This window comes from Falco biarmicus, chromosome 5 (assembly GCF_023638135.1).
Source record: "Falco biarmicus isolate bFalBia1 chromosome 5, bFalBia1.pri, whole genome shotgun sequence".
Lineage (NCBI taxonomy): Eukaryota > Metazoa > Chordata > Aves > Falconiformes > Falconidae > Falco > Falco biarmicus.
In genome coordinates this window covers 23,171,068-23,747,783 of record NC_079292.1, presented here as the reverse complement: position 1 = coordinate 23,747,783, position 576,716 = coordinate 23,171,068, and the positions used below count along the sequence as shown (strand labels likewise).

Below are 576,716 nucleotides of genomic sequence, written 5' to 3'. Positions count from 1 at the left end.
AAAGGGCGGATCTGCATTACTGTATGAACAGCCCTGAGCAGCCCCTACAAAAGGCATCCTCACAACTGGATACACAGGCGCAGCAAGGGACGCTTCCCTTCACATAAATCAACCCCAGGACATGAAGCGTGCAAACAGCCTGGGTCTGAATGCTAACGAGCCATCCCAGCACACCATGCCCAAACTAATACACACTGCTGCAATGTGTCAGGCAATCCAGCGTAAGCCTAAAGCCTACGGGACTGCAGTTATATAGCTTTCCGACCAGAGCTATTCCATCCACGTGGCTATGGATCTTTCTAATACTTGGCAGATGCTGCCCTGTAGTAAATCCCTATAGCCACCTCTAATGCGAGAAATGCAACACTGTGATGAAATCAAATATACGTGTTTTGAGGCACTCAGTTCACAAATAACCAGACTATGTCTTGCTGTTTTTTCCATCATCAATGTTGAAACACAAGCTGTTCAGTATTTCAAAGACACTTCTTGCTCCCAGTCCCAGAAGAGGTTCTTAAGTCGACTGTTTTCCACTTCCAAGTACTCTCATGGCAGCGCACACATCCACGGAGTTTTACATTCCTTCAGTGAAAAAGACAGAACTGGATATCCCCAGGGTGCAGGATGGGCAGCTCTGAAGAGCCCAGTGCTCAGTTTGCAGCTAAGTCATTCCCACGGCAACTGCTATACAAACCTCTGCCGCAGCCACTCACCTGAAAGAGCATCTTGCACTTCCAGCTCTGTGTCCACACTATTTTTTGGAGTCTTTGGAACCAATAACAGATGCTACGAGCACTCTGGTTACGTGGCTCCTGGGTAGCAAGAATCTGTCTGGTGCTCCCAACCTTAGTGACACAGCTTGCCTAACTGCCACCAGATATTTCTGGTCTCTGCTGACTGACGCTGGATTTGAACTCCTGAAAGGGTTCATGTCCCATATCCTGTTACACATCATACAGTCTCTGTAGGACAGAGTGTCTGTTTAAACACAGATGGCTAAAGAACAATTCAGCAGATCATGGTTAAGTTGTATATTCACTAGGGGAAAAGTTTATGGCTCTCACTGTGATGCTTCTTTCCAGATCTTCGGACTGTTTTGCTGCAAGGGGCCCCCTCTGTTCTGAACTGAAGCGAACTTGGATAATACTTTTGGAGAGCAGGAAGAGGGTGGGGAAATGAGATACGAGAAAAGACAGATTTGTTGCTACATCTTCTCCATTTCCCAAAGAGAAAGAAAAATCAGATTAAAGAAGAAAAACAAAATGGAACAGGACAGAAGATTCAAGGGGAAAATGAAATACAGAGGCTTCCAGCAGAAGGCAGTGATCCCACTAGTCAGCAAAGTGACTTACACTTAGTAATAAGGCAACTTCAAAAACATCAGAAGTTTTATCATCTGATGACTGTTTAAATGTTTTTCCACAGCCCAGTTCTCAGTACACATCTGCTGCACTCATTGCCACCTCAAGTGGCAGCTTTACTTAATAGAAAACTCAAGAAACTAATGGGTCAGAGACCAACACCCCCACCCTCCCACCCCCAGCTTTTTTTTTTTTGCTGCTAGTCAGATTTGATACATGTAAGGAAGAAAAATCAGTATTCTTGGATGTCTGTGTGCTGCAGACAGAGAAGGCCTCAGTTGCCAAGACTAGCCCATTCAGCACTAAACTCACACATATTCGTAACGAGAAACAAAACACAACTCATTTGACTGGCAAACCTACTGCAGGTGGCTTTACCTTTGAGAAAACTGTGTCAGCTGTGCTGGGATTTTCAGATATTCACTGTTCTGGAGTTAACAGCTAAGAGAGAAAGAGGTTTCAAAAGAACTGAGAATCAGCACTAACTTCTAACTGCAAAATGTTCTAGATATAGCAAGGGTTTCTATTATAGTGTTTCATAAAGAAGTAGAAGGCATTCAGAACAGGATGGTGGTTTGGAAGTTAAGCTGAAGAAGTTAATTGTGAACAGTTGTGTGGGTAATGCTCATTAGCTTGGCTATATGCCAAACCAACTGTGATTTTGAATGCAAAGCACATGATTTGTACATCTGAAATGTTACTAAATTCTAATGTGGAGGTGTAGTGAAGCAAGAGGGTGGTACAAGTGTCACCTACCTGAAGTCTCCGGACAAGTCCCATGCATGAGGCCAAACATATTGCCACAAGCCTTACTGACAGCAGCCATCTTGGCAAGAACAGGAAGGTTATGAATAACAAAGGACACCTCGTTTCGCTGCTGCTTGGCAAGGTTTTGTGCATGCCCCAGGATTCCAAATCCTGTGATGTCTGTAGCTGCATGTGCATTGAAAGTGTGCATGAGTCCAGCAGCTACAAGACAGGGAGGGGGAAAGAAAACATAAATCAGAAAAAAAGATTGTCATGAAAAGCAATGCTTCCACAATATTGTGCACAGTCCGAACGAAGCTGCATACCTTCAATTCGAATCAGGTTGGGTTACTATTAAATTATTAAAATAATAATACTAAAAAAATCATACTTGAAGGAAACTGGAATTCACCAATACTGCATGTAACGCTTAAAAAAATTCAACTTTTACTTAAGGTATTAAACCATGCTGAAAATCCAGCACTGAAGTTAGACTTATGAGCACACTCTACTAGACATGTGCTACTAATTTATATTGGCAGTCTAAGAAACAGAGGTTTGCTCCAGATTCAAGCTTCCCAAAGCTGAGGGCCAAAGAGGTTCTGAGCTCAGCGCTGCTTCATTGAGGGCAAGGACCAGACTCACGCTGGGTCAGTTTTCTTACATCTCTTCCCCTGCCACTCCATAAAACCACCACATCAGAACTGGAGATCTGGACTCTTAAAAGTTTTAAGAGCTTAAGAACAAAGCCTGCAGGTTGTGGGGGAAGGGCCCCAGCCTCCCCACCTAGGCATTCATTAAATTCTTGGGCATTTGCAACTGGAGAGCCCTGGGTGGGAGAAGGACACCTCTGCACGCAGGATAATAGTTCCATTTAAGAATATTTAAATGTTGTTAAAGGTGCTTGAGAAGACTGAGTGGAGAAAACAAAACCAAGAACTATTTGCCCTTCTTTGGTGCTTCCCAATACATGAACAGGACCAGAGTTCCTTTCCATAAGACAATCCTGGTAATTTATTTTTCCTGGAAGACTTTGAGAAAGAAAGAAAAACCAGTGGGATGATATAACAAATACCACATGAAAACTGAATAAAAGGAAGAAGAGATATTTAACTATCCCTGTTCCTTCAGCTGAGAAGTAAGGAAATGCCTAATTCAACTCTGCTTCTCCAAAGACATTTTTAACAAAGAAGGGAAATCCTGGACTAGAATTTTTAAAGGTAAAAGCAGAACCTTACCTCTACCAAAATCAAAAGAAAAAACCCAAACAAAATCCACCACAAAAACAGGAAAAAAAAAAACCAGGAAAGAAAACGTGCTAAATACTCCAACACTTTGGGAAGCACATAATGTGACAAAATTAAAAAATAAGAATTTAAATTGAAGTGTACAAAATTGAAGAGCTTTTCCTTTTGTATTCTATTTTGAATTTTTTAAACATTACAGTCAGGCCCTCACAAGTTCTCCAGGCACAGAAGATAACGAACAAATCATATATTTCCCTTTAAAACATGCTCTAACTCACTGGGATGCTACTTGCAGCATTCACATGAGTCATAATCATCTCCAGCAGCATTTGTGTTTTGCTGTATAATTAAAAGAGGGCGTTTGATTTGAATTTGCTTGCTTCACAAACGCTGAACAGCAGGAAGACAGGGCAGAAGGAAGGGATAAAGTGGCTGTGTCACATTTCCCCATGAGAGTGAAATTAAATTAAGTATGGAATTGGAAAAACCCACAACCTCCCTTCCGTCCCCCCAACACATGCCTCCCTTCTTACCTGTTCTGTTCAGTCGTGCCATATTCATCATCGCTTCCTGGTATGCTAGTTCTACATCTTCTTGCGTTACCACTAGTTTGATTTTATTCCACTTTTCTGGCTAATGGATGAAATAAAGATGATTCTTTCAGATTTGTAGCTGTATATTTTAAAAGCACATCCCTACCACTTTAAAAAAATTGTTCATCCAAAACATACTTTTTTTTTTTCCTTCTTACACTCCATTAGAGGGGCAAAAGGTTCAGCAGTCAGAGGTGCGTGCCTTGCTCTGCTGCACCTAAGTGAAATTCATTGAAAGATCTATTAGGCACCAAGCACCTCAAATCTTGCTTTCAGTAGCAGAGCAGAGTGGAATAACCTACCCCAGGGCAAAGAACTCTTTCAGAGGCAACTCTCTGGCTTGAACTCTGCAGCCAAATGAAAACAACTTTGTTGCTGGATGTTCAGATTTGTAATCTCTGCCTTCTTGATTTTTTAAGAGAAAATTCTTGATTTCACATCTGGACACTGATCAAGAAAGGCCACTGATATCCAGAAGCCCTGACCTTAGGAATGTATACTAAGGCAGGATGTAATCACTATAGTGAATTGAGATTAAGGCAGTTTCACAAGCTTCCTTTACAGTTTAATACCAGCATCTCCTTCCACCCATTCTCCACTGTCTTGTACGAACTCATGCCTCCATCACATTCCAAGCAACACTTTTCATCCCAAAAGGGTCTCGGAACAATTTAGGAAATGGTACCTTTATAAAGGGCAATTGTTTCATTCAAAGCTGAAGTAATTCCAGATCCAGAACAAAACAAAGCAACCATTTAAGTGTTAAAAGCAACACTACAAACTGGTTTAATTTTCTCCTTTTTTACAATGGAAATAAAATTACAAAGAACTGAGAGTAAACCAAAACAGGGTTTTTGAAGCCACAATGGCTACACTGCCATTTCATACAATAAATGCATGGAAAAAACTTCTTGCTAAAGCAATGGTGCAAAAACTGCTAAGAGTTGGCGTATGTTGCTACACTGGGGAAGGATCTTGTCAAAGAGGCTCTTACCCTTAACAAATGAGTGCTGACTTCAAGGGGTGTATCAGAGAATCCAGAAATGGCAAGAAGGGGAAAAGACTGGTCAGCCCAAACAATTTGTTAAAGAGCAAAGAAGTGTAACAGTAAGACCAGAGCTTCTGAAATTAGGAACTCGGTCTGATCAATTAAATAAGAAAAGCATATTTATTTACATAAATGAGACACCAAGTGAAAAAAAAATTAAGCTATTACAGAGATGACAGAATAGTGATTATTCTTACTCCAGGTATGATTGAAAAACCTGAGCAGTCATTCTGCCTTAGTTTTCAAAAAAACAGTTCTGAGGCCGATGATGGGATGGAAACTGGTCAGATGATGGGAATGGAGATCACAAATGAAGTGGAAGCAGAATTCAAGGCTGAGGCTAGAAGAGCCACAAACACAGGCAAGATACAAATTAGATGTAAATTCCTCTCCACTATAGCAATCAGATACTGGAGTTAGTAAACAGGAAACAAAGGCAGAAAAGTTCACAAAAATCCCCAAACAACTTTTAAAAAGCAAGCTTAAATTTCCAAATGGGAAGGGTCTGTAGACAACAGCAAGGGCTAGAAAACCCTTTCTGAAGGGCCACATGACAGCAACCCTTTTCACGCCTTTCAGCTGAAAGAGGAAAAGGCAAAGGGATGCCAGTTACCAGCTGCAGACCAGCCTACAGTCCACATCATCAGCCTGGCAGCCAAAGCCACAGCAAACAGCTTCATCACGCCCAGCACATCCCTGACCTGGTCCTCGGTGGGGCCCAGCTCCCTGCAGGCTCTTCCTCTGCACCCTATGGCAGCTGCCGCCAGCAACACAGCTGGGGCTTGGCAGCAACAATGTTGGCAGCAATCAAGCGAGGAGCACAAATTTGGCCTCCGTTTCAATCTTCCTTTCAACTTGCCACCAAGAACTCCTTCACTACTGCTCTGTGTAAATACTGCAGCTTTTAGGTTGGTTGTTTGGGGGTTTTTTTCCACATTTGTGTTGCAGACACATATCCCTACATTTCAGTTTTCCTTTCTTCCCTATGCATAAACTTGCCATACTATGTACCTTCTCCCACATACTTTTAAACACAAAGTCAAACTCCCTACCAAAATTTGATCTATGGTGGATTTGTGATGGGTAATTCTAGTTTCACTTTCCAGACTCTTTCACAAAACAAAGCTCAAGAAAAGGCAGCACAGCCACTCAGAAATTTTCCTACTGCAATCAAAGATATATGCTGTTTACATGTAATAGGAGGATCGATTTCCTTGCTGTCTTCATTTTTCAGACCAGAAAGTGTTTCTGGCTGACAGTCAAGAAAATTAGAAGTACTTGAAATATGTGGAAATTCAGACTATCCTTAATTTGCAAGTCTGTCAGTACAATAACAGATAAGTAAGATTATGGCCAGAAAACATACTATAAAATTGGTGTCTTGTTGTTTCACTTCATTTTCGTATCAAGATTATCTGAGGCCCTGATCCTTATATCTGATTGGAAAACACAGGATTCTGCAGAGGTCAAAACTGCTAGGCCAGACCCTACAAAGAAGGAGAAAAATATCTTTTTCTTGTTGCTCACACTTCAGACTCCAATGATGGTTTAAGCTGGTTCTCTCCCACTTTTGCTAACACAAGCTGTGTAATTAGAATTCATCTATCTGACAATGTAGTGGCCAACAGCCAAAACAAAGTAGATTCCAGCTCACTCCTCTGCCAGTCTATTGGCTCAGTAGTCCCAAAAGCAAAAACGATGCATCATTTTAAAGTGTAAACTGAGCAGTTACAATTCTGAAGACACATACTGGGAGCCAGACAACATAAGCAGATGCCAATTTTGCAGTCACTTTTCAGTTCAGTAGTTACATTTTTGCCTGAAGTAACAGATGGAAGTATGTCTACATAGATAATGCTGCTAGAAATATTCTTATTGAATGCACAGGGTAATAAATGTGAAACGTAGATGTATTTCCATGTACACAAGCAGAAAGCCCATGAACACAGACAGCAATCTTGGCCTAACTGCCATCAATAAGCTTTTGCCAATTACTTTGGCAGGTGGAGTAGGCCATAATTTTACCCAGGGTGCTAGTCCGTTGTTCCGTTAGTAAACAATTTTGTTTATTACAGCAATGCCCAGGAACTAACTAAGAATATGATGTGATTAAGATGGGCTTGCTAAGCACAAAATAGCAAACTGTCTCGATTTGAAAATGTTTTGCACATAAGCCAGCAAGGCTGAGACACCAAGGAGGAAGGAGGAAAGAGAGGTGGTAGATCACTCCCAGTTGAGCCCTCAGCATACTTATTACAGTGCTGAACTTTGTCATTTTGAGGGAATGAGGAAAGTTACCTTTAACTCACCCCCCTCTTTCCTATTTCTTTTTCTGCAGTGTACTCACAATATCTAGCCACTGGTGGACAGCTACAGCCACTTGTGTTCCCAAGGGTTTAGTTAATACAAGCACATCTCCTGGCACTGCATTGTCTGGCCTGAAAACAAAGAATTCATATATTAATTACATAGTGAGATTCACACACATTATTAGGAATAAGCGCTGACAATTACATTTTCACAGACCAGTGTATCTTGCACAGTTAAAAAACTGACTAATTCCAGAATCACCCTTTGGGATTCATTGCCATGGGATACTATTGAGCAAAATGCTGCAAACTTATTTAAAAGTGCTAATTCCTTCTTTCTTGGAATAGAACAATGCTTGCAGCCAGACACACACAAATTTACATCTTTTCTTTCAATTTACTGAAGACGTAAGATAGGATAGGGGAAAAAAATGACTTTTGTAACTCAGGGCATAAGATAACAACCATCACTAGGATCATGAACAAATTCATTGGTATAGTGAACATGCCACAGTGGGACATTCAAAATTAGCTACTGTTAAATGGACAGAATGCTGTAAAGGCAGCAATTCTGTAGTTCTCCACAGCCATTAATAAGATAATTGGAAGATGGTTTAAAAATGTATGTATCAATGACAGAAATTTATGTCCAAAACCAGTCTTCAATACCTGTAAAGTAAAGGTTAGAAGCTTAAGTCTCCTATCAAAAGGAGACTAGGATCAAAATATACTGGGGGGATGGTGAGAAGTAAAAGGACATCCTGTTTAAAAAAGCAAATATGTACAAAAGAGATGTGGCATCTGTTGAGTGCTATGGACAAATGCAAGCAGGAGAGGGTACTGCTTTATTCATAAGGAGACAGATCACAATACTGTATTTAAAGGATTTTTACTGTATCCCTTCAGACCAGTGCCTTTGATTGTTTAGCGATTTAACTTACATTATAAATTCATTAGGCTGACAGACTGTCGTGGCCACTCCTCCTAAAACAATCCAGGGATTTAACACTGTTTGGCCACCAGTAACAGATGTTCCTGCCTCTTCTGCTGCATCTTTGAAACCCTGGATAATTAGAGGCATCACTTTGTCTCTTTCCTAGAGATCAAAACAGAAGTCAGAGTTCCATACATGGCAGCGCTAGTCATTTCAAGACCAGTCCAGGGCTTTAATCACTCAAGGCAAATACCCTCATGGCAAACAGTTCATGACAGAAAAGCCACACTTAGGAAGAAGAAGAGGTTAGCCTCCTGAAAATTGCATGTTATCCCATACAGCATAGCTGTCCCATGGTTTTACAGCCCTGTGTAGAAGAGGTGAAGAAACACTCTTCAAAATGTTGTATAAAAGTAGAGAAATTGAGTTCTGGAAACTCAGAACAACTATCCTGCTGTTGTAGTCAGGTACAGCCACAGCAATGCAGTGCAATAAGGCAAAGTTAAATCATTTGGCCTCTACTAACCAGCAAAGTCTCAACCTACTTCCTTCTAAGAACAAACATCCCTTTTTTGCTAGAGCAAAACAAAACCACATGCTAGTCACTTCCACAAAAGCGACAAGAGAAAAATAATAAAGGGAAAAAGAAAAAAAAACATAAAAGGAAAAAAGGAAAAGCAATTATTTCAGTTTCTTCTTCAGAGAGATGTTAAAAAGCTGGCAGAAGCAGACCAGAAGCATCTATCCAGAATGATACATGAACTGGTAATCAAATGCTGCCTTGGATCACTATTGTCGTGAAGTGACAGAAGCAGGGACCCCATTTTGGTGGGGATGAAAGGCAATAGCAGCAGAAGACCACCATGCCACAGAAAATTGAACTATTAGCAAGAGACCTCAGAATGTTTATGAGGCAAGACTCATACTATGAACTGAGACACTCAATAAAACCATCTCTTCTTTAAAAGCATTCAAATTTTGAGGAGACAATGCACTACAGGTAAATACATTCTAAGCATATTTAGCTGTTTGGGTCTTCCTTAAAAAGAAAGTACAAAAAAATCTTACCCTATCTGTCATTTTATTGCTGATTCCAAGGAGCATCAACATGTTGTCACATTCTGTGACCCCCATGGCATAAAGGTCACTTAGGACATTGGCACATGCTATCCGTCCCTGAAAAAGAAAGACAAAATTTGCAGGACTGTTCGTAAATGTTCAAACAAACACCTGCCACAAACAAAACTTTCAGCATGAGTTTGTACACTTGAGACAGTTGCTTATTCCACAGGCTCCTGCATTAGGAAATCTAGCCAAAGATGTGGTATAATCCATTCCATGCAACCTGTCCATCTAGAAGTGCAGGTATCTCCTCCCTTTTACAGGTAAGGAGATGATTCATCCCATTGTTCTTTGTCAACATACTCTCTCACGACTATATAGGAATCCCACCTGAGTTCAGACTGGATGCCTAATTTGAGAGGCTGAAGTTAAGCTCGACAAAGTCTATCTTTGATAGCAACCTGTTTACTTCATCTGATATGTTCCTATTAACTTTATTCCATCATAAAACTACACACTGATGAAGATGACTATCGTATGTAACTCACAACTGCTAGGAAGCTAATCCAGAACGCATATGTTGCTGTACCCCTTCTGCATGGCAATACATAGGAGACAGGGAACTTGATGAGCAAGTTCTTAAGAAAGTACCCTTCTTCCCGGAGGACACAGTTGTGCTGCCAGCAACACGGCCACACTGGGGTGCTTTTTCTGTCAGGTTGTCAATAAGAAGCTGTCTGCAGAAGACAGCATGCACAGGAGATTAAGGAGCTCAGGGCTCCCAGAAGCTGGCCTTGTCACCGCTTAGGAGCACGCACAAGTACCGAGGGGAGATGTCTGTCCCCTGCCACTTCTAAGTGAGGGAGATGCATCTACTCCGTCACTTGTTCAAGTCAGGAGATAAAGCTGAATTTTGCTACAGCACATACATTTTTATTAATTTCTGCATGTGTGAGCATGTCTACTAACAATAATTTGTCCAAAAGACAAAACTGGCCATCTGCTGAAGATTCGTCTAAGAAGTCGTGAAGCTGACAGCACTGAGAAGGCATCACTTGGGTCACATGAGCTTAGCTACTCTCATTTTACTAAATTAATGGTGCCGAGTCAGGGCTTGTTGAGGTGTGGCCCCAGCACAGTTAAGACATCAAGTTTCCTGATGAAGATGCAGAACTTTCTGATATAGGAGTGCCCTAAGGGACAGCAAGATCATTTTAAAATAAAGGACAAATTATGTCGTGTTACTCTGGAAAACTCCACACATTTTATTAAAATTGATTTAGATTTACAGCTGTAGAACTGTAACCAACATCTGGTTTTAAGATTTTAAATCTGTGCTTTTCATAAAGTTCAGAGGCAACACCACCATGACAAAAACAACAACATGCTTATTTGACACAATTTGGACTACGGAAAGATGCTTCAGCTGGAAGACAAATTGTGGGGGGATCTAAACATGTTTCCACCATCTCTAAAACCTTACAGTGTAATCACACATCCAGGATTTTTGCAAAAAATTAGTATTTTCAGGCAGTTAAGCTCACTTGCTGATGACATGAAATAACATCTCCAAATAGCAATTAAATATAATCCAGTTTTTCATAAATTCAAGAGCTTCCAGTGGCATCAGAGGAATCCCTTATACTTAGAACTGGAACGTTTTAATCATTTAAATCTTAAACTATTAAGAGAAGAGTGAGGTGTGTACTGCATAGTTTGATGGAAATTGGCCATTAAATTTCTAGATGTTTAAGAACAGTAAAGCCTGCCATCTCCGTTTCCTGGAAGGGAACTATCAAACCCTTCTCCACTATCTTCAGTATTTACCAAGCAAACTTCTGGTTTATGCCCTCTTAGAAATGACAAATTTTTAAAACCCCACCGACAACAGTTCTCTATTTTAGCAGTCAGCAGTCAGTCTAACGCTCCTTTTGCTAACTGGCAAAACCACTATGGAAACAAATTCAGGGAGTACAAGTCTCAAGTAGCAGAGGGAACAACACACGGCTTGCAAACACCAAAAAACACAACAGGATTCACAAGCAGGTCAGCCTAGCTGCGTCCTGCCTGCTACCTGACTGCTTGCTTAGAGACCCTGAAACACAAGTACCTCTACATGTAATACTAAGAACTACTTATAAGGGCAAAGGACGAAGTATCAGACACCCATCCCCAGCCTTGAGTGAAGGTTCTTAAAAGAGCACCAAAAAGATTCCCAGAATGGAGGGGGAAGGAAGTCCGCTCTCAAACCAGCCAGTTTCTTCCTGCTCCTGTACTCAAAAAGGTGTCTCCACAGGGCCACAACAGAGGCCAGTACCAGTCCTGTGACCAGTGGCTTGACACTTATTATGAAAACTATTTTCAACTGCTTGTAACTTCTCGAATATCAAACCATTTAGGCTGAAAAGTCCTATGCTGGATACAGACTTTACTGGTGTACATCCTGGGGATACTTTGCACAACATGGATTGAGTGTTTTCAATAACATGGCCAAAGAGAAGGGGAAAGGGAAAAAGGAGGAAGACTTTTTTTGCATATAATTGCAGAACTTTGTTTTAAAATAGGCAGTGACACAGTCAGAGAAAGCTGTTTTCTGAAACAGAAATCTGAGTTTCAGCTGAGTTCACATGCAGTTTTGCTCTCCTCAGCTGTTTTCTAATCCCTTCTGTCACAGCACCCAGCTTGGAGTCATTTGCACTTTTGGCTTTACCTGCTCACTTCCTCTGCCCCCTACTAGGACAAGAGATCAGAAAAGGTGCTGCACATAGACACTGTGCACAAAGAAAGGAAGAGACTAAATTAGGGAACACCTGCTCAAAACCAAACTAGAATTGACTAGGTAAGGAGACAGAGCAGAAGAGCAAGAAGCAGCGTAGACTACATGTGAGTGATAACGAGATCAGAGTCGTAACAACAGACACGGGTCAAGGGGCATCTAGACTAAAAATGGAAAGAAGCAGCTGGAGAAACAGGGCAGCAGCAGCCTATCTTGAACAGAGGAGTCCAGAGCACACTCATTTATACATAGCCTGGACACAAACTCAGAATTCCTGAGTCTCACCATTCCTCTGCTCTTACCAACTGCCCATAAACCCCAAGGCAAATTGTATTTGACTGTCCTCCACCCAACGTCGGTCCACGCAAGGAAATGGCAATCTGCATTGCCCCCAGGCATTCTAGTCCCCCAGAAAGAATCTGAGCAGAGGGTCCAGCAGCTCCAATCCTGCACTGCAGGTATCAGCAAGAAGGCTTGTGACAGAACCCCTGTTCTTAGCTTTTAAGAAGAAAGATAAATCTGTAAGCAGGTTAGAAAGTGGCAAGCCACCACACTGCAATAAATGTTGACAACAATGGGAAGCGAGGGACCTGAGAGTTAGAAAATATCAAAGCTACAGCTGCTGGTGCCTGTGGATCACAGGACAGACTGTAACTATGATGCAACCACTAAAGCTGGCCTAAGACCAAATTTACATTCCACTCCTACCACACTGGCCTAAACCTCATCTGGGCACAGGCTCATCTATCCACTCCCGCGGTATCTCAAACTCTTTGTATCTCCAAATAAAAAAACAACCCTCCCCCTTCACCACAGCCTTCTCGTTTGGTCCCTCACTTGTTTTTGTTACAGGGTGAGAAAAGGGAGTTTCTCAGCTGATTAACTTGGACACCCATCTCCAACATTTTTTTTTCCCTCTCTGGTCCTTGATGAGTTCCCACATGATATTAAAGCAAGCCACTTGAGTCAAATTTCTCAGGAGAGCTTAACAACTCTGTACTGCAGAGGCCAGCCTGAGATCTTAGCTGCTCAGTTTGCAGAGAGAGCGCTCTTCTGGAACAGAAATCAAAGGAGCTAGGTTTGCATATGAGCACAACACCTGGTCAAGCATGTTAAAAAAAAAAAAAATCCGTCCCAATCTCAAACTGCATGTCCAAAAACCTACCCAACAGGTCTCACAGAATAAACAGCGAACCAAGAGCAGCAAATAAACAGCAGTAAAAGCATGCCTTGAAGCAAAGGAGTCACACTCAAATCACAGGGAACATGAATTCCAGCATTTCTTAACTTTCATTTAGCAAACATCTCCTACAGAACTTCTCACAGCTTTATGAAGTCCTTTTTTTAAAGTTCATTTGTTTCCCCATGACCTTCTGTTCAAGTCAATACTGATCACCACCACATAACACCACAGAGGAATCTCTACCAAGATGGACTAAGTGAAACTGGGACACAAAATGAACTGAAGTCAAAGTGCACAGAACTTCCAACAAGCCATTTCAACTTAACTATCCGCAAGCAGAAAGGCAGTACAACGGGAAAACTGGTGTTCACAAAGCACTCCGAAGCTGCCAGGTGCTACTGCCAACTACTGTCATTTAGGCATTTCCAGTCCTAACATGTTACCTGGTTATTTCAGAACCTCAAAAAAGGCCAATTACTGTGCAGTTCTGCTCATAACTGGAGTTTACTGTCTGCTGCTTCACAGGCAACTCTTTTTCTCCGCCTTTTGAGTTTTTTAAGCCAAATCCCACAGAACAACAGATGGAGGGAGGGAAATTTGAATTAAAGGTGGCAGTTCTCCCAGCTTTCACCTATAGAAAGCAGCACTGCAGCATTCCTGGCCAACATGGAAAAGATTACGGGATGAAACTATGTCTCTCCTTCTTCACATCTACTCAGGAAAGACTCTGAACGCAGGTAATCAAACAATTAGCACTGCACATCTAGAAGAAAGTCAAAATTGCCATCAGATTGGTAAGTGAAAAGTACAAATCAAATCAGCAATATAGCTAACAATTAAGTTTAGCCAACTTACCATCATATAAGGATCATCCACAATAGGATAAATATAATCTGTCGTCTGGACCAACGACAAACCTCCATGCCTTAATGGAATAACGCAAGTGTCCATCCCAATTCCTGCACAGACAAGAAATCCATCAGTGAGGTGAGTAACTTTGCCCTTATTTATCTGATGCTCTTAACAAAAGAACTTAAAAAAAAAATATCCATAAAATAAACACTGCCTAAACAGACACAGCAAATTCCTTCTGTAGAGAAAGCACATTGACAAACAAGAGGAAAACTGAGCAAAGAATGAAAACTCCTGACTGGAACAGAAGTGTAAACAGCTGAAAGCGAGAACTAAACTACGATGTTTTACATTTTTTTGCAGCATAATAATAGTGCATTAAGAACATCTGTGCTTGTATGTATGTACATTTAAAGTTACGAGGAACTTGGTAAACTGATACTGCCAAAAGCAAATAGGTTTCCCTGTCACTCCAATCTCAAAAAACCATAATGTCAGTTTTAAAAGGACATAGCCTCTCATAAAGGGCATTTCCTCACTTCAGGAGGAACAAAAGGAACGACATAAATCACAGCCTAGGCCTTCGGTCAAAAATGATTCATGCACTTGGAGCTTTTGCAACTGTGTTAACCTCACCTTACTTCTGTGAGGTTGAAAGGCGGCAAGACAAACTGCTAGACAGGGAAATTCCTCCGAGAAAACCACACCATCAAATGCAGCCTTTTCTCTGACGGTGGATATTTCAAGCAGAACAAGTAATATTAAAACCACCCAGCATTTGCTGCGATGCAGAGCCTGCACAAAAGCTGCAGGTGCCAAATCACAACACGTTAGGCTGAGCTGAGGTCCCTGTTGATATCCTTGTGCCCTGTAGCAATGGCAGGTAGCTTACCTCCTTCCTGCACTGGCAGCAAGCTGCCTAGAATTACTTTGCATGCCTCGCAGGGCAAGAGTCTTCAAACTGCCAGTTTTCAGAGAGCAGATGCCACACAGTAACCTTTCCTCATGTATTACTGAAACACACTACCTGGCAAGAGCTACAAGCCAGTATTTGGCAGTGTCCTGTACAGGCATGGAGCAAGCTGCTGTCATCCAAGGTCCTACTGCAGACACAGAGCAGAAAGCCTGCCAGACAGCAGGTACATAGGTGGAGAGCATACTGCCTCTCCTGCCTATGGAGGCAGAAGATCCTGCCTCAGAAGAGAAGGCATGCTGGCAGAGGCTCATAACTGTATTTAAGGTTGCTCATCCTCTGAAGAAGCTACCAAGCTGCTATGCATGATGTCCAGTGTCTCCAGAGACGTGCACACAAGCAGTTACAGAGAAGTGTCTCATGTAGAGGAGCTGTTTTGCCCTCGGTTCACCCACTCGTGCCATAATGCTGCAAGACTGATTTCACTTGTGCCATTTTCCACAACTTCTGCGCAAGTGCTGCTTGACAGACAAGCCAAGGGGCCACAATGGTCCTTCTGAGACTACGTTTCTGTTGTACCAAAAAAGGATTGGCTAAATAAGTGAAACTGTTCAGAGAGGTGACTGAAAACAGTGATTTCAAGGTCCACAACAGCTCTGAGAACTAGTATCAAACTTGCAGTTTCTTACTCACAGACATATTTAAGATTGCTTTGGGTAACAGCACTTGCAGAACTAAAAAGGAGTGGGCTTGAGCCTGCTATGGCCAATTTCCCTCTTGCCTGCATCTCAAGAGCATGGTGCATGTGCACAGGCTGTAGTTACCTGTCTATAACTTCTAAGCACAAGGCATCGGAGGCAAATCACACCAAACTTACCTGAAGACACATTTGTTAAAGGGATATTCACCAGAAAAGCATATTTTTGAGAGATCTGAACTCTCCACCTTCTAACAGGTTACCTGCTACATAGTATCATACCTACCTATCGATGGCATTAGTCTATTTTTTTACCTTTTCATGTAGCTGGAGAAGAAAAAAAAATCTTATTAGCAGTTCCATTACTGTTTAGAGCTTCTAACTTTGTAAGAGGACAAAAAACCCCAACAGCTATATTATTAGATCTAAACCAAACCATTACTGATTTTAGTAATTTGCCAAATTGAAATGCCGTTGTGCACAACTTATTTAATTTAGGAAAAAACCTCCACATAAATAGCAATTTGGGCATAAAAGAAGCTGGAAGTGTCCTTCATCAGGGAATATTAAATTATAGTGTCACCCCAGCTCCACACACAATTGCTGCTTAGATATTTCATACAAAGATCACCATTGTTTAAGCAAGAACACGGGTTCCCTACTAATCCCTCACCAAATTCAATCTCTACCAGAATAATGGGTTGCAACCTGTTAGCCCGCTAACAGACAATTAGCAATGTTAAAATAATTTTAAATAAGGTTATTGGACACTAAATTGATAATTAAATAACTTCAGAATAAATGCTACATTGATTTTCCTACACTGAGGAAAAAAATTCATTCTGCACTGCAAAGCAGAGATTGAATATGCAGGGCTGAGTAAATAGACAAACAGAATTAAGACTGTCATTAAACACATTATCTACATTAATTTATCTATATCAATATTAGGTACAGTAGCTGGTATCAAAATACCTACATTTGCCCTGTTCCCCATGTAGGTGGCTTGTGCAGGTTGTTTTCCCTTATTGCTTGCATCATTGTGCAAATACCAAAGAGAAAGTAAAGTTGGCAAGAACAGAGGTCTTGGAAAGACAGCCTTTCCCAGGCAGCTTCTACAGGTGAGCAAAACAGTTAGTGGGGAACAACGAAAGGACTGAAAGGAAAAACGACAGACTGAAAGGAAAAAGCTCCCTGTAGCTTTAGTAAGAAAGTTTTTCTCTTGCTCACTTTCTCTGACCCAGAACAGAGGGGAGGGGAGGGAGAAGGGAACTTCACCTGTGAGTCACCTAGTTGCACAAAATTCACTGCATTCATGCATACATTTCTAAAGGCAATGTATTAATATGAAAGTCCAGAAATTAACTGATACGACTTCAGTTTGCAAAGCATCTGCTGGGGAAAGGGAGTAGGAGACTAGCGCATAAGCATATGCCTGTCACAACAGCCATTCCTGAACATTTTTTCTTTGTAGTTGAGCACACTGCAGGATGTTAAATAATTAAAATAATATTCTTGTATCCCAGATGCCAACAAACGACAACACAAGATTAATTCTTTGGATTTCTGGATGCTATACCTGCACTATATAACATACAATTTTCAAACTGATTAAGCAGACTGCAAATGAGATCGTGTCACTAGGCAGACCCAACAGAAAGACAACACGTGTCCAGAGAACAACTGCTTACCCAGCCTGGGCATAACTGCCCCCAGGAACTGTTCATCTTCCTGAAAATGGTTTTCTTGTAGCGATTCGAGCAGTTTCTGTAAGACATCCTGTGGCACTTTGCAGCCTGTGCCTTTCAGTTCAGTGAATCGGGTCAGACGGAAGCTCTTGTCCAGTTCATAACTTTCGGGGTTAAATGACTCCCGAACAGACATGGTTCTCTTGCACACACTGCTGGCCTTTCCCACCCCAGAGCAATGGTATTAGTTTCTCTGCTGATCAGTCTAATTTAATTAACAAAAAAAAAAAACAACAAACACACAAAAAACAAACCATTAGAAATTCCTAGGACCTGCAAGACAACAGGTTTTCCACATGGAGCAAGTCAAAAAAGAAAGCAAGTGCTCAGTTTCATCATTCACTTGTTAAGACAGATGGGCACACCTCACACAACTCAATTCTCTAAGACTACAAAGGAATGACTCCTCTTCCTACCTTCCAACATTTAAAACTATAACTATGTCAGGCGTATCAGAGTGAATTTCTTTTCCACATATGCTGCATACGTTTTTCATTAAAAAAAAGAATCTAACACACTTATCAACCTCATTTAACACAGAGGTAATGAAAGAAATAATAGCTCCCAGAGCACAGAGGCTGATTTCTAAAAGGCAGCCTGGGCCCTGATCCTGCAACACACTCAGCAGAGACATCTGTTTATACTCAGCTCAGTGCAGGGTCATAATTTCAGCCATTAACATATTAATCTCAAAAATAAGATGCTTTTCAAATAATGGCACTGCTTCAGTTCTGATGTAAGAAGCTGAAACTCCATAATACACCTGTTCTCCTTCGGGGAAAACACAATCCTGGTGTTCTGTTAGTACAGGTAACAGAAGAACAAAGAGACGTATTAAAGCAGACTGGTTTACCTACAAACATGCCAGTTTACCTTTCAGTATGTTCCCAGACACAAAAACATTGAAAAGTTTCTTGCCTCTTGAGCCCTTCTTTAGTCAACTAACGATACTGAGAATACAGAGAATTGTCCATTCAAATAGTAATGTAAAAAGCCACTGATGCAACTCATTTAATAAAATTCTTAACAATGCACGTCTAATTTTAGAACGTTTTTCCACTCTGACTCACATACACCACACTCCAAAACTAACAAGAGGCCTAACTGAGACACTGACTTCTAAACAGGAACGGCTGTGATAAAATGCAATTCATCTTTCTCAGCAAAGTTTTCAGGAATTACTAAAAACAACCTGTCTGCTGGAGTTTCTTAGAAAGCAAGGATCCTGCCTAACAACAAGAACAACGGTTCAGCAGCATTGCAGACAAAATGTGATACTGATGGTCTTGTCCTTACGAGGTTAGGCTGAAAAGCAAAGAAACTCGTGCAAGTGACTGGTATCCGCCAAGTTCGACGGTGCTAAACGTTAAGACAGACGTAAATCTACTGACTGTGCAACTGACCTCCCCTATAGAGCAGTTATTAACAAGTACAGCTGCTCCATAAACTTTGAAGTCTACTAATTTATTGAATATGCTTTGTAGGAATTGAAGTTTTAAGCTCCCTGAGAACTTCTGATGTGGAGCCCAACTCCCCTAAATAGTGCTTTCCCTCCTTCTCTGGGAGGCGTGGCACTTAGTTAAAACAAATCTTCCAAAGCCCAGGCTTGGGCAGTAATCCAAACTCTAGTTACAAGGACGTGTCTTGGATGAGCAATGAATTCAGTTCGTAGCTGTTGTCTTCCAGTGTGAGACACTAAACACTTGCAATAAAAAAAAAAAAAGAAAAAAAATCTGGAAAACAACCTGTCAACAGAAATAGGAGACAAAAGCTTTTCAAGGAGGGAGATTTATTTTTCTTCATTCTTTTTTAACACTTCATTCTCATTAATACTAGAAATTTATAAAAAGCAGCTTGCCCCACAAGGGAAACATTTTCCCTCATCTAACTTGTAACTCCAAAATGCGCAGCACCCCCTACCTACTCACATAGGAAAGGATTCAGAGGCCACAGCCTACCAGGAACTTTTTGCAGCCTCGAGGACTGTAAAGACATAGTAAATCACGCTTCCCCAGTTTGAAAACCGATCTCGAGACGGAACAAGACGATTTTATTTAAAAGAAAACCCCCACCGCGCAAGAGAACGCGGTAACTTGTTAACGAAGGTCCGGCTGAAGCTGCATGCAACTATGTATTTCGCAGACTGCCAAGAGAGCAACCTTCCTCGCAAGACCAAGTTTCTTGTGACTTGTGGCAGTCCAAGGCAGGCATGCAACTGGAGCGCTGGGCACCCCTCCCCGGCAGGAGAAAACACCTCGTAACCCAGATGTTCCTTGCCTTAAAAGAACGGCATAATAAATATTAAAAACGAAAGCTTAACCCTTGCCTCCCTAAAGAGCGGAGAGGGGAGAGCGCAGGAGCAAAGGGGAGAAGCGAGGCAGAGCCGGAGGCGAGTACCTACCCCAACCAGACCCCAGAGCAGCCGCCAGCAAGCCCCCCGCCCGCCGCCGGCAGGGCCGGCAGCCGCTGCAGCCCGCTGCCCGCGGGGCGCGGCCATGGCTCCAGGACACCTTAAATTCCCGGCCGCTGCCTTCCGGGCGAGCCAGGGCCTTCGCCGCTGGTCTTTGTGCGGCCGGGGAGGCGGCGGGAGGAAGCTGCCGGGCCGGCTGCCGGCGGGGAGGCGCGGCGCACGCAGCCGCCCCCGGCTCTCGCTGCAGACCCGGGGGGCGGCCTGGGCGGGCGCCCCCCCCGCGCGCTCAGGTAAGCTGCCAGCCGGGGCGGGGTTAACCCCCCGCCGGCGGGAGGGACGGGGGGGGGGGCGGCACCGAGGGCGCCAGCGAGCGAGCGCGCGCGCGGGGCGGCCGGTGGGACCGTTGGGCGCGCGCGTCCCCCCCGCCCGCCGCCGCCGCCGCTCCGTGAGAGGGAGGGAAAAAAAAAAAAAAAATGTCGGCGGGCGAAAAATTTAACCCGTCCGTTGCCGGCGCTGGATTTTTTTAAAGCGGTCGCGGCGCGGCGAGGCGCACCCCCCCCACCTTCCCCCGCCCTTCCCCCGGGGCCGGGCTGAAGGAGGGCGGCGGGGCCCGGGGCCAGGCGGGCAGCCCGCGCCCCGGCGGTGCGGCACTGCGCCGCCCCCCGCGCTCGGCCCGGCGTAACGGCGGAGGCGAATTCCCCTTTAAATCTCCCCGCCTTGCACCCCCACCCCCCCCCTCCTCCTCCTCCCTCCCTCCTCAGGTCTCCCTCTTACCGGCTCGCCTCCTCGCCCTCCGCCTCCTCCCGCGAACGGGACTCCCAGCCCAGTCCCACAATGCACCGGGCGCGCCGGGCTCTCTCAGCGCCGCCTGAATAGAAATGCCGCCGCCGCGGCAGCCGCCGGGCACGGGGGGGTTAAACCTCCCCCCCCACCCCCCCCGGCGCCGCGCTCCCCGCCCCCTCCCTCCCGCCGGCCTCGCGCGCAGCGCTCTGCCCCCTTCCCGCCCCGTCCCCCCCGTCCCCCCGCGCGTTCCCGCGCACCGGCGGCGCGCGCCCTGTTGCCGCGCGACTTGTTGCAAGCCCGTGCGCGCGTGGGCTGCGCGGGGCGGGCTGCGTTGCACGCGCACACGCACACCCCCGCCCGCCGCGCTCCGGGCCGGGGGAGCCCGCACGCCACTCGCGGGGGGCAGCCCTTCACGGCACGGTGCGACCCACGCAAAGCCCGCCCCGGCGCTGCCGGGGGGCTGCAAGGGCCGCACCGCGGGGGGGCGGGGGGCGCGGGGGCGGTGTTGCAGCGGGGTTAAGCGCAGCCAGCGCCGTGAGGGAGAGGGTGGGTTTGCTCCCCCGAGCCTTCCTCGCAGCCGCCCGGCGGGATGCTCCGCAGGTGTGCGGTGTCGGCTCCCGGCGCGCACACCCCCACACCCATTTTAACTTTTTTTCTCTGCACCGTGCAAGTCTCCCCGGAACGCACCGCTCCGGGGTCTTTGCACCAGGGACCTGTTGGGTTGCGGAGCATTCCCGGCTGGGGAGCGTTCCGAGGGGAAAATGTAGCCGGAGTGGAGGAGACCCAGCGCTCTTTGCAGCCGGGTCCAACGCCTGGGCTGAACCTTGCTCAGAACCGGGGCAAAATGTCGGGTTTGATCCATGCTGCACCCAGAAGTTGGGCAAGAGAGAGGCTGAGGGGGCTGGGTGGGCATGGCCACGGGCAAAATGTGGCCAACGTTAAATTTTTATGGATGCAGAGCCAAGACCGTGGCCCCAGGGAACTCGAGGAGCCCTCAGGTGGTATATCTGAGGCTCTCGGTCTGTGGAGGGCAGGAGCGCTTCAGCCTGGCCGGGTGTCTCACCTGGTGGCCTTTTTGGGGGGTTGGCAGGTGAGGATGAGCTCAGCACAGCCCCAGAGAGCCGCCCTGTGTTTGAGCACCCACGCAGTCAGGACATCCCTTCTTGTCCTGTACTATTTGCCTAAGTTAACGCTTTTCCATCGCTGATTTGCAAAGCATCCCATTTTTTCTTACACATTTAATGTATAGATCACTGGAATCTGATGTATCATGGATGTCTGGCTTCCAGTGTCGTCTCAGTTAATTCTTCTACCTGAAAGTGGTTTGTGTGCTTCTAAAGGCCCTTTTCTCAAACGATTGAGGCCAAAAGGCAAACAATCCTCACTTAAAACTTGTGTTGCTTTACATGTGAGACAAGTTTTCCTCAGAAAGGCGGGGATTTCAGTGTTGCAGGTAGCATAGGGCCCAGTTTTGTATTACAAAATAGATAAAAAAAGCACTTTGCTTCTTGTAATTTGCAATTAAGTACCTAATTAAGTAGTTGCCTGTTAATTCAAAGACTGCCTTTTGTGCAACTGTCTTTGGAAAAGTCCTGCCTAAAAACGAGCAGAAAGAGAAGAAATTAAAATGTTGCTTTTCTTGCCTGATTTTAATTATGCTTTTTATCTCTGAGTGAACGCAGCACCCGTGGACTGTGGTGCAGAGGACCAGAGGCGCACAGGAGCTCCCAGCGTCTTTAGAAAGTCATTAATATTATTTGTATTGCTGATGGATTTTCACGCTCCTCCGTGTTGCTCTCCTAAAGCATTTCCAGCTCAACACACAGAAGTTGTTTCTCTGTGAGCAGCTGTGGGGCGTTTGACAGATGGTTTTGGCAGTAGAGGCGAATTGAGGATGCAGTGCCCACAGTCTTGACCTGGAATGTGAACTCTTCTTCCATGCCTGTCCTTCCTCTCAGAGGGAGAGGGGGCGGAAGATCTCGGGATCTTCTGATTGCCATCGATCCGAGCTGATGTGCTGAGCATTGGCTTTGTATCATGTCTGTGTGCCCCGTGACAGATGATTTCAATTGGAAAAAAACCCAAACCCATAAGCATCTTGAGAGGTGGTACTCAGATGCTCTGATCTAACATTTCTCCAGCATTTAGCCATCATCCCTACCAGCAGCACGACGTGGTTTTTTTTTTTTTAAAAAAACCAAACAACTTAAGGAAAACTATGATATAAGAGAAAAAAATGAATGTTGTTGATTTTTAAGCCCCAACTTACAGATTTGTCCTTTCTGGTTTTTTTTTGAAGGGGGGAGGGAACTGAATCATATTTTAATCTCCTTCATCCCCCTCCCCCCCCTCACCCCCATCCGTGGGGGCTAGACACTTATTTCTTTAATACAGGGAGAAGAAAGATGCTGAGAAGTCTGGGTGGTAGCATGACCAAAAGAAAACCTGAACGCATGGAAACTCCTGCCAAGGTGGTGAGGTCTGGGAGTACTGCCTTCTGTCCTGTGTTATGCACAGGGGCGGGAAGGAGGTACCTGCCTTGCAGATGCCGTGCCAGGTGCTGCCCCTGTTCCTTCCCATTGGTTCTGGGGGTGGGGTGGTCACATCTGAAGACAGAGATGGGGGAAGGGGTCTCCAGGAAGGAAAACACATGCAGGGGTATCCATGAAGCCCATTAGTACTGGTATAGATGTGACCTTCTAGAGCTGAAACTAAGCAGGACCAGGGCACGGAGGTCGGTGCTGTGCATAACTGGCTGCACTGATAAATTAAAAGCACGCTTCTTGGCATGGGTGATGGTGAAGCATCCTCAGGTGGCCCTGCACGTGTCCCAGCGGACATGCGCACCAGTCCCTCCTGCCTGCACTGGGGTGAGTCTTTGCGTGGGCAAGCAGCAGGCAGGAAAGTGGCTTTGCCAGCAAAGCAAGCCAAGAGGGAGCAGCCAGCCTTCAGCCGCAGCTTCAGGTCACTGTTGCTGCACCCAGCATGCATATACCCCGTATGTCTGCTGAGGCCCCACGGCTGAAACAGCTGCTGGAGGATGTGTAGGATCAGAAAGGGAATCCTGTGCATCCCAGGAAATGTCTTTTTGGTGCAGGATCATAAGCAAATCCCTAGAAGAGTAGTGATGGATCCAGCAGCCCTGGGTAGACCTGGACTGCTGGAACCACCTGCTTCATGTAACATTTTCCTGGACTTAAATAATGGCTTCCCCCCCCATCTGCATGCAAAATTTCCAACAGAAATTCCATAATCTTGAGTCATTTGGTCCAACGCCAGGAGAACAATCTGCTCTGCACACCTTAGGAAGTACAAAAAGAAAAAAGAAAAAAAGGTAAGAGCCTTCCATGCTATGGCACCTGGGTGCTGCCTGATCATTCAGTCATACCAAAGCCAGTTGCCTCCTGTGCTGACACAGGGATGAGACAGACAGGTGTCCTTAACCTTTACAGGTGCAGGGCCTGCCCTTCTTCAGTCTTTTTTCCTTGGATGACTCAGAGCATGGATTATTAGCAGTTCAGATTTCTTTGGCCAAAGTGCTTTGTTGTGTGTACATCCAGGTTAAATCGAAGCAATATTTCTGATCCATGTAGGCTTCTGACTTGGCTCTGCATCTCTGGCGTTTACAAAACAATCAGTGATTGAACTCTCCCTATTCTGTTTCTTAAATGTCAGCAGAAACTTTTTTTTTTAAATAAAACAATGCAGCCTCCCCCTTGCAATGTTTGTAACCAAGAAACTGTTGCATCACAAAAGCATGAGAAAATTTTGCTGATTAAAACCAGGGTAAGAAATGACAGTGAAAGTTATATTTTTTTTCTCATTGCAGAATTCACAATGAAGTGGCTGATGAAATGGGACCAGCTGGTTCACCCCACTTGTGCTGAATGCTGGGTTTATCCCACTGAAACGACTTCCACTGGTATGTGGGGCCAGTCATACGCTTTTGATACAAAAACTTGTAACTTTGGGGCGATAATTTAATTTCTTATGTTGTATTGTAAAACACACCTCACAGCATCGCTTTTCCTCCACTTCTCTCCGTTTTGACAAAGCAAAGTAAGTTTGTGCTATCATCGGCTTTCCATGCCTTGTTTTTCTCTTTGTCCTGTGTCTCATTAATACACAAGTGGTGTTAAATAATAATGATGCCAGTAAGTGGCCTCTGCTGTGCTTCACGTTTGCTTCTTTTTGCTTCGAGGAGCAGATGTTCCCTGTCTTTGTTTTCTGTCACCAAACAGGGACTTTGCCCCTTTAACCTTTGATAAGGTACTTTAATAGTCTCTGACGTGAGATTTTATCTAAAGCCTTGGCAAAAGCTGAAGAAATCATACCCATCTAGCAGCTTTTATTAAATAGTTCCATTGTGTTTTACAGCAGTTCAAGGAAGCACAGTTTCCTCTGTGGCTTTGCAGGCTGTATTTATCCAGTGCTCCCTTCGGCCGGCAGCCTTCTCCCCAGCGCCGGTGGCCTTAGGCTGGGCTGAGCTCCCTGCCCCTGCACCCAGGTGAGCATCTGCTGTGGAGGGATGGGCAGGGGTCCCAAGCAGGGCTCTGCAGCCCTGGGTGCTGTTCCAGCACTGACCCCTAACCCCCCTGCACTATGTACCAGTCAAACGAGGTGATGCTGCCTGCCAGTGGTTGGTAGAGTCTGACTGGACTCATCTGGACCCCATTTTCCAATGACTTCTGGTGCAAGATGGAGAGGGTGGTGCATATTTGAGCACTGTGGCGATCTTGGTGCTTGTTTTCCTCTTGCTGTGTTCCGGGTCGGAGGCTGCTGGCTGCTTTTCCACCAGCAGTTGAACACCATTGCTCTTTAAAGCTGCTCTATCCCTTCCTATAAAGAGGCACCCTTGCAACACCTGTCTCTTCTTCATCCCTTTTGCAGTGTTTCATACCCTGCCTCCACACTCAGCCACCCCGAAAGCCCCAAGGGAAACTCTACTTCCCAGTTTCTACCTACTTATTTGCCCAAGTATCTACATGGTGTGTCTGAAGAGCCATCAGCCCTGGGCTGGGGTGGCGAGGGCTCTCCCCAGGGCAGGCAGGCTGAGTTGCACCTCGGATGGAAGTGTGCCTGGCTCTCGGAAGTCTTGTGGGCAATTTGGGAATGGAGCACTTTTCAGCTGAGATGTGCCTGTGTGCTCTCCCACAGCCCCTTGCAAGAGCCGCTTGCAGCATTAGGGGTGGCTTCTGCTGACCCCCCCTTGGCCTTACCCACACCTCTCCAAATGGCCTTAGAGTTGGTATGCCCACCTTTGCCTTTGTTGGCCTGGCCTTTCTGGCATCCTTGCCGTGTCCACCTGGGGAAATGTCATCGACCCCCTTACTTCTGCCAGGCTGGGGCAGCAGACACTGCAGAGCTGCTCTTTGTTACTGGCCATTTGGTCACGACATGGAGAATAAAACAACTGCATGGGGCTGAGCGATGCAGCTGCCCCTGCCATGCTCCCTGCAGCGCCGCTGCCCAGCCCACACATGAGCCTCTTCCTTCCCCAGAAGTTCACCTGTGCTGACAATGTCTGCTTTGGGGCAAGGCTTGTGCCTTGCCTTGCCCGCTAGCACACTCCTTGTGTCCTTCACCTTTTGTAGGGCTTTGTTTCACCAAGCCATGTTCTGGGCATCCCCAGAAACTTGCCATTCCCCAATGCCAAAAAAGCTTTGGCATGGACATGCCCTAGGGAGAGCCTCTTCTGCAATGCAGATGGCACCAGCACAACCCCACTCTCACCGTCATGGGGCTACTTTGGCTCTGCGACGGCCCATACACCCTGTGGTTTTCTGCACTGAGATCCTTTCCAAGGCTTGAGCCTATAAATAATCCAGGAGCCTTACCTCCTGCCTGGCTTCATGCGCCACTGCCCCGCTTTGTTTCAGAAAGGGCCGTGCGATCCTGCCAGCCAGACCTGCAGCCACCCGATACAGGCTGCTGTGGGATGAGCCTCTGCCACTGACTTCCCAAATTACCGTCTGGAGTGATGGGTGCAGCTGAGCTGAGCCAGCAGTCCTATTCCAGCTGCTGGCACTTGCTGAAACATCTGCCTCGCCTGCATTGTGCTTGTTGATGGAGCTGTGAGCAGCTCCTGGTGTGTCGTTTGGGAATATAAATTGAGTTCCTCTGAGCTGAAACCACCTGCTTCAGATATTTTCTTTGGCAAGGAGTCTTCTTACTCTCCATCCAAGATCTTTCTGCCTCCCACTGCTGTCAGCCCTACCCAGTAGCTATGGGGGGTTGGCACTGATGGGTAGGAGTTTAGGTGAACTCGTGGGGCACAGCAGAAGGCAAATGTGCTGTTTAAACCATATTGTAGAATCACAGACTGGTTTGGGTTGGAAAGGACCTTTAAAGTTCACCTAGTTCCAACCCCCCTGCCATGGGCAGAGACACCTTCTGCTAGACCATTTTGCTCCAAGCCCCGTCCAGCCTGGCCTTGACCACCCCCAGGGATGGGGCACCCACAGCTGCTCTGGGCAGCCTGGGCCAGTGCCTCACCACCCTCATAATAAACAATTTATTCCTTATGTCCAACCTAAACCTACTTCAGTTTAAAAGACTTCTCAGACCTTCCAGCAGGACTGATGCAGAGGGGATGGGGCTTCATCCAGAGGAGACTATCAAGTCTCATCAAGATGAAGGTGGGATGTGCTCCTCTCATCTGCCACTGACAGGCTGAATGGCCCCAGCTTGGACCCCATCTTGCTTTGGGGTGTTGATTTCTGAGGTGCCTGACACTCGTTGGTGCTGAGCTGAGGCTAGTTGGACACACAAGCAAAGCAGTGAACACCTCCCAGGGCAAACAGGTGGCTGCAGCAAGGAGCAAAACGACCTCATCAACCTTCCTGCTTCACCTGCTGGAAACCAGCAGGGTGGGAGCTGGAGGGGGTGCTGCTGCCCCCCGCTTCCCTTTCTTCTCCGTAGGGTGACAGGCAGCCCTCCTGGTCTGTCCCTACCTCTGTGCCCTCTTCTGCCCCAGAAGTATCCATTAGATGAGCATCTAATTAGGATCCATTAAACACACCTGAATTGTTGGTTGCTGAAGCAGAGCTGAATCCTGCCCTGGGATTGTGCCAACCGGGCACCCAAAACTTGAGCAAATGGGGAAAAGTGGTTTACATACCCAGTTCCTCCTCTGGGGAATAGGTGTAACGTCAGCAAAGTGCTCTCAGGGCTGTGGGTGAGGTGCCCTGGAAGAAGCCACGTGTGCTTGATGCAACCGCTGGTCTCTGTGGGGATTGCTACTGTGCAGTGATGTATTTTTCCCTTTGGAAAAGCAAAAATAAACCAAACCCAAACCTCTTAGCAGAGGCTTGGTGGTTTGTTCTCCTTGGGCTGAATGTGAGCGTGTTGCCATAACAGCTTCACAGCAGAGGAGGAACCTAAACATCTCTCTTGCATCCAGTCCAGCTGGCTGGGGGGAAGCAAGGTTTGCTGAGCTGAGGTCCCAGGTAGCAACTTCCCCAAGAAACTCCTGGAAAGCCCCTGATTTACATGCAGCAAGAGGTGCAAAGGCTGTTTCATGGGGGTGATCAGTGGAGCTGCCAGAAGGTGAGACCCCTCCAGTGAGGCTGGACCTCCCACCGTGCTGGGACATGGGGATGGGTGGAGAAGGGTATCGGGGCTCCCTGCAGCCTCTGCACCCCCAAATTCAGCCCTGCACCGAGCAGGCACACCCGGTGGTAGTAGGGATTGCTGTGACAAAGGGCTTTTTTCCAGCATTTAAAACAAAAAAAGGAACCACCGAAACACACAGGGGGAGCAATGATCATACTGTTACATCTTCCCATTTCTCCATTTCATTCCCATTGTCTGCATGCCACTGCCCAGCACAGCACACACACACATACCCCCCACTGCAGCCAATTCCAATAATATTTTCCCAGGATTTGTGCCCAGGATTGGAATTAAGTAAACTCTCCATGGCAGCATCTGCCTTTGCAAGACCTCACGCTCGGGCAGCGGGATAAGCCCGTGGAAAGGGGTGAATGCTCAGGGCAGCATGGGGGTCCTGGGGTAGGGAGGTCCCTCTGAGTGAAGTATTTTCCTGTGCAGATGGGAAAGCAGAGCCAGCTGATGGGCAGTGCTGGGGGGAAAGCAGCAAAGCGAAACCCAGCAAACACACCCCCAGCGCTGGCTGCTTTGATTTCCAGAAAGGCAATTAACACCTGCCCCAATGCAACTCCGCACCAGGGAGCGAACCAGCAGGAAGGAGCAGCTCTTCCCAAATGCAAAGCGTTTCCCCAAGCCCCATCCACCACTTGCTCAAGTGATGCCTGTGGAGTCCAAGGCATCACTGCAGAGCCAAGACTGAGTGTTGTTTTTAACTCAGTTATTTGATTTAATCCAAGCTGTAGAGCCAAACCTTGCTATGACTAATATTTTTAGCACTATCCATATGTCTATGGTATAACTGATGGGTCAGTGAATAGATGTGGGTTCCAAAAAAATGGGTTTTCCACCCTTTTTTTGGGGGTTGGTTTAATTTAGGTGGCTCTGCAACAGCCGCTGTGACCATCAGGGGGTGAGGAGTGGATGCAGGACGGGTGGACTGCAGCAGAGAAACACGGGGGGCTGCTGGCAGGTCTGCTCATGCCACTTGAACTGCCACCAAACATCAGCCTCACGTGCACCTGCTGACACTCAGCAGGCAGCGCCAGGAACAAAGCAGTGGACCTAACCCAGTCTTACCAGTTTGGACAAAGACTATAGGCACTGGAATGGTTCTTGCTCATAGCATCATTGAATCCTTTGGGTTGGCAGGGACCTTTAAAGCTCATCTAGCCCAAGCCCCCTGCACTGAGCAGAGACATCTTCAACTAGACCAGGTTGCTCAGAGCCCCGTCCAACCTGGCCTTGAATGTTTCCAGGGATGGGGCATCTACCACCTCTCTGGGCAACCTCTGCCAGTGCCTTGCCACCCTCATTATAAAGAATTTCTTCCTTATATCTAGTCTATTGTGCTCAAGGTAATCTTGGTGGTGCATAACATGGGCGGGTCAGGGTGGTCCTGCACAGGTGGTGGTGCCATCTTGGGTTGCACCCCTGCCATCCCACCCGGGGGGACCATTGGCATGACTGGGGTGGGCAGGGTTTGCTCCAAGGGACTCCCCGCTGCCAGGGGACCCCTGCAACGCTCACGATATAGAGTCCAAATATCCTTGTTGAGTGGGTCAACTGCTGTTAAAAGCAAAGATACTATTGTAAAGGTGATGTCCTTGAACAGGCAACAACATTCCAGTGAGTTATAGACAGAGGAGGCAGAGTTCGGGGTAGAAAATTGCTTTTAAGTTCAGCCATTTAAGATATCAGCGTTGGTTTTGCTTCTAAAACTTCCTGCGTGTGAGCAAGAATCACCTCACCCACCCACACTCACTAAATATTTAGTCATTTTTAACAAGTTAAACAAAGCCCTTTGATTGGATTTATGCTAATAGCTCCTCCGTAGGCATTTCTGATTCATTTACATTTCATTTTAAAATTGCCTGTGTATATTGCTGATTCTCACCAACACCATTAGCAGATAAAAGGAACAAGTAACGGGTCACAGACGCCACAAGATGGCAATAGTTGAAGAGCAATTTGTTTCTGGAGGAAGAGATCTGGGGTTCGCCAGCCAAACTCCTCTGGAAGGGCAAGGTGCTGCCTGTGCATTAACCTTCGCACTGCAGAGGGGCTTGTGATGGACGAAAGCAGAGTAGTTTGTGCGCGGGGTGGGTGGGTTCATCTTCCTCACCACCCCTACCACCCCCGTGCAGACAAGGATGGAGGAGGACGGAAAGATGTGAGAACTGTTCAAGGTCGGCCCAGCAGCGTCCTGCCTCACGATTTCGTGGAGCATCACTTGCAGCATGAAACAGGTGGTTTGCACCCCCAGGGATGGAGCCTCCGAGTCCTGGCTGTGGGGGCAAAGATTGGGTTTTGCTGGGTCTGAGCCTCTTGGGCAGGTGGCAGCTGGGCACATCGCTGTGTCAGCAAGCTGCATGCATCTACCAACGCATGATTTGTGGGGTCAGGAGAAGAGGTCTAGGTCCCACAGCACCCCTAGACCCAACACAAAGTGGGGTGCAGTGGTTAAGAGCATCTCTGGCCCCATGACAGGGCTAAGAGCCTGGGCAAGACAGGCTGCTACTCCTCAAACAATGTTAGATCCTGTATGACCTACAAACAGCAGTAATGGGGTTCAGAGCTCCTGTAAAGCCTTTGGTACAGTCACCTACCAACACTTTTGCCTCTAAATTGGAAAGATACGGGTTTGATGGATGGGCTATTAGATGATTAAGGAGTTGGCTGGATGGCCATGTCCAAAGAGTTGCAGTCAACATTTCAATGTCCAAGCGGAAATCCATAACGAGAGGTGTCCCTTAGGGATTCATGCTGGAACCAGTGCTATTTAATATCTTTATCAATGACATAGACAGTGGCTTCTAGCGCACCCTCACCAAGGCTGCAGATGACACCAAGCTGGGCAGTGCAGTTGATTTGCTAGAGGGAAGGGATGCCATCCAGAGGGACCTTGGCAGGCTGAAGGAGTGGGCCCATGTGAACCTCCTGAAGTTCAACAAGGCCACGTGCAGGGTCCCGCACCTGAGTCAGGGCAACCCCCAGTTTCAGTGCAAAGTGGCAGATGAAAGGATCGAGAGCAGCCCTGCAGAGAAGGACTTGGGGATGAATGGATGGATGGAGGGATGGATGGGTGGATGACAAGCTGGGCATGAGCTGGCAATGTGTGCTCGCAGCCCAGAAAGCCAACCATGCCCTGGGCTGCATCACCAGCAGCGTGGGCAGCAGGGCAAGGGGGGTGATACTCCCCCTCTGCTCCACTCTCCTGAGACCCCCCTGCAGCGCTGCATCCAGCTCTGGAGTAAGCACAGGAATGACATGGAGCTATTGGAGCGGGTCCAACGGAGGCCACGTCAATGGTGAGTCTGGAGCACCTCCCCTGTGAGGACAGGCTGGAAAAACTGGGGTTGTTCAGCCTGGAGAAGAGTCCAGGGAGAACTTATTGCAGCCTTTCGATATATAAAGGGGGATTATGAGGAAAAGAGACTCTTATTGGGGCCTGTGGTGTCAGGACAAGGAGCAACAGCAAGTTTTAAACTGAAGGAGGGTAGGTTTAGGCTGGACGTAAGGAAGAAATGGTGAGGCACTGGAACCACTTGCCCAGAGAAGTTGTGGCTACCACATCATTGGAAATGTTCAACGGAGGTTGGACAGGGCTTGGAGCAACCTGGTCTAGTGGAAGGTGTCCCTGCCCCTGGCAGGGGGTTGGACTAGAAGGTCTCTTCCAACCTAAACCAGTCTGTGATTCCATGCCCTGGCCCTGACTGTGCTAGTGAAGCTGATGACCTTTCTGCTCATGAAAAAGATGTACCTGTCACGTGAAACTTTATGAATGTTAATGCAGAGCCCAGCATGGGGCATACAGGAGAGGCATGTGCCCTTGGGAGGATGGGGCAGCAGATCTGCAGGTCTCCATCCTCCCCAAACACCTCCATCTACACCAGGGCTGGAGCTAACCTGGGATGCTGCCAAGCAGCAAAGCTGCAAGCTGGGACCTTGGCAACGTCCTCCTCCAAGCAAAGTCCCTCCTCTAGAGCCCTCGTGTTCCCCCGATTGAGCTGGTTTGTTTTCTGCCTACTGCGAGAAGAAGTGCAATAGTTTGGCACACAGCAGGAAGGGCATGAACCTTGCCTATGAAGCTGGGCTTCCCAGCTGAACAGCAGCAAGTGGAGGTACCAGAAGCTCTCCAAAAGCAATCCCCAGCCATAAGAGATTTTATTCCGGAGAAAGCATCCACTTCTATTCATTAAAGTGAGAGCTGGCTTGCATGGAAAGCCCAGCAGCCTTGGATGAGGTCTGTGGCTGTGGCCTTGCTGCATTGGCAGCACCTCCTGCTTCCGCCTGCAGCTCCACTGGAGGACAGGGGTGTCACAGACAGGGCAAGCAGGTCTCCATCATCCTCACCACATGCCCATCACACCTGCAGGTACAGCTTCAGCCTGGGCTTTTCCCTGCCATCCCAAAGGGGCATCCCCTCTGCTGCGGGAAAGGATGGGGAAAGGGAGAATGTGGCTGCAGAGTGGGAGATGGAAACAAAACCCAAGGGAGAGGCTAGCCAGCCTGGAGAAGGAGCAGGTCCCCACTGCTTGGCCCTGGCCACAGGGTTGGATGGAGACCCCAGGGATGCCACTCCACCAGGATGGGTGCCGTGAGCCTGCATGTGGGTGACTTGTGGCTGAGGCAGGAGTCTCCGCTGCTCTAAGGCTTCCCCAAGGGGACATTAAATGAGGGACAGGGGATGATCAGTGAAGGGCAGTGGAGGAACTGCGCAGGAGATCATTGCTGTAATAAATGTTAAATGTAAAATCTATGTTAATGCACTGGCGTTTGGCATACTTTATGCACTCCAGGTGATGAAGCTGAGAAGGTGATGCCCTGATGAGCAGAGGAGCCAGGAAATGGAGGAGGTCTTGCAGCAGCACCCAAAACTCTGTCTCTGTGCGATGCAACATATCAGCTGCCGTGCCCTGGCTCCCTTCCTTGGCATCTGGCAGCACCTGAGTATTCAGGAGGGATGTGGACTGCTCACCAGCCTCTGCCTGTGTTTTAGCTCCAGGGGACGGAGTGAAGGGCAATAGCATCCCCTCCATGGTGTTGGATCACGTGTGGCACCCTGGACCAGCAAGACAGAGAGGACAAATGTGTTGCAAAGTCATCAGGTGTCACCAATGCTGTCTGTTGCCTGGCCAGACCATGATGGTTGGGCAAATTTTATGCAGGCAAAGGATGTTTCTAATTCCCTGCAGGGTGCCCAGCCCAGTCTGGCCACCTCAGCTCTCCTCACAGCATCAGCCCAGTAAGGGGTGGGGTGGATGAAGTGGTAGGAAGTGGACACCCCACTGGTGCTGTGCCAACATCAGGCAAAGCAATATGTGCTTTGTGGAGGTGGAGGTCAGTGGGCTTTGGGGACCAAACCACCACCAGGAAAAAAGTCAAGAAAACCAAGGGTGGATGGGATTAGCTTTCTCATCAGGTGAAAAGCGGGTCGGATGCTGTGGGCAGGACCCACCACTGCGGCCCACAGCGGCAGGAGGCAGGGATGCAGCAGTGGGGAGCATTGGGTACTGAGAGCTTGTGCAGGAGCTCAGAGAAAGGGAAATGAGAAGGGAGCAGAGTTCCAGCCAAGAGCAGAGCAGTTAACATACGTCCCCTGTGCCACAGTGAATGGAGACATGCGATACAGTTGGTGAATCCTGAAATCTCTCAGGATTAAATGATTACATTAATCTTTGCTTTCTCTAAGCCTCAGTAACAGCAATAGCCACATGCTGGTTCCTGTCCAGATCCCTCTGTGCTAACTTCATGACAACTCGTCAGGGAGCTGGCATGGGTTCACAGTGTCCTGACACGCGAATGTCCCCCTCCAGCCCACACTTGCTTTCCCCTGGTGCCTCTGAGGCAGTGCTGGGCACGGGCGAAAGCGGAGCAGGGATGCTGTGGGGCTGGGAGAGTTGCTGCCAATGAGGTTTGAGGGTTTTTTTAAATCCCCTGGACTGATTTCCTTGAGTGCAGGGCTACCTCCCAGTGTGTGCCTGTGCTGTCTATATGATGTTTTGCTGAGCCATCCCAGGGCAGGGAAGGTCCTTGAGGCCACCTGAGTGTCAGTGGGTGCCAGAGCTGCACGGGTTGGCCTTTTCCATCCACACTGACCAATCCAGGCATCACCTGAAGATGACATTTCTTCCAGGCATGCTGGTGATGGACACGGCCAGGGAACATCCCTGGCCATAGTGGTGGTTGCCACCCCAAGCTGGCCCCACAGCCAGGCTCCAGCAGGAGCCATGGCCCACCATGGTCCTGCCACCCATGATGGCTCTTGCTGGGCATGCCAGTTGGTTGCTTCAGGGGCAACCACAGCGTTGTGAACACCTTAATGGAAAGATATGCTGGGACAAGCTGCTTGAAAGAACTGCCATCAGTGGACCATTCATCTCCCCAGACCTTCAGGAAAGATTATGGACCAGTTCGGCAACTTTGGGGCCCAGGGTCCAGTTAACAGTGAGCAATCCACCACACCAGTTCTTAATCCTCAAGAAAGGTCCCTCCAGAGGGTCTCATGGGGCAAGGGTGAGCCAAAGCGGCTCCTTCTTGGCCTTGGCCCAATGTTTCCAGTCACAGGGCCTCACTCGCCCCTTGCAGCCACTCTTGATGGCTGAATTTGCTCTCCAAGGGATGCTGTTGGTATTTGGCAGTTACCTTCCTTTCTCTATTGCAGTGAGGTCTTCCAGGGCTGGAGAACCACAAGGTCAGCTTAAGGTGGGCTTGGACACCTTGCAGGGGATGCTACGCAGGGCAAGCCTGGTGCCTCCATCTGCCTGAGGGAGCGAGAGGAGCAAAGGGGAAAACGTGGGTCACAAAACGCAGCCTCTTCTCCTCTTACCACCATCCCTCAGGTCAACAGTTACTTGCAATTACAAGCCAGAATTACATCTTTGTTCCTAATTAGCTGCCTCGCTCATCCTGATTCCTCTGTACCTCTGAGGATCTGGGTGGAGGAAGGAGCCAGCATAGAAACGCAAGGGTTGTGTCTCCCTGATTTCCAATTTCCCCAAGTATTAGCTATTTTCTGCCCCCATTAGCAGCTGGGCATAACAACACATGCATGGAGGGGAGGGGAAAAAGCTGATGGAATTATTTCATTTTTTTAAAAGCCCAGAATCAATGTTTACTCACTGGAGCTAAATTATTTATACACATAATGTTATAGGTTTCACATCGGTAGCTTTTATTAGCATTTGGTGGAGAAGAAATCATACCTGACCTACTTGTACAAACCCTTCTTGTGCCTCTCCGCGATGACAGCATGGTGGGAAGGGGTGAAGGTGCTTGCCTTAGCCCGGCTGTGGAGATGCTCAAGCAGTGGGAGAGCCAGCAGAGGGAGGAGGGCACCCCCTACAAAGCATTTTGCTACTTTAGCTTTAGGGGAGAACATGCAGAAGGGTGTGTTTTTGAAAAGTCTTGCAAAATCCTGGCTACGTCTGTCTCTCTAGGAGGACATGGCCCCATAGGTTTTTCCTAGGACCATGCTCCCTCCCTTCCCCAGTGAAGGAGAGACAGCTTCCCAGCAAGGCGGCATCATGACCTCAGCAGAGGGTTGGTTTTTTGGGGGAGGTTTCTCTCCAGGAGGGGTGGCTGCATCAGGACCACCCATCCCCAAACCACTCCAATGTGACAGCATGTGTTTCCCCCAAGAGACTCAGCCAGCCATTTCTAAACCCACATGTCACAGGCACTTGAGATTACTTTCTTCTTGTCTTGCAATTAATGCATTTTTTATAAAGCCCAGGCTCCAGTTTCCTTTCATGTTACCAGGAGGATATCCTTTTTCCTTTTAAGCTTCAGAAGGTTTTTTTTTCACCCAAAGTATTAATCTCTGGTGCCCTGTACACAGGACAGAGGGACGTGCTGGCCGAACAGCCTGGCGGGGTTGCTGGACTTTGACTGAAGCCCACACGTGGGTGCGGCCACACGCTTGCTCCATCCCAAAGCCATTTCAATAGGTGAAATGACAACCTGGCAGCAGTGCTTGCTGGTGGCTTTGCAGCACAGAGGAGGTTTAGTGCCTGGTGGATCCCGGCACACAGCAGCATTTCTGGCGCGTAATTGTATCTTAAAGATGGGTGTTCACTGGGCATTCCACTTAAAGTTACAAGTAGCAGTCTATTAACCTGCGCCCTGCCTAAATAAACCAAGCCAAACAAAGGCACACTTTTGGGGGTGACAGCGCAGAGCAGCTGATTGAAAACACTTGTTGTTCAGCGAAAGATAGATTTGTTCCGTCAAGCTGGAAGTTCCCTAATTGTGAGAGTGATGAGTTGCATTCAGATCTGAAGCCAGTTTGTGGGCATGTGGAGGGCGCTGGCGCTGGCTGTTGACCTTGGCAGGTTGAAGGAGTGCGCCCATGAACCCCATGGAGCTCAACAAGGCCAAGTGCATGGTCCTGTGCCCGGGTCGTGGCAACTCTCGATGCCACTGCAGGCTGTGGGATGAAGGGCTTGAAAGCAGCCCTGCAGGGAAGGACAGGTGGCCAAGAAGGCCAACAGCATCCTGGCTTGCATCAGCAATAGTGTGGCCAGCAGGACCAGGGCAGTGATCATCACCCTTGTCATGGTGTAACCCCAGCCGGCAGCTAAGGGCCACACAGCTGCTTGCTCCCCGCCTGCCTTGGTGGGATGGGGAGGAGAATCGGAAAAAGGTAAAATCTGTGAGCTCAAATAATACATTAAAAAAATAGAAAAAAAACCCAGTTTAATAACTGAAATAAAGTACAATATAATACTACTACTCTACTACTAATAAAAATTGTAATGGAATGGGAGGTAAAGAGAAATAAAACTCAAGAAAAAAACCCAAACACTAAAAAACCCCCAAGCGATGCACAACACAGCTGCTCACCAGCCACTGACTGATGCCCAGCTAGACGTTGAGCAGTGACCAGTGGCCCCCAGCCAGCTCTCCCCAGTTTATATACTGGGCATGATGTCACAAGGTATGGAATATCCCTCTGGCCAGTTGGGGTCAGCTGTCCCGGCTGTGTTCCCTCACAGCATCTGGTGCCCCTCCAGCCCTATCGCTGGCAGGGCCTGAGCAACTGGAAAGCCCTTGACTTAGTGTAAACACTACCCAGCAAACATCAGGGTGTTTTAGTGCACTAACTCCAAAACACAGCATGTACCAATCACTGGGAAGAAAAATATCTGTATCCCAGCCAAAACCAGGACACCCCTGTGCTGGGCACCGGTGCGGCCGCCCCTCGGGGCCTGGGCTCAGGGTCGGGCCCCTCAGGGCAGGGGGGACGCAGAGGGGCTGGAGCGTGTCCAGAGCCGGGCAGGGGCTGGGGCAGGGGCTGGGGCAGGGGCTGGGGGGGGGCGGCGGGGGGAGCTGGGGGGGTCAGCCTGCAGAGGGGGGGCTCAGGGGCACCTGGTGGCTCCCTACAGCTGCCTGGCAGGGGCTGTAGGCAGGGGGGGTCGGTCTCTGCTCCCAGGGAACAAGCGCCAGGGCACGGGGAACCGGCCTCACCTTGTGCCGGGGGAGGTTTAGATGGGTGTGAGGGGAAATTCCTTCATGGAAAGGGTGGCCGAGCCCTGGCACAGGCTGCCTGGGGAGGGGGTGGCGTTGCCATCCCTGGGGGTATTTAAAAAATGTGCAGATGCGGTGCTTGGGGACATGGTTTAGTGGTGGGCTTGGCAGTGCCAGGGTAACAGTTGGACTCAATGGTCTTTTCCAGTATAAATAATTCCATTATTAGGTATGTATGGATGAAAAGCTGTACATGGCCCAGCAACGTGTGCTCACAGCCCAGAAAGCCAACTGTGCCCTTGGCTGCATCACCAGCAGCGTGGGCAGCAGGGCGAGGGAGGGGGGCTCTGCCCCTCTGCTCCACTCTTCTGAGACCCCCCTGCAAGCGCTGCGTCCAGCTCTGGGGTCCCCACCGTCAAAAGGACACGGACCTGTTGGGGTGAGCCCAGAGGAGGCCGTGGAGATGCTCAGAGGGCTGGAGCCCCTCTGCTGTGAGGCCAGGCTGAGGGTTTCTGTCTTCAGCCTGGAGAAGTCTCTAGGGAGACCTTACTGCAGCCTTTCAATTCTTACAAGGGGCCTACAAGAAAGAGAGGCTTTTGACTGGGGCCTGTAGTGACAGGACAAGAGGCAACAGTTTTAAACTGAAGGAGGGTAGGTTTAGGTGGACATCAGGAAAAAAAATTTATGAGGACGGTGAGGCGCTGGCAGAGGCTGCCCAGAGCAGCTGTGGGTGCCCCATCCCTGGGGGTGCTCAAGGCCAGGCTGGACGGGGCTGGGAGCAACCTGGGCTGGTGGGAGGTGACCCTGCCTGTGGCACAGGGGTGGAACCAGATGGTCTTTAAGGTCCCTTCCCACCTAAACTCTTCTGTGACCTGAGTTAGCTGTTCAGTGGCCCCCAGAGGAGGGGGCCCATGCTGACTCACCATGACACAGGGCTGCAAGACATGCACCTGGCTTTAGCTGATCTGCGCAGCCACCCAAGTGTAAAGGCAACTCTTGCTAGACTTTTTACTGGCTATTTATCTGTCCCTATCCCTCCTTATATAAAGCAGAAAAGGTGTGGCGAGCCATTCACTCACTTCACTGGCTCCTTGTAATTGATGGAAGATTACCATGAACATGTTTGTGCAGGAAATACTTTCTAAGGCTAAACAACATTTGATGAGGATGTGATAATAAATTACCAAGCATATATCTTTGCAGCTACTCCAAATTATGCGTATTGGTTTGTCCTTCCTGTGTGTTGTTTCCATAGAAGCAAAGCTTAACCTTTTAAGTGTAGATTATAAAGGCACCTAATTCAATTAGAATTAGTCTTCAAGCATATCAGCACTTAATACTCAAGAGTTATTATGTGATTGGATATAGACATTGTCGTGATTGGCAGGCAGCATGGTTTCCATCTGAGACAGCCAGAAAAATGGTATCATGGTGGTAATTTTTGGGGTCTTCCTATACATTTCTCTACGTAGTCCACTAACGGCTAGGTAAGTCCTCTGAAGTGGGGAAGCCCAGCACAGAACACAGGAACACACATGCAATTAAAGTTATTTATTGTAGGTTTTCTTTTCTGAACTGACAAAGAGAGTTTCCCAGAGATCGATAACACAACACAATGTTATACACCATTTCACAACTAGTCCCTTGTCGCTTTATTAAGAACATAGTAATTTAAAAATATCTAAATATTTACATATTAATAAAACATATATACAGAAGATTGAGACATTTTTACCTAAATATGGAATGATTTTTTTTTTCTCTCTAATAAACACTATAAAAAGATTTCTGAAGAAATTCTGAACAGCAGTCACAGTAAGTAAACACAAATGCAATCTTCTGAATTTACAAAATGCTGATTCCATTGCTGAAGGGTTACGATACGTACACGACGGACCAGTGCCCCCTGCCCAGTGCAGGGAACCCCAAGCCACAAAGGAAGGAAAGACTCAAAATTTAAGGTTTGCAGTGCACATTCGATCTATTCCACAGTTTCAGAGAGAAAATGGTCATTCCCAAAAGTCCGCGGCAGGTGGGTGGGGAAAGGCTGGGAGCCTGGTTCTCAGGTGCCGAGAGAACAAACCGCTCCTGCTGGCTTTAGTCTTACTGGTGGGCATTCGGCAACATCTGAGAAACAGGCTTTAGGACTGTTTAAAAAAAGAGATCAACTATTTTGAAAGCCATCCCACTCTGTAATAGCACTTCTGTTGAGACACTCAAAAGGCCAAATAGTTTTAAAAACAAACAAATCACCTAAAATATACAGAGGGAAAGGAAACATAATGGTAACGGCCCTAGCAAGCTCTCTGTCGAATTGCAGAAAGATGCTCAGACTACCTGGTGATTGATAGATGTTGTAGGTAAGACCTTCTAGATTTTTTCACGCCATTTTTAAAGTGAATTTAGTGCTGATGAAAGGTGCAGAAGTAAAGGTTTGCATGGAGGGCCACGTACAATTTTACCTTAGCCCTGACCTGAAAGGACCGACCCTTTCAACGTCTAAGAGGGTAGTGCAATTTCTTGATCGATTCACTCATCTTAACTGCTGAGATATCAATAGAGGGCCAGTGAAAAAGTGAGGGTTTTTTTTTTTTAAAATAGGTGAATATTTTCACCAAGGACAGTGGTTGAAAAATCACAGTGTGCAGACCCTCCTCCTGGAAATCAGCAAACTAATAGGTTTTGAGATTGAGGTGGTAGGGCAGGCTGCAGGGGGAAGCGAGTGGAGAATGACCACCTCCAGCAATCTGCACCAGAAAGATGCTCCAGAGCCATCCCAATAGGAGCACGTAGGGGAAATTGAGGAATGGCTTCTCCTTGCTATAATTAGGAAACCGGGCACTGCTGGGAGGAATCCTGCTTTATTTCCTGCTAAATCCAGCTGTGCATGACCAGGCATTGGTACACAGCAGCCACAAAAGGAAAAGTGGGTCTGCAGAAACAAAGAGCTTCACCGAGTCAAATGCTCATCGAGCCCCTGGGGTTTGTGATGGAGAGAAATGCCACCAAGGTCCCCGGGGACAGGGCGGGTCACCCAGCTGTGCATATTCACCTCTGCGTGGCTCAAGATGAAACACTGCTGGAAAGCATACAATCACGTGGAAAAATACAATCATGGAAGAAAAACAAACGCAAGAAAATGTCTTCAGAGTGGTTACCCTGCAAATTAAATAATGCATTGAATACAGAGGGAAATCATCTTTAATTAAGATGAAGAACAGTGAAGCAATCTGGTGGTTTCGTTATTTGAGGTTACATGGAAAATACATGAAACAACACAAAGTTGAAGGGAAAACTGTATGAATGTCCATGTCTTGCGGTACACTGAAGTTCTTGCACCAATCTTGTGGGAAAATTATTCAAGGGAGAAGAAGTTTCTATCCGCTCAGAACGCTGATGCAGAATGTGAAATTCAAGATGAAAAATCTAGGTTTGTGTCTATCAGATGATCTGTTGTGGTGTCGAAAAGGTTACCTGAAGGAAGACAGTTTGAAGAAATCAGTTCAAAAATACAAACATTTAAGAAATCAGTAGCCTGCAAAAAAACCACAACAACCCCAAACCAACCCAAAACAATTAAAACGATGGAAATTACATATTTCCATTCTAACTTTTTTGTGATGAGGCTGAACTGCTGGTGTGTGTGCAGGCAGTGGCTGCTAAACTCCATTTACAGTAGAGCTCAACTGGATAAAGAAAAGCAAATTAAGTATTTTTTTTAAAATTTGCCAGCAAAGTTTTTCACACAACATACAGTGCACCCCACTTCAGATGTAAAGAGCTGCATTTGACTTAGGCACAAACTACACTGTGATGCTCACCCCTTTGAAGTTATGGTTCTGAAGAAATGAAAAAAGCACCACATGAATTTTAAACCTACAGTACATACTTTGGGATCTTCTTTGGAAAAAAAACAACTAACCACCCCACCCCTCCACAGCAGTCTAAATGCATACGGGAGGATATATATATATTTATTTATATATATATAAAAAACATATAAAAAGGTGCACAGTATGATTATAACCCATCTTTCTTAAAGCACTTTAAGAATGTGCTTTTTCTAAACAGAACAATGAAAGATGGACAGAAGAATTACAACGAGAACGCTAAGAACACAGGGCAAATAGGAGACAGACATCAATCAGCCTGAGAGGCAAATACGACCCAATGAAAAGGGAAGACTCATACAATCATGCATTGAAAGGATAAAGATTTGTATTACAATAAAGGATTTATATTTAAGGTTTCGAAAAGATTTTTTTTTTGAAGTTTCATTTTCTTGAAAATGTATTTCAAGAGAAAAGGAGACAACCTATATAGAATTGGATCGTTGCTGTTTTCTTATCATCTGTTTTTTTGCTAAGGGATTGCTCTCATCTTTTCACAAAGCTGTATCACCTCTGGACCTGACGACTGGGTTGTTAGTGTTTCGGCTTCTTCTAGGGATATCAAAATTTTTTCTCATCTTGAAATTAACCCCAGTGTGGAGAAACGATAGAAAATCTCAGCACAGCTGTGGTCCAAAGCATGGCTTTAAGGAGGGCTCTCTCACGGTCCGGGACTGTATATATCTTTCAAATCCAATTTTCAAGACAAGGATTCAAGAAAAGGGTGTTGCAGCTGGCTGACACTTATTTCCACTTGCAGAACTTAGGGTTATGCCTTCCTTGGTTTTTCTTTTAAAACACAAAATCCAGGTGCTTCATGTAAATCGTAGGCAAAAATAAGTGTTTTTGCAACAGCAACTTAGCCAGAAAAACTCCCAAAGATGTCACATCTACATCTTGATAAAGACCTATCTCACACCTTCCAGGTGCCTGTATCACCAAGGAACTGATCAGTCTTTCCACTCAGTTCAAGATAATTACCACTGGAGCTGCCCGATCTGTCTCAGCTCAGCTCTGGACACAGCCTCCAGCTTTTGCTAGGTGCAAAAGCTGGAACTGTGGAAGACCAAGCTTTGGTAACATTTTTTAAAGACAATTCTTCTAGTATTTTCTTGAGATTTATCTGTCAATGCACCAAAGTTCCCAGCAAGTTTAATTGTCACAGTTCTTTCAATTTACTTTAAACACCCTTCAATCAACAGCTTTTAAAGCAAAGGCCCTCTTAGCGTTGAGGGCAATTTTAAAATGGGAGCATGATTTCTGCTCGGAAGTGCTAAAATATAATTGGGCAAAAATGTCTTCCTTAGTTTTATGAGGATACATCAGCTCCATTTTTCTACAAGGCTTTTGAGTTCCAAAAGAGGGCTTTGAAAACAAAACATCCCCTGCTTTCCTCAAAGTCCAGGACTGTGCTTACCGTGGACACAGCGGGAGCAGGTTCAAACCTGGCTGTAGGCACCTACGCCAACCAACCGTGCTCAGCGCCCAGTCCTGCCAGCACCAGAGGAGAGACACCTCCAAACACAACCTTAACTGATCTGAACCTTCTCCCACCAGTGATGAGGAGCTGAGAGCAGCCACACTTCTGATGGAGGTGTCTCAAACAAAGTGCCAGCCACAGGCTGTGATCCAACGATGCATGTCAGCATCACCAGTCCACGCATACCCTGATCTTGCTCCTAACATCGCCAGTGTCACAGGCACAACTGACTGAGCAGGAAAGGCAGAGACAAGGCATCTGAGTTTTCCCTTGCTTTTTGGCACCAACACTTAACTGCTGATTCAAATCGTTCACTCTGGGTGCTTTTGCTTTGAAAATTTGTTCAATTCAAAAATTTAAAAAGACCAAGAGAGCAACCACCTGATGTCTGTCATAGATAGCTTCCATACTTGACCTCTTCTCCCCACACAATCTCCTGCAAGACCCCCCCATCTCAAGCAATCCGATTCAGTCTGGTTTTACTCTGCCAACACACCAGGTTAACCACTGGTCACAGAATCATTTAGGCTGGACAAGACCCTTAAGACCATCTAGTCCAATTGTTAACCCAGCACTGCCAAGCCCACCACTAACCTATGTCCTTAAGGGCCATGTCAACATGTCTTTTCAATCTCTCCAGGGATGGTGACTCAAGCCCTTCCCTGGGCAGCCTGTTCCAGGACTTGACAACCCTTTTGGTGAAGAAATTTTTTCTTGTGTCCAATCTAAACCTCACCTGGCGCAGCTTGAGGCCGTGATTTAGCTGACACTAGCTGTCACCTGCAACCGAGGCCCATTGCGCAGGCACTGTACAAACACGCAGTCAGGGGGACTCCTCCCCAAAGGTTTTTCAAGCTAAACAGAGAAGACAGGCTGAATAAATCGCATGAAAGCTCTCTTTAAAGAACCTGTCAGAAATACCCCTTTATAAAACTAGTCGTACTAAGACAGGGAAACGCTTCTGTAAAAGTTGTATCCCACCTCTTTTGCTACACTTCTTGATAGAAAGCATCTGTAGTTTGGTTCTTTGTCATAATTACTGTCATTATACTGTCTGTATATCACTTTAAATCATTTGCTTCCAAGAACACTATGATATTACATGGATACGTACTATAAAGAGGCACTCACACACATCTAATAATGGGTGTGAGTCAAACACTTGGCTTACAGCCTGTGAGCATCACCTCCCCCACCAACGCAAACTGCAGTGTGGTTTATTTAGGCATCCTTCCACAGATAGTACAAAGAAGTATACATTGCAAACAGGTATTTCGGCTCAAAAACTGCATGCATGGATGCTCAAAGGTGTACCAGCAGGCAGACCGCAATGGTGATCTGCTGTGGAGTGGAAAGGGAGTTGTCCCTACCACAACCATCTCAGCACACCGTTTCCAACAATGATGTACAATGCAAGTAGCAACTACAGAAACTGTGCTCAAAGAAAAGCACAGCAATCCGATAATTCTGCTCCTTAATACAATTAATTATCAATGAAAAGATAACACTACGTCGCATTAGCAACCTTTATGAATGTCCTCTTGCAACAGAATTGCTGCCCTCCCTGATAAAAGAAACGAACAGGATGTCACTTGGAAGAGACCTTTCAAGCCAGAGCTTCCTGCATCTATTATCACAACCGTACCCTGAAACATCACCCAGCGGCTGGCCAAGAAAGCAGCACAGCAGCTCCCAGCCAGCGCGTGCTCCCAGCCCCCACTGGGTCCATGCCAGAACAAGACTACAGCTGCTTGTCCTCCCAACTGCTTCGCTGGTCCTATTCCTTAGTAACTGCACGTGCTCCGACAGCGGGATTTCAACAACAGCGCTCCACGGCTGGCATCTGCTGTGCCGGCACACAGCAGCGGTGTGTGCAAGCTCCTTCTCCGGCCCTTACGCAAGAGAGACTGGGAAGCCCTTGCACAACAGACAGATGCTGCAATGGTACTAGTGCTCTCCCATCCACCCCATAGCCTCCAGATACTGTGCCACACGCTCAGCAACCCAGCATCAGCCCCATCCTGTTCTTCACAGCAACAGCATCGGTGATCCACAACCACCCTCTGCTGTTGCACCTTAGGTATATGATAAAAAGGCACCATAATCCATGACCTTATTTGTCTGCTCAAGACCTTCCCTCCCGTTGAATTGGCTTTGGGGATAACAGCCAGCATCTTGGTGAAATGACAGGGAAACGACTGCACTGCAGGGGAATGACCACCTCCCCAGACTCTGGCCCTGCTGGATTTTCAGAGGATGGCAGCTCAGCTCCTGCCACCAAGGCACCTATTGATGGACTGACTCTTAATGACAGGGTGCTTCAAATTTCAGTCTCAGCCTGAACATGCTTTCAAGACCATGTTCAACAGGGTGCCAAAAATCTTATTTCCTAGTCCACGCAGCTGCATTGCTAAGCTGCTGTTCAGCAACTGTCAGGCTTTTAAGGCAGGGTGGCTGCACTTACAGAAAAAATAAACCAACACTTAACTAGCATGTGAGGATCCCTGCAATTCTCTTGTGGACCCAAGATATTATTGCTAACTTTGGACAACTGAACAGATGCTACGATACAATTTGTTGTGTTTGCCCCTACCAATAGCGCCATTAAGGATTCAAAAAAAGTCCCAGAAAAAACAGGGATGAGCACAATTCCCTATCTGGCATAAGAAGGGTAACTTACTGGCCTTATTAGCTTAGCTGCTACCGTGAACCTTGAGGTTTTATGAATATGAAATAGAGGGGAAAATTGTGAGATTCTGATGCACTTGCTTTTTAGTACAGGCCATTCAAAACTTAAGATAGCTGGGTCCTGCGTGCAATTACCTGACTGTATATGGCACACCAGGATTATTGAAAACTGCTTCTGTGCCATAAATAAACAAATGCACATTGGAAGCTGATAAAAATTTTAATGCATTTTACCTGTTTGTAGTAGAGAAATGTCCGGCTTCTCATCACAGTCAGTTGCCTCTGCTGATTACAAATATAAACAAGAAATCTCATTACTTTTACTGAACACAGGAATGCGATTAAAAAGCTACATACTGTAGAGTGATTTTGCATTTTCTATCTACTTTCCTCAGCTGCAATTTGCTATTGCTCAGTTAAAAACTCACTGCTTGGAGGAAAAGGTCATACAATAAAAATGCAAACTTAGAAGAGGGAGTCGGGTATTAAGCAGCAGTTGTGCCAGCAAGGGGATGGAGTAACACTTGCTCTTTTTAAGGTATCAGGATATCCGCATGATAAAAGGAGTTGCAATCATTTGATAAAATCAGCTAGGAAAAGCCCCCAGCAGGCCTGGGAGGAAGAGCCTCTCAGGCTGGTAACCCACCCTCCGCCAGCTGCCATCTGCTGCCACCGCCGCCGGGGAAAAGCTGAATACCTGCATTTCTGCACCCAAATTCTCATCACCACAGGCAAGCTCGTTTTGCGGGGGACAGATTTACGAGCGTAAAATGTCTTCAAAGATGCAGGTGGGCACCCAGTGTAATTTAAAAAGCACAGAAGCACGCAGGTACACAGGCCATTACCGTGTATGCACACACACGTGCTTTCAACCCACACCTTATGCAAGATCATTTGACTCAATTTAGCCCACGGTGAAGGAAGGCCAAAAGCCTAATTTGTTCATCTCGTATTTGCCACAGGCCAAGGGTATGCGCTGATAAATAAAAGATAAATAGCTAATTTGGCTCAGCAGATGTGCAGTGACTTGTCGGGCTGCAGTACCCTGCAGTGTGCATGTGAACCTCGAGTAAGTTACAGGTGAGTAACAGGAATTCGGTGCCTAACCTCACAAGCCCTATTCAAAGTCTTACTACCTTTGTCTTCTGGCACTTCAGCATGATATTTAAAGCCTTTACAACACAATGAGATCTTTGAGAGCACTTTAGCAAACTCGGTGTGGTCATAAAGGACCAGCCCATTACATTGTTCAGAGTCACTGTGGTGGACAGACATCTGCTCACGTTCATTCAGTGCACGATATCCATAGGGACCAAACCCAATCAAGGTTACAGATGCACTGAGCAACTTAGTTCAGCTCCCACTTGAAACGAGGCTGACTGTCCTTGTCATCTTCATCATGGCTCTACACATGAGGATATTGAGTTCTTGCCTTTACGATGATATGTAAGAAGAACCCAGCTCCTGATCTACATTAGTTTCCTCACATAGATCCATCACCCTTGGCTATCCGTCCCTGGACCAAGAGGCTGCTCCACCTCCCACGTGTGTGGATGTCAGTTTAGTTTTTAGCTATATACTCTCTACTCAGTTCTGCAAAATTAACCGAATTAAAGAAAACAGAAACAAACTAACCCCCCTAGCACTAAGCAGCTTTCCTCCCACAGCAGGTTCAAATGCAAAGCCCTGACAAGTACACAGCACAGACCTGCAAGTGACCCTTTGCCTTGACTCATTTACTTTTTTCCACTTTCTGTGAGAAGGTGGCACACTGACCAGAAACAAATCAAGTGCTTGCCACAGCTTACTGCAAAAATTTTGAATTTTGGAAGGACCGGGGGGCACAGTAAATGGGAATAGGTTACCTAGGCTGGTTTGAACCTGGACCAGGACACCCAGTGGTGGAAGGACTGGATGTCCAAGGGAGGAGACAGCACGGCAAAATGAGCAGCTGAGAAACAGCCGCCAGGATACACACACCTTAAAAAGTCTGGAGTGACAGTCTGAGGCTAGCCTCTAGTTACATTATGAAGAACTACCTGCACCAAGCGATTCAGCAGCGCAGCTACTCAGCAAACAAGAGACAAAGCTGTAACCGGCCCCTTGGGTTGCAGGGACCCAAACTATGAACACGGGGGAAGCCAGATCTGAGTGCTGGCCATGGGCTGGAATGTTCTCCCTCTAGCCATACCAGGGCTGGTGCCAGCTGGGCTGCCCACTCAAGCAACAGGTTTTCTGGAAATCTCAGCCACAACTCTAGAAGTAGGTCTAGAGATGTAGTTACCTTCCTCCCTAACGGTTGTTCTTACACCCGGCTAAAACTGAACTCTGAGGAAGGCAGTAATACAAAAAGAAACCAACGGGAGCTAGGAAGGACCTCGCTTTCAGAAGAGTTGAGTCTCCAACTTTGCAGAAGCAGCTCAGTAACAAAGCTACCTGGTCATTTTATTCTGGTGCAAGACTGAGAGATGAGGTTCCAGCTCTCCACCAATTGTTCCAATCCTGTTCCTCATGCCAGCACAAACGTTTATATGGTCACCAAGATCAGATCTAGTTAAAAACTGACAACATTGCCACATGAATGCTTGTGCCAGAGCCAGAAAGGGAGTGGGAGCATGGCAGATGCCCGGAGAGCCTACTCACTCTTCTCAGTAGCTGCCTGAATTTGTTTTATGAAACTGGATGTGTAACTGCACCTCCAGGTGAAGTATGACACAAAAACATGACAAACACCTTGCCCTCCTAACACGGATGTAAACCCCACCAGCTTCTCACATGTCATTCCAAGCAGGAAAGAAAGTTTGCCTTCAACAACCGCACCCAGAGACTGCCAGCTGAACTACTCGTCTTGAGCCAGCCTGCAAGCCAGGGCAAGAAGGAACAGATCCTGCTGTGGGAATTTGGAGCCTCTTTTCTGTCCTGTGCTTAGATAGAGCTCAGTAGCTCTTACAAAACAATCCTGGTAGTCGTTTCCTTAGAATTTCCCACCCACCTCCCAAAAAAATATTGTTTAGCCTCTGATGCACATGTTTGTTGAGTGTACACCTGTTGGTTTACTCCTTGGACAGCAGTACAGGTATGCTTAGGGCTGGGAAGATGAACGCAGCAGTTACTCATTTCAGTCTTGCTGTCTTTGTCTAAGACAGTGGCCACAAAAGCACCACACCACATGTTGGACTTGCATCCTACATCTTTCCTTACCCTGTGTGTATTGCAAAGCAAAAAATCAACCTGATTTCTTGTGCCGCGTAGATATTGTATCAAAAATGAACCAGGGAAATCAGAAGGATGAAGAGAAACAGAAAGCAAAAAACCTGTCATAGGGAACAATGGGAGCAGCGGTTTGAACACGGACATGGGAGAAAAGGCATATTTCCAGAAAAAAGGTAAGCATTTTTTCTTCTTTCGTTCCCACTACTTTACACTGCAACAAGGTAATGTTAATTTTGAACAACAATTCAAGGATGAAGCGTCACAGCATGTAATTTTTTTAAATTAATCCTGCCTGAAAAATTTCAGCATGTTTTCTAACAGTGCCGTATTTTCCTTTATGGAGTAAGACAATCAAAAGCCTCCACGTTACGCACAAGGCAACCACTCTGCATGAACAACTCTTACCCTGTGTGCTTCGGGAGTATTACTCACCCAGGATCAGCTTTCCTGTTGATGCAATGGACAGCTGCCACAGAATCATGGCTTACAGGCTCTTCAAAACATAAAAAGGGAGGAAGAACTTCCTGCGAGAGATGTGTGGCCCCTGACCTACCGCTTATTAATGGATGGAGAGTTTAGTAATCAAAAGGCTTCGGATGCTATGTCTGGCACAGAGGTGACATGAACAGCGAGTCGGTTCCTTCTGATTTTGCCTGCTTTAAGATCTCTGTGCTAATGGTCGATTGTCTCCCTCTGTGCTGCCGCTGGCAAGGCCACCAGCCATCTACTCGTATTCTCTTTTGTAGGGTGAAGAGACCATGCCATGGGAAACCCACCGCTGTAAATTACAAGACAATTTGCATTGTAATTCATGCTGCTTTAAGAGAGGAAATCTATGCACATGCCTTTTCTTTTGACTTCTTCCCTTCTGGGGCCACTTTGCATCCCATGCCAGCAGCCAAAAACGTTCAGCTTCTCTGCTGGGAGAAGACAGACCTGGCAGTACGAAGCCGTGCCCCAGTATGCCGTACTGTTAGCATGAAATGGGACCAGTAGTCAAGGCTGAGGAATATTATCATACTCTTTAATTTTAATTATAACATCTGTTTGTAACATTAACCTCGCAGTCTCTTCTCCCCTTTGTAACAGCCAACTTGTGAAATTTTGAAAAGATTGAACAAGGCCAATAAAAATTTAATGGCAGTGACAGCTTTATTCTCAGATCTAACAAATAAAAAAAACCTACCCAAGTCTCAGATCTCAGGCAATAATCTAAAAGAACTAAGAAAAAGCCAAAGCAAAATAAATAAATTAAAAAAAGAAGAATATTTCCAGCTATGAAAAATATTGTCACTGAGTCAGAACTTAAATGAATTTTTATTTGGCTTAGGATAACAACCTTTCAAAATCTACACAGGGGAACTATTTTCTAGAAAGCAGAATTTTTAAGTGTTTTTTTGATTAGCTTTCCAAGTAGGGAGCTTTTCTATCCCTAATTCTAGGAGATGAGCCAAGCATGATAAATAAGGTTGAAGGTGGGCAGCTTCTATGATCCAGTGATCATGATTTCATTTAATTTGGAAACACTCAGGAGAGTATGCCCTTATAGAAAGGGGTATGAAAAGCAGATCCACCCCAGTTGTTTGCTGGAATTCTCTGAAATTATTAATATCACTGAAAGCTACAGCAGGATTTACGTTATCAGGCTGAAATAATGTTTCGCAGGATAAAGCAGAGAGGGCTGCTCAAGAATGCAGTGTCTTACTGACTGGTTTGAAATGAAAAACTAATCAAGAGGATGTACTAAATGGCTCAGGGGAAGGCAAGCAGGATGGAAAGCCTGCCCCTCCTCTCTTAAATATTTCTGCTGTTCAAATTTAGCCCAACTCAGTGGTGACTAAAAAGTTGTGTTGTGGCTTCTGTAAGACAAATGGATCATGCTAAGCTCTCTCCATATAAAGCCTGTGCGTCACGACAAACCAGAAACCAATGCAGATACATCAGTGCCACCAGGCAGCAGGGAGACACATTGGTTCAGAAGGTCTCAGGTGAATGTGGCTTACCACTGGCTCAGATTGTTCTTTGGGCACCTCAGTCTACACCCACAACTTAGCGGGCATTTTCAGTGAGCAAGTGGAGACAATATGAGAAGCAAATGACCTGGGAGTACAGAGATGAGGACACTTGCTCTGGAGGGCTCAGCCTCTGCACCACCAGCCACGCATGGACTGGAAGAGCTCAAGAGCTCAGCTGGAAGAGTGATGAGTCCCACATCCCAGTGGCTACAATTCCCATAGTTTTTGGATTCTTAAAAGCTAAGTTTTGCAAAGTGAAGTCCTGGGACACCTTCTCCACACAGCAGGTCAAACCTCGCTCCACACCTGCCTATTTTGGTCTTTTCTAAGTTACCAACAGCTTTAACAGTTTTGGTACGGCTTCACAATGAATAGTTAAAATGTGCATAGTTCCCGTGCAACCAGTGTTATATCAGGATAAAGCTGCTGAGGGCTGTGAGACTATGCTAGCAAACATCAGAGCATCCTTCCCAACATCCCCAAGGTATCTGCTAACAGCCATCGTTGGAAACAAAATGTGAGACTAGATGGATCTGTCACCTGACCAGCTCTACATCCCTCATATCAAAAGCTCACCGTCGTAACACAGAAGTACTAACAAATCTTATTTCAACAAGACGAAGATGTTAGTGCAACCAGCTGTCTGCTCCTGCCTCTCTGCTGCTATCCACTGCTTTGCTGTCACAAAGGCTGTGGAAGATTCTCATCTGCTTCAGTGCAAGGCCAGGTTGGGTTCGCTTAAGCCACCAGAGGAGATGAGATGGAGGCAGACAGGAAAGTGCGGGTGGCCACAGTGGTGTGTTCAATCACTCCTGCTAGATTGAAAAGAGCATGTCTGCCTGTGGCCTTGTGTCAGAGAGAAACCAGTGCACTTCAGGGAATGGCCAGTAAACTAAACACCACCAAAAATAGAGCTTTTCTACCAGTCTAGGTACTGTGTACGTTTTTTCAGCAAATCAACCCGAGGGGCTGCTAGGTACACTGCTGCTCACTACTCATCCACATACCGCTTAATGAGTTACCTTCCCTCTGCAGGCAGGGACAGATATTGGAGTCTGTCTTATTCAGTCACACTATACTCAGCTTCACTTATTTTTCTGCGTAGTCTTGCTAGTCTTGTCTCTAAAGACAATATCCTCTGCTTAGATTCTGCCATCCTGAGAAAGGACCAGAGATGGAGGTGGCCCCATTTGAAAGGCAAAAGCTGAAAGTCATTGTCATTTTAATTAATATCCTGCAGAGGCACGAAGAAAAGCAAATAAAAAAGGATGAAAGAAAATAAAAATCAAAACAAAATTAGGTCAATCCTCTTTCCCGAGGGATCTTCTGCAGACAGCCGAAGGACCCTCTGCTCCCCGCATCCCACACTGCACTCTTCACCTTATGGAAGCCTGGCATCCCACTTCCACCCCCCTGTCCTGGGGGGGTACAGGCAGCCTCGGGAGGGGCAGAAGCAGTCCTGTTGTACAACACCAGTAATCTGATGCTGTCTTTAACAAGATTATCTTGTATCCCTCTCTCTTCCCTCCCCCAACATGCACAAGAAACCTTTTCCATTGCTACTGTTTTTTTTCTTCTCTACTCAGGGAAGCTTATGCTATGAATAATCTGCACTTTTTTCCTCCCCCTGTGTTATTTCTGTCTCTGGGTGTTTCTCATTTTCCTCGGTCTTGCGCTTTTCCCTCCTGGCATTAATAACATTGTGGAGAATGATTTCAGATGCCAGTCTAAGTGTGCATTTCAAAGACACAGCTTTGGACAGAAAACGTCGGCTCTCTGAGACAGGGAGCTAGAGAGGACATTTCCTGTGGCCTCACTCACATTCCCCGCCCTGCCCCGCCCCCCCCCCCCAGCCACTGGGACCACCAGCATCCCCTGCCTGCAGAGCCATCAGGTTTCCCATCCTGTCGACCCACGGATGCTAACAGGCACTTAATTGTGGTGATGGGCAGAAGGGAAAAGGGGAGAAGGCAGGCAGCTAAACACGGTAACAGTGAAGGACTGTGTTTAAGGATGTTGACACCAGTGATGTGCCTCAGACAATGGTGTCAGATGCTCTGAGGGAACGATGGGCAAGAAATAAGACCACAAGGGAGCCTTAAGAAAACACTAGGATGAGGAAGAGTAAGTGAAGTCTGGTACAAAGAAAGCCCCTTGTAGGATGGGAGGCATGAGGATGGGAAGGAGACTAGTTAAGGTTTATAAAGTAATTACACATCTCTTCATCAGTGATATTGCTTTCCCACAAATTCTACCAGGGCTTTTGAGACAGCACGTTGCTGTTAGTTGCTGGAGCTGAGAGCTCACCAGCTGCATGCTGTCGGGGTGAAAGCTTAGCGCTGAGCCTTCACCATAGGCTGGTCCCAGCCCCCAGCGTGCAGGTTATCCCCAACGTTGAGCAGCTTTGCTGCAAAACCCTACTTACATTACCTGTTACTCACTGCTGGCAATCTCCCTCCCATGTACTGCAGTACTTGCTAGCACAACCAGGGTGGGTGGTGGTTTGGGTTTGTTTTGCTACAGTGATGCTGATTCTTTCACAAGGAACATGAGAAAACTCATCTATCCTTCCAGACACATAGAGTGTAGAGGGGAAGGTCATCTGAGTTATGTCTTAACAGTACAGTGAGTGGCGTGTCAGACCAAATAACAGAGAATTTAAAAAGTCTACCTGCAATCCCGAATGGATCAGCTAGCTCCGGGCTCAAATTTCATCAAACTCTGGGAAGAAGAGTTTGGGTGCTAGTGGAAAGGGGTTGGAGACAACATTTGAGAAAGACTCAAAGTTAACTTGGCTGCAAGGACAGCTCCTAAACTTGCTACCATACCAAACACAAGGAAACACTGAACTTTACACAGAAACCTGCTAAAATCTTAAGAGTTCTAATTTTCATAGAGTGAACATGTACAACTTTACAGCTAACAACAAAACCACTTTGGTGGATACAAAGGCTCTAAGCTTTTAATCTGGCAATCACATGTTGTTCCTTACATTTTTATACATACCTGAGCCTCTTTTTAATCGTCTTCTTGCAAGTTTAATTTGATCCTGAAGAATCTGGACCCAGTCCCTAGGACCAGGAAGTTTATCCACATGGTTAGCAGTGCAGTATTTTTCTGTAAAGACTGAAATGAAAAGATAACATCTTTTTGAAATGTGCCACCAGAATGGAGAAAAGGAGACTGGAGAGGATTATAAACAAAATATATCAAATTATCCACTTATGAAAAAGCATTTAAATGGCCAAATCTAGGATTATGAGAACAGAGTCTAACTCTGTGTTTCGCAAGTTTATCCTTCAGAAGTCATTTGTGTGTATAAATGTCACAGTAATACCATAGTCACTACTTATGAAAGCCTATCCCAGACAAACAGTCTATACCTGACATTTTCCATTTATGACTTTCACACAAAAACATCAGAGAAAAATAACAGTGTACGCTGAACTGAGCCTCCAGATGTGGCAAGCACTTATAAATGCTGCCTTCCATATGGTACAGTAGAGAGCTGAAGATCTGGTCATTCGGTGGCCTCTTGGTCAGGTTGCTAAGGCTGCAGGCAAACTGATGAAAGACAGAAGTCCTACCACTGTGGAAACCTCTACAGTTCTCATACTGCTGAACCAGATGGAACAGAATTTTTATAAAGGTACTAGAAAAAAATAAGCCATCATTGAGAAAAAGGAAGTATCCTACAGGTCCAATTTTGCATTTAGTAAAAATGGTATGTAGAAGGTCAACGTTACCTTTAATTCCATATTTACAGCAAACCTAACAATGCTATACCAAAAAGACAAAATTATAAATGGAGTGAAACTGATGCAATTGATTTTCATCACATGACTGAGAAGTGTGCAAAATTAAACAAGAGAAGAAAAAATATTATCACTGTTAGTATTGCCATTGTGGTCTCAGTCAGAGGTCTTGGAGCCCACTGTCCAGTTACAGACGGCAAACAAAAAAAGAAAACTGGTCCCAGCTCAAGGAGTCTGTAATCCTTGAGAACAAATGCCACACAAATGGGATGGGGAAGCATGCAACACAAAAACGACAATTTCAGTACACACACGCTTCTGGAACAGCACTAGCTGGTAAGTATAAGGGGACCGAAAGCAATCACACCCTCTGAAACTCTTTCCATGTTAACAACTTTGCAGAACCATTGCCTGGAAGGCAATACTCTCCCCTGCAGGCTGCTCAGCAAGGCTATCAGACCAACTCCAAGGGCTTCCCACAGAAGCCAGTGCAGCCCCACACATTGCCAGTGTCCGATTTACAACAATATGGTCTCTCTGAAAGTAAAAATAGCCTTTCCCTTCTGAATCCATACGGTACCCGACAACAGGAACCTGAGCCATGACTTAAGACTCCTACTTCAAACACTCCAGCGCAGCTCCTGCTTGTGACCAGGGCCTGGGGACAATCTGTGACACTAGGCTGTACCCAGGCCACCCACTGCAAGTGCCTGCTGCAGGAATTATGGCACCTGCCTGCTGCTGCCTGCACAGAAAGCCAGAGTCTGGCAGCCTGAGTCAAGACATTAACTTCCTTCTCTAACCTGCTTGTTCTTCTCTTGAATTAAAGTCAAAGTAGCTTTGATCGCTCAATGTGTGGTTAGGGAAACACCAACGTGGGCAAAAAGGAATGGGAATGCAACAGGAATGAGGCAGAAGAAAGTGGGACCTCTCCTTTCTATTTCACCTGAGCTGTATGGTGCTAACAATTTCTCTGTCACAGAATCATAGACTAGTTTGAGTTGAAAGGGTCTTTTCAAAATCATCTAGTCCAAGCCCCTGCCACGGGCAAGGACATCTTCTGCTAGATCAGGATGCTCAAGCTGACCTTGAACATTTCCAGTGCTGAGGCAGCCACAACTTCTCTGGGCAACCTGTGCCAATGCCTCACCACCCTCACCATCATTACCCCCCCCCCCCTCCCCCCCAAACAACAAAACAAACAGTCTTCCTAGTACCCAATTTAAACCTACCCTCTTTCAGTGTAAAACTGCTGCCCCTTGCCCTGTCACTACAGGCTTTGGTAAAATGTCTCTCTCATAAGATGCCTTTCTCATAAGCCCCCTTTATATATCAAAAAGCTGCAGTAAGGTCTCCCCAGAGCCTTCTCTCCTCCAGGCTGAACAACCCCAGCTCTCCCAGCCTCCAGCAAATCCGCTCAACTTGGTGTCATCTGCAGGTTTGGTGAGTGTGTGCTAGAAACCACTACATCACTGATGAAACTACTAAATAGTATTGGTCCCAGCATGGATCCCTGAGGGCCACATCACACTTACATCTGAACACAGCTCGTTGACTTCTGCAGAGAAGGACTTCACTGGCTGGACTTCTAGTCAATGACACAGAGGAAAAAACTTACTGCTTCTGATCTTTTTCTTTTCATCTTTTTCCCCCCAGTTCTGAGTGAAAGATTGATGTGACTCCCAAGGGAAACTGACTGCCCAGGAGAAACACTGCAACTGATTCAGCAAGTGCCACTGAATACCCAAAGTCAAAAGAAATAATTTCTCCCCGGCTAATCATACTGTTGCAGAAGCATTAAATTACTTGTAAGGGCAGCGGTTAAAATGTTTTCAGACAGGAAGAGTGATTTTCAAGCAAACAGTTGGTCCTTTAAGTTCTCTGCTTGTTTTTGTCATGAATGTAGCCTTTTCTCCACTTCTGTATCTCTGTCATAGAAAAAGACTAAAATTGCCACCAAAGGATATCTGGGCACGTGGTAGAGGAATGTCCTAATGATAATAACGCAAACAACATGACGTTGTTCTTGTGGAGATTTCATACTGGCTCAGTTATTTCTTGGAATAAATGAAACCACAGTGTCTGATAGCTTAGCTCTTTGGAGGGAAGAAGGGTGCTGTTGGAGCCAGGCTGAGGAAAAATCCACAGGATGTTAGCCCTTGGTGTCTTATTCCACCACAGCTTTTAGCAACGGGCTCAGGCAAGAGTATTTGGGCAATACTGTAAACATCAATCAAGATCACTGTTACTACAGGCATACCTAGTAGTACCATCACAGGGGAAATTTACCTGTCAGAACTACAGCTCCCACCTTTCCTCTCCGAAACTCAAGGGAAGAGGTTAAACCAAGCCTCAGAATTTGCTCCAGTGCTATGAGCTCAGCTACTGAGAAACACTGCTCTCCGTAGTGGGTGACGACTGCTATTTTAATAGTGCTGCTGTGTCTACTGAGAAAACATTTCTTTTATCACAGTGCTGCTCAAATGAGAGTTTGTTCATTTGTTGTTGGGTTTTTTTTAAAAAAAATTTTGAATTAATTTTTCTTCCATTTAACTTATTTATTAAAGCTTTTAAGGAAGAATGAAACATAGAGAGATTGAATTCAATTTTGGGTTTTTGCAGATTACTGAGGTCAAGAAAGGAAGGTATAAAAAAGCATTTGTGATTTAAACCTAATTTTAAGAATAACTGTAAGGAAGTCTGCCAGCAACTCTGTAAGATGTATTAGAACTATGACATAGCCACAACATATATTCATTGCAGAATTGCACAGGTTGAAAGGGTCCTCTGGAGATGTCCATGTCCAGCCTGCTGCTCAAAGCATGGCCAAACTAGGTCATGATGCTCTGAACTGTGACTAGTCAAGTTTTGAGCATTTCCAGGGATGGAGATTCTGCAGCCCCTCTGAGCCCCTATTCCACTGTTCAACCACCCTTCAGTTGAAAAAGCTTTTCCTTATATCATGTTGGAATTTTCCATGTGCCCGATGCCTCTCGTGCCTCTGAGAAGACTCTGACTTCCATTTTTCTGCACCAACCCATTCAGTAGTTGTGGACAATATGGCTTCTCCTGAATCATCTTCTCTTCAGTTCCCTCAGCCTCTCCACCCTCATGTGTCACTTGACATACACACTTCACCACCTACCTGGTTCAGTACTGTAAGTCTTGGTAGCCCTCCACTAGACTCAAGCCAGTATGTCAATGTCTTTCTTGCATGGGCAGAGGACAAACACAGACACAGAGGTGATTGCCAAAGGCTCCCCCTGCCTCCTTTTGCTGCCAATGGACTTAGAGAAGCTCTTCTCATTGCTGTATGTCTCCTAAGTTAGCAATCTGTACCTCAGGACGAGTCACAGCCTCTAAAATAAGCTCTACTTTGCAACACAGCTTGTCTTTTGGTAACTTGGGTATCTTCCCTACTATATCAGATTTCAAAATAATAGAATCCAGTTCAGAATCTCTAGCATAATACTAGCTCTTTATATGTTGTGATCACACAATTTCAAGGTACACGTGTTCTGGAAGCTAGAAGCAGTGATCACTAAGAAAAACCACCCAGCACAGGATCTTCACACTGACTAAGAAATTTGCTGCCACAAAAGAAGGACCACCACCATTCTTACAAGCATCAAACTCATCTCAGTTCCAATATTATCTTCCTCCATCTCTCCCCAGTCCAGCTACTAAACTGTTTACAGAGCAGACACAGTCAGATGCAGTGCAAGCCTCAGAACTTTGATTGATGAGGATCAGTAACACTGTCATTACGTTTTCAAGATTTCTTTGCATCTCTGATATCCGGGGAGGGGGGGAAAATCTTACACGAACACTGAGTTTCTAACCTTAGATCCTGACTTCAGAAACTGGGATCATTGGCTTAAAATTAACACAAGCCGTCCCTGTAGAAGCTATTTTTAACAAGTGAATGAAAGGGAATAAAAATAAGACTGCATATTTTAATAGACCTAACACACGTCAGACATTCTAATCTACTTACATTCTCCTTAGCTGAGAATATGTTCTAATTACACATATGAAAGAAAGCAAATAACATACCTTTTATTGCACCCACAATATTTTGGTCTAGTCCTTTCCGGTTGTCATTCAGCCCTCTTTTCCTTTTGCCATTTGGTAAAGAGTTAGCCAAAGTCTTGTCATCAAAAAATGCACAGACCAGCTTCCTAAAGAGCAGACTTCCTGAGCGAGTATAGTTTGATAATATAGAGTCCAGCTGAGATTTCGGCATGAAGACATCAAAGCCTTCTGCAAGTTGCACTTCTGGCTACCAAAAGAATGCAAATGTTTTAATTAAACGAGCATTCAAAGATATTATTTTACTTCAATCACACATCTGGTGAGACTTTACAATCACTTAATCAAACCGTGGATCTTTCCCCAGCTACTCAGTACCACAGCAGCCTACTTCATTGAAATCAAACCCCATCAGTGAATAAGCACCTTAAAGGCAAATCAAATAATCATACTCATGTCTAACCACTGTAATAGTTAACAATTACCAACATTATTTCTAGGCATACAGCTAAAAAAAGAAGAGATACCTTTCAATATCAGATAATAGGTACAAACCAGAGGACGATCCCAGAGCAATACTCTATGCGATGCTTTCTGGACATTTATCTAACCATTTTATGGATTTATTTCATTGTCAAATGACGTGAAAGAGCATGCTGTGGGGCAGCCAGACATTTCCAAGAGGCACAAATGCAGGGCTACCTGCCCATTTCACATGGTTTCCCAAGAGGGTTTCCACCATAGACACAACCCACATGAGCAGAAGCAGATGATGAGTTTGAGGTTGCCCTTTGAGCCAGCACTTACTGACCATCCATTTCTCTTTCCTTCTCATATTCCCAAAATGCATCCTTAGAAGAGGATGATCTTAGACAGACAGTTTATTTCAGCACAAAAAGCCTCAGTGGTAAATCACAGGGATATACATGACTGCTGGAAAGTGAGATGGAGGGCAAGAGGATGAAACAAAACCATCCCATATTTCACAAGAGTCTCGCCTCAAGTACATTGTGAGCCAAAGCAGACCAAGGCCCTCAAGGCAGTCCCCTCACCAAGAGTCTTTTTGCTGCCCCTGTCTGTACATATCAGAAATTACACAAACAGCATTTTGCAGTATTTTCTTCTGTGACTACCGCACAGTGCTTACACAAGATGTCTCTATGGAATAATTATATATCCAGAATGAAGATACATAACGAATAAACAATTTTTTTTAAGATACTATCTGGACGTTGGCAAGGGAGGGGAGGTAAAATCGGTGGTCATGACGTAAGAAAATAAACTAACATTACAGCCTTGCTCCTAATAGTTTGCTCTACCCACCCCCTCCCCCTCCAAATACATTCACCGGTGATGGATTTTCAAAGACATTCATAGAACAAGAGCAAATGCCATCTCCCATCACATCACCTGCAAATGTCTTGAGTCTAGACAGAAGAAAGGGCTGCCAATCCCAGAAGGATTTGGCTGTGTAACGCTTCTCCCATGGATTTTTAAAAATAATTATCAAGAGAGTAACAGCAAGCAGAATATTTTCAAAGCAGACACTGTCATTGGATATGCATGTGTATTGTGCAGTAAACCTGAAGATTACACTGCTTTGGGAAGCTGGGATGAAAACACTTAATTTATGCAGAAAGTAACAAAAAAATAATCTAAAAAGCACATAAAATTCTCACCTTGTTCTGGATCACAGAATCATAGAATGGTTTAGGTGGGAAGGGACTTTAAAGACCATGTAGTTCCAACCCCCCCTGCCACGGACAGGGACACCTTCCACCAGACCAGATTACTCCCAGCCCCGTCCAGCCTGGCCTTGAGCACCCCCAGGGATGGGGCACCCACAGCTGCTCTGGGCAGCCTCTGCCAGCGCCTCACCGCCCTCACAGTAAAGAATTTCTTCCCAGTATCCAATCTAAATCTCCCCTCTTTCAGGTTAAAGCCATTCCCCCTTGTCCTGTCGCTGCAGGCCCCTGTAAAACGTCCCTCCCCAGCTTTCTTGTCGGCCCCTTTAGGTACTGGGAGCTGCTCCAAGGTCTCCCCGGAGCCTTCTCTGCTCCAGGCTGAACCACCCCAGCTCTCCCAGCCTGGCCTCACAGCAGAGGGGCTCCAGCCCTCTGAGCATCTCCACGGCCTCCTCTGGGCTCACCCCAACAGGTCCGTGTCCTTTTGACGGTGGGGACCCCAGAGCTGGACGCAGCGCTGCAGGGGGGTCTCACAAGAACTGAGCAGAGGGCAGAATCCCCTCCCTCGCCCTGCTGCCCACGCTGCTGGTGATGCAGCCCAGGGCACAGCTGGCTTTCTGGGCTGCAAACGCACATTGCTGGGCCATGTTGAGCTTCTTGCCAACACCCACAAGCCCTTCTCCTCAGGGCTGCTGTCAACACATTCTCTGCCCAGCCTGTGTTTGTTGGGATTGCCCCGACCCACATGCAGGACCTTGCACTTGGCCTTCTTGAACTTCTGGAAGTTCACATGGGCTCATCTCTCATGGTCCTTCTGGACAGTAACCCCTCCCTCCAGCATGTCTACCACACCGCACAGCTCAGTGTCATTGGCAAACTTGCTGAGGGTGCACTCGATCACGGTGTCCATGTCACTGACAAAGATGTTAAAATGGCACTGGTCCCAATACCGACCCCTGAGGAACCATGACGAACCACTCGTCATTGGTCTGTGCTTGGACATTGAGCCACTGACTGCAACTCTCTGACTGCGACCACCCAGCCAATTCCTTCTCCACCGAGTGGTCCCTCTATCAAATCTACGTCTCACCAGTTTAGAGACAAGGGTGTCATGCAGGACAGTGTCAAATACTTTGTAGAAGTCCACGAAGGTGATGTCAGTTGCCCTTCCCTCATCCACCAGTGCTGTGACTGCATTGTAGAAGGCCACCAAATTCGTCAGGCATGATTTACCCTTAGTGGTGAAGCCATGCTGGCTGTCACCAATCATGTCCTTATTTTCCACGTGCCTCAGCATAGTTTCCAGGAGGATCTGCTCCATGACCTTGCTGGGTACAGACGTGAGACTGACTAGCCTGCAAGTTCCCTGGGTCTTCCTTTTTTCCTTTTTTAAAAATGGGGGTTATTTTCCCCTTTTTCAGTCAATGGAAACTTCACCAGACTGGCATGACTTCCCAAGTATCATGGATAGTGGCCTCGTCACCTCATCCACCAGTTCCCTCAGGACCTGTGGCTGCATCTCATCAGGTCCCATGGATTTGTGCACCTTCAGGTTCCTTAGATGACCTCGAACCTGATCTTCTCCTATAGTGGGCGGTTCTTCAAGTTAATCTTCAAGGATGAAAAGTTGCTTTTTACCTTCAGAACTTTCAAAATTTTGGATCCAGCAAAACAGTCAAGAGTTACTCTATTTGACATTTGACAATCTTCTGATGTAGGTGGGTTTTTAATATGTTACTTCTAAACTGTCTGGTGACAGAAAAGATTTTCAGGAATAAATAAATGTAGTCCGGGTTTACAACTTGGGAAAAATTCTCCTTCATGTTAATCAAAACCCAGGATGTAGTTGTCATGGTGATGAAGGTATCCTGTCCTAGTCTGTTACTTGGGTCTTGGGTCTTATGATAGCAATTTAAGATGACCTTGATGATACAAGGTGCCTAGGGCAGACAAATCATCTTCGCTAATACAGCTGTAAAATAAATTTTGAACCTTACCAATGCACCAGTGTGGAGGAGTCAATACTATTTTAATTTTCCCTATTTTATTCTTAGTATAGGAATCAACTCGTATACCAGCAAAATAATTTGAAGGCAAACTGCCCATTTATTCTTGCTTTCCTTTAGTAGTAAACTATTCAATGAAAGGCAATCATTATCTAATTGAACTTTATGATCACTTTGAATGCGATTTCTCAAAAGGAAAAGTATTTGTTAGCAGACAATGATCACGGCATAAGGAACTCATGGGTAAACTATTCGTATACAATAAAATTAATGCCAAAGGCTTTTGCTATGCTGAAATTAACAGGCAGCAAATTAGATGTAATCCTAGACATTAGGATTGTACTAGGACCAGCAGGCTGTACTACATAGATTAGAAATTATTAGGTTATAAATTAAATACTTTAACAGTAAAATAAACGCAAAGTTTAACCAAGAGTAACAGATCATTACATTTAAAAAGCAGGTTCTCTGATTTGTGGGCCAGGTTAAGAGTTGGTCTCACAAAGACTTTTTTCCACCTCCCTAAGTAGCGGTATTTCATCTCAGCAAATCTGAACTAATTGCCCTGGTTTTGGTAGCCCCAATTTTATACCCATAAAACTGAGATTTTTCTTCAAGTTCAATAAATGTTGGCAAAGTAACAGCAGTGGCAGTCCTGGCGTATGACACAGCACACACTACACACAAACCATGCAATATTCTCAAGGGATCATTTATTTATGGCGCTGTGTAAAATGTCTTTCGGTTTTTTCAGGCACTCAGACACGCTGGTCATGAGCACAGTAGAGATCCTTATGAATAAATAGAAAAAGATAATACTGCCATTCATTCTGAAAGAAGTGACTTTCTTTAGCCTTCTTAAAATGTTTAAGGTCACATTTTATTTCTGCTGTTAAATATATCTATTTTCAGAACTCAACAGTTTTCTTTCCAAAGACAAAATCGATTTGTTTGTCTCAGGGTTCTGGCTCTGCAAATTTAGTCAAACAACTACTGTGGCAAGCAGGGGCCAAAGCATGGGAGGGCAGATGAGGACCTGATTTATAAGCTACATGTTTTCTCTTGTCTTTTTTCTTAGGTCAAATTGGTACCTACAAAGAATTGTGTCCAGCGATGGAACACATTCATAAAGCCAAATTAAATTCCATCACAAGCACAAAACTGTTTTCAAAACTGTGTTCCAAGCTGAAAAGAATGCCACAAGCAAAGAAAATTTATAAGCACAAATTGCGCACTGGAGATAAATTACCAGTCCCTCCCCAAACCATTTCCTCAAACATTATTAAGCATAATACTACAAAAGGAAAACCTCTGAAAAAGCATCAAACCAGTTACTCTGTATCACTTACACCGACTCTATGGCATGAGACTGCAATCTAATTAGTGGTGTGGCTTGCATCTATATAACTGAATTATCATGACTGCTCTTTTTTATTATTAGTTCCCTCTTCCAGAAAGGTAGAATATTATCTGCTGCATTGTTTTCATTTACGCTTATTGATACTGAATTTAATTATGTTTTTCTAGCTCATAGTACTTAGGAAATTGGAAACTGCCTGCTCAAAATTAAAAATGTATTAGAGAAATTAATGATCAGTTTAGTCATCAGTGAACTCGTTCAGACAACATCTATTTGGTCATTAAACAAAGCCGATCAGCCATCAGATACAAGAAATTTCTACCAAATGCATACATGTTACTTGAATCAAGAAAAGACGCTTATTGCAATTTCACATGTGAAAAGTACATATTTTTAGAGTGGCAGGTTCTGGCCCCTCGAGTCACACCGACATCACCAGCAGTGTCAAGGCCCTCACCCGGCAGCCACAGCGACGAAGACCAAATGATCCGATTCAGCAAAGACTGAGGTAAGAACTTCACAGAGGTGAGGAGTCCCCTGAAGCCAGTGGGACCAGTCAGGCATGAAACACAGCACGTAAAATACACCTTGGCGGGATAAGGGCATACGTGTGGGCTATGTGTGCTCGTCAGCAAATGACAAGGCTCTGAATGGTTTATACACGCAGCACTTTTTCACGGCTCTTGATCTCACGGTGGCTCTTGGCAACACGAGAGATGAAGAACAAGTTTCCACTGCAAGCTCAAACAACAGGCAGCCTTGAACTCGAGGGAGAACTACACGCTCATGGAAGTTGGGGGAGAAAAGCCCCAAACAACCCAAAATTTTTTAACCAGCACTCAGCTGAAAAAAAACGCAACACCCAACACTTTCTAATCTGCACTCCCATGCTTAACGCTACTGTCTCCATTCAACCCTACCCAAGATTGCTTATTTAATCCTAACAAAAATTGGGAATACACATCAACCTGACCTAAGTACTGATTCTCCTGAATGAGTTAGTGCTTTAAAATCCTGTGATCCTGCATATTAAGATATTAACTTACATCTGATGAAGCCGATTCAAGGATAATTCCAAATCCTGAAACAGGGGTTTCTGGTTTTATAGGGGGTTCAACTACTTGCAGACTCGATCGTTCCGAGTTTGCCAATAGCTTCTTTTCATTCTCTGCAGAGCTGGGTTTCTTATTCATGGTAATTAGTTCAACAGTTTTGAGGGGCAGTTTTTTCTTTTTATTTCTCTTTCTTGATATTGTTGACTTTTGTGCACAAATCAGAGGAACAGGAGGCTGCTGTCTGTTTTGAGTCCCGACTGAAAGAAAGTAACAAATTAAATTTATAGACAAAGGCACACCTATAACCACACAGACATACCATTAAACTACTGACATACTGAACTTATCTTCTGGATAAGTGGTACAATTTTCAGGGCTGTTTGTGCATGTGAAACACTTACATTTTATTACCTTTGCATAATTTTCCAGTCTGTACAATGGGGATAATGACACTGAGTTCTACTACGAGGTTTTTCAAGACATACTGATGAATAGCATTTCAGGAAAATTAGGAATACATGGTTCTTTTTGCCAGTGACCACTGGACAGCTGGTGACATGAAGGACTTAAGCAATGATTCATTTGTATACCCTCTTGAATGACTGAGAATCTCACTGTCTTTGAATGTCTTTTCCTGATAAAGTAAGATAATAAAAGTGCTAATGCAATTACAGTTATTTTTATGAATGTAGTCACCATGTAATTAGCTCAGCAAGAACATTTCAAGTACCATTATGTCAAGAATGAGGGAAAACACTACTCAATAGTTTAATTTCTGGGGAAAAAGTAATGCAAAGTTGCATCAGTTTGTTTTGCTCATACACAGAAACTGACAGTTCATGTGTTATCTCTGACATCTAAAGAGACCGTATTCTGTATTTATCAATATTTTGCATCTTCCAGTATTCACAGTCATTTGTATAAACTAAGGCACCGATCCTGAACCTGTATGAATATAGGGGAGTTCTCCAGCACAGTGCTATGCAGATACAATTATGTGTCTGGAAGAATCAGTAAGATCAAGGTCAAAAAGAAAGCCAAAATTACTACACAAGCAAATCAAACTCACTGGAGCTATGAGTGAACTACAAATAGTCCTCATCTACAAAGCCTGAGGAAAAAAACAAACCTCAGAATACTGTTTATTGAAAGATTTCTGGGATATCTAATTTCTGGCAAGGATTTCCAAGACTTAATTTGTAGTTTATCACTTAGACATAAGAATGAACACTAAAATACGTTATTACACTTTCACTTACATGTTTGCATTTTAGGTTTTTTGTTTTACTAACAAGAATGCCAAACAGATTTTTTTTCCTCTGCAAAACCATCATTTCCTGTCTACCAGAAAATATGAGCTATTCCCAGCAAATCAAGAGATGCACTAATTAACAAGGTACTTATACTGTAGACACATAATAAATAAGAAATGTTCCTGCTATTGAGGAGCCAGTTCTTCTGGCATAAACCCCAGTTCTGGACCTCTCACCCACAACCCATTTGTAATCATGCACACCATTTCAATGAAATCAGTGCAACCGTGTAAAGAATCCCCTGTCCCAGCAGAGATTGTAAAACTGGGCCTTTGTGTGCTTCTTTGTGAATCGGTGACTTTTAGAAAAGCATTTTTATGTGTATCAACTATATTACAAAACCTGTCTGATCCTTCCCATCACTCACTCAAACATATGCCATGGAGACAAGGAGTTCAGTCAGCCTTTCACTCCACCCATACTTCAGTTAATTACTCAACACTCCCTTTTCTTACAGAGGTCTTATCCAGCCACTCTTACAAGAAAGACCTCCATGGCTCCACTCCCCATCGCTCACACTGGATGGGCAACTCAACCGACAAAATCTCCATCTCCCAACTCCTCATTAGTATTAACACCAATTTTTAGGAAGCACGGAGGCTGCAATTTCACAGCAGCCTATGATGGTCTACCTAACTTCTAACTGCCATGGTGTCATTATCGTGCTGGCTCTAGTGCTCTTCTGGCTCTGCATGGCTCTGTTTCACCTCCTAACCTGGCAGAAAACAAAGCTCAATAGTTTTCCTCAATGAACAAATTATTGCTGGTTCAGTCAGCAGAAAGAACTGGTAAACCAGCCTGAAGGAGGGTGGAGGCCACAACATGCAGTGGCTAGCTCAGCTGAGCTTACTTCGGAGCTGTAACTTCAAAGATCTTTGAAAGAAGTGTTATTTAATAACTTTAGTGGCCTTCCAACTTGTTTTTTTTCACCCCCAAGATTAGTGAACTGGTAAGCAGGTAACAGCTTAAGTAGCATTTTGCACCCCTGAAGGAATACACTGCAAAAACAAACAGGGGGTGGTTATGGCATGACCTGCCTACTCAGCTCCCATTACTAGAGTATCTAATCACATCAGATTTATTTATTTATTTATTTCAGTTTAGCCTCAGACAGTTCCTACAAGGTAACATCCCATGTTACATGTAAGGACCTGAGAAGTAAAAACAACATTTCCAAGAAGCCTGTGAACATTTGCCTTTCAATGATCTGTCAAGAAAGCATGAAAAAGTCCAGGTTTTCCTGAGTCTCTACATAGATTTCTGTCTTTCTAGACCATTCCACTTAACAATGTCACAGAACCATGGAGCAGTTTGAGTTGGAAGGGACCTCCCAAGATCATCTAGTCCAACCCCACTGGAATAAGCAGGGCCATCTTCAACTCCATGCTTGTCATGGATATGCACATATGGAACTGTGGTCATTGTACCTGCTTGAACCTGCATCAATTTTCGCATGGTCTTGAGCTCTTGAAGAATAGCCTGTAGGGTTGACTGGCAATTACATGTACAGCAGTTTGGTCCAATCGATGAATTCACCATTGGGATTTCTCCTGAGAGAGGAATGAAACAGGGGAGAGACGATGTAACCCACAAAAAACAACTCAAACAATTACCAGCAGGCATCTGAAACTATTATCAATATACCAGATCATGAAATAAGATCCAAAGCAAGAAAACAAATAATTTTCAACATGATCTCTTTTAAGAGGAAGAGGCCGCTAGTTTTTATCCAATTACTAGTATGTGCAATTGTATACGGCAGGGGATGCAACGTTACATGGGCTGGAGAAGACAGCTCAGAGCATGAATACAATGCACTCCTCACAGCAGGGCTTTCTATTGTCAGGCTAGTTCATCTTGAATAACAATAGCACCAAACCTCATTATAAACATGCTCACTTTATCACGCACACAAAAAAAAGCCCATCTCCCGGTACAGTCTTACAAAGAATGAAGACAGTCTGTGTAATAAAGGTTTATACTGTACATTAAATGAGGGCCTAAGAATTTTTAAACTGCTTGAATGTTACATGTGATTCTTCACCATGTGAAGAATTGAGAATGAAAATAAAATACCTTATTTGGAAAATAAATAAATAAATAATTAAAAAAACCCAGGATGGACAAGAACCACCAGCAAGGAAAGCTTGCAAATCTGCTCTTCTGTTCGCTAGGGTGAGACTGTTTTCTATGGCATGTTTTCCAGGACTGTGACCTACAAGATGGGCTTTCCATAGTTTCCCTTGGAAAATTAATATAGGAGTTCAACAGATTCTTCTTTTCTAGCAATTCTTACCAGTGTTTAACTGAATTTACATACTTCTAGTTCTAGCCCTTAGCAGTGCTTTTATTACTGCCTTGTTTTCCCAAAGTTTTGCACCACAGGTCCTTAATTAGGACACTCTGTAACAGCTGAGAGATTTCAAGCTTTAGCTGAATAGTTGTATCCTGCACGTTTTTAGAATAGCTGTATACCTAGCTTTAACGCTACAAATAAAAAATTCAAAATTCAACCAAACACCTATCAGTATCTGCTTGAAACTGAGGCCAGATGGGATCACCCCCCTGCCTTTATTTCAAAATGTGCTTACATTCATTTAAATTGATGGCTATTTTACTGCTCAAAGCATGCAAGAGGAGAGATGATCATTTTATGAAGATAGATAAAAACGGATCTAACAAAAATCATCTTGCTTGGTGACACGTGGTGGACTTCAGAGCGTGTATTTCCCTTTTTCTTCCATAGCCTGACACTTATCAGGTGCCCTTTAATCATTACCTAGCTAAAGTGAACGTAAGCAACTCATTTAATCTTCCCTCATAAATCCTCCCATTTTTCATTATTACTTTAGCTTTTCTCTGAAGCCAAACCAGTTTATTAATACCGTTTTAGGTTTGGTTTGTGTTCTTTCATCAGAGCTCCCTGATGTCAAACCTGCACAGATCCCTTGACTTCAATCCTCATTTGAAATGGCTGAAAATCTGCCCACTGCTCAATTGCTCCCACCTCTTCCCAGTTCTTCCAGTGTGTCCCTCCATCCTCAGCTCTCCCTTGCCAGGCACCTGTTCTCTACCTTCTTCCATTCAGTCCTTCAGCTCTGAAGCAACATCTATCAGGCTTAAGCAAACTGGTGGTCATTCTCCCAAAAGTGAGATACTTGTGAAGCTAAACTGATGCATCACTTAAAGATTGGTCACATCTTCCAGGTGTCTCTCTCCTTCTTTCCTCAGATATTTAGATGGTCCACACTATTGCAATTACAAATTTTGTTTTTTTAAAACATCATCCATGGATAAACCTGTTGATACTACATTAAGCTAAATGGAGTAGTTTAAGAATCTCTTCAAATCTAGCAAATGCAAATGCAATAGTTCCACCAGCTTCTTTTCTCCAAGGTTTCAGCTGTAAAAACAACTTCTAAAGAGCAAAGTGTTACCTGGAAAACAGGCTAAGTCTCAAATTAAAACAAAGAGGTTACTGACTCAGTAGGACAGGACTGCCTAGTTTGATCTCACCCTTCCTTTGTACACTGCCTATTCACTGAAAGCTCCTTGGGGCATGGATGGGATTTTATCTTTTCAATGGTCCATAAAAGCTCTCCAATGTTCAGCCCATTGTTACAGGTACAGAGAGAAAACAAAATAATATTATTTTTCGGTTTGCAGCAGGTTACTCAGAATCCCTCACCTTGGCTCCACCAACACCCTTTACCTATCTGTTAAAGGTAGACTTTTAAGTAGAGCAGTTTCAAGACTAGTTATAATTTAATCGCATCAGTGTAACTTTGTACCTTTCAGTAAGACAAGCAGATACCCCAGAAATGGGGTCCCAGGAAATTAGGAGAGTTTTATTAACAGAAGACAAATACATATTAACAACATCCTTCCTCTAGCGCTTTCTCAATTGTTTTAGACTAATAAAGCTCCTTGGGATAAAGCCTATCCTCTCTCTTAATCAGAATCCAACATTTTAGTGGGCTTCTAGAAACAGTATCTGAAAGACTACAGTGGGAGGCAGGGCTGGTGGCTTTTGTTTCTTTCTTAACAAAGACTCTACATGGTGGTGAATTGCACGTGAAAACTTAGACAAATTATATCAGTAAATACCTGTACATCTTTCCTGTTGTAATATAACATGTTCGTAACAAAAGCACGCAGGCATGCAGGCTCCTGATGGAAAACCAAAGGGTCTGTTTTCCCATTGAGGCATGGGGGATTTACATTATAATCCCCATTAGCACTGATAGAAATTACCCATGTAAATCTACCATAGGTACTGGAAATGGGAAAAGAGACCACCCATATTTCAAATCAAAGCAGGGTTCTACTGACTTCATACATATTCATGAGGATTTTTTATTTTCTTTCTATCCTCCCTCCTCTGATCAGTTACTGTGTTGTAAGAAACATCTTGTAGAGTGTTCTCAGTCATTGTTCCAAGTACTATCTTTATCATTTTTAGAGGACAAAAGCAACCCTTTTCAACTTGTTATAAATCAATTTTTAATTTTAAAAGGAGAACAGACTTCTTATTTTTATGAAGGAGTCTTTAAAGAGCCATCTCCCTCTCTTTTGGAAGCTAGCCAGCAGGCAAATTTGATACCAGCTTGCATGACTGAGAGAAGGAGATGACACAAATACATTAGTTGCTTCCCCTGTGTGAGCAGCAAGTAGCCCAAGACACTGGTTCTTGCAGCTGGCTCTGCTGAGAGCGAATTCACCTGGTGTAACATTGCTACCACAAGTTTGTATTCGAAAAGCATGCAAGCGTAATCCATTGAAAATGATCTTGACATAACCAAAAAGCAATTCAGCTGCTGCATCGCTGCTGGATTTGCTACAGAACACAAGAAACAAACCTAAAAACTTTTAGATGGACTCTATGAGTTTGTTGGCCCTAACAGGGCAGACATGCTACTCACTGTTTGTAGCCCCAAGAGGCTCCCACTAAACACAGTGGGTCACACGTCTACCCAACATCCTGACTTGTGGAACTGCCACCTTAAATCTGGTTTGGAAAAAATCCCTTTGCTTTGCAAGCATGCTTCTACTCTTCCCCTGTTGCAGCAATGCCTATACTCTCCACATTCGTCCTTTTCTCTCTTTGTCTATTTTTGCCAGTACCTTTTTCACAACTGCTTTCTACACCAGCACCTATTAAACATCCATTCCAGCCTCTCCTTGAACCACATTTGCCTTGTGAGTAGATAACTATACTATTAGATGGATGTAGCATGCCTATTACATTCAAATTTGAGTAATTCAGAGACTCTTCAACATGTATCTTGGCTCCCTCTATACACAATGGACAGAAACAGTTTCTGGACTCAGACTGCCTGCTTAGATGCCTGGACATCTCCCCAGTGATGACCTAGGCCTGACAGCCCCAGGTAATAAGCTTACCTCCTATCTGAACAGTTTTGCTCTGATGAGTTTAAGCACAGAATCACAGACTGGTTGGGGCTGGAAGGGGCCTCTGGAGACCATCTAGTCCAACCCTGGCTAACGCAGATTCTCCCAGAGCAGGCTGCACAGTCACATCCAGGTGGGTTTGAATATCTCCAGGGAAGGAGACCCCACAGCCTCTCCGGGCAGCCTGTCCCAGTGCTCTGCCAACCTCAAGGTAAAGAAGTTCTTCCTCATATTCAGATGGACCTTCCTGTGTTGCAGTTTGTGCCCGTTGCCCCTTGTCCTGTCACTGGGCACCACTGAAAAGAGCCCGGCCCCCTCTCGGCGTTCGCCCTTAAGGTATTTGCATGCACCGATCAGGTCCCCTCCCAGCCTTCTCTTCCCCAGGCTGAACAGCCCCAGCTCTCTCAGCCTGTCCTCACCAGGGAGATGCTCCAGCCCCATCATCATCTTCACAGCCCTCCACTGGACCCTGGTAAGTACACCATGGTAAGTACTAAGGAGTACTATCTCCCTTGAGGCATTGTTCAGTATTTCTACACTCAAGCTTTTAAGGACTTTGTCCATCCTCTGAACAACATCTAAAATACTCAGTTAGATGTTCAGGCTCCCAGTGCAAGACTTGGGGAGGAATCAGGCATGTTACAATGGCCGCCCAGAAGAGCTGCTTCTTCCACCCGGAGAAGTTTCAGAGCTTGCTCACAGCCCAGAAATACATGGAAAGTTTCCTCCCCTAGAGACCAGGCTTGTGAACCAAAGCAGCAGAACTGTCTGGCAGGATTGCAACACCCCACGGGAGGCAGCCACCTTGAACCAAAGAGCTACGCAGACCATCTTTTCAAAGGTGGCCAGCGGAGAGTGCCCACACCCAGCTTTATGTAATAACCAACAAGATTGCATTCCTCTCTGTAACAGAACAGCTGCAGAGGGAGGGGAGGAAGGTGCCTCCCGGTACACGTCCCCAGGAGCTGGGAGCCTGGGCATTCCTCTTGTCCAGCCCGGGAGGTCACTCAACCCAACCCTTCTACTGTCTCACAGATCATTCTAACCTATAAGAGATTACAAATCAGCTAAACCCTTCCTCCTCCTAGGAAAGATTAAAAGCGCTGACATTTTCTTGCATATGGGGCCAAATCCTGTCAACATGTTTTAGCTCACATGCTGAATCAGGCCCCTGCAGGGATAGAGGTGCTGCTCCACCTACTTTCTGGATCGGGGAAGCGGGCACCTAATCTGTGCAGGCTTGGGCACTTCTGTGCACGTAGAGAACTGTCCCAGCTGGCGCCCAGCGACTCTCAGGGCAAAGAGGCAGACATCTGATGAGTTTCAGGTCCTTCCACATTTAGGACGTTGTTATGGTGGAATTTTGAGAGCAAAGTTTTAGACAAGGATGCTAAATCCCATCAAGTGTTTTCCCCTCTCCCCTGGGTCTGCACCTTTCAAAACCACAGAATTATTTCCTTTTTTTTGGTAATTAAAAAATAAATAAAACTAGCATGACTTACTGCAACACCTTTCTCCAAGTCAGTCAGTACCTCTGTGTAAATCATTGCCTCCACAGAGAAACAGTCAATCTGGGGAAACCTAAGGCTGCAGGTTTTTTAGTGCAGTGACAATACTTCCTAAAGGACAGTACTGAGAATAGTATCAGTATTTTTCTTTTTAACTGTTAAAAGCAATGAGAACTTGTATGCCTTTAGAGAAGGATACACAGCAGATACTCCTACTGGGAGCTATGAATACCTTCAGAATCAACTGGAAATTGATAATGTTTTCAGATGCAGCCTCACAATTTTTTATTTTCCTGAATTTAGAACTGAGGTACCCCTTTAAAATGCACCCCACCACCACCCACACCCCCAGCTAAATTTGGTGCTGAGTATCAGGAGAAAAACTTCCTGAATTGAATTTAGATCATTAAAGAAGACCTTCAGGAATCTGGTAGTTATCCATTCTCTGGGACTTAAAATAACAACAGAAACGTATTTTAAGAGCACACTGCCATCTACTTCTGGGCAGAATTCTCTGCCAGTACAAGATGGACCGTGGTCTAGTACATGCTGTTCATAGGTAGACACCATCATCACTTTCTCCAATGGTCCCATCGGAATAAAGCCTAAGGCTGTGATAGGATTTTGTACCTGAAGTTCAGCGGTCAGTTATAAGGCTGATGCCATCCCCTTATGGAAGTCAGTAGAATCCTGCTCTGCAAGTGGTGGCACAACAGTGCTACATTACTCATTGCAAAGAGGAGTGGTAGAGGTTGACATTTAATTAGCTATGAATTTAATAACAATGGCAAAAGCTGTTTTAATAAGTACTGTACAGAAATTAAGCCTGTAACAGCACTGAGTAATTCTGCCCTATCACCAGGAATCCATTTTAAAAGCTAAGACAGATGGTAGCAGAATGCACTGTGCCCACTTTCACACCTTTTCAAAGTGATAACTGTGCTCATTTTGTAGACTCTGAACTATAACTGCTTTCAGTGCAGCGGTACAATATATCATCACAACAAAGGCAGAAATTTAGTACAGTACAAGGAGAGGAAAAGAAAAAAAAAGTATTATTCTCAGTATCTAATGCAGATCATACCATTGGACGCCACGGTTCGTGTTTGATTTTGGAACGTTTTGGATCGAGTTCCGTATTGCCCTGAAAAATGGCTAGCTTGGGGTGGTAATTCATTCCATGCACTGCTCTGTGAAGGATGAAGGCTCGCCTGGGACTCTGCAGGGGGATTCAGGCGCTGGGCCCAGGCTAAGTCTAAATCTTGGGGCTCCTCCTTCAGTTTTTCTCCTTCTTTGCCAACTCGTTGATAGATTCTTCCAGTGCTGTCATTCAGGAATCTTCTCATCCCTGTAATTTGTTTTTTAATTTCCCGGCTTTCATCTCCTAATGAAAACAGAGCCACAGTTATCACTATAAATTAGCAAAAATGGTAATGGGTAGAGATTAGTGATTTTAGATGCCAGTAAGAGTTAGAGTACAAAAATAAATAAATAAAGACGAGAACGAAAAAGAGATAGTTGAGGGGTCATTGGTACGTAACAGGCTATGCTTTAACGCAGCGATGGTTGACATCTCTCATGGTTGAAAGACCTGCTGAACTTGGCTTTCTTGATGCTATTTCTAAAGCTTTGATGAGTTAAGATATTTCTCCAGAAGCAAATAATATTAGCTAAAGCAGTTTCAAATAAACTAAAAGACTGATCCTATTCAGGCGTTGACATCAGTGGATATTTTCCCCAAGTAAAGCCTAAAGGATCAGATCCTTTGTATGTCAGTTTGCTATATGCTGAAGGACAGATCCTAGAAAGAATAAATAAATCACAAAAAGCACCACACCACACATACACAGAGCAACACTACATCTATTGATTTTAATGAACAGGATCAGTTCCTTAGTCCACAGAATTTTACTTTATTCCTGTATAATACAGTAATATTAAAAGCAGCTAATACGTGCATAACCGTGTATAGACTAACTGCTGGATGTGTTAAAAATGCAGATTACGAAAACAAAATGAAAATATATACAAGAAAAATGTGACTGTTCCAAATAAATTCAAGGCATTTAAATAATAACAATTACATACTTTAATACTCCTGGCACCATTTAAGTATTAATTTTACGTACGAAACTGCTGATTGCACAATGAATATATGCGTCTTGGGCAGATAGTAGGTATTTTGCTCGTTAAAGCATACATTACATTTCACTAGTAATAAGGAGTGTTCATAGTCACTTCTGAAATAAGAAGATTCTGTATTTTTACTGGTAATAGAAAAATCAAACATCCTAAGCAAATGAAGTAACGAAGATCAAGAAATTGATGAATCAACCTTCCTTTATAGTATACTTAATACAGTAATACTTGGTATCCTTTACCCTATTTACATTTGCATTTTCCAAAAGAAAGCTATCTTTGGCAAAGCAACAGTGCAAAGGAAACTTCAGAATAAAAAAAAAAAACCCAGCCCTCCAAAAATCAGCATGCAATGTGCATCATCTCTGGTTCAACAAGATATTGGAAAGTGTGCTAATGCCAGGCATGTGAATCACTATCAACTCAGCACAACCACTCAGTTGCCTAAACTTAGGTGCACGCTTAGGTAGCGGGCTAAACCAGAGAGCTAAAAGAGCAACAACCCCCTCCTGGCACGGGCCAAGCTCAGCGTGGCTGGGACAGGCTCCAAGCCCGGTGCACCCAGGGCCATGCAGTACCCAGAAGAGGGAGTTTTTGCTCCGGGAGGTGAACAAGCAGAAGGGGAGATGAGCTGCACAATCCGCTCCAGCCTCTGCTGAATCAGAGCATCTCCCGCTTGACCTGGCACACCGGTGCCCTGGGCCAGCACCAGCTGGCTCCAGCCCCCCCAGCCCAGTGAGGAGGATGGGCCGTTTGCAAGAAAGCTTTTAGTCCAAACTTAGAAATATATCCGTCAACCCTGTACAGTAATACTCCAGCACTGATTCCACCCCAGCTACAGCGTCGAGAAAAACCTTTTGCAAGGAAGTTCTGCATTGCATTTATTTTGTTAGTTTGCCTGTGGATTTATATGCACGGGTGTGATTTAATTAACAAATTGCAGCACTGATTCCTTTAAAATGACACTTTTGGGCCCCAACCCAACCAGAGTCTCACTCTTTGTAATTCCCAACCTCAAGAAGCTGCAGAGTACCACCAGACTCCAACTACCATGATACTCAGACCTGTACTCGGAAGACCGCCTCCCTCCTGCACGTGGCTCTACCTGCCCATACCCAGGCTCCAAATGCTCCCACCACACCGCAGCATGAAGCAACCCCTTACTGTCAGCTCTCAGAGTTCAAAGTTGGCAGTTTGGATTTGTATTTGGCAGCAAAATGTTTCCGAACATCAGAAAAGCTTCCCGCTCACCTCCCCCTGGCGGGTGTAGTGGCTGCATGCTACGCGGCTGGTCGGGTGACGTGTTGTTGGACAGATTAAATTTCCCTTACCCAATTACATAAAGTATTAATGTTAATTGAGCTTATTCAGCCTTGATTCTGGTCCCTTATTAGTTCATACAGAAGTCCTCCTAAGCAGTGACATGAGCATACTTACCTCCAAATAGAGGTATTCCTGTTTATGCTTTATGTTTTTATGTTACAACAAACTCTGAACTTGCATCCCATGTAAGCATGTCTGTGTTTAGGTAGCTCCCTGCTTAAAACAGGGAGATTCACCCTTTATGAACTTGTTTGTTGGCTGGGGTTTGTTTTTTTTTTGGGGGGGGGGATTCTTCTATTCAGATTTTGTTGTTGTTTTTTGGTGGGGTTTGTTGGTTGGTTGGTTGGGTTTTTAGTTTTTTTTGGTTCGTTTATTGAAGTGTATCTTCTGTTTTGTAAGGAAGGCCATTAAAAACATACAGGCTATAAGCTTGACTTAAGTCTTCAGTGCAAATTTACATCGCCCCTCTCCCAGTTATGACGTTTTACAGCTTTTAATTTGCAACTGGCTGAGCTAGGGACAGCAGCACCCTTCCCGACAGGAGTGGAGAGTAGCTGATACTACACCATCTGAATTTGCAGGCAGGCACAAGACCAGTAACAGATTTAACTTCTTGCTCCCTGGTTATCTCATTTGTCTATTAGCTCTAGAGCCCAATGATAGCATTTTGTTATCAGCTATTCCACTGATGATTTCCACAGATGATAACCATGTAATTTAAAAATGAAGAGAGAAGACAAAAAAAAAAAAAAAAAAAGGAAGCTGGGGCACAGAGAAAACCAAACAGCTTAAACTACTATGTCCTTTGGAAAAGACAGACTCCCTTTTTAAAAATGCCAAATGGGATAATCAAGCACTGGGAAAAAAACCCAGTTTATTACATAAAAATCTGCATTACCTATCTGTGAAAAGCCCCCTGAGACAGATGCTGAGGCCTGAGAGGAGCAGTGCATGTTTCAGCCTCTCCTTGCACACATAGCTGGGGTCCTCACTACCCCCGAGGAGATGAGGATGCCTCTGAAGGGCAGGCTATAGGATTTGCCATTTGGATTGCCCATGTAATCCCTTTGGTTTTACCTGAAACCATGGAAGTTACTTGCAAAACACTAAAATACTTACAAAATATTACTCAAAATAGATAAGCACAGCAAATTACAGATCTATTTAGGAACTTCTATGTAAAGATTATAATAGTCATAACAAAACACATTAATAATTTTTAAAAATAGTTGTTTTTAAGATGGTCCTTTATATACAACCTATTTTTCCACATGGCCTGACTGCAATCTTGTAAAATAACAACAAAAAAGCAAAACAAAGCCCTTTCATAAATACTACATTAAATAGTCGTAGGGAATAATCACCCCAAAATTCACTTCAATCTCTTTCCTTACTGAAAGTGTGCACAGCATAAAAACTGCCTGCTTTGAAAGCTGTAAAAATGTTAAAAAATTAAACACACAAATGTAAACCAGAACTGTCTAGGATGAAGTAGCATCCACATGCTAAGCGTGCACCTGTCTGAAGCAACAGACTTGTAAACAACTCCAGTTAACAAAATATTATTGGTAGTCCATTAATTCCGTTCTTTGCCCCTAGATGCCTGACCATCTTTTCACTATTATGTTTATTAAACTTAATATAAATATACCACACTGCCCACAAATAACTTACTATACTTTTCCCAAGTAATTTGTCAAATATTATCACACCGCTACAAAGAATTATAACATGATATGCAACCACACTCATATGTTAAAATATTAATTTTATTCCAGTATTAGAGAAGTGGTGACCATATCTGTAATTAATGTATTTGTTTTAAAGTGTATAAATAAGTGAACAGAGTTAAGGTTGGACAACTGTCTGTATTTCTTCCCTTGACTTATATAAACAATGAACCATAATGTTCTTTCAGCCCAATGTTTTGCAACTAATTTATTCATTTTTAACATTTATATTTCCCATATGTTTTGGGAAATACTCATGAGTAATTGACTTTTTTAATACAGTTTGATTTTCTATGAATTAGTGTCTAATTTATTTTTTGTGTTGTGTTCACGCAAATGAAACTCGTATGGAAACTTTTCCCTTCTTGCCTATACAAACAAGGCTTTTTTCCTGCATCAGGCTGTGTACTCAAGGTACTTCATATGTCAGAGATTTCCACCTTTGTGTCAAACTAGGCTGAAATTGGTGCATGAGTACAGGAGCTTTCAGGAGGGTAGGAAGAGCAGTGCCAAACAGCTAGACAAGCACATGTGAGCTGACATCAGCCTGGTATGTAAGGGAAGGAGGCTTCAGAGGTGAGGAAAAGTAGAAGTCAATGTGTATGGCTTGAATGCTCAAAGAAAAATAATATATAATTGCAATGGGTTATATAACCAAATGTACTGAACACCAGTTTACTAGATGCCACTTGAATGCTGCCCTTCCTGGAAGAGGGCCAGCAAAACTCGGCTGCTGTGTTTGAAGTTTTTTTTTTAAGGGTTAATTCAGAGCAGCTCAAGGAACTGGGAGGCACATGCATGCAGGGCACATGCCTTCACTGCACAGCCAGGCTGAACTCACCAGCCTGGTGAGTTTTCAAAAAACACCTTTTTGAATGTTACATCATATTCAAGCATTTCCTTCAAAGACAGTTATCCTAGAAGGGAGCTATGCATCCCTCCTCAGCAAAAATTACATGCCACCAAACTGTAACTTTCAAAACTGAAAGTATTTTTGCCACTGTCACCTTGCACTACAAGTGGTCGTGAAAGAGAAGACTGTGAAGGTCAGCATGAGGAAAATAGAGGAGCCATGTGCATGATTCCTTACCAGATCAAAGTTTTCCCAAATCACGTGGAAACTTGTTGTGTTTGCCCTGTGTATAATCTGAATTGGGCATCACGTAGCTAAATCAAGGCGGCAAGCCCGCATTTCTCAAACAAGCGATGCCCAGCCTTTGCTAGCATATAAGAACCTACATTGAACAAGTAACACAGGCAACAACACGCTTTGCAAATTAAAAACCTAGACCCCAAGTCAGCAGGGAGAGCAGCTGTCATGAACAATGTCAGAGCATCACACAAGCAACATGAGTTATGAGCTGGGGACTTTAACTACCCTAAGCTAACATAGGGACATTTAAGCTGTCTTAAGTGAAGCATCTTTGCAGTACTCTAAAACACCTTTTAAGAGCACTTACGCATCTTCATGTCACCACACAAAGCACTAAGATTGTATTTGCAGGAAAACCAGATCACCCTCAAACCAGACCCCCTACTCCCAAACCAAGCACGGAAGTACGTGGGTTGATCGACACCCCTGCCTATGACAAGACACAGAACAGTAATAAGCATCACAAACACTAACGTAAGTAAAGCAATTTGCAGAATCACAACAAGAATCAGACCTTGGGACCATTCAGGATCTGGGGGGATATTTCTCTGGAAGCTCGATCAGCTTAGGTGGCCTGGTCACCACCACCACAAAATAACTCTTTTGTAGAGTCTGGTGAAACAGTTTCAAGACACCCATCAGGAAGAGATACAGAAGCCCAAGTCACTCGCCTTCATGCCACACTGCAATAACTAAATCACTCAGGAAAGGTTAAGTCAGCAACTGTTCCATCAATGTATATATTAATGAGGTCATATAATTAAAAAAGTAATAACAGATATGCAACAACTTCCCCCAGTTATTGGAAAATCCCAGGTCAAGATCATGCTTCAGCCCCAAAGAGAAATGCTTTACAAAGTTAGATTGTTGCAGAAAACATAAACTTTTATGCAGTCTTAATTATAGAAGCTACTACTGCAACAATCAAGACTTGGGATATAATTCTACTAAAAAGTAACAAGTAACTTTACAGACTTATGTTAACTTTTTCTCTGTGAATAAATTGCAAAGGATATTATTTCTAGGACGGAATAAATTCTTGAAATTAGCGAGTAACTTATGCATCGCTCCCCTGCTCCACGAACACATTATTTATTTTTACCATGGCATAGCAAAGTTATTAATCTGCTGCCTTCCATTTCAACAATGCAAAATGCTGTAAAACGCACAGACACCTGCATTACAGTACATTTCAGTTCCACTTTATATCAGTCATAAACATCTCTGTTTTGGACATCTCTTCAAAACAAATGCTCCAAGCACACTGTGCGTAGCATTCGATTTTATGAAACTATAAAAGTTCTTCACTGTTAATTACACAGACAAATGTCTCATCACACATTTGATTACCAGGATAATATAATTAGTTTTCTACATTAACCTTTCAAACATAGAGCCTGAATTTCAAGTTGAAAGCATTGTAAAAACACTCAGTCTGGAGGTACATTATATTTCTGCTTTTTTGTGATGATAATAAAATATTAAGACTGAAAAAAACCAATGTGGTGTATGCAAAAGATATTCTTGTTTATAGACAGGCTAGGTTTAACCAACATCGTCCACAAGACATAGGTGTACAGCCTTCTCATGGGCTTGTATTTCTGAGTCTGGGGTAAGCAGCCCTGTGACTGAAGGTTTATGCTGATAATTGGCAAAAGTGGAAGACGGGTCTGTCTTAAATCTTGTCCATATCTGAGGTACAAGCACTCTACTCTGGGCTGCCTCCTCCTTTTCAGCTTGAGCAGTCTCTCCTGGTATCAGGTAACTAAGCCCTTCCCCTTCAAAACAAAAGAGAAGCCAGTTCTCATCTGCAAAATAAAGTAGGAAGATTCCTCTCCGCCCCCCAGTTTTGTAAAGGCTGTGTTTAGTATGTCCTTCATCTAGAAGAATGTGACTTCTTGTTTACCATCTCAGAACAAAGGATGGGAGGAGAGGACAAGCCACCACATCTCCCACTCCAGCACTGCATCACACCAGCAAACTTCCCAAGCTTATCAAGCTCCATTCCAAAAGCAGTTGGACTTTACACCATTACAACCATCAAAGCTCACGTCCAGTACAACATTCCTCTAATTGCGCTGAAGCTTCCTGCAATTTTCAGCCGACATTTAGACAAAGTCATATTTTTCCCATCTGGGCCAGTGCAAAAAAGGCCATCTAGGTTCAACAGGTCTTTCCTGATGTTTGGTCCTTAATTTATTTGCATGTTAAACAAACTGGGTTCTTCCGATTTACTCATTTACCCTAGAAGCTCCCCTCTTCTTGACAGTGCATCTCTTCAATTTGACTTCCTCGCCTGCACTGTGCAACCAAAACATATGCACATCCCATTCACAACAAAGCTTTGCTCGTTTCGTTTATATACTGGCATTAACATTTCACCTTTTCTAAAGGCAATAGTTTAATGATGCACCTTAGCAGCTATTCACATACTAAAGGCTGCATCACACTGAGGTTTCAACAGCTGACCCCATGGGTCAGTTGAATTGGAGAACAAACCTAAATTGGAGAATAAACTTAAGTCTAAACCAACAAGTTGGAGTGAACATCCTTCTTGGATGAATTCTGGCATAAAATCAAATGAAATGGCAATTATACGCTGAAACTCCTTCACAGTGGACAGGACTCTGAGCTGGGGAAAGTGTTGTGATCCCACCAGCCCTGAAGCACAATGGAATATTCCTCTATGCAATGTGATTATTTTTTTTTAAAAGGAAACCTGGAATGCCAAACACCACTCATCCCAGATCCCTGCCAAAAGATGGGAGCCCAGATTTCAAGTGCTTCCAGTTGAGTTCAGTCCCTGCTACTGCTTTCTCTACATTTCAGATCAGTGCCTTTGTCACTAGGAATCTGGATAAAAGCGGACACCAAAATAACCTACTGAAGATAAAGTGGAGAAGGTTATGTGAGCTCTGAGTAACTTACTGAATTGAACCCAAACCCCCAAAGAAAAAAAAAAAAAAAAAAAAAGTCATCCACACATCTTGCACAGTCATACGTCATTCAGCCTTGTCAAAACCAGCAGTCCTTGAGGAGATCTGGAAGTTGGACAGTCAGCAAGGAAATGGCATCTTTTTCTTTTCATAGCAACTAAAGGTGGGCTCCCAGGACTGCAGCTCTATGCTTCAGTACCTGGTAAGGAACATCCTTGATAGGACTCACTCTCTAAATTCTGACCAGCTCTTGAAATAGGTGAACTCTAGGCACTTAAATGCCAGAGCACATTCAGTCACAATGAAAAGCTGGGCATACTCACGAAAAAAAAACCAACCCAAAACAAATCTGAAGACAACACAGCCAAACTGAAATCAAAATCAATTGGCCTGACTCATGGCAGAGACGTCAAAGTACAGACTTCCTGCTTAGAAGCATCCTGGCTAAAAGCAGCTAGATGCCTAACTCCTGCCAAAGCTTTATCATGATTTAGGGTTGGAAGAGAAAGCATTCTATGTAAACCTCTGGTGGAGCTCACTCCTTCAGGTTTATCAGACTTCACCACAAGTGCTTCCAGAACACGAAATCCAAACACAAAGCACCGCAGCCACCTTTAGTTCTCCCCAGAAATGGGTGCAGGGAAGAAATATTTGCTCAAAAGCCTAACAGCAAGAAGCTGAGAAGGGAACTGAATGCAGCTCTCACCCCTGTGTAAATATTCCAACCATCAAAAGATTCCACACCGCCCCAGACATTCTCCTGTTCCCTCTCATTTGCTGCTGACCTCTAGAAGAGGCTGTGGCACTACGAACTAAGGAAACAAAAGGCATTTTGCATGCAGGATGACTTCAGGTGCTGATTCACACACTCGGGACTGATGCTGAGCTGGGGAGTTACATGGGTCAAAAGGCACACAGACCAGAAAGCTAAAGTTCGCCGATAACCAGTCCTATCATGCTGTAGTATATATCATGCTGCAGACTCTATATTACTTCTGTTTTCTTTACACATTTTTAACTGTTGATTTAATTTAATTTTGCCATGGCAGGATTAGCAGGCAAGCTACAGAGGTGAAAGGACATTACATTAAGACAGCACATTAATCCTCTATCCCACCCAAGGCAGAAGCAAAACCAAACAAATAGCAGCTTCCTGGAAATTGAATTTCTGTTATCCAGATGTCAAAGATGTAATACCCCAATTACACAAACTATTGCCAGTGAAGCATGCCAGCGAATATGCAATGTAAATGGGGTGAGCACAGAGCTGCAAAACTGCAGAGTCAGCATCTGGCTCTCTGAGTGAGTGATAATTAGCACTGTGTGTAGACACTAATAAACATTTATGTCTGAAATTACAACTTTTAGCAGTGTTAATAAAGGATATATTGGCAATTCGTAGAATAAAAGGGTCTTGAAAAGAATGTCATATTAAACAATGGCAGGCGCTTCCTGTGCTTGCATAGAGGTTTTTTTCCTCCCTAATTGCAAATGGCCACGCTATGTTGCTCGGAAATTAATCAACACAAGCACATACCTAAAAAAACTGGTTGTGTTTCTTTGGTCTCCCCATTAACATCATTGCTGTAGTCAGAGATCTTATATATCTCATGATGGTAATCTGGAATGAAAAACGATAAAAAAAATTAGAACTCAAGTGATCTGGAAAAAATGAACACTGAACACATTGCTACAGTTTTACTACGTAATTTATCAATATATCTGCAGTTTATTTCATGTACATCAAATTAACCACAGAAAATGTGCTCTGTATCAGCACCTCCTAAAAAAACTTTGCTCACACTGGAGAGACTCAGCTCAAATATTTCACAGATTTTAGGGAATAGCTATGCCTGCCCTAAATTACTGTGTTCATTTTCACAGCAAATTATCCCACCAGATGCCAATTATCTGGCTTCTTGCTTTACAGATGGAAAGCAGATTTATAATGAAAAATTTACCTTCCCAGAGACCAAGGGAAACTTTCAAACTTCACCTCAATCAAGAAAATCAGCAACATGCACTAGGGCTGCACTGTTCAGCTATACAGATTCATGTTGGTGCCACTAGCCTCTGAATTCTGAAGAAAGGAGGATCAGGGACACCTTAGGATATTCACCTATAGAAACTAACGTCTCTGATGACCCTAAGAATAAGCATTAGTATCTGCTATTCAGAAATGTTACAGCATTAAAAAAAAAACCAAACCCACAAACCGAACCCAAACAACACAACAAATACAAGATTTACTGCTGAATTTCTATTTCAAATAACAATATTTTGCAGTGAAGGTCTCTACTGTAATCTCAGGCAGGTGTTCAGTAAAACCAGAGCTTTGTTTACATGTGTGTACAGAGGGAATAGTAAGTCTGAGAAAAAAACATGTCTAACGGCAGCTCTCCTGAATGCTATTTCTAACTCTACTACTGGCACACACTTTGTCCATCGGCAAATCGCTCAAGACTGAACAATATATTCAGTGTCTTGAAACAGCTGCCTTCCCATCTAACGCCTTTAACGCCCTCCTAGTTCCCAATGCTCTCAGCTACTCCATCCATAAACTGGTTATGTTTACCTGCCTCGCAAAAAGCAAGGTAGAGATTAAATCATGGAAGAGCACTTTGGGGGAATTCACTTAAAAGGCACAATGGAAACAGAGGGCAGCATAAGCAGCCCCTCCTCCCGCCAGCAGCACACCTGCACCTCTGACAAAACAGCTACAGGATTGGAAAGGTCTCCTGGAAGTGAAACTTTTTGTTATGTGCTGTTTATTTGTACAGTACGACTGTCTCGAGGGCACAAGAGGAGGAACAACCCAATAAGTAAACTAGAATCGAGCCTAAGGCAGCAACACAAAAGAAAGAGAAGGGCCCAGAAAGAAAATGAGGGGGAAAAGACACAACAGGGAGTTGGAGAGGTCAGCGACAAGGTGCCACACAAAGGGTTCCTCTGCCTACCGAGCACGCCCAGCGAGTGAAACGGGTAAAGGTGAAGTCTGAGATACAACATCCAGGAAGTAAAAGCTCCTTTCATAAGGCTAAACCTACGGGATTTATGCTGACTGCCTTCCATGGTCATCAGCTGTCCTGCTGAGGAGGGAGAGTGATGGAGTGGCTCGGTGGGCAGCTGGTGCCCAGCCAGCGTCAACCCACCACACTCTGCATTTTCATCCTCTCAAGGGCATTCAAGATCTGCTGGGAGTAAGTATACGTGTGAAGTAGGAATTAAATGACTTACAGACTCTTGGTCCTTAGATATATAGATTACACATGCCTTCTTCTCTAGCACTCCCCTCCATACATCCAGCTGGTCACAATATTCTTCTGCTCTACAGCTGCTGCCTTAAAGTCACCACATTTCACTCTGCATTTTAGTGAAGGAATGGATTTCCTCTCGATCTGGTCATGATTGATCATCTCGATAAGGTGCTCTGAAGGGGTTTTTTGGACAGATTAAGCACTGTATGGGTGCACATTGTTAACAGATGGTGCGTTACCAACGAATTGACACAGCATACCCTTTTCTCTTTGGTTTTCTTCCTCTGCCTCAGATGTCACAGTCCAGGCGCTGCAAAATCCGTATCAATTTCACAACAGTAAACACTAAACTGTGACATTACGGAATGACTCCTGCAAGAGGCAAAGGCCAATTACAAGAGACAACTATTTATACATAATTATCTTTCTAATCAAGTCTGATAGGAAAAAGAAAAAAAAAAGAAGGAGTATGCAAGTGCAGACTCACATGCAAAATGTGATTTTTATCTCCTCCATTCTCCAAAGTACAAAGACAGAATTTTCTCTCTAGGATGTGATTTTAGTGTAGCTTTCTGTTTGACTTTTACATCCAAAAAGAGACCCCAGGTAAAACAAGAATTACTAATAATGTACCATAACTGAATTTACCTATTAAAACAAGGTTACATAGATTGCCTAATACATTGGGGCATATCTAAACCTCTAACAAGCGTCAACCGAGAACTGACAAAATTGTCATCTATTTCTGATAGTGCACATATTCATTTTACAGCTCCATTAGGACAGAAATAAAACCATGCCTTCAATTTCAGTTTTGCTTTTCCACGTTTCACTTTCACACACACCCCCAGGCTCCAGCCCAGACCTGCACTAACTCTGCCTCCGAGTCAGGAGCATGTTTGATATCAAACCCCCACAAACCAAACCTGCGGTCCGTAGAAGTTAAATCCTTGATAGGTTTGCTAATGCATACAGACCTCCAATGTGTTTCAGACAAGCCTGATGGGTCGCTGCCCCTCTAGTTTTTAACAGGGAGTATGTGCGATGCTCTAGACCCCTCTACAACAGTACAGCAGGCATTATTTACTATTCCTACCAAGTGAGTTTATTTCCATCTTTAAATTTCTTTGCATCAAATGCGATTTTGCTGAGTGCCTGCAAAGACATGGCTCTTCAGACAGCAAGTCTTGACACTCGTGCGTGCGTGTGTGTCCCCTTCACCAAGTGTGACATGACACCCATGCAGTCACCTGCCTTGAACTTGGTATGCAGGACACACACAGCGTTTCATGGAGATATTTCTGTCTAATACTTGGAAACACAAAAGGAGAAAAGATCTCAAGTCAAATCCGTTAGGGCAAAAAGATCTCTTTGGCCAGAGAAGGGTTAAATCCCCAACCAAAATAAATCCCTAGGGCTGGCTGGGAAGTCCACCTGTTAAAATGCCTACCAGTGGCATTTTTTTTTTTTCGTTTTTTAATTTAAAAAAAAACAACCACCAAGACTGAAACACAGAGCTGTGCTTCTTCTTCCCTGACATGAATCCAAGTATTTCCCCCCGCGATCCCTTTTAAAATACCCTCTTTTCCAACAGCAAACACACCCCGAGCAAACAAGTTACACGCCAGAGGCTCTCCCCTGCCCACGAACAATTAATTAGCTGCGTGGATTTTTAATAAAGCAACCTCTATTCGGCAAGCCTTTGAAATACGCGGATGTACACAGTCAAGGGGAGGGGAAAGAAAAAAAACCACCACCCAAACCAAATAAATCCACAGGAGTTGAATACTAAGAAGGTCCGTTGCTGCCCAAGTGTCATTATTTTTTGCTCGCTTCCCGATTTTACCTTATCCCCCCACCCCCAAACAGGATTTACCACGAAACACGATCCAACTTTATTTTCTGCAAGACCTGCCGGGGGGTTGGGGAACAACAAGCCCAAACCCACGTCCACCTTCCTGGGGTGGATCGGGGGGCGGCGGGGCGCCTTCGTTTTGCAACAGCACGTAACACACATGCAAGAAAATAAATTAAAAAAAAAAAAAACAAAACACAAAAAAACACAAGGGGGGGTGTGTAAAGAAAAAAAAATAAATAAAAGGCGTGCGATGGTTTCGGGGAGTTCCAACAGAGGATTGCGGAGTTAAATAACCGCTCCGGGGAGGGAGAAGCGCCGGGGGCAGCGGCGGCCACCGCGTTTCGTAACGCCCGCTCCCCCCGGTGCAAAAGTCGGGGTTGCCCCCGGGCAGGGAACAAAGCCCGGGCCGCCCCCCCGCCCCCGCCTTACCTTCGTTGATCAGTTTAAAGCTTTGGGATTTCCTGCTTCTCTTCCTCTGGGTGAACTCCATGGTGCGGGCAGGGAGGAGCGGGGCCGGGCGGTGGTAGGACCGAGGTGCGCCTCGTTGAACCAGCAAAACACGCGGGGGCTGGGAGACGGCGGCTCCGGCGGCGAATAAAGGGATCCGGGACAAGTTGGCTCCAGCCTCCCCCCCTCACCGCCCGCCTCAAACTTTGAGGGAAAGCGGGGTGCGGCGGGGGGAGCCCCGCGGAGGCGATGCCGGGCAGCGCCGCCGCCGCCTTCCCCCCCGCCGGCTGCGCGGCCGCGGCCCGGCGGCGAAGGGCGGCCCGCAATGGCTCGCCGCCGGCTCCGGGACCCCGGTGCCACCTGCTGGGGGAAGGCGGCCCCGCGGCTGTTCCGCCAGCCCCGGCCGTAAGCCGCCACCCCGAGGCCGGCCCGTCGCCACACGGCACGCCGGGGAAGGCGGCCGGCGCCGCCGGGCCCCGCCGCGGGGGCGGCGGAGAGGGGGGCTGGTGGGAGAGGGGCTGAGAGGGCAGCGCCATTTTGTGTGTGTGTGCCCCCCCGCCTCCCGCCGCGCCCCCCCCCCGCCGGTCCCCGGCCCCCCTCTCCCCTCACGGGCACGGGCGTGCTCCCCCTGCCGTGCCCCGCCGCCGCCGCAGCTTCCCCTGCCCGCCCCCGGGCCGGCGCCGCGGCTCCCCGGCGGACAGGGGGTGCCCGGCCGGCCGTCAGGGAGCGGGCGGCGGCTTCTCGGCGCGGCCTTGCGCCGCCGCCGGGCGCTCGGGGCCGCTGCGCTGCCCGCGGGCCCCGTCGGCGGCCGTGGGGCCCCTGAGGGCCGGGGGGTCTCGTCATGTTCGGCGGGACCGGGCGGCGTTCCCAGGCCGAGAGCCGGCGGGGATGGGGCAGAACTTGACGCTGGTGGGGCCGCGGCCGTGCGGAAAGTAGCGAGACCCAGAGACGGGCTCGGCTTGGCGCTGCCAGGCGCTCGTCGCCGTGTCTGGCAGCGGGTCTCGCAGCGCGGAGCCAGGCCCGGGGCGCCGCCGAGGGCCGCCGGGCAGCGCCGCGGGGAAGGAGCCCGCCCGTCGCCGGGGCCGGGTGCGGTGCCGCCCGCCGCCGGGCAGCAGGTCACCCCAGCCGGGCGGAGGGCCCAGGCGCACTGACAGCGGTGCCGGGATTGGATTCACCACTTGACGCCTTCAGCCAGGCTTCCAGTGCGGTTAGTTGTGCTGGGTTCGCTCCTGGCGTGGCGGGTTTTTTACAGCCAAGAGTGCTTTCGCCTGTTGCCTGTAGAGGAAGGACCCAGGCTGTTATGATGTGACTACCGCTGACTGAAAACACACCTGCCCATCATCATCCTGTGCCTCCCGTGCAGCCAGGCTGTGTTATGACAAGGAGAAGAGTGTGTGAGACTCGCGTACGCCTACTCGCACAGATGCGGATGCCGATATTCCCTCGATCTCGTCAGAGCCACCAGGAGGATCCCGCTGGCTCCAGTCACACAGACCGGCCCTATCGCTTGGAATAATGACACCAAATTAACAAGAGGAAAGCAAATAGGATATTCACAATAGTGGTTTCCATCCTAACTGTGCACAGGTGCAGGCAGGCTTGGAATTCTGTGCGAGGTGCCGTCCAGATGCCACACAGAGAGTGCACCTGGTTCTGAAAGGCAAAATCAGGAAATAGGCTTAATAGGGAAGCAATATCAGAAAACACGCCTAATGGTAAAATTTATTAGACTCTGGAAAATTAAATTAATGAGGGAGGTTATGGAAGCCTCACAGATTGGGTAAGGGTGTAATTTTCTATTAAATTGCTAAGTGGAAAATCCCAGAGGCAATCAATATGCTACTTTCGGAATTTTCCTAAACTTCGCTGTAAGACTTCGTGAAAGGAAACTGGGCTAATGTACTATTTAAAATCCTGCATTATATATTTTTGGGAGGATGCTGAAGCAGCAAAGGTAGATGGATGTCATACGCTGTTTGCTAAATTGTGTGGGTCCAATTAATCTGGTACAGTGCAGTGAAGTCGGGTCTGAAGTGCAGCAGGAGTGTGCCTATATTTTGTGTGGAGAAAGAGATTTTTCTCTCACCCTGCCCAAAGACTGCTGATTCCTCTCTGCTAACTTTATTGATGAGACTTAGAGCATTGCTGAAACTGTTGTGTTTGACTCTCGTCCTTCCTGGGACAATAGGAGAATTTTTATAAAGCATAAGGCCTTCATTTACTGTTCAACTCACATGATAGGCCTTACCCTGCATTTGCCAAAGGAATGTGCCACAAAAATAAAAAGGTCTCTTCTGTTTTCCTCTGTTAGCTCCATTTTGTGAAGCATTTTGGGGCATAATTTATGAAAAAGTGATGGCAGTGTTTTATCAGCGACTGTCTTTCTCCTCTTAGTCCTTTCTTCTCTGTGTTGGATTTTTTTGCTTAAAGGGACACCCATGATTTGAAATGACATTTCAGTCTGCACACTGGACACTGCAGTTTCAAGTAACATTTTAAGAGAGTTAGCACATCCCCCTTTCCATTAGTATTTATCATTTTGCTTTCTGTGAATTAGAGAGATTCATTCTTTTCTACATGCAGAATAAGCCTCATCCTGCAAGCAAACCTAATTATGGTTACTCAGATAAGTACATCTTGTGATTTTCATTTCTAGTATTAGGAAGTATTATCCAGTTTGGATACCTAGGCCTCAATCCTGTCATCTCATCTGCATAAAAGTGAATTAGAAACTAGGACAAGGTGACTTTAGGTCAAAGTCTTCTAGTTATCCACACAACACGTAGGAGGATCCGGTAGCTGAAACCAAGCTTTCTGTCCTGTCCTGTCCTGTCCTGCTAACGTTTATCAGCCGTGAATTAGGAAAAGCTGCCTCAAGAACTCAGAGGCTCCTGTGTACAGTAAGCTGGGAGCCTGCCATGGGGTGGGTATCCTACAACTGGACTGGGAGCATGTGCTCATTTGTCACCAGCCACCACTGCGTTATTCTAGCTGGAGAAACCCAGGGATCAAAGTTGTCTTTATCTCACTAGAATGGCTGCCTTGTGTCACCCTAGATAGTCACCGGCTGCATCACTGTGGCAGCCAAGTGACTGAGGATAAAGTGCGCTGGCTCCGAGGGGCAGTCAGCTTTTAATTTTATCTTTTATTTCAGTTAATGTCTCAGTATTGGATTGGTATTATTACACATTAAGAACCCATAGTTCCTTTTTTTCTGGTGATAATACAGCAAATTCGGAGCATTTTGTATATATTCATGGTCACAAAGTATTTCCTCAGTCAAACCATTAATTGAGTAATGTGTTTTTCAAAATGCCATTAAATTAGCTGACTAAATAAGGGTTTATCTTGCAGCATATCCCAAGTCAGTATGATTATCACTATTTCCTAGTTACCACTTCATTATGCTGCAAGTTACTTTCAAAATATCACCTCCCCATTCTAACTGGCATTAATTCTCCCAACAATTTTCTGGTGTGTAAAATGCTTTTTTTCTTTTTTTTTCTTTTTTTTTTCTTTTTTTTTTCTTTTTTTTCTTTTTTTCTTTTTTTCTTTTCGTTTCAGATGCTAGATCATGAGCTAACCAATTAAATATAATGAATCTAGTAATACTTCAGCATTAACAGCAGCAGTGCTCTTCAAACCAGGATGTCCCAGACTTTTCCTTTGCTTCCAGGCTCACAGATCTGTCCAGTTAATTACAATATTTTTATCATTATTCAGAAAGTAGGATGGTGTAGGACAAAGGCGACTGAAGAATCCTAGAGCTGAGGAGAATTATATGGTTGTACTAAGAACTCCTTCAACTTTTCAGTTGGAAAAATTATACTTGGAAAATTCTCACAAACTCAGGTGTTTTGATCTGAAGCTTTAAGTCTAATGTCAAGGAATCCACCTGAGGCCGGGTGAAGTGGGAGGAGACTGCCGACTGTCGTATTAAATAGCACCGTGATTACTACTCATCTTGGAGCCTGAAGAAGTTCAGTGCAGTATTTGGAAGCAGGAGAAGGGTGAAGAGGTAAATTGGAGATCAAGAGCTGCAGAGGTGACAGGTTAATAGGTTAGCTGTTTTGGTTAGTTATGTGTAATAAATGTCATTGAGGATTTTAGAAACTGTGGTAGCGTTTTTTCCTTGGAGGTTTTCGGTGATGTTTTTGTGATCATACACAATATGCAGGCAATACTTTTTCTCAGCTCCCAACCTGGCGACAACAGGTCATCCTGATGCTACACTGTCTTACTATAAACCTTCCCTTTCAGGAGGCTTTCATGTTGGCACATCCAAGGACTGGGTCATTACAGAGGTAGGTTTCTGGATGTCCTGAAGAAGTCTGAAGCTAGGAGTGCAGTTTAACTTGTTTATGACCACCTCCCTTAAGTTTTTTCTGTACCATTTCAGTTATGGTACTTGACATCTTATTATGTCTCTATCCTTACTCTATTTTTCCTTTGGGACACTGTTTTGAAATGGTTTCTTGTCCATTCTGCTGCTTCCTCTTATAAATTTAAAAGAAAAAAACTACAGGATGGACAAATGTTTTCATGTTTGCCAGCTCAGGGAGACCAAAACATTCCAGAACTGTTTCAACAATGAAGAACATAACTGAATCTGTGTACAAAGTGTTCTTTGTGTGTGCAGTTACAAACCCTCTGTATATTTCTGTATCAAAATGCAAAACCCATTTTGACTGTAAGGCTGGGCTTTTCCTCCTCTCTGTCATTTTATGTGTAGGTTGGACTAAGACTGCAAGGAAGAGCATCATAGTCTAAGAATCAAAGTTTACTGGCCACCCACTCTGATTAAATACTTGTAGGATAATTGGATACTGAGGTATTAATTCTTCTCTAGGACAAACCAGTTTTTGGATTTAAATTCTGGGAAGGGTGGGTGAGGAGTCTGAGGTGTCTAAGCCACAGATGTGGCTGGAGGATAAAGAAGAAAAGGTCTCAACAATTCTTTTACGAAAGCTAATGTGGAAGAGTAAAAGAAGTCTGCCCATATACATGCATGTCCCGTGCTTCTCTGCAACATGGAGAACTCATGAGTGTCCTGATCATGGCTGGGATAGAGTTAATTTTCTTCTTGGTATCCAGTACAATGCCGTGGTTTTGGATTTGGTATGAGAATAATGTTGGTAACACACTGATGTTTTAGTTGTTGCTACGTAGTTGCTAAACCAAGGACTTTCCAAGTTTCCCGAGCTGTGCCAGTGAGCAGGTGCACAAGGAGTTGCTCCTGGGAGGGAGCAGAGCCAGAACAGCTGGCGTGAACTAGCCAAAGGGCTATTCCATACCATAGAACATCATGGCCAGTATATGAACTGGGGGGAACTGGCTGGGGGCTGCTGATTGCTGCTTGGGGTCTGGCTGGGCATTGGTCAGCAGGTGGTGGTGAGCAACTGTATTGCGCATCACTTGGGGTTTTTTTTCTCTCTTGGGTTTTATTCCTCTCCCTCTCTCTCCTTTTCATTACAATCATTGTTATTATCATTATATTTTATTTCTGTTAGTAGGTTGTTCTTATTGCAGGCCACAAGTTATACCTTTTCCCCACATTTTCCTCCCCATCCCACTGGGTGGGTGTGTGTGTGGGGGGGAAGTGAGTGAGCAGCTGCGTGGAACTTAGTTGCTGGCTGGGGTTAAACCAGGACAATAAGCTGCACAAATTTTGCCCTGCCTCCCACTTACAACTCGAGGTGCTTCAAGGGAAGCAAGGGCAATGTAGTAGGGCTTGTTATTTTCCCTAGAACTTTGGGGTTTGTGCTGTATAGAGTAATAGTGCTTAATATTTTTAATCTGGATGTGTCTTTGCATGGCTACCACCTCTGTCTAAAGAGATGATGTGTAAAGCCAGTTCCAGGAAAGGGCATGTTTGAGCTTTGGGTAGTTCAGTTGATGTTAATTGTAGTAGCCCAAGCACAGCTAGGGTAAGCAGTCCCATTTCTGATGAATGCTACGGGCACAAACTGTGGCAAGCTCAGCTCAGGGTCCAGCAGCCCAGCAAGTCACCGGCTAGGAAGAGTTTAAAGAGGCTTGTGTAAGTATGTAATCATACTTACAGTTTTGTGTTGGTTTGCTTCAGTCACAGCCACTGAAGGCAGATGAGAGTGCAGCAACTGAAAGAGACAATCAGAGGAGCTATGGATGGAAAATTAATGCAGAATCAGCTGCAGGAACAATAGCATTTAGCAACATAGACAGCTCCTTGAGGCTGCGGGCTGAGGAAGCCCCCACAACAGCCATGCTCCTGTAAGTCCTGACTAAGGCTGGTGTGGGGACATTATGCTATGCCTCCCCAGCCCAGCCTTCTCACTGTTTCTTCTCGCTGTTTCCAGCCTGCCACGCAGAGCTGCTCCCTGTGTCTCGATTCTACCTTGATCCTCTTCCATTTCTCCTGCCACATATGCACTTGCACTAAAATCAATGGGAGTTTGAAAACTAAAAGTAATGTGTGTTTTGGTATGCTACTAATCCACTTATTCGGATCCTCTTACTGCTCCTCTGGGCTGCCCTGATCCTCTCTATCAGCCCACCCAGCTGCTCTGATCTGCTCTCTAAACTTCTGCTGTGGCTATATTAGCATCCCTGTCAACTCACGGGGCTGCTGCCTCGACGCCTTCAATCCCCTCTCCCAATGAGAGTCTCTCTACTAAATTATAATTCTTGTAGCTCAGAATACTGATGCCAGCTAAAATAAATTCATGAAAAGTTGCCATGGCTTCTAAGATTTTCTATTTCCCTAAATATTTTCAAACAGTACTTACATTTCAGGCTGGAGAAATAGCTTAAGACATGTTCATAACCACCTGCCTGCTTTTCAGTTCTGAAAAATGAAATTTCATTGCAAGGTACAATGTAGTTCAAAATCTACTCACACATCCACTTTTTAAAGAGAGATTATGTGAATTTAATATCTGTGTCAGGCTGGAGGCTGACAACATCTGAAAATGATGCTTTTATTCAGCAGTAAGATATATGCAGCACCATTTTCATTAATGTGCCCCCCCCTGGATTTACCCTCAGAGATGTGTAGATATTGAAGACTCCATCACCCATTCAATCCTTGACCTCTCTGCTGAGGCAGCCAATGCACCTGAATGGGTATTTTCTCTGAGATGAACGTATCCTGCAGGGATCAAACTGACAACACAGAAGTATGATCATTTAGTAACAGCTTTGAGAGATGTCTTGCCTGGGTTGAATAGAAGCTAATGAACTCAAACTTAGTACAATACACTCAACCATTTATCTTCTGTACACGTAAAAATAGAAGAAAAATAGATGCTTTTATGAGCTTTTCTACCATCCAGTGAGATCTATTTGGTATTTGGGGGGTGTATGGGGTGTCTCTGTTATGTTTATTCAGCTATAATTTGAATACAGCTAAAATGCCTCAGAAATGAGGGTTGTGAAGTATAGACCTGGCTTTGGGGAAGACTGAGGAGATAGAAGGTTGTATGGATCTAAAACTCAGTGCCTGGAACTTGACAAACCAGTCTGCATTTGCAGGGATTAGTCCTGTTACTGCATCTTTCCTGGAAAGAGTTTGCTGCTTGGATATCTGTAGTGTGGTCTGACGGTGAGAGTGAGTATCTTCCCTGCTTACTGTCATTTGTCCCATACTGTTGAAGTGTTAGAAAGAACATCTACATATATATATATATATTAAAAAAAAAAAAAAGCAGTATGATCATTTTCCTGCAATGTGTTCTGAACTCTTTACCAGTCACAAATGGACACTGCTGTCAAAAGAGCACAGTCTCCCTAGTGACATCTTGGGACTGATTCATTAGGGGCTCTGATGACACAGTGCTATAAGCTGAGTTACCAATACTGTTCCCTGAAACAAGAAAATTTTTCTCAAACACCTCCTGTACCAGCCAGTCTGGCAATAATTAGCTGTTCTTAAATGTGAAGCTTTTAAAAGCAATAATGAGTTTTTACAGATTCAATTTTACAGATAATAAAGCTGCTGGGATAGGAATTGACCCACACATCCTTTAGACAACCTAAACAATTCACCTAAATATTCCTTTATCAAAACCGGAGGATAATTATAATTCAAACAGTTATTTCAAGCAAGTTTCTAAAAGCCATGCTAGCCTTACTAATGAGTAGCATCCATAGAGCCGTCACTACTTTCTGAAGTATTTTAACAGTGCATTACAGAGGTCTGTCTCAGCAGACAGGAACTGTAGGGCTTGACCTGCCACGAGAACTAATCAAGCAATACTTTAAAAAGCAAAACAAACCAAATTAATACGTCACCTGCTTCTTTTACCCCTAACAATGCATGGATGTCATACCCTTTCAAAGACTTCTGTTTATTAGAAATGCTGGGAACTGTTTTCTGCCATTGCCTCCCCTCTGAGCTTTTCTTGTCTTTGCCAGTGGCTTTTGGACACCCGTGGTGGATCACTACCCCTCCCTTCTTCCTCAGTCTTCCCTCTGGCTGAGCGTTTCCCAGTCTGTGGCCTCCTGGATATCATGCACTACTGTTTAGGCAGTTCTGAAAGGTAAATAAGAAATAACAAGCCTAGTATGAGTGGCTTAAATGCACTGAGGGGAGGGGATAGGCACATCCCCAATGCAAGAACTTGCATGGAAGTGCAATTTGCATAGCTTAGCAGAAGTGCTACCGTGCCTGCTTAGAATAAATTGTCTGCATGTGAATGTGACCTGTGGATGTGACAATCCAGAGATACCTGTAAACAAAGTAAATATGGGGGCAAAGAATGGGGAGCTGGATGAATTAATCCCTTCCAAAAAGTTAAGGACTGCTTTAATAAATGAAGAAAAGAGTGAGACTGGATGCAGAGCTGCCTTTGCCAGAAGTGGACATATTTAGTCATGGTATAAAGGCAATTCTATCACATATCTGCTTTGTTATACTATTTTGAAGATGGGTAAAAGAAACCACGTATCTATGCAAAAAAGGTTTCCAAGGCTGATCTGTGCCCTGCGTTACTTGAAATGAGTTCTTTCACAATCTTGGTCAGCTGTAAGGCATCAGTTCTGCCTCCTGTGTGCAAGTAGCTGAGCTGGGGTTTTCCCCTGTTTTAATATCAAATAGAAATGTGAAACTGGATACTCATAAAGTATTGAATACAACCTGAAAACAGCTAAATACAAACTGGATGTAAAATAACTGAGTGCAACTAAAATAATTCTGATCAGCTTTACAATGTCGGCAAATAGATGACATCTGGGTTGTTTGAGTGAAATGACGTATTTCTGAGCTGCCTTCAATAATCTTCCTGTAAGTTGACAGTTGGCTTGCAGCAGATAAAGCTGAGCAATCACTTAATCATCAAGAAACTGGAATGAAACACCTCATGTATGTTTTAAGCTTGTGTTTCTATTACTTACAAGGCTCTTACAAATGTTCCAAGATTTTAAGTAACCTCTAAATTTCCCTTTTCAGTCTTGATTTCATATGGAATGTTGTGAAGCGCATTACTTCAAAGTAGCTTTGCGGTTAACTCTGTGGGGTTGTTCCAGAGGTCTGCAGAAACCTGGATCTAGGGAAAACATGGGTAACACTATTGCTTCCAGACCCGAGCTCAGCTGCAGTGAGCTCTCAAGACTCTGCAAGTGTTTTTGGGAGAGCTTAACAGCCTGGCTACAGCCCTGACAGCAAATATAACATTGATTGATCACATGTGAGACTGAAATGCACAGCCATCGTGATACCAAACCAGGAGTATTGCCCTGAAAAGCAAAACAGGAGCAGTAGAAAACAAATAGTCAAGCTAAGGATTTATAGCAGTGATCTAATTGACTCTAATGAGTAGAGTAATGCCATATATGATAAATCGGTAGTTTGAAATACAGCTCAGAAAAGCACCCATTTCACTTGTTAAAAATATCTTATGCACTGATGTCATCAAAAGGATCATTGATGTATGAGGGACCGGCACCAGGAAGGAATTGTTCACTTTCGTAATGCACTGCTAAGCAGTTTCCACAGTCTAAGGGCTCCTTGGATCAACGGAGACTCAAAGAAACCTTCTCGTGGCATTGAGGAATGGTTTCCACTGCATGGTCCAAGGAGCAGAGCTCACAGAGTGAGCTTTCATGCACGCCACCAGTTTGTCTGGCAAACAGTGCTCCAGATATCCACCCTACAGCCAAGTAGCATGTGTGAATGGAGACAGTCAAAGGACGAGACACTCGTAACGAAGCAGGCAGGGACCGTAATGAATTGCCAGCATAGATATACCTTGGGAAGATATTCTGAGGAACAGAAGGGCTTTGAACAGAGACCAGATGAGACCTGACCCAATCATCTCAACAGTTCATGTCCCTCAGAAAACATTACCCTGACCCCAAGGCAAAGAGGGTCAAACAGATTTGCCATCCTGGAAATAAGACAGCAAGTTAGAGTGGGTCTCCTCATGAGTTGTCAGTGAAAGAAAAAGAAGGTACCACCCTGTCTTGCACATCAGATGATTTTCTACTCTTTTCAAAAAAAGAAATCTCGAGGAGGTGGATGACACCAAACATTTTTTCCCCCTTTATTTCTTCAGGGAGATATTGGTGAATGCCCTCACAGAAAAACAGAGCCAGGATATATACATATTTGCATGCATATAGTAACTCTTTCAGGAGATACTGTACTTTGTAGATTGCCACTTCTCTTCCACAGGACAAGACAACTGTCTTGATCACAGAGGGGATTTACATTCCAGGATGCTTTGATTTGGAGGCAAGAGTGCACAGAACCGGCACTGGAAGAAACGCACCAAATAAATCGTGGAAGGTTGTGTCATCATTAGTGAACTTGTAGACACCTTTTAGAAGTACAGCATTCATTTCATAAACTTTTCAGCTGCTTTCCTTGCTTGTTATACCCATCCCTGCCACCTTGTTGGGTTGTTTAGATTTTTATAAACTGGGAGAACTTTGGTCTAGGTGTCACCTCACAGTAACTGAATCATTCTTGTGACTACTCTGTTTGAGTTGGCCTTCCTCCTTCATTTTGTACTGTCTCTAATTGAGATATGTTTGTCTTTTTAATCCCATCCAGCCACTAAGCACCACAGAGCTGCTCACTCACTCCTTCCCCTCCAGTGGGATGGGGGAGAGAATCAAAGAGTAAAAAGTGAGAAAACTTGTGGGCTGAGGTAAAAACAGTGTAATGGGACAGAAGAGGAAGAAAATAATAAGGGTAATAATAAAAACAACAACAACAATAATAATAAAATAAAGAATATATGAAACAAGTGATGCACAATGCAATTGCTCACCACTGACTGACTGCTGCCCAGCCAGTTCCCAAGCAGCAGCCCCCAACCACCTTTCCCCCCAGCTTGTATACTGGGCATGACGTTGCATGGTATGGAATATCCTCTCTGCCAGACTGGGGTCAGCTGTCCTGGCTGTGTCGTCTCCCAGCCTCTTGTGCTCCTCCAGCCCTACTGCTGGCAGGGCAGCATGAGAAGCTGAAAAGTCCTTGACTTAGTATAAACTAAGTATAAACTACTTAGCAACAACTAAAAACATCAGTGTGTTATCAACATTATTCTCATCCTAAATCCAAAACACAGCACTGCACCAGTGACTAGGAAGAAAATTAACTCTGTTCCAGCCAAAACCAGGACAATGTTAGACCACAGCAGGAAATGAAGCAAGGTCTAAGGTTATGTCTACACTACAGTTAACTGGGGCCGAGGGGCGGACAGCTGGCACTCGGACACAAGCATCTGGATTCATTTGCCATAAAGTCCTTTACAGAGCATTCCTACAGCTTCCTGATCTATGCCCTTACCCAAGTGTGGGCACTTCCCCCCAGCCTCTCCACTGAGACCTTCTTGGATCCTTTCACCATCAGATATGAAATAATTTCCTTTTAGGAGAACTACGAAAAAGCATAGGAGGATCGTTCCTGCTTCCTCATTGCAAAGTAATTGCATTCAAGCCTGAGGTAAAGCAGGGTATGATTTCTAAATCAATACCCCTCCAGCTTGGGTTTAAACAACACCCTTAAACTATTTTCTGCAAGAAAGAGCCAGAGCACATGGCTCAGATTATCTAACATAGGTGAAAAGGCAGTTGCGGTTACAGCCCTCCAAAATAGCCACTGGAGCACGGAGCTTACAGTGGGGAAGGGCAAAGAAAAAAATCTGGGAAAAGACCTACAGGTGAAAAAAATACCCCCAAACTGGGAGGACCTAGGGAGGCAGAAGGTGCTGTGTGCTATAGCATGAGGCTAGAGGAGGCAGAGGTGCTGCCACCAGCCAGACTGCTCCTAAGCAAAACAGAGGAGCTAAAGTTACAGTGGCTGTCACCCTTCACTGGTGGTATTTGTTTCCTGTGAAGGTGTAGCCCTGATGAACTTAAGCATAATGAGAACTGGCTATTCTTACTCATTCTTCAAAGACTTTTTCTGGATTTCTGGGACTTTACAAGCCACGGGATGGGAATCGCTGGACAAAAACAGGTAAATAAGCAAACCAAGATTTCTTTGTGTTATTACCTGTGTCGCAAATGCTGTATGCCTGGTGACAAGGGCTCAGGCTAACAAAGGCAAGTAGTTTTTACTTCCAGGATATACACGCTAAGGAGCTTAGTCCCTGCCAGCTACCTCAGTAGTGCTCCAGGCCCAAAGGAAGCGGAAACCAGGCATCACAGTTAAATCCCAACGCACTGCCCCAGGTCCACAGACAGCACAGGAGACAGGGAGCACAGACCCTTCCCATCTCCTGGGTGATTTTTAATACCAGCACCTGGGGAAGGAGCAGGGGACTTGCCAGGGCCCTGCAATTAAACTTCACCAGTGTGGTTTCACCTGGACCCAACGATCTTAAACATCTTTTGCAACCTAAGCGGTTCAGTTATTCTGTGGCTGCCCATGGGGGGCTGCTAACCCTCCCAGAGGGCACGGCCGGTGGCACAGCGGCGCTGAGGGCATGCCTCTGACGGCAGTCCTGTGGCCACTGGCCGGCATCACGGAATCATAACAACACCTTAACGCCCTCGAGCCCACCTGTCACCCCAGCACTGCCCAGCCCAGTGCCATGTCCACACCGCTTTGCATGGCGACGCCATGGGAGCCCGTGACCTCCCCGGGCAGCCTGTTCCAACGCCTGGCCACCCTTTCCGTGAAGGAATTTCCCCTCTAAATTTCCAGTCTAAACCTCCCCTGGTGCAACTTGAGGCCTTTACCTCTCGGCCTGGCGCTTGTCACTGGGAGCAGAGGCCGCCCCCCCGCCCCCGCCATCCCTGGGCCCATGGCACGGCCCTCCGCCCCGCCAGGCCCCCTGCCCAGCGCCCCGCTCCCCTTGGGCCCGCAGCCCGGCGGCCTCCCCGGGGCAGCTGAGCCGTCACAGCTCCCCCTGTGCACAGTCACACTAGCGCGTAGCATCGCCCCCGCCCCCGGCGCTCCTCCCGCCCACCAGGGGGCGCTGCGAGTGTGCCTGGCCTTGCAGCTCGGCTCGCGGCGTGGACTTCCGGAAGTAACGCTGTTGTTTTTTTCCGTCACTTCCGGCAGCGGAGGCGGTGTAGGAGGCTGAGTCGCCATGGACATCCTGAAACGGGAGATTAGTCGGAAGCGGCAGCAGCTGGAGGAGAAGGAGCTGCTGGGGGTGAGGGTGGCCGGGGGGGGGGGGCGAGGAAGCCGGCCGGGGTGGGGACCGGGCCCGGGGTGGCGCCCGGGGTGGCGCCCGGGGTGGGACGGCAGGAGCGGCCTGAGGGGGGACTCGGGCGGGAGAGGGAGCGGGAGCAACATGGGGCAGGGGCCTGGGTGAGGGGCTGCGGAGCTGCCCGGGGTGGGCTTTGGGGCGGCCCGGGATGAGGTGTGTGGGGTGAGCGGCGGCCCGGGAGAGCGCTGGGGGAAGAGGAGCAGGAGCGGCCCAGGATGGGATCCGGGCAGGGGCTGGAAGGAATTTGGGGGCGCAGGAGCAGCCTGGCTTCAGGGCCTCGCTGTGTGCTGAGGCCTTTTGGAGCTAGTTTAGTTATTTATTTCAGGTACTGAGGCAAGAGAAAGATCTGTGCAACCCTTAGTGAACAATGTGTGGTTGCCTCTCCTCACCGCTGCTGTGTTTTTTGTAGCAATAGCAGGGTCACATAGGTGTGCGCGTGTGCTTAAAAGCACTCGCGGTAGAGCAGAGCACTTTCACTGACATCTGAGTTTGGGTGTTGGCATTAGCAGTTGAAGTAGGGAGCTGTGATCGGAGGCTATTGTAGATCAGGCAGACAAAGTGTGAAGAAAGAAGTCATAGCTCATGTTAATCAAGGAAATGCTTCAGGGTGACCACAATCACCAGCTGTCATGTCTCTGGAAGGTCTTATCAAATATATTTCTGCGTAGGTGCCCCAAACAAGCTTACAAAATACTCTGTACAAAGGTGATTTCTCCCTCCTCCTTGATTTGGTGTAAAATGACATGTTTTGTGTGGTTTATGTAAGTAACTTCCTTGTACTCCAACCTGGGCTTTGTTGTGTGCATCTGAAGTGAAGCTGTCCACCAACAACTGCCACAGCCTTACATGACAAAGAATGTTTTGTTTAAAGCGCTGGTGAACATATTGTACTTCTAAGTATGCTTATGTGCTCCAAAGTTGCTCTATGTTGCTGATTTTCAGAGGTGCTTTCAACTAGTTCCCTTTACATGACAAGGTAGTCATCTCTATGAAAAGATGCAGCTGAATTCACCAAATCAAGTAAGGAAGTTTGAGCCATTTTTGCCCAAGTGCAAAGAACTGTAAGCTGTTAATAGTTTTCCTCTCTTCTAGGGAAATAAGAAATATTTCAAACGCAGTGAGTTAGCTAAAAAAGAAGAGGAGGCCTACTTCCAGAGATGTGGCTACAAGGTATGGTAATTGTTCTTCCAGGAATTTTTATGTTTGCTTTGAAGTCTACATTTTATTATCAACAGTATAAATGTTGTTAATGATAATTGTTGTTCTTTGTTCAATCTGTTGATGTTATACATTAGCCTGTAAATGAGAAGCCACCTGGAGAGGTATGAGTTTCCAAACCCATTTGCAATGCAGGAAAAGATATGCATGATATACAGCTACTTAAGTTTGTGTTATGGTTTGGCTTTTTTTTTTTTTTTTTTTTGTAAAGCATGAAGTGGCTTGGGGTCAAAGCTTGTCTTCCTTTCTTTTTAAATTGTGCTGTTAGGCATGAAAACTGGATCTGATATAGCTACCTTCCCCCCACCCCCCCTTACTGGAAAAAAATGGATATATTTGGATAGGTTTATCCATTCAGATAATTTTCATGATCTTGTCAAAATGTCCAAAAGAAATCAGTGTAGCTTGGGCGCATATTGAAAAAATCTGCCAACTGTATGTATTTGTATTTGGGTTTTGACCACCAACCATTCAACATTGAAAGTGTGTGACAACAGCATTTATTTTCTTGCTGGCAAAATATTAGAAAACAGTTGGTAACCTAGGGCGCATTTAGCAACAAATGAGTGATCTGGAAGGCTTTACCTGCCTTGTAATGGTGTCAGGGCAATAGTTTACTGAAATGGGAAGAATGCTGTTTTCTTTACAAGTGTGCGTCTGCCTGCCTGCCTGATTATATGTGTGTGGGAGGGGGTGTGCATTCCCTTGTGGAAGACATAGGCTTGTAATCTCGTTTGCTGTTACTGGGCACAAATAGGAGCTTTGTTTTCAATTGAACTTTACCCAGTTAGTGACTTATTCTGAAACCGTGATCCGTTGGTAGATTATTTGAATGTCAATGCCAAAACGATTCTCAGAATGTGCAGCATATAGTTGTGAGAATGTGTTCTGTGAATCCAGTTGCTCTTCCAAGTGGAAATGACTATGTGATGCTTTTTGAGCATTAGCTTGCATTCTTCAGAACCTTATGTGGCGGTTAAAATGGCATTGTCTGTGCTGCTGCAGCACCAGTTTTGGTTTGAAATGTAACCCTGAAAATGGTTTTAAAATAAGTTACTTCCTTTCATTTAGTACCTTTTTAGAGCCTCCCAGATTTCTGCATTTGATCTGTTGATGAGATGTAGAATATGGACTGATTTCTTTTTAAATTGTGCAGTTTTATACTTTATAAGTTGTAATAATTTGACTTGCTTGAAGAAAGCACTGAAACAAAAATAACTGTGGTAAAGGTATCGCTTGTAACTTGGAGTCCAGCTGACAGAATGGATCAAATCTTTTCCCCCAAATGCTGCTGTCTCTTTATGATTTCAAGAATGTTTGTAAGTTAAAATTTGTATGTATCCTTCTGCTATGGGAGTGTATTTCTTTATATAGGTAATATAAATTTACACAGTTCTTCCATGTTTTCTGTTCCCTGCCAATTCTCCCTTTCCTGCATTGATGGAGGTTTTATTTTCCCCCTCCCTTTGTGTTAAGCATTGATTTGATTGTCCTTCCCTTGCTTGTCTCAAACACCTGTACTTGTAGGATCGATTTCTGTGTTTGGTATTATAGCATTGAATATGGATTTGTAGCTGAATCTTGTAGCTGGAGCCACAGGGGTGGATCCTTGCAGCCACATGGAGTTATACCAGCACCTGAGTGCAAGACTGGCAAATTGGCCTGAAAGAATAGGAAACATTCTTTAGAAAAATCTGTCTCGTACAATGATCAAACTGATCAACCTGAATACAGACTGGAAATGACAGTGAGCTGCTCGTGCACGGAGATTGCTGCAGGGTGCTGTAGGATGAAGTGGGGCATCTCCCTTTCAGCAAGTATGGAAAGGAAATAAGTTCTAGTAAGGAATCTAGGAAAAAAACCAAGATGTGAGTTAGTACTGGAAATGTTCCCTTATTATAGGAATATTACCAAGAGCGATCTGCTCATGCTGTCATAAGTGTCAAATTTGATCTTATAAAGGGAACTGTAGTTACATGACTACTGTCTCAAAGTTACTTTGATCAAAGAGTTGTTTTGCATTATTAAAATATTGAGTAATGAAGCAGGAAAGCTCTGTTTGATTCAGGGACCTTCTTTTAGATTAAGAGGAATCATTAATGAGATCCTGCCCCTGTGAGGAGTTGTAGGTGTTCTTTTTTCTTTTTTTTTTTTTTTTTTTTTTTTTTTTTTAAACCTGCAAGAAACTATGGCAAACTTGTTTAAGGTAACATGTCTTTCTAACAAGCACCTTTCAAAACCCAGCTAGAAGCAATGGATCACTGCTAATTGTACTCAGCTCACTGAAGCTGTAGGTAATAAACATTTTAAGCTTACGCTGCCACCGAAAGAAGCAGCCCCGCTCTCTCCCCTCACTGAAGCTGTAGGTAATAAACATTTTAAGCTTACGCTGCCACCGAAAGAAGCAGCCCCGCTCTCTCCCTTCCCTTGGGTTTTCATTTCTGCCCTTGTGTCCATGCATGTGCTATGTGTGTTGAGCTGGATGAGGAGGTTAAGTGGTCTGCGAAGGGTACCTTTCTTTGTGTTTGCCAGATTATTTTCTGTTTGAATCATTTCCTACATCTGGTTCATCACATAGCGATGCAAAGGCTTTTGCATGGGTGAAGAGGGTAGAACAGGGGCAGGAATCAACAGGCAGGGGGTGGATCTGCTATTTTTGGCACCAATGCTGGCGTGTGCCTGCTGAAGTGATTGCTAAACTTTAGCAATTGTCCTTTCTATTTACTATAGAGACTGCTTCCTGCAACCTACAGAAGTGTTAGTTAATTACTGATACTTTTAAAAGCTTATATTGTTCTGTGAAATTCAATTATAGCCTATAAAAACTACGAAACTAAAAGTTTATATTGTCATGTTAAAATCTGCATTCCAGAGTTCTATATCTTCACTGTTGCTGTCAATTTATAGGTTTATTTCCATTGGCGCATTAGTAACTTCTGTCTGTTGAATGTAGGTACAGCAGCAAGAAGAGGAAGAGAAACCACTGACTGCGTCAAATCCTGTGCTGGAACTTGAACTGGCAGAAGAAAAGTTACCAATGACTCTTTCCAGGCAGGAGGTAAAATCAGTCGTTGTAAACAGACTACCTGAGTTTACAGAAAATGCTTCTGAAATGTCTTGTTTAGGGACTGTTTTTTCTAATGAACTGTACTTTTAATGGCAATTTGTATTAAATAATAAGCCTCCATTTTTACAGTCAACGATAAATTATCATCTTTGCTTATCAAGGATCTGCTGTTCAACTGAGTGTGTAGGGAGATACAGATAGGTAGAGCCTCTTTGTCATGGATTTGCACTGATGCTGACCTTTTCCAAGTTTTTTTCTCCCAGCTTCTTTTTTTTTTTGAGTAGTTCATTGGTCTGAGTCCGATTTTAGAAACTAAAGTTTTGGATGTTCACCTTGTTTTCTAGAAGGAACAGTCCTGAAGCCAGAGTGGCTGGTGCGTTCTTTGTGCTTTCTAAGGATAAAAATACCTATGTGAATGCGAGTTCACAAACAGATCTATACCCCAAAACAGAAGAGAAGCAGGAAGTTCAGAAGCACAGAATAAATTCTGCTCTTGGAAATACTGAAATTCACAGCTGAGAACATCCAAGGACATCATGTCCCTTTAATTTTGCTGGATACTTGCCGTTTTTTACGGGAGTGTGTCACAGGACTTGTAATGTGGGCTGTTGGTTTGAGTTTTGGTTTGAGGTTTGGTCATACAGACCTGTGTAATGCGCAGTGTCTCACTGCTATTGATCTACTTGGGTGCATGTTTTGGCGGAGGTTTAGGTACTGCAGTGCCAGTGTGCTATCCACCACACAGCCAAGTGTGATACACTTGCAAGTCAAATGTTTCCTAACATGCGGCAAGACATTTGCCGCTGAATAAACGAATTAATGTCTCAATTCACTTAGTTTCTTGTTGTCCAACCAGCGTTGGTATAATGAAGTGTATGGTATGAAATGAAGTCTAAACCCTTCTCTTGATCACCACAGTATTGCGTGGTGATTCATATACCAATAAGCCTATTGCTTGATACACTAGATGAATAATGGTAAGACTAAAGAGATTTAGCAAGCAGTGCAGGAGAGGAGGAATCGGGAGAATAAAGTTTAGGTTTTGGCTCTGCCCGTGACTTTAAGAATCAGTTGACGGAGATTTTTTTCACCTGTTACATCTGTTTTAAAGTAACTGTCCCATTAGACTATGGGACTTAATATTTACCAGATGCTTAAGGATGTGAATTTTCAGCAAATTGTTTTGCAGATCAGTGACAAGCTGCAGCCTAGTTAAGAGAGTGTTTTTATTGCCCTAGACAAGTAGGTGAGTGATATTATAGTCAAGTCCCTTTGTGATTTTTGAAAAGGTTTTTTTGAGCTGTGCCAGAGGGATGATTTTGGTGTATTTGTTTAAACAAGTCAGAAGGAGGAAGAAGTTAGGCTGTATCAAACAACTTGGGATTTTATGTAAAATTTAGATTGGTAATATTTGGAATGACCTTTCACTGAAATACCATGGGAATTCTCTATTTAGATTGTAAAGTGTCTGGAACATTTTTCTACTGCTTAAAATATTGTCATTTCCTCCCCAGTCCAGCTCAGCTTGTTATCCTAAGCAAAGTAAATAAATCTGTTATTCTGGATTTTGTTTTGCTTCCTTTAGGAGTTAGTGTAAGGGAATATTTTAATTCTTTTCAGGTTATCAGGAGGTTACGTGAGAGAGGTGAGCCAATCAGATTGTTTGGAGAAACAGATTATGATGCATTTCAACGTCTGAGGAAGATAGAAATCCTTGCACCTGAAGTGAACAAGGTAAGACTGGCTGGCTATTAGTTACTTATTTGTGGTGGGATAACCCATCAAGAACCCTATAAAAGTTACGGAAAATCAGTTTCAGTAACTGCTGATTTTCAGGAGTGAGGGGTAGTACAGAGCAAAGAGAAATATCTGCTCAGTCTCATTTATCACCTGAGTAAGTATGTTAAGTGTCATAGTTTTGTGCACAATTACAATTCCTTATGTTAGTTAAAACCTTGAAACCTTCTAGGCCCTTTTCAGTTAAAAAAGGGGCCTCCAGGTAGCAATAATACCCCAGCCTGTGCTGTTAGCAGCTTCTCAGCCAGCAGAGAAGACAGTCATTTACTGTTAAAATGATCCTGTTTTTATGATTATATGCTTCTCTGAGAAGGTACAGGTAAGTAAGAGGAGGACAGCATCCTGTCTTTCCGGTATGTAAAGGATTTTTCAAATCCCTTGATTCCAGAGCTATTACTTGTTATGGAAACTTGCTTTTTCTCCTGTTCCCTTAAAAGTAGCCATCAATTAAAAAAATGACTATAAGATACATCATAGTTAACTGATTTATTCTTTTTGTATTAAGAATTGATCATTTAATTGAGGAGATGCAGTTGGGGTTTGTTTTGCTTTCGCTGTTAACCAAATTTGCATCCCAGCTAAGAGAGTGATGATTTGGATTTTCTTCCCTAATTTATGGCAAACTGAATTGTTTGAAACATCTTCACTGGGGCTGCCTGTAAAAGGAAAACCTTTTCTTGTTCGAGTCTTTTCAAAAAAGATAAACGGATCTCAACACTTTTTAAAAAATAAATATATAATTCTGCTAATGAAAGCTTCCCCTCCAGTGACATCAATGACAGTAGTAGAAGTATTAAGAAATAGCTCATAAATAGGGTTGTATTGTATTTTTGTGTTCCATGTTTCAGCCACTCTTGTTGCTTTGTGTTGCTTAAAATGTAGATACTCACTATAAACCAGTTTATGGTTCAGACATTTTTAGACTACTAAATGATTAATAGAAATGCTCCAGACAGTCAAGTATAGTGATGGAGGAGGGGAAGTGCATATGTATTCCCAGTGGAGTGGCTGAATTTATCTTAGGGTAAGAAATGCCATACTCCTTTATAGAGCTTTATATTTTATGTCTCAAGAATGCAAGTGCTGTAACTGTGACTAAGCTGAGTTTCTTGTTCTATTTAAAAGTAGTTCTTAACTTTGTATACACAATTTCAAACTGATTAAAGTTTTTTAGTCACCTATTCTAGAGTAGGGGACTTTAAATGCTTTATATAAAACATTCTGCTATGTTTAAATCATTGGTACTGCATTAATGTTTTATATGATGGCACTGAAGGAGTGTTACCTCATCTACAGCTTTTTTTCAGGGCAGATGTGAAGACTTGTAGGGCTGATGATGGTTATGGTCTGTTTTCTGTCTGTTTTGGGGTGGTTCAGTGCATTGCTTGGAGAAAATGTCTTGAAGGAAGTCCTAGAAGTTGGTTCAGTACTCCCTGCTTTTCTGGTGAAAATTTGGTAAAAAGTCTTTTTTCATAGGTGTGAGCATTGCAGATGTTAATGTGCCTGTGTCTTTTTTTAAGTGCTGAAGCAATCTGGAAACTGTTCTTCTAATTTGGTTTAAATTCAGACAGCAAAGATAAAGATTTATGCATGTTTTTATAGAATTTGATTTTTTTTTAAACAGAAGTTGGATGCTCACAGTGACAGGACTGAACTGCTTTTATTTGCTCGAGGTTTTTTTGTAGATTAGTAATTTCTTCTCTTTTCTAGGGCCTGAGAAATGACCTGAAGGCTGCTTTGGATAAGATTGACCAGCAGTATCTGAACGAAATTGTAGGCGGCCAAGAAGCAGGAGACGATGACTCACAGAATGACTTGAAAGTCCATGAGGAGAATACTACTATTGAAGAACTAGAAGTGTGTGATGGGTAGATTTTAATTCAGGGATTTTTAGATGTAGTGTATTGTTGTGAGAAAGCTTCAGGATTGTTTCCACATCTAACTTAGGCATTCTAAAGTATCCCTAAATATGCTCTGTTAGGGAGTTGAGGTTTCGAAGCCTTGAGTTGCACTCTTAAGTGCCTACAGTAGACATGTGAAAACTCAAGTGGTCTTTGTTTACTACACCTCATCAGAAAGGGGGCAGGAGTTGCCTGCAAAGAAAAGTGATATAGTTAGGATTCCCTCTGCAGGGGGGTTGGAAGTAAAGAATTTGATAAAAATAACATTACCTGGTTATAAATTCTAAAGCCTTTTCAATGAGTACTTGAGAGGGTAATAAGCATAGAATCAATGAATTTTCCCTATACAAGAGAGATGGACTCTGAAAAATGGACACACAGAGAGAATGTTCTATATAAAAACATCTAGGACAAAAAAAAAAGTGGGCATCGGATCACAGGAAATATAAGAAGTGCAGAGATGATGTGTCCCAGGAACTTCAGTGCAAATAGCTACCATGTTCTGAAAGAATACCATGGTAGTTGTGTGAATGCCATGAAATGCATTCAGCCCTTGGTACTTTAGGGTAATGTTTTGAAAAGCACACTAACTTGAGCTGAAGTCTTTTGCCCTTAATCTTCAAAACTCTTTGCAGGAGTTGATCTTCATAACACCCCTCCACAAGTGTATTTAAGAAATAATCTGATTTATAACTGAGAGCTTAAATGAATGTATTAGTATTAGGAGACAGTCTTTGGTTTTTTTGTTAGGGTACCAGGGGTTCTGGTTTAAAATAACTGTGGTACCAGAATGGGTACTAGTTGTAATGGGGCTGCGTTTTATCAGTCTGTTAGTTCTCAAAGTATTACCTTTTTGGGGTAGTAGGACAGGCTTGGTTTGAGCCATGAAAGTAATCTTTTTCTGAAAAGTTTGAAGACACTGCAGTCTTAATTTTAAGCTACTTTAACTGCATTCCCTTGAGCATAAAGGCTTACACTGAAATGAGTTCCAAATCTATGAGATTTTTTAAATACAACTCAGTTTAGAAATGTGAGGACAATGGAAATAGGTTATAAATCCAACTATGTCTACTGGAAAATGTTTCTAAAAATTGCTGTTAGTATTAACAGTTCTGAGGTTTTGGCAGGAAGCTAGAGCATTGAAGCGTGGTGGTGGTGGTGGCGGCAAACTTCTAGACAGTGTGGAAATAATAGCCTTTTTTTTTTTCTCCTGTTCTAGGTTTTGGGAGAATCCTTAGGACGGGGTGACGATCACTATGATATGGACATCATAACAAAGTTCTTGAAGGTAACAAACTCCAATAGATTAATTATTCTGTAGCTATGTCATATTTTTTACTGTCATTCAGATACATTTTGTAACAGAAGGGATGGTTTCAGCTGCTTGGAGAGAAAAACTGACACATTATGCTTAAGATTTGAGTGGTTTTTAAATGTTCAGTACTCCACAGCCTCGGTTAGTCACAATAGTGACTAATGCTGCTAGACCTGGGAAAGAGCTGTTGGGAGAGCGGTGTTTTGCAGAATCTGCTCCTACTTTTCCAGACAAAATAAAACAGGTTTTGATTTCTATATGGTAATTGAGGCAGTTGTATCTAGTTGCTTCTGTGTACTACTACAGCATTAAAAAATTCTGTGGAGTCCCTGCCTCCCTTCCCCCAGGAACAGCTGAAATGAGATGTCACTTGGTACTGTCATGTGAAATAAGAGAATTTTAAGGGAAGTCCTCTGGTTTTGCTAAGGAAACAGGTTCAAGTGGATAGCAGAAAATTGTTCCCTTGTTTCCTGGCAAGAAGCCTGTATTGCCTCATTTGAGTCAGCTGGTCCCTGTCTAACTATTGGGATGATCAGGAGTCACAGCCAGAGCTAAAGCTTTGATGTGTATGTAAGATACACCAGCATTTTAATATAGTTTGGGCTGGGCAGTCAGACAAAGAAAGCTCAAAACCTGTTTTCTGGGTGGAGGGAAGGTACATTTGACATGTTTGCCTTCTGGTGTCTTCACTGTGATCTGCACCGTTCCTTAGGCTCCATTGCAAAAGTTGCCCTGAAACATCGGTGTCTTGTGCTCTTTGTAGGTGGCCCTCCTCCTGCCCAGCGCAGATACCTACACTCTTGTTTCCTTGGGTTTTTTGTACACGCCTTTAATACATGCTCCTCCCTTGCCCACGTGTTTTTATGATGGGAGGGTTCTTACTATCCCTCCTGGCCTGTCCTTCTGAAAGAGGCCTTCTTCATTCCGATTTCTCCAAAAACCTCATTTTGCCTTGGTGGCTTAAACCACTGTTCCCATCTGTTTTGCTGAGGATGTCACTAGATGGCACTATGACATAAATTTGCTTGTTCTTCCTACAGTTTCTCCTTGGAGTTTGGGCTAAGGAGTTGAATGCCAGAGAAGACTACGTGAAACGGGGAGTACAAGGGAAGCTGAATAGTGCCACTCAAAAGCAGACAGAATCGTACCTGAGGCCACTCTTCAGAAAACTTCGGAAAAGGGTGAATCACTTTTAAATGTCACTATCCTGTAAGACTTGCTTTAACTTCTGCTTTCAAAGTACCCAGTGCTTAGTGCCCTTTCCTAAGGTAAGAAGAAGAGAGGGTAGGTTGGTTATTTTCTGGGACTAGAGCCCATGACTCCCAGCTCTGACCTTTTTATCTTGGTCAGCAGATTCTTCTGCCTACCCGCTGCTTTTCCAGGTGTTGCTTAATGTATCACCTGTTCATTGGGTTGCAAACGTGACAGAACTGGGGTTGTATTTTGCACTTTGCCACTTGCTACTAGGCACAACCACTTAACCTCTCTTGCTTTGGATCCTTCATCTAAATAATGAAGATCTTTTCCTTTCTTAAAGTCCTCAGGCTAGGGTAGTTGCTAAAGTTTGTATAAATGCTGAGTAGGCTGATTTTCCTGAGCTGCTATTCTGAAGTAAATACTGGGTTTTGTCTTTTTCTCCTGTAGACACTTCCTGCAGACATCAAAGAATCAATAACTGATATTATTAAATTCATGTTGCAAAGAGAATATGTGAAGGTACGTTTGTTTGCACTCTTCTGGCATGTTCAGTCTGGTTCTAATAGATGAAATTCATTACTTCAACGTTCCTATTTTATTTTTTTTTATTTGGAAGATACATAGCTGGAAATGCATGCAACGTATATTCAGACAAAATGAAAAATGGCTGTTGAAGGTTAGGCTCCAAGTAATGTTTGATCCACAGCCTGTCAGATCTTTTGAGCTTTGCAAATACCAAGAGAAATTTTTCTCAGAGATGGTTATATTAAGTTGCAGAGGAATCTTCTATGGGAAACCTGATATTGTAAAGTTAAACGAAGGTATTGAATTAATAGTAATAGGTTGTCAATTAATTAATTAGGAATTAATTGAGGCGAACTGAGTTAATTGAATTTGAGACACTGTCCCTTCTTTGGCTATGCTCACATTAGCTGGCTTGGTAGGGCTGAGGTAAATTATTAAATAGTTTTTTGGGTGAAGTCTGCTTACTGAGGGAGGCAGAAATACTTTGGCACACAGGATCAAAGACAGTGTTACGTTTTGTATGTAGCTGCCTTCAGAAGTGGAACTTGAGTACCTATAGCATTTGCTTAAATAACCTTGTGTACGCAGAGGAAATTGAGCCACGTTTTGCCTTTAAATTTCTAGTATTTCTTACCATTCCTGTGGGGACTTGGGATAATTTGTCAAGTAAGCAAGGAAACCTGCTTTTGTTACTGAAAAAAATTAAGATGGCCTAAGGAAAGTTTAATCCAAATCATCTGAAAGCAGAACTGAAAGTGTGGGATGTATGATAGCGGGGTTTTGTTTGGGGAATTTTTTCTTTTGGTTGTCATCATTATGTTGAAATTCCCTTTCCAGTGCCCTCTAGAACAAAATAATGAGTGTGTGGGAATGTGGTATGTGTCATGGGTTAATCGGCTCTGCTTCTCTGTCCTGGAGGTGCTTGGCTTTATGTAGAATTCACAGATTGATTTTGGAGGAGTTGAGTACACATTTGGAAGTGGGTTTTGTTGTTGGGTTTTTTTTTCCAATTAGGCTAATGAGCCGTGTGCTTTTAAAGATACTCATGTCCTTTTCCATTTTGTTTCTTAAGGGACTTGTTTCTTTCTGCCTGCTGTTGTCTTCTGTGCTTTTTTGCTTTGTGCAGCCTAGTGAATACTGTCAGCCACAAATCCTTACTGCTTAGTTAGATGAAATGCTTGAAAGATTTAAATTTTGAAATCAACATGTGACAGCAGGCAAATGCCAGAATGCCAGTTGTCCCTTCAACCTTAATTAACCCTGTTGTGACAGTCCTGGGAGGGTCTTTAATTGGATGTTCATATCCTATGTTTCATCACAAAACTATATTTAAGTCAGCAAGTAGGTATTTGTTCAGATTCTACCTCATGAAGGTGAAGACTAAGTCCTGTCCCTTCTTCAGGCTTACTTGCAGCTCTGTCTGCAACCCCCAACCTTGGTAGTTACTCGCCTTCCAGTTTGCTCAGTACCAGTTGGGAAGAAACTGCACCCACTGGTCATAATTGCTATTTCTTATTGTCTGCTCTTTAAATAGGAGATTATAAAGGGACTCTTCATCAGTGAGTCTTGTTGCTACTTGCTAATGGTGGAGGAATGTCCTGCTCCACATCTTTCTTGAAGCTGTTTCTATAATTGTACGCATGTGTCTGTCTTCCTCACTTCCTGGTTCTCAGATGTCATGTTTTTTTTAATCTCTGTACTTCCTTTCTCCCTTTCTATTAATTTTCCCTTCAAGTTTTATCCCTGTTCTTCTGCAGGGATGTTGTCTGCTACAGCTTTAGAAACGGGATCTGCTGTCTTGATCGGGAGATTTCAGATTCCTATTTACTGCTACTATTGCTCTGTTCGTAACTGTTGCTACTAATGTGCTTGTTTAATCCTGTTTTCTGGAGAGCTGGTTGTCAGCCTCTTTGGAACCTAGCTCCTCTCCCCGAGAGCTGTCAGGCCCCACTGCACTCCCGTGTATTGGGTGACCTGCACACATGACATTGGGCTGCAGTGCGTTGTGCTTACAGACAGGGCTCCCTGATCTAGTCTGCAGCAGAACAGCAAGGGCTGTATAGGTGATTACAGCAGAAAAGCTTATGGGAACCTGAGAAGGCAGAGTTGAAAATAGTCCTAGTAAACTTTAGTTTTGATCAAGGTAATTAGACTGCCTTATCCAGTGCTTTCTTTCATGAGGTAAAGTCCATAGTCTTTGCTCCCCTCAGAGTTCAGCATAAACATGAATTGTTTATTGTTGGGAAGGTGTGTTGTAAAATTGGTTAATAGCATGCAACGAAACCTGATTCGGAGAGCCCAGAATAGATGATGTTCCTGTGTCCCGCAATGCAAAAATGCTCTGCTTTCTAATGCTCTTTCTGTTTTGCTAAGAGTGCATGTGCTGTTTTTCTTCAGGCGAACGATGCCTATCTTCAGATGGCTATTGGAAATGCTCCCTGGCCTATTGGCGTCACTATGGTTGGCATCCACGCTCGAACGGGTCGTGAAAAGATTTTCTCCAAGCATGTAGCCCATGTTCTCAATGATGAAACTCAAAGGAAATATATACAGGTAATGTTAGCATTGGAAATCCAACAGATTTGCTTTTGCAGTTAGGGGATCTTTGAGAAATACTGGTTTCAGGTGATGTGATAAAACAGTCCTAGAAATGGACAATTGCCTTAGTTTGGGTCAAATATAACATCATTTAATAGTTAGCTCATCCTGGACCTTAAGGCTCTTCGGTGCTGGGCTAGGAATGAGGTCTGATGGGTTTTTCTATGTCTCAACTATTGTAATCCTGCGTGAACACCAAAGTAGCTGTGAAGATATCCTTTATTCTCCCGAGTTGTTCCACTGCTTAACTCATGGTTTAAATATCGTGCATGGAATTTAGTACCGTGACATACAGTCCTTCTGACTGTTTCTGCAACTAGATTAAATGGATTCATTTTACAAACATGCCTCTTTAACAGTGTGCGCTCAGAATTCCAGGTTTAGTTCCTCCTGTGCGTTTTCATATTCCCGCCATGAACTTCTGGCTGTGGAATTAGTAGCAGTGTTTTTTTCTTTTCTGTCCTTTCAGTGTAGTGGGTGGGCAGGTCTGAGGAAGCAAGTCTTCTCTCCTTGCATTGGTAAATGTACTTGCCTCTTGCCAGTTGCAGTTTAATTGAGATAAAGACCTTCTGGCTTAACTCTGAAGCCTCCAGAGCAGCATCATGGAGTTGGGGAGGTTTACATAAATGTCGTCCTGCTGCAGCAGCAGGACTCCAGTTGCTTTGCAACTTCTGCAGATGTCTGCAAGCATGCGAGCAGATTGCTTGCAAAATGCAACTTTGCCTTCTACTTTGAGTCCCTTTGTATTTGGGCTACAAGTATAACTGTTGGTTTGTCTTCAGCTATCTTTTTTTAATCGCGTAACCTGAGGAAATATCATTGTGAAGTCACAGGGAGCTCCAGTCACTTACAGCACCAGCAAATTAAATCTGACCAGTTCTTTTTTAAGGTGAAAATTAGCATGTGGATTATGCATCTTCAGAGACAGGCTCCAATTAGTGTAATACGTGCTTGAAAGTGTGGAATGGATGAAATAGCTTATGTTAAACTAAATAATTTTGTTGTTAGTCCATGTTAAAAAAGGGATTTGGACTCTGAAGAAAGATTGGTGTGGGCCTCAGCATGGCCATAATGCTGCTTTTCCATTTTTGGTGCGTAATTGGCCATCTGCGTCCATTTGCTGCTGTTGTAGCAGAAAGATCCCTATTCTGTAGTGTTGCTTGATCTCTTGTAACATCCCTTGCAGAAGATACAATGTCTATGAATTCCACAGTCTGTCCTGTTCTCTGCTTTTGGGGTTACATCTGTTGGTCAAGGAAATCCTCATGTTCATATTCCCACTAATTTCATACCTGTGCTTCTGAGTGACACAACGTACTGAAGTGCCAAGGCAAAGCTGGCTTTAAACACGTACGCTCTCCATGTTTAAGTATCAGGTCTGGCTTAGCTGGTCTGGTTCAAACTGGAGCGTGAGATACTGTCTGTGCTCCCAGCAGTTACCTGAAGCTAGCATGTTTCTGATCTACAACGAACCTGAGATCGTGGCATCCCAAGCAAGGAGACATTACGGTGCTAGGACATGTTTTCCAGTTGTGCCTGCACTGGAGAGGCCAGAGCATTGCCTGTTGAATCATCTTCCCCTTCAACGAGGAGCTGTGTCCCATGATGAGTGTTTAATGACGGGCCCATGAGTCTGCCGTCTCGGAGCAGTGTCACTGCTCAATTACACTACCACCACAGCGGTTTTCTGCTTTGTTAGACTTTTGTGCGTGATTTGAAGGAAAATAATCACAGGGTTTCTGTCATTTTCTTTTTTGGCAATTGATGCTTTGAAAGAACTGGAAAGTTCACGTTCTTCCTTGATCGCTTCTTCAGTTTGCCTCCACGGTGCAGGTCAGCTGTGGTACCACCATGGGGAGGAATGACACCTCTGCACCTGAGGAATTGTTTGGTTTTCTTAGCTGTCCTATTTGTTTTGTTGTCAGAAGTGGCTTTTTTTCTCTTTAGAATGACTTTTAATATTCGGGTGTCTTTTAAAGATCTTTTACTGTGATAGTATTGTTTTTTCCCTTGGTGATGAAGAGAGACTAAAGCATCACTGTGATTCCTCACTATGAATCTGTCAGACAGGACTGGATCTGTAGTCCCTTTGGTTATGCCACAGAGTCTTCTAATATTGGAGATAACTTGGAACTTTGCAGGGAGGAAGGTTAATAAAACTTAAAATAGAAAAAAAAGACCAAAAAAACCCCAACCCAACCCCAAAATAGCAGCCTTTCCTTTCTAATTATTCTTATTAAACTTAAAAATACTGTAAACTGTGAAGTTTGTTAGACAGCTGCAGTTTTATTACAGAATTGTCCTTGTTCTGTGAATTCCTAGGGGCTGAAGAGGCTCATGACCATTTGCCAGAAGCACTTCCCAACAGACCCATCGAAATGTGTGGAGTACAATGCTTTATGAGGCTGCGGTGTCCAAGGCATGACTCATATTTTGATCTCCAAGACCCAGAGAGGGTTGAAGAAAGAGAGATTGTGCTTCAACACCAACAGGAACCTAGGGTGGGCTTTGCAAAGAAGCATAAAGCAGCAGACTTTCTACAGCTTCCTTTTTACAAGCCCCATTTATTTAGATTTCTTGTAGAATCTATGCCTTACGCTGAACACATCCAGTATAGTGCAGAGGCGGGGGGGGTTGAAGATGTTATGATCAGGACAACGACCGGGGGCAATGAACATGACCCTTGCTTTTATTTCAGTTTGTTATTCAGGGAATGTAGAGATTGAACTGTTTCCCATGTCTTAGAGCTTTAGGTGAGACTCAGCCCTGCAAGGGGTGTATGTGGAACTTTTTGGGCTGTTTTGCCATTGGATACTGATGTGGGGAGATGATTAGAGGGAAGCAATTGAATCTGAATCTTGGTTATTTCTGTAAATATGAAGACTTTATTGGCTAATCTTTCATGTGGTATTTATCAGGAGGGGGAAAAAAAAGTTTATATATTTCTCAGCTGCCAGCCTCAGTGCAAAGAGTTTTTGATCTTGAATGCATCTGATTTGGCGCTTTTTTTTGTGTGTTAACAACGTTTTTAATACAAACCTTCTGGGCTTGGGGGAAGTAATCTTATGGCTCTTGAGGCTTTCAGATCCCATTTTTATACATCTGGAGAAAATTTCAGTCTGCTGGGCATTGCAGAGAAAATAATTAGGACCTCCCATGACCATGAACAGTATTTCTAGCAGCCACAAATCTTTGCCATTGTGCATCTTCACTGGGAATGGTGAGGAAACTCACAGAAACGATGATGTCTAATTCTGCATAACCAGTGAAATGTTGAAGCTTTGTGGGTTGAAAGTCTTAGCCTGAAATAATGCACTTTTTAAAATTACAAGAACTGCAGTATCTCTGCAACAGTAGTAACAGGCTCTTCTCTTAAGGAGGCCTTCCTAGGACCTGCAGTGAAGCTCCAGATTGTTGGTCGTTGCAGCGGCTGCTAATAACCGCCACTACCCACATCTGCGAGAATCCAGACCTCGCATCCGTCTCGGCTCTCCTGGATCTGTGGGGCCATACAGAGTGCACTCCTCAGCCTCTGGAGAAGCCTCTTCTGTGCAGTCGGTGGAGAGGGCAGGGTCTGGTCCTGGCTGCTCGCAGTGGGGTTCAGGCAGGTATTTGAATCTGGTACCCTGTTGCTGCTCCTGTGAGGCAGCAGGTCCTCTGATACATCTGGCACTCGCGAGCAGTGGGCTTGCTACCGGTGGGCTGTCGGAGCGGTAGGCCCGGCGCAATGCGAGCAGAGCCACTTCCTGAAAAAATGGGTCAGCGTTTGAGCGTACTGGTTTGTCCCGAGTCCTCACCTTGACTGGAAGCACAGAGCAGGAACTGGCACCCTCTCCTGAAGGAGTTACCAGTCTCCTGTGGGTTTTTACAGTGTCCTGAGGCACAGTGGGATGTGCTGCTGAGAGATTTGTGCTGGCACTGAGTTTGGAGGAGTATCTTGAGGAACTTCAGGTTCTTCCAGAGACTCTCTGGATTCTGAAGTGCCTCTTTGGATACAGGAGTTTTTCAGTCTGGAGCGTCTGACCCCAGAGAAAATGTCAAGACCTTAAACAGTTTAGAAGTAATAAAAATGAGGTGGATGAGACCTGTCTGATGCCTGGGGAGGGACCTTTGGGGAGTAGATGGGGATTTGTGGGGAGAAGCTGGACAGATGCCAAGAGCATGGAAGAGTTTCATTAACAGTGGTGTCTGGTAACTTTTTTTGCAGTGCTTTATAGAGATACTCTTTGGAGGCATTATTACGACAGGAAACATTTGTAATGCTGCAACTTTACCCCTCTCCCCACCCAGATGATTTCCTGAGCTGTTTCTACATCTTTGTCCTGACCTTAGTTTTGAACTCTTTAAATAATTGAGGGAACGATATTGTCCCTCATTTAGCAGAGCTATTATTTCCCTGGGAAATGCAGCAAGTGAGTAGCCAGGGGATGGTTTAGGGAGCATTGTAACGTCTGCTTTGGCGGGAGCTGGATTTCTTAGGGCATCTGTAATAGTACTAGATAGATTTTTCCCTCCTGCTGTAGAGCTGATTCTTGAGGAGAGTTTTAATGGTGCCCCAAGTACCGGTTTGAGTGGGGATGCGCCTCCTGTAGGGATGTGAATTTGGGGTTGGAATGTTTTATTCTGATCAGGTTTTTAAAGACTGTAATGTAAGCAATGTGCCTCCTTGCTGACAGTCCCTGAAATACAGCCGCCTTGCTTGAATGAATCCCATGACGGAAGAACTTTATCCCCTTGCAATTCGTGGAATGGCGCTGCATGGGGAACCAAGGAACTGAAAAGTACTTTCTCACGGCATATCTGGGTAAGAGTTTCCAGCTGTTCGGCACGTGAGAGCCAGCTTCAGTCCTCAGGGGATCACAGTTGAGGGGGACACGGTTAGGGCAGCTGCTTTCCATCATTGCTTGGAGGGTCTTTGCAGCTGGATGGCCCCAAATTACAGCTACCAGACCATGATCAAATAGTTAATAATGCCTTTTAGCCAAAAAAATCCAAACCCCATCCGACTGAAGTCTAGGGACGAGTGGGTGCGGCGCAGCTGTCACACTGCTTGATGGTTTTTGTGGGGAGGGTATGTTTCAGTTCAGCGATTCAGACTTCTCCCTCTGGGCTTCTGCAGATGTTTATTTCTGATAATTCTTTCATTAGACGGAAATAACTCCACTGAATCCAAAGACCTGTAGCCTTGGGATGAAGTCATACGTTCACCATGGCGATGTCTGGAGTGTTTTTTGGACTTCAATGCCCCTGGTCATTTGTTGCAGCCCCTGACCCTTTCCCCAGCCCGGCGGTGGAAGGGGCTGTGTGCAGTGCTGCTCTCGGAGCACGTGCTCTCTGCCTTGTGTCGGTGTCATCGTGCCCGATGGTCATTAAAGGCCTTTAATTCCTTATTTGACATTTGTCTGTACCGCTGGAAAGCCTCTTGGGATCGGCGTATGTGGGATCAATTCATTTGGATTAACTGGGTTCCGGTCCTGCTAGCTGCCATATGATCTCTATTATATAAAATCTCTAGTTTTAAACTGAAAGAGATTTAGATTGGATATGGGGAAGAAATTCTTTACCGTGAGGGCGGTGAGGCGCTGGCAGAGGCTGCCCAGAGCAGCTGTGGGTGCCCCATCCCTGGGGGTGCTCAAGGCCAGGCTGGATGGGGCTGGGAGCAACCTGGGCTGGTGGGAGGTGACCCTGCCCGTGGCACAGGGGTGGAACCAGATGGCCTTTACGGTCCCTTCCCACCCAAACCGTCCTATGATTATAGATCCAGTTTTGCCCAAAGAATGAGCTGGGCTGGGATATAAATGGCTTCACTCCTTGGGGGGAGGAGAGCACCCCGCCTCCCGGACCCAGGGGATGAGCACACAGCATGGTGCCCTCCCGGAGGGCTGCTGCAGGGGTGCCAGGGCTGGTATCGGGCCTGGAGCAGGCTGTCATGAAAACGGCTCCTGAGGTGGTGTAGAGCTTGAAGCGCTGCCTGTAGCGGTGTTGGAGCCACTGGCGATAAATCTGAACCAAAGTCCCAGAGTTAGGGGGATGTCTGAAAAATGTCATCGTTGCCATTCTGTCCCATGCCAAACCCTTCCGGGGATTTATGACACAAGGCTGCCCCCCACGCAGCGATGCTGGGTGGCGGTGGGGATGGCCTCCTGGCTCTGGGTTGGCACGGCTGGTAGCTTCCTGGGGCGTCAGGGTGCGGGGATTGGGTGGGTGATGGAAAAGATGCTGTTGTGTGGAAGGGAGCTCCCTGGACGGCAGGAATTAATGGAAGGCACAAGGAGGGTTTCTTCAGGAACTTAGTGCAAGGAGTAGGCAGTTCCTCACCGCACCAGGGGTGAGAGTGCTGGCCATCAAGCCTGTCCTACGGGCCTTGGCGTGCTGCGAACAGCCACGCAGCCCCTTAGCACCCAACTCGGGTAAGTGAGCGTTATTTCAAGCTATGTGCATTAAAAATGAACATATTTTCAAGACTGTGTTTCCTACAGGGGCGGGAAGTCAGTCGAACCATTTCTTACTGCCCTGGATGCCTCCTGGGGCCGGTGTGTGAGAGAACATGCAATGGAGCCAGCAGGGATCTGCTGAGCACCAGCGCTGAACCCCAGGGGATCTCTGAATGATGGGCTTTCTTGGGAGGGGAATGCCCTGCGTTGCCTGCAGTCAGGCCCCCTGACAGCAAAGGAGTGCGTCCCTCCTGGAACACCTGGCCAGCTGTGCACACATCTGGAGTCAGGGTCTCGCAGATGTGGTGGTGTGGTCACCAGGGTAAGGACTGCCCAGGCGCTGTGCCCTGAAAACACCACGGCAAGGTTTCATTTTGAAAATGCTTTAATAAGGAAGTGTTGACAACACCGTTTTGCAAAATGTAAAGGTAACTATACAAATTCTTAATACAAAAAGAATAAATTAAAAGCAGATCTTTTTTAATTCTGCAACTTTTTCTACAACATACATATTTTTTTTCCTTGATTACAATTGAACAGAATCCAGTAAAATCATTTCCCATGCTCTAAAGTCAATTTCAGGAGAGACCTATTTTTTTTCTTTTTTTTTTTCCTTTTTTTTAAACTAGAGAGTCCCTTTTACACAACTTGTAATAAAACTATTGACATTAATATATATGTAAAACTTTACATCTAGTTAACTAAGCAGTAACTGGTCATCTGATAGCACCTGAATGGGGATCGGCTATGCCTGAAACTAAAACTAATACAGAGTGAAAACAAATTGGACTGTTTCAACATTTTCAACACTCGACTGCATATAATATCATTTAAAAATAAACCCTGCCTCCCAGCATGGCCCAGTGCACAGACCGTACACCCGGCTCCTGGCTGAACAGAGGGAGCGTCAGACATGTAGGCTAAGAACGCAATTGTGGCTTTATGTCAGATGGAGCCTTGAAAAATAAAAAAGTAAAGGAGGGGTTAAGTTGGTAGTCAAGTGCTTGTATATAATAGCTATGTATATGCCCCTCCATGTTATACTTAAATATGTTAATCTCATATGATTAACATTTTATGTACATTTGTGTTTAATTGAATTGAGCTAAACAGTAAAACCTGTTTTACTTAATCTGTCTTTACTACCAGACTGGCTGCTCACGTGTGCCTTGATTGCAAAACAGAAAAGCAGAACACAAAGCAAAACTCAATCCATTTCTAGAAAGCTTTTTCTCTACTCGAGCCTGTTTGCAATTCAGGCTAACCATTTTTATTCCCCCCCCCCCCCCCCCCCCCCCCCCCCTAATTTCAGGGCTGCCACCTTTTAACCTTTGCTGCAAAACTGCGGATCTGGTCTCAGAGGAATTAATGTTTCTTCCTGTGGTGCCCAGAGGCCTCATAGTGCCGCTGTTGTTGAATTCTTTTTAATTAAAAGAAGGTACACAGAAAAAAAAAACCCAAACCAAAACCACTTACCAGTGAAATTAAAAAGAAAACAGACAGTTGCTCAGAGCCCCTAAAAATCCATGGGCTAAATTACTCGCTGCTGGTTAATTTGGTCCTTATTTAATCCTTTCACTTTAGCTACTGAATCTTATCAGTAAATGTCACTAATCGGTAGTATCTCTTATCCAGCTAAAAATCCAATTAGAAGCCTGAAATAATTCCCATGTTAAAGACCCCAAAGCACAAAGAGATGGTGAAGTCTAGATAAAGGGTGCAATCTCACCGCTGTCTGTTCTTCCAGCAGTCGGTTAGGGGGCTTCGATTACCGTTGAAGGGGGATGTGCTCCGATGGTGGTTCTTTGTGTGGGTCCAGCAGTGCCAGGCCTGCATGGCCACCTTTAAAACCCCCTTGCCAGTATAAAAAAGTATGCGCCCCCACCCCTAGAAGGATAATGCAGTTATGCTTCATGTGTGAACATGGAAGAGTTCCCTTCCTGGCTCTGCCGTGGATTTCCCTGGACAAGTAACAGCATTTCTGCCCATCGCTGCCACCTCCCTGTCCTGGACCAGCGATGCACGCCAGCGGCACAGCAGGCAAGCGCAGAGAACTGAAGCAAACATTTCTAGTATCTGTGGCAGAAAGGTCTTCACATGAGCTGCTTGCATAAATTTTTAGAAACCCCATCATCTTTCCAAGCCCAATTAAGAACCCATTCTCTTTTAAAGCCTGGAATGCAGTTTTCCAGCAATCTTGATACCAAAAGGTGTGGCAGCCCCCCAAGTCGCGGTGTTTAATTTTAAAGGTTTCGCCCTACTTTGTCTGGTAGACGCTATTGTTATTCTTGGAACACGCGCACACACACTCACTTTTTTTTTTTTTCCTTTTCTCCTTAAACCAAAGCTAACTTCAGTTTCTGCTTTTCACAAAGTAACCCCCTCCAGCCGTTTCTTTTAATGCCTTTCCCATAGGAAATCATCGTTTGCACGCACAAACGGGGGAAGGCCGGGTACCTCCCCCCATCTAGTGGCAATAAAAACAGCATAGCACCGCAATGAAGACTAGATGTGCCAGCTTCAACATCCACCTAGATTGTGCACTTGTTCGTTATAAAAGTGTCTTTGAGGCCTTTTAAAGTTCCATGGCTTGACATGTATAAAGCATTGCTCAAAAGTATGTGTAAACTTGCAGCTCCTTCCATGACGCTCTTGTACAATTCCTTTTGGTATCAGCAGGCAGCTCTTGCTCGTGTCCAACACCTAATTTAGTTGCTTCTCTTTCTTGTGGTTGCTTCTTGCAACGGGAAGATTTGCCTAGTCTGCCGGTTGTTCTATGGAAGCCTTTCCATTTCCCGACAGACTGGTTCTCCCACACAGCAGTAACCGGGTGACAAGCCCTTTGCTACACTGGTGCTAACGAAGGGAAGATGAGTGGAACAGATATGTTAATGCAGCTTTACTGTGTCAATTAGATTGTGATGTGCTTTCCCTTTGATTTCATGTTCACGCTTTGTGCAGAAATCGATAGGAATTTATTGGCTCTGTCTGTTTGTGGAAAGGTTTCTTGGCAATTTCTATCTTGACCAGAGTATTGAAAAACAACCAACGCAACCCCAGCTTCTCCATGTATTGGTGTGCAACCCCTGCCAGCCACGGAGATGCTGTGAGCAGCAGTGCTTGCCTCTGCTTTTGATAATGCCTGTGTAAACCTTGTTTGTCCAGTTTCATAGTAGCTTGTAGCCAGCGATGCTGTGATACCAGCCCAGACCTCCAGTGCGTCTTCAGCACACAGAGTTATTGGACTTGCATGTAGGTGGACTCAAAGCAACGAAGGAAATGCCGTTTTACGGGAGGTGGTTGTGTCTGCCGTTGAGTTAAATGAGAGATGTTCCTTTAGCTGGAACTTGCTGAGCAAACTCATCCTGCCGACGTTGGCGTGGCGATCTTTGGCAGCGCAGATCAGATTGCAAGACTCTGACACATCTTTGAAGTGACGGGATTTTACTGTTTCATAAGAGACGCACTTTCAGGACTATGATATCCATTTCTCAGCCTCTGTCCAATTTTATCCCCCATCCCCCCCCCTTAAACTAATACTCTGTTGGCTTCAGATCTCAGGTCATGGAAATCTTACTGCTGTTACATGCCGCAGAACAATAAGATTTGATGTAAGCCTTGAAAGGCTTACATCGTTTCAAAGGAAAATCAATTTTTAGATTGCCGACTGACTGTGGGGATGGCTGCTCATCTGCACCCGCTGCCCTGCGGGCCGTAGGAGGGACGTGCACCAGTCTGGCAATGGGATGCGCTGCGGTCCGTCGCTGTCGCTGTCGTGGTGGATGTCTCAGGGCCAGTGTTCTGTAAATGTCGTCTTGAATTGCATCGTGAGAAAAGTGCTTAGAGTTGAAGCTGGTGCTGGGTGACAGTGCATCTGGGTAAGGCAAATGAGAGGCAGTGCGGTGATCTCAGAATGGCATTGATGTGATTAACTTGAGGTCAGGGGTTCACACTAGAGTCCCAGGCTTGGCTTTTTCCTGCCCATACCACTGGACATCTGCTAATTCTGGATAGAGGGGAGAATCCAGGAAACAGCTATCGTTGTAGCTCCTGCAGGTGAAAGGAAACTTCGTTAGGACAACGAGGGCTCTTGGAAATTCACCCATGGGCATAAAACATCATATTATGGGTGGAAAGGAATGCAGGATATTCAGAGACCCAGCTGCACTCTGCAGGTACCCCCAGAGCTGACATTTGGGGTGGGCTCAGCATGCAGGACCCTGCTTTGACCCAGTTTGCTCTCACCCGGCAGTCCTGTTTGCCCCTGCAAGGGGCAAACCCAGTGCGAGGAGGCAGGGGAACGCCGAGCTCTGGCAGCCCCTTCGCAGCCAGGGTGCCCTGAGCTTTGGATGCCGGGATGGCAGCAGGCAGAGCGGCTGTGCTTTCAGCCTGCTGCTGGTGGGATGTGCCGCAGGAGAGCAGAGTGGCTCCTGGGGGGGCACAGGAGCTTGCGGCAGACCCCACCGGCTGTGTCCATCCCAGCACACGCGGCACCACACCTGCCTCCACTTTCTCTGTGTGTGGCCTCCTCCCTCTCTGGTACAGCAGCAGCGCCCTGCCTTGCCTAAGGGGCTCTGCCTTGCTTTCCTGCTGGGTAGTAAGCTGGGGTATAGAGCTTTTCAGTAGGTTACTCTCCACGGAGCAAGTCCTAAAAGCAGCCTTCTCAGCCATAGACCATGTAACCCAGTGGGAATGTGGAAGGAGGAGGGTGGTGGCGCTTCCCTGTAGCACTTCTGCTCCGGGCAGAGGCTTGTGCATCACCTGGCAAGCTCAGAGTGACATGGCTTTCCAGGGGTGGGCTAGGAAATGGCTAGTGGGAGGGTTCCAATGTAGACAGGACTGTGGTTTTGTTGTTGGTAGCCTAGTCCTCACCTTGGGGCACCTCCCTTGACAAGCTCCTGCGTCTTTTGTGGCATGGCTTTTGTTTGCCTGTACTGAGCAGATGAGACTGTTCATGAGCATTTTCTTTGCTATTTGTCTTAAGAACTCCAATCAGGGCCAGCTCCTGGCTTAATCTGCAGAGCTCCTTGCCAGAGGAGGTCAAAATCTTGGCGTTTCAAAAAGCGGCTGCTATATCTGCATAATAATATTCACAGCTGATGTCTCTCCCTCATACTTTGATTTGAACCAACTTCCAAAGCAGAGGTTGTTTTGAGGCCAAAAGTGGGAGATGCCTTTTCTTTCTGTTTACTGTGGGACTCTCACTCCTTCCTTGGCTCCCTCCCCACCTCTCGGGACTGATCTCACATCTGATGCAGCCTGGCAGTTCCTGCTCCCTCTGCTCTGTTTTCGACCTGATTTCCCTGGGACTGGTGTCTGGGAGGAACCTGAGCAAGGGCATCACCATCTGCATGTTAAAGAGCCTTTTGTTTCCCAGCTCTGTGCCAGGGTAGGGAGGTTTATGGGTTATCTCTGGAAAGCTGGGCTTGAAATACTTGACAGATGCCAGCTGTGAATGGTTGTAGATTCAAATGAGGGTGTCAGACAGGGAAGCAGTTTAATTAAAATAGAAATACTTTGAGGGTTTTTTTGTTCCCTCTATCCTTCCCCCTCTGTCTTCCCACAGGAACTGGGCCAGGGTTGCTCCTCGTTCCATGAAAGCTGGCTGCTGCCAACAGCCTCTGCTCCACAGCTCTGCTCTGCGGTAGGGAAAGAGGAGAAAGGGGCGCTTGGTGCCACGGCTGCAGTGCTGCCGGGAGCTCAGTCTGGGTCCTCCAAGGCCCCCCCTTACCCGAGCTCGTCTCCCCACCACGTTGCTCCCCAGCTCTCCCCACAGCGCTTTGCCCACACTACTTTGAAACATCCCCAGCCACAAATTTGCCGCTACTGCCTGCTCCCTGTGCCTGTTCAACCCCTGCACGAACGCAGAGCGGGCTGGCCTGAAGCCTTCTTTTGCAGGGGAAAGCGCCACAGCCACACACTTGCTGAGAAGGCACAGAGAGGGCTTGGAGATGCTTTCAAGTTGTTCTTCCAAGAGCTGAAGGGAGCCTTGTTGCCCAACAAACAGGCACACAATTAAAAGGGCTGCTCCTCTGGGACAGCGGGATGCCGGGCGTTTGCACTGTGTTCACGGACTATAAGGCAGAAGGATGAAAGAACAAAACGTTCCCTTACTATACCTCTATTCATCAGTACTTTGGTGGGTTGGAGACTGAGACTCATCCATAGTGGGTGAGTTGTCTGTTGCTTCTCTGAACAAAGGAGAGCAAAAAGGAGGAAAGAGGAGAGAGGAAATGTTAAAGAAAAGAAGTGACACAGACATTGTTACGAGCTTATTAATCCAGTGGGGAAACAAGCTGATGAATCATCTGTGGAAAAAGTTAGTGACACAAAAACATGTTGGGGAGCACTGTCAGTCTTTTGGGTTGTGTGGGCAGGGCACAGCCTGCTCCTGCACAGCGGGGGAGTCTGTGTTCTGCATCTAATGGCAAACTTTATCTGCTCCTACTGTACTTATACATATGCCTTGGGTGTTATGCTCAGGCACAACAGAAGCGCTGATTTGTTTCCAGTTCTTTTTGCACTGGTTGTTGGTGCAGCTAATCTATGAATCTAAGCTATGAATCTAGATAACTTCACTTTCACCAGCTGAGAATTTGGCTTGATGCCTTTCTGCTATGAGAGACAGCATGCAGGAGTTTTCTGGAATGGAAAAATAAGAAATGCTGGAATTTTCCAAACATATTTCTCAGCTGGCTGCTCGACAGTTTTACTTCTGATCATCATGGAGACATTTAGAAGAATTAGGATTGGGGTAGAGAATGAAACTAAGATTTGAGTCTAGGCTTAAACCCTTAACAGTGGAAACTTTGGTGTACGGTAAAGCCAGCTGCCGTTTTGCCTATCTTGTCATCCCTTGACTTTCTATGAAATGGGAACAGGAAAATTCTCCTGTTCTAAAGCTAGAAGCACATGCAAAGACCATGTGAGGCTATACGTCAAATGTGTGAATTTAAAATCCAAGGTAGGCCTAAGGAGGTTGTGGTTATGGTTCTCCTCATCTCCATTTTAAATTGTAGTCACGAACAGTACTGGAGTGAAAGCAGAGGTCAAACTTAGTCACAGGTGACCAGAAGAAATTAAAGTACATAAGATTTTCCGGTGGCTGCGCAGTGGAATGTTCGCAAAGTTACCAGTCCCAATTCACAACTTGGAGGATCATACCTGTTTTCCTGCTTGGGGGCCTATGGTATTTTGAGGACTGTAGTCTGAAACTTTCTGGCTGATCTCACCAAACTCATTTTAGATGCAAAGATCTGGGATGTGCTGAGCTAAGATGGGATCTGGAAATGATCTTTATTTCATGTGGCAGGACAGAATTACAGGAGATCGCTAGAGAATACTCATGGGAGCTTGCAAAAGACTTTTTGTTAACTCCTGGAATTCCCTGCCCCATGAAGAAATGCCAAAGAACCCAGTTATTATATTTACATGAGTAATGGCTACCTGCATGTAATGACTCACTCATGCTTTGGCAAAGCATTTTAAGTTAGTGGTAGCTGAAAAAGGACACCTTAGTAGTCATTAAGACACATTGCTAGGGAAAACCTAGCAGAAAAATGTGGTTGCTGCACACACAAATATGGTAGGCACCTGACCTTGCCATTGCAGGAAAGATCTCCTTGGTCTGGACCATGCCATGCCACGGTTGAAAAAGATCAGCTGTTTCAACATACGGAAAATTGGAGGAAGGAGACTTTCCAAGCAGGAAGAACTTGCAAGGCTTTTTTCCCTGTGGATTCGGCACTGCTTGGAGCAGTGCTGCTGGGTGCAGGTGGCACGGCCATGTCTTGGTCAGCCTAAACCAGAGCTCCACCACTACGAGAGCATGGGTGGCAGGCTGGACATGCTCTGTGCAGGTGTAGGCTATGGAGCACCCGGAAAATGTTCCCCATAGAGGTGCTCTCCCTTTGGTTGTGTGTGGGGAGGTTTTTCTGAGTGGCACTGAGCGAGCTGAATTCCCTAACCCGCTCCCACACACTCACCCAGTCTGCCATGTGAGAATGTGGTGGGGACTGCCCGGTGGCGTGGCTGCTAGTTCACTCGACGGCGTTGAACTCCTCTGGCTGTGAGGTAAGGCAGCTGAAAACCAAAGGGTGGAGAAAAAGAACCGGTGAGGTGAGGTGAGGGCGCGAGGGTTAGGGCGGTTCAGAAGCATCAGCTGGTCGGACCAGCAGAAACACGTCTGGCTGTGAGCAAACACAACCTGGGAGTCAGACCTCAGCCTGTTCCTGGACGGCTGTGCCCGCATGCGGCACAGGAGCAGCCAGCCTACTGCTGACACTGCTGCGTGTCACGGGCTGGATCCGTCCTCAGCTCTGCAGGAATGCTTTGTTTCAGCCCGGCCTCCAGCTGAATACAGCCACCCAGCCTCTCCCGAGCTGCCTGGGAAACAGCACCCTTCTCCTGGCGGCTGCGGGGCCTGCCTGCGCCGCTCCATGGGACCTGACCTGCAGGAGCCTAGCCTGGGTGGTGGGAGATGGGCTGTGTCCCTAGGAGCCAGTGCTGGCAGTGGTGAGAGTCTGGACCAGCACGCTGCTTCTTGTGCAAAGGAGGAAGACAGCTCTGAAGATTTCAAAAGCTACAGCTACCTTTCACTGTGCATTTGTAAAAAGGCTGAAGTCTGGCTTTGCTGACACTGTGCTGTGGGACCAGAGGACACATTCTCTTACTTCAGTGAAGGCAGAAGCAATCTGGACTAAAAATGTACCATTGGCAGTGGTTCTTGGAGGACTTTCCCTGGTGAAGGGTCTAGCTAAGAAATCCACCTGACCAATCTTTCCTCCGCCTCAAGTCCATATAGTGTTGACCCTCCAAATGTAATATGGGCCTAGAAGGATCCTCTTTGAAGGACAGCATGAAGTCCGGGAGACCTACTGGCTAGGGCTAATCAGCTAAAACGATGGATGTTTCTACTGGCATCCCCTTCCATGCTGTTAAATTCTTTAGCTGCTGCCAAATGACATCTGAAGAGAAAACCAAATTTTAATCTACTCCTTGGAGCTGACCTCCTGAGGTCAGTATCCTCCCTCAGCTGTAATTGGGAACTGAGTCTGAACGCAAAACCAATCTGTGCTGCCAACTGGCCATGACAAGCTGTGATTACTGAACACACTTACACTGTGCTGCCCAGATAGCACATTTAGATTCAAAGACCCAGCTGGGTGGGGGAACAGACTGACTGACAGCAGTTTTTAGGTGCTCTCCCCAACCCCAGCATTTTCCTTTTCAGATTACTTAACTGAACTTGTATGGTTTCCAAAACTAAGCAAGGCAAAGCTTTCCAGTGTTCAAGCATTTTCTGTTGCTGGGTGGAACGGAAATGCCCATTAATCAAAGTGGGGGAAGACAGATTTTTCATGTGGAGACACAGGATGGGTGCAGCAGCTACTTGATTGAGTCCTGGTCCACATCTGGGCCTCCTACGAGTGTTGGCATTGCGCATAAATCAACCTCTTCCCAGGCAGCTGTTGATGGCCCATGAGGAGCCTGGTGTCAAACTGCCGCTCTGACTCCATGCTGGAGTTGGCAGTGAGCACCGAGCCCCGCTGCTGCCAGCGTGGTGATCGCCATGGGCCGGCACCATGCCGGGCTGTCTGAAGGCCAACAGCCAGCACGGGTGGGCGACGCGCTGGTCTGCTCAGGGAGGCTGCGAGGGCTTAGGGCAAGCGAGATCGGAGCAATGGTGTCTCCCGCGCCAAGGCTGAGGCATGTGGAAGGGTGGCAACAGGCACAGTGCAAAGCTCTGATAAACCAGCAAGCCCGTCCACGTGGGGCCAGACTCAGTTTTTTCAGCAAGTCCTTGATCTGTCCACACTGGCTTGTCCAGCAGTGACTGATGGCCAGTAAATATTTAACCTTGGATTGTTTCACAACATATAGTGGCCTCCTCAGTTTAATGGATTTAGGCTGTTTTCTTACCATTTAATATTAACAGCACAGAGGAGTGCAAAGCTCTGTACATGACAGAGAGGCATAATACCACACACTTAAGTGCTCTGAATTTCAGGGTATTATCAGCAGAGGTACTGGAGCTGCATGGGAAAACCATGCCCCAGCAGTGCAGAAAGATGTCATCGCCCAAACATTTTAGCAGGGGGTGGAGGGGCTGGGATCCTCCCCACTTAACCTTTCCCATGCTTTTGGTGTTTCAGTGAGGACATGCATTCTCCTAGTCTATGCCGAGTCCCCACTTGCTTCGTTGCTCCCCTCGCTGCAATTACTGAGTGACCCCCCCACGCTTTCTCCACGTTCAGCCCCTAGTGCCATCAACCAAAACCCAGCTGCATTGTGAGAAGAGACCTGGAAACAGCAGGTCCCTCCCTGTCTTTTGACCGCATCTTTGCAAAGTGATGATTTCCATGGAAAAAAATTCTCACCCAGTGAGTGTCTTGGACAAAGCTTGCCCCGCAGGGTTATGCCTACAGGCTTGGTGCGCAGCCTGTGAAGGCAAGATAACATGCTATGGTCTGGCATTGCTCTCCAGGTTGCGTGTAACGCCTGACACGAATCCAGGCTGCATGAAGCCCCCATCCCTGTCTGCCCCTCTGCCCAGGCCCAGCTCTCACCTGATGTCGCTTTACACATCTGAGGCATTCTCGTGACCCGGCTGTGTGCCACAAAGGTGCTTTGCGAAGATGTGCTGTACTGGGAGCTGCTGTCTGAGGAAGTGGAGCTCGTGTGCGAGAGGCGGCTGTGCTCCTTGTGGGAGGCCGTGGACCGCTGGTACCAGAGCCGCAGCTCATCTGACACGGCAGTCCTACCCGAGCCTTTCTCATGGCCCTCCCTGCCCAGAGATGGAGTCCTTATGATTTGGGAACGGGAGGGGGTGAGCCTGACGGAGTCCACTTCATCCCCATGCCAATTTTCCTTAAACATCCCCCCCGCTGTGTAGGAGTTGGAGGTTTTGAATTGTGCTTTCACACTGTAGTGTCCCTCCTGGTCGTTCTCCAGGCTCCGCACCACCACGGGTGTGGAGCTGCCCTCGATGTACAGGGGATATTCTTTGATCCTGTACTGGGAGGAGGGCTGGCTCTGGCTGTGCAGGTAGACGCGATGGTGTCCCGTCCCATTCCTCGCAGCCAGGTTGGGCATACTCCCTGAATTGGAAGAGACCAGGTTGCCCGCTGATTTGTGCCTTTGCCTCTGCCGCTCTCTGGCTTTCGATGGGGAATCCTCTGCCAGGGTGGAGTAGTTGGGGTTCATCTGAGCAGGGTAGTAGTGCTCAGAGCTGGAATGGCTGGTGCAGGAAGAGCAGTCGTCCATGGGGTCAGAGCCATTACTGCTACGAGTCCTTGGGGTGTAGAAATCCGGGCTCCCTGTCTCATTTTCCGAGCCGAGGAGCTTGCCTTGTGACTCCAAACTGGAGCTCCGGTGTCTAAAGTGCTGAGCTAAGCTGTGCAGTCTGGTAGGGCTGATGTCTACTGATCTGCAAGTACCAGGAAAAAAATCCAGGCTGGTAAGTCAACAGGACAAAGCACTCCCATCCCCTTGCACTCAAGGCCAGCTCCAAAGCAAAGGAATCTGAGGGCATTGAAAACCTGTACCCCTCCAGCACGGCGAGGTGCTGCTGTCTGCAAAGCAACCAGCTTCGCAGCTGCAGGCTTTGGGGAGATTAGGTCCTGTTCCTGTTGCTCTCCAGTCTCCTTGGTGGTGGCATTCAGTCTGCAGCACCATGTGGGACAGAAACCCTTGCTCAACCAATTCTCCTGTGGCTTGCCACCCTGGGAAAGGCTCAGTCTGAAGGGCAAAACCTGGGGGGCCTCAAGCCCCAGCTTTGCTGGTGCAGTCCCAAGGCAGAGCTGCTGGATCAGCACCATCCCTGTGCTACCAGGGTCGCCTCTCTCCAGCTTTGCAGATCCCAAGATCTTAGCCTCAGTGGTGGTGAGATTCCCTTGCAAGTGGCCCACGAATGCCCTGCACGGGTACAATCCACCTGGTGTGAGACAGACAGACTGCCCATACTTAGCCCAGAATGCAGTGATTTCTCCATGGGCCATTGAGAAAGTCGCCTCTGCCAAGCAGCTAGGTTTTACTGGGGCCCAGCCACGGGCAGCACGTGTAGGACTGTCAGGGCACGACAGCCCTTCAGGCAACTACCCTGAACTGCAGTTTACAGGGGGTCTATTCATTGCCAGGTCTGGGTGGTCCCTATTCACCCCAGCTGTCTGGAGAGCTTCAGCCATCCCTTCAAGGAGCAGAAACACCCTGCAACGAGTCACACACCCACATGATGGATGGCCAAGGCCAAGGCATGCAGCTCATGAATGAGCCATGGACTAAGCAATAGTTGTTTCAAACACCCAGACGGCCCCTACCCAATCAAGGCCACTTCTCAAGCCCTGTGCCAGGCTCATTTCTCACACAGCTTGGCTCCAGCGTTAACAAACATTGCACTCTTTTGAAAGGTACTCTCAGCCAAAAAGTTGTAACAAACTGAACCCAGGGCCTTAATGCCTTGTATCATCTCTGCCTGATGTGTTGGCATGACTCTTGATTTATGCAGAGCTAAATGATGGTAGCACTTCCCCTTAGGGCAGGATACCTAACAGCACGCAGCTTTGTCTCAGCTCTGCTTCCTGCAGTGTCCATGGCGTTTGCCACAAGGGCAAAATAGCAGTGAAGCTGAAGTTTGTAGAAAAGCTGCAGAAAATTGGAGTCAAATGGCCAATGCACATCAAATCACCTCCTGTACACCCTTCAGCTCTTTCATCTGCCAATCCTGGGCTTATTCCACTGCTGCCTGGATCCTCAGGTGGAGTGCTTTATACAGGTTTTCTCTCCGCATAAGATCACACATTGTGCAAACATTTTATCTATGATAGAGAATTAACACTACCCAACATCTTATATCAGACAGGAAACAACGTGTTCTCTCCAGCTGGATCCATGGAGGAATTTTACTGCAGAATTTAGCCATAGCACCACATCCCTTTTAAAAATGGCATGGGGTTGGTAGCACCTATAAGCAGTCCCTGAGATGAAAGGTCCCAGAGGAAGAAAAGCTTAATTACTTTGAGGGAGAGATGAGGGGCAGGATCATATTTATCTGAAGTGATTTCAGGAAAGATTCCCTACTGGCAACGGTACATGAGCCTCTTATGTCAATAGGATTGGTTTGTGTCCTTTCCTGGATTGGGAATTAATTCATGACCTGGGGGAAGGGTAAAGCAAAGAATATTTATTTCAGGGGAAGGAGGATGAGACTGGAGCTGGGAAGACTTACCGCGTGGAGTGGACGTAGTGTGGACTGCGTACCCGTAGATCCGGTGTTGATGGCATGCTGGACTGGGAGTTCCAGTGCGGAAGGCTCCGGATGGGGCTGTTCTGCAGCGAGCTGCTCCCTCCTGCCTCAGCACAGCTCCCGGTGCTGGGGAACCGCTTGTGACTGCTGCAGAGCAAACACCCTGCTTCAGTTCCCGGGCAGGAATTTGGGGAAGGGGCTCCCACGCCTCTTTCCAGATCTCAGGCATGTGCCTGTGATCTTGCAGGGGTGAGCGGGAGCTGGGTCAGCTGCTGCTCTCAGCTGCGTCCCAGAACTTGTGCTTCTGTGGTAGCTGGAGGTCAAGGCCAAGCCCTGTCAAAGCCCTCAGATGATCCACCATCCTTCCTTTCTAAATGTTTTTTAAAATAACATTGAGATACCAAGCTGCAGTCATGCGGCTGCAGACTATTTTTATGAGATGCCTATTGGCCAAAACACCTAAATGTCTCCTTGTGGTAAGGGACGGCTTTGTAAATTTTGAAAGGGCTCACACCCATCCCTCTTGAGCAGAGGGTACCCCTGTGACGGAGCTTCAAGATAGCCGGCTCACCTGGAATGACTGTGTGAGGAGCGTTTCTTGACCTTCTCATAGGGTTCATCCAAGGATGACTCACTCCACATCTTGGGTTTGATGGGGGACTTGTCATAGTCATTGCGGTGGTAATGCATTTGGCGGAGGCCTTCCAGTGACTGTGGAGGAGGAGGCCTGTTGTGCAAGGGTGGCCGGGGAGGGAGTCCTTTGTGTGGGGACTGGAGAGGGGATATTGCGCTGGTGACCTGAGAATCCTCTGTGAAGAGAAGAAAGGAGAGAGGCAATGGCTGTGCGATGCCTCCAATGGCAGCACAACCCTGGGGGACCTCCATAGCCTGCTTCTTCACCCCGCTTCCCCTGGCTGTGTTCAGGATCAACCTGAAGACTTGACTTTCAGAAGTGCACTGGCTGACATTCCCATTTTGGAAGGGAATGGCCAGCAAGAGTATGTGATGCATTAAAACAACTGAAACCTTAGAAGAAAATCAGGGGCCATTCTGGGACTGTCTTTTGAAAGGATTCAGAGCAGTAACCATGGCAATACTGGCTGCTCCAGGCCTGATGTCTGACTGCAAGGCAGAGTCATGGGAAACCAAGCATTTTTGCTGTTGGGATGTTCGAGTGGATTATACAGAACAGTTCCTCCATTTTGAGTGTCAATCAGGAGTTCACACATCCCCACCTGTTTCCTTCCTGCCCTCTAGAACATACTTAGCAGCCAACATACCATCCTCAAGAACAAGGGCATCCGAGAGGGAGCTGTCTTCACTGGCAATGTTTCCTTCTGAAGGGAAGAGAATATAAAGATGGTCAGATGGTCCCAAGAATCACAGTGACCAAGTGCTGAACTGCATCGTGATCTTCATCCACTGAGTCTTAACCTTAAGTAGTTACCCAGTCTTCATCTCCCTCCTCACACAGCCAAGAGGCAGGATTCCTATAAAGACTTAGCCCACTCTCAGTCTCGCAGGGCAGAGCTGCAGGCCAGGTCTCTCGCTAGCAGGCTGCCTTTCAAGGAACTGCTAATTCTTTTCAATTAATGAGGATTAAGACTATGAGTCACAGCTGAGAGCTGAGATCCCCAGAGGATACAAAATGGCATGGTGCCATTGCTGAGATTTATATCCCTGGCCTTAAGGATTCTGGGTTTGATCTCTACCTTCTTAAAATGCTCATCCTGTTGCTAACTAAAGGCTCACACTAGGTACCAGTTTGGTGTAATTCTGGGAAACATTTTCTGAGCATCCTCTATAGCAGCAGGATAAGCTCTCATGTCATTGGCGTGCACACATTTGAGCTGCCTCCCCCATCTCATGTCCTCGTGGCTGTCTGTTATCCCTGACTGCGGCGCAACTTGGTACCCAGGTCACAAATACAGCAGCTCTAATCTCAGTTCCTGCTACAGAGGCACAAAGAAAAGCTCTGCAAGTCAAAGGGAAAGGGCAAAATCAGCAAGGGAGAAAGAACCACAGCAGAAAGTTAATGGATTTCATGAAAAACCAATCAACAACTTAGTAAACCATAAAGTGCCCTGAGAATTACACCGGGGGAAAAAAAAAAAGAAAAAGAAAAAAAGCATTTGAACACAGCAATGACACTGCTACCACTTTGATTTTAAAGATGCCTTTCAGCTACAGAGCTCACCCCAATCTGCTAACATTAATTACATTTGTACAGCACCACTCCGGAGGAGATGTTAACAGAGTGATTTTATAGGTGAACAAAGGAAGCACAGTCTGCTTTCCTGACACGCTTACAATCTGCAGCGTGATGCTGCTTCTTGTGCTGTGAACCAGCACGTCTCTAATGCATGGAGCACAGGCCAGACACCCATCTGACAGCACACTGGTATGGGAAAGGGCAGCCTGACTGCCAGCACCCGTGGAGTCCTCCAGACAGCAGAGGGAAGAGGAGGGAGGGGAAATGTGTGCCTCAAGGAAAGAATTTTTCTCCCTACCCTCCACAGACCCTTCTGTGATGCTGTGGGTGCCAAGTCCTGCTTACCATCTATGATCAGGGAGGCTCTCTGGGTTGGCTTCTTTCCAGATTTGATGCGATACTCATTGATGGCATTTTCAATCTCCTGTAGTTTCTTCAGTGCGTTCAGGTAGGATGTCTTCCTCTGTTTCTTCAGCTTTTTGCTGACGTTTGGGTCACTCGCCAGGCGCCGGGCAGCCTCCGTGATCTGGGACTGAATGGCAAACTCCCTCTCCAGGCGCTCCAGCTCTGCCTCCTGGGGAAAGGCAAGTGGATTCTGGCTGCCACCAAACTCCTGGCCCAGCTATGGGGAAACTCCCACTGAACCTGGCCAGTGGCCTCCAACCAAGGCTCTCCACCAGCAAAGCATCCGTGATCACACTGCTCCCCTCATCTGATACCCATTTCACCTTCATCCACTCACACAGGTACCTGAGAGCACAGCTGGTGGAAGGCATGACCCACGCAAGAAGGACATGGGTGCTCCGGCCCTAACCCTGCTGTGCTGTTTTGACTTTTCATGCAGTTCAATATGGCCTATTTTGGTGGTGCTCTACTGCTAACACATTCATCCTTTTACACCCATCTATGGGTAACACCTGCCTCCCACCTGCTCCTTCTCCCTGTTTCCTGTCTCCATATTTGAGCCCCATTTGATATCAGTGCTAGGTATTGGTGCAAAGCTACAGATTTAACCTTCTGACAGGTTTGCTTGGCACCCACCAAACTCTTTGGGGTAGAAAAGCCAAAGATGTGCTAATTCCTCCCTGGTGTACGGCTGTCAAAATCCAGAGGAGAGTATAAACTGAAGTAATTATGGGCTGCTGCAACTGATTGCACCAGAAAATTGTCTCCTTGAGTTACAAGCCAGGAGGGTGATTTCAGAGTGAGCAGTGTGTAACAGCAAGCTTTCCATATGCCAAAAAGCCTCCAACATTAGCCCTTGCAGGGTCTCAGCAGAGTTTTTAAATGCCACCAGGTGTACCCCGGAAGCTACCTACCTATTTTCAGTTGTCCCCAAAGTCAAGGGACTTAGGCCAATTTATGCCAATGCAGAAGCTGATATAGAGCTTCCTGGTCTGCACTGGGACCAGGCTGTGACCTTCAAAGGTATTTGCTAATCTGCAACGGATCTGGCTACCTTCCCCAGCTTGACGGAGTTTTTAGTTAGTCTGCTAGAAAGGGGAACACAGTACATTGCAAATTAAGGAAAAATTGACAAGCTTTTTTACTTTTAGTGAATGGTGGGAGTTCAGATCACAGGCACTGACAGCCATATATTCATGATATCCCCTTAATGCAAATTCAAATCCTTTCTCTTCATTTAGCAGCAGCATAGGCTGCAAGAGCTGATGCTGTGGGATTTAATCAGACTGAAGTTGTTCTCTGAAGTTTTTATTCCAAGCTTCTGGCGTAAAAAAAAAAATCCTTCGCTGTCAGTGGTGAGTCAGCATTGCCTTAAAACTGTAATTATCATTTCCCCCACTTTACTGAAGACTGACACCCCACCCCCCACCCCCATCTTTTTAACAGATCCCTTTTTGCTTTGAAGAGTTTATAAGCTCTATCAGGCCAAACTTATTAAAAGTGAATTTAACGCCATGGAGTTTTAAGGCCTGGAACCTGATTTGTTGTCTTCTAGTAAAATCCTTCCCAGAGTCACGAACTATGGACCAGGTAGAGCTAATTACCAAGCAGTACAATAGGATCCTTCCCTGCAAGTCTTGCTCTGTCAAAGCTCTTTCTAAAGGTACAGTGAGTTTGATGTGAGCTGTCATTTCAGACCTTCACCAATTCAGTTCTAAATCATTCAGTATATCTTAGAAAAAAACATATTAAATTTCCTCCTGGCCATAATTGTCTCTTTTCTTCCAGTGAGGCCCCTATAAATAAAGCCTCAGAAAATGAGGGCTATCATCTGTCTTCAGATGGCAGTGCCTTGCTTCAGATCCTTGTCACAGTTGGCAATATCAGTCCTGAATTTATGCGACTGAGAGAGTATTTCACCTTTTGTTTTAAAATGAGTCTCTAGTGCTTGCACTTGCTGAAAAGCCCATGAAAACCATCGCTGGCCTCTCTAAATGCTCTCAAACGGGTAGCCAAATAAACACAGCTCAACATCATTCTTTGAGAACAGAAATTCATGGTTTTCAGCACAGTCTTAAAGTTTGACAGATGAAAAGGGAGGTAGAGAAAAGCTGAGTCAGCATGTTTGGATTGCTGATGCCAAAAGGCAGAGTGCCTGCAATGGGGAGGAGCTGCTTTACCTTCACTCTCTCCCCACCTAACCTTGCCACTGGAGTAAGGAAATTCCTCACCCACTGGCCCCAAAAGCTGCCTTGTAGCAGTAATATCTGGGGAAGCTGGAGATCAGGTTATAATTGAGCAGCCAACAGACTGCAGGGGTTTTAGGAATAGCTCATCTAAGCCGTGCTTTCCCTTTGAAAAGCTTAATTAGATGTGCTAGTTCATGAATATTTGACTTCAGTGGAATTCCTCTCCCAGGCTCCATTGAGAACAAAACTAAAGAGCTCCAGCTGTTTATTTTTTTCAGCAGAAGGAAAATGCCAACAAAACGACAAACAGTTAATTCCCTGGCTGAACCAAGCCTTAAACCACAGAGTCACACCAGCTTCGTTCTCTCCTCTTACAAAACTAAAAGGAAACTCAAGACTGGAATATACACAAGTGTCTTGAGACAAATGCGTTTCTGCAGACAATAGCTTTTCTGTGAATCCGGTCCCGCCTTACAGCTGCTGCAGGCCTGTTTTCACAGCCACGGTTCAGGGCACTGACCCAGCACATTGTGGGAGCAAGAGAAGAGAACAAACACTCCCTGGCAAACTTAGAAAAACGTAATTCCAGCTCCCCATAGGTAGGCATGAAGGCTCTTTTGTTTAAGGACTGGGGAGCAAAATGCTTTCATCTTACTATTGCAGGGCAAAGATGGATAATTGTGATGCTTTTCTCCCTGGTGAAGGGAGATTTGAATTCGGATCGCTACCGAAGTGGAAAGCAAATGGCTGTTTGCAATAACAACACAGGGTAGCAGTGGGGCTCAGATGGCTCAAGGGGCTCCTGATGTGCTCCCCGCCTCACACAAGTCCCTGCACTTGGTCACCAGAGCGCCTGGGACTGTCATGGTCCAACTGGTCACCCAGGCTATTTCTGTTACCTCTAGCAAAGCCAGGGCTGAACCTTGAGCGTTTCACCTCACCTTCTGAGCCTGAATTAAGGCCACCAACTCTCTTGCTGCTTCCCCATACTGATGGACGTATATATATACATATATATATATGTATATATATATATAAAGGCACCAGTGACCAACTACAGTCATCTAAAGTAAAGATGACTGTAGGACTTGTGGTTCCTATGCGATGCATGGTGACGTCTTAGAGACCTGACATTGGGACACAGGGCTGGAAGGGAAGGGCACAGCCTCACCTCTCCCTTAGGCAGGATCTTCTGCTCATCCAGTTTAAAGGCAGTTCCTATTCTTCTCCTTACAATTGGCGGCTCCTCCCCAGGGTCTAGCGGGTATTCTCGTGGTAGCTTTCCTGTGAGCTCCTGTAAGCAGAAAATGCTGTTGGTGATCTGGGAAATCCTGCAGCAAAGTACAACGTTGCTCTTGAACTGTGACCATAAAATGACAGGCACACATTAACAACATATACCCAGTTCAGCCAGCTGATGAAGGCACAGGAGAGCACCCAGCCCTGTGAACTCCTCCCAGAACCTGACACTGAGGGTGGGGAACTTTTCTTCACAGATTTTTGTGGCCTGCCCAGGGTAGGTCTGTAGGTGGTGCCCATCCCTAGGGCGTTGGGGCCTGAGGTAAACAGACTGTAGCACACATGCTTTCATCTCTGCTGCAGGGTAAGCTGGAAAGAAGAGCCTCTATCTGCGTAGCTGCTTCTGAGAGGGGGTGAGCCGATCTGAGAGCCTTCATGCAGGATGCAGGTCTGCTGAGTCAGAAAGCCCCACTGGCAACAGCCGGGCAGGTTACGACCCGCACAGAAAGCCATTCCCACCTGATTCATGATGTGTCCGAGAGGAATGCAGTCAAAACGGTCACTAAAAGCAGTGCCTGGTACCTCATTTACCTGTCTGATAACACTTCATGTATCAGACCCCCTTCCAAGCCCCAGTGATGTCATGGGCGGCTTTGGAGCAATATTAGATAATGTTTTCTCAGACTGATGAGGTTATTTGCAAAGATTTATTCAAAATCTGAAGTGAACTCCATAAGACTGAGGAATATCTGGAACGTAGGAAGCAGTGAGGGCCACTGCTGATGTTAATGCTGTGGGGGTTTTCCCCTGGGCGACACAATACAGCCACACATCTCTGAATTGAAGGCATTCAAATGCCTACAGAAAAAGGCAGGAGCCTCACTAGGAGCACAACCCAACTCCTTATACTCAAAATCTCCCCACGAAGGACAAAAGGCTTTTGTGTTCCTTAGCATCAGCCTTGAGAGGATCCAGCTGGCAGAGTAAACTAAATCATCTGAATCCCAAAGAACAGCAGCTGACCTTAATGTGAGTGTGCAGCTCAGGCCCCTGCCTGCCCTGGCCTCTCCCCCGCTCCCTAATGGGGTTTTTCTTTCTACTCTTTTCAGGTCACTAGGAAACAAGGACCTGGCCTTTTCAAATCTTTCCTTTAAGCAATTCCCAACAAAATGGGTTTGCAGCACACTGATGCGCACAACCCCCTTCTGTGAGAGGCACGATGTCTCGGAGTCCCATTCTGTGTTGCCCCTTCCAGCCCTGCAGGGTTATTTCAGCTTTTCTTCCAAAATGTGCTCCTTCTAGTGAGACATGGCTCTGAGCACTGCATCAAGAGAGAGATTCCTGTATCCTTTCCTGAGGGAAATAAGGATATTTTCTTTATAACCCCTAACTTAATATGAAGCAGGACAGTGGGGAAAGAGTTAATATCTTTTGTAAAATGCCCAGACAAAATTAATGTGGGCTACTATGCTGCCTCCATAAGTTGAAAAGTATTCACAGGCACGGTCCTGAAATGTAATCTAAATTAATAAGTAACTGGAGTAGCGATGGCCCGAAGTAACCTGATGCCACTGTTAGGAATGGCTCTGGCCATGCTTATTTGATTATGCCCCCACTATTAACCCTTTTTTACCTCTTGGTTTGCCACCTTCTCCCTCTGTTTTGGCCATTTCCACACCAAAGCAGAAAGGATGAAGGGCAGCCTGAGAGGAAATACTTCCAACTACAGGCTGCTGATGGATGAGCTGTAGGGTTGCAAGACAGGGACAGATTCCAAGTGTCCATCAACTGCCTCTCTTGGATCATCTACAGAAAGCGCGAACACTTTCTACCAGCTCTTAAGGTGCTGACAGATGGGCTCTGGCCAGACTTGCTGCAGCACATTAAGGAGATATTTCTCCTTACCACCGGCTCCATGCCCCAGCAGGAGCTTTTGCCTGCATCCCAATTGCTTGTGAAGTGCCTGAGGCTGCTCCACAGCCAGGGCTGAGGTTAAAGCGAAGGCACTGGGCTGTGAGCCCCTGCAACTGTGGCACAGGCACATATCTTCCCCACAAGTCTTCCTCACATTCGGTAAGGCTGCAAGGTAGTCATCAGCAGTCAGGCAGCGTTAGCTTAGTGTGGCAGATTCCTCCAGGGCAAGTAGAGCCCTCCAGACCTTCTCCATCAGACCCTGAAGAGCATGCGACTGGTTCCTGCAGCTGACCTTAGCTCCATACCCGATGAACTTACGAGACTGCATCTGGTCCTGTGACCTATATCAGCACAAGTTGTTTGCGGAAGTCAACCAGGACTTCCCAGGTGGGAAGGGATTGCTTGTGTGGAGTGAAGGACAGGAACTGGAGCAGCAGAGATTTCTGCTGACATTCTTTGTTGAGAGGTATCTTCCACAACTTATTCTTGTTGGTGTCAGAACTATAGACTAATTGAAACAAAGTGCAATGAGATGAATCAGTGACCTATTTCCCCCATTTTAGTCAAAGGCGAGACACACAACAAATATTAAGCACCAGCTGGAAGATCTCAGTGGCACTGTCTGCAGCAAGCTTCCTGTTGTGTAACATATCACAATTTGTTGTTAAATTCAGATTTTTAGGGCTTGTAAACAAAGGAGGATTGCTGAATGACCCAAGTGTACGCCACTGCTAATCTCCACGCACAGCTGCAGCAGGGTTGTAATTCCCCAAACATTAAATTTATCTCTAAACTAGCCTCCCGTGTACTCCAAGAATGAGATGGCGAGTGAGAAGGTCATGAGCTGAGTTCCTGAGCTGTCCTGCATGTCCTGGGATGACTTCAGTGGTTCATCTTCCCAAGGTCTGCCATGACACTGCCATTCCTCTCCAGCAAGGCCATGGCTTATTGGATGAAGGAAGCCTACATGGAGCAGCTGAGACCTCGTGTGCTGTACATAAGAACGTGCTGGGAGAAGAAAAGCACGTAAGGTCAGGCCTGCTCCAAGAAGACAGTGTATCAGCCTGAGGGGGGGGGGGGTTGCTAATGAAGTCAAAGGCATTTCAGAAGTGATTACCAGTACACATGACAGCCTTCCTATGCCATTTAGGTTGCTGCATATTCCCGCCAAAGTCAGTAAGAAGCCTGGCTGAATGCATCTCAAACACAAATTCAAACAGCAGGCATGGGTGCTGAGCACCCTCTTAGCCCCAGGCCAACTGGCTACCCAGCTGACATGAGGTCCCCTTCTCAGGGGCAGAAATGTCCTATGACAGCTGTACAATGGGCTTTGTGAGACATGACTGTGGAAGTCACTCTTCTAACTATACACCACCTCCAAACCATGAGCATGCTATAACAATGCAAGCACCAAAGTGTTACAGGTTATAAAATGTCCATTGCCTACCGCTTCTCGGAGACACAGTTTCTTTAGCTCTTCCAGGCGTTGGCGCAGTGTCTCTTCCAAAGCTTCTTGCCTGGATTTCAGTGCAGCCAGCATGTCTTTCTTGGCAGATTGAGAACTATCTGACTCTTGGGAACCTATCAATAAACAATGATTTCACTAGGCCAGCTGACAGCAAAATGCACATCTGGAGCACTTGTAATTTTACCAAAGCCTGGACGCAGTCCTTCAAAAAAAAATATCAGATTATGATATGAAGCAGGTGTTACCCAGTCATGTTTGTTTACAGCAAATTCTTAATGTTTAAGCTAACAGACAGAAACTGGACAGTGGGGCATACAAAGACACCTGTAATCGTCATTCAGAAAAATAAAAGCAACAAAATTATTCAGGTAAAGACGTTAGAAGAAAAGACATGATTCCCATGAAAGTGCCCAATGGCAAATAACAGTACAGTTTACGAAGCCCTGGAGATGCATTTTTGGGAAATTAGGCCTAAGAGAAACCACTTGACAGTACAGCCTATTTCTTAAGAAGTGTAATTATCCTACTAGCAAACATTTAATTCAATCCACTTACAGTATCTGCTCTATGAGAAAATGTAATGGAACAAAATTGCCTAGCAAGATTCCTGTAAAACACACCAGAACAATAACTCATAGGTCCTTCTGGGATAGTAGATGTATCTTGTGAAGACGGAGGTCAAGACATTTAAACCAGATGTCCAAATGGCTTGACTTTTCAAGTGGCAACTACCCAGCAACTTCCACTGAAGTAAGTCCGTGCTTTAAGTCAGACTCTGTTGCTCAGGTGTCATGACAGCATTTGTAACTTCAGCTCTTTAGGGGAACTTACTGGTGGGATTCCTGATTTTATTTTGCTTTGGGATGGTGCATCAATCGCTGTTCAAGATCTATCCAAGATCAAGGGGGCAATGTTGGTTGCATCCATTTTTGGGTCCCCAACTTGAGCAGCTGATTTTTCAGGATGTGCTTAGCATTTGCCCTCTTTAATCCACCTCCAGGTTCAGGAATGAGTTTATAGTGAAGTCATAACTTCACTCGGAGCACCTTGTTTGCGTAAGCCGAGCGCCTTCTTTCATCACAGAGTAAGGACATGATGGTTATGGCCATACTGTGAGATGAAAAGCAAGCTCAGGAATGGGTAAACACCATCTCCACATGCTTTTCATTCGTATTACTGGCTGTTGTTCAGCTACAGCTGTAGTTCAAAGCATCCACCTTAGGTTTATGCAAAGCTGAGTTCTGGTATCTGTGGTGGATTCAGCAGCAGCATCCCATGTCTGCCCGCAGACAACATGGAGAGCTACAGCTCCACACACTTCAAAGCTCTGCCCCACACACAGCTCTGGAGCTCAGCCTAAGTCTGCATCTGATCCTTTTTTAATGAACTCCACAGTGGGTATTGAGCTGGGCTGAGCAGACAGGGCTAAGGGGTTGCTTCTCTGCCCAGCTCTGGACATGCTCCAGCCCCTCTGCGTCCCCCCTGCCCTGAGGGGCCCGACCCTGAGCCCAGGCCCCGAGGGGCGGCCGCACCGGTGCCCAGCACAGGGGGACGGGCACTGCCCCGGCCCTGCCGGCCACAGCGCTTCTGACAGCGGCCAGGGCGCTGCTGGCCCCCTTGGCCACCTGGGCACGCTGGGGGCTCCTGCCCAGCGGCTGTGCCCAGCGCAGAGCCCCCCCCCGGCCCGGCCGGGAGCAGCCGGCTTCTCCAGGAGATGCTGGGCGAGACGGTGCCAAAGGCTTCGCTAAGGCCCAGGCAGGCGCCAGCCACAGCCTTTCCCTCAGCCACCCAGCGGGTCCCCTTGTCCCAGCAGGAGATGGGGCTCCTCACGCAGGACCTGCCTCTCACAGCCCCACGCTGGCGGGGCCCGATCCCCTGTGAGCACTTGCACCAGCTCCCCCAGTGCCCTCGGGTGGATCCCATCCAGCCCCGTACACGTGTGTGTGTCTCGGTGGTGTGGCAGGTCGCTGACCATTTCCCCTTGGATTACGGGGGCTCCATGCCGCTCCCCATCCCTGCCATCCAGCGCAGGGGGCTGGGTGCCTGGAGAACAACTGCTCTGACTGTTAAGGACTGGGGCAAGGGCGGCACTGGGCACCTCAGCCTCTGCCTCAGCCTGTGTCGCTGCTTCCCCCGCATCCAGTAAAGGGTGCAGATTCTCCTCAGCTCTCCTTTCGTTGCTAATGTATTTATAGAAACACTTTTTATTGTCTTTTATGGCAGTGGCCAGATGAAGTTCTAGTTGCGCCTTGGCCCTTCTCACTTTCTCCCTGCACAACCTCATGACACCCTTGCAGCCCCCCGAGCTGACTGCCCCTTCTCCCAAAGGCCACAAACTCTCCTTTCCCCTCCCCCCCCCCCCCCTCCCCCGAGCTCCCCCCAAAGCTCTGTGCAGCCGGGTCGGCCTCCTTCCTTGCCGGCTTGTCCTTCGGCACGTGGGGACAGCCCGCTCCTCTGCCTTTAGGATTTCCTTCTTGAAGCACATCCAGCCTGCCTGGGCCCTGTGGCCCTTCAGGGCTGCCCCCGAGGGACTCTGTCAGCCAGGTTCCTCAACATGCCAAACTCTGCCCTTGGGAAGTCCAAGGTAACAGTGCTGCTGACCCCCCTCTTTACTTCTCCAAGAACCAAAAACTCTACCATTTCATGATTGCTGTGCCCCAGACGGCCTCCAGCCACCACATCACCCACCAACCCTTCTCTGTTCACCCACAACAGGTCTTGCAGGGCACCTTCCCCAGCTGGCTCCCTCACCAGCTGTGTAGGAAGGTCTCTTCCACACACTCCAGGAACCTCCTGGACTGTCCCCTCTGCTGTGTTGTATTTCCAGCAGACATCTGGTAAGTTGAAGTCCCCCATGAGAAGAAGATGATCATAAGACTTCTCCCAGATGCTTAAAGAATATTTTGTTTGCCTCTTCATCCTGGTTGGGTGGTATATAACAGAATCCAAGCATGATATCTGCCTTGGCCTTCCCCCTGATTCTTACCCATAAAAACTCAACCCTATCATCACCTTCATTAAGCTCTAGGCAACCAAAACACTCCTTGACATACAGCACTACCCCACCAGCTCTCCTTCCTTGCCAATCTCTTCAGAAGAATTTACAGCCATCCACCGCAGCACTGCAGTTGTCCAAGTCATCCCACCATGTTTCCGTGATGGCAACTGTGTCACAGTTTTCCTGCTGCACAACAGCTTCCAGCTCCTTCTGTTTGCTGCCCATGCTGTGGGCATTGCTGTAGATGTACCTCAGTTGGGCCATCGATCCCACCACCTTTCTGAGGGGAGAGGCCCTAACTCCTGTGTGACCGTTCTCAGTCTAACACATCACTAACCTTTGTATCTTTGCTGCTGCATGGATCTCCATCCCCTACTTCCACTGAGACAGCAGACTGAAGGACCTTGCTAGCACCCTGACCCTAAACACTGGTGTGCTGCCACCAGGCATATTTCTAATAAGCCTGGTTTTACCCCTTTCCCCCTTCAAATCTAAAGCTTTTTCAGTAAGCCCTGCTAACTCCTGTGCAAAGGTCCCTTTCCTGCTTTGAGACAGGTGCACCCCGCCTGCTGCCAGCCGCTGAGGGCCGTACCAGGGCAGGCAGCGTTCCCTGGTTTACGCCTGCAGAAAAGCCTTTGACTTGGCAATGCTTTCAAAGGGATTCCTCCCTGTCCTCAGTGGTTCCTCAGTGGTCTCAGCACCCGCTGTCCCATGGTGACCCTGGGGGGGCTCCCCTACCCCTCTAGAGCAACAGCACAGAGAAAGCAGACCTTTATTATCTGCAGGAGTCACATACAACAGGATGCTACATGGAATTTTCTGTGCACCTGTAGGATGGGGGTGAGAGGGGGCTTCTAGATACATTTTGCAGCTTGGCCTCCATGTGTACAGTGAAATCACTCAGCCCAAGGAGGTTGAAAATGTTGCTGCTGTTTCACAGAGCTACAGAAGGAACCTGGGAACAACTCCTTGTTTTGGCAGCAAAACACAGTGAAATTTGTGCTTTCAGCTTCACCTTTCATTGCTACTATTCCAGCAGACCATTAAAGCTAAACTGAAAGAGGACTGAGGCAAACAATGCCATGAAACAGTTCCACATTGGCCCAAGGGGAGCAGAGAATCTCACAGGTCTTTTCCACCAATATTTTCTGCGCTTTTCATACAGGAAGACAGCTGGCATTTATTCTGTGAAACGCCACCCCGCTTTGTAACACCTTTTATATTGGGCTGTCTGGGAGTGGGGAAGGTAGAAAAAGGGCTCTATGAACGTCAGCCAAGTTGAGCATCATCAGACAAAAGGAGGACAACCTCACAGTAAGATGTTTGTTGCTGTAGTCAACCCCATTTCATTTGGGTTTGCCTCACAGAGCAACAAAACTCAATTCTGTACACACATCTGTGCTGCCAGAACTTGACAGGATCTTCTAGAGGAGCCTGGTATTTGTACTGGCAGGGAAAGCCCTCTCTAGCATTTAGTAATTCTTAATAGTAACTCTCGTGAGCAGTTACTAGCGAAAGCTGAACGGCTGAATTTCTTCACTGAAATGCCAACAAACTGCTGAGTCCTGGTAAAGAGTTGCTCATGATTCAAGCAGATGTTTCAACCCCTTTTTTTTCTCTTTTATGACAGCTTTAATGACCTACATTTTCCTTTCAACTGCTCTTCCCCTTCCCTTCCTCTCTCTGCTCCCTACCTCCACACCAGCCTTGAATTTATTTTTAAAAGCTATTCGTTTTTGCACTGCGGGTTGCCACAGCAGTTACATAGATGCTGTAACATTTAAAATAGCCTAAAATTGAATAGCCTAAACCTTGGCCAGACGTCTGCGCTGATCTGGGGTGTGCTGGCAAGAAGGAAAGAAATGGCTTCTGGCTGAACTGGTACGGACCCAAATCAAGCACAGACAGTTCACGGCGTTTGTTCCAGCTGTGCTTACCCTGTGTGAGAACCATGCTGGTCTCAGCCCTGATGTGGTCGGTGGCAGTGTCCACTGAGTGCACATTTTGCCATCTTTTTCACTCCTCCCAGAAAGTGAAGGAACTGAGGGAGATCTGGAAGCGCATTGTCACATTCTGAGTTAACCAACAGGATTACTGCTGAAACCAAAGCCAGCCACTCCTTGCCACTAATGAACCAGCTCAAATTGTCCTTTTCCAAGTGTGTCTTTGTATCCCAGACTCTACTAGTGGATCAAGGGTTCATAGGCCAGGGAACAGGGCTCATGGCTTGTGATGCTGATTTTTGTTAGCTTGACTATACTGACTTGGATGATCCGTTGGGCATACTGCAGGACTGACATTTCTTCAGACCATCCTGAAAGCTCTCCTTCAGAAACTATTTTGTTCCAGCTGGGGTTTTTTATTAATATTATTTTTATTTAAAAGCTGAGTTATTTTGGGGTATATTATTAAACTTTTATGGGTTGGATTCTCTGCTTGCTCTCACAGGTGAAAAGCAAATGGAAACTTGGTCAGTCAAGAGAATTGCACCCATGTGAAATGCTTGTAAACAAGCAGACAACAGTGCTTTGTATTGCAAGGGTGCCTACAGCTTCCATTAGAGGCTCTCTATTTATGAATATCTATTAATCCAGCCTCAAGCAAGGCTGTGACCACAGACCCACTTCTAAATCCAATGGCAACTGACCCAAAAATGTCAGAACAAATCAAAAGAGCATAAAAACAACCGAAGGAATAATCAAAGACCAGCACAAACTGAACCAATCAAGCAGATGCTACCTTCAATCAGCCTTATTAAATATGATGCTCACTGAGTCACGGCTGCCCAGTGCTTTCCAAAGGGGATCGTCAATAGAGAAAAATCAGTCCTGAAAGATCAGTCCTAACATGAGAGACTCCTGCTGCAACAGCAATGGTTGACTGGGAGGCTTTCTCAGGTATTTTATCTCCCACAATTAGGGCTAATTCCTATCGCAGTAAACAGGAGAAATGTTGCTGAAGTATGTAATTTCCCTGTATGGCTTTTGAACCTTTCTGTGAAAATTATTATTCATCCTCCTTTCCATTTGCTGTGCCAAGATTTACCAAACTCTGCATTTTAACACACACTTCTGCAAAACCATTTGGTGTCCCTAAAAGAAAAACACGCCAGGTAGCCACCTTCTCTTTGGTGGGCACCAGGAACCTACTGAATTGGGGGCTGCTCTTGTAGCTGCTGCTGGTGGTTTAATTTCAAATGAAAGGAAATCGTACATGCCCTTTCCTCCTTAGTATACAGGATGCGACACAGGTCTTGGTGACCTGAACATCCACTTAATACCCTATTAGTTTGTGGATACACTACTCATCTTCTGATACCCACTTGGCCTCTCTGGGCAATTTTCCCATCTACTGACATTCATAACATAAGCTGTGAAACGGGGGCAGAACATGGTCCTTCCTGTCCAACTCACTCCTCCAGCAGAATACATGGCTGAGCTTCTTCACCAGTGCTAACAGGCTGGTTTCTGATCACTCCGATGCTGGTGAGGTCGTGACAGTCTTGATGATGTTGATGAAGCTAGTCACAGCAGCCACACCCCCAAAGGATCTGACCAAGGTGATGTGCTGTGCCTGTGCAGATCTGCAGGGGCTCATGGCTACCAGGTGTTGGCTTCAAGAGAAGTTTTGCTTTAAAGCTTGTCAAAGGGACCAGACCAGCAACATGGGCCACCATTTTGGAGAGGAAAGCCCTACCAGTAACTTATTGTTTGTCCCTAGTTCTTCCACCTATTGTAGCAGAGCAGAGTCAGCTTGGAAAAGGGATAACTGAGAAGGATGAAAACAAGCAGGCAGGATAGACGGGATGCTGAAAGGCAAAGGGAGCCAAGGCTTGGTGATCGCAGTTGTAAGGGGAGATGCAACAACGCGGCTGAGCAGCAGCAAGGCAAAAGCATCCAGACATCTCATTCTGAGAGTCTCCTACTCCAGGAAAAACACATCTAAATATGGCAAACCCTTCATGCTACATCCGGCTGCTGGCTCCAGCTTGCTGGTGTTTGGTTGAGGTCCCCATGGAAGGCTGTCCCCTGAGCGGGGAGGGAAAGTCCCCCCACGCTTGCTCCGTGCCAGAGCCCAGGCTGACTCACCGTGCCAGGATGTCAGCACACAACAGCCAGCAACCTCAGACAGCTGCTATCTCTTCTGCCCGACAAATAGGATATCCTCCATGGCGTGCAGGAGACCAGCTGGAGCTGCTCCACACAGGATGCACTCAGATATCCGGTGGGCAACTCGTCTTCACAAGCCCCTGCGCTGGAGGCTGCACGGGTGCTGTTTATCTACTCCGACAGCCGCTGGGGCAGTCCAGCTGGGAACTGGCTTGCTGGATGGAGCAGCAGGGGCTGGGAACTGGCTGGCTGGGCTCTGTCGTGGCATTTTCAAACATAAACAGGCCCCTGCACAGGACACCTCCACCGCTGCTGAAGGAATGGGGCTCAGGGGGCCAGAGGCTCCTTGAACACATCTGCAGAGCTAAATCAGAGGTGCTCCTCTGTGGTGTCTCCACTGCCCACTGAGAAGAAGGCAGTAGTCTGGCATTCAGTCCAACAATAACCCAGCGATAATGGGGCTCCTCACTAGCTCAGAGCCCTGCAGAGCTCTTATGGCACAGACTGCCCTGAGAATTCACCTTAGACCTAACTTGATTTTGTTCTGATAATTATCTCTGCTGGCTTTAATTAGAGCTCCTGCCAGTGTAAAAGCAGAGCTTTTATTCACAGGCAAATCTTGCTCCAGCTGTCCAGGGATGGCCCAGAGATCCTGAGAAGGTCCCTGAGCTAAATCACAGCATCCCACTTCTGGGGGGGCCCTTCAGAGTCAAAATGAGGACAACAGTTAAAGAGTCATGTTGTCAGAAATGAACTTGGGAGCATCAGGTATCAAAATTACAACTGCAGTGGACACAGACTGAGATCAAGGGTTTGGGAAACATGGAGGAGCTTAGGCTTTGGAAGTCACTGTCCCAGTAAGACTGCATCTCCCCTCTGCTGTGTCTTGAGTCTGTAAGTGATGTGTGGCAGCAACTGCATGACACTGCACAGCAGGATCATCACCAGAGAGTGTGACAGCTGGAAGCAACAACGGATTTTTCCTTGCAGCCTTGCTGCAAACCCAGGGGAGACATGCCAGTTTTGGCATGCTCCTTGTGGTGCTGACAGCCCCTTCAGTGAGGACGAGTGAGATGGAGAGAGGAAATGACTACAAGTAATTTCCAGGAAGAAAGGACTGAGAACAGAAGGGAAGTGGGGGCAAACAGAAATTCAGTCCTGCCGTTGTGATTTCGAGTCACTTGGGGTATTTATAGCCTGCAAATCTACTGTGGCCACTTAATCATTTGCACTTATTCTCTCCAGTGTGCAGGCTGTACCACGATAACCCATCATTGTTGCCGATAATCTTCGGCACAATAGGAGGAAATGCAAAGGCTGGGACGGAGCCAGTGACTGTGCCAGCGGGACAGGCAGAAAATGCCCCCTCCTGTCCAGTGGGACAGGGCTGGGTCACCTCTGCCAGCTGGGGAAGGGGCTCTTGGAGCAGAGGTGTCTGGGTGGCTCTGTGGAAGCAATTCAGGGTCTCCAGTTCCCTGGTATCTGTCCTCCTCTGCCAGACTAGTTCTCTCTATACTTCCTTGTAGCTGTCTGTAGCTTCTGGAAGGCACATAGCAGCAGCAACAAACCCCACAGCTCTCCTTAACATTTTGGGGAAAGCTTTGTCCTCACAGCTGGCAGGACATAAAAAACAGCTCTGAACACAGGAACCTAGAGGGAGCCACGCTCGCCTGGCCCACAGGCAGCACCTTGACCAAAACAGAGGTTCACACAGTCCTACACAGGCATCCAGGTCAACAGATCCACCTACCCACGACTGAAGAAATGACTCACCTGGTCAGTGAACTCTCCACAGGTCTAGTCACTAGTGCAGTTCTGCTGAGTCTACAAATCCCATGCTCAGTGAGAAGGGATTTGAGCAGAGAGCAAAAAAATACAGAAATAAAAGCATGGGCAGGGCAGCTCCCAGTCTGGGATTTCCATCCACATAACCCTGATAGGTGCTGGCCCTACAGAAGCTTTTCTGGGACTGATTTTCTCCTGGCTTTCACCTGGCTACTGCTCTCTCCCGGTGTGAGAGCAGAAGCAGACCCCCATGTTTTTTCCAGAAAGGTGAAAAGTCAGTGTATTAACAAGAAAACACGATTACTACCAAGTAGCTCTCACAAACTTGGGAATGGTGCCCAGGAGGCTAAGATCTTGGAAAGACCTTAAGAACTTCCTTGGGGTACTTAACGTATTTACTTTCCAGCAGGAGAGCTGGAAAAAAATGCCAAACAAATAAAGAACTCCAACAACCCGACACCAGTCTGGGAGCTGCTCGGCTACTGCAACTCCCTAAGTGATGGGAGGTACAGATGGTGGATTGTATGCTTTGTCAGGAAGACCTAAGGAGCAGAAAGGCATCTCTGTTTGCAGGCAAGGCAAGGAATTGCACAGCAGGCTACTCTGGAGCTCTGTAAGCACTGCACATTTTAACCCCTTGCTGGACATTTTCCAAGCAGGAAAGTAAGGCGTTTAAGGGATAAGGAAGAACACAATGATGCAAAGCTGATCTACTACAGTGGGTGTGGTTTCAGTTTTAAAGCATTTGTGTTCCTAGATGGACTCTTCTCTTGTCAGGCATGAGAAGGCTATTCTCTTGTGTTACTCATCTCAACACAGTCCATTTTGATAGCTTGATGTGATATTTAACAAAAGGCATTTAATTGACCAGAACTGTTGATTATAGTGACATCAGCAACCTTGCCCTCCTGAAGAGCTTCTTACCTGAACAGCTTCAAGCTCTTTGCAAACTATCAACCCTTGCTTTGCTCCTGGAGACTTTTAGCAGTGTTTTGCACACAGCCTGCCCACCCAGAAGCGTATCAAAGAAATTCAGATGACCTCCTGACTCCCCTTCTCTGGTCCTTCTCATGCTCTAGCTCTCCTCTGTATTAACTTCTCTTGGGTTTCTTTCACAGATTATGTCTTCCTCATACAGGAAGGTGCTCCAAGCCACAAAAAGAAACCTCTAGATCCCTGACACTAGTTTGGTAGAGAGTGTTGGGGAACAGCTCTTTTGAGCCTGGGACACCAGCCAAATTCCAGCAATAGAGAGGCAAAGCAGATGTGCACTCTGTTGAAGAAGCCACCTCAACAGATGTTGATGATGATCAAAAGATGCCTCAACACTGTGGAGAGACATTGCCAGTTCCCAGCCTCAGTTTCCCTAGTGAGCTGCACTGGCTGATTGCTTCCCCACTGCTGGTTGGGGGTTCCTTCACAAAAGCTTTTGCCCAGGGATGAGCTGGGTGCCAAGGTGTGATTATGGTAGAAACTGAAGAGATACCAGGTGTCAGCTGAAAAGTGAGAGGTTGGAGATGACATCCTGAGGCTAAAGAGGAAATGAGTGGCAGTAACAGAGGGGGAGGCTGCTGCTTGTGCTGTCTGTGGAGCAACATGCTGAGAGACAGACTGACACCTGGACAGACAGAAAGGCTAAAGGGAAGTGACTTTCATTTCTGCAGTGCAGCTTCTGGCTGCTTCCCATTATACCATGGCCATGACCCTTTCCACCATATTGTCTCCAGTTGCAGGATAAAGGACCTACCTGATGACAGAAGACTCCCACTGCTGCCGCTGATAATTTTGCCTTTACTCCCCATGTTGGCCAGCTTTGAGGTCTTGAGCGTTCCAGTTTCGGTTAGGTCAATCGCAATCTCGCTCAGGCTTCTTGCAGCATGAATCTTGGACTGGACATAGACACAGGAGTTAGTAATGATCTAGTGCTTCTTTAAAGCTCACAGAAGGAAAAAGCCTTTTTGCTTTCCTGCCTCCAAGAAGGAGGCAGGAAACAGGCCTCCACAGCAAGCTTGAGTTATTTTACAAGAATAGAAGAAATCTGGCACAGTATTTACTGCTGCACTTCTTACATTCTTAAGTGGGTACAATTCTGGCATTGCTTCCTGCTGTTTGTTATTTTCTCTGCTTTGCCAAGCACATTTTTCCCTCTTAAACAAACTATGTATGGAGTCACTGTGTTACCACATACAATAAGAAATGCCAATGTAATAACCTGCAAAGCCCAAAAGCTAAAGACCATCTCTAGCATCTAAAGAAAGCCAGGAGAGGCCTTTCCAAATCTACAGTGAGCTTTGGACCAAGACACAGTGAGGGCATGGCTTAAATGGGCTGTCATGAGAAGCTGGAAGAAAATACTGGCAGGAAAACATGCTCAGGTTATGGTCCAGACTAACATGCCGCATGCAATGCCCCTGCTGTAAGGGACCTGTTCAAAGCATTACTTCAATAAGAAGCAGCAGCCAGCCCCAGGTCAGTAACTGGCCACGCTAGGGCAAGGAGTCACCCATTGTACACCACCAAATGTCAACAACTTAGGCACCTCCAGGGGAAAGTAAACATGCATACTGTGTAAACCTATTGAATAGAAAAGAATTAGAATAGGATAGAATATTACATTTCAGCTGGAAGGGACCTCCAGCGATCACCTATTTCTCCAATTTTAGGAAGGAAGCTGGAAGGGACCTCCAGCGATCACCTATTTCTCCAATTTTAGGAAGGAATAAGTTGACTTCCTAAGATGTCATCCTTTCTCCATTGGTTATTGAAGGATTTGAGACAACAAGATGCCCAGAAAGTTCATGTGAGATAACTCCAGAACTTCCTCTTCATTAAGCAGTGAGCTCTGATGTGGTTATGCCCACAGAACCAACAAAGGTAGAAAATGTTCAGGGCAAGGGGGTTAAGCAGCGCTGGCAATGAAAAGAGCATGGTAGCTGCTTGCAGGCTTGGGCTCACTCTGCCCTAGTGGCTGCCTTGCCTCTGCGATACAAACCCTCCTGGTAGCAGCTCACCACCTATCTTCAGTCCATTCTCCTGACAGCCTCTAGCAAGTGCTTAACATCAACAAGAGCATCAGGAACACTGATCAAACTTGCTGGGGGTGGCCCTTCAGTTATATCCCTAGCACTACCAGGAAGAAGAACCCTACAGACTGTGTCTTGAATTTTTCAGTCCTTTTTCTGACTAGTACAGCCTTAGGATCGCCTTAAAATAGCAACTGCCACATCAGAACAACCCTCTGTAGTCCTCTATCTCATTTCAGACTGCGGGCAGCTCCAAGTACTTCAGAAAAAAAATATATGGAAACTTTTCATTAAGCCATTGTGGAATAATCTGTCCACATGGGAAATTTCCTCCTGCCTCTTCTGCACTAATGCTTATGCTCTGAGCTCTGTTTTATATATTGGTTGTTGAATTCAGGTAACAAGCCATGCTAACAAGGAGAGAACTCACAACCAGGAAGAAGCTCGCTGTCTGTAATGCAGCACACAAGGATGACTGCTATTTCACCTCCAACCTGGAAATTAGCTTCTTGCTCGCTGACCCTCACATGAGCTCCTCAGTCACGGGTGGAGGGAGCTTGCAGCTCAGCCCATCACCCAAATCTCACAAGGCCTGTACTGCTGAGCTTCAATTAGCCTGGCCTCACAGGGCCACTGATGTGCAATTTTGATTTCCCAGAACCCAGAAATCTGTTGGCGTATGGTGCCAAGGCTCTCCAGCTGCACGACCTTTTGTTCAAGAAGGTGGTGAAGCCCCAGTTCAGGATCACCTGATCACTCACCTCTGCACCTTCTCAAGGCAAGAAGACACTCTCAGCCCTAGTCAGACAGTTCAGGTGATTGGCATATCATTACAGTGCTGATAAATCTGAAGCTGATTGACATCCACTTACCAGGTGTGATCTATTCCTACTGTAACTAACATGAGGTGGGACTACAAGGAATGCTTGCCACAATGGGATTTTTGGTGTTATTTCACACCCTCAGGAAGCAGAAACCATGGCTGAAGGCTAACCACACTGAGCTTCGCTCCTAGCTCTGGTTACTGATTTGCTGTGGGGCTTTGTGTAAGACACTTAAGGCTAAGTTCTTTAGCAATCCCCTGCCTCTGTTTGCACATCAGTGAAAAAATAAGGCAAGTAAAATGTCTCCCTGTTGCAACTAATTTTTTTAAGATTAATTTAAGACTGCAGATGAAGACAGCACTGGGAGAGCCTTATACTGAAAACACGCTCAGAAGTATTATCGTAATTTAATATTCTTGGGTATTTATGGGCTTTATCGTTACCATTCAGAGGTACCCAAATGCATCATAAGGTTATTGCCACAACAACTCCAAGAACAGGGCGTGTGCACTCACTGATTTGAGTGAAGAGGCTGAACTACCAGCCAAGATGTCAGAGCAGATCAGGCAACTGGTACTGACCTTCTTAAAACTAATGCTACAACCAGTTACATACTTCCCATTTCCAGCAGCTCCTCCCCCAAAATCAGCCCCAGGAGAAGGAAAGCATTCTTTCAGCTTTCTGGATCTGAGATTTCTGGTCAGAAACAAGGTCTGTGAAACATGTTCCTCAAATAGCTCTGGAAGGTTAGTTCTAGGTGAAGAGGAAAGTCACTGCTTTTATCTAATGAGATTTCCTGCTCCTGAAGTCTTGATAAGGAGCCTGAGCATGAACTACTGTCTTGCTGCAATGCCAGATCTTTGGAGGTAGCGAGTCTTCAGACTGCTGCTGTCCTGGTGATTTATCCCCTGCAGGTGTATACATGCTGTATGCACCCTGCATATAGGTAGGGTTATGTATACTTTGTATAACCCCAGGAACAGCCATACTGATCAAACCCAGCGTCTGCCTAACCCAATATACTGAGTCCTTGTGGTAGATGTCTAGGAAAGGTACAAGCTCCCAGTCTGCACTGACAGATCCTGCCCTTCCGCTCTGTGAGGCAGTGGTTTTCCTGTATTTGTAGGATAGTTATGGCAAGAAGCCCTACAGTTTATTTCCACTCATTCAGACTGCAAATTAGGGCGCACTCTGGCATTACCTATTTGACCAGGCACCAACTAAAGTGCTGAGCAAAGGCAATGCAGCTGGATGCTGTTGTGGTCCTGGCCTGTATGTCAAGCCAGCAATGGCTGGAAGTGTGCCCTACATAAGGCAAATGAAAAAATGATGTAAGACCAAAGCCTGGCATCCCTGGAGCCAGGAGAGAGGAAAAACAAACCAAAAGAGAGCAGCCAGGGAATGAGCAGGGCAGAGCGAGCTTTCTCTCCAGAGGGTATAACCCAAACGTGCTGAAGCCATAGGAGAAGGTTTTAGATCCAATTGCAGTTGTGCTGACAGTGCCCTGCACGAACAGTGGGGACAGAGCATCTCCAAAAAGGAATGGTGCTAATTTTCCATGCTGCTCAGTCCCTGCTGCCTCTGCTCCCTACAGCAACGCCAATCAGCATCGGGTGGTCTTGTGCTTTGGACAGCCACTCATCAGTAGCAGGAATCAGACCAACAGCTCATTTCATCCAGGCCACTGAGCAGCAGCCAGCGCAAGGCCTGGGCTAGACTTTGTACTGACAGCACAATAGTGGAAAGCTAGATTACATCCCATTAGCGCTCCCTCGGGCCCTTCAGTCCCTCCAGGCTCAAAAATTTTAAAGCACTTAGCACAGACCTGCCAAGTCTCATTTACATGGAGGGAGACCGGCTCATTCACCAGTCATTTCAAAGCATGGGGCCAAACTGATCCCCAGTGTTGTTCTGACAGGGTCAGAGGGTGAAGGAAAATCCATCAGTGAAATGCAAGAGTAGACGGACACTAGGGATGAATTTATCCCTCTTGCTTGCAGTGATGGGTCTTTGCTGCAGGTGATTTTTTGAAACCCTTGACCTATTTTCTACTGGTTCGTTCAGCCAAAAAGCCTTGTGCTTGGAGCAACGTGCTGTTGGAAACTCCCACAAAATGGGACTTTTCAAGGCTTCTAGGCCAAAATGATTGATTCAGTGCAGTCAACAGAGCAAAGACATGCCTTGAAGTCCTGCTGCATCTGTCTCCTGAAAAAAAAGAAAGCTGACAGGATTTCTGCACACTGCCATGTTCACTTGGAAAGCTGGGGATCTTTTCAGTCTCCACATTACGCTTCAATTGCAAGGACAGCTAGACAGATCAGCGGGGAGCGAGACGCTGGGAATTTGGCAAGCTGGCAAGAGTTCAACATGGAGTGAGGATGCAAAGAAGACTGGGACCTCACTTCTTTGCAAAAGGGTCAAAATCCAGGCAAAGCTGATTCTATTTCTTTGTAAAATCATGTGAAGGGGGTTTTCCTGTGGGGATGTGCAGATGGTCCAGATCCAACTGGTGCCCAGTTATGTGAGAAGCACAGAGTTCAAGCTGCTTTATCACTATGTTGTATCTCCAGCCATCTAATATACATCACTGGAGTGAAGGCTCAGCTGCAGTGAGCTCCAGCAGGCTTTTTCTTCTAGGTTTGTTTTTATTTTTCTTTCTTTTGTCAAAACGATATTAAATTCCAAGTTTGGACATGAAAGGAAGGAATATCTAAGTTTTGCTTTGAAGTTGGGGATTCAGCTGAAGTGGGGGCTGAGATTTAAGGGGATGCAAACCCATGTTACTTGAAACTCAAATGTTTGTCTAAGCCCTTGAGAGCTGAAATGAAGACTTTTCACATTGCCTCACTCTGGAATATGTTTTACTGGTTTTCAAAAGCAAAGCGCACATGTGTACAGTGTCCTCAAGTGACCATCAGGATGAGCTCAACAGATCAATTAAAATTAAAATGAATGAATCTATCAATCTCAACGGTGTCATGTAAAAAATGAGGACAACAGACTAAAATACCAGCTCCCCTAAGGGAAAGAGGCAAAAATATTTGTATGCTGTAACTTCAAAGCCTCAGCGTGACCACTGGGATTATTGTGACAAAGCACACTGACGTGGTCACAGACGTGACAGGTTGACAAATGAGGGCTGGTGGGTGGTGCTGTCTGTAGGAGTGTGAGAGAGGGGAGATCAGATTGAAACACTATCTGCCAACAACAAAAGAAGTCACTGAAGGAAAGTCCTGGGCATTTAAGAGACCCAGTTTCTTACCAAAGAAATGGGAGGAGGAGGGAATCTCCTTTTGTTTGTTGGCTGCTTGTGACCTAAATAACTTGCAGCTATATCAGCAAATCCATCTGGCTAAAAGTAAAAAAAAAATAAACTACTGTTTGTTTTGCTGAGTTGGTTTTGTTGATAGCAAACCAGAGAGGGCAATGCCTTGCCTGTGGTGGTCCTCAGCAGAGGGGAACAGGACAGCATTACTTGCTATCAGGCAAGTGTGCAATTTTGTCCACATTCACAGCTGGCCCTGAGGCAGAGGTGGGAAGTTACCTACATCCCTAAATTCAATAAAGCTCACAGCAACTAAGATGAATCCTGGTTTTTTGCATTAAGTGGGACATGGCCAAAGTGAGTGTAACTGTGTGTTCTGGCCAAGGCTTCTGAAAGTCCTACCCGGTCTACAATAAAGTCACAGAGATCATGACAGGGAAAGCGATGTCAGAAGGGTTTAGAGTGAGCTGGACTAATAGCATGCTGTTGGCCCTTCACGTAATTTCAGCAAGTCAATTTAATACATTTAACTGGCAGAAAAATAATGCAACAAAGAAGAACAGGAAAAAGAAATACTTTTCCGTCAGTTTATTGGGCTGAGCTGGCTCACAAAGGGACGCAATAAGGTCAGGGCCTGTGCAAGGGAGGGAGCAGCCCCGGCCTGAAAATGAAGGCAACACTTTCAGCAAGAGCAAGATGTTAAGACTGTTTCAGCCATTTGGAGGAGTATTACCCTGCACATTCCTGCCATCTCACCAGAGATGGGAAGCAATGCAGGCAGCTGTATAAGAAGGTACTCACTCAATACAGATTCTGTCTTCTTTGTAAAGTTTTACACCAGCTTGCCCATACGAAGAGGGGCATCTGCATAAGAAGTCTCTCTTCTGTCTCAAAACAACCAAAGCCATCTCCTGCTGCTCTGAGTATGCCTAAAATTACTGTCAATGAAAGGAATTATAAAGAGAACACATACTCCTGTGGTTTCAAGGTGGTTTCTTTTGCGTATTGAGTGACCCTTTGTGCAGCACCAGATCAAGACAGTTCCTTGTAAGGCCAGGCTGTCAGCATCCTGCCGACCTCCTTCTGTTGTGAGATTCTGTGTGAAGAGAGAACTAATATCCCTACCCTTCATTTCTAGGAAGATTTGGTAGTAAAAAGCAAGGGACAACAAGGATTCAGAAACAGGTGTAGAGTGTGAAGCTACTTCGAACTCAGTTATTGAAAGCTGCCCTAACTTTATGACCGTTCAAGAACGAACAGACATGTGGAAACTGTCCAGACAGGGATGTGACCCTATCTGCTTGCAGACTTTGGCTCCTCCAGTCCTTCCCTCAATCCTTACTCCCATAGACGTGAATTTGATACAAATTCCCTCAGTCTGGTCAAAGCCAGCATCTATTTTGAGTCAGTCTGCCTTTTTTTTGATCTTAAGTGGGAAGGAAGAATAGGATAGGAGGCACCGTTGGGCTTGACCCTGCTGGCACTGTGGGGTGTGAGCACTCACCCACTACAACATGCACTTCCCACCTCCAACAGGCTTACCTTGCTTTGCTTTCTGTCCAGGTAGAACTGATGCTGACTAATGGCCATAGCCCAGATAGACTTTATTAGTGCTGGACAGGCGTACCACGTATGCACAGCAATGCCGCTATGCCCAAAAGTCCTCCTGGTCACAGATGCCCTGGAGAGGAGAAAAGAACTGAGGTTACACCAAGGTTTCCTCTGATCATTTTCTGTGGCAGAACCTACCGCAGACCTCATAGCAAAAGCTGCTGCCTTTACTGCGCACACCCTTGTGCTAATGGCAAAAAAATGCTTAGAGAACAGCAATAAATAGCTAATGAAGTCAGGAGAGCATGTACTTTAAATAACTCCTCAAGTTAGCAAGCTCTAGAGGACTAACCGTAAAGATCATCCAGTTTGTCCAGTTCAGACTATTCCTGGGCTTGGCTGAGCTGATGCTGACCTGCTATGTGTTCCAGGGGAGTCAACAATGCCAAAGCATGTGTGAATCCTCTGCGTCTCATCATATGTTGAGACACCTGAGGTCAAGTCCTCACACCCTGTACTACCTCTGGCTTTGGACAGTGGTTCTTACATATTAGGACCCAGATGGCAACTAAAGATCCTTAGGAACAATGGCTGCTTTAGGGAATATGGTATAAACTGTTCAGGTACCTTGAATTCCCCACATGTAAACAGATATAGCAGGACTTGCCATGTGGTACGAAAAAGTGGAGTTGTGAGGTTCAGAGAGGGCTGCCTAGTGCCCTGGAGAGAAGTATGTGACTGGGTGATTAGCTGAGTGAATATAAAACCAGGAAAAATAAGAGCTAAATGTTTCCTCTCTGGGACTCCCAACTGTCCTCAAATATTAGCAAAAAATACAGGTTAGGTTTCCCTGTGCTTTCACAGCTGTACAAAACTGCTTGATTATTCCACCCCACCCCTCAACTCTGCCTCCACCAGCAGAGCCCCTGACACCAGCACCCACAGGCTCACACAGTCCTGGTCTGCAGAACTCCTCCCACTGCAGGGATGTAGCACGGGCTGCAGTAAACCAAGCCATGCATCTACAGAGCCCCAAAGAAATGAGGTCCTCTCTAGGCTGTTAAGAAAAGTCTTGTGGTGGAGGACTACGAAATGAATGTGAGCATGAGTACAGAGGCTAGCTCAGAAATATGATGCTTTATATATACATACATATATTTTATATATGTTATATATATTTATATATATTAAAAAATATAGCCTTTCACATAGGAAGATGGATGGTGAAGAAGGGCCACTGCAAGAGACAGCCTGGGGAGCAGGGTGTGCTACGGAGGGGTTGTCACAGTCTGTAGCCAGCAGGCACTCTGTGCGATGTAGATGTGAAGGTGACACTGCAGGACAGCCTGGGAGCTCTACTGTGGAGTGCAAGGGGTAGTGGACTCTTTTTAGCAGCACTCAGAAGTCCTCAAGGCTGCTAAGGCAGCGGTTCCCCTCCTGCACCTGCACTGGCCACTCCTCCTCTGGTGCCTGTGGGCTGCTGTCCTGTCCAAAATTGGAGGTGAACATGAGGCGGGGAGGCACATGGTCAAAGAAAGTTGTGACAGAGCCAAGAATGAAAGAAATGAAAAATTCTGCAGCAAAATGGGAACTGCTGTCCAGGTGCAGCCTGTGAGAGGGCTGACCACTCTTGAGTCAGGGCCTTTTCAGTGCTGCAAAACATGTTTAAGCCAAACTGTGAAGCTACAAACTGGAGTTTGACTTCTCTGAGTAAACAGCTACAGCCAACAAGGTCTGAGAGAAGTGGGGAATCTCATGTTTCAGCGTTACCCTGTGCTGAGTCCTTTCCACACGACTGGAGCAGAAGACCTTGTCCCATTATGAGTATTGCTCTTGTGAGAAAACTCTCCATGGATGCAATAGGACAGGGGCTGATGGTCCTAATGAAGATGGGTGCTGGGCTGCCTCATCCCTGTCACCGGATAGGGAATGAAGGCTATGCTGGGAGGTGCTCTTGAAGTTGAGGCTGGAGAGGGGATCTAACTCTGGATGCTTTGTGTTGGTTAAAGGGACACAAACTGCTGCAGCATGTTGGCATACAAGGCTCTAAGGCATTAAGGCACTCCAACATGGGCTAAAGCCTTAATTCTTGTGCAATCCTATTCAGTTCTAACACAGTAACTTGTTTTGAACTCTCAGAAACATACTCTGCAAGCCATTCATCTTCTCATCTTAAAAGCAGCGATTTCCAATTGCTTGTCTTTTTGGGATCTGTACATATTTTCCATCAGAACTGCAGACCCTGTTAGAAAGTCTGCAGACTTAGCTGATCAGTGCTGTGGACTTGCTTTTCACAGCTGTTTTTGGGGGACCTGTGGGAGACAGCCCATGGGTGTTCTTTCCATTACTTCCTCTCACGATGCTACACATGTTATGGAATTAACCTTGTTGATACCCCCAAAAAAGTATAATTTCCCTCCTTTATGGGATAAGTAACCATGATGAAAAGAGGTTAAATGGCTTGTTCAGGGCAGGAAGCCACGAGCAGAGGCAGGGCTTAAAAACATACATTGTGCTGCCCAGCCCTGGCCACAGCCATGGAGCCGTGCTTGCTGTGACTGTGGTTTGCTGACTCAGGCTCTGGTTTGGCTACGAAGAGAGGAATGTGGAAAGAGCACTGTGTTGGCTACTCCTCCACCTCCACATGCAGAACAACTCCTCGCAGGAGTCCATCCCACTTGGCCGGCAGACTACAGTCCAAGCTGTATTCCCACCACGCCACTACAATGTGCTTTGCTGCTTTACAGCCAGTGTACCAGTTTGCCCTGGGTGGCGGTACTCTCTGGATAAGAAAATCAACCAAATTAATTCCCTTGTAGTGAGAAATTATCAGGCTGACAACCTGAGACAGGGTTTTGTGCTCCTGGTGTTGATTCAAGTGATTCAGAGAAACAATGCAATGGAATAAAAAGCCAGAATCTCTTCTGTGTCAGTAATTCCTATCATCTAAATACAAATGAGACAGAAGAGGTTCCTCTGTGTGGTCACATTTCATGCACAACATTGAGTTGCAAATATTATAATGATTTTAATGTCCCAGAGCTATTTGCCTTTTTTTCCTTGCAACTGCTGCTTCCAGGAAACGGACAGCCTGGCTGTTTAGGGGCTTCTTGCTACTGTTTGCTTGGAGCACGCATTTCTGACGCCTTGACCGCTGCCAGAGGCTCGGTGGAGGAAGGAGTGTACCACCCCCAGGTCCTGCTGTTGGAAGATCTCCCAGTGTATTCTCAACTTTGGGAATTTGCTCTGCTAGATTTCATGCGACTATTTACATGCTTAATACTAAGCAGATGCTTCAAGGCTCCATTGACCTGGAGCTGCACAATGACACGCGCTGCTCGACTCAGTTTTTGCTTTAACAAAACGCACCTATGGAAATAGGCACCATTGTATTAGTGTGACAGTGTTCATATCAGGGCGAATAAGCACAGAAACTGCATGCAAAATTCCCCTAATAAAAGTACATATATTAGTACACAGATAGGCATGGGAAACAGGTGAAACAGGATCACAGCTGGGTGATCAGCAAAACACACTACTACCAGCAGCACATAAAATCATTCTGGGAAAAGGGTTGGTTTTCATCAGTTGTATCCACACTTTGAGAAGTGGGACATTGCTTTTAGTGAGAACAATTTACAGAGCAATACACACACGCTGGTCACTGTCTGCAGTAGCCATCCACTACCACAAACGAGCAAGGGGTGCAGAATGCACTGACTAGGTGCAGCACAGTCACTTGAACTCACCCTCTCCCACATTAGATTTCTGAAGTAAGAAGGAAACAAAAAAAAAAAAACAACCCAAAAAAAAAGACTCCTGTGCCAAAGAGACTGATGGGCTTTCATCCAGACTGCCGGTAAACCTCTGGTACTGTGCCATTCCTTTCAGTTGCACTATTGAATATTTATTTACAAGGAAGCATGTGAGTACAAAATCTGGCGCCCATCTCCAGGCTCCAAGAGCAAAAGGGGAACAAGGCAACCCCCGGCTCACGCACGGGGTCTGCCGGCACCGCAGCTGGGGCACCGCAGCTGCACAGCCCCGGGGGTCAGTAGGTGCCAAAACAGAGGGAAGGGGAAAAAAAAAAATACCGCTAAGAGCCGAGGGGAAGCACATCCTCACAAACAGCCACCCGAACCCAAAGCGTTCCCGATGGAAGGAAGCAACAGGCACCGGCTTGGTACCCGTTGCCTTTTGCTTCCCCAGATACCAAGCGCAGCAAGCCCCGGGCCAGCGCGGCTCACCACGACCCGGCTCGGCACGGCACTGCAAAGCCCGGCTCAGTACGGCTCAGCCCGGTTGGGCACTGCAAGGCACGGCTCGGTACGGTACGGCTCGGCACGCCTCAGCCCGGCTCGGCACTGCAAGGCACGGCTCGGTACGGTACGGCTCGGCACGCCTCAGCCCGGCTCGGCACTCACCTGCGCGGGTCGTGCACCTCCACCGAGAACTTCTTCTCGCGGAAATAGAGGTTCTCCAGCTGCCTCCATTGGAAGATCTGCGGGCAGAGGAAGGGGGTGAGGCGCCTCCGCGAAGCCCTCACCCAGCCCTGCCCGCCGCGCCGCTCCCTCCCGGCGCTGCGGCGGGGCTGCCCCGCTCCGCTCGCTCCGCTCCGCCCCGGCCCGGCCCGGCTCGGCTCGGCCCCGCGTCCCGCCCGCGCCCCCCGCCCAGGAGCCGCGGGGCAGCCCCGGGGGCGGTGCCCTCCCCCGCTGCCTGCAGCGGGCTCGGGGCCGGGGGGGGGAGGCGGGGGAGGGCGCCAGCATCGCTTTGCGGGGTGGAATAGGACTGCAACGCAGGCGAGGCCACGGGAAAACCGGGGTGCGGCTGCTGCCCCCCTCGAGGGCTGGCAGCGTGGCTGTGCGCTGGCGCGGGTCCCAGCAGGGACGAAGGTGGCCTGGCGGGGGAGGCGAGACCCCCACCGGGGTGACCCCCGCCCCACTGAGGTGGGGTACCCAGCTCTGCTTGTACAACCAGGGCAAGGCTCGCACAAGCGTGAGCCGAGCGGAGGCAGCCTATCTACGCCAGCTGGCGGAGTCGTGCGGGCGATGCCCGAGGCCCCCTCGTGCTCCCGGCGGGAAGAAAGTCAATTCCTGCCGCAGTTTTCCAGGCTGCCCTGCTGGCAGCACGCAGACAGCCAACACCATCGCCGAGGGGGGAAACTGAGGCACGAAGCAGTCCTGGGAGTAAAGTGCAGGTCTCTCCCTGCGTGCCCTCGCGCCTGAGCCAGCCCGGGCCAGCCCTGCGGGTCTCTGCCTGCCCACTGAGCGTACGTGCTCCTGGGCCCTGCAGTGCGCTCCCGGGGTCCCTGTATCCCACGTCTCTGCCGTGAAGGGACCCTCAAGTAGGCAGGAGGGAGCAGTGACCACAGAAGCAGCATGAAGGATGCGGTGACTGCAAAACACTGCATCAGCTCTGCAAACCAAGGCACCATCACGGCCGGCGACAGGCCCACCACCGCCTCCTCTTCACGAATGGGCCAGCCAAAATCCAAACCCTGGCTGCCTCAGGGAGGAGGCAGCCTCCACCCCTTGGGCATCTCCCACTCGGCTTCCCCGTGCTGCCCCTAGCAAGCAGTAGGGCTTGAGGAGCGTAACCTCGCTGCTAGGAAGCACAGCCAGCAGAGCTCTCTTTGATTTATACTCCTGCTCCTACTACAGGCAGCTTCTGTAGAGTTCCTGTCCTACCCCCAAGGAAGGCGCTGGCTCCTGACAGGCCGAGATAAGCTGCTTGCCAGTGTCAGCGCTCTGGAGATATGTAAACAGGAGGAGTAATTCGATTTGCACTGATTAAGCTGCTGGTGGAGGTGAAATCTAGAAAATAAAACAAGCCACAGCAAGGACCCAAAATTTTATCTGTGCTAATATTTCAGGGGCAGCAAAATTGAAAATCCTTGTGTTTGTAAAAGTTTCCAACCAAGATTTTTTTATTATTTATTTTTTATTTTCCCTTTTTTTCTTTTTGTTAATGGGGGGTTTGGAAGGAAGGGTGGGATAAGGAGGGCCCTGAGCTGCCCTGTACTCTGGGGCTGTCTGCATTGCAGAGGGGTAGGAGAGGAAGGGGTCCAGGAGGGATGGAATGCTTGAAGGGCTGGGCTGTACCTTCCTTACAGGATTATTTTATTCCTCCACTGGAAAAATTAATCACTTCATAAAAGCTGTAATCACCAAACGAAGCACAGAAACACCCACTATTTTACTCACTGAGGAAGGACAGACATGGGGTGAAAGGGTTAAGCCAGGAGCTGAGGTCTGAACTGAAGTCTGTCTGCCCTGCAAGCACCCAGCTTCAAAGGCATGAAAAGGAAGTTTGGAGCCTAAACTCCCACTGACAACAACTGAGGTCAAGCCTGAGACTGCCATGTGGGCTGCTGAAAACAGCCCTCCGTGCTTCCAGATGCCCATCCACAAGGCAGGGAGAATAATGGAGCCGTGCCGCATGGCATGTGCAGAGGACATGTTTGGGAAGCGCTCAGACATGTGGAACACATAAGAGTCTAAAAAACTAGCAGATCACACCCTTCAGAAAACATCCCTCTGTCCCTGGGTCCCCTGTTGTCATTTATGACTAAACTTCGGTGTGGCACAGAAGGAATTTGAAAGCCTTTTCAGAGCTGCTGGCAGCTGCTCTCCTCAGACGCTCTGCCACCCATCCTCCTCCCTTGGACTCTGCCAGACTGTCCCCTGCGCTCCGATCCTTTCCTATTTTACCCTCTACTCCCAAAGTCACAGTACTCAGTTCATTAACTGCAGCTCCATTTCCCTTCGATGATTAACTCCAACTGTCCAAACACACAGGGCTCTGGGGAAGCTGTTCAGATGCCCAAACGTAGGCGTTGAGTGCCATTTTCCGTGGCCCAGGGTACCCTGCCTGGCCCCCGGCTGCTGCCCCAGGAGGGAGGGAGCCTGCCGAGGGGCCGGTGCCAGCCTCATGCAGATGTCTCTGATCCCCAGCGGGGCCTAAAACGGCATTAGCCACCTACACTTTGGGCACCAGAGCAGCTCCCCAGATTGCTGCATTTTTATATTTAGTCTCTTTGTTTTTCTTGGCAGGGTGCAGAAGGAGGCAAATCCAGACTCTTGGGAGGGAGGGGGTGAAAGTGACCCCACAACTTGGGTTTGTGTCTTTTTTTCCATAGTGCTACTCTCCAGAACATACACGTGCATTTTACCATTGCTGTAACTGAGCTCCCTTTGCTCCTCAAATATTATTCTGCAATCTCCCACTCGTTTTGCCCACATTGATCTGAGTGGTCTCACCCTTCATATACATAAAGAATCCGGTCTGCAAGAATGTGAATACCCACAAGAAAGTATCCACTTTCCTGTTAGCTGATCACAACCCCTCGGAAGAAACAAAGCCTAAGGTCTCTCTTCAGCCAGAACTTCTAATGTAAGCAAGCTGTCTCCCTCACCAGTTGTCCAGCTTACAGACAGTTTCAAATTGATGTTGTTAATTCAGTGACAGATGCACAAGGTGCCATTAGTTGGTCTTCTTAAATGGAAGCATAATTTTTACCCATCAAGATCCTTTTACCACATTGGTGCTTGCAACCTTCCCTAGGGAATATGAGCCACAGCAGGAGCTGGTCATAATTTCAACAGTCTTGTGGAAATGCAGTGACAATACAGATGCTTGCTGGTTTTGGGGCTAGTTTGGGTCAAAGCATCCATGTTCATGACAGATTTACCTCCTCCTGCACTGAGGCTGGGTATGGTTTTGGGTTATTTGGCTTAGGATTGCCTTTGGCTTATTTGCAGGGCCGCATCCAAGGCCTGCCCTTGTAGGTGGGACAACCTGTATTGGCTTTACTGGAGTTCTGTTAGGAGCGTAGTGACTTTTGCCAGACAGAAGGTACCTCACAGCAGGGACTGGGACAGCATCTCCCCAAACACACTGGAAATGAGGCTTGGGAGAAACTCAGTCAGTAGCACAAACTGAGAGCACAGCTCCCCTGCCCTTTAGTAGCTGCCTTCTCTTGGAGCTTGCAGACAAGGGGACAATTAGTGGTGCTTGCGGTGGGCTGTTCCTGTGATGTGGCGGTTTGCCTGCTGGGATCTCTTCTGAGGTCAGCAGCACAGTTTGGATCATGCAGCGCTGGGCAGCTTTCAGATGGGAACAATTTTTGGTAGTGGCCATCATTACAGGCTGCACATGAGATCGTTTAATCTTCAATAGATACTTAAGGAAGGCTCCCAGAGATCAGCTCTTGAGCACAGCTGCACGCTTACACGTGCATGTGAAAGGGAAAGGGGCTACTAAAAAAGGAGAAAAGAATTACCCTTCTTCTTCCCTCCCTCTCCAGGGGGACCATCCCCACCGTGGGCTTTGTTTTATCATGCCAATAAAACTGGAACTGACACTATCACTTGAATTTGCAAAACTGCTTATCAACCTGCTTATTCAGGGGAATAATTGTTCCCTGTTGGACCATGTGTACTGTTTAAAATGTGTTGGCCTGGGTGGGGAGGCTATGGTGGGGAAGAAAGTGCCAGAAATGGCTTTTCTGCAAAGCTGGCAGCTTAGAAGAGGAGCCAAGGGAGGGATCCGAGTGCTGCACGGTGCGCTGTGGAGAATTCAGGTGCAAGCTACAGGAATTTTCTCATTGGAAACCCTTTCCAAGAGTCAGGCAAGCTTGCCAGGCACCAGATGTTTGTGACTAGTTACAAAGAGCTGCAGTCAAAGCCCTTCAGACGCAAGCTTCTTTTGTGAGCACACTTGTGGTTTGCTGGCTGCTCCCTAATTAAGCTGAGCCTGGAGGAGGGGAGGTGCAGGGATCTGCATCCGTTTCAGCCATGAGTCTGAAGAAGGTTTTTACCATTTTGATTGACCGTGGGGCTGGTGCTGTGGAGTTTGCACGCAGCAGGAGGTAGGGTCAGTGTGAGAGCATTTGAAAAATGCCAGAGGCTCCTGATAAAGAAGGGAGGGTATTTCCTGAATGAAACATCGGGGAATGTTTCTGGCCACTCATGTCCTGGGTGACCTGGACTTCGCTGAGGTGTGGGGAGCTGAGTTAATCTGTGCTAGGCACTGGGCCATGCTCTGTCCCTTTGTGGTCGGGAAGCCTTGCCTGAGTATCCACTGGAGGGACCATCTCATACATTTGGGAACCCCTGGCAGTACTGTGGTTATTTTGGCTCCTGTGTTGCCCTGCTGCTCAGGGACAGGACAGACAGGGCTGCTGAAGGGCAGCACCGGTGACTGGTGCACAGTGCCCTCTGGATTATGGTACCTAGAGAAACATGCCCAAATAGTATCTTTTGGAATAATTCTCAGGCTTCTTTATCCTGGGGTTGGGGTACTGGGTGCCTGATCCTGTCTTCTGCCTGATGGGCCCAGAAGAGCTGGACTTGGCACTGAACTGGGTAGTGTGCACTGTGACTGGACAATCTTCTGGGGACGCAGTGTAAACCGTTTTGCATTGGGCCTATTAAGAATCACATATTAATGCTCAAGTACCTGGTGTCTCATTTTCTTTCCCTTTTATGCGTGCATATCATCCCTTGAAGCACCTGAGTTAGGGCAGAGGCAGAATGGGTCTACTCAGCCATGCACGTGCTCTCAGGGGTTTCAGATATCATGCTTGGTGGCTGCTCAGAATCAAACCATCTGCAGAAGTTTACAAAGGATCTACCTGCTGTATGTCTGCTCTCTTTGGTGACTTCCAGAAGGATGCAGAGGTGCTGGAGTGTGTCCAGAGAAGGGCAACGGACACGGGGAAGGGTCTGGAGTCCTATGAGGAGCAGCTGAGGGAACTAGGGGTATTCTTCCTGGAGAGGAGGAGGCTCAGGGGGCACCTGATCACTCTCTACAGCTGCCTGGCAGGGGCTGCAGGCAGTGGGGGTTGGTCTCTTGCTCCCAGGTAATGAGCAACAGGACAAGAGGAAACAGCCTCAAGTTGCACCAGGGGAGGTTTAAACCGAGTATGAAGAAAAATTTCTTCACTGAAAGGGTTGTTAAGCATTGGAACAGACTGCCCAGGGAGGTGGTGGAATTACCATCCCTGGAGGTGTTTAAGAAATGCATAGATGCAGTGCTCAGGGACACAGTCTAGTGGTGGGTTTGGCAGTGCTGGGTTAATGGTTGGATTTGATGGTCTCAAAGGTCTTTTCCAATCTAAATAATTCTGTGATTCTAAAGGGTATTTACAAAGGAGAAGGAGACAGACTTTTCTCAGAGATGCCCAGAAAAGGGGCAATGGACACCAGTTGCAGGGTTGCAGCAAGGGAAATTCTGACTAGATATGTTAAATAAAACCCCAAAACTGAAACAGTGAGGGTGGTCAAACACTAGGGCTGTGAGTAGCCTGATCGAACTCTGAAGCTGGCACTACTTTGAGCAGGAGGTTGAGCTGCAGTCCTCCAGAGGCCTTTTTGACCTGTATTTTTCTTTGATTCTAAGCATTTAATAAATGACCAATTCTAACTGTTGTCAGACTTACTGACCTATATGGCGTCTCCCAGTCCTTCAAGTCTTGCAGCTTCTGAGATGATTAATGCCTTGTTAAATCATACTATGCAGAAGGAACAATCATTCCTCCAAATACACGGACTACCACCCAGACTGGATACTCTGAAAGGCTTCTAGGACAGGCAGGGAAATAATGAGGCACATTTCTAACAGCCCAAATGCAACCCCTTCCCTTGCCTACACTATGGGCAAGAGGCAACCCTGGATGACATCCCGATACTAAAACTGGTACTAAACAATGGAACTAAACAATGATGGTATTTTCATATAGCTTGCATAAGTGCAGCTACAAACTCCCAAGTCTTTTGTTTTGCAGTTGAAAGACAAAACAAACATAACAAAAAAATTCCTCCTTGGAAATGCAATTCCTTCCACTGAACAAACCAGCAAGCAAAATTCTAGGGTCTGAGTTATGCAGGAGGTCAGGGTGGAGGTTGTGAGCAGTCCCTTTTTGGCCTTAAACTCTATGGAAATCACAGCTCCAGTGAAGTCAATGGCAGTTTTGTCCCAGTGATTTCAGTGGGGCCATGGTTTCCGGGCATGGATTTGTGTTCTGCCTCACGACAACCCTGCTCCCATCAATCATACCTCTGTCAAACTAGTTAGAGCGAATGAGGAAGGATTTGGTCCAGCCAGAACAGCACCATCTTAGCTCAAACAAATGGGCTCTTGTTTCAGGGGCAGATTTACCAAGAGATTTCTGTGGGCTGTCACCTGTGAATTAGTGTGACCCACTGCTGCGGGTGCCCCCAGGCCATGAAATGGGGATGCTGCTGCACCACAACTTAGCACTCCATCCTGCCACACTTCCATTCATTCCTGTATTTCTATTAGTTTGGGGTTGGGTTTTTTTCTTTCACTTCCCCAAACGAAAAAATAAAAGGTTTCCTGTGTGATTTGATGTGGGAAACAGCTCCACCAATGATCTTCCCAGAGGCTTGCTGTCCTCCCTTCCCCCATGGAATGAGAGAGTGGCTTGGCTAAGTGGGACTTTCAGTGGTCTGTCAGCAATCCCAGCTCACTATCTAATTACATCTTCCCCTCAGGCTTCAGGACTCTTTTTTTGCCAAACAGACAATTTCTGGTCCAATTTGAGATACTTTCTGCTGTGTGCTGTTCTCACGGGACCACACCACCCCAACAAACGTTTCTGGCTTGACCAAACAGAAATTGCATCTAGATCTATATAATCACCACTGCATTCATTTCCATTATGGAGAGACAATTCCCTATTAAATTTCAAACTGGTTTATTGGCTCAGTGAGGCAGCAAAGCATCAGATCACAGAGGGAAGAACTGCTATTTGGACAAAGCATTATTTGTCTACATAATGTAACTTGATATTTGTGTCTATAAATGTATATACCCTGGGAGATCAGACTTCGACTTTATAGCCAACCAAATCCACCTTTGCCGCACATATATATATATGTGTATGTATCTGGTAGATGCTGTTAGATATTGTATTGCTTTCACCATGCTGGGTGTGTCTAAATCCATAGGTCTACAGAGAACTTTATTTCCTGATTCTGTTAAGGCTTTTTTCCCCCTTTTATCCTCTGCAAGCAAATCAAAGTGACTAGATCTTTCTGCATTGAAGATCTCTCCTTTCTGACATAATATCCTATGTATTACATAGAGGATGCCCAGCCTATAGCATATGAATCAGCTGTGGCACCCTAGAATGATTTATGCTGCCCACAAACCATTCCTGCTACTCTTTTTCCTAAGGGTCCTTTTGTCTTCTCTAGCGGCATGACTGAAGTACATCTATCTTGGAAGCAAAATACCCAAACCACCATCTCTGTCCCACAAGGCTATGGTGATGCACATATGTATCAGGTTGTATGACTGAAAATACTCCTGTGATGCAGGGTGTCTGCATATGGGGTGCCACAGCAGCAGCTACCCCATGTACATGGTAATTGGCTGCAACGCCTGACATTCTGAGTCTCCTGCCCAGGCCACTGACCTAAAGATGTCTCACATTCATTGCCACTGACTAACTGGGCTCCTGCCTGGCTTCATCTGGTTGTAAAAATGCCCAGGCCTTTGGAGTAGTGAGTCCTGGTGAGCTAAGAGACAGCATTTGAGAGGGGTGGGGCATGCGGGGAGCCTGCTACCACTTCAGAGCCAAGCATAAGTGCTCAAGGAGGTTTCAGTCTCGCTCCAGATCTCCACCCTAACTCCAGGGCGCTGAGGTCCAATTTGTTTCACTTTGTGCTGTCAGAGTGTTTTGTCTTTGCATCTTGTTTAAGTTCCTGCTGTGTGCTGCAGAATCATTTAAGACTTGGCTGCTGCTTTTATAGAGAATTACCCTTTAAGACCTGAATATGACAAAGCACTTAGAACACGGGAGTTTTACTTTGATGGGACTACTCCTCTATTTAATGGTAGCCATGGGCTTGGCTTGGCTGGACCAGACCAATAGGATGTCATGACGTAGTCTTTGTGTATGTAAATTCTTGCAGAAAACTCAGGGGACTATATGCCTGATGGTATCACCACTGTACACATACACTAAACCACCAAAATAGTGAAGGTTTCCTTATAAAAGAGCAGTGCCTTAGACTACATATTAGTGTTTACAAGCATTATAGTTGATCAAGCTACTTATTTACCTAGATAATGGTAACTGACTTGTTGGTCAGTTGACTTGACTATCCTACAATTTTTAAAAGTTGCTTTACCTAGACAACGCACTTAGCCTTCTGTTTGGGAAAGACACTGAAGTAAACTTTTACCAGCTTATATAAGAAAGAGAAAAAGTGGTGATAATGACCTATACCTAACTGTTAATTCATCCTGGTTCAGCCATGGCAAATTCCATGCAGCCAAACTCCTTTCGACTTGTTGCGAGCTATGGAGCCTTTGTCTTGCACCACAAAGTTATTGTGCAGGTTAATGGCAGTTTCTTTCTCTGAGTGCTGTGATTTACGCAGCTTGCACCCATACCCAGCTCCTAAAGCTGTGCTGTGTGATACTGACCATGAGCCAGATGGTGAAAGGGATTGGGAACTGGTTGAGGGTAAAAGTGACCACTTTTTTTGGCTGGGTTATGCTGAGCTCTGATCCCTTCTCTGGAGCAGTTTCCTTCCCAGCTGCACAGTTATACCAGCGTGACTGAGGAAGGGGCCCGGGGGAGGAAATAAGAAGCAGTGGTAGGATTGCCATGGGAGAGGAGGGTGGTGAAGGCCACTTCATCTGACACTGCTGCCAAAAGAAATGGTCACTGAATCACAGCCCAGTGGCATGTCTGGCCAAATCCTGTGGAAATCCTGAGTGTCAGGGACAAAATCCTGCTTTCCAGCCCAATGTGCTCTGATCTGATTTATTAATCTCCCAGTGTGCTTGAAAGCTTTTTAGCATAGTGGAGTGCAGTGGTAAAGCATGGAGTAGTGGGTGCTGAAAGGGGAACGGCCTGGTGCTGGATGGTAGGCACCCCAAACCAAGGACAAGCAGCAGCAAAAAAGGTGCAAGTGAGGCCATGGTCTCCTGTGTAACAGGGATGGAATAAGACATTTCAGCAGGTCTTAAACTATGACTGCTCTTCAACAGCCACAGGTCTGTTACTGATATGGAAGGAGACCTCTTTCCATGAGAAGAAATAGCATGGTAAGGAACCTTGCTTTGTATATGTCTCCCTCCTCCAGTGCTCTGCATTTCCAGATACTAATCCAAGACTGAATTACTGCACTATAAAATGAGTTCAACCTGCCGTGACCTGAAGACTGGTTCAGTTTAAGGCCAAGTCCATAATCCAAAAAGCATGAAGGATCAGCAATGGGAAGAGAAATAAAAGCGCTCAGCAGAAAGAGTCAGCAGGTAGTCCTTAACAGGCAGCTAATCACAGTGAATAATTTATTACAGCAATGCTACTGAGACTCCACTAGCTTTTAAACCAGTATTTCCTGGAAATGTTTTCTGCTCCTCTTGTATCATTTGTAAATTCTTCCCTGTCTGCAATGTGAAGGTGTTTGCAAAGGTCTTAGGAAATGATGCTGTTCCAAGAAGACCCCAATTAGACACAAGTCCAATACATTGTCTCTGACCCCACTTGATTTTGGATGCTCTAGAGCAGGGGTCCTCAAACTATGGCCCACGGGCCGGATACAGCCCCCCAGGGTCCTCAGTCCAGCCCCCTGTATTTACAGAACCCACTCCCCCACCCCACCCACCCCCACCCCCCGCGCCGGGGGTTGGGGGGGAGACCAAGCAGCCACAGATGACTTCCTGCCACTTAATCTGCGCGCCAGACCCCTGTTTAAAAAGTTTGAGGACCCCTGGTCCAGAGAAAGGCCAGCCCTTTCTGAATATACCCTCTGGCTCAGTGGCATGCCAGTGAGAGGAGCATTGCACAAGATCCATACCTCTGACAACAGAAAACAACTTGCTGCCAAATCAAACACCCTCCTTGGATATGAGGGTTTATAACCCCTCCTAAAATCCTGCTTGAAACAACCAAATCAATGTTAAAACTGGATGGAGGTCACACTTTTAGCCTTATCTTCAACTCTTCTAAGCCCTTGACCTCTATTGTATCACGTGGCAAGGAGTTATAGAAGTGAATTGGGCTCCCTGTAACTGATTTGAATGTCATGTTTCTTTCGCCTGTTTGACTGTCGTGATGTTCTGTGATCAGTCAGGATAGAGACCAATTTGTCATCTTTCTCCTCCCCATCATTCATTCATTTCTATACATTTCACATCAATCCCTACTTTATGTTTTTTTAAGTAACTGGTCTGTCATTCCTTCACCACAGGAAGCACAAGTTTAACCACTCCATCAATGCAATTACTGACTCCACAATGCTTCATTATGCCCTAAAGCAGAGAAGATCTCTATTTGTTCTGCAATAAAGCAGCTCTTAATTAGGCTGTCGCTCCTCCTGTGTAAATATCTCATTTTGCCTCTGAATGGGGGAAGTTCACTCCATCTCTTGTTGTTTGGAAAAGACCAAGTGACATCACACAGCAATCTTTTACTTTCTGGACACAATTAATGTGCTGATTACTTTGCTCATGCTTTCAACAAGCAGGTGATTTCTCTCCGATCACACACTTAAAGCTACTGATTTTACATGTGCTTTGTATTGTTTAGTCGGATGGGTCCAACTCTTTTGTTTTTGCACATTTGAATGAGAATTCAATCTGTTACCTTGCTTTGGATTCAAAATGATACTACAAATTGAATTCCTTTGTAGTGAGAATCCATAGAGCTTTGTGGAGACCTTATGGCAATGGACAGAGTATTTTCATAGCATGCTTCATTTCCTCTCAGAAAAAGGATAACACTAGGAAGAAATGGCAGAAACTGATGTTTGACTGTCACAAGAAAAGTCTTTGTCAAGCTACATTCATAGCCAAATTTTGGGATGCCTCACATTTTATCTTATTTCCAAAAGTCTTTATTCCCTTTGTGTTCTCTACAGTCAACCAGAGAAAGTAAACACTGGTAATATTTGAGTCTGAGAAAAAAGGCTCACTTTAAGTTTCATTGCCACTAGACTTCTGTACAAGAAAATGGGATAACACTACACAGAGGTATTTCTTGCAAAGCAACCAAACACTACCAGACTCTCCTTTAATGTCCTGCTATTTTTAGTGATAAGTTAAACAATTTCTCTGTCTATTTATTTGCCATATGGAAGTTCTTTGGTTGACTGTTAATCATTCACTCTTCAGCTTGGAGTTAATTGTTTACTAACTGTTAAGCTGTGTGCCCTAAAGATGCCTTTGGGCTCTTAAATCGGTGGGAATATCTCACTAGAACAACAGAGGTATGCCTAATGCTACTACAACTGCTTGAGCATGCAGGTCTCACAGCTCCTGGCTATGCCACTTCTACTTCAGGTACAGGTCTCTTGGGATGGAGTGGAGTTACATCCCTACCTGCTGGTTAAAATGGACAAACACCACTCACAGACAACATAGTCACACAGGGGGGCTGCAGTGCCTTGCTCTTTCTTTCCAATTGCTCTGCAATGTAAGCAAAAAACCCCCTAATTACCCTTTGAAAACGATGGTTTTGGTCACTAAAGCCTCAGGGGCTTGTGGGAGAACGGTGCTGGTGCACACTCTCTGAAGACCTGATTCCAAAGAGCTTGCCTTGTTTTATCATGAATATTGGGTGGTGCTGACCCAAGATGAGCACAGCCCAGCAGGACAAAGACTCCTTTTTGTTGTGCTTTTTCAAGTCACACTGAGCCTTGAAGGACCTTTTCTCTCCACAGGGAGCTAAGCCTGACATAGAGGGAGATGGATTCTGCCCATCCTGGATGCTGTGTGCTACTGCTACACAAATGACACTCGTTCTGCAAGCTGCTACTAAACTTCCAGAGTGCCTCAGGATATGGTTAGCAGGACAGCAGCCATCTTCCTACACTTGGTACTTCCTTCTTCTTGTTCAGCTGCAGTGATGGATTTTGTGAAGTCTACCAAAACTTTTGGATTTATTTAATACTTAAGAATGAACGGCTATCAGACCATAACCGATATGGACCAAATCTGGGTTCAAATAGGCAACATTCAAGAAGAAGCCTTTGGCAGGGCTTGCTGAGTCTGTGAGCTAGCCCCTGAACATACAGCAGAAAAACAGAAGGGAGAACGATAAGCCTCAGAGTGATGGCTTTGGGGAGCTTCAGGGCTTCCACAGAATTCAAGCATAGGCAGGAGGGAACATAAAAATAGGAGCACAGAGTCGAGTTAGTCTCTGCAACCCAGTGCAAGCTGCATTCCAGTTTAATAGCCCTGCATTCCCATCTGAACCACCTCAGAGTAGGTGCCAGATACCCATCTCAGCTGCATCCCCAGTAATGCTGGAGGTCTGGAGGACTTATGCCTGAGTGAGAATAGTGCAAGCAAGATCAGGTTCTGGCCCTGTGTCAGCCTCAATTCTCCTCTCTGGATTCATCCAACTTGCTGACAAACCTAGTTAGTTTTCTAGAGACACATGGCTGATTTACTCCAGCAATTTAATAAAAATGTGGTTTTGACTGACTGCTAATGGGATCGCCTGAGATAGGCTCAGCTGCTTAGTGTAGGTTACAGTTTTACTTGCAAACACAATAAGCATGGAAATCTATCTAGGATGACATATAGGAAAACATTACAATCTCTCCTATAAGATGAGCAAGGTTTTTATATGCATTTAATATAAATGTCTTGGTTTCAGCTGCTTTCTTGCTACAATTTTCTGCTTATGTTTCTTCCAGGGAGATTTATTTTTCCATTGTAATTTTTCAATTTGTTTCTGGCACAGGCAATGTGCAAGAACAAAATAATAAAGATAGGAAAAGACATAATCTCTTTCCTCCTTGCCCCCTAATTTTACCTTGCAGAAAGTTCACTAAGGTTTACCCCTCCCCTTTGCACAGCAAAGACTTGATCCAGCCCATGCTGGTATGGTGAAATGAATCAGATACTACGGTAAGCTTTCAGATACTAGTGGTATGAAGTGCAATTTTACAATCTAATTAGCAGAGGATTAAACATTGCACCTTGCTGAGGCAGTTAAGCTGCTCTCGCCAGAGGGGTTTTACCACCTGTGTAGGGTAAGAAGTCTTTTTATTTGCTCTACAGAGGGTAAAAGCACTCCGTGGGGAACTAATGAAGCCCCAGCCACCCTGTGCAACTCCTGTCCCTGATCTAGGCTGTGCATTTTGGAATAGCTCTGCCAACAGACAGCTATTCCAAATAGAACTGCTCATCTAGGCTGGCTTTTCACTGCCGTGGTCTCTGGATTATGGCAATGGACAAATTCTAGCCAGAAATTCCTGCTTTCCCTTCCCAACCAACCTTCCCTCCCATATTTATGACCACTTCTGATAAGCCACAGAAGTTCTCTGTGGTTTATTCATAAGGCAGTACCATTGTTTTGGGTCTCCTGGATAATTTGCTGAGACAAAAAAAAGAAAAAATCCCAATAAAGAGAAAACTGGCACCCTATTTTTTAGGGTTACACTTGCAGAAAAAAGGTAGGAGATACTTACAGCCCCTGATTTGAGGAGCAATGTGAGAGTTAGAGGTAGGTTATTGGGGACACAGAGAAGCTGGCCAAGATGTTATCAAGCTCTAAAACCAGTGCTACAGACCAGATCACCTTGAGCAGCTGAGAAGCAAAGTAGGGAAGCTGAGAAAGAAGGCTTGACCCTTCCATGGAAATGTCTGTCTCCTCTCATGCAGTCAGAGTAGCTGACCTCTTTTCTTCTTTCTTCCGATGCTCTCCACCAACCCTCTCATCCCATCAGGGTTGATAACAATTGCTATAGCTTGTCAATGGCTGAGTCCTGTCATGGCAGGGCATTAGTTTCCTCCCAATAAGTTTCTATTGCTAAGACTGACTTTGGAAGGCATTTTTTAAGGACATGTCTTCCCTGGGAGGTTGGCACTAATGGAGATATGTGGGTGCAAACACCCAGTCTAGGCATGTTTTAATAAAGCCTAGGCATTGTCACGTGTGAGTATGGCTTGCCCTGCAGGTAATGATTGATCCCAAACAGATGCGTCTTTTAGAGCACAGATGCTCTGGGAAGACCTCCTTACTCCCCTCATCCTTTCCTTCCATGAATAAAAAGCCTCATTAATAGCCTTTGATAAATAAAAGGCCAATCAGTGCACCTATTGTCTCCTGCTGCCTCCTTAAGCAGTTCTGTTTTCTACCAAAACCTTGATTCTAGTTTATTTTAATAGAAGATGCTATCTGTGAGCACCAGGCAGTGTCCAACTTGAATGTGATCAGGGGAAGTGAAAGAAAGGGAGGGGGGACCTTGGCACAGTGACAGTGCCAAGAGAAATGCAATACATTAATTCAGCACGGAAGCATTTGCATCCATGGAAGAACAGCCTAGTTGCTCCAAATCATCCAGTTCTGCAGTCTGCAAACAAGCCTGAAACCTTGCCTCCTGATGTCTCCATGGGTTTGCAGTACAACAAACACTGTTGCTAACAGACCGTGCATGCCCACCTGCAGGGCATGTGCTCAGAGATGAGCTTTTTTCTATTAGATGGCATCCTAGGTAGGAAAATCAGAACACATGGGTCCGCCTAGTAGGATGAGCTCAGGGGATCAAAACCTTCCTCCTCCCAAAGGAACAGGACATTCTGTAGCTGGATTTCTCAAAGATAATTTGGAAGGACTGAGACAAATCCCGATTTTCAGGTGCACTGAAAGGTTCACTAAAAATAGTAATAAAGAGACCAGAATGGCTAGTTATCACTGACCAAGCTCTAGTTTTGTGATCAGATCGATGCATGCCATGTCTGATTTGTGAACTGTTTCAGAGTAAAGTTCCTAAATAAATCAATGGGAACAAACTTTTTAATGCTTTTTTTTTAGGCATATGATGACCGTTCTCTTTCACTGCTAGCTGGGCATTTAACTCTTCAGTTAGTAAAATTGTTGCTTATCAAATGTAATGCTGCTTCTGGGAAAATTATGCAAATCTGTAATAAATGTAACGTAATAAATGGGAGATTTCCTGTCTCTTCTCCCCTCTCTCTTTCAGATCACTTATGGCTTGACAATATGCTATCAGGGGCTGGCTGAACACCCTCAGTACCACCATAGCCAGTGGATGGAAGGCCTCCAGCACCTGAGACGATCAGTTTTTCAGTTCCCATTTATCTCTTATGAACCACACACAAAAGAAGCATAAGTTGCAAGATTAAGCGTTATTCGCTGCCCCCCCCCGCCCCCTCCATACCACGACATTTAATAAATTAAGAGCTACTTTTGCCTGCTAATTCTTTGCAGACATTCAGACAACTTTGGGAGAAAATTAACATCCTTCAAAATCATGTGAATCAATGCCAGCATTTGGCATACATCACACCCTCAAACTGAGCTGTCACATGCGTGGCAAGCCCAGACCTTGACAGAGAAGTAAACACTTACTTTTCTTGGTTTCACTTTGTCATGGTAGTCATATTGAAAAATCCCCTTGTAGCTAAGTCCTAACCACCAAGGAATTCCCTGCTTGTCCTGGAAGAGAAAACAGAGGGAGTTATATTGAATGGAATGGGGAAATGCTGGAGATTTCCTAGGTTGTTATTTAAGGTGAAAATTTGTTTCTAAGCAGTATCTTTGAATGTCATGGGTGTAGTTAAATTTACCCCTGCTGAATTTCCTCATCACAAAGTGCCATGGTGTTTAGGAGAGATCTGTTTCATTTTTGGCCATGACACATAAAACCATTTAAAATGCATCACATATGATCAAGTTACTCAAAATGTGGCCAGGGGAGGTGAGGAGGTTTGACATGGGTCCTTTGTGCAGTCAGTGGTGCATCTTCTTTCTCTTCCCTGTAAATTATTCAGTCTGAACACTCAGTCTGGAGAGGAAGGAGAGTGAATCACCCAGCTGACTTGAATTATGTGGAGGGATTTTAGCATTAATCTTGAAAATGCAGCAGTAATGTGATCTGAGAGCTACCAAGTGATAAGGTCTGACAGGCTCAGACCCAACTGCTTTGTGTCTGAGTGCAATAAAATGGCCTTATGGAGTAATGGCTGATATCTGATACCAGCCTCTCTGCAATTTACTGAACTGGAGTCCTCAATGAAATTACATTTGTTCTGTTAATGTGATAGAGGATGGCAGGGTAAAATGCAACAAAACCAAAACCCCCACATCAGGTAGAAGCAAAACCTATTATGTGTGATATTTGCTGCCTCATTGCTGCTCACTGGTACTTATTGATCATGGGGAATTCACTGGCATAGCTCTCAAGTGTTTGCAGGCGTGAACACCCAGCCCAATCCATTAGATCTTCCTTGTTGTAAAACAGTCCAAGAGATTTGGATGCAAAGGGTGCTGGAGGGATCCTGCTCTCTGGTAAAAGAAGAGGCTAATGTTTTTTGCAAAATGCTGTAACACATTAGCAGGAATAGACTAGAAACGCATCTCCCTGAGACAGATACTGTCAGATATCCGTGCTTTTATAGTACCCCATGTGTGCAAGACATTACAGATATATTAAAAACCATAGGATCTCTGCAGAGAGATAATGATGAAATGCATCAAAACTTCAGGGGTGATAAATGAGAGCCTATGCTCCAGGGAGTGTGGATCTAGCTTTATTTATATGTTTATTGATCTCTCTACTTAAAAAAAATAACAATCTTACAGAGCTGGTCAGGCAGGGAAGTAATAATAATATGAGACTGGAAGATTTGGTGATAAATCATCAGACAAAAGAAATGAGGGATTTTGTGAATACCTGCATGAAAACCACATGGGTAGAAGCAAAGAGCTGTTTGAGGAATGGAATGTGTTATCTCTAGAGTGTGGGACAATGATTTGGCATTAAAAATATGTATTGTAGCTGTGTCAACCTACTTATATCTCAAGTGAAGGGAGCTGCAGTCTGCAGGTCATGCCTGGCCCTAGTTAGCTGCTTATGGATCTGCCGGCTGGGAAAAGTCTGACCTCCTGGGACTACAAAAAGTAGTGAGACATCGAGTCTGCCAGCAATGTGGCTGGCTTGTCCCTTTGGTGCTGGTTCACTGGCATCACCAGAGCTTGCTGCTGCTTTTATGCTGAACACCTCCAGCACAATAGGACTGCAAGAGTTTTATCTCCAAGAACACAATTTTCCTCTTTGGACCTGTCTTTACCAAACATTCACTACACAGTTGAAATGTTTATCCTACCACAGGAAGTGAAAAAAGACTTTAGTAGTAGTGTATTGTATTCTGAAAGCAGGATGGTTACTTGTGTCACTCGTGTTCCCCCTCCAACAACAGTTTAATTCAATAAATGTCCCTTTTTTGTTGCACGTACCTTTACTGCATAATAATGCACTCCGTATGTTGGGAGGGACTCTACAATGCTCATGTAACTGCAAAAGAACACATAAAAGAATAACATGTCTGAGAAGCTGACAGGATGATCTCAAAAAACCGGCATTAATAAATAAATAAATAAATAAATAAGGACATAAATACTTCAAAATAAAGCATTAGATGAGATGGGAGGCATAGTTACATACTGTATTTAACAGTCCAGTATAAATATTTTCCAGTAAAAAAAGGTCACAAAAAATCACTCTTATTTCACTTACTTCACAATTGCTTGACCTCTTGTCTGACCATTTAGTTTCTTGTAATGTTCAATGACTCGATCCTCACTGGAAAGGAAGAAATTAGATGCTTTATAAAACGGCAGTATCATGACTGAAAATCTTGCCAAAAGGTGAAGAGGTACTTCTGTTAGCACAACTACTGAGGGAATCAAAATATGCCAAGCAAACATGTTAGATGAAGGGATTTGATGGAGCCCAGGGTAAAAAAAGGGGATCCACAGACTGAGAATAAAAATGGTTTTCTAAAAGTTGGTTTTCTGAAAAAAACTTTTTTTACTCACAAACATGGTATCTCTTTATACAGACTTTTGCCTCTTTGCATTACCTTCCTTATCTACAAATGATGCCCATGATACTACATTGTGTGGCAATCAGATGTATGTTGGAGCTGCTCAAGCTCTGCTTCACTCTACCTGGTACAACTTCTTTCCAAGCCCACCATGTTCTCTGAAAGCTAGCAAAGCTTTCAGAAACTGGTGGCCAGTAATAGCCCTAAGTTTACTTAGTAGTCACAGATTACTCCTCACTGCAGCTGCACAAAACCATGTACAGGAGCCCTAGTGGAAGTACTCTGGAGAAACCTCTCCCAGCAACGAGTTAAATTCCTCGTGTACACAGAGGCAATGTCTGTAACAGCAGGTTAAACAGTGGCATGGAATGTTTGCAGGGCACTCAGACTTGGGTCCCTTTACTGTTAAAGTACTGATGTGCCTTTACTTCTCCCCACCTGGCACTGCATAAGCTTCCTGGAGTACCAAAGTGTCTATCTAATGCCATCATGCTGCACATGGTTTAAGGCTAAGCCAATATGAACTGGCATTCCTCCCTCCCTGCATTTCCCAGGTCCAGCTGGGGCCTCTAATAAGGCCTTTAAAGGCAGCCACAGGGTTGTCCACCATGCGGTAATCTTTCCCCAGGCAGAGCTGAAGCTGATTTTATTGCTAGACAGTGTGAAGGAGCACAGCAGTGTGGGGTAGTCTGGTAGGTGACCTCACCACAGCTGTCAGAGATGCCCATGGGGACTTCTGTGGAAAACTGCAAAGTGTTTCACTAGCTCTGCTACCACGACTGTTTGCTCATTGCTGCCTTCCCCATATGCGTCCTTGTGCCAGAGAGATCTGTGTGGAGCAGAATATCTTATAGGAAGAAGTTCCCCTGCCCCTGCTAGGCACAACCTTCATAATGCCCTCAGTGATGTCACAGGCAGACGCCACACAGAGCCTGCTGTGACATCACACAGAGGATGTTCTGTTCTGTGACATCACAATGAGGACAAACTGCACCGTGACATGAAAGACAAGATGTGCTATGCACAGATGGGGCACGAGGCCTGGCACAGAGGAGGTGAGGACTGTGCATCCATCCCTGGTAATGCAGGGAGGAAGGGAGAGGACCAGAAACACCAGTGTGGACAGCACAGAGCAATTCAAGTAGGTCTCTTGGGTTGTCAGCAGAGCCAGGTGTTCCCCCACAAGCCTGTCATTTGTCTGAGAGTAATTGCTTTCCTTACCAAGTGATTTCTCCCACTCATCCTGCACAAAAAAAGGGGCTTTTTGGGGGGACAAGGAGAAGTAATGTCCCACCAGCAGGTCATAGCAGGTAAGTATGCTGAGTCAGTAACAAATTACACAGGTAAAGGAATGGTCCAGCTCCCCCATCGAATCACTCAGAATAATTTTAATGCTTAGAAAATTATCTGTAAGCTGTAAATTCAACAGCTATGAAACCATATTACAGCCCACTGATCCAAGCAAGTACCACAGATGTTGTCATGCACAGGAAGGCAGAGCCCGGGTCTCCTGCCATGATTTTCATAAACGGGATTACTTTTGGAGCAATAACTGAATTACATGAGTGTTCAGTACTGGAAGATCTCCAAAAAACATCATTCTTAATAAAAATGATAGACAGAGAGGGCTTACAGCCCTTTGAAATTACCTCTTAAAACTATGATTACATGTGCATGCAATTCCTCTCTGTCTCAGACAGGAACAAACCAGGAATGACTTGTCAGAAAAAAATGGAGTTTCTCCAGTGGAAAACACTCTTAGCTTTGGTTTCCACTCTGTACAGTTTATTGTACAGATCAAACTCTCATATTGATGCCATTCAAGGAAAGGATAAATGTACCTACATGCTGATTACCTAATGTGATTCCAGATGTGCTCTGCCTTCTTACAAATGATTATTATAAAATAATGAATACGTTCCCAGACCATACTCCTTGGGTAGGGAACCCAATTGATGCCTCATTTCTTTCAAAAGGACAGATAAGATGTCAGGGAGCTGTCCTGAACAGTGGGATAAATAACGTTATGTTCTCAATCCATACTAAAAGATGTGGGACAGTCCCAGGTCTACCCAGTTCTCATAAACAAACACTATGCCTTCACTGCTCTGTTAGGATGCTGATGATCTTCCTTTCCATTGTTTAATGTTTTGAGGTCTACAGATGTTAAGTGCCAGATAAATATCATCCTTGTTTCCTCTTTCTTTTGGACAAAATAAAGCCTGAATTATCAATCCAGCCATGAATAACAGTGGGATCTGCTGCCTTTCACCTTTCTGCAACACTCGGCTAGTCATGCTTTGGGGAAAGAAACAGATAGTCCAGAGCACAATCAATGAGATTTGTTTCAGATGGATTCCTTGGGAGGAGGTTACTGTGGCTTCTCTCCGCTGACAGCAAAGGGAGCTGAGGGCACCCAGCTCAGATGGAGAGGTCTACACTGAAGAAATGTTCATAGTCAGATGAATCCCACCCCAGCTGCATGACAGTCGCTCCTCTATGTTCTTTGAACTTCCTTTTCATTCCCACTGCCCTGTGCAAGAAGGATCATCCAGCACAGAGGTCACTTTCTGCCTCCAGCTCTGGGACAGAGAGGTAAGTCCAACACGTGCTAGGGAAAACAAGCAAAACCATTCATGGGTCAGAAGGAGCATTAGCAGAGCTTAGAAACATTCTCCCCTATCATTTCAGCTGTTCATCTCCGAGTGGCTGCCATGCTGCTATTGACAGCTGGGAGAGTGCTGGGACACTGCCTGGACCACCAGCTGATGTCTCCTCTCCCCCCTGCTCTGGCTTGTTGCTGTGTCAGTGACACAGAAACTCATTCATAATGCTGGGCTGACAGAGGATACTTAAGTAATGTGGAGACAGAGAGGCTGCCGAAACACTACTGTCTGTTTGCCAGCTCATAAAACATTCCCCCAAAGCTGCAAAAATTAATAGATGGATGATATCCTTCAGCAGACAACTCTGATAAAGATCATTAGAACTACCAAGAAATCCCTCTTGTCCCAGCAGCTTACAGAACTTGATGGCAGACAACTTGCAAGCAAATGCAGGGCCAGAGTTTCTCATCATCAGATCCAGATTTTCAAAGGCAATTGTTTCCCCCCTCTCTTCCCAGTACACTGAGCTGTTTCAAACAGCTGTCCACTCATTGTTCCTTACTGTTCTGTTTCTAACCTGATTTGTTCATTTTGATTATATTCTTGAACTTACTAATCTCTTTATTTGCAGTCATACACTGTTGTGCTGAAACCCGCAGAGCATCACTTGGGCCAAAGGGACCATGAGCAGGATCAGAGCCTCAGGTCTGTGTTATGTTAGAGAAACTATATAGTGATTTTCAGCTGATATTTTCAGAGGTGGATATTCTGGCAACACTGATGCTTTAGGTTGCTAAAAACAAGTTTGCATTCAGAGTCTGTTGGAACCTGGGAGAAGTCTATCTTTTCCCTGGACTGTTGAATTCCCATTCTAGCACCCATTTTTGTGCTGTTGCATCTCCTTGCCTTCTTACTGACAACCTAGTACTGGGCTGGCTTGCTGGTGAGCATCTGAATTGAGAAAAAATGCAACGACAGTGGCTGGAAAGAGGCACTGTGTGTTAACACATTTTCTAAAGGTTCTCTCCAGTCTCTGTGATTAGTTTTGCATCTAAAATAATAAATACTGTCAGTTGCCATGCATGGGCAAGAGAAATTAAAACTCAGGACCCCAGCTCCTGGGCTGTCTGGGAGGACCAGAATCTCAGCTTTCATTTAAAAGGAAAAAACTCCCAACAAAAATCCCCCCCCCTAAAAAAAAAAAAGCCAACCACAAAAACAAAGCCACCAAAACCCCCCTTCTTGCTTCAGCAGTAATCAGTGATGCTACGAGATGCTTGAGAACAAGATGTACTTCTGATTCTTCTTGATCTGTAGGCAGCTGGAACCAGCAACTTGATATAAAAATTACAACCTTCAACTCTGTTGTGATGCCTACACATCTCCAAGAAGATGTTACAGGGAAGGGAAAGGCCTGCAGCAAGGATATGCAACCAGGAGACTCCATGAAGGTGAAGTGAGAGGCACCAAACTGTGCTGATTCAGCCCTTGCTGCATCTAGGAATCCAGGACTTACCCCACTGGTCCTACTACATTCAATAGGAGCAACAGGCAATGCTTTTTTATGGTGTGGATGGAATGTTTATTTCATGCAGATCTATCATAGTATCTTGCTGAAGGGTATCATAGTATTTACTTGATTATCCATTTTATCACCTCATAGTCCATTTCAGTTGATACAAATAACTAACTAAAGAAATTTACCAATCTCACCTCTAATGTTTTAAATGTTTCTTTCCAGAGTTGGAAATTCACGTGTTACCTTGTTACTGCTTCGGCTAATATTGAAGAACTGCAGCTTAAAACTGATTGCACACAGAAAAGAACAGAATGAAATTTGCATCCAGTATGTAATGTAATCTGCCTGAGATGCAGAAGTGTCAGAAAATACAGTTTTAAAAACCTGCCCTCTTAGATCACTGATGTTTGGTCTGTACTTCAGAGGCTTTTTGTCTGATTCACCAGCAGCCTCTTCTTGAGAACATTCAGTGTTTCACAGGGTGTTTATGAAAAAGCCACCATTAAAAAATAACGAACTACTGATGTATAAGAGGTTGCTGAGACCTGGTTACTGAAGTGAAATCACAAGGGAGTCACAGGACCGTAGCCACTGGTTTTATTACCCCACTGGCAACAACCAGCTTCCCAACCTGCGACCTGTTCTCAGTCACGTGAGAACTCCCATGAAATTAAGTACAGCTGCAGGAAGTGCTGTACCTTGTGTATAACTGTAAATACTCACGTTGTGAGTGTGGGGTTTTTACATGGCTCTTCTTGCTTCAGGTGACTCAACATAGGCCAAACCCAGGGAGAGTGTCTTATGGGCAGAGGCAGTCCCAGACCTCACTGAGGTTTCCGAGCAGAAGTCCTTAACATAGGCATGGTGAGTAACACTTGCCAAGAGTGGGGACAGACAGATCCTGATGGGCAGACGGAGCCTGACAGACAGCCTGGGTTGTCACTGCCTTCCTGTGTACAGGCACCATCACAGGTAACTGAAACAAAGGCTATGTGGGCACTTCAATAAGACCTCAGTTCATGTTGCTGCTAAAGGGTCAGGTTTGCCTTTCCCTGTCCATGGCTACTTGTTCACACCACTCTTCTTGTCACGGCTTTTAACTTGAGCTACCAGTCTGTCAGTCAGGCCAGGCCACTGAGCTGGCTGGAAATGTACTGCTTTTCAATGTGTGGATTAGTTTGTGGAAAAAGGAAAGAGATGCTCCAAAGAGGGAGACCATTCTTCTTCCAGTGAAATGACAGCCTACGTTTATAATTTTTCATAAAGATTTGGCTTGGTTCTTAGACAGAAACACCAGGAGACTGTGGTGATGCACAGCTTTTGTGTCAAGTGTTCCTAACCTCAGCCGGGGACCCTGAGTCTCTTCTGAAGCGATTAGCAGACCTCACAGACTGGCTTGGCTATGGCTTGACATGAGGTACAGCTAATTCTGGTATTTAACCATGCTAGGGAAAGTGGATGGCCTTCCTGGCAAAGGGAAGAATTGAGATCACAAACTACAAACTGATTTGTTTCCCCTTGCCATCCTCAGATTACCAAGATGCAGAAATTAAAACAGCAGCAGATAAAGAAGTTCACTCCCACCCTCAGGCTTATAATCTAATGCTTTAAAGGCAAACATGAAACAGGAACAAGCACAAAATCAAGCGAAAGCATCTCCCCGTTAATGAACAGTCTTTTCCCAAATTCTTTCCTATTTGCACAGATAAAAGGAATAGGCAGGGTGGCACAAAGAATCTATGTGTGGGGCATACAAAATTTAATTGTGACCCTGCTCCTACCCTGAATTTAATTTTCAGTGCAATAAAGACAGAGCTCCCAAGCCTCCACCTCCAAACATTACGTAGTTCGTATAAAAGGAGAAATACATCCCTTTTAGTTCAGCTATACCATACAGAGAGGACTTGCAAGATGAAGCTCAATCTCTCAAAAATAACACAGAGAAAAATAACACAGAGAAAAAATAACACAGATGCAAAGTGCTGGGAAAGGAAATGGCACATTAGGCCTCCTGATTTCATCAGGACACTTGCACGTTTACAGTGAATTTTCTGGCCAGACATTACTGCAGCCATTTGGCAGACAGGGAAACTGAGGGCCAGGGTGGTAGCTCTGCTTGTGCTGAATCATGCAATGAGTCAGTGGCAGACCCAGAGTGAGAAGGCAGGAATCCCTGCATCCCAGTTCCACTCTCAGACCACTTATTGCCAGAGTCAGGTCCTGCATAAGATACTGCAAAGTTACTCAGCAGAATGATACATTACCAGTAAGCGAGGGAAGGATGCTCCTTCAGCGCTGGTGTTGGAAGGGCTGGCAGCTTCTTTAATTCATTCCTTACAACTTCATTGCTGAAAGACAGTTCAAAAGGAGGATCAGGCTACAAGAAAACCACCACAATATTTGATATGACCTGACCTAGCTGGCAGGCTGCTATGGCTCTACATCTGTTCCTCCTTAACAAAAGGCACTGGGGTTTCCTTTTTCTTCTCTCTTTATTTATTTTATGGCAGCCCAGTTAACATTTTCCCTCTATTATCAAAATTGGAGAGAAGCTCTTCCAGATGGTTATGTTGAAGCACTTCCTACCAGTGACTGGACACAAAAGCCACCATGTCATATTTCATTGAGCAGTGTCCCACAGACATGTTCATATACAGAAAAAAACAAGGGGAAGAGAAGGAAGTGATGCTTTCAGCTGCAATAAAGCATCTTTATCTAAATGCCTTACAACCTGCTGAAAAAAATAAGGATGTGCTTCCTTATCAACACAAGGTGTTCTTAGCCTCATGGCCCAGCGACCTGGCCTTTGCACAAAATCTTCACTGATAAAGACTCCAGCTTGAATTTGTGTCCTGAGACACAAACCCCTCCGTGGGACCAGGCGCAATCGCTTCGCTAACATGCTTCTCCCTGCAACCTCTAGTGGCCGCACCGGCCGGCTGGAGCAGCATCACTGCACAGGGCAGGGAGAGAGAGCACATGAAATGGGAGGCAGATTCTCACAGGTGAAATGAAACCATGGGATTTTCTCCTACAAACCCCAAATGCCTCCCTTCTCACTTTTAAACACACAAGGAATTGTGTGTGCATGAAAAAAAAAAAAGCGCTCAAAGGCTTGGGATGGAAGGTGGTGTTGCTGTTACTTTCAAAACTGTAGAAATACACAGCCAAGAGGGTCAGACAGGACACTGAGGAATGCCAAAGAATTAATGTTTATTTGCTCAGTTTCTAATAGCAATATTGTACCCTGCCCTTTATCCTGCCAAAAAGTGTGGCTGTCCTGGAGCTGTGGAAAGTGGTAGTACCTCTTCCAGAGCTCCAGATTTCCCAGCTCACTGGCTTCCCCAGCAGCAGGGCCATTAACCAGCCAGACATGTAGTCTTGGCATTCCCAGCTGTGGACCAGCCATCCCAACATCTGCTAAAGTCCCAGGGGGTCCTTGGATGTTCCAGGTCACCCTGAATTTTGTTTTTGTCTCTGGAACAGTCTGTATGGTGATTTGTGGAGACGTGATATTGCTTCAGATATAAAAATCTTCCCGCAGTATTTTTACATTTGCACATCCCAGCAGAGGCTCTGCCTGAGACCTAGGTGGGTTTGTCTTTGTTGGAGTTTGCAGGTTAATTGCTAGGTTGGGCCACTGGGTAAACCACTAACATAAATCCTGGAGCAGGTATTTTGGGTATGCCTACAAGCATTTATTATCATGCTAGTTCCCTGACAATCCAATTAAGTAGTTTTAAAACAGGACCACCAGCTCTAGTCAAGACAAATCTATGACAGAGATGCCCAAACCTCAATTAGTTTCAAGTTTTGCAGACTGAAGATGTGTAGAACAGCACTTAGAAGAAATGACTAAGGCAACCATTTCCACGCTAAGCACATAGAAAACCACTCAGTAGTACCTCATATGCCAAATCAAATGACTCTTGACAAACAGTGTTTAAAAACTCACTTCTGCCTGAATCCCATGGTCATTTGACTGTCAGATAGATCTTCCTTTGTAAGTGCAAATGCTCAAAAACTATTCAGATTTTTTCTTCCATAGCTGGTAAATACCTGCACAAGTCTGAACAAGAAGCTGCTCTGTTCCATGTTATCTGCTGATCTGGCTGCTCTGTTCTGTGACTGACAGCCTAGAAAACAAGCTGTTGCTGTTTAGAGAGTTTACTGGGTCTGCCCAGAGACGTCTCCTCCACAGCACGTGCGTACTCAGCTCTTACTAAGTTTTTTGACATTTTGAGACTGGGAACAAAAAAACAGAACCCAGCACAATCAGAGCACAAGCAGCAGTCGCTGCCCCTAAGTGAAGATTTTTTTGAGGCTGGCTCCTTGTCGAAGGAAGTTGAGAAATTTCCAAAACTTTTCTGGGAAAACAGAGAGTAATTTCTAAACAGGGACATTCTGAGCCCAGAAAACTGCCAATTAGGGCAAGATTAGTGGCGACTATCTTTGAGAGTCTGGGAAAAGCCTGAATCAGTAATGGCTCCCATAAAGGAAAGGGCTAGCACCAGTCAGTTCCGCCTTTTCTGTTACTGAGGAGCAGAGGTAGCTTGCACTGTGATAAAAACTCTTTTAAGAATCAGAGAAAAAGGCACTCTGAGTGATGTTATTGGATGACATTAGCATTTCTGCTGAGTACCTAGAAAATATCATTAAGGTAGTGCCTCACAACTTCAAAGCATCAAATTTATTTCAGGTAATCACTTCCAGGAACAAAAAGGCATTTCATTCCATGGTCCATATATTAACTAAGTCTTCTGGCAAAAGACTCATCTCAAGACAAATGAATTTAGACTCCCAAAAGGATGTCAAATCAAGAAAAAGGAAAAAAAATAATGACTTGGGTTGCATTTGAACTAGTGACCATGAGGCCACTTTCCACTTGGCTCCTTTTAGAACACCAAACCTCTTAATTTTTAAAACGTTTCCAGCAGGATCACAAGTGGTTTTGTACTTACTGCCTTTCCCGCACTTTCTAGTGAAATATCTCAGTGTGTTTATTTTATTACTGCATTTAGAAAGTGTTTGTTTAATCCGGTCACTTGTGCTGCATTTATTTTGTATTTCAAAGTGTCCAACCTGCAGGGCTGTTATATATGGAAGGGTCCTTTTGATACAGATTTATTAATACACAGGGGAAATGCTCCAAACACACTTTCTCTGTGTCCTCTAGATCCCTTTATTCCTGCACTGTGGTGGAAATTATAATAATTTAAAATACTGAGTAGCAATGTGAAAACTGAACTGGAAAAGCCATCCGCATGGGTTTCTGAAACCTGGTTAGACATCCAGAAATAAAGTTGACCGACTGGAGGATGGATGTAGAAAACAGAACTCCTGAGTTCTGGTTCTGCCTGTTTTGATGAGTCTTTGCCAAATAAATTAGTCACCACATCTCAGTATTTCTATTTACACATGGGGGTAAAAGGCCTACCTAGCTACTTCATAAGCATTTTGTGAAAAACAAATTTTTGCAAACTGGTTGGATAATTTTGAGCAAGATTATATATGCAGTTGCCTCAGAAAATCCCTACATTCTCCAGTATGTGTAATAACAATGATCAACAACAAAACAAAACTGCAGGTTAGAGTTACTAACTCTTCTCAGCATGGTAATTCGTTCTGTTGAATGAGAGAGGAAATGCAGAGTCTGAGATTCTTGGATTAAATGGTACCATTGGAAGTACAGTGTTTAAGATCTTCTCCATAAGGTTGCAAGAATGCAGCCTGGGCTTCGTAACCCCTTCCTACAATCTACTTGGTTAAATGCCTCTTGGTTACAGAGAAAGAAAAGTAAGCCTGAAAATATGTTAGATTACGATCTGCCCAAATGTTGAAATTATTGTGAAATTCTGCTTAACAGGAAACTGTTCATTTTTTTCTTCCCTTGTTATTCTTTCATATTTTGCTGGGAAATACTTGGAGTTCACTGGAAATATCTCATATTGCTAAACTGGAAGAAATCTAGCAATGAGAACCTGTCTGAAGAACTAGCTGCAGTGGTTCAGGATTTTTTTTTTACTTAGGGTTTTCTCTTTCGCCTGCCCAAACTGAGGACAAATGATCACTATATGGTATTTCCAGCTGCTTTGACACAGATGCTGTGTAAGGCTGAAGAGCTGGATTCTGAACATTTAAAACCAAAGTTAGTGAGTTTCCCAAAGATTTTGGTCAATGCCAGACTGGACTTTAAATCTGATAGGATTAATGTAGGGGAAAAATCTCAACTATCTTAACAATATGCTGTGCTCCCTCCAATATTAGCCAGGGCACCCTGGTTCCTTCCTCTCTGTAGGCCTAAAGAGAGTCACACCTGTAGTATTTGTGTTCATCTGAGGAACTGAAACTTGTCCTGCCCGTGCTGTGCCAACTAAGTGTGACTCAGCTCCCAACTACAAACAAGATTAGCTTGAGCTAATGACCTTTACATCTGTCTGCAGGATAGTAGTTTAGGAGCTTTATACATGTGATTATGTACCTTTGAAGTAAATTTTTTGCAGCTAATATCAAAAAGCACAGATGCAATCTTAAGTGTCCTGTTCAGCCTGAGAATCAGCTGAACAGGAATACTCAATTGTTCTAAATTCAGTGTATGTCCCAGCCTAAATGTAAACCTTTTTCAGTCTTGTCAGCAGAAGCATTTGAGGATTCTCTTAAATGACATGAGAACCACTCTCCTTTAATGCAGAGGACTAGGAACTTCTTAAGGAGAATAAATTTTTATTTTAATTCTAACTGCCTAAATCTGTATCAGCTAAGAGATGTGCCCTTTGTACAACTCTGCCTGCAAAATACTGAGTTGGACCAGTCCACTTAACAGCAAACGCCGAGAAATAGATCTTAGTTATCTAAATGGGTACAGGAGCTCAGGGTTTCTGATGGGCTTGGTTTTGAAATGAAACATACATTAGAAATGGCTTAGTCAAATTGCTCTCTGTAAGTGTCAAACTGATCTGTCAGGGCTGTAGAGGCATCTTAGTTCAAGACAGTTAAGTATGACCTGGGCTGTGTGCTCTCCAGGCTTACCAGACACTGGGCAGTCATTGTGATGCCCAAGTTAGGTGGTACCCCAAGGTGGCAAGAATCAGTAATAAGAGACTCATGCATGATGATGCCCTACCAAAACATGCAGAACATGTTTGAAAAGGCACATAATCCCCTTTTGGGGAAAGGAGAGTACTATGAGCACAGTCATTATTCTGAGGCATGGGTTGATTTCCTTAAAAGCAGCAGTGGGAGCTGCTGTCATTATAGATGCATCAGTTCACAGAGGTAGAAAACTGACTGCTAGAGTTTGTAAGATCAGTTTTTTGAGCTTCTATGATGCCCAAAAAGCAGACTTGCAGCTGCATTCAGAAGTCCTGAACCAGCTCGCTGTTATCCACCACCCGGGTGCAGTGGGATTTGGAGGTAATCACACTCTGGCCACCATGGGCAGGTGCCAAGCCGCAGCTGAAATCGTGACAATTTGGCATTGGCTATCCTAGCACCTGAGCTGATAGGCAGTGACTCATAGGAAGGCTCCCATGGGGATCAGCAATTCTCCCATCACTACAAATGAGCCAGTACTTATGTGCTTTTCTGGATCCAGGCCAAAGAGATCCTGGATCTCTTTGTAGTCTCACAGGCTATAAATCTGATGGTGGCAGTAGGCAAGACAGGTGTGGGAAATCTGCAGTCTGCGTTCCAAGCATACAACCCTTTAGAATCAACTTATTTCTTCAAAAATAAAGCGGGAGTTCAAGAGTTCAGCCTTCACGCAATGTACGCTGCCATGCACAACATATTATCTGTAAATCTCAGCAGCAAGACATTCACAACTGCAGAGCTTCTCTGTTTCAAAGGGTAGCCACTTCTATTTTAAACAGCATTTCAGCATCAACTAACTTCAAACACTGAAGCTAACTTCAGGCCTAAGAAAAGTCAGAACATTTGTCTCCATCTGGCCCCAGGCTTGATTTGACTTCCAGATTTTACACTGCTGATATGAACAACCACAAATCTCAGCAGGCAAAATCTTGACCACAATGACCTCATGTTGACTTCAGTAGCACCTGGATCTCACCCAGCACATAAACCCATGTCAGTGCACATTAGAGGGGAGCTGCTGGACAAACATCCCTGGAGATGCTAAGTATTCTTTTAGACCATAGAGGGTCAGGGTAGCATTTTTCTACCTTCCTCTAAGTACAGGCTTTACACTCCACTAATATGGCAGATTGCTTTGCCATCAAAGCTCATTTATAAATTAAGTTCCCTGGCAGCGTCAGCAAGTTGTTATTAGGACACCACTTCTCTGCCTGACTTGGATGTAAGGATTCCCCCTTCCACTCCAAACCATTGTGATCATCAGGCGAAAAGGACTAGGAGCTAACTGTCTTAATGGGGGTGGTGATGACTGCCACACTGATGGGGAGGAAGCAGTTAACACCATGTGTCGAGGCATCTTCTGTGCTCTCAGAGAAGATTCCTCATTTCTCTGTGGCCTGGAGAAATGCACTGTGATAAACTCAACCATTCCTTTTACAAGAGACATCAAACAGCTTTTAGCAGATTGATGCTTTCCACTGGCTGTTTCCACTTCTGGTCTGGAAACTGATACATGAAGATAAAATGCTTTCAGTCCTATTACTCCAAGCCATCTGATTCCTTTCTGTTCTGTGTTTCATACTCCGAATGTACACTTTCTGGTCACAAAATCATAGCATTGTTTAGGTTGGAAAAGACCTTTAAGACTATCGAGTCCAACTGTTAATCCAGCACTGCCAAGTCCACCACTAAACCATGTCCCTAAGGGCCACATCTACAGGCCTTTTAAATACCTCCAGAGATGGTGACTCAACCTCTTCCCTGGGCAGCCTGTTCCAATGCCTGACAACCCTTTCAGTGAAGAATTTTTTCTTCATATCCAATCTAAACCTTCCCTGGAACAGCTTGAGGCCATTTGCTCTTGTCCTGTCGCTTGTTACTTGGGAGAAGAGACCAACATCCACCTTGGTACAACCTCCTCTCAGGTAGTTGTAGAGAGCAATAAGGTCTCCCCTGAGCCTATTTTTTTCCAGGCTAAAGAACCCCAGTTCTCTCAGCCACTCCTCAAGATATTCTGAGAAACATTAAAGATTGTTCTTCACAGCAAAACCAGTGGAAGATGTGGTTTATCACAGGTTTGAATGGCAAAACACTGCTTAGTCCAGCTCTTCTGGGTTAAGTACTTGGCAGTGCATTGGAAAGTAGACTGAAAAGTGAAAGACCCACATGCACTCCAGCACCCCCTAAATAAATACTGCTGATAGTTGAGCTATTCTGAATTGGGTGGAACTGAAAAATGCAGCAAGACTGGGCTTGTGTTCCTGTGGTCAGATGCATGTCAGGATTTTGCAAGTTTATAAGGTTTTGAGAAATGATAAGGCAGAACTTAAATTTCCTTTTAGCGAGGGTTACCTTATGTCATCTCAGATTCCACAGGTAATGGACAGGTAATATCTGCAATACATTGTTCTTTTTCACCAATTTGTCTTGATTTTAGCTGGCTAGAAGTCCCAGTCCACCAGACGGTGGAATCTGCCTGTTTTTCACAGCCTCCTCTGAGAGCATAGGGTTATCATTACAGTCTTCTCTCAGTGTATCTCAATGCTGACAAAATTAAGACAGCTCTTTAGACTCGCCCGGCAATTCAACCTCACTGCCCATTCACACCTTGTTTTCTTCTCTGAAATTAACTTCAACGGATATTGTGGTCCTCCAGATGAACTCACCACATTCAGGTCAGCAAAAGTGATATATGAAGTATGTGAAATTGTAGCATACACTATTGTCCTGAACTTCAGTTGAAGAACTTTCGTGTTTCTCACATGAGGCATCAAACAGCTACCTGACCTTTGGTTGCTACTAATGTGTAACTGACAGATTTACAGATGACTGTCAACATAAATGAAAATTCTTGGGCATTGCATTAACAATCTTCTGAAACACCAAGCACAGTCACCTCTTTGCATTTCTTACTGCAAGTCTAAAGATTTGGCTCAAAGGACAGTGGAAGTTCAACAAAACTAATTATCTAAATTGTGATTTTGAGAACTCTGTCCAAATTCAAGCTGAAATACCAATCAGTGAAGGAATTGTAATGTTGCCTCTGGCTGGACCTGTGATATATCAATGACTGTAGAGTCATTTCCTTAGTAATTTCCTTCCAAAGACTAGTCTATTTCCTGAACTTCATGGGCATATGAAGAGATTTGTCAACAACAAAGTCACAAACAATGCTGTTTGCAAGGCATGCTCTGGTCAAGGGCTGTGTTTTGTGAAGAAATGATTTCAGGAAACACTATGTCTATGTTAGCAATGCATTCCTATCGCTACACAGCTACAACTGAGTCACATCACTCAGTGATTTTACCAGATTCATTCTCACAGCACACAATGGCAAAAACTTTTAAGTTCACCTACCTTAAAAAATCTCCCTTTGCCTCCTGTAAAATGAGTAAGAAAAAATAAAAATATATCATTAACACAGAAAAAATGTAAGAAATGGCTGTTCAAGATTTTCCACTTGCAAAATTCATTTAGCAGCAATTTCCTGTTGTAATTGATTCCTCATGTATTTTTTGGAGCTAGTATTTAATGTCAAGTGCCATGATACACGCAGTGAGCTGGGCAGATTAACAAACAAAAGTTTGTTACAAACAAAAGCAAAACCCCCTGTATTTGCCTAATACAGGGCTAGATGACTCCTCATTCTGCTAGTGGATACCCAAGAAGCTGCAGGAATTAATGCCAGTAAATAAGTAACTTCTTGCATTGATGTGGATGGTACATTACTAGATCTCTGAAGTCTTAATGACTTTGCAGTGTCTGAGACTGCAACTTCCCTGACTTGTATTTTTACAAGTATTCTATGTATTTTATAGTAACTAGACTTTCAAAAAGCTAGTTTACTGTCAGCTTTCAAGAGGATGCAAGACACAGGTTTCTCTAACTCCTTGCTGGGTGTTTGGGGGAGTTTTTAGCTCCCTTAATTATATATGTAGATATTTCTATTGATTATCATCACAGCCTGATGTTAAAGAGCTGGGTAATGTTCCACTCCAGTAGTTAGAATAGTACCTGAGTCTTACAGTTCATCTGGCAAACCCTCAAGATCTGGTGAGTCCCCTCCTCAATAGCTGTAGTAAGCATTTTGCGTTTTCCATAGGCGATATGCATTTCATATGATGCATGCTAAAGCACCTCATTTGCCATCAGCTACGCAGAAAGCACAGTGCAAGAATGTAATTTGGGCAGTAAGGGAGTTTCCACTGCCAAGAGGACTGGGTTTTGCATCCAGGTCTTTTGTCTTTATATCCATCCATCCACCCGCAAAACCTGTCAGCTTGCATCCAGTGGTGTTTCAGTCCTGAGGCTGGGGTAAAGTTCAGAGCTTTGATGGTACTTCAATTTGTTCTGGTAACACAACAATTTGAAATAAGGCCACAGACTAAATCACTTGAGTTCTGACAGTCCTTTACTATCTTCCTATTTCCCTCTGAGTGGCCTGAAGGGCAGACAAGCTCTCCTCTGGTTCATAGGAAGGAGTCCCTAAACATTTCATGATTATAGTTCAACACAGCAAAACCCAAAGAATATGGCCTGGCCTGCGCAGAGATGAGCATACCAAATTTAAAAAACGATTTTGTAAGGTAGATTCTCCATACTTCGGTTCTTTGACCTAAATGCTGCAGTAAGAAGCAGAACAAAATGCAGTATGATTTCGCTTGTTTTGCTTGGATCCTGTCACAAACATGGGCTGTAGTAATTTCTGGTTACAGACATTGAGGTGTGGCTTGTTTTGACTGTTTTCATGAAGTTACACGTCAAACTACTACAGGAATACACGTAACATCCTGTGTTTGTGATGAGAAACAAACACAGCAAGGAGGATTACAGTGGCAGATCTGGATCTGGCTGTATAATTACCAAGCACTCAAGTTATTCATTAGGATGAGCAGACAATAGATTCATAACCCTATTGCTGCTTCTCACAATGAGCCTGTTCTTTGATGTGTATTCCCCCAACAGCCAATATGTGATTTCTATAATGTGCTTTTAATTGAGTCCCCCATCCTGACTCTATCACTCTATTTTTGTTACATAAAATGATTTTAATGAAGATTCAAATCCCTATGCATTAATTGCTTTTTTAACATGGGAAGTGCTATAGAAATGCAATGCATTGTTATTTATTAGAGCAGTCTGATGAGATGGCTCGTCTGCTCACATGGTTCCTCATAGCTTCATGGCTGATGGGAAAAAAAAAATGAAACTACACTACATGAAAGGGAAACAAGGATCATCTGGCAGTTATTTCTGATCTGCTGCTACAGTCATGCTCTTAAAGAGAGGTGTTTCACAAAACCCACCTCCACTACCCTGAAAAGAATCCTCTTTGGGAACCAGAGATTTACCAAACTCTGCTGGTAATTTGCTCTCTGACCCCTTCCCTCTTCCTGTAGAGCAGGACTTTCAAATTAATTATTTTTTTTTTTCTGGATAAGTGTTTTGGAAAACCTTTAAGCCATTCTGCCCATGTTGGAGAACAGACATTTGCATACGTAGAAGCTTATGGATATTATCAGGGGCCCAAGCTCCACTGGGAAAACAAATGCAAGTCAACTCACTGAAGAAGAATCCATTGCATATGGATTTTACCTAGGAAATCGCATTCATCACTTAGACTTTCTCTGGCTTTAAATCATACCCCAGGGTCTTGCATATCTGTATTGGTTGAAACATGACAAACATTTACACATAAAAAATGTTGGGCTGTGGAATCTGCTCTGTGCGTGGAGAGGTCTGGTTTGAGAGCCTTCTGCACCTATTTTGCATTGGTGTAACTGATGAAAACAGTAAAGACATTTTTCTGCTGCAACTGGGGGTCCGCCTACGCTTCCATACAACCATTTTGGATTTGGCAAATCAGAAGATTTAATGCAACACAAGGAAGTGTAAAGTAAGAGAAGAAGGGTGCTTACCTGCAAGATGTATGCAGCCAGTTCAAACACCACTTCACTGTCAACCTCAATGAGTTCCTTGAAAGGTGAAGAAAACAAGAAAGAAAAAGAGTTGAGCCTGAGCTCCTGCAAGAAGGACTTGCATCTCCTCCTGGCTACCACACGGTGAAGCATGCTTTGCCAGTTTTCTCCCCTGGCTAGGCTTCAAAGCATTCCCTGTGCTTCTGGAGACCAAAGTGAGGGAGAACCTGCCCAGTCAGATGTGGAGAAAGCCAAATATTCAGTGTAATGGCTTGGTAAATGAAGCATAACTGGATGTGCCATGAAGGGATTCCTGGGGAGGAGAGGGGAAAAGGCAGGCGGAAGGGAGAGGATCACAGTAATTTTTATTTTCTTGTGTGTTTTAGTGAAAGGTAGTCTGGGAAATAATTTTTTTTCCCTCCCAAATGTCACCTGTGCTTCAGGGGAACACAGCCTTGTCCTTGGCTCACAGAAGCAAGGAAATGAAAAAAACTGTGTTCACTGAGGTTGTGTCAAAGCCCTTGCAGAACTCCTCTGGCCCTTGCCCAGGGTAAACTCAGGAAAAAGAGCCATATTCCGTCTTGCAGGGTGGGAGCTCTGGTTTCATTGCCTTCATCCCCATGAGCACTGGGGCTGGGGATGCTTTGAAAATGAGCTGTGGCTGCACATCTTTTGGTAGATCTTCACCGAATCATTCTATAGGATCCAGCCCATGATGAAACCAGACTTGGAAGGTTAGATGAAATTGTGAGTGCCTTGCTTGGACACCATGGTCACATTAAGGACACCATGGGTGGTCCCATCAGATCCTCTCAGGACCCTTCTGCTGTGCCTGGGAGAGTAGTCACAGAACCAAGGGGTCCAGGCACTGCTCTGTCTGAATGTGTAGGATGCAGACCTGGCATCAAAGATGCTTGGGATAGGAGGCATGAGCATTAATCTTGTGGCCAGACGTGCTCTCCCCAAGTCTACGGTCCCTGCTCTTGGGAAGGTAGTGCACTTTTACTGAGATACTGTTTAGGCCTCTGTTCTTCAGCTAGAGTTCCTATGTTGTCTCCTACATGCGTGGCCATATAAACTGGGTCACTGTTCAGCTCACTCCTGTGGTGGCTTTTCTGTTGCATTTATTTAAGCTGCTGTTTTTAGTACTTTATTTCATCTGGCAAGAAATGAGTGATCTAAATATAGATCACTGCTGTGATCCATGCTCCAGCCAAGTCATGACCACACCTCATTTACAAGCCACAATTGCTGCGTTGGCTTGTCTCTGGCAAAACCAAAAACAAAGGGAACAAAACAGGGGATAAGATCCAGGTGTCCTTGGCTTTCACCAGTGCCAGCTTTTTAAAATAAGCACTTCCTTCACCTCCTTCATAACAACTCCTTGGGGAGTGAAGACCAGACCTGCTACGCGCAATAAACACACCTTCCCTCATTCAGCTGAACTGTCTGATTCACACAGGCACCTGCACTAACGATGTGCATCTGCCAAAGGAAGCGGCTGGTGCAAGATGTGGATTCAGCTGCAGGCAGGGCAGAGCTGGGGCAGTCAGGCATATCCCGCAGCAAGGGGAGATATGGCGTAGAACCAGAGTGCCTGGTCTTCCTCCCGTCTTGAAGCACCAGGCACTGCATGGACAAACCTGCCTCTGCAACCACATGTCGATGCTGCGGCAAGTCTGTACTAGTAGGTAAAGTGGGCCAGAGCCCATTCTCTGGCCCTAAGGGTACATGGCACAGTATAGCTCATGACTAAACACTCTTCCTCTCTCTCCCAGTTCCAGATGGAGTTATCTCCAGTGTATTGCCTCTTGGGAACAGGTGCTCATCCTTGGAGAGTGCCCAAGCAATGCCCAGGACAGGGCTAGTTGGCACAGGCCAAAACCTGTGCCAGAACGTGCTAGTAATTAAACAGCCTAACTGACTGAGAGACAGTACCTGCCGCCAAGCCCTGTCTCATTTGGTAGTACAAATGTGGCTTGGCCTTTCTGGGCAGCTGTGGCTTCTTGGTCCTGTGCAAGGGTTTGCATGTGTGGGTCCATGAATGTCTCATACAAAAAGGTGGGTGAGGAGGAGTGGTGGGCACAGCCAGAGGAGTGCAGCACCCAACACAGAGCCAGCTGGCATCCCAGTGGACAAGCAGCTCCACACTAAACAGGCCACAGTTTTGTTCAAAAGAATTTGAAAAATAGCCCAAACAGCCCTGTGCATGGCGATGTTTGGCAGGGGGTATCTGAATAATCAATGGGGGAAGGTCTGAGGTGCTAGCATAGCATTATCAGCTACACTTGCATCATACACAGTATGGTCTTCCTGGGCTGCAGGGGAGCCTGGAGTGAAGGTATGACGGGAAGTCCAACAAGAAAACTTTTGGTGCACCAAGGAAGCTTTCAAGGTTTGGGACCCCATGTGCTAGCTGCAGGGACGACGAACACTGGCTGTGCTTAGACACCAAATCCCCCTTGCTACGCCGAGATGAATCCTCCAGCCATACTGGCTGGGTGCTTGCCCTGCATCTTAGCAGAGACTTTACACCCAACTTTCAAATTCAGCACCTTTTCTAATAGCACAGCATGGCTTACTGTGGCTGGAAGTCAAATGGGGAAGGACCCGCATGGGAAGCTGGGAATCCAGCAGGGCTATTTTTGGATATAGATGACAGTCAGCTTGAATGTGCAAAGTAATGGTTTCAGGAGAGGTCAGACTAAAATAGACCAACCTAGATCTGTAGGCACTTTTTCTCTCTTGCCCTCCCCCCTGCCCCTTCTTCTTATTAAGGTTTCTCCAAAAAAAGAACAACAGTATAAGCTTTTCCTGGCAATACTTCAAAAAGGAACTTTCCCCAGGAACCAAAATATGATGCTCACTGAACTTGTTGCTGGAGAGGGCTGACTAAGCACATCTAATTGCAGCTTTGCCAGCGAGCAAAGCTCTGTACGGCTCAGCTCCGCAGTCCTGCCTCTTTCCTGGGCACTGGAAAAAAAGGCATTTTCTGGCTTCTACCCCGCATTTTAGAAGATGTGAAATTTGTCCCTGCATTGTAGGGCGTGCTGATGTCAGGAAGCGAGGCTGCAGATTGGGTGTAAGCTAGTTGGCTTAGCAGGTCACAAACCTGCCAAGGGTTCTGGGATGGTGGTACAATCACTCCCTGATTACAGCTGTCTTTTCATACCACTTCCTCCCTGGCAGATGAAGGTGAGTCACCAGGAATGGCCTCTGCCAGCACAGAGGAGGGATCCTCCCAGGGAATCCCAGCTGCTGAAAAACCTCTCCCAGTCCCACACACCAAGCTGCCTGTCCAGCACACCTGGCTGAGTCCACAGGCAGCCAGCTCTACCTCAGCGGGTTCTGGGCCTGCTTACTTGTCTGACCCTGCCCTTTCGCTTCTATGGTTGGCTTGTGGCATCGGAGGGATGAGCTTCACAGCTCTGCGGTGGGCACTCCAGCAGGGGAGCAGAGGCCGTGCCAGGATGGCCTTATCTCTGGCACAGGATGGCCTTATCTCTGGCGCACCACGGAGTGCTGTGCAAGGGGCAGCTCTGAGTTACAGCGCTGGTGACAGCAGGCTGGTGTTTTCAGTAGCCTACCAGGCAGGGCTATTCCTGGTACAAAAACATTTCTCTGTGCATGGCTTATTCCTGCACAAAGTGATCTTAAGTACATACCCACAGACACCCGTACCCCTGCTCACACACATACTCACTCCCCCTGTCCCACAAAGACTCGGTCACACACATGTAGTCCTTCGCATCCCTAACCTGTTTACACACTCACACTCTCAGAGAGGCACGAACTTGCACAGCTGCAGGCCCACATGCGTGCGGTCACTCCCCCCCCCCCCCTCAGCCCCCCATGCCTACCCCCACTCTCGCACCCACACAGGAACCCGCTCTCACACGTCCCTTGCACACTCTCTCACACAGGTCCCGTCTCACACTGCCACCTGCACTCCCACACGTCCCTTGCACACTCACACAGGCTCCATCTCCCCCCCCCCCCCCGCACCCTCACACGCCCCCTGCCCCCACCTCACAGCCCCCCCTCGGCCCGCCCGCTGCCCCCACACGCTCCCGCCGGGCCCAGAAGATGGCGCCCGCGCGGCAGCTGCCGCCCTCTTCGGGCGGGAACGCCAAACGGCATCCCCGCGGCGGCTTTCGAACACAAACCCAGTCATTTCCTTCTAAACAGAACCCAGTTTATAATTTTAGCAGCTGCAGGTTCCTTCCTGCACACCACTAGAGTTACTTGCAGGGGTGTTTTACCTCAGAACCCCTCTCGGACAGGGAAGGTGCTGCCAAGTGCCGGCAGCGGTTAGAGACAGAGGAGAGAGGGAGAGTGAGCAGAGGAGGATGTATCTCAAAGTCTGAGCACGACCAACACCAATTTTGGGGCAGAGAGTGCAGACCCAGGTGTCTCAGCCCACCTGGTCTGTGGGTGGCACTGAGTCAGTGCCATCCAGACCTCACCGAGTCCTTACCTTGTAGATGCAGGACTTGGCGTTCAAGAAAAACAGCTCAATGGTGGCATTGTCCTTTAGGTAGGAGATGCTTTCGATGTAGAACCTGAAAGGGAAAGCAAGGGAGGTGAGACACAAGGGGAACTAGGGCAAAACATGAAAACGCACTCATTAAGTGAAAAACGTGGTCAACAGTTATGATGAGTATACTAAAAATGAAGTTTCTTTGTTTATGGCAGACTGGGGTGGTGAAAGAGGCTTGTTGCACGGTCTGGGACATGATGTCACCACCACCTCAGCCATACGAAAGGAATCGGATCATCAAGTGAATGATTTTGTTTCTAAATAATCCTTTGTTTTGTTTTTAAACTTCAAATAATCCTTTATTCTGCTTGCTCATAAACTCCATTCTCCATCCCATCTTGGCATTTCTTCTTCACTCCTTTACACAACTTGCCCATTTCTGTGCTATTGACCTGCGTCTTATGAAATATTCACTAACAGAAATATTCACTAACCCCTTCTGGGCTCCTTCCCTGCCCACTTCAGCTTCTACATAGGGCAAATTTTATAAAGACTTCTTTACATATTTTAGTAGCTATGGATGCAGAGTAACCAAGGGCCTTGCACAATCTACCAGTACTATGAATAGCAGTGCTGGCGATGACTGGGAATGCCAATAATATATTTTTTTTTTCCTTTTTCTGAGCTGAGATGACTTCTCAGATGTCAGTAGAAAGCTGACCTGCCCAAACCCTCAGTGTCAGAAAAATATATTCTCCTGCATTGGCTAATTACCCCAAGTATTTGCAGCTATGTTGAAAGTCCATGATATGTATGAATGAATTCACTGCTCCATGTCCTGTCTGCTTTGAAGGTTTGATCCTTTGGCAGTGAACTCCATAAGAGTTTTGTCACTGGCTTCAATCAACTCCAGTCCTTAATTCTGCCTTCTGACCTTCTGGGGAAAAAAGCTCAGGATACTGTCAAAGCTAATGACTGATGCATATGTATGTATATGTATATGCAAGTACGTTGTGTGTTCCTGTAGTAACAGGGAAAGCCTGGATAGGTTCAGTGAATGATTAAGGTGAATTTTGCATTTACTTTGTGTTTTAAGTAAGGAAAAACCCATGCATCTGTCTGCTCACCCTGTTTTATAGTGATCTTTAAGTTGCAGTACAGTGGCAGCAGTGTTCCTTACATAAATTCCAGTACTGTCGTGCCTTGTCAGAGGCAATTAGAATAGGGAGGGTGCCAGAGAAATACTGCCTGCATCAGGAACTTAAAAAAATGCTATACATTAGAAATCTGGTTTGAGATGTGAGGTCCAGTTACAGAGAAACCTTACCCTCTGACCCCGCTGCCAGGGAGCGGGGCTAGAGACCTGCTGACACTCCTGGGGCTTCACACAAGCACTGGAGGGGTTGTCCATGTTGAGCTATTTGCAGAATTGAGGACCTTAAATGTAGCCTTCTTAGGGGTAAAGGTCAAAGCTTTGTAGTGCTTATAAGTGTCTTCTGAAGACTCTTCAAAACGGTTTATTTCCTGACAGTTAAAACCAACCACTTGCTTACTAGAGTGAGAGGAACATTTTGAGCTCTTCCTGTTCATCTGCTGAAGTGCTCCTGCTATTATCCCTCCTTCTCCTCCTCCAGAATAGCTCAAATGAGAAATAAAAATAAACCCCAGATAAAAAAAAGAACCTGAACCCTGCATTTGAATGTAGGGATCATAAAGCACAAAGATTAAATTTTGTCTTGATTTTTTTTCTGGTTTCCACTGGGTTTCACCTCCTGTCCTCGAAGCTACGTCCCCCTCCCGCCCCCCCCCCCCCCCCCCCCGCCAAATAAAAATATACTTGGCTTTAGAAATGCAAAAAAGATACTGCATTAAAAATGGAACCTTCTTACTAGATCTGTTCTCTGAGTGCAGCTGGCTTTCCATCTGCTGAATTCATGGAGAAAAATGATAATTTTAAACATTCTATGATTCTTGAAGAACCTCCTCTGCTTATCACCACTACAAGTGCTCTCCAAGTTGTGATGGTATGATCTTTAATTCCAGAGTCAGAATAAAACAGGAACATTTATTCTATTTTTGAATCCCAGTGAAGGTTAGCCAAAACGCTTTTTGTTTCATCAGATCGAACGAGACCGTCCCCATCATCACTAGAGGGCAATATTGCCTTTCTCAAGGCTGTAAGGATCTTTCCTGAGGCTTTCCACATAAGACACATACATGGGTCATTATTTCTACAAAATTGAGTCTCTCAGAGCACAGAGCCTGCACATGATAGTTCATCTTCACAAAGAAAACCCAATTCTCAAGTGATCTCCGGAGTGAAGAGTGTGCTGGGGAGCTACTGGCTCTCACATATGCACCCAGATAAACGCAAAACACATGCACCAGAAAATTGGTGCTACTTAAAACAGAATTGCAGAGAGAAATCTTACAGGATTTTCTGTGTGGCAAGCTCAGAAAGCCAAAACTGGTGCAGACTCCCCTGAATTCACAGCTGGTGCTGCAACACAGAAAGGGGAGGGAAAGATCCTTGCAGCCTTCTTTTGCACTGATGTGAACCTCTGTCAGACCTCCTCCTGTTACCACCTTTTCCAAATACAGTGAAGGAAACGGCACTTCATGATGACCAGTGTCAGTGACTAAGGAGGCAGGCAGAAGCACACAGCTGCTAAGGCAATGAACCAAGGAAAAAATCTGGGTTAAATTCCTGATTTGGACACAGGTTTCCTTTATGACCTTCAGAAAATCATTTAGCTTCTTGGGCTGTTGTGCTGTGTTTAGAAAATGCTCCTCCTTCCTCTGCTCCCCTCTGTCTGTTTTGCCTGTTAAGCTTCTAAGTCCTTTCTTATGGCATGTTTCAAGATCATCAGTTTTAAGAGGCAACTCTCAGATTTCTGTTGAGGGCTCCCCTGAGAGCAGCATTCCTCCATGTGGTGTGAAGATGATGTATCCAGGAAATAATGGATGGGCTGCACAGAGAAACAGGCAGTACAGTGTGTCCAACACCTCTGCTCTGCTACCTACATCTCTTGCAACACAGCCAACAAGCAGCTTTGCCTCAAGCAGCTCTTGCAAGAAGTTTCTTGATAGCCAGCAGCAACTGCTGCTGTGAGAAATTAGGCAGCTGCAGGAACACCCCACAAGACTTTGTGAGTATAAACCCCAAAGAAATAATTTTTGAAAATGTTTAAAAGATCAGCTGATGTTAATATGTTCCTGCATTCCCCATCCCTCCCCACCTCTAGTAACTTATAATTCATCACATACATTTTCTAAGCATTAATTAAATAGACCAGTGAATATTATGCTGGGTAATGAACACAAAGTGCATATCGTGACTGCTCCCTCTCAGCAGCAGGAAAATAATAATGAGTGTTGCAGAAAGTGTCTTGGAAGACTTCAGAAGCGGCTGCATGTGAAATGTTTAGGGCTTTTTAGCTGCAAGGACATGTCTCGTACTGACCAGATTGCTCTATATTAAGTGTTGGGTAACTGACAATTTGCTCTGAGACAGCTTAAGCCCCCTCACACCATGATGAATGGCAATTCCCATCGTAGCCAGCCAAGCACAGACATTTATACAGCAATGCTTGTAAGAAGCAGCTGTGGAAACTCCTGGTCCGTGGGTGAAGGGGAACTGGCACTAGCGTAATTTCTCCCTTGCACTACACACAGGCCCACCTCTGACTTGCAGCAGGGAGAAATGCCTGACTGGGCCCTGGTCTCATCAGTTTGATCACTGGTTCTTCAGGAGATGGAGAATCCCTGGCCACTGGTGCTGGCGTCATACGTGAACTCAGCTGTGTGTGTGCAGATGAGCAAATGTAGCAGTGTTGGGAAGATGCTTGATCACTAGCACTTCATCCTTGCAGGGGGACAGGAGGAGGACTTATCAGGTAAAAGGTCTCCAGAAGCACCTGAGCTGGTGGTGTGTTTGTGTGGACAATGAGATTTGAAACGAGCAGCACTCCCAAACTCCACACACCAAAAGAAGCTGTCAAACAAAAAATACCTTGCATTGTCTCTAACACACAGCCCTGGACATATACTGTCAACCTAAACTTGGCCATCTGTCACCTACCAGGGACCAGGCTCTGAGCAGCTGAGTTCCTGACTATGTAAATATACTGTTGTAGCATTCAAGATCACAAGCCCCTGTGTATACTTCCAAGCAAAACATACCAAATGGTAAAAATATTTCACTGTGGTCTTCAACATAATCATATTTTGAAGCATGACCGCAGCAAATGGATGTCTTGTCTACTTTAGGTGTAGATCTGTCCTGGAGCAGTGATATCATCCTACTTCTTGTGAAGTTTGATGCTGGTGGGAATGAGCTGGTCCAGAAGGCTCTAACAACAAAACTAACAATTTTTTCACCAAAAAGAAATACTCCAAAACTCCCCTTCTGGTGCAGTGGTGCTTTCTTCCAAGAAAATTAAAAGAAAACATTGAAAGGGCATTGGAAGACCTCAGAAAGGTTTCAACACTTGCTTTCGCTGAGGAACAGCATCTTCTTGAGGAGAGGCCCTAACAGAAAAAACTAATTGAAACTGGAGCCCTGACTAGGACAAAGGGTCCGTCTGCCAGCTGGAGAGCCCAGGCTAGGCAGGGGCACAGCAAACCACTCTCTTGTTACTGTCCTATGAAGCCTTACTCCTCAGCAGTCTTGCTGCTTTCAGAGGAAGGAAGTGGGGTGGCCGCAGGGACACAGGAGGCAGCTGGGCAAGGAACATGGCAATGCACATGCCCCAGTTGTGCTGGTACAATGGTGTGTGAGAAGGCTGGTCAAAAGAGGTGAGCAGTGCCAGGCAGTGATGGGGAGGCCAGGGATGGTACTGAGGATGTTTGCTGCTAATCAAGGTGACTGACAACCGTGTGACAGTGGTTTCTGGGTGAGTTCCTGTCTTTTCCAAAGGGCAGAAGCTGGGGACTCAGTATTGGCCAGCGGGGTACCTTCCCTCCAGTCCTGTGATACTGCTTCCATGCAGGGAGGCAAAACACCCCTCTTGGGCCTATTATAAACAGAAAATGGGAAAAATTCCAGAATAAAAATCCCAGGTGGGTCTTCTCTCTTGTGGTGAAAACATTATTTTTCCCATGAAAAAGGAGAAAAAAGAGTAAAACCAGATTTCATGGAAGATAGTCAGAATGAAGCAAAAGGATTTTGGTTTTGATGTGCACTCACTTTCCCCAGTGTTTCCTCCTGCCCTAGGTGGGAAATGCACTGCAACACAAGAGAAAGGACTGAAACGGGCAGGGGTGTCTTCCATGTCCTTCCCAGCTGGGTGACTCTATTCTGGTTAGGATGCAGGACAGAGCTGTCAGCAGAGCTCCTTGGCTCTGTCAATGGACTGCCTCTTCTTTCATTATTACAAAGCAGTAGATAAAGGAGAAGACCCCTTTTCTGCCTCATCCATCCTGGTGTCTGGCTCATTATCCCTCACCATGTCATTCAAAACCTGAGAGGATAATTTGAAAAATATGAAGCCATTGGCTAACCAGGAAAAGAAAAATCACATGCATCAGCATAATGGACTTAAATGCAGATGTCATTATGTCCAGTGTCTCATGCTAAATGAGTATGCTGAGCAGCTCAGGCTGCAGAGCTCCTTTTATATGCCATCCCTGTTTGCTAATTGTCATGGGTACACACTTTTATGTGCTGACACTTAAAGTAGACAATGGTCACACTAGTTGACCTGTTAAATTATCAGCCAGGAATGAAAATCAGTGGTGCTAAAAAGCTCCATTTACCTCCCTTCTGCATTTATTTTGATTCTGATCCCATGTCCTGTCCCCTGTGTTTGTGCCATGCTCAGGCCCCTGCCACCTAGCACCTGGGACTGGTATGCAGGGAACAGGACACAGCAAAAGAGACCTATGTCAACTTTTATGTGCAAGAAAGCCACAAAATGGTAGGTGAATGTGATACCAGGAATACAGGGAATTGCAGCTAACAAAAAAAAGGCAAAAAAAAAGCAAAAAAAAGCTGTGGATATTCTTTAACCTGACTCCGTTCCCTCTCTTTTTCCCACTGTACTATGTACACTGAACTGTACTGCGAAGGTGTTTGCATCTTTACTCGCCACCCATCCATTTTCCTCAGTGTTTGTAAGAGGTTGGCCCATTGAACTCCTGTAAACCCATGTGTTTTGGGGATACTTGCTCATTCCTATGCCTTATCTTCTCCGTGTACAAAACACTAAGGGATTTGCTTTCAAATATATAGAGACCATCTCTCTTCCTGGCTGTACATCCTGGAAGTCTTTGCAAACAGCAGAGTGCTCCAATATCAATGCAGAGAAGGGAAGGAATCAAGGTGGTAATTCAGGCACATTCCTTCCTGATGTTTGGTTACAGCATCAAGCATCACCTGGAAAGGCACTGACCTCACTACAGTCCCCTGCCCTCCCAGTGGGTGGGGAACTAGGTCTGAGCAAGCCATAAAAGCAGCAAGTCAGCTCAATTTATTCTGCAAATTGCTCCACCCCTGAAATGTCCCATGGAGCTTAGTTTGCAAGGGAAGTGCATCTTTGTACAAAAAGGCTGTTGCAGCTCCTCTTGGCTTAGAGTGATGTTATCTGTCCCAAGTATGAGGTGAGAGCAGTGACTGAACCACAGCATCTCACTGCCTTCCTCCCCTCCTCTCCCTCCGTCACCAGGGTAACTTCTCCAGACTCTCCTGAGCATCAGCCCAGTTCTTCCTGCTTTTTGATCCTTACCAAGGGTGACATCTTGGTTGTTAGAGGTAACTCACTGGCTGCACTGTCTTGCATAACACCATCCCTCAGCATTTGTGGAACGTTTTTCATCTGAGGATCTTGAACCATTTCAGGAATAGAAATACCTCCAGCCATTCCACTGTGTTGTCAGCAGCACACAAAGCTGTGAAAGCTGCATGGGCTTTACTTACTGGCTCTACTCCTTTGTTCAATGGCACAGTGACGACCCCTCATAGCCGACCTTTCTACTTGCTTCACTGATGACAGCAAATCACACCCACTGGTGTAAGGTACAATGTCTGCATGGCTTTGACCCAGTGTAGGCATTGACATAGCTGTTGCTGCTTGATCCAAATCTGGTACAAATCCTACACTGACAGCATCCATCATTTCTGCATAGTACCTATCATGCTGTCTAAATGCTTCCCAAAATTAGACAAGACAATGCTACTAGCATCAACACATTCAAAATGTGGCTCAAAACAATAAATTTTTAGAATTCTGTTTGTTCTTCCCCCTTCGGTGGCTGAATGGAAAGGAAAAACAACTTATCCCCTTCTCTAAACATAGCTCACTTACACAAATATATTCCCAGTTAAGCAGAAAACAGAAATGGTGTTATGGGACTCAAGAGCCAGACTGCTATTAAGATGTGCGTGTAATGGATGACTTAGCTCAGAGCTGTGTGCTAAGTAGCAGAGCCCCATTAGTTCCCTTCCTCAAGCAAAGGTCAGTTTTCACACAAGTAAATCTTCTGACTGGACAGAAGTTTCTCATATCTCTAAAGAGACTCTGAGGAGCTAAGCCTCCCTGCAGGCAATTTATTACACCTTCCCCCGGGTGAACAGAGCAGGGGGCCACCCTGAGAAGGCTGCAATAAATTGTCTGCAGGGAGCCTTGTCTTCCAGCACAAACAAGGTCTGAGCGACTGTATTTATACACTGCGGCTGGGCGGGAGGAGGGGGTTTGCAGGGCTGCTGGCTTTTGGGGTCTTCCTGCTTAGTGTACACACAGCTGACACACACCAGCCAGCAAAACACATGCTGTACAAAGAGACTCAGGTTATGGCACAGTTTTGCTGGACTTTAGAGACAGAGCAGCTCATGGGAACCCCTTGAAGCAGCTTGGTTAGACTGGGTTGATTATGTGGATTTAATATTCTGATTTTTTGCTATTGTTTCAGCAGCACCTCAGCAGTACATGGAACTGTGGAGATATAATGTGAGTAGGAGATGGCTCTTTGTGTTCCCTTATATGTAGCATAAATTGCCTGGGAGCTTGCTATGGGGAGTTACTGGCTCAGTACTGGCAGTGAGAGCGGGTGAAGGAGACAGCACAGCTGGAAGGAGCTCTAAGAAAAGCCAGCTAGCTGTGAGGATGAAGACAGAGCACTCCAAGGTACTGAAACATCTCAGGGCAGTTCCTCGAACTCTGCTGGGATGATCAAGCTCTATGGTAATGTGGTGTCCAGCACTGCCCTCCTTGCAGCTCCCCTTGCAGAATGGTCTGTAGGTTACAGGGAAGAACAGAGGAGCAGAGATTTGTGTATATTTTCCCCCAGCATCTTCTCCTCGGTGCTAGCAGGTGAGATGAAGCATATCCATGGGTCAGAGCAAACTGCCACTTCTCTCTCCCTCCCCTGGCTGCAAAATTGATGTACTTGATAATCTCAAGCCTCTCTCCCCAGTTCCGGTAAACCCCTGTCTCACACCATGGGGCAGAGAGAGGGCTGCTGCTTCTTCCTCCTCAGAGGGGAGAAGCAGGAGCTGGTGATTCCTCATTTTCTGTCTGGAGCAAAGCGGTGGAGTGCCACATACCCCCCTCTGATGCGGAGAACTGTGGATGGAGAAACACAGCCCATTACGTGTGCGACAAATAAATTGCTCTGGTTAATTTAGTGTGGTTCTATTCCACTCTTCCTGCCGTAGCAGGCTGCTGTCATCACCATCCCCTAATCTAATTTCTTGGAGAGGAGCAAAGCTGAGTGGAAGTGAGTGGTGCACACAACCATAGTGGGCTGGCATCGCTGTGTGAGTGAGTCGGGAAAGGTGGGAGCAGCGTGCCGTGAATCTGCACCCCATACATGTCTTCTGGCCAATGTGGGAAGTAGTAATGCATTTCAGCAACAAGTTGTAAGGTCCATCTAGCCCTACGAACAACCCATACTAGCAACGACTGCCTCTTCCTTCCAGGGTCAACTGTTTGGTCTCCTGCTTCTTTTAGTTTAACATTAGTCCTTTTCTAATGGAATACAGGTTTAAAGACTGGGTTATAAAGGAGGGCTGAAGAATTAAAATAGCATAAGGCCTTAATAATGCAGCTGAAATCTGGTCCAATTCCATTCAGGTAGTCAGGCAAAGCCTCGTAGATCAGAAATGCCTCCTCAACCCTGGCTGTGCCAACTCTGAAATAATATTCTGAATTTATAGGTTGCCCTTGATGCCCACAGAGGGGATTTATCAGGTGAAAAGACATAGCTACAATGTAGAAGCCTACATCTGAGCAGGGGCCTGAGGTCTGAGAAGAGACATAGGCATTTTAGACTGCAACTTACTGAATTCCAAAGCAGTCATCTAAAAGGAGTCAGATTAATTGTTCCTGAAAAGTGCCTATTTCTTTCCAGTGGTTATACAGGGAGGCTACACTAATTAGCCCTAACACAGAGCCATATACCAGGTAAACATCTCAGGTCTGGTGTGGTGAGTCCTGTCTCAGACATCTGTCCCACCTGCCTCAGACCTGGACCACTGCCAGTGCACACAGAGCTGTGTTCCTTGAGGTTAAAGAAAGCACTGAAACACATGAGCTTTGCGCTCTGTGTTTCAGTGCTGGACTCTTATTTAAGGCCACTGGTCTGTAGTAACTGTGGTAAGCTGACAAAATGTCTGGCCTCAATACTGAGAGTCCTGAGCCCCCATGGCTCCCATGCTGACTTCAGCCTAGCCAGTATGTATGAACACATGCCAGACATTGCTGAACACAGGCATTCCTTTGTGGGAATACTGCTGGGCCACAGATACAAACTCAGCCCCAGAGTGTATTTGGATACTGAGGATTTATTTCACATTTTTTTGCATGCTTTTCTGAAAGAAAAGCCTTTCCACGTGAGAGATGTTCTAATTTAGCATGACGACTTCAGCAGTGGCTTGTCACTGTTTAGCTGGTGGAGCTACTCTGAGGAAACATATATTCATTCCTGGGAAAAGATCCACCAGTGAAGTGAATTATATTTGCTAAGCTTGTTCATATAAATTAACAGCATGATAAACATCCAAAGATAAAGAGATCAGACCCATGCTGGTGGTTCCCTAGCTAACGATTGCTAATCCCGCAATGCCGTTGTTTGAGGGTGAGAATTCACTGCAAAGCCTGGCCAACTTCACTTTCCCTGAAAAAACAGCGTGTCTATGCTCTGGTCCTCTGTCACCTCAAGATTTACACAAAGGGAGTAACTCTGCCTTCCTTCAAAGGGAGTAACTTTGCCTTCTTTCTCCTGCCTGAGTGAGTCAGAGCAAAATGCCTTCACTGCCAAAAATACAACAACCTTAAACTGGACCCCTGCTAGCTCTGTTTTCCTCTGATCTCCTTGCTGCATGCATCTCCACACTTTACTTAGGTTCCTGCCCTTTACCATGCAGCTCTTGTTGTGAGGTACAGTTTTGCTGTCCTCTTCTGGTCTCAGAGCACCTCTGTCAAATCACCTGGTCAAGCAATCCCTCCTTCCTTTATCCCCATCCTTTGCTTCTCCTGCACTTTAGCTGTGGCTCTCATCTGGCTTGGTTTATCTGCACTGTAAACCCTCTGAGCCAGGGAATGAGTTTCACCTACAACCAAGCAACCAGGGCTTTAGAGAGCCAGCTGGGGAAGATAATTCTAAGATGAGAAGTAATATTACTCCCATCCTGCTGCCAGACATCCCACCTCCCCTGCAAGACACGTGGTGCTCCCTCTTGCTTTCATGTATGGCTTTAAAGCTATATGAAGGGACATTAGCAGAGTCTTATAAAATAATATTGTACAAGAATAGCCATGGGGCAGTTCACAGCTGCCCAAACAGTCCGAATTGCTTTCTAGATTCCTATGTTGCTCTCAGCGGAAAGCTTCCAGAGAAGCGTTAGATGACAAACTGAAGACAGAGAGGCTGCAGTTAGCTATGCAAGTGTACAAAGGCAGAAGCAATTTCTCCTGAACTACTGCTAAGAACATCCTTAGAAAATCCTCCTCCTTTGACACAGTACTGTAAAATTTTTGGTCTTTGATTACAGAAGTGAGTAAGGACACTGGATATCAATGTTCAACAATGTCAGACCCCAAGGAAATGTGTGTCAAAAGACAAAGCTTCAACAGTGCTGCAGAAATTTAAATAAGGGAGGAGAATTTCACACTGCCAAGCTTGTGAAACTTTGTATTTTCAGCACGGTTCTTCCAAGAAGCCTTTACTTAAAAAGGGATGCTTCCATTTAAATGTACTTTTAGAGCAATCTAAAAACGGTGGTATCTTTGGTAGGCATGTTGCCCATCAACGCTGCTGCAGGCATGCTAAGGGTAAAAACAATTTGATGGTCACATAAAAGGGGAAAATGGTTCCTCTGTAGCTTCTCCTCTTCACAAACTACCGTTTACTGTTCTTGCCTGAAGCTTCATGTCTTCAGTAGTTACCCAGTGTGGTTGAATTGTACATTTATTTCGAACAGAGGGAAAACCCACATGATTACTAAATCCTGATACAGTAAACAGATTTCTCTGTGATGAACATCTGGCAGATCCAGTTACTTGTATTACTATCTCCCCAATTAGGACCCCCAGCACTAACCTAAGCTTTCTCAGCTGCAGTGCTGGGGAGAGGTAATACAAAGAAAGGTATCGGCAAACACAGGCAAGCCTTTACCAATGATATAGTAGGTGTCATGGGCACCCTGTCCCTTAAAAATTAACACATTTGTAATTAGGTATGGTACAGCATTAGCTATCTCTGCTTTCCACCTCATGGCAGCAGGGGAGAGAGAACATTCTGCTTATGGTATGGATATGGATGGCTCTGCAAGCCTCTGTGCACCTGAGAATAAACCCCCATCCATAGATGGGTCTCTTAACAACTGTTCCTTCAGCCTTTGCTTTAGTTCCCAAGCTAGAACTGAAACTGCTGGGTGACAGGTATGTGGGGTCTTTCCAACATCAGCCAGCTGGCTGGAGTGAATTTCTTCTCCAATTGCCTTCTGTTCAGATGAGATTTGGGGATGGACATGGGAACTCTTTATGTGCTGGGAAACTTTTGCAACCTCTTGCCAGCATTTGACATCCACAGGGGAAATAAACAGTAGAAAAGCCATAGAAAGTTAATGCGGTTTCCTAACTCTTGAGGCATCTGGCCTTCCAGTCCAATTCAAATTGTAACCCAGTGTGACAATCCACTCATTACTACCACAAATAAGAGTATAATCCCATAGTCAGTCTGGTTTTCACACACTCCCTTTCAGACATTGAATGCTGACTTTTCCCGTATGGGTTTCCCCTATGGATTGCGATTCCGGAACAGGAGAAGTCACTCATTTACCAACTGTTGTATGGATCCATAGTCCTAAGATCTCTCTTGGCTAAGATCCTGCTAGAATGACTTGTCTCCACTGTGCTGCCAACTTTCATAAAACAATACAGATGGCAATATTTATGCTCACTGAGTGGTCTCTGAAATGAGTATGAGAGTGCTTCAGTAGCACTGGTTTTCACACATTTAGCAGTTCCGCTCCTAAAATCTGCACTTAGCTCTTGCTCAGTCAGAGATTTTCCCTGCCTTCCATGGGATCCTTGTCCTAGCACAGGCTCCTCAATTTGGCTCCTAGGCAAGATGCTTGATAATAGAGCTGCTTTGTTCTTAATGAGTTAGTTTTTGCTGGTTTTTTTTTTTTTTTTTTTTTTTAATTTTCCTAGAAGTCCAGCACTTCTCCAGAAGAGCACCAAGAGTTTTGTGTAGTTCTAAGCACAGATGGATCTGGATTGTACACACGGGAAATGTCCAGCTTATGGATCTACCCTTATGGTTTGAAGCACCCAAAATGTAGACTAAGCTCTTCTCTTGGGAAACAGCAGGCCAGTTCTGGAATCATGGGGCTCTGTGCAGCCTTGATTTGCTCTGAGGTATATCCATCACTAAATATGAGGACATAACAACAAAGAGTCTCTTCTTTTAAGAAGCTTCCCTTGTAATTCAAGTTAAATGAATGACAGTCACTATGCTGGGGAAAAAAGCTTCACTCGAGGGAAGAAACTCAAAAGCAGGTCTTCATTTTTTGTGGGTACTATGGAATGAATGAGAATGATGCCAGATGTAATATAACACTGGAGTGGAAAGGCTAACAGAAGACGACACAGTAACACTGCACCGGCTAGTTCTAGACATGAGCTATCCATTATAAGCAAGTCAAACCCCTCAACTTAATTTTGTACATATGCCATCCCAACCCTCAGCTTCTCGCTGGGTGTTTTAAAGCTGCAAGAGCAAATTTGTCTTCTCAGAAAATATCTCCCTTGGAGACAAGGCAGTGTGTACACAAGAGCACTGGCAGCTTCTAGTGGCTTCCAAACGCTATCAGTTCTTCACAGAATTCCCAGATGAAGAGAAATTCTCCCAAACTACCATCATTTTCATTAAAAACTTTGTAGTCTGGTCCAGTGTAGTCTATGAATATGTTCTATGCTCATGCAGAAGCCAACTGATTGCCGTGAAATGTCATCATTTGCTGTTTGGAGGTAATTCATTATACCATTATGCGGTTGAGTCTGGAAGGCAAATACAACAGAGCTATACCAGTATTAATTTGGTCCCTGACATAATGCACACCCTGGGTGCAATCCAGAGGAAACGGATGGCTCACCAGCGAGGAAGCAAGTGTTCTCCCTCCAGGTGGCTGGCTCAGGTTGGTTCTGCTGGCAGAAAGAAGTCTTTGTTCTGCAGCCCTACCCAGCTTGGACTTCCCAGGAGTTCAAAACCCGCAAATAAAAATGTAAAGACACAACATCTGGTCTTGCCCTCATACAAGGTTTCTCTGTGGACAGCTATGGGTGTTAGTGTGGCTACTACTTGTTTATACTTGTAAATTTACACTACAGCTTACACTTATTTACACTACAGCTCAGAAGAAACCTCTGTAAAAGTGTTAATTTGTCCACAGGTGTTTCTACAGTGTGTGAAACTGGCAGCTGCATTTCCTGGCCTCTAGGGAACAGGTTGTCCATAGCTGCATCCCATGGGAAGGGCTTGCTATCATGCACTTACCTGACACAAAAGTACAAAACAACTGGTCCTGACTTTTTGGGGAAGTCATGTTCCAGCACCCGGCGGTCCAGCTGAAGCCAGTTCAAGTGTCCCCTGGCAAGAGAAGAGACAGTTTTGAGCCCAGCACCAAAGAGGATTCTCGCTACTCATGGCAAATGAGGTCTGAGGTGTTACAGAAGATGAACTGAAGCACATGCTATTTGCCCTCAGCTATTGCATGATATTTGAAAAACACACAATAAATGTTTGAGGAGCGGAGGCGATATAATCCTGGCAACATTTCAGCCTGGGAATTGAACTGCTAAAGTTCAATCTGTCAGGGTGAAAGCTGGCAGCACCAAGCAGGCAGGACAGCCCAAAATGTTATGGCTTCACCTTTTTATTACAACCCCCTGGAGCAGTTGTATCATTAAAAGTCTGTCAAGATTTTCATTAGAAATCCTTATTGCTAAGAGTTTCCACGATGCATGCAGTATTTCACTCAAGGCTAAACCTGACTCTACAGCCTCAGACAGTTTATCTACCACCCACATGCCTGCAATAGCCTCTCTAGGTTTGCCCAGCCTTCGTTATTCCTCCTTCAGAGAGCTCCTGAAAAACAGCCGCTCCATGAAGCGTTCCAGCTCCAATTACCACATACTGCTTTTCTTTTGCCTAGATAGTACCTGTCGCTATTATTTTCTCCTATAATTTATCCATTTGTGCTTTGCTGCTGGAAGATTTCCTGGACAGGAGCTCTGTCCTTTGTCACGTTCCCCACATTGTAGAGTGCTGTGTGCATGTGGAAAGTATTTTATAAATACCATTATTTGTATTACAGGGGCATCTTACTCCCCAGCTGAGATAAAGGCCCTGTTAAATTAGGTACTGTGGAAATACATAGGGTAAAATTCAGGCCCCACTGAAGCTGGCGAATGTTGCCATTGCCTTCAGGGATGCTAGGGCTGCATCCTGTGAGAGTTTTGCTATTGATTTCAGTCAGACCAGATTTCACCCAGAGGGAGAAACAGCCCTTGCCTTCAGTACTCTGCTGTCTAGACAAGCAACAGGAGAGAGAATGAAGTGATTTTGGGGAGAATCTTGCAGCAAATAAAGCAGGAAATGGAACTCAGATGTCCTGAGCTATATTCCAGTGCTTATTCGCTAGCTCATGCTAATCCTCAAGAATAATTCTTCACACCACTGAAAAAATAAAAAAAAAGGGGAGGGGGGAGGCTGGTTTTTTTTTTAAAAAGCATTAAATTAGCTTCTAGGGTTGCTACAAGCTTTAGCAGTGTACCTTGTCAGAAAACACACTCAGCTTTTGCAAGGGTCTGCCCATTACTCCTTAGCAGCGTGTGTGCTTTGGGCAACTGAGAAGTCCCTTTGGAAAGTAAAGGAACAACATCTGTTTAGCAATTTAACCTGATTTGTAGCTCCTCCACTCCATCTTTTCTAGAAAAATAAATAAAGGGGGAAATAGCAGTTTCAGGAGGCTCTGAATCACCTGAGTTCAGTTTGAATTTCTGTACAGCTGCCCTGGCTTATGTAGATGCAGAAGAGGTGGGGCAGCTCTGGGATCTTCAAGCCCAGGTAGCTCCAGGCTGCCCTGGAGACCAGCGGTGTGCTCACTTTAGTGCGGCATGCTGCTTTGCGCTAAGGGATTCAAAATTACTTGTGAGCTCCTCTCATCACTCCAGTGAGTTCAGGATCAGACATTGATAAAGAAGCTACCGCACCTAAAATTTTGCCATACAGAAGTCAAGCGTTCAATTTAAGCAGTCTTTGCATCTATTCTGCAAGAGTACTAAGTCTCAGCTAGGTACAAGTGACCCATGTGGACCTGGTGACTTTTCAAACTCATCCTGGACATGTTCTGGTGTGCAAAAAAGAACAAAACCTTTTTTATCCCCTGCTCTGGACACCTATTCGTTTCTCTCAAAGATATTTTAACTTTTAATCCATTTCTTCTCTAGATAAAAGTTTTTTAATAATTTTTTTCTCTATTTATTCTTCTCTAGGTAAAGGGCAGCCTGAATTGTGTATTAGGAGCATAGACTTACTAGCAGTGTGGCTGCTGGAGAGCGGTGACACAATGTAGATTTTCAAGCCCAGCTAGTCATTTTATATGTCTCTAGTGCAGTGCATGGGCTGAGGGCAAGTCTGGCCAGCCTGGGACAGTGCTGTGCAGTGATACTGCCTGGGATCAGGGGTGAGGACGGCCATGGGAATGGTTCTGGGGCTATGGGCTAGCTGTTCTTGTTCTCAGCAGGCTGCATTGTTAGGCATGCAGCAAGATGGACTCTCCTATAATCACTTCTGCTGCCGGGTTGCAGTTGCCCAGAGCTAGTGCAGGATCCCTGCATTGTGCTCTGTTGTTCAGCACAGATACATAATTTAACAAGGCTTGGTTTTTAGAAGACAGATGCTCCAGGCTGTTAGAAAATAAGCCCCACTGAAAGATTCTTAATCTGGGCATCCAAAAATTAGAGGTGTCCACCTTTTCTGCTGCATCACCTTTCTTGAAATCTGTTCTTTTTCCTATGGATTTTTTTTTTCTTTTTTTGTCCTGAAGTGTAATTATGTTTCTTTTAACAGGACTCAGGAAGGCTGAAATTAACTGTGGAGGCCACAGTATGTGTGGGGATTGAAACTAGACATGCTCACCCATTTCTACCCGAAGTACAAAATAAGCATTTAACCATATAGACCATGGTACAAAACACTGTCAGAGCAAGGAAAAGCCACACTGCCTGACACCCTATCCTGAACCTGTCCAGCTGCATTTGTATCACCAAAGCAGCAGCCACCAGCAGCTGATGGCATTACACACTGGTTCCCACCCAGACCATTTGTTGACAATGGGCTTACTGTCTACCTCTGTGTTTATTCAACAGAAGTGTCTGGCTTTGCCTAACATGTACAACGAAGGGCTGAGAAGCCATGGTGTGCAGAACAATAATTCACTTCAAGGTATTTATTTTGAAAAGACTTGCTCTTTTCATTCTCACTGCATTTTAACTTGAGAAACTGATTGATACAATCGGTACGAAAAGAATATAATGTATACGTACCAGGTTACATATTTATGTTGTACACCTACATGGCTGTGCACACTGAATAACACATTTAATTGCCACCAAGTTTTTGGGTTGAAGAGTTCCGTTGCTCTCATCTGCATGGAGCTTAACTCCAAAGCTCCTTCAGAGGAGGAAGGTCACTTAAATCACTGCCAGGAGCTAACTGCTCGCTGTACTCAATTACCACTTACAATCTTTCATCACTGAGGGCTTCTGCACTGCAGATTGTCACCTAACTCCTTGTTTTCAAGCATGCATGTGTGGCATGTAGAGAACAGCAGCAGTGAACAGTCACTGGCATCCATCTGTAAACGTGGTCTATCGGGGAGCCAAACTCCAATGCTGTTACACCACAAAACGCTTTGCTCTGGAAGTCGTCTTCCTGTCTTCAGCAGAACTATTCATGGAGCACAATCCCATGTAAGACAGAGAAAAGTACAGGCATATAACCCTAGGCATGTAGTAATCCTGACAGTTTTCATGGACCAATTTAGGCAGCTTGCACTGCGATTCCATTCATACGTGCCCGTATCTAGCTGGATTTCCTTCACGGTTCAATTTAGAGACACAAAGTAGCTTTTGTTTCATTATCACCATTGATTTGCTCATTTGGCTATTTATAGCCGTGTATTCACAAATAATGGCACAAACAATTTTGGGTGACCTGTAGGGAGGCTGAATATTGGAAGCCAGATAATTTTTCTCAGTTGGTTGTACTCATGTTGGCAGTTAAACTATCAGTAACAAATATGTAATCGCTTTTAGAAAAAGAAACTGAGTCCATTTAGGTTATAGGCTGAGTATGGATTGTGGTGGCTAGGGTTTATATTGTCAATTGCATGCAGTAGTTCTGTTTTCTTTCATCAGGGCTTTCATTAAAGAGTGGTACATCAATGAATACTTTGCCTTCAGGTGATACTGTTAATACAGTTTTACTGGTTACTGTCCACTTTTCTGAAAAGTGGATCCACATTGATTTGTGTTATAAAGGTATTTGGACCAACAAACCAGCTCTCACCCCTTCGATGTCAAACTCATGTTGAATTGAGTGGACACTGAGAAAGAACAACTCACATAATAGAAACCATATAAACTACTTTACATTTCTATCGATCACAACAGAAACAAAAAAACCCTTTTAAGATTTTCTTGCTTAAGGTCTTAATCCTTCAACAGAAATACTTTTGAAGGGGATGTAAAGCTAAAGGAGCTATATGAGTTTGACTATACAGATTTTGCAAAACGGTGGACTTGGTGACAAAGGAACTGGTCTAATGCCAGAGCAGGATGTTATTCTGAGAGCTGCACCCGCCTTTGGACTGGCTGTTCAACCAGGACACAGGATGTCTGGCCCCTTATTTTGGTTCTGCCACATCGCTGCAGGGTGGAAATAGGCTTTTCCCCAGTTTCCAGAGATAAGAAAGTATTGCAGGGAAGAGTGGTACCCTGCTCTTCCCTTGCCCTCCCCTTGGCCATAGGATCCTGGGCTGAGCAAGGGCACTCTCTGTCATTACCTTATCATGTTAGTACAGTCTCTAGCACAAGTGTAATACAAAAAAGAGGGGTCTCAATACCTTACGGTTCTGATCCTGTATATTAGCTAGCTGAAGAAGCTGCTCTGCAGGTTCTCCTCTGGTGAGGGACCAAAAGGGTTTGGATCAGATTTTGGTTGGACCCACAGAAAGAACCTGTGGGAAGCAAAATTTGGTAGTTCTCCATGGAGCAGGTGGCTCACATCTAAGGACAGCTAAAGGACATGGAGAACCTGCCTGTGGCCCAGACAGGGTGTCTGCAGTGAACAGAAGGGTAATCCCAACCACTTGCTCTCACTGAATGCTGGGAGAGCTCTTGCCAAGGGAAAGAGTGGTTAGCGAAGATTCATGATTAGCTGAACTGAAAAAAAGACCCAAACTCTTTCCCTATTCCTTTTCACTCTTAATCAACCAGCATATAGCTCTTCTGGATTCATGTGAAGCTTGGCCCCACGTGCTTTACAGGGACACCCTTTTGACCTGTGCTCTCCCGTAGCTAATGGCTCACACCATAAAACGTTCCTATGATCATTAAAATAGGAGGCGTTATTCTCTCCTCCATAATAGTCTGACAATCTAATCTTAGTCATGCTGAACGCAGTAATGACCCTATATTATCACAAGAAACTATTAAGTCGCCAACGCAAAGGTTGTTCCTATTGATTTTCTTCTTAGGTTGTCATGATAGAGCACAACTAATGAATGGAAATCCCCAGTCCAAATAATTTCTAAATAAATTACTCTCACAGAGCTTTTACTCTTAAATAGAAGAATTGATTTAATACTTTAGTGGCTTTTCTTCTTTCTAAACTTGCAATTTAGCCAACCCCAGACTATGTTTATGAACCAGGCTTGTTCTGTTTTAGCTGGTTATGAGTTCCCTTCACGTAAGGCACATGGAAACTCAGTGAAGAGTGAAGGAAATCCCTGAGGGCCTGCATCACTGGATTAAAGGGTTTCTTTTTGTGCGCCTGGTCTGTATCAGCTACAGGGCTGTGTTAGGTGCTCTTCAAACACACATTAAGACACTGTTTTTCCTACTTTTGGAAGAAAAGATTATTTTTTTTTTTTAACTCCCATTTCACATTGCAGGTGAAAATCTGTGGTACAGACAGGTCAATTTATTTTCTGTAGGTGATATGGGACATCTATTTCCAAGACCCATTCCAACCCCCTCCAAGTATTTTTTTTGGTCTGTGTTCAGTCAAATAAAATTGCTGTTTGTGCCAACCCTACTCAAAGCTTTTTACAACTGAAGAGGAAATATTTTTGTCCAGGTTATTTTCATGGCACTGAAGCAGCCTCAATGCAAAGGTCAGACTCACTATGGGACAGCAGAAGGGCTGCAGACCAAGCTTCATATCAGCTAGGGCTTACTGGCATGCTTCTGGGTTCTGTTTAATAGATTTAATGAGGGTGTCCCCAAATTTTTCAACCAGACTGGCTGAGTATCTCCTAAAATGCACCCTGCTCCATCTTGACTACAGGACAAGGAAGTGACCAGGTGAGTAGATGCCATTACCTCACCCTCTGAAATCCCATCTAGCCAGTGTGCATCCATCTGCATCCACTGTGCATCTTCGAGCACTGCCTTGACAGCCTCTGTCAGCTTCTCATGCCTCCTCCCATCTCTAACCCAGATCTTTGCTCATTCTGTTCGACGCTAAACCTGGAAGCCCCAGGGCAGACTGGGGTCCCCCTAATTGCTGATACCTCCTCATTAGCTTCCTTGCACTCCCAGGGGAGCCCTGTGCCCACTCAGCTGAGCTGAGAACTGGGACTTGCTCAGCTGCTATCTGTTTGCACCCTAACATGTGTTTCTTGTTTTTAACCTGTGCTGTTAGGACTGCTAAGGGAAAAATTTTCATCTTTTAGTCTGTGTTGGCTTCCCTGCATGGCTTTCCTGCACCCCTCAGGCAGCACCTACTGAGTAACTTGCTCTCTCCAATAAGAAATAACGCCTTGGTGAGGCGCAATTTCCTCCTTGTGCTTTATAAATTGTCAGTGTCTCCTGCTGTTCCTCCTTTGAGGACCAGTCTCATTAATTTTTATTGGGTTGGAGATCTCCTGCAGGGTTGAGCTGCTCATGTCAGTAAGATGGGGTGGATTCTGGGATCTTCTCTGATTCGGGTCCTGCCTCTGCATGCCAGATGCCGAGCACTCCTTCATCCTGGGAGCTGTGTCCTGAGATGGCCTCAGGCTGCCCAAGGCAGGTGCTTGCCAAAGGGACTGGCTCTAGAGGGGCAATCGTTGCTGAGATGAATATGGATATTTGTGCAATTATCCAGAAGCCTCTGATTACCCGATCCTGAATCATTATTCCAGCAGATAATTTATAATTCCCTGCCACTTCAGCAGGAGAGCAGAGTTGGCTCGTGACAGCAGTACTGCTGACTCAGCTGCTCTGGGAACACAGCATTGGCCTGAAAAATCTTGGTTTTTTAAAACAATTTGTAAACAATTTAGGTGCAGGAAGCCTCTTCCTGATTAATATACACCCCTCATCCCCCCACCCCTCCGTTGCAAACCTAGGTGGAGTATGGTGGGTGTGCATACCAGACGTAGTCCATATGCTGAGGACAATCTAACTACAGAAAGAAAACAGGCAGCTGGAAAAAAGTATCAGGAACTGTGCAGTAGTACTGAGAGGTCACAGTCTAGGACTAATCATAGCATTTGGCAGACCTTTAATGTTTGTTTCTCCAGTGCTAATTTTATACTTGACTTTTAAACAGGGGGTAGAAATGGCCTGTCTTGAGACAAAACCTCAATTACCATTTTGTGGTAATACTGTGACTCTGGGAGCTGGGGTTCAAGGCGAACAACCAACATTTACCTGAGGTGACTGCAGTGTCAGCATCCCATCATTTGGTTTAGCTCAGCCATAAGGCTGTTGTGTGATTCCTGGTAAGGTCAAACTCTTTCCACAATGGAAATTTTATATTTAAAAATGCTTTTAATTCAGATTAAATTTGTCAGCCCCTTCCTTTCCCACACTTTCTTCTTTGCCTTTTTTAATCTGCATTCTAAAACATCAGAAATAATAATCTTTTGAGGTTGCTTTTTTTTTCTCCTTTCCTTGAAATAATTTAGCATTAGTTTTAAGCCTGCTTGAGTGAATAAACTGATTAATACTTTAATTGAACAGTTCCACCAATCCAGTAATAATTTTGAACTAGCGAGTGAATCTTGAAGTCCATGAGAGCTTAAGGTAACCTTTTATCAATGCCAAATGACACCAACTTTTTGAACATGGGATTAGGAAGAGATTGTTACTGCCTGTGTACACCTCTGGCCTGCTTAACTCATCATGAGAGGCCCCCAGCCCTCTGAAGAAGAGGCAGTACAGGACAGACTTTGATGTGAGGTCCGTGCCTCCCTACACCTTGGTCTAGGACCTTGGAGTACACAGGCCTTCTGCCCTTGTCATTTTGCTTGGGACAAATCTGCCAAAATTTCCTGTGATCTAAGAGTTGCCTCTTAAGTCTTTGATTTCTAGCACTTACGTTTCATCTGTGAATGCAATTCCAAAGTACTCCTTCTCCTTCAGGTTGAAATGAGATGCCACCAAGTCAAGCAACTCCTTGGCCAAAAGCTTTGGCTGCAAAACAAGAATGAGAGAAAGGATTAATGAGGAGATCTTGGATAGAACCATACTGTGCTTCTAGAGGGAAACATTATCTGTGGAGGTACTCCACTGCTGTCGCTTTTATGTTCCCTCTGGTGTTCAAGCTAAATCTGCAAGCAACATTAGCTCCTTGAAATGAGCAGCAGTTTCCCTCCTAGGTAAATAGTAAAAACCTGGTGATTCTCATTTCTTTAGTGCTTAATGTCTCTGCAGACAGATGACTTGCTGCCTGCTGGTGTTCAGATCTACCATGACCAGCTCACTCATGCCTCTCTGATAATTTTAGTTGTTAAAGCTTTTTATCAAGGACCTTTGCAAACACATTTCAGACGCCCACTCTCACACACAGAGCACAGATATATGCTCATAACACTAAGAAAATACATAGTGCCAAAAGATAGGATGTGACAGGACCAAATGAGAAGTAAATGACAGAACAAAATAGTTTCCCATTCAGTGTTGCTTGTCATTTAGAGATAAGGATATATCCTCAAATTTAGGCACTTGGAAGGAGAGAGAGGAAAGTAACACACACTTTCAAAATACCCTTTGTGAGACTATAAAAACCAAGCTCAGAGAAACTACTCACTCCATACTGAGGAAGGTGCATTACTAGCTTTTCTGCAAAAGCTTATTTGACTTTTAAGTCTAAACTTAATTTTGGCTCAGTGAATTCCCTCTATGAATCCTCACCAGCTCTGCTGAGCTCCTGTGCTTCCTACTGGATGACTGAAGTCTTGGCCGTAACAGAGCTCTTGTCCTGACTGTCACTGGGAGGAAACAGGGGTACAAAGGATTCAGGTAGATGCAGCCTGTAATAGTCCTGGATCTCAGAGCTGCAATGGTTACAGCAGCACTGACACAGCTGGGGTCAGAGATCCCAACAATGTTCCCTTGTGACTCCTCATAAGGATTTGGTCTACGAATCTCTGTGTTGCAAGCCTCAGTGAAAATCAAGCTGTCTGCAGGCTCGACTGCCCCAATGAGTCTGCCAAGCAGCTGAGTCAGAGTTATCCCAGATGTGAACCTGTTGTTAAATGGGGATGAAATGATGATGCTGTGCAGAAAATGGATGGTGGGGACCTGAGAACCCTGCTGTCCTAATTGACTGCTCTGTCCTGTAAATACAAACACAGCTTGTGTTGAAAAAAACCCCGCTTTGTACTTAACTCCCAAACAGATTGATAAGAGTCTCAACCTCTCTCTAAAAATGTCCCTAAACCCATCACTGTCATACTACCTGACACAGCTGAGACAAACTTGAAGGATGCTTCCCTGGTGTTCATGTGAACGTTACGTCACCCTCCACCCATCCATCTCCCTGCTATGTCCTAGCGCAGTTAGCAGCAATGTCCATGCTGCTCCTTTGTGCACCCAATGCAAAGGTGGTTTCTAGGTCATGCCAACAAAGAAAGAAGCAATGAATGTGCCTAAATACAGCACTAGATTAAAACAGCCTCTGAATACCAGATAAGTTGCCGTGTAGGAGAAACAGCCTGGCGGAGAGCGAATAGGTGGGATGTAACTAGCTTCATTTTAATTCCCAAGTCAGACTTCTCAACCACAACTGCTGGAATCTTTGCTGTCTACACTGCCTGCTGCACTACCTTTCACAGCCTCCTGAACTATCTCCCAAATGGTGCTGAGAGCTGAGTAGACCAGGCATGGGGCCACGGTCATGTCCTTTGTCCCCTTGAGTCCCTTCAGGGACCTAAGCAAAGAGCACACCTGCTACACCAGTCTCTTTGGAGACTCCTCAGATACTTCTCTCCTGGCATTGTGCTGGGTGGGATGGACATTCCCAGCATCCCTGTCTCCTGTAAGATGAACCTCCCTTTGCTGGAGCATTTTAAGGACAAGCCACAGTGTGGCTTATGAGGTACTAGGATACTGTGATGAAGAGGATGGTAAGACTGCCTGGTGAATTCAGAGATACATGGCTCAGCACAGGTACTTAATGGGGGGAGTTGGACGAATTTTCAGCTTAACAACAAACAAACACAGACTTTCGAAGGAGAGAGAAGAGGGGTTTGTGCCTATCAACATGCAGTGTGAAAGCCTAACGCCTGCCCCAGCCTCCCTGCTCCTTTCTTTCCTTATCAGGCCAAACTAATTCTGCACCAAAAAGGGACTTCTTCCCAGTGCAGCGCTACCACAAGAGGAGGAGTGGGAATGCATGGCCAGTGATGGGTGCTGAGGAGGCCAGGACTGACCCCTCCATGGCCAAGGTCACTGGTGTGAGCAGTTGGTGGAGGTGAATCTGGGCATCCCCATGACGGAGTGTATTGCAGGCGCAGCGCTGTGTGGCTGGCACTGCCTGGCTCCCAGTGCTCTGGGGTGACTCAGCTATTTGATAAATGAGCAATTGTGCTGCCGAGCAAGGAAGCGAGCCATCAGCCAGCCTTTCTGGGTGTCCCACCTGAGAAGGCAAGGGTGGTGAAAAAGCATGCCTCAAACACAGCAGTGTTTTCTCAAGCCTGGGTTAAGCACTTGGAGGGAACAGGTTGAGCTTTCATACTTTGCAAGAAAGCAGAACAGAGCAATAAATAGCTGATGTCAAACAGGCTGCTCAAAGACATGGTGAAGTGATGGGTCCCTTGGCCTCAGCCAGCCAGCACTGTCACAAGGGCAAAATCCCCTTCTGATGTCCAGCCACATCATAGAGAAGTAATGCCCAGCATCTCTTGCCCCACACATTGCTGCATCTTGCCCCAGCTATCAAGTGAGGAGCAGCAGCTAAAAGTACCTGCCTTCAGCCACCCTTTACAGGCAAGATGAGTAAATGCAATGTGCTGCTTCCTTATTTCTGCTGAGTAAGACCTGGCTGCTGAAAAAACCACGGAAAGGTGGACAGCATGGCCTGACAGCTTTCCCCTCCCTACTGCCCAGTGGTGGCTGCTCCTTTCCCAGCACAGCCCCTCTCCTGCCCCCAGGGCTTGGCACGGGCATGATCTCCACTGCCTTTGTTGCCTCCTCCAAAGCCTGTGGTGGCAGATAAGGCAGGATAACCGTTTGCCTTGCAAGATAAGGGAAAAGAACAATAGATGCAGACCCAGCACTGGAGCAGTGCCAGGTTAGTTACCGGGCCAGACTCCCTGAAGAGGCTTACGGTTGTGAAGTTAAGTCCTGCTAGCCCCCTCCAAGATTACTTTCAGCTCTCCTCTTAAGCTCTGCAAAGTTGTTACCCTTTCCAGTGGGATAACTCCCACTGCCTCCCAACATGAACAGCAAACCTGAATTTTCAGAGGGGAGAGGAGGAAGGCGTCTTCTCCAGGTAGCAAGCACTCCTCAAGACAAACTTGCACAGCAGAGATAAGGACAGGAAAACCCTGCTGGGCACAAGTGAACTGCAGCCCATCCTGCTGTCTCAGGAGAGAGACCCACGTGCTCAATGTTAGCAGTTAATCTGCTTGCCATTCGCAATGGGAACAGCTGAGCAATGACCTCCTTTCATGTGAGCCACGCAGACAAAGAGCTCATTAGCAATGCCTGTGGCAAGTTGTTTTAATTCATTATTAATTTCTGGACTTCATTTTCCAGAGGGATATTCATTTTGCATTAATAAAACTTCTGTCACAGACACATCGAAGAAGATGGGGATTGGTCCCTGAGAGCAGAGAAATCAATAGAAAGTGGGCCCAGGACCTTCTACATCCAATACAGCAGTATGGTCAGCAAGACAGTTAGTGAACCCCACAGGCATAAATCAGGAATAACAGGTGGCATTCAAATCAGAAACAGAACCATGTCTGCAGTGCTGCAGAGCTGCAAGGCTGGACCGTGGTGCACTGTGAGTTGCTCAGGCAGCTGCTGAGACCCCTCTGCATCTGCTGCTCTTCATCTCCTTCCTACCCACACCTTCCTGGCAGCCTCCATGTAACCTGCATTTGGAAAAGCAGCCTGGAGGAGCATGTCAGAGCTGCAGCTGACTGGCCTGAGCTTAGGACAGGATACCCCAGCAGGAATCCTTTAGCTGGAGCAGCGAGAGCTGAGCGTGCTTTGCTGGTGGGGGTGGGTTGTCAGAGCAACATTATTCAGCCAGGGTCTCCCCTGCTGCTCCCGCCTGCTACAGGATCTTCTTTGCAAAAAAGCACATGAAGAACAATGCACTGTAAATCAACTGTTATTTTTACTGGAGAAATCGGCAGGGCCCCTGGTGTGGTCCCAGCGCACCAGAGCTGTGGCCCTGAGGGAGAAGAGCCTTCTCCTGGTAAGCCCTCTACCCCTGCCAGGAGGAAGAGCTGAGGGACCCATGCTCCCATATAGCGGAGTATCTGGCACACACACCAGCCATTTCATAGCCAAAGACACTGTTTTTCTGTGTGACTGCTTTTCTGCAGGGCAGTGAGCCAAGTGCTTTCATAGCTCTGGCCCCCCACCTGCACTCACCAATTCCTACTCTAGCCTGGGACAAGAAACACTTTGCAGCCTGGGGTGTCTGGGCTTGCAAACATGACACTTTCCACAAAACTTAATACCTTAATAATTGGTCAATGTATCCACCTTCCAGGCATGATGGCATCAATGCATCATTCAGGGGATTCCTGGTCATCTGTAGAGTGGGCAACTCTTCCATGAAGTCAAACCTGATGTGGGAGCACTCTGGGGTTTCTCCTCTCCTGCCTGGAGAGGCAGGAGAGCAGAGGTGGATTCTTTAGGGGCTGCCTCTTTATTAGCAGAATGTGCCAGTCTTCACTGTGCCCTGGGCCATGCCTGAGAGACTTGTCTGAAATGCTGCGTAATGCTCTGCAACCCCAAAGCACTCCTGCCTCAGCCATGAGGAGCACAGTGAGCACATGGCCAGGGCTTTTTTGCAACCCCAGTTCCTGCAGCCTCGAAGCAGTGAACTCATTCCCTGCATTCCCTCCAGAACAACTTAGGTTTGTTCAAACAATGACTTAGAGCAAGGGAGAGCTTTATTAGTGGTGTCAGGATGTGGCTGGGAAAGAACTGAGCCTCAATAGCAGCTCTGTGACCTGAACTTGCACCAAGAGAGCTTATGAAAAGGCACCAATGACAGGGCAAGAAGGTATGTAAGGGATCACAGCTGGCTGACACTCCCAGGGCTGCCCCCCTCCATTTCCCCACTCCTTAAAGAGCCCCCCATACCCTGGGCTGTGGACACAGCCTGTGCCAGAGAGAACCACACCACTTCAGCACATGCAATGCCCAAGCTGTCTGTACCTCATTGGCTCTATTTTAAGGAGATTCAGCACCAACAAATTAACCACAGCGGACAAGTCTCTCTTCCATGCACTACACATCTCTGTACAGAGACAGTATATACACGTGCACTCTGTGCAGGTGTCTTTTCCCAATTAGACATGAAGGCAACTTCCCTGAATGACAACAGAGCACAGCAAGCACTAATGGCAAGTGGGGAGGGGAAGGACAAGCCTGAGAGCACCTTGGGAAGGGGAGATGCAGGCTGCATGAGAGATGAGACACACTGATTCAATGTCAAAACCCCCTGAGAATCACAGCTCTTCCATGTAGTTATTGGTTGAGTTCTCATTAGCATGAGCCCACTGACGTGGGCTGCTGGACCCACTGGGGGAGCAGGCTGGGATCTGCTCACGGGATACCTCCCCAGTGCTGGCGAGAGGAAAAGGAGGAGGTGAGGCACAGGTGACGCAGAGCAAGTCTTTGCTACACAAGGTGACATGCAAAAGCCATTTTGGTGCCTCATAACAGTCATGGTCATTGTCACACAGGTTTAGTGGTGATACTGGTATGTTATGGGCCACAGGGTGGGGGGAGGAGGAGGAAGAGGGTTTCTGGAGAGAAGAATCTCTTGTAGCCCGTGCAAACTTGACACCTAAGGGACGTGATGCTATTCAGAGGGACCTGGGCAAGCTCAAGAAGTGGACCCATGTGAACCATGAGGTTCAACAAGGCCAAGTGCAAGGTCTTGCACCTGGGTTGGGGCAACCCCTGGTGTCAATACAGGCCGGGGAATGAAGGCTGCGGACGACTTTGGGGTACCGGCGGATGAAAAGCTGGACATGAGTCGGCAACGTGCACTCAGCTCAGAAAGCCAAGTGTACCTCAGCAGCGTGGGCAGCAGGTCAAGGGAGGGAATTCTCCCCCTCTGCTCCGCTCTTGTGAGTCCCCCCCTGCAGTTCTGCGTCCAGCTCTGGGGTCAGCACAGGAGAGACACTGACCTGTTGGAGCAGGTCCAGAGGAGGGCCATGAAAATGATCGGGGGGCTGGAACACTTCTCCTAGAAGGAAAGCCTGAGAGAGCTGGAGTTGTTCAGCCTGAAGAAGGGAAGGCTCTGGGAAGACCTTATCGCAGCCTTTCGGTACTTAAAGGGGGCTTATAAGAAAAATGGGGACAGAGTTTTTAGTAGAGCCTGTAGTGATAGCACGAGGGGTAATGGTTTTAAACTAAAAGAGGGCAGACTCAGACTGCAGAGTCAGACAGTAAGGATGAAATTCTGTAGGATGAGGGTGATGAAACACTGGCAGAGGCTGCCCAGAGAGGTGGTAGATGCCCCATCCCTGGAAACATTCAAGGCCAGGTTGGATGGGGCTCTGAGCAACATGGTCTAGTTGAAGATGTCCCTGCTCACTGCAGGGGGGTTGGGCTAGATGAGCTTTAAAGGTCCCTGCCAACACAAACTGTTCTATGATTAGGTTGGATGGGGCTCTGAGCAACATGGTCTAGTTGAAGATGTCCCTGCTCACTGCAGGGGGGTTGGGTTAGATGAGCTTTAAAGGTCCCTGCCAACACAAACTGTTCTATGATTTTATGATAAGCTTCTAGGGGCAACTAATGTCATCCTAAACATGTTCTAAATTCCCACAAATACCTGTTTCTTTCCAGAAGGGTGTGGTGATTGACTCAGCTGAAGATCAGCACTGTAAATATCTAACCTGACTTGAGCCAAATTCTGCCCTGAGAGGACAGTGATGCCATCTAGGGAGGAGCTCCTTGGGGACTGCAAACCAGGTAGCCCAAGTGTCACCCCACCATGGAAGCAACTGGGAGCTCATCTCACTGAGTCACGGGCGTGTCAGCTGGCTCAGTGCCGGGGGAGTAAACATCTGCCTATGTCAACCAGCAAAATCAGAGAAGTGCAAAGATTTCTTTGTAGCTTCAGGAGATCGTTCTGTCAGTCATTGTGGAAAATATGGCAGAAACACAAGCACTTCAGTATTAAATATTCAATATAATTAAAAGACAATGTTACTGGGATTTGAGCAGCCTGAGGAACTCCAGAGTCATGTGTTTCCCCAGTGGAAAGACAGGCTGCCCACTTTTGGCAGAGAAGCATGCTTCTCAGTGACAGCTTCCCATTAAGCTTAGAAATGAGTGAGTTATAGAGAGAGATTATCTATCCACAGTCCAGCAGTGCCATGAATAAAAAACAGATGACATGGTATTAGCAGCTGCTGGTACGTCCCTAGAAACGCAGGCACACACAAAGTACATTTTATTGTTTTATTAACTGTCAAACAAGCCTATCTATTCCCCCTCCCCCACTTCATAGCTTTTCCCTAATTCTCTGTGGCAGAATGTTTCTGGGAAATCCATAGTCTCAACATATGGACAGATGCGCACTGCCTGAATCCATCCAGCACAGAGGCAAGCTGAACTGTGGGAACCAGGTAACCAGCTCACACTTAGTAATGCCTCGTTTCATTAGATTAAGAAGACCGCTACTATCCACTGTCTCCTTGCCAAGGGGACTTACAAAGAGATACATCACGAGAATACAGAGGTGAGATGTTACTACACTAAATGCTGCAATGCTAAAGACTGTTTGCAGTACTGGTGCTCAGCCTACACTAATTTTGTGCTATAACCCAGCTGTGGTCAGGCACAGGCTCCAGGACTCGAATCACTGGTATTTAACTGTGAGCACATGCTGGTGCAGGCTGGCCTGTTGGTACCCTCCAAGCCACAGCCACCAGGGCATAGCCCAGGCCAGACAGTCCCAAGGATGGTCACCCTGTTTGGGGAAAGAAGGAGTTTGCCCCTTGGAGCACAAGATGGGCTGTGCCATGTGGCTTCCAGCCCAGCCAGCGAGCCCTGACCTATTTTATTTATGAGCGCAGACATAGCAGATGCTGTCTGGCGAGCTCCCGAGCAGGTTTGGTTTCTGCAGGAGAGACCATGAAGTGTGTCTAGTTCCACCCTGCCTCTTGAGTCTTGCTGACTTGGTCCAATTTTGCTTAAATGTTCAAAGGATGGATGTTTGGAAAACGTCTCTTAGGTGGCTTGAGTTAAAATGTGGGCTGAGGGTTGTGCGTGGTGTGGCCAGTCCATCAGTAGGAGAGGTGAGGTGGAAAAAAGAGCAGTTTGCATGAATAGAGAGTAATTCCTGCCTTGGCTGTGCCCAGCGTGGTACTGCCAGGCAGGGTACAAAGCTGCTTCATCAGCCGGCAGCAGCTCTCGCTGGTCTCAAGCCTTGGGCAACGTAATGAGGAGGAAATAGGAGCGCAAAACGGTGATTCATGCACAAATCCTCCCCTCCACCAACTACTGCAATTTGTTAATGAAGCAAACTCCAGGTGCGCCCCCTCCCCATTAGATCATACACTAAAACTAGCTATGCTGCAACACCACGGTGATGAGGGCAGTAAAGGTGCCTCTGTGTTCCTACTATCTTCCTCGAGGTGTTGCTTATTCAGAGGCCAGCAGCCTTACCTGCTGAAGGCCAGCAGCATGCTCATACCCGCATGCTTTAGGCAGTACATTACAGATCATAACTCCCTCCTGCCCCTACTTCCTTATGCACGAAACACTGAAATCTCTCATCCAGGGGCCATTGAACTTCACTCACTTGCAATTCTCTTGTCAAATTGGCTCTGCCAACAGCTCTGTCATCCCGTTGTTTAACCCATTTTGAGCACTTGGAAGACAAGCCCAAAGTCGCACCATAGTAATATTAAGCAAATACCAAATAATGGCCCTTTCAGCTATAGTCTCATCTGAATACACCGCCGTAATGTGGTACAAAACCGCTCAGGCTGAAGGCTTCGGGCTTTAGGTGTTGCAATTCCCCTTATGGGATAGATCCCCTATTCCTCAACTCCACGTTACTTTGTCAATATATGGAGTGCACATAATCAAAGCAGGCTGGGATATAGCTGGGTGAAAAATTATTCATGGAAATGCAAGATGCCTGGAGAGGGAACACCTTATTTTTTATCACGAAACAGCTGAACTCCATCAGTGTCGGGGACCAGTGGTGGGAGCGTTGCTTGCGCTGGCACACACAGCACCTCTTTCTCAGAGTCAGTGGTTGGCTCTAAAAATCTCTTTTCTTCATTTACATAGGAAAATGAGACAACTTGCCTCCAGCAGCCTCCTTGGGAATGTGGAGGGTGGTGACAGAGTGCCATTGATGTTTTTCTTGGAAAGTCAACACCCGCAAGTTGTGGGAATTCAGATTTGTTAGGGTCAGAGAGACAAAGACAAAAAAAATTCCCAAGTTTTTAAAAAATTCTGTTTGGTAAAAGGATTAGAAACAGCCTACTGTACAGTTTGCCTTAGAAATATTCCCAGATAGCTGCATTTCTGGGTTCAGCTTATACCTGATGCTCTGTGTCTTAAGTCAGAAGCCATTGCCGACAACCTCTAATTCCCCTACATATTAGCAATGTGAATCTGCTTAAATATTTTTTAGTCAGAGAAAGCAAAGAGCATGAGCTGGCCAAATCTGCATGGCAAATTCATGTCAAAGCCAAAATGAGAAGCAGTTGGCGGGAGGAAAAAGACACTTTCGGGTCTGTAGCATCCCTCCTCCCCTTCTTGCCTGACACAGAGGCAGCTGCACGCTTCCCCCATTCAGATGGGGTCTGCATCGATGCCCAGTGACCCCATTCCTCTCTGTTGTGTTCTGTATCGTCCTGTGACTCCAACAGAGTTTTCAGGTGACTGCATCCAAAGAGACCAGCCAGCTGCTACTGGTGCTGGGATGGGAAATCTGCCAGTTTTCACTGCTCCGTGCTCAGACCTTTCTTTCATGCATGACAAAAGCCTCAGTGCTTCCCTCTTTCCTCCCTTAGCCTTCTGCCTGCTCCGTCTCTTCTCTGCCTCTGCTGGGAGCAGCTAATATCCCCACAAACAGCTGAAAGAGCTGGATGATGTGCTGAGGGTGGAAAAAGGATGAGCTGAATTTTGTGGCTGGCCCCTGCTTTGTGTTCATGTGTTTTTTCATCCATAGACGTGAAGCACAAGGAGATTTGGTGGCTGCTTAGGGCGGTGCATCCCATGTAGGACTCTGCATCGCTGTCTCCTGTAGGGCTGGGGAGAGGGAGAGTACGTTCTGGCATTCAGACTGATGTCCTGGTCTGCCCTGGCTATGGGGGGGTCAGCAGGAACAGCACACTGTAAGGTATGGGACTCCCCAAGCGCCTGTATATCTGCGCTGTGCAGTCTGGACATACTGGCTAGATGCACATCACTTTCACGGAGGAGCTGTGGTACTACATAGGGGGTTACAGCTTGACATATCCTCACTAGATAAAAAGGAGGTCCACTGTCTGCCAGTGTACCTACCTCCCACATGCCAGAGTGCTGATCTGTGCACGCGCAAGCAGCCTTTTTTGCACAGGATTTCCAGAGGCCTGAGAATCAAAGACAAGCGGTCAAAATCCTGACATTCCCCCTGGGTAATCCTTCTGGGCAGTAAAGGAGGTTGTGCAGGGTAACCTCGCATGCGGCCACCCCTGAGTCCTTTCCAACTGAATAGTGGCCAAGGGCATGAACCAAGTGAGACGATCTGGCCAACCACAGAAGCAAGACCAGACTGCAAGGGCAAGCAGGCATCTTTTTAGGAGGGATTTGATGGAAAGTGTGGAATTCCTTATGCTGACTGATGTAAAAATTGCTTTTGTAGCCCTGCCAAGGTCACTGCCAGCTCATCTAATCAGCCATGAAAACATCACTGAAGCAAGTTAAAAAGTTGCCCTGAGTCAATTTGTGCATGCAATTTTTATTAGTCTTTATTTAAACTTTCTAGGTTTGTTTTTGGATGGTTGCAGGAAAGAGATCATTTCTCTATTATCTTTCTCTGGGTTTCTCCCAAAACCTAACACAACATCAAATCTGTTTTGTCCTTTACAAGACAGTCCTGAAGACAAGCCTGGCTGGCTGCTTGCTTTGCTATGTGTTTACTCTAGCAAATACTGTGTTTTCAGCAGACTACTCTGAACTCCATGGGAGGTTCTGTAGTATTGTCAGGATCTGCATTCTATGGATTAATACAGCTTTAATGAAAATACATCCCAAATTTGACAGTTTTGACTGAGATTTACTTTGAGCTTTCCGGGAATTTAGAGCAAATCTATGAGGCACAAACTCAGAGAGACAGGTACAAGAAAGGTACCCCTTACGTAGACCCAAACAATCAACTGAAACAAATTCAGTTCCCTCCGAGAAAAAAACCCACCACATTCCCAGCTATGATGGCTAGATTCACTAGCCCTTCAAATAATTCTCAATGTCTTGAGCCTATTAATGATCTATTCAGTAGCTCCCTGTCTCCTTCTGTATGAAACATCTATGAGATTTCTATGTGTAAATGAGAAAAATAGGTACAACAGAGCAGCAGAGCAGAAGGAATATATCCACATGCAGCAGGACTTTGCCCTTGTTGAAGACCATCGGTTTCGTATAAGCAGAAGACAGAAGCATCTGTGCTTCAAAGCAAAACGCTATTTTCAAGGTCACAGTGGCTTAAGCGTCTCCCGGTTCACCTCATCTCCAGATAAACTGCATATTTGGCATTTGGACCTCCACGGTTTAGCAGCACTGGCTATGTCAGTACCAGTAACTTGAAGAGGACCACAGCATGGACCTGAGTGGTCTCCAGACTGCAGCATCATTTGCACAGTGTTGGCCTCTGGGAGCTAATCTTCTCCCAGACAATGCCCAGGCACCATCTGGGGGATGGCTTGGGCCAGGAACCACTCCTAGATGTCATTATGGATCTGTCCACCTCATTCAAGGGGAAGAGAGTTTAGCCAGCTGGATACCAGCAGAGTCCATGAGCAAGTGAGCAAGTTCTGACCTGTTTCTTCTACAGGCACAGGCAAAGTCATTGATTTTCCTCCCCTGTGAGCCAAAGCAGAGAAAGGATGGTTCCAAAATGGTCAGTAGTCAGATAAGCAGACCCAGATGTCACATATTCCTAAACCAAAAGATTTAGCTCATGTGTTAGCAGGTTTTGTAGCAATGTTTTGCACAGATTACAAAGCACAGCTCAAATGTGCATGGCACGTGCCATCCTTTCTGCCTGTCACCTAGTCACACCCACAGCCAGCCAGCCCCATGCAGTGCCATCTTAATCCAACGTGCAGAGCAAGGGGCTTAGTCCCCTCCTCCTGGGTTTAGTTCCATGGTGAACGAGACTGCAACGTGTCCAAGCAAGAGAGCTGTGTGCTGGTTTGGGTTTGGTCCCCAGACATGGACTCCCTAAATGCAGCAGAAACTCAAGCTGTTGTCTCTTTCCTCTAATTTGTCTTAGGTGAGGAGCAGAAATGCTGCGCTCGACTTGCTTCCCTCTGTGAAGCAGGGATGTGATGACCTTCTGAGTTACATTGGCATAACACAGCTGACTTCATTACTTGGGTTGCAAGTTTTCTGATTTGTGTATTTGTCTTTTGTGATTGTGATTTGGTCTTTTAGCATGCTTCTACACCTCAAATATCTTTGAGTGTCCTGGAAGAAGCTTGGGTAGCCAGGCAAACTCTTCTCCTTTCCTTCATCCTTGCAAAGAGTCAAAAAAGTCTCATTCTGCATCACAAAGGCATTTAGCTTGTGGAAGTTGCTACCACAACAAAGGTACTAACAGAGGCACTAGGTGAATTTTGGATTTCATTGCCATTATCTGTAATTAATTTAAGCAAGCAAAGGTATTAGTGAAACTAAGTGTATCTCATGCTTTTATCACTGAACTGGAGTCTGCAGAGGATTTTTCACCTTCCTTTTCATGTAAGGTACAGCACCGATGAGTACAGAGACCAGATTAGATGGAGCTCTCCAACTGGAGATTGGTGCTAAGTTAATACAGACTGAAGCAGCTCAAGATGCAAATTGCACATGCTGTGGAGTTAAGAGGGTTTGTGTACAGGGCTTTGGTTCAAACCCTTGTCTTAATGCAAAGGAAAAAAGACACAGATATGGCATTCTTTGCAGCATAGTGGGTTGAAAGTTATATGGCCTAGTTTAAGAAAGAGCTTCCAACAACACAAATTTATGCAGATATTCTGTATCATAAATGTTTGGCTTAAAGTATTTTGGGTCTGCATGTATGCTTGCCTTTCAGCTTCTGGGGATCTGTATAATTTTGAAAAAGGGTAGTCAACTACTGCAAGAAAGTCAATTGTGTTTTAAATCATCTGACCGTATCACATGTAGCAAATCAAACTTTGAACGTGAAGCGAGCTTCAGAGCCAACTTTCTGTGGCAGGAATCCATTTCACACTCAGCCGACAACAGGGTTTGATAAGAGCTCGGCCAGTGTGAATAACCAGCTGCCTTCTATATATATTTTGATTTGGTAGCATCTGTTGAAGTTTTATATCACTGAGAGATTGTTGGTATTCTTTTTAAGCATTAAAGCTACCTTGACAAGGTCAATAATTTCTACAGAGGTCAGCATTTTTATTTTGAAATATTTGATCATAATTCTATCAAACTTTAAAGAAAGAGTTTGGCTAGGGCACATAATGAAATTGGACAGCTCACACAATCCATTTATCTTTTCGACTGTAAACCTCTGAAGCACTCTAGTTCATCCAGTTTCAAATCAACTGTAGAAATGTCCATCTTCCTTCCTCCACCCTACAGAAATTGGTGCTTGGAAATGCTCTTGATCTCTTATTGCTGATGTGGAAAAGGAAAAATAATTTCCCAAGACATACTATCTTAGCTGCATTGTTATGGTCTGTTTGCTTTTTAAAAATCTCTCCTGAATAAGGATGTTTTTTCCATCCTGGCTCAAAGTCACTTCTTCATTGCCGAAAATATTTAAAAAGCTAAGTAAATGCTTATTATTGTAGTACATTTTCTAAACACATTAAAATCATTTATTAAAAAAAAAAAACCAACATGCAAAAGCTACATGACCATCTCATGAATCATAAGCTAGTTCAGATTTTAGCAAATCTAACTGCAATAAAAGTAAATAAAATCAGTAATAGTGCTAGGTCTGATGTGTAGAATTAGATCTTCCTGGTTTATCCTACACACCAATTGTGAGTGCAGAGAAAGTAATTAAACTTAACGAGAGCTACATCCTCATGTGCTGAAACTGGGAAAGGGGGATGCCTTCAGAAGCATAATGGGTGCATAGGCTTTTCTGCATTCATCTGTTTTATCCGTACTTATACCCAGGGATATAGTCAAGAGAGCTGACTTCACTGTTAGATTCTTCATACACACAGCGATATTAGATATTCCCTCTCCTAAAGAGCTTGCAGTTGAAGCATATTGGTCTTCCCGGATGCTCTCATCAGTTTAATTATCTGTATATATACAGTTGCTATATTAACAGCATACCACAATGTTTTGAAGCTTGTGGCTTAACATGCTCAAATGTAAAGCATGCTATGAAAACACTACACATCAGATGGACAGTTCTTCCCCTGGGAAGGTCAGGGGAGAGAGGCTGAACTCACTTGCAGGATGCTGGTTCCATTGCTTAATGCCTGGTGGCAGAGCTCTGCTGCTATGGGGAGCCGAGTGGCCAGAGACCACAAGAAATGGGTTAGCTAAGCAAACGGCTCTAACCTTGAAGTTGAATAGAAGAGTGATGCATTGTGCAGGTCCAGCTCCCAAGGCACAGTACATCAGTGCTACTCCACTTACATACCCATTGATAGCCTGGCCTCTAATCTCCTGTGCCCCCAGGTTCATCAGAATGATGCTCCTGGGCCACGGGGCAGGGTCTAACACACCTTGTCCTGCAGGAGAGAGGATCCCCTCCACTCCTGGTGAGCAACCCAAGAGACTCTTTGCTTCTTGAGTCAGAAGAAGGTGCTAAATATAATCAAGGATTAGGCTTGTGATAAAACTGGTTATTTCACAGGGAATGGACAAAGTCAACAACTTGTCATCTACAAAAGGATGCCCCTGCCTTCAGCTACTCATATTAAGCATTATCTGCAGTCTTCCTGGATGAGTCTGTGCATTCAGAGCCTATATATGAAGGCCAACCAGATGGCTGTGTGTGTCCCTAAGAAGCAAAGGTTTCCATGTCCAGCATGTTTTGGAACACAGCAAGGAAGCTGCTGGAGTCCCCTGGGCCGGTCCCCTCCAGCAGTCACGGCAGTCACCACATCCAGCAGTCACTCGTGTTAACAGAATGACAGTACAGGGCATTTCATTCAAGGAGCAGATCAAGTTGCAATGGAGAAACCCTGGGCACAGACAAGTCCTGCCTCCAGACGTTCAGTTATTTCTCCTGTGGTACCTGTTGAACTAACACAGGGAATGCTAAAACTTGGTGCAGCTGAAGCACACGGACCATCCTGGTGCACGTCAGGACTGCCTGCAGCCCACATGGGCCCTACCACTCCCCCTCCAAACAGCTCTGCTCCCAATGCCCTTGAAGGTACCTTGACGGTGGAGGAGAGGGGGATGAGACTGCTGGCCTTCATTCTTGACTGCAGGCTCATCATCATCACAAAGCAACCCCCATAAATAAAGAAGGAGGCAATGGAGAGCACTGATAATTGACCACAGCTCGAAAGAAAAGAAAGCTAAATAATACTTGCTCACCATAGGAATTAATGGGGGTATAAGAAAGGTTTATTTCCCCTGATATTTGTAGAAAGAAGTGCTGGTGATAAACCAGGCTCATTAAAAAGGAGAGTGAAATGAATGATCGGATGAGATAGTGACTTTTCTTTATTAACAAAACAAGAAATCTTTTTTCTGCAAAGAAAGAATAAAGAAGAAATAAGACAGAGCAATTAGGAAAGAACTCAGGCAGGGTAAAAACTGTTAGTGACAAACAGCTACTAAGGATATAATTGGAAAATGTAAATGCATACAAATGCAGGTGATAACCCATGTACTGGGGCAATAGCAGAATTAGCCAATAAATGTAATGAACCATGGAAGAAAAAGCTTGGAGACTTTATGGAGAATTGGGGAAGATTTTTCTGAGCAGGAGGGGTAGAAAGCAAAGGCAGCCTGGTTTCTGAAGAGGAGAGATCCTTGGCCCATGGGTGGTGCTATGTCTGCGGGAGGAGTGAATGTAGGTGGGTGTACAAGATCAGCTGAAGAAAAGGATCTAGGGGGCAATGCTGATGCCAGCTCCACCACTTTCCATGCTGGGAGGCAGGAGTGCCTCCAAGCCTGGAAGAAGGGATGATGGTCAGAAATCGTCATACCAGCTTATCTCCCCATTAGCTTTCATTTCAGGTAGAAGAATCCTTGGCTGCTTCCTTTTCTTTTTGCAGAAGGAAGGTTGTGGACAGGGTTTGTAACAGGCACTGGTGGTCTTTACCCACCCGTTTGGAACTGGGACTGACTTCTGAAGGTGGTCCTGTTTCTGACCTGAAATGCTGTGCATCTGCCCACAGTCTTGGTGTCCCAGAGGTGGGATCTGGGATGTTTTCTGTTGAGGAACACTGCAGAATTGCCAAGAGCAGGCCAAGCGTGCCATGCAGTGGCAAGGCACAGGGAGGTGCTATCCGTGGGCTGAGTCAGCTGGAGTTAGCTACCAAAATGCACAATCAGCTTTAACCCAAGGACAGAAAAGCTCTTTGTCCCTAAAAATATCTAAAAGCTTGCTCAGCACTGCCAGGAACAGGAAGACGGCTCAGCATGATGTTGACACAAACCTTACACTGCAGCTAATGCTCCCAGTGCCACCAACCCAAGCACATCTCTCTGTGAGCAGGCCCAGGGACTGATGTCCTTCACCACGATGGGCATTGAGACCACGCTTGCCTCATGGACAGGATGGTGGCTGCCTGCCCTCGAGGGATGCTGGAGCCCATCCTCTTCCCCAAGGAAGAGATGAACCTTCTTGCCAGCTTCCAGAAAGTCTCTTTCTGTGTCTCATCCAGACACATCCTCACTGCAAAGTGAGATCGAAGTGACCGAGTAAGTGTATCTGTTCATGCTTTCATTAAACCTAATGTGAAAGATGGGCAGGAGCAGGTTCCAAGGCAGCAGTGCAGGCATGGAAATCAGAAAAAATGTTCCCAGTCCATTTCTTCACTCAAAGAAATGGAGCCACAGTCTCATAAGCTGGGCCAGATCAGTCATGCTGGTGGCAGGTGCTGCTCCTAGAAGCACAAAGACTTCCAGAAAATGCTGCTGGAGATCTTGATGGCCCTCTGGGAACCGAGGGCATCTCTGCCGACCAGCCAGTGGTCATGCTGCCTGCTTGACAGTTCTCTCTCTCCCTCCTGATGTTCTACCAGATGGCTGTGGACCCATCCCAAAACTTGCTCCTACTGCAAGGAGTAAATGCCTTTATTGTTTCTAATGCTGAAGGGCTGCAGTGCTGGAAAAGGCTGTACTACATATGTGAGGGTGAAGAGAATAATTGTATTTAATGTGATTTCTGAAAAACCGAAGAAGGTAAATTTAGGCAGAAGGGTTTTGTCCTTCTCTGTGATAAAACAGGAGAGATGTCTGACTTGCAGTGGGGAATTATCTTTGACTACTCAGGAATTCGAGTGCTGCAGTGCTGCAGTCCTCTCTTCCTTCACAGTCCCTTCCACAACTGTGTGGTGGTTTTCATCCCTTACATTGAAAGTATGCCGTGGACTCGGTGGATGTCTGCCTCTGATAAATGTTCTGAGCTTCATTATTTAAATGGTGAGAGCTGCATTTCTATTGACTTTCCTTTCCAAATAACTTAAACAGTTGTCAATTAAGTGAATGCTTTGGAAACTAGGTAGCTGTTATCTGAGTCTGTCCCCACAGCCTCTTTCGACATTGGTATGAACTGGGACCATTCAGCCATTTTAAACTCTGATTTGGCACCAGGAGAAGAAAAAAGGGCTTGCCCCATCCCTCCTTCCCAAAGTGTCAAGGTAGCCCTGCAGAAGCAAAAGATGGGCTAAGTGCAGCTTAGATCCTTGCTTGCAGCGTGGGAAACACTTGCCTGGGCTGTTGGTCCTTGCACCTTCAGCTGCAAAGTGGGAACACCCCGTGCCATTAAACCGCAGCGTAGTACGTCCTGCTGTTTCATCTAGGGCCTAGCCTCCTATTGAACAGTCTTCAGGACGAAAACCTATTTCTGCATATTCCCCTGCCAAAACACTGTCCCTCTGTGTAAATGGAGCTTCCAGACGAGCTCCTTGTTCACTCTTAGTATCTCAATGACTAGACTTGAACTAGGTTATTGAGGACTACAAGAGAGACCATATATCTTTAGAAAGATATTTTTCCACACTTGCTATAGGGATCAGCAAAACATTTGCCTGCCTGCCTGCTCTCCCAGGAGGCTCCGAAGATGTGACTGTGGTTTGTCCTAGGAAGAAGATGCCAGTATCTCTTTGAAGGGAAACTAGATGATAGCAAAGATATTTCACCCTGCAATGTCTGAATCCACAAAGGAGCTCTTGCTGCCAGGGAAAAGTTATGAAAAAGTGAGGAGAAATCACAAAAAAGGCAAAAGTTTCGAACACAGACTTAGTCTCAGACAGAAAGTTGTTATATGAGAGCACAGAGATATATTATATCCTTATAGTGTACACCACTGCTGTTGAGTAGTATCCATCAATACCAGAAGAGAAGTTGGCCTATGGCTCTTTGCTCCTTTGCCAGACTTTTATTAAATGCACAAGAATGCCAAGTCTGTAATGTCTAAAAGTGAATTTATTTAACAATGAACTCTTTGAAAAGGGAGTCTCAGATATGTAATTAATAATGAATCAGTGATTTGAAATCTGATCCAAAGCCTACTGAAGCTGATAGACAGACTCTCTGACTTCAGGGAGTTCTGGATAAGGGTGTCATTAGGCAAAAGGAAAAAAACCCCATAATTAAAAACTGATCCAGCTAGTTAGTTAAAAAAATATTATGTCTTGGACTCTGCGCTTAACAGAGACATACAGTAACCTGCACTGCACATAAATCCCTTCTCTGCTGACAGGGGACTCACACATTTCTGTGTCTGAAGCTGAACTTGAAATCTAGGAGATAAAATCAAATAAAAAAAGCTGTGAGAGTCCCAAAAGGAAAACCTCCAGCGGTTTGAACCACAGCTCATTTCCTCTTGGCATGAATTGGGAGATAACTGTCATATATGTGTCATTTGGAGGCAGCAGATGCTGCTCCTCTCCGTGCGCCGAAGCCCTGCTCCTGCCCCCACCCTGCTTCAGCCTGCGCACCCACTGCTGCTCTGCTGCGGCTGGCTTTACATCAGCTACACGCAACGCATGGCATGGAGATAATCAACCTCAAATTCCTGCCAAGCCCAGCGTAGCGTGGTGTCTAAGGGGGGGCGTGCAGCTTGTCTTCCATCAGTGCAACTTAATTCAATTTGTCAGGGACGCAGAGGGTTTGGGTGAGCCTGATCCCGTCACTGCCACCCTGACATCGGCCACAATTTGCACAGGCACTGGGCGATGGGGTTGTGGCAGCCCCTGACTGTCATTTGCCTTTCAGGGTGACCCTAATGGGGATGTGGCGGACATGTTTGCTGATGAACAATTTCATTGTTCCTTACCTTGATCAGGAGACATAAAGTGCACATATTAAATCATCCCCTTGAGTCAAATATTTTTAAGTACAGTAACACAGCTCATTTTTAAATAATCAAATAATAATTAAAAATAATTGGCTCCCATTTCTGCTGAAGAACCAATGTGTCTACATTGAATTTGCTTTTTTAATAGCAAATTGTAACTCAATCTAAATGTAAATTCCTGGAGAATCTGCTATCTAATTCTCATTATTTCCACTTGCTTAATGCAATTAGAAACATCTGTCACTGATCAACTGTCCACACAGTGAAAACAAATAATAATTCATGCTATCTGCCTCCATAGTGTTTTTCAGGGAAAGGACTGCTTTAAAACCATTTGCTAAAGCCTAGAAGCTAGAGCTGTGCAAAATGCTTGTGACAAGCTCTGAATCATATCAAATGTGTCTGACCATCAGTGTCTGTATCTCAGTGATATTTGCTGAATAATTTGAGAAAATCCTAGACACATATAAAAGTGACCACTGGTTTCTGGAAAGACTTGGCTCTGGGGTGCCCATCATCAGGAATATATCGTGTCCTGCTGGGTGCAGATCTCACATCCTGCTGCCAAACCTGGACCCAAAGCTGTGCTGGATCTCCCAGATGTTTGTATTGATGAAGCCGTGGTTGCTGAAGGGGCAGCAGGAGGCCCGTGAGTGGGCCATGAGTGCAGAGAGAAAGGACACTAGAGTCACTGGGGGTTGAGAGTTATCCCAGCTGCTGCCTGTCGTCCCACTTTGGCTCTGCCCATGAGAGGAGTGGGAGGAAACAGCAGAGTGAGGACCCATCAGAAATGTGTGCCCAGTCCCCATGAGATGGACCCGGTTGGGGCACGGATGGTGCTTCCTCCTCTTTAAAGCACATTAGTACATATAACTGTCTGTATAAACTCTCTGGTTGCTCAAAAGACAAGAAAAAATAAAGAACTAGAGAATATAAGCTTGAACCGAACCTCAAGAAATGGGCTTGTTCATCTCCTGCTCACTAGTGGTAGGGGTGGAGAAGGAGTAAAGGCGGAGTCTAAGTGGAGAAGTATTCTCATTAGGCATCAAGTGCTGAAACATCCTTAAAGAAAGTGAAATTAACCCAAACCCCACTTTTCCTAGTAACCAAGAGAAGCCCAATGCCACAGCCAAACCCCTCGATCTTTTTGCCTGTGACCTGCTCTGCAGCTGGAGCCTCATCCTATACGATGGCCTGGCTGCTCCGCAGGGCTGATGCATGGATCCTGGGATGGCTTCCCTCAATAAACATGAGAAGGACTGGGGAAGCATGAGCAATGGCATTGCCCACATCACCATGTGGGTCAGAACAGCTCTGTGCATGAAATGCTCATTCTGGCTTCAAGGCAAGGAGGGGAAATTAAGTGTAAATGGCTCAGCTGATTTATTTTATTTTATTCTTAAAAAGGGCAAAGGCAAATCTCTTTAATTCATTTCTTTTCCAAGAGACAAGTGTAACTTACAGACATTGTAAGATCCACTCTGACAAGTCAAAGTCTCTATCTGTCTGGGCTGCCAAACCAGGAGGGCAGGGATGAGCTGAAAGTCGCTGGCCTGTTCACCATCTCATCAGGTCACATCTAGTCACTGCTGCACCTCCTGCTCCAGCCCCATTTTGTTTCTCCATCCACCACCATAATGACAGGGTTATACACCCAGCAATGAGCCAGAGGTACCTCGGCAGCTTGGCAGCCTTTTGATCCCAGTGCCCAAAAGGTGCCTGTGCCCTTGTGAGGATGAGGGGGTGCCTGTACCACTCACCTCATGTTATTCCAGAGGGTGAAGGGGCCATCGGCTGCTCAAGGCAGATGTGATGGGGACCAGGCTGCACTGCCAGCCTGCTGTCTGCTTGCACAGGAGGGGTTATTCTTGTTCTGCTAATGGGAGTGCTGGAGACAGGCAGCCCAGAGGAGGGGAGACTCCTCTCCAGGAATAGGGATGAATCACTGAACAAAAATCTATACTATTAATCAATTTTCCCAAGGATAAAATCCTTCCAGAGTTGACATATTTTCTGGCTCTACTTCCAAGTGTCTGTTTTGACCTGCTACCAAGACAGCCTCATCTTCAAAGTCGGGACAGAGGCTGAAGCTTCCTCCCAAGGCAGATTTAGATTTATGATTCTTCCTCCCATCCTCCCCTCCCTCATTTTCCACAAAGGTAATAACAGAAGAGTTTTTGTTCAAACATAAGGGTGATGAGCCATCTCTGAGTGCAGATAGATGGAGAAGTTAAAGACATCCTATCTGTATTAAAAACCTTTCACCCAAAAGAATTGCTTCTCTGAGGGACGTTGGGAGAGGAATGTAAGGGGAGAACGAGCATGTGTCTTGTTGCTCACGATGAGGTCATGCAGGTTTTTTTTTAAGGCATGACCCAATTATCAGCCAAGAGCCATCTCCTCTGTCCTGAAAATTAGAAAAGCTGATGGTTTTCCTGATGACATCCCATATTGTGGCCGACACAAATGCCACAGGCAGCCTTTCTGTGCTCGCAGTGGGCACTGTGCCTGCCTCGCTCCTGCCCGTTCAGGCACTGAACTCATGGATGTGCTGCCGTCAGCAAGCTAGCGCATCCCTGGGGGAGGAGGGGAGTTCAGGAAGATAAACTGCTGAAGAGAGAGACAAATCCATTTCGACATCAGATCACCCAAAGCTTCCTCATGAGTAGGCACTTCCCCAAAATAAAGGCATAAAGGACCGACAAGCCACGCATTGGAAATATGGTGAAGGTTGGGGGAGGGAGATTTGCTCTATCGCTTGGAGATGGCATTTTGCATCATTTCCAGAGAGACTGGGCCAAAAAAACCCCACTATGGGCAAAGGCAGGGGGAATGGATGGGGATTGTAGAGGGAGAGGTGGGTGGGCAGAGCTGGGGGGCACCCAGGTCTCCCTTGGGAAGGGCAGCGTGGTCTCCTCACGTCCCCATACTGCCCATCCCCAGCCTCCTGCCCCCTCTGCAAGGTTGCAGATGTCTCCTTTCCCTCACGTGCTGCAGGCAGAGGGGCAAACTGGCCCCAGCAACCTTTGCTGGCAGCAGCACGGTGCCAGACCCAGCTCCTTTTTGCTTTGCTCAGTGCCATTGACAAGTATGATGCTGAAACCTGTGTCTGTGCGAGCACACGCAGGCTGCCCTAAATTAACCAGCCTGGATGCATCGCTGGGGGCAAACCATTCCAATCTGACACCAAGCACCATGGCCAGCTGCCGCTTTTGGTTATCTGCAGCAAAGTAAAGGGAAAGGAAATAATTTCCCAGTGAGATGGGTAACAGTTTAAGACCCTTTCTGCTCATTATGTGCAAACTCCTGAGCCCAGGAGCCTCACTCATGGCTGAGGCTCTCACTGTGCTGTGCTGAAGGAAGAACCTTTTGGCTCAAAAAGCTGAGATCTTTTGTCTAAGCTGCATTCACTTGTGGCTGAAAAGGAAAGGGAATAGAAAACAATTTTCTGTAAGCTGAATAACGTAGCTCAGACAATCAAGTCTGGCATCTCTCATTCACCATCAACCTAGTATTTGTACTGCAGAGTCCGATAGCAGCAATAAGGGGAAATGCTCCATCCTGAAATGCTAACTTGGATTGGAAATGCATATTTTTTGCCTTGGCTTGAAAGCAAATCTGCTATGCGGCCTTGCTTATCATTTCTTCTGAGCTAAGCTCCTCTAGAGACTGTTCAATATCTCTTGAAATCATCTGGTACATATGCTATTATTTTTCAAAATTGCTCACTCAGACCATACAATAAAAAAAAAATTTCCTATTTCCGTTTCCATTGCCTTCCAGGAGGAAGCTTTTGTCCTGTGCCACATTTAGCACTTTCTTACCTGAATTTACTGTTTGGGTTTCTTGTCCAGCCAGGAGGACATGAAAGGAGGAGTCGGAGCCAAAGCAAGACTGGTGCAACCATAACCATAACAATAACCATAACCATCCACGTGGTGAACCCCTACCCAAAAGCTAATTTCAGAGAATCCTTTTGCAGCCAAGGAGAGAAAGGGGTACAGTTCATCTCAGAAGATCTATTTTAGGATGAGCTCAGCTGTGCCCTACATACGCCCTGCTCTCTCCACCACCTGTAAAAGTATAGCCTCAGGCACAGGCTCTCACACCATACGTGCCTTAAGTTAAACGAGATGAATGTCATCGCTGCCTGCCATGGGCTGAATCAGGCAGGTGCTCAGGCAAGCCAGGGTCGGAGGTGAGAGATGGGATGTGGCCCAACACAAGGGCTGGTCTACCACGAAGGAGCAGCAGTGGAGAGCAGAAGGGGCTCTGTGCGTCTCAGCCTCATCATCTTGCCACTGACCCTTATTTTTTTTCCAGCTTTGCCCTTGGTTGTGCCCTGTGGCTGAGCCCTGCGGTCACCCTGGGGAGGGGGACATTGGGATGCCCATGCCTGGAGCAGCATCTCATGGGGTACAATGATGTATGTCACACCACTGTTGGACACTTGCAGGTTGGCCCAGACACGAACAAAAGCTCCACTGAAGCCACAGAGCAGCTGAGCCAGGCAGAAACAATAGTGAATTTTTTAATTTCTCCCAAGTAATTGTGGATGAGCTGTTTCTCTGTAACGGGGCCATTAGATGCTGGATGTGCCATTTCTGTACTGGTGCATGTAGTGGGAGGTCACCAGGACAATTCAAATTGCTGATGCTCTACAAAACTTTGGGAGTTAACTCATCAGAAAGGAAAGAGCTTTATCCCTTCACCAGACACTTTACTGGGATTGTCACCAGCCCTCCCCCAAGTAGGTCTGAAAAGCTCCATGTGTGCTCAAAATTAAGGGTATTTGACAAATTTTAGCAGAACAACTGAAAAAAAATTATTGCTGAATATCTTCACCCACATTTGGCCAGCTGTAAGGAATATGCAGCTTTCAGCACATGCAGTATGAATAAACATATGTCTTCAGCTTATCTCTCTCCTGACAGCTCATGGATAGCTCCCCAGCCTGTATTAGTTCAAAAGCAATTTATTCTGGAAGACTGATAATAGGGCTATTGATTATGCAGGCCCTTGGAAATCACACCCTCATTTCACGCCATGAAGGAGCATGATTGCATTCCCTGTTTATTTTCTTACGAGGCCGTACGCACCTTGCTGGGGGAGTCTGTTCCCTGAGTCTCCCGGTGGGGTACCTGACAGACGCGCAGGGTTCACATACGGGGGTCTCAGGGCAGGAAAGGACAGAACCCGCTCTCAGCTCTGTTCAGAAACCAGCAGGCAGCTCGAAAAGAGGAGAATGCACAGCTTTACTGTGCTGGGGAAACACCATCCCTCCAGTTAACCTCCTCAGCTCACAGAAGTACCTCTGCCACAGGCAAGGTCAGCCCTGACCTGACTCATTCTCTGTGATCACTTTGCTCCCAGCAGCTGTTGACCCCTGCCTCCACCTGTCCCATCTTCTGCTAATGCTCCTCCCATGCCTATGAGGCTGAGGAACAAATCTGGAAGGACTGAGCTATCCCTGCTGGGTTTCATTAATTTCATCTTGCCTTTGCTACATGCAGCTTTGCTTTCTCTAGAGCTACTTGACCAGACTGACCTTCACTGCGTGTCACATCCCCTTGGAGGCCCTCCATACTCCCTGTCCAATTGGGCTCACTGCTGATCCCTGCCCTGGAGCTGTGCACCCTGCCTGACCTCTTCAAATACTGCTCCAGGTGATCCTCACTGACTAACACGACCTGCCAGCTTGCTCCACACAACCCGCCTTGCTGGTGTCTGACCTTAGAGCATGTTCTCCTCCGGCAGGTCCATCCCTTGGACACAGGGGCTGTGTCCATTCTCACTGAGCATTGTGGTCACCTGCGTTGAGCTCTGGGAGCCTGGAGCACCCAGCACACCTGGGAGCTGTGGGCTTGGACCAGCCTTTTGGGGCCAGCGCCACTGTGTTTGCCTTGATGGAGCCAAGGCAGGGTGCACAGCAGAGACTCTGCCACCCCTAGTTTCTGAGCCCAGCTCAGGATTTCCTTCGGAGATGTTCACTCCACCTCTTGTTCCAGATCCCCTCAGTTTTGCACTTAGTTGGGGGTAACCTTGAGTGGATCTGCTCTGCCTCCTTCACCCTGCCTGAGATCCCTCTTGGCTCTTAAGCTGAATTGTGAATGGCCACCTCTGCACATCAAATTTCTTTCTCTTCTGCCCCTGTGCTCTTCTATTTCCATTTCCCAGCAAACACTCTCCCCTCCAGGCTTGACTTCTGTGGACTTCTGGGTTCACTGGAGCCTAAGCTGAGCAATGAACCCCAGAGATATAGCCCTCCAGCCTGACACCAGATGCTCTGTAGGCCATGGATGACGGCGGTGGATGCTCTTTGAGGGAATCAGTGAGGCTCTGCAGAGCAGCTCAATAAAGTCACGCCTTGCACCTGAAAGGCTGAGTTTGGGAGCAGACCTGGCTCTCCTAGTCTGTTTTCCATTTATCCATTTATCCAGTCTAAGACAACACCTAGGTATAGTGCAGCAACTTTCTCTGCAGGAGATGTGCTAACTGGGAAAGCCAACAATGCTCCCAGCACCATATTCCCCTAGAAGCAATGCTAAACATATTTTCCTAACGTTATTTTTTGGTAAACAGCCAAATTTTCAGCAGAAAAGATCTTAACTCATAGTTCACTGGTTGCTTAGCAAGACCACAGACATGAATTGCCAGTCTGGGCTCCTACCTCCCCTTTGCAGAGCAATCTCTCCTTCATTCCTCCCCATGGTGACCAAACCCAGCCATACATTTGCTCTGTTTGCATCCATGCTCAGAATGATCAAAACTCTCCAATGGGGACCTGAGAGGTGGTGAAAGGCCAGGAGGAATCTTTCCTGCAAAAAAGAGGTGGCTTCACATCATTTGTCTGCCAGGGGCCACAGGCTGTGGAGGGGCAGTTGCATGGTTTGTCCTGGTGATGTAAATCCCACCTCAGACACTGCTTGGCAGGATCCTTCTATGGCTTCCCAGTCAATCCAGAGCCATAGATCTCAATAATTTTTAATGCCAAAGATATTTAAAAATCTACTTTGCAATTTTTCAGACTCTTGCTGAGCTGGAATATAGTCTCACTCTTGCTGTAGTAAATCAGGATTTGTTTCTAAGATCAGTCTTATACCAGAGTCCTAACATTGCAGTTAGGGAAAATAAAGCCTCCTTTCCAGAAGGCAGATCTGAGCACTTCTTCAGCTCCAACCCATTTTAAATCATGATCCAAATCCAATTTTTGCACATTTTCTCAGTGCAAGAGACTGGATCCTGCAAGATTCCTAGTAGAAAATTCCACTTGAGTTCAGCCTGGTCTCCAGTTATTTGTTTCCCCTACAGAAAACATGCTTTTTTTTTCTTTTTTTTTTTTTTTGAGAGGAGTAACACACCAACTCACAGCCTACAAAGCCACTCAGAGGAGAGTTGTCAAGCCAATGTTGAGCCCTCGCATTAAGACAAAGTGACGCTTTCCAGCTGCAGAGGTTGGTTGGGAAAAGGGGATGCAGGAGCCTCCCTTGCACACACACCGAGAGCATCATCACCAGCCCATCCCAGCTCTCCAGCCCTATAGGGCATGCCCTATAAGCACCCCCAACAATATATTCACTGCACTGCTCCTGCAAGGGCAGCAGGGCCGGCAGGGCAGTACGCACACTCTTACTCACTCCTGCCTCCTCGCTCCCAGCCCAGTGCTGGCTGCTGCTGCCTTCCACAGCAATGGTTAAAAGCGCTTTTGGATCAGAGCCTGCAAACGCTGCAGGGAACCGAGCTGCTCTCCCGCATTGCGAGGACAGCTACTGGCACCCAAACATCTCCATTTACGGTCTGGACTGCACGGCTGCATTTCTGCATCAGCCCCAGGAGCTGGTGCTTTTAAAGGGATCCCCAGTTTCAGCAGTGGAGCAGGGCTAGACCCCATTTTTCTGTGCTTTTCGTGGCTTCCCAGGGGAGATTGAGCCCATTCTGGGGCTTGTTTATCCTGCTCTGAGGATGGGATATATTGCTGTGGTCCTCATGCAAAACCTGTATCCAAAGTTAGACAGCTTCTCCCCCACAGCAGGCAGGTGCCACCCTCGGTACCACCTAAAGGGAAACCTTTGCAGTTTTTCCACCGTGCCAGGCTGGGTAACCACTCTGCTTATTGGCCTACAGAAATAAGGCAGCAAGAAAACGCAAGTAAAACCCTATTGACTGCAATTTCCTGACCATGAGCAATAATGAAAATACTGCAAAAACTGTAAAAGCATCTTGGGAGGAGAGTGGAACATTTTATTTCTCCCTCTAACCATTATTAGTGGAGTCAATGCTCTCAAAAGATGCTGTATCTTTCCCAGGACAGCCTGCCTCAGCTTGGCCCCAGCAAGGTTGAGGCTGAAGGAGCAAGGGATACCTGTGTGCTCCAAACTGAGCATCTCCACCGGGACAGCCACGCTGATGACAGCCATCCATGTGGCAGTGAGTCACTGGCCCACGAGGCACCTCGCCAGCTCGGCATTGGCTCAGAGCTACCAGTGTCTCCCAGTCTAGCTTGGCGGCAGCTCCTGGGAATGAGATGCTGAAGCACACCAGGCACAATGGAGACAAGTCCTGGGCTCCTGAAGGGCTCCTGACCTGCTCAAAGCAGAGCTGGTGCACAAGGCAAAAAGGTTGGAAAGGGATGTTCTGCGCATCCATTAATTTTGTTGGAACGTATACATGTATTGCTGTTAACGTGTGTTTGAATGCACTTGAATCGCAGTTAGGAGGTTGAAATGCTGCAAGCTTACCATGCTTAGCTTGAGCTCTTTGGGTAGCAAGAGTTACTTAAGAAGTGGTAACATGGACATCCAGGTGGGTTAACCACTCAAACACCTATGGAGAAGCGTGGTACTGACCTCCACATCTCTCCCTGGCTCTTCCAAATCGGGCTCATTGCTCCTCGGGGAGAAGGTTAGAAACAAAATGCTCAGTTATTTCCTATGATCAGATTTCAGAGCTCTCCAGACCCCACAGACAGCTCTGCTGTGAGCCTCATATGAGCTCCATTTCTGCAGTAACTCTTCCAGAGAGAAAGAATTAGGAAACTTAACACTTTCAGATGACAGTTGCTGGAGCCACTGTCAGATAACAGGCATGGGCGGCCGTCACAGGAGCCAGGAGCAAGCCAGGCCACTTGATTCAGCCAGCCCAGAAGAAAGCCGTGTTTATAAAAACCCACATGAAAAAGAACGAATTGCCAATTACGCAGAACTCTTTAAATAAAGCAATGCAAACCCTTCATGTGCAGCAGACAAATGATACATGGTTGCAGGAAAATAATATAACAGATAGGGAGGCTGAGAGTAGGGAATGTGAGCAAATCCAAATCTATTTTCCAGAAGCAAGGAAATGGGCAAGCTTGCTGAAAAGGATTAGCTGGATTAGGCCAAACACTTTAAAAATACCCACCTGTGTTAGAGACTAAACATGCATCAAACAGAAACAGGAAAAAAACCCACCAGATTGTAAGAAGACCCAAGGAGCCACACTCTGCTCCTGCTCAGAAAGAAAACGCTGTCAAAAAAAATACCCTCTGTAAACTTGCCACACACCCCAGATCATCAACAGGCATTTATCAAATGGAACACATACCAAATGCAACTCGTCTTCCTAATCCCAAGTCAAACAGGCTTTGAGTTTCAGACCCTCAGGAAGAGATTTCCATATGATCCTCCTGTGTCTCCGTTTATGATTAGCCCTTCTAAATTTCAGCATTTATCTGAAAACACATTGGGGAGGGCTTTCTTTTATCCCCAAAGCTTGTGCTTCTGCTTTTCCTTAGCTGGTGCTGTAGCACTCTACAGCCACTCAGCTTGGGAGGAAGAGGCTTTAGTCCAGAGCCTTTGACCGACTAAACCCCGTATCACTTTCCTGATGGTGGTAACCCCAAGCCCTTGTGTTCTGTGCCAGCACCGAAGCAAGCCAGCATTCACAGAAGGGGTTATAAATGCTACCTCTGAGCCGAAATCTCACTTTTGGGGCTCAGTAATGCAAATGAAACCTATGTGCATGGGGGGTCTCACCAGCAATAGCTGTGTGGCCAGTCTGATGGGTCTTTGTAGTTTTGGGAGAGAATCTGTGGTGTTGAAATGTTTCAATCTGGGCTGGCGGAGCTGTCACACAGAGCCAAGGCTGACTCCTGGGAGCCACCGCAGGACCACCGTTAGCACTCGCCATCCTGCAGCCTGAGCTATGGTCCTCATTAACCACCGGTTGATATGTTTGGAATGACACATTCATAAACTCCTGAGTCTGATCACAGCTAATTTGCAGACAAAAAAAAGGACTACATTTGCTTCATACATTGCTTTTTGCAAACACCCTGATTGTTCCCAGATGCATCTGTTCCTGCCCAGCAGCACTCAAGGCAGCAGGAGAGGAAATAATTTCAGCTCCCTGGAGTCACTGGCCTGAGCAGTTTCATGATGCTCCAGAAGCCCTCTTCCATCCGTTCAAGGGAGCTGTACCCATCTCCCTCCTTTGATCAAACCCAGCTTCTTCTGCTGGTTTTTCTACACCAAAATACAGCAGCACGATCCCTGAACCATTCTCTAAGGAGAGCACTTGATGTCACACACACAAGCACTGCAAGACTTCCTAAAGTCAGATCCAGCTTAGGATGATATTTGGATTTCACCCACAGCAGAGAAATCAGTTCTACCCATTCCCAGCGCTCTCTCCTAAACTTGCCATAGGACTCTGAAATTAGCTATGGAAAAGCTTCTCGGAAGGGTTGAGGTTGGCAAGAAGGAGGAAATTTCACATGAGAGTTTAAGACCTCAGCTCCCAAGCAATTCAAGCCAACACATGTCTAGATGTTAAGGCCCAGCGCAGCTATGGATGAACCTCCTTCATGGCATAACCCAGCAAATCAGCCCTCTGTTTCAGCCTGTGGCAAGATACCCACAGAAAAAAACAGCTTTGAAGTGACAGCCAGAAGCTTAGGGCTGGCTGAACATTTTATTTACAGTTTCTTATTCAGTTGGGCTACAAGATATGGTAATAATAAAAATAACTGGGCTCAGAACTTACAAAGCAACTTCTATCTGGAATGTTACCACAAATTACAAACAAGAGGGGTCAGTTGGTGAGAAATCCCCTGACAAAGTTCACGTTGCTCCCAGAGGGAGCCTGGGCGATTGAGGACCTGCCAGGGCAAAGCACTACTTGTCTGGGTAGCACCAGCTGTCTCCTGCCCCGAGCAGAGCAGCCCTAGGACCACCCCAAAGCTGGTGGTTTTGCCCATGCCTTACAGGCAGGCAAACCAAAGTGTGACTGCACCTGCAAAGGGTATCGATATTGGAGACATACCTGAATCCAAACATCCCCTTCCTCTGTCATCTGCTCCACCCAAAAGAGACTTATTTACTAAATATTGCCCTGAGTAGAGGCTACCTAACTGCATTGACATGCCTTGTTTAACCAGAAAAGCCTCTGAGGTGCCTCAGAGGACAGTCCTGTACACAGAGGGGCACGGTGGTACTCAGAGATTTAGGTCAACCTGCACGCAACAGAGGTTACTGCTTTGTCTGGCCATGACTTTTTCATAATCACCCCTCCTGGTTTTCCCCATTCATATGTTACTTGAAAACAGCAAAACAATTTATTGTACAAATGAAATTCAGCCATGGGTCACTTGCAAACTAGTTAGTGTGATTTACAGAGCAATTTGCTTCCTGTATTGATTACGAGAAATTCCCATTGAAGGTGTGATCAAACACTTAAAGAATATTATGTGATATTGTTTCTGCTCACTCAGAAGTGGATGCAGAGCTTCCCAAACTGGCCTCCTCAACTGTCATCCTCACTGCAGGTTTTTGTTATTATTGATAAAACCCCCAAATAAGCAAGTTGGCCAGGGCAGCTCATTCAGATTTCCCACCGTATATTTTAAACTGTGATTATTAATATTGGGAGCAGTGCTTTAGCAGAGCTGTTCTTCTCCAATAGCCCATTAATTTTTAATTCAACTAAGAAAAATTTAAACAGGCATTTGTATGAAATAGGAAGCCAAGTGCTGCATCCTTGTGATGAAGGTGGCTGAACTTCCCCCAGCCAGCTGCTAAGCACCAGCAAGCCCACTGCAGCCTGGTGCAGAGATGCTTGTGTGCAGAGGCCACTGGTGTGGTGTTCTGTTTTAATTAGTCATTCCAATTTAGTTGTTCTCATTCCAGCCCTGGCCTGGCTCGTTCACGGTTATCCAGACACTCTGACCGAACGTCACGGGGTGCTGAGGGATTTCACCTCCTCAGTGACGATGTACTTGAAAATATGTTACCCGTTTTGTTACTGGTATTTTTAAGCAACTTTCCAGAAAGCCAGGCTGAACATTTCCGGCCATTCAAGATGCCTTCAGCGCTCCCCATTCAGGTTTGGCTGTGCTGGGCAGGATCCTGCCCCCTTCCCTGCTTATCAGCTGCAGCCGGAGATTTGGGCGCTATGGGAAGTTTCATTTCCTGCTTCTGGGCTGCCTGTGGCTGGCTCGAAGCCTTTCTAAAAGGAACGACATTCTTCTAATTCTTATTATTAACCCGTTGGTGATCTCTGAGACACAAGCCAGAATTGTCAGAAAATCGCAGGGTGCTACAGAACCCATCAGCCCGTCACTACACAGCCAGCACCAGACCTTCATTTTTCCTGCTTTTCCTTTTTTTTAAAAATAAAAATTAAGGCAGATGGAGAGCACACTTGTTTTTAATGTATATTTGTGTTTGACACATGATTTGCAACCTCTGCAATGTCTCAGGCGATGCCTGCCTGTGGCACAGCCACCGCAGCCTCTCCTGCTGCCAGCTGGGCTCGGAGTGCAGGTGGGTGTGTGGGGCATGGCCACCTCCAGCTTGCTGCCCAGCACCGTGCCCCAGCAATCCAGGATGGCAAGTAAAGAAGATAAAAACAAATGCTGTATTTTAAGCAGATGCAACACATTTCTCAAAGCTAAGCGATGCCTCAAAAAATAGCTAAGTGATACAGTAACGGTGTCAGAAATGGCCAGAGCTGCTTTTCTATCTCACTGGCAGTGACTGGGACAGTTTTGGCACAGAATAAAGCAAAATATGTCCTAAATTAGTCCTTCCGACAGATATGTCTTTGCAGATCCTTCCCACCCAGCACTAATGCTTCTTCCCTGAGTTCCGCAGGCAATTACAGCGTGAAGTTGCTGAAAGAACCAGCTGAAAACCCTTATTTTTCCCCATCCCAGCGAAAATGGGCACCTGTAGCAAACTATCGCATGGCGAAACACGTGGTTCCTACCTGAACGAGGAGCTCCAGCTTCCTGTCGTCAAGGAGGTGCACTTGGCATCTGCGGCCCTCCGTCATCTGCAAGAGAGAAGACACACATGTGTCAGGGTGCTCAGCTTTCCAGCCTGGCATGCGGCTCCCCCAGTGCAAGCAAGAGGCTTTCATCTGCAGCGGTGCTTTCGGTTTGTGTTGTGGGTTTTTGTTTGTTTGTTTGTTTTAATAATTAATTCCCTTTCTTTTTGCACTGGGGGAAAGAAAAGGCTGGAAAAGAAAAGCCATCCCGGTAGCTGTCATGGAGCAGTGTGTGGTGTCTGCTTGGATGCAGCTGCTGGGAGGAGGTTGTTCCAGTGTGAAAAATGGGGCCAGGGCGATGGTTTGCAGCATAGGGGCCCCGACATTTCATACCGCAGCCTCTGGCTCTGCAGCCAGCTTGGCCGGCGGAGGAGATATCAAGACAAGTTTCTCCCAAACCCCTCCGCAGCAGTGATTCAACCATCCTGGAGACAGCACAGAGCAAGCAAGGCTCCTCCCTGGGCTGTGCTGACAGTGCTCCCTGGGGTTGCGCCAGCTGCTCATTTGGCCCAGAATCTCAAAATGGGCTTGTCCTGCCCAGGGTGTCCTATTTAACCTGTACCGCAGGAGCCACTTGTGATATAATTATACTGATGTAAAGGTGCTTCCATACCAGTATAGTTTATTCAACTGTTAACAAATAATAACACTTTCAGGTTCTTCCAAGGTCCTGTATATTGGGCTGCTAAGAAATAAATGAACCATGGTCTGAGGAAACGCCTCTATAGTCGGCCAAGCCCTTCCTGGCTCTCCTCCTGCATGGAGCCCCGTAAGCGAGAAGCAACTCTGTTTTGTAGAGTTACGAATCCCGACTCAGCCCCGCACAGCCCTTCAGTGTGCACAGGCACAATCCCGCTATCTGCTAATGGGATGTAGACCACCTAAGCTTCTTTGCCTCTTGGAAATCCCTTCCTTCAGCATGACTTAGCAGCATGCAGGCAGCCCCCCCGCCGTGGGCTCACCCCACGACACTCACACATGTCTGGACCCACAGCAGCGCAGACTCAGCTCAGCCCCACGGCGTGGCTCAGTCCCCCAGGGACACACCACCCTCCAGCCAAGGCACCAGCCTGCATGGATCTCTCTATCAATTTAATGATATTTTGTGCCATGGTGAGTCCTAAAGCATCACCAGAAGGGAGCAGAGGGTCCACAGGAGCGTGGCAGGAGGACATACAGGCTGCTGGGGACGTGGCTATTGCAAAGCCCTGGGCATTTCTGGCCTCACATCTCCCCACCAGCGCAGGCTGAGCTGAGCCTCTGATGCAAAGCTGCCTTGCAGAGAGCGGGGAGATGTGGGCTCAGGGGGTTAACTGAGGACAGCTCAGCTTTCTGCTTTAGCTTGCAGCTTAAAAACCACTCGCTCCTGTGGCCTGATGGGGCTGGATGTGATGGCATCCAGGAGGTGGTGGTGGATGCCCCACCATCAACTTCACCTGTCTGAGAGCCCAGGTGGTGTGTGGCTATTGCCATGGGATTTGCGACTTTAGCCATCGCCAGCAGCATCGCCCTCACCTTGCCGGTTGCTGGCTCTTGGCACATGAGCCTGCCTGGCTCTCCTGGGTACTCCTGTCCTCCCCCTTGCCAGCTCTGTCCCACATTCATCTCCCCCTTTCCAGGGGCCAGGACAGACCGAGTTTTACCCTGGCCCCAGAATCTTCCTCACAGCAGAAATTCAGATGTGCCAAAAACTCTAGCGAGCCTCAAGGTGGCCATGCAAGATATGGAGTTTATTACCAGACAGCTTCAGTCAAAATGAGCTTTTCCCTTCAACCCACCCCAAATTTGCAATCCTGGAATGCACAACCCCATGTGATCCAAGCAGACTTCACCCCCGTTGTTAACTCACACCAGCATGTCTCTAGAGTATCGTGCATGCTAAATAATATCGCTTTCCTTCTCATTTTCCGTGAGCATCACTGGAGCCCTGGCATTGCAGCCGAAGGGAAGCCTTGTAAAACAAAGCTTCTCATAAATGTCAGCCAGTTACCGTCATGGCAATAAATCTGACTTCTTACCAGAGTTCCCTCCAGTAAGTAATGTTATGCAAAATATGGCTTCTCATAAGGTATATGACTCGGTGAGTGAGGTTTTTCTCTATGAAGCCTGTATTAAACAGCCTTCAGCTCAGTTGTAAAACTAAGCCAGAGGCTCGCAGAAGGGCTTTGCAATGGTTTGTCCTGCTAAGAGTAAGAGCCATGTGGATCATGTTCACGTGGGCACAGGGAACAGCAAGTTTGCTTTGCTGTGCTTCCCCGGCAGATAAAACTCCGAGTGGCTGAGACCTGCTCCAGCATCTCTCTCATTCTCTTACTGCCACATATCTGCTGCATCCCTAAGACAGCGACGATGCACTGATATTCCAGTTTGAATAGGTGTTTACCCAAGGCAAGAGATACAGCAGTGAGTTTATCGTGGCAGTAACATACTATGGCAGGGATGGAAACACAGTCCAGCTCTCATGTGTTACACTCCATCGGTTATAACAAAGTTGAAATAAGAATGCAAGAAGGTGAAAGGGGGAAGGAAGAGGGCAAATTTTCAGAGATGTTTGTGTTTTAGTCTTTCAGGAAAGTGCTTGCTTTCTGTGTGGAGCTTTTTTAGCTCTCCATGCTTTTCCAACCCAGTTTCATACCCCCTTAGTGCTTTCACTGCTTAAAAAAATCCCAAATGCAAACAGCTGGTAACATGAAGTATATGAATAAAGTGAAGCTCTGAAATGTAGCACATGGTGGTGGACTAATTCCAAGGCATTTCAGGAACATCCCTTGCAGAAAAGGGGGAGGGAAAACACTCTGCTTTCACATCAGTTTGTCCCCAGCAGTTCTGTCCATCAGCAAAGTGGCTGTCAAAGATGACGATCCTTTTTTGTAGTTTGGCCATGCAGTGTGTGAGCACGCTGCTAAGGCATGTACTTTATTTCTTTAGTACCGCCTTGTTTCTGTGCCTCTCAGTGGTTTGAAGGTTCATGCTACAGGCTAATGACCCCAGCTGCTGGTCTGCAGTTTTCACCTTGGCTTTTCTGCACTAGAGGGGGTGAAGAGCTGGTGCAGGAGCTGGAGAGGGTGCATCAGCCACCGTTCAGTCTCAGGGGGAGAAAGAGACCCGGTACTGGCCCCTGCTCCCAGCCCCATGTACCAACACAGACAGTGAAGGAGCTTCTGGTTTTGTCTTGGCTGACACCTTGAAGCTCAGAAGGACCACAGTGTATGTGGCTGAAGATCTGCCATGGTATTTCCTTCTGTAGACAAAGTAGGATGCCCAGCCATGGGGCTTCTTACCTCCCTTAGAAACAAATGATGCTTTCCAAGAGAGAAAAGACAAGAAGGTAAGGGACAGACTTCTTACTTGATTTAAGCTAAAATAGGATTGTCCTGCCCTCCCTCCTTTCTGTTTTATTATTCCGCTAGGTGTCTGAAGCCCACACTATGTGCTTTTTTGCATCATCAGATCAACACAAACTCTGCTAGTTTGTCAGATCAAGAAATGGGAACGTTTCAAAGCACATTGAGAAGGAACTGATTTAATACAGTCTGTCTGGGTGAAAGGTGCTGCTTCCGATGCTTTGCAAATTGGCTGATCTGTGCTATCTGCTGCACTGCAATGGACGGAGCTGTGGCTGGCTCTAGGGCAACAAGTTGGGGAACCCCTTCTGCTTCTCCCAGAGAAGGGAAATCAACACCAAAGCCCTATAGGTGGAAACATGGGAGCGGGAGGGTTGAACTAAGAACTAAGCATAAGTAGCACCAGCGTCTGGATGAAGACTCCAAGGATTGAATTAAAGTTCTCCTCACCCAAGGCTCTAACTCAGAGTAGGATGGGGGAAACTGAGAGCTAAAAGAGGCCAAGGAACAGCTTTCCCTTCACCATGGAAAAAAAAAAATCCCAGCAAAGAGACAAGAGGCAATGGTTGAGTAGAGCTGTTGACAGAAGAGGACGCTTGATGTGGCAGAGAAGTGGGGAAGCTTGCTCATGATCAAATCCTGGCTTTCACCATGAGCTCAGTGACAGCCTCTCAGTTTCCTTCTGGAGGGCAAGAGCCCTCCACCCTAATTCTAGAAAGTAAAAGGCCAAGTGTCTAGTTCAATCTAACAGTCAAGATGCCCTTGATGCTCAAAGCGGAGAGAACTTCCATACATTTCAAGTTAGGTGAGACAATTCCTAGGGGAGCTCCACGGTTATGCCTGCTGCTCTCTCATCTGCAGCTCAGCCAGGATGATGCTGTATCTGCATCACCCCCCCCCCCCCCCCCCCCCAAATTTCCAATGCTTCTCAAGATGTGTGAAGAGGTGGGACTGTGTTACACACTCCTGAGTGCTAACAGTTCATCCATATGGCAGGGAGCTGCACGCGCCGGGTGTGAATATGGGCCACGTGAATTTTATGGGCCAGACTTATCACGAAGTCAGATGGAAATAATGCGCCAAAATACAGAACAGATTTTTTTTTTTTCAAAACAGCTCAGTACGTCACATTTTTCTGAAAATCTGCCACTTCTTTTAGTGCCTGCACATGCGGCATGAACCCCGAGCGCTTGGAAAGCTGAACACAAGTGCTTTTAAAAAGCTCTGTCATTTATATACATGAGTGTGTTAAGACTAGGGATAACATATCTTCAATACCCAAACGCAGCACTTGTAAGTCATGTGGAGATCTGAAGCAATGTGTCTGTGTGAATGAGGTGCTGGATTAGTGTCCAGGAGAGCTGATTCTATGCAAGGCATGCATGCTTTCTCCTTGGCTTCTGCACCTTGATGGGAAAACTGATGCTGACCTCCTTTGCAAAATGCTTTAAGATCCATCAGTGACAACAAGACCTGACATACACACTTTTTCAGACTGACATGGGGATGCTTCAGAAAGGAGAACTATCTCATGGTTACCCATGGGATCTTCTGAATCATAGCTGTTTTTCTTAAGGAAAGGACGTTTTAGTTACCTGTATCACAAGACTTTAAATCTCCTTTGGAGACTCCTACCCAAATATTTACGCAATGGGTTTTCTAGGGAAGGCAGGCTGGTGGTTATTTTGCTCTGCAGCATGAATTGCTCTGGCAGCTGCCCTCTTCTCTACTCATCTTTGCTGTAACTCCAAACATCGTCTTGGAGAATCCTATAAACTGCCCGCGACATAGCCCGAAACCTGCACTGTGCTCAGCTAATCCCCGCGCGCCCATCACTTCATCACTAAATTATCAGCAACTGCCCACAGAGCCACCCCATCCAACACAAACAGTGAAGGCGATGGGAGGAAACAGCTCCAAAGGGAACCTTTCCCTTTCAAAATGAAAAAACCCTCCTGGTGAAACCGCCATCACACTAAATAACTCAAAGGCACCAAATGCAAATGCTATTTACAATGGCAGTTCTATAAATATCTGCAGCATGTTTCATTAGCCAGTGACTGCAGAAATAGAGGAATATGGCGTATTCTTCCATGAATCAAATCAGAAATTATAATTGGAGGCAGAATATTTCCTAAACGCTCACTGCCTGTATGGGAAGCAATTACTGTGCTGAATACACAGAAATCTGTGTCACTTTGCTCACCGTTTGGACAGACCCACTGAAAGGAGATAGGGAGAGATGACAGCCTGCTGATTACAATAAATTATTAGATTAAACATCCTGCGCTCACTTGACCACTTCTTACTGCCTTCTCATCCTGGCAACTCCTAAGCTCGTAGGGAGAGAAAGGGAGGAAAAGCGGCACGCTTTGGATGTCTGCACAGTTTATCTCGCACATGTGGCAGCACTTTGCTGGATTGGGGCTGGTCTTGCAAGAGTTCGTCTGTTGCACTGACCAGCACTGTCTCTTTGTTTGCATGTCTCCATCTGTCATCTCCTGCCCTACACTCACACTTCAAAATCCTGGAGGAATGGACTATCTTTCTTTTTTATGTCATGTGTTTGCAGAGCATCCTCCCTATTTGCTGGTCTGCATCAGCACTAATAAATAATACTGACGGTGACTGGGATGAGGGTGGCTGCGAGACGACCTGCAAAGGGCTCAGCTGCATGGCTGATTCTTGCATGGGCACCTGGTTACATGGCCACGGCTGACTGTGCTTGGTGGGGAGCAGCAGGCAAGGCTCTGCCCAGAGGAGCCTGCCCTCAGGGCGTGCTGTTTTTTGCAGTTGTGTCTCAGCAGGAACAATCCCTGAAGGAGTGAGGTGACTTGGTGCAAATCCAGTTCATCTGCCCCACTCATGGGGCCTGCATGCCACTGTGCGCTGGTGTGTGCATCACCGTGGTTTGCAGCACTGCTCATGCCACCTCATGGTCCAGGTCCTAAGCCCCCATGCACACTCACTTTCCCTGCTCTTCCCCTTCACCAGAAAGGGCCACACTGAGGCAGGTTGGCTTCCACCCAAGTCTCGGTGGCTCAAAGCTTGGAGGATGGGGAGACAGTTGGGAGAAACTGTTGTTCCTGAATGATCCTCATTGCTATCATTTATTTCCATGAGTCTTTCCGAAACCAACAGTGGAAAGTCTGGTTTGCAATTTGGTTTTCAAGAGAGAGGAAAATTACTTTAATTTGGCTCAAGGCTCCTGGCAAAGGGAATACAGGTCTGTATGGCCTGCCCTGTCTGTAAATGTCAGTGACACAGCACATAATGTGGGCTGAGCTTTCTGAAATAAGCCAATACAGAAGTACCAACGTTTGTCACTGCAGTGAGTAGGAATCCATTAGACTTCTGCCATTCCAATTTATTCATGTCACGATTTCTCATTGGAAGGGCTATTTGGTGCTCTGGAGCAGGAAAGGTTAGCTGTAAGCCAGTTGTTTTTTCCCTAGGAAGGGTATCCCAGCCGTGTCCTCATGCATCTGCCACCTTCTAGCAGTACTTCTGTAGCAGAATGAAGATATTTAAAGAAACAGGAGCATCCTTTTTACTGTTCCCTTTCAAGGGAACTTGGTAGCAAATGTAGCTTTGGACCTGAAAAGATGGGCCCAGGAAAGATGCTGTAGATGTGGATAATGGTGGTGCGAAGAGAAGTAGATGATAGCTGATGCATAACCAGACTCCACCTTCTCATTGCAGCATGGGTTTACCTGCTATGGAAGTGCTCTGAGGCTCTGTGAAATACATGCACAGTCCATAGCTGGATCGAATGACCACCACACCAACGATGATGCAACATCTCCCACAGGTTTGGTAGGACTGGCGGAACGTACCACCTTTCCCTGCCAGCCTTTTTATCCCACCCGTTGAAAAATCATTGTCCTCACCCATGGACTAGGGAATGGAGATGAAGTTGCCAAAACTGCGGTTAAAGATTCTGCTCTAAAAAAGCCCTCTCCTGTCCTGTGGGAAGGGAGTGCTGCTACCCTTTGGAGGAGCTTGATGTTACCCGCTGCATGGGGGATCTGCACAGGGGATGCGTTTAAGAGGGTTGCATCAAGTGCTGCAGTCATTTCTGCAAACGCTCATTTGCCAGGAAAGGAAAAAACAACCAGCTTCAGTAATTGGAAAGCAAGAGTCTTCCTCAAGAAAGGAGGAGGGACAGTGTCAGCCTCGGTGTCACTCCGGTGGAAGCGCCCCGTGCCGACCCAGCCATTGTGTGGATGCCGATGGGGAGCGATGGGATAAAAATTAAGGTGAGCTAAAGGCTGAGTGATCTGGTGACTTTCCTGTTTTGTCTTGAGAGCTGACAAAAGAATTCCTGGCCTGCCCAGGGGCTCCTCGCTTCCTCTGTGCAGTGCTTTCCAGCCTTGCTCAGGCTCCAGCATCACCCGGGGACATCTGCACAGGTTATTTCTCACGCTTCCTCTAAACAGCGCTCAGCAAAAATGCTCTGATTCAGCAAAGCGCATGGCTGTGTCCATAAATCCCTTTTATTTCAGTGTGACATAAGCAAGTGTTTAAGTGGCTTACTGTATCAGGGCTGAAATGAAAAACCGTCTCCTACGGTTCTTAAGTCCATTTACAACATCAAGCAATAACTCTCAGGCGAACTTTAAAGCTGGGAACGGTGCGTCTTAACCTCAAAACACTTGGTGCTTGAGCCATGTAGTTAGAATTAAATCTAATTCCAACATCTTAAATTAGCCAGGGTATTACCCAGTAAACACCTAAATCGCCTCTCTGAGAGCGGCTGGCCTCGGGGGCCTGATTTCGCTTATATCCTGAGATAAGAAAGTCCTTTCCTGGACAGGCTGGCTTCCTCACTGGAATGGAGGTTGTGCTAGTTTATGTCACGTATTGTTTTCTTTCTTAAAAATAATACAGATCTAAACCTTTTCAAATACAAAGGGAAGCAGAACGTCTCTTGCCCTCCCTGCCTTCTGGTGTTGATGGGAGGAGGAGGGGGCATTCCCAACACATACTATTCACTACATTTGACTCTTTCGCCCTCATAACTCTTTCCATTCCCTTTCTTGGCCAAAAAATAAAGCAGTTGCCAGCTTAAAAATATATCAGCTTCCAAGCATTATCCCCACTCTTTACAAAACAGGAGTGGAGAGGGTAGGAGCTTTGATATAGTTGGTCAGAGCATCCTCTGAGCTCTGGAGCTGAGGCTGATGACAGCGGGGGTGACAGAGTTTTCAGTATTATTTATTATTTTTAGCCTGTGGGAACCCCTTCTGCACTCAGGAAAAGTGTGTCTTGATAAACCCTGACTCAGCCAGTCAGTTGTGCAGGTGGTTCAATGTAGACACCTGCTTCAAATGTTTTTAGGTAAAGAACATACCACAGCTCTTAAAACATTGCTTCAAATTGGGATTCTGTAGGTATCTCCTCCACTTTTACCTGGGAAGCCTGTGCTGCTCCTACAGCCCCTCTGCATGTGCAGCATGCTGCCTGCACCCAGTGATGGGTGAGGGCTGTGTGCACAATAAATAATAAATAAATAATTGTGCAATCGAGGTGGCGCAGCTGCTCCTCCTCCCGCCAGCTCAGGGCTCTTCCCTGCTTTCAGTGCTTTTGTGCAAATGTGTTTTAATTGATGCAGGGAATGGGGTTTCCATCCTCTCTTGCCAGGCTTTCCTGCACAGCTTCATTGACCTGGTAGATCAGCTCCTGCCTGGAGCTGACCCCAAGTCTGGGTGAGAGAAGAGAGCTGTGGTGCTGCTCAGCTGCTCATCGTTCCTTACGGAACAGATGACGAGCTGTTCACACTGATCGTTAAGGAGCATCTTTAGGTGCTGTGAAGCTGCTTGATCCATATGAAACCATTGCAACCAGAGGGTCACATCCTACAGGCAGTGGAAGGTGAGTGGCTGGGGCAGCCTACAGCTTCATCCTGCCTTACGGACCTTGGAACTGTTCATCTGTGCTGTGCCATCCATCTGTATGCCAAAGTAATGCCCAAAGGCTGCAAAAGTGCCACTATCACCAAAAAACAGCAAAACCCAAGCCCCCTTCACATTTAGGTGAGTAAGACAAGTAGACAATCCTCCTTGCTGCCAGCTTCCCAGTTAACACCCAAGAAAACTTGCCCTGTATGTGAACTTCTCCTGAGCTAACTCAGCTCAGCCAAACTGTGTGATCATCTGGATTTTGCGAGCTTTTCTTTGGCCCCCCCTCCCCCTGGACCCCTCCAGGTGAACTTATTTTCTAGATAATAACCACTTCAAGGCAAGTTCTGTAGTTTCATCCAGTGTTTGGACATTACATACAAGGGCCATGATCCATCATTTGGGTTGCCAGTCCCTCATGCAGCCTGAAGAAATAAATATCAATGGCAGAACCAAGATGGGATGCTCAGAGGGAAAAAGGATAAAGGGTCTTTGCACAAAGACAAGCAGCATGGTCCTGGGACAGGTACTTCATCAACTTTTGAGCATAACCATGCTTCAAGAAAACCATGATAGGTCCTGGGAAGGTCTTGCTATGCATGAAGGACAAGCATGGTCTAAGGGAAAGGATTCTAAATTATCTGCCGGGGCAACCCTTTCCCAATGATGGACCCTGCAGCCTTTTGCAAGTCACATCAGCTTCTCCGCGGGGAATCCTGGTCCTTCTGGTTCATTCCTTGCTATGTACTGCGGCAAGCACCGTGAGTCACCATCACGATAATGTCCATGTGGCACTAAAGTACATAGTGATACATTATTATTGTTATTTTCTCCAAAGATGTTAGCATGTCTATTAATCTCTCCTACATCTGACTTTTTAAATTCCTTGTAAACATACATAAAAATGTATTTTTTTTGGTACAGCTTCACACTTCAAACATGGCATATTTTCAGCAAACTGTTCCAGATATCACTTGTTTGTGCATGCAGACAGGGTGGTAATTACATGAGAGCTTCCAAGTCTTCTGGGAAAACATTTGCAGGAGGTTTGGTTTAGTTATAGAGGAGAACAAGACAATTTACTTGCTCCTGAAACTAGTGTGATTTGCTGGAGAAAAAAAAAATCAATGCAGGTTCATAGGAAGATGACTGAAGTGACCCAAGGCAGTGGAAGCAATAGTATGTGTGAAATATTTTTAAAGGACAAATTAAGATTTAGGGCTCAAAGTGTCCTTTTAGCACTCATTGAGTGTTTTATACCTACTGTATCACTAAGCATTTGGAGGTGCGATTGGTGATTGCCCTAATCAATGGAGCCAAGGCACTGGGCAGTGCATCACTCAGATATTCTGTAATCAATAGATAGCACTAAGCAGTATTATATATAACACATAATAGAAAACATACTTGCAAAAGTCATTCCAGATGTGAAAAAAAAAAAAAAAGTAAAAAGTTAATCTATACACAGAATTGGTTTGGTGGGGTTTTTTTTCCTTGTTTTGAATAACACTCTGAGAACTGATATGTTTCCAGTGGAAAAATATGTCACCGGGTTGTTTCCAGCCACTGCTAATCAGTGGGTTTGACATACATTTGATGTCGAGAGCCGGGGCTGCGGCTGGTGCCCAGGCTGGGCAGCCGCCAGCGGTTCTGCCTGAGCTGTGACAGCTGACAGGGTCGGTGCTGGGTGGACATCATCCCCGACAGGGTTTCACAAGAAGGACAGGGTGAGGTGCAGAGCACATTCAAATGACAAGCAGCTGACTCATCCTCAGAGATGCAGGTGTTTTCAGAAATGAGCTCTGGTTGCAAAAGTCTGGTTTGACCATTTCTGCTCATGCTTCATTCCGGAGGGTACTCCATGCTGAGCAGGGCAGAGCTGGGGCCAGGACTAGGAGACCTCCCCACAGCCTCTGCCTGCACACCTGTGTGGGTGAGGAGCATGAAGGGGTCCTACCTGCCTTCTCTTGTCCTGATAGCTCCTGATGCTGAGCACCTGTGTGTCTGCTGAGGACTAGATCTAAGGCTAGCCCCACTCTGGGCTCAAGTGGGGAAAACTGCCTCTGGGACACATAGCCTGAGCTTTTATACTCCCATTCATCTTCTGACTATACTGGGATTTTGCATCACCTGTACCAAGAATGCTTCGGCGATTGGTGCAGCAAGACCGGGTCCTCTCTGCATCAGGACGCCTCACAACACGATAAATACAGACACCCTGCAATCTCTGCACAGGAGGAACCTGGAATAAATGCCTCAGCTTGAGCCTGTCTTTGTAGCAGATGCCTCTGCCTTTTAAGAGACAGGGAAGGATGCTCCCTTCTTGAAGAAAACACAGCAGCTCTTTAATACTGTGCAGGATCGACGCAAAAGAGTTAAGGATGGGAAGCAAAGAGGGAACAGCCTGATGCAATGTCTGCAAACTCAGCGGCTGGATCCAACACCCCTGAGCCTTAAGCTCCCAGGATTTAATACGTGTTTTGGACCAACCTTCTGCCATGTACACAATTGACTGTGACTGTGAGACAGGGCTGAGACAGTGAGGACACAGCCCAGTACCTCTAGATTTGCAGATTGCCCCCAGAACAGCCATCGGTACTCCCAGACTGTTTCACAAATCATCTTCTACAGTGCAAGACAAACTCAGGGCTTCCCTCCAGCTCTCCCTGGACATGACCAGGCACAAGTCTCCTTCTTCCCCCATTCCCACCGCCTCCTGCAGCACAAGCCCAGGTGACACCTTCAATGGCCCCCAACAAGGCGCAAAGCATGCCAGGGAACCCAGACCACTTCAGGCAGTGCTTTTTTGCAGACTTTTTTTGGTCTCGCCAGTTCAGAATTGCAGAAGACACTGGCAGTTACCTTCCAGATTTATTTTCCAGCATGCTTCTGCGCTGGGGTGTGCACGAGCACACAAAGGAAGCACTGTATCTGATTACATATCCCCTAAATCATCCGTGTCCCCTTGGGTGTCCCATTTCATTGGGAAATAAGAGTGTCTGGTGGTACACAAGAGCACACATGGCAGCCACATGTTGAGATGATGGGCATCTTCACAAAACCCTAGCTGGGGTTAGCCAGGAGAGATACCATCCATGCAGAGCAAGGACAAAACTGTTTTTAAAGGTGGAAAAGAGTTCTACCCATGCTCCCCTTTCTAGGACAGGAACCACGTTCCAGCTTCAGACTTTGTGTGCTGTCTTTCCAAGCTGCTCACTTGATGCAGCAGCTTTCCACCCCTGGGTTGTCCTGCGTAACCCTGGTGTGAAAGCAGCCAGGTCAGCCTGTGCCTGCTTTGCTATCTGCAAAGCACTTCCCGGCATGGAAAATTTCAGCTCTGATGGATGGGATGCCAACAGCGCTTGCAGCGTGTGTGGTATGGCTGCAACCTCATTCGATCCCACGCGGTCAGGAAACCCAAACAAGGGTGGATTTATTTTGGTTGGGAGATCTGGGAACTTCTAAGAAATAAAAAAACCCAAATATAATCTAAACACGGAGCATGAGCATTGTGGGTTGGCAAGCCCAACAGCCATTGTCAAAATGTTACGTGTTACATGTGGAAGTGTACTCACAAAGGATTTCTGTAGCCAAAATGGGAATATCAACCTCTTCTTGGTTTGCAGCTTTCTAGGAGATTTTCAGCAGACACTGAATTTTACAGTGAATTTCAGTTAAAAAGGGTCAACTTGCCTCCCTTTTTTCTGACCTCAAAGACTTTTCCCAAAGATTACTACTCTAGGTCACACCACATCCCACCAGTGCAGACAGAGAGTGAAAAGAGCATTTTGCTACCCACTAGTGATCTTTTCTTGAGGGTGGGACACATCAACTGTTTAACACCACGTGAAAATGTCACACAGAAGCTCAGGACAAGAGCAGAAGGATGGTGTACCTGCCAGGAAAGGAGCCAGACGGGGTTGTCAGCAAGAGCATCGTTAACTCCACTGGAAACGAGATGGTCCCTGTTCCTTCGGTGTCCTTTGCACCACAAGGCTGGGCAAGGGCTGAAGTCCCATCCCACCCAGTGGAGATGCACTCAGAGTATCTGGCACCATCCATGGGGCCACAGAAAAATATAATAGAGACATGAAGCAGGGATGCACTGGGAAGGGGAGGTACATCAGGCTCTTCTACTCATTTTGGCAAGCAGCCTACTACAGCCCAATGTAGGCAAGGAACAAACCTTCAGACTGCCATCGACCCACGAGTAGGTGGAGTGCAAAGGTGATCTGGAGCGGAGAGAGGCAGGATCAAACCCTATGTGACTGTGATTCATCATCATGAAAGTGCTCCCAGAAGCTCAGAGCTGATCAAATAGCTGGCTGGGGTTTCTTCTCAGCATCAGATCAGAGAGAAAAGCAGTCAAAGTAATTTTTTGGTCATTGATAGGACTCCAGAGCAGAAGGCAGAGGCTCCAACTCATTGTGCAGCCTTGGAAAACTGTGGCTTTCTAGGAAACAGCACGTATTGAGATTTACAGGAGGGTTGGGCATTAAGTTGTTAAAAGTCTGGGAGAAGGAGAAATAGGAGGGGATGTTGTCAGCTGCAGGGGTCCCCAAGGCCATGCTGGGCAATCCACGGCTGGCTTAGGGAACCGTATGGCCTGGGAGAGGCTGGGACAAACTGGGATTTGGAGCTGGAGGAGGCTTGCAAGCAATTAAACTGCAGCTTAACCTTGTCAGACCTTGCTGCCTGCTGGGCTGCCGTGCTCTGGTTGCACTGTGGCTGCAGGGCAATCTGCACCTTCAGCCGCTGGAAGGAGCAAAGTGGCAAGGATGACTAGAGACTGGCATTGCCGAGTGACCTTGGAGTCCATCTGTGCGCCCAATTACACCCCATCCTGCAATGAAGCATGAGGACCCTGGGGAGCCACTGTCGCTGCTCTTATGGCTCACCCTGCAGCACGGCCTCCCTCCAGGTCCCCAAGAGATGGGTCATTTGTGGGATGGTTCCCAGCTATAGTTTGGATGCAGCTCAAAGGCACAGGAATACTGCCTGCCTCAAACCTAGGGTGTTTTGAATGAAAGACACCCAAGGTCCTTGGGAGCCGAGCGTAAGCATGGACCTATGCCGGACAGCAGCCTTTGCTTGTCCCAGTGATCCAGCCTGCTCCTGCTTAGTTCACAAGGAGTGTGTCACACAGTGCCTTACCGTGTCTTCAGGGGACACCACTAAGCCCTACGGTGAATTTGGTTGCTGTTGGATCAACACCCCCCCTTTATACCTCCCCTGGGTGTCTCACCTCTTGCAGTGCATGACCCTTCCTTGTCCTTCGCAGTCCTACCACACTGGCACTCGAGACTTCAGGCACTCTCCAGCCCTTTTCAAATTCTCCCTAATACAGCTTTTTCTCCCTCATCCATACCGTGCAGTTTTACTTTGCTGTCTGTTGAGCTGCATTCAAACCTTCCGCCGTTATTCACACAGCAAGCAGCAGTACCAACGAAGGAGATATGTACCACTGTAATTACCTGTGATACCTGGGACTAGACTCCATGGCTTGGGAAGTCTTTTCCTGTCTTATGTCCCTACTAACAACACCCAACACACTGACCAAAGCTCTTGGCTTGGTGAAACAGTTTGACATGATGTCTATGGAAGATGCTGTCCTCACCAAGTGATGCGACGTTGCCATACGGGCTCCGAGTGACCAATGCTGAGACCACAGGTATCACCAAGTATTGACTTGCATTTTTAATGCAATAACCAGTTCAGATGCCTGGCAATGGGACCACCAGAAACCATCTACCAGGAGAAATGGGTAGCTTTGCCCCAAAGAGTTGTGAGTGGCTCACTAGTGCAGCTATGCTCAAATAATGGCAGAGATCCCGTATTTCTAGCCTGGGTGTTTAAAACAAAAATTCACCTAAGAACGAAATGTTTATTTCACAAGTGCATAAATCCACATGCTATGCCCCACTGGCACAGTTACCCCCTCTGTGGGAACTGATTTGGATGGGGCCACCTGCAGCGTGAAGGATGACAAGTGCCAACTCCTTCAGCCAGTTTGATCCTCAGAGAGACACAGCTGCCCTTAGCAGCAGCGTGAGGTGGTGCCGAGCTGAAGACCCTTCAGCATATCCCCTCTCATTACAAGAAGCAATATCTCCTTAGCTCCCCGCAGCTTCTGCCACAGTCCGCTTTGCTCAGCGGCACAGCTGGGCTGCAGAAACCGCCCCAGAAGCAGCTCTCCTTCCTGCAGCACGTGGCACCTCCCTGCCTGACACCAGTACTTAAAACCACCTTAAAAATATTAATAGTTGGAAGAGGACAAGCTACCAGTAACTCATGCCAGGAAGGTCAACACAAGCAGCTCTGAGCCACCAAGCCGAGCTGGTGCACCATTGCCCAGCCAGGGTTAGCATCGCGGGTTCAGGGTAGTGTGCAGGCAGCAACGCAGGCAGCAGCCCTCCCGCAGGCCCTCTGCCACCACCGCAAGGAAAAAGGGGATCAGGCTGACAGTTTTAGCTCCATCGAGATGTCTCTGGTGCCTGGCAGGCAATTCTAGGCAGGGAAAATGGCACAGACACCCATGCTGGTAACAGCCCCCTCCATGCACGGATGGCGGATGCTCATCAGACCCTGGGGGGCCAAACCAGAGGGAGCTGGGTCTGAGACACCCCGATATCCAGCTGCGGCTGGGCAGAGCCGGGATCCAGCCTCTCTCAATACCCGAAGCACTAGTTCAGCCGTGCCCATGGAGTGCGGCGCGCAGGAACCAGCACCACACCCCCTTCCCGGCAGAAAAGGCGAGCAGTGCCGGGGTTTTTGTTCCGGACGATGTTTTAAAATCCAAAACCAAACCAACAAGCTGGGAGTTCAGCTTTCCCTGTGACCTGGCTTGCCTGGAAGAGGAGATTTGCTAGCTCGCTCCTGTATCTGTGTGTGTTATATTGCTAAACTGCTGCCAGGGCTATTATTAGAAACAATTGTCTCTCCTGGAAATTTTATATAGAGGCTTGAAACAACTTTTCTCATGCCTTCTCCAGCAGCCAGTGGGCTAACAATGCTGCCGGGAGACGCTCCTTACACGGAGCATGTCTGCAAGGCGTGCGGCTAGATACACCCGTGCAGGCACAGCCTGGACACCGAGCCATTTATTTGTCTTTTGTAGCCCTGGATCCGTAGCAACTTTTCTACCCCGAGCTTTAGCAAAAGGTGGATAGAGGAAAGGAAACACAAGCCAGGGGGGCTTTACCCTTTGCGTAGCCCCCAGCTCTGCGTTAAACTTGCTGCAGCCATTTGGAAAGGGAAGGAGCAGTCCATCTTAGCAGTCAGTGGGGACAGGCATCCAGATTGCTTGGGGGGGTGGGGGAGAAATCGCGGCACCAGCTTCTCCTCCCCACACCCTCTCGTGCAAAAAAACCCAGCCGCCGGGCTCGCCGCCGTTACTAGCCCACTAAATCCAGGGGTTTGGGGCTGGGCTTTGTGTTTTTGGAAAGGACAGCGAAGGCAGATGCTGCCCACGTTTCCCTCTGGTTGAGCTAAATGGAGGGAGGGGGCGTGGAGCCGCCCGCACACTGCGGCTGGGCTTCCCCCGCGGGGCCGGGGCTGGCAGGGGAGCCCCGGCCCGCCTCGCCTCCCCGCCGCAGACAAAGACCCCGTTACCTTCTCCCGCTCCCTCGGCGGCTCCGTCGGCCCCTCAGCTCCGAGCCCGGGACGAGCGCATCCCCGCCGCAGCGCCGGCAGGCCGCGTTCCTACCGCGCCGCGTCCATCGCCCGCGTCCCCGCCGTGGGCTGCGCGGGGCCGGCGCGGCCCTGCCCTCGCTCCCGGCCGCTCCTAGGCCGGTCCCATGCTCCGTGCCGGGGTGCCCTGACCCTCCTTTCCCCCTTCTCCTTCCCCTTCCCCGCCTGCCGGCCCCCGGCGCCCGGCTCCTGCGCGGCCGCCGCCGCGCTACGAGGCTGCGAGGCTGGAGTCGGGGAGGGAGGAGGAGGAGGAGGGGGGGGGGAGGAAGGAGGAGGAAGGCGGGAGGAGGGCAGCGAGCAGCAGTTGGCGCTGGGTCATGTGAAACAGCTGAACCCGGCTCGGGCCTGCCAGCATCTGGGCTCCCCCTCGCCTCTGGGAGGAGGACGAAGGGATGCAGGGGTGGAAGGACGGAGGGAGGAAGGGTGCGGGCCGGGGGCAGCCATGCCCCCCTCCCGACCCGCGCGTTGAGCCGATAACGGAGTGGGGCAAGAGCAGGGGGACGCGGCGAGTGCTCGGGCAGCCCCGGCAGGGAGGCAGAAGAGGGCAGCAGCCCCGGGGGTTGGGGCCGCCCTCCCGTCTCCTGGTGGTTCCCCCCGCCGCTCCCGGCCGGGAGAGGGGTGCAGCTGGGGGTGGTGTAGAAGCGCACCCACCGGCAGAGGATGCTGCCCGGCCATGAAGAGTCCTTAAGGACTGCACTAGCCCTATATAGCCCTCGTGCGAGGGTATTACGGTCTAATAATCAGATCAATCAAGAAGGGAAATAGTGTGGGTCTCCAAAAAGCGCTGATTTTTGGTTTAAACAAGCACAGCACAAAGCACCTGCGCCAGGACACATGCGGTTAGAGCTGTGACTCGCTGCTGCTGCTTTGCCCCTCCGTCAGGGTTTCCTTCCTGGGAGAGGGGCTATTCTTGCCTGGTAAAACCCTGAGGTGCCATTGCACCCTGCTCTGGCACAGGCTGGCCGGGAGGAGGTCTGCTTTGGAAGGGAGCTGGGGGGGGGGAGGGCGGTTCTTTCCTTCATTTGTTTTCCATTGGCATTTATGCCACCATGAGGATGCTCATGGTGCTGGGGTTTAACCAGTACAGAGGAAATTTCCTCTGTGCCCCATAGGAAGATGACAAAGTTGCTCTCCCAGTGTGGTGGTGGTGAATGAGCTGGATGTCTGATTTCAGCTGGGGGTGTTTCTGATTTTGATCTGCTGTCAGACTGAAAGTCAAGGTCGTGCCAGCATGGAGATGCCATAAGCCTTAATGTCCTCTTCTCTGCAAGGTGCCTGGGGGGCCAGTGGGCTGCAAAGTCCTTTTGGGTACAATAGCTAAATACTAGAGCACAAGCACAGTTCCCTATCCCATCTTTAAGGGCACAGGCATTATAAAAACAGCTGTGTATACAGCCACAGGCAGACTGACCCATCCAGCTTGCTCCACCCAAGAAGCTGGCTTTGATCAAGGGGATAAATATAGAGGCAGTTCTGGCCTCTAGCTGCCAAGGGTTAAAAGCAAGCAGCTGAGGTGGCCCAGCTCTGCTCTGGAGGCAATCCTAAGGTCAGGACACAGTGGCAAAAGGCAACAAAGGTATTCATCTCTGCTCCAGGAAAAGCATGGCTACATTGCAAGGATACAGATCTGGGTTTTCTGGATGCATCTAACCCACATCTAAGTCCAGCCACTGAAGTACCCCCAAGGGTCAAGCTGCCAAAACACAAACTTCAAAGCCTCCCGGAATTTTAAACCCATAATTTCAGAGAGGGGTAAAACTTCAAGTTGCCTCCCAAATCCTGTTTTGCTCATTTCCTTCAGAGAAAGTCACAACGTATCTCAAGTGGCTTCTGCCATCTTCAGTGGTGGTGGTGAAGAAAAGCATGTAAGCCTGAACCTCAGCAGCAGTCCAGCCGTGCTCGCAAGCCCTGCCCAGAACTAGCAACAAAAATTCACATTCCCAGGTTGACTTTCGCTACAACAGGAGGTGAAGCTGCTTCAAAAGTGCACCATGCAGGTGCCTGCTTGTGCTTGTTGCTCTAGAAGAATATGCCAAAGCAACGGACTTTGCCCTTGGGGCAGGATGATCCTTCAACGAGCAAAGCCTCAAGGCAATTTCCCCCCTCATCACTGTATGGCACATGTTGCCCTTTGAGGTAACTCATCCTCTCCTGGCAGAGCAGAGCTAGGGTGTGGTGCAGCGTTATTCAGCTGGTGATAATAGAACTCAGCTGGTGGGTTAAAGAAGCAGCAACAGAGATTGGAACCCTCTAATTGGAAAGTAATTTTTTTCATGCATAGCAGCAGAAATTGGAAAGCAAGGCTCACTCCGCCCAGAATTGCAATTCTCAGCTTTCAGCACAGGTATGGGGAAGTTTCATGAGACTTAGCTTGAAATTACAGGCTCCCTGCAACAGTCCGGTCTCTTCCTTTGGCAAAAGACAGGTGGAGGTTTTGGGCTAGTCCGGAGTTAGCAAGAAAGCATTCTTTTTCATGCTCCATGTTATGCTGGGGTTGTCTCCCAGAGGTGGCCGAGGAGCATCCCATCACTGTGTCACCCTAATGGTGTCCCCTAACATCTATAGGGCATCAGTTAGTTCATGTCCCAGGGAAGGACCTGGGTCACAGACCAATGGGCTGACAGATGTCATGCCATGGAAGCTATCTGGGATAGAAATGGTTTTCCCAGGTACAATGGCTCGGCACCTCTGCAGCTTTCGAGACTCACCATGCAGAAAGAGAGCCTGGATCATTACACCTGGGAAACTGCAAAAGGCATCCTCTTCGGATGCCTTGTGAGGATATGACCTTTCCTATCCATCCAGGATCACATGCAGAACACTGCCCCAAAAGGAAATTCAGTATGATTTGGTACAAAGCCTTAACATTTCCTGCAATGGTGGGAGATATTCCTGCTACATTTCCTTAATCCTCTAATTCATGATGCAACATTTCTAATAAAAATAAATTACTGGTCTGAGTGAAGATAACATCCTGTAGGTACCTAAGCTAATGAAGATCTTAGAAACGGGGACTGTTTCTTATAACATGGAAAGACAGTGGGGCATTGTCCCTGCCAAGGGTTGATTATGAAATCTCAGCCAGAAAGAGTTGTTTTCTCCCAGAACTGGACAAGGAATTTGCTCCAGATCTTCTCATTGGTTCATTGCATAGCTCCTTCCTAGAACCCCCTGGGCCAGATCTTGGCTGATTCCCTGATATCAGGGTGGTACCCTGAGCTACAAGTGCAGCGAAGTGGAAAAGATGATGTGTGGAGGGTACAGAGCAGCAGCTGCAGGCTGTTTGGGGTCTGCAAGTGGAGAGGAACAGAAGCTCTCAGGGTGGCTGCAGACCTCAACATTAAGATAACCTATCTCAGGTGGGAGAGCTGGAAAAGCCTCCAAGGGGAAGATCATGCTTTTGGGACCCGTTTCCTTCCTTCCCACCTTGCGAATTTCAGGTAAATCAGTGAACTGGGGCAGCAGGGCCTCCTGGATGAAGAGCGACTGTTGCCTGCAGTGACGTGGCATGGTATGGCATGGCTTGCAAAGCTCTGCAGCCGCAGTTAACCGAGCCCTGCAGCACTCCCATGACATCAGGGAGAGGTGCCAGCCTCCTTTCACAGGTGGGCAAGCACATGTGAGGACAGGCTGGCACTCAGGGCTGTTCAATGTGTGGGAAAACGAACTGATAAACTGGGGGGCACCACCCAGTGAGGTAGGTGTACACCACTGGGTATGCAGCCTGGTGTGTCTGTACCTGGGACAGCTTCAGATGGCTGCTTAGATGCTGGTAGCTACAAGACCACCAATTCTGGGACCACTAAGTCAAAGGAGGACACTGAAGCCTGATAAAGCATTGCAATGCATGCAGGGCTCACTGCTGGCACAGTGAAACAGCTGCCGAAGCCCCCACCAGATCAGTTAAAGTCTGCAAAAGGATTTCTGCATTGCAGTGCAAAGGCAGCGCCTTCTGCCACCTTATCCCCTTCTTCCTCTCCCAGGCATACATGCTGTAATTCAGATTTCCTCAATAGCATCCTTCCAGGGAAAAAAACCCAAACAAACAAAAACCCCCAAAACCATTCGCTACATGCACATTCCTCTCTAAAATTCCTAGTTATAATTCAGCAGCGATAGAAAGAGTCCTTTTCTTCAAGGAGCTTCTGTAATTTCACAAGGTCTCTGGAGTTGTCAATACCCAAATAATACAGCCTAGTAACAAACATTAAGTCTGGAGGCAGGAAAGCTGCTCTCATTGCAACGATTAGAAGCAGGTGATAGCTGCATTTCTTCCAAGCTGGTTCATATCATGGCAAGTTCCAAAAAGAGAACAGTAACCCAAATATTTAACTTTGACATACACAGAGCGAAGCCTCCCGCAACCAGCTGCCTCTGTGCCAGGATAACATGTTTATTCCTTTTTATTGGTCCCTGATAACAAAGCAAGGAAGAAACACCATGGCCTTGTGCTGGAGAACTACTGTTGACAATTCATTTCCACTCCCGTTAGCAAAAATTAAAGTATCAAAATACTTTACAAGGAATGTGGTGATAGGACCGTGGGTGCCATCAAAATGTGTGAGCTGTTACATGAACATTTCTAGTATTTTCAGAAAAATTTAATGAATATTGTCTATCCCGGAACTGCATTAATTAGCACTAACGGGTTGGAGGAGATGTCATGTCATGAAGTAATATTCACACTTACACAATGATTTGCATACATAAGCGGTGCAGTGCTTTGCAGAAGTCAATGTCATTTCCCCCATATGGTATATCTGAAACCCATAGAAGGTGAGGGGAAAGCTTTCAAAGAATATTTAGGATTTGCTGAAGGCATCTCACTGCCTGCCTCACTGCAGAAGGTGTTTAAGGGCCTAACTCTCATTGATTGCACAACCCTTAACTCATAAGCAACATGGACCTAGGGAACTTAGGAACTGAAATCCATTTTCAGAGGTGATACAAGCTGTTAGGCACAATAATGCCACTGTAAATCAATGCAGGTGACTTATTCTAACGAGGGTAAGAGTCAGCCAGCCCTAGCAAATGAAGCGTCAGGTTAGCCTATGAGTTAACTCATGCGGTTCCTCCGAAACTCAGGGTACAGCACGGTCTTGTCTGCCCATGAGCCCTGGTGTAGGTTGGCTGGAGAAGAAGCCATGGCCTCATCTCTTTTCAGCTTAGACAATCTGCATCCTCCATGCACGGCATACGCCTCAATGCTGGAAAGTAGAAAAGGGACTGACATGACCCAGCTGGTCACCTAAGCTGCCCGGCTGCCCTCACCTTCTTCCACAGACCAGGGTCAGCAAAAGAGAGATAGCGGGTTGAGCGTACACTGCAAAACCTGTCCCCATCACCTCATTTTCCCCTCTATAACTGGTTGGGATGAATTGTGACCTTGCAATAATTCATGCTGCAAGCTTTGGAAGCCAGGTGGAAACCACAGGGACCTCATTCAGAAAAGTAAATGCAATTACTCAAGAGCAGGACCTGACTCATATAACTGGATCTGGACCTGCGAATAATTCAGGAGACAGGGCACATGTGATACTAACTGCCATGGCGCAACACACTTCAAACTGAGAAGATCTCCAAGTTTGCTGAGTGAACCATGAGATGTTTCTAGTTAAGCCTTCCACAGAAATGCTTCACTTCTGAGATGAACTGTGGGTGCTATTTCCCATGCTGTGCTTTCATTAATTTCCAGGGCAATCCCTTAAGTAATTGGGGCACAAAAGGAGGGGGGAAAGCAGGACTTTAGCTTTGGACAAAATAAGCCTCCAGGACATCTGATTAATTTTCACACAGACTCTGCTTAAAGGATCTCAGAGAGCTGAAGAGGCAAGTAAGCAGACCTCGATGTTCCCACAGAGCCGGTGCAATAAATCCTCCTTTCATTAGGCAAAGAAACTGCATGCCGGCAGGATTATCATGCAGGCAAACACATCCTGGTCTTCGCGAGGCAGCTGAAATGGATGGTGGGGACAAGCCGACTCCAGCTGGTTGGTGCTGTGACCCCTGGGCTGGCAAATCCTGCCTGCTGCCTCCAGCTCCAGCCTGGGGCTGCTGCAGAGAGGGGCAGGAGCCACGCGTAAGTCGCCTGTGTCCCACTTAGCGCCGGGTAATCTCGGCATCCAAGAGGCCAAACAAAGCAAACAGCTGAAGTGTGCATAAGGGGCTAAAGATGATCCGGGTGTGCCACCAGCCCTCCCTGGGTGAGCCATGCCTCTGGGGACTGGTGCCAGGGAAAGGGGCTGTTCTTGCAGTCCCACCCCATTTTGCACCCACCTGGGGCTGGGAGCAAGGGGAAGAGAGAAGGAAATTTTCCCAATGGAAAGTGTTGGGAGCTATCCCTGTCCTTGCAGGAGGAAAAATAAGGGTGAGGGCTCCTCCTCTCTGCTGGAGGTCAGGTCCTCACCAATCTCTTCTACCCTCCCATGGGACAGAGGGGCCACGTGGGACCCCACTGCCCTTTTCTCCAAAGCTGAGCAAAACTGCCTCAGGAACTTCTTCCTATTCCCAGAATATTGCCATTTTCACCTGAAATGGCGTGAAGGCAGAACAATGCCTTCAGGAAGGAGTGGACGTGGCAGGGGCCCCTTCCATCCATAAAAAGGGCTGAGTGGTGGTGGGACGTGGGGAGGAGGGAAGGAGGTGGATGGTGGAGGCATGGAGAGAAATCAGAAGACCCTCATGCTGCTGGCAAAGGGCGCTGTTTGGCTGGGGCAGACCTGGAGACATGCTTGCAGACCACCGACATGACCACAGTCCAGACAAAAATAAAATGCAGCTAGTTATAGGAAATCTGATTCCTCCAAAGGCAGCCAAACCAACCTCAGCAAGGGCACTGCTGGGCAAATGGCAAGTGAGTAAATGGCAAGAACCTGAGAACAAGGCTGAAGAAAGGAAAGATTATTCCCCCCACGCCGTCCTCAGATGCGGCTGACTGGTGCTGTTGAAAGCCACCCAAAAGCCTTCTTGGGCAACAGAAGGCAGCACAGGCAATTGTGAAGGACATCAAATGGGCCAGTGGAGAGATCTGAGCCCAGAAACGTGCCTCCTGTTAAGCAAAATCTACATGTACCTCTTGCATGGAGCTACACAATGAAGTATTTTCTTTTGTGTAGAACAATAAAACAAACTAGTTCTCATTTGTTTGGCTTTTTGTACTGAAGTGGCCTTTGTACTTTGCATGATGTCAGATCTGAAGAATATTTTCTGTAGTTTTACACTGCCTTCTACTGAGGATTGCAAAACTTACACTGGATGGAACAGCCTTCTATTTCAAAGGGTGCCACATTTTCCAGAAAATCCTGAGATTACTCCAAAATGGCATCAAAATAGTTATTAACAGCTCTTGCTAGATAAATTTGACAAAATAAAAAGCCACTTAGACAATGTTTTCAATACATCGCTGTAACATTTAAAGAAAGGGCTCATGAGATACTGAAGATACAGCCAAAAGACAATTTTAGCAATTGAAAAAAAAGGGGCTGTAAGCTTGCTTTGCAATTTTTGTTACTTTTTGGTCATACTTTTTAATTTCTTAAAATGTTTTTCTCTACTCCATTGCTTGTCCACAAAACAAATTCAGGGAAACCTCCTGGCTGAAGTAGGAAATAGCTGTTCTAACCAAAGCTCTTGTAGGTGTTAGTAGCAGGTAGCCTAATTTCAGATGCAGGTATGGGTTTTAAGGTAACCTTCTTACTGAAATTTTTCACTTTCTCTGTAAGGCAAGATCATTACCTAAGTTGAACAGATGGGAAAATGGACTCATAGAGAGATCAATTTACCTGAGTAAGAGCCTGTACCAAATTGGAGAGAGAGGGAGACCCAGGAATAAATCACAAACCTTGTGACACCAAAGCCTTTTTGCTAACTGGAGACCCCTCTTCTTCCCCCAGCTAATGAATCTGTGATTAACAAAGGCTGCTCCCTTTCTGACAGTTTAATCGGCAATTTCTACTTTACACTTTGATTCACTTTGGCTTTTTTAATCTTTATGAGGCAATCTTTGCAAAGAGAGGAAGCAAACAGAAAATAAATCTCAGCGCAAGTAAGCCCTATTGTATAAAAGTGCAATGAACAGATCTTATTTGCCAAAAAATATTTATCTGACCAACAATGTTTGTGTTTAGGCCCAGTCAATTGCTTTAATAACAAATGCCCAAATTACATTTAATATGAAAACATTTTAAATGGGCTCAACATCTTCTAAATAAACATAGTGCTAGTCATAATGGTGCTCTGCTAGAGCCAAAGGCTCAGTGTTGCTTGATTTATTGTTTAACTTGAGTCTAATTGCTACGTATCTGACGTCTCTGGGAGCATGGTCTTCTATCGCTTGTCTGAACACAATTTCCTTTTCATTACTGAAGCACACCAGGAATAAAACCCAGCTCTCCTGATACCCTGTCCAGGGCAGTCACCACAAGACTATTAACCCTCAGCTAAGGAGATTGAAGACCTTGATTAATTCACTTTATAAAGGTTGCTCATTTCCCCTCCAAGCGTGGTGGTGGCTTGGTTTCTGAGCACCCTGTGGCCTGCATGGTTTGCTCCAAACAATGTCTCTGCAAAGTCTGGCTGTGTTTGCATGGAGCCACACAGACCTAGAGCTGCTAGGCACCAGCCCCAGAAAGGGCAGGAGAGCCTGGAAGTGGCCCATTGATGGGAATTAGCAGTTCTTGCTGCTTCCTTGCTGCTGCTGTTTGCGATGGGAGAGTCTTGGGTATCGATGTCTGCTTTGAGGACTCTTTATGTCTTTCACTTAACAGGTCTTCCAAACACATGCAAGGCTGTAGGATAAGTGGTATTGATGCTTCCCCCACAAAAAAGAGGCGAGAAGCTCAAGTTCATACATCCCAAGGGACATCTCAAACCACAGAGCCCCTGCATGAAAAGGATGAACGCTTTGCCTGCTAGCTGTGGCTTCAAAAGTGCCCCCTCTGCTCAGCTCTATTTTTGCATGAAAGGATGGAGGTGCCTCCCTCCAGGCAGCATGCTGATTCACAAAAAATCAACATTAAGCATCCACTCCCCACTTTGAGAATAGGTTTGATGTGGCTGACACTACCTCAGAGCTAGGATTTTCACACAAGATGTGGGACTTGCACCATAGCACCTTTTCCCCATGACCACCTTGACTTCTGGAAGTGGGAAGCAGGAAATACTTTTGCCTCTGAAGACAGATCAACCCCATCAACTGCTCAACCACCAGCAAAACCAGTACCTGTTGCATTTTATAATGGTAGTTTCTGCAGCTCTGTAGTGTCGTTGCCGTCTTTGGACTACATAAAACTAGGTGCCTGTTTTTAGGATGAGGCAGGACATGTTTATGGGTGGGTCTCTTCTCTCCCACCCATTTCTCAGTGACGTTTTGCCTTGCACTATCCCTCTGTCCTCACATATAACCTGAGTTTGATCATAACACACTTCCCTCTCTCCTAGGAGGACTGTGGAATGTCACTTGTTAAACCCTGAGAGGTGAATGCAGACTTCAGCCATAACACAAAAGTCAACTTTTGCTAAGGTGGTACTTTTTGCAATGACTCCCTGGGCTTGTTTAATTTTAAAAAAGGGGAGAAATTATATTCAGATTAACTATAGCAGCACATGCCAGCAGTCAGATAGGATATATGGCAATTAAGCTACAAAACAAACAGACTAATGTTTGGGTTTGGGCTTTGCAGGGACACTGTGATGGTGACTGCAACCTTTGTTTATAAGATTTTGAGTATATTGAAAACATTTTTAGATTAAATGTGTTGGAAAGGTTGTTATTAAAGCCATTGAACAGGCTTAAATACAAGCATGGTTGTTCAAGGGCATATTTTCAGGCAAAACAAGAATTTCTGAGGCAGTTCTCATGGTATGCTATACAGGAGAAGGAAAGGGAGTAAAACCAAAATGCCCCATGGTCACTGATATTTGCAATATCACTGCTGAGCTGCAGGATGCAACTAACCTGCACCTCTAAAACAGGGATAAAGACCTGTGAGGAGGTGACAGCATTTATACATTGCACATAAAAGCTCCAACGAGGGAAACTAATGATAATAGGCTCCCCTGTACCTTGTTTGCAAATTGCTCGGGAGCCACACCACGGACGGTGGCAGGGCTGTGCTTCTCTTTGTGGACCATGGCTTGGATGCCCCCATCTGAGGGGCATGTGGGTGGAGCAGGGTTGCGCACCCCCAGGGGGTTTGGACCATCTCAGAGGGGCAGTGGTGCTATTTCCCCACTGCAGCTCAGGCTCCTTGTTTAGAACAAGGCTAATTTTCCCATCCCCCCAGCTCAGAAGCAGATGCTTCTCTCTCTCCTCCTCATTCCAGAGACGGCTGCCTTTCTGCAGTGACGGTGACCTTACGATCTGAGAGCACAAGGTTGCCAAATCTCATGATAGATGATGTTTTTCTGAAAACCTGCTCTTCTGGGTCGATTCCAGAAAGTGAAGTAGAGCCCAACTCTATGTAATTTATTAATTCCAATATTTTAAGCAGTCTGAATATTTTTGAGCCTTAGCAACTTTTAAAATGGAGTGTATTTTGCTGGTTAGAATCAAGGGAGTAGTCTGACATATTAGTATAAACTTTATACTGTCTAGTGATGAACACTTGCATGTGGAAGACCCTTCCTAGTCCACTGTATAGTGATAGTAACCAGTATTTATATAGTTTCACTGGTCCTTGTTTCATGAGGGACCACTGTGCTTAGAGGGTTCAAAAAGCTCAGCTGCCAGCTCCATGTGAAGTGAGGACAGAAATAAATGGGAAATAGATGAGAGGAAAATGGACAAAGCCAGTAGTTAAAGGGTCACAGTGGCAACTCCTTTGCAGGAGGAAAAAAATTTAATTAATGTTCTTTCTCCATAATTTGCTTGGAAACACAGACTGAAAAGCTGACCTGGGTGGTCTTGTTTCAAAAGAGCTGAAGGAAAGATGTTTTCTTTGTGCAGAGGGGCTGGGGAAATAGGCACAAGTTTTTCCTGTCCCAAACGGGAGAAAGGAGTCAAGTGTGGAAACAAGTGCTGGGAGGGCAGAGAGGTGGGCAAAAGCAGGAAAAAACGCTGCCTAGAAAATTGATCCTAGAAATCAGCAGTGATGGCATCAATCAAGGGGGCAAGCGGCTAACGGGGGCTGGTAGCGGGGTTTGTGTTGCTGGCTATGCATCCCGATGACTGGGCTGGGACCACCCTTCTGCCGGGGCAGAGCCGTTTAGCCCCGCTTGCCAACCCAAGTGAATTGAGCTGGTAAAACACATTCATTAACAAAATGCTACTGCTATTATAATTCTGAAAAATAATTGCGAATGGCAAAGCTCCCAACACCTCCCACTGCCCTATTTGTACGCAGGTCTTCCCCTATTTTGTAATCACTGTTTTCCTTCTTTCCCCTTTTTATGGTTGTTATTATTATTTCTGGAATTATTGCTGTGCAGAGTGTCTTTCTATGTGAAATCCTGAAGTTACAGTTTCACTCCTAGATGGCAGTATAAATTATTACACGGGCTACCCTATAATCTTTGGTCATGTTGTACGGCGGGGTAATTGATTCCCAAGTCACTAAAGCTAACGAACATGACTGTAAATCTAATGCTTGAGCAGTGTTTGCTATTAAAAAGCCAACATCTACAACAGTTACTACACTGCAATTACTGGGAAAATGCTGATTTGGGCTAGACTTGGATCAGGGAATAATTGCAGCCTCTCTTGAGACCTTGAGTATGATAATTGGTGGTGAACGGTGGATTTTGCTAGTGGTGATCACGTAAGTTGTCTTTCTGCACACTTATTCCCAGAGCTCAGAGCCGATTCCTGCAGCCGCCAGCGCTAGGCTTGGTACCTTGGTACTTCCACCTGCATGTGGCCAAAATAAATAAAGCTTCTTGGAAGAGCACACAGATTCTGGGCTGGTGCGGACCTTCAATAAAACCCAAGGGCTGTGCCAGCATGCCCCATGGAAACCTCCCCCTTCCTCTTCCACTTCCCAAATAAAGTGAGAAATCTTACGACCTCTGAATTCAGGCCTCTTGGCTACAGCCTACCAAGAAAGATGAAGGTTTTTCAAGTCCTGTCACTAGATTTTTAACTGTCCAGGATGATACACTGAGTATGTGTGAAGCATGCTCTAGCCCTTGATCCTTTAGAGAAACCGGGGTGGTATGCAGCAGCTACTGCTTTGCTCTTCAATCCCACAGGAGAAGCTCTGGAAATCAGGATGTGGCTGGTCTCTGGCCTGGTGGCTTTTCATGGCACCACATCCATGGGAATGAGGAGGAGGCTACCAGGCTCCTCTCAAGAACAAGGATGGCTTCTCCAGGCTTCTCAAGGTTTCAGATAGTTATTTCAGCTGAAATTCAGATAGCACCCAGAAATGGAGAGTGGCGACCCCGTAACAGGTCATTTTGCTCCCATCAGGGAAAGAAAGCACAACCCTTGAGAGAAGCTGAATTCAGTAACAGCTTTCCAAATATTTTATGTAGGGTTGTGTGAAATATTTGGAGGGGAATCTTGAAGTCATCCCCTTTCCTGGCTTTCCCTAGAAGTCTTTTTTTTTTTTTTTCCTGCTGATCTCCCCTTGCAGAGAAACAAACGAGCCCAAGTAAATAAACAAGGCAATCCATAGGAAATACCCCATTTCCTTCTCATCCTTTTATTCCCTGAAAACAAAATCCTTTAACTGCTGCATGGCTGAAGACGGCTTGCTGCTTGTGACAAATGGAATTGAGAAGCTGCCACCTGCTTTGATGCAAAATCAGCTATTTTGTGTTTTTCCGAACTAGTGAAGACAACTCTTTTCTGCAATACCTAATGACCAGGGACAAACTCACATAAATGATGGTGCCTGATTGTAAATATCAATTTTATACACTCCCTGGCAGAAACAGTGAGTTAGCAGAATATAATAATAGTAGTAGTAGTAGTAGCAGTAGCAGCAGCAATAGCAATAATAATAGCAACAACAACAATAATAGCTGAGAAAAAATTATTCATTTGACCCTCTAGCACAAAAGAAACCCCAGAATTGTCCTCGTCATCCGTGCAGCAGGGGCACAGTGGGTGGCGGATGCCACTTTGGCTGGAGATGGACCCCACTCCAGGCAGGGGCTGAGCCTGGCAGCTGCCTGCAGGCTGCTGGCATGGGGGCGCCTTCCCTGCCTGCACTTGCCCACCAAACTGTGAGAACCGAGGGTGGATGCTTCAAAATGATCCTAATATGCAGAAGTAGAAAAACAGTCTGGAGGAAAGGAAGAGAAAGAAGAGGGGCAGGGGAAAGCCCCAGAAGAAAGCCAGATGTAAGGAACACTTTTTAAAATGAGTCCGTTTAGCAGTGACTGTGTTTATATTTCTGTTGAGCATCATTTTACTTGTGTGGCTGTTCATACTTCATTGTGCTAATGAGGTAACGAGTAACTAGGTGCCTATGTACCGCAAGATGCTTTATTTCCACTGAACAACCCAAACCCTCTAAAAATCAGGTTTGAAACCCAAACCCAAACATCTGGGGTGCTTTGGGAATAGCAGTAAGAGGAGGAAAGCAAGCACTGGGTTCAGCCCTATCCCCTCAGGAGCTGGCTGGGCTTTTGCAAAGCACCTTTTCTTGGCTTCCCTGTGCCCACGGACCAACACATGAGCCTGCGTTTGCTCTGCTCCCACTGGGTGACGCAAGAGGAGCAGGAAGAGGCCCCTGCCCTGCCTCTGCTCCGGGAAACAAAAGAAAAAAGGAGTCTGCATTTACCCCTATTATCCTGCAATTGTCTGGGCCAGAACAGAGCACTGCGACCTGCCCTCTGACCGTGCTGCCCTGCCACACCAATCCAAAATTCCCCCCAAACCCAGCAACTCCTGTGGAGTGAGCAATGGTGCTTACGGGGGACTGAAATGTTAAATACCTCCAGCGCGCTCATTTGTTTATGACTTCTTCAGACTACAGCAACTACAAGCAATAATTGGATTGCACTCAGCATAGCCAGATTGATTTGCTACTTAATAATAAAACCAGGTCCTCTGTTGATAATGGCATCCCTAGAAACGAGGAGGCTTGGTGAAAAATGCATTCAAGGCGCAATGCTAACTCTGAAAGCTCACGTGGCTCTCAGCGCAGAGCAGGATCTTTGCCAGATGCAGACTTCGTGCTAGCGACTGTTAAAACATGCTCTTTGTGGTCTCTTGCACCTTCAGTGGAGTATTTACTAACTTTGGCAGGGCCGTTATTTAGTGTTTTGACAAAGGACAGCAAACACAGTGTATTTTTCCATAGTTCTCCGAAGGTCCTGGTTAACCCCCCATCCAACCTGCAGTGGCCTTTGGTTGCCTCCAAGTGAAAAGTGGCATTTAGACTTAATTACAGAGCAGCACCGGGGAGCTGGACTATCCAAAACCTGTTCTTCAGCTGAAGCCAGCAGAGTCTAAACTGACATAAATATGGCAAAGTGAGCCCCTGGTGCGCAGCCCGCTGAGGATGGCTGTTGGAGCAGATGGGGCTGTTTCTCCAGCGCTGCTCCTTGCACCTCACAGGCAGCTCAGGTGATGGGGTGGGAGCAGGTGGCTTGTGCCCTGCTGCTCACTTCTTCAGCCAAATGCCCTGGCTCCACTGGCAGCAGCTTAAGGACCAGAAAGAATTATGGCTATGGCATCTCTGTGGTGTGTTGGAGGATATCAGCCTGCTCCAAAGGCATAAATGTAACCTGGCTTTCCCTGGGCTTTGCCTTTTTGGAGCATCCATGAGGTTCTTGCTTTTTCCTTGGCTCCTCAGGGAAGCACTGGTTCCCAAATCCACCTGAGGTTTCCTGGAGGTATGATACCTCCTAGGTTGGCTGTGCCTCCAAAAAGCACTTGAGACTGCTTTGCATCCAGCATGGGCCAGGCTGGAGGAGCTGACCCTGCATTTTGGATGCTATGTGGGCACAGAAGATGCTTGTGAAAGGGCATTTGCTTTTTTGCCACAGTGGTCGATGAAGCTACAGGAGCCACAGGCACAGCCCTGTGAAGACGTGGGTGGCGTGGGCACGGCCAGGGGCCCTGACTCTCAGAGTTTCTCCTAATCCCCTCTGCTCATCCACTTTGGCTGCCAAAAAATCCCCTTTACAAGAAAGAGATGGGAGGGGAGGGATCCAGGCAAGGTGAGGAGGTGCACTCAGCAGTGTCCTCCCTGCTGAGCACAGCAGAGCACAGGAGGCATGGGGCCACCTCAGATCCCCGTGCAGCACCCAGCTGGTGGCCAGCTGTTTTGCCTGGAAATTGGTGGCTGTGGCTGTCCCGGCACACCCCATCCGAGCACATGGGAGCACCCCCCCCCCCCCCCCCCCCCCCCCCCCCCCGCCATGTGCAAGCTGCCTGCCCAGCCCTGCCAGGACAGGCTTCAGGAGAGCAAAGACAAGCACACATTGTAGGAACAAAGCTTCAGGATGCCACCTCCACTTGCAGGATTGGCTGACTTCATGTGCAAATAAGGAAGATCAGAATGCTTGAGGCATGCATGCTGAGGAAAACAAAAGAGTTTGACAGGAATGAGAGCATTGCCCAGCTCATCACCTGCCTGTCAGGAGCTTTTCTAGCAGTGGCTGCTCTGGGCAAGAGCAAAGAGTGCAGGCTTACCTGTCTGGAAAATGAAATGCGCAGGACTTGTGCCCTTCACCATCCTGCACCTGCAAAATGCTCAGAGAAGACCCAGCTCTGCAGTCATGCAGGACGGGACCCACGTCTTGTGCCTTTGCACTTTCCTGGACCTCACTGTAATATAAGCAACGTAGAAAAATAAAAATACAACCATCATGTGGGTAGTGACCTGTACTGAGGTTGCTGTTGTGCTAGATGTGGTGGATGCGAAGTGCTGTCAGCAGAGAAGCGGCTGTCAAAATCAGTTTGCAAAAGCAAGAGTTTAGAGAACATTTGCACTTCTCTTTCTGTTATGTGATTTTGAAAAGATGCCTTGCTCTAGTAATTGGCTTCTCATTATAATTCTGTAATTATGATTTATAATTATCAGCAGACAGCTTGAGGAGCAAGAAGGGATGAAAGCAAGACTCCTGATGAACTTGGTAGGTTTTCCTTGGGAAATCAGTTAAGGGGGGGCCTGAATGTCCCACATCTCCACATGCTGCCACATCTCATGCGAAATGTTTGGTGCCCAAGGCTGACCCGGTGCGCTGCCAGGGGAGTTTGTGGCCACACGACACACACTCCATTAGGTGCACAGAGGGCAGGTCTGGGTTCAGCCCAGATAGAGACTCAGGGCTGCAGTGACCTTGAGGCAGCTCATTTGGGGGTGATGTGCCAGTAAATTATGAAGTATTTTTATATGAAAGCTGCTGAGAGACTGACCATTTTTTGGAAGTATTTGAATTGGCTTTTTCCACTTGGACTGGTATCTCCCTATTTGGCACAAAAAGAAATGTCCCAACTCAGAACCCACCTTCCCCATGGAATAAAAACAAAACTCGCTTCAAGAAGGCTGGCAGTTTGCTTGTGTTATGGAATCTTTTCTATACATATGCATATGCTTATGTGCAAAATTAATGTATAGTTGTTGTTCTAATGACAGATGTATTTCAGTGAGAACCAGGGCTAATGAGTGACTGTGCTGAAGCAATTTTGCAGGCAATCCTGAAGCATTAGGTGCCATCCCATTTTAATCAGACCTTATGCATTTGAGACCACTACAATTGCCCAGCTACAACAGATTGTGTTTAGGGCTTTTGAGGCTGCGGGACTTCTCCTTCCCTTCCCTCTGCATCATTGAATGGAGGTGAATAACGAAAAGGAGGTGGTGATATGGGAGAAGCCCCTCCTGGTGAGCACCACGCAGAGCTCACACTGTGGGCTCACAGGGATGAGTGGAATGCAACGGGCTACTGTGCTGGAAGTTAGCTCAATACAATGGAACAGGGGGATGGGATGGGATTACTCCAGTCCCTTCACATTCTTTGTGTTCCCTTGAGGTGGATGGGAGATCCCTAGTCTCCTCCTAGGATTTTGGGGACCGTGTGCCGTGCCCGTTTCATTTGGTCCCCCTCCGTATAATGGGGACATCACTGCAGTCCCGCCAGAGCCAGAGAGTGTGATGTCTGTCCCCATCCCCACCTTGGTTATCCTCAGTAATGAAGAAACAAGGGAGAAACCCCCGAGAGGAAAACTCCAGATTATTCACCGAATGACAGCATGTCACCAAATAAATAAACAAAGCAGGAAAAGCAGGTCATGCCTGTCATCCCCAGTGTGAATCCTCTCTGATGCTGACAGCCCTCGTGTTTCACAGATTGTGCAGCCAGTTCCCTTTCCTTGCGGGATAATTAGCAGTACAGCTGGGTGATGTCTGACCGGGCTCTCGGCCCCAGGGTCACTCACATTGGGTGACAGATGTCCAGAAAAGATCCGCAGATGATGCAGGGGTCTTCTGCTGTGCAGCACCTTTCCCCTGCTTTATTGGCAAAGGTGGAAGGAGATGGGGAGGGAGTTTAAGCAAAAATGCTATTGCAGCATTAAAAACACAGGTAAATGCTTATATCTCGATGTCCAAGGCTCTGGGTTATGTGCATTTAAACAAGACCTACCACTAAATCCCTGATTTTGGGGGAACTAAAGCAAGGCCCAGCTCATGATATGACTATGCCTCCCAGTGAAGTGAAGTCTTCTGAGTCAGCCTGGAGGTCAGTGGGACCCTCTGGAGCAGCTATCTTCACCTCACACTTCACCTTCACCTTTGCAAATACATCATTCTTGCTGTGAAAACGAGACTGTCCTGGTCTGCAGGACGCAGGCTCTTCTGCAGGGAACAAGCTGAACTGTGCAAATCTGGTCTCTTGCCATGGGTTCCTCTAACAAGCCTGTTGGTGTGAGGATGGACACAGCTCTTTCCTGGTCAGCAGACACATTTAATGCTGTCTGCACAGTCAGCCCCTGGGCAAAAATGCTGTTTTGGTAAACTGGAAACTGATTGATGAAAATATTTTTTTGGCAGAGAAAGTACTCATGCCAAAATGTCTTTCAAACTCATGTTTTGCTAAATATCATACTGGCTGGTGAAAAAGTGGGGAAAATGTCTAACAATCTATTTTGTTTTTCCCTAAAAAATAAAATTAAAAAAATCTTTAATTTACAAGTTTTTTTAAAGCTTAAGAGGAACATGTAATAGAAATGCTGTCATAGTAAGGTCACTGTATATCAATTGTTCCAAACATTTGGTGGTGAATTTTAAAATCCGAAATGCCTTATACCAGGCAGGGCCCAGGACGAAAACAAGCCAAGAAAAGATTAGAGAACGAGAATGCAATTTCTTCCATTTCCTTTTTCTGTGGTGTAATCTCAGGAGGGTCAGCTGTGTTTTGGGAAGACAGCACTGCAGTATCTGTCTTTCCAGTTTTGCTCACGAACCATGTCGGCCTCAGGGTGATGCACAGCTTCCCTACACACCTCGGCCGCTGACTGCCTAGCACGGGGCAGCTGGGCGATAGAAACTCCCTTAGCCTAAGCCAAAATCAGTTTTGTTCTGCAGATTTGAGTGTTTTGAAATATTTTAGATTTTATACATGCTCCCCTGGTCTGTGCACATTATACATTCTTATCCTTGTATAAGAATATATAAGAATAATATATTCTTATTCTCTGTATAGGAGACAAACTCAAACCCACAGCTACAGGGTTTATTTTTCAGCTCAAGCGGCAAATGCTATAGTATTGCTGAGGACGACCGGTCCAACACGTGACATTTGCTGTGTTGATGGCCATCACAACAGGGGTGGCAGCTGCATCATTACGATACCCTCTGGCAGCAGATCAGCAGCTGCACGAGTGTACAGGATTAGTAATAAATCAAACGCATCCTGTGAACGTTGTTGCAGGATATGATTCATTTTCACGTATGCCAATAACACAGTGAGCCAGCTCCTCTGTTAGTGTAAAGCTGCCTAATTCTTGACTTCAGGATTTGGCTTGGTGTATGTTCACTTGAGACTTGTAGCCAGTTTGCCCATATCAGCATATATTACATTGGCTTCTGTGTTCAAGGTCAGATCCTGGTAAAATTTGCAATTTACAGCAGGGAAAAGTTTCCCTTGCAGCAATGAGTGGAAATTAATATGAGTTGCTTTTCATGCTAACCATTACATTTCAGGAAAACATGTAAGATTAGTAGATCCAGGGAAAAGGGAGCTTGCATGGGTCCAGGCAACAAATCCAAGGGCCAGAAGAGACCACAGTGGGCAAAGCCACTAGGCAAATGTGCAGAATGAAGTAAATGACATCATATTTCCAACACCTGTTGCCAGATGCCAGGGAAATAAGGGGATGGAGACTCCTCCACCTCTGCTCCTCACCCCAGTGCCTAAGAGCCCGTGTAAACCTATGCCTGTGGCAACAGCTGACCTGACCCAGCTCTCCACCATTCCTGTGTCAATCAGAAGTAACCCCCCTGTTGTAATTCTCACTTACCCCTGCATAGCCATGGACAGAATTTAGCCTGTTAATATTTCTCCACTTATCATCCATCCTTTCCCCCGACCTACTGCAGGCCTGCAAGAGGAATGGGGCCGGTGCTGCCTGTTGTAGCTGAAACATCTTGAGTGGGAGGGAAGAACCTAATATCTCTGCAGCAACCCATCTTTCTCCTTACCACTGTGAATGTCTGAAAGAAGGCAAGAGAGAAGGAGATGCTCCTGGAGACCTGTGCGGTGGAAAACCTATTGCTTAAGGCGCAGCTCTACTAGGCAGCATTCAGGCTGTGTTTTCCTGGTGCTTGGGAGGACCATGTCTTGTAATGACACGACTATGTCCCCACTGAATTGTTGGCCTTTGCAGTGTTTGGATATCCTGGTGACTCCATTGTGAAGGGCCCTATTCACTCAGGCGTGTTTACCCAGCTGCAGGAGCTTTGCCGGGGCTGCTGTGCTTGGGAGCTGTTGTAGCACCACAGATTGTGGAAAAGAAAAAAAGCAATAAGCTCAGAGGGATAAGCCTAGGAAGGAATCTTATTGGAAATGCCATATTTACTATGGGATGGCTGTGTGCATGACAGCCTCATCCTTTGGCTGGCAGTGAGCAGTTGCTTGTGTCGGGAGGCAGCACAGTGGCTGTGTGTTTTGTAGGGCAGAATCATGCTGGTGGCCCTGACAAATAGGCTCTTTTTTTGCACTCAGGTGATTTAGCAGATTTTAGTGACTGAAGGAAGGACGGTGTTGGCATTTAGGCTACCAGCTAGCCTTTAGAGTAAGACTGAAGTCAGGGAAGGGATATCGATTTAAACCCTCTGAGAACCATCTCAGCTTGCGTGGTGAACAAGCAAGGGACTGCCTATTAACTAGTGCAGTTTCTAGCCAAGGTCCGGGAGAGGATCTGAATGTCATTTCCCTGGGGAGATTTATCCTGAGTAAGAGGAAGAAAAGGCTACCCTAACTGACCCTAACCCTAACCTTAACCTTAACCCTAACCCTAACTTTAACTTTACGCATGCATCCCTCCTGCCTGCTCGCACGCAGCTCAGAGCATAGTGGTGGCCCCATCCCCTTCCAGCCCAGCTGTAATTCACGCCAACTTTTAAGGCCATGTGCAGAAGCCTTAACGGTGTGTGGGGCCTTGCAGGGAGGTGCAGGGCTTTTTCACTGCCTCCCACGAGCTGCACGATGGTACTCAGACACTGAGTCGCCTCTGCTCGCTCACCCACACATGGAGACTGAGCAGAGCCTTTTAGCTCTCATTCAAAAATATGTGTAAAGGGACCTTAATGAGGAGAAGAAATCAAATCCTTTTAAGCCCATCTGCTTGGATCGTGGGTAGATCTGTGGGCTGGAGTATGGGGAAATTCCACAGATCTGGGTTTCTTCCAGTTCACTTTGCTCTATGCAATCCCACCGTTGCCAAAAGGTGCCAAAATTCCCATGTTGGTGCTGGGCTTGTCTCAGATAGCACAGAGAGAGAAACACCACCAATGTACAGTAACTGCTTGCTCTTAAAAGAGAGAGGAAGGGAGAGGAGCAGAAATAATAATAAAAAAGGACAAAGACACACTCAGCCTCTAAGGCTTATAAAAAGCAGTTTAGCCTTCAATAAGCAATTCTTTGAAAAGAAATTAATGGAAAAGGTTACAAGCCTTCTCTTGAGCAGAGCCTGTCACACTGCTCTTTCACATCGTTACTACAAATGGAACAAGTTCGTGGCATTTCTCTTCATTTCAGATGCTCTGAAAGGCTGCTGCATTACTCACTGGACCTTGCATTTTTCCTTTCCCCGTTTGCACAATGCACTGAGGAATTCCCCGTGGGTGATTCAGCGAGCAATGCACGCCGAGCCCAACCTGCACACCCCGTGTAGCACACGAAACAGCATCCGTGGGCTGCCTCTTGCTGGACACAAGAAGCCCTGTCTATTGCAACCCGAGTCTCCTCTGCAAAAAGGAAGCCACGAAAAGGAGGAAAAAAATAATTGGGGCTGCTTGAACGGTGCTGTCCCTTCACCCGTGGGAGGCGGTTGCGCACGTGGCACAGCTGGGAAATAGGATTAAAGATTGGATGGGGAAAGGACACCGAACTTTGCAAATGTGGCGTTGCCCTTCTTATGTAGCCAGGCTCTGTCACTAGGTGGTACTGTGCATCACAGCTTCGTGCCTTCTAATTCCACTGCTGGGTTTGTCCATCCCCTGGGTTACATGTTTTGCTGGTAAATTTTGTGCTTTGAGAGAGGGAATCTGTTGAAGTCCTCTCATGTACTCCTGGCTTCATACGATTTTATTGCTGAAGGCAGTTAAAGACTTCTGACACAGCTGATGTTCAGCACTAGTGCCTGATTTGGGGTTGTGCTGTCAAACAGCAAGTGTTTAATGCTGCCTCGATGGGCCATTTGGTGATGGGTTATGACACCTTTCATCTCCAGATGCTCAGGCTCATGAAAGGGAAGGAAAACCCAAACAAACCAGGGACGGTTCTATAAAAACAGGGGAAGAAAAGAGAACTTTGATTCTTTTTGTAATGAAACCCTTAGCTTTTTGAAAGATCTTTATCATCCTAGCACTGCCTGGGAAAGGACAAGGGAGAGGTTTGTTGGATTTTCACTGCACTCCTTTGGCTTTCTGGCAAAAATTCAATTTCAAGGGATTCAAAAGAACTCGGAGAGGGGGCTATTGCTTGCTTGTGCAAGAAAGCCTGAGCAGCCCAGGGGCAGCAGTGCTGCATGACATGCCTGCCCTTGTTTCCACACCAGGTCCTGCTGTACGCGGTTTGTGCAGAGAAAAAGGTTGTTGATCCAGTTCTGATCCCGATGTATGGCCTCAGCCCTGTGCAATGACTTTCACTTCTGCCAGCCCATGGTATGGCATCTGTCTCTTGCTTCATAAGACAGGAGCCCATGGTGCAGATTATATTGCCTGTGTGAACTCAGTGCTGAACGGCTGTGCTCTCTCTCATTGAGATATCTGTTTTTAATGCATAGTGCAGCTTTTATAGCTTGGCTGAAGTCTCTTGTGAAGTGCACTGTTCTAAACTGTGATCATTCCAAAGCACGTCTGAACAAGGGGAGGAGAAACAATGACACACAGGAGGCAAAGGACATGCAAAGGCCCAAGATCCTACAGTCCCCTTGGCAAAACTGGGTGCAGAGCCCAGTGTCCTTGTCTCAGGCCAGGACAATGGACCCAAGGCAAATGTCACTGTTAAATCAGCATTGCTAATTTATGTCTTTTCCTTCTCCCCTCCAAAATGAAGCAGCTTATCCAGCACTTCCCAGCATTCAACTACCCCCCCAAAAGCCTCCTCCAGTCCAAACCAGTATCAGAACAACTACTGATCTGAGATCCAGATTTGTCCCAGTCTGCCTCTGTATGCCACACTGCTGTAATGGTACTAATTTACAAGTCCCTTTATTTTCATCACTACAAAACTGTCGAATGATTAGTGATTCTGCAGATTTCCCAAATTTCCAAATCTGCATGAAGACTTTCTGGATCGTTTGACATAGAAAGGAGGAGCGTATTTGTGAGTGATCAAAATTATGTCAGTGATGACTAAGATAGGCGCCTTCTTCAAATAGCTGGTCCTGTGCTCCCCAGCTGCTCCGCTACAATGCCCAGTCACTCAGCTGCACTCACTCCTGGGGTGCACCAGGGGCATGTGAAGCAGCACTTGGCATCCTAAGCAGCATTTGGGTTTTGCCTCAGAGGAGGCTAGAAGCAGTGTCATCTGCAAGCACTTTAATTTGCTTATGAACAGAAGAAAGGGTGGAAATGGGGCAAGATTCATTGCAAGAACAGCCAAAGCAAAAAAATACTGAAAAGCAAGAGGACAAACAGCAAATGGAAGGGGAACAGGTCTGCCTGAGTCTGTGAGAGGGCAGGTACATGGTGTTACAAGGGCAGTGCAGCTCATCAAGGACACAGGTTTGTCATCGCCTTGGGTCTATCTCCCTGCCCATGTCTCCTACCAGCTACTCAAACAGGAGCTTGGCTGCACCAAAGCAAATAGTGGCTAAGGATGAAAGAGGAACAGCAGATCCTGGAAAAAGATGTATGTGAACAGAAAGCTTTGGAGAAGACCTTTTCTTTGAAAAACCTTTGTAGAAAATCCCAAGAGGCCATCCAGATACACTCATCCTTAAAACACAACAAACTTGTGAGACACAGGAGCAAGTGCCCCACTGAGAAATGTTATGGCTGGCCTATATTAATAGCAATTAATTTCTGGAGACCTGCAAGGCGTCTGGAGCCCTGCTAGAAGAGAGGAGACCCTTGAATGACTTCCAGGATAATGAGATCCACCAAGAGATGGGTTAGTGAACTGAAAAGAGGTGAGGTAAACCAATGGTTATCACCTCTGACAAAAATCAGCTTTGCCCACCCCTGAACATTTGCAAACCATTTCAACACCATGCCATATCCCCTGCTGTGTTTTCCTGGCTGGATTTCATTTACTTCCAATCCTCCCAGGTCCGACACAAGAAGGAGAGGAAGCTCTAATGGCTATCATGCCTTCTCTATCCACAGCTAATGGTTAAGACATTACCCATGCATATTAGTAAAGGATAGATGCTGCCCCAGACTGAAGGTGGAGTGGGTGGAAAATGGTCTTGGACAATCCCAGACCTCTGCAGGGCAGATAGGTTCATCTCTTCTGGTCACCCGCGGCTATTGTCAGCACTGGCAGCAGAGACTTTACATATGAACTTTCTGCTTTATGTATGAACTGTGAAATGACACAAACCACAGGAATGTTTATGCTTGTTAAAGCATCCTCGGATAAATATGTGATTAGTTACACTGCTACAAAGTGGTGTGGCTGGGAATCACAGCCTCCCGCTCAGGGGATAGTGGTGGATTCCATCTTGGAGCCAGTGTTTATCACAAGCACCCAACAACAGGTCCAGGCCTAGTCATTCCTGGCTGGTTTGGCATTCGCAGGGGGGATTGTCCTCATGGCTTATCACTGTGATGTGACTCCTTGACAAAGCCAGTGGCAACGCCTGAACCTGGGGCTTTCCATGTCGAGAGAGCACAGCTAACCCCTTACAGCAAGTGGGTGTAAGCCAGTGGAAGGACAGCATCTTCAGGCTGGTGTGACTCTGAAGCCATGTGCCTGTTGCTGAAGCTGGATAATGAAGCCTATAGGTGGGAGGGGCTTTGGCCAGGAGGTCCCTGCACAAAAGGCTCCTCACCCGTGCTGGGACATCCAGGCGCTGTGGCGTGTGATAACATAAAGAAAAATCCCTGTACTGCAGCTCCCCCCCCTCAGTCACACAGACGATGGCTGTTTACACTGGCTCCTTCACAGGAATTCAGAATTTCAGTCCTGCACTATATTTAGGCTGCAAAACTACTGATATTTTTTAGGTCATTGACCTTTGACACACAAGTGTATTTTCTGAAAGGAAAAATTTCGGCTCTCGACTAAGTGGTGGGAAAATGCAATCCCCAGAAATGTTAAAGTTTCTAAAACTGGAGCCAGGAGTTCGGAAACGACAAGGGAGTTTACATTATAAATACAGTCTGTTGGCTGAGCCAAGCGTTCAAGGCAGCCCCGTGTCAGGGACCCTTCGTCTGGGCTAGCAGGGCTCGGCTGGATCCTGACACTTAGGACATCCTGAATATTTACATTTCAGCTTTTACCATAAGAGGAAGAAGAGCTGCTAAGAGCTGATTATCTTGGGACAAAGAGGAAAGAGTTTGAAAATGAGACACGGCTCTTGACTGAAACATATTGTCTGCAAAGCAACAACGGGTGTTTAGAAAAAAAGAAGAAAAAGAAGTCCCACTTCCAGATTCCTGGACTGAGTGTGTTACAGGACCAGGATCCAGGGGGAAAAGATTTCTGTGAAAATGGCTAGAATGAAAGAATCCTTTTGTAGAAGATTATGACTGATAAATCATGGAAATGTTTGTGATATGATACAATAGTGGCAATGAAGAGACATTTCAGATGATGAATGCCTGAGAATATGCGATGCAGTGAACTTCCCAGAACCTCTTTTCTAAGATGAACAGTGACTCTATTCTCACTTTAATTTGAAATTATCCAACCCCTATGCTGCTTATTCTCCTTCCTTCTTCACCACCTCCTCATCCCGGTGACTGCTCTGATATAATTTGTCTGGTGCAAACTGTCTCTCATTTACAGTCTGGTTTTGCAAAACCCCTGGTTGATCGCCTGAGGTTTTGCAAAACCCAGCTCAGCTGCTAGCCCTGCTGAGCCTCAAAGCTGTTGTCTCAGCTGTGGCTACATACACGAGGACCCGCATGACTCTAGGTTCCTGTCTGTGGGGCTCTAAAGAGTATTTAAAAAAAAAAAAAAAAAGAAAAAAAGAAAAAGCAGAGGTCAACTCAAGTACAGCAACTTACAGCGACAGAAAAACTCCCAGCCCCCAAACAAGTCTCTCTTCGTCATGAGCTGCCTCTTTACTAGCATGGAAGTGACTGCACAAATGCGTTAAGCCCCTAAGCACACAGGGGTTGAGATTGGGCCCCATGGAAGTGGAGCAAAGCGGGTTTGCAATGACTATAAAACCACATTCCTGCCCTCCTGGAGCTTTATGAGAGCCCCTTGAGTCCCAGTAGCTGGCAACTCCAGCAGCGCAGTGACCAGCAATAAGCAATTGCATGCAACAGGGTTTGCAAGTTATGCAATGCTACAGACATCGGCTGACCCCTGCCAGGTGCCGGCTGGATGCTAATCCCCCATTGGATGCCAGATGGAAGTTCACAGCAGGGAGGAATTTGACCTTGGATAACTTTTTGTATTTGAGACTTAGCACTGGCTGTCATAAGGAGCTCTTCTCCAGGAGTGGCGGATAGGATGGACCCGAAACCGTGCTTTGTCAGCTGTTTTGGAGTCCTCGGTGGACTCACATGGTTAAAAAAAATACCTCCCAAACTGAAAGGAGAGGAAGGAAAGAAGGAAGGGTTTGAAATCCCATGACAATTTCCCTCCAGCTTGGGCCCATAAGCTTCCAATTTAGGCAAACAGCAGTCCTCCTCCGCTGCGAGCTCATATGAGCACGTGCAGTGCATAGGAGATTTAAATAAAGAGTGTTCCAGATGAATCAAAATGAGTGGACATTAGAAATGTCTCTTTATATTTAAACTACAGAAGTAATTCATGTGCAAATGTTGATAAAAGACTTGCTGTAGCCACTTGTGGGTGTCAAAGGTGCCTGGGCTTAACATCTTCCTCCATCCCACCTGGGAGGGATGGAGGGAAGGAAGGAGAGGCAGGACATGTCCTGACCTCAGTGCGTTCTGGTACTGAGACCTGGATGGCATTCAAAGCTTTTGTTCTGTCGCTATCACACGAGAGCCATCTTTCAAGTGCACAATTTCGGCTTTTTTTTCCCCAGAGCTCCCATGCCCAAGAGCAGCTGTTTTTCTCTAAACAATTGGATGCCATTCGCTGGATGTTATGAGAGTTTCTGCAAGAGTACAGATGATTCATGGTAGCATCCCGTAACGCAGCTGCAAACACAGTAAGGGCAGGATTGCATCAATGGCACTAGTCAGCTCCACCTTTGCTCCAGGAGAACATCCAAAAGAAATGCCATCCATCGCACAAAGCCCTCAGTGAAGCAACAAAGGCCTGTTGCAAACAGAGAAGGGAAAAGCAGGTTTTTCCCATGGCCATCTTATTTTACGCAAGGAAGAAACACATGGAAGCCTGATGGGGATGGGCCTGTTCTGGGGCTACTTTGAGCCGTATATTCAGGGTGGATTTCTCTTTGAGGGAGAAGGGGTTGAATCAAACAAAAAAATCTTCAGGCAAAACTCCCTGCTGGTTTCAATTACTTTAAGGGTTGAATTGTTCACAAATGTCCCTCTTTGGAAGGCAAAGCTCTTTACCAAAAGCAGGTTCCCAGGGGCAGTCCCATGACAGAACGTGTTGTATCCTCAGCAATAGCTGAGGCTGGGTGGCTCGAGCTGCAAGGCTTCTGGGCACTCTTGTCCTGATGGCTGCCTACCTTCCTGAGGGCTTCCAGCATTTTCCACTGAGACCTTGCATGACATTTATTTAACCAGAGCAACATGACTGAGCTCTACCTTAGAGGACTGTGGGTGTTTAATACTTGGCATCTAGTTGGCTTTAGCAGTCTCAGCTCTTGATGGTTTTAGCACAAAGGAGTAGGCATCTCTGGGGAGTGACTCGTACTGAGACACCCATCTTGGAAGGAACCAGCATAGATGAAATGCCTAATTTTTGATAGCTAAAGGAACATGAGGTGCATCCCACCTCACGTTTCAAGAAACTGAGCAGAAAATAGTGAAGCCTAGGAAGAGGCAGTTCAGACCTGACTTCTGCAAACTCAGGGGATCAAATAGTTTTTCCCTTGCCTTGCTGGTGGGTGCATTTCTGTTATAAGCAAGGTGAGCTGCTGGGGATCATCCTAGTTGAGATGGTTTGTATTCCTTGTAGAGAGCTCAGTTTTCATTTCTTGCAGCCAAAAGCAAAGACAGGGGCAGGAACATCCTGTGGTGTGGTGGTGGACTTCAAGAGAGCTGAGATTTGGGACAGATTGAAATTCATCCAGAGCTAGAAACAATTCAGCATTGTCTGTGTTTGCTCCTTGGCCGGTGGCCTATATAAACTGCATTGGCAAGCCTAACCCATTTATTAGTGGGCTAGAATTAACACCATGAAAGACTTTGCCCATGTTCATAACCGGGGCAGCCATACTCCTTTCTCACAAAAAGACTAGTACTGGAGATTGAATGTTTCTCACAGGGGGGTAGGTTGGAAAAATCCACACAGGAGAAAAACAACGCCAAGTATGCCTCCCCTTTTAAGAGGCTGTTGTATTTCTTGAATGAGAAAAAGCTCAGTCATGAGAGTTGACCACTCAGTCTCCTCTTATCATCCCTAAGATTCATGTAAAGACAGATGGGAAGGTCAATGTGGGTTTAAAGTCTACCTCGTTTTCTAACAGAGCTGGACAGTTTGCTGCAGCATGTGGAAAGCAGTGCAGTGTTGTGTTTGCAAATAATCAGTGAGCATGAGTCCCAGCCTAGTGCAGCTCCACGTTAGCTTTAACAGGAAGGCAGCACAGCAGCCCCCGTGGTGGTTTAATGGCTCAGGTTCAACCCCTGCCCAGCACACCACTGGTGCCTCTCCCTGCCCTCCAGGAAACCCCTGTGACCCTCTCCCTGACCCACAGCTGCCTTGGTGCAGTGGAAGAAGAGAATGGACCCTACAGACTGCTGAAGGGAGTAGGCATTTGTGACTGTCCAGGAGGCAGAAGGGTTATTGCCTCAAACTTCCCAGGTGTTTAAGCCCTTTGTGCTCCTCTGGTGAGCTTCACCATGACATTTTACTTTGAATCCTCAGCCCTGGGCAAGACATCCCAAGTAGCCCTCTAGCTTTACCTGAACTTGGCTGCTATTGCCCTTTCACCTGACGCAGCATGGGATGGAGAGCAGCCCTGGACAGGCTGATTTGGCATGCCCCAGACTGGGGTAAGCACTCATGTCTAGCTGGATATTTTGCAGCATTAACATTTTGACATTCCCTCCACTGACATCAATGCTCCGTGCAGCTACAGTGGGGCTGGTGGTAGTGGCACGGATCCCACCTACTAAGTTGCCCTGGCCCCTCCCAGCTCTAGAAAGGCAGGGGAAGTCCGTATCAAATGCTGAGCGCAGTTTTACAGTGTGTTGTAAAAATACCGGGGGATGGGAACTTATTGAACACCTCTTGTGCTTTCTCCATAGATGCCTTGATTAGAAACAGCTTGAGGCTCCTCCATGGGCTGATTTTTTTCTCTTTTTTCTCCTGTCTGTTTGGACATGTTTTCTGGCAAAGATGATTTTTTAACCTTTGTGTTTTCTCTCCCCTCCCCTGCCTGTCTAAGCCTCTTTACTTCTGCCTGTAATGAAGATGGGGTGAGAAACTCTGCAAGCCAAAAGCTCCCGAGCGGCTTTCGGAAACATGTAAGGCTCATTAGCCCTTTCTGCAACTCTGGGGCTTTTGGGTGGAGTGTTATTTTCCTCCTTTTTGTGTGATTTGTGTCAGTTGCTGTTGGAGTTTTTCTGAGGGAAGCAGTTCAAGCCTCATAAATGCTTAAATATGTAGCAATAAAGTTTGAGAAGTCTCCAGGGCAGCTCCAGAGCTTGTGGACTAGCTCAGAAAAGAATGCCAGGGAAAAAAAAGTCACAATTGCCTCCCACTAAAAGTGGGAATTCAGCAGGCTGCAATCTCGGAGGGGCCTGACCCATTACAATACCCCACGAGATGTCTTTAGGAGACCTGAAGCCTCCTGAACACCGGCTGCACTGTGGCATCGCAGTGCTCCGAGGACAGAAAGGCTGCCAGCAAAGAGCTCTGCAAGCACAGCTCTACGGGTGGCACTGGTACCCACACCCACTGCTGTCCTTATGAGTTGAAAATCAACTACTCCACTGAAGACCCCTCTGCCCAAAACCAGAAGAGAAAGGATCTGGGTTTTCTGACTTTGAGGGAGTCAGAAACAGCTTCAGCTACAGCCTGAGACCTGGATAAGGTCCCATGCTCTCCAATTTTGTTGGCTCGTTCCTACTACCCACCCAACACTACCACATGCCTAATCCCCTGTTTCCTCAGCCTTCATCATTCTGGAGCTGACTAGATTAATGGGAAATGCTAATATGTCAGGCTTGAAAGGAAAGCAAAGAGCTGGTTGTGTTTGAATTCCACATTAATCTACTTGGTGATGAAGCTATAAATCAAATCCTGGAAGTTTTACCAATCTGAAATGATGTGTTTAACATTTCAGCCCTTTCCTTCCTCTCTCTTGCCCGACATTGATTTGCACAGCCTTTTGCGGCAGCGGGGCAGGCTTGCAAAATGCTGCTTTTGCTCCTGAATCCCTAATTGTGCTTAGACCGTAGTAAGATGTTGTCAAGGCAAGCAGGATGAGGAATGACGCTGAAACAAGAATGAATTTCCCAAGCTGCTTCTTTATCAGGAGGATGACCACAGTCCTGATGGGGTACATGGGTTTGCGGGGATGTCTCAAAACCCACTGCGAGGTGGGTAAAACTGCTCCCTTTATCAATGAAATACCCAGCAGGGTGCTAGCAGTCCCCCAAGTGAATGGAGGAGAAGCCCAAAAGTCCTTCAGCTCAGCTCCCTGGTGCCTGCAGCAGCTGGGTGAAAATCCATTAGCATCTCATTGCCAGCAGCGGGCACCAGGTGGGAAACACACCTGAGCTGCACTCTCCTGAGGGTAGATAAAATGGCAAGATCTGGAAAATAAGGGCAATGAAGTAGCCGAACACAAGGCCCAAGGAGGATGCGGTTTGGGGGCTCACGTGGCTGAGCACACCTGCATGTACGTAGATGAAGAACCACCTTCTGGTCTATGACACCTGCCAGCTCTGGCCCGAGAGGAGTGGCAGGCAGTTAAAGCACTGCAAAAACATCTCCATACTATTGGGCCAGGAGTCATAGGTGATTTTCACAGCTGGAAACCAGTTAGTGAGCTGGGATCTGCCTTGCAAGAACTGGGGGTTCTTGCAGCAGCAATCTCCCTCCAAGGTCTGGGGGTGCCCAGCCCCCGCAGGTATCCTTCCCCCATCATGGGACCTTGGTTTCTGCACTTGTTCCTGCTGTTGCTCCTTGGGCCTGTATCCTCCAGCTAGCATGGTAAAAGCTCTCTTCTCTTCCTCATTTCAGGTAAACATCCAGCCCCTGAACGCTACAGCACACCTCCTTCCTTAATCCCCTTACCTATAACTGGATATACGGGGAGCAATGAGGTGCTGAAGACAATTCTGCGCTTGCGTCTGTACCCTGAAATGAGTAATTTCTTCCGTCTCTGCCCTAGTTTCTATGGCAGTAAAACAGGCATGATGCTACCTAATCACCTTTCCAAGCACTCGGTGGATAAGAAGCAGCATGCAAAAAGTACATGGCACTACTGTGTAGGGGGTGTGAGGAATTAAATGTCTGTGATTAGTATGACAGCTCCTTGAGAAACTGCTCTGCGTCCAGTGGCCGGCCTCTGACTTGGTAGGAGCAGTTGGTGGGATTTTAAACAGACAGACACATAAACGCATTTTTACTGAAGATGTAGGTCCTGGCCTGCTTAATGTTCTTTGAGACTGCACAGGCATCACTGGGAAACTAAAACATTTGTTGATGGATTTGGAGATTAAATAAATAGTGAAATATCTTCAGGATGTTAAAATGCAGAACTGGCTGCCTATCCCAGAATAAACCAGCCTTCCCCCAGCACTTCTTGAAATGTAAGTATTTCTGCAAAAGCAGGCACTGTGTTAGTTCACAGGGTCATTTTTTTAGTAGGTCAGAGCAGTCAGACATCTTCTGGGCGTTGGTAAAAATGCACCCGACAGCTCTATGGCACCTTGTACAACTGACTGTCGAAAGCGTTGAGTGGAAGCTTTTTATTTGTTAATCACCTTTTTCAAATGAATTTCAATCATGCACTCAGAAAGCCACATGGTGGATCACAAAGCACAGCTAAAATATAGCAAGCCTTCACCACAATTAAAATATAGCAACTGGTGACTGTTAGCCCTACCGAAAACAGAGCAAGGCAAGTGGCTTGGTCAGACTGTGCAGACAAAAGTATCCCTGGGAATCACAGCGGACTTGTGGGAGGATTTGCTTGCTGGGAAGAGAAAAGCAGCCTGAGACAGATGATGGTACCTTGCTTCAGGATACCAGAAGCCTCTACTTCTCAGATGTCCTGAGTACCACAGCATCTCTTAAAGGCAATGAGAAATGGAGTTACACAGCACCTCTAAGTCAAATCCAGACTGGAGACCAAGAATAAAGGAACAGTTTTTGATTGTTTTAATCTATTTTATAACAACTGCTGCTCAGATTGCAGCCTGAGCAAACCCAGACTTCACATTTCTCCTTTGGTTTGGACTTGAAGACTGAAATCTCAAGTGGTTGGGAATCTCACCCTGACCACCACGACCAGCATCACCCCAAAACTGCTATTCTATCTACCCCTGCTAACGCATTGCCACTGATTTCCCGAGAGCCAAGAAAACAAAGTCTCACTTGTCAGACATAAGGGGATTTACACTATTATGTTGATGCCTGGAACTCCTTTTCTTTTCAACAGCCCGTTGCCTCTTGCACTGGCAGTAAATCTGGACCGTGCCCTCTACACAATATTATCTTTGTTTCTATGTATTTTGTAGATGGGACAGTAAAAGGGAATTACCAAACCCATGGATGTTTTTCAGAGTTTGTGTGGTGGAGACATCAGTCTAGGGAAAGAAATAAAAAAAATTCTCCAAGTCAGGGTTGTACCCGAGCACCCAGGGTCTTGGTTCATGGTGCAAAGGAGGACCTGAGTCCTCCCTGGTGATGTGTGTGCAGCAGCGTGAGTCCTGCTCATCCGTGGTGGTACTCCTAAGTCAGTCTCAGCAAGGGTGAGCCAGCAAATGGCTCCAGAAGCAGACATGCACTGAGATGTGATTAACTCAAAGAAAAAAACCATAAAGCATACTTTCTGGAGTATGAAAAGTGTTGCTTAATTTTACAAAGTTGACTAATGTTTCTTTTTAGGGTTTTTTTAGGGTTATGGTACCAGGCAGAGGTGCTACAGCTGATCTGCTTTGCTCTCAAGATGCAGTAGCAGCAGGGATTAATATAGAGCAGCAACAAAATCTAGCATAGTCAAGAGCTTATTTGCTCATCTAAATAATAAACAGTGGGAGAAGTCTCTGTCTCTGGGAAGTGATTAAACAGTCAGGCTTTCTGTCCAAACAATATTCTACTAAAATACTCCATCAACATTTAAATTGGAGGATGCTGGCTACTGGAGGAAATGCTGTTAGAATTAATATATAAATGTAGAATTAGCTATCAGCTCATACTGGCTACTAATAATATCGCTGCTGCTGGCTCTGTGCGGCGATGAGCTGTGAGTTGCCTTTCCCAAGCAAACCTCCACCCAGTAGCAACTGTCCTGGTACCTGACCCACCATTTCAGGTCCTCTCCAAAGAACTGGAAGCTCATGGGCATTGACAAATAAAGTGATATGGTTTTACTGAGCTTTTGCAGATGTTCGCTGATTCTGCCTGAGAAACAGACAACTATTCAAGTCAGCCCTGCCCTGTGAGTGTCAGGCTGCATGGATGCTCGTTGGGATGGGAAGGGAGGCACCTTTCCCTGCCCTGTTTCCCCGGTGACTCTAGCAAAGGGGGATAACATGCCAGGGCCATAACATAATGCCATGGGGGATGGCTGAAGACATGTGCAAGTTGTAATGGAAAAAGTGCACTTGTGCATGGGCTCAATGCTTGCAAGAGAGTAAATCTGTTAAAAGACCACCAGTCCCAGGAGTTATCACAGGCAGTAGAACACTCTGACGCATGGTGCATAGGCTGGGGATGTTAGTTGTGACTGGAATCTGGGCGCATCTGAGAACTGTCTCCTTAGTTTTTGAAGATGGTTTTACTACAAAGGTGGAGAGTAAAAAGGGCGTTCAGTGTTAAGTCCTCTTGCTCCTCCCTCCCAGGCCCATGACAGTGAATTTGCTTCAGGTTCAGGCTCCTAAAACAAGCTGCAGAGAGCGGATGGGGCAACCCCACACCACAGGCAGCCTCTGCACAGACTGACTGACCGGCAGTCATACCGGCCAAGGCCAAGTGCAGCCCAGGGAGAGCAGCTGGTTCACTTGGAGCCATCACAGTGTACCTCTCATGGGGGTTTCAAAGCTGTGCCCTGGGGCCACCAGGGCACTCAGTGGGACGAGGGGTCCTTCCGGGGAATGGGTCTGTGTTATTGACTGCAGGTATCTTCTAGAACAAACAAATACTTAAAATAAACATGCTGCCCATGCCTGCTGAACTCCAAAGGCAACCATAAAATCTATTCCTGAAGTCAGCTGAAACCAGAACATAATTTGAAGCTGGTTCAAAAGTTTGCTGAAATTACTAAGAGCTTTTGCCCTGGTCTCCCTCTAAACAACACACACAATTTCTACAGGCTTTTAATCTGGCTTCTTCTGTATAACTTGGCTTCATACGTGGAGACTTCCAAAGTACAGGAAAAGCAAAATACCAAGCAAATGGGAGTAGCAGAAAATGCCTTTTCCGAATGCAAAAACCCATCAGTCAACCCAGCGTCCAGCATTAGCCAAATCTGTGAAGCTGATAAATACTGTAACGGGTTTGCCCCCACAGCAGAATAAATGTCTAGACTCAGTAGCTGATCAAAAAGCAGGCAAGCTGGATGCCAGATAGTTTGCAGTGTCATTTCAACCTGGACTCACCTATGGACCAGGATGAGTTTCTGTTCAAAGTGGCATCCAGTTCTAGTGCCTTCACTGGGATGTTCAGTTTATTTAACCCCGTTTAGCCAGCCTCAGAAACATAGTTTATTAGAGCTGTGTAGTTATACCTCTAGCTGCAAGCGTTAGTTTAACTTTACAGAGAAGCCGGTCGACCAAGCTCCAAACCTTTCTACACCACAGAAAACACACACCAAATAAAACAAAAGTTTTAGGCAATCAGATGCCACAACTTTGCAAGACTAAGCGGTCAGAAGGCATTGCACAAGTCAAGCAGGCATAACTAGTGCTACTGCAGTTTGAGACCCACTTTATTTGCCCATTTTCCACAGGTTAGGAGCCTTCAGGTGTCCTTTCCTCTCGGTAAGTTACAAATTACTCTTGTGCAGCCGCAGGGACAGCTTGAGGAACAGCTAAGGCTAGCTGTATTTATGAGTATAAAGCTCAAGGGAAGGGGATATAGCAGAGTGACCCTGAATTTGCATTCATTTATTCCCCTCTGCTCTGTGGGAAGGAGAGTTTTGACCTGTGTTCAGCCACAGAAGACCCCACCACCACTATACTCAAAAGCTGCGTTTGTCCTCCTAGACCTCCCCTGCCCGTGGTGTCTCCTCTGTCCCACTGCCTGTGGTAGAAGCCAAAGCGGTTGGTAGTAACAGGACAGGACCCTGTGCGACCCTCGGGGTTGTTTCCCCATTGAAGCACCAGGGTCCGAGGGTCTGGCCTGGTGTTTTGCAGCCCTACCTGGTAAACGGCTCTGGAAATGCACCATGGCTTCAGCATGAGCTGCAGGACCCTCAGGTTTCCAAAACGACAAGTCCTCAGAGCCCGGGATGTCAGACTCCACACCAGGCTGTCCCAGCTGTAGAGCAGATCCTCAAAGCCAAAGAGCACAGCAGCCATGCCAGCTCCCCGTGTGAAACACCCTGGACTCCCTGCTTGGAGGCAATCGGATAATCCCAAGGCGCCTTCTGAACTGCAAGGTTAAAAAGTCACTGCAATTTCCATCAAAGAAGGAGAAGGAAAAGAAAGCAAAAAACCCCGCCAAACCACCAAACCAAACCTGACAACAAAAACCAGCAGCCAAAATAAACTGTTTGGGATGTGCCTTTCTCCCTTCGCACACGCCCTTCAGAATGTGGTTTCTCCCTCTGTGTATCTTCTCAAAGCAAGTTCTGCTGCACCCAGGGGTGAGCGGGGAAAAGGTAAAAATACCCCTCCTGAGTTAGGAAGGCAATTGCACATCCCTCTCAAAGGGCTTCTTGGTTACACTGCATCACTTCCTAGCTCTCCGCTGCAGAACCAAGAAGGGAACTCAGATCCAAAGTCATCATTTTGCAAGCTCAGTCCTGGGACTCCATCCAGAGGGAGGAAAAAAGCTGCTAGCTCTCCCTCTGCCAACATTCCCAAGACATTCCGGTATTGGGCTTAACTCTTTCAAACACTCCAGAAGAGCATTTGAGAAGACAGCTTTGCCACATGCGACATTTCATCCTTTTGTTTCGTGTGTTGACTAGCTATCGCACAGTTACACTCTGGTCTTTTCTCCACCCATCTGTCCTGCAGCCTCTACATGTTTTGGCCTCAGAAGGTGACTTGGTCTTTATATGAGACTTATGCAACAGTCTGCAAAGCACCTTATTTACCCAGGGAGCAGTATCTTGGAAAGTTGCACATATTAAACAATGCCCATCTAAAATCAGTCTTATTCAGCTGGTGTGGACTTATTTTTAGCCCTCGATGAGCTTGCATTCGTAAGGGTGGGTCTCATCTGAACAGGCTCAGCAGAACACATATATTGCCAGTTCTCTCCATCTCAGCTGGATGCCAAAACACCCTTTTTAGTCTATGGACACAAAGATTCACTTCTGGCACAACTTCCTAAAACAGGTGTTGAGAAGAGATCAGTTCCCTGCCCATTTCCCCCTGGAGGCAGTTGTCTGAGTGGAAGCTTCAATGTTGTCAACATCTGCAACGAGGTGGGATGAGGAAACCGGTCCAGTGAGGGTGAAAATACATTACCAACACAAGGATTTCGCAGTTCAGTTAAATCACCACAAAATCATGCAGCTAAATTACTACAGGTTTTCCAACTAAATCGCATGAATGCTCATTCTGCCTGTGGTCTGGAGTTTGATAACCAGCTGGGGAAACTGAGGTGGAAGTATTTTCACCAAAAGGCACAGTGCAAACCAGTGCCCTTGGAGACAGCTGCCTGTCACTGCTGTTTGTCACTCATTTCACTCTCCCTTCAGAGGAATGTGCACAAAAAGGCAGCAGTACTTGGAGGGAGTAGATGGGAATCAGCTGGGCAGTGCCTCATGGAGGCACTTCTCAGGAGGCACTTTTTAGAGGGGTAGACAGGACAACACGACTTTGACCTGAAATCACGAGGGACCTGCATGCACTGACCCCCTAAAGCTGCTGGTGTAGCAGAGCTGAGAAGCCATCATCTCCCAAAGCCTTGATGTCTTCTCTGATTCACTCCCTGGATCAGGAAGGAGCTGGAATATTAATTCTGGTTGATTTTCTGCAGGTCTGTCCCACCCTGACCCCGTCTATATTTTGATCTTTGAGGACTGGAGAACACAAAGTGAGCGGTGCATCACAAGAACAGCACAAGGATGCTCATCAGCTCGTTGACAGGACAGGTGGAGGGACAGGAAAATACAGCTGCAAACTTCATATTCTCAGCCTAATTACTTATTCAGGACATCGTCTTTAGAGTGGCATCATAGAATATGGTAATAAAATCATAATAATATTTCCTTCAAACTTGTTAGAAGCTATTCATTCTGCAAAGCCTGGTTTTCTTTCCTCCTCTCTCCGTCCCTGCCTATCTCTTTTCTTGGTGTCTGCCCTTAGCTGCTAGTCCCCCTATGCTCATCATCTCTCAGTTATTTCTTTACCTGCCTGTAAACTAGGTAATGCATCGCCTCCATTAACAGTGGTGTAGACAAGGGACCAGGAACGTCACCATTATAAAGCCTCATTTGGAAGAAAGGTATTTTTTGTTTTATGTAACTTGACAATATTTGCTCCAGGCTACAGCCTGGTGTATAAGATCTCTGCCTGGGAGCACAAGTGAGGAAAAGAAAAAAATGTTTTTGATAAAGGAAAACGGAGGGGGGAAAAGAAACCATAGCAAGTGATTGCTCTGGGATGTGACCTAACCCCTTTGGTATTCTGCAAGGGGGAGAGAAGGGGAAATGGAGGATATGCCACAGTTTTAAAATTAGCTGCTCCACATGTGCATCTAGTCTTTCCCTACGCTTTAAAGGGGACTTTCAGCCCCCTGTCCCAACTCGGTAATTACTCAGTAGATGAGGGCAGCTCTGAAGGAGCCTTTTCACTTGGCTGATGACATAATCAGACTTTCTGAAAACAGTTCCCCTATGTATTTATTTAACTGATAGACTGGAGCAGTCTCCTTAAGGAGTCACTGGAGTCTATAGGAGGCCCCAAGCATTTCAGTGTGTAGATTTACCTTCATGATTAGAGCAGATTGTTTGGTTTCCTGCAGAGGTTTTCCTGCTGATTAGACACATACTATTTTTGAGGGGGTAAAAGCTGCCTGAATACAGATTACTCGTCCCACCTCGCAGCTTCCGAGGGAACTGCAACTGCAGACGTTTCTCAGGCAAAGACAGCCCATGCCCTCCAAAGCCAAGGGATACACCACCAAAGGTGCTCTTTTCCAGGGAGGCACCACAGAGGGTGCTCTTGCTTATCTGAAAAGGTCAGGAGAGGTCATTGCTACACAGAATGGTAGAAGAGAGGAGAAAAAATTACTGAGAATCAGCAGCTTGGCTTTTTTTGCTGGTGTATGCTTTGAGTAATTTCTAGAAAATCATCTTACAATTCTATAAAACATGCTGAGCTTCACCTTCACTAATGTCAATTATGAAAAAAACCCTTTACCCTTTGCACTTTACATAGATCTATAGACATTTGCAGGTCTTTTCGACAGAGCCTCTTTAATTATGCACTGATTATTTCCCGCTGTTTCTGAGAAAATGTCAGGCAAAACATTTGCTGTGAAACCTCCCACGTTTTACTGACAGTCCAAAGGCTGTTACCCGAGTACAAAAATAGCTCCTTACTTCCCATTAAAAAAATCCAAACAAACAGAAAAACCCCAGGCCCTTTGGGTTGTTTCATGGGACTGTCACTGAAGCTTGCAGGCTGGGGGTGGACTTCCCAACCCAACCCCAGCAGGCAGCTCCTCCTGACTGCAGACCCTGCAAATCGATGCCTGCACTGCGAGCTCAAGAGATGGGTCCGTGTTTTGCCTTTAAGCAGACTGTATATTCTGGCCTCCACAGGAGGAGTTCAGCATCCCTTTCCAGCACGCTCTAGAGTAATTCTCTATCCACAACTTTCGGAAGGGTGTGGATGTATTTGGGCATGTTGAAAGGCAGACATGCCGGGTGGAGGGTGGTTTCCTTGTAGCTTGTTGTATACACACCAGAAACATCCTGCTTCTGCTCAACATGTGGCCCCAACGGTCCCTGCAGCTCCAGCCCGATGTGGTCTTCTAGCTCTTATTTCAAAACCATTAGCTTTTTTGATCTTTATTTCTCTATAATGTTGAGAGGATTAATGTTGTTAGATCTTTGTGTTTAAAGTTCCCTTTCATGTTGCAGCTTCACGCTTTCTTATGTTAAAGATGTTTTTTTGAATGTTTAACTAGTTGCATTTTCCTCCTTGTGTCTTAATGGCACATCATTTTTGTGGCTGATATAACAGGAACAGTTAGAGATGACCCACTTCCAAGTGATCAAACACATGGACAAAAGCCACCTTCCTTCCTTCACATATGCCCTCTGTGGGCACCTATAGAAGTGACCTCCCTGCTGTAACTGCACCGAACCACAAACTCTACCAAGATTTCCAAACGGACATTGGACACCAAATCCACTTGAGAACCTAAGCCTCTGAGTGCCCTATTGCCACCCCAGCCAAGGTGGTGTCATCCCTCATGCTGACCCATTTATCTTCTTTGTCTTTCCACTGAGAAGTGGCCTCACTGCAAATCCAGGGAGGGACCATGGGGGCTTTCTGTGTGCCCGGTAGGGGCTTCCCAGAGTGCAAGGACTTTTGGCTTTATTTCTCGTAACTTTGCAGGTTTTGTACTTTCTTTCTATAAGGAAAAGTTTGAGGGGAGCATTTTAAAAGGAGCTGGGAATGGCATTTCTGTTGAGGAAGCAAATCCTCAGACTTTGAGGGCTATATTATACAACATGCATGTTCCAGGCTAAGGAAACTCACCTGAATTTAAAAAGAGTGAAAATGAAGTATGGATGTCCATACTGGGTCTGCTAAGAGCTTTGATCAGCTAAGGGTCTGCTGACCCTGTGTAATCGTTATGTATTGCTAAAAAATCATGACCTCAGCATGGCTGGGCTGCAAGACCCAGACAATGATCATGCCTGAACCTTTGCAGGCTTGAAGAGGAGGCACCAGCACCCCTAGCTCACCTTTCTGGAGCTCTAGGTCAAGAAACTGAACTTGGAAGTGTCTCCCCAGAGATCTGCTGCCCCATGCAAATGTGATGGCTGTGTCTGCTCCACTTCAGTTACCTTCTAACTCTCACCCATCAGATGCTACCAATGCCACAGCTACAAACAGCCTGCACCTCTCACCCCCTGGACTGCCATTGCTGCCAGACCTACAACCCCCCTGCAGAGAAAATTCAAGAAATGGAAGACTTCTCTGCTGGTTACATTTTGCGGGACGAACATCATGAGTCAGAAATCCTGACCAATTTTCTCAAGATGTTCTCATGAGTCCATATGGCCTAAAATGTTCCATAATGAAATGAATTGCTGCTTCACGGTAATACTGAATGAAAATTTACTATTCCAGCCATCCACCTTGATCATAACATTTTTAAAGCTCTTTGAAAATGTAAAGTGCTCTGGTAGTGCTAAGCATTATTGCCATGAGAACAGCAGCTCCTTCTGCGTAAGGCTGTACGTATCCTCCCTTTGGAGGGTTTTTTATTGACTGGCACAGGAGAGTATGTCATATCCTCACATCATACGCATTTCATTTTCTAAAGTAAGCTGTGTTAGCAATTTAACAAGGTTTGGTAGTAGGTGGATCCTATAAAGCTGGGCTTGTACTTGTCCCTAATATTCCACCAGCTAAAGTGATTTTCACTACTAAAGCTAAAGTGATTTCTACTATGCCAAAACGTGAAAGAGATTGTGCAGAGATTTGCTATTCAATCCTCTTGCTCTGCGAACGCTGTGGTGAATGAATCAGCGGGAGGGGATGTAGGTCAGGACAGCGTATTAAGTAAATAGTGCAGAACAGCCACAGAAAGTGAATGGCGAGATCTTAAATACGATTATTCACTTTGGAAACCCAAGCTTATGATTAACTCTGATCCTGCTGGGGACTGTAACGTCCTGTGACCAGAGTGTCCAATCAAAGCAGCACATGCTCACACATGCCCATCACCACAAGGTCTATCATCACGCTGCTCTCTGCTATTATGTGCAGAAATCTTCTGAGGAATTATTTTTGGCCAGAAGAAAACAGAAAAAAAATCCCAGCCTGCTTAGGAGGCAGGTATGAACCGGAGCAACCTACAACTCATCCAGCAGCTGAGCTGTTTTCCTTCCATGTTATTTGCCTGTGTCTAAAATAGCCTCTGGCAAGGTTCAGGGGTGAAGCAATACGAACCCAAGGCAAGCCTGTATTTGTGCCCATCAGGTGGGTGCTGAATTTCAAACTGTGGATAGAACACACCTGACTGCTCTCAGAAGGAGCCGTGCACTTCTTCAGTTACCCTTTCATTGTTGCAAGCTTTTGCTTATTCCTTTGGCGACTGGGATGATTATTAGCCTTTACAAGAGGTTCCCCTGTACCCGGTGTTCACGCCATTTTGATTTATGCATTTCTCACCCCTTATCAGAAGATGATGGTCAAGCTGTTAAAATGGCCTTGGCTGCAGGCTGTGGTTTGGAGGACACACGGCTTCTCCCTGTTGCGGGTGTCTCTTAACTGGCACTATTTGCTTGGGAGAGAGGACAAATCTGGTGGCTCATAAAAAGCCTGTCTGAGGTTTTGCCCTGTGGCAAGATGGATAACTTAATGAAGGGCAATCTTGCTGTCTATGCAAAACCAGGCGACGTACAGCACAAACAGCCCATTTCAGCAGAACATTTACTTACATCTTATCCTGCAGATATATTTAAGTAGTCTGATTCAGACCCAGTGGTAACACTCACTGCATTCAATGACTAATACAAAGTCCTATCTGTTCACAGACAAGAGCTGAGCATTTCACTAAAAAGGAGGAGGGCAAAGGGAACTTATTTTAGAAAATCAATGGTCCAGATTTCTCATGTTTGATCTTATGATTTCTCACATTTGAGCTTATGGGTTGGAAAACCTGCCTCTTCCTCAGTTAAAGCTCATATAAAATTCGTTATGAAGCTCCTTATAAATGATCATTACAAATAAATACTGCTCTTGCTGGTTAGGTTGTGATTGTCACTGGATAGAGAGGAAAGATAAAAGCAGGTCAAATATAACCTTCAGAGTAGAAATGAGGAGGGATCTGGTCCTAATCCAGAAAAGTCATCAGTTTCCTGAGCAACATTAGAAGAATCATGTAACTTTATGGGCCTCCGTTTCCTCAGTAGATTAATTCACTGACATTTGCCAGGTGCCCTGACATCTTAGGTGAACTGTTTTGCGTTAAAAAGTAAACATGTGTTCAGCCTGTTAGAAAGCCAACTAGTCATAATTCCACACGAGTTATGCAGCAAAAAGCAGAAATACTAAAGATACCTCGGATCGATAGTGTATCCTCTGTGTTGAAAGCTTCTACACTGATTATCAAAATAAGCATTAACTATGGGTGAATAAACGTCCCCTGAGGTGGACTGGTTATGTATGTATACAGGCACTCCCTGTGAGAGCAGTGCTTTATGCATCCAGGTGGTGCTAAACGCACGCAGGGAGAGTGCCATGGGGGAAGGTGATAGCTCTGTTAAATCTGGGGTAGAGTGGTCTAAAACGAGCCATGCTGAGGAACTGTTAACACCACAGAATGCGGTGCATGCACACACTTGCACACTCATTCATGGCATCTGCGCTGGGTCTGATTCACGTGGGGCGTTTTGGTTGTTTCTATCGCCATAGCACAAATAACTTGCAGATGGGAAACTCAAGAGTCAGCATAGGGGGATTACTGTACTGCAGCGGATCTTCACGCTGAGAACATCTCCCCAGATGGGACCAGTCAGACCTTCTCAGTAGAGCATAACAGTTGACCTCTACCCCGTTTGCTCCCGAAACAGAGATCCCTGTGGCTCGTGCTAATGGAAAAACTCCATTTGCGTTGTAGGACAGCACTGGATCCGTGCCATCTACAGTGATAATGCATGCACAGTTGACAGAAGATGATAACTTGCACTTCTGTTGCTGCTCGGCTTAAAACCCTGTACAAACATCAGCTTCTATTGCCTCGTGGTGCATTGAGAGATTTGTGTTATTGAGCTGCTACCAGAGCAGTGGATAAACAGGGACAAGAAGTGCCTGTGTGGGACAGCCAGTCACAAAGGCTGGCAGTCCTGGCTTTCCCTTTCTCTGGCTGTTTTCTATAGCTGCTATTGCACCCACGTACCCACCAGCATATCCAGACTGGGTGCTGAGCCTCGGGAGGTATAAATAGTAGCCCAGACTCCATCTGCAGAGGTGGAGAGGAGTTAATCAAACTCCCCCATGCTCTGCCTTCCAACCTGATGATCTGCAATGTGGAATCCAAGCTCACTGCCTAGCTTGTTTGCTCATACCTCCTGTAAAGAGGAGAAAATGGATCAAAGCTGCTAGATCGAAGCAGCAAGTCAGTCACTTCATTCTCTTTATGGACACCAGACTGAAGCTGTTCAGAAGTTAAAACAAAGAGGATTTACCCTCTTGATTTAGAAATTTATGACTCATTCCCATTTTGGCTGTTAGAAGTAGCTGTCATTTCCCCTGCCCCTAAAACATTCATGCCACAAAAAATAAAACCCATAAGCTCTTTGCTGTACTTATCTTGATGCACAAAGAATTCAAATGTTCACTGTTGCTATCTGGAGCTTGACTTCCTGTTATTAAGAAGGACATCCTAGTATTTAACAACACAAGATTTTTTTTTTTTTTCCCCTTCTTCAAGCCAGGCAGAATGTCTAATGATTCTGGGGTTTGTTTCCTGCTTGTAATTAAGTAGGTCACAGCTGCAAAGCAAGAGAACAAGAAAATATTCAGATCACACAAAGCCAAGAACTATTAAATCATTTGCAGCTGAAGGATATGGCACATTTTATTTCTTTTTTTTTTTTCTTCTTTTTTTTTTAAAGAAGTCTTGAATCTAAGGAAAACAAATATAGGAACTTTTAAGAGAACGATGAACTTGGAAGTTCTGCCCAAGTGCCACAGTAGCTTGGAAAAAAAAGGAGTGATCAAAACCCAGCTAATGTTGCTCATGAGTTGAATAGCTTTATGTGGTTGAAATAAACTCACTTCTTCATTGCTTAGGGCTGTATATTCTATCCACACAATTCTCTTTGAACCACTTGAGAGATTGCCCTCATTTCTTCTAGGCAGTTCCCACCAGACCCTCTGTGTCAGCCTGAAATGCCATGCTATGCCCTCTCCTGTAGGTCCCACACAGCACACACCCTGTGTGACTCCAGATGCAACCCAGTCACAGCACGATCTCTATCCAGACATGAAGCTCCCACAGGGCTGAAGGTCTTTTGATCTGCTCTTATGGCTCTTGGTGTTATGTTGCCTTGATCTGGCTCCCACTCCATCTCTGTTTAGGACAGAGAGGTGTTCTTGGTCCTTGTGTGACTGCTTTCACCGTGTGGACAAGTGCTGGCAGTGCATGCCTTGCCCTTGGGGACCCAGGCACACTTGCGCTGCAGAGCAGCCTCTGAAGGGCCCTGACAGTAGGGGTAGGAACCAGGGTTCAGCCTCATCATGGACAGGCATCAGTGGGCAAAGCCATACCACAACCTTACAGAGCAGGAAAAACCTCTTTTGCAGAGCCAAGGGGTCGGTCTGTGTGAACCAGGCACTTCAGCACAGAGTTGGTTCTGCCTGACCCCCTTTGAGTTATAGCAGGATTCAGGAGGAACGTAAATGACTGCACATTTCCATCACCGTGCTTTTGCCTAGGCTTTGGTATGAAGGCTCCCCCAAGCCTTTGCTCAGCCAAAAGGAGGGGACAGTGAGCAACAACCCCTCCACCCTCACTGTTCCCAGGTACAGAGTCTGGGACCACTCCGCTCCATCACGAAAGGGAGATGAAACAGGGCACTCAGCTATGAGAACAGCGCCATTAAGCATCTGCCTTGGTCTAAAGAGCAGTGGAGATGTGTCCCAAACGCGCCGTAGCTGCAACAATAGGGCTCTTATTCCGCCCAGTGAGAGAACGGTCGTTGGGAAGATTTATGTCTGAAGCCCACCAAAATCAACACTGTACAGGGCAGTGGTCCAGTCAGACAAGAATCATTGCCTTGGCAGGGAACACCCACTGTGAATCTGTTTGATTTCAAAATAGGGTGTTTGGTTTTGTCGGAGGAGTGATTAAGATATGGACAGAACAGCAAGGATGAAAGCATATTGCTGCCTCTGTAAGAGATGTGATTGGGAGAGACATCAGTTTCAGCAATTACAAATTGGTGATGACCTCATGTTTACTCAAGATCTGATTGCGAAACTGTCATGGGAAAGAAAAGCCCACATAGACGGGATTTTGGGCTCTGTCCCTGTCTGACCGGACGTGGTCAGTTCATTCCAGGGTAAGAGAATATGGACCTTTTCATGCTGGTATTTCTTGGCTTGGCAAGCTAGGAACTGGGAGGGAGGGACGGTCAGTGCCTCCCGGATGGGCAATCATTATGAAAGATAAACAACAGAAAGTTTCTTAGAGGCTGGTGGCCAGGGAGTTTGAGGCCAGCCCTACAGCCTCTCCTCACGAAGTGCTGACCTTATGGGAGAGGGGCTGCATGCAAGAGCATGGTGGTACATATCCTGGGCTGTGGAAGATGTCTGATCCATCATCAAGTGATTCAGCGTATCGGGGTTTGTGGGTTTCCACCAGGAATTTCTCTAAAAGATGCTGACTTGCAGAAATATTTTTCTCTCTTCCCTCCAAAATGGGGTTCTTTCACCTTGAGCCCCTTAGAGGACGCCTGGGGAACGGAAGGCACTGACTTCAGAGAAAGCACCAGTGCAGGACTCTCTGAGGGATGTTCAGGGACCTCACAGCATCTCTTGGCCTTTTCAGGAAAACATTCATGCTGCCTACACCCTTGTCCTGAATCTTTCAGCAATTTCCCTTCCAGTCTAGGGCAGATAACAGCGTCCGTGGATTAGTATAAAACAAAGCTCAGGAATAGAAAGTTTTCAAAATGCTGCTGCAACCCGGAGTCTGGCCAGCACCGCACAGTCTGCTGTGACTGATCGTAAGGCATAGGAGCTAGATCATCTGCTGGCATCAGTCTGCTTATCTTTCCCTTGACACCATCCTCCAGAAGCTGGAGGTTGGCTCCAGGGCCACTTTAATTACTCTCCAGTGACTGATTGGATGCATTGGAATGCGCTAACATAACTGTGCTTTTAAAAATCAACGTCCTCTGGTTTTATGGCTTTTCTTGGCTAGGTTCCCACTTGCTGTAACTGAAGCAAACCCCTTTTTCATCTGCAGGAAACTGCCACACTATTGGTGCTTTTGAAAGTTTACAGGAGGATACACAATGGCTGTGTTACAGAAAACTCCAGGATGGAAAAAGGAAGCTTTCCAATGTTTCAGAGTGGAAATTATGAAAATTAAAAAGCCTCCTCCCAGTCTCTGGTGTGGTTTGCAAGCACGGGTTGGGTGGGGAGATGCTGGAGGGGGAGGAAGGGGATGTGGATGTGCACTTCCAGCTAATGGGAGCCCTGAACTTTGATTCTGCTTCAAACACACCCAGATTTGCATGGTGTTGGCAGTTCACCTTGGCTTTTACCCTGAACGCATCCTGGCTGCCAAGTGGGAACGACAGCACTGGCTGGGTCTTGCAGAGGTCTGGAGAGGATCAGTGTCTGTGGAGCCTTTGTAATATGTAAAGCCCAATGTATTATAAGGAATAATTTTAAATTGTGATGTAGGATTGCCAAGCTTCTCTCTTACAACAGCCCATCCATCATATTAGCCTTGAGAGATTTTCGTGGATGGTATTTTCAAAAATTGGGAACTCCAGGCTCTGCCCTCAGGCAGCAGTAACAGCTTTGACCTCAGCTCTGAGGAAAGGAGAGCCTGTCAAATATTTGCAACTCTCTTTTCTTGGTTTTCTGTGAAAATCTGGATCTTTAATGAGGACAAACTACCTGCGGAGTTTTAACCTTGCTTGTCCCCCTCCCCGCTGTCTGCTGATGCACTAAGATTGATTAAGGGAAGGCTGAAAGACAGAAAGTCACTTGTTGTCATCCTCATTCAGCTTCCTAAGATGCTCCAAACCATCATGGATAATATTACAACCCATGCAGGACCCGTTTTGTGCTTAGAGACATACCATGGCTACTGAATGGGTTAAGGTTTAATAAAAGCAAGATGTTGGAGAGTGTTTTTGGAGTGTTGTGGAGAAGGAAAAGGACATTGACATTCCTCTGTCTGAAAAGTAATTTCTCATGGATCACACCAATCAGGGGAGCGCACTGATCCTGTGCTCTTCCTCTGAGCTGTCACCCAGCCAGATCTCAGCATCTCTTTCAGATGCAGTAAATACAGGTATTTATGCAGAGAAGCTGACAGGCGATACTTATTGCTTTGAATGTCAGATTATATCTATCCTTCAATGAAAGAGAGGCATTTTGAGCAGGTGCAAATACAGGATCCAGTCCCTTATATCCCCAGCCACCCTGTACTCAGATGAGGTACCTGGCATTTTATCAAGCCATCGGTCATAAAGCTACACTGCGCATTTTCAATGATCTACTTCTGGTGCCCTTACTTCTAGCCTGCAAGCATGTAGACGTGGAAGACTAACTCAGAGGATGACGATAGGGCTGTCTTTCAGAGCAAGTTCAAACATTCCCTCAGGCTCTCTGAACACACTTGTCTCCAAAAGAAACAGCGAGCACCATGAGCTCCCCAAACAGAGGGTCATTCAAACACAGAAGCTCCTAAAACCGAACAACTGCTTCTACAAACGTGGCTTCAAGGACCCAGAGAGGGGGCTGGAGCCCAGGGCTCTGCTGCTTAGCACCTGCCCTACATCTGGTGGAGTCATCCATACGGTGGACAAGAGCCTGTATTGCTGCCCTTACGACACAGATTTTAGCTTTTCTGGGACTTTGGTGATGACCTAATGATGCCAAGCAATAAGGCAGCAAAACCTTCTGCCTAGCTCTGACTCCACAGACAACACAGTCATCGTGCTGTGCTGCAGGTTTCCAGCCTGATCTAGAGGAGCAGTGGACCAGCACCAGGGCTATGAGGGCAGGGCCACCAAAAGGATGGCAATGTTGACACCTTTCAGTAGCCTGCACAATCAACAAACTGTATTGCAAGAAGCATACTTTCTGTTAACATGTTCCTTTTGATGGAAGGAGCAACTGCACAGTGCCAAATTTTGCTCATCTGATCTTCCACACGGTAAAAGCTGTGAGAAGCTTACAGTAGCTCCAACATGAATGAACTGGATTGCTCTTCTGGCTGTGAAGTAGATTTACTTCTTCTCTACAGCGGGGTGCAGCCCATGCCCTAGAACTAGGGGTGTGTGTGTGTGCACATGCCCAGCCCCAGCACTCCCCTCCAAGGACAGGGAACTTCTCCCACATGTCCCACCGCCATTGGAGGTGGTAGTGCAGGGCTTCCCAGGACAAACCTTGGGCTGATAAACCAAAGATTCACAGGGCCATGTGCAGCGCTAGTGAACACACAGTTGTGGAGTCAGACCTATGTTGTGGGGACGCTCCCATCTGAGCTGGGCTAGCCTGGATGCCCCATCTGGATCTGGTCTCCAGAAGTAAGCATGCAGAGCTGGCATGGCAGGCTGTGTTTATCTCCTCTGACTGGAAGGCTTTTGTTCCCTCCACAGTTAATGGAAGATGGATGTCAGCACAGAAGGCAATTCATCCCATCCTACATTGTCTTTGAAGATATTAGGATAAGTTGTCACCAGAAGACACACATTACTCTCTCTGACTACTGAGGAGGCCTAAAATGGTAGTAAAAATTATTGCAGCTGCATGACAAACTTGTAAACATAGGCTGGCTGAACGTACAAGTGGAAGGCAGCTGACATGGGAAATACACACTAGCAAGAACATAAACCCCTACCTTTAACATCTTTTAGATGAGTTTCTCCAAAACATCTCATCACATCACTCATCTGTTGGGAGCTGGCAGGATGGAAACTCCCTGTGGCAGAAACCTTTGAGTTAGGGCCGATTCGGTTCACTCTTGCAGTGATTTCTATTCTGAACTAAAATGGAAAACAGTACAAAGGCACTTGTTCTGCACGTGGATCTCCAAAGGGCAGATGCTTAGTGCATCAGCATTAACTGCATGTTATCAGTCCTTAGCTCTTGTTTCACACAGAGTTTACCTAATCTATGATGATGCAAAGCCTGAGAAAATAGATATCCATGGTCCTACCCCATCAAGACTTGGTGGCCTCTGTAGAAGGAGTGCTGGAAACTAAAATGAACTTTAACCTTGGTTTAGAAACTTGCTCACTTATTTAAAAGCATGCACAACACTAATTACACCTTCTAAATATATTCCAGAAGTACAGCTGGTTTGTAGACTGTGTGCAGGTGACTAAATGGCATCATTTGTAGCCCATTATCTTTTCAAAAGCTTTTCATGTTGTGTCTTCGGGAAGTGGAGACTAATTGAGCTCCTTGCCTGTGCGATTTGGAGAGTTTGATGCTTTGGTCCCAACAAGAAAAATAAAAGTGTAAGAACCACTCATATCCATCTGCTGAAGTCACTGTTCCTTTGAAGCCATTAGAAATGATTGAGGCAATGAGGATAATATATACTTCACAAGGAAATAAGCTAAGCTCAAACAGAAAGTTTGACCAGAGGTTTGGAAGTGTGCTTTGAAACCTAAATCCAACTTTCCCAACTTCTTGAACCAGCAAAATAGAAACTGTGCGACCACCTACAGAAGAGATTTCCTTTTGGTCAGCACAGCCTCTTTCAGGATTTCTGTCAGGCTGGTTAGGGGGACCCTGGTGCTTGTGAGCTTCACTAAAGTCACTGCTGGTGTTTCACCAGACTTGTGCTGGTGCCTTCTCTGGACGCAACATGTCTCAAGAGGTAAAATGGAAAAGCTCTGTGAAGGCTAAGTTTACTGCTCATCCACGGTTTTTTTTCCCCATACACTTACAGTTTCCTGATCTAAATGGATGAAAAAGCTCATCAAGAAATTAAGAACTTTAAGGAAAAGGCGTGTATCGCACTTTGATGTCTGAAAGTGCTGCTAGTTCAGGAAACACTGGAGCAATGTCTAAGCAATCCCTTGTATGGATCATGAATTGATGGTCTAGAGGCTTTCTATGCCTGGACTTTAAAACCCAGCTGAAGGCATGCTAAGGCCCCCCCCTCCCCTGCCCCCACCAAGGGATAAGTCCTGGCTGGAAGCTGGGTTAGGGTGAGGTGGGTTGGAAGGTATTTCAAATGTACAGGCTACCACTCTGCATGATCTATTCATTGCTGATCTTCCATGAAACATAGTCTCTGTGTGGAAAAGTCCTTCCAGGAACCTCCTTGTAGGGGTGGCAGGTTCTTGTCTTTTGAGCTGCATTCTGTTACCTGGAAGACCGAAAGGGTCCATGAACTACAGGAGCCTTTCCACCACCTCCAAAGCTTTATAGCTGGATTCACACGATGCTTCATGCGAATCCAAAACATTTGGCTCATTTCTGGCTCTCAGCCTGTGTTCCCTGGCTTGCCCTTGCCCTGTCCCCTGACCTACCCTTGCTGTCCCAGGGTCTGGCCAGTGCAAAGGCAACAAATGCCAAACTGTAATGAAAAAAAGCTTTTCATTTTCTGATCAAAATAAGAATCTGAAGCACTGGAAATTTCACAGCAGAGCCTCTGCTCCTCAGGTCTCCAGGCCTTGAAAGCTTCTGATAATTAAATCAAATGCCAACCATTTGAAAGCCAATTTGAGTGGCATCCTGGCTCCAAACTCTGCAGAGTTCACCAGTCACTTACCCATTAGCCTCTGCCATGCTCTTGCCTCTTCCACTGCTAGCCTGCCTGCATTCTAGGGGGGGATAAAGCCTGGCACAGCTCCATTTCACAGAAAAGTCAGTTTTGATTTGCTACACCTTTTGGAAATGTCACAAAATATTACAATTTCCAGACACCCAAGAGGGTGCACCAAGCATTTATCTGTCTAGGTAGAGTTCAAATTAAACCAATTCCTTCAAAATACTTGTGAACAGGTCAGAAAAGAAAAAGCTCAGCTGAAGCAGATAAAATTGATGCTTCTACAGTCACAAGTGATTATATCAGAGCATTATACAGGTGACAGTTTTGTTACTTAAGCTTATCTTATTCATTGGTTGGGTTTTTTGGATACAATTATTTGTCTATAGGGCTGGTGGATAATTAACTGCAAATAAAGTATGTTATGAAATGCCACATTTTTTATCACTGCTCTAGGTCTGTATATTGGTTTCATCACCTTGTGACTTGAGCGACTTCCAGAAAAAAGCTAAGACAACAGGAGTTCCTTACTTCAGGGTCTCTCTTCTTCCTTGGGAAACTTCTATGCTCAAATATCTACTGATCTTTTGTTACCCACAGTATCTGAGTAACTCTACTGTCACTTCGGTAGTCTATCAGATTGGTAGTGCTGCTGTCAAGGTAAGACACCCATCCAAAAAATGTCACTGAAGGTGCTAAGCAGAGGTCTGTGGGACCTGCTTGCCAGCGTAAGAATTTGCAAGTAAATAACATGAACTGGAAATATCAACTTCCCTTGAAGCACTCACTTAGTCATGGTGTCAGAGCGAGTGCTCACAGCATCACTCACAGAGGCTTGCACGAGAAGGTTTAACAAATGAGGACCACTCCACCGTGAGCACCGTAAGGTCTGCCTTGTTCCACCCTGTTAGTCCCTGCACTACAGCCCTTGGTGTGAGAGGTTTCCAACCACTTGGCTTTTGAATCCATGCTAGAAAAATGATTAATAACCAGCCAAACACTGAGTCATTCTTTGTCTAGTAGAAAAAGAAAACCAGTAACTCAGAGTAGTAAAAGCACTGGTAGATTTGTGCAGTGGCAAGACATACACCAAGTCTTTTACTGGGTTTGCTTGAAGGCAACCTCCTCTCTTGCCAAAAGCAAAGGTCACCATAAGCTGCAGAATAGCGTGGGAAAACCTGCCTCAGACTTGGCCTGCAGAGCAGAAAGACTGATTTTTATTTTTTTTTTTCAGCCCTGGGTTCTCTCTTCTCAAGAGAAATTTATTTATAGGAGGAATGACGTTTCCTGCCGCATTCTTAACGTACTTGCAGCTTGGGATAAGAACATGGGAGCTTTGTCTTCTGCCATCTGTTTTCTATGGCAATAAATACCCGTTTATGGATTTATCTCTGTCTGCTGTGTTTTAAAGTCACGATATGAATGAGTGTTCATGGATATTCATTCAGACAGGAAGCATCATAGGTAAAGACCAGTCCCAGCTCCGTGCCGGTGTAGATTTACACTTGCGTAATAGACAGTGGAGTTCTGACTTGGGGCTCTGGCCACATTTTTAATCTTAGCTTATCTTCTTTGGAGGCACAAGAAATAAAAAAAGCAATCATCTGGACTAAAATCCCACTGAGCTGCAAACATCCACTGACACAACTAGGCAGAGGGCCTTTAATTTACCATAGCTGAGAGCTGGGCCCTAAAGCTGGGGTGCAAACTGCAAGACCTAATTTAAAATAGCTTTTCCAGCCATATCTCTCCCAGCTTGATTTGTTTCTTACAGCACTTCTTACAGTCTGGAGATGGCCTCCCTTTTCACACAGCATCTGCAGTACCATCCTTTGAGGCTTGAAGGCAGAAGAGAGGGCAGCCTTGTTCTTTTTTAATACAAGAAAGCTGCATGTTTTCTCCAGGCTTTCTAACTCAAAAAACCAATGCCTTGCGTTTGTGGTGGGAAACATTCCTGTGGCTGGAAAATAGCCAGTGAGGTCTTGAGAGAAGGAGTAAATATGTGTTCTTCTTTACCAGTGCCTTGCAACAGCAGAAAGAGATCTCTGAATGGTGCTAGGCATTTGTTAGACATTAGCAGGACTCTATTCATCTTCCTCTTGCACACATCCGCAGCACATGGATGTAATAAAGATAGCTCGCAGGCATAAACCGTCTCATATTAATAACGCAATGGGAGAAAGGACTACATGTTTAATGTGCATGTGTAGTGGTGGGGGAAGGAGCCCCAGAGAAGGAATATCTGGTGGGGTGGGCTTTGTTGAGAAATACTGTGTTAGGGATGGGATTCATGTCTCCTGGTTTGGGGGGTCATCTTCTGACCAAGGCGCCCCTGTATATGCTGGCCAAAGGAGAACTTGCGGGGATGTGAGGAGTTATTGATTCAGCCAAACATGGTCATTCAGGGGACCACCTCTGCAATCCCTGCAGAGTATTTTGACTACCTCTACAGCGATCCCAAAGGCAGCCCAAGGTGCTGGCCAGGATGGAGACGTCTCATAGACATCAGCATTGACTTAGATGAACCCAACTCATGTCTCAGTCCCGACACTGGCTGCTGGTGCGCCCCATGGCACGAAACTTGATTCTGCCTCAGCTGACATGTTTGGTGGTGTCTGTGCCATACCTACTAAAATTTAGCATTGCCTTTTTTTTATTTGGACTTGTAAAAGCCTTTGCAATGCCATCGCTTCTGCTGGGTCCGTGGCGTGTGTTGCGCAGACCTCACACCTCAGGCTTTACATGTGAAACTTGCTTACTCGGGACCATATTTCAGGCTCTTGCACCGCTGCAGTGGGATTTTATGGACTCCAAGCTTAGCAGAAACACAGCTTCTGTGTGGCTTCAGGACCCCAAGTGCAGGGGATCTGCCCTGCTACCTCTAGTTGGTGGAGGGCATCCAGGGAGAGAGAGCATGATGCATGCTTCAGCCAGGTTGACCACAGCCTCATGGGCTGGGTCCCTGTGGGACAGCCATGTGACGAGGCAGAGAGAATAATGGCAAGGACAGAGATTTAGGACAAAAAGCAGCCAGCTGCAAAAAACATCCTACCAAATTCTTCAGCAACCCTTATAGCAAGGCTCCAGCATCTGTCTGACAAGAAGCCTAAAGCACCCCAACCTTAGGTCAAGAAGTAGGAAGGAGATAAATAAACCATGGATGTGAGTGAAAATAAAACAACACAACCCCCTCTGACAGTGGCTGGTCACTTGGGCCGTGTGTGGAGCTGTTAAGTGTGTACACTCTGCCAAGTCCCCTGCAGCGCCAGTCATCGTTATACATCCGTTCTTGCCTCCTGTATAAATATTAACCTTCTCTGACACGTGTACTTGCAGGTATTTCCATGCTCTCCGTTACTCCGCACCATGGGGTTACCTCCTGGAAGCACCCTGTGAGAGTACTGGTGTTTTTCACACCCCTCCATCACATGGACTAACACTCACAGCAAAGCAAAGACTTGGGCTGCTGCTGCTCAGGTGGGTCAGTATGGATAGCATGTTTCCAAAGGGGACATGTGCGTGCATGGAGGAGAAAGGTTTCCCATTTTCCACACTGTTACATGATTTTTTTTAGGCTTATTGGTTTCAGGTACAGTCTGCATGAAAGCATGAGCCCTTCCAGACTGGAGCAAAGGCACCTGCTGTGGCCAGCAGCAGCAGAGGATGGTGGCCCCACAGCACCTGAGAGCTTGCTCTGGCCAAAATATCATCTGCCACCTGCAGGAAGCTGCCTTTGAAGGAGACACCAGGATCTCTGCCTCCCCATGCTAGCAAAAGCAGCTGCAAAGCCACCAGATGCTGACACACCCCCTGTGATCTGGGTCAGCAACAGCAGTGCCTCTGGAGTGAGGAACCCTGCCTGTTGTTACAGCAGTGCTGGGCACTGTACAGGGAACACAAATAATACTTGTCCCCGAGGAAGGTTAAGGCTGCAGGCAGGAGTGCTTGCCCTGGGTCCCTCTCAGAACCAGCATCTTGAACCACAAAGCCCAAATTTACCAGGAGGGACATTTCTGAATGCACTCCAAAGCAACAAACAACAATCAAACAATAGCAGACCAAAGCTGTGTGAATAATTGATTATCTTTGGTTTGCTTGACGGACTGGAAAGGCAAAGAAAATATGTTTCAGGTTGACACAAAGTTATTCTGCTTTCCCTTCTGCCAAATGGAGAAGGAAGAAAAACTAAAAAAAAAAAAAAAAAAAAAAAAAGCAGCTTTGTGTTTAACTGAAACAGTTTTTGACCTGCATTTAATTTTTGAGATTTTTTCATGTCCCTTAAAAAATTGTAGGCATTCATCCAGAATGAAATTACACTCCATTTGAAAGAAAAATTGGAAAAAAAATTTGATTTGAAATGTCCACAACCAGATATTTTTTTGGAGTGACACATGCAACAGACTTGTAGTAAACTCACAGGTGGCTTCAGCTGCCGTAGAACTGCTTTTCAGCAAAAGAGATGCCGTCACCAAAGGTTTCCCTCCTTCCTGTGTGGGGCAACTCTGAGCCGCTCTGGGCTTGTAGAGCTTCTAGACGTGCCACCAGCCATGGAACAGTGGGTGCAACACCCCTCACCAACCCACACCCCCCTGCCCCGAGGCACTGTGCCCAAACCCCTGGCAGCCAGGAGCGTGCAGATGGTGCCGATTCTCTTGAGACAGGCACCGTTGCAGGGACATCAGTGGCAAGCAGAGAGGGTGTGCATGGTGTCCCTGTGCCCTGTGGGGGCTGTGCCACCCCTGCCAGCTCCGGCAGAGGCAGCTTACTAGGCAAAGGCAGCCTAAAGTGCGTGATGTGCACTGGGCGTGCACTGGGTGTGCATCACTCTGAGCCGAGACGCGTGTCCCAGCCAGTGTCTCTTTGCCAGCCTTCAAAGCACTGGGATGCCCCTGGTCCCCTGGGTGCTGCTGCTGAAGGTGACGTGCTTTCAGGAAATTAATGACATAATTACAGCTTCCCCAGAACACCCTGCTATGCCTGCCACAGCAAGAAAGCAACAGCGTTGCCTTGGCTAGGCAGAGACTGCCAGCCCTCCAGCGTCATGTTGGCTGGCACTGACCAGAGCAACAAGTCTTGTGCTGTATAGCCCATATTGCCCTGTGCAGCCTCTGCTCGCTGTACATCTCATCTGGGGCGGACACTAACAGGCATCTGGATCTGTGTTCCCTTATACAGAGCCCTTCCACATCACCCTGAGCTTTCTGCTGGTATTCAGCCTTTGACATTATTATTATTTACACCCCACTGCTACAGGTTGGTGCTGTGATATGCCATCCCAATGTCTCAACAAGTATTGATTGTTAGAAATGATGCTTTTCAGAAATTATTACCTCCAAGTATTACCATGGAGCCTTCAACTAGTTTTAATTGCTGCACGTTATCTTATTGTTCCTGCTGGCATCAATTTCCACCCGAAGTTATCACACAGCCTCTGACTAGTATGAATTCCCATTCATCACCATACAGGTCCCACCAATAGTAATTTCCACACACCATGGCATACACCAATAGTAATTTCTACACACCATGACATAACCCCTATTAGCTCTGATTACTAATGGGGCAGACAACTGTTAATAATCAGTACCCTCCTCATCCTCTGGGCATGCATTCAGGACAAAGAAATCATGGCTTACCCTTTCCACACTGCGTCTCCTCAGTGATCCATATGGTATTTTGAATAAAAGTCTTCGGCTCCTACCCGGAGTCACAGCTGTCTGTACTACCATAGTGCAGAGCTAACTCGTTTGTGTGCACGTGTGTGTGTGAGAGTGCACAGCACACACAGGCTTCCTTTGAAATAACTTACAGTCTCATCTAGATTTCCCAACTATCAAATAGCTGAGTGGGTTTTCACATCAGAGCATATGAGTCAAGATGTGGCTTGTTTGAAAGAAGGAGGGGGAAAAGGGAAAAAAAAAAAAAAAGGAAAAAAAAATGAGGAAAACCCAAGCCTTGTAACCTTAACAACATGCTTCAAGCAGTGTATCTTTAGCTTCCTTCTGTTTCTCGGTGTAGTTTGCTCAGCAGGATTGCTGTGCCACAGAGGTGGAAGAATTAAGCTTCTGGGGAGAATGTTCCAAAAATGTCAAGCTCGCTTCTTGTTGCTACAGATGGTAACCAGGTCAGTTGTCTAATCAAAGCTCTATCATCAGAGTTATTATACATTTTGCCATGTGACTGCAGACCCCTCTGGTTTGCTGTACAGTAGATCACATGTTCACCTTAAAAAGAATATCTGGTGTATCACCATCTGGTGCAGAGATTAATGTTAAATCCTACATTCAGATATTCCTCTCTCCTAGATGCTGGGAAGCACATACCCAGAGCACAGGGCTTGAACAGATCCTCTGGGCTGCTCAGCTAAATGCGAGCACTCACCGGTTCAGGCTACATGGTCTGTACGGCACAGTGCCGGGCATATCTGAGTGGTAACCGAGACCAGACGTTACCACTCACACTCATGCCTGTACACATATGTGCCAGTGAGAGCCTGCTCGGTGATGCCTACAGCTTCTATGTGTACCTATAAAAATGATTATATTGGAGTCTATCATTGTAAAGTGTTGTCTTTACAAAGTCAATCTCAACATCTACGTCTCTTTTTCTCCTATAAAACCACTTCAGAGACTAGTAGCCAATGATCTTTTCTCTGAAAGAAAAGTCCAAAACTACATTTACACTTTAAATTGTACAAGAGGGTTTTAGAAATGAGAAAAGTACTTTCCCTTCCCACAAACTGTCTGCAGCACCAGGAGTTGTCCCGAAGCAGCCAGGTACTATTCTGGGCTTTTGTAAAAGTGTGGTTTGGATGTTGTGTTCATTTCCATGCTACGTTACAGGTACTGGTCCAGATGCGGTTTAGAGTTAATGTGTGCGAAGCAGGAGCATCTTAATCTGTTGACTCCATTGCGGTATTCTCAATTTGCTTAGTAAAATGGAAAAGATGTTGGCCCACACTCTTTTCCTTGGAGCAGTCTATCTGGGAGAGCAAAATTTGCTGAGCAGTGGAGCCAATCCCTTCCTCCATGCATTGTTCTCATTTTAATGCAAAACTAAAAATACTTTGTTTTGATCGAAGTCCAAAAGCCAGGATGAAGGTGTTAGGGACATGACATTAAAGCAACCGTTTCAAATAAAGAAGAGAAACTCTGTATCTGCTCAGCATATGCACATGCATTAAAACCAGTCAAAGAAAAAAACCCAGCAGCTTGATGTGGGAAACTCTAAATATTAAAACAATCGGCCTTTGTTCATAATTAGTTCCATATGTCTCTTGCCAAAGAGAGTGAGAGAGACAGGAAAAGATGGAAATATCTTAAGCATGACTGACTTATATAGGTTCATTATGTGGAATAGGTGCAGGGTTAGGGGCTTTGCTTCTTGCAGGGCTTTTTTTTATGGTTATTAATGCCCCCCCTGCTATCTCACACTTTGCCTACGTGTTTTTTTTAAGCACGAGGTGTCTGGCATTTCCCAGCTGCCCCCAGGGAACCCTTGCCAGCATCAGCAGAGCCACTGGGGATCTACTGGTGGAGGAAGAAGGCAGAGGTGGCTGCAATCTGCCTTACTGGGAGCTTTTCCTGAATAAAAACGGAGTCATGTCTGAGTCAGGACCTCGGGAGCGAGTGCTTTGTAGGAGAACAGAGAAGCGAAGATCTCCCTGCTCACCCAGTCTGAAGCTTCTGCTCACACCAGCCTCTGCCACCAGAAGCTCTCATACTCCTGCAAGCCAGGTCTCCTGCAGGTCCAGCTCCTAGCAAGGCCAGCCGTGTAGATAGAACTTTACCCACTAGAGGGGACAAAGAGCCGTTAGCGCACATCTCCAGCTGTGTCTATAAGCAACGGGGCTGGGCGACCAGAGGCAGACAGGCTCATGGTACCAGCACAAAGCACCACATCGCCTGATATTCCTCCACAGGGGAAAGGGAAGTGTTTGTTCAGTCATTTCCACAAACCACAAGTTCTTTGCATAGGTTTTTAGGTCTTGCAAATGAAATGCAAATCTGCATATTGCTTAAGGCAGCTGAATAATAATAATACAAATATTATTCTTTGCAGGAAACCTCTTGCGCATGTGAAAAGTGAAAGAAATCCATCCTTTTGCATGGTATTGGAACCAGTTCCAACAAGATCCCTGCCTATCCCAGTTGGCCTGACTCCTCCCTCCCTCCCTGGTGCTGCACCCCAGACACAACTTTATGGGTGCCCTCCCCAGGAACCACATAAAGCTGGAGACCCGGACCCACTATGACACCTTCTTCTGTCCCATTCCTCATTTCCCAGGTGGTATGAACCTGCAGACAGGGAGCCTAACCATAGTCACCAGAACTGGAAAACATCCGGATGGATGAGATGTTGGCTTTTTATTTTTAGAATTGTTCAGGGTACATTGGTAGGCAAGTGTATAGGGCACTCTAGTAGGATTAGTTTGCCTATAGGATAAGCAATGTAAAACATGCTTTCATGAGGGTCTTTCTGTTTGTTCCCAGAGAGGGGGTTTAGGTGTGTCTGGCGATGTAAGCCCATCCAAAGGCATTGCAGCCCATCAGATTCTGAATTTCCCTCTGGAGAACCCCCTCTCATGTAGTTGACTGCAGATGCAGATGAAGATGACCAGACTCATCACTGAGGCTTCATTCAACTCCATTGTCTGCAGAGACAAAATTCAACTGAACAGCGCAGTAGGAAATAGAAGCCAAACTATCGTAAGGGAACGTCCCGGCCTTGCCGGCACAGACCCTCAAAAGAGACATGCCGTATTTACTAAATGCTGAAAGATGAAACTCTTTAAAGCAGTGGATGCTTTTCAGTACTAATTGCAGACTGCCAGGAACAGTGGTTTGCGGTAACAATGCATCAGAGGAAAGTACATTCCAATAGATTGCTATTTAGACTAGAATTCTTTTTTTTTGGCCTTTAATGAAAAGGCGAAAGAAATCATTTACTGCTGCAAAGCGGGTTTTGTATTTACAACAGAGGAGTCGAGTTTCAAGTCAGTGTGTGCCCAGTGGAGATCAGTCAATGGAAACCGGTGACAGCAGTGGCGCAGACGAAGTGCAGTATGTGGTATATAGCAGATGTGTCAATAAGACACTGTTTTGCAAAATTGAAAAAATCACTTAGTACAACAAACCCCACTTAAGTTCTGTACTCCATGAAGACATGAGTATGGCAACAGAATAAGAAGAAAAAAAGGATAACTTGCAGGTCCTGACAGTATTTCCATCCTGGATGGTATCTGGTCTCTATCAGTAGCAAAGTCAAATTCTTCCCTGGAGCCCTGATAGGGAAACCACTTGTATCTGATCTCCTTAGCAGCTCTCATTATTCTTGGTGGAATTTCTTACTTCCCACTGTAAGAAATCCTCCCTAGGTGATTTCTTGGGGCAAAGCAAAGCAAGAGGAAGACAAGGACAGCAGGGACAAGGACAGCTTTGGTGTTGCAGCCCCTACAGTGATTTGTCTTATGTTTTATTGCACCCAGAATCAGACTGTAAAGGACACTGCCTTGCTGGGATTGAAAGATAAGCACAGGTTGTCATTGCAAATCCAGCTCACCTTAAAGTTAAAAGAAAACCCCCAATTTTCCAGTCTTACATAGTGTTTTACAGAGAAATGTTATGATCACTCTAGCCTGGGGAGAGATGTGGGAAAACACACCAGGTAGAAATCCATTCACATATGAGCCTCTTCCATTAGAGCCAGCAATAACCCAGCAGGTTGCTAGGTTTGTGGTCCCCAGCCACAGAAAGGTCGGGGGCTTCCCCTGTGTGTGGCAAGGCTGTGTCATGCCTGGGGACCACACAGGCCATCACATCCCTGTCTCTTCTGGGCAAGCAGTGCATGTGAGTGTCTTTGCTGGGTGCAGCAGCCCAGACTAAATATGAAGGTCATTTCCACACTTGAACAGATATTCTTGTTCTGCTTTACTCTGTTTTGGTGCTCTGGGTTATGCAGTGAGCAGCACAGTGTTGGACTGCTTGTGCAGCAAGTCCTTCACTTGTACTGACAGAGACGACTAGGACTTCAGGCTCCTGTGACAACTGCACTGTGCTACAGCACAGTTGTTTAACCATCCACAGTTAACAGACGCTTTAGTAGGTCTGACTAGCATAAGCCTAAACAGGAACCCAAAGCCAAGAACTTCTGGACTCAGAATAGTTCATATCTGATGCATGTTGCTGTAGGTTAACCCAGAATGTAATGTTAGACGTTCCTAAATTCCCTCATTCACTGGTATTCCAGTAGAAATATCCACATGGCTGCTCATCTGCTGCTCATCAGCCTTCAGTGTCATGGGGAATGGCTGGCAGAGCAGAGTGTGAAACCCAAGATGTCACCTGCTGAGCCTGCACCTAGCCAAGAGCTTAGACCCATCAGCTGGTGTGTCCACCAAGCCAGCAAGTTCTTGGCACAGCCTCTAGTGAAAGTCGTGGCATCAACGCAGACACCCCAGAAAATGTCTCCAGTAAAGAGGACAGAGCAACTTGCACCCTTCCTCTGTCCCTACTGCCACCAAGCTGACTCTCTTGGAGGAGCTTCCATCCCACCTCCAGTTCTCCTCCCCATCCTCCGTCCTGTGTGCTGTCCTTGCTGGGGAAAGTGGTCCCAGCCTCCATGCATCCAGGCAGGCAGGGTCCCAGAAAACACTGGCCAGAAGAATAACAGCAAGTGGGGCTTCTGCTAGATGGAATGACATTTCCCTTGTGCTTTAGTGAGCCGTTAGGTCGGCTCTTTTCCCACATAACTCAGAGAGACAGTAATTAATTAGGGAGGGAACTTGCCTGACCCCATTGCCCTGGAGACACACCCCTGTAAACATCATGAAGGGATTGCAGAGGCCACGTCTAACTTCCAGGGCTTATATAAACAAAAAAGGAGTTATTTGGCAACGACATCACATTCCCACATTGTGGATGTGTAGCAAAGGCTGGATGTGATGCATGCAATGGCAGTCATGCGCTCAGCTGGGGTATGACTGTGCATATTTCTGTCAGGAATCTGGTTTAAAGTCTCCGCAAGTTGTGACAACTGCAAGGTACGTGCAAATACTGGGTGCATCTCAATATCGAGTCTTAAAATGTGAGTGGGCTATTCCTGTGTAGTGCTTAGCACTGCTGATTTGCTTCAGTTCCTGAAGAAATAGGGTTTTGCTCAGCCCAGCATGGAAGGTACTCAGCCCTGAGCTAGATTTAAGCTTTAAACAGGATATGTGACATATGGACTATGTCAAACCCTGTGAAGATAAATGCTTCTTTGTTCTGTGTAATTTTCTCTCTTTTAAAACTTCATCTTTGTTACACTCCTTTGATTAATCTGAATATATTGTGGGAAAGCACATGTGTCTGTTTGAGGGAAGGAGGGAGAGTTATGTTGCTCTAAGAGAAAGCCACATGGATATCAGAGAGGCCAGCATGTCCCTAAAGAAACAGGGAGGTAGAAGACCCCTGAGAGATGTCACAAGGGTTTTTTTTTCAGCTTTGCCAGACCTGGTAAAGAGCTTCTCAGGCAAATTTTGTTTTATAGTTGAAGTCTCGCAGTCATGGAATGATGACTTTTCTCTGTGTGAGGAGAGAACTGTGCACAAAGCTGAAAGAGGAACTGCCAACTTCGGCAAAACTACAAAAGCAATTTGGTTATGTACTTTGTGGATTTATATGGACAGATTAAGAAATGTGAAAAGTTTGTATGACTCTCTGGTTCTTCAGCCTTGGAGTCTCTCCCTCCTATCATTTTACATTTTACATCCTACCCTACAAAATTCCTATAATTTTGATTTCATTGCTTCAGTTCTCCTGTGTCTGCCAAGCTGTAACAACACCCTACCCCAGCTGTAGGAGACATCTAGAGTGGCACTTGCCTCTTCCGACTTTGGTTGCCTTTATGTGAGCCCATCATCTGGACTCCTTTTGTCACCAGTGAAGAGAAACGGGTACTGGCAAGGTTTAAGACACCATGCCAGCTTCGGATGCCTACTTCACTGGAGGTTGAGTGATATCTAGAAGTATCAATATCTCAACAGCAACTATAAAATAAACTTGCTAACTGGCCACTCTTGGTCTACCTCTCCAGCTATCAAAAGTTCTGCTGCATCCCTTGGTAGCTGTATTTATTTACCTTGCCCTTGCTAATGTCCCTGATGGCATTTGCACTCCCTGCTCTTCATTCTCACTGTCTTCTTTTTGCGCGCTGTTAAGCACAGGTGAGCAAGCCTAGACTGCTCCACAAAGCTCTTCTGTTCCACAGAGGCTCTCTGAGGGTCAACATCGTGGCTGACTCTCATGGGAGTGTGGTTAGAGGTTCTCTGGGGTTGGTGGCACTGTGTACAGGGCTGTGGCACGGCACTGTTGGCTTTTCTCCTGCTCTGGGAGCCTTCACGGCAGCTGTGCCGAGTAACCTGGGTCCCTGGGCTGGGATCAAAAAATGACTCAGCAGATTCGTGACAGAACATCTACTATGGGCTGCTAAATTCAAAGACAGCACTTCTGGGTCACGTACCACCCCCCTCCCCCTGGAGTGCAAACAGCTGGTGGTTGGAAGGTACCTGTGGGGACTGTTGCTATGTACTTGCTCTGTTCTTACATTTGTCTGTAGTCACTCAATGTCAGCTGCTGTCCAAGACAAGATGCTGGTCTAGGTCATTCATTGGAGAGGCTTGGTATGATCATTTTTATTTTCTCATTTTCAGAAGTGTCTGAACAAAACCTGACAAATAGTTACCTAATTGGATCTCTTTAATGGCACAGTCAGGCTGAGAAACCTCACCTTTTAATGCAGGTCAAGGGGCCTGATTCTGCTCCTGCCTAGCTCACTGGCAAAACACAGGCTGACTTCAGCGGTGGAAGATGAGGCTTTAAATCTCCTGCAAACTGGATGCTGAGGGTAAACTGGAGGATGCTGTTGTTGCCAGAGAGAAACTCATTAGGAGCTGCTTCAAAGAACTGATTTCTCTGATAAATAAACACCTGGAAATACCCATTATATTGCAGAGGGTGAGGCTGGCATCCACACTATTGCATTACACATGATTTGTGACTGCTCCAAGTATGAACTTGCTGCTTGCTTTTCGATTAGCAAGTCCTGGCACCCTGGCAAAACCACACAATATATTGTGACTATAGAGGTTAATGGATCACTTTACATGTTGATGATGTCTTATTATTGCAATGGTTATTAAGAAAAATTTAACAGAGACACCAGGAGTCGATAGTAGTTGCAGGAACATTTGTTTGATTACAGCAGAGATGGAGACCGCTGTATGCAGGGCTCACTGTGCAAATGGTGGTCAAAGCAAGTCCATCACAACCACCTTTCTGCCCTTCTCCTTTCTTCAGGTTGTCCTCAGTACCAGCTATGAGAACAGCTACTGTTTACTAGTGCTGATGGCAAGAGAAAACGGGAAGGTAATGGTGTAATTGCCCAAGGAATGGACAAATATAACACCTGTCTGTGCCAGAGCATGCTAGGACTAGATCCAAAGGCACACTTCAGCCTTGGCATTGGAGATCTCTGTCCCAGACGTTGATGATTGGATTATTCTGTGACTGTGGTGGAATGTTACACTCCGGCATGAACAAATCACTAAAGTGGGGTTCTGGAAGTCAGATTTTTACTCCTTTTTAAGTGGTAGGATGGAGGAGGATGCTGCTCAAATGGCTTCATGTCACTCTGTCTCAGTTTCCCTACCTGTAAAATCATGAGAAGAGCTGGCACTTACTGCTGCTGCTTTTGTTGCCATTTCTCTGTTATTAATGAAGACCCAGGTCACTCAAATGCCTGTCCCTTGGCAGCTTGGTTTTAAGAGCTAGAATACATGGGCATCAGTAGCCACCACTCCAGATCCTCACAGGGATGCAGTGGCCTTGTCCACCTCATGGTGCCATCCCCATTGTCAAGGTCTGCCAGGGAGCCCTGCCTCCTTTGGCACCTCTGGCCAAGGGACCTGACCCTCACTTTTGACTCTTTGGTGTTAGGGCTTGATTCCTTCTCCTTCAAATATCCAGTTTTAGGTCTGGCTGGATACAGGAGTTTGACTCGGACTTTAGTTCCTGTTCATTGCCAGCTGGCAGAAGAATGAGCCAGAACACTTGCAGCATCCCAGGTAATTTCCTCTGGTTTCCTCTGACTGCTATGGTATTAGAAACAGAGATTAAGTTTCATGTCCTTGCTGTTTTGGTGTTAACTCTGCCAGGACTTGACGATGTGGGGAGAGAGAAGAGCAGCTGTTTCTCAGGGTAACAGAGGCAGCTGGAGCATAGCAAATCTGGATTGTTACATCCACGCAGGGCAAAACAACCACAGCCCCTCGCCATGCCAGGAAGCCCCCAAAAATGTCACTCTCATCAGATAGTCTCCTCTCTCTATGTATACACACACACATATATTTTTTTAAAAAAATATACTAAAATGTATTTTTTTACGTATACATACATACACACACACACACATATATTTATCTGTGGAGTGTGGTGGGAGGAAGGCTGAGGAGCCAGCTGTGGAAATAGATGTTTGCAGGATTGTAGATGGAGCTATGGAGAGTACTGTGGATTTAGCAGGCTTGGCTGTGTTTGGATGACATCTAAAACCCCATGAACCACTGGATGCCTGTCATTTCCCAGGTGGCATTTGGAGCGGGCCAGGTATACACTGTTCATGGTTTAAAGACTTCATCTAAGTCTCTCTTTCTCTCCTGTGACATCCACTACAGCTCCCTCATGCCTGCCTTCAGAAACCAGTCTCTTTTTTGAGGTCGCTGATGTTTGACTACTTCAGGCTCATTTTTCCACTAGGATTATTATCCCTTTGCTGGTTTCCTTGACAGTCTGTTTCTTCCAGCTCTAAAGCCACATCCATAATGCAAGGAAAAGCATCCCTTGCCAGGGCAGGCTCCACCCCCCACCTCACCCCTGAACCCTCCCAGACATCTCATGCAAAGTGCCCCAGGCATGCTGGGCATGGTTCATTGTGAAGATTCGCTCTAGCTGTGCTGAAGGCAAGACTTGGAAGGCAGCAAGGTTGGTCCTGAGGTGTACCTCAAAGGTTTCCTTTCATAGACTGCACAAGAATAATTAGCAAGTTCCGAGGCAAGGAGGGTTTGGCTCAGGAATGCCTTTTGCATGCAGTGAAACAAAGCTTCAGAGCCTGTATTTCTTACCCAGCCTTCCTTTTCCCCTTAGCCTACCCCAGGGACCTGCTGAGCTTGTCCTTGCTCTGCCTCCTTAAGTTGGCCCCTGCCTCCCTGTCTGGGTTTCTCCAGCCAGCCAAGTCCCAGCTCATCAAGCAGCTCAGTGGCAGCCTGCCGGTGATGACAGCTAATTATGAAATGTCATGTTGGAGGCTTCCCTTTTATCTTGCCTTGTAAAGCCCAGCAAAGCTCTCCAATGCCCTTTGGTAACAGGGAAAAGGAAGCATCACTGCAGCAACAGCTGCTTCTCTGATAGCGGATGACAACGTGGCAAGTACACCATGTCCTGGAAGGAAATGGCAGTTCATGCCATGTAGATGCAAATTTCTAGTCTCCACAATCAATAATAATAACAATAATAACAATAATAACAATAATAACAATAATAACAATAATAACAATAATAACAATAATAATAATAATAATAATAATAATAATAATAATAATAATAATAATAATAATATTAAGTGTTCCAGTGTAATATTAACTTTCCAGTGGAAGTGTTAAACATCCCTGCTGCCAAGGCTTGCTACCCCCTCTACAAAACTCTGCTGAACTCACTCCAGGTGAGTTCCTGCATGACAACTTAGTTAAAAACCTTATCCAAAGAAAAACTGGACCTAATCTATAGTCTTTCTTCAGTCTGTATTCCTTCAGAAGCCAACCTGCACTGAGGTGAGTTAGTATGAGCTGAGCTAGGGCTCAGTTTTCTCTAGAACCCTGTGGTTATTTCTCATTTGCTGTCTACTATAACTTCTCTATGCTGTGACAAAATGGGCTCGCTAGCTTGGTAGGTGCTGTTAAACTGGGCTTCGTCAGGGCCCACTCATCTGGGAATGGGTTACTGCCCCTGTGGTCCAATAAGCACTAAAACTAGGGTTCTTCAAAGTTTAAAAAAAGACAAGTCAAGGCTCTATAGACCAGTTTCCCAGTTCTGCAAGTAATCGCCTGGTTTGGACCAGTGGAGGGCACCGAAGAACTGGAAGAAGAGTATTATAGTGACAGATGGCTTTGCTCTTTCATCAATAAACCTGACACAGATGAAGATGCATGGCACAGAGTAGACTTGGAGATCATTCCCAGGAGGGTCCTGTTACCTGGCAGTCCATCCGCCTGCAGCCCATTTGGCCCTGCTGGTATGGCCCCATGCTCCTCACCCAAGCACTGGTCTTGCTGGTAACAGCAAAACACTTGGTAATGGATTAATGACCTCGGACAAATCTGGTGCTAGAATGATCTATAATAGCCAAAGTTTTGTGTTTTGCCCTTCCTTCATATTAAGTTTCATATTTACTTTTCTATATCCAGCACTAGAGATTATTTTTAGCATCGCTCAATGGACAGGTGATTTAAGATCAAGCATAGCCACAAAGCAAGGTGATGTATGAGTAAAGCCTGAAAATTGTGCCTGATAGTGTCAGACAAAATTTGGAACATTTGGTCTATCTGAAAATCTTCCTGCCATAATTCCTAGGTAGGTTTTAGAAAAGCCCAGCTAGCTGCAAACGTGATTGCTCACCAGTGTAAATTTCTGTCCTTGATTTGCAGAGGGACTAGATTAGATTGATAGTCCTGATGGTCAAAGTGAGACGTGAAACCTGGACATGCCATCCACAAACCTTGCAGCCGCAGGCTCCGCAGAGGGACAAGGGGGAGCAAAGCAGTGACACTAGTGCAGTGTACCCCTGCACAATGCTGCACAGACACACCAGCTCTTGCAGAGCCATCTGGGGCTCTGGCATGGCACGGCATGGCACCGCATAGACATGTCCCTGCATCACACTTTCAGCTGTGACTGCAGTGTCCCAGTTGGGGACATCTCACTGAGTTTCTGGGGTTACATATGTGAGGGACAACCTCGAATCAAAACACAACCTGAGAAAAACTCCATTGGTTTCACGAACTGAGGCCACCTGCACCTCTGGAGAATTTCGCCCATGTTTTATTTGATCTACAGTCACTCTCATTGCAAAAAATCCCAACAAATCCAAACTCAAAAACCCATGAGGAAAGACACTTGAGTGGAAAAAAAGGATAGACATAAGAATACAGAAAGCCTAGACACAGCTCCGAAACAGTGCTCACAATGGGACATGAAGAGCCAAGAAAAAGGATTTCTTATGACCTGTCTTATAGGGCTGGGTGGTTCCCATCAGGGCAGGAGGCTTTCCATGCCCTTCATACACAGTCAGACACTTGTAGGGTTGTTCAGCCTCAATCAAGTCAGTAAAACCTGGCTTTCTAGATCTTGCCAGTCTCTGAGATACTGCTTGAAGCTACCCTGTGACAAAATGCCTTTAAACACCCGCTGTTCAATGACACCTGCCCCATTCTCACCTGCCTCAGTCTCCCAGATGTCAAGCACCCAGCTCGATGAAGCGATGCTGAGTTACAAATAGACCAAACAGGATTGGGGTGCCAAGTTTATTCTACAGCAACTGCAAATAGTCCAAAGAAAGCACCAGCTCCTTCCCACACAAAATAACTTCCACAGCGTGCTGTCATGAGATGCAGCTGTTGCATCTTTCCTTGTCATGGGGATTAAAACCCTTAGAGATTTTCTCTGGGGTGCACGGTACTCAGAGTGGGGAAAGGAGTTGAACTCATTAGTAGTCATTAGTTTGATTCAAATCTTGCAGCCAAAAGAGTATTTCAGTATTTCATACCCTACACAAAGTCTTTGACAGGGCAGCCTCCGACTATTTTCCTCTACCTCCTATCTGAGCAACCTGTGGGAAAGGGGAGAGGGCACTCCCCAAAGCACTGAGGGGAGATGCCAGCCCAGAGAGACTTGCATCCATTTCACAGCACAGATGGACACCTTAGTAACTGGACCATGGGCTAGGAAGCTGGCAAACCCTCCTGTTTTTCACTATTGTGGTTGATGCCTAAGATTCCTCAGCAGTAGACCCTGAAATCTGAAGCATTTCATTTAAGACTTGCCAAAAAACCTCTGCTGAAAATTCAGAATATCACTTGCCATCTTATTTCTTACAGCTTGAATTCAGAGAGTACAGATCACCTTGGCATGACTTTTTTTTTTTTTCTTTTTTTAAGTTAAATAATGTGGCAATCCCTCATCACAGTTTTCCCCACACACCCCAAAAAGCTTCCCAAACATGGCCATCTCTGGCCTTTAGGCAAAAACCATCAAGTTGTGTTGCAAAAAGCAGGAATGTTTTGAAATGTTTTGATATTTTTAAGAAACTTTTAAGAAGACATGATACAGAGACTTTCTTATCTCAGATGTGCAGAAGCAAATCATACATTTCCTCACTGAGCTTTGATGACTTCAAGGAAGCAATTCCAGATTAACCCTGGTTTAAACTGTTCAATTTAGCCAGGAGGAAAAAACTTGATTTTCTTGAAAACAGGACTACTTTTGCTTGCTCCTCCATCTCTTACAAAAACTAACCCAAATGGCAAAGTGGTAAAAGACCGTAAACTAATAGCTGTCAAAATCCTAAAGCCAAGGACACTGATGCTAAGCAATACACAGTTTAAGTGCTCTGTCAATGCACTGCTTTTACAGAGGTATTCCCCAAACCGACCAAAGCTCCCCCTTTTCACATACTTAATCAAAATTGTAGATGATACACAGAGCTGATGCTGAATCTGTCCTGCCCTGGAGTTACTGCATGTTACCACTTGCAGTAGATGCCTTAGCTATACCACAGCACATTGGTAGTGTTGGACCCATGGTTTATCAGGAAATGTAAAGGAGTTAAGTCGATGCGACACTTGGATACACCATTACATTCGTACGCTGCCTTCTGGATTATTAGCATCTCTCTCTAAAAAGGAAATTGTAGCTTACTTACGAACACATCCATTAGTAGGTGCTCCAGCGTCACTTCAATATCCTCTAATTTAGCTGCCAAAGTCATCGTGAAGCTCCAGACAGAGAAAAGCCCTCCGGAGTCCCAATCCAAAATGTCTGTGGCCAAAGCTAGTTCTCAAACTGTAGCAAATGAGTTTCTCATAGATAAAGAAAATCTGAGAAATCAAAACTTAACATCTGAGTCCAGATGATGGCTGGACTCCGTGCCAGCTGTCAGTCCTGCTTGTGGGACTGAGGATTATTCCATGTGTGCAAGATGGGAGCAGAAGCTGCAATGTGCGTGCTGCCTTCCTTTCAGACCTCCCCAGTCAGAAACATGGAGCTATATCTGGGAAACCACAACAGAGGGAGGGAGAGACACACACAGAGGGAGAGAGAGGGAAGGAATGGAATAAGCTGCCTTTGACTATGACTGATATTTATAGGACTACTTGGTTTTGACTCCAGTCCATTTCTCTGTTCATTTCTGACCTTTCACAAATGGCTCAGCACACTGGAGCGTATTGTAAAACGGGGGCAGCAGGTCCCACAGAAGTTGGCTGTGACCAGTGCTGGGCCAATTCACACAAGCACACAATCAATAGCTCTTTGTCAGAGCATACCAGGCTCTGTGCTGTAGCTAGTGACAGAGGAGAGCACAGACATGTAAAAAACAAGGAAACAAAAGTTGTTTGGATACTAATTTTTTCCTAAGAGTATTAATAGATTCCCTTACCCACTCCCCAAGGCATTGGACGGCAGTGGTGACTTCTGAGGTTATGTACAAAGGGGAACAACCTCAAATAATCCTACAGGGTTTGACTTGGCAAACACCCTGGCACCCCCTCTGAAATGTCCTCCCACCACCCAACCCCTTCGCTCTGCAGCATCCCCGTCCAGGTTGTGAAGCACTACTCAGGGCTAGACCCTTCCTCGCACTGTATTTATGGAAAGCTTAAAGCATGATCCTAAGCGCTCGCTGTTGCTTCACACATCTGCTCCTACTTAAGTCAATGGAGAAAAGGTGACATTTCTGCTTGCTTAGTACTTCTTGCCTGTAGCTCTCACAGCACCACATGTAGTGGTAAGGTACTGATGGACCTGATCCAACCGAAGCTAAAACCAATGCAAATCCTTCAAGCATCTTGCTTAATGCTAGCTGGGAACCAAATAGAAAGGAAACTGAGGCACAGAAAGGAGGATACTGAAAGTCTTGGTATGGGCAGGAGCCATGCTGGAGTCTCCTGCATCCTAGACACTGCTGAGTTCACCAAACTGCCTTCCATGATGTTCACATTACTTGGCTGAACTCTTTTTTATTTATTTGACATGTACCCACACAGTTTGAAGCCTCAGAGTGAAATCTTGCATGTGGTGTATTCCAGACACTGGGAAAAAAAACCCCACAAGGCTGCCCTAAAGGATTCAGAAACTGAAGACTGGGTATTATTTATAAAAGTGTGAGACGGATAGAGTTGATGGAGCTTAGAGGGACCTCTAGTCATAAATTCCAACTAAATGTCCTTAGAGTTATAGCAGAAATCACATTTTCAGACATCTAGCATCAGCATGTGAACAGGAGCTGCCTCTGATGGTCGAGTTTTACTAGACAACAACATGATAGACCATTTGGGACACGGTATGATGGATAGTTTCAATAGCAAAGAAGGGCATGTAATTCATTTTCTGGATGGACCAACTCTCATTCACACAAGGCCCTGCATCAGATAATAGGTTAGCTGCTCCAGAAATAAATGCAGCACAGGAAGCTTGTCTACTGCAGAGAAAGACTGTTCATCATCCGCATGCTGCCGTTTCATTAAAGCTTTGACAAAGTGTCTACCTTCACCAGTCCGAGTGGAGGGGTGTTTTAATGAGCACGGATCAAACCACAAAGAAACATATTTGGAGGGTATTACATAGAAGGTGGTTGAAACTCAGGGAATCATAATGCAGTACACTGATGCGTTAGCTAGCGTGCATTGCTCAGTGCTGCACATGAGTTTCACTGCAGACAAGATTTCATGTGCTTTGCTCTCTAGGAAGTATGTGCAGAGACCTGACCACTGGGAAGCCTTCATCTCCTCTGGCATGTGTGGGAATTCAGAGATCCCAGGAAGCTATGGCTTCTACAGGAGCAGGCTGGGTCCAAGGGCACGTGACTGTTCTCTTGTGGGTCTCCGTCCCTGGTCCACAGCAGGCAGTGCTCAGGCTGTGTCAGTACGAGCCAACAGAGGTCCACCAGGACTGAATCCTGCATTTGTCCGCCTCTAACTGATGCTACTGTCCAACCAGTCTGACCACAACAAGAACTGTACTGGAACCAGACATGTGATCACTTCTCCCCTCCCCACCCCTTTTATTGCACAAAGGCTATGTGTTCCATGCTGAAATATGAAATTAAAGATCCTTTTCTGTAGGATCCTTTTGTGCAATAGTGCAGGGCAACCATGTCACTTATGCCCCTTGACTGTCCCTGTAGCTGCATTGTATTGGCCAGAGAGATAAACAACAGGAGACATCTTCCAGGGTCAGAATGCAGTGTCCATGTGACAGACTTCTTGACTCCAACACAGGATCATTTTTGTCTTCACAAAGATCAGCCTCAAGATTATTTCAAAAATGATGGAGAAAATAGTGCCAGGCACAAGAAAATGGCTTAAGGGAACACATAATGGCTTCCCTAATTTCTGCTCAAGAAACACCTGGCACTAAAAGCACCAGGTGCTCCCCTGGCGATGGCAAGGAGGATGAATGGGCTCTCACCCAGGCTCAGCTTTACACCACCTGGGTTTCCATTACTCCAACAATAAATAACAGAGATACACCAGCTCTCAGACTCTTGCACTTGCAATATCAGCTTAGCAATTCTCCTGCTGATCAATATTAACTGTCTTTGGAGACGGTCAGAAATCTGGCAAAAATGCTGTTGGTGTAAAAAGTTGCTTTGCTGACGTAAGTCCTGTGGAATTTTCCTAACTCCTAGACCGCAGGGTTTCTCTCTTTCCATTTTGCCTTCCATAGAACAAGGGTATCTCTCTTTCCATTTTGCCTTCAAATTGCAATAAAATTTCAGATTCAAAGCAAAGTACAATTGGAAAAGTTCTGAAACATAAAAAATGTGCAGAAGATGAGAAAAAAAGTGTGTTCTTGTTCTAGTGTTAACTAAAGCAGTTGGTGTGAGTGTGGTAAAATAAAAGGTCACAGGAGTGCAGAAAGCTGTTTCATTGAACCCCTTGCAAAAAGCAGATAGCAGAAATCAGAGCCACAAGATCCAATCTAAGCAAAAGAACTTCTTCAAACACATCAAAGCTTGGGGACCTCTAAATCTATCCCATTGGCTCCCTTCTAACTCTCACTTCAATAGTGCTTACCCCAAGTGACCTCTTTTATGGAAATAGCCTCTAAAATACAATAAACAAGAAAGAATTTCACTGAGTTCCCCAGGGATTATTCCCAAACCCTCTGTGCATGTGTGCGTGTGCATTATAGGTACACACAAAAATGAGACCATGTGTGATAATGAGAAGCTCTAACTTGGTTGATTCTTTAATGCAGTAAGTCCAAACCCTTTCTTTATTAAATCATTATTTCCATCTATTCTAATTCCTGAGAATTTATTATTTTGGCCTTTGCAAGCATGAGACCTCTTCTATTTAAAGCAGAGCATCCATCTGACAACACACCAGGGTATTTGTGCAGAACAGGATGTTCTTCTACACCCACATTTTCCCCTCACTTCCTTCCTAGTTTTCTTCTACCATTTGGGAATAAGATACTAGAAGAGAGCTGAGAAGTAGAGACCATTGGAACATTCTTGCCAAAATGGGATTTCAGCAAAACATGCTGTTTGTCAAAAGCTGAAATGTTATGTGGGGACACACTGGGTCCCAGAATTGTTTTCTTAGGGGACATTCAGGGGTGAAGGTGGTTGTTGATGGTAGGGGAAAAAGTCACCCTCCAAGGGCTGGCTTACAAAGACAGGGGTGTAAAAACAGGGCACCAAGTTTAGTGAGTAAAGCCAAAAGATGACAAGAAAGGGTTAAAAAGCAGATCTGAGCCTTAGTCCCAGGATGCTGTGTTTGGGCCAGCCCAGCTTGCAAAGATGGGAGCTAAGGAGTCTGGGGAGAAGAACAGGCAGATTATGCTTGTATGAGGCAAAAAGCATGCCTGTGTCATGGAGCCCACCAGGAAAGCGAGCCTGCCTCACATCCACTGCTTTAGCCAAGGAGTCAAGTCCTCAGGAATTGTGGATTATGAACACATATGACAAATATGGGTCAAAGCCCATTTGGGGCAGTGCCTTTGCCATCCCACAAGCATGGGATGGGATGGCAACTGAGCTGCAACAAGCCAGGCTGTGCTTCTACCCAACTAGTACAGAACCTTTATGAACTTTTCTGCTTTAAATAATCAAAGGGAGGATTTGAAGATGAGTCTTTTTGATCTCCTACACAGGTTCTACTGTGCTTTCTCCTCTTGAAATCAAATAATAGATCTATTGCAACAAAGTGTGAAGTTGTTCTCTTTGGGGAAGGTGGAGAGGGAGGTCCCATCCTTTTGGTAAACTTGGATGTCAGGGAAGCATCAGCTCCCAAAACCCTCCTTCCACCTCCATTTCTCCTTCCCACACAAAATCCTAGACATAGGAACTCATCAACCTGACACCTCCCGGTTGGATTGCAGTAATTCACTGAATTTGGAGCTAAGTGTGAAACCTAGCAGGCTCCAGCTGGCCCAGGGCACAGTCATCTGCCTTCACCTTGATTCATGACACTGCAAGTCAACCCCATCCTGCAGTAGCTTTCAGTGTCAGCTGAGGGCCTTGGTAATAATTTTCCTATGAATGCATTAACCTAATGCTGCATCAAAGGCTGAACATCAGCCTATGGCCCAGCCTCAGAGCTGTGGTCCAGGATGAAACTCAATAACTTCATCTGATGAAGGCATCTAGCTGTGGCACAATATCTTCAGAGAAGAAGTCATGCAAACTTTGTATCTGTGCAATCAAGGCAACAAGAGGATGGCCTTTTGTTTTTCTCCAGGGATGTGGTCGAGGATGCACACCACTCTATTCATAGACAACCTGAGAAAAGGGGTGAGCAGTGAGGGAGCACAGTTTGCAGGTGAAACCATGGTATTCAGGGTGGTGAGAACAAGAACCTGCAGAAAGATATGATGAGACTAAGTGAATGAGCAATAATACAGCAAATTAAATTTAATGTAGCTGAATGTGAAGTAATTTTCATAGCGGGAAAAATGTTCTGAACTTCACGTATAAAATTATGGGCTCTGGGTTCACTCAGAAGTAAGATATTTGGTTTATAATAGTTCTATGAAATATCAGTTCATTGCTTAGTAGTGGTGGAATAAGCAAATAAAATAAAATATTAACAAATATCAAGGGGCAAGCAAAAGGGAATATTAATACATCACTGAATCAAACCAGAGTTCACTTACATCTTGAATAATATCTTCTGATCCCTTTATCTGCAGAAAAGATACACAGATGGTGGACATGATTCAAGGAAAGGCAGTAAAGATGATTAAATGTAAGAAAAATGGCTCCTGTGAAGAAAATACTAAGTAAGCAAAGCGGACTCTTTGGTCTGGAAAAAGAAAAGGTGTCTGAAGGAGAAATTAAGGAGGTCTACAGAACCATGGTGAGTGCCACGGAGAGGGTGAAAAGGGATCGACTGTTCACTGTTTCACTCAATACAAGAATAAGGGTGCATCAAAAGAAGCTGGCAGGAGCCATACTCAGAACAAATTAAAGCAAGCAGTTCAAGCACAGCTGATAGTTGGTCTGTGGCACTCCTTCTCAAAGGATGGCAGGGATGCAGAATTTTAACTGAGATCAGAAAAAGACCGAACATTTTAAGGGATGATAAATCCATAGAGGCATAGTGGACATCTACAGGCCACATCCAACACAGGAGGTCCCTGAGTTGAAAACAAAATCAGAGAATCACTTGGGTTGGAAAAGACCTTTAAGATCAAGTCCAGCTGTTACCCCAGCACTGCCAAGCCCACCACTAACCCATGTCCCTAAGTGCCACATCTACACATTTTTTAAACACCCCCAGGGATGGTGACGCCACCCCCTCCCCAGGCAGCCTGTGCCAGGGCTCGGCCACCCTTTCCATGAAGGAATTTCCCCTCACACCCACCTAAACCTCCCCCAGCACAACGTGAGGCCGGTTCCCCGTGTCCTGGCGCTTGTTCCCTGGGAGCAGAGACCGACCCCCCCTGCCTACAGCCCCTGCCAGGCAGCTATAGGGAGCCACCAGGTCTCTTCTCAGCCTCCTCTTCTCCAGACTAAACATGTGGAAGGTGGGAGAATATCCAGGGAAATTATTGTGTACGTTTTCCACTCTCCTCTCTGCATCACTCATACCCACTGCTGGAGATGGGACACTGCAAGGACCTGTGATCTGAGCCAGTATGACTGCTTTTAAGTTTGACTTCTACATGAGATGCCCAAATTTAGGATAAATTTTCCTAAATGCCTAAGCCAATTCCAGACTCTGCCAAACAAAGTTCTCCATGAAACGCTCTGATCCCCAAAAGACAGGCATATCAGAGACTCCGTGAAATCACCAGACTACTGCTGTGCTTGCATAGACGGTATGTGCATGATGAAGCCGTGGAAGTGATGTGACACTGGCTGCTGATCAATGGCCTAAGCAACCTGTAACTCCAATCTCCTGAACAGGAGCTACCTGTCTCTTTCACTTCAGGTATGCTTTTTTTTTCTTTTATTTATTTTGTTTTTTTATAAAAGGGATTTATATAAGTTTATTTCCCTTTATTTGCAAGTCTTGCCTTTGTCCCAAAGTGATGATGCTCTATGGAGGCGCAGCTACTTTGACCTGTAGCTGTACTGCTGCTGGCAAATCTGATGTGCAAGACCATCTGGGGAGAAATGGGCTGAGCATGGCCGATGGCAACCCCAGCTACGGACATGCCTGTCCTTCAAGAGCAGCTCCCCATCCTCAACTGCGTGGGCCAAGCCTGCAGGTACAGAGCACACTGCCAGGCAAGACTACAACATGTCCAAGGGCTGCTCAATGGCCAGCCGAGATCCCACGTGTCTGTCCATCCCCTCGCTGGCAATGGGTTCGAGAACTCATCGCCTGCGTTGACAAGCTTGCCAGCCTGGGGCTGCCCTGTGCTGCCAGATGAAGAATGAGCGTGGGAGTCCCATTCCTGACCTCTCGCCTGCAGTGGGATTGACATAGCTCCATAACGGAGAAAAAATGCCGCTTCCACACGACAAGAAGATAAACGTTTTTATAAGAAAGTCCCCAGATGGGAAGCGCCCAGCAGCCCTGAGGTATAACGAAGGAAAGAGATGACCAGAGTCATGCTGCCCTGGCAGGTGTAGCAGCTAGGCTCACCCCAGCCTTTTTACAGTCTTTAAGAGGGACGATTCTGTTTGTTTTATGGAGTGAGCTTAGCATCAGTGAGATGGAGTCCTGGATCACCCTGCCTCTGAAACATCCCATGTGTTGTAGAGCACTTGGCTTTCAAGTTTAAAAATCGTGGCTATAAGTTCTGGTTTTTTGTCAACATATTCAATCAACAACTCGTCTCCTTCCTGGTCACAGCTGCCACTGTCTGACTTTTTTCACTGTCCCCATTGCATCACTCTCTCCTCACGGGTGGTCCCTCTTTCCCAGACAGCCTCACACCGCTCTCTGCAACTAAGATATTGTTTTATTTTCATGCTTTTGCTGAGTGCCCTGAAAGCCATCCTTTGACTAGAAGGCATCTGTCTCCTGTCCTTCTCACATGTACTTTCATTTAAAGGCCACTATGGGAGAGGGGAAACCTCATGTTTTCTCTCTGCCAGACTTTCTCCAGGGTGAAACGAGCCACCCAAGGATGGAGAAACCATTTCATCTTTGGCACAGACAAGCTGAGCAGGTGGTGCTCAGATGGGTCTTGACTGTTTCAGCTGGAGAGAGAGGGCTCTGATCATGAAGAACATGGAGGAATCAAGAGTCTGTTGTCTTGGTTAGCCTCTGCATACCCAAATTTGCCTCCCATGGCAGCAATCCGTGCAACACAATTCACCTACCCAAATCACAGCAACAGAAATGTTTTTAAAAATTATTGAGAAACCTCCCCTTTTCTAATCCTATTTGCCACAGCTCAATCTCCCACTGGCTTCTCCCCTTGCTTTCCCAAAGCATCATCTGTTCATCTTTGGGGTGTCCCATGTTTCAAGGTGACTTGCTGGGCAGGGCTTCTACAGTGAAACCATTTCCCCAGCAGATCGCTGTACCCTGCACGCCCTTGGAGGTAATCCAGATGTCACTGAGCCACACGAGCCTATTATTTAGCTTGCTGGGAGGGATCCTTCTTCAGCTTCCCTCCTTGAAGTAGCAAATCAGCTGCATTATTAAAATGATTAAAAATAGATTGAGCTTGCCCGAGACTGCATCTATAATGGATCAATTGCTTTTTATACATTTTTTGGCTTCCTACAGTGCTGCTTTGTCATGTCACTTCCACTCATTTGGGCGAGACCTTGAAATAATAGGCACATTCAGGAGATATAAATATAACTGTTTATTGCTTTAAAATGGGTCTGCAGACAAATAAAAGTCCCAACTTCAGGTATCTGGAAGTTAAATCTTCCTCCTCTGTCCTTTCCTTTTTGGCCCTGGAACAAACACTGGACTTTGGAGCTTGGGGGCTGCTTTATCTTAAGCTATATGCGCTAGTTCTGCTGCACAAAATTCATGCCCTCATAGGCTGTTGATTTAAGTAGCTCTTGGTGCTCGTCTGTGTTTGATTCCAGTAAGAAATAGTGCAGAGTTAACATCGAAAGGCTGCAGTGCAGTGAAATAAAAATAAATGCACTGCATTGTGTAGCTTAACGGGGTGCTAATTTCTTGGGAGCACATAAATAGGAGGCACAGAGCACATGTGTTTGCTGGCGCTAGGTCGGGACAGAGCAGGGGAAATCTGGAGCTCTGTCACAGGGACAGGCTGAACTTTGTTCCCATGTCTCACAGTACTGCACAAAGTCTCCTCTGTAAAATAGCCAGTTAATTAAAAATTGTATTTACGGTCCCCTGGTGATGCATGCGTGTAATTCTGCTATTAGTATTTCTACAAAGTCTGGCACAGCAAGAGGGTTGGGGCCTTGGCAACGCAAACAGCAGTCCTCATCCTCAGTGCTACCCATGTGGCTGGAGTCCACAAAAGAGGGGCTTTGGCAGCTGAGCCCCTCTCCATCATGCTGTGTTTCCTGAAGGGTTTTATTGCCCAGGTCTTCCGCAGTGAACATGGAACACCCCCTCCACCTCCGTCTGAGATTCCCTGGTGTTTTGCAAGCAGAAGTGAATTAACCTGCCTGATGCTGCAGGTACGGTGCTCTCAGCTCACATTATCACTTACAGTGAGCTACATGGAGGCGCAGAAGGATCCGATGCACCTAAAAATAGTGAAACAATGTCCTGCGCTTGACCCACCAGACTTTACATCCCCTTGACTCCTTCCTCCTCTAGCTCACAGCCAACACAGCTCACAGAAATTCTCCTCAGGCAACGCCAAGGTATTTCCCCAGCACTTCCCGTCAGGCTGGGCATTTAGAAACATTTGCAATGTTTCCTGCTATGTGATGCAGGGCTTTTGGACAGCCGAGCTTGATGACTCAAGAAGAAACAATGTCCTGAAACTTTCAAATATGCATGTGACAAAATGTTGTAGAGGGGATGGGGGATGGAGGGGAGCAGGGAGGTTTTCAGTGATTTTAACCCCCACTGTACAGGGCACTTTTCTGCACATAGCCAGCGAGAGGGAGAAGTTTTTCCAGAGGCAGGCTGGATCAGGAAGCTGTGCCTCTCCTGACTGCAGATGGGGATTTGGGAGGATGTTTCTCCAACCTGCTCCCAGCCGACCACTCTCAGCAGCCTCTGCGTGCTTGCTTTTTTAGCCTGAATTTGAAAAGACTTAATGTAGTGAAGCAACCTCTCATTTAAGCTGGCAGAGGATGTCCCAGAGGTCTCCATCTCTCAGGGAAGAGGTCCCCACCTCCCCGCCCCACTCTATCCCCCTCCCTCCCCCATCTTCAAAACATCTCAGTTTTGGGAAACTCCTACACAAGTCCATAATTACATTTTATCCCATTGCCACTGCCCCATGCCAGCCCTCCACATCCCCCAGCACCCACCTCTGCCCCAGCACCGGCAGCTCACCTTGGGCAGGGGTGTGCAGACCCTGAGCTCGGCTGGCAGCCGCGAGGGTCCGCAGAGCCGCGGGAGCTTGCACCTCATCCTTGCGTATTTTTTCATATCCTTATTTTGCGTAAAGATAAAGCTCCTCTAATTGTATGTATCCAGTTGCTGACAGCACCTATTAATAGCTGTTAATTTGTCCTAACAACCGGACACTGCAAATACACTGCAGTGAGTGGTTATATGGCTGGTAAGCACAAGTTTCAGTTGTTGAATGTTTAGCTGATACTACATGCATAAAGGCTTTATCCAAATATCTCTGCAACATTTTATTACCAAGCCCTTCCCTCGATTCCTTACACATTGCTAGTCAGTTCAAAAAGGACAGCACCTGCTCATGGAAAAAAAAGATGATAAAAGCTAGAGAAACTCCTTGACGCACTCCTTTTGGCTTTGTGTATTTCACTTTGAATTAGGATGACAAACCAGGAGAATGACACTGCAGACTTCTGAGGCATTAAAAAACCATGAATCAGACCTCAGCATGATTGTCTTTGCTAAAACTATGGAACTCAAAAAAAGAAAATACTGTCCGGGTGCTTTCTCATTACCTCCTAGTTTTGTTGTACTTTGCTGTACTTCCCTAGGACAGTGAAGGGTTAAAAATCTTGTTTTCTGATTGAGCCTGGTGTTGCTGGATAATCACTTGATTGGAGGAGTCAAGGCTTTAGAAAGGGTTCAGGAAGTGTGAGACCCCCAGGGGATGCCATTCTCCATGACCTGATATCTGGTCCCCCTAATGCATTTCACCCTCACTGAGTTCCCTGTGGGGTAGGGGGTGCCTTGGCAAACACGTGCCTCACCTGGCTCTCCATGGTCAAACAAGCACTTCCAAAACTAGGCCATTAATACTGGGGGCTTTCAGCCTTTCCCTCCACTGACTCCTGGAGAGAACCTCGGCAGCTCAGTGGGATGAGCCCCCTCCTCAAAGTCTGGCAAGGGCCAGTAGCAAGAGGGAGATGGGAAGGACCACCTTGGTCGACTCAGCCACTTTGCAGTCCTGCCACTGCAGATAGTCCTGGGAATGGTGTTTAGTTCAGGAAGAGGCAGAAGGCATCTTCTTCCTGCAACCCCATCATCCCAAAACCCACAAATGGTCTATTGCAAATAAGGCTGCAAGCCACAGCAGGAGGCACCAAAGCTCTGCCAATGCTCCTGCACCACTTTAACATGCATTAGCCACATTTCCCGGATGGTTCCGGGGAGCAGACTGGAATCCACACTGGGTAAAGGCACAACACCCCTGACAATGCGATCTGGGGAAATGACTTTCTGATCCCAAGTCTGGAGCGTGGCTTATCTCTGAAGGTGTGATCAGATCACAGAAATCGGGCACTGGGGAGACTAACATTTTGGGCAGCGCCATTGAGCCCTGTATTACACCCTCTTCTTACCCCAGCTTGACCCCCAAACTGGGCTGACCCCCAGGGCCAAGCGACTGACCAAAGAGAAGTGTGTTCCTCTCTCCCTGTCCCAGAAACTGAAGCCTGGCTGAACACAACATAACAATAGCTTGAGCAGGCAGCGGTCTCCTCTGCCATGGCACTTCGCTGACATGATCAGAAGCGATTCTTCCCCATGCTGTGACGATGGAATATAGATGACGAATCTGTCACTGATTATGCTTCGTTACATCCTCACAAGATTTCCTGGGCCGCCTGCAGAGTAGATGTTCTTGCTTCGATTTTTAAAGGGTTTTAGGTAAAAGAGACAGCCAACATCTCTGGTGGCAGCAGCCAGGTGCTCTGGGGTTTGATCCTTTCCCAGCTCTGCCCTGTGGATGTACAGAGGCGTAGGGGTTGAAAATCACCACTTTTCAGAGTCATAAAGGCATTTATCAGGAAAACATCTGTTAAAAGCACATGGTATCTGCACCCTACACTCCTTAGTAGGGACCTTACAGCAAGAACAGTGTTGAGTACATACAACGGTGGGACCCAAACCCATGTCTCAGTGGGTGCCTGCTGGGGATGTGAGTGATGGTGGGAGGGTAGAGCAGGGCTGAATCCAGAGATGCCACTACAGCCTTCACAAATCATGGTGACTGCAAAGGCTATGTGCATGGATGGACTGGCACAAGTAACACAAGCAATAGCCACCTCTGAAGAGCATCTGTGAAGTAGGACTATCTGAAAATGCTCCACAGCCAGTGCTGGAAAGGAAAAAAGTTGCAAAGATTTTTATTATTACTTACCATTACTTATACTATGGGACCTCACCATCCATAATACATTTGCTTCCTACGAATGGAAAACACACAAAAGCCACTGCTCCCACTTCTTCCTCCTGGCTGCTTATTTCAAACAGCCCTTTGAAGCTCAGCAGGTTGAGTGTCACATGTTGCTTAGCATCTTTCTGCCTGCCCTTCCGCTGTTTCCCACATGAAGCAGCACTCAAGCTGCAACACCCCTTGAAGGCTCCTGCTGGGGCTTTCTGCCCCAAATCCCCGTGCCCACAGCCCAGGTGCTTGCTTTGCCTCCCTCTCTCAAGGTCAGCCGGTCCCCGAGCACAGCCCATGCTCTCCTGGGTGAGTTCAACAGGGGACAAACGGGAAGCGCTTGCAGGGACTCTCGTGATCAAGCTAATGGTTGCTCCAGGGAGTGATGGCTTTTGCTCCTGCCAGTTGCTCTGGCAGATCCATCAGGAGGCACTTAGCTATAAACCCCTGAGATCTCTGCAGGGGAACCCCTGTCCTGCCTCTGTTTATATTGCTGTGACGGGCCTGGTTAATGCAAGAGCAAAAAAAAAGGCAAGGTAATAGACCTCTTTAAGGGGGTTTTAGGCACTTAGTGGAAAGCAGGAAGCCAAAGCCTGTATAATTAAATTGCTAATCTCTCACCAGATCTGACAGGCTACACACTCTTGTTAAAAACAGGTTTAAGCCCCACAGCATATTTTTTTTGTGGTTTGTTTTTTTCTTTTTTTTAAACTCTAGGTACAAGCCAGGATCCTTAATTCCCTCAGCCCCGAAATACTTCTAAGAGTGGTGTCCCTTTGTTAGAGAGCAGCACCTCAGCAAAGCTCGGACATCAGACAGCTTCATGATTAACCTCTTCCTCCTTAAAAAAGAGATTATTAATAAGGTGAACATGCTCATGCTGAGGCACAGGCTCCTCTCAGCAATGTCCATTCACATCATTTTTCTCTTTCCTCTTTGATCTAAGTAACTCGCAGCAGGCACCCCACTGAGCTGGGCAGAGCAGTCCCTCGGTGCGAGGTGTCACATAGACACCTACAGAAGGGTTTTCTTCCTGTCTCTGTATCTTTGCATACTTTTGATACCATAAATTAAGTACCAAGCCCCAAATGTCCCGCTGGTTAATTTGAAGAAATGGAGAAAGTCTGTGGGGCACTGGGCTAGTTCTGGAGCTGAAATACATTCCTCACTGATACACACCTCCTACAGAAATCAGATCTGGCATACGGGCAGTGCTTGCTACTCTTGTTTTGCTGAGGAAAACAGGCAGGTGTAGAGGTATGAGATGGGGTACTTGTGTTCATTCATCACCTTAAGGAAAGTGACCTAAACAAAATGAAAAGATCCCTATTCTTTTCACCATCCTGGCCACATACCTTGGTGTTCATATTTCTCTACGTGGTTTTCTTAGCTGCCTGGAGGTAGGAGGGAGAGGTTGTCACAAGGAGTACTGTCTCGCATGGCTCGCAGTGACTCACCAGCTCAGCTCTGAGCTCCTGAGAGCAACTTTGCTCTGAGATGTGCTCCGTCTCCCAGGTGAAAGCAAGGGGCAGCAGCATGAAAGGAAGGGGACACAGATATGGGAGGGAAAAGCAGGTTGGAAATCAAGGTGTTCATTGCCATCAGTGGGGGAAGTCCCAATGGTTACATGCATCTGTGTCTCCACTGATGCTGACAGGTATGTCAGGGCAAAGTGCCCCGATCACAGGGCTTGGAGACACAAAGGGGAAGATTGACAGTATGGGGCAGTTAGAGACTGCTGAAGATTAAAAAACATACAGCACAGAGATGTGACATGCACTAAAAAGTGAGAGGAAAATACTCAAAGCAGCAGCCTAATGTCTGGGACCACATCCCTGGAGATCCCTACTGCTCTGGGACTGGATGGCAAAAGCCTTCAATGCCACCTGAGCGATCAGCTGAAGTGTGAGAAAATCCCACTTCACATCTGTGGAAGATGGTTGCAGTCATGGTAAAACTGTTCAGCCTTTCTGGAAGATACATGAGACCCTCCAAGGACAGGATCTGGGCTGGGTTTGATCAGCACCTCTATGCAACTGGCCCTGGACATGGACGGTGGGAGGCACAAGGAACATTTAACCCCCAGGAAAGAAAATCACCCATTTGTTCTTTAAAACCTCTTTCCGATGTCTGCAGACATTAAAATATATGGTCTGCTTCATTTCAAAAGGATGTTTTGGTATGTTCTGACTCAAGCACCAAGGACATGCAAACTTTATTTATGTCACAGCAGCAGTCACCTGTCTCTGGCTGAGAGAGCACTGAACATGTCAGCTTGTGCCTCAAGAAGGGAGATACACTGCAAGACTTGAAGTTATTGTGGCTTAACAGATTACTAGTCATCAGCTTGAAGATACGTGCATGCTTCCAGCACATTATAATATAACATAATATACATTAATTTGAATTAATAGTAATAACTTGCTAATCTGTGATAATTCAGTCATTTGCAAGCATCTCTGTGTACCCCTTTGTTTATGTGAACACTCTCACTGGGTTGAGGGAATGAGGAGACGTTCACATACAAGGACCGTTTCCCTTTCTACATTGCCTAGAAAAATACCTTTATGATGTTCTTAAACACATATATTGAACAGAAAGATGCTTCATTGCTTTAGGAGGAATAGGCCAATTTTGACAAACTTGTGATGGCATGGTTTCTATGACCAGCACAGGACATTTTTGTCAAAACAGGAGAAAAATCTGTGCACCAGCAGCCAAACCAGCAGAGTGCTGAGCAGATGGAGCAGGACAGCAGTGGAAATCTTGAGTATGGATCTCCCACTTCTCTAGGATACACTTTGCCTCTTGCTTCTCACCTATTGCAACCCATCACTTTTTCTTGTTCTGTCTCCCTTTTTCATTTGTTGTCTCCCCAAGTTCCCTTCTAGTCTGAAAGGCAACTGTGAAAAATGAAATGGGATGGGAAAAGGCAGCATGCAGGGTTGCTGAAGGAAGCCCTTCTCAACCAATTTTAGAAATCCAGGTTCTGAGAATAACACCTGAGCGCAGGGAAGTGCATGAGAAGCACACCCAAACTGTGGATGAGGCTGCCAGCCCTGAGTTATTTTGTGTATTTGGATTGATCATTATAAATGCTGAGAATCTACATTTCCTAAGGGCCTCTTTGGGTGCTGTGACCACCAAGCACATCATGGACTGAGGTCTGAATCATTAGAGTAGCTTCTGGTCTACATGGCTTCTAAGAAAAAATCCAATATCGGTGGCTTCTCCTAAAATGCTTGCAGTCTTTTTGTGATCCCTGCATCCCAGAGAAGCAGCACTTCTGTGTCCAGAAATGCATATCCAGAAGTAAGTGTATTTGACACTGTCTTATTATTTTCTTGGCTCATCCATTCCCTCCACAGAGGCAGATGAATACAACTCTTTCCATTCCCTTCCCTGCTCAACCTGGGCACCAGGCATAGTCCAGTGCCTGCTGTGTGCCATCAAAAAAAGGGGTCTGTACTTCAGAATTGGGCAAGGGGAATGTATCCTCACTGACTGATGCAGCAACCCACATTAAGCTTTAACCACAGCTAATCCTGTAGAGGCAGGAAACAATTTCGTATGCGGTGGGACTAAATAGATAAGGAGCATTCAGACCGGGAAAGATGATAGAGGGAAGATATTATCGAAGTGTAGAGTCATGAAGGACACAGAGATGGTGAATAGAGTATGATTACTCTTTTTAAAAATTATAAGACCAGGACTAAAGACTATGCAGTGGTGTGATGAGGCTGCAGATTTAGAATGAGAAAAAGCTCTTATTTGAATAGCTCACAGTGAATGTAGGGAAAGCGTCACCAGCGGATGCAGGAGAGGCCAACAGCATAAGCAGGTTGGAAATATAATTAGGCAATTTAACATAGGAAAAGTCCATAAAAGGTTGTTAAACATGATGAAGTCTGTAAGTGGTTGAACTAGCATCTCCTGAGCAGTGGGAGGATATCCTGGGGAAGCATCTCTCCAGATATGCCCAGCTTTATGCTTTTCCTAAGTGTTGTGGCTGGATTTTGGGGCAAGTGAATCCTGGTTTGACCTAGCAGAGCTGTGTTGTTATGTCATGGGTCACATTATCTCAGAGAGAGCCCTCCCAAGTGTGATTCAGAGGCAGTGTGATGCAGCTTTGCCTTCCCTCTCACACCCTGCACGGACTGCAGAGCAACACAGGGATGTGGCAGCTTGGTTTAAGCACGTGCATTAGACACCTGAAGATGCTTAGTTTAAATGTTCCCTTTACTGACTATGATTTGCAAAAAGCAATAGCAAGTTAGGTGCCTAAAGCCCATGCTTTTAAGAGGACTTGTGTGCTTGATCTGCTTCGATGTTTTTAATAACCTGTCCAGCACCACCATGAAACCTTTATGAGAATCAGGCCTAGACTGATTTCTTCCCTTTTATCGTCTGAACCTCACATAATACTTGCAAAATGCCTTGTGACCCATAGATAGAAGCTATGGTTTCTCCACATATTGCAACCACTATTAATGAGGATTTCAAATGCTAGATCACCTGGAAAAGGCATACTTTATTGGTTTGCAAGAATTATTTTGGCAACTTTTCTTCCCACAGACTACAGACAGTGAATGCATTCAGTACAGCAAGACCCACTGGTGTTGCCTCCATCAATCTCTGACTTTTAAGCCTGATTCTTATGCCTCTTACCTTCCCCACCTTATATGAGCAAGTTGAGAAAAGAGCTTTCAAGCTTGGCTGGGCAGATTGCATGTAACCATGCCAGGCTCCAAACAGAACCACAAGCGCTAGAAACATAAATCAGGTCTGTAGCGTGAGGCCGCTGGAGGAGAACTCTATTTTATGTACTTGACCTGTATCCAGGGTTCATTTCAACATGACTGGTGTAACTTGCTTTATCAGCTGTAAAGACAAGCTCACCAGCTGTACATTATGTTCACACTCCAAAGCCACTGGAAAAAGCAAGCAATGCCCCAGAGCAGACCTGTGGGAACAGACTAAGAGAGTCTCTTCTAAATCATTTGATTTCCCTGCTATAAAGCTGAAAGGATTTATCTGGGATGGACCCAAAATAAAGTAATTAATTTAATTTGAGGGTATGCTTTTCAAAATAAAGACATAAAATATAGCTGAATTCTAAGATGAAGATTTTTTTTAAGTGAATGATTTAAATGTTTCATGTTGAAATGTTAGAATGGAGCTTTTCTGGTTTATCAAGAAAAATAGGGTCCCTCTCTTTGCAGCTGAATTCAGCCTAATCTGTGGATAGTTTCAGTCAGCCTGAAACTGCATTTATTAGAAGTAAACTATTCATCTGAATACTAGTTCTACCCCACATGTTCTTCCCATTGCTTAAAAATACCTTGTTTATAGACGAAGCTATTGTTAAGCATAGGTTTAAGCTGTTGTGGTTCATTGTCTGGTGCAACATTTCCTTGGGAAAGCAAACCAATTAAGCTATTCTATTTTGGAGCCTTGGTGCCTGTTTGTGCAGTTATTATGTCATCTAAGGGACTACAGTCTTACAGTCTTTGACAGCTATGATTGTACTTATAAGCAAACACCCTGTTTTCAGTAGCTTTGAGATATAAATGGTCACAACACAGCTTAAAGGCAGGTACAGCTGAGATCCATGAAGCATCCTGTATCTAGGTCTCCATCAACCCCTTGTACCAAAAGCTCCCCCCCGAAAAACAGCCAGGCAGTAAAAAAAAAGCATGATTCCTGACACCTGTTAGTAAGAGGTAGCCTGCAGGCTGAAGCATAGGTAACTATGTCCTTTTCAAACTTTTAATCACACAACCAAAAAAAAAAAAAAAAAAAAAGAGAAAAAATAGAAATGAAGGGAGGAAGAAAGCATTAAAAGCTGCTGCTTGTAGCAGTGCTTCTTTTCATTACTTTGAGGACCTTCTAAAACCTGATTGATTGCTTTGGCATTTGAAGTTTTCTCTCCCTTTATGAAATAGGTACAGCACAGGCAAAATGAATCATGCCTGTCTTGCCAAGGTGCCTCAGCCTTCTGTTGCAGGAGGCAGGAAATCTCTGCAGTGTGCCCTTTGGGATGGGGCTGGTAGAAGCAGGGCTGGAGATGCGCTTCCTACTGTGACGATGACTGAGCAATTGGCAAGGGTTGCCCAGAGAAGTTGCGGAGTCTCCATCCTTGGAGATATTAAAAATCCAGCTGGACATGGCCCTGAGCAACCTGCTGTATGTAGGCGATGCTGCTTTGAGCAACTGGTTGGGTGAGATGGTCTCTAGAGGTCTCTTCCAACCTCCTGTGATTTTGTGATACAAGCACACAACCTAAGCATGGCTTTTTCTGGCAGTGTGCTCTGTGACCACACTGCCTCCAGGACAGTTACTGGGCAGCAGAAATCTCCCATTTTCTTACCATCTTCTGCATCTCATAGGTATTTTCCAGCCATCAACTCAGGAATGGGGTTAAAAAGACAGGCGCAAAGAGCACAGATTTGTATTACATTTGCATATAAGTTATTTGGTTAGCTGTGCCTGGGAAAGGGCTGCCCGTCAGTCGGACTCCCTGGCTCTGACAGCAGCAGGTGAGCTAGCCCAGCACTGCCTGCACTGGGTCTTGGGGAGCTACTGCCATTTATCGCCTGCAAATTCATCATGGATCATCTTTTCTCAGTTCTCTGAGATCCACAATATGTGTCCTGTAGCTCTGAGGCCACATGAGGTTGGTAGTGTGCTGTTAGGGGAGGCTAGCGGTTTAGTTCTGTCTGAGGACATGGTTCATGACCCAGCCCATCTGCAACGTGCTCTCTAGTAAGCAAAGAGTCCTCAGGATGTGAATTGCAGAAAAAAACATTGTCACTGAAAATATCCACACCTTCCTTGAATAGGAAGTGCTGCAGAGAACCCATGAGCAGACAGAAGCCAGCAACCATGGTCTACGTTTAGGCAAGAGACTGGACGGGAGGCTCGGGATGGTTCCAGCTGGTGTGAAGCTGGATTAACTGGACCAGAGTGGAGTGACAGGGTAGAACACGCAGGCATGGTGCGGCTATAGCCAGGCTTAAGAGCATGAGGCAGCACTGGCTGCTACTTGCAAAGCCATCTCCCTCTGAACTGGAAATTTAACAACACCATGGCCTTGTGTTTGTCAGGTGCAGGAGCAATACACAGAATGGTCTTTGAAGTGCTGTGGCAGCTGCAGCAGCTCCCTGCTAAATTAAAGGAAAATGCTTAAAGCTCCTGTATGCTGCTCAAGCACACACACAGCAATGAATTTTACAGAGCTCAAAATCCCCACACTGATTTCATGTGTTCATTTAAAAGCCTTAGGGGGCACAAGCCACAGTTTAACAGCAGCAACACAAAGAAACTCTTCTTTGGGAGCACAGAGTTTTCTTTACCGTGCGAGGGAAACAAAGCCAATACACCACTCATTTGAGCTCTTTCCCTACTGAGACGCGGGATTACTTTGTGGCAGTTCACTGTATGCTCAGCCTTAAGGTAGAGTGAATTCCAGTGTTCAGCACACTTAAAGCAGTACAATAGACCCAGATAGAGCTGCCTCCTGTCTGCACCCAGATGGCATTAATTTGTGACTCACGTCAGCACGCAGTTGAGTTTGCATCCTAAGAGAATTCCCACTTTGTTTTTCCCCTTTTGATGGAAAAAGCAGGAAGGCTAATTAAACCTCCAAACTGTTGCTGTTATTCAGAATTCCTTTCCTATAATATAAGCAGCGTTATCTCGTGTTTGAGTGCAGGAAATTTATAGGTTCCCTATAAAGACCTGCCCTGTGCCTTTGCCTCTATGCTCAAAACATTTCACAGAGCAAATGCAATTAGCTTCCTTGCAAGAACACCCAAACAGTGTGATCAAAGTTCCCTGCTAACCCACAGCACAAAAAATCTCTGTCCCTAGGAGAAATGTGCAACCCAGCCCCAGCACTGCTGCAGAAGAATTTAGGGAAACAGCACGACCTAGTGTTCCCTCTGCTTCGCGCTCCTTCTCGAAGATGGATGGTTCATGGCCATGTCCTTACAAATGCTGTCCCTTCCAAGCTCCCACAAAACCAGGATTTCCTTCTGTAACCCCAGGTTCTTTTCTTCTCCCCATTCAGTATCTCCCTCTAGAGGTTTGTATCTCTGCCTTTGGCGCATCTCTCCCCTTTGTCCAAAGAAGGAGGATTTTACACAATCCCATACAGCATGAATGTGTTCAAAAGCTGCATGGGCTTGGGAAGGAGCCTGCTTCACAGTTGCACTGCAAGGGATTTAGGCAGATTTTCCTTTCTCTCTGTGAGCACTTAGCAGGAGGTGTCTGTGAATGTCAGCGGTTGAAGGAGGTGCAGGGAATGGGAAGGTGCCTGTGCTCCTTCTCCTCTCCGCACCTTGCTTGTGCAGGCCACGCACTGTAATATTACCAGTTCTCCGAAACACAGTATGAGGCATGTCGTATAAATATGTCATATAAATGTATGTGCACAGCATATAAAATGGATCCATAAAGTTCCTTCTCAAGCAAACTGGTTTAGCTTGGCATCCTTTCAAGTAAAGCCCATCAGCAGCTTATCCTACACTGCTGATGTGGGCATACGTGTCTGTGATGGCAGGGTTGCCCACACGCTTTCCTGCTGTTAGCATGACCCACAGAGAAAGGCTCCACCACAAGCACCCTCACAGGAACGTGCAAGACAGTCTGGATCTGTTCTGCTCTGCCACCACCAACACAGCCAGAAAACATCTGGGTAGTTTAATGGGCAGCTTCTGACTACTGTGTTCCAGACAGACCTCGTGACAGGCACCTACTTCTGACCAGCCCTGTTATTCATCCACTCTCAAAGATCTGTCCTTCTTAAGACACATCTCCACACTGCAAAAGCCTAAGGCTCTACCTGCGGAGGCTTAGGACTATGTGCTTAAAAAGAAAGGCACCGAAACTGCAAAGCAGCCCTAGCTGTGCAATGCTGCCCTAAGGAACAGTGTTTCTTCCTGCCCTCAGGGCTGATAACCTTATTCCGGGGAGGCTGAAGATGCCCAAGAGATTTTTGTTGCAGTCAGTGTAATTACAAATGCTACTGCTATTCAGGTAAACACAACAAGAGAGGACGCTCCTTCCACATGCTCCTCAGCAAAGATCTCAGTCAGATGGACCATTAGACAGATCTCCTGCACAAAATCTGATATGTAGGGAGCTACAAAAGATTATTTGTGACATTCTCTGTGGGCAAAGTGCAGCTAGTGTGCGGACACTGGCAGACCTGGAAAGGAAAGGCAGACTAGTTTGCAGAGCGTCATGGTTATGGTGGGATGACCGCCATCAATAAGACAAACTAGCAAACAGGGATGGAACTAGTCTTTGGGCAAGGCTTCCACAAGCACCGTGCAGGGTTAGCAAAGGTCATCCCTGCTACATCTGGTGTTACACAGTGTGGTCTGGGAGTCGTGTGCGACGGAGCCTGGTTACCTACCCTCGAGCTCCCAGCTGCTAGCCCTCGAGAAAGGGGTATCAAGCCATCTTGGCCCTGGCAAGGGTTTCTCTCTTCTCTGTTGTATAAACACAAAGGCAAATAACCAGACCTTAAAGCAAGACACAGCTTGCCTAACCTTTAATCCAGGCTGGAAGCAGCACTGCCCTGACAGCTCCACCGGCACAGAGCCTCGCGTGTTGACAGAGATCTGAGTCAGCCACAAAACTGGATGAACGGATGGCCTGGCAGTAGATAAAAAGGATGACTTCTTATCTGTTGCCCACACCATCTGGGAACCTCACTCCTTGCCTTCCCAGCCCTAATTATTTTTACTGCTTGATCTCAAGAGGTGTTTGTGGCATGACCCATAACCAAGCAAGCCTGCTGTTTCTTGCCCTCTCCCTGGCAGTTGGATTTTCAGCCACTTTATTACCATCTTCACCTGTGAATCAGATAATTGCACATGTGATCCCAGAGTATTAGTCCCGCTTGTGTCGTTGCAAGCGTTTGGACGTTCCAATTTTCAGGGGATTATATGCAAAGCAGAAAAGACATCAACCGTGCCTTTCATGCTTTCTCCCGGTCTCTCTTTTCCCTGGGGACAACTCTTTTATCTCAGGGAGCCTTACAGAGAAATCAGCAATTCAATTGCACTGGGTTTTTTGCCTTTAATTTCAGATAGTTACTCCTGTTTGATCATGTCATGCAGCAACTCACAGGAAAAGAACAAAATTGTTCCTAGTTGCAGATGCAAGTTGCTTGCTAAAGCAACAGCAGCCTGCACTTTTTTGCCTACTCTGTCCTCATTTTATGCAGTCTTCCAACCTGTCAGTCCTGAGGTCTGCTTCTGTAAAATACAGACTTGAACCTATTTTAGCTGTGAGATCACCAGACCTGGCCTGGCTTAGCTTTAAGCTTATACAAAAATCTTGCTGATGAACTTCAACTAGGGGAAAGGGTAAGCCTAGGAGGCAACTCGAGCCTGGCTCCAAGCACCCCTCCTGCAAGAGTTCTCAGGAGTGGACCTTTCCTTAGGCAGTTCATGCAGGAGTGAGGCTGCAGGTCCGTGTCATGTCGTAGGGCAGATTAGCTGATCATAATGATCCCTCCTGAACTAATCTAGAGTTAATCAATACGGTATATTAGATACCTATAAGCCAGCTCAACCTTGCGTCCGGCCCAAACGGCTAACGAGCGTGGATCTCAGCCATCTGCCATACAACCGCATCCTTCAGAAGTGGGGACCTGCAAATATTACCTCCATGTGCCTGCACCCCAGCCACTGCTGAGGTGAGGAGGTGGCTTAAAATCCTCCTGAGTGGGTCTTGATGTGTGGAATAAGGGCTGAGGTGTGGGTGATTTGGCTTGTGGGGCACTGCCTAGTGTGAAGCCCACCAAGCCTGCAGAGCAAAGGCAGAGGGGAGCATCCCGTTGGGCTAGGAGGATGCTTGTGACCTGCCCTCTGCCACATAAGGGAAGCTCAGCCAAGCACAAATCTCACCAAAACCTTGTGCTGAATCGTGGTCTTGATAGTAAAAAGCAGAACAAGTTTGTTAATTACTTCTCTTGCTGGTGAATCTCTAACTGAACTGAAAATTATAACGCAAGCAATTTATTTTACACTCAGATTGTATCTATTTTAATGAGATCCAAAAATAGACCTTTGACATGGTGGGTTTAAGCTCTGACTGCACAGGTTTGGTTTTTTTTTTTCATGTGAAATTTTCCAGGGTGTTTGATGAAGCTGTTCTTTCCTAGAGATAAAGCACCTCTTTTTGCACTGCAATGCACCAAAGGGACCTGTGGGCTGACTCTTGCCTGACTGGCCACTCAAGGACTTGGATTGTTCTTCATGGCTCCTCTGATTCTAATGCTCTAATCCTGCATTGCTAGGGGAAGGGATGGTCTCAGTGTGCAGAGGTCCCTTCAAGGTCTGAGGCAATTCCAGCTCCATCATGAAGTTTTCATTCTCCTGTGTGTGAGACACCCCTGCCTCCATTCCCCATCTAAAATATGAGGTGGTAAACCACAGGACTGTGTCCCTTGGAGACATCCTCTGTGACAGTGATGTGCCACTTGGCTGTACTAGCGATGCCCTGCCAGTCTTCCGGAATCTGTCCAGTACTGACTGAGGTAGGGGAGTCCCATTTATGCTGCCGCCCTGGGCTTTATACAAGGGCCCACTGAGGTACGTTTAAGCTCAGGGACAAAGTCCCTGCTGCCAAGACCCACTAAAGAGGACTAAGATGAACACTTGGGAGGTTGCTTCAGCTTCTCTTGGAGGAGGCTCCCAGCAGGTTCAGTCCCCAAAAGCTGAAATGAGCCTGCTGTTATGAAAGCCATGGTCATTGGCAAAGCGACTGTTGGGGATTTCCCTGGGGCAGGGGCAGGGGGCAGGGATGCTGGAAGCACACAGCCTGCTCTGTCAGCATGGCGTCTGGGGATTTCCAGACCGTCACTCCCTACACAGCTTCGTTAATATAATCAAGGCCAGGACTTATTTAGTGCTCATCCAGTCATAGTTGTTGTAAAGAGACTGGTTACAGGCTGCTCTCCTGGGGCACTATTTCAGTCTGGGACTTGATGGGAAGTATAAATAGTGTGGCAGCCACACCGAGAAGGTATTCCTATGTGACAGAGAAGCTAAAGCCCATGTCAAGGCCTCGCTAATTGCTCAAATTATTGCTACTGTTAACAGGGCAGCAAATTATGTCAGGGAGCCTTTTAGTAGTCATGCTACTCCACCTACAAATGATATACACTCCTGAATGAATGCTGACATACTATAATAAAAAGGGGTTGAATTAATAAAATCTGAACACTGGGAATAAATGTCAAATTAAAAGCAAACAACACCTGAAATATTGGCTTTGGCAAAATAAAGTGATACTAAGAGAAACAGGAAAATGTGATGGAGAGAAGATTAAGAGCACAATTATGCTCAGAGCAAGTTTTACCAAGTACTTCGGAAGCAGAGCTCAGCCATGTCCATATGCAGCCAAGTTCTGGTCTGCACCATTTCAGCTGAAAATGTCCTCTTCTGACAGAGGCCATGGGAACTGGAGAAGTAATCCCAAGAGAAAGACCCAAAGGCTTTAGTGCTGGAAGTGCCCTCTCCTCCGATACTACTGGAATATTAAATATCACCAGTCTATGTTCTTCTCCTTGTTAGGTGGAATTCTTCCATATTGTGATGTCAATGGATCCAACAGGTCAAGGATGTATAGTCCAAGTATTACAGCCATTCTCCTTTGGAAGAGCAGGATGGTTCCCCCTGTTTTATCACCGGGTAACTGAAGCTGAGAGATGGGGAGAACTTTGCTTGGGGTAACTGAGGAGGACGGAGACAGTAACAAGAATTGGATCTGCCAGACCCTGGCTCTTCTTTCTCCATGGAACAGCCACCTGCTTTTTTGAGTTCAAACAATAGTGAACTTAGACTGGCATACCCACTACGAAAACAAAGAATCTAGCTGATCTCTCATTTATGGCAGTAAAAAGAAAGACTAACTTACCCAAACCACTGACTTACACCACTTAGGCCCAATACAGGTGGACACCCAGCTCCACATTTGCAGCAGCCTGTCCTTTAAAGCTGGAAGGACTAAGTCTTCACGTCTCATCCCAGGAGGTCTGATCTGAGATATGAACCCTCTCCTTCAATTTCTCATCATTATAGCTGCCATAAGCAATTCAATTCATCATAGGTTACTATTTTAATAACACTGTGCCCTATCTTCTTGATTATGCTGTCAGAGACTGTCAGTATAAAAGATACCAACAGTGTCTTCCTCCCTGCATATATAGAAATGTGTAGATGTCACGGTACTTTTAACAAACTGCTAAAACTTGAGTTCATGGTATTGTAGAAATCATGATCTTACACTGGACCACATCTGACTTAATGACCTATATATGCAAAATAAGTACAGCTAACCCAACAGACACCCCGAAGATGTTCCCTTTGCAAACACTGGAGGCTCCAGCGCCAGGAAAAATAGTCTCTTCGGTGGTGCTCAGGAGAGGTGTGTGTTGAAACAGATTGAACCGATCTCACATCTGCAGTGCTGTGTCCTGTTCTGGGCTGTCCAGTTCCAGAGAGACAGGGAACTGCTGGAGAGGGTCCAGCAGAGGCTACAGAGGTGGTGAGGGGGCTGGAGCGTCTCCCTGATGAGGAAAGGCTGAGAGAGCTGGGGCTGTTCAGCCTGGAGAAAAGACCAAGAGGGGATCTTATCAATACATACAAATACCTTAAGAATGAGTGCCAAGGGGACGGTGCCAGGCTCTTTTCAGTGGTGCCCAGTGACAGGACAAGGGGCAACGGGCACAAACTGCGACACAAGAAGTTCCATCTGAATATGAGGAAAAACCTTTTTACCTTGAAGGTGGCAGAGCACTGGGACAGGCTGCCCAGAGAGGCTGTGGGGTTTCCTCCGGAGACATTCAAAACATGCCTGGATGTGACTCTGTAACCTTCTGTAGGTGAATCTGCTTTAGCCGGGGTTGGACTAGATGGTCTCCAGAGGCCCCTTCCAGCCCCGAGGGTTCTGTGATTATCTGCAAATCAGGCACAGAAGTAGCTTTCCAGTGCTAGCTGCTGAGGGCTAGAGAGATGTTCCCATGTATTCCCATTGTATCACAGCAGAGATAAATAAGTGCCTCCAACCATCACACTGCAGTGAATCCCATTGCCAAACCACGGTTGAAACGCTTCTTTCACTAAGCAGTGCCATTACTGGCATTAATTGGACAGGAAATCAGTCATTATTTGTTCTGTGTTATCTGGGCTGCCAAACATGTGGGAACATGCTGCCCTAAAGCGGCTATGGCCAGAAACATGCGGCACTTGGGATGCAGAAGAGAAACCAGGGGCTGGGGAGACTGCTGTTCTTTGTTGTAAACATACTTCTTTGAGGATTCTTAAGAGAACTTTTCTTGGGTTTTGAAAGGGATCCGAGAGCAAGGAATTTTGGTTCTGATCTACTCAATATCTAGACTTGCTCTACCCAAAATGGAGCTTAGTACCATGGGCAGTATGATGCCCTCCTCTGCTGAATTATTTCATCCCATAAACAATGGCAATTAATATATTCTTGAAAGCATTTATGATATGTGGTTGGCCACAGTGGGATGGGTGAATTTGCAGGTATCCCTTGGTGTGTACAGTAGGTTGTCCCTGTGGGGGAACAGGCGCCACTGTGACAGTGCTGTGTAAAAGATCACTTTTAATCATCCTCCTTCTGTTTTCTAAGTCCTCTACTGAACAGGGATTTTTTGGTCTCTCTGGAGGGTATTGGAGTCTGCAGTCTCATTAGCAAGTAGCAGGCTGTGTTTCCATCTTCCTACATGCAACCTAAAAGCTTTTAGAAAACAGCTGTTTGTAAGGATGGCACCTATGAATGGAAGGAAAATGCTGATGCTGTGCATTTCTCAGTTGTACTCTCAGTTCTTCACTAGTTTTCCACGTAGTCCTTTTAAACTGAGATATTAAAATGCACCACATGTCTCTCTGCTTCCTAAACCAGTGCAATCAAAGGCTGAAACAACCTTCACACCAGAGATGAGTGGATTTGCAATAATAATTAGCAGCAGACTCTTGCAGAAGATGCAACAGTCCACCGCTTGCAGTAACCTCACTAACATTTAATCTTCTTAGTGAGGTGTAGGTTACAGCACCTCAAACCAACCCTGAAAGCTCTTGATCAGCCACATCAATAACACGAGTGTTCCAGGCAATTCGGTGCTCTGGTCTTGCTAAGCCCTGTCATAGCAAATTAACACGGCACAGCTGGTGCTTTCAAAAGCTTCACAGTCAAAGTAACTGATACAGATTTGGAGTCCCTGATGGGTTGTGAGCAGGAGACAGTTGTTCATGCCCAGAACTGGAGAGTCTGATATTATCAATACCGGTGTTATTGCTGAAAGTTCATTTTTGCCTCATTTTTAAACAAATCCAAGCACTGGTGTTGCTTGATCATAGTAATTTTAACAGGCTTAATAGCAATGAGATTGAAAGATTGCTAAGTTTTCCTGGGACAATGCCTCATGGTTTCACAACAAGTATGTATAAGGAATAGCTGGGTTTAATATATTTGTTTCATTACAGCCACTTCATTCTAACTGGGCATATGGAACAAAAGGAGCAATTTCCCTTTCCCAGCACTTGCCCTGGAAAGTCATGGGAGTGTCATCCTCTGTCAGCAAGGCTGTATGGATCTCGCACCACCAACCCCCAGGGACAGCCAAGATGCATTTGGGGGCTGTTATAACCCATTAAACTAAGGCTGATTTTACGCAACCGAAAACAACATTGTGTTGTTCATCTGTATGACACTTCTGTATGACACTGCAATGCCCTGCAGTAAAGGAAGGATATTGAAAGGTGAGAAAATTGCTGCATAGTGTTACCTAACTTGTACATCTACCCAAGCAGCAAATATTTTGTTTGAAACCACGCTTCAGAAAGGAGTTTCAATTCAAAATAACTTCTGGGGCTATAATGAAACCAGGGAGAACTGGGCCTTGCAAGGCTATTTCTGTTTGTAAGAGAGATTGATATGAGACATATAGCCTTGGGCTTTGTGTCTATTCTGTCTCCCTCAGCCATTACACCCCCGAAATATGAAATTATCAGTCCTAAGCAGGTCATCCAGGCCTCCTAAAATAAGAGTCTAAGTTCCCCCCAAACCCAACAGAGAGAGGGAGGCCCCTCCAGAGACGTTCACAGGTCGCATCCTCCACCTAAACTAACCCAGGTCCTGATTTTAACCCCGTGCCATTTGTTAAAGACACAGGCTGTGCGGTTGGGAGACTGGGCTTCCACGGCTTCTCTGGGGGGTGTTGCAGGTGGAGCCCATGATGAATGCTGTCACCAACAGGCTCCCAGGCTTCCTAGGTGCTGACACCATCTCCAGTCCTATGGAAGATGGATCTTCCCTTGGCCATGAAGAAAGAGTCACAGATCCAGCAAGAGAGACAGTAAGAAGGACTCATGCCTTTAATTTGGATATGTTGGGGACAAACCAGACCATTGCTGTGTTCCAGACCTTGGTCCTCTGGATCTGTATTAGGTCGTATTTAAATTGGGTATAAATAACAGCACATGATTCTTTGTAGCTCAGAAGTTCTCCTTGTCCACTGCTCCAGTGAGCTCAGTGTTGACATAGTCTTAGTTCATTGCAAACATTTCTTTGGATTTTTAACCTCAATATATAAATGTGAAATAACGTTTAGTCTTTGTGTTTGCACCAGGGACACCCTGCAGTGCTCCCTGGGTCTGCCATGGAGCTGGGTGCTTTGTGTCTTCACGACACAGAAGTGCTGGTTGGTTTGCTCCTTTGCTGGGCCTGGGACAAGAGCTGGCCAGAAAAGAAAAGAAAAGAAAAGAAAAGAAAAGAAAAGAAAAGAAAAGAAAAGAAAAGAAAAGAAAAGAAAAGAAAAGAAAAGAAAAGAAAAGAAAAGAAAAGAAAAGAAAAGAAAAGAAAAGAAAAGAAAAGAAAAGAAAAGAAAAGAAAACCCCAAACAAAATTCCCTTCAGAGTAGAATGATGAGATATCATATTCAGGTTTTGTTGCATTTCTGCAGGAAACAAAACTTGAGAGACTACTGGGGCTTCCTACAGGAGCCTGGGGAGGTGTCCCCAGGTCAGTACTGCAAGTCCTGCCTGGGACGGGGGCTTGAGGACAGTGCCTTACTCAGTGACCAGTCACCCTGCCACATTCCTTCCCACTGCTGGCCTGGGAAGTCTCCTGTCAAAAGTTTTGTTAAAACACACTTATTTTGACAAATTCTGGTTTTGATGATCTGTCATTTCTGACAGTACATACCACAGTAACTCCTGCCCAGCTCTCCTCAGCCTGCTTTGACAGTGTCCATGGGGAACCTGCAGGGAAAAGTCTCCTGGCAGCAATTAGCACCTTCTAGTCCAACAAGGGAAGCGGTTGGATTAATCTCTGATAACCCTGCATGCCGCCTGACACAGTGCTGCATCCCAGATGGCTCACATGGTGTAGAGCTGGGCACTGCCACCAGCCACCCTGCCACCAGGGAAGGAGAGGGGCAAGCTGGGTGGCCAGCTTCAAATCAAAGGGTTACAGCCGCTGCCAAGCTGAAGACTTCCCACCCAAACCAAACGCCAGATGCTGAGCATCTGATGTGCAGCAGGAAAGCCAAACTACTCTGCTGGCACTGAAAAAGCTGCTGCGGGGCTTGTGCCCCTGTTCCCTGGGGAGGGGAAGGGAGTCTCCCAGGGTACTGGGCACAAAATGTGCCTGCACTTTGGAGACCCTTTGATGTTGTTTGGGTATTACAGCAAAACTGTAAAAAAACTACAGCAGAACAGCAGAGCAATGACCTGACAAGCTGACCCTGCACAGGAAGAGGTTGGGAGCCAGGCTTCTGTGTCCCTGCAGAAGAACTGGCAAAGGCAGGAGTTTTCCACCTCAGACTTAGCCTTGTGATGATCGTAACCTTCAAAACGGCTGAAGAAGCATTAACTGTAAATAAATCTTGATGTCTTTTAGGGAGACCAGGAGCCGCCTCTTGTTTTAGGGAGTAATGCTGGAGTAAGCAACCAGTCCCTGAGGTTTACCATGCTCTTCTGAAATGGGGGATCTAACTCATTTGCCTCTGCTTGCTGTCATCTAGTGAAGCTTGCTGGGAAGCCCCTCCCCCCCAGACTCCCTCCCCTTGCCTCCCAAACACATTGAAAGGAGGAGGATATCCTTTCAGGCAAACTTAATCCCACTTCCAAAAGGTTTACTGATCAGAGTGGTTTAACCAGCTGCCCTGCATGGCTTTTCTTCATGTGATCATCCCTGTGGATCCCACTTGCACAGGTAAAGCTATGGATCATCCAACTTAGCCAAGTGGAGAGCCTGACATGGGGCTGGAATGGTGAATGGGAGCTGCCAAAGTAGCTTGTTTTCTTAAAACAGGTTAGGAAAATGGAGCTGGGCCCTTTTCCCCTGTTTTTAATCTCTAGAATGAAATTACGGATGCCAGTGTGGTCAGAAGATGGGGATCTGGATGAGGGCTGTGGGCAGCTAGAAGCGGGAGCGGTTGTGTGCTGAGCAAAGGTCTGCAACAGCCAGACCTGATCCAGGGAATGGCAGGCTGCAAACACGAGTTGAGTCTGAAGGGATCTCTGCTGAAGGCTGGAAGATACCCAGAACCTCAGCTCCTTGAACACAGGAGGAGATGTTTACTATACAGAGCTTCTAATCAGAAAGCTTCTATTATAAATAAAGAGCTTGGTACATCAAATCGTAGCCAACATGTTTTGTTTCTCATATATAAAAAGATATTTATTTACCACATCAAAAAAGAAATAGCTGTTTGTTAAAGGAGCATGGCATTTCCAGCCAGCACTCAAAACTGAATTTAATGCATCCTGAAATTTAAGCCACAATAGCGTCAATTCTCTCCCTATGTGCTCCATGAAGAGCACCGGGGCACTGCAGATCCCATCCTGCCTCCAAGCAAGGAAGCAACCAGGGGATCATCTGCTTGAAAAACATACAACCAGTAACACTATGCCACAAACACTGATCAGGTTCACGTCCTGCATACTGTGCAACTGTCCTGACTGCAGCAGTTACGCGACTTATTATCCCAAAGCAGTGAGACAGATGAACTTGAGGTAGATGAAAAAGACAAACAGGAACAACCTAGCACCAGAAAGTCAAGAGAGAGCTGAAGGTACTGAGGACCTTCCAGGAGATGGCTGGATCGTGTTAGACCCGGTTAGCAGTCAGTTAAGAGCTGCATTGGAAGGGTCAGGGAGGGATGTGGCCTCTGCTCAGCTCTCAGCTTAGAAGAAATGCCCAAGTCTGGAGGTGTTAATATTGAAAGTTTTGGGGCCAAATTTTATCCTTCCACACAATGAAGTAAAAGAAAGGGGTGACCGTTGAGGTGGAGGGGTTGAAAGACCTGCTGTCCTACCAATTAAGGCAAGGTGGCCTGGAGGGCTCTCAAGTTCTGTTGCTGATTTTGCTTTTTTCTGTTATTTTAGGCAAAGCCAAGGATGCTTAGAGGTGGGTTTTTACAGTAGATGAATACATAGGTGAATGTGATCGGTGTGCAACAAACATACTTTCAATGCTGAGTTTCTATGAAGAAGGAAGGACAATATTTTTCTAAATCTAGCACCTATCAAGAGCCATCATCAGATGGTGGGAGGGTTTTGCAAGCTCACTCTGCGCTCACATGCACAGAAGGTCCAGCCATAGCCAAATGCCTACGACATGGCCAAGCCCCATAACTCAACCCTGTCAGGGTCCACCCTCACCGGGGGGTACTTTGTGCATTGCAGAATCACTCAGGATTGAGTGTTTACAGCAGCGCTGGGCAGCACCAGAGTCTGGGAAAAGCAAATTAATTCTTCAGTGGTGGAGCTTTGTTTTAGTAGCAGCCCAAACATGTACAGTCCCATTCTGTATAAAGACTAACCATTCGGCGTGTCTGCATACCGAGCACACTGTCCAATTAAGTGCATTTAATACAGTCTTCAGCATGCTGACTTGTACATCAGGTCCTTAATTACACCAGACTTTTTTCCAGTGGTTGGAGATACAGCCCTTCGGTGAGGCCTAAAAGCACCAAAGGGAGCTGCTGGAGCCAGTGCTTTATCCAGATCAATAGAGAGGGGAAGGATAATACAATTACTGGTGGATTAAATTAGAGGCAATAGCAATATCATGCTATATTGGGAATGTGGAGCATTTCATCAGGAGGAAGAGAAGGGAAAACCCAACGTGGTAGAATTGCTTTTGAGAAGGGAAGAAAAGTTGGATTCCTGGGGTACTTTTCACAGTATTATATGAAGGATATTTTTCATAGATTATTAAGGCTAAAGTTTGGTAATTTTCATTATTTAGTCAGATCTGTACACACCAGGTCATCGAATTTTGCCTCATCATTCTTGCTCTCAAAGACCGTTTCCATTTTTACATTAATTCAGTGGCAGAACCACAGATAACAAGACTTTCATATTCCCACAGAACTATTTTGAAGTATTCCATAGGAAAAAAATTCCAGAAGCTTTAAAAGACATTTTATATTCCAGAAGCACTCAACTTACAACTTTTTTGTAAAACCCTATCCTGGATGTAAAATAAGAACATGTATTGATCAAGCATCTCTGAGAAATAACCAAAACTATTTGCAATTTTGTATAAAGTTGAATGAGTAGTTTTATCTCAAAAAAAATCAGAAAAATTGGTAAATATGCTAAAATGTTTTGCTGTTGCATTTTGGGTTGTGGTGAATAATTGGAAAATGTTTCCAATCAAATGAACCATCTTTGAGCTAGAAGCTGGTATCTGACTGCAATTTAGCACAACCCATATGCATACCCAACATGGCCCTTCAAGCCAAACGTTACTTCAGGTTTTCTTTGTACACAATATTTCTTTTTTTGGCTCACTGTTGCCTCAGCCAAACGGATATTTTAATAACTTCATGGTGTTCCATTACATGAAAGATATTATAATATTTGTAATCACCATCTTTATTTAAATTGAAGGCCATTATATTTTCCAATCTGCCAAAAGTTTTTCAAAACATACCCTTTTAAGGCCAGCCCAGTGTGTTTCCTTTGACCTGACCAGACCTTTATGCGACATACTTTAAGGATTGATGTCATCAGTAGACTTAACAGTGCCTAACAGCAAAATATTTTTTCATAAATATATTCATTAAGAAATAGTGGCTGTCTTCACATCTTTGCCTCTTGCAGTTTCACCTCTACATTTCTTGACAGGTATTTTGTTGTTGGTGTTACAGCTCTAAAAGCAACATCCATCATGAAATTATGGGTTTTATATCATTTGGAACTATTCTGGAAGCATATATTTTTTTCTTTTTTTAATAGTCTGAAGAAATTTCACCTCTTTTCTCTGCATTGTCTCAGCCTTTTTTTGGCAAGCCGCAGCGTCTTTGACAGAAGGAGCTGACCTACTAACTAACCCCTGCAGACCTCCCGGGGGCTTGAGACAGGGGAGAAAGACACTATTTCATAGATCATGATGAGGCAAATGGCTTCATCAGTGTCGTGGTCATCTTCCATCACTTGCTTTTGGAAACACCGCTGTAGGGTGTGAAACCTGATGTCTTGCATTGCTGCTCATCTCCATCACCGCCTGTTCCTCATCCTCCCCTGGGAACAACTCGTCATCTCCGCTAACCTTGAAAAAGCCTACTCAGCACGAATTGTCCACGTTCATTTCACTGAGAATCAGGCAATACCAAACACAGATAATAGCCCATTTATGTTGACTCTTGTTTTCCCACCTTGTAAACACCCTCTGAATTTATATTCCCATCATTCATGCTATAACATAGTTCCCTAAGCCATAAAAAGAACAATTCTAAGCTTCTTGACAGCTAATATTTCTGTTGAGCGATATTAATGCATTGTAAGTCTGACCTTAATACTGATGCATCACAGTCTGATCCTGATCGGTACTGAGTTCACACCCTGGCTCTTAATGTACCTTGAAGTTTGCGGGGGTGCAAGGTGCTCAGCAATCAGCAGGATAGGATTCCAAAGCAGCAGTAACAGCCCAAACCAGAACTAAGATGCTCACTGTTAGTCTAATGTAAAGGTGAGACACATTTGCAGGAGCTAAACTCCACCAGGAAGGATTCCTGTAAGAAATGGTGTCCCCTTGGGGTAAATACCAGCAAGAAAATAAAAAGCTTTACATCTTCATACTGCTGTGGGCAAAAGCAGTGGTTGCAAGAAAGATCTGTGTAACATGTAATTCTAACTAAATACCAAAAGTTCACATGCACAGCATGTTCAGGTGAACAAAGTTTAGCTTTGGGTTTCTTTAGCTGTACCGTTCATTTTTGTGTTAATCATTGCATCTGCGAAAAGAATGTTCTTGGCAGCATTCACGCTGCATGAAAGCCATGACAATGCTTGGAATCACAGTCTGCTTAAAGAGCAACAGGCATCTATTAAAAAAAGATTATGAACTATAAACATACATGCACCTCCACACATGCTCTGTTACATCAATTTCTCCCACGTATACAACAGCTATCTTGTACCTGAAACTGTAATTTACGCACAAAGACATCTCAGCTTGGTTTCATCTCGGTGTGTCTTGGACTAGAGGGGTCAAAAACTTTCAGAAATAAAAGCAGAGAGCTTGCTTGGCTGACTTGATGTACAAACTTAAGCCCTGATACTTGCTTCATTCATTTCTGTGCAAAGATGTATCTAAATTCTTCTGGTGTAGTGTACTGGTCTACCAGCCATGATCCTGGGAGGGGATGGGAACAGCCAAAATACAGCTTGGTGGGGCCAGGCCACCCTCTCACTTTTTCTCTACCCTTTTCCTTTTGTTGTTGTTGTTGTTATTGTTGTTGTTGTTGCTAGTTTATAGTGTACTTTAAGCCCTGAGCACTTTGTTGGCAGAGCCAATGAAGACGGCCCTGAAGGATTTCCCCTTCCTTTTAAAGGACCTCAACACAATCAGAGCTGTTTGAAGTAACTTTGTTTTCTGCCTACTGATAAAGTCATTGAAATAAGAATTTTGGCTAAATGGCAATTAAGTTTTCCAGCTGTGTTGTACGCTGAGAAGATTGTGTCTGCTCTAGACGCTGGAAAGCTCACCCGCGGTGTTCACCAAGGCTGGGAGAACAGAGGTCAGCCTTCTCCAGACCAGCTCCCTTCCTGGGCAGCTGCTGGGTGCACCCCACGTTCTGCGGATGGGGAAGCTGGTAATGGAAGTTAAACCCTGTTTTTTCTGCAATAAGTTGCTTGGTTGTTTTCCTCGTCTTGTCATCTCACATTTGAAGTAACACCCAAACTGGGTCCCAGGACAATTTACTAGAGGTTTAAAGCTGCAGCCAAAGATTGGGACATTTGTGTACTTTGGAGGAATGAAACTACTTCAACACTCTCCCTTCATAGCCCGCAAAGTTAAATTACTCTGAGCAGTGAGAAACAGCTACCACCTTAAAAAAACCCAGAAAGTCAACTGTAATTTTCCCAGGCCTCCAACACGGAGCGATAACACGGTGCCTGTGGCAGGAGCCGGCACCACCATGACCCACCACTCTGCAGGGGGAAAGGTGCTGGGGAGGGGAGGGCTGAGCGCATGGATCCAACAGCTGGCTGTGGCCAGAGACAGCGTGGGACTGGGAACGTGGCACTCATTTCTGACTGGGAAGGATGCTGACTGTGGGAATGGATCTCCCATGGCTGTATTGTGGATTTGCCAGCACTTGAGGCTTAATTTTTTTTTATTTTTAACATAGATCACCTCAGCTTCTCCTAGAGAAATGTGCATGATCTCAGGATGGGGATGGTCGTTCCTCAGTTACACAGGGACTCAGATCAAAGTCTTCAGAGGCCTAAATCTGACTTTAGTGAGCAAGTAACGCATTGGGGATATACACTTGTCTCTTTCCCCATTAACCCAGGCCACAACAATGCCCACTGCTTGCTGCCAGCACACCAAGGGGCCACTGGATTTTCAAAATGGACCTTTCAGCCTTAAAAATCTCCATGGTAGAAAAAAAAACCAGCAGCAAAGGGAAGAGCTGAATGAAACATCTGCTGTCATGCCTGCAACAGCTTCATGTGGCTTCACATGGAGCAGTGGCACACAGGCATGTTGTCCTGGGCATTGTCATGTGCAGGTCACCAAAAGCATGTCAAAGCAAGAAGGAAGCAAGTTGTAGTCTCTCATTTTGCCACAGACACCCCCTCACACACATAGAAAATAAAGTCCATCCTTGCCACCCATGGGTGTCTCAGGGTAGAAACTTAAATGAGTCAGCAACCATTTATTTGATTGGCAAATAATTGCACACACATGATTTAGGTGGAAAAAAAATGACACCTGCTTTCAGAATTCCTTTCTGAGTATGTGGCTTATGCAAAAGACTTTCCTTAATGCCTCTCAAGCACGTGGAAAACCTTTGTTCCAATACCTTCCTTTCATTTGATGAGACTGGAGACTTCTGCTTGGATTCCCTTTTTTCGCCTTGAACACCCTGGAACACAGCTGCAATGCTGCTGTCACTGCCTACTCACTGGCATCCTTGATTGGGATGTACAGTTCATGTCATTAGCATACTAGGTAAAATTTTAAGTGCTGCAATGTCAACTGCTGTAAATCAGTGTAAGTTAAGTGCTTTGTTAAACATGTCCAGGTGTCCTGGTTTTGTTCTTCTAGGAACTGTGCAAGGCTTTGCTGTCCTGAAACAATGTACAGCACTTGGGTGTCTACCTCATACTTTAAGCCATATCTGTCTTATGCTTGATGATGACATCCTCAGACCGCTCCCTCTTCCAGGGCCAGGAAGAGGTGGCCCATTTATTCCTAACCTTACAGGAACAAGGATGTCAGTGCTGACTAGTCTTGTACATCCTAGATATGAAAATTAGCTGGTTTTTTAAATGCTTGATAACTCCATTATAGTGTCTTATTTGCATGTGTGCTGAAGCAGTTTTGTATCATTTCTCCCAGCTAGAAACAGTCGTATGTGCCACACTGAAACCCAGAATTCAGGTCCTGAAGATTTTTGTTGTAAAAGAAGCATCTAAGGGTATCCCTGTCCATGCTATGCCATTGTCAAGCCAATCAACATAGACAGAAACACTTTCTTTGGCAGTTATATCTGGAAATGCATTTTGTGGAAGGAAAGAGAAAGAACAAGGAAGCCTAAGAGGAGTGAGAGGAGAGAGATGGCTGAAAACCTTCATTAAACACACTGTGGAGACATGCTCTGTGCCCTGCACTTAACTGAAAAGCTCATTTCAAGTTTCTCATGTACCATGTTAGAAAATTAAGCTGTCAGATCTGCTTATGGGCAGCATGCTAACCTCTGAAACACATTTTCTCTGTTTGCTGGGATAGTGCTTTTTAGCAAATCTTCCTTCTATTATTCCCTCAACATTATTGTCATTCCTAGAATAAAAGCTGTCTTCACTGAGTGGGGTGTTGAGGTCTGACTCTCAAGGCACTCACGGTTGATAGGTAGTGATAATGCTGGAGGTATGAAAGATGAGAAGGACCTACATCAGAGCTTTACATGAGATCTCAGTCTCAAGTTGAGCAGAAATATATTGAAAAAAGCAGCACTTGTGACATTCAGCCTAACTTCTGCTCCTCTCCCTGCTCTGCCTGTCTCCCTCCACAGAGTGGTACAAGGAGCCTAGGGCAGACCACATGTCTCCATTAGCTGCTTCAGATAGCAACAGCTGTGATCAGTCCAGAATAGAGGTTTCTGATGCTCTTCGTGTGCTAAGCACAGGAATTTATGCTGCCCTCCCCAGCCCAGGGAATGGCTGTATCCACCAAATGACAGAAACCACCGAGTGATGGGCTGTGTCATTCTGTTAGCTGTAGAGGAGCCTGATCTCAGACATAAGACAGGTAAAGGTCAAATTTTTTGTCAAAGTGTATCGCGACAAAATACATTTAACTGAGTACATCTTCCTACAGCTATGATTTTCTTCCATCTCAACAATCTGTATTAGAAATCTATCTAAAGCTCTATTTTATCATTCCAGACTGTGCCAGTGTCCTCCTCCTTTACCAGCAAGTTAATGAAATTAGACAACCTAAGCTGTAATGAGCAAAGAGTTGCCAATGAAGAACACAAAAAACATTCTGACTGAAAGGATTTTGGTGCCAAAGGGAGTAACTCACAGAGCAGAGTGGGCTGCAGGAGGGTAAACTGAAGGGTAAATCATCATCAGATTACATTTTGTGCAAAAGTATTCCAAGAGCTAACAACTGTTTGTGAACCAGCTGAATATGTAAGAGCTTTGAAGAAGTTTAGCATGAATAATTTTGCATGTTACTTGATTTTTGCTACTCTCCTTTTCAAAAGGAGAAAATAAGAAGATCTTTGCAGTAAATGGGGGATGTCAGCGTTTTTAGGGTAGGTCCTCCACTGGTGTAAAACAGCTGCATCTCCTCTGGCTGTAGGGTCTGTGCTGGGAGTGAGGCAACTTAGAAACAACAGACCAACCAAAGTTTGTTAGCATAAACTGTTTGGTGAATAATTGGGCGTAAGTAATGCGTTACCGCGGGCAAGAGCAGACTATGGTGCCCTGGCTGTGGTCAGCATCCGCCCGGCCCAAGGTTCAACTGAGATGTGTCTGCAAGGTCTGGCACCAGGAAGAGCGTAGGCAGTTATGGACGGCACTCAGATTTGGTCAGTGGCCTCCTTGCTTAGCCCGGCACACTAAGCTTGAGTTATATATGTATATATGTGTGTGTGTGTGTCAACCACCTTCGTTATGAGATGCTGCTGCCTCTGATAATGGGCAAAGCTGTAAGGAGTGGTACATCTGCTTTCTTTTTTCAATATAAATGCTTCTTCATAGTAGTGACTTCAAAGCAATGGCACTGAGCGTCACTGAAAACCACTTTCTCCTGATGTGACTTTTCAACTGGCTAAGTACTGTCACCAGCACCAGGAAGCATAAACTCAGAGAGGGAAGGGATGGGGCCCTGCTGGACCATTTTGCTATTAAGATGTGATTCCTGCCAGGAAAAATGTTCTAAGAGTTTACACTAGGAACATGCAGATCAGCTTACGAACAACCTGTGGACTTGGAAAAAGTGTGATTTTCACACAAACTTGCAGAACAATATTTTTAAAGGCTGTGTGCATTTTCTGGATTTTTTTGACAGGAAAAATATCTTGATAAGAAGTAATGTTTTTATTAAATACACTTTTGTCTTGTCCTTCTTTGACTCAAACGCCACTGAAGCAGCTGCTGAAATACAGCTTGCAGGGGAGTACGTAATGAACTGGAGAGACAGCAGGCTAATTTTTAATGCCTGTAGGCACATGGAGACCCATGCACTTTAGGCTTTTACTGTTATCTGCAATTCTTGGCAGAGTTCTGTCTGCCAAAAAATATGTGCAGTGTGTTGGTGACATCCAAACAGTTAAAGAGAGGGGAAAAAAATTAAACTAAACATTTGTTTTGGGGATCAAGCATTAGATGTTAGCCACTGCTGACCCAGCCAGAGGATAACTGCTTGCAGCTCCTATCGCCCATGTGCCTGGTCCAAGGCTTTCTGCAGCCAGGGTGAATATTCCCAGTACTGGAGTGGCTTGTAGGTTGGGAGAAGAGTCAGTCCTTGGAAGGGCCTCACAAAGACCTTTGTTTCCACGTGTGGTCGAGCACTGCGTGATTTGCACAGACAGCCCAGTAGCCTGCACATGGAATCTCCTGGCCGAATCTGGGTGAGGAACTGGTTAAAATTCATGCCATTCTGTGTCACAAGGACATCCCGTTGGATACTCAGGTTCTGCATTCAGTCACTGGCATAATTATAATCATTACATGGAACACACAGAGGGGTTATTAAATAGCTGTACTGTTTCAGTATGCACTAATTATATAAAGCACAGTACAAGGACAGCACAGAATGTCTCCTAATAAGTGTAGCCTGCATCTCTGGCATCCATCTAAATTAAAAACCTTCTCAAAATGATAACCTTAAGTAAATATGCACTTCAGAGGCAGCTGTGAAAGAGTTAGAACTAACTCAATCAACTAAATTATGTGTAAATGGCTCCATTTTTATTAGCGGTCTCCAATGTCTACAAATTTCAGTGATAAAGCAGCCACAACAAATGGATTACTCCATTATCATCTCTTTCCTCTCTGTCAAAACATTTCTCCAACCCTAAAGACTAGCTTATAAATTAAAAAAAAAAAAAACAAACAACAACAACGGCAACAGAAAAATCAAACAAAAAAAAAATCCCTGCTTAAAAATCCATCCTTTGGTTGGCTTTCCTGAAGATAAAGTATGCACTCTGCACTGGGATATTTGAAAATACTGTGGAGGGGAATGCAAAAGGCCATTTTTGCTAGGCACACTTTGGTAAAAACACTCTAGACAATTATGATACTTGTAAATGCAATCTACTCCAAACACTACTTGCATAAAAAATATATGGGAAATAGAAATCCCCCATCAGTTTCTCTCTCTAAATACAGGCTGCCATGCCTCCTAGCAGAAAAAAAGGATCAGTATATAAGAAATCCTCATTTATTCAACAGCAGGGACAGGACTTCAACTGCTTGGACATAGCTGCCATGTGAGGTACTCCATGGTCTGGCCAGGGATGAGGAAGTGTGAGGCTCATAGCCCAGGTGGTGACTGTAATGCCGTAGGGAGGGGTGGGTGGGGGGATGGGGTTGGATGTATTCTGAAGATGCATATGCTGTTACAAGAGGCAGAATATCATGGAAGAAATTACATGCATGATGGGTCCAAGTAATTTTTAGTTGAGATGAGAGAAGAAGAAAAATGTCTGCCAAACAGTACCAAAATTTCACCTAAATTTGGTCAACAGTTTCCTGAACCAGAGGCTGGTCCCACAGCGTAATGCTGTGGAAGAGATTGCCTTCAGTCAGTAAAGGTTTTCAAGGCAAGCCAAACAAATGACCCCTCTGAAGCACTGAGTAGGACCCACACTTAGCCATTGTAAGGGGACAGCGTTTCTTTTAATATCTTATGCCTGAAAGACCAAATGAAACTCCAGAAGACCCAAGTGTGTCTCCCACTGTGCAGAGGGTGCATCAGCACAGTCATGGTTTTCAACCTATTTCATGGTTCCAAGAGAAGCTCATTTTGGATGAGGCTGTGACATAGAAAAGCAGCCATGGTTCAGTTCTCTGGGCACATGTGTGCTTGTAATGAAACATGCCATAAACTCTGTTCCCTGGGAGCAGAGACCGACCCCCCCTGCCTACAGCCCCTGCCAGGCAGCTGTAGGGAGCCACCAGGTGCCCCTGAGCCCCCCCTCTCCAGGCTGACCCCCCCAGCTCACCCACCTGCTCCCCATCAGCCTTTTGATAACCTAGAGTCAAACAAAAAATACTAGGAACACATAGGTGGAATTTGTGATGTCTGAATGTGACTCTGGAAGGATTGGCTTCAGGCAGTTCCCCACTCAGCCCACTCATAGTTTCTGTTCTGATTTTCCTCAGTCTCCCTGCACAGAACCCAGAGCCTCAGTACTCAAAGCAGCATCACTTTCCACTCCAGACATCTAAGTCCTTTCTCAGATCTGCATCTTAGTCTCAGGACCATTATTCTGGGAATATACAAAGAAAATATAAAGGCTTTCTGTATAAATGGTTGGACAGTGATTTCAAGAGTTGAGCTACGAGCCTTTCATAGGGAAGGAACATCCTTTCTCTGGTATTAGTGCTTCTTTCATTTGGATAGCTTTTTTCAAAATTTTCTGACACTGATTTATTAGTGAAATTGTTGGTCTGTAGTCTGTGGCTGGCAAGCCTTCAGAGCACTGAAATGCCACTCCAAAAACATGGATATTCCCCCTAAAGCCGTTAAGAGTCACCCAGAACACCCAGTGTGCGATATCAAGGTGGAGTGTATGAGAACTGGTTCTCATACATATACTAACTGGAGAGGTTAGCTGCAGCAATCCTGACAAGAAACTGGCCTGAAAATGCAACTGACAGAGCCTTTTTAGTTATGCATGTCTTTAATAACCTCCCTCACATTCAGGCTAAACCAGGAATCAGGAAAAAAAGGAGAGAGAGAAAGATATACTGGAGCTGACCTTCCCCAACCACTTTACAGAGATCTGGTAGGAGCTGGATATTTCGTATACCTCCAAAACTTGTTCACCCCTCCCTTAATGAAATGCTGGCTGTAGTCTGCTATTGTCCTGCGAACGCCTTGTGCATCTCAGCCCTGGCAGGGTCACCTGAACGCCTACCTACAGGGATCTCTCAAGGTTGGCCTGTAAATGGCGTGATGTGGAGAGGAGGGTGCATCCTCCAAAGTTTGGGGTGAATGACTGGGAGAGACTGCCACTGCTGGCTTTGCCAAAGACTTGCTATGTGACCTCGGAGAGAGGGACTTCTTCTGCTGATCTCCACTGGTAAAATGCAGAAAATAACTCTTTCTGCACTGTTCATCATAGGGTTGTTGTGATGCTTAATTAAAGCATTTAGAAAGTCTTTCAGGCGCGTCAGTCTATAAATGCTAAACGAGGCTGTTATTCTTCTTTTCCCATGGTTACCGTCAATTGTTTTATTGATCTAGTCCATTATAGACTCAGGAAAAGAGTTGTTTATTACAGTGAGTACATAGAGTGGAAATATTTCTTTTCTCTTCAGTAGTCTCAAAACCTGCTCCCACAGATGTTTTTAATCATCAAACATGTTGTCTTAAACCCACAAAAAAGGGCAGGAAAATACTGGGTATCATTCCCTACTAACTAAAAGCCTTTTTTTCTGATCTTTCCATAACAACTGTCATGCTCAGTTTATTGGCATCTATTGGGACTTCCATACAAAAGAACTTCAAGAAAAAAAATATATCTGTGGTCTTCAAGTATAGCTGCATGAAAAACTACTTGATATCAATAGGAGGCTTCCCACTGTTACACAAGGATTTAAATCTGATTATTAATGCCCTGCAATCTGATGGTACGTAAAAATCTCAGATGATTTTACTGAGAGTTTTGCATGCAAGGAAATTGCAAAATTAGTCCTCAGTATTTAAATGCTTTTAAGACAAGTGAACTGATGTCAGTGTAAAGAAATGATTAACAGCAAAAGATAATTTCACTACAAGTGCTGTTAATTTTTTCTCGTTACTGTGAATGTGTATTCATGCTAAAAATCCAAAGCATTTTGTACTAACTCCATGCAAAAGCAACATTTTTAAGATGGCTATCTTGGCAGTCCAATTATTACTCATAGAATCCCTGAGAGTCCTATGTACTTGCGTTATGCAAAGAACTATTCTTAATTAGTTCACAAGTTAGGCAGCAGTTGATAACATAACATTTAACATTTCAGAGAAAGCTGAGCAATAAACAGGTGCTTTGTTACTGTGCTCCCTTCTTTTTCAATTACAGGGAGAATAACATTTTTACAAGGAATCAAACAAAGGTTAATTTGCAATTAGAGCTTTATGATGGGAAGAGGCTCTGTTGGTGAGTCCTATGACTCACAAGTCCATCACTGAGACACAAAAAGGAAAGAGAGGTCAAAAAATACTCCACAGACACGTTCTGATGCTTGTCCATTGGTTTGAAATTCCCAGCTCAAATTAGGTCTTATTAATGAGGTACTAAGCCTTCACATCAGAAGTGAAGTGTGGAGAGTGAAGATGAAGATTTACCTACATAAAACAAAGATTAGGAGAAAAAAGCGTTATCATTCCTTGACAGGAATGTGAAACTGACATTAGATGGTTTGCCAAAAAATTGCAGCAGGTAGAGGAATGAAGCTGGGTTAATTAGCATTGATAATATACAACTGTGGGCTGGCTTGAGGGGTGTTGGGTTGGCTGATGTAGATAAGGTGCAACTGTGGCTGGTTCTGTTAAGTGGTTGAGAGCCAATGAAGAGAGAGCAGCTGAGGAACAAGCAGAGAGAATGAGTGCCTGGGTGAGGAGAGACTAGGGGAAGGCAGTAGAGGGATTGGCATGAAGAGTATGCTGGTATGAGATGATAAAAGACCTTGTTGCAGCTTGATGGTTTGGAGAGTGCTATGACAGCAGCAGACTTGTGTCCTAGCTTGTTGTCTCATAAGGTAAATACTGATTTTATGTTCTTTCTTCTATGGCCCTACGTAAATACTTGTGGGCTAGTGAAGTTTTCAATTCATAGAATGTGAATCTGAAGAAATAGTCCATGGCTACTTACTGTGATGTATGGGTGGGAATGGGGACGGGGTGAGAGCCTATATTCAGGTATCTGCTGGAGACCAGGTCTTGCCTGTCCATCCCTGTAGTAGTCATACCATATCCTGCATAGCATCTTAAGAGCTCTGTGCATTTTGTTGGGTACTGAAGCAATGCATGGGTAGATGCAGTGAAATAACACTGCAATAATGACTAATGCCTAGTCATACCCAAAAATGAGATGTGTGCAGGAGAAAGAGGGAGACTCATCTTAGAAAGGAAAAGACTAAAATCAAATAATGTGTAGTAAAACCCCAGTAATAATTTGTAATGGGGTCCTGTGTGGTCTACAGTGTCTTTGGCTGACATGAGCTGCCCTTCCCTGATCATTATGATAGGACACCTCACTCGCTGTCGGTGTGCTAATGAAAGTTGATTTTTAATGCTCTTTAGAAAGGAAAATCATCCTTGTTTCTCCTGACAGACAGGACACATCCTTCTGCTGCCTAGAGATTGGCCTTATGGATATGTTTAACATGCATGATATTGCTATGGCTAATGGGTCTGAGGCTCTTGTCTTTTCTCCAATAACAGAAAGCTGTATGTGAAATAGCAGAGCAGGTGGGCTGGAGACTGTAGGTACATCCATGTTCTGGCACCCAGAGTTGGAGCAAAGGTTGCAACTCTAATCAGTCACCAACTTCTTATTCTAAAATAAAACCTGAATAGATATGTAAGACTTCCTTGCTATTCAACTACACTTTTTGAACAGAGATTTAATTATAACTGAAAGGTGCATATTTACCTTGTGTAGCAGAGGCAAATTCAGACACTGGTCTTATTTTATTTTATTTCTAACCAGCTCTTGAAATGGCTGAACGAGAGTGATCAGCAGAGGTTGGCAAAGCCAATGCCAGGTATGTCCACAGTGGCAAGCAAAGCAATCAATGCATCATAAGGATGTACAACCTCAGCAATGTGAAGCTTCTGCCATGAAAAAGGAGTGTGCAAGTGCTCAGGCTACCTTGGCTCAATTGTTTATGAATATTTCTGCATACCTGAAGTCATTGATACTCATAAATCAGGAAAAAGTAGTACATGCAAAATAAAAATTAAAGTTTGTATGTGTCATCTGACTTTTAAGTCTGTAATCTTTTGGATTTTACTGTTCAGTTTTGTCTAGCAATGGCAAAGCTGAATCATGCTTTAAAATGAAATCTGGCAGCTGACTTCAGCATAACTTGACTCCAGGAGCTAAGGATCTAAAAATTCCAATAACGTAAGGTTTATTTTAAAATTATGGGAGTTGACAACTGCATCCTGATAAACTGGCACTTTCCAAGTCCTAAGCAGAAGGTGGGGAGGAGAAAAAAAAAAAGGAAAACCCAGTTTGTGCCCAGGTTGGAGTTAACATCTACCTACCTCTTTCTCGCACCTTTGTTCACCTGGAGAAGTGTACCCTGGCAAAGTAGGAAGCTTTACTGTCCATGCATGCTTATTCTTCACCCTGAACCTCAGACCTGGGTCTTGCCTTGAGTTTAAAAGAAGGTAGGAAAATAACTTCTGCTTGGATGTGTATTCCAGGAGCTGAATAGATATGATCAGCCTTGTGGCAGCATAACAAATTGCTGAGCATTTCCTGAGTGACGGTGCATATGCTGGGAACTTGCACACACTTCCCAAGGTAACGAACCACGATGCAGCAGGGTGAGGCTATGGCATCACCCAGTGCTCCCAAGAAGTGTGTGCTGTCCCAGAAGATGGCCCCGGAAGAGGGACCACCATGGTCTCAGCTGAAGTGGGTCAACCTCTCCAGCTGCCCTAAGTTGATGCTGCCTCTAGGCACTCCCTATCTAGCTTGTTCTTTCACTTGAGCACATGGCGGATTTCAAACCTTGTGACAAAATGCAGAGAAGTAGCCCTGGAGGAGGCCAAAGCAAATCACCGAGCGGCCCAAACACTGGGCGCTCATCAGCGGGAGGCAGGGCCAGCCCTTGCTGTGACCAATGACCCCAGCCCCAGGGCCGAGCAATGTGTGTGTGGGAGCGGTCACTGCCACACAACACCTTAAATCCACCTGTCTGTCTTCACATTTAAAACATACCTTGATTAATGGTGCTGAACACCTGATAAATGAGAATCAGCAGAGTTGTGCATACAGATATCTGGGCAGATTAAATAATTAATCATCCTGTAATTAATAAAGACAGATACTGGCTTTTTCTGAACTTTCCCTCCTCCTCTCCTCGCACAGGCTTTCGAAAGGTTTTTGACAAAAATAACTACAGACACCAGCAGCTAATCTTACTTTGTGGGGGAGGGGGGCCCCCACTGCTTTATTAATGTGGCAAAATCTGTGCATACATTTGAGCAGTAATGAGATCTCCAGGGCAAAGTATGACATCTGCTCCAGAACTTCTAAAATACAGGTTAATTTACACCAGCCAAACTTCTTTGAAGCCAGGCAGTTTGATTTTCACTTGTAGACTTAATGTAGTAGCGTCTGACAAACATGCAGCCCTCAAAGGCCTTGCCATTACTTAGCTCCCAGTAAACGAACCTATCAAAGCACTTTATAAATAATACAACCAAAAAAATCCATTGGCAGAGGAGCAGCAGAGTCCTTGGACATCATCATGTGAGTGGTCACCTGCCCCAGAAGTGGCCATGGCTACAGGGATGGATCAAATGCCCACAGCACCACTGTTATTTCTGCTATGATCATCAAGAAACTCAAGTATGTGAGGAATAAAGAAACAGCATAAGGCAGATTTAATAGACCTGGGAATTAAAAGAAAAAGTAAGACTGGAAGTTGGAATTGTCTTCCTTGAGGCTAGACCAGGCTACTTATTCCCCTTACTTTCCTGGTCAAACATTGCATTCCCCTTTTCTTCTTCTTTTTTTTTTTTTTTTTTTTTTTTTTTTTTTTTTAATGTTTGGCAGAAAATAGCCAAAGTATTACAACAAAATTTTCAAAGTAGTTTAAATACTTTTGATACATTTAGATGGCAGATTGAGCTAGAAAATTTGCATCAGCAGGGATCCTTTGTGATGGCTGAACTGGGCTATTGGTTCAAGTGCTTCTTAGTCTGTTCCTGATGGTCCCTTCACCCCTTTGCATGTTCTTGTCAGAGTATACTCACTTGGGACCCTGCAGTTCAGGTCCTTGTGGAACTAGAAATGGTCCATAGGTGAAACACAGTGGAGGACAAATGGTTATCTAGAAAATGTTCATCATGAGTTCAGGCACTTATGCACCAGTAGAACTTTCCCCTTTTGTTAAACTGAATTATCTACGGTAGCTTATCCTTGGGAAAGTTAAGAGAGAACTCAAATACAACCTTAGCACTTGCATGAGGAGATTTCGTACAGGATTCAGCTCTTCAAGCTGAAGTGAAATTCATAATGAGCTCTAAGGGACAACAGTGGAGGCTGAGAAAATTCAGACCGCAAATAAGGACCTCAGCTTTTTCCTCACTTCATTTTGTTGGTTTTTTTCTGTTGTTTAAGAAGAATGGTTACTAATACCTAGAACAACTTACTAGGGCATATATCAGCTTACCGACCAGCTGTAGACCTCCAACAAGCTCTTTCTAAAAATATATGCCACTTTCCATTCAAAAGTTATGGACTTGATACAGAAATCACTGGATAATTTTCTAAAGTGGAAGACTAAAGGCTCACAATTTTCTGGCCTTTAAACGCCATGAACTCACAAATTTGAATGAGATAAACCAACTGAAAAACACAGGCACTAGGACAAACAGAAAATGAGTCAGGTCTTAGACAGATGTGTCTTAGACAAATCAGTTTATTTCCTCTTGTCTCAAAAGCCCTTCCAACAAATTATTTAATGAGATTATTCTAAATCTTTTTCTCAAAAGTCAGTCTCAAATCTGATTTCAGAGATTACCTGCTGTAATAATCGAGACATAATTCCCAAAATGCACTCAGGAATGCTGAGTCCAGTGTAGGACATATCTAGGCTACAGAAGAGCTACCCAAGAGGTTCTGCTCACCGGGAATCTCTGGGAAAAGGTGTTGTCTGTTTTGCACACTTGTCAAACACAAAGGAAATTAAAAAAAAAACCAAAACACAAAAAAGAGAGAACAAAATTAATGGAGCAATATGGACACTATCAGGAATGCAGCCCGAAGTAATCAAGTACAAGATCATGTTGCTTGTGTGACTGTTGCCATGACATTCAAAAAGCACTTACTATTATCATAGACTATGAATATTCTGTGGGCTGATTGATAGTCTGCAGCTTTTTTCCCTTGTAAGCAAATGCAATGACAATATTAAGCAATTACTGATAATGTCACCCAGCTGCTTTTCTACTGCCTGGGTGACGGGATTTCTGAACTGCAGAAATAACAGCAAATTATTATTAAAGTGTGGAGTGTTCCCCTCTGCTCACTGGCATTGCATTTGACCGGTGACAGCACAGCAGAAGGTTTCATTATGGCAAATGAAAGAAACACATCTTCAGTAAACTTTGCTATGGGAAAGTACCATGGGGCTTATTTAGCTTTGATTGGATCAATGAGATTCTGTAAACACGGCAATTAAAAATACGATTGGTAACAACGTAACCTGCTTTAAGGCTTCTGCATGCCTGAGAGGTTTATACAGGAGCTTGCTAAAGTACATTTCCTGATTAGGAAATAATCAATATGCAAGGTGCTTGACAGAGTCACGTGGTACCATGGTAAGGGCCAAATTTTCTTCAATTAAGTGCTGCGCTAGCAACCTGCCAAGAGCCATTGTGTTAGGTTTAATTTATGGGCGATTTAGCAAATTGTGTCCATCTTTTCCATTAATTATCCAGCAAGGGCTATATGTCCCAGCATGCAATGCCTCACTGCAAGCCAAGCAGAAGTCTGAGCCTGGATCAAAGACTGGATGTTGGCTCCTGCTGTTGTTGGGTGTGATGGAGCTGCTGGAAGCATAATGGGAAGTTCCCCAACCAGCCTTGGCGTGGGATTAGGGGTTAGTCTTTACCTACAAGCTAGACCTGGATCTGGTGGTCAGCACTAAAGTATCAGCACCTCATGTAACTATTCAGAGCACTGAGGAAGATCTTGGAAGATCCCTCTGCTATTTCATGCTCGGAAAAGAGGGAGTTTCAGCTGCCGTTTTGTGCCATATTTTTGTTACTGGTCCCGGAAAAGAGAAACCAAAGTCACACTTCAGAAGTGCAAGAAGGCCATCACCTCCCACCACTGATGCTACTCCCTCCTTGCATGCATGAGGCTCTCAAGGTGACAGAAGATCTAACCCAAAGTGTGCAGTGTCTCAGTCAGCCCTGAGGAGCATAGTTCCTATGGTTTGCAATAGAGATTGAAGGCTGGCTTCTTGCTTGCTGCGAACTGGTATGGCTGTTATGAAGTCAAAGCAGATACGGCAAGTTACGCCAACTAAAGATTTAGCCCTAAATTCATAGGGGTTTGTTGGAGTCACTCTAAACCCCTATAAAATGTAACAGAGATTAATATTCTGCTCATGGGGTTTTAAAGCACTTTACAGAAGAGCTTTTATTTTATTTAATTTTTATAGGATGGTTAAAATAAACCTATAGCAATAATAGAATTTTCTGTTAAATTTTACAACACTTTGCCAATAAAAATTGGCATGTGGATATGTGAGGGGAGAAAAATATTGGAGGCTGGCATATTAGAAAAGATGTGAAATGTTTCACAACAACAATAAGTGGCAGCAGCTTAGCAGTAAGGTAAATCTCCATGCCATGTAGAATGTAATTTAGATTGTAGTGTTTTGAATCCCAAGCTGCACATGAATCGACAGCATGATGCTATACTGCAAAAAACCCAAAAAAGATCATAAAGGCAGATCTCATCTGAAGAATGTGTTCAAGATGTAGTAGACATCTTTGTGACCTGGAGATTGTGTCCACATTTGCACATCACCTTCTAAGAAATTACTGGGCAATATCTGGAAGAGGGCAATGGGAATGATTACAGTTTAAAAAGCGAGACCAGTGAAGAGAGGTTAAATGATGTAGCTTTCTGTGGTCCAGAAAAGAGAAGCCTGAAGGGTTGTGAAACAGTTTGTCATGAGAAGGTGGTAGATAGGGCAGGGATTTATTGCAAGAGAAGGACAATCTGGCTTACTCCACAGGGAGCAATGAAGTGGGCATTAGGAAACCCCCTTTAACCATGAGACTAGCTAAGCACTGGGAGAGGAGCTGATTACCTGGGGGTCAAATCTTCCATGTGGAACATTTTGAACAGACTCCTACTGTGAACAGTGCAAATGTGCCTATTTTGTCCCTGAGCCTGAGTGCCTTCCAGTCCTATTTTTGTAATAAATTTTGCTGTGTACTGAAAGAGTTTCGCATATGCTGTTTCCTGAGCGGTTTGTGAACAGGCAGAGCTTCATAATATTCTTTTGAAAGGTGAGTAGGTGGGCAGGTATTACAACTTCAATTTAGAAAACTAGGGGAGATAAAAACAGAGATTTAAGTAACTTCCCTGAGGCCAGGGAAGCAACAAGCATGTCAGGCAAGGTTCAACTACAAGTGTTTCTGAACCCAGCAGTCCTTGGGAGCTCACACCCACCCTTCTCAGAGCATCTACCTTACAGGGCTCGCTTTTCATCTGTCTCTGTTTTCTTGCAGCTGCCCGGCAGCTTCCATGTTTTTTCCTCCTGAGTACTTTGCTGGTCACCACATTAATAATTGCATACCTTGAGTTTGTAGCTGCCTTATTACAGATGAATACAGCTGCTAACCAGCCTTCATACCCTGTATCAAAGTTGTGATAGGTCATTCCTTGTCAAAGCATGGGAGTGACCCATGCCTTTGCTCCAGAGGGCAAGTGGTTGCCACCAAAGATACCACCAAAACTTTGGTGTCAAGAGCCTCAGACCATGACCTGGCTGGGACTGGAGAAGAGGTTGCTTTCTTGCCTGGAAGATGGTCTGGCCAGCACACAGCAAGAGTGCACATATCAGTGCTCATTGTTTGCCTGACCTGTTCCCTTAAAAACATCCCCGGAAAATACCCTCCTGGCCAGCTTGAGATACCAGTTTCAAAGGGGAATAAACAATCTTTAGGACCTAATCAACTTTCATATGTCATTGGGATGAGGGGAGGGCTGGTGCTTTGTGAGTTTTTGGTGAAGAAGGGTACTTGCTCTGAGCACACCGCAAATGCATTTAAAGACAAGAGCCCTGCCCATCAAGGCAGCAAGCACAACAGTGGCTTCACTTCAAATTGACAGCCATTGCATTTTTTCTTTATTCCTGTCATTACTTTTCTAATAATTCATTTATATGGCTTCCATGGCCTTGGGGCACTAGGAACAATCACATTAAGAACAGTACAGATATAATTCAATACTTTTTCACCTGTTCCTTACTGACAGTTACTTGCTCATTCATCAAAATATCCTTCCACTTTCTTCTACCTTTCTTCATCAGGTATGGAATATACTCACCTTGCACTAGGTATTAATTAATGTCTCATAATCAGCTGGCTGAAGGACCCTAATATTGCCATGGTTTCTTTTGCATTAGAGTCAAGCTAGAAAATCCTTATGCCTTGTGCCTGAGGATTAATACCAAACCATGGCTGACTTCTTTATGGAATTGCCTCTTGTATTTGCATTAATACCAGCGGAGATCTTCCCCAGCCGCACTACCACTGTGCACACCAGCAATTGCAGCTAATTTGTACATATGCTTCCATTGGACAGACGCCATGCAATTAGGAGGACGCCCTCGAGACATTAACATTTCTTGTCTCACAGTACATGCAGTGGGAGAACACAGAAGTTTATAGGGTATTGTCCATGGGAGTGTGTTATTTCAACAGTATTTCTATGCAGCTGTGAGGACAATCCAGAGTTGGGCAGAGATCCAACACAAAGAGGTTTCTGAGGCCACAGTGGAAATCCCTTAAGTCCCTGTTTGCTGGAAGAAGATGAGGTAGCATGGGGCACTGATGGTGCTGGACTGGAAACCTTCTGTTTCCCTATTGGCCTATTCCCTCTGGGACCCGGACACCAGGACCTTACCCACACTTTTCAGGATGACTGTAACCCCTAGTCCCAGCGAAAGGCTCATCAGCTACATCTCTGTGAAGCCCTGACTATAGAAAGGGTATCAAGGTTTTCCGCCCTCCTGGAACCGAGACAGTTAATGGCAAGGACACTAGTGCATGTCAGGACCTCAGTGTCAAACCAAAGGACCTACAAGCTCCAAAGGACCAGGGCCAAGACCTTGCCGTGCTAGGTCCTATCCACCAGAGACCTGCTGGGGTTCAGGGATCCTGTGGGGGAGCTTCCTTGGGCAGCCACAGTGTGCCTGGCCCTGGGGAATCCACCAGCTGTGTACTCTGCGATGCTGCTGAAACCTTGGTGTAGTCTGAGACTAACATGTTTTGACCAAGACATCTTGGAAGCAAGTAATCTGGAAGAGCTCTGACAGGAAAATTTTAAGCCAAATTTCCACCCTGTGAGAGTCTTAGAGACTCAGTGAATCCCATTACTTTCTGGCAGAAGGATCTTGGCATCATGGTCCATCCCAAGCTGTGTCCAGACGGTTCATTTCTAGGACCACCTGGGAATAGTAAAAGTCTTTGCCTTTGCAAGTCTGGCATCCACAGGACTGTGTCTATCCTCTTTTTCAACACATGATAGGGAGGAAAGTGCTTGATCCCACTCCCTTCTCCCTGTCTTACTCGTACACTTAAAAACCCACAAAGCATATGGAACAAATTGATTCAAAATACTGCACTTTCAGCTGGACTGATTTTGAGAGGACAGCATTCACCCCCACCATCACTACATTTGTCCCCAGGTGCTAAAATGATGTATACAGAGGTTTCAGCACTGCTGGGTAATTTAGGAGTGTTGTCATCATGACAAAAGGAAGAAAATTGATTCAAATCAAAAGCCCACAAACAAACTCTGACCTTATTCAAATCAGAAAAAAACCCAATCCCAACCTCTGACAGCTATGGTAGGATGTCAGAGAAGCTGAGAAGCCATGCAAGATGCACAGTATTGATTGCTGTGTAATAACGATTTCCCTTCAGCCCAGAGACTCTACCATATACTTCATTCTGCATTCCAGAGCACGTCTCTGAGCATCGCTGGGGCTGGGAAGTAGCACACACCAGACATCGCTGGGGGTTGCAGGTTAAGTACTGCACTTAGGTTTTATGGAGCAGAAGAGTAGATAAATTCTGTCAAATGAATGCAAATGCTCTGCATTAATTTTTGCTTCGGGAAGTCTTTAAGCAGTTCCTTAGTTTTTTGGAAATATTTCTAAGATTTCTCATTTTGTGAATTGCCATGAATCTCTCCTTGGTTCTGATTTTCAGTTTGGTTTGATTTTGGTTTACTTTGTGCACTGGTGTTGGCTGTGGTAGAGTTAGTTTTCTTCACAGTAGCTGGCATGGGGCTGTGTTGTGGACCTGTGCTGAAAACAGCATTGATAATGGGTGTTTTTGTTATTGCTGAGCAGCGCTTACACCTACCCAAGGGCTTTTCTGCTACTCATCCCACCCCACAGTGAGCAGGTTTGGGGGGCACAAGGAGCTGGGGCCTGGGGGGCAGCTGACCCCAGCAAGGGATATCCCGTACCCTATGGCGAAATGCTCAGCAGGTAAAGCTGGGGGGAAGAAGGAGGAAGGGGGGGACATTCGGAGTGATGGCGTTTGCCTTCCCAAGTCACCACCACAGGTGCTGGAGCCCTGCTGCCCTGGGGATGGCTGAGCCCCTGTCTGCCCATGGGAAGCAGGGGATGAATTCCTTGCTTTTGCTTTACTTATTAAGCTTGTCTCTATCTCAACCCACAAGTTTTCTCACTTTTATGCTTCTGATTCTCTTCCCCATCCCACCGGGAGGGGGGGAATGAGCTAGCAGCTGCGTGGGGCTGAGCTGCCAGCTGAGGTTAAACCATGATAGTTTGTTAATACCAGTGCAAATATTTCTGATTCTTTGCTAAAAAAATTCATGACTTGCCTACAAAGGCATCATGTTTTGTAACATGTTCACCTCTAGAAGTGAAAGTTTTAAAGAATGCCTGATTTTTGGTCCTTCTGCACTGCCTGGAGCATCACACAGACAAAAGAGTGGCCGCATTCCTGACTGCATACAAACTGGCATGGTTCCTTCAAGGTTGGTGGTGTAACACAAGTTTTTGCATTGCTGAGTCTCTGTCTTGCATTTCATTTCCTTTGGGTTTGGTCTTTTCTTCACTGACACTAATTCTTTTGCAACATACATAATAGGCAACATAGCTTTATTTCATCTCCCTGTTTGTGCTGTGGGTGATATCTCCTGGGGAAGATTAATGGCTTAAGCTGATTTAATGGTGTATGTACTTGTCACAGGGAAAAAAAAACAACACAAACCCCTTTCTCTTTTCCTGTCCAGACTGAAAAATGTTATAGAATCATAGAATCATTTAGGCTGCAAAAGACCTTTGAGATCATCACGTCCGACTGTTACCCCAGCACTGCCAAGGCCATCACTAAACCATGTCCCCAAGTGCTGCATCTATGCGTTTTTTTAAACATCTCTAGGGATGGTGACTCCACCACCTCCCTGGGTAGCCTGTTCCAATGCCTGACCACCGTTTCGGTGAAGAAATGTTTCCTAACATCCAATCTAAATTTCCCCTGGTGCAACTTGATGTTTCCTTTTGTTCTATTGCTTGTTATCTGTGAGAAGAGACTGATCCCCACCTGGCTGCAACCCCCTTTCAGGCAGCTGTAGGGAGCCACCAGGTGCCCCTGACCCCCCCCTCTCCAGGCTGACCCCCCCAGCTCCCCCCACCGCCCCCCCCAGCCCCTGCCCCAGCCCCTGCCCGGCTCTGGACATGCTCCAGCCCCTCTGCGTCCCTCTTATTGTTTTTTTTTCTGCAAACAGCACCCCCCCCCCTTATTTTTTTCCCTTTGGTATTTGTTGTTTTCAGCCTTTGATGGCCTTCCAAATAGCTTTACCATCTTTCTGTGCATCTGTGATGTTCCTATATTAATGTGAGTCATTCTTGCAAATAAGTCTGGCACTGAGTTGCATGTATGAGAAGTTCCAGTTTCTCTCTGCTGCGTTTCAGGAGTTATGTTAGCAGAGACTCTGACCCTATGCAGAGTCAGTTCAGCCACTTGCTTTTGTTCTGCTACCTTTCCCTTTTCTTTTTGCTGTACCCAGGAGGAATGCTGGCTCACTTGGGGAAAGAGGTTTGTGATGCCCGTGGGAGAGGTTTGAAATATTTGGCTGATGTTTCCCCTTGTGCTTGCTGAAGCACCAGCACACGGTTATCACCCGTTTTAAGAGGATCTTCAAAACACCCTGAAATGCATATATATGTGACAAAACCATGGTTTAAGCAATAAATTTTTTGAAACCTGAAAAGCACTGGTTGGATGCTCAAGAAATGCCAAACAATGTTTTTTGCTTAATGTTTTTTTCTTAATCTACCTGACAATCTACCTTAATAATAATATTATGTTTCCTAATTAGACAATCTACATTCAACAAGAATGCAAATACCATCAGTAAATGTGCATGAGTGATTTAAAATAGAGTAACTACTGGAGTATGCAGACACATATTTCTAAAAATGAGTTGCAACACATTGTAAAAGTCACACCCATTTTATCAAGCATTCTTTACTACTCTATCAAAATGAGGACAAAAAATCAGATGCAGCTTTTCCTGTGGACAAAGTAATTTATTCCAGGGAAAGATGGCATATAGATGTAAATGGGAAGGCACAAATTCACCCCCCACCCACAGCATATGTTTTTGTCACAGTGCTGTATTTTTATTTGTGCATTCAAAAGCTGCCTGGCCTTTTCATACAGTCCGTTCAGCTCTGTGAGGGTTTACTCCCACAGATGTCTGTTTTGTCAGTCTGGGCTACTCCAAAAAAGTGTGAGGAGGAATGATAAAGTGCTGTGAATTTATCTTGAACTCCTAGATGGTATTAATAACATGAGGTTAAGTAAAAAATAGCCATATGACAATATAACTTGAAGTTGGGTAGAGAATAGCCATATGACAATAGTCTTATGCATGTTGGTGTTGTACACATGGAACCTGCATTGGGTGAGAAGTTCGAAAATGCCAGGCATAAATGGATGTTTTATGATGCAATTTTCAATTGCATGACCATATGCTGCCTTCACCCTACCTTCTGCCCCCATGATTTCCTTCTTCCTTGTGTAGGGTGGAGCTGTCTTAAGGATGAATCAGTGAAGGTGTCTGCTTTCTGAAGGACTCTTTGGCATTTGAGGCAGGCAGAAGGTGTACAGGGAATGAGGCTGAGGAGTACTGCAGAAGATTAAATAGTCTTTGGGTGAAGACAGCTGGTGATATGTTGATTCATATATTCCCAGACTTTTACTAATGATCCCTGACACCTAAGTTTATTTTCAGGTTTGTGAGTGCTATCCCTGGCACTGACTTGAAGAAAGCCTGGGCTCTGCCAGAGGCAAATGGGTGAGGGGCACAATGAACACAAAAAGTGCTGTATAATGTTAAGGATGCAGAAAAGTCAGAAATGGCCCAAAACTGGAGACCTTTAACAATTCCTTCATGGCTCAATTCTGCATCCGTTAAATGGAGACAAACCCAGAGTCTGATTAAAGATTTTGATGAACTTTAATACTGTTGCAATTAATGCTACAGAAATATAAAATGAATAATTCTGTTTTCAGGGCAGTATTCAGTAAATAAGACCTAGGGTTATTAACTGAGAAATGAGGAGAATACAAAATAAGGAATAGACACTCATTACCTGGGCACTGTCCCTCTTATGCACAAGATGAGAAGAAACTTGTGGAAAAATGGTGTGCAACTGCATAATTAGATGGGACAGGGCTGCAGGGATGTCCCTTGCTCCGATATTTCTCAACTTTGCATCTTGATGTTGTTCCCTCTTTACAAAGCAGCTTTGCACGTGCACATTTTACCTCTCACATCCAGCTGAGACACAGAGTCTGGGCTGAAGGAGGTTGCCACACCAGGGACACAAGTTGTCTGCCTTGTCTTTGCCCTTCCACCCCTCACTTGTCCATGCCAGACTTAATCTATTTAGTCCTGGAAGCCACTTCTCAAACTCTTGACTCCAGCTCTAATACTCTGTTCCCATCCTCCCATGTCTCCTAGACTGTTTGCCCCATCTTGGGTTTTGTTTCACCTGCACTTGTGCCTTAGTTTTCGTGCTGCTGTAGGTGTCAGCAGGGATCCCGGGGATGCCACACAGGCTGCCTGCCCCATGTGTTGGGAGTCACCCCTCTAACAGAGGCAGAGATAGATCCTGGCTTAAAGCTCAGATGAGCTGGCTTCAGCCTGGATGTTCCTCAGGCATCCCTACCCTGGTCCCATACACGTGCTTCCCACCTACCAGCAAAGGCATGAGGATAAACACTGGGACACTGGTGCCGTGGAGAGTTATCTGGCGTTACAAAGCCACATTTAATCTCTCATCTCACTTGATCTCTCTCTAAAGACCACAGTGCAGGAGGGGAGGGGTTGTACCAGCCGTAATGAGGCTGAATATTGCCTTATTTGTACTGTGCATTTCTTGGGCCTGATCAAGGAGTGTTTACTGAAAAGATTAGTCCTGTAAGTAATTAGTCTTGCTGGAAAAGAGTTTCAGTGGCACCAGATAATACTCTAACTCCCTCTATCCAAAATAATTTAATCTCTTCTAAATGAAATCCATTTTCCTAAAGAAAAATTACTTCCACAGTATTATTCCAAACCTGGCCACGGAGAGATCCAGCTTTAGATGAAGCAGTAATGACTTCACCTAACTTTGTCTTTCAGCTCCTGAGCTACTAGAATTAATTGAGCATGTAATTAAGGAAGGGTTTTCTTACCAATATGATCATGCCTATAATTAAAATCTCACACAAATGTGTATGTGGAAGAATAGGGCAGGGCAGAGTGGGGGAGAGACCGAAGTGTCTGACAGGTTTACATCAAAGGACCTGAGCTCCTGCAGCTCCAAGCCAGAGGGAGGGGAGGAAGGGAAGACAGGACTGGCTGATAACTCACTTGATATATTGGTTTTGGCCTCCTGTCTTCAAAGCCCTAAGTGGTTTAAGTGCTGCCTACCCAGGAGATTGCTTCTATCTTTAATGTTATTTCAGCAGAGTCAAACTTTGCAAGCATTTCTGCTCCCAAGCCCTGGATAAGCGGAAGAGCGATGATATCTGAATGTTTTCAGAAAGATTGGGATGGGTTTGGGTGATGCTTTGGGCTGTGCCCCATCAGCACTGCAACCCAAGGGACCCCATGAGATGCCATGAGAGCCATTGCTTCCCTCTGGGTTTTGTTTCATGGGAGACCCGTGAACAAGATTTTGTAAAAGATGAGTGGGGGGTGGTGGTGGTGGTGTGTGTGTGTATTACTGTTATTTATGCTGCATTTAATATTAATCCAGCCTTCAATAGCAGCTTTCTGCCTGTGATATGTGACCTGAGTCAATGGCTCTATCTGGGGACAGCTGCATTTGGGGAGGTTTTGCTGTTCTGAACACGGGGAGAGTGTGGGTGCTGGGAAGCTGCAACACAGCACCTCCACAGAAGCTGAGCTCCTGCACAAAAGGGACAAGGACCTTCCCTAAAAAAATCAAATGGGGACCTGAAGCTTAAAAAGAGGAAGGGATTGACTCCCTTAGCTTGTCTTCCATGTGTTGTGATACCTGTGGCTGTCTCAGGGAGGGAAAAAATTCCTCCCTCATAGTATAACCAAGCTAAGGACCAAGGCACCAAGGAAAAACGTAGGTGTGGGTGGGTGCTGCATGAAAGAAGGCACCTTGAGCAGGAAAACTGCCCTCTCATTTGTTTGATAACTGCTGTGCTGAGGTAAACTGGACTTTGTATGTTTGTTGACATTATTACATGTTTATAAATTACATCAAAAAGACGCCTTTATCTGTCCCCAGGTCTCCTCTGAACTAGAACAGCCTGAAGGGTCTGGGATTTTTGTCTTGCTGGTTGAATCACAAATAGGGTCAGGTTTTTTATCTCATAGATTTGGTGGGGTTTGTATTTCAATGTAGGTAAAAGAGGAATGGGAAAGTTGAAGTACATTAGGTGTTCATTCTCAGGAAGAAAGCCCACACACCCAGCTGTGTGCATATTTTTACATTCATCTAAACCCAGTAAAATATTACAAGGAATACCTGTTCACTGCTGAAGTGCATGCTGAGGTGCTTCAAACTATGCTGGTATGCACTGGTCATGGGTCAGATGTTTTGTACATGAAATACACATTGTGCAAGGGCTTTATTACATTCTGTATAGTCCCAAACATTAAACACACACAGTCCCTACAAATAACTGCCTTCAAAATGACCTTCTATATCAAACAGCTGTGCAGGAAAGCTGTTTTCCTCCACAGATAACTACTATGCTGGCATTTTGGGACAACCATCATTTTTGTTTCATAATCATCCTTGCAACTTTCCCATTTTTTTTCATCTTTCCCATTTTTACAGCAGTTAAGACTTTGCAACCTTCCCCAGCAGATACAACCTGCGATTCACTGCTAATAGCGGGTGGCTCTGTCCAAGTTCTGCTTTTGAGAAGGATGACCAATTGTCTCACCAACAGCTGCCCATTCAGCAAACTGCTTCATTGAATGACTAGGAATATGGCTGCTCACCACTGTATTTTCTCTGCACTTATTAAACCCCCCTGAAACCTGTAACCCACATGCTGAGCTGGTGAGCTTTATGCTCCCAATGCTGTCATTGTCACTTTTCTTTGATTCCTCCAGTCAATGCCTGGTCCTACTGCATTTTCAATTTATTACTTATTTTTAATTATATTTATTTATTTATTTATTATTATGTTATTATTGCTATTGTTGCTATTATTTATTTCAGCGTGGTATCATTCTGGTCTTTACATAACCACCCAGTGTTCTTTTCCGTGGGGTCCCATGGGAGCCAAGAGAAGGTCCTTGGGCAATTCTGGAGAAACTCAGCTTCAGGAAGGTTTTGGGGACCTGAGATGTTCCCAGGCACCTCTGCTACAGCTTGGGCTTTGCACAGGCTGAGCAAGACATGGAGAACTGAGGCCAAGGTGCAGGGTGGCTTGAGCTGGGACATAGTGTCTGGACAGTGGGAGGTGAGCAGGGCCCTTTGAAGCAGTTTCTATTTGAATCCCCTGAAGGGACCCAGTGGCATTTGAAACACAATATGAGAGCTTTGGTCACCAAGACATGTTGTGATCATTCCAGGCTCCAACACAACAGGGTGCCAAGCCTGTCCGCATATCCCAGCAACATGGGTCCTGATGTTCAGCTGATGGCAGACTGGGGATCCCAACCAGGTGACCATATTGTCTGTGCAAGGCAAAGCAATCCTAGCATTGTGATCCTCCTGGTCCATATCAAGGTCTGCCTGATGGTCATCATGGGAGCGCTCAGCAAGAGCTGAGCCAGCTCAACCTGTTGTGCACCCAAAGGTGCCTCATGCTAGGATGGTGTAGCCTGGACTCTGTTGTGCTGCTGAGGATGCTGAGAAAGGATGGCATCACCTGGACATTGAATCACAGCTCAGATATCAGAATCTGCACTGCAATCCTTCCTTCTTAAGACAGAAGCAAAACGTCCCCATTTCCTCTCAGCATTCAGTAGGGAACATTGTCTTCTCATTGTATGTATGGCTAGCGCTAAGCACGCCAGTCCCCAGGCTGGACTTTGACTTCTTAGCACTACTGCAATGCAATTTTCATTAACGGTGCAGTGTCCAGCTCCTGCCCTGGGTATGCAAGGATGCTTTCGCCCTGCACAGTAAATAACCCACCCTTGCTGCAAATGCACGTAAGGGCAGGGCCCAGTCAGGCATAGTATCTCACTGCACTGATAGAAAGCACAGCCGGGGAGGAAAAATAACCTTTTGAGTTTGTGTTCAGTGATATATTGTTTTTAAATCTGAATGGGTTTAGGAAAATGTTACAGAACTGAAAGGGCTCTGCTTTTCTAGAGGCATAATATTATGGCAGTTATTCCAAAGCCAGACTCTGCTGAGTTATGTCCCTACATCCTCTCTCCCAGGTATTTATAAAATTATGATTAACAATAGCAGACATAAGACTTCATTATTTCTTGATTCGCTTTTCTTTTTAACCATCTACAAGCTCAGAGAATTACATATGGTCTCACTAACCTTTGTGTCAAGCTGCTAACCAGGCAGGGAAGGAAGTGCCCCCTAAGCTGCTCAGTGGACTGTGCCAGTGCCCCATGGAAGGGCTGCTGAGAGAGCACCAGCACTTCCCGGTCCAAAAAATGGACTTCAGGTTGCTATGTCAGCTCATGTGTGATTGCACTGGAACCAGAAGTCTTTGGGTGCTCACTGCCCATGTGAAGTACTCCAGCCGGGAGGTCTGAAACCCCAAAATGACTTTGGAAATCCCAAAGTGTCACTAGCACCTGTGTGTGTCTATCTCAATGGGATATTCACAATAGGAGTTAAATATACAGGGGTATCAAAAGAGGGATCTGAGATTTCAGACATATGTGTTGCTGGGGGGACATGTGCCCCCTTTTGCATTTGGTCCTTTCGCCATTGTTAAAAATACCAGGAATGGTTTAATGAGATATGCAAAGGGTTTACTCTGCATTTTGGCTTGTACAAGAGTGCCACAAGGTGATTTTAGGATGTATAGCTCTCCATAAAGTGCAGGATCCAAAAGTTTAATTTCCACAGGACAGCTTGTGAGCTTGAAGCTCAGAATCTGTTCAAACGCTTTGCTAGGTACAGCCTCACACTATGATAAAAAAGCTGCTTGTGTAAACCTCTTTTTTCAACCAAGCAGGTTGAAGACCACAACAATCCTATCCAGAGGTGTAAGCCAGACACTAGTCTTCCCTTTCTCTGGATAATCTTCCCTTCCCATTTCCACCCCTGGCGACCTCAGAATCCAGCCATCACAGCCTTCTGCTGTTTAAGGCTTGTGGGGGGTGTAGTACCTCCCAAAGTTTCTCTGCCTTGAGCAGCTGTGAACTTCTCTAAGTAATGCACAAAGGACAACTTAACCATTCTTTCTGAGAAATCTAGCGGTCAAAACCTAAATTGCTTTGAAAGTAGAGCCAACAGGGTTTAACAAATGAACAGTAACACCATGGGAGTTTGCTAATCCACAAAATCTATAATAAACAGATAAAGTTAATAAGATTCAATAAGAGAGAACAACCCCATTAATGTTTTAAGAGCACTATCTAAACATTACACACATTATTTACTGAGTCCCCTTGCTGAATTCTTTGTACACAGGAACACTCAAAATTCATTATCTTTGGATGCAAAGCTTAGTAAATTCAATGGTAATTAATCTCCATTTACCCTCTGTGTGTGTTTCTGAACAGAGGAAAAGTTCATTGAAAAAGTTCTTTCAGCCAGTCTGAAAGAAAAGCACTGCTTTGATAAACAGAAAAGCGCCAAAAAATGGGCTTCTCAAAGGAAAACAGAGCAGCTAGCCAGTTCTGCGTGGTTCGAGCCAGGTGCTCATTGCAAATTCAGTAGCGTGCACTGGCAAGTGTCAGCAGCGGAGAAACCGAAATTACTGAAATTCTTATGCCAGTGTAATTTGCTGAAGGCAATGCACTGAGGGTTAAGGCAAATTGTGCATGTGTTGAGGATTATAAAACAAATTAAAATGGAGACTAACAAAAGGAGTGTAATATTTATGAATTTCTTCATTCTTTTCACTCCGTGGTACTCAATCAACTTCACAGTCTCTTAAAGTGGCATGGGGACATTGCTATTGTGTACCTTCATTTGCTCTTAAAAAGGGGGCTCAGACGTACGAGGCTACAGGATTCAACTGATTCTGGCAATATTTATCAGTATCACCATTAACTCACCAAATGTTTATAACCCACTATTACTTCTAGTCATGTAAAATTTAATCAACACCAAAAATACAGTAAATTTTCTGTTCAAGGCATTCCACTTGTCTGCCTCAATTTTGATATACCAGCTCATTTTACCATGTATTTGTCCACTTTCCTTTAAATTCCTGCATTTGAGCATACAAGTTGCACAGAAGTGGAAATATATTCATCACCTGCGACTTACTGCAGTGGAGTCCATTACATGGTGTAATGCACTTAACGTTTGATACCTAATTTACCTCAACAAATACTTTTAAAGAGTTTCTAAGTTATTAAGCACCCCACTCTATGATCACCTAGCATGGCCCGGTAATCAAATGGGTATCACTTTGTGGGATGGGAAGAACAAGTCCCCTGTGAAATCTGCTCTTGGTTGTGTATTCCCAGCCTTCTCCTGGCAAGCCCTGCTGGATGGGGAGGCGAGGACGTGTGCCCACATCTCTGCTCTGTACAGCACCTCAGCTCCAGCTCTCCTACACCGTAAATTGGGCTTTTGAAGTCAGGATGTGCCCACCTGCCCCATTGCCAGCTCTGCTGTGGGGTGGGAACCTGTATGTAAAAGGGAACAAAGAGCTGACGGCAACCATATTTTCAGTCCACCACCATGAGATTCACCCAGGCACACCTGCAGGGATTTGAACCTCATTTTAATTACAGAGAGCTCTGCATGTTTGGCTATGAGAGGCAGATGCACATTGTCCTCGCCCCTTGGTGGCAGACTGTGAGAGGTGCCTGTGAGAGTCAGACCTTACTCCTACCTACTCATGGAAACAAAGCAAACTGTTGGGCTTTTAATTTTATGTCTAGATTTGAGCAGACTGAATCTATCTGCCTGGGACACTAAAGATAAACCTGAGCTTTTATTTGCATTTCACTGTAACATGGAGATGTTTCCCCTCAATCTTAAAGTCTTGGAGCTCATAGATGCTCCAAGCTTGTTCTAGGCAGTGCTGCCTGAGATGACCAGAAGCCCACTGTCCTTCATGTCCTTCCAACAGTTGCAGCCTAAGTGTAAACCAAGCGACAACAGATGGGATCAGACAGATGGGGGAGTAGAGGGGGAAGAAACAAGGCAATATTAGGGAGTGTGACAGGCAGGGGTCTCGGCACATTGGCAGCCTTGCTGTTGTCAAGTTTTTTTGTAGGCATCTCATATTAAGGTTGTATTTGGAGATTTTATGCTCAATTTTCTGGCACATGAGCAGGGAGCCACTGCCAGCTACGAAGCGTCTTGGAAATGAGATTAGTTTTCAGATCTATTGAAATGATCTTCTCATTGTTATTTCTCTGAAAGGTAAAGATGTAAGGGTCAAATCCTGTTCTTTACTACACCGAGTTCATTTGAATGTCTCCATTGGCTGCCATGGAGCTACTCCAGCTAAACAGCAACGTAACACCGACATCAGGATCTGGATCTTCAAAGGAACCACGTCAGTTTTACATCATTGCAATTGACAATACTTTGGCTTGAGAAGCTTTTCTCATACACAGAGGAGGTCAGAATCAGTCCCTTTCTCTGATATTACAGCAGATTGGGATCCAAAGGATCGAATCTATATTCCCAAGCAGATTCTTCTATAGGATCAATAAATAGTTGATAGCGATAACTGAGACTACACTTTATGAATGGTATTATTAGGGTTTACATTCCAGCTGCAGCTACAAAGCAAGTCAGATGAATAAACATAATACCCAGTCCCGGTCCACTTCCCTTACTCTGTCATTTTTATAGCTGCACGCATGCTGCAGGTGCTGATAGTACACACATCTGAGTGTAACCCATGCGTCAACCTGATAGCGCACCAGTTCTGGGAGACACTGCCTCCAGCAGTCATTTCAAGCCTGGTTAAAGGAGCAGAATGGAAACAACAACTAAACCGTTGAAAGTTTCGTTTTCTAATAATGGAAATGAGATCTGCTGGGCAGTTTTTTGGGGGTTTTTTGTGGGTTTTTTTCCCCCCCTATGATTTTAAGAAAGAAAAATACTGAAAAATGCCTTACAAATGCTAACACTGATGGACGTATTCCTCAGTAATGAGAGATATGAATGGCTGGGTCTACAATCCCTTGTAAATCTTTCATTCTATAAATTGTCCATTAACATTATTCTTGGTAATGGAGAGCTATGTGAATTTGGCAGGTCCTTTTTTTAACCCCCAACTTACTGGTCAAGACAAAAAAGAACTGAATTAAAACAGGAAAAAAAAAAAATTACTCCCCTGGAGAATTACAGTACAGCCACTTGCTGGCAAATTTAGAGCACTTTTCTAGCTTTTAATACTGAAAATACTTGCAATCATTGAAGACCCTTTAATTTAAGATAGTGGGTGACAGTGAAGTGATTGAGGAGACCAAGACTAGCTGATCTGCCTCAGCACAGGAGCTGGACCAGAGTATTTCTCAGTATTTTTTCTAGTCTGGCATTTATATGAAACAGCTCTGGTCTGACTACACCTTCAAAACTGCTTACATTTAAGATGCACGAAGATACTCTGTTGCCTGCAAGAGCTGTCATTGAATTCCAGTTCTTCCAGTCTTGAGATACAATACAACAGGGTTGAATTGCATGCAGTGATGGACCGAAATCAGAAAGATTTACCCAAGGCAGTTACCACATGGGATTGAGACAGTGACTCAGTCAGGATTCAGTCTATCCCCCAGGACCATGCAGAAATAATAGCATGGAAGGAGATTTTCAAACTAAACCGTCCCTGTATTTGTCTCTGGCTGTTCCCTGCTGGAATCCAAGTTTCTTTAATAACGAGGATTAATGGCAAGCCTTTAAAGAGAGTTGGAAGCTTGAGAAGGCAGCAGAGAAGTGCAGCAATCCCTTAGGTCTGAACACTCACTTTTACAGCTTTCTGGTCTGGATCCACACCAAGAGGTCTCCCACCCTGGCAGAGTATTTGGGCACAAAATCACCTTCTTTGCTTGTCCGTGCATCCCTTGCTGCTGAAAATACTGTACTGGGGTAGCCCGCCAGCAGCATCCTTCCCCACGCCGCAGGTACGCTTTCCCTGAGCGGCTCCCTGGGGAGCACGCACAGACACACAGACACAATGAGAGCCTCCGACTGGAAATTCAAACAGAAATATGGCTGTCTACTCCAAAAGGCAAAACTCATTTACAAAGGTCATCTCTGTCGAGGAACAGTGATGGGTTAGTCCTCTCTTTGAGGCGACTGCTGTTGCTCCTCTGCCGAGTTACATTCATGAGCATAGTTGTCAGAAAGAAGAAAGAAATAATAAATAAAAAAAAAAGACAAAAAAAAAAAGAGAAAAGAAAAGAGACAAAAGCTCGGCAAGCCCCCTATTCATAGAGCTAGCCCTGCACCTCCCCTTCCCCTCCTCGGGTAAAAGCAGCTTCAAAAGACATTAACATCTTCCCCTACCTTCGTTCTCATCGGAGACAGAAGCCCTTCCATTTTGGTCCGATCCTCATGCCAGTCCTCGTCCCCCAACTTAGTCTCTCGTCCCTGTCTCAAGCATCCCACACGAACAAGAGCATGTCAGGGACCGCCAGCGACACCCTCACGGAAGCTCGGCCAGCCGCCAACCTGCCAACTTGCAATCCTCAGTTGCGTGGAGCACCGTTCCTGGAGAGACCTTCCTCCCTCTCCCTCCTCTCTCTCTCTCTCTGCATAATCTGCCTGCAGCTATGTGTGTACCATCGCGGCTGACAAACGATCCCTGCCTTACGTAATGCATTCAGCACAGGACAAGCGATCCCAGCCCAGCTGTGGGGATCCAGTCGGCAGCAGTGATGGGAAAGTGTGGGACTTTTCCCTGCCTATTGTGCCGCTGGGTCTAATCTGGTAACATCCCCGTGCAGGGCTGATGCTTGTCGGCTCTCTGTGCTGCTAGGAAAGCACCAAGAAAACTTCGTTGCCGTGGAAAGATTGCGGATTCCCTGAGACTGACTTAAAGGGATGTAATCCTGATCCCAAGATTCAGCCCAAGCGGCTTTCCCCGCTCGGAAACGCCAGCAGTTGGAGCATTTTCTGCTGGGCGCGTTTGCTGTCAGCGAGTGACCAAACCCACGCTGAAAGGGAGTTCCTGTCAGTTGTCAGCTGGGAATTGAAGAAGAGAAAAAAAAGGAAAGGAGAGTGAAACAAAAGGAATATAGTCCTGCAAAGTTGGTCAGCAAAAGATACTCACCTAATGCTTTTCTGTTAGCATTTTAATTCAGGTCAGAGCGTGCCTTTGTGGAAAATGCCCTAACTGCTCCCACTTCCGCATCGCGGAATGATGCTGGGACTGAATCTCTTTTGGAGAAAAATCCAACTGGAAAATGAGCTTCGGACCTGCAAACACACCAGTGTTTGGTCCACAGGGCCAGACCAGACCAGTCCAAAGTAAAACCCAATTTGATGGGAAACACCACCAAATGAGCACCTGCTGCCCACTGCTGCTCCAAAGGTCAGCCCCCTCCAGGGCCACCCTGCTTCCTAATGCAGACACAAATAAGGCTCCCCTTCCCCAGCCCAGGGGATAACCTTCCACATGCCAATACCTCATTTATTTCCAAAAATGAAATTAAAAACCCTGCTACACCACCAGAACTTAATTTTCAGTGTTAGAAAATCACTGTCAAGCTGGCTGGAGCTTACCACAGGTGGAAATTTTTATGCCCTTCAACATCAGCTCTTCTCTGAGGCCCCAAAGCTACAAGCTCAGGGACAGTCACCCATCTGATTAAGGCACTGATCTGGGTTCCACTTAAACTCCTGACATTGCCACGTTTCCTGGATGACCACAGGAATTTGCCTCATTTAGCTTTTTCCATCTAATACTCTGTCTTCTGGTCTGAGCCAGCCACCGAGGCTCCTCCAAGGCCAACAAGAGATACAGGCTCCTTCCTGAAGTTATTTGTCCTGTGTCCAAAGCCAAGCAGAACCTTGTCCTAGGGTCCTCTGTGGCTCCTCATCCCTCCATAAACCTCTCCTCTTGCTGCGGGTTCATGCTTTGGCTGCTCAAGCCAGAGACCATCTCTGCCCACATGCCTCCTTCCTGCTCAACGCAGGCTCCTGGGAGCTACACTGAGGTGGAGGATGCAGGGGAATATCTTCATGGTGGTATATGAGCACACAGAGCACAAACCCTGGGATGAAGCCAGAGGTGTCAGACATGACCCCTGCCCTGGCAAGCCCCAGCAGAAGTGCACCCAGGCAGTGACACAGATGAGGGTGTTTCACCCCACACATCCCTTTTCCTCTCTCTCTCCCCCAGTCCTTTCGACCCTGTAGATCTTGAAGGTTTAGGGAATTTTTCTTATTATTCTTTATGAGGCAAAAACAGGGAGGAGAGGTGCCCCCTATAGTGTTTAATATTAATTTCAAAGATAATTAACTGTTCTCAGCCAAACTCAGCTCCTTATTAAATGTGACTGAGTCTGATCATATCATACTGAAGGCAGAGATAAGTTTTGCAGAGCTAAAGAGACACTGTACGACACTGGCAGGCTCATCTATTTTTTGCTGGATGTATATAAATATGTTTTGCTATTGGACTTTAATAACACTTTGAATAAATGGCAGCAGGAATTGCAGGCTCCAGTAAAACACAACCATGTGATTTTTCTGCTGTACAATGTTGTGTCAGACTCTAATGTGAAGCTTACAAGTCTGTGCATCTGTGAAATATCATCTCCAAATCATCAGGGGAATTTGACTCTCCAAAGTCTCAAGAAGAACCTAAAGAGAGAAGAGCATTTGGGAATTTTTGAGATCTCAGCCCACATGGTCAAACTCTAATGCCATACAATAATGTGGATTGTATACACATGGTAGCGTACGAACACCCAGTTCTCCTTCAGAGCTCAGGTCTGCTTTGAACTAGGCTAAACTGCAGTGCCTCATGAGGTTTCCTGTGTTATCTTTGTTTACAAGCAAAAAAAAAAGGTAGTTTTCCTAAAGGCCAAGGCAGTAATTCAGTCTGGGACCAGAAAAGCAAGCCGAGGCCTTTCTGGTTCAGAAGCACTCAAAGCCTTTCTGATCTGAATGGATTGGGGAATTGTGCTGATACTGCGTGAGTCAGAGCAGAGCCCAGCTCAGCAGGATGAGCAGGAACAGGAAAGAGGACAGTGCTGTTTGAGCAGCACCCATGGCCATGGCTGTGAGTTGGCTGTGAGCCTGCCCATCCGGGCTGTGACCCACAGCTGCATCCCGGAGGATGCTCTATGCTCTGGGCCCCTGGGCAGGTTATGAGCCCCTGCGTGGCATTAGTGTGGGCCACAGTTGAAGCAGTTGAAGTGGTGTGTGCCAGCAAGGTCTGTCCACATCCACCTTCACCAGTGGGGCCAGGAAACCCAGCTGGCTCTGCCTGGGCCAATTCCAGCATGGCTTCCTGGAAGGTGATGAGGATGGCAGTTTCCAGCAAATGTAAGAGCTGGAGTGGCAGTGGATGGATGGGATTCATGCATCATATGTCACCCTCCTCTTGATCTCCAGGCACCAGGTAGGATGTAAGCTCTGCTAGTATCTGCTTAGACACTCTGCTTTAGTGTACGCAGCTGACAACCTGTCCTTTGAGTGCTACAGGAGCAGGACAACCACCCTCTGCATGCATCCAACCTGTTTGCAAACCCTTTTCACATTCAGAGCAATAAATAACTTTACAACTGTGGGAGCCAGAGAAGCTTATCCTCTAAAATGAAATTTTAAGTTGCTGTAGCCAGGAAAGCTGTGCAGTGATAGCATGTGCCATGGTCTGACGCTTCCTTCCTCCCCTGGGCTGCAGCGCGTGGCAATGCTTAAATTACCGCAGACTTGTTTGACAGCCTCCACTCCCGCAATTTTCAGATCAAAGGTACTACTGAGGCAAAAGAAGCATGTGAACACTTGCTTTATCATTCTCTTTCTGGGGAGGGGAGCAGCATTTGACTCAGAGCCTGGCCAGTTACACCCAGCATATCTCAGCTTCTCCATCTGCAGAAGAGGGGACCCACTTCTCTGGTTCACACACATGTTGCAGAGGTTCATCCTGCCCTGGATTGAAACTACCTCATCCTAGAAGTGTTGAAGCTGGGAATATAATTACTCTTGAGTCCTTAACTAATCATGGGAGTGAGATAGATACCTTGAAATACCCTTATATTGTCATAATCTAAACATCTGCTCTAATCTAGACAGCAGACCAAGGCAGATGTCTACCTGGAGCCAGGTAGGTCCTACTTGGATTCAACCTTGGAGCTGAATCTCTTTCTAGGCTCTGCTGACTGCATTGACAAACCTCCATGAAACAGAAAGAAAGCAAGGATACCTGCTGACATTTAGCCAAGTAGACATAAATGGCTGAATTCAGCTGTCTGACTCTGAATCTTGCCCCAGGTACCTAGTAGTGATGAAAATGACCAAAAGAAGCACCTGATATTCACTGTTAGGCTATTGGCTGAGGGTCCAAGAAACAGCCACTCCGTGGTATATATTTGAACCTGCAGCTTTCCTCTTTGTTCACCTGCTGTGGATGTCTCCAAGCCAGGATAAAACTTCTGTAAACTGAAACCCTTCCTAACCTTTCCAGTGGGGACCCCAACACAGAGTCGATCTGTGCTGCCTGTACTAGTCCTGTAAAGTGAAAGCAGTTTGGATTTAGACACCGTCTCCATTGCAAAGAGCTGCCATCACCTCCTGCCTGCCACCCCCCAGGCCTGCTGGTGGCCAGGACAATAGGCACTGCTGCAGCCCTATACATGCGCTGCTGGCCAACTTCGTAACTGGTCATTTCATCCAGCAAACAAAAGGTAGCATCGTGGTGTTGCCATGGTGACATCCCGCCATTCGAATGGGTATGGCATCATATAAAGGAGGGGAAAACATCCCAGTCACATACCGGGGCTGCGCTGTAATGTGTCTTATATTTAGAACAGACGGCGCGGGAAATACTAATGAATATTTAACACTTGGAGCGCCTTTCATGCTCGCATTTTTTATTTTTGTTGCATGCCTTCCATAAGCACAACACTTGCCTCCAAATGGTATGAATATTACTGCTACTGTGCTTCTCTCGTTACTGCTTCACCAGGTTTCCCCTGCTTTTCATTTCTTTTCTGTGAATAGAAGTCAAAACCAGCACACAGCCCTCACAAAAGTAACATTTGCAAATCAAGACTTCTGCCTGCAGCAGGTCATGGGGTTGAGGAGGGTACTGGGATATTTGCAGGATCCAGTTTCCCTGCCTGATTCTGCCGTGTTTAGGTTGTGACTTTTACTAGAAGTCTACAGACACGACAACAAAGGAGAATTCTTCATGGGTCATCTAAAAATGGGTAAAATTTGCTTATGCCTTACAAGAATCAGCCCCTATCAGGTTCTTTCTTTCTTTCTTTTTTTTTTTTTTTTTGATTAAAAATAGCTGCTTTCAAAAATTACTTCTCTGCATTGTGGAAAAAGATAAAATAAAACTGTGTGAGTCTCACAAAGTTCAAGAAGGCCAAGTGCAAGGTCCTGCATGTGGGTCGGGGCAATCCCAACAAACACAGGCTGGGCAAAGAATGTGTTGACAGCAGCCCTGAGGAGAAGGACTTGTGGGTGTTGGCAACATGGCCCAGCAATGTGTGTTTGCAGCCCAGAAAGCCAACTGTGCCCTGGGCTGCATCACCAGCAGCGTGGGCAGCAGGGCGAGGGAGGGGATTCTGCCCTCTGCTCAGTTCTTGTGAGACCCCCCTGCAGCGCTGCGTCCAGCTCTGGGGTCCCCAACGTCAAAAGGACACGGACCTGTTGGGGTGAGCCCAGAGGAGGCCGTGGAGATGCTCAGAGGGCTGGAGCCCCTCTGCCGTGAGGCCAGGCTGGGAGAGCTGGGGTGGTTCAGCCTGGAGCAGAGAAGGCTCCGGGGAGACCTTGGAGCAGCTCCCAGTACCTAAAGGGGCCGGCAAGAAAGCTGGGGAGGGACGTTTTACAGGGGCCTGCAGCGACAGGACAAGGGGGAATGGCTTTAACCTGAAAGAGGGGAGATTTAGATTGGATACTGGGAAGAAATTCTTTACTGTGAGGGTGGTGAGGCACTGGCAGAGGCTGCCCAGAGCAGCTGTGGGTGCCCCATCCCTGGGGGTGCTCAAGGCCAGGTTGGATGGGGCTGGGAGCAACCTGGGCTGGTGGAAGATGTCCCTACCCGTGGCAGGGGGGTGGAACTACATGGTCTTTAAGATCCTTTCCAACCCAAACCATTCTATGATTCTATGATAACTTTTTTCATTCATTCAGGAAAAACACAACCTGAAAATGTCCTGAAATTCCTTTCTTCTCTCTTTTTTCCCTAAAGAAAGAATGGTGAAAAAAGGGAGTAAAATCATCCAGAAACCCAAATTATGAATATTTTTATGTGCCTTTTTTATACGATGCACTTTAGCAAAAGGCCAAGGTGCTGGGCATGGCAGTTAAGTCCCACTCACCACTGCCAGGGCTGTGCAGGCAGACTGAGCCCTTCCTGGTGATAAGCAAGCTGATTTTTTTTGAGGATGGCAAAGGGAAACAAGACCTGCACTGGCTGTGGCAGCAAGGGGCATGGGTGCCCACCTGTGTGGGTGCAGCTCATAGTGCTGCCTGGCTGGGGACTCCTTTCTCCAAGAGGTGTCAGTAGGATGTGGCAAAGCACAGATTTCAGGTTGTGCTGATGGCTGAGGGCATCCTTTCTGGGATGGCACCACCTCTCCAGTCCCCTTTGCAGCTATAGATCAAGTTATAAACAGGGTTAAAAAAATGGGATATTTCAGATCTTGTTCTGAAGTAATCTCCTGGCATATATAAAGCTTTGTTCTCAGAAAAGCCAGATTCTCATCCATGATTTTTAGAGTGAAATGTGCTCTTTTTACTAACTCATGACAAGGCACACGGGTCTTTTTTGAGCCTAGGAGCCTTGCAAAAGATGCTGGGTTTCTGAAAGCTTATCTGTGTCTTTCCTGCTTGGTACCACTCCAAGACACCAAGGATACAGGCGCAATTCAGCTGGCAGCTTTGTCGGTGATGCAAAGGGAGGAACAGTGCTGTACTGGGTGTGTTGCTTTGGCAGCAATGAGAAACTGGAGCTGTGTTTATTTGTTGCTGGTTGTAGGGTGTATTTTCAAAATGGATAAAGGTTTTCCTCTCCAAGATTGCTGGTGCTGTCCTTTGAGATTTGCCCTGTGGCTTCAGAGAGAGAGAGGGACTTGTTTGCCTCTGGGGAAGTAAACAAGGGGCAGACGCATGCTTTTTGCAAGCTGTTCCACTGATGCAGCGTTTGCATGAGTAAATGTTGTCAAAATCATTTGCCAACTTACCCTTATATAGCACCAATTCTAGTGAGGGGGCCGGAAACACCAGTTACTTTTCAGGAGATCATCTTTAAGGCTCTAATGACCTGCTTTTTCCAGAACAGTTATGCTTTTTTCCACAAAAGTAAAGCAGTATGATGAATATTAAAGTCTCAAGGTATTAATAAGATTGATTTAGCTGCCTTCTAGACTTGGAAGGCAAACATAAAAAAGTCATATTTGAAGATCGTCGGTCTCTGTACAAGGCTGAGAGAGAGACTGACTTACAACAAACCAGTTTAGTGTCCTGCCCCACTTGGCACGGCCATCAGGGTCTGTCCATCCTCCTCCAACAACAGAACGGCATTTATCTCTGACACATCAATGATCTCAGCCATTATTATCATGATTCCTGCTAAGTCAGTGTGGTAGTTAAGGAAGGAAAATCTGCCTCTCAACCATGCAAATAAACCACCCCAGCAGAGATGGGGACCGCTGTGTTTGAAGAAGGGGTCATTCAGCTCAGTGGGGTCCCCAGAACCAGGCTCTGGCTTGGTGACCTGGGCAAGGCTCTGACCACCTTGTTTCTCCTCACCTCCATCCTGGCTCACCAGGAGGATATATAGATGTTTTGAGGATCTATAGATGAAAAATGGGAGCTGTAGAGATGAGGCTTCCAGGCTCAAAATGATAACTGTTGCCCAGGGTCTCTGCCCCAGCAGAGAAAATGACCTCTGGCTGTCCCTGGCTCCCAGTGGGTGCGACCATGGGGCTGAGCATCCTGCTCTGTCTTCTGGCAAAATATGTGCTGGAAATACAATGGGGCTTCCTTCTCCAAACACTAACTGGGGCTCTATCTTCCTTTCACTGCTAGGTATTTTTGCTGTTCTGGATGTTAACAGTCAAAACACATACAAAACCTTTTACTAGAGCATTAGGTCTATGTATGCATTTTCAACAGTCAGATACATGATTTATTCATCCCCTTCAGTAACCATTCAAACAGGGCACGATGTTCACTACAGTGTAGAAAGCAGCAAACACTGAGTGTGTTTGGTTTGCAAGAACAAATCAACAGAACAGAATAACAGAAGCTGCTTTTCCAATGTAAAGGGCTCCACTGCCATCCCTGTTAATATCTCTGTCAAATTAAACACTGTTTCCCAAAGCTACAACTCTGCTAAAACACTGCAATTATGCTCTCAGTTAGAAACCTGATTATAGCCACTTTATGTCTGTAAAAACACAACCTCTGATGCAAGGTGACTCCCAGATACTCTGCAAATGCTCGTAAATGCACTTGATGCTCTATAGACACATTCTTATGTGTCTTGAGAGAGGATGCCCAGCTCTCACATGGCAGACAAGGCAGTAAGTGAGAAATAGTCATTTCTCTGAATTGTAGTGTCATTACAACTGTGCAAATACTGGGCTGTAGTCATTTTGGCCTGGGGAAGAAGAGACGGGGATGGAATGAACAGAAGTGCTTGTCTGGGATATAGCAGAAATAGAAGACAGGGATGGGGCTGGGGGGAAAGGTGTTGGCAAAGTAAATAATGATATTAATAATAATATTAATAATAATATTAACAACAACAACAGCAACAATAATAATAATAATCGTCATCATCATCATCTGGGGTTGCCCAAAAGCAGTCCTGTGAAATACTATTTCATGCTGAAATTCTTTAATCTTCTTTTAAAGGTTGGGTTAGTTTTGAAGCAAATCAGAACCCCAAATGAGAAGATCAACCAGAGACCATCTCTTCTCCAAAATGTCTGTGCAGTTTTTTCCCCTCTGAGGGTGAAGGCTGGGGGAAAATTCTGCAGCTTCCCAGATCTCAGAAGATAATTCTGCATGAAAAAAGCCTGTAGGCAGGGGGTTCACCTGGATGACAGTCCAAGGTAGCTCCTGCACGCCCCTTATTTGATGGAGACAGGTTGTCTCACAGAATGTGATGAGATGCCTGAAAACAAGACCCAGGGAAACAAGCAATACCTTTTTTTCTCCATGATGATCCTACATTTTTTCATTTCACATATTTTTTGTCCTGGTTTGTTCACCCTCTAATGAATTCCACTCCCTAGCACCCATGAAATGTTTGTAAATTCAGAGTTGTTGCTATCTCTGTTAGATTTACCTACTGGTGTAGGGGACAGACACCTCTCCCCTTTCAGCTCAACTGGGGACCCTGTTGCTCTCCCAATAAAAGCTGTATTCATCTGATGACAGCAACATGTTTCTGCCTTACCCTGTAATGGATATTTCTAGCTATGCATATGTGCCTGTTTCAGCAGCTGCCTCTGAGCCCCTACTTGGGTGGTTGTTGTCTGTGAGCTCCAAGCCTCCCTGGTGATGCCCTTTGGTCAGCCAGATACTGGCCACCACATGTCCCAGCTGTGACGGTCTCTGAGCAAGGTTTCATTGGTGCTGGAAAACAAATGAGAGCTAAAGCCACTCAGAGGTCGGAGATCTCATTTTGCTTTCTTGCTCTTCTACTTTTCTGAGCTCATTCAGCTCATTTAAACTCTTGGTCCTCTCAAACCCTTTCACCACCTGGATTCAGCTCTTTGGGGCCGGGGCTTTCACTGTCTGCGGAGGTGCTAGCCCCTTTCAGGTGCTCTTCTAACTGCACGAACTGCAGTCATATAGATATTCTAAGAATATTTCTGTTCCTAGGTCTCCCCGCTGCCTCATTTCTCCATCTTTACTGGGCTAATGGGACATTTATCCATCTCCCAAAATGTCAATAAAGATGTAAAATAATGATGCCAGTACGGCATCCCCAGCAAGGCACAGGAGAGCTTCTACATATAATGAATACATATCAGCCTGTTTTCAGCCTAAGCAACAATCCCCACTTGCATCAAAGCCTTATCTGAATTAATATTTGATGCTGGAATTCATGCCACTATTAGATGCTGGTAAAATTCAGGGACCTCAGCCTTTCTTAATCTGGAAACAACAACACAACTCACTGAGCCAGGTCAGCCTTCAGAGGTGCGATTCACCTCAGCTAACTTCAAATGTCCATGGTGCGGCTGGCTCCAGCTCAGATGGTTCATTACAATTTCTTTATACTAAGTGGAGTGAATTGGCACTCCGAAGGCCCAATTCCCTTGACTGGTGCTAGGATAAAGTAACATGTTCCTAGCTGCCTAACAGAAATACATTTATTGTGTTTCCTGTGCCACACACCTGGCAGAAATAAGGATGACAACACTTCATTAAGGTGTCTGATTGTTGTCCTCACATCGTGATTACCCATTTGAGTTATTTTCAATGCAGTAAGAAAGGCAGTCACTGTGCTGGTAGAGCCAAACTTTTTAAAATATTGGTAGATGATCTTCAATATGGGGCAAAGGCCAGGAATTGTGGTTTGAGGAGACGGGTGCAAATTGTACCAGCTGCCTGAAATCTGCCTGTTGTGCGTATTTGCAAAGGTAATGGTCAGTAGTCAACAAGTTAATGAGCTAATTCACTTTATACCAAAATCTCAACATCACCTGGATGTAATGACTGCTGGACACCCCATTTTTCTAAGTCTTTCCTCACAGGCTTTTTGTCTGCTACTACGTTTGTGACATCATCACCACTGCTTAACTATCCTTCCCTCTTTACCTTACTTTGCCTATTAAAAACAATTTAAAAGCAAGCATTATTCTTCAAACACACAATGGAAGGTCTAGGGAAGGATTCAGTTTTGTTAAAAAAGGAAATCTGTAGCATGGGATTTGTCTCATATTGATTTAAGGGAGGCTGATGCTTGTCTTCTATGCCCTTACAGAGGTTATGCAGACGGAACCCCAAGCACGTATCATGTGCCTCCCTCTATCCAGTAACAGGTAAAAGTCTCCCATAGCTTCCAGGGGATGAAGTTTAGCCTTAGAACTGGAAGACTGAGCTTTGCTACCCCCCGAAGAGCTGTAGCCAGGGCTGTTACAAACATTGACCTTCAAAGCATCAGTGTGATCAATACAGCCAGTGCTGTGGTGTGGTTATTGATGCTGGGGTGACTGAAAATAAAAGCCAACCGCATGATGGTGGCTGTGGCATTTCTCCATGAGCACTGGCCTGACTTGTGCCTCAGGGCTCACACGTGTGGGACAAGAGCAGCTCCACGCTTCATGCCCTGGCCAGACCCAGCACATCCTTGCTGAACATCTCAGGGAATGCTGCAGTCTACTGGGTGCAGCACATGATGGCCCTTACCCATGTGGAGTGTGGCAACTTGTGTGTGTCCAAGGGAAAAGGGAGCCCACCTTGGCTGTGCAGAGCTGGGACCCAGGTCTGCTCTGTCCTCTGCCTTGTAATCCCCTGAGGGTTTTAGGGCAAGTTTCGTCACAAACCCTACGCACTCGACTTTATCACTCGGAAAGTGGAGATAATCTATGCCTCAGAGGAACCTTGCATGGATAAGTCAATTAACCATGAAATCACAGATGGAAGATGTAAAAGAAATGCAAAGGATTAGTTCTGCAGAGCAATCCTGCCAGGCACAAGTACATTTTTAGATCCTTCCCTGCCCACCTCCCCCCCCCCCAACTGAAAGTCACTAGCAAGTTGCTCCTTATAGTCCTGCTTAACCTGTTAATGGGGCAGCTACATCTGTAGCTGACTGTGGAAAGGTGGGAGAGAGGCCACCTGGGCTCAGCACCCTTACTTGGGTAGTCCAGCCTGTCCTGGCACCAGGTCACCAGTGAGCTGTGGAGCCCACTGCTCTATTGCCTTTGCCTGGTAAATACTGGGTGTCCAAGAGCACAGCAACCTTTCCTTGTCTCTGTCATAGAGATGGACCTAAACCAGGCAGAAAGCCATATCGAGGTGCAGAAATCTCGCTGCTGGTGTTCACAGGTGGGATGACCTGAAGGGGACCCCACATTCTGGAGTTTGTGTAAGTCCCTGGCTCTCCTGGGGCCTCAGGGTGCAATCAGCTAAAGGCAGGGTCTTCTTAAGAAGACAGATGCTGCTCCTGGGTTAAGTCACCTGAGCACGTGAATTACAGGAACTAGTGTCAGCAATAAGTTCTTAGTAGTAATGAAACAGCAATAGCAATGGGTCTAGTTTCAGGAGAAGCTACTGGACCACATCACCAAAATTTTCTTCAGATGCTTGCTTACTCCAATCTCTTTTGCATGTCAGTGGTCTCCAGCAAGGCCAGTGCCAATACTGTAGCATTGACTCCCACCCGCTGCTGTCTCATTGCTATTATTAATTGCATAGATCTGCCTTTGGAAAGCCAGAACCAGAGGCACATTTCTTTCCTTGCCTCCCTCTTCCCTACAATGAATCTCTCTACTTTTCCCCTTGGAGCTACTCTTCCTCCAGCCAGGATCCTTTGAAGTAACCTTGCTGGTGTGCTCCTCAGAGGGTCTCCAGGACCTTGCTGTGGCCGGGCTTGGGAACACCCCCTTGAGGGTATGCAGCATGGCTTTCGTTCTCATCTTCAGGGTGTGTTTGTGTGCCAAGCTGACCACTGCTGCATTGACATAGTTTCTCCTCGAGGTGCTTTTATCCCTGCAGGGCCTCATATAAGTAATCTGAAAATCTATTAAAGGATTTATTTTTAATTCTAATGCCATTTAAGAGCCTCTTTAACATCTGGGATTTTGAAAAAACTGTACAGGTTGTATAGATTTACTCTAAATCAGTGTCCCATAGATAATTAAGTGGTCCTTGTTTTAAAAGGTCACTTAGAAACATCATTGGATTTATTACCCACTAGTGATAACCACCTGGGAGGGAAAATTATCTCACCCAAGGAAAACTCATCTCGTAGTACTGCAGCCTGTAAGCACCAGTGTCAGACATGCAGACTATGTTTCATGTGATGATTTATGTAACAGCAGTAAGTGAAGGGGCTCCTGTCCTTCCTCAGGCTCCCCAAACCCAGAGCTATTCCCCAGTTCCCAGAGCTGGTGTGCCTATTTATCTGGGAGATATTGGATTAGAAAAATAATCTCAGCTAAAAGGAAAACAAAAAACATGCAAGGAAAAAAAATGAAATAAATGAGGTTTATATTATCTTCCCTGTGAAGAGCAGTAAGTTACAGCAGAAGGAGCAAACAGCCGTGAGAAGGGGAAGGCTTTCATCTCCTTCTAGAGAAAGTCTAACACAGGACTCCTGTTTCTGCTTGTCATTTTTCAGATGATTGGTGAGAAGTAGCTTAGTGTGTGTTGTTGGGTGGGTGGGTGGGTGGTTTTTTTAAATCACTTTTTCTTATATAGGCAAAGTCCTGAGGCACACTTTCACTAGCAAAATAATGCTTTTGCTGGTAATCTGTTTTGTTAGAAAACTTCACCAAACTACATCAAAGGCCTCTTTTGCCCTGGGCTGCCCAACCCAGAAGGGTTGGGCTGTAGATCAAACCTTTACCAATAAGCCTTTAATAATGCAGAACAGGTTATTGTGCATATCAGCTGCTTTCCTGAGTTTCACGTAGAAAAGAAAAATCTTTTACTGTCCTTATTGTAGCCTCAGGTACCTAAAAATTTCAGTGTCACTACATCTTCTAAAATACAGGGGTCAAATACTCAGTTGGCTAGATGTTGAAAGAGTCCACAGCAATTCTGTACTCTGTGCATATCTCATAAACATGGGTGCAATAGGAAAATACTCCAAAGGGAACAGTCTGCAGGCTGGCTTTGTACCTACTTGTCTGCCTTACTTGGCTGGCAACATTCCAGCTAATGTAAATAACCCCCTCTTATCCAAATGACATTATCTTAGACCTGGTGATGACATTTCCAGTGCAAACACATGCTCTTTCTGCATAAATGTCATAATTTCCCTGTCAAAGACATTTTGTAACAAAGACGGGAGAGTGACTGCGGTCCAGAAAAGAGATCATTCTCTTGTTTTCCTGACAGAACAACGCTTGGTTTATGGAAGCTGTGCCTGGGATCTGCTGGATTTAGAGCAGTGGGCCAGGGACCTTCTGGCCCCCAGGTTAGCACTCCAGTAGCAGGGCTGGCTGAGCTGGGTGTGTGATGACATCTCACTCACCCTGGTTTAAGTGCAGCTTGTTAACTTAAACCATTGACAGCACTGCAGCCCAGGCAACTTTGGAAAAGGGAACTTGGCTTGCATGCTGTAACTACTGGTAGGAAATGCAAATGTGGGTACTTTTGCAAATCTAATCCTCCCTCCTGAACACATTGCTTCCTGCTTCTTGGCATATCCCTGTCCCCTGGCTGCAAACAGAAAAATGTCTGGACCAAGGCTATGGATGGCCATTGCTTCACCATATCTCATGATTTGCTGCTCCTGGCCCTCTCTGGGCAATGAAATTGTTGGTCCTGCCTCCACGGGGGCCAGGTTGTAAAGTGCTTCCCTGAGTTGAAAGAGAGTAACTTGAGCAGAAATCTGTATCTCCCATCACAGATCTTCAGCCTCCAGGATAGCTGTGAGGCTCACATTAATTTTCAAGCATTTCCAGCTTGGTTTGCTAAGTACTTGCTTGTAACATTGCACACTGTTTAGTTGCAGAGTCTCCCATTGAGGCATCCCATCCACCCAAGTCATTTTGCTCCCCCCTTCCGTCCTGTTCTGCTGGTACTTCAGTCATACCAATAGGTTCTCTCTAAAATCATGGCCCCCTCGTGCCATGGGAGGGTTTCTTTGGACAAAATGGCTTATCAGGACAGGAAAAAATGTGGATGATGAACAGTCTAGTCTTTCAAAAGACATTTACCAGAAGTCAAATGATCAGATACATACATTAATCCCACTTGTGTGTCACTATCACTTGAAAAGCACCTATGGCCCAACTCTGCGTATTTCATCTCTTTTCAGTTCCCTTGTCCCCTGTGGATAAATAAGGTTTAGCTGCGATTATGTGTTAGAGCAAACTGGGAGGAAAAAAAACCCAACCACCAACCAAGCCCGTCTTTCTAAGGAAATACATCGTTAGTGTGTGATCATGGCAGGGCTTTTATTATTTAAAAGCAACATCTTTCTGTCTACATTCTTGTGACAATCACATTTTTAAACACCACATTAAAACCTGCATATTTTTCTACATACGGGTATTGTTGAAACTGTCACACCTAATAAAGGCACGAAAAGATAGATGAGAGCGCTGTGCTCATTTCTGAGCAGCTGGGAACGGCGCTGAGAAAAGCACAGCAATTGAGATTAAGAGAGAGCCTTCACAGCGCAAGATAACCCAGCTGCTTGGAAAATCAAATCTATTGAACATACAGATTTCATGCAACAAAACAATGCCTTGCTGCTAGAGGAAAACAACAATGCTCATGCAGAGTTGTATAGTCTTCGATTCAATTTGGAGATTAATGGGCAGTCCCATACTTTTCCTCTCTCGAAAAAGTCAGAGGTAGCTTTCTAATTGTGACTATTGCCTCTTTTTGCTAGCTCTGAAAGATCAGCTCAGAGATTTTAGTTTGGTAATAACATACCCCACAATTTACTGGAAAGGGCATTTGCATGAGAAGTTGGGATGTGCAGGTTCCTTCCCAGTGTCTCAGGCTTGCTTTAGATACCTCCTTCAGCTCTCCTTCTCCTCAGCCTTCCAGTGCTGAAGAGACATCAGCGCCTTTGTGAAATGTTTTGACATCTCTAGAAGAAAAGTGGTATATACCACTACACCATCATTTCTGTACTCCTAGCTAATTCATGCTAAGAAGTCAGGAATAATAGGATCTGCAAGGCAGATCAGAAAATGTTTTTCCCCCTGATGTCAGCTGTGTACATCATAAGATACCACAGTTTCCTCTGAAAAACACTATTTGGGCCAAAATTTTTTAGCTTTTTGAGAACACTGGATATTTTCTCATGGAAAGTGATATTTGTTTGTGAACTTTACGTCTTTAATTGAAATCTGCTTTTCCACTGAGAAGTTATTTTATGCAATCATTTTTAGATTAGCTGTGGAACAACAAGCTGCTCTGTTGGGATTTTAAATTTTCATTACCATCCAGTTTTAACACTGTGCCTATGGTGAATTTTTGGTCCAGGTATAAAGCGTTGATCACTCTCACCCATCTCCATTCTCTTTTTTGCACTGTGGAAACAATGAACACAAACCCACTTTTCCAACACCAAGACACAGCCTTCCTTCCCAGACTCAAGAAATGCACCAAACTCTGCACACAGGGAATTATAAAATCTACCTTTTCCTTTACTTCAAGAGACCCCATTTTCAGTAACCTTCTAATAACCTGTGGATGTGTATGATATTAATTGAGGAAAGTAATACTTCTGGAGTTTTAGTAGGATATCAAAGAAACATAATAGTTTTAATTACTCTAAATGAAGCCTTTTATTTATGCATGAAAAGATGGCTAATACGTTCCCTCTGATAGTCTTTTGTTAGGGTTTGGCACTGTAATTACTAACTAGTCATTCCTGCTCTGTTTTTTTGTCCTGGCCACCTTTTTAATCAATTGACACAACGCTTTACCTTTCACCAAACCGCCTTTGTAAGAAACTTTGTCAAAGAGTTTTCCAAGTCCAAGGAAATAATTGTTGACCAGTTTTCCTTCACCCCATTATTGTATTGGTGCCAAACACTCCAGACAGGTTGGGGGAAGGATATCCTATTCCCCGAACAGGCTGTTTAAGTTACAGGTGGAGTCCCCTGCAAAAAGCCACTGAAGGTGACACAGTTGGGAGTCCCTCTCTGCTCCTGCTTAGACCAGCAATAATATATATTACAACTTGTAGCTCTGAAATTACCCTCTTGGGATGAATTCCCTGCACCATGAGTCCTTTCTTGAGAGGATATAATTAACAATGTTTTGATTCTCCCTCCCTTCTTCTGGACTCAGGCCTTTACATCTTTGCCTTGGTATCCTCCAGCCCTTGTGAAAACGATGTGAGTTTTGGCCTTAATAACAAGCCATGTAAAATCTACATAATTGACCCCTTTTCTGAAAATATTTCAAAGCTTTCTCTTTAATCTTTGAATATGCATGTGTGGAAGGAATGCCCTTATTTCAGCAGACCCCTGTTGCATACATACAGAAAGAACAACTAGGGAGTTGTAAGAAATAGGGGGTTTTGCCTCCCAGATGCCCTACTTTTCCTTTCCATGTGATTTATGCAAAGGAGCTCAAGCTCTTTATTTCCATGCAAGGCATCTGTGACATTACTATGCATATTATAATCCACATACCCAAGGGATATCAGGGCGACAGGGTCCCGTGTTGAGATCTATGGGCCACTGTTGATCTCTGGGGCTTGGGTGAGTGGCCTGAAGTTATTTTACATCACCACCCAAAGCAGAAACATTTCTAAGGCTGTCTGCCAGGACAGAGAGGTACCCCAAGCAAGCCTCAGAGGTGCGAGTTGGATCCTTGACCCAAAAATGCCGAAGCTGCTCATCAAGAAATGGGAAGTGTTAAGGCACCTCTCTGCCTTTGTTCAAGGCATAACCTGTCAAGGTTACCGATTTCCATTGTCCATCATTTGACTAATTTCAGTGCCACTCGCTCAGCTTCAGGGCTAATCATGTCATGACTTGTGAGCCCAACTCAAAGTCCACTGAGTCCATGGCACATCTCCATTGACCCTGAAGGGACCTCACAGCAGTGCTGCTGTGGATCTGAAACAGTGGAGGAGAGGGTGTTTGGTGTTTTGGTTTTTACTACTTACAAACATTACTGACCTCAAAGTGAGCTTTTTTGCTGCAGCCAAAGGCAGGGTTACACCTGTGGGTAAGATCTTGCCGGTCTGTGTTAGCCCAGTTTTCCCTGCTCTGGTTCTTGGCTGGGTTGCTGGGAGCTGCCTGATCACAGGCAGCAGGTTTACCCCCAGGTTTTCTGGCTGTTAATATTATTTAAAGAGATTGAAAAACATTGTCTCCATGTCACTTTTCCAGGAATGGTGTCACCATGGGAATCTTGTGTAACTGACTGTGGGAACTGTTAGCATGTGCCATTGTAAATAAAAGAAAGAAGACTGGGAAATGGGAAGGAAGGGAATCTGGTGTAGAAACTCTGGGAGAGGGCATCCAGCTTGCTCTATCCAGATGACTCATGTCTAGGGATCCATCCACAGGGCATAGATCTTCAGGGGGTTCTCTGCCAACCATGGATGGAAAATCACAGTCCTAACCTTTCACTGCTTTTTCTCCCAGCTTCTCCCAGCTGTGCTTCACCAAAGCCTTTCTTCTCTTTCCCTTTAATGTTTCTGTATCATTCAGATGCCAACCTCTTCTCAAGCATTGGACCACGGTTCACTCCCCACTTGCTTACGCTGCTCGGTTCATTGTCCCCCCTCCAGCAGTTCACCTAAAACACTTCATCCGGCTACAAAGCCCTGTGGTTCTTATGCCTTTATCTGCCAACAGGACTGTGAAAAAGGATGCTGGAAACAGACTGTGCTTTCATATTTGTGTCCGAAACCTGCCTTACCCCGTTCCAGAAAAGGACTTCCACTTCTCCATCCTTTGGAGCCAGTCAGTCCTTCCACTTGTTAAGAGACAGATTCTCCAAGTCAATATTACTCACATGTTTATTCAAAATCAATACTGCTTATTACAGCTTCTGCAATTGTGTCTCACTATCGCTGTCACCTAGTTAGCTCACAACCTTCCTGGCAGACTCCCAGATTGCTGTGAAGTGTTGGAGTAGCAAGACAGAGAAAAAGAGATCATAAAGTCAGGCAGAAATAGAGACCTGCTGACGGGGGATGTCACATAAGACAGGTTGCCAAGAATTCTCTCGTCTGCTTCTCATTCCCTCCGCTCACAGACACATATGGCCAGATGAGAGACAGCCATGATCTTTGAAATCTCTGCATTGCTTTCAGTTTCTGCTTTCACTCCTCAAAAACAGAAGTGGTAACTCATACCTAGTTTGGAGGTCACAGCAAGGATCAGCCAGTGCTCAGGAAAAAACACCATCTAAGGAGTGCATAATATTTTTATACCTTGATGCTGCCCTGCCGAAGCAGATGGCAAGCTCCCATTGACTCTAATGAGGCCATAAAAAGCCCATTGTGTGCATGCAATGTGTAACAGCTCCTCTTGCATCCCGCCTGCCACGGGTGCCGCTTTCCCTTTTGTGTCTCTATGGACTATGCAATCCTCCACTGACACCCTGCGCAAACCCAGCCTCCTCCACACAGAGCTGGAGAAGAGCGGAGACCAAATCTACAGCGACGGCACAGGCTGTGCTGGCACCTCTGATATCCCCCCTGCTCTTAGCAGAGCCCAGAAGGGCAGGCACTCACACGCCACAACTTGGAGCTGACATGAATCGTTCAGGAGAGGCAACTCCAGAGCCAACTGCGAGGGGCTGCGGGAGGATCGCGGGGCACCGAATTATACCGCATTAAAATGGCAGAGGAAATTCAGTTTCAATTAGTGCAAAGAGAGTCGTGGGAGGAAAAATAAACCTAAACCTGTGTGTAAACAATGTTGCTTTTAAAGTGCTGGTGTCAGTCTCAAAAAAGGTGCTGGAGAACCTATGGATAGTTTTCTGAAAACATTGGCTCATTCCAAGTGGTCATGAGAAAGGCAAAGCAAACATTAGGAAACCTAAGGGAAGGGGTTGAGAATAAAATGTGGGCTTTGTGATACCACTGTACAAATCTCTGTGCACCCCTGTTTTAAAGGCTCTGTATTGTTCTGATGACTTCATCTTGAAAAACTAGAGAAGAGAGAGAGACAAGAGGCAGAGGTGATCAAAAGTGTAGAAGGGCTTTCACAAAACAGAGGCAACTGAACAGAGAAAATTTGGGCTTGGAAAAGTGATAAAGAGCAGCTAAAGATAAAAGTATGTAAAATCACAAATAGTGCAGCAAAAAGGAATAGAAAGATAGCACTGGTTTGTTTCTCATAATACAGGAGCTGGTAGGCATGCAGCGATATCATCAAGCATTAGTTTAAAATGAACCTAAGAGAGCACTTTTCATACGCTATGTCATTAAACTGAAATCTATTGCCAAAAGATACCGTGGAGCCCAAGGTGTAAGTGATTCAAAAGGAAATAGATAAAGGAAATAGATAATTCTAGAGTGGTTAAGTCCTTTCATGGCTGTTAAACACAAGGGTCTGGCTGCAACGTTTAGCTTAGGAAGAAAATGTATTCGTTGTTGGGAACCAGTGTGATATACACCCTTATTCATCTCTCTGGTCATAAGCCTTTGTCAATGGCCATGGCAGGGTGGGCTTGGTGGCTATTTGCCCCCCACTTGTGGGGTGCCTCATACACCTGCCTGCATTACAGACACTATCCCATGGAGGTAGCAAAACTGCAAAGCACGGTTCTCCATGACGGCAAAATAAAGTCTGATATGAAAAGACAGCCCCTGTGTCACCAACATAGCTGCTGTGTACCTGCATCGAGTTGAGGTCTTGGCCCATGGGTGGCCCATGAAATAAATATTTTGTGTGGAAGTTTCCAGTGAAGTCTCCTGCCCCTTGCGTCTGCACAAAGCAGGAATAAATACACTTATTCGTAACCTTTCAGACTTTGAGCATCGTTTTTCCATTGATTACGTTAAAAAACAAGGGCTATTTATACACATTACAGTCTATAACTGTCAACCTTGTGACAAATCACCCACCCAGTGCCTTGTCAATGATGTGGAAAATAGTGGCCATATAAACAGATCAAATGAAGTGGAAGTTGGATGGTACAATGGTGTCAGATTGTAGCCTTTGATCTTTAGAGGCCAGAGGTCAAATCTGTCTGCACCAAGGAGTAAAAATGACTTGAGGAGTTCACCCTGGCACATAGGGAGCCATGAAGCATCATCCCTTCTTGGCTGAGGTGCAGAGTTTGTAGAGGTGAAACTTGAGGTGCATGTGAAGTTTTGCACTGGGACTGGAGGAGCTCCAGTTAGAGACGAGTAACTTCGGTGGTGTCACCAGACTGCCTGACCAGGAAGACGGTAAGTACGATTAAGAAATTGGAATCTCTAGGACAAGTCATATACGGTTATTAAGAAATTCGTGGGGAAAAGATGCTCCTGTGTGTGGCATGTTTCAGTCGGAGGATGGTGGGCAGCAGCACCAGGAAAGCCTTTTTTGCTGTTTTTTTCATAGCAATTTGGGTTTATGCAGTGTCTGTGGTGCACCGGACAATGAGCAATCTCAGGCTAAGTCACTTCACTCCTACACCTGTGTTTTTCTGTATAATGAAACACCCTTGATTATTGGGGGAGAAACAGGTTTTTCTCAGACTAACAAAAGCACTAGCTTTTCCATCCCACCCAGGGGACCATTGCTCTTATTTATTTTTATTGACCCACTCTGCTTTTCCCATTTGATTTACAATTTGACAATTGCCACTAACTGCACATTTAACAGTTTCTCCTGGCTGCTTTCAACACATGAAAGTTAAATAAACACTAGCACAAGAAATACATTACAAGCCATTGCAATTTTAAACCCTGGCAGGTTTGCTTTGCTTCCCTCCCCGCGCCGCCGCCCCCCCCCCCCCCCCCCCCCTTTTTTTTTTTCTTTTCTTTTTTGTTTCTTCTTTTTTGTGAATGCAAGCTTACCAGCCCTCAGCCATAACATTTACACCTACATTACCTCTTGCATTTCATAAAAATGTATTTACTTGGATGCTGTGCAGTGCTTGATGTATGGAGAGGGGAGAAGGCAGGACAGGTATCACAGCCTGTCTCTCACCCCATGCCGCTGCTTTTGCTGCCCTGGGACAACACCGAGACTTGGTCGCATTCTGCACTGGATGAAGCATCAGGGGTGCAAAAGATCTCCATCTCCATATTTCCTGATTCTGAACCCCTTGAATGGAGCTCAGAAACCCCTTCACTCTCTTGGAGCAGCCAAAGAAAAAGAAATGTCACTTTTTGGATTCCAGCCTCCAAGGGGGTAAAGCACTTCTGCTTCTGCTTGACAGCAGACCACCTGCTCTGCTACACGCAGGGAATTATCAGCTCCACGTGATGTGCATTTACTGTCTGGGATTAATTCTCTGGCAGTCACGTGTGCTCAGACTCAGCAGTCAGGTACAGCTGCTGCCTCACCTAGGTTGTCATCGCTGCTTATCAGGTAGGAAGTTCATGGCCTTTGATGATGGCCCAGGGGCTCCCAGAAAACTGCCTTTTCAATGATGGTGAAGCTGATCTACAGTGCCAACACAGAGTGGCATTAAGCCATCTGTCTCTACAGATGCAATGGGGCAGAAAGGAGCCCCCCCAAAGCACCAAGGGACCTCGTGGTTTATTTGGGGGAGAGACCTACCTTCCTCATGGGACCCTGACCAACCTCCCAGACCCTCACCTCTGTGACCCACCACTGCAAGTGGGACAAAGGGGTAGGTCCCCAAACTTTCTCTCCCCTTTCCTCCATCCAAAAAAAAAAAGGGACAGTCATCATCTAGCTCCTAAAAAAAGCCCAAAATAATAAGCTCTGGAAAGGCTTCAGGTGTCCAAGACAGAGCTTTCCCAAGTCCAGCCTGAAGCTGTGAGTTAGGCTTGCTCTGAATAAAAATAGTCATTAAGGGAAGGATTTCTCTCATCTGAACTCAGACATGTCAAAATCAAATGCCTAATTTTAAGTTAGCCATCCCACATGATCCTTTCTTCTAGCCCCAGGTGTCCAGAGGCCACTCCTCTGATCTTAGATGCCAATTTTAGGATGAGACGAACTACCTGTTGGAGGCACCTACTACTTTTCATCAACTATAGGGAGACAGTAGGGTGAATAGCCCAGAATTAGATGTCTTATTTTTAGATGTCCTAAACTAGGTCAGAAAAATCGCCTCCTGCCCTTATGGGAGGGCTGAACTGCTGGTGCCAATGCTCAAGGGACACGTGAGCATGACCAGAGTGGGTGGAGGCAAGAGGCATCTGGGTGAAGGGAAGGACAAGAGTGTCCTGTGCTCCAAATGAGATGAACTGAATGCTCTTTGAGGAAGGATCTGGACTATATAATTAAATATACTCTATATGATATACAATCAAACGGGGTGCACTATTTCCAGGATCTATCCAATGGATGCAATCTCAAGGTGATAGCACACGAAGAGTGGATAATGAAGCAGAAGAGAAGGGGTGGTCATCTTTTACTTCTTTTCACCTGTTCTTACTAGCTTTGCACCTGTGCTGTCTACTTTGGTGTTTGTAAATAAATGGTTTTATCTACTTGCAGTTTAACAAATAGTGTGTTAAGGGCATTTTAGGGAAAATGGGTAAAGGGTTTCATTACATTAGGGTGGCATAATGATATTCGGAGTCTGGATTAAGGCATGACTAGCCTTCTTTTTAGTATATTGTGGTTTAGATATAAAATAAATGTATATATTTGAACTTCACGATCAGCACCTTGCTGACTAGCATGGAAGGAAGAGCAGTGCCTTCCAGTGAGCGCTGTCAGTCTGGCAAGCTCTCCCACATGTGGGAAGAGAGTAGGAAACAAGCCTTAGCATCCTCTGTCTCCAAAGGGCTTGGCCAGAGCCATGGAGCAAGTGGCTGTGTCATGAGCCAAAGCAAACCAGGGCTCTTGGGACTACATTCATCTACTCTTTCCCAAGCAATGGCTTCAGTGAGATTATCACAAACATGATGGATTGGATCACTTAATCGAGTTAGATGGCAGCTCAAGAGGATGGGTAAATAAGGGGAGCCATAAGTCTGATGGCCTCTACTGACCCTGAGCAGCAGCTGGTCAAGGTGGCAGCTTTCACTGCTGGTCTTGACCTGCTTCTTGGGATTGACACTGCTAACAAAATACATGCAAGTGACACAAGAGGCATGTAATTTCAGGCAAGGTGCTCGGCCATCAGAAGGCCAGAGGATGGGAAAGGTGGTGGTAGCTATTTCTTCCCTACCGAGTGCACCTTTAGGAACAAGTAAAGTGTTTCTCATTCGCAAAAACAACAACAAAGAGAAAGAAAGATAAGGCTTGACAACCCATTTAGCTAATCCAGCGCAAGACAGAGAGGGCAGTGCTTTGAATACGGGGCAAATTGGTACATAAGGCCGGAAATTGTCATTGCATCACTGGATTTTGGAGGGTAACTCAGCACAGCTGAGCTACACTAATGAAGGTGCTCTGACACCAATAGATCTACACAGCAGCCAGACCCTTGTGAGCAAAATGCAGTCATTCCTGCCTTGTATTCTTTGGTATTAATCAGCACAGTCACTTAATTAAAATTTAACACCTGAATTAGAAAGATTTTGATCATTACTGACTGCATGCAATGCTGCACTCAGCATGAACCATCAGATAAGCATTTTCATTTTATGTATGCGAATCCTGCAGCTGGAAAAGGCAGCGTTTGGGTTGCTTTTTTTTTAAAAAAAAGAAATAATTCCTCTCCTTACTCTTGGTAACACCAACAAAAAGTGTTCTGCATTTTATCTCCCTTTCTAAGAAAAAAAATCAAGCAGATACTCACACTAGATAAAAGCATGTGTGTGTTAACATAATATGTGTGGTTGTGATTCATTATGGTCTGATCAATGATTAGATGTGGCATTCGACTTTGCCCTCTTACAGACTTTTATTAGATGGGAGAATTAGTGCCTGGGCTGGCAACAGGGGAGGGTTGAGATCCAGGGTCCTGTATATTAATACTGAGTAAGCGGACATCAAAGGACTTCTCAAGTAGGCTGTGGGTGAGGATTTTGTTTTGGGAGGGTGAGAACAAATCCTCTTTTTCCAAAGAAAAACGAATTTAGGGAAAGAATATGCATTTCGCTGACACCAAGCATTTAACTGCCACAGTCAGAAAATACAACCAGAGCCAAAAAAAGAAGCAGCTGGAACGAGCAAAGTCCATTCTCCTTGAATAATCATCACACACATGGGTGTAAATACACAAATCCACATTAAAATATATTTAGCTTACAGATGTTTTCAAAACTTTTAAAGTAAATAACAGGTTTTTATAGTCTGACAAAACCCTGTATTTTGAGATAATGAAGCCTGATTGCTTTCAGAGCAGCCTGTTAATAGGCTTCCATTATTTATCAGGGGTCATTTAACATTCAGGGTACAAAACATTCCCCAGATCATCAAGCCACTTCACGTGTAAACAAGCCTGCTTAACCAGATAACACGATAGGTCCACCCTGGACCTCCCTGTGGCTCATGGTGCCTGATACCAACCGCTCTGTCTGCCCGGCAGTCTCCACCTGGAGCACAGGAGCAGCACCTCATGACAGGTGCCTTGCCCTGTCTTGCTCTGAAAGCTGCCCACATGGGGATTTTTCACCTCTGAGGTATTCAAAACTTGTTCAAGGCTGTTGTCTCACCTCCTTATAGTAGGGACTGTGACCGCAGTCCTTGGGCAATATAGCCAAAAAACTCAAGAGTCACTTCCAAATGGCACGAAGCAAAACCTAGGACCTTCCCAGGGACCCCTGGCTGCAAAGTGTGCCTCTGAGTCAGCCAGAGGAGCAATGCCACCCTGTCAGGGTCTGAAGGAGACAGCAAGCTTCTGGGTCCCTGCTGAGGCTGAGCACATCTAAGGTCTGCAGGCCTCAGAGGCTGTCCTTGGAAGATTTTGCAAGAGCAGATTGTTGACCAGCAGTGGAGTGGAGGCTGATCTGAACATGAAGTGTTGCAAAATGCCCTGGTCTTCAGGGTGGTGAGGGGCAGAGCTGTGCTCAGTCCCATGGGGTGACATGGTTGGGGGTGGGGGGGGGTGGGCTGCACTTTGTGGCTTCTCAAGAGCTGTCGTTCCCACGAACAGCCAGCCTGGAGTAAGGAGGAAGCAGCTGTTCTGCGCAATTATTTCTTCACTATGTATGTGCTGTAGGAGAGGGCATGAAGATGTGTGTTTTCACAAAGAACCTCTCTTGTCAGTAGGCAATCAGCAGTAATTAAGTAACTCCAGACTGTTTCTTGGGGGGAAATCCAAATCATATGATGACAGAAATATGAGTGCAACAATTTGCTTTCTCTTCCACAACCGCAGCTCTCCTCTAATGATCTGACAATGCTGGCTGCAAGGTCATGTATGAACTTCAGTGGGTTTTGCCGGACAAACCAGACAAAATTCTGGCTGCTTTCTGAAATCAATTCTTAAGTACCTTAATTTACCTGCTCTGCTCTGCTCTGTAGTTTGATTGCGTTTGTCAAGTGGAGAGCAAAAGTGTCAGAGGAGCACTTGAAAAACCCACAGAAAATGCTTGACTGAGGGAGGGCAGTAGATGAGTAGGAGATACAGAAGAACAAGACTAAACGGAAATCATTTCATACTATTTGAGAACTGCCAGCTTCTATCATTGTACTGCAAATCTTACAGCATTTCGTATTTTTTTTCTGAAAGCCCCAGAGAATACAAGGCTCACTTTTATAGACATAAATGCCTTGTTGCAAGGAAGACAATGAAAATAACTGCACAAATATAAAACCCAAACAAATAGAAAGCAGCAAACAGACCTAAACCTCTCCAAACTTATTTCCTACCCACTATCCTCTTCCCTTAGGATTTATATGTGGAGCTTGGCAGCTTGAAATTTCTGATAGCAAAATTAAAATGGTAGCTTGGAACTCTGTGAAAAGATGGGATTTAGGGCAAATTTAACTTTTCAGCATTTTTACATATACATTTAAGAGAGTTTGAGAAAGTTTATTTAGTTTGGTTTAAATGCCACAGTCTGAAAGCCAAACCAACTGATGAAAGATGCTCAGCTTTAAAGTATGCAAAACCAAACCCAAAGAAACATAATCATGTTTTATTTAAAAGTGCATACATGCACACTCTGATGAATAATATAAGCTAAGCGAAATTCACTTACTCTTGCTACAACAAAGACTGAACTGGAGTTGGTGACGCAGTTGCTGAGCCCTCATTCTTATAGAAGACCATCTGCTCTCCAATCTCAGCTTGGCTGCTTGCAGAAACATTTTTAGCATTTTTGAGCATGTATGTCTCCTGGTACTTCCCTAACACACCACTCGCAAATCTGCAGTCCCAGAATGGCTGTATTTCTCCCTCTTAAAGGACAAGTAGCAATTAAAGTGTCATTAAGTTTCAGAGTTAAAATCCCCCTGAGTTGAAGGGGTCGGACTGCTTCTTTCATGGTATTTCTTCTCTCTGGATGCAGGAACGCGCAGCATCAAATCTCATCTAGGAGGTTTTCTTCATAAGGCGACAGACATGACATCTTTTAAAGAAAGATAATTCTGAGAGGACTGATGAGGTCACTAAAGAAATACTGACACAGTGCATTAGCAAGGGCCAGTCTGATCTGACCTCTGCCTGCACCATTGAATATTGTGGGATTGCTTTTAATATCGACTGTTCTTCAGGGAGCAGGAGGTCACGGGCTACATTTTTCATACGGTATGTGAGTGGTTTGCCAATGACTGATGCCTCCTGATCTTTGGGGCTGCATGGATCACTTGTAGTGAGAGGCGCCACGTGTGATTAAAAATAACTCTTGGCTAACTCAGGATTGCTATGAGGCAAAAGGCTATTAAACCTGACTGAGTTCATACTGAGATGGTCTAGGGTCGTTCACATGATCTGTTTAAGGCAACCGAGGTTGCGGGGCGGGGGTAGGGCTCAACAATGGCAGGGGCATCTTAAAATTGCTTGGATTACATCTGTGAGAGTGCATCCACCTCTGAATTAGCAAAGCAGCCATGCAATAATCAGTATTCTCTTTTTCTTCTGGAAAATCACTGAATAACCCTAACCTGGGAAATCAATGCCAAACTCTGAATGTCCATGTGACTATTAGTTTGTCCCTGTGCTGCATCTTGTAGGGTTTACCCCACAAACCGTATGTCTTTAACAGTCTTCAATGTCCATAATTTCAATATCCATACTCTGATAAAACACTGACAAAGGTACATACACGTTCACAGTATGATCAGTGGGAGCAACAGACTTGCAAGCTAGATTACAAGCAATCTGTTTCATCCAGCCAATAAATTTGACCCAGGAAAGCAAAAAGCCTAAGAAACCTCTTGAAATCATACCTCTTGAAGGACCATAATGGCTATTGAAAACTCTGTGGTGGTGCTAAGACCAACACCAACATCTGGAGTCTGCCCCTCCGTACCCAGGTCAGCTGAAGTTTCGCAGCAACCTGAAGGTGTTACTGACAAATCAAGTAATCCTTGGTGACCTTGGTCTTTATCAGTATAGATGAACTTTATCCTGTCTTATATCCCCTGGCTGACTACATGGCCAATGTCACAGTCAGAGCAGAAGATGGAGCCCATGGGCCTTTCTCAGCCAGGACAATCAACCAAGATGGTTTCACCTACCCTTGGTCTGACTCCCTGTCCATTTCTAGTCCACTCTGGGCTTTTTCTAAGTACCTGAATAAGTTCATTCTCAGTGAGATCTGCAGGACAATCCCTGCTGATTAGTGATGCTCTGCTCTAGCAACTCACATCTGTGAAGCCATGAACGACGCAACCCGTGACAGATCCTGAGGAGGAAACAGAAGCCTCTCCAACCAGCCTGAGGACCAGCAACACAGGTATTGCCAAATGAAAGGAGCACAACCCTTGCAGCTCTGCCAGAATGCGCAAACATGGAACCAACCCTCTCTGTCCAGACCAACCACTGCCCCTCACCAACATGGAGTATGTGCAAAGTCACGTTCTATTTTACATGGGGAATGCTCTTTTTCAGTGAATCTTCTGTTTGTCTCAGCTTACTGCTGTGTGGTTCACCTCACACAGTGGTCTTGGAGCACGACTTGGATTCCTTCCAGGTGGACCTTAACTGAAAGACGCTGCAGAAGCATTGCAGGGACACACTTAATGTGCTCCAAACACTGAGGGACCAGATGGTTCACAGGATGGGGATAGAGCTCGTCTGGAGTAAATGCCTTGGAATGACTTTATTCTGTAAGAGAAGTTCTCAGCACCGACTGTTTCACTTTATAGACCTGCTGCTCCTGGGTCACCCTACTTGCCAAGGAAACATGGCCAAAGGCTTCAAACACTGTGACTCTATCACAAAACTCACCATTTGTATGATAGGGTGACATTATGAAGCAGTCTGGTTACAATTTTTCCCTACAACAGAGAGGAGGATCCCAGCTCTTAAAGTCAGGACATGGATGCAATACAAGATAACACATCTGTGCTAGCTCAGCCTAAGTGGCACATGAGAGATGCTCATGAGCTTAGCATGGCAAAGACTCCTGATTCGTATGCTGGCAAAGGCTAAACCAGTTGTTATGTCTTCTCTTCTTTTTTTACCCCATTTATCATAGAATTGGTGTATAATTGCCCCCCTTTTTTGCTTTATACAACACTTGAAGTTGGCAAAGACTTGCCAAAGTTTTCGGAGGTCTCATCAGGCAACCAGGTCTGGATGTCAATAGCTCAAAGTACTCTTGACTGATGACCATGATAGAAAATTCTGGTTTCAGTAACTGAAGAACCAGTGGAAGGACAGGCTGGTGAATAAGGGCTTGGGTTAAAATGTGTGATAGTTGAAAATTCATTATGGATCTGAGAGCCCTCCTCTCCCTGGCACAGCTGTGATAGCTCCATACATTTTGTTATGGAACAGAGTAGCATAAACAGAGCACGGACTATAGACAGCATATATCAAGCATTTTTCTTTTGTGAAATGTACCGCAGTGTGGAATTGCCCATATTTTCAAAATATCATCTGGGTCCTTTAGCTTTGTGCCACATCTTTTTTTAAAATCTGAACTCTGCGAGACATGGGATTGAAGTTCCCAAACTTTGTTCTTGAGGAATCAGCCTTCAAATGTGGAAGTCCAAAATACAGAGGAGAAAATAAAATCAAAAACCAAGCACACCAGAACACAACCTTCCTGCTAATATAAATTTTAAGCCAATACCATTAGGGAAGGAAAATGACTCATGATTTTGAGTGTATGAATCTGGCACTCCATTATAGCACAGAATTTAAATAAGCCCTTTCTCATATGACAGTTTATTTGTGTGTGAGTGGAAGTACAGTTAACATACATGCAGTGTCAGACTCTGTGACACTTGGTAGAAGCACGGCACGAACAGAGTTGGGACTTGCAGAAAAATAAGAAAGTGCAAGTTCAGGAGGAAAAATTCAATTTCATTCTCTCTGTGGTTGAGATCTGACCCCAGGTGTCAAACAGGCTGCCTAACAAAACCCACAACAATTCAACAGACCCTCTATAGCCAGAGCGGGCTCACGGTGGAGCGAGATTGAACAATTAATTCCATCCGCCTCTAAGAAAGAGGAAAATGTCACGGAGTTAGAAATAACAGAGAAGAGGTCATTACCGAGGTCTCTTCATACACGGTCTGACCCCTGCACATTAGGACAAGGATCACAGATGGAGATGCATCAAGACCTTTCCTTTTCTCTGAGTAAGAACATACTTTATAAACAAATGCACAGCCTCTTGCATATACTGTTTAATTTAGATCCTGTCTGTTTTCTTATCATAAAACCCTGCTTTCTTGTGGCTTTTAATGATGTCTTATGTAAACTGCTTGGACGCCCTCTCCCAGGCTGAACAGCTGCAGCAGGTTGGTTGACTCCCTGCACCTAGGCATTGGGAAACAGATGTGCTTGTGTGGGGAAAGCATCACCCACGTGGGATTTGAGAGCACCTTCGAGCAGCGCATCATTGCCCAGCCCTGGACATCTGCATCTCCAGGAGCATTGTACCCATGTCCGAGCAGAAGCCCCAGCCAGGGACCCCAAGGAGCAAACTACCCAGAGCAAAAGCAAACATTAAATGTAGGGAAAGGAGGCTGCGCCAGCTCCACTGCCAGCCCACCCCAGGCACCCGACTGCAGCAGCCTGTTTCTCCCTCTGAAGACGTCCAGAGGCACCTACCTCTCTGCCAATGCCGCAGGGATTTTCAGCCCTCCCTCCCAGGAGTGGGTTGCTAGGCACTGAAATTATAGATACAAATTGGAAGCTTAAATTAGGTAGGCTCAATCCCACACCTGGTACTTATATATTATGAAACAGCCTTTCATTACGTGATCACATATTTTCTTTTTTTTCTCCCGGAGGAAAGTTGCTTCATTGAGGACATAGGATGGTCTATCGCTGATGATGAATCAGTGGCTGAGTAACTTGGAAGGGTGATGCCTGTAGAACTACTGGGTCCAGGAAGTCTGCAAAGGGCATGGCAGAGAGGTACAGGAAGAAAACAAGTGGTTTAGGCTTAACACAAGCGCAGGCGGTTATACAGAAAGCTGAACAAGGGCTCCTGTCTTACCAGACTTCAAAATTTGGATTTTCTTTTCCATCCCATGCCAAGATGTTGAGATAAGTTCCTGAAAAGTGCTGCTGTCTGGTAATTCAAATACTCCTTCCTTCCCCTGGATGCAGCAATTGCTACTTCAGCGTAAGGTTGGTTTTTAACTTTGTTAGAAATGAAGAAAAATCTCCAAGCAAAAAAATCACTTCACAATGGAAAAGGAACTGTTAATCTGAAAATTTCAGAAATGCCTATTTCAGTCATTTACATCTTCCCCCCCCCAATGTGTACATCTGTTAACATCACCCTTTTTCTACTCCCTCCCCCCCCCAAAAAAAAAAAAAAAATTGCTAACCATCATTTTACTGATCACAACACACTTTCTCACCACTGTTAAGTGTTCCCAGTTAGGTCTTGTTGAACACCACAGGGAAGACCTAGACTCTGCCCCTTCCTCTGCCACTGGTTTCCCACATGGCAGTGGGTACCTCAGTCTCAGCTTGCCCACAGCTTGTGCTTTCCCTTTTCTCCAGGCTGAAGCCAAGAGAAAATCCTGGAACTTGGTCTGGCATAATACTGATACTGTGGTCCGTCTTAGTAGTTCTTCACATATAGATTGTGTTGTATAATGCTGTGAAAAATCAAGTTCCAGGTGCTTCCAATAATGTATCTAAATTGAGTGGACATTTTTGACCTTAAACTCTCTTGCACTGCAGCTCCTCATCTGTAAAATGGTGGTAATAGCATCTTCCCTTCTCATAGAGGTGTTTATAAAACTGACATTTGCGAAGGTCTCTGTTAATATATAGGAGTACATTAAAAGCACCCACGAGACAATTTATATTTCTGCCTTCAAAGCAGCATTTCAATAGTACTCAGTAATAGCGTGCAGCACTTTCTACCTGTTTTTTTGGTTGCAATTCGTATTTGATTTTTCAGCATTAGTCAAACAACAAAGTATTAAAGTTTTTCTAAGTGACATTTTTCTATATTCAAATGAGAACCAAACTAGCAAGGAAATTACATGATCCTAATTATGCTTTGTGCATATAAATCAGCTGTGAAATATTTTGAAACTCTTGTGTGTTTGGGATCTTTATCAATGAGGCAGAATAATTATCAACAAACCTCCATTAAGCCTCACTTTAAAAAGAACTCATTATTAAATATGAACAGAATTCTGCACTTCAAAGTCAAAATGACTCCCCAGTGGACTGGGCAGATATCAAGGCTTGTATGCATCAATGTGCATATCTCAAAAAAATTAAATTATAATTATTTTGTGTTTAAAATAGAATTCCCCCCTTTACCTTTTATCAGGGCAAGAGATTGCCGTGACCTAGAAACAAAGTTAAGCTCGGTCAAATGCAACACAGCAGCCAAATAGCCAGTCTAAATGTAATGTCGATAAGCATAAAAACAAGCATTGATAGAATTCTCAATAATGCAGATTCTCAATAAGCATGGAATATTTTATCTTCCCAAGTAGCGAACTGTGTATAGATCAAGTGATGAAAGACATCAGTTTCCCTCTTCGATCTGGTCCAGTGAACACCAATAATAGATCTTGCAAGACGGGCTGAAAAAAGTCTATTACTGAACAACAGCAATGAAATGTTAAATTAGAAGTTCCCATAAACAGATTCAGAAGATAAAGAATGACCTCTTGCACAGCTCTTTTCAACAGAGAACCTTACCACACTTTTCAAAGAAGGTAAATAACCTTCTCCTGATTTCGCGCTTGATGAAACAAGCGCTTGGGGGTGAAGCCACCTGCTCTGGCTTGGTCAGAAAGGTCCCTCACTGCTGTACGTCCCCATGCCCATGCGCTGGCCACAATCCACCCTCCAGGGTGACCTGCAGTGCTCCCCACATTTGCCCTCTGCAGCACGAGTGTGAGAGCTGCTGGCACAGACTGCCACAGGGTGGGAGCCAGCAGATTCCCTCCCGTCTTTTTTTAATTAGTCGCCCACTTCGTAGGCGACCAAGAGTCCCCCAAAAGAAGTGCAGCTGAGCTGGCACCTGCAACGGAAGGCTAAACCTTGCTCCTACCTTTGAGAAGGGACAGTCCCCGTTGTCCCCCCCGGAAAGCTGTCCCCACACCCGCGCTGCCCACACTGGCAGCCAGAAGAGCAGCAAAGCCAGGCTTTGCAAAGGGCTTTGCAAACTGGAGCTTTGCTGCCCTGGGAGGGCAACGCTGCGGGAGCAGGGTACACATTGCAGGAACAGTGAAGGGAGGACCTGGGTGTGCTCCTGGCTCAGAGAGCCGGGCAACCCTCCGGGAAAGCGTGTGTCGCAGCTCCCTCTGCGGGCTTGTCCTCCAGATGGTTAAAAGTATCCTCCTTTCACACCTTCCACTGCCCAAAAGCAGAGGCTGAGAAGGGGCAGAAGGGATGCTGCCAACCCTGCCCATGACACATGGAGAGGGGACAGGAGGGTTCATAGGTAGATGTATGCATGCAGACCCCCTTGATGTCCCTGGGATAACAAATGAGGTTTTAAGATGACAACATTTGCTCCTGTGAGGTTTTAGGATTTATCACTGGGTGAGGAAAAGGCAGCCCCCTTTCAGGAGGGAGCTCACATTTATAGCGAGCAGAGAAAGGTGACTTGGAAAAACGTTTAACCCTTCCATTGGACTTATCCCCAAATCAGTGTCATCTTTCTCCTTGATGGAGCAGTTTCATCCCTCCTGATGGAGATGGAGATGGGACAAGCTGGGGAGGGAGCTGCCACGTCTCAGCACAAGAAGACTTGAGACAGATCCTGCCCTCCTTCCAAATGCACACTGTGCTGCACATGTGGGAATCAGCATTTCACAGCACACCTGTGGGATCCCCAGCAAACCTACATACTTGTATTACCTTACTGCACCCTTCTCTGTGCCCCAACCATCTCCTGCTCTCATTTGCAAAGGTGAGTTTCATTTTGCAAAGGATGGATGTCTGCTCCAGCTCCCAGCTGGAAGAGTCTCCCCAAACACAGCCTGGGGTGTTTTCAGAGGCTGAGCAGCACAGATGGCTGAAGAGTTTCTCACCAGAACTGGGTGGATGTTAGAAGGAAGACTATGGCACCAAATCTCTTTTTCCATGAGATTATTGCCTGGCTTTGACAATAAAAACACTCCTGACTGCCCACAGTGGAGTTGTTCTTACACAAAACATCACTCTCACGCTTTCTATAGAAAAGAACATGAATAACTATTGTAAAAAATGAAAAATGAAAGCAGTTATAAATGTGTACTTAAAATATAGTACAGGTGAACATTAACACTTCCTTGTAGACAAACTCCACTTTGTATTCGCTTGGAGGGATGGGAGAAGAACCAGCTAAAGCCAACAGAGCCAGGATGTCACCTCTCTGCTGCAACAGCTACAGACTCTTTATTCAAGCAGTATTTTTTGTTCATCAGAGGAATCCAGGCTGGTCCCCTTCTCCTCTCTAGATCCCACTATTGCCTACCGGTGTGGAGAGGAACATGCTATGTAGGCACACTCCACAGCCTCGCACAGCAGTGACAGCCCTGCCACTGACTGCAGCCCCACTCCTGTGACACGTGCCAGCTCCCCAGCCAGCTCCACAGACGACAGGGATTTGGTGTTCCCATCTGCCTCATGCCCCAGGCACCCTCACCCGATGTGAGGTTGCTGGGTCTCCTGAGGACACAGATGCTGGCTCTTTCTCTCCTGGCTGCTGTGTTCTGCTGTGACACATGCTGACTTGACACAGGGCTTCCTTCAAAGCTTGGTTCATGTATGATAGTGAAACCCCTGCACAGTTAAGCTTTAAAGATTTTTTACGATTGGAGGCATTATAACACTCCTATTGCAAAGGTCTCACTACATCTGGCAGTCGCAGGACTTAGATTTTAAGCACTTAATTTCATTACCAAACCTAGCCCAAGGGTCTTCTCTTCTGTGTTCTCTGCCTTGCAAGAATTGATCTGAGTTCTACCTTCCTATCTTTGAGTAAATGTAATTGAGATTTGAAACAACCGGGTTTAGCCTATTTAGAAGCATTAATGTTCTGTGAGGATGGAAGCTCTATTACTTTAACATCCCACAGCTGAAATTCCCTTGTAGCTGTTTATTGACCTATAAAGTTTTGACATAAATGCATCCTTGACATGAAGAAAATGGTGAGGCAGGTATGACATTTCTCCCCCAGGCAGCTACTGCAGCTTCAATTATCTTAGCTGCAGGAAAAGTGGCTACAGAAACCTAACCACTGCTTAGTTTACTTATAGCCGGCCAAAACCAGACCACTCAGCAACTGTACCGGGCACTCTGTCCCTGAACACCCCCAGCCAAGGCCTGCAAGTAATTATCAGGTGTGTTAACAACCATTGCACAACTAAGAAGGGAATAACTGGGTTGCGCAGCCATTTCTTACAAGTTGGCATAATTTTCTAACCAAGAAACTCTTCTACAAGATAGAACATTTTTGGGGAAAAAACACCAACCCGCCTCACCACCACCAAAAAATAACAGTCTGTAAAATTTCAATAATGTGTCTTTTGGTCCTGAATTAACCTTCAATCTAATATACCATACGAGCCTTGACATGAACGCAGATTTTAAATTGATTAGCCAAACTGGGGAGGGTAACAGGGAGAGGGGAATTAATGTTCAGGCAGTGGTTAAAAGCAAAGAGCTCTAGGAGAAAGTAGAGACATAGAGACACACTCCCTCCCCCTTACATACCCCTCTTCTAATTACATTTAGCTAATCCGTTCAATTAACATTGATGAATTTTATGATGAAAAGCATAATGAATCCATTAAACACAAAACAAGTATTGGCATAAATCCTTCTCACCCCAGGAAGTGAATTATATCAGAAGAGCTACAGTAATTTACTAATAAAGTGATCTAATGATGAAAAGAAGCCATTCATTTTGCGGCCAGTTAAGATCCAGGCTGGTGGAGGATGGATCCTCCAGATCAGATGCTGATGCCAAGGGACTTGCTCCTCTCCCAAGCTGCAGCAACTGGCAGCAGAATTGGGCCATCATGATGCGTCACTCGCCGCTTCCTAATAGTCATGGTACACCGACCAACACCGTCAGTATTTTTAATCCCCCTGCTCCTGCTAGACTCTTCTATAAAAAGCCAATTTGTTAAGCAGTTAGTCACTGCTTTATAATTCATAGACTCTCCTGAAAGTTTTAATGAGGAACCACGAAAGCAGTAAGAGGGAAGTATGGGCTGAGATGACTATTTATAAGCCAGCAAATACCCTGCTATAGCAGTCTCCTCTCGTGACGTGTGCGCTACATTTCTATCATGTGCACACTAAATTTATATGTCATGCATTCTCTTAACAAGACTATTCATACAACTATGATAAATAGGGCCATAATCTGCAGCGATTTCAATCCTTCTGTATGCCAGCAGGAGTCTCTTAGCAACGGTTGTTAGGGGCAACACCAGCATCCAGCATCTTTCGTCGAATTCAGCAGCAACCAAGCTTTTACTGGCTTACAAGGGAGGCTCCAGCTATACCTCTGAGAAAACGGAGCCTCCCTTCCCCCTTCCACAAATCCACGCTACCGAGAGAGACTCACTCACTGCACAGTGCATAAGGCTCAGCAATTATTAAAGAATTATCAATTTAGCACGATTCAAGCGGCCATTCTGGACATGATGTGTATCCTGTCTCCTATCACACTCGAGGGCTATCGGCTATCGTCTCGTTTTGCAAGATCACAACAGCCTTGTTGTCTCCCCAGCCTGTTTAAAATTCATGACATTGTCTTTAAATTGGGCTAGGGAACCTCCATAATGTGGCACAAAGAAATCCCTTTACTGTCGTGGTGAGAAATGTCACCACGGCACTTCCAGACCCATGGTGCAATGTGTATGCCTCTAAAGTACAGACATGATTTTAATGCTCCTTAAATTTTTTATTCTGACTGTAGCCTAATGTCACTATCTAATTGCTGAGCATCCCCCACAAGAGGAGTTACTACAATTCATCTGTTTTTACAGGATGCCTTTTTTTTTTTTCCCAGTGGGAACACAGCCAGTCTTTCTGAACCAGAACTCTCCAAATCATGTCACCACACTGAAAGGTCTTCTGGGTTAAATGAGAAAAAAAAATCTGGTAAAATCCAACCAAAAAAATGATGGGGGTCCTATGCCAATCAAACAAAAGTGTGTATTGAGCAGCGCCAGCTTTAATGATGACATCTGTGATATGGGCTGAGAAGGGTATTGGGCTGCCTCTTCCCCAGGGATTATATGAATATTTCATCCCAAATCAATTACTGAGTTGCTATTCCCACTGCTGTCCTTAAGGCTGTCAGCCAACTCACTCTAAAACCCCTGTTCTGAGGCAGTTGACATCTCAGCCTTAAAACAAACCCAACACACTCCCCACCCCCACGCTCAAATCCCCTCTGGTCTGAAATTTGGCATCAGAAGTGCTTACCCTGAAATCACATCACAACGTTTTGATGAATAGTAAACTTTTCTTCTTTTAAAAAACTCCCAGCAATTTTCACATACCTTTTTCCTCATTTGCATTTAAATTACTTCATTAGGTGGCATGCCATTTTCCTTGTGTTGTATTTGTCTTCTAGGAAAAATTTCTTCCCTATCTCTTTTAAACTTGCAAATTTTGCAAGTTTAACCCAAGCTCCATGTTGGAACAATATTTAGATTTAAGCAAAAAAGGAGCAAGACGTGTCAGAGTTGTGTGTGATGGTTTCGTCATTGTAAGCAGTTGCACGGCTGTCAGATCAGTGCAGGAGATGAAATATTATTTGCCATAATACTTTGGCATCAGCAGTTGATTTATGGCTCTTATGTCAGACTTAGATTTGAAATTCCTTGTTTATCCTAGAGTTGAATCATGATTGTCTTGTTGCTCCCTGCTACAAGAGCCAGTCAGGTATTTCAAGCTTATATTTGCTGTGCAAGGAATCATTTTGCTCTGTTTGGAATTAGCATCACTTGCTCAACCTCAGTTGATTAAATATCCTTCTGTATCTCTCAGCCTTCAGCCCTCATCAGACCTTCAGGATACATCAATGAGCCTAAAACCCCTTCTTCACAGCTTTCAGAGACGACTAGAGGAGGAATTTTCTCAACTAATTTTAAAGCCCTAGAACACAGATCTTACAACCTAACTCTGAGATGGTCCCTTGACCCCTTCTCAGAGTTGATGGCAGGAATGAGACCCAGCACCTCACCCTTGGGATGACTTGGGTATAAAAGGAGATGTAGGGGGCTTTCAACATTCAGGTGTCAAAATTTAGATAAAACTCTCCCCCTTTACCACTAAGAGGAAAAGCAGGACTATGAAATAAAAGATAAAAAATAAAATCTCAGATGTATTGTGACATTCTACAAGCAATTTAAGGTTAGACACAGCCCCTCCCATCTGGAAAATGGGGAAGTCCTTCTTTTCTCCCAGTGTTTGTCTTGCCTTTACGAATCCCAGCTCTTTCAGGAGAGGATTGTGCCTTGGGCGTACAGCCCCCAGCCCACAAACTTCCCCTGGAAAGGATTTCTGCATGCTGGTCTGACGGACTCTGGGGCTGAGCTCGGCCTTTTGCATAACATAAACCCCTCTGCAAAGGAGGGCGAGGAATTATCCAGGAAAAAACACCTTGCTTCAGCAGGATACATCAAAGTGTGGAAGTGATGGGAACAGCAGAAGCAGTGTATTAACCCCTTTTCCCCTGAACATCATGAGCGATTGAAATGAGTAGGGAAAGGCATGTTCTTCACTTCTGAGAGAGCAGTCTCCTGGTTATTTATATGGTGATCACAGATTTGTGTAGCCTTAATTGCAAAGCAATTTGAGTTCTGGGGAAAGAATGGAATGGAATGAAAAGAAGGAAAAAAAAAAAAAAACAACCAGAAAAAAAAGGATCAAGAAGGGAGAGAGGAAGGAAAAAAGAAATATTAAAAAGTAGGAGGAAGATGATAGTTCATGAAAAAATATCTCTTATGAACAAAATGACATGATAGAAGTCAGATATAATAATGGCAAAGGAGGCCAGGGCTGAAAAAGTCATTTCACCAGCTTTGCAGAGAGATGCCCTGTCTCAGCTGGATAAGACTGCTTCACCTCAGAGGACCAGTCACAGAATTGTCTTGAGATGCCCACAGGAACCCCAGGGTTTTTTGTTTTCATTTAGGTTTTTATTTATTTTTAATTACCCTTGGCAATTAAGGATACCTATGGGTTGAATTAGACTTTAAGGATGCTTTCTCTGAAGTTTCTAAATATAAATAAGTTTGAGAATACAATAATGAATATAGCACACATTACAGTTACTAGAACTCTCAGTGCTAGCTGATACCAACTCTTCATTATCTTTCATGTAGAAGTTCTTTCTAGAAAGCCGTGCATGCTCCCAGATGTACTTGACTACTTGCATTTGACATGAAAAAGCAGCCTTCAGGAAAATGCTAGCTGTAGGTTTGCATTAGCTGCAGAACAGATACAATTTCTTTTGTGACTGGAACTAATGTAATCTGCAAGAAAATCAATGCAGGTTCACAGGGAAATAACCAGACAGTTCTGAGAGCATACTGCAGTCTAACAGAGACATGGTCTGCTAACACTGAAAAATGCTCACTAGCCATGCTTTTTGACCTTGCTTCCTTCATATTACAGCCAAGACTTCCAGACTACCAGGAGTGCATCACACAGCTTCCAAGCATATCAGTCTTGCACTCATTTTTACTGTCTGCTCTGGTATTTGCATTATGAAGACTGATCTGATTGTAGACTGCTGGATCCAGAAGTGAGTGTTCTCCACATTCACTTGGAGCATCAATGTGAAAAACATACTGGCAGGACTTAGAGACTAATTATTTTAAGCTGGTGTGTTTTTTGGTGTGTTTTTTTTTTTTTTTTCCTCTTTTACAAAGGTGCTGGCTCTTATTACTCTACACCTCTGTTCAAAGACGAATCAAAACATCTCTTCCTATCTGCAAATCAGAACTTCATTCAGGCATGGTGTTTGTGTGTGAGTCTTAGGCCTTCTTTTTATGTTCATTTGAAATGCAATATTGGTTTGGCATTTTTTTAGTTTAAAAAGGCTCTAAAGCAATCACCCTTTCTGATGCCAAATCTGTATGGAAGGAGGAAAAAGTAACTGGTCCTAAATCATCAGGGCAACACTGGAAGAAATGCATGTCCCAGAAGATAAAAAGAACGTGAAAACAAATGGTGTAATCAATGCAGATCTAAACATGGTGCTGGAAAGATGAAAAAAAGGTGCAATGCACAGAGAGGTAGCTTGATTGTATTCAGGGGAAAAAAGTATAGCTGACACAAATGGACTGCCTTCACATATGGGGCCACATGACTGCTGGTGTGAAAAGCCAGAAGTACAAAACATTTCGCTGCTCTTTCAGAACACTTACATTTGTGCTAATCTGTAAAGCACAACATGTAAAATTCTGCTGCTGTATTTGGTGTATGAAGAAGCAACACCAAACATTTGGTATAAATGGATACTTGCAGGTCAGGAACAATTTTTATTAAGGGCGTGTGCTCTCCCTGAGCTGGAAAACTCTTTCCAGACTGCTAATGGTTTCCTCATGTTTAATAATGCAGGCTGAAATTGCCATTCTGGATGATTACTGCCTCCTCCCCTTAAATTCAGGCAAAAGTTAGAGTTGTCTATGAGAGTAAGATGGGAGGGCAGTGAGGGGGGCGTAATGAAGGCATTTTCCAATATCCCCAGTAATCTGAAAAATTGTACAGACCTCAGGCCGTACAGCAACCACTTGAAAGCTGTTAAGCGTGGTCTGTGCACCATGATCACACTGTAGAGTTTTGCTATTCCATGGAAATCTGCTCACTCAGTTACACTGTGTATCTTCGGGAAAAAAACTAAAGTTTGCATTTGTTTGGGAAAGACAAGGTATGATTATATATTTTTTTGCATCCCAAATAGAATGCTTGAACTTTGAATATCTTTTAAAGTTCACCAGACTGTGCACATATTGTCTTCTTTGAGCAAGAGCCCACGTTTCCACCTGCTTGGAAAGGTTCTTCTAGTAGTGATTGCTCCTGTGTACTTCTAGTAACTGGGATTTAATGAGAGAAAGCACAAGGAATGGAGAAGGAAAGAAAGCCTAGAGGGAGAGAACAATGTGGAGGTAGTGAGGAGACACACGAGGACTGGGTGAAAGTGAGGGAGAGATGGGATTAGCTGAGGATTTGGGGAAAACCTGGAGCCACCAAGAGAAAGGTATGGATGACAGAAATATGTCTAGCTGGACAAAGAACATAAAAAAAGGACCCAAACAAGAGAAGAAACCTGAGATCTGATGAGACAGTTGTTGAGGGAGAGTTAGGGTTATGGGGAATGACCATCAGTGGGCACGGAGGAAAATCAGGGAGGGAGAGACAAGCAGAGGAGTGGGAGTAGGAGCTGTGGTGGGTAAACCCTGGCTGGGCACCAGATGCCCACCACAGCCATTCTGTCACTGCCCCCCTCAGCCAGGCAGAGGAGAGAAAATACAGCGAAAGGCTCATGGGTCAAGGTAAGGACGGGGAGATCACTCAGCAGTTACCGCCATGGGCAAAACAGGCTCGACTCTGGGAAATTAATTTATTACCCATCAGTTCAGAGTAGGATAATGAGAAATAAAACCAAATCTTAAAAACACCTTTCCCCCGCTCCTCCTTTCTTCCCAGACTCAATTTCACTCCCGATTTCTCTCCCTCCTGCCCCTGAGCAGCACAGGGGGATGGGGATGGGGCCAATCCATCACACAAGCTGGCTGGCATGGGCTCAATCGGGCATGGGGAAAGCTTCCTGGAGCTTCTTACAGAAGCCACCTCCATAGACCCCCACTGCCAAAACCTTGCCATGCAAACCCAAGGCAGGAGCTCATCCTGGCAGGGCAGGGTGACAGCAGGACACAGCTATGTGGGTTAGTTGCTGCAGTTGCCCAAGGAAGCTTGAAGCAGTTCCTGACTTTCAAGTGCATGACTGAGCTGCTTAATATTACTCATTTCATTTTTTTTTCTAATTACTGTATTAAAAGCTAAAGAACAAGAGAGTTTCTTGAGGCAACAATGAAATCTCTCACAGAAATCTCCCAGGATTTGTTACAGAAAGCTCTATTTAATACTGTGATTACTGATGTGTGATGGTGGGTCAACAGCAGGGCAAGAATCAGTGCACATGGGTTACAGTGCAGGGGCTTGCTACCATATGCCTGTGCAGCATGTTTGGTATCTAGTGCAGTTCATACCAGCAGACTCACAAACAGTCTTTTGGACGTGTGGGTATATCACAGTATCCACCAAACCCAAAGCTCCTTGGCTTGGTGAGACAAAGCCACAATAATACGGGCTGTTCCAAAGGGATCCCATGCTAGGTCCTTAACAGTCAAGTCCCTATAGCACAGAGGGATGGGGCTGGTTGGATTTCTTGGAAACACGAGGAGTGGGAAGTCTCTTCAACTGTGGCAGTGGAGAAATACTTGCTAAGATTTGTATGTAACACAAGAGGAGGCTAACCCAGAATGCCAAGTCCCCTTACCCTCTGTGGTGTTTACTACTGAGGTGCTGAGCGGAGGAGCCCTTATCCCATCAGAGCAGAATGTGACAGGCTTGTCAATTCCCTGCAGCAGTTTCAAGAACTACAGTGAGGACGAGGCTGACATTGGACACTGTAATAGCACACTGAAAAAAAAGGTGATTTTTTTCTCCAGTTGCAACAGCAGTTGAGTAAGCAGTTTTTAAGATAAAATCAGACAAGACCTGAGGTCCACCAGACCTCTCCAGGGCAGCCTGCTCCAGGATCTGTGGTTTATAGACACTACGTAGCAGGTTCACTATCAGCTCAGCTGAGAGCCTCAGGCTTGATAAGAGTATGAGTGAATGGTCTGCATTCAGAGATTTTCTGGCATCTTTCTGATTTTGGGCATGAAGCGTGATCAATAGCAATGGATTGAGGGAATGCTAGCACCCCAAAAAGGATTTGAAAACCAGGCAAAGATTATTAATCGCTGGATACGGATTTCAAGTCTGAGAGCGTCAACTAAGCAGTATAGGCTTTCCTGGGGGTGCAGAAGTGCCAGAGTTTGATCTGAATCCCCAACAGGATAAGTTTACTACTTTCACAGCATTACCTTAGAAAACTTTAAACTAAGTACGGATGAAAGATGATATCAGCAAAGCCAACTGCATAAATATCTACCAGGTCTCTACTGGGAGGGATTTATGGTTCTCATAAGATCCCACGATTTTAGTATTATCAGTACAAAACAGGTTAGCATCAAGGCAGTCAAGCTTAGCACCTGATCGATAGTTACACCAACAGAGCAGCCGTAACCTCCAACCTCATTTTATATGAAATGAAAAAAGAACTGATTTTACTTCTTACCCATGACACACTAAAGCAGACCAAAAACTCAAGCTTAATATGCAGATACACGAGCAAGCAGATACAGATGTCCTGTAGTGGCCACAACCACGGCAACAATATTTTAAATAAATCCATTTGCAAAGCTAAAACTGCTGGCTGAAGATGGTGGCAGCTACTGACTGGGTTTCCCATCGCCAAACTGGAAGGTTTTATACCCAAGGAAAGAAATGAAATCTTTTCTCTGTCCCATACAGCTGCAATGTCCATGCCAACAGCATGGACCTGGCACCAGGGTTGTGCTGATGTGTCACATAGTGTTGGTCACTGTGGTGGGTTGTCTTATTGCTCAGTGAGAGCCTGGATGGGGCCGCAGGTGGCACCTGCCGCCTGAGGTGCCCCCAGCTCACAGCCACGTCTGGCTCCTTGGCTTAGGCTGTGAATTCTGTCGTGAGATACAGATGACCTTTAATTGAACATGTCTTTGCTGTATACATAGCATCAGTCACAGGAAAACCCTGTTGGGTTGTGGGATCATGTTGGTCTCCAGCTATCACAGTGATAAACGTGATTAACTGCAGCTATGAAAAGGAATTTCATTCTGACTGCTAACCTCACAGAAGAAAAAAAGATCAAATAAACCAAAGGATGGGCTGCAATATGACATTTTTACATCCACATTAGTTTGTCTTCTACCTTTGGGCTGATGGCTCGTGATGGGAACAACAGTTGCTTTTGCATGGTCAGTGCTTGCCATTGCTACTCTGTGGGACAGAGGTGCCACAGGTAATTTGCATTACAAGGAGGTGGAAACTGCAGCATCTCTCCAAGGTTGTTGTAACCATCGACAAATATTGGTGACTCCATCATTTTGTCACATACCAAATCTACCGGGGTCCTCTGTCGGAACAACTAATAGCCAGTCTTGAAACCTCCAGTGACCGAAAGCCTCTGTTGAATGAATGAAGTTGCAAAGGGAAGGGCTGAAATTAATTCTGCATTTACTTGATCTAAAATTCAGACTCTTTAGAGGAATCTGTTGCTGAGGCTTAGAGTATGTAACATTGTGAACACACATCCAATAGGAGCTGCAAGGAGGATACAGCCCTGTATAAAACAGTTCAATATTCAGAAGACTTCAACGAAACTGAACTTCAAACGTGTTATTTGCTATTTTCTTTTCTTTGTAGACTTTTAAACACCAACAGAACATGATTTATCTCTTTGATCATCTTGAAGAATCCACTTAACATAAATTATTTTATTCAAGAGGGTTTTTTTATTTAGCAGGAAATGCTGTAAAAATATCCAGTGGCTGATAGCTGAGGCTTGCAATATAAATTGCGCTGCATATTTTTAACAAGAATAATTAATTATTGGAATAATTTACCCAAGGATGCAGTCATTTCACCATCAGCTATGGCTTTTAAAAAATACTAGGTTTTTCTGATGGATTGGATGCTTCAATGTCCAGTGTTTGGAGTGAAGACAGGAACTAAGAGCTGATGTGTATGGTTATGCTGGATTAATTTCCTATGACCTATGAGTCTCTTCACTAAAGGCAGGATTTTCTTCATGCTTTTGTAGTTTTTATAGACCCATTTACCAAACTGTATGCCATTGTCTTAACTTTGCAAACAAAGCTGCATTTATGATGTCTTAAAGGGAGACTTGAACAGACACTTCATACAAAACAGCTGCATAAATCAACTCTAAGAGAATATTAGGTGTTTATTAGCAAGAAAACATAAGCTGTAGGAGCATGCTTTGTACCTTCATTTCTTTGTGCTTCTCTTGTAAAGCATTAAGGATGTCCTAGGATATGAGGTAATTAGGGAGATCGTGTATTACAGCCAAATAAATGCCACATACTTCCTCCTCTCTGGACAGCTTGTAAATCACTGTTTATATCCTCACTACCATAAACACTTTTCTGCAAAGGCTGCACTGCCCTGCTACGGAACTTGTAAAAATATTTAAATATCAGAATTTATTCTGTGAAGACCTTTGAAATGAAAGTGACGGGATGCAATCAGAGCTTAAAATGCAAAACTGGGAAACAAGCAAAATCTGAAATGGGAGCCAGATGAATGTGTCTGTACTTAGCACACCCCCATACTGCTGGTTTAAAGCAAGAGAAAGCAGCAGCATGAGGTTTGCCACCTGCACCATGTTGATAGCACGGTAACACGAGATTGCACCCTTGGCTTTTTTTGAGTCAGGGGGGTTGAAAGCAGCATTGTGCATCCCCAGCCTGGAGCTGTGGTCTGTACCCACTCCTGCATTGAGCACCCATCTCCTGTGAGAGGGATCCTACAGTCTTGTTCCCTCCCCCTCCCATTCCTTTTCTCTCTCCTGACAGTCCTGAAGGGTTTTAGAGGCGCATGTGCTGCAGCTGATGTCGCGGTGAAATGTTTCACTCAGGTGCTTCCAGATCAGCCTCCCTTAAAAGACAGCAGGCCCCTGCCAAGTGGATTACGTTGTCAAGGCAACATTTCCCCTGAAAAACTGGACAGCAAGAGAGATCTTATCGTATAGGAAGATTACAGTTCCTCAAGTGATCCTCTGTCATTACTTCTGCACTTAACAAATTCAGTGCTGAACATCTGTAACGGACTTATAAACTCTATCCCATGGCTTCCACTCCTTTAGCCAGGACAGCTTCCCATGGTGGGTGTTTGCTCCTCGGTAGCAGTTTCAGCTTTCCTTGCTTTTTCTATCCAGCCAAAGTGGCTACAGAGACCACAGCTGCTTGGAGAGGAGCAGGGTGGGCTACTGGGTCAGTGACCCCTTTGGACATCCCAGCAAAATCTCTTGCAGATAGGTTACAGGGCTGTTAGACCAACCTGGAGGCAAAAAGACCTCAGAGAGAGCCAACAGCTATATAGCTAAACTGGAACTGGCAGCTTGGTAGAAGAACCTACAGACAGACCTGGCTTCACAGGTAAACCTGAGTTTATCTATTTATGCACTCAGGGGTTTAAGCCAATTCCAACTAATTGACATACCAGCGTGGGTTCATCGGTTAAAAGGGAGTCGTATCTAAAAACCTTCCCTTTTATTTTCCATCAGGTTCCATCAGCACCATCTGGACTCTAAGTTCGACTATGGCAGAAAATTTCAATGAACACTTTTAAATTAATTGCATGCTAGTCTCACAAGCAATGGCTTAGCAATGCAAACAAGAAGCTGCACCCAGAGCCTCCTCGCATCTGTGAAAGTATGGCAAAACATCTGTCCCATCAAGGGTCCATGGATGTTTGAGGATTTTAATACCAGAAAGGAGTGATATTGATTATCCAGGCAGATCTCATGACAGAAAGGAGAGAAGGCATCACCATTTCTTGATCAAAAGCTTCTCATAAAAAATGACCAAACCTTTATTCCAAGTACTGAAAGCATATGTGTATCTCAGCCATATTTCCAGACAAGCTGCTCTGTTTTTAGCCCATGGCATGTATCACCCTGCTGTTACGTTCTGCATGATCAGAGCAGTCTCTGCAGTCCAGCAGTGGCTGCTGGAAAACCAGAAACAACATCATATTTATAAGACCACTGGGTCTCCTTCTTGGGTGGACCTTGAGCCCTTTCTTTCAACTGACAGAACTAATAATTTGCATTATCAGCCTCTATAGTGCCCTCCTGATGACATGGGGCTCCAGGCAAATATTGCAGGCTTTCACCCCGAAGCCTTCAGGAATGCCACCTCTCTTCACCCAAAGCACTCAGAGTCTCTTGGAACAATTCGTTGTCCTCACAATTTTTTTGAGCAATAATTTGGCCCCATAGAAAAAAAACTTTTTAAAAAAAGGAAAGCAAAGGACTATTTGAAGGGATCTTTCAAAGTGCTTTAGCCCAAGATGTCTTTTATATATATATACCTTCTTATTTTGTATCCCTTAGTACTTAGAAATTAATGTTATTATGTTAATTAATATTACTAATATTAGAAATTAGCCAATGTGCTAATGTCTTTTTGATGCTTTCTCACATCCCCCAAAAGGAGTTTGTTTGCAGGCTGTGCTGCCATGTGATTTCTGACTGAAACAATCCTATAATTCTAAGATTTACCTAAGCTTGTCAGTCTGTGAGCATTAAAAATTCAATTCTAAACACAGGATGACCCCTTATTCCCAGTCTATGACAACTAATGCATTATGTCCTTACAGTAAAAGAACTTTATTGTAACAGTTGTATTGTGGTTTTGTCTTTTTTGCTCTCTCGGTCTCATCAGGGTAATTGAGAAGTGAAGCCAGTTAAAACAGAGGGCTAAGACAGATGCTGATTTTGACCTCCATTTGTATCAGAGTGATCCCATGCCTCAATTATTATCTGTGCTCTATTCCAGCTGCCATGCTGCTATGACACTAGAAAGACTTTTGATGTTGTTTCCTTACTTAAAGGATTTACAGTCTGAGATACTAGAAGGGCAGACAGACAGACAGACAGACAGAATGGAGGAACTGTGAGACAAACAGATATGCCAGTTTTCCAATTTTCCAGCAGTGAGCTGCCAGAACTGCTGGCTGTCCTGTATCAGCCCACAGTACACGTCCCACTGACCCAGCGCCACCTGCTCAGAACCAAAGTGTGCCAGGTCCATGCACCACATCACTGCCAGGCATGGCCATTTCTTCCAAAGAAGCATGATGAACTGCTGAGATATTTTGCCAGTGAAATCAGAGCCTTGGAAATGTCAGCCCTCGGGGTTGTTGTTTCTCATTAGGAAAAGCAGGGACATCACTTCCTAAGAGCTGTGCCTGAAGTGTGACCTGAGAAGTTCTCCTGCGTCTGGGTGATGCAAGGGCTTCACCTCCTGCCACAGGCTGTGCCAGCCCCATCCCCTCTCTGCTGTCAGAAGCAAGAGGTACGGAGCAACCACCTGAGCATCAGAGATCCCCAGCAGTGATGGGAAGGACATCTGGGACAGAGAAGCAGCTCCTGTGATCTCCCTTCCTTGTCAGGCAGTAGGAAGCATGAGGTCAGGTACAGAGGATGAGGTCAGCAAAAGAGGATGAGGTCAGGAAGGAAGAGGTCAGGCTCATCCTCAACCTCAACATCCCAGGTTAAGCTGGAAGGGACAGCCAAGATGTGGTCCTCCCAAACCTACCTTTCAGACAGTAACAAGTCTCCAGGTGGAAGTGCATTTGGTTGTGCTCTTGTTTGGTGGGTGAGAGTGAGCCTGAAGCAAGCATATACAGTTAGCGTATATATGAATATTTCTCCCCGTTCTCCAGGCAGCTGAAGCAAAACGCACTAAGAATTGCTGTGCTGAAGTCCCAGTGTCAGTCATTGCTTGTGAAAGGTCACCCTAACTGAAGCAGTTGGTTGGATCCCGTGCATCGTCGTGCTGTTTGCTCTGCGTGGAGGGAAGGATCAGCTGCAGAGAAGGAATTTCACTTTCAGAGGCCTTTCTGATGCAGAACTGCTGGTCATTTTCCTCATCGATATCTGCCTTTGCAATTTACTCCACACAGGATCACTGTCAGCCTCATTTTCTTTGCTTTTACATCCATGCAACTGGGAAAACATCTTCAGTACAAAAGGTAACTGTGTAAAGACAGAACAGAAAAGCCACTAAAGGCAAGAGCAGGCTTTGAAAAGGCTCTACTTTGGAAACCTTTTCAGCTGTATTGAAGGCTGAGCTGGCATTTATTTTTTTCAAAAATTTCTTTTACTGTCCAGTCAACTTATTCCACCTGAATTCTGAACAGGTTGCACTTGCCCTTATGCAAACTAATAAGGAAGATTTCAGTCTCTGTAGCAGAACAATTTGGCAGTAGGGGACAGGCCAGGTTTCTCTGACAGATGCAAATATTTACACCAGATAGCGAACATGTCACAGGGTCAGCAACAGAGCAGCTGCAATACCAGCACAAAGCCACCTAATGTTCCCTTTGGCTCCAGGTTCACATAATTGATTGAATCAGCAGATAATCAGTTACACTAAACACCCACTAAATCTTCTCTTTGTCGGCAAAGATGAAGCTTCTTATATAGAGAGACATTTAAAGGATGAGCTAAAGCTATTTCCCAGAGTCATGTGTAAATACAGATGTCATTATTTAAAGTATGCATTGCACACATTTAAACTAACCACTGTGGCCTATGGCACAAGCTAGAGTACTCATAATGTGATTTTCCCTGCAAATTTCATTGAATAAAGAAAATAAAATATTGAAACACAAGTCTGGAAAGGGATGTTCCCAGCTGAGACACCTGATCCAAGCTGGCTGCTGGGGCTCTCTGTTCTCTTAATGGAAACAAGAGTGTTCAGGTCATGAACCATTTTGCCCAATTTTAGCTAAATTGGAATGATGAGTCAGGTCCTCAAAACATCTGTTTCTCTCCTCTGATAAAACAAGGTGTTGAGACAAATAGCACAGGTGTAAGCATATATATTGTGGAGACTGCATTGGGTCAGATGATTTCCCTGTTCAGTTCAAAATGAGCCTCATTTAGCACTAGTAATAAAAACCTAACACAGAAATTTAAAAAGCTTCCAGCTTTGGTCAAAATACTGAACTTCTACAGAAGTCTGTCTTCTTACTTGGCTTATTTCTCAAAGTCTCATTCTACCTGGTTGTCCAAGTTTCTGCTCTTGTCTATCCCACCCTTGTAGTAAAAAGTATCACCTCCATACTCAACCCTAGAAGGTATTTGGTAAGTTGTCATCCTGGCTCATACATCTCAAGAACTTATTCCTGCAATGCTGTCCATAGCAACACTTGTTGATTTGTTCAGAAAAAGCCCTTTTTTGCTGTTGTTTCTCTTTCCTGACATCTCCCAAGCAGCATACTATCTGTATGCGTATGTCCTATGGCGTGATATTCCTAGGGTGCACACCACCACCTAAGAGACACCTCAAAGACTTTCAACATCCCGACAACACACAAGTTACATATGTTAACAACCTGACCAAAGCTTACTGTAGCACTGATGAATGTGGTTCAGCTTAGAAGGTAGTACAGACACCTGGCTTGAGCAGTTTTGCTCTAATGATTTTTTAGAGATACCTCTTCAGAAGAAGGCGCTGAGTCAAATGGTACCTTTGGGACACTCCCAGATGAATAGAGAGACTACATTTCTTATGGCTCTGGAGCATAGCTAAATGCTGGGATTCCTTTTCATCTCCTGAAATAGCTCTGCCCAACTTGTAAAAATGGAGCACAAAAAATTCCTTCAAACTGAGCCGACTCCTGAGAGGGAGGTTTGGTGGGAGGGATTAGGGGATTCTGTTTAGCTGGAGAAGTGCACTGAAACTGGACTTCCCATGCAGATCATGGCGATCACATCCATGCAAAGCCATGCACTTTATGTTCACGCATATCCCCCAAGCTTCACTCCTCTTCGATATTTATTTGGCCTCTTCTGTTGAAGTGCAATATTCCTCTGTAAACCGATATCTATGTGAGCTCAAACTGAAGGAAAAAGGGATGAAAGACTCCCACTTTGCAGGTTCATAGATAGCAGGGGGCCTAAAGGCTGCTTTTGAACCTGCATCTGTGTCTCTGCAACCATTTGCCTTACCTGTAAAATCCACTACAGTATGAAAAATGCTCTCTGAGATCATCTGATCATCTGAGGGCTTTTCAGTGATGCTGGGACAAATCTGTGTTTAGAGTTCTGAGAACAGCTTTGCAGGATGCTGTTCCCCTTTCACGTACAACAGCCTCCCCGTTAATGACGAAAGTTTCTTCCTTGGAGAGCTGAGGAATAAAAAAAAATCCGAATTGTGCAGTCCCTTTATTGTGCTTCAGAGGGAGAAAGGAGAGCATTAGCTGATGCTGTCCCACAATGTTTTCCTTTTACTGGCTAATCATTTGAGCATATCCAGTAGGAACAGTAGTGTACATCATGTTTAAAAAAAAGAACTCCAGTGTTTAAGTGTATGGCTCAACATAAATAAGTCATGAGCAGAGGAGCTCATTTCAAATTCATAGAGAGGTAAATGAAAGGAAGATGAAAAAATTCCACTTTTATGCAATAAGCTTCACATCTCTCTCAGGTATAAAACCCTGGTGACTTCAATGGAGTTGCACCAGGAATGGATTTGGTCCCATATATTTGCCTTAAAGAGTTTATCTGCCCCAAAGCAATAGACTGTGCCTGAGGAAGCAATAACAGCTCTGATGTTCATGATGGGGGAGGGCTGGTACCATGCTGTCTGAATTAACCAAGGAACATGATGCATTAGCAGCGCAGGAGAGGGCTCTGGGGGAGCCAGGTTTGCTGAGGGATGCTCCATTTTATAGGAGCAATTGGCGTTCTACAGCAGCCATGAGCTACACACATTGCCTGCCTCACTATTCCCCTGCACCTGGGGATGAAATGGGGACAACTAAAATTGAGCAGCTGCAAAACTGAGTGCAGGGTTCAAATGATTCCTACTTCTGCCCCAGGTCTTCTCCTGGTGGGAGGGTGAGACCTCACCAGGACATAGAGCTGGCAAGGCCACCCAGTAAGGCCAGACTTCCAGTCTTTTTCCAGAGCAATTTGACCACCTCTCCCATTTTCTCTGTGTTGTCTCCCACCTTTCACATGCTCAGCTTCTTCTGCCATTGCTTCAGTTTATCACAGTTCCCTTTATTTGTGGGGTTTTCTTTCCTTTTGGGGTATCCAAGGCACAGAATTTCAGGCCACCTTGGCCTTCAGTTTCAGTCCTTGTAGTTTAACGATCTGGTGGCAGCTTTAGTTATAAGTGATCAAGGCATTTTAAGGGAAACAGTAAAGGCAAACCTGAATCTGTTACGTATATTTTGCAGTGCGCAGAAGCCACTAGCTAAGGTGTGTACAAGGCACTCACAGAGAAGTAAGCAACTGTTTCTCCAGTAGGCTTACAATATAAACAGAAGGAGATCAATTAGTACTAACAAATGCTGAGGAAAAGGAAATAGCTGATATGAATTTGAGAAAGACCATACAGGCATCCGGTGGCAGAAATGGGAATTTCTGCATGCCACATCCCAGCATCCCCAGCACAGGACCATCCTTTTGCCAGCAGGATCTTCAGATAACACATCCCTGATTTTGTAGCACTGTCCAAAACTGCAAGTCCACTGAGAAACCATAGAAATGCAAAAAGACTCTACAGCTGAAAGTAATCTGCTGGTGAGTCTAGGTATCGAGTTCGTCAGATGGTATCAGGCAACAGAAGGGGGATCATTTTCCACTTCACCTTCTAAAACTCCTCAGACTCTACTGCACTGCTTGGAGACAGGGTAAGTCATTGCTTATCTCATATACAAAACCAAGGGGGGGGGGGGGGGGGGCGGGGATTAGAAATCTACAGTTATTTCTTTGCTGTATTGAGAAAGCATTTTTTAGAGTGATGGGCCCAAAAAGAGGAATAAAAAATTAAAAAAGAGAGGTAAGAGGAGAGATGCAACCCAGGCAAAACAGAAAATGGTTTGTACAGTGATTACCTGGTGAAAACACAACTAGTTTAATGAAATCTGTTGCTGCCCCTCTAAAGAGTGCCTTTGCCTCCATAGAAGCATTAAACTACTTTAATGATATCGATTTGGGTCAAAGTGTGCAAGCCCTCCAATGTGGATACACTTTAGTTGCTAATAAAGAGGCTTATTTCAAATGCAGGAATCTGGAAAGGAGAGTAAGTTACTTTCCTGTATAGCTATATTCAGTCTGGAGATTATCTTGGTATCAAGATTTAGGTTAAGCTTTTCTTATCTAAAAAAAAATAAAAGAGGGGAAGAAAAAAAAAAAAGAAGCTTGAACTAAAGCAGTTAAAGCACTACCCAAAAAAGTTAAACCACTATAGAACTACAATTACATAGACTTTTTTTCTATTTCTTGAGTTGTCAGTTCCACTAGCATGAACACAAAAGGTTTTAAACTGTGGTAGTTGAAAAGTGAATATACCTCCTGTTTAGGTATCCCAATGGGAGGCTCACAGCTCCTGACAAAAAGCTCTGCTGATGCTGCAGCCACACCAACCATCCAAGCTGCATCCACTTACATGTAGAGAATGGGACCCTTTGGTTTAGTATAGTAATTTAGACGAGACGTTCAAGACTGATTTCAGGAAGCAGGGTATACCTTGTCTTGCAGACAAACAGATTCAGCATCTGAATACAGAATCATATACAAACACCCATTGTAACCCAGTCTTTTACTCTGGCTTTGCCCTGTACCTCTCACTCATGCCAGAGGGTTGTCCCATAGCTGACCAAGACTATTTCCAGAAGAGAGAGCTATCTGTAAGAGAACAACAGCTGGGTCAGACCCCGACACATTTGCAGAAGGAGATTAGCGCTTAACAGGTAAGACTGTATCTTTGGGAAAAAATAAAATAAATAATAAAACCCTGAACCAAAATGTCATTTTCAGCCTGAGAGCCACTGAACTGTTTCATAAGACTCTTTAGGATTGTAACAAGTATGATTCAGAATACTTCCCAGGCAGTCTTCCTTGCAAATAAATAAGCCAGATGAACATGCTGTGCCACGCTCCAATTCATAAAGAGAAGCAGAGGGCAGACTGTAAACAGAAGGAAATTGCAAGAAGGCCAATAAAATGCATTTCTGATCTCATACCATCAGCTGGACGAGGCAACAGGGATAAATAAAGTCAGAGACTTCTCCTATATTTATGATTCCTTATTGTTACAGAGCTCTCCTCAAAACAAAAATGAGTCTGGAAGGGAGGCGGTCATGCTCCTTTCGAATGGCAATGTTTAAGAAAGGAGAACCATATGGTTTTGAGTTGGCTCAATTGTGGCAGCCAGGAAACTAATCCACAGATTTATTAGAGCTGGCATACATAACAGAGTGGCAGTGCTCCTTTCATTTGCTGCCAAGAAACCCTCTGTGGCGCAGAGCTTTACCTTCAGCTGCAATCGCTTGCTGGGCATATGGACCTTATTTCTGCAAATGGGAGTGGAAGAGAGTCAATTTGCAAATCCAATTGGAATTTTCTTCCTCCTGCCGCTCCAATTTACTACGCAGACTTCATTCATAGTTAAAGGAGCCTGGATTTCTGCCTCTTTTTTCTCTAATTAACTTGTTCTTTCGATTTAGGACATCCAAATGGAAGAAATATGATGAGGAGAGAAGAAACCATTTAAACCATTGTCACTGACCAGGTAAAAGTTTTTGCAATAGGTACTTTACCTAATAGCTTATTATGTTGTGCGCACTTGCTGGAAGACCCCTAGCTATTATCATTACAGTTCCTGACATACAATTTTTTTCTAAAGGTCTTGTGAAATGGAGAATGGCAGTTCAGAGTTCAGTGATCTGTCTAAGGTGTATGTGATCATCTGTTAGGCAGTTGGTTTCATTTGGGCTATGAAGCGCAATAAAAAAATCTCAAGTGTCCTTTGGGCATATTCAAAGAAGGATTTTCAGAGCTCCCATGGGCTTGCTTGGAAGGAAGTCAAAAGCTTGACTTCTGAAGAGAGACAAGGTGGCAGGGGGTGATTGTTAGATAAACTGCCACCCCTTACAAGTGTAAATGGAAATATGATCAGCGTTTGGAATCAGCCCCCTTCACCTGGGGAACACACAACACTGCATCTGAGGTCTGCAGCAAAGGCAAGGAAAACTTCAGGGGCAGACAGATGCTACAGCAATGTTAAATCTCTTTCGAAGATTTCCTGTAAGCAGCAGCTAGAGACACCAAGAAAGGAATGTAATTTCTCTGACAAACTAAACCTGAAAACCATGTGGATCTATTTTACAGTAGATACAGCACTATTTTTCTTTTCTTCAGCTAAAGAAAAGAATAACAAAGGAAACTGGAAGCGCTTTGCTCGTTAAGGTCAATCATCAATCATACCACAGACCTACTGTGTTCAGTGTGCTTGGTGCCAGGCACGTCAGAGAAAGGCAGGAATAAACATCCACGGGCAGTTCTGTAATATAACTCTGCCAGACTTTCTGCCTGATTCCCAAGGGTGTGTGTCTAGAAAAATCAGTGTACCCAGTAACGGCAATAACCTGTGAATATAACAGCTCCATCAGCTCCTAATGCTAATCAGTAGAAGTCCACAATGAATTAGGGGAATAAATCGTTATGCTTTTAAAGGTTAACATTTGCCATCTCTCTCTGCAAAATTATTCCTCTGTGAAATTAAGCATTGCTCTCAACATGAAAATATTATTGAAGAAGTTAAATTGTCTTCTGAAGATTATGTTAAATCTGAAGATGGCATTCAAATCAATAAAGTATGAGTTCAAAGCAGCCAGCAAAGACAGTCCAATCTACAGGGACTCCCACAGGTCACTCAAGCCTGCTGTGACCTTATTTCAATACATCTTTTATAAAATGGGTCAGAACAACACTTCTCCTCAGCAAGTAATTCAGATATTCACAGTTCCCTCCTTTCATTACTAGTTGTAGGTAAAAAACCAGAAATATATCATCCAATGTGAACTCAAAGGAATAAAAAATAGATCATATTTATATATAATCGTATTTATATATCATATATATATCAACAAATACAAAGCTATGTTTGAATCTAGAGGAGTCCAGTGTTCAAGCAGGTTTAGAAGGGTGCTTTGATTTTTGTCTGCCAAAGCTACACCATTCAACTCACCCAACAATATAGAACTAAATGCAGAAAAACACCCTGGTTTTCATTCTCCCCTCATGAAGAGCCAACTTTGGGTCAACGCCTCAGCAGGGGCCAGTTCTCACTTGTGTGACAGGGAGAAAGAAGAGAGATGCATTTTTATACCTGAATAGTTTCATTACTGTGTTGAATTGCCCATAGGTAAAACTGTGTACATTTTCCATTCTGCCTACTGAAGAGGCAATAAAGCACATATATTCATGTACAGACAATGAAAAATTAATTACATTGGAATAATTCCCTATTTTACAACCTTCACTTATCGCTTTGGTACAGTTGGCAGTAAAAATTCTTCATATTGAAATAAACATCTACACATACACGAATATATTAGTCTGTATATTTGCACCATTGAACTAAAGTGCCATAAAGGAAGATTCCTATCATCCACCTCATGAAATTAATGTTTCTTTGACCATATAAATGATTTCATTTCAAGAGGCAGGTTTTGAAGCCAAGTATCTCTAACATTCATAAGCCACATATGTCTGAATTTGTCTGCAATTTCTACTATGAACATTGTGAACACTGAATGATAAAAAAATCAGATAGTTGTCCAAATAACTCTGCTTACTGTGCAGAGCAAGGGGAGCAGAAAGCAGTTATATCTGCACCATATTGCTGAAAAGCAGCACATGAGCTAACATTGGCCCACAGTAGTCCTAATACCATGTCCTCATCTGAAAGATGGAGAACAAAACCAGCCTGATAAATTCACAAGAAAAGGAGCATCTATTCACCAGTGGGAGAAGATACAGATACGGCTATGTGTTCTTTGAGATTGCTTATAGGATTATGTGAACAGACAAGAAACCTTCACATTCCCAGGTGTCAGTTAATATGCCTTCCCTCTCTGAACTAATGAATTAAATCATTTGGAATTCAGAATATGATTCTACCCAAAACAAGATCACTATCTAATGAAAGGAACAAATTGCCTTGTACATGCACATGGTGGGCATCTCATTCCTTCTGCTATAGAACAGTCTTTACAGAAGAGGCTGTCCAAAGCCTTCCTAGCCCACACCTGAGGTGAAGAAACAGGTTCCTTCTATTTCTATGGTGCAACTGAGGAATGTCCCTTTACTGCCCATACCTGGCCATTGGCTTTAATGGGACTTCTTGCTGTCCACACCACTCCACTGCTTGACCCCGCTGTGTCTACTGAGGAGATCATCAGTCATGGAGAGCATTGAGCTAGTGGCCGCACCCTGCCCTGGGACCTGAGAGAGCTGACCTGGGGTTTATATATGGACACTGTCACCACAGGTCTCCATCAGGGCTGGAAAGCAGCAAGATGAAGGGGAGGGTGAAGTTCTTTCTGCCTAGCTCCACCATTGCCTTCTGCACTGGTCATCACTGACCTGCAAAATCCCGCAGACTTCACATTTCTGCAGGCATGGCATTATTCCAGCATACCTAGCTGTAACTTGGTTCTGTTAACTATTAAGCACAGATCTTGCAAACAGCTAAGCAAGAAATATTTAGTGTCAAGACACTAAATATGTTATTTTAATTGCAACCTCCTGAACTCTCCAAAAATATCAGGTATTGGTCTTTCAAATGTCATCGCAAGCAGTTTGGTTTGCAGCATGAAAAAACAATTCAGATCTTTCAATTGAATAAGCCCTTTTTTTAAAAAAAAAAAAGGTTTACGTTTCACATAGTTTGAATCTTTTCAAATTGAAGATGCTTGCAAAAAATAAAACTAAAAAAACCCAACCACTGAACCCTGAACCTTCCAAAAGATTTCTCTTCTCTTCTCGCTCCACGTATAAAACAAAACAGCTTCTTTCAGTCCACAGAGTCCACACTTCACTCTGTCAGTAAAAGCAAGCTGTTCCTCATGGACTTCACTCTGTCAGTAAAAGCAAGCTGTTCCTCATGGTACCCTCCAAAGATGCCTTCCACTGCTGGTTGTAATCCGTAATTACAACAAATGACAGATCACACTGGAGGATTTTTGTTTGGAGCTCTCTGAAACCAGTGAACACATTTGAACACCTCTCATCTGTATCATGCTGTTCCCAGACCTATTTGCTTGCTACAAACGGGCCTGAACACCCTGATTTATCAGATTGCTGAGCTCTCCTGCTCACTTCTCTGTTCATTAATCTTCATAAAATAATACAGCAATGAGAATTGCTGGAGTTCTCCCTATACTACCTGCTGCACTCTGGGCTCTGGTGAATAAATGGAGAGTATCTAATCTGTGGAGAGAAAGGTTTAAGTTTGTATTCTTTTATGCATTGGAATGTCTACAGCCTCTGTCCCTATGGAAATGTAAAGCTTTGTACAGACCGATTTGCTATGCAGCACACATTCAGCAGCACCGTCTGAAGGCACGTTGCAGAGGAGTTAAAACAATGAACTAAGTTGCAGGTAGCACACCGCTTTGTGGAATGTATAAAGCAGCTTATGCCACACAGTGAAATTCTGCTTTTTCTAGGCAATAGTTGCACTAAACATATTTCCAAAGGAATTCTCAAAAAACATTCTTTTTAGGCCAATGAAAAGAGTATTCCATCCAGTCTTGCATTGCAGCAAAGGCACCTGCAGTCTGCAAAACCTGATACTGAGCACAAGTATGTCACATTTGACATACATTGAGACTTCCAAGTGTAGCTAGAAGCCCAGAAGGTATCAGACCACCTGACCTCATGCCCTACACCTCAGAGCAGCAGAAGCACTGGTGCAAGCCCCAGAAAGATGCTCTCAAGAGGGAACTGCAGTATCAGCGTATGCTCTCAGCAGGTTGCCAAAGGCATGTCTCACATTCTGCATCTGAAGCCCAAGCCTGGCTGGACTCAGCACACCACCTTGAGCTTTGCTTATCACATCACAGGGTGCTTGAGGTGGGAAGACACCTCTGAAGATGATTTCCTCCAACATGCTGCTCAAAACAGGGTCACCTAGAGCAGTTTGTTCAGGGACATGTCCTGTTGGGTTTTGAGCCTGTCCAAGGATAGAGACAAGCCCCTCTGGACAGCCTGTGCCAGTGCTCAGTCACCTCCACAGAAAAAAAGTTTACTCTTGCATCTAAACAGAGCTTCATTCATCATCTTCATGGTCCTCTGCCTGACTCTTTCCAGTATGTCCGTGTCTTTCTTGTACTGGGGAGCCCAGAGTTAGGCAGAGCACTCCAGATGTGTCCTGCCAGTGCTGAGCAGAGGGGAAGGATCACCTCCCTCAGCCTGCTGGCAACTCTGCCTAACGCAGCCAGGAGGCTGCTGGTCTGCCTTGCTGCAAGGGCACGCTGCCGGTGCATGGTCATCTTGGTGTCCACCAGGACCCCCCTTTCCTGCACAGCTGCTTTCCAGCTGGTCAGCTGTAACTTGTAGTGGCACATGGGGTTATTCTTCCCCATATGCAGGACTTTGCATTTCACTTGGCTGAGTCATGATGTTCCTGTCAGCCCATCTCTCCAAGCTGTTGAGCTCCCTCTGGATGGTAGCACAACCCATCTGGGGTATCGACCACTCCTCCCAGTGTTGTATTGCCCCATTTTGAATGCTACTTTGAAGCCTCAGTAGCCCTAAATTAGGAAGCACTGTTGTCTGTCAAGCAAACTACTTCTCACTCTTGGTACTATCTTATCTGTTGTGGTTTGCATCTTTAGAGTGGGAAAAGGCAAATTTATGCCGGGTGTGGCAGCATTTTCGTGAACCTGTAGTACTCAGATTAGGCTAATAAAACATGGCAACACTAGAAATGTAGGGATTATATTAGTGTTAAAACTGACACATCCTTTTTCCTAGTTTAGAAAGAGCAGTCTTTATAGACTACGTCAGATATAGATTTTTTTCACACAGAAAATATTGCTCTGGGACATAAATAATATTGACTCTTCATATTGACAGGAGCTAACAAGAGACTTGAAAAAGCACCAACTAGCAGTGCCTAGTTCAAGAGAAATTACATATTGAACTTTATTGGACATGTTCTAGATGGTAAGGAGATAAAGACAACTTGCATGATATCCATCAGACCCCTCCCACACTCCCACATATAAATGGCAGTTATTTTGCTTCCTTTTTAGTTAGAAATATGACTTCAAAGTCATTTCACCTTAAAAAGGTACATAAAATGGCTGACCCATGCTTCAAAGCTACCTGTTTGCCTGTGCTGCCTATAAGGGGAGGCCGGAGCAGCTAGTTTAGGTGGAGACAGCGAAGACCGGACTGAATGGAAAGGCTGAGGCTTCTCCGAGAACGTCTCAACACACAGGGGCTCTGGCGCAGTATGAGTGACACCTTGCTAAGTCAGCAGTTTAGGTGAAGGCATTATAATTTTAAAATAAACTTCCCATGATATTTCTTTTGTTAACAAGTGGCACTTTGATTTGTGAGAGTTCACAGACCATCTGCTGCTCTGCAAATAACGGAGATGAAGGTACTGAACTGCGCTCAGGCTTGCTAAGGTGATGCCACGGGACTACACCCTACAGTCCTTACCTGGTGGGGAAAGGGGACATGCTTTTCCAGCTGAGCCTGATGGTGACCTGGAGGCTCATATCTGAGTGAGAAGAGCAAAAGGAGAGAAGAGAGGGAAAAGATGCAATACCTGAGAGTGAGATGGAGGAGGGTTGTCTGCAAGTGCTATTGCATATCCCCCAGCTGAGGTCATACCTGAGAAAGAATTTTTCATATCTTATGGAGACAATGAAAAGGGATATTTCACTGCTTTAATTTTTTTTTTTAAAAAAGATCTACTTAAAGGCAACAAATGCAACCAAAACTGCCCTTTCTTGAACAAGGAAGAAAAATAGGTTTTGATTTTTACAGCTTTACTATTAACTGCTTTGATATAAAAGCACTGATCAATAAGAACATCATAAGGAACGGGATCTTTCATACTGGTGCTCATCGTAAAAGATGACATAAACTGATTCAGCTTACTTTTGTCGATATCTATCTTACATCTGCACCCAGGCTGAAATTCAGACATCCTGTGGTTTTAACTTTTCAGGATACATGAAGCTGGGATTCTCCTGCTTGTTTAGGGCAGACCTTAGGCCACTGAAACAGGGACATTTTGCATTTCAAAGCTTTCTGTGAATTTTTTTTTTTTTGGCTGCCTTTTAAATGGATCACAAGAAATAATTACCATATTTCTAACTATTATTCCTTCCCAACACTTCCTCCCTCTCAAGCCCATGTTTACACTACACCTTCTTCAGGGTATGCCTTACTTGTTAGAACAAATTTAATTAGCAAATGTCAATAAGTATACATGTGCTTACTGCAACAATGCATAATCATTGTGATTTCCTTGGACAATTGATGTGCTTGATATAAGAAGAACAAAAAGTTTTATGCTCTCACATTTGAAGATCTGGGAAATCAGTCCATTAAAAATGTATACATTCCAGGATATATGAAGATCTACTTTCTAGCAAAACTGCAGTTTTATGAAATGTGTCTGCTTCAGTCTTTATATACTTTTGTTGTCAAGATCTTGTGCAATTCTAAACTCAAATTAGCAGAGCACTTGATTTCTGTGGCTGTGCTGAGATCAGACCAACCACAAGCAGGTTTGGAAGGATCTGGATGTGGGAGAAGCAGTTGTTACGTTTTCTCCCCCCACCTTATGAAGCAATAGAAATTTGTCATGCAGAGCAAAAGAGCAGAGATGACATAAGATTTAGAAAGGAAGAAAGAAAAGGAGAAAGTCAGAGCAGAGCTTTGAGCAGAAGAGGGAAGAAGTTATATGGTTTTGTAGCTAAATGGTGGGAACTGTACTGGGGGGTTCAAGCTAAAAGGTGCACGCAAAAGTAACCCCTTGTGCCACCAGAGCATCCCACCGAAACTGCCCAAGTGTGCAGAGGAAGGAAGGAGGGGAAGCCAGAGAGGAAAGATTCTTTCTCTACACCTAGACTGTCCTGTGCCTCTGTCTGTTGAGTAGAAAAGAGAGCTGGTTGCAGAGTCCTGCAGAAGCAATGGTACATTGCATTGGTACTTGCATGAACAATTGTAGCATGCTCCGGAGGAATTAATTTGCAACCCAGATTAGCACACAGAGCAAGACAAGTATATCTCAATGCCACCTTTTCTGAACAAATGCTGACAGAGTATTTCTGCCCCCAAAAAGAAGATTCCAACATGACAAACAAGTGAGAGTTGAGGCACTCTGTCAGGTATTCAAAGCTCTTTTCATCCATGTGGCACCTGTCAGAGCCTTGGAGTAGATGGAGCAGGGTCATAGGCCACCAGACAGGTCTGTCTCTGGAGATGGACCAAAGCAAGCAGAGCCCCGGAGTGGTGAATTGTGCATTTGTGATGCTCCAGTAACAAAACACCAGCAAATGCCTTGTCCCCAGAGCAGGCTCTCAGTGTCCTGAGTCTGGGGAGGAACAAAGCAAAGACTGAGAGTGTGAATGAAAGCTTCATTTCAACCAAAACTCTTTGATATCAAATATCACAGGCTGGGGTGGGTGGGGGGTGGGGGGTGGATAGGAAAGGAAATGGGAGGGAGGGCAGGTAGAAGAAAGCAGGGGAACGGGTGAAGTCTTGAAGTGAATTTTACAGCTGAAAAACATCTTTAAAGTGCTTCTCTGATCTGCCATTTATTAGGTAGCACGTGGCAGGATGATGGAGTCTGCTCCTGCTGTTTTAACCTACACCAACTGCCCAAGGGACACACCTCATGTCAAAGGTTACCCGTAAACACCAAATTCCCCTTTGAGAGAAACCAGTGGGTTGCAGAATATCAGCAGTACAGATCCAGTCCAGACCCTCTCAGAGAGGCCCTGATCAACCTCCCACAGGATATATCTCATGGTCTCTTTGACCATGGCCTGAGTATTTCATCCTCGCTTTACAAGAATATATGGCAGCAGCAGCATGGCCCTTCATTGAGCTAATAAACTTTAGCAACATTTTGTGCATTGCACAGATCCAAATAAATACTTTCTCCAGCAAAACCAGATTGATTTGGCACTAAAACTGCAGCGCACTACCCTTGGGACAACAGCCTGCAACTGTGGCCCTTTTACCCCTTTATCCTCATCCTGGCTTGACTGCAGCTGAGATGACCAAAAGTGCCTGCATGTTGTCCTGTGATTTGTGGAGTTCTTCAACTGAAAAACATTAAAAAAAACCCCAAATATCTCCTCTTTACTGACGGGTGGAGACAGGAGACAAAACTCTGGTCATTTTATGTACAGAAAGAGACAAAAACAAAATCAGGACTCTCCCAAGGAATGTTACTGTTAATACTGTTAATCTCTCCCATAGGTCACAGTCAAGCCTGGACTGTGAGTTCTTTGTTTAATTTTCGTGTCTACTACTAGTATCTCAGGCAAGCTTGTGCATGCTCAGTGTGGAAAAACAGGTAAGTAGAGGAGAAAACTTTCAAATATATAAAATGTTTCAAAAGAACAGCATTTGAGAGGTTGGCAGAAAATTTTTTTTTATGTTTTCCAAAACGAAAGTTGTATTTTCATATATTTTCTGGATAAAAATTATTAATTTGTCTATTCAAATATTGATAACTTTGGTATTTCCTGCAATCTCAGTTCCTGATAAACAAAAGTGGATTTTTTTCTCCTCTAATGAAAACCAAGGCTTTGGCTGTAGTTGACAAAGGACTCTTTCAAGTGTGAAGTTCTTGTTGAGAAATCAGGTATATTTCATAACTAACAAGGTCAAAAGCCTTGTCAGGTGTGTATCAGGAGAGTTTCATAAGATTCAAAGGAGTTATGCTTCTGTATGGTAGCTAAGGACGTGAATTAAATTTTTGAAGTGGGGAAAAAATTACACTTTGAAAGTACAGCAAGGTATACTTGAGCTGTCTGTAAATTAAGACACCTTCTCACAACTCACAAATAGAACAAATCTTTTAACAAGTGTTAAAAATTAATAGGGAGAGGAGAGAAAATCAAAGCTAAGGTAGATGCTTCAGAAAACTGTCAAAGCATCAACAGAAGTATTTTTTCACCTTTAAGTTCATAAGAAGAGACCAGAAAAAGGATTTCCCCTTTGGTGGAATGAAACAGGTTTCTATCAAATAGAATAGAGTTTGAAATGAAATGGCTATAAGGAAAGAAGTCTCTTAATTCTCCTACTGGGGGAAACTTGCTTGATCTGAAATCAGAAGTTGTGAACTGGTCATTCACTTTCTCACCCAAATGTCTCCAAATGCCTTCATAGGACACTTGAAATCCTTTAGACCAAGATGCACACATTTACATGCAGAACATGCACTTACAGCTGCAGAATTGTCCCACCAGGATCAAATTAGTTTGGAAAGAAGTTATTCAAGCTGCAGGTCCCACCTTCCAGGCACCTCAAGGCAGATTTTCGCTATATTTATTCCAGAATCAACTTTCTGCCACAGACTGGTCCTGTGCTTGCTGTTGCTCACCTGGATTCATTTGGCTCCCAATGCTGCTGGGCAATGGTTGCCATGAGCCATCCACTAACACCCCATCACTGCTGCTGGATAAAGTTCCCTTCTTGCCACCTTCAAAGAAAAGGATCTCCAGAGTGGGTCAGGTCAGCAGTCCTTAGAGATAAGGACCCACCATGACCATGAACTACTTTCAACAGCATAACTCAGGCTTCAGAAATACAGTGAGGAAGATGGAGGAATTAGTCATCCCTTCAGCGCTAACCTCCAACAACCCTCCGAAATCTAAGGATGTACAAAAAAACTCTTGCTGATGTTGCAGCTACGTGTCACCTACCACCAAACCTTTGTGATGACTGTGGAGGCTTTAGAGATTATATCTGGGCCAGACAGGAATTAACACAGAGTTCAAAGACTTTCACAGCCCTATAGATGTTCAAATGTTAGGTATTGGTCTATGGTACACATCTGGGCTCACGCTATAGTTGGAGAGAAGCAGATGTCCCCAGTGGGAGGTTTGTCCCATTTTTAGACATACATCGATAGTAGAGGACCATTCTCCTTCTCTTGCACTCCCCTCCCATAAAGTCCTCCATCAAACTGGAGTCTTAACTACTGAGAGTCTAACACTGGAAGGGAGGAATCTCACCCCACACAAATTGCTTGCCCAAGGTCACATAAGCAGCTCATTGCAAAGATGGTTCCTAAATTTGAGTTTAGCTCAGACACTTCTTAGTCACTGTTCCCTGGCAACAAGATAGGACACAGCCTCAGAGCTTGCATTTAGCCTCACAGCCTTTGCATGCAGGGCTAGCAGAGAGACCCACGCATTCTGTGACAAGCCTTGCAGTATGCAGGCAAGCCAGAGAAAGATGAGGGCAGGTCACAGGACATAGCTATAATTGCTTTAAGGGGTTGGGGCAGGGGAGGAAGGGGCGGGGGGTGGGGGTGGGGGGGGTATATCCCGAGGAGAAAAGAAAAAGGAAAAAGAAACAAAATTGGTTTATCTGAAACTTTCACAGCTCAATACAACAACTAGATTCTATTTTGGCTTATCCTGCCAACAAGTATCATTTTGATTTATATGAGCAGAATGAAGACAATTAAGCTTCCAAAAAGCCAGTATTTGGTAAAAATAGCCATGGCCTTATTTAGCAACATACAGTATTTGTAAAGAAATATTTTAGCTTCCATCTTCCAGTTAAAGGGTGGGTGCTGCTTGGTTTTTTGTTTGGTTGGTTTTTTGGTTTTTTTATGTTGTTTTTTTTTTTTTTTTCTGCAGGAGTTATGTACTTTTCTCTACTTTGAGACCACCAGAGAAAAGAAAACGGCAGGGAGCGAAGAATTGTCCAACATCTTTAAAGATGTGCTAAAAAGGTAAGAGTTACTGTCTCTGTCCAAGCAAGTACTGGTAATATACTGTACAGCCGCTGTGTTTTGGACAGCTTGACACAGCCTAGCTCCACTGAACCACTTCTGATTTACACCAGCACTAAAAAGAGGAGGGGGAGAAAGAAGTCAGACATTGTAAATCTTCTCACTGAGTGACATTCTGAAGGGCTCGTACATCACTTTGAAACTAAGGTCTAGACTCACAATACAGATGACCTGAAGAATAGCTTATATGCCCCAAAGCCTCTTCTCTTTTCCTCAGATATCACTTGCTTTAGTAGAAGATATTAACTCTTCCTACAAAGCCTGTCTCAATGGACTCGCAAAGACATTTAGAAGCCAAAGTTCCATTGACTGTAAGGCTAACACCTCCAGGATATTTACTTAATACAACCCACTAATATTAGAGGGACAACATTTTCATGAGCTCTACAGCAATCCAACAGCCTGGTTTTCTTTGAGCGTCAAGGGAATAAGGTCTCTAAATCATTTGTGAAAGCATCAGCCTTTATAGTTCATTATTTATATTGCAGAAAAGAAGCAAGAGTTGCGAGTCCATGATCTGGCCATGCAGAGACACAGCTGTGAGTTTTAGAAGAGATGTTCATTGTCACAGGCTCAGTGGCCTTGCCAGGGTCTCTGAACAAGGAACAAGACAAACCAGTGTTTTACTTAGTGCAGTGTGTCCCAATTTCCCACTGCACTGCAGGCAGAGCAATAGAACAGGTGTAATTCATGCCTGTCCTAGCACTTGCATTTTTTATACAATGATACCCAATTCTTTGCCCATTTGCCATACACACCTTCCCTGCAGCTTAGCAGTTCATAAAAATCAGAAAATGAAAGCAACACCTCAGCAACGTGGCTTCCCCAGATCTCCATTTCCCAGCTTGGATCCAACATGCTTCAGACACTTGGGTAAGTCTCACTGGGCTGCAGTAAGGATGCTGAGCACCATCCCATTCAGCAGCACTGTGTAAGACCTCAGTTTTGAATATATTTTTGGGCAGAATTCAAAGTCTCCTTTAGGCTGAGACTTTGGCATCCAGACAGGTCGTATGGATACCATTATGGGAAAAGAGAAACATGCAGGACCTCTTTCAACAGAACACAAGGACTACTGTGCTGAGTGCTGTATGTGCATTTTTAATGAGTTAATGGAGAAAGAGCTTCCAGTCTGGTAATCTTATCAATGACAGGATCTATGTCACCTAAGATTACACATCTACAGCATAGGTCTAAGCTTCTGACCAAATTGTCTGAGACAATTTGAAGTCTACTCAATGGGAGTTTAGGGTGCAACTCACCTAGCCAAACCTAGGCTGCATCGACAAGAGTCTGTATTTGAACAGCTCTATTTCTATTATACAGGCATCCCAGGCTCATTAGATTTATACTCTATAGGCACTGAAAAATTTCAGATGCATCTCAACCAAGTGTTTCAAACAACTAAAGTCTCATTCATTGTGTACAGAAAAGGAATAAACTTATCCAGATTGAATGACCCAGTATAAGATTGAGGTGAGGAAAGCGTTAAGTCCTCAACTACAATAGACCTCAACTACATAAGCACATATGGCTTTAAACTCAGAAAAATCCACCAGCTCAGAAGCACCAGCATGATCAGCAGACAGTGTGCCAATATATGCCCACACAAGCACAGAAACCTGTGAGGTTAGAACGAGACTGGAAGTATGCATTATCTCCTACTCAGACATGAGGCTGACACGTTATACTTGACCAGGTGCCATATTCAAGTTCAGAAGCTTTAGCAGTGATGATAAAATTACGGATCTGCTGGTGACAACTTCACTGTTTTTTAAAACTGCAATTACCCTACTGAAATATTAAAGATAATAGTTACAGCTCCAACACAACATACGATTATATGGTGATTCAGAGGCTGAAAGCATAACTAATTATAGACTGAATTTTGCAGCAAATACATCGGTAGGGCTTAAGACAATATTTAAAGGCGTGTGTGGGCAGTTACAAACTACTTCCAGAAACCTGAACAAAGGCTTTTGCAAAGGATTATAAAACTAAGTCTTTGAAGAGCAGAAGTAGCAATGTTAGCCATGTCCTTTCCTCTAACCATATTACTACACTGTCACTTACTTAGCAATGGATTAAAGTGCTTTGTACTGGAATCCTATTAGTAGCTAACACCAACGCAATACAGATTCCGTGTCTTGGAGGTACAATGTTGTGGCTATGTCCTACTTGTGGCATTGGCAGAGATGGTAGGAAAAAATGATTAAAAAAGTGCAACGACATTAGAACGTTTCAGCACAATTTTTAAAGCGTGTGTCTGTTGCTACCATTTTCCTCCCACAGATTTTCTTGTTACTAACAGCATCTGTTTTCAAAGCTAATAAACACGCAGCTATCAATGTGTTAATGCCAGGAAAGAGGGCAGTGAGGGTCACTTGTACTTGTTCACAGAGGCTGGGATGTGTTGTTGGGTACGATCTCCTTCCATCCTCCCCAGGAAAGAGCTGGCATTCAGCTGCCCTGCTCAGTGGGGAACTAAGCTGTAGAAACATCACTCTAACCATTGCTTTTCCCCTTAGCTATAAACTGCATCCTTTGTCCCTGCAGTCTCCACCCCATTCACTCCTATACGTAGTAGTATGAGAAAGTATCAGGAAAGTATTCTCCAAGACTAAGTTGTGGCACGCCTGCCCTATGTGGATGCACAGAACCAGGATGCAATCTTGCCCCGAGTTACTACAGGGATTCAGAGACGTTCACCAATACTCATCTGTCAGAATGGGTCTAGTATCTTGCCCTGGACCACAGGATGCAGACTTGAGCCTCAGCCCAGACAGAAGGGCAAGGCTGACACAGAAATTGCACCTGTAGAACCATCAATGCCTAGACAAATGCAAATTAGAGCCAGCAAACTCACACCTTAGACAATGTCCTCAGCACCTATGGTTTATGGTTAAGAGCGAGCCTGAAGTTTCTCAGTTCTCCTTTCACCACACAATAACCCTCTGAACACAGCCCAGGTGCCCCCCCCACAGGAGCATAGGTCCATTTGAGCTGCCTTTTGGGATTTTGCCCTGCCACCAGCTGCTACTCCAGAGGTCTGGAGGTATCCTTCTGGTCCTGGGTCGCATCCAGCAGACACAAGTGGATGGAAACCTTGGATATCTTAAGGCATGTGAAGTGGATCTGGATGCCTATGGCTAAGTCGCTGAATCACACCCATTACACATTAATGAATACCTTAAGTGGGGATTCAGTTGTACCTAAAGCAGATGCCTCTTCAGACCATCTCTCAGCTCCACTGGCTAGGTCTCCACTAATGGCAATAACATAAACCTGTACTGCATGTATAGGCATCCTGACGGAGCAGCTGAATCTGTGAGTTGCCTCTTAGGGGACATGGATCCCATCCTCAGTGACTTTAAATGATCTCTGACAAGCGATTTTTCAATTTTCCTCAGATTTTAATATTCTGCAGATGCAGGGTTTTTTTGAGGTTAGTTTAACATGCAGTCATTTATTTTTCCCCAGCTGTTTACACTGTCTTTAAACAACATTAAATTTAGTGCAAATCAGAGGAGTGTCCAAGTTGCCAAAGAATTTTTTTGCCTACAAAAACAAAGTGTTCAAATCAATCCATACATTATAGTTCCTGCACCTCAAGTGCATCTTTAGTAGGCTGGCAGCTACCCTCACTTGTGCACATCCAGGGCCACTGGCATGTTGACTTACAAATCTGAATGAGGTCCTTCTGCCAAGACAATGTGAGAAGGAACACAGTGTGAAGTCCTAAGCATCTTAGCATGTCAAGCCAATTGCTCCCAAATGGGGTAAACCTTTTACTCTGTTACAGAAAAGCTGTAATTTGCCACAACAGCAGCAACTTTCCTATGGAACAATGGAGCATCTTGCTGACTGTCACTAGCTAAGGTTGCCTGTGAATATCACCTCCTTTGGGAGTTATGTATGAGGGTCTTGCTTAAAACCACTGAAGAAATGCTGTTCTGCATTCCTTGTTTACATTTCTGGTGTTATTTCTCTATTTCATATTTGTCAAGGTAGATTTAAAAATAAAAACTCCCAAGAACCAAGTCAATCCTGATAGTATTTTCTATCTGCAGACACCCAGATAACTATTTAATTTTATCTGGAAAAACAGTTTATATAGTACCTTTCTCAGCAGCATTGTCTAAGAGTCAAAGCAAACAATATTTTATAACTTGGCTGTCTGCCACAGCAAGTTTCCTGGTCCAGTTTACATTTATTAATATTAATTGTTGCTGGGTTTTAGCCTCTTCACAGCAAAATATAGTATTATGAAGAGATTGAAAGTGTTATAAAAGACAAAGGCAACATTATGAAGAGCAAAATGGCTTTAAATTTCCAAACAAAATTCTATATGGTACACAGCAGAAAACTGATGTAGTTGCATTTCTCAAATAATAGCATCAGTACTTATAGTCCCAACTGTCATAATTTTATTTCAGCTGTAGCATATTGTTTGTAGAGACTCCAAAGAAGAATATGTGGGGATAAACCTTTCCTCTGTTTGCCTGATAATATAAACTTCAAATAGTTTGGCAAATAGGACCTAGCTGACTCATCAAGATCTGCTCATCAGTCTTCTTATTGGGCTTCAAGATCACATATTTCTCTCTGCTTTTTAAAATGCACATTTATTTCAGTGATGTTTCTTCTTTTTTTAATTATCCATTGGGCCATCATCTTTTTATACATATACCCATGCATCAGGCTAGCCAGGTTCCTTGTAAACCAGAGATACGCTGAAGCCTGAAAGCGTATTTTAGACAGATAATGTAAGTATGGAATTATTGGTTAAAAAGTCTACTGCCTAAACTACTCATAAGGTCAAACTGCATTGCTATACTGGTGTTGAGCCTTGTACTCCAGGAATAAGTGTTTAGAACTGAGAGAGTGCTCCAAGTGATGCAGTTTGCTTCTTCTATGGCATCACACCTCTACAAAAGTATGTAAGAAGATGTCAGGGACTGCACCCAGAGTTCACCAAGGACAGATGCCCCTCCTTTAGCTTTAACCCAGTCCCTTATATTCCGTTTATGGTAAATAAAAGGAAAATGGATACTTCAAAGTCACAGTCTGTCCAGTTTCAAACATCTAATTTCTCCAAAACAGGTCAGTGTCCCAGACATACCCATTTTCCTTCTTTGGCTTTCACTGGAGAGCAGATGATCAGACCAGCTGAATTCAACCCTGTGCACGATTTCCTTACTCAGGGTCAAGTGATGTTCATAGCCCAGACTCTGAACCAGCCAAGCAATTTCATTCACTCTTGTAGACCAACGAGGCCACTGATGATCAGATTTTTCTAAAGTATTAGGCTGCTATTTAAGCCCAGAACAAAAAGGAATTCTTACTTATCTTTCACCAGTACTCGGCATCTTCACACTCAGCAGAAAAACAGAAAATGGCTGCTGGAATATTTGATGAAAGCCTGTCTGAAAATGCAGTTCAACAAAAAAAAAATCACTTTCATTTTTTCTTGTATCAGGTTATAAGGGCCTTTTTCTATGTTAGGGGCTTGGCATCTTGTCTTTCACCTTCAAACAGTCTCTGATTGCGAGGATGGGCAGCAAAGGTAGTTCACATCAGAAGTTTATAGGTGGACAACCTGCTGCTAGTATGAGCATTTTAGGAGGTGTAAAATGCTTGTGCTGATCTTGTAACATGAATAAATAATAAAGAACTCTGACAACTGCATAGTAAAATTAAGGGCAGAAGTTCACAGCTAAATGTGCATGTTTGTTGTTCAAGTTACAGTTCTGTTTAAAAATTAAAGACTAGCTCATTAGTTGGTAATTCACATTTTATTTCCCCCTAATTTATGAGTCCTGAGGTGTTTAGACAGGGCTTAACATGACCCAAAAAAATGCTATATGCAACATCCTTTCATTTGCTTTTGGTGTGGTACATGAAATAGTCTATTTTAGAAAGCTTTTTCTTTGTGAATCAACATCATTAGCAATCAAAGACACAGCTATAAGCATTGAATGTGAATGTTTGAACTTCTGTAATTTGCATGTCATCAGTAAGCAGGCTGGCAGAGTTTGGTCATAAAGTTTACTTTGAAAGTTCCCATTGCTGTTATATCTTGAGTCATGGTAGCAATGGTGAGATTGTCTATTTCAGCTAACTAAATGGTTTTAGGGAGCTAGGAGTCATATCTAGCATGGCCAACAGCAGCCTAGGGCTTGCCCATTGTGGCATGAACCTCTGCTCACACCAGTCTCCCTTGGTGAGGAGGCAGAGTTTGAATCCACTCCAGCAAGATCCCCCTTTTTCGGTGTATGTTCATCTTTGTGCATAGGTCAGCTACCTGTTATGTTTCTCCTCTCTCTCATCATTGGATTAGTGGACTGCAAAAATACCTCACACACTGGAGATGCATAAAGTGGTCCTGCAAAAAGGGCACTGAGCCCATTTACAAAACCAGAAGAGACCGAGAAGTGAAGGAGACTGCCCACAGGCATACAGAAAATGTATGCCAGTGCTTGAAAACAAGTCCTCAAAATTCAAGTCTAGTATCCAGAGGCTTAGAAACCAAGGAATAAGAACAGGCAGCTGCCATTGAATTATTGGTAGATTGCCTCAGGGAAGCAACAGTGAAATACCTCTTACAATACAGGCAGAGCCAGGGAGGCAAAAAAAATCGAACGCCAAGTCAAACAAAACTAGTTACCTTGGCTAGTCAGGTTTTCTGCCTCTAAACTGCATGACCATGATGGCTATTTTCATCATCTCAGTGAGTCACGATAATCAACAGAGTAACACAAACCAAACTGACAACCGGGGAATATAACTCTGATCCCTTTAATTAAAAATAATCAATAATGCTGTGTGAAAGGCTTCAGCAGGTAGGAAGGGCTGATAACTCAGGGGGCACAATGGAAAAGGCCAAGTGCACGAAATGCAGAGCAGCCTTCCCCTCCTCTCCCACGGCTGCCGGCGGGCAGAGCAGGGACTCGGCTGTGGCTCACAGGCAAGTGCAATAACTCTGCCGAATATTGCAATCTATAGTTCACTGACCCCAAATGATTGCTGCACTCCTCTCATGCGTTCAGTAATTTTCTGTCCTGATTCAGCAGGATTTAAACGGGCAACCCAAAAGAAACACAACCCTTTAGCCCTCCTAAGAAAAGCGAGTAAGAAGGCAAAATTGCAGCCCCCTGCTTCCCCTCGTATTTTTTTAAAGCCATGTTGGGGACTTAGTTTTAAAACCTCTTTCAGATCTAGCCATAAGAGCAGCCACCTCACTGATTCACTGTGAAATGGCCTCATCATTAGAGAGGTAGTTTGAGACAACATCCAAACCCAACCTGCTAGCAGACCACTTCAGCGCACACTCATGTCCCAACTCAGAAAGGTGCCAAGGGACAGGCTGAGCCCGAGATCACTCTGCTGCTCCCACCCTTGCAGAAGCCCTAATCCCTTCAGGGGTCAAACAATAAGTATGATATTAAGACAAAGATATTTTTTCAAAGAGAGTAAACCCACAAAAGAGCTCAAGAGCACCAGGAATTTGCACAGGCAGAATTTTGCTGGTGAAGCATGCAAAGTTGAAAATACTATTTTTCCATTATTTGCATTTCAGGAAGAAAAGTGGGTGGGTTTTAGGGGACAGGCTTCCCCCAAAGAATCCCCAAACCATTTGTTTGTTTGTTTGTTTGTTTGTTGGGGGTTAGTTTTGTTTTGTTGGTGTTTTATTTTCATTTAAAATTGCCAATGTTGCTTAAAAACATGACATTGTGGTCAATACGTGATCTGAAGACATGCCTGCCCCCAGCCATGGCAGTACCACGTCCCCTTCTCAAGAGAGACTTGGGAAGCTGTGACAACCCATCCTCATGCAAGAAGGTCTGAATATATTTGCTGCAATATTTGGACCCATGACCACACTTCACCCTGCTATTCAGATCCCTTCGGGCTCACAAAGACATCTTTCCTGGCCATTGCTCAGGCACTGGTGGCTCTTTGGTCCCCATAACCATCCCTTGCCACCATCAAGCAGGGCAGCAGAGAAGAGCCAGGCTTCCTGGTGGAGCTTGGACTTGTGCAGTCCTGTGTGTAAGCTACACCGAAATGCAAGAAACTCCTTGGTGCCTGGATGCAGGGGACTTATCAGCTGCTGCTTTGTCTTGTCTTGCTTTCAGCTGGGATAGAGTGAATTTTCTTCCAACTGGCTGGTGCGGTGCTGTGTTTTGGATTTAGGATGAGAACAATGATAACACACTGATGTTTTATGTTGTTGCTGAGCAGTGCTTACTTACACTAACTCAAGGACTTGTCAGCTTCTGAAGCCCTGCCAGAGATAAGGCTGGAGGGGCACAAGAGGCTGGGAGGGGACACAGCCAGGACAGCTGACCCAAACTGGCCAAAGGGATATTCCATATCATATGACGTCATGCCCAGTATATAAACTGGGGGGAAAAGTGGCTGGGGGTTGCTGCTCAGTAACAGGCTGGGCATCAGTCAGTTGGTAGTGAGCAATTTTTTTTTATTTGCATCACTTATTTTTCTTGGGGTTTATTTCTCTCTTGTTATTTTCCTTTTCATTACAATTTAGTATTTTTATTTATTTTATTTTATTTTTGTTATTAAACTGTATCTCAACCCATGAGTTTTTCTTACTTTTACCCTTCCGATTCTCTCCCCCATCCCACTGGGGGTAGGGAGCAAGCGAGTAGCTGTGTGGGGCTGAGCTGCTGGCTGGGGCTAACCCACGACAGTCCTCTAGGCTTGCTGGTCTTCCCGTCTGTTCCAGTATGATCCCATAGGTACCAGTCAGCTGGCAGGCTACAAACACCACCATCCTCAAGCCAGCCCCCTAGCTTAGCCCAAGGCCAGAAAGCGACAGTGAACAGACTCTTAATTGTTCAAATATTCACTGCATGAAGCAATTTTTTATATGAATATTTCATAGAGGCGATTTTAAAGTAAATTTCTACTCTCCACTGAATCTGCTCTATCCAGAAGATGCTACTTGTGTTGGCCACTGGAAATTATGAAAATAAAACTGGTCTTCCCAACAGAAGGTGGATGGTTTATTTGCAGTTTAATATTATCTCCTGGTTTTACTGCAGGCAGCAGCATTCTCTGTTGTTAACACTCCAGTCCAGATGAGTTTTAATTCTGTTCAGCTACACAAACATATGCACATGTTCCTCCAGTAGTCAGCAACAAAAGCAAAACACACTCGACTTCTATAAGCATCAAACACAGCCCACATACTGGAGGTACATACAAATGTTTGGCACAGTACAAAATTTATAGCAACCCTTTTAGTGCAAGATGTGTTACAGCAAAATCTTGATTTGACAAAGTGCTTGACATTCTCAAGCAGCCGCTACTGTTAACAGGATTCATAAGTCACATTCCTTTAGCATATGTAACTTTAAAGGGGACCACTCACTTTATATTTAAATCTTACTATAAATTTCTCCAGACGAAAACTTAGAAAGGATGCAGTCATCCTGGCCAGCCAAGGGAGACAAATGTCCAATTTACAATGATCTAGAAGATTAGGACTCAAGGATGAAAAGGAAATATTAAATTTTTTCACCACATTTGCAAAGCTGCTGTTAAAATAAGCTTCTGCCTCCAATGAAAATCTGGGTGTCATGCTAATGCAAACACAATAGCAGGGAGGTAGCCTATAGATGTATGACTGTGAGCAAGCGAATAAGTTTTAGATGATCCCAGCTATCATTGGGATGTGGGAAGGAACAAGGCAGTGAATTCCTAACAGGAGGCTGACTCCTGGTTTTAAGGGGAAAAGGAAGTCAATCCTCTTACCTCTGCCAGGGGTGCCCCATCATGTGCTAAAAAAAACCAGACAGACCTTCAAAACATGACATTTCTGTTTTCTTAGAAGGTTGCATGAGTAGTGCTATTGCATTATTCCCTATTGGGAATGATAACACCACCTCAACTGTTACAGTGGAAGCCACTGAGGTTACAGTTCCCCAGCTGACACCCTGGAGTTAAATTTTATCTGCTGCGAAGCAAAGGAAAATCAATTCACTCAGACTGTCAAGGAGAAGTACAAAGAGAAGGAGGGGAGCATCCCCACAGCCAGCTACTGCATCTCAGCTGGGATGCAGGTACCTAGCATGGCCTGATCCCTTCAACAGCACAGGTCGCTCCACAGGATGCCATCCCATATTCCCTGCAAGCTTAATTTTCAGCTGCAGTTATCTTGACTTCTGTCCTGTGAAGGCTTTTTTCCCCACAGCTAGAAAAGATTATTTTTAGAAAGACAGAGAGCTCCTAGGACAAGAAAGCCATCAATTTCTGCTTCCCAGCAAAGCCCCTCACACTTCTAAGGGAAATTTCTGATGGAAACATTCCCCAAAGCTGGGCAACATAATATTTATGTGTAGAACCAAATTTATATTTTTTTTCAGTAGTGGCCTATATCATGAGACAATTTGCATTAGGTTTTAGATGAGAATTTTAACAAAACCCAGCATAACCCAAAGAGCAATTTGAAGATGTAATGTTACCTCTCTTGTACTCCCTAATTAGTACTCAGTACAGCTTACTTGCTGCTTAGCAAGACATCTTCAGACAATTTGATTCTGGCAATAGCATAATGCTTTTTCTAATCACAGCAGACACACACACACCCTCCCCACCCCCCACACCCCCCACACCCCCCGATGTTGTGCTCTGGAAGCCCTCAGTGTGGTTTCTCATGCTGTGATGTTTTTGTAAATGCTGCAGCTCATAGTTGCCACGTACAGCACTACACGATAAAAATTAAGACACTTTATGTGAAGCTTTGAACACTTCTCTGAGGGGAAGCTGCTACCTTATTTAGACTGGCAGAACCAGAAATGAATCTAATAAAGCTGTAGTGGAAGAGACATGCAGGAGAGAAAACTTGTTTCTTCCCACTGGGAGGAACTTCCAGCCCACCATCTGGAGGAACGAGGGACTAGTCCCCTAGGATTGCTCAAATATTTTTGGAGATCCAAAGCAAATCACAAGCTGTAGTTTGCTAACAAACAAACTGAGCAGTGCTGCAGAGGGCCAGAACAACTTTAACGGCTCCTGATGAATGTACATTGTCACCTGCAGGTGATGCCTTCAGAGGAATGAGGTGTCACCAGAGCTGCTATGAGGTAGCTGCGATCTGAATTGCTAGCAGGTGCCATTAGCCATCCTAGCACCCCCAAGCACATTGCTTTGTTTTCCATGGAGGTTTTGCCTCTGAAGAGGGAAATCTCCATTATTGGCCCTCCTAAGCCTGCAGAAACATGAGCTCTCATGAGGGATCCATATTTAAGCATTTGAGAACACACTGCCCTCTCCTGCCAGGACCACAAGGAAAGGAAGGATCCAGAAGGCAAAGCTTTTTGTTGAACTTGTCCTTAGGGGCAAGAAGGCAGAAGTGTTTGAGAGGTGAGGAAGAGTAATTCAAATTCTTCTGAAAGTTGGTTTGCCCATAAAAAAAGCAAGGTCAAGGGACCTGCACAGGAGATTCAGTTCTTGGAAATAGAATGGCAGGATGGACATCACCATGAGCCTATCTTCTGGCCAACAAGATAGCAACTGTGTCTCTACCAGCTAACAAGAAGGAAACACAAGGTTTCCTAGTCCTTGTGGGGTTCTGGAGAATGCATATACCAGGTTACAGTCAGCTTGGGAGCCCTCTCTATTGGGTAACCCAAAAGAAGACCTATTTTGAGTGGGACCTTGAGCAACAAGACAACTTCAAGCATATCAAACAGAAAACAGCTTGTGCGGTAGCTCTCAGACCTGTCTGGACAGGACCAGCTGTGCAAAATGTGCTTGACACTTCAGCTGGGGAGTGTGATCATCTGGAGCCTCTGGCAAAAACATCGGGAGAAACCCGAGACTGACCATTTGGAGCCAGGGGTGTAGAGGATCAGAAGCCCACTGCACCTCAACTGAAAAAGAGATACTAGCAGCACATGAGGGGGTCTGAGCCACTTCAGAAGCTGTTGGCACAGAAGCATATCTCCTCTTGGCACCATGATTGCCCATGCTACACTGGATGTTCAAAGGAAACATCCCCTCTACACATCACACAACCAACACTACATGGAGTGAGTGGGTAACATTGACCACACAGAAAACCCAGCTGGGGAAACCCAGCTGCCCAGGAATCCTGGAAGAGATCACAGACTGGCCAGAAGGCAGGAATTCTGGAACATTGCCTGAGGAGGTGGTCCATGCCCAAGAGGCACCACCATATAATGAGTTATGAGAAGATGAAAGGTGTTATGCTTTGCTTACTATAGGTCCTGTCATGTGGTAAGAAACCATCGCCAGTGGAGAGCTGCTGTGTGGAGTCCCTCATGACAAGCTGTTGAGGCTACTGAAGGAGAATGTGCATCAAGTCAATTTGCAGAAGTGAAAGCCATCTAACTAGCTCTAGAGACTGCTGAACAAGAAAAGTGGCCAGTACTTTATCTCTATTCTGACTCCTGGGTGGTGGCTAATGCCCTATGGGGGTGGCTACAGCAGTGGAAGAAGACCAGTTGGCAGCATAGGGGTAAACCCATCTGGGCTGCTGCATTGGGGCAGGACATTGCTGCCTGGGTAGAAAACATGACTCTAAAGGTACATAATGTAGATGCTCACATGTCCAAAAGCTGCACCACTGAAGATCAAAACAATGAACAGGTAGACAAGTCTGCCAAAATTGAAGTACCTCAGGTGGACCTGGACTGGGAGTGTAAGGGTGAGCTGTTTGTAGCTCAATGGGCCCATGAAACATTGGGACATCCAGGGAGAGATGCAACATACAGATGGGCTCGTGATCAAGGGGTGGACCTGACCATGGAGGCCATCACACAGGTCACTCATAGATGTGAAACATGCTGCAATCAAGCAAGCCACATGAAAAAAATCTCCCTGAAATAGAAGGTGGTGGCTGGCTTTTTTATATGGCAAGGCCTGGCAAAATGACAGTGTGGGACCACTGCCATGAACATGCCAGGGCAAGTGCTACATACTCACCATGGTGGAAGCAACTACAGGTTGGCGAGAAACATACCCTTGTAAACCATGTCACTGCCGAAACACCATCTTAGGCCTTGAAAGTAAAATTTTGTGAAAGGCAAAAACTAGTACCCCAGAAATAATTGAATTGGGCAGTGGGACTCATTTCTGAAATAACCTCATAAACTCCTGGTCAAAGAAACACGGCATTGAGCGGGTGTAACACGTCCCCTGTCACCCACAGGCCTCTGGAAAGATTGAGAGTTGTAATGGACTGTTAAAGGCTGTGTTGACAGTGTTGGACAAAGGGGCATGGAAGCACTGGGATACAACTTTAGCAGAAGCCACTTGGCTGGTTAACACCAGAGGATCTGCTAACTGTCCTCATCATGCCCAAACAAAACCCCTGCAAACTGTGGGGGGACACAAGGTCCACGCACTGCACATAGGGAAGTGTCTGGGGGAGGTGGTGGGGACTGCTCCTCCCATGGGAAAAGGCAAAGCCATTCCTGGGATTGTCTTTGCTGAAGGACCTGGGTGTGCTATTCAAGTCATTTTTAGGAACTGCAAAGGTGATAAGTATCAAATGAAGACTATTTTTCACCTTTTTATTTGAATGAAAGTTTATATGTCATTGGAGTTCTATTTTTAAGCATGTGAATTAAACAGCAATAGAAAACTCATTTTGTTGACACTTTGTGTTAACACTTCAGACAGTCAGTAACATTCAAGGCCATTTTCTCTATAGCTGATTTATTTATCTGTAGTACAGTGCAATTGAGAGAATAAGCCATGTTTCAGCCAAGGGAGTAGCAGCGAGACAGCGATGGTGCTGAGTCAGCAGATGTGTGTCACAGGGAAATGCTCAGCCTGCTCCTCGCAAGACCTGGGATCCCAGCTTTATGCTGCCCCCATATCTGTGTGAGTTTCCAGCTCCCTTTAATCACAGTCCAGTCCCCTCTGCCTATCCTTCTCTATCAAGCTGTCTCCTAATTTCTTGTGTGCTTCCCAACACGCTCCAGGCTCAGCTCGAGCACTGCACTACATGTGCTGTGAGACTGCAACTGTCCCTTTCATGCATCACCTTCTCCGTAAGCATAAACCAAACTTGAAGATGAATCTTTCTGCAACAAGCATAGCCAAAAGCTTGTTACATGAATCAGAGAAAGACAGTGAAAATAAGAAAAATAAAATGGAATAAAATATAATGCAATAAAATAAAATCCACAAGCACACATAAGCAACAGTGTGAAATTTCTTCAGATCTTGTCATCTCTCCACGTTAGAGCCCAACTAGACCTCAACAAGAAGTTACATGGGTCAAATTAACCATACTTTGTGCTGTAGCTGGATTTCTGTGTGCATTTATTACAGAGCACCTAGCATGGCTGTGACTAAATGTCTTGCAGAGAAAAGCAATTCCTCTCCCTGCTTCAAAGTTTAACAGCATTAACATAGTCAGATTTACAGTTTCTCCTGCATTGTCCCTCTGTTTGTCTTTATCTTGGTGAGTTTCTTCAGACAGCAATAGAGATCTGAAAGAAAACCTGAGCAGAAGCAGGCTGATCTGCAGTGCACTGCACCCCAGTTCCTCCGGTTTGACCCCATCTCCCCTTTCCCAGACACTCCCCAGCATCTCCTGTGTTTTCCTTCTGCAGCATCCTTAGCCCCTCACTTGGTTCTTTGCTTATGCTGCCACCTGAGTTCCATGCTGTAACTATCAGCCATGATGCCCTTTACATATGATTAAGCTATTACCGTTAGCTACACTGAAATATGACAGCAAGTGTTCAGCCTTGGTTAGACCCAGGGGTTCCTTTTCCATTGTGCTGGATGCCATGTACAGGCAACGGCTTGCAGAAAGGGAACAGGCTGCAACAAAATGGAACTTGGTTTCTCTGAGTGCCCAGAGAGCTGACTTTTCCTGCGAGCCAGGTGCTGGCTTAAGAAATGATGACCCAAAATGTCACTTGCAGCAAAGCCAGGTTCAGATTCTGTATCGCCAATTTTTCTTTCCTTCGAAGCCAAATGCAAAGCCCTGGACAATCACTGCTGCCTCATAGTGACTTTAACTAATATGCTAAAAAGCCACTGCTGCCAAAAAGAGGGGCAGTAATATAACATAGAGCCACTAACCCCTGCCATTGAAGTTACTGATCATATTTGCTTTTATTTCTGCATGAGCAGATTTAGGTCTAGAATATTCTCAGAAGGAGAATCTTAGAAGCTAGTCACAGGGTAAAATTAACACCTGCTGATTGACCACGATTTTAGTGATTGCATTTCCTGAAAGTAATGACACTGGGAGGAAAAAAAAAAAACAAACCAACAACAAAAAAACAAAACAAAACAAAAAAGTAGCACATCTCTGTTTTCCCATCTGTTCAGAATTTACTGCTGTGGTTTCTGCCTCCGTTTTTTGTTTAAATAGTCTTTGCCCTAGAGAAAATTGTTCCTTTGATGTTGCTGTTGACCTTTGGGTTTCACTCTACATAAATTTTTTCCCCTGAAGAAGGTTCCCATCTCTGAAAAAAAAGGAGAAAAAATTAAATCCACCTCTTTTCCTTTAATCCTAGCTACATCCTACATTTAAATCAGTGCACAAAGGTAATCAGATTTGGGATCAGCATTTTCCATTTTCCCAACAAGCTTTCCTATATTAAACCAGGATTCTACAGGAATAAGCCACTCATTTTGAAAACTTGTTTCATACTTCCTCACTGTATTCCTGTAGGGTTTTGCCTTAGCTAACCATAAATTACCTTTTAATGACTCCATTATTTTGAGTATCAGGGATGGGGGTGATACTTCTGGTAGGGAACATGTGAGGAGGAAAGTTCTCACATGGGTATTTAGGATCATACCGTATAAACAATTCCAGCAATCAGTGTCTGCAGAAAATCAAGTGGCAAATCAGCAGTGAATATCAATTATGCATCTGCTGCATCACAGAGGCAGATGGCACTTTAATTGTACATCCGAAATATTACGGACAATTTTCCCCACCCCAGCCTCATTGAAATAGTGGCTTTAGCACCTAAAAATATCAAGGCAGGGTATGTGTGCAATGACTCATCTAAGCGTTCATTTCAGTTTGAAAATAAGTATCCTACCAGTAAACAAATAATAATCTCCATGATTCGTATCTCATATGCAGCAACCGTGTTATCTTGATCTAGGTAAAAACTTTTATTGCTGAAAAGCAATAAGGCGACTGTGCTGGTCACACCACTCAGCTCAAAGTGTGAAATTGTCAAAGAGTTTGAAGATCAATGAGCCAAATTCTTTTGATTGCATCTGTAGAAATTGGAAATGTCACGGAGATAAGTAGAATAATATGGATTTACACTTTCCTCCCAGCTTGATCCTAAAAGAAGAAAGATCAAATCCTCCTCCCTCAGACAAGAATGATTTTCTGCAAGGGGGGAAGTTTTATGGAACTTAAAGGGACTCAGCTACAGCTACTGACCGCAGAGAAATCAATTGACACCAGCCCACATACGACAGAATGACTCTGGCTACCCAGAGACAGTTGTGTTAATGCACAAATACCAGAAGTGTTGTGAATGCTTGCTTAATTAAAGATTATTAAAAATTAAAGTTGACTTCTCTCTTGTTCAGAGATTCTATTCAATACTATTCTGTTTGTATAGGCTTTAGCATTTAAGCCACCCCTGCTTTATTATACAAGGATTTGCTCCTGACTCCCATTAAGTACAAAACTGCTGGGTTTTTCATTTATCCGTGTGGCCCTACAGTTTTAAAATGTCCAGTAACTCTGACATAGGTTTACGTTTCATCATGCAAAATGTGTTTGGGACTAGCCACAACAGACACATTTTATTTGCAATGTGAGTACAGCTGCATCTTCCTGGGAGAGATGTAAAAAGTTAATGACTGAAATCTGTATTTGGAAGTGGTATCTCAGGTAAATCACTAAACAGAGACAAGCCAAGCAGGATCCATGTCCAAGACACCAGGAGCCTCTGGACTTTGCAGCTAAGGTTTAATTCCTGTTGGTGAATCAAAGCTGTTGGGGAAATTTCACATGGGTGATTCTTTATTTAGCTCTTCAAATGTAAATGATGCATCCAAAAATGAGAAACTCCCTAAAATGACCTAAGCACAACCTAATCAAAGAAGTCTATTAGTAAAACTTTGATGAAAAAATGGGTCAGAATATTCCCACAATACAAAAACATTTGTGTTGGAACCAATGTGAACAGCATGTTTAGTTTTTTCCTTCTTGCAAGGCAGTAGACAGCAGAGCCTGCATCTGATATTAGATACAGAGGAGGAAGAGAATTCAAGAGGAGCAATCCATCAGTAGAGGACTCTCAACGAATAAGCCTTTGCTTATATGCTGCAGAAGCACAGTGACAAAATGAGCTTCCCTACCGATCAAAAGCACAGCACAGATCTCTTCATATAGAATTATTTAACTCCTGATTCCAAAGCAAAATATCAAAGTGGCGAAAAACCACACTGCTAGTAACTTCAGCAAGTTACAAAACTTCCCCATCATTTTTCTTGTCATCACTGTATCTTCTGCCATCTGTAATTTTGTCTATTTAGAGCTGAAGTGCTTCCTCACAATCTCATTAAAGTCAGAATATTGATTTGAGGACTTTAGTCCACATGATTTGAGGACTTTAGTCCACGTGAAATATTCACCCTATTTTAAACACATGACTAGAGAAAACAGCATTCAACATAAAACTGTATGTAATACAGTAAATAAATGCTATTATTAATATCTTGCTAAATGAAGGTATTTTTTTAAAAGAAGTTTTTCATGGTTTCATTAGTACTTTCTTTAACTAGGAAATAATGAATTCTTAACCACACCAGTCTGCCAGGGGAGGAAATGCAATTAATAGTTCTCAGAGCTGTCCTTTTTTAATTCTAGCTTGCAGTAGAAATATCACCCTGCTGCTCTGGGGACTCTGGCCTACAGAGCAGCTTGAGGGACAGCACAAAAGGAAATATCCCTATAGCTCCTGCTTGATCTGGAAGTTAGAAGCCCCCCCCGGAGGTAGCTGGATAACTAGAGCAAAGGCTGGTTTTCATGGGAAGGATGATTTCGGACCATCATCAAAACCTTGGAAACTCAGTCCGAGCCTGAGGTAGCAGGACACAAACACCACTTGTCCAGCACGTAGCAACAACCACCCCATCTGCCCACAGCCCCCTAACCAGTGTCCATGCCTTGCTGCAAAACAAGCCAACGTGAGGGATCAGTCGGGGGTTTGCTCAGTCGCCCAACCTCCTGGGATTGCCAATAAGAACACAACCCGCTGCCAGCCCTTTGGGAAGGACAGCTCTTTTTTTGCCAGGTAAAGGTTGATCATCATCCTCTCAAACGCTCCAATTAATTGGTCTCTGTTTTTAAGAAAGTGCGCAAACTCTAATCCCCTGAAAATCAATATAAATGCAGAGTAATTGAGAACAGCCTTTACTCCCAGATCTCTGAGATGAGACCAGAACAAGGAAAATGGGCTTTTGAAAAGCTCATCCTAACTTTTTTTCTATTACAATAGCTTATATAACAACAGTAATAATGACCTTCATGACATTTCCTAGAGTATTAATGACCTGGGGTTAATGGCCCAAGGCATAGTTTTATGCAGTCAACTATCACATCCAGCTATTAATTACCAGGAAATACAATGTGCTTCGACCACTACTGCTCAATTAGCCTCATATTACTCAAAAATGAAAAACATATCAATCTTATTTACTGTGAAGCTGTCCTGGATTTTGTTTTAGGATATTACACTAAAAAAAGCTTGAACCTATATTAAGCCAAACATATGTTCTACAACACTCCTCCATTAACTTCACACAAATTATCGGGAGCCAAAGCTGAGTGTCTTGCAGTACGAGGATTATCACAGCCTGCCCACAGATAGAAAAATATTATGGAGCAAGGCTCTGTGTGAATTCTGCTTCTGTACTAGCAAAACCTCCCTAAAAATAATTTTCAGCTCTCTGGGGTCTGTAAATGGATTGAGAGAATGGAGGACAGTGAAGGACGTGCTGCAGAGAGCAACCCATCATTGGCAGGAGATGGGCAGTGTGTGCCGGGGTAAGGGCAGGAAGGGGAAGGGATATTCAGTTTTTACCAAATGGCATGGTGCACCAGTATCTCTGTAACCAATTTACAAAGAATATTGGCTAGATTATTTTTGCTCCTCACTTTATGTTCTCCCACTTCTGTTCACTATGTTTTATTATTTCATGAAGGCTTTTGCAACACGCCCTGAAAACAAAGCACCTTGGGCACAAGTCCATCATTCCTGGTCAGTTATTGGTGTTTCAGCACAATCACTAGCTTTTTGGATATGTGAAAAGCTAAAACCAGGCACTAGAACTAGCACTAGGAGGTGCTGGCTTTAATTTGGGGATTACCAGTTTTAATCTCATGAAGGATGTAAAAAGCCGGTAAGATTTGATGTGTAGATCCATTCCTGTAAATAGGTTTCTGGCATTCACTGTGGCTTTTGTTTCCATGAAATACAGACAGACACTTCTGTGGGTCTTTTCATGTCTGGGAGGCTTCTCCAGACAGATAAGGTACCGCACTGCCTTCCAGCAAGGCTTTGGAAATGCCGCTTGGTCTTAGGCATTGCTGCTGGACAAGCATGTGCTAACAGGGCTCTCAGTAGGACCACCTATTAAGATATGACCCTTCAAAAAGGCAAACAGGAGCCTCACTTCACCTGCTTTGAGAGTTTCAGCTTCAGGCCAACCCAAGAATTCACTTAAATGAGAAAATTCATATCACTTGAAGGCAATGACGGGTTCATGTTAGTTTGATACTCAGCACTGTTAAAACCTGTTCATGAAATGACTGGTTTCAACTAATTTCTGCAAGTTTCTGTGCTTCTTGACATTTAAAAGTAGAGACAAATAAGACGTGGGGGAAAAAAAAGTATGCATCTTCCTGGAGGGGTGCAGGAGAGCAGTTTACCCAAGGTTCGCCAGCGATGGCAGGAGTGGAAACATCCGTTTCCTGGTGGCTGTGGAGAGCCGGGGACAGCATGCCATCTGGGGAGAGCCCAAAACTTGGACCATTCCCCCTGACTGACCCCACATCCCTCTGGAGGCTTCTGTTTTTGGCAGGAAACATGAAACTAAGTGGCTGGCTCTGGTGCTGGTGGACTTCATGAGAGCCCACAGGACCAGACACCTGAGCACAACCTACAGGGTACCAAATCACAAAAATCTGCATTTTCATGGGATGTAACAAGGAAGGATCCACGCGAAACTGCGGTATGTCTCTGAGCCCTGATGAGCTGACCACATTAGCTTGTCACAAGGCTGGATTGGTGCCACACTGAGAAATTACGAGTACAGTAATTATGGAAGTATGACATTCATAATCAGAAGGCAAAGAATTGAAAAATTGCAATTGCCTAATGTTACAAGTACTTCCTATGTGATAGTAGCTATTCATAGCCTTGCATTTTAATTGTGGCAATTACAGCACTTTTGTTTTATTTTCGTTTATGGATATCAGTCAAGATTTCCAATGCATTTTATCTTAAAAAAAGTCAGTGACTTTATTCTTTTATACATTGTCAAACAGAGTTGTCATATTTAGTGATCTTTTCAATCTGATAATATGTTACTTTCCTCATAATTGTAGAAAGGCTCCAATTAATCATAATGACCATTTACTCAAGTGCTCACTAATTCTCTTCTACAAATAGCGATGCTCTATAGAGTCATTAAAAAAGAATAAAAATCAATGGTCACATCTCTGATGAGATAATTTTATCAGTCATTCAGAATGAGCAGCTGGAATAAAAGGCATGAGCCATATTCATAATAAAAAAAACCCCAGATAATAAACCAGTAATCCCTCTTACTCCTGTTTTAAAGTGTAGTAATAAATGGGAGAATTCAGATATGCAAACATTGTTGTCTGCTTCTACAGCACATTCACGCAGAGGGACAAGGAAAAGAAAATTGATGGCATGCACTACAGCAGGATCGAAGGGAAAATGCTTTTGTCGTCCTGCAGCTCAGATAGGTGAAAAGGTGACATCCACCACAGGGAAGCCAAGAGTAATCCCAGGGAGTGTTTAATCTCATTCAACTGAATTAAATCACTGTGTTTGAAGTCTTACTACAAGTTTAAAGAGGCATATAGTAAAGTTCAGATACAATCCAGTGCTACAGGGGAACTGATAAACAAGAAACAGATAAACTCCCGGTCCACAGTAGCAAGTAGCCACAGAGTGCCGAGCAGGAATTTGCCAGCCTCATCCCATCCTCTAAAAGAGCAACTGGCCCAGCTCAGCCCTTTGCTGCTCATGAAGCCCATTAGCAAACTACTGCCTGGCTGGAGCAAGGAGGGAGCCAGGAGACAGGGATTCCTGCCGGCACAGCTCCTCCCTGGCAGCCTCCAGGTGCCGCAGCGCATTATCATCTCCCACCCAGACCGTCTGGGAAGGCTGCGGATGGAGCCCACACACCTGCACGGCGGAAATATCTGCAAAAGGAGCATGGAACGGGCTGCATAATCACTCTCCCTCCGCTGTTCAAATATCTCCACAGACCTCATTTGGGGCATGACGCTGAAGAGGGCCAGATGTCAGCGGTGCAGCTGATTCCTGGGGGAAGGCGTTATTCATTCCCAAGCAATGCTGTTTACACCCAGACACGTGCATTGGTCACGCACTGCTGACAAGTCACACTGCTTCAACATCAGATGAGAGCTGCATTAACCTCTACAGTGCAATGGCAAGGAATGAGTAGGGTTTTTTTCCGTGGAAGGAACATGCCAAGTGCAGCTTGCCTTCCAGGTCAATGCAGTCTGTAGGTAAGGTCGCAGCAAGGAGGTTTGAATGTCAAGGGCTTTTGCATACTGTCAACATAGAGATAATTTAAGCCTGAGATGAGAGAGGCAGAAAATGACCTCATCCTTCCACTGTAACCTTGCTGCTCCCAGAGGTTTTAATATGATCCTCCAAGCTGAGCTGCTGCAATCTGTCAAGAGGTTTGAGTGGGACAGAACATAGCTTTATGGTATGTGTGGGTCAGTCCGAGGTCTAAATGGGTCTTAGAAGCTCTGTATCTTCTTAGTTATCAAATGTGCCTTCACAAGGGCAAACTTTTGCCATAAAAACTTAGCAATCAAACATGTGAAATGGTTAATGAAATACCCAGAACATTGTCAAGTCCAACACTTCAGAAGCCAACCAAGCAGGGCATGGCCCTTGCAGCATTTTGTAAGGGTACATTTAACCCCCTGAGCATGTTTTAAGGGAGTTCTGACAGAGTTCAGTGCTACATTTCAGAATGATCAGATCAAGGATGTTCACATTGTTTTGAGGACTCCAGCTTTGCTTGAGGTATGGAAAGGTGATTCAGCAGAACCCTTTTTAAAAGGAGGGGTGGAAGCACAGCAGCAAACTGGGATTTTCAGTGGAAAAACACTCAGATGCCCATTATTTATGCTAAAGTTTAGAAATGGAGCAGTCACGTGTCTTCGTGTTGCAGGTGTCTGCTTTAGACATCCATTGCAATGCCTTCAGCCCAGCAGAACAAGGAAACACCAAGGCTGGCAGCCCTGATGATGGGCCGGTAGGCCAATTTCTCACTCTTTGTCCTGGGCATTGTGAATGCCACAGCCTGAGTTAAAGGCTCCAAATTCCCTGTTGGCAGCCCTTTTCCCCTTGAACTATAGAGATAACTGAGTCCCGTGTAGTGAAGGTCACCTAAGATCTCTCACATGCACCTTCATTCCAGCCTCAATTTGAATGCAACTCAGACACAAAAGAATGAGTATGAAAGCGTCACACAGTCTCCTACAAGGAAAGATGCTCCTCCAAACACAAGCAGTTACCATAATTTACAAGCACACTTGTTTTCTAAATGGTACATTGTTATTTCTTCAAGCAAAATATTTATATATACAGACCAGAGAGAGCAAAGCTGGATGATAAATATGGGGAAAACTTCACTTTGATGGAGGGGTGAGAGGAGCTAGCTTTTCTGGAAACAGAAATCATGCTCCTCTACCATTTTAAGAGCATCTTGGATTAATTGGTATACACTGGGCTGTATACCTTGCTCATCTGAACCTCCATTGTCATATAACACAGATTAATTAGTGTTAGTTGTTATGACCTACGGTAGTTTGAAGGTCAAGTCCCTAAGATCTGTTTTCATGAGATGCAGTAATGCTGTCTCAAGAGACACCAGGTATCATAACTTACTGTGCTGTTAAAATCTGTACAATCAATATGTCTGCAGCTTTAAAATTTTACAATATACTAATAAGATAGACATAAAATCCTACTGGCACTGCACTTACTCCCATCAGCATTAATGATCTTAACACGGCAGGTGTTATCATTCCTAACAAGACATGGTATTTGCTATTTCATACTTAGATGCTCCCTCCTTTTGGTTCAGAGAAGCTGAGGAAGCTCTGTTTTAGTGATCTGATAATGCTACAGGCACGGCAGAACCACTTTGGGCACAGTTCAGCCCAGTTTCCTCCATGCGGAACCAGGCAACGTCCTTCATCTGCTGCTATCTCTCCAGCAAGATAGAGAGTCCTACAGACCCAGCACAATCCAGAGTCATTTGTAATAGAAGTCATTTACCAGAATGGACAGGTTGTAGGTATATTTTCAGATTGTAGCCTTTTTATGAAAAAATATCTTTATGTTAGGAAGATGTATGTTTAAGACTGAAATTCTCCTTCATTGAGCCTTTTCCCTAGCCTGGGAGGAAAAATTACCAAACCCAGGAAAAAATACCCACCTGAATATTAAACAGGCTAGAAAACAAGATCACACCAAAACCAGATTCAATTTAGATTATTTCATTGTATGGTCAATATTTTCTCACTAAGCTGAAGAAATACCTGTCCACCTAAGACTGCAGGTTTAATGACATTCTCTGGCATGCTGATGGCTGCACAAGCAATGTGCAGCTCTCCGCTGACCAGCCGTCTGGGAGCTGGTTTAGGCCATGTCAACTCCATGTCCTGAGTAGCATTCACCAGGCACAGATAAGTAATTGTGAGCTGTCAGCACGGCTGGCACCCAGAAATGCCACATGGTCCCATGTGCAGCTCTCCCTGCTGGGGCATACTGATGCTAGATACCCATGTCCTATAGAAGGTCCTCCTATAGGAAGGAAACCTTATACCCTGGAGGTGTCCATCTTTCTTAACCGAGCAGAAAGGAGTTCAGGATGAGCAAACTCCTAATCTCAATCACTCAATTCAGTGCATCAAATTCCAGGGAAGTCAATTAATGATGCTCTGCCTTGGTTCCTTTACCTGCAACACAAAGTGCTTTGAGGTCCCCCATTGAGAAGGACATACTTTCAAACTGGATATGATGCAACGCTGCCAAATGCTGCTGCTTAGCAGGTCACATAAAAAGTGGATGGTTGGATGCTCATTCTGCATCCTACTGCAGGGGGAATGCAGTACTGAAATGGTCCTCATTGCTAAAAGAAAACTCTTTCAATGGAGAAAGCCCATCAAAGTACTAAAAGCTACTTCTGTGGGCTTCCCAAAGACATCTAATCCTTTAATCTCTGGAGGGTGGCAGTTTTAGAAGAGATGCCATTATAGCTGCTCATTGTAGGATGAATTATGCAAGAATTTATTATTGATTCAAGGGGAGCCTGCTCAAGCATGCAATCAAAGCCAAGGCAGAGCAGAAGGGAAAGGACAAGGTTTCTGTAGTTAACTATATAGTTCACAATCCAAGAAAAATCTAAGGCAAAAGAAGCAGTTCACAAAGTAAGCGGGGCATTTGACATATCAAATCATCTTTTCCACACCCATGACCAGCCTCAAGTACCAGACCCTCGTGGAGCAGAGCCCACAGAGTTACATGAGTCCTCTCACAACCCAGAAACACAACCCCACCATTACCCTCCCAACCATCCACAGGGTCAAAGGCAGGAGTTCCTTTGGCTGTGGACCTCCAGCCCCAGCCAGCCTGTCCACACGGGGCTGGGAGACCACAGCAGCCCTGCCCAGGGTTATGCCCAAGGTGGGGAGACCCAAGGGGTCCAGGTTACAGGCCAGAGCTGTAGAAACACCCGACCCAACTCAAAATGACAACTGGAGCAAGGCCATGTAGCCGCAGAAAGCCATGTTCTAAGAGAGAAAATTTGTGGGCAGCTTGGCACTGTACCAGAGTTTGACAAGGTCTGTTCAGGGAGTACAGAGATCAGGGAAGGAGAGGTTTAACTTGGGAATTAAGAGGGTAGGGAAACTAAAAGCATATATAGCCCAAACAATGACACAGGGATGCCAGGCACCCATCAATTTACCTTTGAAAGAGAAATAGAAAGAGGCCATTTAAAAAAGCCAGGAAGGCCGGAGGTAAGCAAGAGGAAATGAAATGAGCTTACACAGCAAGTCAGTCACTGGCAAATATAAAATGAACCATGCAGAACCTTAATAGCATGTTTAGCATTTTGAGTAATGGACATAAAATTTGTTTTTCTCAACTTGACCTTTGTTAACCACCTTAGGCACTACAGGGCTATTACCCTGCAGCGTTCCCTTTACTAAACTCATCGTTTCTCTTAGTGCTAAGGACCATTTCCTAATACAATCAGAAGAGAGATCACTAATAATAATTACATAAATATAGATACAAAATGCATATATCTCTATGCTCTCACACGCACACGCATGTGCACAGACATATGCTCTTTGCTTATAACAACTCTCCAGTAGAAATTATTAGGGCGACATTTAGGCAGAAAAACACCCAGCAGAGATCTTACACTAAAATCATCCCTGGTGCTGCTGCATAGAAAATGGCAACAAGAGTAGGAGAGAGCAAAAAGAAAAATGAAATCAGTAAAGCTAAACAACTCTCTAATACCCCACCAAAAGGGTTTATTTTAATTGCGGCCGGACAGTGGCATGTTTCTGGGCTGAGCCACGTGTTTTGCTAAATAATCTTCTTTCAAATATTATAAATATGCAGAACTTTGAGAAGTAGGTCAGTGGCTCAACATGTTGTAGCAAATAGATAAATACTAGTCATTACCCTGTGGACTGCAGTCGGTAGCAGGTCTGACACACTCTGCAGCTAGTCAAATGGCGATTCACTGCATTAGAGGACCATTCTCCAAATGAGACAACATCTGAGTACCTGGTCACAGCTAACAGCATGCCTCTCAGCTGACAGAGAAATCAAGGTCTCCCTCTCATCGTTTAAGTTGCCTCACAATCAGCAAGGGCAAAAGCAGGTGGAAGCAGAAGGACGTGAGAATTCTGATGTGATGAACAAAATGAAAAACTACAGCTCAGGATAAACCCCAAATGCAAGTGTCAGATCTGCCAGAGAGGTCACTTCAAAACCCTGCTTTGAACATTGGTCCAGATGCATTAAACCCCATCACAGGAGGAACGTCTCTGTGCAAGCACCAGATGAACCCTTTGCAAAGTTCCCTGGGACCTAGGTGTAAAAGCCAAGTGGCAGCTCACGCAAAATCCGCCCGTGGATTTGATGCCCTGAATCCGTGTGGTGCAGCTCCCCTCGCCCCCCCACCCCCACCCCACCCCACCCCCCCCTCAAACAGATTTCAGCAAGCACTTACCATCAGCAAGCTCAGAGCAGATTCAGGAGCACGCTGCACAGCCATCTCCTCTCTTCCCACATACAAATCCTCCCCACGACTTGGTCAGCCCTCGGCCCTCCCTCACGGCAAAGCATCCACAGAGCCCACAGCTAACTGCAGGGAGAGAAGCCCCAAATCAAGGTCGGAGAGCATTTGCAAGAGGAGGAGAGGATGGATGAGGGGGTGGGGAGGAGAGGAGGGAAGGAAATAACCTTCTCAGCCAGGGAAAGAAGCTTAAGCTAGGCCAAATTTTACACTAGAGAGAGGACGAAAATGAAATGGAGAGCCTGCTGGAGAAACAAGATATCAGGAACTGCAGGATATTTAAAGCTCAGGCGCACACCGCCACAGCAAGCAGCAGCAACACAGGACACGTATCAAACACCTACCTGACAGGTTAGGTCCAAGCCATCCTCCCCCTGCCCCAGCATGCGGACTGTAATTAATTGCTTTTAATTGCCACTCTGCTTCCTCCACCTAAATAAATGCCTAGGTAGCAGAAAACTGCTGTGTCCCTGCCTCTGCATCTTCCTCCCTGCCATGGCGATGCTAGCGCAGAAACAGTGTCAAATATCGCAACGTACCGCTTCCAACAGGGTCAAATCTCTTCTCTCTTCTTGCAAAGCCCTGCTTTGCCTGGTTTTGAAAGCAGATGCCTGCGTAATACAGACATGAGCAACGGGGGAGAGGAGCCAGAACCAGGAAGCACCCGGCGCTCACTTGAGAGCAACAATTACCTTTATCATGTTCGAGCAAGAGCTGGGTTACGCACTGACCCTTTTCACCTCACCCCCCCTGCCCCCCCCAAATAAAGTCTTTTCCTCCTCCTCCTCCTCCTCTCCAAATGGACTCAGCTCCCTGTGGAGCTAACACACTTCCTAGAAACATGTAATTACACAGGCTGTTGTGTTAGCGCTCTGATCACGCTGCCTGCACCACATGGGAATGGCAGCCAGGCAGCCCCCCCCCCCCACCCCTTCCTACGGCAACATGCTGCAGTCCCCCCGCTGGGCTCCTGCGGCTCAGGGGGCCAGAGATGGCTAATTGTGAAAATGTGGCTGGTTAAGACATAAAGACAAATTAGCCTTGAAAATAAGCCCCTTGTTTAAATGTTAGCTGTAAATGGAAGATGGCTTTCTGAAAGTCTGTAAAAATAAACAGAGCATCCTGGTAGAAAGGCCAGCATTCCCATGTAGATGTGCGCTGCCGGACCTGCAGGAACCCCGTTCTCTAGGGCTCAAAAGCCTTCTGGACTTCAATGCAACAGCTCTTGCATCTCCCCTCTGAACAAGCAGAATTTGCCTTCCTTTCCTAAAATGTTAGGCTTCATGCAATGATAATGTCTGTTCATCTTCCAACTCCCACCCCCGTGATTTTGGAACTCAATTAAAAGTTTCAGACAAATTCAACCGGAGCTGAAATCTCTGACACATGACATTCCTGCAACTTTTGTAGAAATTGGCACCAGGATACAGAAGAAAATCAAATTACCGTCTCTGTGAAGGCAAGCACTCCAGCCCTTGTGCTCTGCAAGCTACACCTGGCAGTTCAGCTGTGGTACTTACCACTCTGGAGTATTTATTTGCCCAACCTCTTATTGCTCACCTGTCACCATGTTTTAGCAAAGGGGACACGGAAGCATGGGAGACTGCAGACACGGCCCTAGGCAGGTCATTCAGGACATCTGTGGCAGACCCATACCTCCCAGCATACTACTCTTGAGCCAGGGGACTGCCCTTCTTGTAAGGCATGTATAGCATGTGGCATATGGAGGAGCTTGGGGTTTCTCATGTAAATATACAGACCAGTGAGACCTGCCCTGCTCCCCACAAGCTGCAGCACCAAGCCTGGGTGTCGCATGGTGATGGCAGGGGCTTCCTTCCCCCAGCAGGCTGTCCACTGAGAGGTGTGGGAGGGGAAAGCTGCTTGTACACAGAGGGGGCACCCCTCAAGAGAAAGTGTAGACACACTCATGGGCACATGGGAAGGCATTTTCTGGGGTCCCCCTTCCTTGGTTTTGGGTTACAGATATCAACACTCAAGGAGAGTCCCTTGTGGCACACCTGGGGGTAGCATTCACTGCATGGTTTCTGAGATGCACTGATTCTGAGGTCTCACCTCCTTCACTGCAGTGAGCATATCTCCTGTGAAAGCACACTTAGGTCAGCAGCCATGCTTATCTCCACTCTTGGATGTAAGTCACCTCCACTGATGGAGAATGGGGACACAGCTTCTCAAATGCATTTAGGTACCCAAGCACCAAAGAGCTCTGGGCTGCAGTGATTTGCTTCCATCAGACCAAAGGAAGAACCAGAGAGATGAGGCAGTTTCACAGCGTTTTGTAACCATAAGGCCCATCTTGGCTGTTTGCAGTGGTTTATTCTTCGCCTCACAGTCATCTGAAGGTATGAGCTACCATATGATGTGATCTGCTCCCATCCCTCCAAAGAGGCTTGTCTTCACCCCTGAAGATGAACAGGTTGTTGACTGTTATAAGGAGCAGAGAAGCAGGCTACTTAAATGACTCTTGAAAGGGGAAAATATGCAGAATAAAAGATGAAGGTAAGCTTTAAAAAACATCTCAAGGCATCTAACTATAAAATCCATAACTAAATCTTTTTCAGCAGTACCATGCCAAGTATCCCAAGGCTATTACATTTTTTTCCCTACACTAACCCAACCTGAAGTACTGTAAGGAGGTGGCTGCAGAAAGAATGCACTCCGTAGCTCTTGAGTCTAACAAGCAAGTTTTCTCCTTTGCCAAGTGATATTAAGGAACTGGCCTATCCCTACATTTTTTGACTCAGCTAAAATGAAGAGTCTGGAAGTGTGGATGTCTTTTCCACCTCTAGCTCCTGAATTCACTCTACAGTTGAGCAGGGTAAAATCCCAGTCAAAGAGCAACTAAGAGGTAGTTACAATATGTGGCGTCCTTGAAAAAAATTCAGGTTTTCCTGAACTCTGCAAGTCTCATGGTAATGATCATATGTAGGGAGCCATCTGTGCAAAAGTATATGATCTATGGCTTCAGGGTACACTTGCAAAATTACCTACAGGTTTGCCACTTTCTACTATTTAAGTGAATAAATTTCATAGCACAAGAGGAAAAAATATAGATCATTATTCACTGCAGGCTGTCAAGAGGTAAGAAGAACAGTTTTAAAAAGGAACTTACTGGATAGATGGTTAAAACTACATACTTGTGGGTTTGTTTCAAGGCCCAAAGCTATGGCATTAGCAAAAGAAAAGACTTTATTAGCTGTATTTCCACACACACACACTTTAAAAGAAACAGGTGATACAACTGATGAATAGAGTAACTGCTTACAATCACTTAAAACCTGTCATGGCAAAGTCTGGATTAATAGAAAAATTGATACCAGTAGGAAGACATAAAGCACTTGAAGACTGGTGTGTAGCGAGGCACCTTCCAATTCCAGTGTCATCACTGGCAGTGCTTTGACAGGGATAATATAGGCACAGATATTCCATGCTACCGTGGGTCACTGTCGTTAGAGCTGGTGGCTGCTGGGGCTGTGATTTGAAGTTCTGGTAACGCAGTGTGGTAGGAAAACCCTCTGCTAAAAGCACGTTGTGTTGACTGGTCATGGACACACCGAACCTGATAGGCACCAATTGTCCTTAGCAGGAGACGTGACTCTGCAGGCCCTGAAGAAGATGGCATTATTAACGATATGAATGAAGGCAATACAGAGCTCAGGGTTAATGGCAAGACTTGATTTCAGCTGGTACAGAGCTTGTATTTCTTATTAAATTTATTTCCTAGGTTTTTTCTTCCATGAGCCAACCAGAAGCTCTAGTTTTCAGTGATATGAAAGTAAATTTACCATTTATTGCTAACATATATACTTCAACCACTAAAAATGAAAGTACTTCCTCTCATCACCTGTGAAATTTGTGAGAGATCAAAATCCTGATATGAATTTTGATTTGCTTTCTTGCGTCACATATGTGTGTTTGAGTGAAATGCTGTCTAGTGATATGACAACTGCCAGGAGCTCATTTTTTTAAGCAAAGGTGTGTACAAAGTTGTTTGATCAAGAGGAGTTAAAGTCTTTGCCTCAATTTACAAGGACTTACAAGAAAGCAAGTCCTTCTACTGTTTTGGCAGGAAAATAGTCAACTGAAGTTAAAGGTACCACCTCAAGCAATGATGTGACCAGAATCACACCCATTTACAAGACCCTCGCCCATCCAACAAGCATCTCTGGAACCTGAAACATGTCAAAGTCTATGCCATGCTTGTAAATGTTTAACCTTAAAATTAAAGGACAATGAGATTCCAGTGGGGTGAAAAGAACAGATGATGTAAGAGTATGAAAAGCTGTCTGAGTTTATTGAATTTCCTTCAGCCATTCGGGTGTTCCTCATGCATCTCAACTGTTTGCTGGAACTTAGGTGATTAGTTTGAAGTACATGTTAATCACAGAAATCAAATTTGCATTATGAATGGCCATGGCAGAAGTGCTTCTGCTTTAATCCACAAAGGAAGAACCACTTCATACAACAAACTGCAACAAAGCAACACAGCTGGGATGTCTATAGACGCCTAACCAGAATAACAGAGAATTACACAAAAAGAAACACGTAATTCAAGCAGACAAATTTGAGGACCTACATTTTACTTATAGCACATCCCCAAAGAAGATAAAAGCCTGATGCCCACAAGTAAATTATTCATTGTGAATTATTCACTCTGCTTTAAAAAAGATCTGGAAGGAACTTGCTGCATTAGCTCTTCTCCTTAGCTTCCTATGCCCCCTTCCATCAACCCAATTGCTCTAAAAATCACTTGTCATACCCCACAAACAGATCCCAGCAAGGCTGGGACTGTTTCTTTTGGAAACTCTTATAGAAGCTTTTGATAATTATAATTGCAGTGATAAGGCTGGTTTTCCAAACTGCCAAAGAAATACTCTATAGGAAGAGAAACATAATTTCTGGAGTCAGCAGACTGTCAAAGGAAGCCACCACATGTGGAAGGATCACTGGCCATCCTCTTGCTCCACACCACTCTCTCTGGAGGGGGAAGTTAGTGAAGGGTTCTCTACCAAATGTTTGGGAAAATATTTCCTTGCCTTCCTCTGTTAGAGGAAGTTAGTTACAGGAAAATATTGTTAGAAATCTATCCTGGTCAGGTGGACACTCAGTTTATGACACAATCTAAGAGAAGAATTAAGCTCAAACTCATCTCTAATTTCCAGTTTAGCTGTTGATTGGCACATTTCCCTTGCCTTGCTGTTTTTGGCAGCTGTTCACTAAGAAAATTGTGCAGCTCACAAGTGGTATAAACCAGACACTCTGCCTCCCTCCGAGTGCTGAGTGCTTCCTTGATTGAACCTCTCTGGACCATTTGTCTTTAGAGCTGTGCAAGCAACCCAGAGGCTGCTCATTGCTAAGCAGTCCCACTCTCAAGAAGACTTATGTCTGAAAACTAATTAGGTTTGATACGCACTGCTTTGGAATAATAAGAGTCCTAGAAATATCTTCTTGTAAGGACAAGGGTAAGATAGCACAGAACTCTCCTGATACACTGCCATAGCTAGAGGCAAGGATATTTCTTGGACCCTCTGAAGGTACTTCTTCATGATGGTGTCTATCACTGGAGAACAATGATCCTTGCAAGAAAAGGTCATTGCACGCCTCTTCGACAATTGTGAGGGTGAGACCTGGCAAAGCAAGAATACTAGTTCTGAGTCCCCTAGCAGCCACTGCCTGGGCCAGGGAGAGAACTGTGGATTCTTGTGGCCTCTGTGCCAACGACGAGGCAATGCCCAGCCTGAGACCACTTTTAAGAGACCTAAGCAGACCAGAAAAAGCTCTTGTATATAAGTATGAGAACTGAAGTTTCCAGAGAGTTATGCCAGCGGTAACAGGCTTACAGAAGTATACCACAGTGGCATACAAGAAATACCTGTTGGAAGTAGGGTGGCTTCCCATCAGGATCAGTGAAGGGACTCTGACATACGGGCAGACCTACCGCTCTTGCACAAGTCCAGCTGCCTCAGGTGCTACTGCCTCTCTCAATTTTGAGATAAAGTTGGGCTACTTTTTTCTTCCTTTCCATGTGAGAAAGACTCCTGTCTTCCAGGTCCCCCTTCAGCCTGTGCTATGCAAGATTTTGGGAACCCTGGTCATCTGCAGCTGACATCTGGGAGGCAAAGCATCTCCTGCTGACCTCTAGTCAGTGGGAGCTGACACCCAGCAGCACCTCTTGCATCTCCCCATCCATCAGTACCACCTTTCTGTTCTGAACTCAGCAGGGGCTGGGCAGCTTTGGACATGGATTATTGCTGTCCAGCATCTCCCACCATCCATGAGCAGCTGTTTCAGCCCACAGCTGGGCTAACCTCTGTAACTGCGTGGCACCCATACAACTCAGACCCAGTTAGAAGTTTTGTTTGAGCTCCCATTCCTCAGTTGTCACAGCCCACACTGAGCAAGCCAGAAGAGCCCAGTTGCCAGAGAACTCTGAATTTCTTCTACTTCATGAAACATCCTATGGCATTTCAACCTGTTGCAAGAAGAGATGTAGACTGAAAGAAAAATCTAACATAAAATTATTCCAAAAGCTGACCTCTGATTTCTTCCAGCTTATATTCTATTTAATTTAGCATGAAAGAACTTAACGCTAATGGCACCCTGGGACAACCCTAATTTTTAAAAACCTGAAGGCTAATAACTAGAAAAAAAACACATGTCTTAACTTAAAATATGACTTAATAGTGACATAGTAATTAACATTCAGTAACCATCTTATTCAATTTGAAAGCCCTAGGTTTCATATAATGATTGTTTAATATTAATTTGACATTTATAAGATGATGGCCTCAGCAGACTCAGATATCCTGAGTCCAGCTGAACACAAAGGCCCAACACAGGCTGTGGAGTCTGCAAGTGTGCATCACTGCTGCAGTTATGTTGATTTTCTGAAAATGCATTCCCTAGGGCTGTTGCATGATCTGTTGGGCTGTACTTGTGCTACTTGACCTGATTTGCCCCTGCACAAGTACAATCTTAGTGAAATAAAGCAGCACTTTTCAACTGATTCCATTTTCAATTATTTTTTTTCTTCTAACATTCATTTGAAAGAGGTTAGTTCCTCTTCTACAGTCAACCTCTGCATAGTTGTGCTGAAAAACCTGCCAAGTTTTGTTTTACTGTGCATTTATAACTTTCAATCTACATTTATTCATAACCAGTTCTTAATCTTTGTGCTGACATTATGTTTTAACTGAAGTAGATGTAGCTCCTGACAATTTATGTCTAGATGTACCAATTTTCTTCTGAGCCTTTTCTTTGCCCTCTATGGGTTTTCTAGCAGCCTGCCAAGGAAAAGACTGTCTCTTTCCATTAGAAGCCCTTTGCTACCCACACCAACTAGGATCTGTCTTTCCTGAACAGCCTTGACCAACACCATGTACGTTACTTCAGATGAGGCCTGACACCCTTCACTATACTATGCCGCATATTTGTGCATGTCATGTAATTGCCTTTTCCTCTGGGCAAGGCTTGAGCATTCGAATCCTGTTCCTCTCAGTGCATCTTATTAGGCACTCATTCACCTCTTAAATACGTTTGGGTTAATGCATTGTATCCATGTTTAAGTCCACACAACTCCCATTTAAAAAAAAAATCATGACACAAACAGGGATGAGTACATATGTACCAGACTACATGGAAGTGGCTAGGCGTTATGGAGGGACTGGAACTTTCAGTCTTTGCCCCATGCATTGTCCTTGGCTCCAAAAGGTATATTTGACCTTTTGAAACTTCTCTAACAAAAACCTCAGCACATCAAGTAGACCAGTATTGAATGCCTGGAAAGTGAAGGTTTGAAGGCTCTACACTGAATATAGGCCCTGCAGGTCCTTTTAGGGCAGTGCTGTAAGTGTTGCCTATATTCTCAAAGAGAGTCTGTAATGCAACCAGGAACTGGATGTCCATTTCTTCAGTACCACCTATGCCCTCCCTGTGAAACCCCTTTCTTCTACCTTTCAGCCTCAGAACAGCTTCTGTACAGTGTGGACTTCATATCTTCATATAGATTTTGTCTGGCTGGGTAATAAGTCACTTTGCTACATAATGCCCTCGGGCAGAATGTCAGGCAAGTTGAATAATATCTACCTGAAGGCAAGTGTTAGTGGGTTACTGAATGCCAGTCTATTCACAGCTTCTGTCCTTAGACCAGGAGTCCCCTAACCTAGTAAAAACAATGTATGAGTAAAAGATGTCTAGCCAAAGATAGCCAATTAAGGCTCCCACACCAGTCAATGGACTAATACATGCAGCTCCAGAGGGTAGGTTACACATCCTATTAATCTTCAGTTGGGATGAGTGCTCTCTGGAGAGCCTGGAATCTCTCCATTGGCTGCTACAGAATCCTAAACAACTATTTTGACATTGTCAGCAAACCTCAGCTTGAGCCTCAGCCTTGGGAGCTACCAGCTACCAATGTTGCTGGTCACACCTGCTGTGGACATCTCAGCTCAGGCCTTGCAGCCTGAGCCAGGAAGCACCACTCTGGTGCTGGGTGTGCATTTGAGGATGCATGCAAATCACAGGCTTGGAGCGAGTCCCAGGTCCTGGAGGCTGCTGACCACTCAGGACGCTCCCAGCATCAGGTTCATCTTCCAGAGGTTGCCTGCCTTCCCTTAGGTTTACCCTTCCCTTCTGCCAGAACTTGAGGTAAGCCCAGAAAGAAGCAAAAGTGATTCCTAGTAAGGTTCCCTTAGACAAACAAGAAAACCGTATCAAGAGCTGTGGTAAGGATGGGGTACCCAAAGAGGTAGTTCGTCTGCCTTGGGCTGAAGAATAAAAACAGCGCAGGCTCACATGGGAAAGTCAGCATGGACATCCTCTCTTGATCTCTGTCAAAATTATTTGTTTGTACCACAGTTACATTTTGGATATCCATCAGACGTTTTGATGACCCTGCGGTGTTGGGCATTGTATGCATACATTACTAGAGCAGGAATTTTATTATCTGTTACCACTTCCACATCAGAGCAAGGCCTGGGCTTAAAGAAGAGGAAAGTGATGAATGCTTTCATAACCTCTTCACCTGGCTTCCAGCACAGTACTGTAACCTCCTGTGCTACCATGGCTACTTCATCAGTGATTGCTATGACAAGACCTAAGTAAGATGCATTGCTCACACTGAAGAGCTGACAAACCACAGTGAGATGAAGGGACTAACAGTAGTTTAAGAAGGGTGAAAAAAATATTGCACTCACAGCAGTAAGATGCAAAGGCTTTCCACATTTAGAATATTCACAGCAATCTGTATATTGTTGCTTGCCAGAACGTTAAGAGTTTATCATTCAATTGCTATTTCATAATGTAGTCAGAGTTTAGCAGTGTCATATTTAACAGAAGTCAATTTTAAAATAAAAAGGAAAATTGGTTTTATTCACTTATGAATTATTGTTACAAGTAACTAATTTATAGGAATAGTAATAAAAGCAGAACTGTGCTCACTAGGTAACATCTACAGCTCTGGAAGACTATGGCCATTAATAAACAGAAGAGAGTGCAGATTTTTAAGTACCCTTCCTTAGTCCAGAAATATGTTTCTGTGAAAACCTCACATAAGGGAGTGAGCAATTCAACTCAGTCCATTAATTGTCCTAAATATCATGGCTGGTAATCTGCAAATTAGATTATAAAACCTCATTGCATATAAACAAATACTAAGATAGATTGCCTCTGCTTTCTCGGCAATTAGTTTGCAAAACAGTTACTGTATTTTATGCTTAACAGTATTAAAGAGCCAACAGTGACTTCACAGTAAAGCAGCTTCGTAATGAATACTGTTATTATGAATCCTAGAGTCTAGTCGTTACATATTTATGGTTGCCCATATAACTCAATTTTGAAAGATACTTCTGGTCTCCACTTTATCTAACCAGGTCCTCCCTACAGCATCTCTGGGCAGCCAGGAGCTGGGGCTGAGGCCCATGTAGGGACATTGCATGTCCGGTTTTCCCCAGATGTGGTTGGTTGGGGTTTTTTTCTTGCCAGGAACATAAACTGGTGGGATACTGAGAAATTACCACATCAGCCAGGGTTTTCTGGACATCTGGTGTCTCTGGTGAGTGAGCTGGGCAGATAACAGCTCTGGCTGGGATGCTCTACACCTAGGAATCAGGGGTGACCATAGTGCACATTATTCACAGTAAATTCCACATTCTGGGGAAAGATAAAAGAGATAACAGTATTTAAATGCCTTTCTGGAGCACAACAATGAACAACTAGGTCCACAGAGTGACCACACCTTCAGATCTACTGCAGGTATGAAGGCAGTGACACAGACCTGCACGCTGACCTGTTCCTCACCACTTCTCATTTGATGGTCATGAGTGAGGTACCTGACACACACATCTGAAGAAATTATTCTCCAATCTAGGAGACAGTCAATGAGATCAAAGATTAAACCACTGGAGGAACTGTTACTGGTGTCCATCTGCAGCTGAGAATGCTGCTCCCCAGCTCTCCTGCATCTATGGCTTATTGCAAGAGAACTACTGACGTTTCCCCATCCCCGTGTTGGGCTTTGCCATTAAATCACCTTATCAAGCTCCTCTTCCTCACCCCAGGCATGGACCAGAGAGATGACAGCTATTTGATGCTGGTGTAGCCCAGGGATGACAACAGAGGGCTTGACATCTCAAATCGCATAAGCACGAGGGATATCAGGATGAGTGTAAGCTCTCCCCCAAGAGCCTGGGACTGCCCAATGGAGGGCCAGCACACCCCACAGTGCTAAGCAGTGAGGAGATGGAAAGCTCTCCCATTTCCTTGTCCACAGAGATTTTGGCAGCAACCAAGCTGATGTGGTACCAGAGGAGCCCACAAACCAAAAGCCCTTGCTGGGCTGAGGCATCCTGGCTCCGTTTGCAGAAACCCAGAAAGTGGAGGAAGGTACAGATGAAAGATACTTAAAGGGCACTTGCCTTAGACAAGCACCAAGAGTCTGGGACCCCCCCCCCCCGAACACTGTGGGACGCCATGCCTGGTGCCCACAGTGGACCAAGGGAGTTCAGACTCTGTGACTCTAGTAACCCATCGGAGTTGTCTGCAGGACTTGCAACCCTTGGCAGCGCTTAGCCACCCACAGCTACCTGGAGATGTGTCCTGCTTCCTTGCAGAGCATGGGCACATCATCTTGCAGATGCAACTCCAAAGGGACTCATCTGGATTTCAACAGCTGCAGAACAGCAAGGAGGTTCATCCGCCTTGCTCACTCCACAGAAGGACCTCAAACCAACCGTCTTGTCTCCGAGATACTATAGAGACATTGCACCTCCTGTAGAAGACATTTTCTTGCATATTATTATAGTATGCTTTGGGTGGTACCTGCCACTGAGCTTCTAGAAAACATGTAACAGCAGCAACAAGGTGGAGATGGGAGAGCTGCGTGTCACCCTCCTAAAGCAAGTATGGCAAAACACACACTCCGAGGGACACTGGTGGCACAACACTTGGCTGCATACATACAGGTAATCCTGATGCTTTATAGTGTCATTCTGTTGCATTTGTGTTTCATTAATTTTCCAGATTCAAACACAGTATTATTACACCAAGTTCTCTTGCCTCTCAGTCACAGCTCTTTGATTTGCAAAGTACTGTAAACCTTGCACCAGCAGTTTAAACATGCCACTTTTCTTAAGCAAGTGGCTGAAAAAACGTGCTTCGTCCCTTCTAAAGCAAACAAATGTAAAATAATATTTTATTCCGCATCTTCAGCTATGTTGGGTGTCTAAATTAGAGCCTGCTGAGCTCAATAGATTTTCCTACTGAAATTAAGGATGATTTAGATCAGCTTCTCACTGAGGAAATATATTTCAGCTTCTCTACACACACACAGGTAGCTGGTAGCTCAGAGGTACGAATTGCACTTGGACTGCCTTTCCTTGGATAAGCAAATGCCTGTTAATTTCTGCAAGATGTTGCTACCTGGGGAGGTACACACTTGCGCTGAGAGCAGTGTTATTTCTGTGACAGTGCCCGTCCCAGTGCTGCAACACCTAAGTGGTCAAAGATGCAAAGGCCATGCTGAGATGCAATATTTAGACTGTGAATTTTGCACTGCTATCACAACTTGACAGCTGTCATTTCCCCAAAATCCTCAGCAGAATGTGGAGTGGCACAGGTAGGAGCACAGAAAAGCGGTGCCTTTAGAGTGGTCATTAAAATACATAGTCAAAGCTTAAAAGAAATCTGGTGTTAGCTTGGGTCTTGTGTCACCAGGGGATGACACTCGATTTGCATGACTAATACATGGTATTTTTTAGAAGAGAACAGGAGCATTTGCCATTGCCTTCCCTTGAGATCCCAAGAAGTAGTGCTTCAAAATAGTCCCTCCAAGGACCTCTGCACGTGACCCCAGCTGGACTCCTTGCTCAGAAGCGCGAGTTCTCTCCCTTCTCCCTGGAGGTCCACATGGCTGCTCTCATGCTAAACGCAACCCACTCCCCTCCTGGTCATGTAGTACATGAGACCATCAGGGCAAATACAACCTAACAAAAGTCGCTGAACATTTTTTTTGAGGCAAGAAAATTCCCATATCCCTACTGTCATGGTTTAACTCCAGCCAGCAACTAAGTACCACGCAGCCCCTCACTCGCTCCCCCCAGCCTCCCAGCAGCGGGATGGGGAGGAAAACTGGGCAAAAGGTAAAACTTGTGGAATTAGATTAGAACAATTTCATAACTGAAATAAAATAAAATACAATTATAACAACAATTGTAATGAAAAGAAGAGAGAGGAATGAAATTCAAGAGGAAAACCTCCAAGTGATGCACAATACAGCTGCTCACCACCCGCTGACTGATGCCCAGCCGGTCCCCAAAGCAGAAACCAGCAGCCCCCGGCCAGCTCCCCCCAGTTTATACACTGGGCATGATGTCACAAGGTATGGAATATCCCTCTGGCCAGTTGGGGTCAGCTGTCCTGGCTGTGTTCCCTCACAGCTTCTGGTGCCCCTCCAGCCCTATCGCTGGCAGGGCCTGAGCAACTGGAAAGCCCTTGACTTAGTGTAAACACTACCCAGCAACAACTAAAAACATCAGTGTGCTATCAACATTGCTGTCATACTAAATCCAAAACACAGCACTGCACCAGCTACTGAAAAGAAAATTAACTCTATCCGAGCCAAAATCAGGACACCTACTCTGTAGCCAGCGAGCTTAAAGGGAGAAGTCTGAAAGTATTCAGATGGGTTCCAATGAAAGCGCTGAGAAGTGCAGGCACATTAACAAAAGACACCAAAAACCCCACAGAACTGGGTTGATTGAAGTTATTCACAAACTGCAGTCACATTTGGCTCACAGCATCCAGGGGAAAAATAATGAGAAGGAAATAAAATTGAAACAGAATGTTTTATATCAGTATATTCTATACTTTATGATGAGGTTATTTAGAGATCTACCTAATATTATACGTCCATAATAAAGATGCATGTGTTTTGTTTGGGGAAAAAAACCACAAATGTTTGATTTGATTTGAAAAAAAGTAATGAAAATGAAAAAGATTACTTTTCTTTTAGGTTGACCTAAAATGTTCCTTCCACTTCTGAATTTAATCAAACAAACAGAAAATCAAAAAAGTTAATTATATGCTAAGCCTTGTGAGTGACACACACACAGAAACAGGTAATTGAACTTCAGCCTCTCGGATTTATCTTTCCATCCTCCCTTTCTTCAGAGACAAAGAACACTGACTGTTTTCATTAAAATACTGTTAAATACTCTAACTCTACTAATGCAAATCTTCCCAAGTATATTTTGTAATTTGAGGAGGTCTGCTTAGAAACAGATGACCTTTTACAGTGTCAGATCTAAGCAAAATGAAAACAGTTTTCTTTACAGTCATTTGGAATAGCTCCTTGTGAATTAGATAATAACAATTTCCTTTAAAATGTCAGATTAACTTAAAATCAATTTCGTGGTCCAAGCTTGCATTATGACTCAAGTGTTCTTAGGCAAGTTCTTCTCCCAACAACATATTTAATGCTACGTTTACTGCAAATGGCATAAATAAAAGCCTGTGTAGCTTGTCTTAGCTAGTGATGTTTGTTAAACAAAAATGTGATGTATTTGTTTTATGTTCTGGGAATACACCTAGAAAGCAATTTGTATCCTTGGTGTTACCAATGGCTGAGTGATTGCTGCAAAAGTGTCAGTGCTGTGTGCCTTTTAACAAATAATGAGCCAGAATGTCTTCATTGCTTTGCTAATTAATACAAAGCTTAGTTCAGGGCTCTAACTTAGAAGAGGATGTCATGCATTTCCTCAGCAAAAGAGTGCCTGAGTTTCCCTTACTGAGTTGTAAAGAGAGGAATATAGTTTCTGCAGCATTTTAGGATACTCTGTGGAAATCAATAACTTGGTTAAAATTTCTGCTCTGTTTTATCTGAGACTGTGAAATGTTAAAAGTGAAATGGGGAGTCATGTCATTGCTATTGCTACTAGAGCCATTTAATAAGGCCAAAAAAAAACCCAACAAGAACAAAAAGAAACCAAAAAATTAGTATGGAAAAGACAAAAAAATACCCCACCAAAATCAGATAAGAGACAGATAAAGCTGGATACCATTTTCGTGTTGAAGAGTGAAGAAAGGTGTTGAAAGAACAAAGGGTGAAAAAATATTTTAGCAAAAAAATACAGATTTTGGCTGTTGTTTCATCCACAATCTTCCTGTTAAATCAGAAGCACCAGCAAGTCACTCTGGATTCAGCTGACGCTAGTCAGCATGTTCTGAAGGAATTATAACAACTTATGTGTTCATGTGCACCAGAGATGTAATAAGAGGGACATGAAGAAAAATAAAATGAACTCTAGGAGATCAATAAAATGTAACCCTTTGACCTGTTAGACGATCTCTATCAATTTTTCAAAGTTAGGTGATAAAATCAGTACAGTATAAGGTTTTAATCTGGCCATTACTGCTACTTTGCATCTGTGAATGTGTGCATTCATCCGCTACACAGATCTATTTTTAAATGTAGATACAGTGCCTCTAGAGAAGAAACCAAATTCCTAAATGGTATTAAAACTGACTTTGGTAAAATTAACATTTGTTCTGAAACTGTCACAGTTCTCAAAGCTTATCTCAGGAAAGGAGAGGGCTCTGTCTTCGCTGCTAGGGGAAAAAAGCAAGATAACAAGAAACGGAGCAGATGGAGTAAATTTTCAAAGCTGTGTGTGGGAGTCAGGCATTCAGATCCCATTAACTAATATTGGAGTTGAGGGATCAGACTCCTACTCACCAGGTTTCAAAAACAACAGGTTCACATTTCTCCAGCTTCACTTGCCTCTTACGTGTCCCTGACGCCATCCTGGCTCCTCTCTAACAGGGTGACATTTACGCAACAGCACAGGGCCAAATGGGTCTTTACACTTGGGGCAGGGCTCCTCATCCAGCAAATGGAAATACGTGAAGTATAGAACTGAGCTTATGTATACAGCACGTGTGCTTACAGATGTGGTGTGGAGAAGGACCAAAAACATGTAGCGGCTGCATCCCACAACTAGAAACAAGCCACAAATCATCAGTAGTTTAGTATAGATACTTTTAATAGTCATACTTCACTTCTTTAGGGTGAAAAGCAGGTAGGTACAGCCAGTACGACTGTTCGGTGATGTTCCAAGGTCTGTTAAATAACGTCTGGCTTTATACATCAGCCTTGCAACCCATTAATTGTGAGAAATGTGCTGTTCAGGCCGATGCAATGACCTCTGTGAGTAAATATGTCTAGTGCCAGCAACATGTTGGACAATATGTCCTCTGGCACAGGAAGAAAGGATGAGCACAGCTTTGGCCATTGACACCCATCTCCTGCATGCCGTATAAAGAGTGCACGGCCACATTACATTCAGCTGGGATGGGCACACGTCACCCAAGACTTATGGTTGCTCATGGGTCATCTCCATAGTTTTATAATACCTGACTAAACAACCTCTTCTGCAAAATCAGGTTCTCTGTCCTTGATAGCTATCTTCAGCTCCACTGTTTTTTACCATGGTAGCTTTATTTTTAACTGACATTAATCACACAATTATTAAGAGTGACAGAGCACTTACACTCTATCATGGCAATCTAATTAATTTCCAATCCTATAAATCAGTCTTGTACATCAAATCTGTAGTATCTATGGGCTGAATCTCTTATTTGCTCCACAGGGACACTCAGCAGCACTGGTTATGAATAAAATGCAGTACAAAAGGAGAACATAAGCTATTCTTGAAGAGGATGTAGAGGCACTCCCTTCCTTCCAGCTGAGCTTGCAAGACACCTGCAGACAGGTAGACACCTGCAGAGATTCTACCAGCAGGCTTAGTGAGACATTTGTTTGTAAAAACACAGACCAGCACACTAGTCTGGAAAGTCTGTTATAGGGGGCATCCCGGAGACACTCTGGGTCCAGGCTCCTTCCCCAGCCCAAAGGCCCTTGCGGACAGCCCTGGTTATCAGAAGACACTTCTTCCTCTTCCTGACCCCAGTGGGGTCATGTATGAGGGATGTCTTGTCACTTTGCATGCAACCAGAAATCTCCTGTAACTTGTATTAAGGTAAAGCAAAAAAAATAATCTTTATTTACACAAATAAAAAAAATAATAAAATTGTAGTTATCAACGTCCTTAAAATAAATAGTTTGAAGATATGAAAGAACACACTTGAACAATCTGGTTATAAGGAGGTTAATTCTGTCTGGTCTCTCTGGCTCTCAGCATCCTGATGACATGCTGCACACACCATCCAGACACAGTTTTTGTCAGGGGTCCAGTCTGGGCTGCACCCTTCAAATAACCTTTTCATGGTAGATGTCACTCCTTTTAGGAGCCCTCAGGAATGTCTGGCCAGATTTGCTCTTTCCTGTTGAAAGGTACTTCTTTCTAGCATCTTCAGATGGAAAAAACTGATGCAGCTTTAAAAACAAGCATTGTTCCACTTCCTTGGAGATGCAAGAACAGCCCTGCTAGTGCAGATGTCACATCCTTAACAGTCCTTGACTCACTGAGGGGTAAAATTCCCCTCCCTCCTCTCAGTATGAAGTGTATCCACAGCCTGAACCTTACTTTTTATATTCAACTGCACAATAACAAGCACAGCATCAACATTTAAATGTGGTGAGAAAGGTGACGGAGTACAAACATCCTCCTAGGACTGTGGGAGCAGTCAGCCATCCTGGCATTAAAACATGGGAAGTGGAAATGAGGAATGGGGCTTTGACTTAGTCTGGCAAGGCAAGCAAATGTCATGAGGTTCAACAGAAGCCATACTTGCAACATGAGTCAGTTCCTCCAAAAGGACCCAGGCTTTGATCTCATCCCTAGAGGAAGGTGATCGCCTGAAGTTGTGAGCAGAGCACAAACAGCAGGAAGGAATCATATCTGAGGAGCAAGGCTGCAACATTGCTCCACTCAACTGCATCCCCATATCCTCAGCCTGAAATTTTAAAGGTGTGGATGCAGGCATGTTCATCTGTTGCTGCACCACACTGTAATGTAGCTCCAGGCTTGCTGTGCCAGCCTATGGTGGCTGCACTGCTGCAAGCTTGCTCACTCCAGTCACATCCAATGAAACATGATGGTCTCAGAGAAATTTATTTTGCTTCCCTTGATTAGATGATCAGTGCTCCTAGCAAATCTGACAATTTCAACCATCATCAATTACTGCCTTCACAATGCAGCGACTCTTTCTGTGTCACACTTTCTATTACAGAGACCTTTGAAATCTGCTTTTATTTAATATGGGTAGAACTAAACCAGGAAAGCTCAAAGTAATTTCTCTTTTCAGACCAGTCTCCTACTAAAAATACTGCACCTTAATAATAGGAACTCAACAAGAATCTCACCTGATGTGGGAATTCTGTCTCACAAAGTTGGCCGGCTGCCTGCTGGAAAGCTGTTCTCAGAAATGCAAGGCTCACCCTTGTAATTTTGCTCTTTATAGCTATGGGTTCACTGCCGAGCAGAGTGAAGCTACCAAAGCAAGGTCCTTGCCTGCAGCAGTACCCAAGTCTGGTGGTATTCCTGGAGAATCATTGCTTCCTTCTCTCTGGGTCCCTCCACAGTGGGCCCTGACACTGCTCATCCCAAGAGCAGAGGTTGTGGAGTGCTACATCTCCACCCTGCAAGGCTAGAGGGAAGGGCTTGCAGGGTCCCACCCCACCACTGTGCAGAGGCACCCAGCAGGCAGGGTCACTTTTCGCAGAGGGAGAATGAGACCTTTGCCATGAGCATTGCATTGGGGTGAAAGAGAGCTGGAAGACAGGACATGCCTGAAGGACTTGGCCATTTCCCACTTCTCCACATTTCCACCCCAGGAACAACCACCGCAGTTAATCACAATGGCAAGGCTACTAAGTTTGCCAAGGATAAGGCAAACCAGAAGACTGGAAAATTACCCTGAGAGGATGCTATGCTCTCAGACAGCAGCATGGTAGGATTATCTGCCATCACAATTGCTATGTGGGAAGCAAAAGAGCTTCACTTTTGGGAAATAAACATTTGCTCACTTCAAACAAAAAAAAAATCAATGAAAACACTAAGTTGGAGTATACACAGAGATCAGAAGTCTCAGCTGAGCTGAATTAGGCTTCAGGAGACCTGGGCTCAATTTCTGGCAAAGCCACTGGTCTCTGAGTGAGCTTGAATAGGCTGTTCTTCTCTGTGCCTCAATTTCTCCTCCTGTGAAATGCGGCCAGTGGTACCGATTTGTTTTAAGATCTCCTGGTGCAAAATCTTACATAAGAATTGGTACTATTATTATTTTCCCCCACCCAAACACAAGCTGTGATGCTTTTTTCAAATATCCTTAGCAATAAAGAAATGACAATCTTGTTCACTGTGTGTAGGGCTGTATGAAAGCATTTCATGACACCTTTTCTTCGGAGCGATCCAAAGCACTGGGGTCTTTTTGAGGAATACTGGTTTCCTCCTCATTAATTTCCTGCTTAAGGATTCTTCGCAGCAGCAGCAGTATGTTTTCCCATAAACAATAATGAGGTATCAGCTACTTCAGCCAGAGCGACCTTTCATTTCTTAATAGGAAGAACAAAATAAACACCAGCGAGGAGCCTCTGTCAGGCAGAATAGCGTGTGCCACGGCTCCCAGCAGCTGAGCAAAACTGGCAGCTGCCCCCACCTCAACAGTGGCACCCAAGCAAAAGAAGGTACAGCACACAACACCCCTCATGCAAGGCGAGGAAAGGGGGAGAGGTCCCCAAAAGGTTATTTCACAGACTCTCATTCAGATCATGAAAGATGCAAATGAGAAAACTCTTTAAGTTGTAGCACTCTCCATGGAGGTGTCTTTTAGAGGCATTAGCTGCAGCTCACACCTAGACCCATACCTGCCATCTTCAGGGACAGTGAAGTGCTGTGGTTAAGGTTTGTGTTAAGTTTTGCACATAGGAACATCTTCCAAACATTGCAAAACTCAATAATTAAACATCCCCAAACTCTGGGATACTCAGGGGCCCAAACCTGTCTAAGTCCAAGTCACCTCTTTCTGTCATAGGAAGTTAAAACAGAAACACCCAGATGCCCATTTTGCCTGATGCATGCAGAGCAGAAATCACTGCATGACTCCCAGGGCTTCAACTAGTCCACAAGTCTTCATATAAACTAATTACAGTGCAATATTATTCCACTTGTCAACAGTTCAGGAGGAATTGACAGATTCTAGTTTAACTATTTAACTCTGCCAGGGGTAATAAGTTCTCTCATGCATTAAATTAAAAATGACACTTGAAAATAAGTACATTATGGACCAAATACAGCACACAAATGGGGGGCAAAGATTTAAACTGTTGCCTGGTGGAGAATTGCCAATGAAGCAATATACATCTCATTATCCAGCGTTACACTGAACACATCCAGCAAGAAGGGCCTTTGCATATAGATGCATTCACTGTGGACAAGCGCTTGCTGTCGTTGTGGACAAGCACTACTGTTTATTTTCCATTGTAAGAATGTTTGAGTTAAAACACCTGCAGAGGGCTCCTCATGGTGGCCAAACTCTGGATGAGGCAGTCCCTGCTGACCCTCAGCCCCCATTCTTTTTTGCTTTGCAGCCCATGGTCTGTTTGCAAAACCCTCCTTCCCCTCTGCTGCCATCTGACAACCGAGGGAAAACAGTGGCTGAGCCAATAAGATGCGCTTACTTCAGCTGATAGGAGAAGCAATAACATTAACAAAGACAGATTTTGCTTCTAAGTGGAGTGTATTCCTTTCAAAGGGAAGGAAATTTCTTTACAAGCTTTAGGTTGCGTAGTTTCGAGTTATGCCACCCTCTTCTTCCACTGTCACGGGGGTTTCTTGTTCTCTTTCTTTTGCAGCAGTGGCCCCCATGCAGCTGCAATTTCACACATAGCTCTATTCACTCCTAGTGCTGGAACACGTTTCCCATCCATTGATATGCATTTGGGGTGGGGGTTGTGGTTCATAATTCAAAGATGTAGTCATCTTACTGTGAGCTGGTCTCCTTGATAGTCAATAGAGGGTTACAAGAATTTGAAAGGAACAATTCGCCCAGTCTTTCTGAATGAAATTAATCACCCAGCCAGTAAGTAGGTCTTATGAACCGAACCACTGCACATTTTTCCCAGTTGCCAAACAGTGGTAGGAAGGGAGGACTGTGATAGAAAAGACTACCGACAGCCTAGCCAGCCGGCTCCAGCTGAGTCATCTGTTCTGCAGACATCCGAAATTCAGCAACAGGAATCCCCCCACGTAAGTTATGCTCTGAAGTGAGAAGACACCTCAAAAAGGAAATGTCGGGTGAAGAACATGTGAAATACTCAGGGCCAGCATGAGCTGAAAAGCAGGGAGTAAAAGGAGATGTGATGAAGACACAAGTTTGCCAAAAGCTGAGAGCCATGGGCTGGAGTTGGGAGCACGTAAGGACCAGCTTTCATAGCGAGGCTGGCAGCTGTGGCAACTGGCACAGGTATTTATATACCTTCCGTAACAGGATATAGATGTACTGAATTGCTTAGGCACTGCGGGCAGAAAGCAAACCCCTGCGGACAGGTATGTGAGTGTGTCCAAACAGCCCAAGTCAAATGTTGGCTCTGTGCTGTGCCCATCTGTTCCAGGAGGAGGAGAAAATAAACACCAACAATTTATTCTTGCTGTTGCTGCTAGCTTCAAATCTTGCATGTCCTCTCATAATAGCTTCATCTCCCATATATCCTTTGAGAAACAGTCACAATCACTAAAGGGTTGCAAACTAATTTTTAAAATTCTGTTGAAAATCTGTTCTCTGGTAGAGGTTGTTGAACATTTTCCTCTGAAAGTGCGTTCTCTATTAAGTGGTGGAGATTTGTAGAATAAATTTCTTATTGATTGGACAACCTTTATCTTCTATGGGAAACATGAAAGGAATTATCCTAATGAAAGCAATCTGAATCAGAGCACCCTCTACACTGAGCTTGCAAGGAGACAGCGGGACATTTCCTTTGACCAGACGCCCACTGAAAGTAGGAGAGAGACATATATGCATGTTTTTGGGGTCAGACCTTACACGTTGTGCCAGGTGTGTGAAGATACCCATCTCTAGAAGAATTACAGATAGTTTTTTCCACAGCTACAGAAGGATGAAAAAATTTAAACTGTGGGGGTTGATCAGGGTATACAGTGTATTTGGAAGTCTCCCTCCTGAGACTATAAAAAACAAACACGATAAAACATGGGAAAGAGGAAAATCAGCAAAAGTAAAGTGCTCAACCATATGTAAATGTCAAGCAAAGCAAGCCCCACTTATGGCTTGTTTTCATCCTCTCTCATTCTCCAAGTCCACTACCAGGGGAGCGGACGTTTAAGACAAAGCAGCAAGTGGTCCCACTCACTTTGCCAAGGCTCGCTGAAAACAGAGCCCTCTCCCTCTAGAAACCGAGGGGGGACACCCAACCACCCCACTCACAGCTGTATCACCACTTTACATTTGCAAAGCTGGTTCACACTTGTGGCAGAGCATCCCAGGTGACCAGTTCCTCCGGGCTGTCACAGGTTCATCCCATGGGGTGATGAGCTGTGACGTGACCCAGAGGGACCCACTGGCAGCATCAAGGGTCTGGTGGCAGGTGGCCGTGCAAGAGGTCCCTGCAAGGGATCGCTGCATTATGTGGCCGAAGGGGAGAAATCAAAATCAGCCTCTTCTCAGCAGTCCTGTGTGTTGTGTCTCAGCTCACTGCCCCTGTGCTGAGCTCCCTCAAACAATGCCTTAGGTGTAAACAAAATTCTAAGCAATCCTTTCCTGGATTACTCAGAGCCATTCATATTCATTAGTGGTTATCAGCACGCAAGCAAGGCCCACATTAATTAAATATCTTTGGCATTTGGGAATTGAGGAGTTTGGTCTTGTTTTGTTTAAGTTTGCTTATTTATTAGGAGTATTAACTTATTCTGACCTAACTTTCTCTGACATCTTTCCCAGTTACAGGAATACAGGTTTATAATTAAGATATCTGAAAGTGCATCCACAAAGATGCAGAGTGTAGCAGAAACACTGGAGATGAAAACTCCAACCTCCATCTTTTAAAGCTTATTTTAAGGCATCAAATGAGAAAAACACAGGGGAAGTTCTTCCCCCCTTGACTCTTTTTCAAGAAATCTTTGTACCAAGAATGCTAACTACCTTTGAACCTGCATCTAAATTCTATTACCAAAATGATCTATACAAATATAACTCTTTCTATTTCTTTAGAAATCTATTTACAAATGTTGACACACATGGCAGTTAACAGCATTGCGGTCAGGGGTGCAAATCTGCTTACAGACCTGTTGTAAAAGGCAAATCCCCCTGTTCAAAACCATAATTTTCACTAAGTTCATTGCCTGCTTTTATTTTTTTTCTAATAACATCACTCTTCTTTGTTGCTTAACACAATACCATTACCTAGATGGCCTGCAGGGTCCCATTTCAGCAATAATCCCGCAGTGACTGCATCTTGGCATTGATTTATGCTTGCATTTTTATAAGATAGAAAACCTTTCTATCATAACAGTTTCCTTGTTCACTGAAGGGCAGAAAAAACAGCTAAATTATTTCAAAAGCATGAAGTAATTTGTAACAGGTGCTATTTTACTGATATGAAACAACTGCTTTAACGGGGAATAAACTGCAAAAATACTAACCATTATGCAACTTTACAGCACAAAGAAACCACTGCAGAGATCTCTGCTGCAGAAAGAAGCTCAAGCCTTCCTCATCCATGAAGTCACACCTCTGTCATTAAAATCCCTTGTCTCGTGCAGCCTTAGCTCCTGGAAGGGCTGAGGATTTGAGACAAGGGTTGAGACTTACAATAAAAGGTGGCAAAGTGATATCAAAAAAGCCTCCTAATGCTGCCGGACCAGACTTCCACATCAGATGAAGGGAGATGAGGGGAAAAAAAACCAAAAAATGTCTCAGTTCCAAAAGGAAGAGGGAAAGATTCGGGTCATGGAAAATCACTGCTTTTTTCATTACCCTTTTTTCAGTCATTCCTACCTCCGCTGCTCCTGTACTAATAGCGCATGACACTTTCCTCTAAGCCACGAGAGTTACAGATGTTTTATACATATATTCATAACGAGGTGGAATTTTTATTAAACTTGTCTGTGAAAGCTATTGTGGAGTCTGAATTTTATTTACTACAATATAATAAATTTCCAAAGCAGCGGTGACACCATGGTAACAATATTGCTAATGAAATCATTCCTGCCTCTAAAATAGAGTCAAGCCTTTGTAACATGTAGCAATGCTATACAATAATTGAATACTATTAGGTTTCCTTTCTTCTAAGCAGGAGGTGAGGAATTGAAAATACACTTCTCTATGGTAATTTGAATCAGTAATTATTTGAAAAGATCAATGGGAGGAATTACCCATTCACACCCATAGCCTTCTGTTTGGTTGTTTTTCCTAAATCAACTAAATTTGAACAGAAAGGTTTTGAACTGGGCATCCTAGCAATTCAGGAGTGAGGTGGCTTGCTTAAGGTGCATGCACACACAGAGGGGATCATAGCATCTGCGAATATAAATTTTCACAGAGTTAATCAAATAAAACTGTTTTCATGGTTTACATTTTAACATTGCATTGCAAATTTCTGGAATGTAACAAGGTAGAAGGATAATCTTATTCAGATAAATCACACATACTTCGACAAAGTGTAATTACTTAGCTGTACTGCCAAATTTAACCTTCACATGGAAATACCTAGAAGAATTTTATAAGGGTTCTTATCTATACTGGGAGCAATGTCTGAATGAGGAGGATCCATGAAATACCACCAAAAAGACGTTCATCTGTAAAATGACCAATGTCAATAAAACATTTAGAAGTCAGTGGTAATTTTTTACTATTCTCATTATATCAGTACAACTGTGACCACACATCTCTGCTCCTGTGGTATAAAAATAGGGTGAAGAAATGGGTGCGTGAGTCCCTCAAGAAATGTTAGTTCTGTAAGCATGCACTTACATATATGGCTACTAAATGAAGGCTGGAGCTACTGTGCTGGGATATACATTGATGTAGCTCAGCTGAAGCCAATTAAATTCCACTACAATCTACACCAGAAGATGCATCTCTTTCCTGCATTTTGCAAATGAGAAGAAAGGAGTCCTTCTAAAATTATCCTTGTTAAAATTAAGTTTCCTCATTTAGTTTCTGGAATGGAAAATCTCATGGAAAAGGGGCCAGTTTGTGGATTTCAAACTGTTATATACACATTTGCTGAAATTACAGCTTGGCCTCAGAAACAGTAGGAAGAGTATTATTACAGCACCTGCAAGTATGCGAAAGAGCTGTATCTCATGTGGAAGCATCTTAGTCCCTTGAGGGTGGCAAAGGTATTTGCTGCATTTTAGAAGATGTATTCAGTACTCACCTTTTTCCGTGTCCTTTGCAAAGGCTGATGAGCATTTGTCACACCCCTGGAAATACAGTCAGGAAACACCCAAAGGGAGGCAATAAAGACTGTTTTTGCCAACTGCCCATTGCAGTCAATAGCATTACTTGCATGCTTAATGTTAAACATGAGCTAAAGTGCTTTGCTGGACAGAGGCCAGGTGGCTCAATGCTTTGCAAAACTGAGCTCTAAATGAAACTTCTTTGGGATCTGGCTGTTCTTCAGAGTGGTCCTCCTTGGACTTGTCACACCACGGCTCTCGAGAGACTGAATGCGGATCTGTTTCTTATTTATGTTGGCTCAGAAATGAACCAGCCACTCTACTGTTGTTATCATGGATTCCCTAGAACTCCTAAAATAAAAAGATGCAGGTAATGCATTTGCTAAGAAAATATTAATTCCGGGCTGTTCTGGCTTCTGATTCTGGAGTTAGACTGTAGAGGCTGCACTGCAGATACAACTGTTGGGCATGGCAGTTCCCTCTGCAATGTGTTGTTGGGTGGGTCAGCCTCCTCAGAAGACCTATGTCAAAAGGAGATGGAAACGAAGCAAAGAGCTCCCTATGGATAGACAACACAAATGCTGAGCACAGAACTGCATCCAGGCCTGCAAGCAGAAATCTCCATCTTTGGATCCAGATTAGCACCATTTCTCGAGCCTAGGATGTCTACCCCTGGCAAGAACTGAGCACATTGCATTTTTCTCTTTTTAAAACACATCTTGTGATATAGTCCATCCTCCTGTCTTTCACTCCCCAGCCAGCCCGGGCTGTGGGAGACTTCCAGTCGAAGTATGTGCAGGGCAAACCTATGTCTTTCATGAAATAACCCCAACGACAGGGGCAGAGCAATGTGTGCACCATCCTGCTGCAGAGCCAGTGCAAGCAAAGGACTCTGGTCGCAGGGGCAGGGAGAAACACAAGGCAAATGAGGAGCAAGCAGCAAGGCTTTGGGCTGGGACTGACAAGTCAGGGGTATTTCTGGGTTTGTTCCATGTAAAATACAGAAAAGGTGCTGAGCACTGACATTCATCCCAGAACTTTCCTTTTTCAGACAGATATGCTGACTGCCAAGTTTCAATACATTGCTTTTTCAGAGCCTAAGCAAATAGAGGCATAGAACTGCTTTCATTCAGATCACAGCTGATGAACTTCAGCAAGACTGCAGTCAAGGTGGTGCTGAGTATGAAACCCTGTACCCAGCCCAAAGATAAAATTTCAGGAGTTCAAATGCAAGCAAAGGGAAATGAGTTCCTTGCACAACACTTTGTACTGAGAGAAAAGAAGGGTCAAATAAAAGCTTTTTTGCAACTGAAATAAAAAAGAGTGTTATTGTTTCTTACCTTAAAACCCCTATCCTTTAATTTCTAACCCTATTGCTAGAGAGATTCAGCCTCTGTCTGTCTGACTGGGGCTGTCTGACTACAAAGATAAGGATTAATGTGGTGTCCGGTCTGTACACAGTGATATATACTTTATTGTCAAGCTGGGTGCTGCGTGAAGTCAATAAACCTCATAGCTATTGATCATGCTGGAAAAGGAAATTAATGCAGACATGGTTTGGTTTTGTAATATGATAGGTATGTCTGCACATCATCACCTGACAGCCTCGAGCTGTTTGTGCTTGTTTGAGTTGGATGGGATGAAGCTCTCCAAAATCTGGATAAATAAGAAAAATCAGTGATGACCTTTGAGAAACTTCAGAGTCATGATCAAAATGTTGAGAGAGGCATCTGGAAAGTGACTTACAGGATCTCTTTTGGTCAACAGGGCATAGTAATCAGAGTTAGAATAAGCACAGTGAAAAGAGCTCCAGCTGACAACCTACCCTACCTGTCCGTACGAGCTTTGCTTCAAAATATCTGCAAAGACACCCAGGTCCACACGATTTGTGGGTCACACCCCCTTCTTTTCAGGTCTTCACCCTTTTTTTGGCAGTCAGTAGGAGGAAACTACTCCCTGTCACAGTCCTCTCTGTGGCACTCTTCAATAAGCCATCCCCAAGGCTGTCACCTGGGAGGGCACCAGCCTCATGCCTGGCACTGCCAAGAAGCAGCGTATGGAAAAGCAAGAGGAGCAGCACTGGCTTGCTTGCTGAGGGCTTTTCATTCCCAAGCCCCAGCCCAACTCCTCTGACCTGCTCGTGAATCAGCAGGGCCTCCACTAGAGTCAAGACATTTAGACGAATGGAAGGGAACTCTCCCTCTATTACCACTTACATCAACCACACTGTAAGAGACGCATGATTTTCATGAGTTTGAAAGATCAGCCCACATGTTTTCATTTCTGCAGGCTTAACGTGGGGCTTTGCAGCGTGGCTTTCAAGTGCTGTCTGGAAGAAAGTGCTGTTGCATCCGGCTGTTTCCAGCAGACAAGCTAGGCATCTCAAAGTAGGTTAAGTTTATCTGAAACAATGCCACACCAGGGGCCTAAGTAGATGCAGAATGCCCTAAGTTCATTAATTCCTATCTGTACTGCTCATAATTCTAAATCATGGCAGTATCCCACTCCTACCAGTTCTCATACAGATGAGTATCTTTATTCATAAGCAGATCTATAGATATCAAAGTCAGCTGGGGACATAAAGTTTGCAAGGCACTTCCTTTACTTTGCTCAGTGTGCCTTTATTAAAAATGTTACAGATATTATAATAAAGTTCCTTGCTCTTTTTACACTTGGGTACATTCCTCCAGTAATCCATCACTAGCTGTGTCAAGGAAAAACCCACAAAACTTAATCAGGTGGAAGTGGTTTGTTTTTCAAAGGAAGAAATTTCTCCTCAACCACAGTGCATTATGAATTTTCCAGCCCTAGCAGATCGACAGAATGATATTTGAGTCACAGTGAGAAATTGAATTGCATGGTTGGATGAAAGCAGTAAAAACAATCAAGTGCCTTGCTGAGCATGTGGTGTTGCTACTCTGCTTTGCTCCATCTCTCCAGGAATTACTATCAGTTTTGCTGCAGCAAATGAAGGAAAACTCTCTGGAAAATCACTGAGCAGAAAAGGCCCAGCTCTGCATAGATGTCCAGACTTCTTTGGTAGGTATTTTAGATGCAAAAAAGTTCTTCTTCCACTCTTTCAGTCTACTAGCTTGCAATTTCTGGCTGGCATCACACAGTCTGTAGAGAATCAGCATACACGCACCCAAGTCAAACCAACAAAATCAAGTGCTTGTACCAGCGCTTGCCATTTCACCTGCTGATGCTTGCAGCAGGGGAGATGGCGCTAGCAGAGCCAGCAGCAGTAAAGGACACAGTTACTGCTCCTTGCAGACTCCCTGCCTGCCGACACAAGGCAGGGACCATGATCCCTTTTATCTGGTTGCACAGCTCTGACAAGTCTCAGGCCTACAGTGGTTCTCCACAAACATGCACTTGTCCCATAGCCTGTCCTGCCCTTGGGTGATCACACACTTGTTGGAGATAGGACATAGAGTGTCAGGGTTCGCCTTTTTCAGAGCAGGGAACGTGTTTCACGGTGCAGCCCCTGGCTTGGGGCAGTGCTGCAGGCAGGGGGGTCAGGCTGGAGTCATCATGTGCAGATAACTCTCATTTACAGCCTTTGTAGCAAGCTTTAATCTTTTCTAAACAGCTCTCCGTGGCTCCGAAGGGATGCATCTGAATGGCCCTAATAGGTTGTCATCATTTCACTAATGGGGGTTTAGCCCTGACTTATGGACAGAGACCCAATTCCACTTCTCCCTACTGCCCTGCAGAAAAGAATGGTCCTTCTTCACCTTCCGCCCTGCCGGTGTCCCTCTGCCAACAGGTATGATTATCCTGACATTAGGAAGGACTTCAGATGACGAACCCAATTCCCTTCCATGGTTTAACTAAGCCAAGGACTTTGACCATCAAAGCTTTCAGTAGAGATGGATGTGAGGAGAATTAAAATCTTTCCATGACCAGATCCATGCAGAATTTCTATTATTTGCTTCAATACTACCCAGATACAAATGAAAGCCATATGCAATGTGATGTCCAGCATCTTGTTAGGAGCAGACATGCAATGCCAGGAGGCACAATGAGAGGAAGAAGCTGATTTTAAGGCACAGTGAGTGGCTGCTACATGCAGGGGCTCCAGAGAGAGAGAGCAGACTGGGCTCTTGTCTAGGTTTCCCTTGAAAATTTGCTCCCTATTCCCTGCAGATCACAAATAGCTGGAAATCTTTCACCGGCCTCATACCTAGCTACTGTTGTGCCTGCAGCTATTTTCTGTATTCTTTAAGAGCCTTCCACTGAAAGAGACACCAACATTTTCTGGCATTACGAAACAGAAATATTTTCATACTCCAGCTGCCAAAACCTGCACTAAGGCTCCAAGAGAGCCCACGTGCTGCAGGATGCCTTAAGGCTGTGTGGCTAACACCAGACCAGTGAAGACACTCCTTTGTCTGAGACCTCTTTGCTGCTAGCTCTCAAGCTACTGGCACAAGAGGTTGTATCCATTCCGCCACAGATGCTTTGAGGAAGGTGTTGGGAAGTTGGAGCTCAGCGTTTTTTCTAATTGTGAGGATAGAGATGAGATAGAGGTAGTCTGTTCTCACAGTGAAAAGTGGAAAAAAGTTACTGAACAAAAGCTGGGACAAAGAAAGGTAGAACTGTCACAAGAGAAAAATTCTTCACCATAAGAGTGGTTAAGCACTGGGGAAGGATGCCTAAAGAGGCTGTGCAATTTCCATCCCTGGAGATTTTCAGAATTCAGTGGGACAAAAAGCCCCAAGCTACCTGACCTAATCTGGAAGTCAGACCTGCTCTGGGTCAGAGATTGGACTATGGACTTCCTGAGGTCCCTGCAATCTAAATTATCAAATAAGCCTATAACTCCATGGGTGGTTCAGAAACTGGGCTACCAGTCTTAACACATTCAGAATTATGGAACGTCTTGATGTTAGCCTAGTCTCTTAAAATAGAAAAATGAAGCTTAATCATAAATCTGAACCTCAAAATAAAAAATAATAATAAAAAAAAACCAAACAAAAAAACCCACACAAAACCAAAAAACCCAAAACAAAACAAAACTATCTACTCATTCAAAGATTAAGTTCATTCATGCCTTCTCTGTGTCCATCTGGGATGATGTTCTACCTTAGTGTATGGTACTCCAGCCTCCATGCATACAGCCTATCACAGTGCAATTACAGGTGAGGAATCACTTGTTTGCAGTAGATCTTCATATTCAGTTATTTATTTGGAGTTTCCTAGGCTTTCAGTTCAAACTGTTTCTTCTTGGTCCTTAACATCCTCAGCAGGCAGGTTCAGCACTCCGCACTCCAAGCTTGTGTTCACTTAGGAAATGCCTGCACTCCTTTGGGCAGATTAGATCCTACAGACTTCAGAAAATCCTGATAAGGACTCAACCCTGTTCTCTTAGGGAGTGATGTAAGTATCTCAGTGCAATCCTTTTCTATGCATGATAGTTCATACCAAGATAGGAATGCACAACAGCACTTAATCCAGATGTAAACAAGGAATTACATTTCCTGTGCATTGCTGACTCTCATTCAAGGCAAGTCATGGTGATAGTAAAATAATTGAAGGTCATACTAGGTTAGGCACAACTAACCCAGTTTGGTCCCCAAACCTACCTTTTGACTACTCCTTAATTTAGAGAATGTGAGCTACCCCTTGAGCAAAAGCTGAAACTACATCGCATTTCTAGTCAATAAAAGAGAGAAAAAGGTGGTGATATACAAGCATTAGTAAATGAAAAGGCTGTAGGTGTTACTCATTGTTTAAATGGCAGCACACTGCTCAGCGTGGACTAATTGACCTAGTTTTTCTGCATCACATGACAGACTAAATTAGCCTAGAAAGAGTGCCCTGACCTCACACCTTCTGCGGGAAGAGAAGTCCTACATCAAACCCACATCCCAGCCTGAATTCACCAGGATTTCTTACAAGAGCACAAACCATATTAACATTAAACAATGTTAATGCACATATGTTAACCCAACAGTAGGGATCAGCTGTTAAAAAGTGAATCCAGAGCATGATGCATAATTGTCAGGTCCTGCCTATGCCTCTGATTACCCCAGCTCAAACCATTCCCTAGGCTTCACCCTGTAATCTTGTCTCCCAGCTACATCTTTTGCAGCAAAAAGCGTGAAAGGTATGTCTTGCGGAGGGGAACTGGCTTGGGGAAGCCGTAGTTATCCTGCATCCACCATATGAGTTGAAATTGGTTTTGTTCCCCGTTCCGTGACCCTGTAGTTTTAGTTCACTGATGTCATGTCTTTCAATTCTACATGCCGTGGAGTGTTGTGCTCAGAAAGCACATCCATTTTTTTAATACCCCATACACATAACACATGTATCAGTAAAGAATGCAATTTCACCATAAAATCTATGTGTTTCATTATGTGCTCCATATGATCTATATGTTCTGTCATGAAATGTTGCCCTCTGTTTGCTACTTTATGTTACATTTCTCATGAGGTTACCTTGACTTTCATGTGGCTTCTATGCTAGAATTTTTTTTATGTCCACATAACCTTTTAAGATATACATGTTTTTTCTTATAGGTACAAAAAGAGTTAGGTTCACATACTGCAGCTTTTATTAGTGCTCACACAGAGGTCTCATTACCCTGAAAGAAACAATAATACCTGCTTTAAGGCAAGACTTTATCTTTTCAATGGCCATAAACGTTCCTATTGTCTGCAGAGTAATTTTTTTCTTTTGGTACTAAAACAGGAAATGTGTGGAGAAAAAATGGTCTGTTCTTTATTGACTTCCCACAGCCTTTTTCAAATCATTTCAAGGGATGCAAAGCCTTGCAAAAGCAGACTTCACATCGATAGAGGGAACAGTGCTTCAGCCAGACAGCAGTCCTGAGACTTTGCTGCTGAAAAATCAATTCTGGTCCATCGGAGTCAAGAGCCTACAATGGTATAAATGAGAGAAGCCACTGACCTATTTTCTTTAGCACAACTTTTCTAAGAAGACTGATTAATTGGCTCATGGGCACCCTTTGAAACTGCAGCCCATTGTTTTCCATCACCTTGTCCCAGATTTAGACTGTTACACCACCACCAAAGTCACACCCGTCAAAATAGGAGCAAGGATCTGCTGTCACCAAGTCCACAGCACATGCTTGGATGCGGTGGCCAAAAAGAGGCACAATTTCCTCAGCACTGTGTAAAGGGGAGACCAAACACAGTCTCTGCAGCAGGCTGATCTGTGCATCAGCATCGTGCACTGGGTAACAAAAGGTGACTCACACACAAAACTTGGGCAACAGACCGTTCTTACAAGGAGCTCATCACCGATCTTCCCGTCTGATGTGATTTTCTGGAGCAAAACCATTCTGGCCAGAGTGGGATTGCAACGCAGGAATAGGGCAAGGGGGCTGAACCCATGTTGCGTAGACATTGTGTATGTTATTTCTATCCTGGTCGTTTCCAGAGTTTCTCTTCTTAGCTGAGAGCCCCACCGTGATCCTAAACCAGCAGCTTTGCTCACTTCCTAGTCACTGGGCAGACATATCCAGAAGGCAATCCAGATCTATGGAAAGATACATTTCCTCCTGGAACTGTCTCAAGAGGCAGCAGACCTCAAGGGCGTTAAGTAAACATCATTAATCAAGAGAGGTGATTCTGAGCCACTTTCCTCAAAGTCAAACATGGAGCATGGGGTAGAAATAATGACTCATAACAGGAGTTTTCAGTCTATGTTTGGCAGCAAAGGGTGGAATCCATGTTATCTAATGCAGGCGTCTACATTGCATCTGGATTTTAGGTGCTAGTAAAGCTCTTCTTCAGAATTAAGGGTCCATATACAGTCAAGGAAGGGAAACCAAGACCTCTAGAGGCATGCAAAAACAAAAATCCCTTTTGGCTCTTTGACCTCTGCCTCCCCTCCTTTTTTTGGATTCCTAGCCCATACAGATTTTTTTTCTTAGGCCAACAGGACCAAGCTGTGTGGCGAGCAGTCTGAGAGCTGTTGTACAATGGCTGATGACTGAAGCCAGATTGATGAGGAAGACAAAGCATGTTTCATTCTTACCTGTCCAACACATTTACTGTGTGACTTCCAGCAAGTCTTTTTTTTTCTTTCTGTGCCTCATTTCCCTGCTAGTGTAGTAAGAATGATATTTCTCACTCAAGAGGACTGTTTTAGGGTAGAAGTAGTAATATTTGTGAGTATCACACTGAGAAGCCCCACAAAGGTTATAGGGAAAGATCCTATTTTCAGTGCAGGAAAAGTGTTGGGTCTATTTTCAGTTGAGGTATAAATACATTGAATTTCATACACAATGAAAAAGATGTGAAGAAATGAAAAACCACTACATCACACACCAAGAGCACATTTTTTTAAAAGATAGTGAGAGTGCATATGTGAAAAGGGGCAGGGTTAGGATTAACAAAGTTATCCTCATTTTGTCATTTATTAACTCCTGAGCTCAGGGTTAAGCTTGTCTGACCTGGTAAGCAGAATAGTTTTTCCAGAAATATTAATAAGAAACACAGTTTATTTTCTCCTCCTTTATGTACAACTCCTATCAGTATGAATGGGATTCAGTCAAACAAATACAGCAAGGAAATGAAGAATGGGAAGGAGAAGAGGAAGGGAAAGGGGCAAGGAAAAAGGAAAGAGAAGGGGAAGGAATTCTGGCATTCAGATATTAACTTCCAATCATGGAATTTAAAGACAGAACTGTGTTTGAACACTGTCCTTGGTGCAGACAGAGCCTGGCACTCCTGATTTTCCCTTGCCTTTCAGCAGGTGCAATCCTGGCCATGAGAACATTGCCATTCTTGTAAGAGGTTTTATGCTCATTTTGTAGGAGTCACTTACTAGAGAAGATGGAGAAACAGAAGCAAAGCTCTTAGGACTGAGAACAGGATTCACATGTCCAGGGTGATGCTTCCCCCCAAGAAAAGTTCAGCCCTGAAATCATTCATAAGCAAAATACTGCAACAGTTTAAAGTTCATATTGCTGAAAATGCCTTTTGTATGAAATTCCTACCGTGTATTTACAAAACCTCTACCCCTACTAGATAATAACAGATTACAAATTACAAATGAATGCAGCTGTATTTCATTATTAATTTTAACATGTTCCCAAGCTGTTAAGTCTCATGGTCTGCTGATCGTGCCTGACCCACAAATGGAAATACACAGTGCAATACGATTTCACACACTCTCAGTGTCCTTTCTAATTAGCGAATGAGTCATGCCCTGTATCTGCAGAGCGGAACCGCGCTTCCTTTTTCCAAGAGTATCTATAGATCAGTGTGCAGATGTCAATTCACACACCACAGTTTTGGGAGCATCAGCTGATTGGGAACTGTTTTCCTCCAAAGCTGCAGGCACTTCCAGCAGTCTGCTTTTGAAGCTGTCTCCTTCAAAATCTGGTTTGGGATTTGATTTTATTTTTTTATATTAGGTACACTTGGGAGGTTTGGGCTAGCCTCAGCATAGGCTAATTCTATGCTTGTCCTTCTGTTAGTGTGTGTGACAGTAAAGTGTCCTTTGGCTGGAAGCGGGTGCAAGGAGGCTGTTTCTGAGGGTACTGAATACTGAACATCACCACATGGTGTACACAATGAGTTGTGATGTGCAAGTCACTACTCCAGCTAAAGGGCTCTCTGCTGAGAGCAAGGCTTGCTCTGCAACTGAAGGGACTCACTGACAAACAATTCACTGTTAGGAAAAAGAGTAGGCTAGTATAAATGAGGTCATTAAGTCACTCAGCCAAATTCCTACCCCAGGCATTTATCCTACGTGTCTTCTCCAATTCTCTAGCACAACTCTTAATTGATTCTGCCTGAAAGTTATGCAAATCTCACCTCTACAAGCTCTCTGAACCACCAGGGAACTTGTAAGTCTCCAACACCCACAGAGGCCAAAGTGACTTTTTCTACATACCGCAAGGCATTGCCTAAATGCCCACGGCATAGACTTACCTCCCCAGACAGCGCAACACGCAGGCAGTTAGAAATCGCCCATTGAGTTTCTTGAGCAAAAGCTGAGCTGCCTTCTCTAGCAAAGCCTTCCAGATGGGTTTCATCCGAGCTCTGTTCAGAAGGGCTGATGTGTTTCTGACCAGCTGGCTGAATTGCTCTCACAGCCCACCATGTGGGTTAGAGGAAAGCGGGGAGGTCACAGCAGAAAAGGAAAATAGCCTTAGCTGATGGATTAACCCCAACCTCACCCAATTTGCTCGACCACAGAGCTAAATTTTCCATGCTTCACACGAAAGGGACAATTCTTCAGAGTAACATCAGCAGAATAGAAACACCAACACTCCATTGGGCGACTGGCTTTTGCTGTTGGCCATTTTCCTGACAGGCAAGCTCTGAGGGAGCATGCGGACCACCTTCCTCTGAGCAGAGGTGTAGGACCACACAGCAGCTTCATTCTTTGGCCGAATGAATAGCTTGCCCATTGCAAAACCTTCATGCAAGTTCAAAGAGCTCAGCTGTTTTTCTCTCAAGATACTTTTATCATCCCCATGTCAGCCCACAGACATAATTACCACAGAAATACACATATTGGCATACTGGGGGCAGGCAGAGAAATGGAAATTAGGCTGTCTAGGATTTTAATGGCACTAGCATAAATTAATATGTTATTTTTCCATCAGTCCTTTTCTTCCTGCATTTTTTTTTCTAACAGGTCTCTTATAAAATTCCATCTTAATCTAGTTATGTTTCTATCAGTTCAGTAAATTTCCCTGGTGGAATTATTATGCTCATTATTACCAGCAAGTGCAGGCTGAAAGAATGAAAGAAACCCACACACAATGCATGTACGGGGCTGAAGTGAGCTCTCACAAGAGGTTACCGAACACTGCCCTCACAGTGATGGGCCATAAACAGAGCACAAACCACAGAGCATCGTGTAGCCTGTGCAGTTTCTGTGGGTGTTGGCTGGACAGCAAGGTATGGGGGAGGTCTTGCTGTGGAAGGAGGAAATCTGTGGCCTCCACACACCTGAGTCCCTGTCTGTTGTTGCTCTTTTCTTTTCATCTCAGAACTTCCTGAGAATGGTCTGATTCATATAGATCTACACAAAATGCCTTTGAAAGCCATCTCTATGTGACTTGCTTAGAGCCACATATAAGGAGTGACCCACATCAGTGTTCCCTGTACTGTACACATCTCATTGTTAAGTGAGAGCTTCCCAGGGGGGGTCTTAATGTCATCAGGAAAAAAAGAAAAGAAAAAAAAAAAAAAAAAAGGAAAATCCACAAATGTTTCATAGTTTCACATGACGCAGGCTAAAATGTTTTGCCAAGACACACAAGCAGGATGGCTAACCATTTTCTTATTCTCACACAATTACAATTTCTGTAGCACAGGGGAAACAGCTGGTTCCCAGAATGAAGAGGAATAGACACAGCAAAGCTACAGTTAATTACACTACTGTGGGTCTAGGGCTGCAGTGATTTAGGTCTGCCAAGTTAAAAAAAAAAAAAAAAGTTCTCAAAAGATGTGCTTAGAAGTAATCATCTCTTGATTCCTCTGCCAGGTAGCAAAAAAACAGCCCAAACCCCCTCCACTAACACACCACTCAAACTGGGGACACCAGGTTCAGCACATAGGAGCTCTAGAGGATGGATAATTCCCCACTAACAAGTACCAATACTAGTGTTTTAACACCACAAGAATTTTACAGATTGGGAAAAAGTGTGGAATTTGGTTTAAACTTGGAAGATCCTTTTGGAAAAATATATTAATAATATAAGGTGGAATTCACTCCCCACAGCCACAGGACAGCAGGAGTAGCCCCAGCTGTCTCCTGATAATTGGCAGCAGTTAATCACACAAGTCCATTAAGTCGATTATTCCCCACTCAGAAATTTTTGTCCGGCATCAGAGGGGTGCAAGGTACCTCTCTCAGCCCTAAAAGACCTTCTATTCCTAGTCCTGGTTAAAGAGGTGATTTTGTGTAGCGAAGGCTTGCATGGAGCCACTGCTAAAGTGCAATTCCATCAGACGCCTTACTAAAGGCTAAAGGCGGTTGAAATTAATTCCCGTTTTGAAAAGAGGTTGACATCAGTTCCTCATTTTGCTAATGAAATAATAGCACCGCCACATTCCATCAGGAGCTGTGAGGCATAGTAAGCATTTTAAGGTACTTTGTTATTCTGGCACAGAACAATCTTGTGCAAGAAATAAGCATCATATGCACCCCCTCAGAAATAGAAAGAGGAGCTTCATATCGCAAAAGCACAGACCTACAGGGCAATTCAGGTTGGACAGACCTTGGGAGATCTCTAGGTCCACTGTACAAAGGTGGGGTAGATTCCTGATTAGGTCACGTTGCTCAGGGCTGTGGCCAACTGAGTTTTGAAAGTTTCCGAGAACTTTCATCCATCCAGTGCGTAACCGTTCTGTCTCTGAGAAGAGTCTGGCTTCATCTTCCATTATAAGCTCCTCCAAGTATCAGGAAGCTGCTCTTACACCCTCACTTAGCTCTTCCAAGTGAGCCAAGCCAAGCCAAGCCCGGTTCCTTTTGCCTCTTGATAACTTTTGCATCCTAACAATCTGTGACACTCTGTTTGGCTCTGCACAGTTTACTAATAAATGCTTACCTTGGTGTAGAAATACAAGGTTTCTAGACCCAACCAAGACATCACACTTCAGAACTGCCATACAACTGTGTGCTTGAGAGGCAGCTTAAGTGAGTTCATCAGCTTCCAAATGTATTAGCTATATGTGTCTCCATTTTAATCTTCTTAAGTCATGTAATTTGGACACCTGGCTTTACAGATGGTCAGGCAGTAAAAATAAAAAGAAAAATATTCCTGGTACATCTGTTTAAACATTTGCAAAATAGTGTCTCCTTTAAAATGTATAGCATATGTAGCCTAATGCTAATATTCCTAATTTATAACAGTTTCCAAAGGCACCACACAGTCAGGAGGTGATGCTTTCTGGGTGCCACACTTCCCTGCGGGAGGAAACCAAGTTGGCTCGAAGAATTCAGCCCAAGCAGCTTGCGAACTAGGCTACACAATTTACAGGAGTGGAAGGAGAAACACAGAAGAGGGAAATGGAATATCTTGTTCACAGAACTTGTAAACTGAAGAGCCAAAAATAAGACTCAGGTCTTCAGACTCACAAATCACTCTCCTATATGCCTCTTCTTTTCCTTTTGCCCACCTACCAGGGTTTGTTGGGACATCTGTTGAATGACACTTACAGAACTCTTCTTAAGCCTTCAGCTTTTGCCAGAATTATGAAACTGCAAGAAAAATGAAGTGGCCAAATCTGGCTTAACCATTAAACCCCTTATTCTCCATCTCTCCATCATGTATGTTTCTGCTGTGGATTCCTTCCTAGTACTGCATTTGTGCAAGGCCCAATGCTGAACACCACAATACTACCCTACATGCATGTATTTGGAATTGAATAGGGAAAGCATGTTCATGGATTAATCTTATACACATAAATAAAGGCAATATTGCTGGCCTTCAAAATGCTGCTTTCCTCTTGGCAACGCAGACAGTGAGGATGAAAGGGATTTGAAAATTCAACCAGAATGTATTAGCACCAAAAGCCATCAAATGGGTGTTTGGCACTACTCACAGGAATACAGGGCAGAGGGGACCCCTTGGCTCACCAGCTGATGACAGACATCATTCTGATGGGCAATGGCATCACATAATCTCATGCAAAAGTTTGGTAATTTTCTCTCTCTTCCTTTATTAACTCTGTATTTGTCAACCAACTCAGGTGGCAGAAAGAAGACTGACGAAGCCAGAGCCTCATGCAGGATCACTGGGTATGAGCAACGGGACTCTGCAGCTTTCTCCTGTGCCTGTCTGTATGATAAACCAGTTAGTCATCTGTTGAGATATCCACCAAGGCTGCTATTTATAGCACAGTAGTCCTCCATACCATCTTCACATAGGATCTTCATCCCCTGAGAAAGTCTGTCACGTTTAATCTAAGTACATGTTTTCCATACAGAGAAGGACTTCAAACACAGATGGCTGTTGGGATGTATATCATCTGCTGGTGTTTCAGGTGTGAGTTAATGATTTTGCTACATCTCCCGATGTTCATTCTCCTTACAAGGGTCCCACCCATTCCAGTCGCTGGCCATGCTCTGAGCACCTTGGTGGCCAACTGATAAGGAACCCAACAGTAATTAGAAAAGCTGTTTTGAACAGTGGCAGCTCATACAGGCAAGTGGCAGGCTGGGACAGATCTGCTCAGAGCCTGGTGTATTTTAATAACTCTCCTACCCATGGCACCTGCAATTGAAACACAAGTAGTTTAATGAGAAGGCAACCCACAGTCAGAGTGAGTAGGGACCAAAGAAACAAATCTATTTAATATATTAAGTAAAGCTTCTGATATTGCGATGCCAAATGGATTATCCAGGAGAATGTGCTGAAAGGAAACAAGCATCTCCCTATTCAATATTTATATATCCCTAGATAACAGCCTTCATTGAGATGGATTTGTCAGTTACAGTGCTGAGCATCCTTTTATGGTTAGTTTTTCAATTTTATGCCTAACAATAAATGGCAGCGATGCTTTCTATTAGAAATGCACAACAGCTGGATTTGGCATGAAGTTCAAAATCTGATTCCAAAAATGGCAGAAATTTATGAAGCTTTGACAAAAATATATAAATGCAATAAGAAAATATTGATTTTTCTGACTTCCGCTTCACAGATTTGACACATGCACTTATGGCCCAATATAAATGAATAATAACAACAGTAATAATGATTAATTTCCTTAAGTCCTTTCAGACTTACCCTTTGAAACTCTGCACAGCTTTTTCCTACTTCCATTACTATTCAAATTCCCTCACGTTAATCTTTTTTTCAATATTAGTGGTTATATGTAACACCTCCAGAGGTTGCAGCAGTTTAAGGCTTCATTGTAAAAAAATGGGACCTACTTCTGCTGCCAACACATACAGTCTCCATACTGAAGAGTTAACGACCTAATTACAGGTGAGACAGAAGCAGTCAAACACATACAACATGTGAACATTTCCTATTGTCAGTTGTAATCTGCCTTAATCCCTCATTTCTCTCTTTTATTCATCTTGTTGTATCTTGTATGGATGGGATGTCTTCCTACTGTTGGTGTACATGATCTGTTTTGGCTGAATTCCGACCTTAGCTTAAAGCATGTTCTTTGTGAAGCTCCTCATTGACAATTCACCAAAGGAAGACTCTACAGTGACAGAAGCATCGTGACCAGGAACTTAAATTTGGGTTGACACTGAGCATCAACCCAGGAAGAGCTCATGGTGGCTGGTAACAGTCTTGGCATCACAGTTTTACCTGGCTAAGAATTTGCTTGCTCCACAAAAAGTGTGAGATAATATTGACCAGAAGTGCTGCTAAGAACCATTGCTCCTTGTTCCAGCAGTTTGCATTGAACGAATAAGGTGGAGTCCTGGAAATCTGCATTATTTTTTTCAGTGAGGCTTAAGGCAGTCTGCCCTGAGTGAGAACTTCAGCTGACTTAAAGAAGGAAGAGTTTCCATAATTCTCCAGATCAAAGAGGAAAGCTCAGAGAAGCCAGTTAATGCACAGAAGTAAAATCCAGGAGACACAGCAAAAACACATTGCCTTCTTATTTATGATTTATTTAAAAAAAAAAAAAATCCTTTTAACTCTTGGGCCTCATTGATGTTTTCATAAGGGCACAGATCTGATAGCATGGAAGTTCAGATTCTTGGTCTGGGAATCACAAAGGACTTTGAAAAAGCTGGGATTTGTCATGACTTGTGTTGAGTTGAAGACTGCACAGAAACAATGGCACATTGGATGTTTTTGATCAGTGCTGAAACTAGGGAAGTCCATAGACATTCCCAGGAGAATTAATGAAAAGAGGGCCAAGGAGCCCTTTTCCAACCACAATTGAAGAGTAGAACAAAGTCTTGTCTTTTTAGCTAGAAATTATAGACTCTTAAAACTTGCATTTTATTAAAAAGTCTTTATAAGACTGGAAAATTGACATCAAAGAACAAGCAAATGAAATGCCTAAGAGAAGAGATGATTTTCAGCTTTTTAAAACTACTGAAATCCAATATACTGAACACAAATATCACCACCAGGCTCAAGGTTTCTGCCTTGTTTTTCTGTGTCATTCCATTAATTGTCTTTCATACACCTGGGGGAAAAAGTGCTCATAAAAAGCCTTTGATAGAATGTCATTTTGTCCCTACCTTTTTAATAAAGGTTGAACAAAGTTTATCATATGCATCAGAGATTGCCGAGTCACTCTCCAAAATCAAAGAACAGAAGTACTTTCTTAATTTATGAAGATGCATTTAAAAAAGGCATCTTTTTGAGGAAAAGCAAGACAAAAGAACTTCCAGATTTCTTTTTATGCACGGAAAGAAGCCAACTATGGGGGAAAATTCTGGTTACTTTCTTCCTTTATGAATTGCCTTTATCTACTGCAGAATGTCATCACTGAGACGTAGGTGACAACTGCATCCCATCTTGTCTGCTTTGCTGATATTAATGTTTTCTTACTGCCCCCCTGTTCACAGAGGAGGTAGGAGATGATGAGAGCCCAGCAGTCAACAGCTTTGCGGTGAGGTCGCTGTGTGTCTTTGGACTTCAATCTTATGTCATTGTCATCCACTTCAGAGCAGGTCTATTGATTTCATCCAGTGCCTGGGTATTATTTGTAAGGTGCTTTGAGCTCCTCTGAGTGAAACTGCTTCTGGAGTGCATAGAATTACTGGCTTGCCTTTTGGGGGCAGATGACTGAAAAAAATGTGTTTTAAACTATGATTTGAGAAAGGGAGAGAGATAAAGATAAGAATCTGACAGCTATGTTAATCATACGACTTGCAGCAACAGGGTTTTCCTTAATACAACAGGGTTTTGTGGGTATTTCTGATGGATCAGTCTACTCATTGGTATTCTGGAGGGGCTCTACAGGAGTTCAACTCTTATTTCTTCCATCACCACATTTTTTCAGCAACTTCTTAGGGTGTCTGACATACTATGAATATATGGCTGTAGAATCAAAAATATGTCAGGACTGAGACATACGCTTCTGACGCTTGCCATATAGAGTGAAGGTATTTTACTCTTGTAGGAATCCCAAGCATCCTTTTTAGTAATATCAGTCATAAAGAGAACCCCATACATTTCCTAGAAAGCCTTTTAAATATTAAAAAATAGCACTTAAACACATATTTAATTTCCTCTCAATTCCAGTAGCTCTCACCTAATGCTCCTTTTGATTAGAAAAAAATGTATTATTTTACTATAGTAATGAGGTTTGCAGTGCTACAAACATGAAAACAATAAAATCTTTTATTTTCATTTAGTTCCAATTTCATACCACTGGTTTCTACAGAGCTGACCACCAGGCAGACCATGGACTTTCCCCCCTATCCATTTTTCTAAGGAAATACAGGTTTTAAAGCAAACTCAGTACCTGCTTTTCATGGAAATAAAAGACTTTTTCTTAGAGCTCAGTGGGTCAAAGATTTCCTACTGAAAAAACACATACCTTACGAACACCCCCTCACAGATTAGGGAAGACTGGGCTGCAGGGATGGCAGCCTGAGGAAGAAATGTCTTTTTAGAGAAATGTTGAATATTCTGGCTTTATAATGCAGTGGTGTGGTGACGCAAGTCGAGGCGGACTGAAAAGAAACACTATGTCTGCATGGCTGGGTTCAGACAAAATCACCTTTATTGTTTATACAAACTATTTATATATCTCAGACAGTACAGGTGTTAAACCCTGACAGGTTTTTGTGTCCTTCTTCTTGCTTGCTATTTGCTGTTGCTGTAGGTGCCCGTATGCTGCTGTTCTAAGTTCCGATTCTTCACACCCTGTTTACATACCTGACAATTTGTGGCAGTCTTAAAGGTACACAGCTAAGTCTTTGAAGTCAACTAACTTGTCTGCAGACCCACTGCAGACCCCAACATAGTGGTATCTTCATAATGCCAAGGCATTTTTAAAATGGATTCCCTTTGCAACAAGATCTGGTTTTGATCTTGCTGTCTGGCGATTATGGATTTTTGTGCAGCTTGCAGAAATGCCTATGGTTTGCCAAGGGAAAAATTGTTCTCAGTGCTTCAAGCTCAGTTTGAGCAAAATTTCCTTTGTGGCCTGGTCTCTCCTTCCTAGAGGAGGCTGTGCGCTGGGCGAGTGCTTCAGAGGTGAACTGGCTGGAGGAGGCTGGCTCTGTGTCAGCTGGAGAGCTGGTAGCTTGGCAAGTTCAGCTTGAACTGAAGGCTCAGGCTTCCGCTTGAACTGGGCTGACCATGTCCAGGCAACCAGCAATTACTAGCATGGCTACACCTATGGCAATGCATCATTCCCCCTCCCACATATTTGGGCTGGAGTCGTTCCCCTGCATGATAAAGCTTGGAGCTGGTAAAAGTAGGTTTTCATGGGATGGCCATCAGAGCAGCTCTCTGCACGGGCTCCTGCAGGTATCAGGGCTAAGATAACATTCTCTAATGTTGTCTACTGAAACGGACATAAGGCATTTGAATAGCCCCAATAGTTTGGACCAAAGTTCAACTGATAGATTTTACAGCAGCTAACACTGGCTATTAAGAGAGGAGATTAAGAAACTGTGTGATCCTTACCCTTGGCACCTCCACAGAGCTTCTAACCACCAGCGGCACAGGCACTTCCAAGTCCCATGCTGCTTCTGGGCCATCACGTTTAATAGTACAGGAGGGATGTATTTGCCATTAATTTGTCCAGCTTCTTTTCAAACCCATTTTTAACTTTGGTTTCCCTGATAACTCATTACAACTGCCACAGTTTCACTGGTGCTTTGAGAATACCCATTTCCATTGCTCATTTTAAACGTACTTCTCAATCATTTTGAAGGTGATCCCTGAGCACAGCACAATAAAACCATAAGGATGGATATATGGGTGAGGGTCCATCCCAGTGCCGTGTCTGATGGCGACCAAGAGCTTTCCATGAAAGAGGACAAAAGTAAGACAGAGGGTTGTGAGCCATCCATGAATACTTTCCCCAGACCGAGAAATATGCGGCTTATAGGTTTCCTGACTCAGAGCCTTCGTATTTAACAATCTCTAATGGATTTGCCTTCCATCAACTTTTCTAATTTCTCTTTGAACCCCTGTAAATTTTCACGATCATCCTGCAGCAAGGAGCCACACAATTTAAGTCTATGTTATGTGACAAAAACAGCTTAGTCACTACAGCATGCCCCTGCTGCTGTGCCCTCTTATGTCCACTAGCTTGCTTTCAAACACCTGGGGGGTGCAATTCTTGATGATGAAAGAGGAAGCAGCTGGGCCTGAGGCACCTTCTGCTTTCCACCAAGACACTACAGCTCTGCTCAGCCCTGGCCCTTCAGACACCTCTATCCCAGCTAAGACCGCTCAGTTGTTCTGTACCCTAAACACATCCTCTCTGAGATGCTTGAAGAGCTCTGGCGCATCTGGGGTGTGTGGTTTCTCTCTACAAAAGTCATGTCTATGACCCCAATATATTTATTCATGTGCCCACCAATTATTTTATATTACACTTTCAGCTGATTTTCCTGGTGTGGAAGTCAAACACACTCAACAGACACACTAGTAAACAGACATACTTGCACAGGTATAGTAATTAGCTATTCCAGTCCAAGTAATTTTTCACTGGGCTCCCCAGAGCTGCTTTTTAATGCGGAACTGATTTTTAACATAATTTCTTTACTAGTGCAATTGATTCCAGTGACAGGTTACACACTGCTGCGGGTAGTTTAGCAGTTTCCTATCAGGGTTCCTTTAAACTGGAAGCCTCCTCTGGCTCACTTCCACCCACATACCCTTCAGAGGGACTGAAAACCAAGAATTTGGGACTCACTGAAGAGTATGGGCTCTTTTCCCTCACGCTAAGCTCTCTGATCCTAGACAGCTGCTGATCAGTACAGCAGGGTGTCATCAGAAAACACCTCATCAGAAGCAATTCAGGCATTTAGGACTTAATTGCTATCTTTTTTCACTTAAGATTTTGTTTCAATTTGAGTTATAGTGGTCAGGAAATAACTCAACCAAACTAGGAAGCAGCCAAAAGCTTACCATTGGTCAAACTCTACTGTCCATGCTCTTTCTCCATTCTCCAGAGGCCAGACCATACTCCACCTTGTCTCTGTTTCATCTAGGCTCTTTTCCCACACTCCTCAGGGCTATTTAACCACTTTGGTGTAGGATCACAGCTGCACATCATCAAAGCAAGGCCACAGCTGTATATTATCAATGTCAATCAACCCACTGTCTTCATTCCCCTACAAGGTTTCATCTTCACTGTCAAGTAATTCAGTGTGGTGGGATATTAGGAGATGGGAGCTGTTGGTGATGAAGCTCTTCAGCTCTACTATGGGTAGCTCAGGGGGATTCAGTCTAGTCTGGTGCCTTGCACTGAATGTCCCCACAACTCGGGCATTTTCAGGCTATCTGGAGAGCAATTGTTGGTCTCACTGGACCCATATGTCTCCATGAAGAGCTGGAGAGCACAGAGCTTGCATGTCCTTCAGAAGGAATCCAAGCTGTGCACAACGAACCCAATCTGAAAACCCAAGCAAACCCTGCATGGGGGCTGCTGCCAGGGGAGTCACTTCAAAATCTCACCAAGGCTTTGAAGCAAATGGCTAATGTGGGTGTAGCTTTAGGCTATGTGGTTTCTGAAGAAGAGTCTGCACCTTACCAGGGCAAGGCTTTGTTCCTTGCTGGGGTCTCTTGCATGCAACTTTGGTACACATTATGATCTCGGAAGTGTCACTCTGTCCATTGGGAGCTACGTACAGATCTAGTTTTGCTTCTGTTACTGTTAACTGAAATAGGAATAGCTCCATTTCCAGGGTCCAAAAAGTGCTATTGGATCCCCATATGTATGGCTGGAAGATTAGCTGCTTGTAGAAACATTCCCAAAAACTTCTGCCCTTATCCAACATGGCATTGCACAGCAGCTTCTTTATCTTGCCCGGAGCAGGATGGGCATGCAGGGTTCCTGCGTCTGCCCACATCCTCCCCATCTGAAAGCTGGTCCTGGTGTGTGGGAAAGGCGATGCTTGCTGCCTTGCTACATGGCTTCAGAAATGAAGCTGGAGACAAAACAGGGCACAGTCCTGCTTCCCTGAACGGCCCACAGGCTGGTCACCAGTGCTAGGAGTTGTTAAAAGCCCTGGCTCCCGGCTCAACTTTGTTCTTCACCACTGTTTGTGTTTCTGCAGCCAGCTGTAGGCATCTTGGGTGGCCCTGGGCTTCCTGCACTGGGGTGGGAGAGGTGGGCTCACCCCACGGGGCCTGCTGATGGCAGGCTGATGGCAGGAGTTTCCTGTTCCTCTCTGTTGACCAGGCAGGAGGTTGAGGCAACAGATGTGCTTTCAGACCCTGGAAACCCAAACAGGAACCTGAATGGAGATGAGCTTTTTTTGGATCTTTGTGATCCCTTCAGATGGGTATATGTTTATAGACAGTGCTGAGTTCCCCTTCTCGGTGAGGTTCTCTCGATCAATCCGAGCAGAGAGCATAAGGAGCGATGCAGGGATAAATCCTCCCAGAGCTCCATCATAGGGCAGTTCAGCTGAGCAATGGTGCTCATTCTCCAGCTGCGCCTCTAAACTGGTATATGCTTTCCTTTGAGGCACTCCTGATATGCATCAGTGCATGGACACTTTGGGTCTGGCCAGAACTCTGCAGGAGGAGGAGGAGGACAAGGAGTCTCTGCACTGACTTCAATGACTTTAGGGTCAGCCCTACTACAACTCTCTCGAAAATGCATGAAGCTCAGTTACAATGCATTCACAGCTTGTTCCTTGTTACTGCATGAGAAGAAACCACTTTTGTCTCATAACCTAAGATCCTTCACAAGGTATTTTTCAGGTAAAACTATGAAGCAGAAATAATCTTGCTCTTCAAAAGAAGTGTAAGGAAGGGCCTAACAGAGATGCTTCCCTGACACTCTTCCTGCCTGCCATGATTTACCTCCCAGGGTGTTGCTGAGCTGGGGTGATGCCACTTCCCACACTCATTGTGTCAGAACAGCATGACCATGACGGTAGCAGACAGCAATGCATCTGCCTGCAAAAGCGATGCCACCAAAATCTAGAGGTTTGCACAGCAGGGACAAGAGGTTCTCACTGTGATTGTGGGGACATTCAAAAAGCAACAAGAGATCATCAGGTCATTCAAATTCGGGTTTAGTTCTGAAGTGCAGACCATTTATTGCTGTATGGGAGGAGAAGACAGCTTTAGACATGTCTCTTGGGAGCAGCTTGCTTTGGCCAAATAAAGGATTGCTCTACGTCAGGCTGTTTTCCCAAAAGCACACTAGTGTATAGCTGAAAGAGGAGCCTGGTGCTGTGGGGAAATATTTGGTGACCTAGGTGAATCCTGTCTAGTCCCTCAGCTTTCCTCCCAGGAAGCCCGTGGCTGCCACTCTGGCAGAGGTGGTCTTGTCCAGAGGGACGGTGTTCCTGCACAAGGGTCCCACTGTTGCCTCCGCATGTCCTTGCTGGTGCTGATATTTTGGGATATGCCAAAGCAAAGGATAGTACCAAAATGTCAGGCTCTAACAAGATTAACCTTTCTTTCATGTAAACTGTGGTGGTTCCTATGACTCATAAAACACAGATGTGTCAAAAAAGACAGGCTAAACAGAGCTGCGGGGAACAGATTCCTAAGAAGGCATCCTGGAATGAGGGACATGTGTGCCACTATCCATCATGAAACCTTTCATGTGGGGAGCTGTCCTAGGGACACATGGGATACAGCTCTGAAGGGCTGTATTTGGCCCCTTTAGCCACAGGATTAAACCTCATGTGCTGTCTGCAACCACCTACAGCTGCAGCAAGAAAGGCAGGGTACCATGAGCTACCATCCCAGCCTTTTGTTGCTCTGCGTGAAAATGATGTTCAATCACACAAGAAAGCATTATATAAGTGCACTTGACAGGGACAAGATTGGGTTATAACATTGACTTTGCCCCCTCCTAATTTAAAATGCCTGATTTATCCCAATTAATGTTTCAAAGCTGTATTTTATATGTTGTGTGCAGAAAGCTAGGTATTTACAAATCCATACCTGTGTCTCTCCACCTCAAGAAAATACAGTCTCCACATATATCAGACACTTGGACCACTCTCCAGGATCACAAGGCTGCATCACACAGAGCCCTCCTCTCCCTTCAGAGAAATCTCCTAATCAGGGGACGAGCCCCGAATATCGCCCAAGGACAAGGCAGCTCTGCTGCCTCCTTCAGACCTGTCACCACAACAGAGTCCTCTTGAGAGTAAGACGCTTGTAGATGACAAATAGGAGAGAGGGAAAAGGAGCGTAATGGGGGAAGAGTTGTTGGGGAAAAAAAGGAAGCAGCAGTGCTCATTAGAGATACAGGGAAATGATGCTTTTCATACCTGCTTCACTGTCTTTTGCTCCTTCCATTCTTCAGACAAATGAGATACCCACAGTGTGCGCAGCGCGCTGGCGTGCCTCCTCAATTATTAATGGGAGATGTTTTGCTTTATTTAATGCCATGGTTTTGATTAGTTTATTCTCTTGGGACATGCTTTTTTCCCCCCCTCGTCTTCTTGTTCCCTCCTCCTTTCTCTGGTCTACCTTTAATCCATCTTTTGTTTTTTGTGGTAACAATGCACCTACGTTGCTGCTTCTGCCAGCTGGTGCTTTGCTAGCACGGCTCAGGTGAGTCAGGCACAACAATCCTCCAAAAGGCCGTATATTGCTAGAGCCCCTTCTTGGGAGAGAGTGAGGCTTGCTAGAAAATAATGAGAACTGGCAGGTCTGATGATCCAAAGCCGAGAAACATATGCCTGGCCTGCCTCTTTCATCTCTGTAATTGGGTTTTTCCACTCCTGTCAATTAGGGCTTTTTTTCCCTCTTTCTTCTGCCCCGGCACGTCTCCTTTCATGGAGCACAGTGTGTCTGCACTGCTGCACAGGGGTGGCCCTGGGGTAACTGGCACAGGGGGGGAATGCGCAGGGGCAGGTTTGTACGGGATCACGGAAGCCCACTAGAAAATCCTACAATTACTTTGACAGGAGAGGGAGGATTGTTTCTGTCAGAGAGAGGCGAGGCCTCTGGGCACATGGAAGTGGGGGTCTTACTTCCTCTTCAGCCTGGGTGCCATGTGATGGCATATTTAAAGACAAGGTAAGGTGGGTTTTTTTCTGCTTCCGCTTCCAGCCATGAAATTTACTCCCAGCAGTACGCTTATGGGGGATCACTCCTTGCTACAGCAAAGCTCCTGTGTCAGTGGTCAAAGAGGGGCTTAAAACAAGTTGCGTCTCTTTTGGGAGAGCAGTGTCTGCAGAGGATGACATCTTACCTCCCCTAGATTTGACCTTGCACCTTTTCCCTAGCCCTGGCCCCAGCTCTCGATACCCAGGGCCGCGAAGCTGTAGGCAGCAGGCCAGCCTGCCTGCCAGAGCCGGGGGAAGCCTGCCTGAATTCAGCCTGGAGGTAGGAACCATCCACCCAGTGGCTCATAAAGACAAGCCAGGTAGAAAACTTATTTCTTGCTATTATTTATATTTCTCAAACCTTTTAAAAAATCACAGACTTCTTTCCACGAATGTGTCTCGTAGTGGGAAAATGTCAAACTCAACAGCTCAAGAGTCAGTGAAAAAGGTGAGGGCTATAGTTTAATTCTGCCAAATAATTTGAATAGCTCACCCTGTTGCTGAGCAGGAGAAAAGCTTGTCGCTTTCATCTCCCACTGCAAACAGCAGCTCATTTCAGAGGGGAGTGTGGGGCTGGGGACCTCAGCTGCCAGGCTGGAGGTGGTGACCCTGTGCTGGCAGCAGCAGCACCACTGCTGTCACCAGCTCGGGCGCCAGTCTGCACACACTGGTACGACTTGAAAACATTGAGAATTTTTTCCAATAAGTGGATTTGAAGGTATTTTTGTCCCATAACAGAAAAAGAGGTTAAAGCTATTAATTTTGAAAAGCACGTCAAATTTCACATTGCTTAACATGACCTTCTTCTTCCTCATTTTTTCTTGGAAAGCTAAGGTGAAAAATTTATTTTCTTATTTTTCATTTTTCTTGGCAACTGCGAAACAAGTTTCAGAAAGGGTTCCTTACACATCAGTGTAGGCAAAAATTCCAGTTATAAATACAGCTGCCGTAAGCTGACAAAACCCTTCCTTCCTCTTTATCTGTGCTTGTACTTTTTGATCTTGTGCTCAGAAGTCTGCTGAAAGTATCTGATGTTTTATGACTTGGGATGTTTTGTGAGTGGCCAGAGAGCGGCTGCCCAAGGACCCTTCTGGACTATGCATCTAACACCTGGGTGTTTGCAGCTATGGATCCAGCAGGGTCCAAACCCTCCACAACTGCCTAAAGTAAGATACTGATTTTCCAGAGAACCGGGTGATATTACAGAAATTGTAGCTAAAACTCTTCCTCTTTTAACCAGAGACGGTGGAATCACAAATTGGACTTAAAAGACAGTTACTTTGGACATTATACAAAAAAAAATCTGCAGGAATTTTACCGTGTCCAGAAGGCACACACAGGGGTGGGTGGCTGTGCACATCTGCCTGCATATGCACAGGAGGAGACAGTGCTCCTTATACTTCACCAATTTTTCAACTGAAAAAAAAAAGCTGAAATGATGAAGTACTATCTTATTTCATATAATACTCATCTTTGCACAGCTAAATAGATTTATCTGAATGGCTTCCAGTATCAGAGGTCTGGGGGTAGCCTTTATCAGCCTGGCTGATAAAAAAATGTGTTCAGAGTCAGGGAAGCCAAATTATTTCACAAGCCTCAACACCAATTAAATGTGTATTTCATTTTCATATAATATATTGCAGGTATCTGCAAAAAGAGTGAAGGAACATATTGCTGGCGGTCTCCTTGTCTCTGTATGTGACTCCCCCCGCAGCCTGCTCCTCACCAGGAGCAGCAAGGGCAACGCACCAGCAGAACAACACGGGTCCCAGCCCAGACCTTTGCTCTGAGCAGCCTGCAGAGACACGCTGCTGTTCAGTCACTCACAGACACTGGGAAGAGGAAATGTGACGTGGAGAACACGAAAAAGGGGCTTCCCAGAATTGGGCGCTGCAGTAATTAAGGTTTCCGAAGAATGAACTCCAAGGAGTCTGTGACTGAGAATAGAGACGTGCTGACATGTCTGTTTAATCAGGGCAGAGAAATTAACAGATCCGCAGAGTCTGTCTAGATCAAATTCCACTTGGATGCTGTGATTGCAATTACACCAGGCTCTGTTGAATCTTGAGGAATTATTCTAATATTTTAAGAAAAAGTGCCCTACCTACAGGGGGCTGACATTTCTCCAGATCTCATGGGAGTAGGTGAAAATGAGAGAAGAAAACTGAATACAGCAGCTGAGTTCTTCTGCTGATACACAACAGTATAGTTAGGCTAAAACCTTTGAAGCTATGTCAAGGTAAACCAGCTGTCGTTCTTGCTGGCCACTCTGCCTGACCACCAGGCACCCAAAGGGCCACAAAACCAGGTTTTAACCTGGACCTCTACATCTGTCAGAAGCCAGTGGCTTGAATAATAAGCTCAGCCTTAAAGCTATAGCTGGTGTCATGCTGCCAACCCGTTCTTCACAAAGTGATGTTCTGCATAATTAATTTTTACAAAATTGGCAACAAAATGGACTGTATCAGTTGAAAATCTAGCCCTGAATTTTCTTTAAGAATAAATGAGGGCGTATAATTAGCTGGAACTTGAAGTATTGAGCCTTTAGATAATTTACACCTTTTCAAATTTGTATAATAATTTTATAATGCTTTACATTTGCTGCCCCTCCCAGGCTTTCTCATTTATTTTACCTTCCTCCATCATCTCAATTATCATGGAAAGTGGATAAATGCCAGCAGAGACAGACACAGCTTACGACATCTTTGAATGCCCAAGAGGCAGGTGAGTCCCTGGGGAGGCAGGAGCCTCGAGTTAATGCACTCTTCTAGCGAAGCAGCAGGGGGACCAGCACCTGGCTCTTCCACACTTGAGAGAATGACCTACTTGCTGGCTATTAATCCTCTATGCAACTCAAAAATTTGGCTGTGCCCAGTGCTTTTCCCTCTTACCAAGTCTAAACCCAGGACCTAATCACTGGAAATTGGAATTAGATGCTTAGACAGCACTGTAGATTTGGCAATAAGTCAGGGGATGAAATCTGACCCTGTCCTTTATTTTGTGTATTGGTTTCACACCTGAAGCACAACCAAAACTCAGCTTATGTTGGGCACAGGGGCTTCAGGATTTTTTGTCCCAGTTCTCAGGCACATCAATTTCTGCTTTGGCAAGTAGATCTGATATCCAGGAGAGGCCTTACTGCTACTCCAGAAACAGCAAACATCAGTTTCAGAGTTGCTTTCCAAGGCCACGATGCTTTTCTAAGAAGTGCCCCCAGGTCACATCCCCATCATCTCCTGCCGGTCACAAGGAGGTCCCTCAAGCTCACTTGTCCAAGTGCTGACCCTGACCATACTCTGATCCCTGGCAACCAAATTCAGCAAGATGGGGGATATCAAAAACACAGAACATACAGCTTTTGTAGAAACCAAACTCCTTCACCTTTACCAAAACTTGCTGGATAACATCCAATGTGCAATAGCCATAAAAACAGCAGAGAAGTTGATTTCCCATTACACCTCTGTTTTTATCTTCTTTCCAGCTTGCCTGAAATTCTCTGATCAGCTTCACTAGGTCTTGACAGCTCCAGCATCTCGGTAGCGAGAGAAGAGTCCCACTGAGGAACAATTGATACCTACCTCTCTGCAAACCCTGCCACTCAGTGTGGACCTCCCAGGTCTCTGCGGACTCCTGGTGAGTCCCACCTGTGGTGGCTGGTGAACTCATGCGCTTGAAAGGGGCAAGCAGAGCGTCTGAGAACACCAAGTGCTGGGAATTGCCTGGGGAAGGAGCATACACCATAAAGCCATGGCCAAGCTGTGACTCCTCAGCCACCTCTCCTAGCAGCTGCAGTGCCCATTGCGCTCCCTTGAGACGCAGATTCTTCTTTTTATCCAGAATAAACACGGGAAGGTCATGCTGTGCTAGCTGCAGCGAGATAAATCAAGCACCGGTGTTTCATAACTGAGAAATGTGTAGACACAGGAGGCAGTGGGGAAGGAATGGCTTTGAAGTTTAGCTAATCTATGTGTCCCTCTGGGTTGGTTTTTAGTTTTTTGTTTGTTTTTTTCTTACTCTCATTTTTCACTTTTTAAATATATGTATTTTAAGTGGTTGTGTAAATAGACGAGGATCTGGGAGAGGATCTTCCACAGCATAGAAAGAAAAGAAATTTCTATGCACCAAAGAAAAAAACCATGCGAGTACGTTGCACAGCCCCCTCTCTCGGCAGCAGTCATTAACAATACCAGGCTGGAGCGGCAGTGTTTGCATGTTCACACCTTTGGTGCCCTTCGCTGCACTCTGGTGTACTTACTACTCGCAGCTCCTAATCAAAATTTTTCTCGTGCTGATAAGCTCCAGGGAGGAAACGCCAAGAAAGGAAAGGTCTCCTATTTGCAACCAATCCAAAGTTTGGGGGGAAGCCACCCAAAATCCTTCCTGCCTTTCCAACAAGCTGTAGGGTAAAACATAAAGAGCTCCTCCAGGATCTGGAGTCCCAGTAGTTTGGGATAAAAGAAAAAGAAGCAGGAAAAAAAGCAGCAGGAGGAAAGAGATTCTTGCTCTATTCCATAAGATTGTATTTGCTTCTTAACTGAATTAAAAATCAAACCAAAATATATTCTCTTCAAATGAGAACAATTTTTTAAATTGTCTTTCCAGATTTTTTGGCATTTTAAAAATTCAAAACAAGGAGAAAGGAAGTATTAATTACTTAAAACAAACAGAGCAATGTGTAGCTGAGATCATTCAGTGCTGTGATAGACACACTGCTTATTCTTTTACATCTTCTCCTTTTGAACTGGAGAGAGAAATGCTCATTAGGTGATGAAAAGGAAATCAGAACTGTTCCAGCACTGGAGCTCGATGCATTCTGTGAGATTTTAAGGTCATCTTGTAACACAGAAAAGGAAATGATTACAGGAAATATTACACTTCATGCTTCTGCAGCTGGATTAAGTGTTTTATTACTTACCACTGAGGACACTTCTGTTTGACACAAATATATTTGTTAGAGTATTTTATTAAATTATAGCAAACATCTGAATTCAGAGTGGGGATATTGAGAAGCTAAATGTAAGAAGAATTGACATTACAGTGTCTCAGCAGCAGTAAAGCTGTAATTGGTTTTGACAGATCTTACTCATGTGCTTTAGGCTCAATGAGAAGTCATTCAGATACCACCATGGAGAAGCAGAAGGGAAGGAAATTTCAAGAGCTCCCTAGGAATGCAGCACTATGGAGAACAGCTCTCCAGAGATACTGCTCCCTATTTTTTTTTTCACCAACAGCACTACAAAACTGAGGGCTGTGTGTAAATAACAGTAAATTCTTTGGTGTTAGAAAGATTTAGCATGTTTGCTAATATTCCTGCCTCCTGACCTTACACAACTGCATGGATGGCTTATCTATCACCTTAAAACAAAAGCTGCTGGCCCCCAGAGCTATAGATAAGCTGTAGGCAGAAAATAAAACAATCCCACAGAGTATTTTTCAAGCTATTTTTTCAAGGCTTGTTTCATGAGTTTTGTAGTCCTCATTTGATTTTTTCAACATTTGGAACCAAAAACTTCAGGTCCTTGATTTTGCTGTTTCTGGCAGGACAAATAAGAGGAGCAGGTTGCTGGTGCCTGCTGTACCCCAAAGCAGCTTGCAGCAGCCTGGCAGGACCAAATCCCAGGTACTGAAGGGCAGTGGTCAGTTCTTTCCTTCTCCCTTGGACATGAGATGCAGGAAGAGAGGCATACAAAAATGACGGGCATCTCCCTACCAAAGATGGGGGATCCCCAGTGTTATCCTCTGCTCAGATTTAAGTGATTTTTAATTCCAGGTTGGAATTAAATTATATTCAGCAACACTTAGACCAGTTCTCTGTAACCGTGTGGCGTGCAGTATGACCTCATTAATTACTAGCTCCCACATGAGAACTACTGTGTAGGGAACATTTTTCACATCTGCAGTTTGTAGGAGACATTTTCCAAGGGTTAAAAGCTTCTTGCTCATCACAGGACAATGAATTTCCCAAAGGAATGTTCTCAGACTCATCCTTTATTCCTTTCATTCTGCTTTATAGTCCTGGGAGTCATTAGAGCACAGGTACATCCTGAGTAATTTTTGAAATACCATAGGAATTGCACAGCTGAGATTGCTTCCTCCCTCTAGCATGCAAATCATCCTTAAAAGGGTTTTCCTGGAAAACAATTCCTTACATTTTTTCCCAAGGGTATGCGCTCCTTTATTTGTCAGGCATCAAAATGCTCATGTAACGATGCATAAGGAGCTATTTAAACCTAGAGTACTTTGAGGTGCTAGCAGCTTTTTCTCCTCTTCATTTTTTCTCATTCTTTTACCCATTCATAAGATTGCCACTGAGCCAGAAACTTAGAATAAATCTTTTAGTTGTTGTTCAATGTCTTAGTGTGCTGAAACAAGCTACTTTCTCTGTAAAATTCACTTAGGCACCAGCTGACAAGCTTTTCCTATATAGATGCCTGGAACTTCTATTTTCCCTACTCAAAGTTTGTACGTGACCAAGGGTACCTCTTTAAATAAGCTCCATCCTACCTAGGGTCATTGGTGCAGGATTATCCTCAGGCATCTGCTACATTTCTGTTGAAGTCTCTTGGCCATAACCACATCCTTCAAGTCTCCATCCAGAAACAAGCAACAGGTGCCAGACACATCAACCAGTTGCTACACATATTTACTCCTAATCACAGAATCACAGGATCACAGAACCGTCAGGGTCAAAAGGAGCCTCTGGAGACAACCTAGGCCAACCCCCAGGTAAAGCAGGTTCACCTAAAGCAGGTTGCATAGAGTCATGGCCAGGTGGGTTTTGAATATGAAATCTCCATCTCTAATGAAAAATCCTCTTAAAGTATCCAAACCCCTTCCATAGTCAACGGAAAGGGAAAGGTGTCTTGGAAGATGTCCAAGGATCAAACCTAACTGAGGACCCTTGCTGAATTGCATCTGTCTGAAGACAGGCACAGGTGGTCTCTCCCAGGGTGAAATATTCTAGACGGTGATGTTAGATGCATGCTCATATTCCAGTGATTTCCATAGGAATTAAAGGCCCAGACCCACGTCACAAACAAATTGCAATTTGGCCATTCCCATCAGGACTGAGACTTACCTACCTAGGCAAGAGCTTTGGTATCAAATTTACAGAGCGTTTCAGATTCTCTAGTTGTTTCTGAATTCAGACAGATGGCCAGCTCTTTGGGTTGGGTCTTCTGCCCAGTGCCGAAGGCACGGGCTGTGCTAGCGAGGAGGGAGCTGCTCCCTTGACTAATTCCATGGAGAGTCCCTCCTCCAGACTTTGCTTTCTTGCTTCACAAAAATAAAACTGTTAAAAGTTCAGGCAGGATTTCTAGTTCCTGGAAGCCTCCCTCAAAATAAAGCTGACTAACAAAGTTGTGCATTGTTTTTAACCTGGTGTTAGACACTCGGAGTCGGAGCCACTGGAAGTGATAGCACCATGTAGATGAGTTCAAGGTCTAATGCAACAAAGGACCTGTGTGTTCAGCTCTTTTTCTCCCTTACAGGAGCAAAGCCTTATTCTTTTTTAGTTTCCTCTCTGGAGAGAGCTTTATTTAAAATTCTGTTTGTACATTATTATTTTTATCTTTAGTGCCTTTGGGCCTTGAGACATCTGGAAGCTCAAGAATTCAAACTTCAAGGAGGTTGTTTAGAAAAACTTCAGCATGCTACGGCATTTTCTACACCCCAGATGCAGGCTGGTGCCTTTGATTATCAATACATGCCATTCAGACTCTGCCTCTGTCAAACATTTTTTATTTCCACACTGCTGGGTGAAAAATTCCCCACCTAGTAGTCACCTCATGAAGCAGAAAGTGCAAATGTTTGTGTCTATTGCAATGACCTCAGGCAAGGAAAACAGATGCTCTGTGCAGGGAAACCTTAGTGTTGTCAACCCCACCTTTTCAGGTAGAGTGTGCACCTATATCACTTTTTTCATACAATCACTGTAGGTTAGCCTCAGCAGAGAATAAAGAGCTTAAATTTATGGCTTGCCTGACTGTGGTTGTCCCCTGCAGCTCATCTGAGTATTCATCATGCTCCAGAGTTAGCCCTCCAGCTGAGGATGTCACCTATCCATGTTATACCTGTACGGAGCTGTACCCTTGACTGTCACGTCCTGCTCAGGTTGTAGCTCCTGTAATTACAAGGTATTCCTGCCACAACAGGCCAGGCCTTCAACTGGGTGAAGAGCCAAACCCAACGCGATGCCACGGCTGCAGCTCTGCTGATCCACAGCAGGACGGACCGGCAGCACCATCCCCACCTCCATCCCACCCGGCAGCTCTGGGGGCTCCTGCTCCAGCTCTCTGGGACTGAGCCCAAGCTCAGCATCACCCGTGTGCCTCAGGCAGCCCAGCGCATCAGCGCGGTGCACCAGTGCGGGGAAGGAGGTCAGACCCTTGCTGGGCAGCAAGAGGCTGGGAAGCTGCGAGGCCACAGGCACTTTGGCCAGCCTGCAGACACAGGAGATGCCACTTATCACTTGGTTGCACAGCTGTCCATTGGCATGGTTGTTCATGCCCTCCTGCCGCGCTCCCTGCAGACACTTGAGTTGCTTTCTCTTTAAGATCATGACACCTCTGGCTGCTGTTGCTCCTCAGGCGATGCCTCAGAGAAAGCCCCATGGTGTCCCCAGCCGCACCTCCGCCGGTGAGCCCACGCTGCCCAGCCACAGCAGCAGTCTTGCAGAAGGACAGTACCACAAGGACCGCAGCAGGGCTGAGCACTGCTGGTGCTTTGCACAGCAGGGTGGTCTCCATCAGAAATATTTCTTGGTCTGGGCTGCCATATAACCTCCAGCTATCCCCACCTCGGGCCCCAGTACAACCCTGTGAGCGGGTATTACCTGAGGTGACAGCCCCACTGGCACTTGAAATGGGACTAGATACCAATATTTAGGCAACTCAAATCTGCCAATGCCCTAACCATATACAAACCCAGAAGGCGAATCCAGGAAAGCGTCTCCATGAGACACTGGAGCAGGCTGCCCCAAGAGGCTGTGAAATCTCCACCCTTGGAGATACCAAAAACCCAGGGGGACAAAGCCATGAGTGATCTCCCTGGGGCCGGCCCTGCTTTTATGGTGCATCAGAGACACCCAGAGGTCCTTTCCAACCTCAGTTATGCTACAAACCCATGACCACAGATGGGACAGAAAAATCAAGATGAAGCCCACATGAAACTGAGGCTGCTGATGGCAGGTCTTGCTCTGGCTCCTGCAAAAGACAGGGAGGCGATGCTATGCATCGCACCCAGTATCATGTTATGGTTTGATTTCTCAGAGAGAAACTACAGCTTAAGAACAAGTGGATTTACTTGATTTTCATTAGCTAGGCAGAGAAGTAACCTGTCTCACTCGAACTCTCCTCTTGCTTTTCAGTTTTACAGATTTTTTTCAGAAAGCTTCTGAAATTTAGAAATATTCCCAGGCAATTTTCCAAAACTCAGAAAGTAGAGAATATTGAACACCGTTTTCCTTCCCCCAGACTACCTCATCAATTTTAATCAGCAGGGAATATATTTTCAAAGTGGCACTTAAAGACAGGCAAATTGCACTAAAAAGTAAGGGGATTTTCATCCCTAAATCACCATGACCAGCTTTAAATCATACCTGAGGGTGGCTCATTTTTCTGTCCAGGCAAAGAGCAAGGAAGAGGGAAAAGCTCTGGGTACAGGAACAAGCTGGAAGCTTTCTTGCTTGAGGAACCCACTTTCTTTGCAAGAATGTCTAAGAAGGATCCCAGGAGCAGCTGGGACCTGTGTCCGGCAGGACCTCTGTGTGACCTGGGTTTGCTACCCGTTCGCTGAGGCGCTCGCTCCACACAACATCAGAGTGTCTGTGGGTTTTCAACATAGGGTGAAAGAGCAGATGTTAACCCTGCAGGTCCGCACCTATGTAAACAATAGCTCAGCCAAAATGGGATCTATCTTCTCGGTACTGCAGACAAGACATCAGCTTTAATTGGTGTTCTGGACTTGCTTTCTCAAGCTGCATTTTTGTTTTAATTGCACTTCGTTAATTTTTGCCTTCTAAACCATCACAAATGGCAAAGAGAAGCTCAGATTCACCTCCTTTTTTCACACATATTCCTATTTTTTTTTCATTCTGGGTACATGATATACAGAACATAAGGACACCAGAACGCCTGATACCAGGAGATGAAGACCCAAACACAAAAGCGTTTAGTCTGTTGGCTTCCCATTGAACTCAGTGGGCTGTTCAGAGTCTCAACAGGAGCAAAAAGCTGCAATGGTTGGCTGCATCAGAGCCTCAAGGAGGAGACCAGGACCACACAGTGAGCTAGAAAGAGTGCCAAGAATAAAACCCAGCAGCTTCTTGGCTCTTTGTTCCCCATTCAGGACATGGGATCAGGCTTCCTCACTCCACTGTTTACATGTAAGAGCAATAAGGGGTGACATCAGGAGGCTACACACATGGCTTGGAGATGGGCTGTGCCTCTTTGCACTCACAGTCACCAACAGTCCAGGTAATCAGCAGAGAGAGTGCTTGAGGAGAGGGATGTAACCAAATCTGAACACAGTTAATTGAGAGAAAATAAAACAGAGCTGCACAAAGAACTAGGTTGAAAGCTAAGGTTGAAAAATCATAATATACATAGGTCACAATATTATTTAGAACAGCAATATGTGATTAAAACAATGGACTTCTAGGAATGCGACATTTATAGATTTGCAGGATTATTAACAACTTTGTATGAGGCTTAATGCTGTGTTTCTTCAACCCTCCTTACAAAACAGAAATGTCAAAATAAAAAGGAACACTGAATTTTTAACAGAAACTCTTAAAGTGGCTATTCACAACACAAAACTGCTCATTAAAGCATTTTTTTAGCACAAAGGAAAAGAAAAAAATATATACATGAGATGATATAAACAGCAGCTTCTACTTTTTTTTTTGTAATGAATCATCTTGAGGCAGTTTTCCCCTGGCACCCACACAAAACCTCACGCCGCACGAGCCCTGCTTATACTACTGTGGACTCAAGCCACATTTAAACACAATGGAGAGAGCTGGAGTCGCATGTGTGCTGGGCACCATCTGCACACATCCCCAGCTCCGCTCCTGGCAACTTCCAAAAAACACTGGCGTTTGCACTGCCGGCAATGCAAACAGCTCTGAACTTAAAGATCAGCTGAGATATTTCTGAGCTGACTGCAGCGCACTTTCCATGAGCTAACCCTTGCCTCAGAAGAGGGGAAACACAATAATCAGTCAGTCCCAGCTGGAACAAGGATCATGCATGTCTCCTAGTCCCATTCTCACCACATTTGGGATAACTGTGACATTTTCAAGACAAGGAGTGATTCTGGACAATTCCTCGGCTGAATACTGGCCTGTATGAAGGCAGCTGCTTCAAAGGAGTTGTATGTAGAATAGCATTGCTTAACTATGCAGGCATTTTCTTATGTGCTTTCTGCTTATTTGGAAGCTTATACATTCCAAGTATCTTCAACTTTAAATTAGCCTAAGTATAGGGATACCATCATCGCTGCATACGAACTCAGTGGTAACAAAACCCCACTGCAAACTCAGCCCAGAATCCAGAATGAAATGCAGTAGATTCTGCTAAAATCTTTAAGAATCAGAGCAACTGCTGATAGAAAACCCTTATCTTTTCCTGAATGCTTGACTGCACAAACCCAACGCAAGGTGAGAATGAGCAGATCTGGGGGAAGTTCTTTGACACAGGCTCATTGACGCAGGCCTATAAAACAGCTTTTCTGAAGCGTTGCTCAGGTCTGAAAGCTTGCAGCCAGAGATTGAAACAGGCATACAAGCTATTGAGCCTTAATGCCCTCTCATGTTCACAGTAGCAACCCTACCTATCATGATGATAGCAGGGAACGGAAAAAAATATCCAGCCTCAGAAAGCCACAACTTAGCATAGCCTGGCATTCTCAGATGGATCCTTGTTTTGTGATTTGTGGTATTAAACACTATAAAACTCATTCGGATAGTCATTGGCTGAAGGCAGATTCTGTCTGATTCTTCCACAAAAAAAACCAACCCACATTTGGAAGTCTCTGCTAATGTCCAAATTGAAGAAGAAATCATGGATTGCCAGAGGAATAGATCACGGATTGGTAGAAGAGGAAGCCCAAGATTGCTCTAACCTGGAACGGTAGCACGAGTCTATGGGGGACTCTGTCCCTATGGGAAATGGTGCACAGGACCAAAAGAGTCCAAACACTTCACCCACATGAACAGGTGACTCTCAGATGCTGTGCTGTGAGATCACATGGGCAATCCTTAAACTAGCGAGGAACAAAGAGACTCAGGCTATAGGAAAACACGGATGCTTTTATGAAATTTTGACGTCTCCCTCTAAAAGCTCTTGAAATGGCAGGTGGAAAGCCAGGATCCATTGTACATACCTATTTGGGTGGGCTCAAAGAAAGAATGATGCTTTCTCTAGAGAAAACAAGTGATGCAGGATTGCTGGTGTCAAGGTGATCTGCTGCTGGGATTTCTTCCATTTCACTGCTTATGTCAACTTGGGTCAAGGGATATCTTCTGTATAGCAGACCATGTCACTCCTTGGCCAGCTGCTCTTGTACCTGCCTCTGGGGCATCCCTATGCTGGGGAAGGCAGGCCAGCACAACTGGAGCTGGAGATTCAACTGGGAAGTATCAGGCTGGTTGACCAACAGGTGTGAGGACCAGAACATCTGGGCCTGCTTGCTGCTATCCAGATGGCGCAGCCTGGACCTGCCACGGATTTCAGCTGAGCCTGCTTAGAGGCACAGAGCAGCTGAGGGTCTCCACTTATGGGAGCAAAACTCTGTCTTGCAAGAGAACCCATAGTACTTACCAGCTTCATCAAAGATATCCTCATTTCTTCCTTGAAGGATGGAAAACTCAGCACAAAGGGGCACTATCCCCTGTGGTTACAGGAAGAACATATGCTTCCTCCTGATGGAAGAGTGGCAGTAGCATCTCAAATTAATCAGGAGCCTTCCCCCAATTATCAAAACCAGCCTGTGTGTAAAGTCCATCTGTACACCGAGGCAAGAGCATTTTGCACTAAAAGTTGTTTTAAAAAAGAAAAGATCAGTAGCTTTTGGAATAAGGGAGCTCTTGAAACCAGCAATCCAAGATGAACTGAAAGAACAGTTCTTTAATGCAAAGCTCCACATATAAGAAGTAAATTTATATTGTGGTTGAGGCCACAAAAACACCAAAAGTATCAGTAGCTGATATGTAGTTCCAGCTGCAGGCAAGGCTGCAAAAACAGTTCACTGCTACAAGGAGCAGAAATTGCCACGAATACTCTAGCTTGCTTTTTAATTTGCTGGTTTTGAAGTGATTTCACTTCAGTTAGTAAGGATGAGATACAAATGTCAGGGGCTGGAGACTTTAAAAATGCACACAAGAATACTTTTTGGGAACAAACTCTCAGCAGGTCTTTTTGGCCGTGTCTAGGCACCTTGCTTGTTGTACCAACACAGCGCTGGAGGAGAGCAGCTCCTGAGGCCCACTAGCCCACCAGAGGAAAATACATGACGGTTTGTTTTGTGAAACCCACAAACTTCCCCTGACCTACAGCCTGGCATGGAAAATGCTACAGGTAAACCAACAGCTGGAATGTTTTGATATCCTGAGGTGATGATATGGCAAAGGACATAGAACCATAGAATCATTTCGGTTGGAAGAGTCCTTTAAGATCATCGAGTCCAACCTTTACCCCAGCACTGCCAAGCCCACCAGTAACTCATGTCCCTGAGCACAATATCTACATGTTATTTAAACACCCCCAGGGTTGGTGACGCCACCCCCTCCCCGGGCAGCCTGTGCCAGGGCTCGGCCACCCTTTCCATGAAGGAATTTCCCCTCACACCCACCTAAACCTCCCCCGGCACAAGGTGAGGCCGGTTCCCCGTGTCCTGGCGCTTGTTCCCTGGGAGCAGAGACCGACCCCCCCCTGCCTACAGCCCCTGCCAGGCAGCTGTAGGGAGCCACCAGGTGCCCCTGAGCCCCCCCTCTGCAGGCTGACCCCCCCAGCTCCCCCCGCCGCCCCCCCCCAGCCCCTGCCCCAGCCCCTGCCCCAGCCCCTGCCCGGCTCTGGACACGCTCCAGCCCCTCTGCGTCCCCCCTGCCCTGAGGGGCCTGACCCTGAACACGGTACTTAAGATACGGTTCCTGATGTCCCAGCAACCTGGCATTAGCTCAGGAGGCTGTCCTAGGGCTCCTTCAGCACGGTGGGTAGAAGCCCTCATGGCGGGACTCATCCTGGGAGCAGCAGCCTGCCAAAGGAAAGGCTGGAGCTGAGCCAGGATGAGGAGCTTGGTGCCGTGCCTTCCCTGCTGGAGGGGAACTCGCCATTTCCCACCTGCATCTTCCAGTCTGCCACTGTCAGCCCCAGAAAGGCTTGGAGAAAGGACTTTTAAATGGAGCTCATGATCCAGGGTGGAAAACCCACCAGGGATACCTGTTTGATGCTGGATTTTGCCAGGCCCTCAGGAGCTCCCGGAGCGTATGGCTGGTTTTCATGCTCTCTGCAGGGACAGCAAGGTCTGCCTGAAGAACCCTATATCCAGCTTGCAGTAACAGCAGGGCTTCACCCAGCACCAGCAGATACTCCCTGGGCTGGACTCGAGGCTCAGACCATGGGGCAGAGGCTCCCACTGACTCTGCTTTATAATTACGCTGCTGCACTGTGCTGGGCATGCCTTCCAGCTTTCAGACCCCGGATAAAACCCTGGATGTCTCTTTCTCACAATATTTCAAGCAATCCTGCCATTTACATCTATTCATAATTCAATCTGCATGGCGTTTATGGGCCAAAACAATGGTGTTTTGCGTGGGGCAGTAACTGTGATCCATGTCGTGTGTGTGAACCCGGCTGGGGGGCTGCAAGCAGTGGGAAGGAGGCACACGGGGGTTGCAGAGGGCTGGCAGCCCCCCGAAGGGAGCAATCTCCCCCTTGTAGGCAGATGGCAAAGACATGAGAAGGAGGCGAGTGTGTTGGCACTTCGGGAGGTGGTTTGGGTGCAGGCAGGGAAGTGTGGCAGGGTCTGGCCGATTTGGCCGGGCTGCTGCTCGTTGTTATAGCAACAGGAGTCGTCTGCTGTCAGCCCAGGGGATGGAGCCACCATGGGGAAGCGGAACGTTTTCAGGAAGCACAGGAGGGTGTCTGAACGGGTGAAGAGAGGGACAAGGTCTGGAGACCAGCATGGAAACTACCGAAGGATGGGCAGGATGTGTGGGAGTAGAGGATTCTCCCCACTTGCATTCGGATGGTGGCCCATCGCCCCCTTCCCCGGGACAGACCCCTGGGGTCCCTCTCCTGCCAGAGAGGGGAAAGCCTGTCAGGTCAGGAAGGGCACAGCAATGCTCTCCACAGCAGCAGCAGGACAAACACTGCTGCTGGTAGCGTAGCCGGTGGGAAGGGGGCAGAGGGGAGGGAGCATGGAGGCGTTGTGCTCGCTGCGGAACCACAGTGGTACGTCAGTCCTCCACCACGACCCCCGAGTACAACAGTGGTTGTTCTTGCTGCTTAGGGTAAAGCTGCTGGAGAAGGCTGTCCCAGCCACCACCCTGGCACACCTGGGCTTATCACACCTCCAAAACCACCTGGTAACACCTTCCGTCTCTGCAGTGATCAGCTGGTGCGAAACGGCTCTCGGGACTCCACGACAGCCATCAGAGACCTCTCCACGGCAAACCAGACTGAGCATTCCAACAAAAAATGAGGCACCAAAACAACCTTTGTGAATCCAGCTCCTGAACTACTGAGGTCTTGAAACCCACTCAAAGCTTTTTAGCTTCTTAGCACAGTGGAACAGCTAATGACATTTGCATAAGAAAAATCCCTAAATAATCTTGCATTTCGCCAAGGAAGCACCAGTTTACAACACAGCAAGCGGCAAGAGCTCAGCAGCGCTATACTTTCGGAGGAAAGCTTTGAAGGGGGAAGGAGGAGAAGCCTTTGCAGAGCTCCCCCGCAGGGTGAAATCCCGCAGCCCGCCAGAGCCCCCGCTCCGCAGCGCTTTGCCCAGGAGATGGCAGCAGCGTGTGCGAGTTCCGCGCGGGGCTGCATCCCACAGCACCCCCAGAGCATCCCCAGAGCATCCCCAGGGCATCCCCAGGGCATCCCCAGGGCATCCCCAGGGCATCCCCACGGCATCCCCACGGCATCCCCACGGCACCCCCAGGGCATCCCCAGGGCACCCCCAGGGCTGCCGGGACCCCCGCTGCAGCATGAGGGCGGGGAGATCAGCAACCTGCACGGTAAATCATTCAAAGAGGCTTTTTATCACTTTAAGTGGGACAATCTGACTTTGCTCAGGGCTTGCTTCTGTGTATTTTAAGGCTTCTTACTCATCACACAACAGACTTCTTCCATCCTCCCTCTCACCCCCATTGGGATGTTACAGTCATGGCCCTTCTTTTTAAGAGGAGCTCTGAGATAAAAAACCCCAACTTTGATGCAACTATACTGGTTGCTCATTTATGCTGTCAGACAGCCGCTCTGAATGTTTCTTCCTACCTGCTCCTGCCCCCAGCATACACGGTGTTTCTCGTTTCCACTCCCCACACGCCGAGGGCTTGGGCTGGGTTTCCCTTCACTCAGCACAGCAGCCTCAAACACCCATTTTAGGATCCATCCCAAGGATTCCTCACTAATAAAATGCCTTTCATTACAAACCAGTCCTGGGAAATAATCCAAGAGCAGGGAGGCCTGAATAGGCAGCAAGAGCTTGGGGTGAAAGGAAACAATAGGAAAGGAATCAAAAGTACAATGAGGCTTCAAGGGTGGGGAAAAAGGCACACGGTACATTAGGTGTGAACACAGGAACACACTGTGCCGTACGCAGGCTGTGCATCATCCTCAGCTTGCTGTTTAACCTTGGGTACGAGATGGAAATCTTCATCAGTCAGGGACCTGCCTTCCTGCTGTCTATTCCTCCTTTTTAACACCTCTTTGCTTTCCACCCCCAGCAGCAATCCCTGCTCTTCAGCAGCAGGATGGAGCGGGTCTGCCCGCAGAGGGGCCTCCTCAAGCTGTAGGTAGCTTGCAGCTCCCCTCCAATCCGGTTATCAGCATGATTTCCTAATATGCGAGGAACAGACTTCGCAAGGAATAGACTTCTTGGTGCAGAACAGAAGCAACTCCCTTTCAATAAGGAAATGACAAAAAATGCAAGATCTGTGTTTTGAAGAGAATTTACTCCTTGGTATTTAATGAGTTAAATTTGATTTGTATTAGAAACAGGAGGAAAAAATTCCCTAACAGACCAGCAGCTGTGAAATATAGGGCCCACTGTGCTCAGCGAATTTCCAAAAGCCACTTTTTTGCGCTCAGCTCGCGCAGGTGGTACCCCAAAGCTGTACAGAGAATTCACCAAAGCCCTTAGCACAGAGGTAAAGCTAAAGACAAGTGCTGAATTTGTACATCAGGGAAAATTACTCCTTATGGTCCAGAACCACAGCGATGAAAGGCCTTCCAGGTTTGAGAGCACAGCTTTAAAGGGTCTCTCTTTCCCTGCTGCTACTGATTAAAGCAAACTCCTGATCAGCTTTTCATCGGAGAATCTTTTAGGCTTCATTTACCAACAGAGAGTTCAAAGACAGATATCCTATTGGACGCAACCCCTTTGTCAGGGAGACCATTTCGGCCAGGCAGGGCTGCCGTGCCCCGACCCCAGCGCAGGTGAGAGCCAGCGCTCCACAGGCAGCTCCCTTTGCCTTTCCACACGCCCTTCAGACGCACCCTGCTAAGTGGCTTCGGCCTGCTGGGCGCTCTTTAATCTTTGAGCACAATGAAGCGGACTTGGCATTTCAATTGCATTATGAAAGATTTGTTTCCGAACAGCTGAAAAGGGGGAAAGAAGTACGTTTCTTCTTCCCACCTAATCAGGCTGAAGGTTCCCTGTGCCAGCCTCAATCTGTGTTAAATTGCTCATGCCATCCAGCGGAGAGATTAGATTTGGGTACATAATAGAAGTTAATTCCAAAAACTATTACTCAGATAATTAAGTACTACAGCTGCAGTGGGGGATTCTGGCTACTGGAGCCCCCTCTCAGGTGCTTTATGTCCTCCTCCCTCCCTCACCAACCACTGTGGATATGCCCCCTCTCCTCCCGCCAGCACTTGGCCTCAGCAGGTCACTTCTCCCCAGCCCCCCGCAGAGGCCACGTGTCCCCCCAGCACCTCAGGGGCTCAGCTGAAGGCTCCAGGGCACCAAGCGCCAGAGCCAGCAGGCACAGCGGAGAGGTGGCTCATCATCAGCTTAGGAACCACATAGAGATTAAGGACCAAATTTACTGAAGGTATCCAGGTGCCTCATCTTTCCTGGGGAGCAAAACTCCATGGAAAAGAATGGCTGGTTCAGAGATGGCATTTGAATTGCCCAGCTTCAGAGTCCTTGCAACATAGATGACATTCCCTCCGAGTCAGGCGTTGCAGGATCCTTCACAGACAAAGAAAGGATCGGAACTGTGCTCCAGAGGGACGATTTTTCTGCATTGATATAAATGAAAAGCAGATGATTATTAGCTCAAATGCACCTACCTGAGGTTCAGCAAAGCGGACCCCCGCAGACCCAAAGAAGCAAAGTAGCCCCCATCTAACCTCGGAGAGGCAACACTGGCAGTGTGAGGGACCCAACGCGGCCTTTACCCAGGTCTAAAGCAATGCCAAAAGGGCTGTGGAAGACAAGCACCGGCGTGGGAGTCAGGATGTCCGTCCTCCACTGCCACTGCCAAATAGTTCCTCTGGCCATGGTTTCCACCACCTCCATCGAGGAGAGTCATATTGACAAGAGCACCACAAACGTTTACTCTGACAGATGAAAGATTTCAAGCAGAACACAAACGGTTTGAAGTGGTGGGGTGAGAGGAGAGTTAACTTTTATTACCAGCCCTCCAGATCTCAAGTATTCATGCTCTTCCTACTGTGATGACTTGAGAACCCAGCTTGCCCTCCTGTCCCTCACCCTAAAGATGTTAGTTCTGATACTACGGAAATGGCACCACTGCAGCTGTTCTGTCTCCAGTTGTCTCTCTCTGTTATCTTCTGAAGTGTAACTGGTCACCCGAAGTGCCATCAGCCATTTTTCATTACTAATACCATCCACGGACCCTGTAACAGCAGCTAAGGGACCTCAAGGTACTTCTTTCCACACAGCTATGGCATGACACAACCCATCTGCATATGGCCACAGGAGCACAAGCAAAGCCCCCAGCAGACCACTGCTTGCAAAGCCACATGACAAAATGTATTAGCTCAATGCAATCCAAAAAAGCATAGAAAAGGAAGATCATCTTTTCCACCGGGCACGCTACAAAAGCAGATCACGTGCCCTCACTCTTTTCTTTCTGGAGCTGGAGTGAAATATCAAAGGATAATTCAAAACACATTTGGACACACTTGAGGTAGAAGAGCGCAGGGCAGTATCTCCAACAGGCCATAGAAACCCACTCCTCATTAACTCTGTTCTTTCCTACCTCCCCCACATTTGACAGCTCCTGGAGTGGGTCCAGTGCCATTGCATCAGCAGTACTGCCAGGACCCATTACACATGCTGAGCCGTTTCTGAAGGAAAAAGCATTTCCTGACATCTGTTCTGAATTGACTGCCCTTCTCCTCCCCCACTTGGTTTCAACCCCACGCTCCTCTCCAGCTCCCCCTCCATCACCACCTGTCCCCGGCTGACCAGGGCTCATCAGTAAGAGCTGAGTATCTTCCTGGAGATCTGATGACCCACGCCTGTTCCAGCCCTGCTCCTCCTCCTGCTAATTCTCTTTGCCTCCTGTTGACACCAGATTTTGCTCTCAGCAATGGCACTGAGCTATCTGACCCTAACCCAGTGAATCACTTGTGCATGCACTTGCTTTCACATGTCCAAGTTTTTCCTACGAGAACCACACACTTGAGCACTGGCTAAATTAAATGGACTTTGCAGGACTGAACCCAGGACTAGGTTCGTTACTCCTCACTTTCTTTCAGGATAGAATTGTTGCAATGCTAACAATTCCAAGGCTGAATTTTTCCTGGTGCACTTTGATGAAGTTAGCAGGATAGGGAATGATTTCCACAATTATTTGATTTCCATCACAACTTTTCCTTCATGCTCTGCCTCACCTTGAACTAGCTGAACAGCTACATAATCTTTTCAAAATTTTTCTGCATCAAAAATAATTGAAAGA

The 576,716-nt window shown here is 45.3% G+C and overlaps 4 protein-coding genes and 1 long non-coding RNA gene across 17 annotated transcripts in view; 2 read left to right on the top strand and 3 right to left on the bottom strand.

Moving 5' to 3' along the window:
• Positions 1-20,799, bottom strand: part of SEPHS1 (selenophosphate synthetase 1) — a 25,331-nt gene extending 4,532 nt beyond the window's left edge. The window contains exons 1-8 of one of the 2 annotated variants that reach the window (XM_056340543.1): positions 20,655-20,799; positions 17,414-17,675; positions 14,116-14,219; positions 9,308-9,415; positions 8,247-8,401; positions 7,344-7,434; positions 3,889-3,988; positions 2,118-2,330 (exon numbers count right to left, since the gene is read on the bottom strand). In XM_056340543.1, the coding sequence (XP_056196518.1) occupies positions 2,118-2,330; positions 3,889-3,988; positions 7,344-7,434; positions 8,247-8,401; positions 9,308-9,415; positions 14,116-14,219; positions 17,414-17,606 (964 nt within the window). In that variant the 5' untranslated portion in view covers positions 17,607-17,675; positions 20,655-20,799. Of the gene's footprint in view, positions 1-2,117; positions 2,331-3,888; positions 3,989-7,343; positions 7,435-8,246; positions 8,402-9,307; positions 9,416-14,115; positions 14,220-17,413; positions 17,676-19,871; positions 20,115-20,654 lie in introns of those variants that run through there. The other variant, XM_056340544.1, reaches the window with a different exon arrangement.
• An 18,479-nt stretch (positions 20,800-39,278) lies between these two features.
• Positions 39,279-88,313, bottom strand: BEND7 (BEN domain containing 7). Of its 6 annotated transcripts, XR_008822062.1 has the most exons (10): positions 87,980-88,303; positions 83,973-84,056; positions 74,239-74,538; positions 67,662-67,784; positions 64,913-65,178; positions 58,840-59,065; positions 54,035-54,154; positions 53,700-53,770; positions 46,035-46,085; positions 41,194-41,216 (listed from the first exon to the last, which is right to left on the bottom strand). XR_008822062.1 is itself a non-coding variant. In XM_056340169.1 (9 exons), the coding sequence occupies exons 1-9, from the start codon at positions 88,038-88,040 to the stop codon at positions 41,155-41,157; spliced, it is 1,293 nt and encodes a 430-aa protein (XP_056196144.1). In that variant the 5' UTR covers positions 88,041-88,300; the 3' UTR covers positions 39,279-41,154. The 6 variants fall into 6 exon arrangements, 2 of the variants coding, with proteins under 2 accessions (XP_056196144.1, XP_056196145.1); XM_056340169.1 differs by lacking the exon at positions 53,700-53,770 and having other exon boundaries at positions 39,279-41,216; positions 87,980-88,300; XR_008822059.1 differs by lacking the exons at positions 41,194-41,216; positions 53,700-53,770 and adding an exon at positions 49,446-49,791 and having other exon boundaries at positions 87,980-88,308.
• Positions 88,314-101,479: 13,166 nt separating this feature from the next.
• Positions 101,480-118,253, top strand: PRPF18 (pre-mRNA processing factor 18). The gene is made up of 10 exons (XM_056339189.1): positions 101,480-101,583; positions 102,733-102,810; positions 105,812-105,916; positions 107,546-107,659; positions 109,433-109,579; positions 110,843-110,911; positions 111,979-112,119; positions 112,583-112,654; positions 115,058-115,213; positions 117,581-118,253. Exons 1-10 carry the CDS (start codon positions 101,518-101,520, stop codon positions 117,659-117,661), a joined length of 1,029 nt encoding a protein of 342 aa, XP_056195164.1. The 5' UTR covers positions 101,480-101,517; the 3' UTR covers positions 117,662-118,253.
• A 3,806-nt stretch (positions 118,254-122,059) lies between these two features.
• FRMD4A (FERM domain containing 4A) lies at positions 122,060-508,275 on the bottom strand. 7 transcript variants are annotated; one of them, XM_056339185.1, is made up of 24 exons: positions 508,082-508,275; positions 507,477-507,611; positions 261,512-261,577; positions 228,470-228,564; positions 220,373-220,465; positions 206,372-206,456; positions 201,895-201,951; positions 199,334-199,356; positions 191,149-191,232; positions 184,450-184,515; positions 184,170-184,227; positions 182,283-182,369; positions 166,342-166,418; positions 161,909-162,047; positions 155,002-155,143; positions 144,342-144,475; positions 140,913-141,035; positions 137,493-137,721; positions 136,216-136,272; positions 135,507-135,744; positions 134,918-135,082; positions 132,261-133,120; positions 129,678-129,774; positions 122,060-125,742 (listed from the first exon to the last, which is right to left on the bottom strand). In XM_056339185.1, the coding sequence occupies exons 2-24, from the start codon at positions 507,519-507,521 to the stop codon at positions 125,640-125,642; spliced, it is 3,123 nt and encodes a 1,040-aa protein (XP_056195160.1). In that variant the 5' UTR covers positions 507,522-507,611; positions 508,082-508,275; the 3' UTR covers positions 122,060-125,639. The 7 variants fall into 7 exon arrangements, with proteins under 7 accessions (XP_056195160.1, XP_056195161.1, XP_056195162.1 ...); XM_056339186.1 differs by lacking the exon at positions 508,082-508,275 and adding an exon at positions 507,887-508,030; XM_056339183.1 differs by lacking the exons at positions 507,477-507,611; positions 508,082-508,275 and adding exons at positions 127,812-127,883; positions 313,946-314,515 and having other exon boundaries at positions 125,628-125,742.
• On the top strand, positions 469,346-497,562 carry LOC130149492 (uncharacterized). The gene is made up of 3 exons (XR_008821932.1): positions 469,346-469,640; positions 480,766-480,860; positions 497,238-497,562. It is a non-coding gene; the product is annotated as an uncharacterized LOC130149492 (long non-coding RNA).
• Positions 508,276-576,716: the final 68,441 nt, after the last annotated feature.

Bases quoted from the DNA above. Each gene is read 5' to 3' on its own strand.
- FRMD4A (XM_056339182.1), bottom strand. From the start codon at position 314,104: ATGGCTGCTGTGCTCTTTGGCTTTGAGGATCTGCTCTACAGCTGGGAC. The intron at 206,457-220,372 runs GTAAGTGCATGA...TTTCCCTTTCAG, and splicing joins GTTTTGTACTTTTGTGTCAG to GTTCTACATCGAAAGCATCT. The intron at 182,370-184,169 runs GTACGTGCAACA...TTTCTCTTCCAG, and splicing joins TGCATTATTATGCAGTAAAG to GACAAGCAGGGAATTCCTTG.
- BEND7 (XM_056340169.1), bottom strand. From the start codon at position 88,040: ATGGAGTTCACCCAGAGGAAGAGAAGCAGGAAATCCCAAAGCTTTAAA. The intron at 84,057-87,979 runs GTAAGGCGGGGG...TTTTCATTCCAG, and splicing joins CTTTAAACTGATCAACGAAG to ATTACCATCATGAGATATAT. The intron at 67,785-74,238 runs GTATGATCTGCA...TTCCTCTCTCAG, and splicing joins ACGAACCGTGGCGTCCAATG to GAGAAATCCCAATGGTGAAT.
- PRPF18 (XM_056339189.1), top strand. From the start codon at position 101,518: ATGGACATCCTGAAACGGGAGATTAGTCGGAAGCGGCAGCAGCTGGAG. The intron at 105,917-107,545 runs GTAAAATCAGTC...AATTCTTTTCAG, and splicing joins TGACTCTTTCCAGGCAGGAG to GTTATCAGGAGGTTACGTGA. The intron at 110,912-111,978 runs GTAACAAACTCC...TTCTTCCTACAG, and splicing joins TCATAACAAAGTTCTTGAAG to TTTCTCCTTGGAGTTTGGGC.